Source organism: Mauremys mutica, chromosome 11 (genome assembly GCF_020497125.1).
Source record: "Mauremys mutica isolate MM-2020 ecotype Southern chromosome 11, ASM2049712v1, whole genome shotgun sequence".
Classification (NCBI taxonomy): domain Eukaryota; kingdom Metazoa; phylum Chordata; order Testudines; family Geoemydidae; genus Mauremys; species Mauremys mutica.
The window spans coordinates 48,128,261-48,704,976 of record NC_059082.1 but is presented as its reverse complement, the minus strand read 5'-3'; the positions used below and the strand labels follow the sequence as shown (position 1 = coordinate 48,704,976).

Below are 576,716 nucleotides of genomic sequence, written 5' to 3'. Positions count from 1 at the left end.
TAAATAGCAAAGATAACCCGGGTCTAAGGGCCTGATAACACAGGGCATGTAGCTTATTACAATTGCATTGTCTAGCAATCAAAGCTGTTGGAATGAGAGCCTTCTGCTCCATGAATCATCCCTTGGAGTTGAGTTCAAGTGATAATAGAGCTTCCCCCCCTCACCCCATTTTAGGACCGAGGTGGGCAAACTATGGCCCGCAGGCCACATCCAGCCCATGGGATCATTCTGCCTGGCCCCGGAGCTCCTGGCCCGGGAGGCTAGCCCCCGGGCCCTCCCCCCGCTATTCCCCCTTCCCCGCAGCCTTAGCTCACTGCGCTGCAGGCGCAATGCTCTGGGGGCTGTGAGCTCTTGTGGTAGCGCAGCTGCAGAGCCCGGCCTGACCTGGTGCTCTGTGCTGCCCGGTGCCGTGGGACAACCTTTGTGCTGGTGTGGAGGAAGCTCCCACAGACAAGGTTGCAGCTGCAAGGAAACAAAAACCACAAGAGTAGCCAGTTGTTTACCTCGAATTAAACATTAAACACAATTGCATTTAACCCATGTAATGTGATTACAAGTGTGCACTCACCAGAGGTGCCTTCACGGTCCCGCAACAGTAGGTCCTGGGAGGGGATTGGCTCCAGAGTTAGGAGAAGGTCCTGGCTGTTGGGGAGAATGGATCCTCCACTTGCCTGCTGTGCATTCTCCTCATCATCATCAACAATGTCCTCCTCATTGTTGCCTGTGGCCACCTGAGGCCCCTGGGAGGTATCATAGAATCATAGAATATCAGGGTTGGAGGGGACCTCAGGAGGTCATCTAGTCCAAACCCCTACTCAAAGCAGGACAAATTCCCAACTAAATCATCCCAGCCAGGGCTTTGTCAAGACTGACCTTAAAAACCTCTAAGGAAGGAGATTCCACTACCTCCCTAAGTAACCCATTCCAGTGCTTCACCGCCCTCCTAGTGAAAAAGTTTTTCCTAATATCCAACCTAAACCTCCCCCATTGCAACTTGTTCTGTCACCTGGTACCACTGAGAACAGTCTAGAACCCCCTTTGGAACCCCCTTTCAGGTAGTTGAAAGCAGCTATCAAATCCCCCCTCATTCTTCTCTTCTGCAGACTAAACAATCCCAGTTCTCTTAGCCTCTACTCATAAGTCATGTGCTCCAGCCCCCTAATCATTTTTCAAGTATCAGAGGGGTAGCTGTGTTAGTCTGGATCTGTAAAAGCAGCGAAGAGTCCTGTGGCACCTTATAGACTAACATGCATCCGAGGAAGTGGGTATTCACCCACGACAGCTCATGCTCCAATACGTCTGTTAGTCTATAAGGTGCCACAGGACTCTTTGCTGCTTTTACTAATCATTTTTGTTGCCCTCTGCTGGACTCTTCCAAATTTTTCCACATCTTTCTTGTAGTGTGGGGCCCAAAACTGGACACAGTACTCCAAATGAGGCCTCACCAGTGCTGAGTAGAGGGGAATGATCACATCCCTTGATCTGCTGACAATGCCCCTACTTATACAGCCGCAAATACCATTAGCCTTCTTGGCAACAAGGGCACACTGTTGACTCATATCCAGCTTCTTGTCTACTGTACCCCCTAGGTCCTTTTCTGCAGAATTGCTGCCTAGCCATTCGGTCCCTAGTCTGTAGCAGTGCATAGCATTCTTCCGTCCTAAGTGCAGGACTCTGCACTTGTCCTTGTTGAACCTCATCAGGTTTCTTTTGGCCCAATCCTCTAATTTGTCTAGGAGAGTGCTGGGGTTCTGGTGGAGTCCCCACCTAGAATCACATGCAGCTGCTCATGGAAGCAGCATGTCTGTGGCTCGGAACCAGAGTGACTGTTCTCCTCCCGTCTTCTGGTACGTTTGCCTGAGCTCCTTTATTTTCACACAGCACTGCTGTGTGTCCCTGGTGTAGCCTTTGTCCCCCATGCTCTGTGAGATTTTGGCATAGATGTCAGTGTTTCTTCTGCTGCTTCCGAGCTCTGCCTGTGCAGAATCTTCTCCCCACACAACAATCAGATACAGTTTTTCCTGTATGCTCCATGCTGGAGTGCGTTTGTGGCCCTGGGCTGGTATGGTCAGCTTTGCTGGTGAGCTCTCCACACTCATCAAACAGGAAATGAAATTCAAAAGTTCTCTGGGCTTTTCCTGTGCACCTGGATGAAGTGCAGTGGAGTTGAAAGTGCTGTCCAGAGCAGTCACATTGGAGCACTCTGGGATACCTCCTGGACTCTAATCCTGTCAGATTACACAGTGTTGTGTCTACACTACTCCTAATTTGACCCAGGAAGGTCGACTCTAGCACTACTCCTCTCCCTGAGGTGGAGTACAGGCATTGATTTTACAAGCCCTTTGGGTCGGCGGAAAGGGCTCAGTAGTGTAGACACACACATTATAAATTCGACCTAATGTGGCATATGTCGACCTAGGGCTGTAGTGTAGACCAGTCTTAAAGTCGATCTTGTTTGCTTGCTTGAGCCAGCCTCCTCCCCGAGGCAGGTCAGTGTGGCTGTGAGGAGCTCTGCTCTCTCTCCCCCTTCCCTCCAGCCTGGGATCACTCACTGGAGGAAAACAGTATTCCCCCTCCCCCCTCCAATCCCATGGCCAAATCTCCGTGCGGGTTTGGGCTTCAACTCTGCGAGGATTCAGAGCAGGAGGAAATAGGGAACTGCCGGGAGTCCGGGGAGATCCTAAAGAAACAGGAGGGCGGGGGCGTTAGGAGTGACGCAGAGGGGAGCCGATGAGAGGGAGAATGAAGTAAATTAACCAAGCGGGGAGGGGACAACCACTTCCTTCTTGCTCCATCTTCATTGTTCAAAGCGGCGCCTTCTGCGAATTCTGCATTTCCTGTCCCTGAAATCCTGGGGGGGGACCCCCTCCGGAGCTGAACGGCCCCTGAGCACGGCCGCAGTGGGCAGTTTGCAAAGCGCAGCTCAGGTACGTGCCGAGGGGTCACTCAAAGCGGCGGGTCGCGGCTCCCCTCAGTCCTGTGCGCCGGCGCGGGGCTGTCTATTGCAGAGCCCTGCGCGGTTCCGGAGCTGGCGCGGGGCGGGGGCGGCTGTCCGGCCGCTGACTTGGGAGGAACGCCACGAGCGGGGGTACCCCCGCTCCGCATCCCCTGCCTGGTGCTGCCCTGGGTCCGAGCTCCGTAGCCGGGACCGCCAGTTCCTCCAGGGGATGGGCAAGCTGCCTTTGAAGGGACTCGGGGAGAATGGCGTTCAAGCGGCTCCAGAAGCCTTACGAGTGCGGGTCCCTCCAGTGGTTTCTTCAGGACTTGAAATTAGGGGGGAGGGTGTTTGAATTTACAGGGAGGGGGGTGTCAGGGTCAATGAGGGGTGAAGGTGGGCTGTATGGCACCATAGTAAAAACTGAAAAATGTTTCATGACCATTTTATTAGATTTAACTCATGTTTTAAAATCATCACACAAATTAAAGTTGGTTACTCAAGCCTTCTATGAAGCACTACGTCTACATCCTTCTTGGTTTCTTGTTATAATTTTGCACAACTCTGTTAATGAACTTCTGGAATGTAGTGCATTCATCTTTGGTGGCTTCTCCTGTGTCCTGTACTTCCATTCCTTCAATGGATATGCTAATTAGTTCATTCACATGATCAGGCAGAAGGCGACTTCTTTCAGAACACAAAATTCTATTCAGTGATGAAAAAGAACGCTCAACTGTAGCTGTTGTGACTGGGAGTAGCAAGAGATGAATGCCTACTTCTTTCATCCCAGGAAACAGATCACAAAGATTGGGTCGAGCCACTAGTGATGATAAAAAAGAAGTTGAAGTCAAATCTTCATTCATTCGTCGTATGATATTCCACTCTGTGTTCAAATTCTCTATTCTGTCCTGATCACATAGCAGCCCGATTGCTGGTAGTGCCTAACTCCACTCAACTATTGGTGTTTTATAGGACAGACATCTGTAAAAGCTACATAGAGGTTGAGTAGAATCTAGAAGTCGCTGTTGAAGATTTTTAAGAATCAAGTCTGTGTACTTTTTCAGTTTTCTTAATAAACACTTCCTGTCTTCTTCATTTAAGGATTCAATATAAATGCCTTCATTAGTCAACTTCTGGACTGAAGTCTTTGCTTCTTCCAGTACTTTTTCAATGGATAGCTCTCTGATTGATCCAAATGTAGCTTCAAGTGCTGGACAAAGATCTACTACTGTTGTAGCAGATGACCTGGATGGCATTGTATAATGACCCAAGTGGTTTCAACAGTAGACTTACAAGAGAGAGAATGGCAATAGTCTTCTCTGAATGTAGTAGAAAAAGTAATCCACCAGCCTCACTACTTAGATCCATCCCATTTGGTAGATACTTTCCAACGCCAGTAATAGCGGCTGGAGTAATTTTAAGACAACAGCCAAGGATCGCTCATGAGAAAGCCAGCAGGTTTTCCCAGGTTGGGCTAATTTGAACTTCAGTCCCAGTGGTATCTTCTATATTTTCCAAGATATTCAGTATTTTTGGACTCTCGCTGAAAAACGAATATAATGAAGACATTAAATTTATAGCTTTTTAAATGTCTTTTGAAGATTCTGCAGCTCGTGCTAGTGCTAGTTGGAGTAGATGGCCTCTGCAGTGTGTATAGGAGAGATTAGGGTTACACTTTTCTCTGAGAAAAGCTTGTACTCCACCATGTCTTCCAGAGAAGTTTGCAGCTCCATCAAATGCACAAGCAGCCATCTGTTTGGGGTCCAATTGACAAGCATTTAACTCTTCTAAGATGTGGGCTGTCACAGATGCAGCCGATGTGTCTTCTATAACTTGAACATCTAGAAATGCATCTACTGGCCTACCCCTGACATCAAGATAACATACACAATGACTTAATACTTGATACCCATTTGCATCGGTGCATTCATCAGCCATGTATGCAAATTTTTTTAATGTGGTGAGAGAGTTCACTTTTTCAACTGTTGAGTCTTTCACTGTTGTACCGCATGCTTCTAGCCAGTCAGTTGAGTTTCTTGCAGAAAGATAGTGAGCATTTGCTGGTCTTGTCCGGAACCAGCATTCAACTTCAGGATGAAAAAGTGACAATGCACTTAACATTGGCCTCCAGTTTGTAGTGTGTGGTATCTCTTGCTTAAATAGAAAGTAGGATGCCACAGCCATGTTTGTTTGCATGAACTGTGTTGTGTTTCCAGCATTCTTAACAGTCTCATTAAGTACTTCTAAAATTGGCTTTGAAAGTGGGCTTATAAGGCTTTCTGCATGCTGATGCACTCCAGAGGCCTGGTGTTTTGCAGCCTTTTCATGTAGTTTGTCAGCATTGGCTTTGCTGATCAGTTTGACAAACCAAGCTCCTCCACTTTTACCAATTATAGCATTGGGAAGCTTTCCTTCTTCGTAAGCTTTTTTGCAAGAGGTGCACCAGTAGCCATCTTCTGTAACTTCAATAAATGGGAACACTTGGACCGACAAACATCGGGAACTGCCTTTAGGTTTTGGAGACACTGTTTCTTCTGTATTTGTGCTTCGGGCTGGTCAGATGTAGATATACCCCTTGAACCTTCAGATGACATGTTGATATATTCTTGGTTCTTGATGTGTTCTTCACCTTGGTTAGTTTTTGAGGCCTTTGAGTGGAAAAATTGTATTGTTTTTTGTCTTTTCATTTTCACTTTGACCTGCTATATATAAAAGAGATATGAATAAAATAAATGTTTTGTTAGGATAATGCAAATTTAACATAAGGATAATGCAAGTTACACCAAAACACATAGGTCTAGATTTCTAAAAAAATATATTTTAAAAAAAAAAATGTATTCTTTTGAAAAGTAAGCCATCATAGGATAAGAGGGAAGTTGTCTCATGGATCAGTAACTGGTTAAAAGATGGGAAACAAAGGGTAGGAATAAATTATCAGTTTTCAGAATGGAGAGAGATAAATAGTGGTATCCCTGAGGGGTCGGTACTGGGACCAGTACTGTTCAACATATTCATAAATGATCTGGAAAAATGGGTAAACAGTGAGGTGGCAAAATTTGCAGATGATACAAAACTATTCAAGATAGTTTAGTCCCAGGCAGACTGTGAAGAGTTACAAAGGGATCTCACAAAACTGGGTGACTGGGCAACAAAATAGCAGATGAAATTCAGTGTTGATAAATGCAAAGTAATGCACATTGGAAAACAATCTCAACTATACATACAAAATGATGGAGTCTGAATTAGCTGTTAACACTCAAGAAAGAGATCTTGGAGTCATTGTGGTTAGTTCTCTGAAAACATCCACTCAATATGCAGAGGCAGTCAAAAAAGCAAACAGAATATTGGGAATCATTAAGAAAGGGATAGATAATAAGGCAGAAAATATCAATATTGCCTCTATATAAATCCATGTTACGTTCACACCTTGAATACTGTGTGCAGATCTGGTCACCCCATCCCCAAAAAAATATATTGGAATTGGAAAAGGTACAGAGATGGGCAACTAAAATGATTAGGGGTATGAAACAGGAGGAGAGATTAAAAAGACTGGGAATTTTCAGTTTAGAAAAGAGAGGACTAAAGGGGGATACGATAGAGGTCTATAAAATCTTGACTGGTGTGAAGAAAGTGAATAAGGAAATGTTATTTAATCCTTCACATAACACAAGAACTAGCAGTCACCCAATGAAATTAATAGGCAGCAGGTTTTAAAAAAACAAAAGGAAGTACTTTTTCACACAACATAAAGTCAACCTGTAGAACTCTTTGCCAGGGGATGCTGTGAAGACCAAAACTATAACCGGATTAAAAAAAGAACTAGATAAATTCCTGGAGAATAGGTCCATCAGTGGCTATTAGCCAGGATGGGGAGGGATGCAACACCATGCTCTGAGTGTCCCTAGCCTGTTTGCCAGAAGCTGGGAATGGGCAACAGGGGATGGATCACTTGATGATTACCTGTTCTGTTCATTCCCTCTGAAGCACCTGGCCTTGAACACTGTCAGAAGGCAGGATACTGGGCTATATGGGCCATTGGTCTGACCCAGTATGACCATTCTTATATAAAAATTAGTTATAATAATAAAAATGTTTAGTACAGAAACTCCCCAACATAATGACCTCTCAAGATAGCAATGATGTGAGATAACAACCTTGGCAAATAATGCATTTTAAAAATCTTGGCCTACTAGGAAACATATTTATATAAGTTTCCATTCCCAGTCACAAATCTAGCATTCTGGAGCAAAGTCACTAAAATATAGTCCAACAAACAAATGTTTATTTAACGTGCCCTTCATTTTTCCCTCCACCGCACCCCAATCACCGGTGTTGTTCTTGGTCAGTGGAGACTCAGAGTTCAGAGGTGCTTTCACGTGAGTACACCTCCCAGGTGTGGGACAAGAAGGCACCTTGCTCGTTCCTCCAGCTGCTCACTGTTCGCTCTGGCCACTGCTGTTTGTTGTGCCACCGTTCACTCCACCACTCCACCAATGGCCCTGTGCAGTCACCTTCTGCTGCCACTGTGACCTCTGTGAGTTGGTCTCTTGAGGTTCCACCCAGCTCTCAGTGATTTCAGCTGAGCTCTCAGTGGGGGAACCTCGCTGCTAGTGCAGTCTGGGCCGTCTCTTCCACAGAAACACTGTCCCCACAGCAGGACTAAGCACTTAGACCTGATTATCAGTGATTTCAGCTGCAGTGGTCACTTAGACTATCTATGGAGCCTAATCAGCTCTCTCTTTAAACAGTGGAGAGGGACAGGTCCCCACCCTCTCTCTTGATGCCCTCAATCAGCACAGGCTAAGTACAGTTCTATTGCCCTTTACTCATACAATAAGAACAACAACATTTCATCCCCATCCCACACCCACATTCAAGTGATTTGTAACCCAACCCCTGCCAAAATCTATCACTTGGACAACACAACTCTGTTTGCTGGATACCTAGGTAGATTAGGTGTGAATGTAAATACAATCTGGACCTGAAGCCTTTCCCCCGAGCCCCAGCTCATCACTAGCTGTCAGGGAGACCTCATTTAGACTTTGCTTACAAATCATGATTTGAAATTATTAGGTTGGCCAACATCACCAAAATGAATGCACTGACATTGTCATAAAAAACAACAGCTGTATAAGGAAGCTAATCTATGTTCATACTTTTCAAATCTATTATACTTTTTTCAGATACACATATTTTATCATACACTGTGTATGCTTTTAAAGTGTGTATTAATGTTTCAATTTCAGTTCAAATTTCCAAACAGTCACTAAATTGACATGTAACTAGTTCACAAAACTGGGAGGGAGGGTGTTGAGGAAATTCGGGGGTATGTGTGTAGGGAAATCACTGGTTCCCTGGGCCCCTGTTGCTGCCTGGAAGATGCATGGGGAGTAGAGTGACCAGACAGCAACTGTAAAAAATCAGGACGAGTGTGGGGGGTAATAGGCTGGGAGGCTTACTGTCTGGGGCTGCATAGACATACCTTTCACATTCTATGTGGGTATCTGGTTTTGTCAACATCACAGTGAGCCTCAGTGCTTGCCTTGATGTTGCAATGTTTGCTGTGACCTCTCAGCATGGATCAATGCAGTGTCAGGCTGTGGTTTGCACGGTAGATGTGGGCTGCAGAAAGAGCTGGAGTCCTTGACTTGCTCTGCCTTCCTCTTGCAAATCCCACTGACCTTTAACCAATGAAGCCTCCCAGGATGCTGTGAAGCAGGCCATTGTCCTTATCCCTCATGTACAAATGGGGAGGGAGGGAAAGTCACTCCCTCAAGGTCCCCCAGTCTGTGGAAGCTGCCAATAGAATGTCTGGCTCTCAGGCCTGTGTATGATGTCACTTGGTTTAGAAGTTATCACAGGTGCCACCTGCCCATGCATCTAGACTGAGTGGGTGGGGTGGAACTGGGCCCGCCCACTACTCCAGGTCCCAGCCCAGGGACCCTGTAGATCAAAGCCATCTGCTGTGTCCCTTTAACTATGGGTATGTCTACACTACAAAATTAGGTCGAATTTATAGAAGTCAGTTTTTTAGGAAGCGATTTTATACAGTCGATTGTGTGTGTCTCCACTAAGTGCATTAAGTCGCATTAAGTCGGTGGAGTGCATCCACAGTACCGAGGCTAGCATTGACTTTTGGAGCATTGCACTGTGAGTAGCTATCCCACAGTTCCTGCAGTTTCTGCCACCCATTGGAATTCTGGGTTGAGCTCCCACTGCCCGATGGGACAAAAACATTGTCGTGAGTGGTTTTGGGTACATGTCGTCAGTCGCCCCTCCCTCCGTGAGAGCAATGGCAGACAATCATTTCACGCCTTTTTTCTGTGTAGACGCCATGCCATGGCAAGCGTGCAGCCCACTCAGCTCAGCCGCCGCTGTTGTGTCCTGCGTGCTGCCGGCAGCAGACGGTGCAGTAGGGCTGCAAACCATCGTTATGCTTCCATTGCCACTCTGCTCGCCTGCTCTGGCAGCAGACGGTACAATAGGGCTGAAAACCATCATCACACTTCCACTGCCACTGTGCTTTCCTGCTCTGGCAGCAGACAGTGCAGTAGGGCTGCAAACCATTGTCACGCTTCCGCTGCCACTGCTCTCCTGCTCTGGCAGTTGACGGTACAATAGGGCTGCAAACCATTGTCATGCTTCTGCTGCCACTCTGCTCTCCTGCAGACGCCATACCATGGCAAACATGGAGCTCGCTCAGGTCACCGTGGCAGTTATGAGCACTGTAAACACCTCGTGCATTAACCTGCAGTATATGCAGCACCAGAACCTGCAAAAGCAGGCAAGGAGGCGACGGCAGCACAGTGACGAGAGTGATGAGGACATGGACACAAACTTCTCTCAAAGCAGGGGCCCTGGCAATTTGCACATCATGGTGGAAATGGGGAAGGTTCATGCCATGGAACGCCGATTCTGGGCACAGACTGGTGGGACCGCATAGTGGTAAAGGTGTGGGATGATTCCCAGTGGCTGTGAAACTTTCGCATGCGTAAAAGGGCACTTTCATGGAACTTTGTGACTTGCTTTCCCCTGCCCTGAAGCGCATGAATACCAAGATGAGAATAGCCATCACAGTTCACAAGCGAGTGGTGATAGCCCTGTGGAAGCTTGCAACTCCAGACAGCTACTGGTCAGTCAGGAATCATTTTGGAGTGGGCAAATCTACTGTTGGGGTTGCTGTGACCCAAGTAGCCAACGCAGTCACTGAGCTGCTGCTATCAAGGGTAGTGACTCTGGGAAATGTGCAGGTCATAGTGGATGGCTTTGCTGCAATAGGATTCCCTAACTGTGGCAGGGTGATAGATGGAACCCATATCCCTATCTTGGCACCGGAGCACCAAGCCAGTGAGTACATAAACTGCAAGGGGTACTTTTCAATGGTGCTACAAGCACTGGTGGATCACAAGGGACGTTTCACCAACATCAACATGGGATGGCCGGGAAAGGTACATGATGCTCACATCTTCAGGAACTCTGGTCTGTTTGAACGGCTGCAGCAAGGGACTTACTTTCCAGACCAGAAAATAACCGTTGGGGATGTTGAAATGACTGTTGTTATCTTGGGGCACCCAGCCTACCCCTTGATGCCATGGCTCATGAAGCCATACACAGGCACTCTGGACAGTGGTCAGGAGCTGTTCAACTATAGGCTGAGCAAGTGCAGAATGGTGGTAGAATGTGCATTTGGATGTTTAAAAGCGCGCTGGCACAGTTTACTGACTCAGTTAGACCTCAGCGAAACCAATATTCCCATTGTTATTACTGCTTGCTGTGTGCTCCACAATATCTGTGAGAGTAAGGGGGAGATGTTTATGGCGGGGTGGGAGGTTGAGGCAAATCACCTGGCTGCTGATTATGTGCAGCCCAACACCAGGGCTGTTAGAAGAGCACAGCAGGGTGCGCTGCGCATCAGAGAAGCTTTGAAAACCAGTTTCATGACTGGCCAGGCTACGGTGTCAAAGTTCTTTTTGTTTCTCCTTGATGAAAACCTGCCCCCTTGGCAGGGCTGCCCGGGGGTGGGGGCAAGTGGGGCAATTTGCCCGAGGCCCCAGGCCCCACAGGGGCCCCCACGAGAATATAGTATTCTATAGTATTGCAACTTTTTTTATGGAAGGGGCCCCTGAAATTGCTTTGCCCCAGGCCCCCTGAATCCTCTGGGCAGCCCTGCCCCTTGGTTCACTCTACTTCCCTGTAAGCCAACTGTCCTCCCCTCCCCCGCTTTGGTCACCGCTTGCAGAGGCAATAAAGTCATTGTTGTTTCAAATTCAAGCATTCTTTATTAATTAGTCACAGAAATAGGGGGATAACTGCCAAGGTAGCCCGGGAAGAGTGGTGGAGGAGGAAAGCACCGAGTGGGGTGGTAGAGGAGGGGAGGACAAGGTCACACTGCACTTCAAAACTTATTGAATGCCAGCCTTCTGTTGCTTGGGCAATCCTTGATGTTGCAATGTTTGCTGTGACCTCCCAGCATGGATCAATGCAGTGTCAGGCTGTGGTTTGCACAGTAGATGTGGGCTGCAGAAAGAGCTGGAGTCTTGACTTGATCTGCCTTCAGAGTGGTTGGGTGCCCGGAGCCCACTCTCCCCTCCCCCTCCGTATTCTTGGGCATCTGGGTGAGGAGGCTATGGAACTTGGGGAGGAGGGCAATTGGTTACACAGGGGATGTAGCAGCGGTCTGTGCTCCTGCTGCCTTTCCTGCACTTCAACCATACTCCGGAGCATATCAGTTTGATCCTCCAGTAGCCGCAGCTCCTCCTGCCTCCTCTCATCACACCACCACCACTCCTCTTGCTCCCGCCACCTCTCATCTCGCGCGTCCCTCCTGTCCTCGCGTTCATTTTGTGCTTTCCTGGACTGTGACATTGTTTGCCTCCATGCATTCTGCTGGGCTCTTTCAGTGCGGGAGGACTGCATGAGCTTAGAGAACATTTCATTGCAGGTGCGTTTTTTTCACCTTCTTATCGGCGCTAGCCTCTGGGACGGAGATGATAGTGGTAGTGTTGAAACATTTGTAGCTGCGGGAGGAAAAAAAGGGAGAGTTGGGTTGACCATTTAAAATGGGTTGGCCATTTAAGGGGCTAAGGTTTTCAGGTTAACGTGCAGCACAAACCCAACTAACCCCCTCCTCACACCCAAATCTCTGGGATGATCGCTTCACCCCTCCCCACACCGTGTGGCTAACAGCGGGGATGATTTATTTTCAGCCACAGGCACATAGCCCAGCAGGAACAGCCACCTCTGAATGTCCCCTTAATAAAATTCCCCTATTTCTACCAGCGACAAAGAGTCCTGTGGCACCTTATAGACTAACAGAAGTATTAGAGCATAAGCTTTCGTGGGTGAATATCCACTTCATCAGACACATGAATGATATCACTCTCCTGAGGATAACACAGAGAGATAAAGAACGGATGTTGCTTGACTGCATTCCAGTAGCTTTGCTGGCCATGAATACCTCCCAAGTCTTCAGGGCAAATTAATCATTAAATATGCTTGCTTTTAAACCATGTATTATATTTACAAAGGTACAATCACCAGAGGGGCCTTCTCTGCCTTCAAGGTCCGGGAGCCTGGGTTGGGAGGGTAATGTCTCCAGGGTGATAAACAGTTCCTGGCTGTCAGGGAGAATGGAGAGCCTGCTGTGTGCTATCTTCAACCTCCTCCTCATTGTCATCTTCCTCATCCCCAAAATCCTCATCCCTGTTGCATGAGACTCCCTTGCAGGAGTCCACGTACAGGGGTGGGGTAGTTGTAGGGGCACCCCCTAGAATTGCATGCAGCTCATGATAGAAGTGGCATGTCTGAGGGTCTGACCCAAAGTGGCCATTTGCCTCTTTGTTTTTTTAGTAGGCTTGCCTGAGCTCCTTAAGTTTCACATGGCACTGCTGCAGGTCCCTGTTATAGCCTCTGTCCTTCATGCCCTTGGAGATTTTTTCAAATATTTTGGCATTTCGTCTTTTGGAATGGAGTTCTGATAGCACTGATTCATCTCCCCATACAGCAATCAGATCCAGTACCTCCCGTTCCATCCATGCTGGAGCTCTTTTGCAATTCTGGGACTCCATGGTCACCTCTGCTGATGAGCTCTGCATGGTCACCTGTGCTGATCAGCTTGCCACACTGGCCAAATAGGAAATAAAATTCAAAAGTTCATGGGGCTTTTCCTGTCTACCTGGCCAGTGCATCTGAGTTGAGAGTGCTGTCCAGAGCGGTCAAAATGGAGCACTCTGGGATAGCTCCTGGAGCCAATACAGTCGAATTGCGTCCACACCAGGGGTGGCATGTTTGTAGAAATTTTGGTGGTGCCCAGAACCCGCCCCTGCCCAAACTCCGCCCCTCACCTGCCCAAGGCTCTGGGAGGGAGTTTGGGTGAGGGAGGAGGTCTGGGGTGCAAGCCCTAGGCTGGGGCAGGGGATTGGGGTGCAGGCTCTGGCAGGGAGTTTGGGGATGTGAGGGGTGCAGGGGGATGGGGTGCAGGGGTGAGGGCTCTGGGGTTTGGGGTGTGGGAAGGGCTCAGGGCGAGAGTAGGAGTGTGGGGCGTGAGGGCTCTGGCTGGGACTGGGGATAAGGTGTTTGGGGTGCTGGAGGGGCTCAGGGTTTGGGCAGAGGGTGCGGTGCAGGGGTGAGAGCTCTGACTGGGGTTGTGGGGTGGGGCAGGGCTGGGGATGAGTTTGGGGTGCAGGCAGGCTGCTCTGGGACAGGGGACAGAGAGGAGGACTCCCCCCAGCCCTTTCCCTGCTGGCAGCAGCAAGCTCTGCGGGAGGATCCCTCCTTTCCTGCCCCTCCCAGCAGCACACTCACCCCCACCACTGTCACTGCAGGTGCTCCTAGGGCCCCTCTCAGGTCCAGGAATCTCCCTCGCCTCCCCCGTGGTGGGTGCCAGGGGGTGCTGCGTTCACCTCCTCCCCTGCTGCTGCCCCTCACTGTAGCCTCACTGGGGGTGAGGAATGGGGCTGCCTCCTTGCCCAGCATGGGGCAGGAGCAGTGACTGTGGGCAGCCGGGGGGGGGGGGGCGGGGCGGGGCGGGGCTGTGCTGGTGGAGGGTCCCACCAGAAAAGGGAAGGATCTGTGGTGGAAGGGCAGGCTCAGAGTCAGTCTGCCTTGACAGTCAAGATGGGGGGCACTAGGACCCTGCAGCAGCAGTTGCTGCAGGGAAGCAGCATGGAGGAGACAAAGACAGAGATGCTCTGCTCCGGGCCTGGGAAAGGCGAGCAGGGAGTGGGGGCAGCAAGTCAGGGCCACGGGACACTTGGGGGGGGGGTGCAGGTGGGGCCGGGGGGCGCTCCGGCCCCAAACATTGGTGGAGCTGGGCCCTTGGCTCTGAATATTGCTGGTGCCCAAGCACCACATGGGTATGGAACTCACTGCCTATGGTCCACACTACCCCCAAATTCGATCCGGCAATGTCGATTTCAGCGCTAATCCCCTTGTCAGGGAGGAGTACAGAAATTGATTTTAAGACCCCGTTAAGTCAACAAAAATGGCTTTGTGTGGATGGGTGCAGGTTAAATGGATCTAACGCTGCTAAATTCGACCTAAACTCATAGTGAAGACCAGGGGTATGTCACACAGCTGCTCTAATTCCCTGGGCCACTTCCCTGTGGCTCTACATGTCTTCACCCTACCTTAGGGCCTTGTCCTAATGGAGTCCCAGCAACTAGCTCGGGGCTCCTTCTCGCTCTCCCCAGCTTCTGGCAGCGCAGCCCTGCCTAGGGTGACCAGACAGCATATAAGAAAAAGACCCAAAAATCGGGACTGTCCCTATAAAATCAGGACATCTCGTCACCCTAGCCCTGCCCTGCCCTGCCCTGCGTTCTATAGCTCCACCAGCCAGTCACACACCAGCCATTACTCCTACAGCTCCAGCAAAAAACTACCCCTGGCCCTGCAGTTCTTCTTATACTAGACTGCTGGGCCCTGATTGGTTGTGTCCCACACAGCCACTCTAGGCAGTTTGGAGGACCCTCTCCACTTCTCTTTTTGAGGCAGGGCATGACAGGGCTGTGAGGTCTCCAGCAGGGGGCCTCAGAGGGTCTGGTATACCCCTTCACAGGCACTTTGAGGAAGATACTAATACTGGGGCTTGTGAGCCACTTAACTCATCAGGCTGATGGGTAACTAGGGGGTTGGAGTGGAGCTGTCTGTCTGTCTGGACAGAAAGTTGGTCGAGGGACTTCCCTGCACTGTCACTTGCCAGTGTCCCATTTTTGCATTCTCTAAGAGAGCTACAGGGAAGGGTGGGTTGTTGTGGTGTTCAGTGGAGAAGCGTTGTAGCAGATGCAGTTGGATACAAAGAGCTCTTTAATGCCATTAAGTTCCACTGGAATTTTTGTCAAGCTCCTTCCTTACTATATATTTTTCTCTCTTTTCAAGGAGCAGAGTTGGGAAGTCCCTCATCCTACTGATCCCCTTTCAAGCAGATTTGTGTGGCATTTCCCCTTTATTCTGTACACCTGGGGTGCCAGAAGCGCTGTGGGTCTCCTGTGAGTGCCTGGATTTAAAGTCTTTTATCGCCATCCAATCATGGCAAGAAGATGGTGTTGCTGAACAGAATTCCATCCATCCCTCGTAACATGTGCACCCTGTTGGTTTGAACTGGAATAGAAATCCCAGCATTTTAGGACTTGGGAGAGCTAATGGCCTCTGCCATGGGAGCCAGACAGTTGGTGGCTACTGTGGTGCTTATGTGCATATTGCTTCATGAGACATCTGCTCAAAACCTCATCAAGAACCAGAAGACAGAGTACTTGCTCCTGATAAATGAGATCAATGCAGACAACCCGGGGGAAGATACCTCTGAGTTTGTGGAGCTCTATCACACCAGTGGCCAAGAGGCCCCCTTGGATGACTACTACCTGGTCTTTTACAATGGCAACGGCAACCAGGCCTACAAAGTCCTGAACCTTCAGGGCAAAGTCACTGATAATCAAGGGTTTTTTCTTGTTGGGTCTTCCACAGTGAAACCCCAGCCCTCCGTGATCTTGCCTAAGAACACTATCCAGAACGGGCCTGATGCCATTGCTCTGTATTATGGGAAGAGGAACTACCAGGAGGGCATGAGGGTCACCAGTGACGGGCTGGTGGATGCCCTGGTCCATAAGTCCAGGAAGAGTGACAGAGCGGACATGTTGCTCAGTGTGCTGACCCCCAACAGAGATGCTTTCCTGGAGGATCCCTCCTTCAGGACCACAGATGAGTCGATAGAAAGGTGCCACGGGGAGGGTTCTCAGTGGATCTTTCAAGTGGCCATGCCCACCCCAGGCAAGGATAACCACTGCATCCGCTCTTCCCAGCTGAATGCTTCTGCCGTGCTAATCAGTGAGGTTCATGCTGTTACCTCTCCTGGGGAGTCTGAATTCATTGAACTTCAGGGACCTCCTTCCACTGCCCTGAGGGACTTGGTTCTGGTGCTGATCGAAGGACAGACCAAAGGGGTTTATTTCTTCATGGATGTTTATGGCAAAACCTCTCCTGAGGGGCTATTTCTCATTGGTCCTGCACAAGCCAGAACCCCAGGTAGGATCCCACTCTTCAGACTACTGTGAACATCTGAGAGTGGGGGTTATGGGTGCAAGGACAGCAGAGTCTTACTGTCCTCCTGTCATCACTCACCTTTCTCCTTCCTCACTCCCTCCTCCTTGGAGGCGGGCCCCAAATGTGAAAGACCTGGAGGGAGTTTATGATAGGGATTTGATCCCATTTTGGGGACTGTAGAAGGAAGTGTTGTTTGCTTTCTCCAGAGAAGCAGTGCTGGTGAGGGAACTAGGCTCTGTAGCTGGTGACCTTGGGCAAGTCATTTCACTGCTCTGTACCTCAGTTTCCCCATCTATAATACAGGGCTGACACCAGTGATGAGCTTCCAAAATCTTAACAATGGGTTCACTATAAAAAGTTCTGATTTAACAACGGGTTCCCTATAAAAAGTTCTGATTTAAGGGATGTGCGACAGCATGTATTTTTTGTACCAATAGGGTTACCATACGTCCATATTTTCCCAGGAGGTGATTAAGAACCGAAAAGCCTGACATGTCCAGGAAAATACAGATGTATTTTAACCCTACCTAAAGTTATTTTTTAAAAAGATGGGGCTGAACTAGAAATGAGCTCCGTTTCACATGTGTGGGTGGTGATCAGGGACAGTCTCAATTTTTGGGTCTTTTTCTTATATAGGCTCCTATTACCCCTCACCCCCGTCCCGATTTTTCACACTTGCTGTCTTGTCACTCTAGGGTGTGCACATGTGTGGGTCCCAGCTGCTCCCTGCCCCCCCTCATTAAAGCAGGTGTGCAGGGTTACTGCCCTGGGAACTGCAGGGCACCAGTGGATGTGGGGCTGGCTGCAGATAGGGGCGTGGGGCAGGGCTAGCTGGAGGCAGGGAGTGACACGGGCTGGCTGTGGGCAGGTGATGCAGACGGGCGGGCTGCAGGTGGCTGTGGGCAGGGGGTGGCTGCGGGCAGAGGCTGGCTGCAGGCAGGGGGTGGCTGTGGCAGGGGCTGCAGGCAGAGGCTGGCTGCGGGCAGAGGGTGGCTGTGGCAAGGGCTGGCTGCGGGCAGAGGGCGGCTGTGGGCAGGGGCTGTCTGCGGGTGGCTGTGGGCAGGGGGTGGGGCAGAGGGCGGCTGTGGGCAGGGGCTGGCTGCGGGTGGCTGTGGGCAGGGGCTGGCTGGGGGCAGGGGCTGGCTGCGGGCAGAGGGCGGCTGTGGGCAGAGGGCAGCTGTGGGCAGGGGCTGGCTGCGGGCGGCTGTGGGCAGGGGGCGGCTGTGGGCAGGGGCTGGCTGCGGGCAGGGGGTGGCTGTGGGCAGGGGCTGGCTGTGGGCAGGGGCTGCCTGCGGGTGGCTGTGGGCAGGGGCTGGCTGTGGGCAGGGGCTGGCTGCGGGCAGAGGGCGGCTGCGGGCAGGGGCTGGCTGCGGGTGGCTGTGGGCAGAGGGTGGGGCAGGGGCTGGCTGGGGGCAGGCGCTGGCTGCGGGCAGAGGGCGGCTGCGGGCAGAGGCTGGCTGCGGGTGGCTGTGGGCAGGGGCTGGCTGGGGGCGGCTGGGGGCAGGGGGTGGGGCAGAGGGTGGCTGGGGGCAGGGGCTGGCTGCGGGCAGAGGGCGGCTGCGGGTGGTTGTGGGCAGGGGCTGGCTGGGGGCGGCTGGGGGCAGGGGGTGGGGCAGGGGGTGGCTGGGGGCAGGGGCTGGCTGCGGGCAGGGAAGGCGGGGGAGGGGCGCAGATACTCACTCGGGGGTGGGGAGCGACTGGGAGCAGCAGGACGCAGCCGGGGACTCACCGGCAGCAGCAGGAGCCCCAGGGCCAGAGGTCCAAAGAGCAGGAGCAGCAACAGGGCCAGGAGGCAGCTCACATGGCTCTCGCAGCACAGCGCAGCGCCCCCCGGCGGCCGGGAGGAGGAATTACAGGCTTCCCAGGCAGAGCCCATCAAAGCTTCCCTCGCAGGGAAGCTAGTTAACAAGCGGTTCTAAAACCGCTTCTAAATTTAACAACGGGTTCGTGGGAACCGGTGCGAACCGGCTCCAGCTCACCCCTGGCTGACACCCTCTTCTTGAGAGATCCTCTAATGGCAACCATTGTGTAAGGGCTAAGTAGTACTTTCCCTACCCACATAAAAACCCCAATTCCCATGAGATCAGTGTAGTGTTTTCTCTTTATGAACCAACTGTGAAGTTACCAGACTAGGCTCATGCTGACTGGGATCTGAACTTCTCCTGGCTTATCATAGATAATTAGGGTTGGAAGGGGCCTCAGGAGATCATCTAGTCCAGTGGTCCCCAACCTTTCTGTGGCCAGTAGCACATTCATGTTTTCAGAAGAGTGGGGCAGGCACCAACAATTAACTCACATACAGGGCCGGCTCCAGGCACCAGTGGAGCAAGCACGTGCCTGGGGCAGCACATGCTACGGGGCAACATTCCGTCCATTCTGCAGAGTTGGAGCATTTTTTGTTTTGGGTTTTTTTTGGTGCCAGTTCTGGGCAGTGCAGAGAGAAGCCGGAAGGACAGAGAATTCCGGGGCTGCAGGCTGCGGGCACCAATGTTCTCTGTCCCCAGTAGGCGTGGGGCCCAGGCTTCTCTCCCCTGCTGGGCACTAGGCGGGCCCCGCACCTGCTGGGGACCGAGAACACCGGCTCCTGCAGCCCTGGAGTTCTCTGTCCCCGTCAGGTGCGGGGCTGTGGCTTCTCTCCCCTGCTAGGCACTCACACATAAATACCCCAGCAGGTGCCATGGCACCCGTGGGCACCACATTGGGGACCACTGATCTAGTCCAACCCCCTGCTCAAAAGCAAGACCAATCCCCAACTAAATCCCCAAATGGCCCCCTCAAGGATTGAACTCACAATGCTGGGTTTAGCAGGCCAACGCTCAAACCACTGAACTATCCCCCCCTTCTGACATTTCCTGTGGAGAAATGGATGGGGAGCAAATATGTTACTAAACTTGGCCAGCTGAACAGAGGAATCTGGCTGGTGGAGACACTGACTCCGCAGAACATCTTGTGTAACTCTGTGAGTCAGGATTGTTAGTCATCGCTTACAAACACAGGACCCTTATTTATACTTTTTTAAACTGCAATATGCATTTCAAGCAGTTCAGTTACATTAGATACCCAGAACTTTGGCTACTTTTTAAATAACAGGTTGATCACTTAGAGAGACACCAATGTGAAATCTAATCAGTCTAAAACAAATGTGCTAAAAGTAGTTTCAGGTCCTTTGCCTGAATCATCCTTCCAAGTACTGTGGTTTTGTAGTCATGTTTTGGGTGTGTGTGTGTGTGTTGGGAAGAAGGAGGGTTTAGTGGTTAGGTTGCTGGCCTGGAACTCAATTCCCTGCTCTGCCACAGACTTCCTGTGTGACCCTAGACAAGCCACTTACAGCTGAGACACTGTGCAGAGAGCGGGTACTAGTGCTGACCTACCTCACAAGGAGGATGTGATGTTAGATACCGCAGTAGTTAAAGCCATATATGAACTTACATTTTGTTTTTCTCCCGTACAACTGAGAGAAAGACTCATACAAATGTGGAAACTAACTAAAAAGGAAACTAAAAGTGCTGCTAAATGCACAAAGTTAACTGAAAAAGATTAACGGAAATCTCTTTTTCCACAGTAACTTTGTTCTACTTGTAGCAACAGCAGGTAAAACATTTTCTGACCGACTTTTTTTTTTTTTAAGTCAACATGTCTCTTTAAAACACTAGTCACGCCAAACAATCTCTACTTCTCTTGCCGAAATTCAGACTGTCAGCAGTCCCATTCATGGTGTCCCGGTTTTCCTTCAGAAATATAGTGTTTTAAATTTACACCAGAACCGTCTGTACTTTAATGGGGTTTGAGATCTATGAAAAACTAAGGGGATTCAGGCTAACTGGCAAGCTATACTACCTCTGGCTGTGATCTTCTCCTGTCTCACGCTAAGCAGGGATAGCCTGATAGGATAGGAGATTCCCATGGAATAAGTTTAATGTTGATAATTCAGCAAGAGGCTCTCAAGTCAGTATGAAACTAGTTCCCCAGGATAGCAGTAGGAGATGCTGTGCTGCCTGTGGAGATGCCATGTTTCAGGTGAGATGTTGAACTTTTGGCTCATACTTCTTATGGGGGTTTTTTAGTTAGTATTTTTGAGAGGGGGGGGCTAAGATTTTCAAAAGGGTAGTGATTTGGGGGCACCTACATTCTTGGGGGCCCCCAAAATGAGGCACCTTCAAAGGACCTGATTTTCAGAGAGTGGGCACTTAGCACTTTCTGAAAATCATAGGAGGCCCACCAAAATTGAGGCACCCAAAACCTCTAGTTTCATTTGAAATCCTGGCCAGTGGCAACTGTAGAGATCTAGGCCCCAGTGCTTCCAAGGTGCTGAGCAACAAAGAGAATAGTGTACAGGCCAAATTCCAGCAGAGCAACGTACTAGGATGCCCAAGTTAGTAGCCAAAGCACAGGACTAGGAATTGAGTTGCAGCCCTGTCACTGTCCCACTGTGACTCTAGTCAATAACTTCAATCCCTTGTGTCTGTTCCCCATCTGTAAATCAGGGACAGGACTTCCCTGCCTCATAGGAGTACTGAGATTTCATTCCTTAATGTTTCACACTTTGAGATTCTTGGGTTGAAAGTGCTATAGAAATATTATTAACATTCTACCTCCTGCAATTTCAATCAGCTAACAAATGAAATAAAACAGTGTCAGTGCCACAATGAGGATGAGGGGGGAAATAAGGAAATGCATCAAAATTAAGGTTGAACTTTCAACCTTAGTTCTGTCCCCTTGTATTTATGCCTCTAACATAGTCACTTTATATCACACATTTATACTTAAATACGATAATAGAATACAAAATGGATTTTTTTTAACAGCTTTGTATATAGTGAGTTACAGTATATTCAGTTTTCAGGCTTAGCTTGTTTTGCAGATCTCATTGAGGAGTAAGCCAAGTTTGAATAAAAGCACGTCAGAATTTCTTGTTTCTAGTTTTGTGCATGTCAGTTATTTGATCAGAACGCAGGGGTAGAGTTTTGTCTCCTCATGCAAGTAGAACTCATACAGCAGAACCAGCTCTGCTAAAACTCCCCCACAAAATCCACCTCTGGGCACAGTGATGGATGGGATATTTTAGCCCAAAAGAAAGCTCTTTGTCAAAGTTGGAAGTATAAATGACAGGGAAAGGTAGGGGTTAGAGTGAGAGCTAGAAATTGAAATGAACTCTCCCTGTGCTACATGATGTGATCTGCTGCTCTGCTGACCCTGAGCTCTGTTAATTCCCTGCTGAGTTGTTGCCAGTTTGTATGTTTTTAATTCACTGCATCTATTCCAATCTTTCTCATTCCTCCTTGCGGTGCAGTTGACCTGCCATTCCCACCAAACTCAAGCAGCCCTCTTCTCAGCACTGGTTCCCAAGCCATCGCCCTGTACGTTGGAAACAGCAGCAGTTTCACATTGGGGAAAGCAGCATGTGCTACCAACCTGTTGGATGCTTTAGTGTACATGAGCAACGGGAGTGCAGACCCAGAGCTCCTGGAGATCCTGACCCCTGGGAGACATGCCTATGAGAAAAACAGGTGAGAAGGCAGCCCAGTAGAGCGGGGTTGATGGGGTCTGAAAGGACTTTTGCTTAATGGATTGTTTTTTGCTCTTCCAAAGCAATAAGCAGACCCTTGAGGTCTTGGTCACCCGTGAGAGGTATGTAGGGGAGTCCCTGATAGCAATTGGTTTACTGTATAACATGAGCTTTCTCTGGTCAAGCCATGACCCATGTGTAACACAGCGGGCGGCCTCTCCTGTATGCATGCCCCTTTTCTGTTCAGCCTGATGGTGGCCTCATCACACACCAACCTTTATCCAGCTGCTTGACTTGCCAATCTCCCCTCCTTGAGCTCAAGTCTAGACTAGAACACACTGGCCCATCTCAACCCCCGAAAAATCATTGGCTTCTTCCACCAATCTTATGACTGGTATGATTGGATCCATCATCCACCCCATTTCCCACAATCCACAGCTCTCATTCAGAAAGAGACTCTCTAGAGGAATACCACCAACTAAATGTGTGCATCTTGGTTAGTAAGTGTTAACCATGTTGATGCTTACTAACCGAGATGCACACAAGTGACTAATGGGCACATCCTGGGCTCTGGAAAGGCTAGGGCAGTGAATGGTGGAATGGGCGAGGTGGGGCGTAAGCAGGGTGAGGAAATGGAATGGACAGGGTTGGGTGGACAGGTAGGTAGAAGACAACAGAAAAGCCTCTTGTCTGTGGTATTGACAGAGGAACTGGGATTGAAAGGGCACATCTAATTGTTTAAAATGATGCCCAGTGTCCTAGCTCCAAAGCTGGAGAAAAGCTGTCTCTTTATCAGTGAGGAGGAGGATTCAAAGGAAAAAAGCTGGGACTCTTGTTGACGGCATCAGAGCTAGTTGTGATTTAATCCTTGGATTGGGAAATTGGGCATTCTAGACACTTTCCTCCCTCCCACAGTCCTCTGCCCTCCACACGGAGCAGAGTCTGCCTCTAGCCAGAAAGGTGCCCTGCGCTCCAGGAGCGAAGCAGCTATAGTCTGTGCAGCTGTTTACACTCTGGGCTCCATCCTTAATCCCTGGGATCTGAGCTGGGTAATTTGGTCCCTGTCTTAATTTTTAGCTGCTTTGTTCCATTGTCTCCCACCCTGGCCAGCAACTGCATCCTGAGCTCGAACCTCAGAGATCCAGTGCAAGCATCTCCCTTATTAGGCCAGCTCACTCTGGCCTCAGGTGGCCACCTTTGTTGGCTGGAATTAAGGGAAAGTACATGAAAAACAAGGGACAACGCTTTGTTTAAGGGTATGTCTACACTACGGGATTATTCCGATTTTACATAAACCGGTTTTGTAAAACAGATTGTATAAAGTCGAGTGCACGCGACCACACTAAGCACATTAATTTGGCGGTGTGCGTCCATGTACCGAGGCTAGTGTCGATTTCCGGAGCGTTGCACTGTGGGTAGCTATCCCGTAGCTATCCCATAGTTCCCGCAGTCTCCCCTGCCCATTGGAATTCTGGGTTGAGATCCCAATGCAAAAACAGTGTCGCGGGTGATTCTGGGTAAATGTCGTCACTCAATCCTTCCTCCGGGAAAGCAACACCAGACAATCATTTCGCGCCCTTTTTCCCTGGATTGCCCTGGCAGACGCCATAGCATGGCAATCATGGATCCCGTTTTTCCTTTTGTCACTGTCACTGTATGTGTACTGGATGCTGCTGACAGACGCGGTACTGCAGTGCTACACAGCAGCATTCATTTGCCTTTGCAAGATAGCAGAGACGGTTACCAGTCATATTGCACCGTCTGCCATTGTAAATTGGCGATGAGATGACGGTTATCAGTCGTTCTGTACCATCTGCTGTTATCATGGGTGCTCCTGGCTGGCCTCGCTGAGGTCGGCCGGGGGCACATAGGCAAAAATGGGAATGACTCCCTGGGTCATTCCCTTCCTATGTTTTGTCTAAAAATAGAGTCAGTCCAGCCTAGAATATGGGGCAAGTGTACTAGAGAACCAGAGAGCACAGCCGCTCCATGTCAGAGCCCCAGAGATCCCGCAGAAATGATGAGCTGCATGCCATTCTAGGGGGTGCCCCTGCAACAACCCAACCCGTTGCTTCCCTCCTCCCCCAACCCTCCTGGGCTACTGTGGCAGTGTCCCCCCGTTTGTGTGATGAAGTAATAAAGAATGCAGAAATAAGAAACACAGACTTTTTAGTGAGATAAAATGAGGGGGAGGAAGCCTCCAGCTGCTATGATAGTCCAGGCAGGACAGTAAAGGGTAGGGGGGGGAGAGGAGACCAGCCTTCCGCTGCTATGATAGTCCAGGCAGTACAGAATCTTTTCTTTAGACATGACAGGCGGGGGCTGATAGAGCTCAGCCCCCAGTTGCTATGATGAGGATGGTTACCAGCCATTCTGTACCATCTGCTGGGAATGACCAGGAGTCATTCCTATTTTTACCCAGGTGCCCCCGGCCGACCTCACCGAGGCCAGCCAGGAGCACTCACGGGTTGATGACGAGGACGGATACCAGTCCTTCTGCACTGTACCGTCTGCCACCGGGGAGGGGAGAGGAGAGGTGCGCTCCAGCACCCCGTCTACCAGCAGCATGCAGTAGACATAGGGTGACATTGAAAAAAGGTGAGAAATGATTTTTTTCCCTTTTCTTTCGGGGGTGGGGGAAGGGTGTAAATTGACGACATACACCCTGAAACACCCGGGAAAATGTTTTTGACCCTTCAGGCACTTGGAGCCCAGCCAAGAATGCAAATGCTTTTCGGAGACTGCGGGGACTGTGGGATAGCTGGAGTCCTCAGTCCCCCCTCCCTCCCTCCATGAGCGTCCATTTGATTCTTTGGCTTTCCGTTACACTTCTCACGCAGCATTGTGCTGAGTCCCTGCTGTGGCCTCTGTCTATCATAGCCTGGAGATTTTTTCAAATGCTTTGTCATTTCGTCTTCTGTAACGGAGCTCTGATACAACAGATTTGTCTCCCCATACAGTGATCAGATCCAGTATCTCCCATACGGTCCATGCTGGAGCTCTTTTTGGATTTGGGTCTGCATTGCCACCCGTGCTGATCAGAGCTCCACGCTGGGCAAACAGGAAATGAAATTCAAAAGTTCGCGGGACTTTTCCTGTCTACCTGGCCAGTGCATCCGAGTTCAGATGGCTTTCCAGAGCGGTCACAATGGTGCACTGTGGGATAGCTCCCGGAGGCCAATACCGTCGATTTGCGGCCACACTAACCCTAATCCGACATGGCAATACCGATTTCAGCGCTACTCCTCTCATCGGGAAGGAGTACAGAAACCGGTTTAAAGAGCCCTTTTTATCGATATAAAAGGCCTCATTGTGTGGACGGGTGCAGGATTAAATCGGTATAACGCTGCTAAATTTGGTTTAAACGCGTAGTGTAGACCAGGCCTAAGGGACATTTTAGGGAAACACCATTTCCCTTTACATGTCATTGATTTTTCTCCCCAGTGTACATTTCGACTGCCTCAGGTATACGATACAATTATCCTCAGCTTCAATGGAATGTTTCAAATGTCCTTATTGTCAATTTTAATACATTTCAATACTTCTCAAAATAAGGGATGGTAATCACCCTACTCTGGCTAGGCTGTACATCCACTGAAACCCTCCCTCTGGTGGACTCTGCGTAGAGCTGCAGATGGGTGATGGGTGAATGGAATGGAGGAAATGGGTAGACAGTGGCATGCTGGAAGAGAAGGGGTGTGTTGAAGACACTACAGTCTTCTGTCTTGAGAGGTTCCAAAGAGCTCTTGAGTTTCTTTCCAGAAGGCTAGGAGTGATAGAGGAAGGGAAGTCTCTCCCCTGGCTCTTTATTTTAGGTGGGGAAAGCAGATGTATATGACATCAACATCCGCGCCTGGTGCAGGCACCCTGCTATTGAGTCAGGAGCACCAACAGTCTGGGTTGCAGATCATATTTTCTTCTAATTTGTGTCTCTGCCTCTTTCAGCCACCAGCCAGGTAACATGTCCATGAGTCGGTGCAGCTGCTGCTCCGTGACCCGGGACCCCTCCATCTACGCCCTCAGCAGCCCCACGCCAGGACAGTTCAATGACTGCCCCAGCAGCCGCTTCAGCCATCCCATCTCCCTCTGCCTCCATATAGCAGGTAGGTCCTAGATCCCTTCTCTGCTCCCTGGATCTGAGACCCCCAGGGAAAACTGAAGAAACTGCCCTGAAGGGACAAACAGGTGAACATTCTCCCTTTATAAGCTTCAAGGAGCCTTCCTAGAACTTCAGCTTCTACTGTCCATCCTGGGAGGGGTTCACGGCTTACCAGAGCACCTGTAAAACCATCAGCAGCAGGAAGATTAGCACAAGGTATTCGTCCTAAAAGAAAAATGGCCTCCAGTCTTGTACAGTGCAGCGTCATGATCTTTGTTTAGCTCTGCTTCTCCATTGTTCCAGCTTAGGGTACAGACAGGAGCAGGAGGGGAGAAGTGCTCCCCTCCCCCCAAAGAAAATGGGGGCTTTAAAAGATACTCACCCCTGTGTAGAGAGCTGGCACTAAGCCTGTGAGCCGCTGAAATCCCACTGAAACCCTCTGGGCTTCACTGGTGCATAAACCCACTCTGCACAAGGGTGGTTTTCATGCCCAATGACTTCCAGAGCCCAACTGCCCTGCTTGCAAGTCAAAAGAACCAGCTGTGTTCTTCCCAGGAATGAAGATTCCATCTGGAGAACTGAAGCTGATAACACCTTTAAGGAGGCTTGAGGCTTCAGTCTCCAGCTCTTATAGTTGAAGTGACTCTGCAGAGTTAACAACATTTAAGCACTTATAATGCTTTTTGTGGGTAGCTTGCAAAGCTCATTACAAAGGTAAAGTTTGGGGGCTGGGAGGAGGCAGCATCATCCCTACTTCACAGGTGGAGAAACTGAGGCCCAGAGAGTCATAGATTTTTAAAGCCAGAAAGGACCAGTATGATCCTCTAGACCAGGGGTCTCAAACACGTGGCCCGCAGGGCTCTTGTGTGTGGCCCGCCAAGCTCCCCGCGCCCTCCCCCGCTCCTCTGCCTACCCGCGGGATTGCCCCCTGTGGCGTTGCGAGTCCCGCGCTGCTCTCTGAAGCAGCTGGCAGCAAGCCCCTTTGGGCCAGGGGGAAGGAGGCAGAGGGCTCCCGCATTGCCTCCTTCCAGGCACCGCCCCCCACAGCTCCCATTGGACGGGAACAGGGAACCGCGGCCAATGGGAGCTTCGTGGGAGGTACCTAGAGGAGCGGCAAGAGCAGCGCATGCACAGAACCCTGAGCCCCTCCCCCTCCCCCAGGGGCTGCAGGGACACAGTTCCAGCTGCTTCCTGGAACGGAGCAGTCGGGGCCTGGGGCCAGGGCAGGCAGAGAGGGAGCCTGCCCTGGCCCCGGTGCGCACCACTGCCACCCCGGAGCTGCTCTAGGTAAGCGGTGCTGGGCTGGAGTCTGAACCCTGCACCCCAACTCCCTGCCCTGAGCCCCCTGCCACATCCCATGCCCCTCCTGCACCCCAACCCCCTACCCTGATCCCCCTGCCACATCCCACACCCCAACCCTCTGCCCTGAGCCTCCTGTCACATCCCACACCCCTCCTGCACCCCAACCCCCTGCCTGAGCCCCCTGCCACATCCCACACCCCAACCCAGTGCCCTGAGCCTCCTTCCACATCCCACACCCCTCCTGCACCCCAACCCCCTACCCTGATCCCCCTGCCACATCCCACACCCCAACCCCCTGCCCTGAGCCCCCTGCCACATCCCACACCCCAACCCCCTGCCCTGAGCCCCTTGCCACATCCCACACCCCAACCCCCTGCCCTGAGCACCATGCCACATCCCACACCCCAACCCCCTGTCCTGAGCCCCCTGCCACATCCCACAGCCCAACCCCCTGCCCTGAGCCCCTTGCCACATCCCATACCCCTCCTGCACCCCAACCCCCTGCCCTGAGCCCCCTGCCACATCCCACACCCCAACCCCCTGCCCTGAGCCCCTTGCCACATCCCATGCCCCTCCTGCACCCCAACCCCCTGCCCTGAGCCCCCTGCCACGTCCCACACCCCAACCCCCTGCCCTGAGCCCCCTGCCACATCCCACACCCCAACCCTCTGCCCTGAGCCCCCTGCCACATCCCACCCCCCTCCTGCACCCCAACCCCCTGCCCTGAGCCCCCTGCCACATCCCACACCCCAACTCCCTTCCCTGAGCCTCCTGTCACATCCCACACCCCTCCTGCACCCCAACCCCCTGTCTGAGCCTCCTGCCACATCCCACACCCCAACCCAGTGCCCTGAGCCCCCTTCCACATCCCATACCCCTCCTGCACCCCAACCCCCTGCCCTGAGCCCCCTGCCACATCCCACACCCCTCCTGCACCCCAACCCCCTGCCTGAGCCCCCTGCCACATCCCACACCCCAACCCAGTGCCCTGAGCCCCCTGCCACATCCCACACCCCTCCTGCACCCCAACCCCCTGCCCTGAGCCCCCTGCCACATCCTCAACCCCCTGCCCTGAGCCCCCTGCCACATTCCACACCCCTCCTGCACTCCCTGCCCTGAGCCCCCTGCCGCACCCTGCACCCCTTGGTGGGGACTTCGGGGAAGGGGTTGGATTGGGGCAGGGAAGGGGTGGAAAGAGGTGGGGCAGGGAAGGGGCCTAATGGAAGGGGTGGAGTGTGGGCAGGGCCAGAGGCAGCAAGGGGGGGGTGTCAGTGATGCGACCCTTGGGCCTTGTCTACACTACAAGACTATTTCGAATCAACTTAGTTCGAATTTGTGGATTCGACCTTATGAAGTCGAATTTGTGTATCCATACTAGATACACTAATTCGAATTTCTGAGTCCACATTCACGGGGCCAGCGTCGACTTTGGAAGCGGTGCACTGTGGGAAGCTATCCCACAGTTCCCGCAGTCCCCGCTGCCCATTGGAATGCTGGGTAGAGCCCCCAATGCCTGCTGGGGGGAGAAATGTGTCGAGGGTGGTTTTGGGTAAGTGTCGTCATTGAACCGTCAATCACAACCTCCCTCCCTCCCTCCTTGAAAGCGCCTGCGGGCAATCTGTTCGTGCACTTTTCTGGTCAGTGACAGCGCGGACGCCACAGCACTGCAAGCACGGAGCCCGCTGCGATCATCGCCGTTTTCTCCTCCTCGCACTTTATCGTCCACCTCTTCCACAGTCAGCTGATGAGAAATTGGGCTACTTTTCAATGGTGCTGCAAGCACTGGGGGACTATAGGGGACGTTTTACAAACATCAACCTCGGGTGGCCGGGCAAGGTTCATGATGCGTGTGTTTTCAGGAACTGTGGGCTGCTCAGACGCCTGCAGGAAGGTAGTTTCTTCCCGGACCACGAAATAACTGTTGTGGATGTGCAGATGCCTATAGTCATCCTCGGGGACCCAGCCTGCCCGCTAATGCACTTGCTCATGAAGCCCTATACAGGCGCCTGGGACAGCGACAAGGAACTCTTCAAATACCAGCGAGCAGCGAGCAGCGAGCAGCGTGACCTGTGACTGTTCAGTTTCTTTACAGAGAAGCTGAGCCTGCCCCTGTTTCTTTACCCACTGACTGTTGACTCTCCTCTTCGGTTACATACCCCGTTCACCCCGTTACCCCCACTTCCAGCACACGTGTAAAAATAAAATACATGTCCCATTATTACTTAACAAAGGTTTCTTTATTCATGACTTTTCGTGAAAGGGTTGAAACTGGGACGCAGGCTGTGCTGGGTAGGGTGTGCGGTGATGTAAAGACCGCCTCTAAACTCAAGGAATGACAGGCTCCTGCTCCTAGAGCGGTCCGCAGTGCCGGAAGGCTTCTTTCAACGGAGCCTGCCATCCCTCTTTATGGAATTCTGTGTGCGGGCGGATATGTGACCTTGTGGTGGAGGAGGACGGATACAGATTCCTCAGCTGCGTGACTCAGCGGTCCAGGACAAGGACCGCTGTATAAGATCTGTAACCGCCCTCCCCTGCTGCAAAGTCACATCTCCCCCGCCCACACAGATCCTGGAAACCACCTCCAAAAACCGACCAGGGTGCCTACTGACTGCACCGTGTGTGTGACCCGCTGCTGATCCTGCCCCCGTGTCTGTACCCTGGGAAAGGTGACTGTCCTATGCAATTAACCACCCCCTTCCCCACGCCCCCCATTCAAACACAGTCTTCTTTGAAAAAACATAACGGAAACAGTAATTAACAGCAAAGCATGTTTATTAATTAAGTAGACAGTTAGGGGATGGGACTGGGATTGGGACTACTGTGAGTCTGGAAGTGAAGGACTTCGGCAAATGTAGGGTATGAGAGCTTTTGGGTACTTGAGCACTGTGCTGTGGTGCAGTGACAGTATTCACGTCCCCGGCCGCCCCTCCTCCTGATTATTTTCGGTGAGGGGGGTATGGGACTTTGTGGCGGGGGAGTGCGGTTGCAGATACACTGCAGGGTGTCTCTGTCCTCCTGCGGTCCTGCAGAACATCCACAAGGCGCCTGAGCGTGTCCGTTTGCTCCCTCACTAGTCCAAGCATTGTTTCAGTCGCCTGCTTGTCTTCCTCACGCCACCTCTCCTCCCGTTCGCTGTGTGAGCGCTGGCACAGAGAGACGGTCTCCCTCCACTGGCTCTGCTGGTCCGCCTCTGCTAGGTAGCAGCCCATACGTTCCTCGAACATCTTGTCCCTTGTCTTTTTCTTTCGCCGCCTAATCTTTGCCAGCCTCTGCGAGGGGGATGCTGTGGCAGGTCTGGAGACAGTGGAAGCTGTGAGATGGGAAACAGGGAGTGAATTCCTTGCAAAGATACATTTTTGCGAACAATTAACTGAGTCTAGGCTGTCTCTGTGAATTCTGGGTTGAGACCCCTGTGCCTGCTGGGGCAGAAATCATTTTCGCGGTGGATTCTGGGTAAATGTCGCCAGTCATTCCTTCCTCCGGGAAAGCAACGGCAGACAATCATTTCAAGCCCGTTTTCCCAGAATTGCCCTGGCATACGCCATAGCGTGGCAACCATGGACACTGTTTTGCCTTTTGTGTATGTCACCGTATGTGTACTAGATGCCGCTGACAGAGGCGGGCCAGCAGCGCTACACAGCAGCATGCTTTTGCTTTTGCATGACAGCAGAGATGGTTACCAGCCATATTGCACCATCCAAACCCTTCCATAAATTGGAACTAAGATGATCATGGCTACCAGTCCTTTTGTACCATTTGCTGCTGTCATAAGTGCCCCTGGCTGCTCTTAGCCAGGGGCGCAAAAGCCAAAATTGGGAATGACTCCCTGAGTCAATTCCTCCTTTTTGGTATCTAAAAATAGAATCAGTCCTGCCTAGAATATAGGCAAGTGTACTAGATAACCACTGTATCATAGAACCAGAGAGCACAGCTGCTCTGTGTCAGATCCTGCAGAAATTATGATCTGTATGCTATTCACAGGGGGTGCTCCTGCAACAACACCACCTGTTCATTCCATTCTTACCCCAGCCTTCCTGGGCTACCATACCATTGTCCCAACACTTGTGTGATGAAGTAATAAAGAATGCAGGAATAAGACACAGTGACTTGTTTGTGAGAAATGAGTGGAAGGAAGCCTCCAGCTGTAATGATAGTCCAGGCAGGACATTAAGGAGTGTGGATGAAGGAGCCCATCATCCCTCTGCTAGTCCAGGGGCAATTGAATCTTTTATTTACAATGAAGGGTGGGGGCTGATGGAGCTCAGCCCCCTGTTGCAATGATGAGGACGGTTACCAGCCATATTGCACCATCTGCCATCAAAAATTAGGGACAGGCGCCCTTGATCGACCTTACTGATGCTAGTCGGCATGGTTACCAGCCCTTTTGCACTGCCCCATGTGCCAATAGGCTGATGATGAGGACGGCTTTCCATCATTTTGTACCATCAGCCATCCATAGCGTGGGGGGAGCAAGGATGCTGGTGTTGAGTGCTGCACCATCGTGTCTATCTGCAGCATTCAGTAAAGATAGGGTGACATGTAAAAGAGTCAACAGAGGATTGTTTTCACTTCTGGTGGTGGGTGGGGTGTGTGCGCAAATTGCCGAACTATGCCCTGACCCACCGCAGACACTGTGTTTGACCCTAGAAGCATTTGGAGCTCATCCAAGAATGCAAATACTTTTCGGAGACAGCAGGAACTGTGGGATACCTTGCGTCCTCATTCCCCCCTCCCTCCATGAGCGTCCATTATATTCTTTGGCTTTCCGTTACGCTCGTCACGCAGCTGCGTGCTGAGTCTGTGCTATGCCGTCTGTCCGTAGATTTTTTAAAAATACTTTGGACCAGGCGTAAAATTACAGTAATTAACCTAATTAGATGCAGGAGTCTCCGAGCGAAATCACCCTGAGGAGGGTCACTGAAGGAGATAGAGAGCGCATGCTGCGTGAAAGCTAGCACGAACCAGGGCCCGATGCAGCCGTGCTCGGGGAGGCAGTGCTCCCTGAGTACCTCATGAAAGCCTTGCGCGGAAAACTGTGCTACCACGGAGCACCCAATAAGGCAGCTCTCCTCAGGAACCTCCTGCTGATGCTTTTCGATTAACGGCAGGAGAGCTTCGTGGAGATCTCCAAGGATGATTTCTGTTCTATCCCCATATATAGAGAGTCCTCCTTTTCACACAGTTAAGATTCCTGTTATATTAAGAATAAAAGTTAACATGGTTAAAGCACTTACCGACTGCTCCTTCCCCTGATTCAGGGTCCGGGTTAATGGCCGGGGAGGGTTGTTGGGGGATCTCCGTGACGGTGATGAATAGATCCTGGCTGTCGGGGAAACCAGCGTTGTAAGCACTCTCGCCTGCCTCGTCCTCCACAAACCCTTCCTCATCTTCCCCGTCCGCGAACATCACCGAGGAACTGGCCGTCGACACTGTCCCATCGTCAGAGTCCACGGTCACTGGTGGGGCAGTGGTGGCAGGCTCCGTAGTGTCCGTTTGCCGCTTTGATTTTTTGGTAGCCTTGTCTGGGGTCCTTGATTTTCACGCGGCGCTGCGTTGCATCCCGCCTGTATCCTCTGTCTCTCATGGCTTTGGAGACCTTCTCGTAGGTCTTCGCATTCCGTGTTATGGAGCGCAGCTCCGAAAGCACAGACTCCTCGCCCCACACACCGATCAGATCGAAGAGTTCCCAGTCAGTCTATGCTGGGTCCCTCTTTCTATTCACAGATAACATGAACTCCTCTGCTGGAGAGCTCTGCATCGTTGCAGGTGCTGCGGAGCTCGCCCCGATGTCCAGCCAGGACGTCAAATTCAAAGTGCCCAGACAGGAAAATGAATTCAAATTTCCCAGGTCATTTCCTGTGTGGCTGGTCAGAGAATCCAAGCTCGGACTGCTGTCCAGAGCATCAACAGAGTGGTGCACTGTGGGATAGCTCCCGGAGCTACTAAGTTCGATTTGCATCCACACCTAGCCTAATTCGAGCTAGCCATGTCGAATTTAGCGTTACTCCACCTGTCGGGGTGGAGTACCAAATTCGAACTAAAGAGCCCTCTAGTTCGAATTAAATGGCTTCCTGGTGTGGACGGTTGAGCGGTTAGTTCGAATTAACGCTGCTAAATTCGAATTAAAGTCCTAGTGTAGACCAGGCCTTGGTTAAATGCACTAGTCCTCATGTGGCTCTTGTGGTAATTTGAGTTTGAGACCCCTGCTCTAGACTGACCTCCTGAACAGCAACAGCCAGAGAACTTCACCCAATCCTTTCTCCATAACTTTTGAAATGCAACCCCCACCTGGTCCCCCTCATGACAGGCAGGGACACTTGCCACTATGCTTACAAGGAAGAAGCCACTAACAAGGAAGGTATGGGGTGCAGAAGTGACTTGCTTAAGGTTATGCAGGGAGTCAAGTGGAAGGCAGGGACTAGAATCAAGGTTTCCTAATGAGTTCCCTAGATCAGCCAACCTTCCTGAAACACATGAGAATACACAGATGTGAGAAGAAAGATGACACCAGGCCTGTTACTCAAGTCCAGTGATTTGCTGGAAAACAGCTGTGTTTGGAATCAGGGAAGCCACACTGACTTTGGGTTCACTAGTTCACACAGTGTATGTTTAACCCTTGAGGATTGCTAGTGGCGGCATCTAATTCTTTATGCCCCCATCCTTCAAGGAGGTTTCTCACTCCCTTTCCTCCTAGCAAACAAATTCCAGGCTGAACTTCCTGAGTCTCTATGTCCCTGGACTCCATGCAAATTAGAGCCCTATCTTGTCCTCTTGGGCTCTAACCAAGACCAGGGCTGCAGCTGCTACAGATGCACCGGATGGTGATAACCTTGAACTTTGTGGCTCTTGTTGACCTTTTCAAGTCACTCCTAATCTCTTTGTTTCTCAGATTGCCAGTTGTGGCTCCTTGGGTCATATGAGATACAGACGGCTCTAGCCCAGGCCCTTGACAAGCTGTGCAATTGTGGAATGTCTGTTGCATACTTTAAAGGTGAGAGAGAGGTGTCTTAGATCCATATTGGCTGGGGCTCACTCTCTGCCAATGGGCTATACCTGGCTTCACTGATGGATTTCCACCTCCTATGATGAAACCTATTTTATTTTTGAGCATGGGTGAACTTGCTGCTTGTGACAACAACTGGTGCTGGCTTGGGCCATGTATGGTCCAAACAGGTGGTGAGCAGTAGTCCCATACATAGCTCTGCTAATGCATTTTAGTCCTGACCGGCAGCTGCCCCTGCTATTCCATCCCTGAACCTTTACTGTCATTCAGACTTGTGTGGTGGGGGTTTCTAATGTAACCTGGCTAAACCATCCAGTTCACTAGAGAGAGAAAGTCCTAATACATTGGGCCCCTTAACCACCCAGTATACAGACACTACAGTAGGGAGATGAAGTCAGTCCTGTAATCATAGAATATTAGGGTTGGAAGGGACCTCAAGAGATCATCTAGTCCAGCCCCCTGCTCAAAGCAGGACCAATCCCCAAATCTCTAAATGACCCCCTTAAGGATTGAACTCACAACCCTGGGTTTAACAGGCCAATGCTCAAACCACTGAGCTATCCCTTCCCCCCAGGATTGTAATCACCAGAGACTAGGATTTCTTTCTAAGGTTTCCTCTTTGATGTGCACTGGGGACCACGTTATGGCTCTGCCCAAGTTAAACTGTGTGGCAGCAGAGGTACCTCTGAGCTTTCCTCTTTGTAGTGAACATTCAGATCAGCCTGTTGTTGCAGTAGAACAGGACCATGGAGAGCTGAGCCAGCTGATATGATGCTGACCACAACTCCACCCTCAGCTTGTCATGGTTAGACCCTGCTGAGGGTCCAAACCTGGCTGCTGTTGGGCAGCTGTCAGAGGCTGAAATACAAAGAAGGGGGTAGTGACGAAAGGGTGCAGACTATGTCTGGGTGTTCCATGTGGGCTCGATCATAGAACACTCCTCCGGGCTGGTGGAAGGGCTGTGAAGCCCATTGGAAGCTTGCGTCACTTCAAATTATATAGTTAAATTCTACCGCTGGGAACCAGTCCTGGATGGGAATGGGGTGGTGGTAGAAGATGTACTGGCAAGCTGTGGGTCGCTTCCAGAGAAGGGGTGGCTGTGGTGAAGCTGATGCACCTCTCTGCTTTCCTCTTCAGATCCTGTCACAACATGCCAGGGCACAGAGCTTGTATTCACCATGCTCCTGACTGCCAAGTCAGCTGAGCAGCTGAGCAGCCTGGTACAAGCCTTCACCAGCTTCCTGGAGAACCCCAGGGCAACAAGTTTCAGCAACTGGAATGCCACAGTGGAAAAGGCCTGTTCCAAAGATGCTAATGTCACGGCATCTCCTCCAGGTACCCGTCATCATTCCGATCGGGGAAAAGCAGGCATCTGAAGTCAGACACACATCTCTAGCTCCTTCAGAGGGATTCTTTTCCATGCTAGTTGAGTGGGAAGTGTGTGACATTGCCCTAATTCTGCCCCTCTCCATCCAGTTACTACCTCCATTATACCTTGTTGCCTTGGCTTAACTGGCAAGCCCTGGTGCTGCTGGTTGATGGGCTGGGGGTGGGCAGGGAATGCTGATGTCTCTTTGGGGTGTGCTGGAGCATTTCATGGAGGAGAATACGTGGCACTTCATTCTTTATCGGCCAAACCCAGAGGCCATGTGTGCCTTAGACATATTCACACCCACTTACTAACAAGCGAGGGAATTGCTATTGGTGTCACTTGTACCACGAGGAGCCAGAGGAAGGATTTAGTGATACTCCTGCAGTGCCTTGGTGCTTGAGTTACCCTAACCTGGAGTTGATAGGCTAACATCTTGTACAAGGGGCACCTTGTACAAGGGGTGGGTGAGTAGGGGTATATAGGCTGCAGTAATGCAGGGACTGTCTTCTGTTCCTTGTTTGTACAGTGCCTAATGCAGTGGGGTCCTGAGCCCTGGGAGTCAGAGAGAAGGGATGTGCTGGTGATGATACCTAGCTCTTACATAGCACTGTCATCATGTCAGCCTAGATTCTCTCTGTCCATAGATGCCCCGCTCAATTTGGCCCTGTGTCTTCAAAGCAAATTAGAGACACTACCTACCCTTGCCCAGTCCAGGTGCAGTGTGTGCAGGTACCTGGTGGTGTCTAATGGGATTTTGTATACAGTGCTCTACCCTGTCTAGTTGCAGGAAGCAAAATGCAAGCTAAGTCTAGGGTGATGGTATTTTTTCACTCTTAAAGGTGCCTCATCAGAAGGGACCAGTGAGCCACCTTCCCGTGCAGCTGAGCTGCTCATCAATGAGGTGAATCCGGACAATCCGGGAGGCCAGGAGGATATGGAGTACATCGAGCTGCTCTACACTGGGCAGACACGTTTTGACCTCCATGGTTATTGGCTGGTCCTTTATAATGGCAAAAACAACCAGGCCTACAGGGTGGTGAACCTGACGGGCTACTGTACTAACGAGCAGGGCTACTTCCTGGTGGGGAGTGCGTTGGTGACCCCAAGTCCTGTGATTGTTCTGCCTCCAAACACCATTCAGAATGGGGGAGATGCCGTGGCCCTCTACCACAGTACCACGTTCACCTACAGCGTGGGCATGGCTGTGACAGAGGCAGGGCTGGTGGATGCAGTGGTCTACAAGTCCCGGGTGTCTGACAGGGCAGATAAGCTCCTCAAAGTACTGACCCCAGGGCAGAATATCCTGTATGAAGATGACTCCCACAGCAGCCAGGATGAGTCTCTGAGCCGGTGTAACAGCCAGAGCCCCAGAGTCCACAGCAGCTTCCAGGTAGGGGACAGGAGCTGTTTGGTCTTCACTGGGTAGGTCTTAGCTGTGCAAGCTGACATATGGCTGGCTCTTCATAGACACTTGCCTATTATTTGTGCCCTCTGGGTTAGACTGTCTCTCATTGACACTCCTATTCCCTCTGCTAACCATGTGATGGCTCTACACTACACCTTATCCAAACAAAGGGTTTGGACTAATCAGCTAAATTACTGCCAAGAGCTGAGAGGTTGCCAATAAACAAGCACAGACTCAACCTCCGTGTGCTGAGGATTTTAATGAGTAAAGGTGATTCCTTGGCTGACCGTAAATGAGAAGGAAACTTGGGTTCTAAAGTTCTGACCCTGAGAAATCCTGGACTACCTCTTTGAACTGGGTCCCAAATGCACAAGGCATCTTCTCCTCCTGAAAAATCAGACACCAAGTCACCTTTAATGCTCCGGCCTCTCTGGTGCATAATGTCCAAAGTGCAGTAAAAAATTTACCATCCATGGCACCCAACTTCCTTTCACTTGAAGGAAACATTTAAAGGGACATGCTCAACTGGAATTGGTTGAATTTGGTGCCTTTCTTTTTAATTCCTCTTAATTTTAAAATGTCTAGTTTCTGACAGAGACCCCTTTAAGCAGCACACACCAAGTTTTTATCAGTTTCCTTTGATAAAGCTTTGTAAGAATTTTCTTTTCCCCTGCTGATGTTTACAAGGGTCTTTCCAGCAGAGGACTGGGCAGGCCCAAAAGTCACACATGTTCTTGAAGCAGGTAGAATGTTCACAGCAGCTGCAAGGAATCTCGCTAGCCAAGGGCACAAGGTCCTGTGACGCTGCCACCTGTAGTTATTGAGGGATTTGTAGAGAGACATCGGAGCCTCCTATTCCAAGCAGACTCAGTACAAAGGGAGGGGACTATGTGGCATGGAGAGGAGATATGAGTGAAATCGTGAACTCTGATGGTTGGGAAAGGAAATGATACTGTGGAAGGACCCAGCAGTGCAATTGGGAGAGAGACAATGGGGTGTCTGACAGTGGTTGTGAGAGAGCTCAAATGGGGGTACCCAAAAAAGATTGTGGGGAGGAGGTGCTGCCATCAAGCTTGAAAGTAAAACCATCCATATCTTGAGCATAGGACATACGTGTGCTGCAGGGTCCCATTTCAAGTGGGGAGTCAGATTGCAGTTGTGTGGGACTGGAGAAATCCAGTGCTGCAAAGAGAGGTGCCGCCCCCTAAAGAGAATAGAAAGGATCCTTCCTGCCCTCACAGCCTGGTGTCTCTGTCTCTGCAAGGTGACTACGATAACACCATTCGGGGAGAATGCCTGCACCAACTCCTCAGCACCATCTCCCACCGTCCCCTCCCTCCTAATCAACGAGCTGAGCCTGGCCAACAGCACCGCCCCCTACCAGTTCATTGAGCTGAAGGGCAAACCTGGAGCCACCCTGGGAGAATATACCCTGGTGTTCTTCTCTGGGCAGGATGGCAAAGCATATGCCAGCATTCCACTACAGGGCAAGTTCGGGGTGACAGGCCTGTTTGTGATTGCACCGTCAGGACCGCCCAGGCCTGGTAAGGCTGACAATAGAGTACTGCATACAGGTGCTTCCTTCACTCCCATGCTGAGTCTAGAGTTGGGTTTTCTTTGGTGGATGAAGTCCAGAAAGCAGCTTTTGGGAGGCAGATGGCTGGAGACTGAGTGGCTTCAGCATTAGGGGGATGGATAATGGGCTATGAAGCTTTTGATCTGCAGGATGCTGGTTCCAATATTGCCCATGTCAATAGTGTTTATATGTCAGATGTTTGATAGCCTGTGCAAAATGGACTGATGTTTTCAGTCAAGCTCCTCATGGACAGTGTTAATCACCCCACTGAGCAGTCTGCCTCAGGGCTGAATGGGTCCTGGAGACAGAAATCTCCTCTTGCCCCTCAGGGGCTGTTGGGAGGAAGCTTGTCTTGATGCTACACCTGTTCTGTGGAGAAACGGAAGGCTTCAGTCTCCAGGACAGCCAATAATCCTTTGACCAGCATTACACACACATAGATAGACTTGTATATTAAACTATATGAACCAACACCCTGCAGTGCTGCTGCCCCCATCCTGGCATTTGGAATAGATGGTGGTTGATGTTTGCATGTCATATGCATTAATCATGTCATTTACTTGCCTTAAATTCCTGTTGTGCTGTGTAAAGAGCCTGAGCTGCTGGGCAGTCTGTGCTACCAGCAGTCAGTGGCTTCATTACAGGTTCAACCAACTTTTAATCACACCAGTTTCAATTTCTGTTCTTGAAGTTGTGGTGTATTGAAAACAGTGTTAAAATTGTAAGCTGATACTTCAAATTTCAAGGGTTTTTCTGGGTCCTGCTTGCTGGCTAGGAGGCTCTGAACAGAAGCATGCAATCTGGATCAAGCAGCCAGCAGTTTGCAGACAGCCTATAGTAAAGTGGGATGAGTTGTGCCTCTCTTCAGGAAGCAGCCTGCTTTGTCACTCTTCATTTTGGATCTGTTGTTCTGAATTCAAAGAAAATTATGTTGCAACCTTCCAGCAAGAGTATTAATGGTTTTATCTGACTTCTCTGTGTATATGCCATGAGACATAACAGGGAGGCATCAGAGAAATCTGCTTCTCATTGCTCTTGGCTTGTCACTTTGCCCTGCCTAATGTGTCCGGTTGCTCACCAACTTATCCCCCACTGTTTTCAGATCAGCAATTGCCGTTTGTCAAGAACGCCCCATCTGTTAGACATGGTTCCAGCGCTGTGGCAGTTTACAACAGCCGTCAAGCAAGAATTCCTGTTGGCATGATGGTGACTCTAGAGAACCTGGTGGATGCTCTGGTGTACACATGGGAATCTAGCACAGGCAGAGGACAACTGAACCGCCTCGGTCCATCACACTTTGTGCCCTGTGCAGAGGAGAGGTGAGGTATCTTCTGGCTCCAAACATGTTATGAGCCTTCCATTTTAAAAGTCTCCAGGTTTTCTGTGCCTGGAGACCCAAGCTGGCAGAAGATGGAGCTGCAAGAGCCTTGAGCATTCTACCTTATTACCCTCCAAATAGGAATGTGATGAGAATTGTAGAACTGAACTGGATGATACAATGGAGAATGTAGTATATGGAACAATAATGCTCTACCAGGTGTGACCTGATGTCTTTCCTCCCTTAAAATAAAAAAACATGATGAGAATGAAGTCTTACATATACTGATTCAAAGCAGAATGAAGTCATAAGTCTCGACCATCCTCAAACTGCACTTATGACATAACAAATAATAATGGAAAGCAAACTTAAAGAAATTAAAGTAAAGTAAAATGATTCTCAAACATCAACCCCTGATGAACAAGTTCTCTAAAACTTAATAGAAAAGAAACCAATAGGATTCTTTAGTGATTAAGTAAAATTTTCTATATTTAAGAGTAATTTCTAAAGAATCTCATCTCTGCTATAGAATTCTATAGGCTGGGTTTAGATTTTTATATACAAGTATCTTATTCTTGATTTTAAAATGTTGTAGGTATTTTTTTATAAGGGATATTTGTTGCATTATATGAAAGAACACAAACCATTGTAAAACTCAGAAAATAATTATCAGCTTTGGCTCTTTCCAAACCCGTTGGAGTAGTTCTTAAATTTCAGCCAAAAAGTGGGTAAACTCCCACTTCTTGTTCATTGAAATACTTTGCTGCTTATATATTTGTCAAGGAAAAGGAGATGCTTTAGAAAAGTGGCATTGAGGTCCTCTGCCTCCTGAAGGGTGTGTTTGAGCCACTGGCCATCAGCCTGCCAGAACTTTCTGAGGCAATTGTTTGTAACTTAGTTATCTGATTGTCTTCCTGACGATAAAATCTGGCTTGCACTGCTGCTCCTTGTGGTAGAAAAATATTGTCTTTTTCATCATGAGGAGAATAGAAGCACAGTGTTGCCAAGTCTTGCAGTTTTGTTATGAGTCTCTGAGTGGGGGTGAGCATGAATGTGAGGATGTGTAAAAGTTTCTAGTCCTGGGGGGGGTGTAGAGAAACACTTGACCACTAAAGGCTCAGAAAACACTCCAGAAGGCAAATGATCACTCCAAAATGAAGGTGTTTTTTGAACAATCTCATTATTTTTGAACACTGGAGGTTGGCAATATTGGGGTTGTTACCTTACTTCCAACCAGAATCAAGCTGTCCAAAGCCAAATAGCCTTCCCTATGGCCAGAGACTCTCAAATATTCTCTTCCCCATCAGAGTTGAGGCAATTGGTTAATCCTGTCTCTGAGACACTTGCAAAAGCTGATTAAAACACCTTCTACAAACATGCCTGTCCTAGCAAGCCATCCACCATCTTGGATGAGCCTCCCCACTGACAGAAGCTGGGATTCTGAAGGGGAGGCCGTGGCTTGAGTGTCTTGAAGAAGCCCTTGAAATGCTGTATTAGTGAGACCTGACTCATTTCTCTTGGGGACAGGCCAGTGTCTCTGAGCCGATGCTCCTGCTGTGATGTGAGTGCTGCGCTGGTGTATGCCATCTCGGACCCTACGCCTGGCTTGGAGAACAGCTGCCCCCTGAAGTCATTTGCTGTGGATCTTGATATGTGCCTGCTGACACTCAGTAAGAGGAGCTATCATCTCATGTGGTGTGGTGTTGGGGAGAGGCCTGGACTGATTTGAGGGGAAATACTTTTGCTGAGTGTCCCTCCTAATATGGACCAGATGGTGTGGAGAATGAATGCATTAGTGCACCATGTCAGCTTGGCCTGTGCTGCACTCAGAGGCGAGCGGGGAGGGGTGTGTGCTGGTGATGGGGCCCCATTCCACTCAACCATTGGGAGTGTCAGTCCTGTCACTGGTGGGGTGGTGTTGATAGGCAGGGCAAGGTATTTAATTCCAGGCACCTCTCTGATCATCCCTCTGTGGAAAGGCCATTCACTTTTCAGCAATGACAGGAAATCCCACCTCATGTCTCTCTGGTGATAACTGGGGCATAGTCACGGGGACCAAAAGCAAATCACCCTGTCCCAGCCCAGCAGGTCTAACTGCTGCGACAGGAACAAAGTGTTTGACATAACCCTAACCCCTCAGGTTGGTGACAGCGCATAGGTGACATAACCCTAACCCCTCAGGAGCTGGGCTATGTTCAATGGGTTTCCATGTCTCTGGCTCATTGCAGTGCCTTGCACCCTGCCAAAGAATCCATTATTTGAGCAGAGTCTTAGCCAGAGCCTACTTGAGGAATGGGTGAAACTGCTTCCCCCTGGCTGTTGTTAGACAGCTGCCTCAGTCCATCAGCCAGCTGTGGAACATGGCTTTCCCCTTCCCCTATCTCGTGCAGTATTGCCAGGCTAGGAAGCTTGGAACTGGAGTTCTGATCCCCTTGCCTGGTCTTGCCACTAGCACCTAGGTTACCATGGGAGTAGGTAGCATTCGGTAAAGCTGGCATACAAGTCTATGGAAAACCAGAAAAGAGGCCCACATACAGGCAGAAATATAAAATGTTCTTATAAATTAGAAACCTCCTAGGGGAAAGGGAGTGAAGCTCCTTATGAATCTTGGCATGAGCCCAGCCATTGATGGTGACACATGACTAAATCCACATCAATGTCTCTGCCATGTCTGGCCTGTAGAAAATCCAACTCTCACCCCAGTGCCTGAATTCAGTGGATCCATAAACGCCATGGACAAACTCAGGCCAATACGAGAAGGGTGGAATCCCCTCACAACTGCTCTGTCATTTTGTCCTCTTCACCCTCTAACTGAAGCTAGTTCCAGGACCTCCCATCCAAGTAGTAACCAGCCCCAACCCTGCCTAACTTCTGAGATCAGACAAGACTGGATGCTTTCAGGGTGATATCGTTGTAGACTAATTGCCAGGGCCAGCTTCACAGTTTCACTTTAATAACATCTCCCCCTCCTTCCCTAGATTGCTCTATGTGGACCTCAAACCCTGAGAGAGCGCATGACAGCCTGGAGAAGGTATTAACAAAATCCATAGAGGAAAACTGTGCCTGTGGCATCTCCCAGTTCTATCTACACGGTCAGTACCAAACCCACTCACCTTCATCAAAATCCACTTTATATCACCCTTCTCCTATTCCCAACCCCAGTGCAGCCCAGCCTACGTACTCTGACTGAAATAAGGAGGATGGTGTGTTATGACAGCAATGAACAGGCAGCCATTGGTGATAAAGGAAATGGTCCTTTCCCAAACCATATTCTTCACTTAGAGACCTCTTGCACTGGCACTCTGAGGTAATTCCTGAGTGTGATAAAGTAGGAGGGTCTGACCAACACGAGGTGGGTGGCAAAGGAAGTGGCGAGAGGCAGGATCTGCCATTAGGGAGAGGGACATGAGGGAGGAGGAGGGTCTGATGTGAGTTGCTCATAACCAAGAAATGGCCAGTGCTGCAGGGAGGATGGGGAAAATTAGTTTCTTCCTTTCTGCCATGCTGCAAGAAGCACAGGGAGAGTACCAGCACCTTGCAGGAGGTCTGAAAAGTGACCTGCCATTTGTGGCTAACTCCCACCAACTCTATTAGCAGTAATGCACTGCTACTTGTGCCTTGGGAAACAACCCTGCTCCTAGCTGTTTAGCCTGGAACAGGCTTCTGCCAAATGCTTTCTCTGAACTTTGGCTTGGATTTGGCCAAAGCATCTACCTGAAGCCAATTTTTTGGTACAACCCCCTCTTGGAGTGTTGGCCCAGAGTTCTGTGCATCAGAACTGTGGTGAATGTTAATACAATATAACTTGGAGAGGGGCATTCAAAAATCTGTGTTGAATGACTCCCTAAACAAGCATTGTACACGAGCAGAAATGGTCCTATAGACTGTATCCCATTGAGGAGTCCATGAAATAAATTAAAATGCCTAAATGTGCAGAATCATAGAATATTAGGGTTGGAAGGGACCTCAGGATCTAGTCCAACCCCCTGCTCAAAGCAGGGCCAATCCCCAGACAGATTTTTACCCCAATTCCCTAAATGGCCCCCTTAAGGATTGAACTCATTATTGTGGGTTTAGGAAGCCAATGCTCAAACCACTGAGCTATCCCTCCCTCTCTCCTTCCCATAAATCACTTTGGATGCCCTCCTTGAAACACCTTAAAGGGGCCTAATTTCCAGATGGTGGGTGCTCAGCACTTTCTGGAAATTGGTCCCTGTGTAGGCTTCAGGGATTGCGCCTCCCCTTAACAGAGGCACCCAAAGTTACTTGTCACATCTGAACAGGTAGGCCAAGCCAGCTCTGGAGACATGTAAGAACTATTGCTTGTCAGGAAGAGAAGTACTCATATTTTATTTTGTAAAGCTGGTAACTTGGATACTACTTTCTATCCATGTCAGTTTATCAAGATGTATCCCTATTGGGCTTTCTACACTGAACCAAGCAGAGAGGGCACAAAATTGAGCTTAGAATGGGAACCTGATTATGGCCTGGCCTAGCACCTCTCCAGAATGAAATCCGAGATGGGCTGATGGGAAGTAGTGCATTGATGGGGCTGGGGAGCAGGGTTTGCGTTTGGTTTTGGTTTGGATTTGATGGTGCTGAAATCTCATGAATTTTTGAACCGAGATAGAAATTTTGCAGATGTATGGGGGGTGAGGAGGAGAAAGGCAGCCCATCCAAACTGAATCAGAATCTTTTCTTTTCCTTGCCTCCCAGCAGAGCTCAACTTCACCTGCACAGACTCCATGTTGAAGCTTTCAGGTCAGGTGTGGGCCAAGTCACCAGAGCAGCAGCATCTAATCCTAAACTGGCACAGGGACTTCGCTGCCAGCCCTCATCCCTTTTCTGTGGATGGGAGAGTACTTAAAACAAACAAAGAGTGTGTCGCTCTGGACAACGCAGTGTCAACGTCACAGAATGGCTGTGAGTAAAGGAAAAATTGGCACAATGATTCGCCCACAAGCTCGAGTGTGCTGGGTTTAGAATGCCAGCTCTTTAAAATATCCATGGTGGTTATTCTACACAGCTGGCATTGAACAAGGATGAGGGGGGTGATCTAAAGCAGTTGACATCTAGACCCTCATCTCCAGAAACTGGTCTAGTAGAAGCCAATGGGACCTGGCCCTAGAGAAGTAAGACGATTCAGCTTTTCTGAAGTTAATAGTGACGTGCTAGTCTTGTCACTTCTGTAGTAGTCTTGCAATGTGCAAAACTAAAAAAAGACCATATCTTTTCAGAGAGCAGTGTGAAATGCCTCTCTAGAAGGCACTCTGCTACCCTAAGGTGACCAGATGTCCCATTTTTAAAGGGACAGTCCCGGTTTTTGGGACTTTTTCTTATATAGGTACCTATTACCCCCCATCCCATCCCATTTTTTCACAGTTGCAATCTGGTAACCCTATGCTGCCCTGATGATGAGCACGGTCAGGGCTGGATTAACTTTTTGTGGGCCTAGTGACAAACATATTTGTGGGCCCCCCATTTGCGAAATAAGGCATGTGATTGGGGTGGTCTGCAGAGTGAGGGGCCAGTTGGGGACAATGAGGCGCAGCGCAGCGGGAGTTGCCCCACTCAGCCAGCATACAGGCACTGTTTACAAACCCACAACTGCTAGATGCACACTGGCAGGCCAGCCCTGCACTGCCAGTGTACCCCTTCCACACTGCCCCACTGCCCAGTGCCCTGCCCTTATGCCCAGCACCCCCTCACCCAGAGACCTCCCACACAGATTCCTATGCCCAATGCCCCCGGACCTGCTATGCCCAGCACCCCCTGCCCAGAGACCCCTTTCACTGACCTTCCACCACAACTGCAGAGCACCCTGCACACCATACCCCCTGCCCAGCTCCCCACCCACAGATCCCCTACTGTCCAGCACTCCCTTCACAGTCCCACCATCACAACTGTACAGCACCCCATATTCCTGAGGGAATTCTGCATCAAATTCTGTGCATAATATTTTAAAATTCTGCAATTTTTTTTTTTACAGTAAATAAATGTGGAAGCGCCACCATGGCAGTGGGGAGCACAGGCCACTAGCTGCATGGAGCTGAGAGAATACCCTGCAGCCTCCCCCGCTCCCTTGGGACAGGGACTTGGCAGTGAGGCTGAACCTGACCCTGACACAGCACAAGAGCCATGCCTGCCACAGAAACACCCTGGAGCCCTGCCCCTTTTGCCCAGCCACACCAACAGCAATTCAAAGCGGGTTACAGTTAAAACAATAATGCTGTGTAGTGAGCTTTTTCCAGGGACTTGAGCCCAGTGAAGTGCAAAGACAGGGCTGTATAGGTCACTGATGTGTTCACTGTAAGGAACCTTGCTCTCCTGAAGTGCAGTATCTGCTAGATGAGCAATATCTTACATAATTCAGCCAAGTCTCCACCTGTCTCCCTTTCTCTTTTCCCACAGCCTCCTTCCAAGCCTGGGAAATAGCCCTCTTTGTCCTGGGAGCTATCCTGCTCACACTCACACTGGTCGCTGTAGCAGCCACTTACTTCAAAAGGTAAGAAATCATCATGTCTGCCCATTGCCTTATGTACCAGGGGCAGCCACGAGTGACTCCTTCCCTACCCCATCATGCACAAATGATCCTGCCCTTAGTGTGGGGCTTAATGCTCTACCCAAAGACCTGCACTCCACAAGAGACTGGACCTAAATTCAGTGGTAGGGATCCCCTGGTGCAGCAGCCTGCAGCTCCTCTATCAGTTTCAGGTCATCTTGTAATGGAGGGTTTTCATGATCAGTGTATAGAATACCCTGGGTGCCATATTAACAGGGCTGCCCAGAGGATTCAGGGGACCTGGGGCAAAGAAATTTTGGGGGCCCCTTCCATAAAAAAAGTTGCAATACTATAGAATACTATATTCTCATGGGGGCCCCTGTGGGGCCCGGTGCCTGGGGCAAATTGCCCCACTTGCCCCCACCCCCCCGCCTCCAGGCAGCCCTGCCTATTAAACTCAGTCTGTTTTCTGCTGCTTGGAATGCTTGTACTGATAACTTCTGCCATTATGTTTTGGCCAGGGGGAAGCTGGAGGGCCTGGTGACAGGGTAGGGAAGTGTGGGGGATCCTGGCACCCTGGGGTGGGGACTCTCTTAGCACTAGGGAGGAGCTGCCTCTTGTCCCTTGAAGGGCAGGAGCGATGTGACTTCCCACTTTGGGAGACTGACTCTAACGACTAGTTCCCGTCTCTGGCTGCTGCCAAGAGTCTCAGTCTCCCTGTTGTTAGTGTGGTATCACTGATAGATAGGCTCTTGGATGGCTTTGCTGATGTTATCCACATTGAAAGCTTTGAAAAATCCTGTATTTTAAACATTATTTGTAACTAGAGCAGAGAAGTTCTTTTCTCACTAATTCTTCCCCATTTGCTCAAATATTTTTATTTTGTATATTTGACAGGACACCATCTAATCAATTTTACTTTCTTCCAGTCTACCATGGGCTGAAAAAATACTTAAATCTGAATAGGGGATTAGAAAAACCCTTTAACATTTCTTTAAAAGGAACTTTAGGTATAGCCTGTGGGGGCTTAAAAATGGATCCCTAAAAAATCAGTCAGACACATACTCAACTTGAATTTCTTGAAACTAATAATGTTATGTGCATTGCCATTAGTAGGCCTCAGAGTCAACACTCATAAGCTGAATGGGGATAGTGAATACCTGAGCTTTGTCTGCAGACTTGGGAGGACAATGCGGTCCACTAGTTGCATTTAGTTCATAGTTGGAAGGTTGTCAGCATAACTATAAGGACTAGAAGGTTTTTTTAAATGAAGGTTTGGGTTAGCTTTTATAGTAATCCTAAAGCCAGGGCTACAGAATTGCTGAACACGAGACCCTGACTGTATTAGGCTGCATTCTTAGGGGCTCTCTCTTTATCCATCCTCTATGAAGGAGCAAAGCAACTAACCTTCTCGCATTTTCACCCATTTTTTAGACACTCCCTGAATTACACCACCATAGAAATGAATGACCGCAGACAGATGGCAGCAGACTTCTAACTCTTCCAGGAAAAATGTCACTGGCAAGATCCATTATTCTAGGGGTTGCTGGGGCTTGCATCTCAAGGTGAGCAAGCTGTCTGTCCAGTACCCTCCCCGACACCAGGACTTTTGCACAGACCCACTCTACAGCGAGAATGTAACTTTACATTTAAAGTGCCTGGGTTATTTTTTTTAAACTCTGAGTGATCTACAACTGACTAAAAGATTTAAGAAATGGGCTTGTGGTGGATGCAGAGCTTGAAAGGCCGTGAGCTGCAGCAGGATGGCTGTCCCCATTGTGGATGGGCTGCTAGACTGGGTGAGGAGAATTGGCAATATTGTTCCCTAGTCTTCTCCCAAGACAGATTTGGTACGGGTGGTAAATTAAGTGGTGGCAGCTTGCAGGGGCATGGGAACTGTCCCAAGCTCTGGTCAGCTGGGGAAAAGATTAACAGAAGGACAGACTGGCTGATCGTAGATGATGAGTACAGTTCTTATTCGGCCTGATTGCTGCTGTACATGTGAGTAAAATGTGTTACTCCAGTGGCTAAACAATCTTCCTTAATCCTTTCTGTTCCAATTCCATGTTAGATGCTCTAGGCCTTTCAAAAGCCCTGCCATTCTGATGACAGTATAGCAGGGGCCACAGCTTTACAAGCCTAAATGCATTAATATGAAGGTGGGATGGTTTTGCATGTGATTGATACATAAAGTTTGCTTCTAAGGTGATCTGGGTAGCATTTATCTGGTTGAGAATCTGTTATTTCTGCCCCATGAAGGCCCTAGCTTGACTGTGTCTAACCCAGGGGTGGGCAAACTATGGCCCGTGGGCCGGATCTGGCCCCTCAGCACTTTGGATCCGGCCCACAGGATTGCCCCCCATGGCGCCTTGGGCCCCATGCCGCTCTCAGAAGTGGCCTGCACCACGTCCCTGCGACCCCTGGGTCAGGGGGGCAGAGGGCTCCATGCGTTGCCCTGACCTCCAGGCACCGCCCCCCGCAGCTCCCATTGGCCGGGAATGGGGAACTGCAGCCAATGGGAGCTTTAGGGGAGGTACCTGGAGGCGCAGCAAGGGCAGAGCATGCTAAGCCCTCCACTCCCTCTCCCGCAGGGGTCGCAGCGCTTCCTGGAGTGGCGCAGGGCCAGGGACAGGACAGGCATGCAGGGAACCTGCCCTGGCACCAGTGCATGCCGCTGCCAACCTGGAGCCACTTCAGGTAAGCAGCGCCGGGCCGGAGCCCAAACCCCAAACCCCTCCTGCACCCTCCCCCCCAACTCCCTGCCCTAAGCTCCCTGCCTGCACCTCGCACCCCTCCTGCACCCCAACTCCCTGCCCTCAGCCCCCTTGTACACTCCACACCCCTGCTGCACCTCAACTCCCTGCCGTGAGCCCTCGCCGCACCCCGCAACCCTCCTGCACCCCAACCCCCTACCCTGAGCTCCCTGCTGCACCCGTGCACCCCAACCCCCTGCTTTGAGCCCCCTGCTGCACCCCAAGCCCCTCCTGCACCCCAACCCCCTGCCCTGAGCCCCCCTTCCTCCTCCAGTCCACACCCCTCCTGCACCCCTGCCCTGAGCCCCCTCCTGCACTCCGCACCCCTCCTGCACCCTGAGTCCCCTCATACACCCTGCATCCCTCCTCTGCCCCAATCCCTTGCCCTGAGCCCCTTACTGCACACTGCACCCCCGCCCACACCCCCTCCCACATCCCAACCCTCTGCCCCGGCTCTGCACACAAATTCCCCACCCAGATGTGATCCTCAGCCCAAAAAGTTTGCCCACCCCTCGTCTAACCCCTAACCCTGTAGGATTGTTTTATGCCTCAAGCAGTGTCTTTGGTGCAAGACGTTCTTCTCATTCCTTCTCCTGCATCACCTAGAGCTGCCGGAGGAGGCAGGCAGTGGAGCAACTGCGTGGTAGGGAGAGAGGACAGCTGTTTAGCAGATTTCCTCTGGTCCCTCTTCAGATGGGATCTCTTGCCTCCACCGGGTGAACAACTCAGTACCAAACAGCAGGAGCTCCCTAACTGATAATTGCAGATGTGGCATGCTATTTGTGCGCCCTGCCGGTCAAACGCTATACCAGAGTGTTCAAAGTCCTGGGTTACCGTATTTCATACTCCTCTACTGCGCTCACCCATTCCTGTCAGAGTACGCACCCTGCGTTACGTACCCGATGTGCCCCATGCAACAGTCCCGCTCCACCCCACGTTACGTACTCGCCCAGCCCTGTCTGACAGTCCCGATCCATCTTGCGTTACGTACCTGCCAAACCCCATCAAACAAACCTGCTCCACCACACATTTACATACCTGCCCAGCCCCATCCCACAGACCTGCTCCACCCTGCATTGCGTCCCCGCCCAGCCCCGTGTGACAGACCCATTCCACCCGGCGTTATGTACCCGACGGGCCCTATGCCACAGTCCCGCTCCACCTGTTACGTACCCAACAGGCCCATGCCACAGTCCTGCTCCACCCCACGTTACATACCCATCAACAGACCTGCTCCACCCGGCGTTACATACCCGCCTCGCCCTGTACCACAGTCCCGCTCACTCTGCATTATGTACCCGACAGGCCTTGTGCCACAGTCCCACTCCACCCGTGTTACATACCCACCCAGCCCCATCCAACAAACCTGCTACACCCCCGTTTATGTACTTGATGGGCCCCATGCCACAGTCCTGCTCCACTCCACATCACGAATCCCCAGCCACGTCTAATAGACCTGCTCCACCCATGTTACGTACCCACCAAGCCCCATGGCACTTTCCTGCTCCACACCGTATTACGTACCCACCGAGCGCCATCCGACAGACCCGCTTCACCCTGCATTACGTACCCGCTGGGCCCCATCCCACAGATCCATTCCTCCCAGTGTTATATACCCGATGAGCCAGTGCGACAGACCTGCTCCACCCGTTACGAACCCAACAGGCCCCGTGCCAAAGTCCCGTTCCACCGATTATGTATTCACCCAGCCCCACCAACAGACTCACTACACCCCCCGTTACGTACCTGCCCAGCCCCGTGTGACAGACCTGCTCCTAGTGGCACTGCATCCCCGCCGAGCCCCCTGTGACAGACCCGCTCCAGGCGGCATTGCATCCCTGCCCAGCCCCATGCAATAGACCCTCTCCACCCCCCGTTACATACTTCAATATACGGTATTATATTTTGTTGCACCTGTTGTGATGAAGTGGGAATGTTCTTAATATTTTCTCTGAATACTGTGTGGGTGCCTCAGTTTCCCCTGCAAGATGCTACCTGAAGGTGTTGGGGACAAAGAGATCAGGTGGCCTCCTTGTCCGGAAGAGACACAGAGGCCAGAGGAGGGAGTGTCAGTTTGGAGCTGGCTGGGGAAATGGGGAGAGACCCAGAACTTGGTTCTGGGCTCCCACCCCGCAAGATGGACCTGACAGAAGGGTTCTGTTTTCTGTACCAACACGCTCTGTTTAAACTGTGTTCCCGTCATCTAATAAACCTTGTGTTTTACAGTCTGGCTGAGAGTCACATCTGATTGCGGAGTTGGGGTGCAGGGACCTCTGGCTGCCCCAGGACCCCACCTGGGCAGACTCACTGCGGAAAGTGCATGGTGTGGAAGGGCATGCTGAATGCTCTGAGGTCAGACCCAGGAAGATGTAAGCTTCTTGCCCTGGAGACAGTCTGCTCAGAGAGGAGGCTCCCCCAGAGTCCTGACTGGCTTTGAAGGAGTGGTTCCAGAGCATCCCAGCATCCCCTTCCACCCCGTGCACTTCCCAGAAGTCCGCACAGGTACTAACACTCCCTCCTCTGGCTTTTGTCAAGAAGGCTAACAGCATTTTGGGCTGTATAAGTTGGGGCATTGCCAGCAGATCGAGGGACATGATCATTCTCCTCTATTCAACATTGGTGAGGCCTCATCTAGAGTACTACGTGCAGTTTTGGGCCCTACATTGCAAGAAGGATGTGGAAAAATTGGAAAATCCAGTGGAGGGCAACAAAAATGATTAGGGGGCTGGAGCACATGACTTCTGAGGAGAGGCTGAGGGAACTGGGATGGTTTAGTCTGCAGAAGAGAAGAATGAGGGAGGATTTGATAGCTGCTTTCAACTACCTGATAGGGGGTTACAAAGAGGATGGATCTAGACTGTTCTCAGTGGTAGCAGAGGACAGAACAAGGAGTAATGGTCTCAAGTTGCAGAGGGGGAGGTTTAGGTTGGATATTAAGAAAAACTTTTTCACTAGGAGGGTGGTGAAACACTGGAATGGGTTACCTAGGGAGGTGGTGGAATCTCCTTCCTTAGAGGTTTTTAAGGCCCGGCTTGACAAAGCCCTGTCTGGGATGATTTAGTTGGGAATTGGTCCTGCTTTGAGCATGAGGTTGGACTAGATGACCTCCTGAGGCCCCTTCCAACCCTGATATTCTATGATACTCTAAACTGACCACCAAATTTAAGTTGCGTGTTTTTCCTGTCAGGTGAGGACTCTGGGGTAGGGCTGGGGATAAGGAACTTGGGGTGCAGACAGGCTGCCCCAGGGCTAGGGCTAAAGAGGACTCCCCTCCATCCTCCCTGGCAGCAGCAAGCTCCAGGGGCGGGACCCCTCCTCTCCCCCGCAGTTCACTGCACATGCTCCTAGGGTCCCTCTCAGGTCCAGAAAGCCCACTCACCTCCCCTATGGTGGGTACCGAGGGGGGAGGTTGCCATCACGTGTGGCCTCCCCTGCTGCTACCCCTCACCATAGCCTCACTGGGGATGGGGCTGCCCCTTGCCCAGCATGGTGCAGGAGTGGGGACTGCAGGGTGGTAGCTGGGGAGGGGCAGAGTATCACAAAATTCACCCAAGCCCCAGCTGCACAGGTCTAGGAAGCTCCCCTCCCCAGTGGTGTAGCCAGGTTCTAACATCAGGGGGAGCGAACACGTAAAAAAAGATGCCAGCCAACATATCCAATTACTAATCAGGTAGTTCTATAACAGGCTATAACAGGCTGCCCTGGACCCCATCACCCCCTGAAGCACAAGGTAGGGGTAGGCACCACCATGTTGTGCAACAAACACTTGACAAAATTACTGGACTTAGTGATGGACAATGCGGGCAGGTGGGTATTATGTCATTCAATCATTCAACACATAAAATTGCACACATTTTGCCTCAGTGAAATTAAATATCCAGAGAATTACTGGGCCTGTGATGATGATGACCAGGGCTTGCTCACCTGTGGCTCCCCCTCTCTGTGCTGTGGAGGCACAGCCAGGCAGGTCTGCATCTGCAAGCAGGCACCCTGCCTCAGCCAATAGACTGGGAGCCTCCCGGCCAATGGAATGGGCTGGGCTGGGGGGCGGAAGGCAAAGCGGGAGATTGTAGGGAGCTTTGGAGGAGGGGAGGCAGTGGGGGAGGGGAGTGGTCTGGCACAAAGGGGAGGGCTCTCTGGAGAGGAGTAACAGGGGCACAGGGGTCATTGGGAGTCTCTCGAGGGGGCAGAGGGTTGTGTGGGTCTCTGTGGGGCAGGGGGCTGTGATGGGCGGAGCCAGCTGCAACCTGGGTCTGCTCTGCGGGGGGTGTTGCTATAGTCCTCTCAGGAAGCCCCCCCCCCCACCCGTCCTGTGTATTTTATACCAGCCCCGGGGTGCCCATTGCTGCTCCTTTCCCCGCCCAGGGCTCCATCTGTCTGTCCCCACAACCCCCCAGCTGTGTCCTGGTGTGTGTCTGTCCCACAACCCCCTGGCTGTGTCCTTGTGTCTGTCTGTCCCACAACCCCCCGGCTGTGTCCGTGTGTCTGGCTGCCCCCACCACCCCCAGCTGTGTGTGTCTGTCCCAGAACCCCCCAGCTGTGTCTGTCTGTCCCCACCACCCCCGGCTGTGTCTGTGTGTCTGTCCCACAACCCCCTGGCTGTGTCTGTCTGTCCCACAACCCCCGGCTGTGTCTGTCTGGCTGCCCCCACCACCCCCGGCTGTGTCTGTCTGGCTGCCCCCACCACCCCCAGCTGTGTCTGTTTGTCCCCACCAACCCCCCCCTCCCCGGCTGTGTCTCTGTGTCTGGCTGCACCCACAGCTCACCGGCTGAGTCTGTCTGACAGGCACAGACCCTGCTGCTCGCTCTGCCCAGGGCTCAGCCGCTGCCTGTGGCTCCCTCCCCCTCCCTGCTGTGGAGGCACGGCCAGGCAGCTCCAGCACCGCCCCCGGCAGCTCCCATTGGCTGGGGTTCCCGGCCAATGGGCTGTGAGCCAAGTCGGGGCTGGGGCCTCTCCTGGGAGCTGCCGCTGAGGTGAGAGCGCCCGGCATTGCGACGCGGGGACCCCCAAAGCACAGGGCCTGGGGCCCAAACATTGGTGGAGCTGGGCCCAGCTTCAGGATTATTGGTGGAGCCTGGGCCCCACGGGCCCATAGAACTCGCCGCCTATGCCCACAGGACCCGTGTGACAGTCCTGCTCCACCCCGCGTTACATACCATCCCAGCCCCCTGAGGCAGTCCCACTCCAGGCAGCATTGGGTCCCCACCAAACCCCATCCGACAGATCCAATCCACCCCACATTATGTACTTGGCGGGCCCCATCCGACAGACCTGCTCCACACGTTACGTACCCAACAAGCCCCATGCGACAGACCCGCTCTGTGATGGGTTGGGTCACAGAAACCCCCTTGGGAACTGCCACCTGATGTGCTGAGACTACCTCTGAGCCTGTTTTCCCTGCCACCTTCAGTACCTTGCTTGTTTAAGCCAGACACACTTGCCTGCTGCAAACACAGATCCAAGTCTGAACCACGTCCTCCACAAGCTGTAGGCTGAACTGAAAATAGCTTAAGAAGTGCTCCTGTCTCCAGCACCCAGATACCCAATGGGGTCCAAACCCCAAATAAATCCATTTTACTCTGTATAAAGCTTATACAGGGTAAACTCATAAATTGTTCGCCCTCTATAACACTGATAGAGAGATATGCACAGCTGTTTGCTCCACCCTCCCCCACAGGTACTAATACTTACTCTGGGTTAATTAATAAGTAAAAAGTGATTTTATTAAATACAAAACGTAGGATTTCAGTGGTTCCAAGTAATCACAGACAAACAAAGTAAATTACCAAGCAAAATAAAACAAAAACACGCAAGTCTAAGCCTAATACAGTAGGAAACTAAATGCAGGTAAATCTCACCCTCAGAGATGTTCCAATAAGCTTGTTTGACAGACTAGCCTCCTTCTAGTCTGAGTCCAGCAATCACTCATACCCCTGTAGTTACTGTCCTTCGTTCCAGTTTCTTTCAGGCATCCTTTGGGGTGGAGAGGCTGTCTCTTGAGCCAGCTGAAGACCCAAGGAAGGGGTTTCCAGGGGCTTAAATAGACTCTCTCTTGTGGGTGGAAACCCCTTCTCTCCCCTGTGTAGAATTACAGCTCAAGATGGAGTTTTGGAGTCACATGGGCAAGTCACATGTCCATGCACGACTCAGTTCTCTACAGGCCAACAACATGTTAACCTAAACCTTCCCAGGAAAGCTTGGATGTGGATTGGCATCCATCAAGACTCCAAATTACTTGAATAACCCCTTCACACTATGTTGACCAAATCTGTTTTAGGTGCTTTCTACAGCAAACACTTTAAATACAAGCATAGAGCCAATGCTCATAACTTCAGATATAAAAATGATACATGCATACGAACCTTTACAAAGATATGTTACATGGCATATCTAGCATAAAACATATTCCAGTTATGTCATATTTACACTCATAAGCATATTTCTATAAAGCTTTATGGGATGTTATGTCACACGCGCCATCCCGTGTTACATACTCGCCCAGCCCCATGCCACAGTCCCGCTCCACCCCTCATTACGTACCTGCCCAGCCCTGTACCACAGACCCTTTCCACCCCCCATTACATACTCACCCAGTCCCATCTGACAGACCCGCTCTACCCCTTATTACGTACCCGATGAGCCCCGAGCCACAAACCCGCTCCACCCCATGTTATGTACCCACGCAGCCCTGTGAAACAGTCCCGCTCCACCCCATGTTACGTATCCACCCTGCGTTACGTACCCGACAAGCCCCGTGCCAGAGTCCCGGTGCACCCCATGGTACATATCCACCAAGCCCCATGAAACATTCCTTCACCCCTCATTATGTACCAGCCAAGCCCCATCCTACAGACTCACTCCACCCCACATTACATACCCAATGAGCCCCGTGCCACAGACCCGCTCCAAGCGCATTGTGTCCCCTCCCAGCCCCATGCGAGAGACCTGCTCCACCCCATATGACATACCCGATGGGCCTCGTGCCACAGTCTCTCTCCACCCGTTACATACCCGACAGGCCCTGTGCCACAGTCCCACTCCACCGGTTACATACCCGCCCAGCCCCATCTGACAGACCCACTCCACTCCATGTCACATACCCGATGGGCCCCGTGCCACAGTCCCACTCACCCCGCGTTACATACCCGCCCAGCTGCGTGCCACAGTTCCGCACCACCCTATGTTACGTACCCGCCCAGCGCCATCAGACTGACCCACTCCAGGTGGCATTGCATCCACACTGACCCCCGTGCAACAGACCTGCTCCACGCAGCATGGCGTCCCCGCCCAGCCCCATGAGACATACTCACTCCACCCCACGTTACGTACCTGCCCAGCCACATCAGACAGACCCGCTCTACCCCTGGTTACATACCTGACGGGCCCCATGCCACAGTCCTGATCCACCCCGCATCAAAAGGTGGAAAAAATGTTGATATTCCCAAAAATATTTCTAGGGTAGGAAAAAGACTCAAAATTAGACGAAGGTTTCTAACCATCAGAGGAGTGAAGTTCTGGAACAGCTTTCCAAGGGGAGTAGTGGGGGCAAAAGACATATCTGGCTTTAAGACTAAGCTTGATAAGTTTATGGAAGGGGTGGTATGATGGGATAGCCTGATTTTGGCAATTAATTCATCTTTGACTACTGGCGGTAAATATGCCAATGGTCTGTGATGGGATGTTAGATGGGATGGGATCTGAGTTACTACAGAGAATTCTTTCCTGGGTGCTGGCTGGTGAGTCTTGCCCACATGCTCAGGGTTTAGCTGATCACCATATTTGGGGTCAGGAAGGAATTTTCCTCCAGGGCAGATTGGCAGAGGCCCTGGAGGTTTTCACCTTCCTCTGCAGCCTTGGGCACGGGTCACTTGCTGGAGGATTCTCTGCACCTTGAGGTATTTAAACCATGATTTGAGGACTTCAGTAACTCAGACATGGGTGAGGGGTTTGTCACAGGAGTGGGTGGGTGAGATTGTGTGGCCTGCATTGTGCAGGAGGTCAGACTAGATGATCATAATGGTCCCTTCTGACCTTAAATTCTATGATTCTATATACCTGACGCACCCCGTCCAACAGACCCGCTTTGTAGGGGAAAAACTTTGGTGCTTAACATCTTAGGTTCGCCATCTTGAAATGCTCAAATAACTGGGAATCCATCTTGGCTGCCCTTCTTCCCCCCTCCTCAGGTGTAGTTTCCCACCCTTTCTACCGAAAGGCGGGAAACCAAGCAAACCATGTGACCTATGATCTGCCCAGTAACAGCAGGGCATATTAGGGCCTGCACAGCCGAGGGAAGGGGTTGCCTTTCTAAGTGGCAGTCTGGAGGTGCTGCTGCTGCAACTGTTGGGAAGCACATCAGACATCTCAGCTCTCTAGATTGCCTGAAAGGAGTACACTGAGCCGCGGGCAGCCCAGAGCCCTTTGAATCCCCGCCATGGAAGTCGATGCGGTCCAGCATGGCGTACTGGCTCTTGCTGGTACGCCGGACCGGACTGGTTTACTTTCACCTCTGGAGCAGCAGAAATACTGTCTCCCCTGTCCCCCCACCCCGCAAAAGAGCACCGGCGCCCTCCCCATGGGATAGTAATACATACTGTATGTGTATGAATGTGTCACAAACAATGCAGCTGCAGCCTGCCACCGACCAGCAGCGACCCCAGCAACCAGCCCCTGTGGGCTGCTGCCTGCAGAGAGCCAGCAGGTGCCGCTGGGCTGGGTCTGCCAAGGAGTAAGTAACCAAGGCAAAAACCACAGCCAGCCAGCCAGGGAGGGAGCTGGGGGGGAGGGGAGGGGAGAGTCAGGGGTGAATGAAGGACAACTGGAATAGCCTTCATGAAATATACAAGATATTTAGAGAAAGTTTTGTCAATTTCAGCCTCTGCACTCTGCAGGCAGGACAAAACAAAAAGAGATCTGAGATTGCACCCCATGTCCTAAGGACATTTCAGGTGTTTAAATCAATATATAAAGAGGATAGATTGGAATGAAAACTACTATTTCTTTCAAAGGAGTCACAATAATTTCTCTGATACTAAACTACTCAAGATGATACTAAACTACTCAAGATAGTTAAGACCAAAGCAGATTGTGAAGAACTTCAAAAAGATCTCACAAAACTATGCGATTGGGCAACAAAATGGCAAATGAAATTTAATGTGGATAAATGTAAAGTAATGCACATTGGAAAAAATAACCCCAACTATACATACAACATGATGGGGGCTAATTTAGCTACAACGAGTCAGGAAAAAGATCTTGGTGTCATCGTGGATAGTTCTCTGAAGATGTCCACGCAGTGTGCAAAGGCGGTCAAAAAAGCAAACAGGATGTTAGGAATCATTAAAAAGGGGATAGAGAATAGGACTGAGAATATATTATTGCCCTTATATAAATCCATGGTACGCCCACATCTCGAATACTGTGTACAGATGTGGTCTCCTCACCTCAAAAAAGATATTCTAGCACTAGAAAAGGTTCAGAAAAGGGCAACTAAAATGATTAAGGGTTTAGAGAGGGTCCCATACGAGGAAAGATTAAAGAGGCTAGGACTCTTCAGCTTGGAAAAGAGAAGACTAAGGGGGGACATGATAGAGGTATATAAAATCATGAGTGATGTTGAGAAAGTGGATAAGGAAAAGTTATTTACTTATTCCCATAATACAAGAACTAGGGGTCACCAAATGAAATTAATAGGCAGCAGGTTTAAAACAAATAAAAGGAAGTTCTTCTTCACGCAGCGCACAGTCAACTTGTGGAACTCCTTACCTGAGGAGGTTGTGAAAGCTAGGATTATAACAATGTTTAAAAGGGGACTGGATAAATTCATGGTAGCTAAGTCCATAAATGGCTATTAGCCAGGATGGGTAAGAATGGTGTCCGTAGCCTCTGTTCGTCAGAGGATGGAGATGGATGGCAGGAGAGAGATCACTTGATCATTGCCTGTTAGGTTCACTCTCTCTGGGGCACCTGGCATTGGCCACTGTCGGTAGACAGATACTGGGCTAGATGGACCTTTGGTCTGACCCGGTACGACCTTTCTTATGTATGTTCTTAATATTCAGTTTTCCTCTCCAATCCCTTTGTGGTTTTGTCTATGGGGGCTATTTGCTTTCCCTGTGAATCTTTAGTTGCTTTAGCAAAATTGCTTTGCCCAAAATAAACCCTAATCATCATGACATCTTTCCACCATGTTCTCCGTGTTTTTTGTTTGTTTTTTTTAAACAGTAACATTTCAAAGAGGATCTGCAAGCAGTTTGGACATCACAACCATGATCCTCTGCCAGGGAGGGAATGGGATAGATTTGAACTTGGAAATGGTTCCTGATTTTGATTGTGTTTAGGAGATCCCCTCATCCCGGGGGCAGAAAAGAACTGCCCCTGCCATGGTCACACACACCCAACAACAACTGGGAGTGAAATTAACAAGGATGCCAGAAACGGCTCCTAACTCTGGGCACTGAACTGCACAGGGAACAGCTGAGTTTAAACTGTTCTTTTGCAGGCAGCAGCAGGCATCTCAGCCAGTCTCCCTAATGCAAGCTAGAGCCTAGAGGAAAACCCCTGCTTGGTGGGGGGAGGGAGGAATGCAGAGCCTTGTCTGCAGCCTGGCTGGAGGAGGGGGAGGGAGGAGACGAGAAACCAATGTGACAGTGAATTTTCCCCTTCCACCTGCTTTTATTAGCTCTGGATTTAAGCTGTGCAGCCAAATGCTTGTATTTATTGTGTATATTAGTATTGGAGAGATCCTCTCATCCCAGGGGCAGAAAAGGACGGCCCCTGCCGTGGTCAAAAACACCCTCCCCTTGACCCCCTCCCCCCAGCTACTGTGAGTGAAATTAACAAGGATGCCAGAAACCTAGCCCTGGGGGCTGAACCATCAGGGAACAGCTGAGTTTAAACTATTCTTATGCAGGGAGCAGGCTTCTCCCTCCCTCCCTCAGTCAGTCTGTCTCTTTCTTACCGGTCCTCCGTACCGGCCCGTTTATTCTGCCAAGACCAGGCAGTAGACGAACAGCTCGAAAGGCTGAGGCTCATGGAACAAGGACTATTCCTGTTGCCACAATGAGTGTGTGGGCCTACGGAAGAAGCAGTTGGATACAGGCACATAATAAAGATTCTTTAGTGTCTGGTGTTCACCTTTTTGGGAAGGGTAAAAATCCCTGGGCTCATGATTTGTTCCAGGGTGCAGAGGCATTAGTAGAGCTTTCTTGCAGCTGGGAAGCCCTTATGGGGGAAAAACCTAAGCCCTCTAAAAAGTTGAAGAAGCATGTCTTGATCTTTCCCCATCACAATCTGATTGGGAGATACTATTCAGAGCGGCAGCATCTGGGGGAATGTCCAGAACACTACTTAAACAGAAAGAAACTTCTGTTTTGGTTGGCAGAGGCACTCTCCTGCGACATGCTGGAGTTTGTTGAGGCAGCCGTGTAGGATTTAAATCCTACTTTAAGGATTGCCCTGGGAATGGTCAACAATCACCTCCCTGAAAGACCTAGAGGACCACTTTCGGATAGCCCATAAGCTGCAACGAAAGGCCTTTTCATTGGCTTCTGAGAAAAGGGGCTCACTGGTGACCAAGTCCGGCAAGCAGGAATATGCCAGGCAGCATCCATCTAGCAACCAGAACAGCCCCTGCAATAGCCCCAAAAGCCCGTGACCTTCCAAAGGCCCACTGACCACCAAAAGTCCTGCCCTTCCACACAAGACATCTGGATTGGCAAGCAGCAACTTGGCTAAGGAGGCCAAGTCTTTTCACAACATGATCTGGAAGCAACTGTGCAAGTTCGAAAAGAAAGAGGACATTGACGGGTTATTGACCGAGGAGCTGTGCAGCATCTGGCTCAAAAGAAAAAGAAAGAGCAGTCTGCAGCAACATCTGTGCCGGTTGTCACCCGACCTGACATGATGGGGCCAAGAATCCCCGCAGCCCCAGAGGAAGGCACCCATCCACCTGGATGCCTGGGGCAGGCCCACGACACTGGCGATCACCAAGGGGAAGTTCGGACAAGTCAGCCTGTCAGGAAAGAGTTAAAATTCAGTGAGCAGAAAAGACAGAAACTGCTGAGAAGCAAGGACATAGTTTCTGTCAATACACGATAACTTAGTTCAGCTTATCGATAAGAAGGAACAAAGCTTGTGCCCATGGAAAGCAAGCGTTTAGTGAGGAAAGTAGGATCAGGCCCAGACAAGCAAGCAGGAATATTTCAGTAGCACAAACGGCACTGACAATTGTAAACAATTGATAAGCTTACATGGTTAATGCCAGCCCAGTAACTTAGTTCTTAGAACAGAATAAACCCTCCCTTCACAGCCCACCGGATATCTGTAAGCACTCATCCCTACCCCCACTCCCACCCCACCTCCTTTTCCTGCAAGGTAGTCATAGATGTTTGATGTAATTAGGATGACCTCTATATGTACATACTGTTCTTATCTTTATCTTTGTGCAGGGTTCTTTCTTGACTTGGAACAATGTCTGTCTCTGTATGTACACATAAATGCAAATGAATTGATAAGAAAATGTATATAACAGACCACTACGGCACCATATTTTTGAAGCTGCTTGTCAGGCTTCCCGGTACCGTAAATAACCCCCCTTCAGTATTGTCTGTGCATGCCTGACTCTTGGGGGAAAGTATCTTTTTGCCTAACAATTTTGGCGCAGCAAGCAGGATGTGATCAGGAATCCTCAGAGAGTTTCTCACAGCCAGGGATAGAGGTGAGTACCTTTTTACTTACCACCTCTAGCACAAACCTTGGTTTGGGACTCTCTGAAGCACCCCCACACACCCCTTTATTTAATACAAACCACATATAGGGCACACAGACAAGAGGACTGAACGAGACTGTGTTTGTGGCCAAGTACTGAGCACCAGGGTGTGGGCTGCAGTGATTGCTGGGGTGAAGGGATTGCTGGAGGCGAAGGCTGAACTGCCAAGTACTGAGCACCAGAGTGTGTCCTGCAGTAAACAGGGTACAAGGGTGTGCTCAATCGGTCTCCCCTGAAGCACTGCTTAAGTGAGTTTCAGGAAGCTGGGATACAATGTCTTATGAATTGCCCCAGAATGCATCAATGATACCCTCCGGGTGGGGGGGGGGGGAGGATGACTCATTATCATGCCCCAGGGTGCACCAATGATACCCTCTACAGAAGGGAGACTCATTGACTGGCCCCGGGGAACATCAGTGACGCCCTCCACAGGAGGGAGACTCATTGATTTTATGAAAGGGAAACTGCTGAATCAAAAGACAGATTTCAACCACAAGCTAAGTCAGCTTGAAGTAGAAAACAAGGCTCTAAAAGCAAAACTAAAATGAAACAACTTCTCTGCACGTCATATTGTTTGCTACCATACAACAGAAGGGTAATTTTTCTGACCCTGACTCAAGCAGCGATACTGATAAAGACCAACATGAAATTAATTGAGAACACCTTGAGAAACAAATTCAAAATTGGAACCTGGCTCACACGGGGAAAGATCAAGATAATTGGCCCCCTCCTCCTACTCCCCCCTCTTTTAACCCCAAATTAACTGCCAGTGCTCCCTTGGCCCCTCTCCAAGTGACCACTCGGTGGTCTGGGACAGGTGAAAACAGAGTGGCTCATAATATTTATAAGTACACTCCTCTCAGCACAAAGGAAATGAGGGACTTACTAAAAGATCTCCCTGATTTAAAGCCCAAAGACCCAAGTTTGATATTCTGGAAAAGAATAAGCTAGATGGTTACCACTGTGACAAAGTTCCTCCTCTACCTTGGTGGGTCCTGCGCTTATTGGCAGATTTGCTCACCTCAGTGATCTTCCCCACAGTCTGGGTCAACTCCTCCTGTGTCTGATCAGGCATTGGGGGGAACCCGGGCCCGCCCTCTACTCCGGGTTCCAGCCCAGGGCCCTGTGGATTGCAGCTGTCTATAGTGCCTCCTGTAACAGCTGCATGACAGCTACACCTCCCTGGGCTACTTCCCCGTGGCCTCCTTCAAACACCTTCTTTATCCTCACCACAGGATCTTCCTCCTGGTGTCTGATAAGGCTTGTATGCCTTAGTCCTCTAGCAGCACACCCTCTCTCTCAGCTCCTCACACGCACTTCCTCTCCTCTGGCTCCCCACTCCCTGACTGGAGTGAGCTCCTTTTTAAACCCAGGTGCCCTGATTAGCCTGCCTTGATTGGCTGCAGGTGTTCTAATCAGCTTGTCTGCCTGAATTGGTTCTAGCAGGTCCCTGATTATGCTAGTGCAGCCCCTGCTCTGGTCACTCAGGGAACAGAAAACTACTCAGCCAGTGACCAGTATATTTGCCCTCTACCAGACTCCTGTACCCCACTGGCCTGGGTCTGTCACACCACCTATACGTTACATCCCAGGGATCTTTATATCTTAACAAAAAGCTAAATGCCCCGATCTATCATGGGCCAAGATCCCTACAGAAGGACACCGAAATGGGGTTTGGGCATCTGTTATATTTGAATCTGAAAATGGTATGACCCTTACTTGCCCTGAGTTTAAGGAGGCTGTCCAAGAAGCCTTGGGAAACAGAGCTGGAAATTGGGGACTGATTGTGGGCTGCGTACAAGGCAAGGGTGAGCCGGCCTCTCAGTACTGTGAGAGAAAGTGGGAAATGTATTCCAGCAATGCAGGCATTGCAGACCCAAAGAAAACGGATCAGACATTTTTAAAGATGTTAAAGGAAGGTTTTAACTCCCACCTGCGAACAGCCCTTAATTTGGGAGTGAAGCCAGGCTCTGATTATGAATCCATCTGTATGTGGGCCTCTGAACGTGAAGCCAGACAAGCTAAAGAAATAAGGAGCAAAGCTACTCGCATTGCTGTGGTAACAGCAAAAGATAATGTAGCCTGCTATAATTGTGGGCGTCTCGGGCATATCCGAAAAAATGGCAGGCGCAAAACCCAAAAGCCTAGTCAGGGACAAAATCACGGCCAGTTGAATCCCTGCAGTACTTCACTGCCCTTTCAACCTGCTCCTGGTCCTGCCCCTACTGCCTCCCCTACCTCCAGCCTTTTGTGTGCGGAGAGACCGGACATTGGGCAGCTGGGTGTCCAAGCCGAATAACCCTGGGTAACCAACAACAGCCCCACCCAGTGTCTCAACCAACTGCCAACCCTTACTCACACCTGAGTAAAGAGGAAGTGGCCAGGCTTTTAAATTCTATGACCCGCTAGGTATAAATCCCTTGAGGCCACACTTACAAGCATGGATAAGGGACCAGCCATGCACAATTCTCATGGACACGGAAGGGTCTGTTTCCATTACTGACCTCCCCCTCCCCACTACTAAACAGTATATTACTATTTCAGGGGTAGGAGGTGCACAACTCACGGCTTACAAAAGCTATCCTGTTCTTGTAGAATCTAATCTATTCTTTTGGACCCATTCCCTTTATGTAGCTCCAAATGCAGAGGGGACTATTCTGGGCATGGACATCCTTTGCGACCTTGCAGCAACTCTCAGTCTTGCTCAGAGTACAGTTACTGATAAACTTATGCATACTCATACCATCCCCCTCCACAATGATACATTTCTCTCTTCTTTTGCAATGCCAAATCTGTGGCTTTTCCTTGGGATACATCTAACCCCTTTTTCAAGAATTATGTTCCAGGTTCCCCTCTGTTTGGGCAGAAAATAAGCTGTCTTGCAGTTCGATGCCTGCTTATCTTTGCCCACCCATCCAGGTTACCAGTCAATTTCCTCCACCTACTAAGCAATACCCCCTCAAATCTGAGGCCATGGACATGGTAGGTAATATTATTTACTCTTTACTTCAGCAAGGCATACTGGTTCCTTGTAGCAGTGCACCCTTTTAAGCCAGACCCCCTCTTGGGCGGACGTACAGGAGGGAAATCAGGTCATGGTATTGGCCCCTACAAATACCTCTGTGAACGTGCAAGAAATTCCAACATGGGTTCATAAAACCAGAATTAAAATATATAAATAAATTCATTTTGTTTATATTGTATCCTTTTAGGTAACAAATGTGACTCCCCACGTTAATCCTCCTGGCAAACATACCTGATGCAGCCTCCTGGGATCTGCTCTTGGTACATGTTACCCAAGATACCTGTTTCAAAGCTGGCCAGTATGTGCAACTCCCTACAGGAGGCAGCGGTGAATGGGTAAAGAAACCAGACACTTGGCTTGCCCCCAGACCAGACCGCCTGGGACCTATCGTGGTTACAGCTTGCCTCCGAAAACATCCAGGCTCCAAGGTCTCAATTCAGCTACCACAGCCTGGGAGCAGTCTTTGGCTCCCTCCCTGCATTTCACTGGATCTGGACTGTAACTGGGTATTTAGCTTCAGGGGATGTGGGCACACACATACAGTACCCCCAATTTCGGAATGCAAGTTCACAGAATGTTGGGTCAAAGGCCAAACCACCCAAGCCCTTAGACATACTAACACTGGGTTATCTTATGCTCTGACTGCAATTGATGTAGCCATAGAGGATTTTTCAAAATCATTAAGAAAACCTCAGATGCTATAGTCAACTTGTCCAAGTCTCAAGCTAAAGGTCGTGCTTGTGATATGCTGGCTCGTAATCTAACATTGCAAAAGAAGATATGCTAGATGTATGCCTGGGTTTTCCCCCCATCCCATACCCTTTCCTCCCCCACCCTTGCCCACACTGCAGGCATCTCTACACAACTAATAGTAGCCTCTCTACTTCCTCCAGACTCACCTTCCTCCTTCAATTTCCTTCTTGTATATCCTTCTGTCATTTCTACTCATGTGTTTCCTTCTTCTTTCCATTTAAAGTCTATTGAATATGTGGCTAATAATATGGTGTATGAAGTAGGGCTGCCTGGATACCTGACACCATCCCCTGACAATGCTACACTGATGACAACCTCAGACTGTTGCACAAAACCAGACAATTACAACGTGTACTCCTGTTCTACCCTTCGCCCTATGACCTCATCCTCTTCTGTTGTTGTGGATCTCCTTCCTCTTGCAGATGGTGAAGTTGCTGTACAAGTATCCGCTACCCAGTGGTGTTTCATCACCGCTGCATCTTATTACATGTACGGACCATTACTGTTCCAGGCAAACGCTTCCATGTGCCTGCAGATTACTGACTCATTTACCCTAGGTGATGTGCACCTCCCCAGCCACGTGTTCACTAAAATGACAGCAGCTGCTCGGTGGTATAACAACCTGTACCTAGACAACACACCTGTTCAACTGGCCAAGGAGCTACTACTCAAAGTGGTCCTGGCTGCTGCATCTGCGTTTACCACCATTCATAACCACATCACCAAAGGTCGCATTCAAGTCCAGCTCTCCAATCAAACCATCACCCAACTGAAAGATCCTGTTCATAATGCATCTTACAGCCCCATCTCCTGGTGGACAATTGTCCAAATAACAGCTATTGTCCTTCTATATTTGTGTTACTAACCTCTCTTGTCATGTGTGGGTACTTTATATACATGCTTAAAAATCTTACTATGTTTCCTACCTTTACCCCCTTCCCCCAATTACCCTCTCCCTCCCTGCTCCCACCTTCCTCGGGCAACCCTAAAACAGATCATGTATATCAAAGTATTTAAAGTATTGACTTTATCTCACTTAAAAGTTCAATTTGTCAAAAGAAGGGAATTGTCAAGAAGGAGTTAAAATTCAGCCACCAGAAAAGACAGAAACTGCTGAGAAGCAAGGACATAGTTTCTGTCAATACACGATAACTTAGTTCAGCTTATCGATAAGAAGGAACAAAGATGTGCCCATGGAAAGCAAGCGTTTAGTGAGGAAAGCAGGATCAGGCCCAAACAAGCAAGCAGGAATATTTCAGTAGCACAAATGGCACTGACAATTGTAAACAATTGATAAGCTTATATGGTTAATGCCCGCTGTAACGGTGCCCTCCTGGCTCCTCCACAAAACTCAGCCATAGACCACCTCAAGTGTTTGCACCAGTGCTCTTTTATTCTTTCGTGCTAGTTCCCACCACCAGCTATATACACTTTCTTCTGGCCAACACCCTGGGGGACTGCTAGCTTTCCCTACTAGCAGGGACCTAGAGCCATATGCTCCTCCCCTTGTGGTGGTGGTGGTGGTGGTGGTGCCGCCGCCCCCCTCCCCTTAGTTTCCCCCCTGCCAGCTTTATATGGCAGGCTGGCTGATTAGGCCTGCAGGTGACGATGCTCAAGTAATCAGGGCATAGTCTCCCCTGCCAGCCCCAACTAATCCCTGTAATTGGAGAGGGGCTAACAGGGACCTGGCCAGGCTCTTCTGGCCAGCACCCTGTTACACTGCCCAGTAACTTAGTTCTTAGAACAGAATAAACCCTCCCTTCACAGCCCATTGGATATCTGTAAGCACTCATCCCTACCCGCCACCCTGCCTCCTTCCCCTGCAAGGTAGTCATAGATGTTTGATGTTATTAAGATGACCTCTATATGTATGTACTGTTCTTATCTTTATCTTTGTTCAGGATTCTCTCTCAACTTGGAACAATGTCTGTCTCTGTATATACAGATAAATGCAAATGAATTGTAAGAAAATGTATATAACTGACCACTACAGCGCCATATTTTTGAAGCTGCTTGTCAGTCTTTCCGGTACTGCAAATAACCCCCCTTCAGTATTGTCTGTGCTTGCCTGATTCTTGGGGGAAAGTATCTTTTTGCCTAACAAGCCAAAGGCTGTTAGTGGACACTGGTGCCTTGGTCTCTCTCCTTTGTTCGGAGAGAGACCCTATTGTAAATAGAATCCCCATTCAAGACACTAAGGTATTGGAAGGGTATGCATGGGGCAACAATACTGTCTCCTTTACCATTCCAGTCACCTGCAAGATTAAGGACTCTGTCACTGATATCACCTTTGGTATCCAAAGTTTGGGTGGCCAAGGGATCTTAGGGATCAATCTAATGCGACAACTAAGGGTCATCATGGATCTTCCCAACGGTCAACTCTTCCAAGCAGCAGACTGCGATCAATATGGGGTAATTGAATTGTCTCACCGAGTGGCAGCCCTCAAAGCACCTGAGGATATTGAGAAGCCCCAGTGGGAAGCTGATGTGTCTGCTATAGCTCAGAAGTACTCTGGAGCATTTGCCAGCAACAAGCTCCAGTGCCGCAGGATTAGCGCCGAGGTCCGGGTGGATGGCCCAGATCCAAGGCCATTGAAACAATATCAATACTCTGCTGCAGCTGCAGAAGGCCTGAAGCCAACCTTTGAGGCCCTTTTGCTGCAAGGGGTGCTCATAGAATCGGAGAGTCCGTGCAATTCTCTGATTTGGCCTGTTCTGAAGGCAGACCTGAAGACTTGGTGCTTGACTGTTGACTATTGGGAGTTCAACCGAGTTACACCCAGGTTGGCCCTGGTAGTGGCAAAATCCAATGAGATTATGGCAGCGATCTCAGCAGGCACCAAGTGCTTCTCAGTCCTGATTTATCCAATGTCTTCTTTAGCATCCCTCTACACCGGTCATCAATGCACAAGTTTGCCTTCATGTATGAAGGCAGACAATTAATTTTTACCAGGGTTCCTCAGGGGCTACACAACGCTCCTTCCATCTGCCATCGTTTTGTATTGGCCATGTGGAAGTCCCTGAGGAAACAGTGTAGCACTCTGAGCTATGTGGACAACATACTGATCGCCACCCCAACCAGGGAAGAGAATCTGGACGCATTGGAAGAGGTCCTGGGGAAGATCCAGGAGATGTGCTTTATTGTAAACCCAGCAAAAACCCAGATGGCTCCGGACACTATCACTTACCTGGGAATCCATCTAGGTCCAAAGGGACGGAGGCCGGATCAACAGTGCGTGGAGCTGATCCGTAAGCTCTCGGCCCCATGTGATGTATCAGCCCTCCGGTCCTTCCTAGGGCTCACTGGTTTTTCCAGGGAGTTTATTGACAAGTACACAGAGAAAGCTAAGCCACTCTAGCAGTTCCTTTGGAAGGGGCAGGAATGGCAATGGGAGGAAAGCCATCAGCAGGCTTTTACCATGCTGAAGCAGGCTCTGGCCAAAGCCTTAGCCTACCCTAAACCTGACTGTCCCTACTATTTGCAACTAGGAACATCTGATAGTGGCATCAGCACAGTCCTCTTGCAGGATCAGGGGACTGGGCTGCAGCCGTTGGCTTATGGCTCCAGAGTCATGAGTGAAGTCGAGAGGCAGTTCAGTGCCTGCGAGCGGGAGGTACTTGCTTTAGTTTGGGCACTCGGCCACTGGGAGTACCTGGTGGGGATGTCCCCTGTCATCCTCAAGACTTCCCACACCCCAGTAAGGTACGTCCTCTCTGGTCGGATGAACGAGGCAGGGTGTCATCCCCTCGTTTGGACAACTGGATCCTTAACCTCCTGAATAGAGACATCACAGTGCAGAGATCACCCCAGTTGAGCATACTACTGTATGCATTGCTGACTGAAGGTGCCCACTTCCAGCACTGGACCCAGTCATTGTGTCACCATTGAACCCAGCTTCAGTAAAGCAAAGGAGCAAGGTTTAACCATCTGGTCCGTGGATGGAAGTAGCTATTACCAGGATGGCCACCCAAGGACTGGGTATGCTGCTTTTCAGCCCTCTTCCCAGCAAGTGCTGCAAGGAACTGTCAAGCCCCATTTGACACAAGCTGTGAAAGTGGTGGCAATAGTAGCAGTACTATATGAGGGGGACAGGAGCAAGCACTTGTGCATCTGTTCCGACTCAGAATGGGTTGCGCAAGCACTTACATCCTGGATGCCCATCTGGATGCAATGGAGCATGAGATCTGCCGACAGAAAGCCAAATAAGTACACAGTGTACTTGAGACATGCATGAGAGCTGGCTACCAACTGCGAGGGAGAGACAGTCCTGTGTAAAATAAAGGCTCACTGTAAAGACTCCACCAAAGCCTCTAGGTTGAACCATCAGGCTGACACTCTGGCTAAAGAAGCGGCACTCCTGGGGGAAGAGCATCTGTGGACCCTAACACTGTCCTTGCCTGTGATGAAAATACAGCAGCCAGGCGTTGATCTAAATGCATAGATAGACATCAAGGAGCTGCAACAGCAGGATCTGGATGTGAAAAGCCTTCTGCAGAAGGAGAACTATAAAGGCTACTCTATATTTAAGGACAGACATCGTCTGATCATGGCCTTAAGGAAGAACTCCGAAGAGGCCCTCCTGGTCTTGGTACTTCCATTGTGCCTCTGTAAGGAGATGGTGACCCTTGCACACAACAGGGTCATTTTGGTGCAGACAAGACCGCGGACAGGATCGGCCGTGTGGCCTGGTGACCAGACTTAAATAAAGATGTGGCTATGCACATCCAGTCCTGCCTAAGTTGTGCTGAGAACAATGTGGATAGTCGCGTTGTAAAAGGCCCACTACAGCATTACCTGGCCCAGGGCACATGGTGCCAGTTGCAGATAGACTTCATTGGACCTCTTCCTCGCATCGGTCGTGGGAATCGGTACTGTCTAGTGGCTATAGATGTCTTTACTAAATGGGTTGAGGCCTATCCTACCTGGAATTGCACTGCTGCCACCACTGCCAAGGTCCTCTTAAATAAGACCTTCGCCCAGTTCAGTCTCCTTGTAGTCAACTCAGACCAGGGACCACGCTTTGTAGGTGAGATGACCAAGGTTCTTTGCCAGGCTCTTGGGATCAGGCAGAGGTTCCACATAGCCGGTCATCCTCAGAGCTCGGGATCATTGAATACATTAATTGAACCCTTAAGACCGCTCTGAGGAAAACTATTGACCATCAAGGCAAAGAATGGGACATTAAGCTCCCCTTGATCCTCATGGCAGTGAGATCAATGGTAACAAGTCATGGTTTCACACCACATGAAGCCATGACCAGCAGAGCAATGAGGATTCCGGAACTCTGGTGGGTAGGAGGCCAACCCCCAGATGAGTAGCAATCCAGATCAACTCTAGACAAGTATATGAAAAAGATTTTGATAGACATATGCGCTATACACCAGGTAGCAATGTGACTAAAATCCAATGCACATGGGATGGATAAGCGGGTAGAGCACATAAAGCTAATAGAGTAGGAGGTCGGGGACTGAGTTATGTATGAATACTACTCAAACCAAGGCCATGCTCTTAGTCCACAGTGGGTGGGTCCGGACCTTATCATCAGTAAGACTAGCCCTTGCATGTACCAGCTGGAAATGAGGAAAGAAAACTAAATGGTTTCATTCTAGCCAGCTGAAATCCTGGAAAGGTACTGCCAAAACTGATACAACATCCTAATTATGTCTTTCTCTGTGTTTGTGCGTAGGAATCCCACCATCAACATCTCTTCTATCGGCATGCACTTATACTTGTTGTAACCATTGTAAATAATATACAGGGGGTGTTTTTCATTAAAATGGGGGATCACTTTTATTGTGACTAGGGGATGTGACTAGGGGATGGCATTCTAAATCGGAAAGTCAAAAGTTTATAAGAATTTTCATGGCCATCGTCAGGCTAAGGAGGTGAAGCCACTAAATTGTTTTTGGTTATGTGGACAGCCCCAAAAGCGTTTTGCTGAGGGTCTTGGAGACAGAAGATTTCTACGATTCTATTGTGGGGCAAGCCCCAGGGTCTTATCTTACATCTGTTCAGGATGCAGGGCCATTGGGACAAGTAAATCAGATCCCAAAGGCATGTGTCTGGGAGGTTACCAATCCCTTAGTCAGATGCTCTGGCGGGCCTTTTACCACCAGCCCAGCAAAGTGCATTTTTTTTTTCCTACTAACTTGTCATCGAGCATCCAGGAGGGGCTCCTTACTATTCGTATCTCCTTGAGCGCTCAGTTTGCGCTTCCTAAGTTACAGTTCAGGATGCACACTCCACTCCGTTCATTTAATAGTATTATGGTTAATTGTAGTGGCAGTTTGCCACATTTTTGTAATAACACAAACAATGTTAATGGGTTCTGCTCTGCACAGACCCAAAACGAATTTATAAGCAAGTGCTATGGAAACATCTCAATTACTACCGATTCCAGTGAGTCTGGGACTTGGCACATAGTGGGACCTTATGGAGCTGTTCAGACACTCAAGGTGACCATCATACCTCATCCACGGGTCAGTTACATCGGACCCGTAGTGATAAACAAGAATTTAAGACATCTCATCTTCTCAGATCCTCGGTATTCCATTAAAAGAGTCAGTGTTAATCTGCTGGTATTAGGCAGTAGCATAGAACTTAAATGCTTGCATTTTGTGAGATCTGCAGTGCTAGGCAAGGAAGCGTAGGTGTGAGGTGCAGAGCCCAGGTACTGGGGTCATGGGAGGTGAGACCTTGCCACTAAGGTCATGGGAGGAGTCGGAGCTGGACTTGGGCTCGTAAGCTCCATAGAAAGGGGGTCCCTAGCACTTAGGGTTAGCAATTTAGGTTGGGAAGTGGCCACATTCATAGAATCATAGAATCTCAGGGTTGGAAGGGACATCAGGAGGTCATCTAGTCCAACCCCCTGCTCAAAGCAGGACCAAACCCAACTAAATCATCCCAGCCAGGGCTTTGTCAAGCCTGACCTTAAAAACCTCTAAGGAAGGAGATTCCACCACCTCCCTAGGTAACCCATTCCAGTTCTTCACCACCCTACTAGTGAAAAAGTTTTTCCTAATGTCCAACCTAAACCTCCCCCTCTACAACTTGAGACCATTACTCCTTGTTCTGTCATCTTCTACCACTGAGAACAGTCTAGATCCATCCTCTTTGGAACCCCCTTTCAGGTAGTTGAAAGCAGCTATCAAATCCCTCCTCATTCTTCTCTTCTGCAGACTAAACAATCCCAGTTCCCTCAGCCTCTCCTCATAAGTCATGTGCTCCAGCCCCCTAATCATTTTTGTTGCCCTCTGCTGGACTCTCTCCAATTTATCCACATCCTTCTTGTAGTGGGGGGCCCAAAACTGGACACAGTACTCCAAATGAGGCCTCACCAGTGCTGAATAGAGGGGAATGATCACATCCCTCGATCTGCTGGAAATGCCCCTACTTATACAACCCAAAATGTCATTAGCCTTCTTGGCAACAAGGGCACACTGTTGACTCATATTCAGCTTTTCGTCCACTGTAACCCCTAGGTTCTTTTCTGCAGAACTGCTGCACAGCCATTCGGTCCCTAGTTTGTAACAGTGCATGGGATTCTTCCGTCCTAAGTGCAGGACTCTGCACTTGTCCTTGTTGAACCTCATCAGATTTCTTTTGGCCCAATCCTCTAATTTGTCTAGGTCCCTCTGTATCCTATCCCTACCCTCCAGCGTATCAACCACTCCTCCCAGTTTAGTGTCATCTGCAAACTTGCTAAGGGTGCAGTCCACACCATCCTCCAGATCGTTAATGAAGATATTGAATAAAACCAGCCCCAGCACCGACCCTTGGGGCACTCCACTTGATACCGGCTGCCAACTAGACATGGAACCATTGATCACTACCCGTTGAGCCCGACCATCTAGCCAGTTTTCTATCCACCTTACCGTCCATTCATCCAGCCCATACTTCTTTAACTTGCTGGCAAGAATACTGTGGGAGACTGTATCAAAAGCTTTGCTAAAGTCCATTAAACCACCCACTTTCTGAGGCCCTTAATAAGGTTGGTGACCTTGGGTATGACTTTTCCCCTGTCATTAAGGACTGGTACCGTGCCCAAAAGCAGGACTCCGCCAAGATGCTGCAGGGTGTTAAAGGTCTGCAGGGTAACCTCTCTTGGGCCCTTGCTTGTACACAGGTACAAGGATGGATACAAACTGTATCCAGCAGTATCCTTAGGGCAGGCATTCGAGGAACCCTACCTACAGAACTAAGGAACATCATGTGTAAGGATGTCCCTCCATTCAAGGTTCATCATGCCTGGTGGAAGCTCCTTGACTTTATGTATAACCCACACACAGAGGTGGCCACAGCTTGAGTCTTAACAATTATGAATGGCACTGTCCAGCGGGCATATCAGCTGCTCCCTCTTGGTATCATAGCAAATGGTACCATTATGATGCCTACAGATCTTCCCCACTGGGTAATCCGAGAAGGGACAGACTATCATGTGATAGATATCTTCCCATAAGCATGAGCTGACAATCAGGGGTACCTGTGCCCATCAGAAGTATTCCTAGGGCAGCACATCTGTCTAAGCACAGATGACGGTAGGTGTCATTACAAGCTGCATCCCAAGACATCAGAACATTCTCAGGTGGTGGTAATCAATGACAATTGTGTGTGTCTTTGCAGTTCCTGCAAGTTTCTAGTGGTAGAACACATTTTATGTCATCAATAATAATGTGTATCCAAATTTGTGCTTATGCTATGTGTTAACAATTAAGGGATGTGATATTGATTTTCAATCAGAGCAAATGACATCCAGAAACATGAGGACTTCATTTTACATGTATGATCATGTTGAACCTGTCACTTTGGGCCTCTATACTTCGCTTATTAGTCAACTAATGGAGACTCCTGAGCTGATTAGGCATGTGGATGAAGTGATGGAACAGGGTAGCTCTATCTTAATCACCATCCACCACTTGTCCAATCAAATAGAAGCAGTCCTAAAAGGATTAAGAAGTTTGCTGCAATCAGTAATTGGTGGAGATCTTTAGTCTCCGATCCAGCAAAGTGGCAGATACCTGGCATTTGCTTGCACATCCCTTGTCTGTTTTGTTTGTGTTGCAATGCAGGTGGTCACAACATGAGTTTGGTAAACAGAGGCACAAGTCTAGGTGTGCCAATGTGCCCCATGTAATCCTGTGCCAGCATCGGAAATCCCAATATAGGGTTCCTCGCTGGCAAGGAGGGAAATGTAGGGTAAAATCTTTGGTGCTTAACATCTTAGGTGTGCCATCTTGAATGCCCAAATAACTGGGAATCCATCTTGGTGCCCTTCTTCCCCCCTCAGGTGTAGTTTCCCACCCTTTCTACTGAAAGGCAGGAAACCAAGCAAACCATGTGACCTATGATCTGCCCAGTAACAGCAGGGCATGTAAGGGCCTGCACAGCAGAAGGAAGAGACTTACCCTTCTGAGTGGGAGAGTCTGGAGGTGCTGCTGCAGCCATTGGAAAGCACAGCAGACATCTCAGCTCTCCAGATTGCCTCAGAGGAGTACGCTGAGTACCGCACTCTTTCATCTGGTTGCAGGAGGCTAATTCTCACTTGCATGCAGAGAATGAGACCGTGACACCAGCTGCCACTCTTTCACTGAGGACAAATACACACCCACGACATCGCAGGGGGAGTACAAGCCAAGTCATCGCTGGGGCAGAGCTGTCATTGCCTGCTCCTGAGGTCCACTCCTTACCTGTGGGTTCCATCTACCTGGATGGAGTCCAGAGCTGTCTTGTCATGAGGGTCCTCAGAGCTGCAAGACAGAGTAGTGGTCCACTGATCCTCCATCCTCTTACCCGGGTCCTGTCCTAGGGAGGGAACTTACCCTCAGTCACAGTCAGCATACTGTCAGTCCTTTACTTACCTTTACCCCCCTGTTGTGGGGGTCCTTGCTTTACATGTGTTCCTATTCATTTGGTTTACCTCTGGTTTACCTTGTTTAGAACTGTTGATGGTTTAATAAATACCTTGGTTGTTTTCACCCACACATCCTAGCTGGTTATTTTTTTTTAAGGGGCTAACAACAAACCCCGATGATAGATGTGGCTATAGGGACATTCCTCTAGATTGGTTCAACAGCTCCACCCCGCATTATGTACCCACCAAGCCCCATCCTACAGACCTGCTCCACCCCGCATTATGTACCCACCAAGCCCCATCCTACAGACCTGCTCCACCCTGTGTTACGTACCTGCCGAGCCCCATCCTACAGACCTGCTCCACCCCACGTCACGTACCTGACGGGTCCCAGTCCACCGTCCCGGTCCACCCCGTGTTATGTACCAGCCCAGCCATGTTCAACAGACCCACTCCACTCTGTGTTATATACCCACCAAGCCCCATCCAACAGACCCTCTCTACCCCATGTTATGTACCCACCAAGCCCCAAGCCACAGTCCCGCTCCACCCCGTTACGTACCTGACGGGCCCTGTACCACAGTCCTGCTCCAGTCCGCATTACGTACCTGTCCAGCCCCATGCGACAGTCCTGCTCCAGGTGGCATTGCATCCTCACTGAGTCCCATGCAACAGACCCGCTCCACCCCGCATTACGTACCCACCAAGCCCCATGCCACATTCCTGCTTCATTCCGTATTACATACCCACCAAGCTCCATCTGACAGACCCGCTCCACTCCATGTTACGTACCCGCCAGGCCCTGGGTCACAGTTCCACTCTATCCATTATGTACCCACCCAGCCCTGTCCGACAGACCTGCTCCACCCCCCCACCCCCCGTTACGTACCTGACAGACCCCGTGCCACAGTCCCACTCCACCCTGTGTCACGTACCCAACAGGCCCCATGCCACATTCCCAGTCCACCCCGCCTTACATACCCCTCCCACCCCATCCAACAAACCTACTCCACCCGGCGTTACGTACCCACCAAGCCCCATGCCACACTCCTGCTCCACTCCGCATTAAGTACTCGCCGAGCCCCATCTGACAGACCCACTCCACCCCGCGTTATGTACCCGATGAGCCCTGTGCCACAGTCCCAGTCCACCCCATATTATGTACCCTGTGTTGTATTCAGATGTTTTTTATTGTACAGCAACCCAAATGCAGCAATGGAAGAATGGGGCTGTTTAAGTTGTGGTCAATTGCCACAGCTATCCTTGGTTTCTCTGGGATCAAGGGGCAGGGAGAGGATTTACTAGCACTTGGCCTCAAGTGCAATGAAATGAGCAGTTCCTACCTCTGCTCCTTATTCCATAAATTTTGGTCATTGCAGGAGAATCCTCCACCCTCCATCAATCCTGGAGCATGAGTGCAGCTGGTGTAGGGGTACAAGCTTGCCTGGAACACTGGCTCATTATCCCTGCAGCTAGCCTACCCTGCAGCATGCACTGCCCTGGCTTCACTGTTCAAGTACTTTAGCTGTAGATAGGTGTGATTGCAGCTGGTCTCTCATTACCGTGGAGTCATACTCTTATAGGGAGGTTGGTGTATGAAAAACAACCAGCATGCCACACAGAGTCCAGTCTGTTTCTAGAGCAGTGGGTGTATAGACTTTACTGAGATTATTTTACTCTCCATATACCACTCTGAAAGAAAGGGCAAAAAAACATCCAAAACCCAAGCTCCTGGACATTCTAATGCTCACGCTCCCTTCCCTGTGTAAACATTAAATGCTTGCCCTGCCAAGGAGAGAGTGATGCCTGCCACCATGTTTTCCTTCTAATGTAGCATGGTGCTTGGCTGTAGACAGCCTCTCTAAGCTGCTGGAGTTCCATATCCTTTGGGCCTGGGCCTTGGGAGCTAAACCAGTATTTCATTTGCTGTATATAGTGGCTAGAATTAAGGCTTTCCTTTGGCATGTTTCAGCTTCCCATTGGTACATGCCTCTTCCTGGGGGCAGCAGGGCTGGATTAACTAGGCCAAAGCAGACTGAGTCTCGGTGTTATTGGTGGCCTTCCTCCTCCCAGTCTTCTGTTCTTGCAGTAGCAGGGCCTTAGCCAGGCTCTTAGAGCTGCAGTTTATGAAGTGTTAATGCCTGCTTCTCTTCACTCAGCTGCAGCTGCCTGCTTGAGATCCCTTTATATTTCAGCTAGGGTGGCCCATGCCAGCTGCTTTGTCCAGAGCTAGCTCCAGGCCACTCTTATGCCCAGGCCCATGAATGCTGGCATCAGCCTTTCATCAGATTAGCTCCATCCTGAATTGGCTGAAGTTTGGCACAGAGGGCGAAGGATCAGCCATGCTGCTGAAGGGGACACAGGGCTCGTTTCCTGGCACTGTCCCATGGCTCACGGTGGAGCTGAGCTGCTGAAGTGCCATCAGCACCTCTTGCTGGAAACGCTGCTGCTGCTCCTGCTGGCGCTCCATGCGGCACTGCCTCTCTAGCACCGCGTGCACTGCATGTGTCAGTTTCTGCACCTGTTTGTGTACAGCATCCAGCTTCTCGGCAATGGCATGGGAGGTGGGTGAGGGGCCCAGCATCCGCCCACCCAACACAGGGTTCTGATTGCCTGAAGAACATGCAGAGTTAAGCAAGGCTGTTTGGGTGCTGGCATCTTTGACCTGGAAGAAAGATCAGAAATGCAGTGACAGGCCATTTCCTACAGAACCAACCAGCTTGGCACAGACCTCTGTATTCTGCATTCAGGAGTTAGCAGGTATGCATGTGAGATGAGGCCAGCTAGCATCAGACAGCTGCATCCCTCTGATCTGATCTGACCTCCAATCCTATCTACCATTGTACGTTGTCAATGCTACTCTAGCCCTGCCCACCACACAGCTGTGCCAGTGCACCTTCAGCTTGGCCCCTCTGTAGTAGTCTTGCAGTGTTCAAAACCAGCTTCTAACGGGACACGCTGGAATAGGGCTCCTCATTAGTGTAGCCACATGTTCCTCTTTCCCCAATCAGCAGTGTTCACTTCTGAAAGCAAGACTCCTGGGCAGGGCACAGAGTGGGCTGGCCATCTGAGGGTACGACTATACTACCTGCTGGATCATAGAATCTCAGGGTTGGAAGGGACCTCAGGAGGTCATCTAGTCCAACCCTCTGCTCAAAGCAGGGCCAAACCCAACTAAATCATCCCAGCCAGGGCTTTGTCAAGCCTGACCTTAAAAACCTCGAAGGAAGGAGATTCCACCACCTCCCTAGGTAACCCATTCCAGTTCTTCACCACCCTACTAGTGAAAAAGTTTTTCCTAATGTCCAACCTAGATCTCCCCCTCTGCAACTTGAGACCATTACTCCTTGTTCTGTCATCTGGTACCACTGAGAACAGTCTAGATCCATCCTCTTTGGAACCCCCTTTCAGGTAGTTGAAAGCAGCTATCAAATCCCCCCTCATTCTTCTCTTCTGCAGGCTAAACAATCTCAGTTCCCTCAGCCTCTCCTCATAAGTCATGTGCTCCAGCCCCCTAATCATTTTTGTTGCCCTCCGCTGGACTCTCTCCAATTTATCCACATCCTTCTTGTAGTGTGGGGCCCAAAACTGGACACAGTACTCCAGATGAGGCCTCACCAGTGCTGAATAGAGGGGAATGATCACGTCCCTCAATCTGCTGGAAATGCCCCTACTTATACAACCCAAAATGTCATTAGCCTTCTTGGCAACAAGGGCACACTGTTGACTCATATTCAGCTTTTCGTCCACCGTAACCCCTAGGTACTTTTCTGCAGAACTGCTGCCCAGCCATTCGGTGCCTAGTCCGTAGCAGTGCATGGGATTCTTCCGTCCTAAGTGCAGGACTCTGCACTTGTCCTTGTTGAACCTCATCAGATTTCTTTTGGCCCAATCCTCTAATTTGTCTAGGTCCCTCTTTATCCTATCCCTACCCTCCAGCATATCAACCACTCCTCCCAGTTTAGTGTCATCTGCAAACTTGCTAAGGGTGCAGTCCACACCATCCTCCAGATCGTTAATGAAGATATTGAACAAAACCGGCCCCAGCACCGACCCTTGGGGAACTCCACTTGATACCGGCTGCCAACTAGACATGGAACCATTGATCACTACCCGTTGAGCCCGACCATCTAGCCAGTTTTCTATCCACCTTACCGTCCATTCATCCAGCCCATATTTCTTTAACTTGCTGGCAAGAATACTGTGGGAGACTGTATCAAAGGCTTTGCTAAAGTCCAGAAATAGCACATCCACTGCTTTCCCCTCATCCACAGAGCCGATTATCTCATCATAGAAGGCAATTAGGTTAGTCTGGCATGATTTGCCCTTGGTGAATCCATGCTGACTGTTCCTGAACACTTTCCCCTCCTCTAAGTGGTTCAGAATTGATTCCTTGAGGACCTGTTCCATGATTTTTCCAGGGACTGAGGTGAGACTGACTGGCCTGTAGTTCCCTGGATCTTCCTTCTTCCCTTTTTTAAAGATGGGCACTACATTAGCTTTTTTCCAGTCATCCGGGACCTCCCACGATCACCATGATTTTTCAAAGATAATGGCCAACGGCTCTGCAATCTCATCGGCCAACTCCTTTAGCACCCTCGGATGCAGCGCATCCGGCCCCATGGACTTGTGCTCGTCCAGCTTTTCTAAATAGTCCCGAACTACTTCTTTCTCCACAGAGAGCTGGTCACCTCCTCCCCATACCGTGCTGCAGAGTGCAGCTGTCTGGGAGCTGACCTTGTCTGTGAAGACAGAGGCAAAAAAAGCATTGAGTACACTAGCTTTCTCCACATCCTCTGTCACTAGGTTCCCTCCCTCATTCAGCAAGGGGCCCACACTTTCCTTGACTTTCTTCTTGTTGCTAACATACCTGAAGAAACCCTTCTTGTTACTCCTAACATCTCCGGCTAGCTGCAACTCCAAGTGTGATTTGGCCTTCCTAATTTCACTCCTGCATGCCTGAACAATACTTTTATACTCCTCCCTGGTTATTTGTCCAATCTTCCACTTCTTGTAAGCTGTTTTTTTGTGTTTAAGACGAGCAAGGATCGGCGGGTAGTGTTCGATGTATCGGGGATCGATTTATCACGTCTCGTCTGGATGTGATAAATCGATCCGCTAATCGATGCCCATACTCCACCTCAGCAGGAGGAGTAAGCGCAGTCGACAGGGGTGCCGCGGCAGTCGACTCGCTGCCGTGAGGACGGCCAGGTAAGTCGAACCAAGATACTTCGACTTCAGCTACGCAAAATAGCATAGCTGAAGTTGCGTATCTTAGTTTGAACCCCCCCACCCACCAGTGTAGACCAGCCCTGAGCAACAGCAGAACAGGGTGGGCCTAGCAGTGGAGCAGATACAGAACACCAGGCTCCTCTCAGATCCAGCTTTGCCTCTGCCTGGCTGTTATTCATAATTCTGCTACTTACCCCAGAAATGCTGCCATCAGGACAGTAAATGTTAAATCAATCTGCCCCCTCAGCCTTGTACGTTTTCCCCATGCTATCTCTGCATCCTGACATTTGAGTCCTGGCAGAGATCAGTGTCCACTCAGAGTCATTAAGAGCAGATGGCCATGCCCTTACAGCTTTGTCCCAAGGAAGCATGACAAGCCAGCCAGAATGCGTAGTGGTGATCCATCCTGGTGGCCATGGCAACTGGATGGTTCATTCACTCGATGGGCTAGTGCCTATAGACCGTGCGCATCTTAGGTTACTTACATGTGCACTGCGGCTCATAGAGGCTGCCACGACAGATGGGTTTGCCCTGGGAGGCTGGTTGGCCGGCTGCACTCCCACCAAGAAGGGCAGGACAGTCGTCGAATCAGATGGACTATGCCCGTTATGAATGGCTGCCTGGTCAATGTCGGAGAATTACAAGCATCAGCTATGTACAGGATTCAGTATACCTTATAACACTGCAAGTGAGCCTAGAGCTCACGAGCACCTGTTAGAGCCTCAGTCATGCAGATTAGTGTCCAAGTGTGGCTCAGTCCTGACCTGCAGCTTTGTTCTTGGGTTCTCCCTTCCCCTAAGCTCTGCCAATGCATCTCACTGGCACCCTGCAGGACCTCCTGCAATCCTTGTGTCTCGCCTCCCTGCTCAGCTCTGCTGCTGCCCCTCAGTCCTCCACTTTCCTCTCGAGCACAGACCTCAGAATGAACAGAAGCTACCGCCTGGGCCAGGGGACCAAACCTGGAGCAATTGGGGATCAAACCTGTTCTTTAGAAGTCCACAGAGCATGGGTCTCTGGTCCGGCTGGCAGTGCTCAGCCCAAAAACTCATTTCTCTCCTGCTCTCCTTTTCTAGATGAGGCACAGGTGTTGCCAGTTGCAGTGTAGGATGGGTCTGGGGCCACCAGTAACACAAAGTTCTTGTCACGGTGTCCAAAGTGGGGGGAGTGCAGCTGCGGAAGCTTCCACCCACGCTGTGGAAGGGTACCGGTGGAGCCTGCGGGTCGGAGACTACCTAGGACACCTGTTGACAGAAGCCCTCAAAGGACTTTCCCCCGCATGGGGGAGGGCAGCCTTTCCCCCTTTGCTAAGCAGGGATAACTGAGGCACAGAGAAGGGAAATGATTTGTCCAAGGCCACACAGAGCCACAAACAGACCTCAAGGATCCTGAGTGGGCAAAAATCCAACCTGCTGAGGCAAAGGGTGAGGGGAGCCTTGGGCCCGAATCACCAAGTCCATCAGACTGCATGAAGACAGCTGCATTCCCCACAAGCTGACCTCATGTCCCCCCACCTAACTCCACAGAGCAGGTCACTTGAGAGGGCACCTCATAGAAGCCCAGGATCTCCTTGTCCCTTCTGCGCACTGGAGCCTGGGTTCCCACAGAGCCTTCTCCAGTTGAGGATGCAGGGAGTGTTACCAGCCCTTTCACGCCAATTTAACTGTAACCTGATGGATCGCTGCCTGAGCGTATCCCCCGTCTTGCTGGGCTGGAGAAGGGGTTTCTAGCCACAGGACGGCCAGTCTGCCTCTTCCAGCCCTATACCTTTTTCTGGAGATGGATGGCCCTGTCCACAATCTTCTTCTTCACAATTAAGGCTGGATTCCTGGCAGGCAACAAGAACATTCTGCCCCTGGTGTTCAGCTGCTGCTGAGCCATAGCTGGTGGGAGCGGAGCCGGGTGGTTACCCACAGCTGAGGTCATTGTCCCAGAGCAGTCGTCACCTGGATGGATTGACAGAGTAACCAGAAAGAGAAGCACCTTCAAATGAGACCCTTGAACTGAGTGCCAGCCTTTCCCCAGCCCCACAGGGAAGTGAGACCCCTTCCATCTATAGGGACTAAGTCCTTCCAGCTCCACCACGCACCTTCCCCCCACCTCAGCTATGCTCCAGGGCCTAAGAGTCCTGTCCAGCCTGCCTGGGTTTGGAAAACAGGGATGTGAGCAGAGACCCTTGGTACTGCTTGGCAACTCACCAGGCTGCTTAGAGAAGTGGAGAGGCCTATCCAAGACTAATGGACAACGAATGAGAAAGCCAGGCCTTACTGTTAATAGGGGATAGCTGTGCTGCTGGAGATGGGCCCATGGGCACTGTAGGCACCTTCCCAAACTGCCCACTATCCTTCCACAGTGATGTCACGCTGACTATTTTGATGCCATCCTTGCAGTCTTGGTTGTCATTGAGGTGTGGCTCCTTGCAGCTCACGGTGGCTCTTCCGGGGAGTGCTGGGGTCCTGGGACCTGGCTGCCTGCTGCCTCTGGGCTCTGCCTGCTTGTTCTGATCAGTCTCATTTTCCTGCAGCAAGTTCCAGAGCTGCTCATCCTCCCAACCAGCCCGGTTGATGGCCATTCTCCTGCTCCCACGGCCTCCAGCTGGTTGGAAATGGGAGGCTCCTGGAGGCTGTGCTGGCTCCACATTCTTACGCTTGAGGAACAGGTAGACAGCTTGCGGGGTCACCCGGATATTGTCCAGCTCTAGGACTTTCTTGATTTTACGGAAGCTCAGCCCGGCTTTGCGCAGCTCCACTATCCGCTTCTTGGCATGGTCGTCCAAGCGGCCCATCGCTCACTTGGCAGGACAAAGGGCATGGATCAAAGCCCCTCCCAATTTGCTTTTTTGTGCTAGTGTTCTGTAGCTACATCCTTAGTCGGGACTCCTGCTAGCGCAGCCAGCTGGGCTATGTTCCTCCCACAAGGACCATAGTGACATTACTCCTGTCCCAGAAGCCAGTTAAGGAGACAAGGCACTTGGTGGGTAGTAACAGAGGTTGTATCCGTGGCACAAGAGGGCATGCCGTGCAAGCGAAGAGGTTAAGCCTCTGCTAGTTTTGTGTCCCAGGGCTGCCTATAGTTGCCATGGCCCTTTCTGGAGTCACCACAGCTCCAGACCAATAGTGGCTGCGGGATGCTGTCCTGGTCATCAGAGACATAGAAGGATCCACTCTTTTCAGGCTTGCAGCTCTTTGTGGGAGAGGAACAGGAAGGAAATGGCACAGCAATGGAGTGTCTCCCTTGTCAAAGTGGAAAGAGATTCAACTTCCAGCCTGTTGGAATGAGAGTGGCAGCCCATACATCCTGGGCCGGTCACGCTGAGGGGGTAAGTGGCAGGCTAAATCCAACTTGCTAGTGTCCCAACTGGAGGGTTGGCATATGTCTCACATACCAAACTGTGGATCAACTCTCTTGGGCTCAGCTAGCTGTCTTCAGCCTATATGCAAAAGAAGAAAAAAGGGGTGGAGTGAAGTCAGAACCCTTGTACAGCCTCTTCTTTACAAATAGCAAGGAATGTTTCCCATCTACTAGGAAGCCCCGGTGCTATTTACCAGGTGTCACGTCACTGTTAAAAGTTGTTTGTGCTATCCCAGGACTGTAACAAACTCAATTAGCCTGGGCAGCCCGGCCCTATCATATCAGATGGGATTCGGTCACTCTGTTTGGTATTGAGTATGTGAATGCCCTTTTTTGGGGCCAGGGGAGAGAAGACAGTGGGAGACCCCACTAACTGTCAGGATGCCAGCCAGGAGCTGTCATGGCAGAGTTCAGATTTTGGTTCTTGAGTGCACGTGGTACCCTACTTGCTGGAACTGGCCAGTTCAGAAGTCAGTTGAATTCCAGCCCAACAGCTGTGGCTCAAACCCTAATCAATGTTTTTGCAGCTGCTTACATTAATCACTGGCATGGAACTGCCCTGGCTCAGATGAGCACAGTCAGCAGAACCCCTAGCACCCAGTTGCCTGGCTCTCCTCTTATCAGACTCGCCAGTAAATCTCAGTACTAGCACTGCCAGCTGACAGAATTTCATATGGAAGGTATGGCAGGGTCATTCAGGCAGGTCACAGCAGGGAGGCAGAGTCACGATGGAGCTCTGTAACCCTTTTCCTTTAAGCCACAAGACACCTTCAGTGAGCAAATCATCACTGTGTGCTGCTTCAGAGCCCTCCCTTTAGGTTACCAAGCTGTTCAGTTCTTCACTTTTGAAAACAAACATACAATTGACTAATTATCGACTGTAGCAGAGAGGATCTCAGATGCATATAAGTTCAAAGGCAAGTGTAGATCTTCCATATACCCATCATAACAGTCTCAGGCAGGGACTCTAGGGGTACTACCTAAAACAGCAGAATAAACCATCACATATGAATGGGAAGAGGAAATACTCTAGCAAGGGGCTCACCTACACAGGCAGTGTGAGGTGAGATTGGGTGCCCTCAAATTAAGAGTGCAAGGCTTGGATTTTTATCTGAGCAGGCGTTGATTAAGACTACACTGGACCAATGCACCCCCAAGCTTTGTATGCCCCACCTCAAGCACATCAAGAAAGATACCCCACAATTAAATTGCACTGCCCTACCACCAAGGTAGCCATACAACTTCAGACGCTGCCTATCTCCCCTGCACACCCCTCCTCCAGCTCCCACCTTGGCAAGACCCAGGGTTGTTGTAAGAAGCTCCCTACACCCAGCTTCTCCTCTCAGAATAATTCAAAAGTCCACTATCCTCAATGGACATATATCTGCTGACTTCAGTGGGCTTTGGCTCAGGCACAGGGTGCTGCTGGGACAGGGGCCAGTTGCACAACATGCTGCTCACTGCTCCAAGAGTCCTCCTCAGATCACAGGGCCCAGATCCTATGAATCTGAGGCTCCCACCTGAATCCTCATCTCCCACACATAGGCCACAAAACCAGACTGCTGAGGCTATGAGGTCAGATGCGCTGGCAGCGGGAAGGGGAGAAAAGGAATGAAGGGGTGCATGCACTCACATGTGCACTGCTATCACAATTAATAGCCGTAGCAGGCACACAGCTTTGCCTTCCCTGCGACCTGGCTATTCTGCCAGTGTTATCTGGGCCCGCTTGTTACCTGCAGGGAATTCTGATAAGATCAACTGCTGTTATTTTGTTTAAAAAGTGTTGTTCTGTAATTTAGCTGCCTGAATGATGGAGAACCCAGGCTCATTATGACAGCCTGGCATCCAGAGCAGGTTGGACACGTGGGAGCAAAGCAAGAAGTGGAGGGGAGAGGGGCAAGGATGGATAAGACCCAGAATTAATGTATTGACACTTTGTTGTTAGCAACACCTAGGGTTGTTTTTTTTTAAGCATTGGTTTCAGAGTCATTTCCATCATCCCTCTTCCCCCCAGCATTTCTGTAGCACTACTCAGCCTAGAGGGCATTCCTGGTTTTCTCCTAGCAAGAGATATTAGCAAGCTACTCCATTATCATGGACATTTCTAAGGCAACCACTTCAAGTGGCAGCCACAAAGCGAACATCAGCTCTTTTCATGAGCTGTTGCCAGACTGGCATGTGTGTTTATTAATGCAGTTCCTTTGGTCTGCCAAGAAGGCACAGTGATTATTGCAAATTATCCAGGGAAAGCCACAGGGAGAAATGGAGTCTCCTTGAATCTAATTTCAGAGCAGTCACCATGTCCCTCTGAGTTTTATTCCCTCCTTTGTGAGACCGAGAGGAATAAACTAGATTAAAGAGATGTAGAATATATTCTGATCCTGAATTGTTTGCAACTAAAAACCATCCATACACTGTTGTATGCACTAGGTCCTGTTCACTGGAAAGCTGAGGGAGACCAAACGCACCTCTGGGTACAAGGACTTGTTTACATGCTGTTATTAGCTTCAGACCAGAGAGAGTCAGCTTTTGCCATACCACAATCCCTCCCCAGTAACTCAGACCTCTCTGCCCTTTAGCAATATGTGAAGAGCAGAATGGCTGCAACCCCCTAACACCAGTTCACACCCCACGGTCAAGAGCCCCTGCTCTAGATGGAGGAACATTTGCTTTGTTCAAGTATCTTCTAACCAACAAGACCTGAACTTCAGTCGCAGAAGTATGCTCTAGCACCATCTAGTTAACTCCCCTTGTTACCGGGCTCACAGCTCTTACACTGGCAGATGCCTCTGGACTCCAGTTAATCAGCAAGAGCTCCTCACAGCAGGATAACTCTCAGTCTTGACTAAGCCACTAACAACTCATGCATTGGATTTATCCAGACTCCCTGCATGAACAGGAACAGGGTACAATGAGGAGGGACAGTAGAGTTGGTAATTCCACAGCTTCCTAATTCCTTGGAGAAGCTTCCCACTTTGTACCATCCCTCTCAGGGGCCCATCTCTCCTGTCATTAGTGCATGAGAGCTGCCTTCCTTTACCATTAGTTCCACTCCTATTCAGCCAAATGTACCTGAGTAGGACTCTCTCTCCCTCCCAACACATTATGGAGAATTCACTCTGGGGCTAACTCAAGATGGTTCAGGCATCCATTCTTTGGAGACACCTTTGGACCACTCTTGTTTTACCAGCACCTGTAATAAGTAATTACGTCAGCATTTAGATTTCCCATTGACCAGGAATATTCAAGGTCATGATTAGTTGGTTGTAGTTTCAAGTGACTTTCTGCTTGTGAAAGCTGCCAACATGACACGGACACTGGAGTCCTCTCCAGAAAGAATGCAGCACAGACAACAGCAGTGCAAGCTCTTTCCATACTGCCCTATCAATATTCTTCAGGGATAAGGTGAGTACGCCTCTAAGGATGAGAGGCTATGGTATTCTCCATGGTCCATTTAGACCTTAGCCTTTGTACAAAGATTAACAGGACTACAGTAATTGGTTCTGTGATGGTGGTTTATGAATGTGGGCTCTTGTGCACTAGATACTGGAACGAGCCCCACAGATTCATGTCACAAAAGCCACTGCAAAGCTGTCAGATAGTAACATTTTTTGGTTCCTTACCAAACTGGGCTAAATTCAGACCAACAAACTGGAGGTGAATGGTTGTAGATCCCATTCTATTCTGGCTAATTTTAGATGCCCTATACAAATTGCACAGCAAGACTGGCTATTTTACTGCTCCTGCTCAGGAGATGAAAACAGGCTTGCCCAGGAGAGCAATAGGTTCTCTTTCCTGACTAGATAATCATAGAGTCACAGAACTGGAAGGGTCCTCGAGAGGTCATCTAGTCCAGTCCCCTACACTTATGGCAGGACTAAGTATTACCTGGACCATTCCTGACAGATGTTCGTCCAACCTGCTCTCAAAAATCTCCAATGATGGAAATTCCACAACCTCCCTAGGCAATTTATTCTAGTGCTCAACCACCCTGACAGTTAGGAATTTTTTCCTAATGTCCAACCTAAACCTCCCCAGCTGCAATTTAAGCTCATTGCTTCTCATCCTATCCACACAGGTTAAGAACAAATTTTCTCTCTCCTCCTTTTATGTACTTAAACAGTTATGTCCCCTCTCAGTCTTCTCTTTTCCAGACTAAACAAACCCAATTTTTTCAATCTTAGAATTATAGAATATTAGTGTTGGAAGAGACCTCAGGAGGTCATCTAGTCCAGGGGTCCCCAACCTTTTTAGGTCCAGGGACCGGTTTCGTTTGCCGGACCCTCTGCAGGCGTGCCTGCGGGAGGTCCAGCTGAGCCGCGGGACAAGCGCTCCCTCCGCAGTCGTGCCTGCGGGAGGTCCGCTGCTCTCGGGGCTCAGCTGGAACTTCCGCAGGCATGCCTGCGGGAGGTCCACCGGCTCCAGTGGAGCTTCCGCAGGCGTGCCTGCGGAAGCTCCAGCTGAGCCCCGGGAGCAGCGGACCTCCCGCAGGCACGACTGCGGAGGGAGCGCTCGTCCCGTGGCTCAGCTGGACCTCCCGCAGGCATGCCTGCGGAAGCTCCTCTGGGTCGGTTCGCAGCCCGGTTTCTAAGAGGCCGCGGACCGGGGGTTGGGGACCCCTGATCTAGTCCAATCCCCTGCTCAAAGCAGGACCAACACCAACTAAATCATCCCAGCCAGGGCTTTGTCAAGCCGGGCCTTAAAAACCTCTAAGGCTGGAGGTTCCACCACCTCCCTAGGTAACCCATTCCAGTGCTAGGTATCTCTGGTCTGCACTTTAACAGCTAGGTATTTCCAGCAGCTAATAACCTAGGTATTTCCAGTCTGTACTTTAACAGCTCTGATCTGCCTTGTTTTCTGTTTAGCCTTTGTTTATATTGATCCCTCTGCATGCTTCCAGCTTTCCTTTACCAAACAAGCTACACATTTGTAAGGGCTGAGTTCTCCACATGTGCTCAGAGCACAAAGGTTATGTAACATAACTGACTGAGTTACACATTTATTAAAGAGACCTTTACATTCCTCCACCATTACCCTTCCAGAGGTTCATTAACTTCTTAGCTTTTCTCTTTTTGGAACAGAGAAAAATCAACTTTTTAAAAAGAAGGTAGCTTCCCTGACCTGCAGTTTTGAATTTGCAGGAGTTTCCATTAGAAATCTCCCCCCAGTTTGGTTTTGTGGCCCCACTATTAGAGACAATGCCACTTATTCATGGAGGCTGGGGAAGCATCGACTGACTAGTGATTGCATTTACTGTTAAATGTAGGACACCTTGTCTGATGTTAAGCCATGTTTGCATTTGAGTGTTCCGACTCCCCTTGACATCTGAAACTCATGATGGCCAATGACATACACTGTAAGCCAGAAATCAAATATGTTGCTGGAAAACAGGTTAGTATCATATAGAAATATACATGATATTCCCTGAAATGGCCGCTCAGACCACTCCCTGACCACCACCACACACAAAGAGCAGGGCTGACACAGCTCTCGTTTCCAGAGTAGAATTCCATGCAGTTTACACGGCGTGGGTCTTTCAAATCCTACAAAGCAGAGGTCTTGTCTACTTTGCATGGATATTAAAGGTCCCACTGCCCTTTTTAACAGCAGTTTTGGCATAGTGTATGACCAAAATACTCCTCTCTTTCACCTACCTGGCTATGTGCCACAGAGTTGCATTTCAGTTGTAAATAGATAAGGCCTGATCATGCAATCAGGCATGTGCAGGCAAAACCCTGTACCCATGCAGAGCCATGTTAACAGGCTTTTATGTGGGAAGTAAGGATCCCCACCACGCACATCCATCTGCAGGACTGGGAGCCATAAGGGCAAATAGAAGGGTGAAAAAAACACTTTAAAAATGAAATATTACCATCAATTTCTGAGTAACTACACACCTGGGAAAGCCTCTTACTAATGGAGGTGAGTGGACTGGTCATGCTTGCATAGAAATGCACCTCAGGACAGCAACTCAGTCTTTGGTAGCACTGGGCAACATTTACAATTATGCCTTTTGGGTTACTTGGTGCTCTGTCCCTATTTCAGAGTCTGCTGGACATAGTCTTTAAGGGGCATTGGGATTTCCTAGCAGCTTACCTGGATGATGTTTTTGTCTACAGTACTGACTGTAGATGAAAGAGTACTGACTGACTGGAAAACATTAAGTACTGTATCTGGAGAAAGAAATCAAAAGGCTCCCGCAAGCTGGGTAGACGGTGTTTCAGGGAAAGGTGCACTGGCTCAGGAAAAGATAAAATATCAGTCTGTTACACTGTCTAAAGTGGCTCACAACTGTGAGTGCCAATCTCAGGTCAGAGGGTCAGAAAACAGGACAGACACCCCAAACTGGTGGTATATTCTATTAGCAGATTTCACCAAGCCGGTAACAAATGTGCACTCCTGGATCACTATACTGGTCTTACCACGGAGTCACAGACAGTCCCCTTAGGCACTCCAACCTATCCTGACACCCAGACAAACTGGCCTTAGTGATAATGGTCACATAAACCGAAAATCACATAAGAACAGCCATACTGGGTCAGACCAAAGGTCCATCTAGCCCAGTATCCTGTCTTCCGACAGTGGCCAATAACAAATCAGGTTACTCCCAATCCCAAAGTATCAGTCACTTACCCAGATCAATTGGTACTTTGGATCTCAGACCAAAGATAATGCTGGCAGCCAATTCTCTAGTAAATTAACTAAATATTTATTAGCTAAGAAAAAGAAATGAGAGAGTTAGAGGTTAAAGCAGGTAAAATACTTTACCAGGTGAGTCTAAGTTTGTAAGTCTATTATATCAACTGCTATCATTTAAACTCAGGGCTTGGCTACACTTACAAATTTGCAGCGCTGCAGCAGGGTGTGAAAACACACCCTCTCCAGCGCTGCAAATTGCGGCGCTGCAAAGCGCCAGTGTGGTCAAAGCCCCAGTGCTGGGAGCGCGGCTCCCAGCGCTGTACGTTATTCCCCACAGGGAGGTGGAGTACGGACAGCGCTGGGAGAGCTTTCTCCCAGCGCTGGCGCTTTGACTACACTTAGCGCTTCAAAGCGCTGCCGCGGCAGCACTTTGAAGTGTAAGTGTAGCCAAAGCCTCAGTTTCCCAAAAATCTTTTCAGGGAACCCAGCTGTTTCATGGGATCTCCACTTTGCATTTGGTATCTTCCCTGTAAGAGTCCAAATAGAGATGAAAGAGCATTTCTTTGCATCAGTATTTATATCTTATTTCCGCAGATAATCTGACAAGTGTTTTTACTTACTACCTGGCTCTTTGCTTTGAAATTAGCATTTCCTGGTACAGCCATTAAGTCCTTCATTAACATTTCACAAGATTTTTTTGAGGAGTAATTTTAGTTACAGAATTATACATAACTGCAAATGTTTTTAATAGCAAACAATAATCCTTCATTAGTTTTCATGACGTTTATACATCAAATACCTTCTGATGTTCACTAACACACACTTTGATCTAGGATTATCTAATTACAGGATATACCTAGTGTAATTGTAATATGATAGCAAACAACAGGATATAGATAGGCAAAAACAATACAATTAACATCTCCTTTGATCTCAATTAACATGAGTGAATTAGTCTATACATATTATTACACTTGCACAGTGTCACAATGTCCTAAACCAAATCTTGGTGAAACTATAGATGAAAACAGTCCAAGCTAGCCAAGAACATTTGCAAGTACAGACTCTATAGAACAGACATGAAGTCCCTTCTGGGTTTGGTAGTGTGGCCCTGGCAATTCTTTAGCACAGTTCTCCACTTTGCTGTGCTTTTAGTCAAGTCATACTGTGGAGACAAAGAGCTAACAAAATGGAAACCATCCAAGCCTAAAGAGAAGTCTGTGCAAACATTCTGTGTTACAGAGTCCTGATTTTCTCTGCAAAATTAGTTATTCAGGGAGCTGCTTTAGGAAAAGGCCTAGGAGCAGGTTTGTTACAAGAGAGAAATTGGTTATCACAAGAGCAGTTGGCTGGTTAAATGAAGATGGTGCCGTTATCTGAGCCATGCTGATTCAGTCTCTGCTAAAGGAGAGCATCATAACAAACAATATCACTTTTCTGTCAGTCTTCAGTATGTCAGAGGAAGAAGAGACTTCTGGCTAAGACACAATACTTGGAAAAAAGATAGGTTCCATTCCTGACTCTGCCACAGTATCTCTCTCTCTCTCTCTAGCCTTTGACAAGTTGTTAGGATTCCCTCCACAATCTTTTCCACTTGGCTTACCCAGAACGTCACCCAGTTCTGGGAGAATGCTCCATCCAGTTCTCTGGGATCCAAACACTCAGCTCATCTCCAGATCATCGCTAACGTAGTAACCTTATTAGGCATGCAACAGCTCTATTCCCTTGCTGAGCAGGGTTAGGTACAGGGTGATGCCACAAATCCAAATTAGACCTCACACTACACAGTTTCTATATGTTTTTCCTAGCTACTAACATCTATAGTTTTTTAATCTAATTGGTTTGACATTGTATGGATCATGTAAAGACCAATCACTTTGCACATCATGTAAGGACCAATAACTTATGTTTTTACCTTATTTACATTTCATGTTTATCAATTCACACTGTTCCCACTTATCTCAATTAGCCTGAAAACAATCTCCAGCACACAGCCTGTCACACCCTTATTTACAATCTTGCACTCAGATCAAGCTATATGCAAGTTTACTCATGCCCAGCAAGATCTAAGTCTGCACAAGTCAATCTCTCCGTGCTTCATTTGCACACTCTGTACAATGGAGGATAGTACTTCCCTATTTCACAGAAGTTTGGCTAAAATAGTTTGGTTTTGAAGCACTAAGATCCTTAAACAGAAGGTGAGAAACATCTTGAGACTACAGAAAAAAGGTGTGTTATGTATTTTTAAGTGTTATGATCTTTACCTTGTATGCTTTTACACAAGTGTGAAAAAAGTTGTTTGTTCAGTAAGAACCACTGATCTTAAAGTTAGGCCATCTAACATCACAGGCCAGAAAGAAAGCAAAATTCCTGCCAAACGAAGTTGATTTCCTGAGACACAAGAGGTTATAGGCTAAAAGGCCCAGCGATCCAGCATATCCACCATTTCTGTCTGACCAAGGCATACCCAAAAAGTGCCCATGGGGAATTACTACCTACTACTGACCTAGCTTAAAAATGCTACTGTAGCTTTAAGCCTCCTAATTTCCCCCACCTGCATGTGATTCTGAAGCAGCTTGGAGAATTTAAAAATAACCCTCCCCCCCCACACACACACCCCTCTGACTTATTGTGTGTCCTGCAAATGTCTAAAGAAAATGTAATTCTTGTTCCTTGTGTGGGATCAGGAGGTTTAATATTCAGCAAGCATATTCACAGAGGCCGGGCATGCTTTATAAATGTCACTGAAAAACCATGCATCGCTGCACATTTTTAAGCCCCCAGATCCTACACAAACAAACTGGTGCTGATGCACTCTCACCCATGTACAGTACTAGAAGTTACAGGTTTGTTTGTTTTTGAACTAGCAGCAAGACTGTGTTGCAAGGATCAGTTTTAAACCATGATGGTGTAGGTGGATCAAAATCCAGAGGATCAGAGTCTACTGTTAAAAATATGCTACAACTTCTAGGTAAATTCTGATTTTTCGGAAGGGTACAATGAGGGGAGAGGGAACCCAAGAAAAAAAACTCTTGTCTACAGTTTCAAATCTATGTGTTTAATGCCCAGGTGTGCAGTCGTTGCAAATATGTCATCTCAATTCCCCCTAGTGACAATTTACACATGCAATTAAGATGAAAGGTTTCCAGCTTCCAGAGCACATAGGTAAAATCCTTCCCACCTTGCAGTTTGTTTACTGCCAACATGACAGGCAATCACATCCCATAAAGCCAAATGCTCATCTCATCAGCACATGTGGAGAGAGTCACACACCTCTGATCTTAATTTAAACAAAAACAGAGCCTAAAATGCCCACAATGAATGGAAACCATCAGCAATGAGATGTTGTATGATGAGATGGCACCAGGATGCAATCTTTGTGCAACAGGCATGGTGCTGCATGGTCAAATGGAACAATGCCATGTAGTAGGTAAGTGCATCTTTTCACCATCCACTTCGTAATAAAATAAACAACAATCAAACTTGAGTGTTTCAGCATCCTGTGCAATTGAAGCACTAGCTAACTGATCATCTAGGTACTTTATAGTTTTAGGAGACACTTCTCTATAAGCATCTCCATGCCACAGTGATGTGGTACCCTCTAACTAAAAAGACAGACATAGAAACAGAGTTCCTGGTCACATGACACAGTCATAGTTCACACTTCTATGGCACTCTACAAACATTAAGAACATAAGAACCGCCACACTGGGTCAGATCAGTGGTCCATCTAGCCCAGTATCCTGTCTTCTGACAGTGGCCAATACCAGATGCGTCAAAGGGAATGAAGAGAACAGGGCAATCGTCAAGTGACCCATGCCAGATGCAGGGAATGGATGGGGGGACACTCAGAGCATAGGGTAGCATCCCTCACTATCTTAGCTAATAGTCATTGATGGACCTATCCTCCATGAACTTATCTAATTCTTTTTTGAATCCAGTTATAGTTATGCCTTCAGAGCATCCACTGGCAAGGAGTTCCACAGGTTGACTGTGCACTGACAAATCTTAACAGCTCTGTCCACCTCTATGAAGAAGGTAACAGTCAGTATTGTTGCCCATATTTTATGGCTAGGACAAGCAAGCCAGAGAGATGAAGTGATGGGCATGAGCCACAGAAGCCGAATTAGCAAACAGCACCTCCCGCTCCCTCAGTCCTCCACACTGCCCCCTCTGAGTTCTCGCCCCGCGGTGACACTGACTCGCTACGTGAATCTGGACAAGTCACGGCTCGCAGAGACCTGACCCTCAGATACCTACAACCAGGGCAGCAACAGGAACCCCCACGTATAACCACCTAACCGCACTCAGGAGACACCCGGGGCTACAGGGAACGGAGCCAGAGGTCCCAACCAGCGCGCAGGAATACCGCCGTCACATGGCTCAGCCCCAGGCGCGGGCCAGCAAAGCAGGCAGCTCCCTGGCCAGTGCCCGTGACTTGGACACGCCCCCCCTTACCCCAGGCGCGCCCCGTTCGACCAGGGAAGCACACGCACCACGAGTCCGACCCCCCGTGTCTACGTACGGCGAGTGGAAACGAGCCAGGCCACGTTGAGCCGCTGCCAGCCCGGCTGGGCTCCACTAGCGAGGCCCCCGCCGGCCCCTCTCCGGTACCCAATTCGGCGTGAGGCTGCAGCAATTTGAAAGCTCCTGCGCTCTTTGTTTGGCTGGGGGAGAGCCAGCAAAGGCTGCTGGGAAGGTCCCCGGAGAGGGTTGTACTGCGAGAGGAGGAGCGCAGCTTTAACGCGTTGAGTGACAGCGCCTCTCCAGGGCTCTTCCACCGTTCCCACGCCAGAAACGCGGGGCTCGTCAGACTGGCTCGGTCACGAGGGCTCGCTAACCCAGCCGCTGGCCTGTTGCCAGTGCCACATGCAGCAGAGGGAAGTGCAAGAAGCCCTTCAGTGGGCAGCTCTGGGGTAATCTGCTCCCGCCCCCATCCTGGTCTCTCATAGTGAGAGATGGGCGTAAAGCACGCGCACACACCCTTTCCCCCACCAGCACACCTTTCCTTCTGCAGCGCCTGGGGCTTGCTGTCTAATTTGGGGGTATGTGCTGGGGCGTAGGGCAGGCAACGATACCTTGCCCTTACACAACACCTTCCACCACCTGATGATCTCAGAGCACAGCACTTTACAAGCACCGGCCAGTTCTGACAGCATGCTATTATTACCCCGTTTTGCAGATGTGGAAGCTGAGACCTTAAGCATCTTGCTCCAGGTCATAAAGTGAGTCAGTGGCAGAGAACTAGAACCCAGGAGCCTTGACTACCAGTTTCCCCACCCCACTTTCTTCCAACCTCTAGACAACATTGCTTACCATTGGTTCTGCTAAAGACAACATTCCCTCATCAGTGGACATAGGACCCTACACCATCAAGAACATAGCTACAAAAGTGAAATGTATAATACACACACTAATTGATGCCACTGTGCCCATGGTATCTCCCATGGCACCCAATCTGATCAGAGTCCCCACCCAGGTAAAAATGAGTGAGTAAGTGAGGGTGGGGGAGAGCGAGCGATAGAGGGAGGGGGGAAGATGAGGTAGGCCAGGCAGGGCCTCAGAGAAGGGGACAGGACAAGGATGTTTGGTTTTGTTCCCTCAGAAAGTTGGCATGGGGTTACGGCAGATGGCAGTTAGATTGCGGGGGGAGCAGACATGGTGTGTGTGTATACACGGGGACAACACACTAGGTGAACTGTGGGAGCCCTGCGGGGAGCTTTTGGGACAGTGGGGCCGGGAGGCTGTTCTCCACGCAGGACGACTTCAGCCCCCATCAGACCTAGGGGGCGGCGACCAGTCTTAGCCCTGCCACAGCCCACACTGCTAGCAGAAGCGAGCGACACAGACCAATCTGCCCTTGTCTCTTTAAATGCCTTCCCCGTCTCCCTACCCCTTTGGCGGATGACGCCATCAGCGTGCGCCGTCCGGAGCGCTTCCCGCTCGGCGCGAAGGCGCGTCTATTGAGCGCGACGCGGTCGGGGCTCGGGAGCGGTGGCAGTGGCGGGCGCCGAGGATGTAAGTATGGGGAGGCCGGGGATCTCGCGCCATCCGGCCTGGGTGAGGCGTCGAGGGGCCCGCTATCGTCTCCTGACCCCGAGAGGAGGGGCCTGGAGCTGCGGAGCAGGATATGGCAGGTGGGGATGGGAAGGCCGGGACCTAACCCGCCCCGGAGGACGGAGCCCTGGGGGAGGGGCCTTTGGAAAGCCTGCCTGGAAGTTTAGGGGTGGGCCGCAGAGGCATCTCTTTCTCCTTCTGCTTTTGGGGATCGCTCTGCACTTGGGCCCGGCTGCCCCGCTGGAGTTTTGTAGCGGGGATGGTGAAGCTGCGTTCCCCTGTAGCTGGGGGTCGGGGTGGGCCGCTCTGGAACAGGGCGCAGACTCCAGTACTGCTCTCTCCCTCCACATCTCCTGTTCTGCTGCACCTGCTAACCGCTGGGGCAGTTCTGGGGGAAGATCCGCCTCTGTATCGATCCTGTTCGGGGCTGTGTTTTTCTATCCCTGTTTCTCAGCCGTTATCGTGGCACGTTCATAGCAAGGCCGCACTTGTTCTGTGGTCACTAACAAGCCCATAGTACATCTGGCACTGCAAATTGCAGTACATGTCCCCCCAAAAACGTTGTGCAAACTGAGATACAGACTGAACACAAGCATTTATTTATCTGGGTAATTCTGTGGTCTTTATTGCTGTAATAGCTAAGTGCTCCTTGTATGCTAATGAATTTAACCTTGTAACACTTCTATAAGGAAATGTTATCACCATTTTCCAAATGGGGACCTGGAGCACATAAAGACTGAGACTAAATAACTTGCCTTAATAGCTAAGATCATATAGGGAGTCTTTGGCAGAGCTGAGTTTGCCTCACCCATCATTGTAATGTGACTTTATGAGAGTAGAGCTGCAGTGCACAACTCCTTAAAGAAGAAAAGTGAGAGAGTGAAGTATCAAACCAACACATCCTGTATGACTTGTGTTTATGTTTTTCATTTAGATATTCGGTGTTGCAGAAAAATGAATTTGTTAGTGGAGAGGTTTTCTTGGTAATAAGTAGGAAAAAAGCATATTCTTGCAAATGCCATCCATGCATGTACACGTTTGTCTGTAGATATATACATAACTTGTTCCTGATGGAATTATTTTTCAGTGAGTGTTTGCTTGGGTTAATAGATAGATATTAGGGCTGGAAGGAACCTTGAGAGGTCATCGAGTCCAATCCCCTGCCCTCAAAGGCTCAGCCTGAATACACTAACTGGGTGAAAGTCATATAGTTTTGTCTCATTCACTGAGATTTCAGTTCTTTCTCATCAGAATTTGTTGATTGTAAATAAGCAAGACAGAGTTTGTTTTATTAAGTGGGGTACATGTATTTCCATGGGGGGAAAGGGAGACAATGGGTAAATTTTGCCCTGCCCCAGAAAATCAGTATAAGGGAATTGCAGATTCAAAGGACAAAACAATATGAAATCCAGAAAACTACATGGAGTTTATTCTTATTACCAAATATTTCTAACTCTAATTTATGTAATGTGCCTAAATATCCAGCTTCATTTTCATTAGTAGCATTCTGTATCCTGTTTTATGGGTCTGGAAGTGCATAGTCACTTTTAAAAATGCAAGTAATGTCCAGTTGCTTTCCAAATGTTTAATGAATTGTCTAGGATAATAGAGGTACTGTATACAGCTTACATTCACCATAAGGGTGACTGCTAAGTTGGCTTTGTAGCGAGGAGCAACCTACCAATTGCTGTTAATGGCTATTACAGTGGTTCTCAAACTTTTGTACTGGTGACCCCTTTCACATAGCAAGCCTCTGAGTGCGACCCCCCCCCCTTATAAATTAAAAACACTTTTTTTATATATATTTAACACCATTATAAATGCTGGAGGCAAAGCGGGGTTTGGGGTGGAGGCTGACAGCTCCTGACCCCCCACAATAACCTTGTGACCCCTTGAGGGGTCCCGACCCCCAGTTTGAGACCCCCTGGGCTATTAGGTCATATACCTCTGGCACTTTTATTAAATGGTAAGCAATGCACCAATTTAGTTAAAACGTGAAGATATATTGGGATAACATATTGCATATGGAATAAAAAGACCTCTTATGGATTGCAGCTAGGGTTCCGCTCATAACTAGTATTTTAATATGAATTAATGGTGTTGATTTGTGTCCTTTATTTGTATCAAGAGTACAAAGAGATCTGTGGGGTGGATGAAATCTGAGCCCCATGTAGGCCTTCCACCAAGAGAGATTCAACAGTGCATCAGACTGGTTCCTCAGCTCAGTCCCTTGCTTCTAAGGCTGGCAGAGCAATGGAGGCAGCTTGCTTCCGCTGAAAGTAGGGAGACAGAGTGCCTTATGCAGCTTTTGGGAAACATCCCTTTGCTAACCAACATATGTTGTGGCAGCAGTTGGCTCTAGAGGAAGCAGTGCTTAGTCGACTCGCTGAAGGGCGGATGGCTGTAACAAGGCAGGTTAGGCAACACACGTACACCTGGCAGAGGAAAACTCATGGAAAATCCATGTTTTCCCTGTCTGCCATACATCTCAGCTTGCTAATTTGTACCCTTTGTACTCTTGTGAAATGCCAGCTGACACCTTAAGGCATCCATATCAAGTCTTCAGCAAGACGGACAGTGTGTATCTCTGTGTGAGCAGGCACAGGTGTTTGGCTCTAATAGCAATGTAACAATGTGAGTAACTATTGTGTGTACAACATGATATTGTCAATATCTCATTAGCTGACCCCCACCTTCTGCTGCCTTTATTGAAAAGTAGGTTTGTTGTTTTTGCCAATACGTTAATTTCTTGTTTCTAAACCCTTTTATCTTGTCACTAGGCCGCTCTTTGGAGTTTATTGCACTCGATTAGGGATCGTTTCTCAGAATCAAGGAGTTAGAAGTGAGATTTGAGATAAGTGAGGCCCATCCAGTGCTGCTTGGGACGCCTCAGAAGGGAAAATGGAATTTTCAGGAATGAAAAAGAAGAGTTTGCTAGGATTCAAAGAAAATAATAAAAAATCCAGCACTAGGTAATAATTCTGTCTGAATTTTCTAGGCTTATCCCCACTGGGGACATGTAGGCTACTAGGGTGTTTCCAGTGAGGATGTGGAATTGGAAATATCTCTCTTCTCACAATGAGAATTTTCTTAAATTACAACTTTGACTTTCTTTAAAGTTTCTCTGTAGCATGAACTTTTGTGATCTGTTTTTAAAAAAAATTAAAAATCCGAGTGTTCTGGCTCTGCAATAATGGTTATTCTAAGTTGGCTTTAAAGTTCAGTGTTTTGTTTAAAGTGAAATAATTTCTTTTGACCGTTTCTTCTTAAAGGGCTCCCTCTCCAACCAAGCGCAAAGATCGGACTGAAGACAAATCCAAGGACAGATCCAAGGACAAAGTGTCCACCAAGGAATCAAGTGAAAAAGATCGTGGTCGGGACAAAACGCGCAAAAGGCGCAGTGCTTCCAGTGGTAGCACCAGTACCAGGTAACCAGAGTTTCTCTGCATCCCAGTGATAGCCCAAATAGTAGTGAGTTGTGCTCCTGTTCAAATGCTACAAATGTGCTTTGTGGTTCCCCATATTAGAAGACTCCTTGGGGGATTATGTTGCTAAAAAGTGACCCTCTTGCTTTATAAATGAGCATGCTTTGCATAGAGTTCAGTCTCTCCCTTGGCTGAAATAATGTTAGCTGTGAGGTTGAGCTCTCATCACTTTAACCACCAATTCTTGTCTTGTATTTACCTGGAGATGATATTCAGCTATCCTTTCCCCTGTGTATTCTGCACTGATTTTTTTCGCAAAAGGTCCCGCTCCAGCTCCACTTCCAGTTCAGGGTCCAGCTCCAGCACTGGTTCCAGCAGTGGGTCCAGTTCCTCCTCTGCATCAAGCCGCTCTGGGAGCTCCAGCACATCTCGTAGCTCCAGTTCCAGCAGTTCCTCTGGATCCCCAAGCCCATCTCGACGTAGACATGACAACAGGAGACGTTCCCGCTCCAAGTGAGTTTGATTCATCCAGTTAAAATTATCAGGTGGTTGGGAAGTTGCCATGGAGTGTGTAGGCTTGTGAACAGAGACGTAATTTATCTGTTTAAAAATAAATTGTCTGCTTTATTCATATCCCAGAGATATAATCTAGCTATTGCTTGAGCATGGATGTAACCTAACTACATGTTCTTCAGGAAGGAGTTTAAAGATCTCATTAATTCATAACTGACTCTCACATATACCACACACACACAATCACGTATCTAAAATGTATCCATGCCTGATTATTTGGGATCTACAGAAGATGGGGCATATAAGACTGTTTATCTGCATAATCTGGGATTTGTAGCAGATTGAAACTGGTGGAAAAATTGCAAGGAATCATGTTTTTCTTTAAGGTAGAAATTGAACTGAGTAGAATCTGCTTCTTTGTTTCTCTAGAATTCTTCACTTTGGGTATAACATGAAACTGGTGCTGTGAATATAATCACAAAATCATAAGTTGTCTTGTCTAGTTCCTTCTGAGTACAGGACTGTTCTTCCCCCAAAAAAGAAGTGTCTGTACTGGACAGTTGTTTGGAAACAGTTTGATTTTTCTCCCCCACAAAGGTGCTATACAGGCACAATGTTTCATTTACAATCATAGATGTGGAGGTTAGGAAGGGCTGGAAACAAATCTTAAAAGTATGAAAGTTTGTGGTCTGTAACAAAGGCCTTGTGTATGTCAGGTACTCTACTTCTCCCACTCAGTCTATTGTAATTGGTGCAGTATGCTTTTTGGTGGTTTATTGATGTTTTCCTTAGGCCACGGTCAGAGCTTATTATTTTTATTGCATCCGAGGAAGCAGGTATTCACTCACGAAAGCTCATGCTCCAATACGTCTGTAAGGTGCCACAGGACTCTTTGCTGCTATTATTTGTATTGTTATAGTACAAAAGGCTCCAAACAGGGATTAGAGTCCCATTGTGTTAGACACTGTGTGTGCACATGTATCAAAAGTTATGGTTCCTGCTTAACATGCTTACAGTCTATGGCTTTGATCCTGCAAATGGTAGTAATTACAATAGTTAAGTTAATCACGTGTGTAAGTGTGTGTTTTGCAGAATTGGGATGTAAGTAATTTTCAGCATGTTTCAGATCTTTATAGTGACAGTGAGTAATTGTAGATGTGGAAAGAACTGGCTTTCCATATCAACAGGTTAGGGGGATGAGTTAGGCTTTTGATGCCAAGAAAGGCTGGGGGAGGTGTTCTGAGTTTGATATCCAGGATGCAGTTGAGGCTTTTGCTGGTAGACAGGGAGTGCATCTTTTTCCCTAGTCTCTTCACTTTAAATTCTGTGGGTGGGATGAGATTTGACTTGATAGCAAGTAGGTGCTGGCTACAACCTGCCAGTACCTCTAAAAATGATAGATTTATTAGCCTGATACTTCACTACTGAGCATTTTAGCAGAAATAGCTAGTGTTGATATTTTTAATTTGTCAGACTTCAGAGCCAACATTCCAATGAAATAATTGAACTCTTATCTTCAAGCTTTCCCCACCCCCACCTTAAGATTTAGGCACACATTTCTACAGCATCAATTTACCCTTCACAATGTGAAGTGAATGTATTTTAGCAACTATGAAGATTATAGAATTAACTGTTTCAAATTAAAGCTTTGATTTTTTTTTAGTACAGTTATGTGCCAATTAAAAAAAATTCCACAAATACACAGCAATTTAAGTGGTTGCATAATCACATGGCACCAGAGTCCCTGTCTAGAGAGCAGGAATCAGAGAGCTCTGAATTGCTAGATCTATAATTTGCCTGTTTACTGTGCCCATGTCACCTCCTGCATCCCTCACTGTTCTTTGAGTTCGAAGGGGTAAAGAAATAATAGCCTGCTGTCTCTTAGGCTCTGTCTATGCTAGGGAAATTTAGGAGAATTTCTCCCATCAACTAAAGTGATGTTAGCAATGCTAGGAGCCATTGTATCATTGGGATTTCAATTGCAGACATAATTTTCGGTACTGTCCTCTAAATCTGCTGGAAGTTACTGACCAATATGGTGTCAGCAGCCATAGAATCATAGAATACCAGGGTTGGAAGGTCATCTAGTCCAACCCCCTGCTCAAAGCATGACCAATCCCCAACTAAATCATCCCAGCCAGGGCTTTGTCAAGCCTGACCTTAAAAACCTCTAAGGAAGGAGATTCCAACACCTCCCTAGGTAACCCTAGGGGGGCTTCACCACCCTCCTAGTGAAAATGTTTTTCCTGATATCCAACCTAAACCTCCCCCACTGTTAGCAGCCACTAATTTGAGCAGTTTGAGTTAATAAAACTTAGTACTTGCATACAACTTTACCACTTCAAAGCACTATAAACAGTCTTCACCAATGTGCCATTGTGAGGTAATATCCCCATTTAACAGATGGGAAAACAGATAAGACCCATTGGTTGATATCTGAAAGCTTGAAAACTCAGTTTTCAAATGTTATGTCTGTATTAACCTAAACCTGTCTGAGGTAGCTGCTAAAATTATGTGGAAATGACTGTTGTGAAGGGGTTTCATTGGCAGACCAATATAAATGCCCCTTTTCTCCCCTCTCCCCCAATATAATTGGCTTTGTGCCTGTAACGGGGGTGCAGCTGAGCCTCTCTGGCTTCTGCCCCTGCTGCACCCACAAACCAGCCAGAGACCTCTGCGTTGGTGCAATCACCCATACTCTTTATTTACAGTTTACTTTCCCACCACCTTTTATCTACAAACAGTTTCAGTATCACAGCTCCAGGAACTGCTAACACCTGCAGCCATCAGAGAAGAGTTCCCGCTCCCTCTAACTCTCTGGCTCCTCCCTTTCCTTCTCCTACTTCGGCTTCCTTCCTGCCAGCCTTTATGGAGCCCCGGCTAAAGAGGCCGGCAGCTGATCCCCGTCTGCCACTCAGGCCTGGGCTTACTCAGCTAGCTCCAATTCTTCTTTTTTGATCGGAGCTGGTGTGACAGAGGCCTGGCTCAGGATTCCTGAGCCAGCACCCTGTTACAGTGCCCCTTCATTTATTTGTGATGTACGTAGAGCAGAGGTGGGCAAACTATGGCCCGCGGGACCCTCCTGCCCAGCCTGTGAGCTCCTGCCCTGGGAGGCTAGCCCCTGGCCCCTCCCCCACAGCCTCAGCTCGCTGTGTCGCTGGTGCAATGCTCTGGGCTGCGGGGCTGTGAGCTGACCCGGTGCTCTGTGCTGTGCAGTGACGCGCTCCTGGCAGCGCGGTAAGGGGGCAGGGAGCAGGAGGAGTTGGATAGAGGGCAGGGGAGTTCAGAGTGGTGGTCAGGGGGTGGGGGTGTGGATAGGGGTCAGGGTGGTCAGAGGGCGGGGAACAGGGGGGTTGAATGGGGGTAGGAGCCCTAGAGGGGCAGTCAAGAATGAGAGGGGGGTTGGATGGGGCAGTGGGGGACAGTCGGGGTAGGGATTCCAGGGGAAGTCAGGGAACAGGGGGGGTTGGATGGGGCAAGAGTCCCAGGGGGGCTGTTGGGGCAAGAATCAGGAGGAGTTGGATGGGGCTAGGGCCGGGCCACGCCTGGCTGTTTGTGGAGGCACAGCCTCCGCTAACTGGCCCTCCATACAATTTTGGAAACCCAGTGCAGCCCTCAAGTCAAAAAGTTTGCCTGCCCCTGTTATAGAAGGTCTGAAATATTGTTTCCAAAGTTTATCTGCCTTTTTTTTTTTTTTTAAGACAAAAATTTAGATCTTATCTACCCTGGCAGACTTTGACTAATGAATCTAGTGCCTTTAGGATAATGAGTCAAGAAACTGAAAGCTGAGCAATAGCAAAACATTTTATTTATTTATTTATTTATTTTTTTAAAGTATTTTAAACGCATCTGTTTTTGTGAACACACATGTAACTCCAGTGGCTAATAAACACTTGAGAGAAAGGAAATCTGTTCAATGCTGAACACTTCATCATCATGGCAGATCTCAAAGGGGGGAGGGATAGCTCAGTGGTTTGAGCATTGGCCTGCTAAACCCAGGGTTGTGAGTTCAGCCCTTGAGGGGGCCACCTAGGGATCTGGGGCAAAAATTGGTCCTGCTAGTGAAGGCAGGGGGCTGGACTAGATGACCTTTCAAGGTCCCTTCCAGTTCTAGGAGATTGGTATATCTCCAATTATAAAAAAATATAAAAAGGGATGTAGCCTTCTTGCGGATTGAGAACTGCTTGGATCAATTTCTAGCTAGGTCTTTAAGGTGGTCTGCCTGGATATTCGGTTTGTGTCCATTACCGACAATCTTATCTTAAGCTTTTGGCAACAACATGGTTGTGCTATGTAGGAACATTCCTTGGTAAGCTTGCTTCATAATTCATTGGTCTTCCATCCTAATAACATGTCCATAGCCGGAAAGATGCCAAAACCCAAACCTGTGCTGATGGAAGTGGTTGTAGATTTGGCTATGAACCCAGCAAGACCCTAGCCCCTCTTCAGTTAATGTATGAGAACTCACGGTACACATGCTCTAGATCCCAAGAGTTCCTCCAGCAAAATCAGAGAAAAACAGATTTGACATTCAGGATATTTCTTAATTAAAAAGCAAGTAAAAACCTTTTAAACTCTCCACTCCTGCAGATTTTCAGACCCTTATTTATTATAAAGAAGCAAAACAAGATACAAGTCCATTTAAAAAAGATTCTTTGCAAGTCACCTTTGTGTTATGGGTAAGGCTGCGAGACCATCACAGAAGTCACGGATTCGCAAAGCACCAGCAGGGGGCCCGGGCTGTGTGCACGGCGCCCCCCAGAGCACCTGCGTCCCCCCCCAGCCCAAGTTTTAGTTAGGGGTATATAGTAAAAGTCATGGACAGGTCACGGGGTGTGAATTTTTGTTTACTGCCTGTGACCTGTTCATGACTTGACTAAAATGTAGCCTTAGTTATGGGGATTGGCTTGTATGTTACCAGGAGATTTGATAGTTCGGTGATATTCAACTCAGGTCTAAGCCACCCAAGAGAGATGAAAAGGAGCGGAAGAGACGGAGTCCATCGCCCAGACCTACCAAAGTTCATGTTGGGAGACTCACCAGAAATGTGACCAAGGTAATGGCCTGCCCCTCTTTATCCTTGAATTTTCACATCTTTGGGAGAGTTATTTGAGTTTTTAAAATAGTATCTTCAGAAACAGTTTATTACTAGATTGCAATCAGGTGTCACTGTGTTGGAAGTTCTTACATTATCCATATGCAAAGTTGAAGTGCATTGGCAGACGTGTCTGTGGGGAAACTTGCATGGCACCTGATCATATCATACTTGGCTCAAGCCAAGAGCAATTAATCCGTGGCAGGGTATGGTTCTCAGAAGACCTGTATGCCATGTCCCAGATCTAGTGCCCTGTGTTATCAAGCAGGGGACTTGGATTTAAACCCTGTACTTGGTTTCCTGGTTCTCTTGCAGGATGTTGTGTAACTTACATTTGCCTTGGTTGGAAGATGAAGAGTAGCTGACCCCTTTGTTGAAAAATTTACAACTGAAGGCCAGCTGAGAATGTCGGCGGTTGATATACAGGAGTGGTGCTCAGTTCAGTCCTCCTTGCCAGATAATTGTTCTGGTGAGGTGTGAGGCCTTCGTAGAGGGAACATGTAACTATATGATGCTATATAAATGATCCCAAATGTTAAAGAGAGAAAATACATCTGTCGCTTTGAGCATTTGACCTCAGACAGCCCCTCTCCTTGCCATTTCTCACATAAACGTCATGATTTCATTCATTCTTTCACTCCTGAAAAGTTTACCACAGCCTAGATCCTCTGGCTTTTTTTTGAGGAGGGTAGTCAGTAGACATTTGTCTAGGGTTTGAGAATTCAGAGGAAGAAACTGAGCAGGCAGCAATAGAGGGCTGGTGGGAATTCAAACTGTATCCATATCCAGTTAATAAGATTGGTCTACCTTGATGTTGGTATTGGTTTTTGATCTTGTATTGGGTATGCCTCCAATTTAGCTTTCTCTGTCAATAGCACATGATAAAGTGGGAATTGGCACTATCCTTAATAATAACTATTTTTTCTCTAGGATCACATCATGGAAATATTTTCCACTTATGGGAAGATTAAAATGATTGACATGCCAGTTGACCGGTTAAATCCACATCTCTCCAAAGGTTATGCTTATGTGGAGTTTGAGAATCCAGATGATGCCGAAAAGGCGCTGAAGCATATGGATGGAGGTAGGTACCAGATGTACAAAGAGACCAGCAGGACAAATTGAAATCCATGGAGGATATGAGGGTTGATACAAATGAGTTAAAAGGATTACTGGCCCTGAGTTGTCCTACCAACTTTTGTGTTTTTACAATCCCACTTCCTTAATTTTTCCCCCCATGTCTTTCTCTGCTCTATTGCTGGATGACAGACTCTCACAAGCAGCGAAACCGACCATACAGGGGAAACAGCTAAACTGACCTTACATAAAGCACTGTCTCACAAAGTCGGATGATCCAAAAAACCCGAACTCTGTCATCTGAACTGTTGCTTGTCAGAATAGTAGGTTCTAAACCTTTCGTGGGTTTTATGCAGAAGTGATTTTTAAGTTGACTGTCTAAATGATTTGCTGAGGGCGGGTCCGTGAGTCAGTGGCAAAGTTGGGGAGAGAGACTAGGCCTCTTGATTTCTTGCTGTAACCACTAGATCACGAATGCTCCAAACGTACCAAAGCAGCAACCTTGTGAGGATGGAAGTCTGTAGCAGAGGTGCAATAATGCTGTGTGTAGCACACTGGTGCTGGAAATTTTTAGCTTATTCTTTGTCTTTTTAACTGTAAACAGGACAGATTGATGGTCAGGAGATCACTGCTACAGCTGTACTGGCACCTCGGCCTAGGCCACCTCCCAGGCGCTTTAGCCCACCAAGGAGGATGCTGCCACCACCACCAATGTGGCGTAGGTCGCCACCTCGCATGAGGAGAAGGTGAGCCATATTTTATGAAGTTCCGTAGAAGTGTGTAAGCTAAACAGAGGTGTGGTAATGTTTAATTCTTGGCACCAAGCATCTTGTCTGTGGCACAGATTTCATCATTGGTAACTTCACCTCCCTGGGCTTGATTTCAACAAACCTGGAGACTGATCATCTTCGCTCCTGGTTTAATAAACACAGATTCTAAAGATCTGTTAGAAGCTGCTGTAACCACTATGGGACATGATTGGTGATCTTTACTGGGCCCTGCTCAGAACAGCTTCTGAAGTTTTTGAGACACCTATTTCTTTACATACTAGGGCCTAAAACTTAGATTGACCTAGCTATATCACTCAGGGCTGTGAAAAATGTCATGCCCTGTGTGATGTAGCTATGTCGACCTAACTCCCAGTGTAGACACAGCTAGGCTGACAGAAGAACTCTTCTGTCGACTTAGCTACCACTTCTCAGAGAAGTGGTCTACCTACATTGCTGGAAAAACCTCTTGTGTCTACCCTGAAGTGCGTGGTAGCTATGCAGCTGTATTGTAGACATACCCTAATAGCTGAAACAATGAGGAGTCCTTGTGGCACTTTATGCCCAAATAAATTTGTTAGTCTCTAAGCTTTTGTGGGCTAGAACCCACTTCATGCATGTGCTCCTGTATTTTTCACTTCATGGATCCAATGAAGTGGGTTCTAGCCCATGAAAGCTTATGCCCAAATAAATTTGTTAGTCTCTAAAGTGCCACGAGGACACCTCGTTGTTTTTGCTGATACAGACTAACCCGGCTACCAGTCTGAAACCTAATAGCTGAGTTGACATGATGTAAGATCTACAGTATATCCAACAACCACCAAACTCTGCTTATTAACATCCCTCAGATGTTAGCTCTTGTATTTTCCCTCCTTCATTTAATCTCTGTCCTTCCTTAATTTTTGTACAGTAGATCCTCAGTTATGATCACCAGAATTACAAACTGACCAGTCAACCCCACACCTCATTTGGAACTGGAAGTACACAATCAGGCAGCAGCAGAGATTGGCGGCGGGGGGGGGAAGCACCAGTACAGTACTGTTAAAAGTAAACTACCAAAACAAATAAAGGGAAAGCAGCATTTTTCTTCTTCATAGTGAAGTTTTAAAGCTGTTGTGTTAAGTTCATTTTGTAAACTTTTGAAAGAACCATAATGTTTTGTTCAGAGTTACGAACAACCTCCATTCCCGAGGTGTTCATAACTCCTGAGGTTCTACAGTACCAGGTTAGTTCATCTGATTTTTATAACCCTCTTGGGCCCTGTTAAAACTACATTGACAATATGGTTTCAACCCATGTTCTGTTTAAACATGGTGTGGCTACTACACTTTGGTGAACACTGTAGTCAAAACTTAGTGTGTGACTATCAGTTTCTTTAGAGGTGGGATTCCTAGAGTGATGTTCTGCAAACCCTTTCCCTGCATTTAAAAAATCAGCTTTCTGTTTGTCTTGGCTGTGGGAGCAAAGACCTACTTGGCAGAATAAGGAGAATCTGATGTATGATTAATTTGAGAAGCCCCTTAGTGCACTTAGGATATAAAGTTAGACACTAACTTTCTTCTCTAAATGGTCCCTCACTGTATATATCCTTATATCCACTGTATATAACAAGAAGGACTGGAGCTCTGTAGGAAGTGGTGTACATAACATGATGTTTAAGGGGTGGATAAGAGATGTCAGCTGAGATGTGCAGTCATTCTGCGCTCCAAGCACAGTTGCATTTTGGAATGTCTGATTATTCACTTACCAACAATTAGGATTTTTATCCTTAGGATTCACTAAAAACTTTCTTCTTCTTCGAGTGCTTGCTCATGTTCAGTTCATGTCAGATGTGCATGTGCCGTATACATCATTGCCGGAGATTTTTCTCCGAGTGGTAGCCATAGAGTTGGCTCTAGCACCCCCTGGAGGCCCATGCTCATGCACTAGTATAAGGAGTGCCACCGATCCTGTGCCCTTTGAGTTCCTACTTACCACCAGTGACAGTTGCTGGAACAGTATTCTCCCTTGCTTTGGCATGCCCCCTTCCCTGTCCTTCTTCAAGGATCCTTCTCATGAGTAACTTCTTGTCTAGGAGGTGCAAGCCCTACAAGTAGGAGCCGTGGAGGTAGTTCCTATAGAACTGAGAGGGAAAGGATTCTACTCCTGCTATCTCTAGATTCCCAATGCGAAAAGGGGTCTGAGGCCTATCCTAGATCTGCATTGCCTCAACAAGTATCTCAAGAAACTGAGGTTCTGCATGGTTTTCTGGCCTCCATCATTTCCCTCACTAGATCCAGGGGACTGGTACACCGCCCTCGATTTGAAGGACACATACTTCTGTGTTCCCAAAAGATGGCGATATGGGTGCTTCCTCAGTTTCATGGTGGGCCACGGACATTACCAGTTTACAGCACTTGCCTTTGACTTCTTGGCAGCCCTGCAAGTCTTCACAAAATGTATGGCAGTAGTCACGGACCACCTCCAGGTGCCAAGGCATACAAATCTACCCATACCTTGACGACTAGCTGATAAAAGGGTTCTCAAAGAGTTAAGTCCAGCACAGCATCTCGGTATGAGCGACTTGCAGAGTGCTGAGCCTTCTAACAAATGAGCAGAAATCAACATTGGACCCAGTGCAAAGATCAGAATTTATAGGAGCTGTACTTGACATGTCTCAGTCCAGGGCCTTCCTGCTGAGGCCAGGTTCAAAGCCATGTCAGACTTCATCACCTGAGTGTCGGTGTGCCTGCTGACGACTGCCCGGTGTTCCTATGTTTACTAGGCCACATGGAGGCATGTAACTACGTTGTGTGGCATGCTCGACTGTACCTCAGACAGCTACAGATGTGGCTCATGCTGGTCTACTTACTGAGCAGGCACCATCTTGACTCTATTCTCACCATGCCTGTGTCAGTCCTCGCTTCCCTGATGTGCTTAGATCGGTTCTATCTGGAATACCCTTAGAGTCCCCATGGCCTCAGTTCCCTCTAAGCTGCGCAGCCACGCAGCAGGGGCTCATGGCTGTGGTGGGGAGAGGCGCCTCTCCCCCAGCACAGAACTGCCGTGGCAGGGAGAGGCGCCTCTTCCCTCCCACCCCCGCTCCAGCCCAGGTGCTGCTGCAGAGCACTGCGGGGGGAGGGGGAAAGGTCCTTTCTCCCTGCTGTAGCCTCTGGGCAGCCTGCACCCCAAACACCTCATCCCTGGCTCCATCCCAGAGCTTGCACCCCCAGCAGGATCCCTCACCCCCTCCACCCCAATCCTCCCCTGCTGCACCCCAATCCTGTGCCCCAGCCCTGAGGCCCCCTCCCACACTCCAAATTCCTCGGTCCCACCCCCACCACATGAATTTTGTTATCTGCACCAATATGTTACACATTACCTCCATTTTGGTGCACATAACATTCATGGGAAAAATTAGAGGGAACACTGCCCATGGCCCCTCAGTCATGATGCGTTGTACCTGGGAGGTGAGGTCCACCTCGGCAGCCTCAGGATCCAAGGTTTCTGTTCAAGGGATGAGCTGTCATTACACATAAATGTGAAGAAACTCAGGGAAATATGCCTGGCCTGGCCTCAGGCAGAGAAGTGCAAGTACTGATGAAAAAGTGTCAATGTTTTATATCAACACACAGGGAGGGGGACACTCCAAGGTCCTCTCTCAGAAAGCCCTCAGGCTCTGGGATTTCTGTGTGAAGCACTCCATTCACCTGGTGGTGTCACGTTTCCTCTTACCACAAGTGATCTCTCCACTCGCAGGTCATCAGCATCATCTCCCAGAGGTGGAGGACTCCTCAGGTGGACCTGTTTGCCTCTGCACAGAACAAGAAATGTTACCACTTTTGCTCTAGGCTTAGTCAAAGCAAAGGATCTCTTTCAGATTCCTTCTTACAGTCATGGTCGGACAGCCTAGGTTCTTCTGAAGATCAAAAGGGAGAAGACGACAAAGGTCATCCTGATCACCCTAGCATAGCCTCGCTAGGATTAGTTCAGCATGCTCGTAGATTTCACAGTTGCAGCCCTCTGGACTTCCTCTCAGACTGGACTTGCTTTCGTAGGACCACAGGCGACTGCTTCATCTGAATCTAGTAGGCCTGCACTTGACAGTGTGACTGCTGCATGGCTAAATCTGGACAAGAGAGCATGCTTGGAGCAGGTCCAGCGAATTTTGCTAGGAAGCAGAAAGCCCTCTACTAGGGCAATCTACCTGGCCAAGTGGAAATATTTCACTTGCTGGGCAGCCGAGCAGAACCTGTGCCCATCACAGATATCCTTGTAGTCCATCTTGGAATATCTCCTTCACCTGAAGCAGCAAGGCCTTTCACTGTCTTCAATTGTGGTCCATCTGGACATCTCGGCGTTCCATCCCCCGATCTGAGGCAGATTGGTCTTCGGCCAGAAGATGACAAGCAGATCCATTAAAGGGTTGGAGAGGCTCTACCCACAGGTCCGTGACCCTATTCCACTTTGGGACTTAAACCTGGTCCTCTTTAGGCTCAAGGCCTCCATTCGAGTCCTTGGCATCCTGCTCCTTGCTGCTCCTCTCGTGGAAGGTCACTTTCCTGGTGGCAATCACTTTGGCCAGGAGAGTTTCAGAGCTTCAGGCCTTAACCTCGGGGCCTCCTTACACTGTGTTCTTTAAAGATAAGGTCCAACTGTGTCTCCACCTAGCCTTTCTACCCAAGATGGTATTGCAGTTCCATGTCAACTAAGTCATTTTTCTGCTGGTCATCTTCCCAAAACTGCATAAGTCAGAGGAAGAAAGATGCCTACACTCTCTGGGTATGAGAAGGGCCTTAGTCTTCTATGTTGACCAGATGAGCCCCTTCTGCAGATCGACACAGCTGTTTGTCGCAGTTGTGGATAGAATGAAAGGTCTCCTGGTGTCCTCCCAATGGATCTTGTCCCAGATTGCATACCCAGATACAGACTGTAATGAGCAAGTGAAAGTCCTGCCTCTGGCCATTGTGAAGGCCCATTCTACCAAGAGCACAAGCGTCTTCAGCGGTCTTCCTGGCGCAAATACTGATCCAGGACATCTGAAGGGCTGCAACATGGTCGCTGATCCACACGTTCACATCCCATTACACAATCACCCAATAGGCCAGAGACGACTCCAGTTTTGGGAGAGATGTGTTGCTATTGGCACGCCTGTGAACTCCCAGCCCACCTCCAAGGACACTGCTTGTGATTCACCTGACATGGAATGGACATGAGCAAGCACTCAAAGAAAAAATGGTTGCCTACCTTTTGTAACTGTTCTTCGAGATATTGTTCATGTCCATTCCATGACTCGCCCACCTACCCTGCCGTCGGAGTTGACAGCAAGAAGGAACTGGAAGGGCGGAGGGCCGATGGCGCCCCTTATACTGGCACATGAGCGTAGGCCTCCAGGGTGTGCTAGAACTGGCCATACTGGTATCATTGGGGGGAAAATCTCCGTGCATGTGGCGCGCGCACCCATCTGCTATGGAATGGACATGAGCAACACATCTCAACAACAGTTATGAAAGGCAGGTAACCATTTTTTCTTGGCTTTAGGTTCATGATATCTTATTTTATGCTTCCCATTAGATGCATATATAGATCCTACAGAGCCAGTTAAGATTATTGGCTTCTGTTTGTAGTCCAGACTCTGTCCCCCTTTCTGTTTAAGGGAGAAACTCTCTGAAGTTGCAGTATGCTAACAGTTCTGCAGTATGATAAAGAAAAGCAACGCAAGTTTAATGCTCTGAGCCAGAGGGGCTGTACTGCTGGTGGTAGTACTGGCATTGAAGTACCTAGTCTCCCTGGATTCACAGGTTAAATATCAGTAAGATCAACTTAGCTCTTTGTTTTTCTGTAAAATATAAATAGAGTAGTGCTCTTTACTTGGGTGGTGCAAGGTCTTTCAGGTGAGAATTTAAAAGCCCAAGGTCCAGTTTGTTCTCTGGTGGCTTGCCATGGTATCCTTGGTCAAAATATTCCCTCTTGCTGAGTTGTGTGCTGTTGAGCTGCCTCCTTCCACCCCAGAGATGGCTGCATTTCACTAGAGCTCTTTGTATAAAATGTTTTGGGATCCTTCTGGATAAAAGGTGCTAGATCTGTGTAAAATAATTTAAACCCGTTGTCCTTGTCTCCTAATGAAGCTTTTCTCCTCCTTTCTCTGACAGGTCCAGATCTCCAAGACGCAGGTCCCCTGTTCGCCGACGGTCAAGATCCAGATCTCCAGGCCGAAGACGTCATCGCAGCCGCTCCAGCTCAAACTCTTCACGATAAAGCGAAAAAGACTGGACAGCTTTTTATTTTTTAACTTAAATCCCACCAGACTAAATATTGTACCTTTTTTATAATGGGCCTGGGTAAGGGGAAGTGAGAAAATTGAAACCTGGCAGTGAAGGCAAACTAAGAGGAGGGGGTTTCCTGGCCAGTAGACAATCTGTGTCTTGCAGCTTCTAGATTCCAGGCATTGAACCTAAATGCTTTAAATATGGTTTTGGGTTGAAGGCTGCAAATGTGGTATATTGTTTTCCACACAAGCTACCAGTAGGAAAGATGATGTAGCCTCTGCTCCTCTGATCAGCAGGCTCCTGCTTCATGATTTCCGAAGGCTTAGCATGCCATGCAGAAAAAACTAAGTACTGGCCTATTTTGGGAATCCTAAAGCTGGCTACTACTAAGAGAAGGGCGGGGGTGGCGGCGGCTATATCCATCTCAAGGCACCAGTGCAGACCTACAGAAGGGGTGGTACCCAAACACAGAAATCTGCCTCAAACTTAAATATTCAGTTGTCATTCTGCTCCTATGCCCTGAATAGTGAGCATAAATTTTTGTTTGCACAAAGAGGCAGGGTGCTGCAGACTTGCATAACATTAAAGATGATGTTTTTTGGCCAGTCCCACTGTATGTCATCTACTGCATGTTAGAGATAGGCCAGGAATTGAAGGACTGTTTTGTAACTGCCCTCTTTAGAGATCCCCTTGCACTTCCTGAAGGGTTTTGGTATAGATTTCACACACAATCCTCTACCAATTGGTGTAAATGTTTCCACCTTTAGAAAACGCAATACAAACTGGCAACAACATATCAAAACCCCACTTTACTGTAATGAAAAGGGTGAGGTTTGAGACTAATGCTGTTTGGATTAATTTGGGTAATCTTGCAAAAGGCAAGTAATTTACCATCTATTGTACAGTCAATCTGCAACATTTGATTTTTTTAACTTTGTAGCATCTTAGGTCAGGTTGTGTTTGTGTAGAATGACCATATTGAATAAACCCATAGGGTTAAGATTAAAGAATATTAATTAGTTCATTCCCTGTAGACTATTGGCCTCACCTGTGTATAGAGGAAGCAACTCTAACAGCTCCTTTTATTTTAAATGTTAAGATAAAATCTTTCCATTTAATCCTGGAAAGGGTGAGCTTCATGTTACTGGCACTGGCAGCTGGCTGATCAAGAGGAACAGTAATGGAATTAATTTGAGCTAGAGAACAGTGATTGTGTCATGAAGCCAGTGCATTCACACAGAAAAAATAAAGCAAGTGCAGCTTGAACTGCATTTTTCTTCCCTTCTACTCCCCTGCTGCTTCAGCTACAGTCTGGAAGGCTTGATCGGAGATTCCTCCCAGCATAGTTGTACCAGAGAGCATGTCACACTAGTTTCAAAAGAGGCTGATGCTACTCCTGAATTTCTGCGACTATGGGTCAGAGTCTGTAGTGAGACCCATACTCTTCCCTTTGCGTCCTGCCGAGACAACCAGCGGGGCAGTATTGGAGGGCTTTTTGTGGCTAAAGATCAATCGAGCTGACAAGCCAGTGCCATTCAGCAAAAACCTAAATTTGCAAAAAATAAGCAAAAAAAAAAAAGTATGGTGGACAGTCTTGTTCTGTATGTTGTCACATCCCACTACCTGCCCTAGGCAAATGTGGGAGGATGTCAAATACACCTGATGCTAGGTGACAACCTGCTCCAAGGTGCTGTATTAAGAGGCACGGTGGCATGGGACAGGAGCCCAGGAAGAAGAGCAGTGTAAAGGGACAGGAACAGGCAACACAATATCTCCTTTGCAGCTAGGAGATGGAAATCTAAGAACTCCCTTCAGCCCTGACCAAGTGACAACAGGTGTAAGCATGCAGCTGCCGATCCAGATCACATGATACACATGGTGTAGCCCAGCTAATACAACCCATCCACATAAGGCATGTACACATACAGCCTTGGGCTAGCACGTTTCCACCATGGGTACTGACCCCTACAGCAGTGTTGCTAGGAATAAAGAAATCCCAGAGGCCCATTCTGGGCTAGTCTGCATGTTGCTTATTACACCTTCGCCTTTTCCAGTCCTGGGGCCAAGATCAACCTCTTTCTCCCCCCCCCCCCCCCCCCAGGCCGGGTGCTGTGACATGCCTTGAACAAGCTTTCTAGTATCGCCGCTGTAAGCTCTCGGGACTTGGCTTTGGTCAGGAGACACAACAGGGTAGGAGTGGGGTGGGGGAGACCCCCCCCATGTGGGGTGAATAGTGAGTGTGTGGAGGCAGTGCCGGGTTTACAATGGTGCCATGGAGTTGGGCCCATGGTCAGAAGGGGTCCTAGCCTGCGCCGCTTGCACTGTGCCCTGAGATCCTGCTGGCTCTTCCCCTCCTGCCCCCTTCCTCCTTGCTCTTCTTGGCCTGCTGCTGAAGGCTCCTCTTCACCCCCTGGCTTCTCTCTGCCCCCTGGCCAGAGTCCAGTGCACCTGTGACTCTGGGCAGTCTCTGCTTCCCACCACCTGTGGGGCCCCACCTGTCTCCCTGGAGCTGAGCTGCCTGGGACTGGTCCAGAAGCCTGGCCAGTGTCGGCCAGTTAGGGGGAGAGTGTGAAGGGCTTGACTGAACCCCTCCAGGCAAGTGGGTCCTGAGGGAGCCCGGCTGGGGCAGGCCCTGGCCTGGCTGATAGCACCACTCCCGAGGGGCCGGAGCAATTCCCTGCCCTGGGACCTGCACTGGCAGCTCAGCTTGGTAGACAGTTGACTCTCAGCAGGGCTGGGAGGCAGGGTGTGGGGGAGTCGGTGTCTGGAGGGCTGGGGCAGGGGAGTGGTGATGGGGCAGGGAAGATCTGTGTGTTGGGACAATAGGGAGTTGTGGTTCTGTGTGGGGTGCTGAGCAGTTGTGGTGGGGCTGTGGGCAGGGGGGCCCTGGGCAGGAGTGGTGGTGTGCAGGCATTTGTGGGAGGGCCTTGGGGTGGCACTAGGCATAGTGGAGGGGGGTGGGCTCTGGCCATAGGGAATTGGAGGGCTGTTCCAGTGTTAGGTCGGGGCTGGCTCTGTGGCGTGGCATAGGCCTACCCCCGAGGGGAAGGGACATGCTGGTAGCACAGGGCTGGGCAGGACATTGTATGTCGGGTAATGGCTGGTTTGTAAATCGTGCCCTTGCAGCGCGCTGGGCAGAGTGGGGCCGCTCACTCCCCGTGCCATGCTGCACTGTCCCCATGGGGGCCCATCAATCTTTGGCGCTGGGCCCACAAAAGGTTAATCCAGCCCTGCGTGGAGTGGGAACACCTACAGCCCGGGCGCTGGGAGGAGCAGACGTTCCCCCGTCACGTGTGTTACTGTCTCTTTAAGACGGGGCATTTCAACCATTGCCTGCAGCGCCGGCTCAGTAGATTCGACAGCCCGGGACCGGAGGTGGGGTGTGTGGCGAATCTTAGCTGGGTGACAGAGCGAGAAGGTGTCGGCGGGAAGAGCGCGCGGGCCGGAAGGGTGAGTCTGTAAAGGGGTTCTGGGAGGGGGAGACACATCGCGGCGCCCTGCCCCCACTCGAGCCTCGCGCTGGGCCTGGGGTTCTGCTGGCCCCGTTCCTGCCCCTGCCCTCCGCGGACCCCGGCCGGCGCCACTGGAGAGCGGGGTAGGCGGGCTGCGAGCGCCTGGGACCGGGACCGCCCCTCGCGGTGTGCGCGCGCCTGTGCGCATGCAGTACCTAGCGCTGTGGGCCCAGTGTGTGCAGCGCTTAACGCCGGTTCCCCTCCGCCACCCACCCCCGTGTGTGTGCGCGCGCGCGCACAGCATCTAGCGTTGTGGGCTGTGTGTGTGTGTGTGTGTGTGTGCGCTCGCGCAGCACCTAGCGCCGCAGGCCCCGTGTCCATGTGTGTGCCCTGTGTGTGTTCCCCTGTGTATGTGCAGCATATAGTGCCATGGGCCTTGTGTGCGTGCAGAACCGTGGGCCCCAGTGTGTGTGTGCAGTCGTGGGCCTGTATGTATGCTTGTGCAATGACACAGGCCCTGTGTGCATGCGTGCACAGCATCTGCACCCTTAGGATGTGGGTTGGGGGCAGGAAAAGAGGGGTTCCTTGTGCTTTGAGGTCGTGTGTGTGTGTGTGTGTGTAAAGGCCTAGCACATTGGGGCCCAGATCTTGGTCAGCCCCTGTGTGTGTGCACAGCACCTAGCACCCTGAGACCATGTATGTGCATGCACTGTGCCTGATGTCCTCAGGCCCTGTGTGTTTGTGTACAGCACCTAGCTCCACAGGACCCTGATCTCAGCTCCTGTGCAAACAACACGTAACATCCTGAGGCTCCATATGTGTGTACAGCACCTAGTGCCATGGGGCTCTGATCTCAGTCAAATCATGAGCCCTGGTACATGACAGGGGATCTTAAGTAGAGCCCTGTGCGGATACATGTGCATCCGATCCGCATAAATGGTTTGCGGATATTGAATTTGCAAGGCTCTTCTCTGAAGTGCTACTGCAATACAAATAAATTATAATAATAATTAACTAATAATCCTCCAGTGCTGAGTAGAGGCCTGCAGGCCTGCCAATTTATGTTGAAGTTTTGTGATGTGGGGAAACACCTACTAGTGGCTCGACTGAGACTACCAGACTCATCTCGTCTGCAGGCTAAACAGAGTGCCCTTTCAGAGGGATCGCAGTAGCCAGGTGTTGGGGGCACCATCATTCTCTGCTTCATTTTCCCCTTTGTTTGATCAGTTCCAGGCGTGACTTTACTGAATGGATCCCGAGCCCTTTGAAGTCGGACATGCGGTCCAAGAAGCTATCAACATCCTTTCCTCTTCCAGGAATGGAGTCCAGATCTCAGAGGCGCTTGGCACAATTAAGTGCTACCTAGGTGGAACTGAAAACCAAGCCCCTCTGAAGGAGAGGGAAGAATTTACCCGTGTGCATTTTTCTGCCTTTCTGCGAGGTCTTGTCAGTAACCTGAGTCCAGATTGGATAGAACTTCTTACCTCTGATCAGCAGAAGGAATTATGGGATAGCTTTTTCTTGGAAGGGCCAGCTGACCAAGTCTTTCTGGTTCTGCTGGACTCCATCATTTCTACGGGGTAAGCCTGGCTTCAGCCCCATATTTTTTAGCACTTAAAGCATGTAAACATGTGATGGCCCCTTCACACTACAATTCCAACCTAGTCTGATGATCTGGTAAACATGGCTTCAGTTTAGTGCAGAAAAGACCTATTTGTAGCCTCGTCCATGAATAATGGTAACTGTATGGTCATTTTTCATGCTTTAATCTGGGTGTTGAGTATGGGCACTGGCCTGCCTATACTACACATTGCAATAGTTGTAATGATGTGAAAGAATGAGTGATTGTAATCAAATCCCCAGGCTCAGCTGTGAGCATAGAGAGGTCTTTTCACATCAAATCTTTAAAGGGGAATGTTTAAGATGGTCCTGATTCCTGGCTTTGGCATCCTGGCCACGATTCAGGGACCAAGGGTAAAAGGCATATAACTACATTGATAGAAAGATTATAATGTGGTTAAAACACAGGGGAGCCAGGAGACCTGACTTCTGTTCCCAGCTCTGCCATTGACTTACTGTGTTGCCTTGAGATGGTCATTTCAGCTCTCGGTGCTTCATTTTTCCCTGTTTTTCAAATGGGGAAATTATGCTTCTTCCACACCTCCCATGGGGGTAGTGAGGCTGAATTCGTTAATGCGTGTAAAGTGCAGTGAGAGTCACAGGCAGAAGGAGCTGTAGGGATAGAGTGTTGTTTCACTGCTAATCTTAAATTACATTCTGGTGCATTGTGGCACTGTGTGTGATTGATGGGATCACAGCAGAAAGTGGCATGATTGCCACTCCATCATTGGAGATTTTTAAGAGCAGAAATGGTCTAGATAATTTAGTTCTGCCATGAGTGCAGGGGACTGGAGTAGATGATTTCTCAAGGTCCCTTCCAGTTCTATAATTCTCATTTGTGTGTCTTCTTCCTCATTAATTAAAAGGGGGAGGGGGCATTCTTATTTCTTTCCAGTCCCAGCTTTCGCCTGATGAAGGTCATTAGCATCCTGGAACAGTTTCTGCAGACGGGAGGCATGTCGGCTCTGATGTGGGAGGTCTGTCATCAGCAGGCACAGGCTGGTTTACCCACGTTTCAAGAGACCCTCCTCAACAAGGTTGTGTGTCTGCCTGACCACTTGTGCAACAAGCTCCAGGGGAATAACCTGCCTATATTCTTCCCACAAAACTATTTCCCTCTGCTGGCTACTGAAATCATCCAAGTGTTGCAGAGGATCTCTGACTCATTGAGAGGTGAGATTGCAGACCAACTACTGCTGCACTGAGAGAGTGAAACCGTACAAGGGGAGGTATCCTGATAATCCACCTCTAGGAAGATGTCGATGGCCGGCAATCTAAGTGTTTCATTAAACATGTGTCTCATTATACCACAGGTGGCTTGGACTGTTCTATCTCCTTCGTGTCTCAAGTGCTGGGGAAGGTATGCGTGCATGGGAGACGAGGTGAGTGCCTTGTAACATGGTTTTGGGCTAAAGGATATGATAGAATTACATCAACAAGGAACCGTGATTGTAATAGGGTGGTCACTAAAAGAGGGAGGTGGCCTGGGATGTTGCCTACATTAATTCGTGGCCTGGGATGTTGCCTACAGTTTGTAGACATGGCCTTCTCTCCTTTCTGAGGTATCCCAGCTGTGTGTCTGTTACCTCTCTTTCTCTCTCTCTCTCTCTCTCCGTGGCTGATCTGAGTGTGTTCCATTCTCCTTCTCCCAAGAGTCAACGAGAACGCTAGTCTTCCAGGAGCCCTGCTGTCCTGGGCATTATTCTTCCCTAGTACCTTCCATCTGAGGTTCTGAAAATGCATTGTAAACACCAATGAGTTAAAAATCGCAGCCCCTAGATAACAGGCTGTGAATGTGATGATCCTTCATTTTGGTTTCACTTAGCATTTTGGAGCAGGTGAAGGCTGCTCCTCATGTGCAGTAGCATGTAACAGATGGGGAAGTTAAGGAAGGCATTCCAATCTCCTACTTCAACAAGGGATTCCTGGAAGCTACTGTCAAGCTGTCTTGCAATGGCTCAAGAGTGTGTGGGTACCAACCTCAGGGCAGACTGTTAAGAAGCAGAGTACAAACCCCAAATTAGTTGTGAGTTCTACTTAGATTTCACCAGCCAATTATCAAGTGTAAACTCCTCCAGCACTATAACAGCCTTAACATGGAGCCACAGATAGTCCTCTTGGGTACTGTGATCTATCTTGTCACCCAGGAAAGCCTTCCTTTGTGATAGATGGTTCCTTACACCAAAAATCACAATAATATTCAGGTTACTCCCAGTCCCAAAGATTTCTCCTTAGGTCTCACACCAAAGACAACTCTTAGTTTATTAGAGGATTGACTATATCTAAAAATTAACTAGAAAAAGGAAATAAGAGAGTTTTATTTACAAGATTTAAAAGAGGTAAATGTATATACACACAAATGAGTTCCAATCTCAAGTTTCAAAAAGTAATAGAAGCTTCTGTCATAAGCAAGATCTATATGTCCTTTTGGGGCTAACCCCAGCCAAGCCCTGGGGATCTTTTGCTTATGCTTAGTAATCCTTGCCCCTCAAAACCCAAGCAGCATAAAAGATACAGTTTCTCCTTGTTAGGGCTTTTTATTCCTTCCCCTCCCTTCTGCTTCAAGTTGCAAATTCAGCTGTTGGGAGCAATTCACTTACATGTCTCCTCTTCATGAGGGGTTGGACAGGGGAGCAATCAACAAAGTATTTTGTCCTCTGATGTTCCACAATAGTTTGTCTGGTGTTGGGAAGAAGATAACATTTCCTGTGGGGAAACTAGTATTTCACGCTTCTTAATGCTTTTCTTCTGTCTTGTGATTTACAGTTACAGAGCAAACACTTTTACCTTATAATATGGCACATAGATATTATAAATGAGATTAATGCATGCAGCAACTTACAAGCATTTCATAGTCTAAACACTAAACACATTTTTATAATTCTAATACCTATTTGAACAATACTAACACACAGGTGAACCGCACAGGTTCCAGCTATGTATTTATCAGTGTTCAGTGGAGACCTATGTGCCTTGGTATGAGCTGACACCTGGTCTGCCAGTGTCACAGCCACTAGGGCTACAAGTGAAAGCCCAGGTGAACCTGCAGGTAGGGCATACCTGTGAGAAGAATTGTGTGTTGTAGGTGCTGAATCATTGGGCGCAAACTTGTATTGGAAAAGGCATTGTCTTCATGTTTATCTCTCTATAAGCAGCTTGATTTTGCAAACTATCCACATGGACTATGCAGTGGGCTATTGCCCAGCTCCCTGTAATCAATGAGCTTCCTTTTGTTCTCAATACAGAAGAAATTCTGAATGTGTTGGTGCCACGCCTAATGGATCTCACCAAGGTGGACTGCATCTGGCAGAGGATGTGCTGGCGACTGGTCGAGTGTGTGCCAGATCGTTGGATAGAAGCAGTGGTTTGCGGCTTTATTCAGAAAGCACCAGGGTAAGAAATCAAGATTTGGGAGAGAAGGAAGTAGTTGTTCTAGCTACACCTTACTCCTGGGGGAATTCTGTGGGACTGCGTGCCCGCAGAAAACAGCCTCCCTGCAGATTTCCTGCTTTTCCCTGCAGAAACAGCAGGGAAGCAAAGGGAAGCTGGTGATCATGTATGCAGTTTTTTTTGTGGGGGGGATTGCTCCCCAAACAAAGGTGAGGCATGGGGGGCACATGGGGTTACATGCCGGGACACATGGGGTTACATGGCACTGTCCCCACCCCCATTTCTGCAAATGCAGAGCTACCCAGCTCTGCTGCGTCTGGGGCTCCACTGACTCTGCCGCGGAACACAGCCTGCTGGGTCCTAGTGCCAGTTGTGCTCCCCTTCTGTGTGCTCGGAGCCTTCCTATTTTCTGTGGAACAGTGAGTGCCCACAGTGGGGCTGGGTAAGGGGGGTGGTGGGAAGAGGCAGTGGGGAAGGAAGGGGGGTGGAATAGGGCAGGGGGAGGGGGATGTGGGAGTGAGGAGGGGGATGGAGAAGGGGATAGGGGTAGCACGGGGGGAAGCAGGAGCCTGGCATATGGTGTCCCCAAGGCAGCAGCTGATGATCCCCCATTAAGCAGGCCCATCAAACCCTCACTCTGACAAGCCCTACCTCCCTACACCTGGACCCGTCCAATAAGCCCCCACCCCACTGAGCCCCAACCATTTGCACCTGGAAGCCCCCTCCCCAGCACCTGGACACCCCCACTGAGCCCTCACCCCTGCCAGGCCCCATTTTGCCACACCCAGACCACGCCACTGAGCCCAACCACCATCACGTGGATCCCCTGCAGAGTCCTATTGCCCCTGCACCCCCCAGCGAGCCCCAGTGCATCCAGATCTCCCACTGAGCTACCCGCACCCAGATTACCCCACACAGAAACCTCTCACCACACACCTGTATCCCTCCACACTTAGATCCTGCTGGGCTGAGCCTGCCCAGCCTTACCTGGTGCGCCTGGCACAGAGGGGCAGGGCCCCGAGGTGTTTCTGGGGCAGGCCCAGCACTTGCACTGTGTCAGGGTCAGGTGCAGCCTCACTGCCGAGTGCCTGTACTGGAAGAGGTGGGGGCTTCAGGGTGATCTCCCATCTCAGTGCAGCCAGTGGCCTGTGCTCCCCACTGCCATTCTGGAGCCACATTTAGTTATTGACAAAATTTGCAGAATTGTGCACAATATTTTAAAATTCTGCAAATAATTTTTATTTTTTTTGGCTCAGAATTCCCTCAGGTGTATAAACACCAGTACATTATTTCTTGAAGGATCTTGGCCTGTGCACCATCATTTCACCTGGTGCCACTTCCTGGGAAAGGTTGGGACTGGAATAGCTGGGGATTCCTTCACTGGTAATCCTTCAACACCATTTCAAACAGCACTAGATCTTTTTGCTACATTAATAACTTTTGTAGTTGTGTGGTAGCACTGCATGGAAGCTGTTTGAGTGATCTACGACTTTTGATTATATTGCAATTGGGCAGCCACTTACAAAATCGTGATCTGATTGAAATCAGCTTGAAGCAGTTCAGATAAATGGATCTCTGATAGTTTGCTGCTGACCTGTCTTGCTAGGGCGGATGTCTTGTCACGATTACTGGGGAATCTGGTTGTGAAAAACAAGAAAGCTCAGTTTGTGGTGACCCAGAAACTACTACTCCTGCAGTACAGCTATGTGGTAAGGGCTCTGCTGTGTCAATATGGGGAATGTACGCCCTCCTAGTTGTTAGGAAGGCCAATGTTTTTCAAAGTGCTGAATTCTTGCCTAGGGAAGCTCCAGGTCTCTGGTCGTGGGCTTTATTCTGAAGCCTTTCCCCAGATTCCATACTCCTCACATATACTTGTGCCTCAGCTGAAGATTGCTATAACTTCTCCCTGTCCAGTAAGGCAGACCAGGTGTTTCCTTTCAAGACACTAGGCTTGTATTCTGCCTTGTAGGTCAATCTGTGGTGATCAGCAGTGTTGTCACCTTTTCTCCTGAGAACGCCAAGGGAGGATTTGCATATGACATTGGCAGTCTGGGGAGCTAGAGGCTCTGATCCCATCTAGAATCCAGGGGGAGAGGCTGGGAGCAAGTGTGACCTTCCCCCAAGAGGACAGGGAGGAGAAGTGCACTGGAGCAGCTCGGAGTTTGATTTGGAATTATCTGTGCTCTCAGAGGTTGGAGAGAAATGATGTGGAAGTGAAACAGGGCAGTGAGTGAGCACTAGAGCCCATTAGGGTGTAGAATGTGAAGATTGTGTTCTGGAGCATCTTGTGCCTCTCTCCCACACACAATCTAATTAATGCTCAAGACTTTAGCGAAGGGAAGGACAAGGTTCCCTGACTTCACGTTCCTTTTATTTAATAGTAGGAACACTATTTTAAATAAGACTTGCTGTGCATGGGTTGGTTCAGTGGGGTTTTTACTAGAAGGAACCCTCTCTTGGGTGCCATAGATATCACTGAAACTGTGTGATCTGAAATAATTTGGGCACTGAAATACCCAGGCACAACATGCTCTAACTAATTTTCCTAGGAGCGCTGTGGGTTTGCATAAACTGTGCACAGTCTTTCCCTGAACATTCTGATCAAATCACCCGGAATGGGGGGTGGGATGGAAGGGGAGAGAGTGTGAGTGTGTAAAGTCCTTGCTGATTGATAACTTTCTGCTCAGTATAAGTAATCCTAGTCTTTTCATTGTAGACTGCAGTGCTGCAGAACCTCCTTGGATACCTGGCCCTAGACAGCCTTCGACGTTCCTTATTGATCAAAGTAAGTTAGGTACCTTCAGTGATACATATTTAGGTTTGAATTTTTACTTCTGAACCCTCATTTTGTCTCAGTATCTGTGATGCTTCAGGCTGTTTGATGAAGCTGATAATGAGGGTCACCTGTGTGAATGGGGTGATAAAGAATGCCCCCATGGTGGTCCTGGACAGAGCTACATCGCCTCATTCAAAGTGTAGCAGAGAAGTCCTCCTGTCTCATCTCTAGAAAAGTAGTAAGATGGCCACCAGGGAACACTGAGAGGGTAGGGAGAATAGAAAAGGAAGGAAATGTGGCTCAAAATGAAGGAAGAGTTGCCACGGTCCTCTGAGAGCTTCTAATGATATATTGTACTTCTGTAGCATCTCACATCTGTGGATCCCCAAGCCTCACAATTCCCCTGAGAGGTAGGTTAGTTTTATCAATCCCATTTTATAGATTGGGGGGGGAGAAGTGATTTGAAGTGACGTATCCAAAGAGAGCGAGTCAGTTATAGTTGGAAGTAGAACCCAGGAGTCCTCAGACCCAGCCCTAGGCTCTAACTGTAAGATCATCCTCATATTTTCCAGGGCACAACAGCAGAGAACTCACTCTGGGGTCTGATTGGGAAGCCACCAAATGAAAGGCTAAAAATAATTTTCTTAGTGTTTCTAATAAGCTCTTCTTATACTAAACTCCTTTTAGCTCTTCTCTTTAGTTCATGTATTAGCAGGAGTATTGTAAGCAAGACATGAGAAGTAATTCTTCTGCTCTACTTCGCATTGATTAGGCCACAGCTGGAGTATTGTGTCCAGTTCTGGGCGCCACATTTCAGAAAAGAAGTGGACAAATTGGAGAAAGTCCGGAGAAGATCAACAAAAATGATTAAAGGTCTAGAAAACATGACCTATGAGGGAAGATTGAAAAAACTGGGTTTGTTTAGTCTGGAGAAGAGAAGACTGAGAGGGGACATACGTTTTCAAGTACATAAAAGGTTGTTTCAAGGAGGAGGGAGAAAAATTGTTCTTAACCTTTGAGGATAGGACAAGAAGCAATGGGCTTAAATTGCAGCAAGGACGGTTTAGGTTGGACATTAGGAAAAACTTCGTAACTGTCAGAGTGGTTAAGCACTGGAATGAATTGCCTAGGGAGGCTATGGAATTTCCATCATTGGGAATTTTTAAGAGCAGGTTGAACAAACACCTGTCAGGGATGGTCTAGATCAGGGGTCTCAAACACGCACCCCACGGGCCGCATTTCCTCGTCCCGACTCCTCCGCCTACCTCCACGCTTAGGGGAGGAGGCAGAGAAGAGGCGGGGCCGTGGTGGGGATTTGGGGAAGGGGTTGGAATAGGGGCAGGGAGGGGGCAGAATTGGAGCAGGGACTTTGGGGAAGGGGTTGGAATGGGGGCTAGGAAGGGGTGGGAAGAGGCAGGGCAGGGGCGGGGCATGTACTGAAGTGTTGCTAGATACCTCTTTTGGCTATGGTAACACCCCTCTTTTCATTAGGTGCCAGCAATGTGCTTGGTAAGACCTCAAACAGCTTACAGTCTAGGAGAGATAAACAGGAGTCAGGATGCACAGGAAGACCCAGAGGGGGGATTAACTAGGAGCGGTCTGGGAGAGTGGGTTGTTTATTTGGGCATCTGTGGCGTGATTTGAATCAGACCTGTCATTCCCTTGGCTTCAGGGCTTTGTTGCAATGCATGTGCATTGCGAGCCTGTTCTGAAAGGTGCTAAGCACCCTGAGATCCCACTGGTCTCAGTGAGAGGAGAAGGCATCTCAGCTCCACACAAAGGAAGTTATAACAGAGAGATGACCCAAGGGGAAGGGGGGGGGAATTCAACACCTGTGTCCCAGCCCCTTGCTTTTCTGGGGTGTGACCTGAGGCTGAAAGGTGCTGCCAGCTGCCTTCTGTGAGGTTCAGCGCATGCTCACGGCCAATGTCTCTTAGCCCATCAGTCCCTATGACTTTTGTATTGTATGAAAAAGTTTCAGTGATGTGGCCCTCAGTACTAGTCCTCATGTGGCCCTCATGGTGATTTGAGTTTGAGATCCCTGGTCTAGATAATACTTAGTCCTGTGTTGAGTGCAGGGGACTGGACTAGATGACCTCTTGAGGTCCCTTCCAGTTCTATGATTTAAGTGTTTTTAAAATGTTTTCCTTCAGACGGTAGCAAATCCATTAAAACAATTTTAGCCAACTCAGGCAGTGAGCTACGATTCTGTGGTGAAGGAGTACCCCTTACTGCTTTAAAACATTCTTGATCACCACATGAAGCACTGGTGAATGGTTCCGAAGGGAGCGATGTCTGGTTATTCTCATCCAGAGAGATTCTGCTGTGATGTGGGGGAATTGGTTTTCCCCTCTTGTAACTGCTGTTATCTCTTAGACTGTTTTGTTCCACTTCCTTCTTTTCACTGAGTTGCATAACTCTGATTTTGGTCAGTTAATATATAGCAATGTCCATGACAGCCTGACCTCCATTGGGCTGTGACTGGAATGTTCAGAGGTTGGGCATCAGAGATCAGTCCTGTGTGTTTGATGGAGAATGCGGATAGCAGAGAGGCTGCTGGTTACTAGTTTAGGGAACTAGGTGTTAAAGTTCCTTTCCTTACCAAAAAATTTGTCGCCTCTGCCCTGTACACAAAGGGGAGGGGACGCTTCGCCTCCATACCGCTCAAGTCTCAGCACATTGGAAGTTTTTTTGGGGCAAGCATAAAATAAATAGAATGTAATGTAAAAATCAATAACCCCAGACTTTCTGCACTGACTGCTTTAGTCATTGTCCTATTGAATTTAAAACCACCATTATTTAATTTACCCAGAGCTGACATGGAATTTCCAGCCAGTGGCACCAGTATGTCATGGAATTCAGAACCCTTGCCACAGAAATTCTCTCAGTGAAGAGATGGAGCCCTGCAGCCAGGCAAGAGGCCACCACACTTTACAGGGACTGATTATGCTGAGTGCAGGGTAGAGTAGTCCTTAGGCCACCTGGTTGGTTGAGGGTGTGGCATGTGTTTGTGAGAGATGTAGCACAGACCCACTCCATCTAGCTAATGCTGTAAACTTATGAACCAGGTGCTGAAAGAACTCCTGGAGACCTGGGGCAGCAGCAGTGCTGTGAAACACTCTCCAGTTGAGCAACAACTGTATGTTAGCAAGGCCATCCTGATCTGCCTCTCCCACCTGAAGGAGCCTGAAATAGAGAGCAACGGACAAGGTGAGGGAGGAGGGAAGGAGCAGAGAGAACAAAGAGGTCTTCTTCCCTCCATTGGATTCTAACTTTTCCCATCTTTAGCCCTCTGTCTTTGAAGCCCCTAATCATAACCATTGGCTCCACATCCTGCAGGACTGATCCTACAAACACATACCCAAGCTCTCTGATCATTTGAGTAGTCCCACTGAATTCAGTGAAGCTGTTCATGTGAGTGACGCTGCTTATGTGTGTAAGTGTCTAGAGGATCAATCCTAACCAATTTCTTCTCCATGCATTTTTCACTTTGGAACCTTATCTTAAACTCCCAGTATCTGAAAGCCACAAATACTGAAGTCTGGAAAATCATGAGGTGACCTATTCCTGCTGCAATGTGAGTATTTATAGTGCAAAATGATTTTGAAACAAAGCTTTGGATTTGGACTCTGTGGAGGCTAGGAAGTCTGCCTTGCTGAAAACATGAGATGAATTTGTTAACACCAGTATGAAAGTTCATTGTCAGAGATGCTGACTAGCAATAGGAACATCTGTAGCACTTTCTTTTGAAGACCTCATAGCATTTTGAATAATTGATTGGTTAATTTTCAGAACATTTCTGTGATGAGGTAGGGTGCATAGATTTTGAGAAGGAGCAGTTGGGCCCGTCAGATCCTCCCTGTCTCTCAAGGTCCTGGAGAGAGGATCTGCGGCAGAGTAGGAAATGGAACTCAGGTCTTTGGACGCCCATTCTTGAGTCTTAGCCAGGACTGTCGTCCTTCTCCTAAACCATAATCTAGTCTAGTTTAATTCAGATATGGGTTATGGGGGTGTGGAAATATAGAACATTATCATAGCATAATATCATAATAGCAAGACAAAAGAGAGCTGTTCTGTTTTAGAGTGGGAAACCTTGATTGTGTGATTCTACTCATTGTGTGACGACTCATGTTCTGTTAAACCCAGTGACTAATGTAGATTAACTCATTCAGCCCGTTAGATGTATGTGTGGCAGAGAAAGAGCTCTTCATTGTGCTGCTCTTCAGCATGCTATGTTCTGTCTGGCTTAGGATAAGGAGTGCTACTTAGTGGTTAGAGCAGACACTGGAGGTTCAGAACCAGGTGCCGAAAGAACTTCTGGGGACCTGTTGGAGCAGTAGTGCTGTCAAACACTCCTGGATTCTGTTCCCAGCCCTTACACTTACTATGTGACTTTGGATAAGTCCTCTCTGATCCCTCTTTGTAAATTACATTAATATTTGTTAAATAACAAAATTACAGTAGACAGTTACTGACAACGGTCAGGCTGCTGGTGTGCTGAGACCACTGCCTATCATGCTGACTGGTCTCTCTCATTGTTTGCTTGTGCACCCTGTCTGTCTGTCTGTCTTTATCAACCTGTTACATTTTTTCACTCTGTGTCTGAACAGCGCCCAGCACAATGGGGTCTGGGTTCAGGACTAAGGCCTCTGGTGCTACCACAGTACAAATAATAAATGATGATTCACCTACACCCAGGTGGCTCTTGAGAGGGTGAATTAACTTTCATGCAGTGCTTTGAAAACATAAGTGCTATTTATTATTATTTATTAGAAAACAAGTTTATTTCATCCCAGCCAACTCAAGATTCTTCTGTTAAAGCCTGGCCTTGTATAGATACAAACTATGGTGTGTTAATGAATGATCAAATTTCTCACTGGCTGACGTTAGAGAGATGTAAGCTTTTATTAGTGAATAGCGGTCAACCTGTCAGCAGTCAGAATCTATTTGGGGAGATGAAAGACAGCTGCCACTCTGAACAATGGGTTCAGAAATGCCACTGGTAATTACCTGTCACAGCTCAGGCACATGGTGAGAAGTATTCCTCCCTGTGTGAGTTCCAGGTTGTTGCACTGAGCAAAATGGATGCAATTTCCATAATAACACAGTCAGCCCATTTCATCTGTCATAGCAGTTTTGAAGCCATTGGATTTATGCCTGGGATTAATTTGGCCTAACACACTTTTTTGGTATTTTGGTAAACTCTTTTATTAAAACAAATGTTCTAGGATGTATGATGTGTTTGTACCATTGTGTTTGGCTTCAAAACCTAGCCCTGTTGCATATCTTCCTGACATGACGGGGAAAGAAAACCAGCTCTGCAGAAAGAGAATTGCTGCATAGAATCTGTGTCAGCCTCCACCCCCAGGCCTTTGTCTGTCTTTCTGCCTGTAGTTGGAGTGTGTAGCTAAAGATTTGGGCTCTCAGCTGGGTGTGCTATCTGGGAGCTGCCATAGCCAGGGATGCTGTGCTCACTCTGCCATGTGCTGCTTGTCTTTTCAGAGCTTCTCACCAGCATGATGGGAGGGATGAAATGCCACCTGGACAGCAACTTGCCACGGGTTCGGCGTCTGGGAATGATAGTGGCAGAAAGCATCAGTTCCAGAATAACTACAGATGGGCCCTGCCTGAAATTCCAGGTGAGATTACAGTGATGCCTGATTCTGCTGTGCAGGGATGGGGAGAAATGTCCCCTTTAAAGCAGGTGGTTGTGTTGCTGCTGTCATTGCTGATCCCTACTCTCTGGAAGAGAAGAGGGGTACCAGTACCCCTCAGAATGAGGGGATATCAATTTGCAAAATGGAATTGCATTGAAAAGATGCAAAAGCAGCATAGAGGATGTGGGCAAGGGCAAGGTGAGGGGTGCATGGGAGGGTGTGGTGAGAGAGCGAGCATATGCCTCAGGAGGACTTGGTCACAGCCAGGCAGAGTCAAGGAGAACTCTGATATGACAACAGGGTGTAGGATGGCCAGCTCCAAAATTAAAACTACTGCTCGATTTCTATATCATGCAGCACCTGATCAATGGGAGGTGTCCCACTGAAATCTCCTTCAGCGGGAGTTGATTAGAGTCCTAAAACTGGGGTGAACACCCAGAAGGAGGGTGTGTAAAGTCACTGGTGGTTGTAATTTTCAAGACTGAGTAGGGGATTTAGCCACACAATCCCCATTCATTTCAATGGGAATTAAACCCCACAGCTCCTTACTTGCCTTTGAGAACCTTAAGTGTTGTTTGCACAGCATCAGCTGTAGTGCTGCATTGTGACTTCAGACCTGTTAAATGCTTTAAAGATTATAAATAACGCTGAGACCAAATCTGACCAAGCAATAACTTGTATATCGTGAGCCCAGTGTGAAAGGTGCATATGGCTGAGATTGCAAATCTCCACATGCATTTATCATTAGTTTTTAAAACAGTGAAGGATCAAAGGCCTAATTCTGAGAGGTGCTGAGCTCTCATAACCTTCAACTGCAGATTTATTGTATTTAATTGACGTAAAAGCCTCCTCAGCATACAGTAACTTCTATTTTGCATGTCTAGTATGAAGATGATGATGAGACCAGAGAGCTAAAGTCTCTCCAGCAGACAGCCCGACTACAGCTCCCTGTCACCGACCTGCCAAATGCTGGGTGAGATTGCCACTCATAGCCATATATCTGCCTAGAGCACAGATACCAGGCAAATCATTCTTAGTAAAGGCTATGAAGACAAGGCCTACCTCTGACTATAATCCTTCCACTTTGGTGGATGGTAAACTCCAGACAGACAATCCTAGCTCTGAAGGCAGGAAGTCTGTATTTGTTAGAATCCGCTAAGGTGTAAATTGCTGTAATCTTCACTGTGCTCTGCATTACAGTTGGCTGTCTCTCTGCAGCCAGCATGTTTTTAGTTCAAAGGTCAAATGGAAGCATGTTTGGAATTGTGTGTCTGATGGCTGCATTTCCTTGGGATTCTTGTAACTCTGCGTGCCCTTGAAGTGATCCAAATGGGCTGGGGAATCTTTGGGTATCTCAGGGTAAACCGGAAGCTGTGTCTCCACAGCCTATCCATTGCTAACTGAAATACAGTATTAACTTCTGTCCAAAAGCATTAACTTCTGGCTATACTCTGACTTTCCATGGGATTTGCTGTCTGAAGATCTCAGAGCACTTTACAGAGGTTAGTGAGTGAAGCCTCCCAATGCTACTATGAGATAGAAATAGTGACTGAGAAGTGGAGGGGTGAAAGTGACGTGCCCAAGGCTACATGGCAAATTGCTGTCAGAGCTGTGTGGAGAGATCAGATCTCCTGACTCTGTCTTGTACATTAACCACTATTGAATGGTGCCTCCTGATTTGTTCATGGTTTTCATAGCTCTTAAGAATACACAGGCCAACACTTCCTTTGCCCTGAGATGACTGTGTGTCTGCTCTTACCCAAAGTGTTTTGGGTTCTCTCCATTAGCACAGTCTTAATCTTTGTTAGGAACTAAAACAAGCTCAGTTGGCAGTCCAGGGAACTAGCTCATGCTGTCTGCCATCTCCACTCTTCCTCCATCATGAGGTCTCCCCACACCTGTACAGCTACTCTAGCTTTTTCTCCTCATAGCTGGGCCATTCTAGGTGAACCCACACTGAAATGAGATTCCAGTGCCTACTGTAGATAGAGGGTGTGGATTGGGGGTTTTACCTTGGAAAATCTAGTCTCCTGCTTGTGATCATGGATTTTTATGATCCTTGTTACTTTATGCCTTTGACACTTTCTCATTGCCAACAGCAGGAATGACAGTCCATCTGCGACACCAAAAGCTGTGTCAAAACGAAGTGGGAACCCACACCCAGCAGCCTCTGCAGTTCCAGAGGAGGAATCTGACTTGGAACTTGACAGGTACATGCAAGAACTAAACTACTAAGCAAAAAGCTGATTTGAAATAAAAAGTAAATGACAGATCCTTGAAAGCTGACTGTGTGTGAGAGGCTGTACTGCTCAATCTGAACTGGGGAGCAAATCAGGCTGTGTGTAAAGGGTAATTGCAGATACAGGTGTGCTCGTGCCTAATTTTTACACCCAAATTGAACCCAAGCCCAAGGAGGCCAAGTTGTTTTCCAGCCCAGCCAAACCCAACCCTTCTCCCCAAACCTGTAAGGTTGCCCCAGTGGGAGCTGTGTGCAACAGCTCCATGCAGTGCCATAATGGGCATGTCAGTGACCATGGTGCCCACTCCACGGGCCAGAGAAGGAGAGCTGACCCGAGCCTGAGTGGGCCCGGTTGTTTTCTGACCTGGACCTGACACTTCTAGACGCTCTAGAGCTCTAAGTGCAGATCAACATTCCAGGCTTACTTTGTAGTTTTACTGCCTGTGTTGTTGATTTTGCTATTTGTGTTTATTTCACTTAAATTGTTTAGACACCTATTGCCCTGCAGAATGTCCCGATTCCACTGCATCCTTCAGACTTTATATGTTTGTTTATCAGGCTGCCCATTTTATTACTGGACATGCTCTAGTCTTTCATATATGGTGGTAATATATTTGCTACTTGAGTCTCATAGATTCTTGGGTCAGGGGAGTTGCTCTCTAGCTGAAGCACTTGCATGTTTTGGCTAGTTGAGATCTGTAGCCATTTGCCCTTCTGGCTGTCTCTGTCTAATGGGGCTTGTCTACCTCCCAAGGGTGTTGTGAGAGTCAATGACTGTATCTTTGTAATGTGCTTGAGAACCTTCCACGGAAGTGGCTATATTGGTGCTGTATATTTATTATTTTGGCCAGTTCATAATAAGCTGAGGAGCTAAATGGGAGTCTAGAACCTTAGTGGATAAAATTGTTCTGACAGTCCCCCCTGAATCAGGGTGCATATGCTTGGTAAGCTTCTATTCAAGTCTCCTCTAAAGGATACACCTTCATTTCATTTTACTAAGAAAGGGGGGGGGGGGAAATAGGTGTTGTAACTGGCATGGAATTGGCTCCATTCTGAGTGAGGAGAGTCCATGAACTGCTCTAAGAGGAGGGTCCTGTTAAATTGTGGGCATCAAAGGAGGACTTAATTTCACAGTGACCTCATGCTCCTTAGCCTCTTACTGTAACCATCTCTGCTGCCTGTAGCGCAAGAGTGTGAAAGCCTAGCTCATTGGGGCTTCCAAGTGCCTCTTTTAACCAATCTTATCAAAGCCTTCCCTGAAAAGGCTTCATAGGGGTGTTTAAAAAGGTTTTTTCAATGAGAAACATTCTCCTGAATGTGATGAGCATAATGCTGGTCTCTGTCACTCAGAGGAACTGGTTTGAGAGCGAGGGGGAAGAGGGGGATCTGAAAGCATGCTATAAATATTAAACAAATTAAACCTCCCAAACACTTGTCTGACATGGGTGACTGTTACTATCCCCATTTTATAAATTGGGGGAACGGGTATGTCATTCCCTCAAATTGTGCCTCACAGACTGTGGTCATGCTGCATATAGAATCTTCCTGTATTTGACCGCTAGATCAGGCTTCAGAGTTGGTCTGTCGGATTAGTTGCTTTACTCTGCTACGGAAAAACACCCTCTGTAACATCTGTGTCCAAGAAATAAATTCTGAAATTTTTTTCTAGTTTTGTTTTTCTTAATGGAAAGCACTTCATGTGGGAAATGAAGTTAGAGCCCTGCCTCTTAACAATTCCGACATGCTGCTCGCTCATCACATGAGGCACAGGGTGAGTGCATGCAGTCCAAAGCCCTGTGCATCTCATTCCCTTGTGGGAAAATTCTGTAAGCTGAAGAACACTGTTGTCCTGATCTGTACATTGTGTGAAAAGAGCCTCCATCAGCAGCTTGGGTAGTGGGAGGATAAGATGTCAACAGCTCTGTTGGTGAGGCATGTCAGTGTCTGATCTGAAACTGGATCAGCCAAGGGAGCATCCTGACTCTCAAAAATATGGAAAGACCACATAGAACATAAAAACATAAAAATGGCCCTACTGGGTCAGACCAAAGGTCCATCTAGCCCAGTATCCTATCCTCCATGAAGTTATCTAGCTCTTTTTTGAATCCTGTTATGGTCTTGGCCTTCACAACATCCTATGGCAAGAAGTTCCACAGGTTGACTGCGTTGTGTGAAGAAATATTTCCTTTTATTTGTTTTAAACCTGCTGCCTATTAATTTCATTTGGTGACCCCTAGTTCTTGTGTTATGAGAAGTAGTAAACAACTACTCTACACCAGTCATGATTTTATAGATCTCGGTCATATCTCCCCTTAGCCGTCTCTTTTCCAAGCTGAAAAGTCCCAGTCTTATTAATCTCTCCTCATACAGAAGCCGTTCCATACCCCTAATCATTTTTGTTGCCCTTTTCCAATTCCAATATATCTTTTTTGAGATAGGGCGACCACATCTGCACACAGTATTCAAGATGTGGGCGTACCATGGATTTATATAGAGACAACATGATATTTTCTGTCCTATTATCTATCCCTTTCTTAACTATTCCCAGCATTCTGTTCGCTTTTTTGACTGCCGCTGCACATTGAGTGGATGTTTTCAGAGAACTATCCACAATGACTCCAAGATCTCTTTCTTGAGTGGTAACATTTAATTTAGATCCCTTTATTTGATATGTATAGTTGGGATTATGCTTTCCAATGTGCATTACTCAACATTAAATTTCATGTGCCATATTGTTGCCCAGTCACCCAGAAAGATAGAAAGAAGTCTGAGTCCAAGATTGTGATTTGGAAAGACTTTGGGAATTGCACAGCTGGGCTAGACAGTTGTTAGGGAATTACACAGTAGTGTCTGTAACTTGAAAATGTGCCTTTTAAACATGGGAAAATATGGCGCTGCATGGATCGGAGATAACTTCAGTCTTAAATGGGTATTGAAATTAGCTACTGCCTACGTCAGAGGAGGGAATGTTTTATCAAAGGTGAATGATGTCTTTTTTTTTTTAAATCTTGGTAGCCCAGCTGGCTACTTAATTTAGCTACTGCAGGCCTTCACTACCCAGCCCCCATCCAGAATTGTCATACTGGGTGGATGGATTTCCCCTTGCTATAGACTGCTGGCTAGTGCCTGAAACAGTTAACTTCAAGCTCCTTGAAAGTAATAGTCTGCCTCTTTCCAGCAGACTGTGCAGAGGAGTCTGTACATGTGGAAACTGGTGGGTTTTAGCCCATGAAAGCTTATGCCCAAATAAATTTTAGTCTCTAAAGTGCCACAAGGACTCCTCCTTGTTTTTGCTGATACGGACTAACATGGCTACCACTCTGAAAAAAGTCTTTGGTCCAAAACTGAATCCAGGCTTAAAATCAGATTTCTTTATCCAATAGGCTATATTTTGTGGCTGTGAATGCAATCTCATCCCATTAGCCTGGATGTGAGCACGCTAATGTCATGGGACAAAAAATTGGTCTGAAATAATAATGGTTCTCTGCACAGTCATTTTTATCCATTAAATTACTCTGTATTTAATTCCCCCTCAAGTAATTGTCTGAAATACCTAAAAGGCACCAAGCCCACGTTATAGATTGAGCCTCCAAATGTCCAGCTTAATAAAGAATGTTTTTATGGTAACAAAACCAAAGGCACATTATGTGATTTGCACGTGCTGTCTCCTGAATTCCGTGGTTAAACACTCCCACATCTCTGGAGCCCTGCGTGGATACAAAAATGTGGATGTGGATCTGCATCTGCCAGGATAAACCCGCGATCCACTAGCAGGTTTTTACCTCTATCTGCAATCCGCACCCACAGCAGCAAGCCGTCTCACAAGGGCTAGGGAGAGGGGGCAGGGAGGGAGCAGAGATGAGCAAGTGGGAGGGGGGAGGGATAGCTCAGTAGTTTGAGCATTGGCCTGCTAAAACCAGGGTTGTGAGGTCAATCCTTGAGGGATTTAGGGATCTGGGGGGAAAAAAAAATAGCTGGGGATTGGTCCTGCTTTGAGCAGGGAGTTGGACTAGATGACCCCCTGAGGTCCCTTCCAACCCTGAGATTCTATGATTCTAAGTGAGGGAGCAGGGTCTTGCAGAGAAGAGACAGTGTGAGGGCAGGGACTGGGGGTAAGGGTGGTGTGGAGGCTGGGCTTTGAGGAGAAGGGGCAGCGCAGGGGGTAGGTGGGGGGGAGGGAAGGGGTGTCACATCACATGCTACTCCCGGGGGCAAGTGAGCAACAGCACCTGGAAGCAGCAGCGTGGGACGGAGGGGTGGGGTGCTGGGGCCAGTGCTGCCTGGCCGGGCCATGGTGGGGATGCTGGCCCTGTCCACCGAGCCTGAGCCACTGGATGGGAAGCGGCATGAGAAACGGGTGCTGGTCAACCCCAACTCTGGCCTGCTGCCCAAGCTGGACACCGCAGGCCAGGCTCCGCTGGACACAGAGGCAGGGCTTCTTCCTGACCAGTTTCTCCCTTGTTACAGTAACATAGTTTCCGCTTTCCATTGGCCTCTGAGCTCCACTTGTTGATGTCTTTAGGGAAGTGCAGGAAAGGGTTTACCTATTTTACATGCCTCCCTGTTCATCAGCAGAGCAGTTAAGGAGTAGCAGATCTTTAGAGCCCTGCATGGTTGTATCCGCATCCACTCCACTATCCACAGTAATGGTCCATGGATATTCATGGATTTGCAGAGCTCTACCCATCTCACCATCCTCAACGCTTGATAACCAATGCTTCCTTTGTCTGCTGGATCCTTGTAGGTTGGGGTACCGAGCAACCTCTGTTTGGTGTAAGGATGGAAAGGTGAGGAGGGGGGAGAATGTGCCCTGTCTGTCCGTTTAGCATGAAGGAGGAGAAGGTGACATGGTCAAATCCACATGGACTAATTCATGCCTACGCTTCTTTCACAGTGATGATGACCTCATTCCTTATGACATGTCAGAGGATAAAGAGCTGAGGAAAATGAAAGCTCCTGTCTATATCCGAGACTGTATTGAAGGTAGGAGATTCTGGGTAGAGTCTATTGAATCTTCACTTGGAAATGCTCATCTCCTACTCTGTTCTGGGGTGGTTCCTGGTACAGGCTAGTTTTTGTTAGTTGACTCAAAGTTGTGGTACTTCGGAAATTGGTGTTCCAGTTTTGAATTGTTAGTTCCTAATGGCATGTCTACACTACAAACTTTTGCTGATGCAAGTTATGTCGGCATAAAGCCACCACACTTGTGCACGTGCATACTTGGCTCCTTGCATCCACGCTGGGCATACTCACCTGGGGTGTTTGTTTCAATGTGCAGTGCACCATGGGAAGGTATGCCACGGTCCAGTGCTCTGTCTTTTGGGAAGTTTTGGCAGTGCACAGTGGGGCAGAAACAAATTGCGCAAGGGTGACTGCTACTGCAGGATCAAGTTCCCATCATGCAACTTTCTCCACCCCATAATGTCATCTCTATCCTATCATTTTCATGCCTATTTTGAAAATCCAAAGAACCTGCCTGGGGCCTGTTGCTGTCCACTATCTCCGACCAAAGCATGTAGCATGCATTATTGTCATAAGCATTGCAAGCACAATATTCATGATACTCGGGTATTTGCAGTCACAAGAAGAGCTCCGAGGAACATGATGATTTGCTGAAGAGCAGATTGCTGTGGGACATAGTGAGAACCATATGCAAGGTTGTTCGTGGCATTCACGGAGCAGGTGCAAATGGTGGAGTGCTGCTTCTGGGTCTGAGATACGAGCACTGACTGGCAGGATCACATCATAATGCAGGCTTGGGATGACAAGCAGTGGCTGCAGAACTTTCCGATGTGCAAAGCCACATTCCTCAATCTGTGTGCCAAGCTTGCCGCAGTCATCCAATGGAGTGACACCAGAATGAGAGCTGCACTGACAGCGGAGAAGTGAGTGGTGATTGCACTGTGGAAACTGTGGTCAATGGGAAATCATTTTGCAGTTGGAAAATCCACTGTGGTGGCCATTGTCATGCACAAGTGCAGGGCCATTAATCGTCTCCTGCTATGCAGGACTGTTAGACTTAGCAATGTGCAGGATATAATGGTTGGATTTCCAGCAGTGGGGTTCCCGAATTGCGGTGGAGCGATAGGGATGCGTGTGCATCATCTATTTTGGCACCAAACCACCTTGCCACAGAGTAAATCAACAGAAAGGGCTGTTTCTCTAGGGTTATGCATGTGCTGGTGGGTCACCAGGGACACTTCACCGACATTTGGCTGGCCAGGTAAGGTTCATGACGCATGCATCTTTAAGAACACAGGACTGTTTGGAAAGCTACAAGCAGGCACTTTCTTTCCTGACTGGCGGATTACCACTGGTGATCATGAAATGCCAGTGATCCTGGGAGACCCAGCCTACCACTTACTCATAAAGCCGTACACCAGCCACCTCGACAGCACCAAAGAAAGAGTCAACTGAGGGCACAGCAGGTGCAGCATGGCAGTTAGGTGTGCTTTTGGAAGATTGAAGGGGTGCTGGCAGAAGAATGGATCTCAGCGAGAAAAATATCCCAATGGATGTAGCTGCCTGCTGTGTCCTGCATAAAATCTGTGAAGCAAAGGGTGTGACGTTACTGCCAGGATGGAGGTGGAGCTTCTGTCTTCTGAGTTTGAACAGCCAGACACAAAATCTATGAGAAGAGCTTAGTGCAGAGCTATATGGCTCATGAAAGCTTTGCAAGAGCACTTTAACAGCGAGCCACAGTAATTCGTTCTGGTGTCCTGTGCTTTACCTGGCCCTGCTGTTTGGGGAGATGTGCTTGGTGTACATCTGTGTACATAACACTGGCAATGAACCTATTAATTTTGTGCTGCTTGCTGTGCATTTATGATGATTACTCTGTGCCACTGATCCTATGAGTTTTTTGTGCATTGTGACACGATAACTTCTAAGTAGTGCTTTTACTGCTGCCAGGCATTATGTAGCATAGGTTGGGAACTAATAAAGATGGATTATTTTCCAAACAATAGAGTTTTATTGAGTAATTAAAACACTTCAAAAACAATTATGTGCAAGTTAAAAACAAATGCATTAAAACCTTAATTTATGAAACAAAGCCTAAAGAAGGGGAAGGAACATTCATATCTATTTTAGCTACATGTATGTCAACCTTAGTCCTCTCAGGTCAGTGTACGTGAGGCTCTGGTTGTCTCTAAAGTTCTCTGGCGTGGAGAGGTAGGGATAGGGATGTGGCCCCTGATGCCCTGTGGAATGTTGAGGGGGCATGTAGGGAGGTGCTATACTGGAGTTCTCTATGGACTGCAAAGGGAGTCCAGCCTGGGATTGTTGAACCTGTAGGTCTTCAGGAGTCTGCGGCACCTGTGTTTTGCAGCCAGAGAAATCCCATTATGTCCTGATGCATCTCCCTCTCCTGGGCCTTTCTTCTGTCTGCTCTTTCCTTCTCCATACAGTCTGCAATATTAATCCTCCAGGCCCTGTGCTCACTGTCCAATGCAGCAGTGGCTTGAAGGATCTCGCTGAACATATGATCCCAAGTCCTCTTCTTTCTCTTCCTTGTCTGGCTCAGGCGTTCTGCGAGTTTGGAGGGGGAACTCCTCAAGGTTGCAATGGCAGTAGCTACAGATAAAACACACAGAGGTACCATTGTCCATATAGTCACAACAGAAAGTGAAAGTTAAGGTTCAGAATTCCCTTCCATTGCTCCCCTAGAGTTTTAAACAAGACTTGCTGATTGACACTTCTGCTTGGGAGTGCTTGTGCACAGCACCACTCTCAGCACCAGCCATGGTGAGTATGGCACGCCAGGGGTGAGGAAAATGAGGAGGGAATTGCTCGGTTGCATGAAACTGAGTCTAGGGCAGTGGCGCTGAATATGGGTGTGAGGGGTTGTCACCCCTGGGGTGCAGTGTGGAAGCTGTGGGAACTGCTGCATCTCTCTAAGACACACAACTAGGTTGGGGACAGCTAGCCTCACGCAGGCCCTGTTATCACCCAACATGACAGCAAGTAGTGCCACTCATCCAGACTGGACTGAGTGCAAACAGCAGACCCCAGTCAGTTTCCCATCTCCTGAGGCACCCCCCCCCCCTCTGTAGTATAAACCCAAAATTATGTTGTCTTGTACTGTACAGGGATCTGCACAGTATAAGCTCATTAATATGTCCTCCCCTCCCTCAATGTAGAGAGGAATATGCACATTTGTGGTAACCAAGCTGAGATTTTTCCCCAGACCCGTCACTTAAAGGCACACTGGTTTAGGTTAAAATATAAACAAGTTTATTAACTACCAAAAGAAAGATTTTAAGGGATAACAAACAGATCAAAGCAGATTATCTAGTAAATAAATAAACTGAAAACTAAGCCTAAAATACTAGAAAGGATATGAATTAGCAAATTCTAACCCTGGCTTATGATACAAGCAGGCTTGCAGATTCTTAAGGGATAAGCTGCATTTGTTCTGCAGCCTGGGATCCCCTCCCCCATTCCAAGTCTTTTTCTTTAGGTGCTTCTCTCAGGTGTTCAGTTGTGGGTAAGTGAAGAACAATAGATGATGTCACTTCCTGCCTTATATAGCCATAGAATATGGTGGGAACCCTTTGTTTCAAAAACAGTTCCCAGCCCAGTTTGTGGAAAAATACATACCCCCAAAATGGAGTCCAAAGTCATGTGGGCTGGTCACATGCCCCTTGCAGAGTCATAGCAGCCATTACTCACATAGCAGCCATTACTCACATTGTTCAACAAAAAAACCTTCAAAAACAGACTTCAAAGAGAAACTGCAGAGCTACAATTCATTTGCAGATTTAACACCATTAATTTGGACTTGAGTAGGAACTAGGAGTGGCTGGCTCACTACAAAAGCAATTTTCCCTCTCTTGGTATTGACACCTCCTCATCAATTATTGGGAGTGGACCACATCCACCCTGACCAAATTGGCCTTGTCTACACTGGTTCTCCACTTTTAAGGTAACTTCCTTCTCTTCATGTGTCAGTATATTTATGCCTGCATCTGTAATTTTCACTTGATGCATCAGAAGAAGTGGGGGTTTTATCCACAAAAGCTTATGCCCAAATAAATCTGTTAGGGCTAGTCTACATGGGCAATGCTAAAGCGCTGCTGTGGTAGCACTTTAATGTGCCTTGTGTGGTCGCTCTTAAAAAATCCCACCTCAGCAAGGGCGTGGCTCCCAGCGCTGGGGTACTGTTTACACTGGTGCTTTACAAAGCTGCAATTTGCTGTGCTCAGGGGGGTGTTTTTTCACACCCCTGACTGAGAAAGTTGCAGCGCTGTTAATTGCCAGTGTAGACGAGCCCTTAGTTTTTAAGGTGCCACCGGACTCCTCGTTGTTTTTGTGGATACAGATTAACACGGCTACCCTTTTGATGCTTAATCACAGATTCAGCAGCAGGGGAGTTGGAAATAAGAAATTTACAATTCACCTGAAAGACAGTTTGCAGCTCACTTATGCCATGGAACTGCCTGACCCCATAACCCAGCAAAGGCTTTTCTAGTACAAAGGGTCAGATTTATAAGGGGGAAAAATGCCTCTAGATACCTCTCTTCCCTCTTGAAAGACAAAAGGACATCTGCTTGAAAGACAAAAGGACATCATTGAACTGGGGGGAGTGGTACTGGCCTGGAGGTTTTCCAGCCAGTACAGACCGTTGTAAACTTTTGGGTGAGAGAAACCTTTTTGCTTTTAAACATACTAGCCTTGTTAAAGCTTAGGTATTAGCTTGCATGTTTATCTTTTTTTTTTTCCTTTTGTAACCAATTCTGACTATTATGCCTTATCACTTGTAAATCACGTAATCTATCTTTCTCAAGTTAATGAACTTGTTTTACTCTTTTATCTAAACCGGTGTGTTTGATTGAAGTGTTTGGGAAATCTCAGCTTGGGTCAGCAGGGCTGGTGCATATTCATTACCCTTTGTTGGAGTGCTAGACTAATTTATGAGCTTGTACCCTCCAGTTGGCTGGTGAACAGTACATTTCTGGGGGGCAAGGCTGGGACTGAGGGATATGTGGGTGTCGCCTTGTATCTATTCATGGATGGCAGGGCATATCATTTATGTATTCAGCTAGGAGTGACTTCGCATGCTGGTGGCTGGGAGTGAACAGAGCCTGTAGGGAGTTGCTGTTTATTAGCAGAGCAATAGGCATCCCAGGCTAGAGAGCTAAGAGGACACAACAGTTCAGGTTACACCCTGTGGAATGTCACAGCGTCACAGCTGTGATCCTGATAAGTTGGGGGTGCCATCATTGAAATGGGAAATTAACTTACACACTTACTTGAGGTTCCTTTCCCTGCATCGGGCTTGCGTGTGCTTGACTGCTGGGACTGACTGGACTGTGGTGGAATCTCAAACAGATCCTGGCTCTCAGCATAGCTGGACCACCCCAGTTGCATGTCCCTTTCCTCTCAATGTCCCTTCCAGTCCTATGATGGGGGGGAAGGATAGCTCAGTGGTTTGAGCATTGGCCTGCTAAACCCAGGGTTGTGAGTTCAATCCTTGAGGGGGCCATTTAGGGATCTGGAGCAAAATAATCTGTCAGGGACGGTACTTGGTCCTGCTGTGAAGGCAGGGGACTTGACTCGATGACCTTTCAAGGTCCCTTGCAGTTCTACATTTCTATGATTCTCCTCCTCCTCTCACTCAGTGGCCTATGACTTAGGCTCCTTAGAGGTATCCCCGATGCTGTGCGGGATGGCAGTGGGGTCTTTGCCAAGTATATCATGCAGCTCTTTGTAAAAGCGTCGTTTCTGTGGCTCAGTACCAGATTAACTGACTGACTGGCCTCCCAAGGTTTCTGATATGCCTGCTGCAGTTCCTTCACTTTCATGCAGTGCTGCCGCTGATCCCTGGCATACCCCTTGTCCTGCATCCCCTGTGCAATGTGTTGATAGATATCCATGTTTCTCTGGCTGGTCCATAGCTGTGATTGCATAGCCTCTTCTCCCCACAGGCCCAGGAGATCCACTCCAGGCCATAGTGCATCTGGAACATATAACCAGCACGGTCAGCAGGGCAGTTGCACACAACAGTGGAGAGCTGCTAGGTGTGCTCACCAAGATGGACAGTTAGGAAAAGGCATTTCAAAAGTTGCAGGGATTTTAAAGGGTCATGGGACTTCTGGACTCTGTCACCTCTGGGGCAATGGAGTTCACAATTGTGACTGGAGTGGTCAGTGTTGAACATTCTGGGACAACTGCTGGAGGACTGTTAGGGTCATCATAGGTGTCTACGTTCATCCTGTGTTGACCTCAGTACACCGACCATGGCTCAACGCCACTTGGAGAGGTGGAGTCACTATGTCGGCATAATGGAGAGTTTACTTTGGTGGGAGACAAATTTAAGCATAGACACATGCACAACTAAGCTTACACAAGGCAGCTTACGGTGACTTAACGTTGTAGTGTAGACCAGGCCTAAGTAACCTCAGCTTAGTTCCTAGTGTCTGATCTTTATGCTGAGTTGGTGTTTTCTTCCTGATGGAAGAGACCAATTCTTATGCCCCTGAGTTTCCCCTGCTCTATCTCCCTGTCTATCCAGGTTCTTACACTATATGCTGAATTTCTACATCTGGCCTTGGTTGCAGCTTTCTTTTGAAGTGCAGGAAGGGAGGGGATATCTTTGGGATTCTTGCTAGTAGAAACATTCTCTCAGCTGGTCAGCATTGCTGAAGTGGTTGGTTTTTGTTTATCTTTAGTCCTAACTGGATCTGAAGACATGGACAAGTGGGAAGCTACAATGAAGGTTTTGGAGAGTCTGATTCGAAGGAATTCAGCTACTACAAGAGAGGTAAGGTCACATGGGCTTTAGTCAGAGGGTTGCCATCTTGGCCTCAGAAGGAAGCTAGGCATAACACAGTGCAAGACGGTAACATATAAAGAGCGACAGACCAGGCTGACTTGTCCTGGAGTTGGGACAGACCATGGTGATTGCAGCTGGCTCTTCTTGTCTCTTTTGGACTCCTTTTGCAGTGGGAATGGAGACCAGGAGACAGGTAGAGCCTTCCAGTGAGCTTAGGGTTGAGGAGGGTATTGTAAGCGGCACACTTTGTCCAGGGTGAGCAGAGCTGCCTGTGGAGCAGTTTTGAAGCCTAAGCAGGTGCAGCAATGCAAATCAGAAGACAACAATATGTCTTTATGCTTTTGTCAGACCCATTGTGTTCCACTCTTTCTGGCTCCTCATCAAGAGATGTTTTGGGCAGACTAGTCAAGATGCAGAGCCTGGGAGGGCGCAGAGAAATTAGGACAAGGGGTTGCTGATGCAATGGCTCTTCACCATGGGTCATCTAGAGGGACTGAACTTGCACTTTTTCAGTTGCAAAAGCATGGGCCTCTACCAACTGAACAAGAGATGTAACTGGTAGCAGTTTTAGGCTCTTCTTCTGTTCGGTGGGCTGGCCAAGGGCGGCAGGTTTGTAGAAATTTTGGTGGTGCCCAGAATGCTCAGAGCCCGAACTCCGTCTTCCACCTGCCTAAGGCTCTGCAAGGGAATTTGGGTGGGGGGAGGAGGTCTTGGGTGCAGGCCCTGGGTTGGGGCAGGGAATTGGGGTGTAGGACGGTTGAGAGGTTGGGGTCTGGGGTGCAGGCTCTGGGAGGAAGTTTGGGGATGGGAGAGGCTGCGGAGGGAGGAGGGTGCAGGCTCTTGAATGGAGTTTGGTTATAGGTTCTGGGCTGGGGAAAGGGGTGCAGGCTCTGGGAGGGAGTTTGGGTGAAGGAGGGGGTGTGTGGGAAGAGGGTGGGGTGCAGGCTCTGGGATGGAGTTTGGGTGCTGGGTGCAGGCTCTGGGCTAGGGCAGGGCCTAGGGTTGCAGGAGGGGGGTGAGGGGTGCAGGCTCTGGGCAGGAGTTTGGGTGCAGGCTCTGGGCAGGAGTTTGGGTGTAGGGGTGTGTGTGTGGGAAGGGGGTGGGAGTGCAGGTTCTAGAATGGAGTTTGGGTGCTGGGTGCAGGCTCCGGGCTGGGGCACTGGGTGGGGTGCAGGCTCTGGGATGGAGTGTGAATGGTTGGATGCAGGCTCTGGGATGGAGTTTGGGTGCTGGGTGCAGACTCTGGGCAGGGACTGGGGGTGTAGGAGGGGGTGAGGGGTGCAGGCTCTAGGCTGGGGGTGCAGATTCTGGGAGGGAGTTTGGATACCAGAGAGGGGGTGTGGGCTCTGGGAGGGGGTGGTGGGTGCTGTGGGGGAGGGGACTGCCATCACATGTGGCTTCCTTCCTCCCCTGCTGCCCCTTGCCATAGCCTCACTGGGAGTGGGGGATGGGGCTGCCCCTTGCCCAGTGTTTGCAGGAGTGGTGGCTGCCGGGGAGAGGGGGCTGGATCACAGGGTCAAACACTCACTGAGGCCCCAGCAACTGCTCAGATGAGTCATGGAGGTCTGCTCCAGATGTCTCCCGCCGGAAGCCTCCTCGGCGTCTGGTGTTGGGGGAGGGGAGGGCTGTCAAGCAGGTGTGTGCCTCCTTCCCCTTCCCCTCCCCCTCCCCCTCCCCCTCCCGCTCCTGAGGTGCAGCAGCAGCTGCCTCAGCCTCCTGCCGGTGTTGCTCTTGTGCTGCGCTGTAGTTTCTGGCAGCGGAGGCCAGGGAGAACCATGCCACTTTCACTCAGGCGGTGCTGTAGGGGCCGGGGGCCACTCCAGGCAGGGCCAGGGGAGAGACCCAGCTCCAAACATTTGTGGAGCAGGGCCCCCAGCCCTGAATATTGCTGGAGCCCGGGCACCACAAGAGACTATAACTCGCCGCCCCTTCTGGCCACTAGAGGGATCACTTACTGCACACATGCATGGTAGGTTTTACTGAGGTGTCTTCTCCGTTCCTTGCCACTAAGGTTCTTCCAAAAGCCATGTTTAAAAGGGGCATGGACATCAACCAAGTGGTTAGTCACTGCTTTGAGCAGCCCCATCTCAGTGGCACCCTGGCTTGTCATGTCCTCTGCCGTGTCTAATACTCAGGCCCTGCCTCTTCATGTCCAGTCCTCTCACAGAGGCAGCCAAAATGAAGTTTGTTTTTGCATCTTCCTTTGTAAACCCTCAGGGGAGGGAAGAGCGTGGAGCCCAGCAGGTGGCCTCTCTGCTTTTATATTTTGTGCAGGTGAGCATGGAGCTGGCTAAAGTACTGCTGCACCTGGAGGAAAAGACCTACATAGAAGGCTTTATGGAGCTCCGTAAGAGAGCCCTAGTGGCTGTCACCATCACAGATCCAGTGCCAGTGAGTCTCTGTGCTTCTTCCTCATAATAAGCACAGGCTTAAGGATTTGAGCAATTGCAGCTGGTGTCTCTTGCTGGCATGGCAGAAGCAGTTTCCATGATGGCAGGCTGGATGACCCTTTAGGGAGCAGGCTGAGTTTGTGTGAAGAGCTGTCCTGCCTCCTCACCAGCTGGGCCATGAACTGGAACGAGTATCTGCATTGGGATGATTGTAGCTAAGGTGTTAGAGGGTTAGTGTCTGAGAGGGAAACTCTGGGCTAGAGATTTAGACAATTGAAATGATTGGATAGGAAGTGTCCAGAGGTGATGGAGAAATGTGAGTGTTTCTCTGGGCAAATTAGCTAGCCTTGGGCAAGTCCCATAGCCTCATTGTGCCTCAGTTTCCGCATCCGTGAAAGGAAACTTCTTTGCTTCTGAGACGAGCTAAGGTTGGATTAGTTACTGATTGCAGAGCACTTGGAGACCCCGGGTGGAAGGTGCTATAGAATGGCAGAGTCATGTTGGTTGGTATTGGCATCCTCTTGGGAGGGTGTGGCAGTGCAAGTCCCTGAATTTCCCCTGCTCGGATGGTGGTTCTCCCCCCATTTGTGGATTTTCCTGGTTTATTACTAACAGGAGTTAGGATTTTCCTCTTTAGAACTCCAGCCCTCGGGGAGGAGTTGGGGGGAGCAGGTTTCTTACCCAATTATTGGTTCATGCTCCTTATTCCCTGGCTTGGTGCAGGTGGTGCAGTATCTGACCTCCCAGTTCTATTCCCTGAACTACAGTCTCTGTCAGCGCATGGACATTCTGGATGTAAGTGACTCACCTCTTCTTTCCTCTTTGTTCTCTAGCTCCTCCCCTTTCTTTTACCTTCCCATCCATGAGTCCCCCTGTTGCACCAGACCTGTCTTTGGGAAATGAGCTGAGGTAATCCCTTTACTCCTGATTAAAAAGGACAATGGGGCGAAGCAGGAGCAGCCTGGGGAAAGCTGTTACATTAACATCAGTTACCGCCCTTCACTTCCTGCCCTCAAAGGTTAATGCGCTGTACAGTTGTGATGGGAACCAAGGAGGGAAGAGATAGCAACGGAGAGGCCAGGATGGTGACCACTTGTCTGGAAGCAGACAGTGGTTTTTAGGGAGTCTACTAAAATGTCCTGGTGCTTTTTCAGTCTGCTGCCTGATTAACTTCTTAACCAGGCACCCTCCCCATGCTGCCACCTCACTTCACTTACTGTACCTAGAGGAGCCACTGTCTGCTTTCCAGGCTGGACAGGTAAGCTCCTCCGCACATCTCGGAGGCACTCGGTTGCCTCAAACTTGTGGGGTCAGCCCTTCCACCCTCACTTGAGCTCTTTTGTGCCTGCCCCTCTCCTCATTCCTGCCCTGCTCCCACAAGCTCAGTGCAGGTGACTGTTGCTCTTAGTATCTTTGTTAGGGAGAAGGAATTATCGTCTTCTAATGGAACCTCTTTCCATTTATCTAGGTCCTAGCTTTGGCTGCTCAGGAACTCTCTCAGCCCCAGGCCTCTGGGAAAAATAAGCCCCGCAGCACCCAGAGTCCCTGCACCCTGACTGTCCCTTGCAGTGACAGCTCCCAGAACTGGAGAAGGATTGTGGATGAGAGGATCAAAAGCAAGACGCACCGTTTGGCGAAGGTGAGGCCAGGTTGCTCAACAGTGGAAATACAGGAGCACCTCATACCACAAAGCAGAGAGAGCTGCAGTAGGACTAACTATGAGAATTGCCACAATCCTATCCAGGCCAGGGACCATTGCAGCATCATGAAAGGCTGGGGAACTTTGTTTTAAAAAAAGAATTCCAGAGTCTTCTGTGTCTCCTTGGCAGGGGGCTGTATCCAGCTCCTTGAAGCACTCACACCCCTATCTCCACCCCTGCCCCATGTTGGGAGGGAACTGTCTCTATATCTTGAACTCCCTGCCTCACATTGGGAGCTCCCAATCTCCACTCTGTGCTTCCAGTCCACAGAGCTGCCCTCTGCCTACCCCCATGAGGGGGCTATAGCTCCACCACTCATTTCTCAGCCCCTTCCTCCAGTCCCATCCTGGGAGCCAACCACCTCCATTTTGTATCTCTAACCCCCAGAGCTTCCCTCTGTCTTGCATTGATAGAAGTTGTTGATTAACTCCCAGAGCTCCTTTACCTTCTGTGCTGGGAGGTAAGCCTCATTTCTGAGCCTCACTTATCTTGTGCATGTTGCTTTGCTTCCCCTCAAGTTTCCCCCTCCCATACCACAGGACTGGACCCAGACTGTGTAGAACTCCTCAGAGATGGGGATGAGGAGGAATTGGAAACGGGGAAGCCAAGTCTGGGGAATTTGACTCAAGCATGCAGTGTTGAGTCACTCTACACTCTAGTTTCTAGTTACAAGGTATATTTTTCCTCAGGTGTGAATAGTCTTAATATGGTTGGAAGCTCTGCAAGCAGAGGAAGGAGACTGAGCACTTCACATGCTGAAGTCTATACTATCATTCTATTAAAGAGAACCTGTTGTTAAAAGCTGGAGTGTCTTGTTCTTAAAGTTCTTAAACCAGTGTAGGCCCAGCTGGGAAATGCCAGTCAGAGGCAATGTCAGGAGCGTAGGAGAGCAGCAGTGGTAGGTCAGGACACTGCAAGGTACAAAAGACGCTTCAGTGCTAAAAAAAAAATGCTACTACGGTGCTTTTCCCTCTCTGCTGCAGCTAGGTCTGACAGCACTGAGGAGTGAGGTCATGTAACCCCTTCAGAGGCACTTACTGCACCTATGTTTCCTCTCTAAACCTCTTTTCTCTTTTGGACAGAGTCAGTCTCTAGTGGAACCGGCTTGTGGCCCAAACAAATTCAGTTCTTTAGCTGGACATTTCTTCTTCCCCCTGATTCAGAACTTTGACAGGTGAGATGGCGAGTGCCTTGGGATCCTAACTTACCAAGGGACGATGGCAATACATGACTGCGAGGGTGAACCTTGACCTTGCTCTGTTAATGTCATCAGTGACTGAACTGAGAGACAGAGAGGTGGTGTGACTTTCTCAAGGCCCCAAAGGGAGTTGGTGCCTGAGTCAGGAATAGAACTCGTGGAGAGCCACATACCAGTCCACAGCTCAAATTCCTAGGCTATGTCTCTTCCCAAAGTGACCATAATAAAGCAGTGAATTGGGATGAGGGCTTGTGTTTTCAGAAGTAACTAGGGATTTGGGAGCCCAATTGAGACAACTTAAAGGGGCCTCATTTTCAGAAAATGCTGAGAACCTGCCCTCTGAAAACCAGGATGCTCTAAGGTGTCTCAAGTTGGGCATCCTGAAAAGGAGGCACCTAAACAACTGGTCACTCTTGGAAATGTATGCCTAGTTGAGCAAAGAGCTTTGCAGCAAGAAAATGTATGCTAACAAGCAGGGCTAATGGAAATAGCCTTCTTTGCAAGCCTAAGTGTGGTGTTAGTGCTGTTAGCCAACCCTTCCGGAGCTGGATTAGAGCAGACCAGACCTTGCATGAATTACAGGTCCTGTTATCCCATGTTTGGAGTCAGTGAAATTGGATCCTGAGCTATTCCTGGTCTGCTTATTGGGGGATGATAAAATGGAGGCTGGATGCTTGCTAGTCTGCACACACACTGGTGGTTTCTTCCCTCTTCTTAGAGATTTATAGTAGCAGGACGGCTCTGCTGTAATGGTTCATATCAAGGCAGCTTCCTTCCCTTTTAACTACAGTACATTCAGAAATATCATAAATAATACTAGAGTTGTCAGAGTAACTGGACAAAGCTTACTTGACTATAATACCCCTGCTTTGTTCATAGTTTCCCTGCTGACTAGTGAATTAGTCAGTGATGTGCAGTAGTTTTCAGGGCCTTATCCTCAGCCCATTGAATTCAGTAGAAATCTTTCCACTGACTTCAGTAGACCATGGATCAGCCTCTGAAGAAGTTCTGCTGGAACAGTTTTCAAAATCTGTCTGATTATTTTCCTCCAACAAATGTATCAGTGCCCTTAAGAAGGGCCTGTTATACTTAGTGGCTATGCAAAGACAAATGAGTGTGTGTGGGGAGAGAAAATGGTACAGAATCCTACTTCCATTACAGATTTGAGCAGTGAGCAATTATTAAAATAGGAAATCACTTTGCTGGGGTTTTCTTTAAATTGCTCTGCAGTGTACTGAGCACAACCAAGCCATGCCGTGGCTGTACTGGGGCTAGGGAACGAACCCAAGATTCAGGAGGCTGAATTTCAGCAGAATCTCCTGTTTTCTTGGTTTCTATCTGTGGGTAATACTGAAGCCTCATTTATCCCTGGGGAATATGGAGCTCCCAGCATCATAGGGCTGATCCTTTTTTTTAAAAAAAAAAGAAAGAACTCTTCAGATTGTCATGTTCACCTTCTATAACTGACCAGAGAACAGAAGCACTAGACTGTGTTCAGTACTAGTCAGCCCATCTCTAGCAGTGAGGAAGCTCTGGGAGTGTCAATGAAAATGGCTAGCAACCCCTCCCAAATTGGTGTCATTTGCATATTTTATAATCATATACTCCTCTCCAATATCCAAGTCAGTAACAAAAATATTAAATAGTACCAGGCCCAGGAAAGACCCCTGCAGCATCACACTAGATACACCCTCCCAGTTTGGCAGCAAACCATTGATAACTACTTTTAGTACAGCCTTTCAAAAGCTATGCACCCGCATTATAGTAAATTCATGTAGACCACATTTCCCTGATTTGCTTATGAAAATGTCATGTGGGACAAAAGCCTTCCTAAAATCAAGATATATCATGTCTGCACCTTGCGCCCCATCAACTAGCCAGGAACTCTGACAAAAGAAATGTAGGTTGGTTTGGCATGATTTGTTCTTGGCAAATCCATGTTAACTATTACTTATAACCCCTCTGTCCTCTAGGTGCTTATAAATTGAGAATTTAAAACTTTGTTCCAGTTTCTTTACAGGTATTGAAGTTAGGCTGACCAGTCCATAATTCTCTGAGATCCTCTTCCCCCCTCTCCCTCCCTTTTAAAGACAGGTACTATGTTTGCCCTTCTCCAGTCCTCTGGAAAACTCTGATCTACTTTACTTGGGGGGTGTTGAGGATGAATTAACATCTGTAAAGTATTTTGAGATCCTCTTTAAATACACTCAACTGATTGAAACTACAGTAATAAAAATAAGCTGTCAGCAGGACTGTGCAGGCAGGAGGTACAATGGGGGATGCCCGAGAAGCATTTGGATGGCTCTAGAAGCCTACTCCAGGAGTCTGATGGACAGGGCTCTATGTCTGGAAAAGAGGTGGAGCACGGAAAGTGATGCTTTGCTTTTGGAGGATGCTAAGCAGTAGTTCCTTTGAATGGCCACAAGGGGGCTCTGGCACACTAACAGTCCAGACAGTTCATTCAGTAACGGAAGGACATTTATGACTGAAGTTTTGGTGCTATGCTTGGTTATCAGGCAACATTCCTACAAGCTATTACATCTCAATTGTAAGGAGCTGCAGTCTATCGCCCTGGATAGCCCCCACAGCCACAGTGTTGCTTTCTCCACCTTGCCAGGTGCTTGGATTCATAGTTGACCAAATCTAGGCAGCAGTTTAATGTTAGTCAGGTAAGGATGCTCTAAGGTAATTAAGGGCCTGGGCAAAGTCCTAAGGGAGGCATGTTACAGACAGCATTAATGTGGTCTCAGTTCTGATTGTTTACAACAAGAAAACGGGACCTGGCATTTGCATGCATTACTTCCTAGTTCAGCCAGACTTCACCAGCAAGCCAAGTCAGAAGTTCCCCTGGCCAGACAGTGAGCAGTGTTGTTCTCAGCACACTTTTGGGGGCACATGGGAGCCAGTAGATGTGGTGGGAGGCATTCTCCATTTTACTTTGGTAGCCACTGTCTCCAGGACAGAGATTGCCAGTGACCAGCTGGGCACAGTGTTTCCTGCTGACCTTCCAAGTCATGCTCTGGCAGGTCTGAATAGGCAATAAGAAAACTTGCCAACCCAAATGAACTGTCTCTCTTGCATTGCAGGCCTCTGGTGACCTTTGACCTTTTGGGAGATGATCACCTTGTGCTAGGAAGGCTGGCTCACACTCTTGCAATCTTGATGTACTTTGCCATCCATACTGTGGTAAGGAAGTTGAGGCCCATAATGCAGCACTTGCTGACTGCAGTGGGGGTGAGCCCCGAGATGGCCTCTGAAGTGGCATTTGAGCATGGCGCCTGCTGCACTCATTGGGGAATGACCCCAATGTGTAGGGGGATGCCATACCAGTGAGCAGCTGGCAGATGCTGGGGGATGGGCCAGAGAACAGGGCTGGGAGCTAGGAATCCTGCATTCTGCTCCCTGTGTGTACTTGGGCATGTATCTTTACTGCCTGTTTTCCCCATCTGCAAAATGGGGTTAAGAGTTACCTTCCTGCTTCCCAAGAGGTGCCTGAATGGAGGGAAAAAAAACCCAGTATGTGCTGACTGCTATAAGAGGCATTGAGTTCCCCAGAGACCCATCTGGGTGACTTTTTCCCATTGCATGTGGGCCTGGACGTGGACAAGTCAATATCCCTTGTGGGTCAGTGTGTAAGAAGCTGCCTATTCACTGTGTTCCCCTCAATCCTGTCCTGCAGGCAGCTGCTGCCATGGGAAAATCACTGCTGGAGTTCGTCTGGGCCCTGCGCTTCCACACAGATTCGTGAGTTGTGTTTCTGTGGTTATTTTGGTGATGGGAAGATGATCAGCTCGAGGGCCAGGTGCTCTTACTGGGACTTTTCAATCTCAGGCAGAGAGAGTATTGCCTGATGCCTTTGTGGTTAATTTAATGCACCATTCTCTTTGCTCACCTCTGCCCCCTTCCCCACCCTGCTCCATATTAGAGCAAAGCCTGCAGTGCCTCATGCAGGCAGAAGAGATTGATGTAGACAGGAGATGGGGCTGTCCTTGGGAGCCCCATCAGCACTAAACACTCCTTTAATCCTAGTATCACAGCAGCCATGATAGTTTTGGCTAAGGTGGAGCTTTTATTGCCAACTCCTGTGTCCTGGCACCTTGCTCACCTTTTGGTCTGAAACCTCTTGAATGTCTTCTCTGTCCAGAGCTGCAGTCAGTGCATGTAGGAAGCATGGCAGAAACCTTTTGGACCCATTTTTGAGTTATCCCTGAGGTGGCTTCACCATGTAAGATATTTCCCAAGTGCTTTTTTTTTCTGCAGGAGCTCAGAGTAACTGAATGATTTGGATTTACACCATCACAGCTGGAAGGGTATTGAGCAGATCAAGTAGCCTTTCTGCTCACCCCCAGTCCAGGCTTCCACAGTCTCCCAGCCTCTTCTGGTCCAGGGAGCAAGAGACTGGCCCCAGCTCCGCTGAGTGGCAGCATAGAGCTGAGCAAGGGGACCAGGCCTGCCAATTCTGACTAAATCCCTGCTCACTAGGAGTCTGGCTGTGCTGGCAGTAGCCATCTGTGAGAAACTTAAGGGCACTGCAGTAAAACACACTGTGTGGAGAAGAGCAGCTAATTCGGTGTGTAGGTGAAAGGAAGAGAGAGAAGCTGCAGCCTCTCACTGGGTCATTGCTTCTCCATTAGGTATGTGCGTCAGGGCCTCCTGTCCGCAGTCTCCTCCATCCTCCTCAGTATCCCTAGTGAGCGGCTGCTGGAGGACATGACAGATGAGTTCCTGGAGACACAGTCCTGGCTGGCAGGTGAGGGAGATGGTGGTAGTAACAGGGCGTAGTGTCCGTAGGACCGGAAGGCATAAGGGATGTTTTGCTACTTTCTTTATGCTGCTGAATAGAGCCTCATGTTGACGTGCATGTCATTTGTATTAAGAAGGGGCCAAATTATCAATCCAGTACAGTCCTTGCTGCAAGAGAGGGTGTGCTGCAGAAGCATTCAAAGTGCAAAGCCTTGGGCCAAATATGGCATATAGTATTCTAACATAGTCACCCTCACCTTCCATAGGGAAATACAGCCTATGGAGACTACAGGTCCCAAAATGCAGTGTACTTACGCCAAGCACTGTGCCCCTCATATTCCATGGACTTGTAGGCTGGACCTTCATGTTTTAAATTACTTGCAGACCTTGAACTTTTGATAAGCAACCAGTGTCTCCTGGGTTGGTAGAATTTGTACAGCCTAGGTGCACTGGGTGCATGGAGAATGGGGAGCATCCTCATACCAGTTTTCATGGTTGCAAAGGATGAGAGCAGGAGGGCATGGTCCTTTCTTCCAAATTTCCTAGTGCTGAGAGAATGAACATCTGGTCTACAAAACAGAGTGAGTGACTCAGCCAGCTTGCACTACAGGAGTGTGGCCTGTAGCACATGGCAGCACGTGTCACACAGCACTGCATTTGAGATGACATGCTGGAAACTTGCAAGAGGAAATGGCACTGTATGCTCTCAGCCTCTGGCTAGGTTTGGATACACTTCTGTGTGCTAACTGGTCCCTTTACTATTTTTCTGCCCTTTGTTGGTTTCCTTCACCATCCTGACATTTAGAAAACTGGCTTCCCATGGGGGCTGGGCCGGAATTGACACTGACACAGCCAGTCTCTGATCCCTGCAGGTTATATAGCTCTGTGCCCTTAAAGGGAAAGAGCAGCCACGGGGGCCAGAAACTCCACATTTCCCATGACATGGTGTGCGCTGAAGAATCTGCCTCCCTCTACTGTAATGTTCCTGAGGGCAAGGGGAGTCTTTCCAGGAATGTTGTAAATGTCTGAGGAATTCAGTACAAGGAGCACTGTGGTCTATCTGTCTTTAACTAGCAGATAGTTGTAGCTGTACTTGGCAGGGAGAGGGGCAGGACTGGTATAACAGCACCTCCTTTCTGTGTCTGAAACTAGTCTTGTGGATGCCTCTTCTGGTGCTAGGAAGATAGTGATGCTTGTACAGACGCAGTGAGCACAGTTGAGTTCAGGTAGCATGGTGATGAGTGCAGGATAAGAGCATAATAATGCAGCACAAGCCTGCACAGCCCCCTCATACACACAAGCCTCGGTTCCTGCCCCAAGAACTTTACTTTCTAATTCCATCCCAGATAGAACCAGTCAGACACATGCAGTGCCCTGGATGCCATTAGAAAGTCAGTTGTTTCCATCAGGTACTACAGAATTCCTCTGTACTTGCAATGGGAAACAACTGGGCTGTCTGTCTCTCCCACTGCTGGGGAGCAAATGCTGGCAAATGCTGACTTGATGGCCATCCCTGAATGGGAGAAGCTTCCATGAGTTGGAGAAGGTATATCATTCTTGCATTGGTCACTTCTGATAAGCTTCAGCTGCAGAGCATTTTGAGGACAAGAGTTCTAAGCAGCATTTAATTTGTCACTTTCCTTGTTCTGCCTCATCACTTTGGGTAGGTTATGCTAGGCCCTGCCCCTAAAAATTCAGTTACTCCATCATCTTGAAAAGACATGATCCCTTCTTTGGCTCAGCTGCAGAGGTCCTTGGAGGGAATCCCCTTCACCCCACATGAGGCCTGGAGCAGTTTGCAGGGAGTGTGTCTTCTCATGTCAGAACTTCACTGAGGTGCAGGGTCATTCCCCTTCCTTTCTCCCTACCCCACCTTTGCAGCATAGTTAGCTCAAGCTCCATGCTCTGGCATCCTCTCCAGTTGCATATCACACACTCTGAGCTAAGAAACTGGGGCTGTACATGCTCATGTGGCTGCTTCCCCCACCTTGAGTATGGGAATACCAGCCTGAAGCTCTCCCTGAGTTTATAAATAACCCTACTCCATCTGTGTGAGTCATGTGCTTAGGCTGACACAGTGCTGGGCTCTGAGCACACCCCTTGTGCGTACAGGATATCCTCACACAGACTCTCTGCTCTTCCAGACTCCCTCCTGCTCTGACATCCTGAGTGCATCCTGAGTTTTTACTTTGAGCCCATTATGGGCCCTTGAAATAACAGTTTCATGGATGTTCTGCAAATGCCTTTAATTTACATGGTGCTCACAGCGCCAGGTCTGTGTGAAGGCACCATGATGGCTTGGGCTTACACCTCCATCAGCTGACTGCTAGTGATACTTAAGGGCTATTCTTATTCTTCACTACACCCATTTGTGCACATGGTTATGTGATCTGTTGGTGATTGTGTACAAACAGAATATGTACACACGAGTTAGAAGCTGCCTTAAAACCTGACCCTTCTTTCCCTGATGTCAGGTTCCCACGCCACCTACATTACCTGCCCCCATGCCAGTCATTTTGGAACTGACAATCTAAGTGTTAGTGTGCACCTGGGTGAGTGAACATGCAACACAGGCTAAAACTAGTGTTTGGTCTAAGCAATCTGAGTGTAGATATCTCGCTGGAGATAAGTTGAGTATCTTCTGGGCCTAAATCTGGGTAGTGTGAGAAGTAGGTTAGTTTCCTTTCACTGTTATTGGATTTCAGCAGTTCAGGAAAGGACTGTAAAGAGCATCCTTGTTTTCCTCCCAGTGTCAAATAATGGCATTGTCCTCTTTTGCAGATGTAGCAGAGAAGGACCCAGATGGGGACTGCAGGAGGCTGGCCTGGCAGAACCTGCTGCTAATGGAGAACTTGCTAAAAAAACTCAGAAGTGTCCCTTCCTAGTTGTGGGGAGGAATTGAAAACAGAGGTGACCTCCACCTAACACACTTGCCAGCTGGCTGTTCATAGGCACTGCTGGGCTCCTTCACCAATCACCAGGCTGGAGAAGAAAAGGGGCAGGGTGTACAGCTAAAGCCAGGGAGCCCGACTTGACACCTGGACATTGTAGTGGGGGCCAACTTAGTGAGCTATTTGCTATCCGGTACGGAGTGTACAGATGCAGGAAAATGGACTAGTGCTGCCATCCTCTTTACACCTCCCCCTCTCCAACACACTCTGCACCAGCTATTTATAGCCTTGGCAGAGTTGAATGTTCAGCTAAAAATATAATGAAGACCTCACAGCAGACTTCTCTTCAGGAAAACAGGAGGAGTGGATGTGGCCACTTACCTCACGGGGCCAGCTCCATGGTATCCCTGTAGTGAAGGGTTAAGGGTCTCCCAGCAGTCAGCCTTTGGCAGACAAGTTACCAGCCTCCTGGTAGGGATCATAGATGAGGGTTGGAAGAGACCTCAGGAGGTCATCTAGTCCAACCCCCTGCTCAAAGCAGGACCAAACCCAACTAAATCATCCCAGCCAGGGTTTTGTCAAGCTGGGCCTTAAAAACCTCTAAGGATGGAGATTCCACCACCTCCTTAGGTAACCCATTCCAGTGCTTCACCACCCTCCTAGTGAAATAGTGTTTCTTCTTCGAGTGATTGCTCCTATGCATTCCAGTCAGGTGTGCGCACCGCGCATGCACGGCTCTTCGGAACATTTTTACCCTAGCAACTCCGGCGGGCCGGCTGGGCGCCCCCTGGAGTGGCGCCGCTATGGCGCCGGATATATACCCCAGCCGGCCCGTCCGCTCCTCAGTTCCTTCTTACCACCCGTGACGGCCAGTTGGAACAGTGGAGTGCTCTCTTACCTCCACAGCCCTAGCGTTTCTCCATTCTTCTTTGTACATAGTTGGTTAACTTAGTTTAGTAGTTAGATTAGTTGAATAAGTTTAGTTATAGTATAGTAGGGGAATTAGAGGGGTTCGCCCCTCTTCTTCCACAACCGGTGCGGGCTCATGCCCAAGGCACCGGGGTTTAAGCCCTGTGCGGCTTGCCAGCGGCACATGCCCATGGGCAACCCGCACGACTCCTGCCTGCGCTGCCTCGGGGAATCTCACAGGACAGATAAGTGCCCGATCTGCACGGCGTTTAAGCCGCGCACCAGAAAGGAGCGAGACTCTCGCCTCAAGCAGCTCCTTACGGAGTCGGCACTTCAGCCTCCCGCGCCGTCCCCGGCGGCACCGAAACCGTCCTCGGCGCACAGCGCACCAGCAGCACCGAGCCGCCCCGGTACCGACGCGGCTAAACCTTCACAGACGGCACCGAAGTCCCGGCACCGTTCCCCCTCTCCACCGAGGAAGCGGAAGACGGCGCACTCGGCTCCTAAGCCTCCTGTTTCGGGACAATTTACCCAGCCATCACCGGCACCTCCGGCACCGGCTGTGGTAGTGCACAAGCCGTGCACGGTCCCGTTGACTCCGGCACCTCAAGAGCCGTCGAGTCCGGTACCTCCCTGCTCCCCGGTGACAACCGCGGTCGAGCTGCATCTCCCGTCCACGCCCGAGACATTCTCGACGGTGAGAGAGCTTATCGAGCTCACAGAGGCACCGAGCCTCCGGCCCCCGGCACCGCCGGTGCGGGCTGTGCAGTCAGCGGGCAAGCCGGCCATGATGCGGCCCCCTTCCCCTGACAGACGGGAGAGACGGCGCTCCAGGACTCGGTCTCGCTCCCGGTCCCGAAGACGGTCTCCGTCGCGCCGCTCCAGGTCCCGGCACCGCTCTCCATCGCGGTACCGTTCACCCTCTCGATGCCGGTCGCAGTCCCGGTACCGCTCAACATCGCGGTACCAGTCGCACTCCCGGAGACGCTCCCGGTCCCGATCACCGTCCCGTCGGCACCGCAGGAAGTCCGAGTCCCGGCACCGGTCCCGGCAACGTGACTCCAGAAGCCGCCCCCGGCACTGCCGGTCGAGATCCTGGTCGAGCTCCCGGCACCGGTCGAGCTCCCGGCACCGCGGCAGTCGATGGTCTCGCTCGCCATCCCGGTACCGCGACGACCGGCACCGACCCTCGGCACCGTCCGGGGACAGGCTGCCAGCTTCGACGGCGCAATCCGTCAGCGCCTCCGCGCCTCCGTGGCCATCCTGTCACTCGTCGGTCGCTTCACGGGCAGACAGCTATGGCCATCTCCAGGCGGCCCCGCACGGACAAGTCCAAGGGGCACAGCAGTGGGGTTTTTGGGTCCCCTGGGCCCAATACGAAGCTCAAGGGCTACCTTGCCCCCAGCAGACCCCAGCCTCCGAGCGCAGAGTGCCGGAGGCCACTGTCAGCAGGCCACCCCCATCACCGGGTGAGGCCCAGTTACCGCCTGATCCTGCGGAGCGTCCACGGTCCGAGTCAGCTGCCCACCCCATCGAGGACCCACCTGCGGAGGCGGTGGTCCAAGGGCTCTCCTCGTCATCTTCACCAGACGAGGTGGTGGCGGGGCCTTCTACGGCAGACCCTCCGCCTATTGACTTGCGGGCCCACCAGGACCTCCTTCACCGGGTGGCGAAGGCTATCGACCTACCGGTAGCGGAGGTCACTGAGGATGAGGACCCGGTGACAAATGTGATTGGAGCGGAGGCTCCAGTGCGGGTGGCCATGCCGTTCATCCGCACTATCCAGAAAAATGCCACTACCATCTGGCAGTCACCGGCGTCCGTCCCTCCCACCGCCCGTGGTGTCGAAAGAAAGTACTCCGTCCCCCCCACGGGGTACGAGTACTTATATACCCATCCTGCACCAGACTCGCTCGTGGTCCAGTTGGTCAACGACCGGGAAAGGCATGGTCAGCCAGCCCCTGCGCCAAAGTCCAAGGAAGCGAGGCGCATGGACCTGTTGGGCCGAAAGGTCTATTCGGCAGGGGGTCTCCAGCTCCGAATCGCCAACCAGATGGCCCTCCTCGCCAGATACACCTTTGACATCTTTGACTCCACTTTGGCCAGGGCCTGCCTCCCACGCTCTCGGCACCAGACGATGGTATCCATCATCCAGGCCCTTCTCACCTTTCCCACAACGACGGTTCGGTCCTGCCTGCGCCTCCTGGGCCACATGGCGTCCTGTACGTTCGTCACAGCGTACGCGAGGCTCCGCCTTCGCCCCTTTCAATCTTGGCTGGCGTCGGTATACCGCCCGCACCGCGACTCAATAGACATGATAGTCACCGTCACAAAGCCGACACTCGCGTCGCTCAGCTGGTGGCTGAACCCAGAGGTCGTGTGTGCAGGAGTCCCGTTCCGTCCTCCTCGCCCATCCGTCACCTTAACCACGGATGCCTCGGCGTTGGGATGGGGGGCTCACCTGGGCGACCTTCACACCCAGGGTCTCTGGTCCCCCCCAAGAGATCGCTCTCCACATCAATGTCCGGGAGCTGCGAGCGATCCGCCTAGCGTGTCACACCTTCCGCGCCCGTCTGCAAGGCCGCTGCGTGGCAGTCTTCACGGACAACACGACGGCTATGTTCTACATGAACAAGCAGGGCGGAGCCCGCTCCTCCCTCCTCTGCAAGGAAGCGATGCTCCTGTGGGACTTCTGCATGACCCACTCCATTCACCCGGAAGCTTCATTTCTTCCAGGAGTACAGAACACGCTGGCCGACCATCTCAGCAGGTCATTCCTCTCACACGAGTGGTCTCTTCGCCCGGATGTGGTGCACACAATTTTCCGGAGGTGGGGGTTTCCCCAGATAGACCTATTTGCCTCCAAGGAGAACAGGAAGTGCCACCTGTTTTGCTCATACCAGGGTCGCTCGCCAGGCTCCCTGTCGGACGCATTCCTTTGCTCCTGGACGGATCACCTCCTCTATGCCTTCCTTCCGTTCCCGCTCGTACACCGAGTGCTACTGAAGCTTCGGAGGGACAGGGCCCACGTCATACTCGTAGCTCCGGCCTGGCCGAGGCAGCACTGGTACACCCTGCTGCTCGAGCTCTCCGTTCGGGATCCCATGCCCCTCCCGTTGTGGCCGGACCTCATCACGCAGGACTTTGGCAGGCTCTGTCACCCGAACCTACAGTCCCTCCATCTTACAGCTTGGTACCTGCGTGGCTGACCCACGCAGAGAGGGACTGTTCGGATGCAGTGCGGCAAGTCTTGCTAGAGAGCAGAAAGCCTTCCACTCGCTCCACCTACCTTGCGAAATGGAAGCGTTTCGCGCTCTGGTGTGATCAACGAGGCCTCAATCCCTTCGTAGTCCCTGTCCCTACCATCCTGGACTACCTCTGGTATCTTAAGGAGCAAGGTCTGGCGGTCTCCTCCTTGAAGGTGCACCTGGCAGCCGTGTCCGCCTTTCGGCCATCCATAGGAGGTCGTTCCATCTTCGCTAACCAGATGGTTTCCCACTTCCTTAAAGGCCTGGACCGTTTGTACCCGCTGGTGCGGCGTCCTACTCCGACCTGGGATTTGAACCTCGTTCTGGCCAAGCTGATGGGACCGCCCTTCGAGCCTCTGGCCACGTGCTCTCTGCTCTACCTCTCCTGGAAGACAGCCTTCCTTGTCGCAATTACATCAGCGAGACGAGTCTCTGAGCTCCATGCTCTAACGGTTAGTCCACCGTACACCGTCTTCCACGGAGACAAGGTGCAGCTTCGACCACACCCGGCCTTCTTCCCTAAGGTGGTGTCGGCCTTTCACCTTAATCAGGAGATCTCTCTCCCGGTCTTCTTCCCGAAGCCGCACGCCTCACCTCGTGAGCAACAGCTTCACACCCTGGACGTCCGCAGGGCCCTCGCTTTTTATATCGAGCGGACGAAGCCCTTCCGGCGTTCGACCCAGCTGTTTGTAGCGGTTGCCGATCGCATGAGAGGCGAGCCGGTCTCCTCGCAGCGGATTTCCTCCTGGGTAACGGCGTGTATCCGGACGTGCTACGAGCTTGCTCGCGTGCCTGCATGCCGCCTCACCGCTCACTCGACAAGAGCGCAAGCCTCGTCTGCTGCCTTCCTGGCCCATGTCCCCATCCAGGACATCTGTAGAGCGGCCACCTGGTCTTCGGTCCACACCTTCGCTTCCCACTACGCGTTGGTGCAGCAATCCAGAGACGATGCAGCCTTCGGCTCAGCAGTCTTACACTCTGCCTCGTCTCACTCCGACCCCACCGCCTAGGTAAGGCTTGGGAATCACCTGACTGGAATGCATAGGAGCAATCACTCGAAGAAGAAAAGACGGTTACTCACCGTAGTAACTGTTCTTCTTCGAGATGTGTTGCTCCTATCCATTCCAGACCCGCCCTCCTTCCCCACTGTCGGATAGCCGGCAAGAAGGAACTGAGGAGCGGATGGGCTGGCTGGGGTATATATCCGGCGCCATAGCGGCGCCACTCCAGGGGGTGCCCAGCCGGCCCGCCGGAGTTGCTAGGGTAAAAATGTTCCGAAGAGCCGTGCACGCGCGGCGCGCACACCTGACTGGAATGGATAGGAGCAACACATCTCGAAGAACAACAGTTACTACGGTGAGTAACCGTCTTTTCCTAATATCCGTCCTAGACCTCCCCCATTGCAACTTGAGACCATTGTTCCTTATTCTGTCATCTGCCACCACTGAGAACAGCCTAGCTCCATCCTCTTTGGAACCTGCCCCTCCCCCTTCACATAGTTGAAGGCTGCTATCAAATCCCCCCCTCACTCTTCTCTTCTGCAGACAAGCCTAGTTCCCTCAGCCTCTCCGCGTAAGTCATGTGCCCCAGCCCCCTGATCATTTTTGTTTTTGTTGCCCTCCGCTGGACATTTGTCCATATCCTTTCTGTAGCAGGGGGCCCAAAACTGGATGCAGTACTCCATATGTGGCCTCACCAGTACTGAATAGAGGGGAATAATCACTTCCCTCAACCTGCTGACAGTGCTTCTACTAATGTAGCCCAGTATGCCGTTAGCCTTTTTGGCAACAAGTGCACATTGCTGACTCCTATCCAGCTTCTCATCCACTGTAATCTCCAGGTCATTTTCTGCAGAACTGCTGCTTAGCCAGTCGGTTCCCAGCCTGTAGCAGTGCATGGGATTCTTCCATCCTACATGCAGGACTCTGCACTTGTCTTTGTTGAACCTCATCAGGTTTCTTTTGGCCCAATCCTCCACTTTGTCTAGGTCGCTCTGGACCCTATCCCTACCCTCCAGCATATCTACCCATCCTCCCCGTTCAGTGTAATATGCGAACTTGTCATCATTAATAAAGATGTTTGAACAAAACTCCACTTGATACCGGCCGCCAACTAGACATTGAGCTGTTGACCACTACCCGTTGAGCCCAGCAATCTAGCCAGCTTTCTATCCACCTTATAGTCCATTCATCCAATCCATACTTTTTTTAACTTGGTAGCAAGAATACTGTGGATTGAGTGGTTCTTTGTAGAGGATGATTCTGGTCAACAGTTGCACATTGTGAACAGCTCCAGTGGACTCCTGCCTACTGAAAATGTGCATAACCTTAGAGCAGAGACACTGTCCATCAGGGATGGTGTGGGGGAGGAAGGGCGCTCTAGTTTCTAGTTACAAGGTGTATTTTTCCTCAGGTGTGAATAGTCTTAATATGGTTGGAAGCTCTGCAAGCAGAGGAAGGAGACTGAGCACTTCACATGCTGAAGTCTATACTATCATTCTATTAAAGAGAACCTGTTGTTAAAAGCTGGAGTGTCTTGTTCTTAAAGTGGGACTGAAACGAATTATGCCTTAACACCAAACTGCTCAATATTTGTGAAATCTGACAAAGGAAACCAGCCACTCCAACCCTCCTGTTTAGCATGAGGTAGTATGGAATGTGTTTAGGTGGCTGCTGAAAACACATTTGTTTCTCTTACAGATCTCTTGCCAGGGATAACAGCAGGGACTAAGGCCATGCCTATGCTAGCATCCCCTGAGCGACATAAGTTTTGCCGGCATAAGCGCTTGACGAGCTGGTTTTATTATGTCGCTGGGAGACCTCTCCCGGCAGCATAATGCAGCTACATGAGCACTTAGTGGTACAGCTGTGCTTCTGTAAGCTTTTAGTAGCCATTGCTAAGGTGAGATTGAGGGGGAGAGACTGACAGGTCTGATCCTGCCTCCAAGTTTAATCTAGATATTCAGTCATGAGGTAGGGGGGCTTGTCTTCTCCCTTTAGAACAAAGCCCAGTGAGAATGGTCCTGACATTTCCCTAGGAATATTTTCCCAATTAAAATCAAGCAAAGTGTTTTGAACTTTAGCCACTTTAAATCTGGGGTTTGGTTTGGGAAACAGGCTTCATGTTAAGAAAACTGTGCAGGATAAATTACTCAAACTCCAACCTACACAGGAGTGGAGGAGGTAAAATTTCTTCTTCCATAACTGCAAGTTCTATTCCAAGTGAACCTTTGCTAAATTAAATGCAAGATCTAGAGGACTAGTTAACAAGGAAGAAGTCTCCTACTTCTGCAGAAGGTACTGATTTGAATTTTGATAAGGCTCTGCATGACTCAGGCACTGCTGGACCCATTCTCTCATAAAATGGAGAAAAAAAAAAAAGGCCTTGCTTCCCTCGAGTTTTGACTCTCAGGGAACAGCTCACTGTGTTGTCCTAGGAGTTGATCCTTTAACAGACCAGAGCTATCTACTATTTGAGGCCTTCTCATGTCATTGCAAAGTGTGTCTTAACTAAACTGTTTTCTGTATGCATAGACAGAGCTAGACATGCTCAGTTCAGCACTCACTTTACTGCTGCTCCTGTACTCATGGGATTAGGATTAGCTGATGCCTTAATTATGATTGGACATTCATTCTTTTTCCTTAAAAATTTATTGAAGTATTAAAAATCTCTCTAAATTTGGACATTAAAAAAGTAAGATTAATAATAGCTGTCTGAGGCCCAACCTGTCCCTCTGCACTGACTTGGTGCTTGAGCTTTAACAGTTTTGCTTATACATAACAAATGAATCTTGGTATGACCCAAGCAGACTACAGCAGCAGGCTGTCCATTACTGAAGTATTTGACTTTCTGCCCTTAACAAGCCTAGATCAGGTAGCTGGCTGCTGTAGCAATGGCCAGGCTTCCTCACAGCTGTATGTGAATGTTGCCAGTTTACATAGTAAGCCATCAGGGATCCTCGACTTCATCAGCTACATCCTCTTCCACCTCCTTGTTGTCTTCCATGCTGTTGTGGCGAATTCGTTCTGGGGCAGGGTTCCGGTTCCAGGGGATGCCCAGCCCTCTGTGAACTGCCTCAATGGTCCGTTCATTCACATAGTAGGTCAGGTTTACACATGGAATTCTTTTCCGCATCTCTTCCAAGTATCTATAGGCCTAGGGGTAATAGATGGTAGGGTATCAGGCATGGGCTGTGTTCTTGTTATTCACATATCACAGCAGCATGGCAAAAAGCATCTAGATATGTTGCATTCAGATACAGTTTGCTAGGCTCAGACCTCCCAGCCTATTCAAACTGAGTTACCAGTGCAGGGCTGGCTTACCAGCTCCCTTCAGCTACCTGCGGGGTTTGTCCAATATTGGTATTAGCACAGAGGGTGCTGCAGTCTCAGTTCAGGCATCACACTAAACTGTTCAGTGTTGGGGATTCCTAGGAGGCCTGTGAGATGACCCTCTAGAAGGACTAGAGCCTTCCAGGTTAGATGAGTGATGGATACTCACCAGCTCTTTCCAAGATTAAAAAAAAAAATCAAGGAACCAGGGCCTTCACTAACCCCTAAACTTTTAGTAAACCCTGGAACTTTTGCTTGTTTTTGCAGGAGAGCAATAACATAGAAACCAATCACTAGAATGATGGGTGTTTTGAATAAAAGCTGTGATTAGCATTGAAAACCAAAGGAAGGGATGACACGGATTTTCCAATCCCAGCCCTCTGTCCAATGCCTTGATACCTGAAGCACTGTCAAGGCTACAGATGTCACACTTTGGTTTCAGTTCTTGTGAGGGTACCCAAATTTGTCAGACCCACTTTTTAAAAAATAATAATAATAGTGAAATAGAGCATTCCTGAAACAAAATATGTAAAATTGACAAGAATGTCAATTTAATTGCTCCATGGCTGAGCCTGCCAGCCCCAGAGCTCTGGCTGGAAGCAAGGTTCTTGGGGCTGCTAGGGTCCAGGGCAGCCCTGCCATTCAGATTAGTCCAGGGTCAAGGACTTTCAGGCTGCCCTACTTCTGAGCTGGGAGCCAGCTGGCTCCAGGAGGTTGGAAGCCCTAGGATGTCTGGCCCTGAAACAGTCTGCATCATAGAGCTGCCCCAGACTCTGGGAGCCAGTCTTAGGACTTCCAGGTTCCAGCTACAGTCAGGGCTGTCAGACTCTCTGCTGCAGAGCTGTCAATTCCAGAACACTAGCAGGTTTCCAGTGGATGGATGTGTAACATTACACATTCCATTACACACAGAAACCTGTTACTGGTTCAGGAAAAGTTTGATCAAATCTGTACTAGACTTGGCAAAATGTTTTGCCCAGCGACTCATCATTTTTCAGCTAAGAACATAAGAACGGCCATACTGGGTCAGACCAAAGGTCAATCTAGCCCAGTATCCTTTCTACCGACTGGCCAGTGCCAGGTGCGCAAGCGGGAATGAACAGAACAGGTAATCATCAAGTGATCCATCCCTGTCACCCATTTCCAGCTTCTGGCTAAGCTTCATCAGAAAATTTCTGAGTGGCTCTAGTCAAGACAGCTTGTAATAAACAGCATCCGACGAAAGCTCATGCTCCAATACATCTGTTAGTCTATAAGGTGCCACAGGACTCTTTGCTGCTTTTACAGATCCAGACTAACACGGCTACCCCTCTGATACCTGTAATAAAGGGAGAGCATGATGCTCAGCACCTGGCTGGTCCAGAACAGCAGGTTACTTTTAGCCCAAGGCTTGTAATCCTGTGCCATTCTGCACTCTGCTGTTTGGCACTTCCTGCTCTGAACAAATGACTCATCACTTCCCAGATGGCTACAAGTTAATGATTTCCCATTTTTTCTGGGCCAGCCAGGTGGCTGTTGGAGGTGCAGTGGAATTGCAGAGAAATGACCAGAAATGACCTACTGCTCCTCCCTCTCTATTAATGGGAATGGTTACAAGTATCCCAGGAGCCACCTCTGTATATGTTACTCTCCAAGTCTGTAAAGTAAATTTCTTTCTCCCACCACAGATTAAAAATGGATTCAGTCTTGCTGCTCCTTCGGCATACCCTACACTGGGATCAAAACTGCAAGCACCACACAGTGCTTAGCAGTGATATTTCAGCTATCTTACAGGGCAAAGGTCAACATAAATACTCCAAGGGTAACTGTCTACTTTGGCACCTCTACACTTGCAAAGGTTGAGAGTGTACAACAGTGAGCTCCATTCCCTAGGGATGCAAACATTTAGATTGTACGCTCCTTAGGGCTTCCTTTGGCTTCCTCTATACAGTGCCAGGAACATGAATGATGCCCAAATAATAACTTACCATCTGGAATTCCTCCACCTGTAAGTAATGTTCAACCAGAAAGCCCAAGACATCACCTAGGCGGATGGTACTGTCAAGATCTGGCTCATCTAGGAGAAGCTCACACTGCCTGATTGCCTCTTTGGGGTCCTCAGAGTAAACTCTAGTGAAAGAACAGGTTGAAACTGTAAATATCCCATGGGGGGAGGAGACAGCTTCTCCCTTATTGCATCTGGCTCTCAGCTGAACCACAGTTTGAGACCTGTGTATGCCCCATAGCCTCCCTTCTGTAAGATGGACATAGTATCTTAGTTCCAACTAGGTGGGGTAGGCAGAGGCTTCATAAATCATCAGATGGGGCACTCGCCTCAAGGCTACCTTCACCTTTTACTCAAAAGTCAACCTGTCATCCCCTACACCCATATGGTTCCCTGAGGCCAAAAGTCTCATGAGTGCTTTCAGAAGTAAGTCTCCTGCATGGGACTGTGTTGCTGCTAAAGCAGAGAACTTTCCTCGGATACAGATTTTCATATACATTGTGTGCTCTGAGCAATGCAAATTACCTTCGAGCTTGGATGAATCGCTTGACCAAAGCCATCTTGCTTTGAAAAAGTGCCAGTTTGCTCTCCTGCTCTACAGGGCTTCTCGTCTTTGCCTTTGACAGGCACTTGAATGCCTCAGTCAGTGCTCCCTGTGCTTTCTCATAGTTCTGGTATTCATCGATCTCCACCTACAGAGAGAAAAATAAGATAAGTGTCCTGTTCCCAGCTGTCACAAACCAAACTCCTCTGAGAATGGACAGGACCATACCTGAGCACAGGCATCATAAAAGCCAGCTAAGAGGTCAAGGGCCTTTCCCTTGGTATAGAAGCTAATGATGTTCTTCATAATCTCTGGGTCCCTTCGCCAATCCAGTGACTGTAGGTAGTTGGCTGCCATGATATAAATCTCCCTCTGTCTGGAGACTCCAGCAAAAAACACTATTTTCTCCGTGTCGCCAGACTTCAGCAGTGCTCTCATTGCCTGCGAACAGAGGGGAGAACAATCATTACTGTTAGCAATGTAGAAACATGAGGAAGCAAGCAACCAGGCAGAGATGGATAGAAACTCCTTCTGGATACCCTCTCTACAAACTAAGGTACAATTCTGCTGCTTCTACCAAAACACTCTCCCACAGCAGAATCCCAAGGGCGGATGCCAGTCTTCTGAGCACTTATGTCCCTACCTTGGAGAGTGAACAGGGAGATCTCATGCTGACAGCAAACCCTGTGGAAGAGAGGGGACCTGCAGGATTTGAGCTCTGAGAACAGGCAACTCCGGGTGGGCTGGCAAGTATTATTTAACATGAGTATTTTTGTCTTAAATCAACTCGTGGTATCCCTGAGATTAGTCCCTCAAATCAATCATTTTACCTGCAGATTAGAAGTGTATTTTGGAGCTCCACACCTGCCAATGCCAAGGGGTTCAAACATTAGTACTGTAGCTTCTCCCCACCTATGTAGACTCACCTTCAGCTTGTTTCCTGCTTGAGTGTATTTCTTGGTTGCCATGTGGTAATTGCCTTGCCGCATGCAGCAATCAGCAACCTGTTCCAGCAGTTCTTTCCTAGACTCTTCAGAGAGCTCCTTTGAGTCCTTAGAGACAGTCATCTTCTCAGCCATCTCCTCTGTGATGGTCAGGTTCTGATTCAAGCAAAGCTCCAGGGCTTCATGGTACTGGTGAAGAGTGAGAGAGCAATGAACTGCTGCTAACTAAATGTTCTGCACCAGAAGGACCTCAACCACATTTAGCCGGCTAGAATTCAAGTCTCTGAGCATGCTACAACTTTTTAGCCTTTTCCAACTGTGCGAATGGGTGCATCTGAACTCTGCAAAGGCCAGATGATTAGGACTCAGACAAGCTGTGCTGCAGAATCTTAACTTCAGAGATGGCCCTGAACCAAAACCCTGCAGCTGAAGACCCTGATCTTTGAGGCAACTCTGAATCTGAAAGACTAGGCTAGGCCGTAGCTTTATCAGGGGCTGAGCCAAAACCCTGCATCAGGGAACTCTGAGAATTCAAAATCCAGATAGAAATTCTGCAACTAGGGATTTGTTGCAGTGTGGGGAGGGCCCACAATGCAACCCAGCTCACTCCTGAGCTCTGCTCTTCTACAGTCACATACTGTAGAGTTCCCAGGAACACTGCAAAGGCTTTACCTTTTTGGCTGCTAACAGCAACTCCACGGCCTTCTCGTGCTGGGCATGTTCAGTGAAGAAGTCAGAGCAGCGTGCCAGCAGGGCTGGGTCTGACTTCTCATCCAGGTCCTCGGCAATCAGCTGCAGGGCACCAAACTGCTGTGTGGCAAAAGCCAGCTCTAGTGCTTTGGAAAAGTGTCCTGCCTGCAAAACCAGAGACAGCCATTTTAATTTTTCCCTCTCTTGTACTGATTGCATACAGGTCCCAAGGCAACAAGCCATTAGGAAAGAGACGCCAGATTTCTGCAGCAGAGCTCTGGCAAAATCAGCAGCTGCTGTGCCTCCAGTCCTTTCCTTCTTGATCAGCAGGCTCTGTATGAAGGTCTCCATTAGTTACTAAGGCCAATGAACCCAACCTGAGGTGCAGAGAAACAAACAGTAGCCCTTCCCAGCTGCCATGACCTACGTGCCTGCCATTCTGCTGCAGAGTTACCACACTATAAATTCAGAGAGTGGGGACCTACTGGATGTCCAGAGACTCAGAGGATTGTCTGTATTCTGCCTCTAGTACAGCACTTGGTGCAGAACTTGTCTGCTCAATTTCGGCAGGCAGACAGAGGAAAGGAGGCTTGCACAGCTAAGTAGCAACCCCTATTAGTTGATATATAAAAAGCACTGATTGCCTGTGCTGGGAGTCTCCTGCAGTGATGCAACGCCTTCCCTACCAATACTGTCTTGTAGTGAATGCGGGCTGATGTATTGGCATTGGACAAATGCGGCTGGAGGCTACAAAGTACAAGAGTGAGTTCATCTCCCATACATCATCTGAAATGTGATGTATGTCACAACTGAAGTGAAATAGGTGGACTCAATCAAGTCCCCTGGGAACACATATTGATATTACCAAAGCCATCACTCAGTTTGATACTGATTAAAGATTAAATATGATGAAATTTAATAAGGACGAATGCAAAGTACTCCACGTAGGAAGGAACAATCAGTTGCACAATACAAAATGACTACCTAGGAAGGAGTACTGTAGAAATGGATCTGGGGGTCATAGAGGATCACAAGCTAAATATGAGTCAACAATGTAACACCGTTGCCCCTCCATCCCCCCGAAAAAAGCAAACATAATTTTGGCATGTATTAGCAGGAGTGTTGAAAGCAAGACACTGGAAGTCATTCTTCCGCTCTACTCCACTCTGATAGGGCCTCAACTGGAGTATTGTGTCCAGTTCTGGGTGCCACATTTCAGGAAAGGTGGACAAATTGGAAAAAGTCAACAGCAACAAAAATGATTAAAGGTCAAGAAAGCATAACCTATGAGGGAAGATTGAAAAAACTGGGTTTGTTTAGGATGGAGAAAAGAAGACTGAGGGGGGGCATGATAACAGCTTTCAAGTACATAAAAGGTTGTTACAAGGACGAGGGTGAAAAATTGTTCTTGATAACCTCTGACGATAGGACAAGAATTAATGGGCTTAAATTGCAACAAGGGAGGTTTAGGGTGGACATTAGGAAAAACTGCCTATGGGGTAGTTAAGCACTGGAATAAATTGTCTAGGGAGGTTGTGAATTTCCATCACTGGAGGTTTTTAAGAAGAGGTTAGACAAACACCTGTCAGGGATGGTCTAGTAAGTTATTAGGTAGTCCTGCCTTGATTGCAGGGGACTGGACTAGATGACCTCTTAAGATCCCTTTCCATCCTACACTTTTATGATTCTATTATTAGAACAGCAAGTACTGCTGCAGGTCAGTTTGAGAGGCACTGGCAGAGCTGTAGAGGGGCCCCAGGAATGGATTAACAAGGGGTGCTGCACATCAGGATTGGATTGACCGGAATGGATACAGATAATCAGCTGATTTGGTAGCTGTCCACTGTAGTGTCTTGGTCTCAACTGAAAGCTTTATACTTTGCTGAGTCAGAGTTACCTTGTGGTACAACATGACTGCTCTGTCCATTTGTTCCCCCTTCTCTTCATAATAGCAGGCTGCCTCTATCATGTCTTCTGGGGAACTCAGCAGAGCCAGATTCATCAGCTGGTCATCCAGATTGTTCTCCTACTCAAAAGTAAAGATCCATCTTCAAGCAAATACTCTATCTATGATTACTTCCAGCACAGCAGACTTCATAGTGTCATTAATTACCTACCCTACAGTTTTATATTGCCACCCATCACCACTGTATCAGACCACCTTCCATATAAAATCTATAGCAACAGCAAAGTCCCTAGTGAACTTCATGGAGTTTCTGGTCTTCCCTTTTGTGGGGTCAAAACTCTGCTTGGGGTAGGATTTTTGGTTTGTTTGTTGTTGATTTGTTTATTTCAGGAGAGGTTTTTTTGGGGGGGAGGGGGGTACTTGGGCTTTAAAGGGATGTCAGTATTGTGAGTGTCGCATTACAGACCCCTTCTCTCCTAGAAGGTGTGGGTAGAAACCAATATCATCAACTACACAGTTATATAAGCAAGCTGTATGTCATACTTTACATAAGGAGAAGGCCCACGGTAATCTCACAGGTTGGCTACATTTCCTGATGTACATGGTCTGAGAGATGCCATTGGTAGTGAGCTCTTTGCACTCAGGTGTACATGCTGTCATACCTTACACAAGCGGATGGCATTGTTAAATGCCTGGGCCCTAGTGTAGAAGTGCACAGCCTGCTTGATTTCATCCTGGCTCTCATACTGGCGGGCCAGGTGATAGGATGCTGCCCAGTTTCCTGTTTCATTCGCTATTTCAGCAGCCTGAAAAGAGAGCCAGACCCTTCACATCATGCCCAGATTAAACACAAGAACGTGGACTCTTCTGGGAGCAGTGGGAAGTAGGCTGCCTTACCTTCTGGATGTTGCCCTGAAAGCAGTAAACACGGACCAGGGAGAAATAATCCTGAGCTAACTCATAGTATCTTAGTGCAGATTCCATATCTGACTGGCTCTCCAGATACTGTGCCCACCATTTCCACAAGCTCCTAGAAAAGAAACAAAATAAGTGATGATGATGGTAATTAATCATTGGAACACACTACCAGGGGAAGTGGTGGATTTTCTCTCTCTTGAAGTCTTCAAATCAAGACTGGCTACCATTCAAGAAGATGTGCTTTAGTCAAACACAAGTCATGGAGCTCAATACAGGGGAAACTGGATGAAAGTCTCTGGCCTGTGTTACTCAGCTCTCTCAGTCACAACTCTAGCAGCACTAGCTCGCCAACACAATACAGTGGGGCCCCTTCTAATGAACAAGATTCCTGACCCAAGCAGACAAATGAACAAACTTCCAGCACTGCATGGTATAATGCATTAGCAAAAGTGTTCCCTACTAGCATGTTTCCTCGCTATTGAATTAACCTGGAACGCCTGGCAGGAAAGTGTTAAAACAAATACTTTCAAACCTGAAACTCCCCCTCAGGATACCACTCCTTCACACACTTCAGGTAAGGAAGGATGTAACATGGCACTAACTTATCTTTCATCTTGTTGACATAGATCTCCAAGGCTTGTAAATCTTCAGAGAGCATCCTGGGCACCTCAAACCTATGTGTGTCCGATTTCTCATAGCTGTGTAAAAAAAGGGCACATTAGATGGGGGATATCTGTGCTTTGTGGCAAACCGCTCAACTGCTATGTTAATCCATTTTATGTTAGTTATTTAGTCTCTAGAATTAACAACAATACTAATAATACTCTGTCCTAATAGAGTACTTTTCATGAACTGCAGGAACAGTGCTGGCCCCCGAGTACGCCAAAGTGTGGCTGAGATACAGGGGCGGCTCCAGGCCCCAGCACGCCAAGCGCGTGCTTGGAGCGGCATGCCGCGGGGGGCGCTCTGCCGGTCGCCGGGAGGGCGGCAGGCGGCTCCGGTGGACCTCCCGCAGGCATGCCTGCGGAGGGTCCGCTGGTCCCGTGGCTTCGGTGGAGCATCCGCAGGCGTGCCTGCGGGAGGTCCACCAGAGCCGTGGGACCAGCGGACCCTCCACAGGCACGTCTGCGGGAGGTCCACCAGAGCCACGGGAATGGTGACTGGCAGAGCGCCCCCTGCGGCGTGCCGCCGTGCTTGGGGCGGCGAAATGGCTAGAGCCGCCCCTGCTGAGATAAGACCAAGGTGTGGAGATCACTGAGATAAAAATGGGTGCAGAAAAATAAAAAATCTTATTTGGGCCAAAGAGCCAACATGCACATCGAAGCCCCCAAAATACCTAGCACAGCTGTACCAGGAATGATTGGGAGACTGGGTAAGAGATGGTAAAGGATATTCAATACAGATCTTGTCTCCTCACCTCATACACAAGTCTTCATATTGCCTGCTCATCTCCACTGCAATCTCCTCTCTCTAACCCACAGTTGGAAAGTTGTTCCTTTAACTATACTAACCTTTCTCCCCTCCTTCTTCCCCATTAATTGAATCACATCTTCTGCTCACATCGTCTCACACACAGAACTCTTCTTTACTCCTGAGCTAGAGCATGTTGTGACCTTACACAATAAGGGAACCATGCATAAAATAAAATTTAAACCAGTATGATGCATTCTAAAAACAACAACTTCCCCAGGATCTCAGCAGCGACTGAAAAGAATTCTAGGTGCCACATAAGCATCAGGTTCATAACTCATGAGAAAATGTATCCCTGGGGTGCCAGGTAGGTAAAGAACTCTCCAACACAAGGGCTTATGCATACAACAAGGTGCAAAAGGGAAGGCTGGTCTAGTGGTTAAAAGCATAGGATTTGGAGACAGGAAATCCAAGTTCTAGTCTTGACTTCACTGTAGACAAGTCAGTTAACCTCTCTGTGTCTCAGTTTCCCCCACTGCCAGGTTTATTTCAATAATAGTTTGAGATCCTCAGATGAAAGGTGGCAGAAAAGGGAAAAAACTGGTTATCTGCCAGTAGCAGGCACCCTCCAGACAGCCCTACCAATTTTGCCTCTGCTGTCCAAAGCAGTGTGCTAAAACGCGGGATTTCTTGTGTTCAGAACTAAGCTCTAGGTGCTCGGCCTTTTCTACAGGAAGCTGCTTACTAGTTGAGTGCAAGATTGCACTCTGCAGTGGCCTCCAGGTGTTTGGCATAGTTGTAGTATGTGGTGCGCAGGTGAACCCGATCATGAGTCTCAGCTACTTCCATAGCTTTCTGCCACTGGTCAGAAGCCTGGTAGAACATGTTCAGGAGGTCGTAGCGCTTGCAATTCTTGTACAGCTGCTCTGCATCTTCCTGAAAGGAGAGCAAACAAACAGTGAAAAGTTATCTGGATTTGATGAGTACTTTACAGGGATTATAGCTAAGCAGTAATGAGTGATAGCTTTCTGATTGCCTTCTATGATGAGATAACTGGCTCTGTGGATATGGAGAAAGCAGGGGATGTGATATGTCTTGACTTTAGCAAAGCTTTTGATACGGTCTCCCACAGTATTCTTGCCAGCAAGTTTAAAAAGTATGGATTGGAAGAATCATAGAATCTCAGGGTTGGAAGGGATCTCAGGAGGTCATCCAGTCCAACCCCCTGCTCAAAGCAGGACTAATCCCCAACTAAATGGACTATAAGGTGGATAGAAAGCTGGCTAGATCGTTGGGCTCAACGGATAGTGATCAACAGCTCAATGTCAAGTTGGCAGCCCCAGGGGTCGGTCCTGGGACCGGTTTTGTTCAACATCTTCATTAATGATCTGAATGATGGGATGGATATCACCTTCAGCAAGTTCACGGATGACACTATGCTGTGGGGGAGAGGTGGATAGGGTCCAGAGTGACCTAAACAAATTGGAGGATTGGGCCAAAAGAAATCTGATGAGGTTAAACAAGGACAAGTGCAGAGTCCTGCACTTAGGATGGAAGAATCCCATGCACTTCTACAGACTGGGGACTGACTGGCTAAGCAGCAGTTCCACAGAAAAGGACCTGGGGATTATAGTGGATGAGAAGCTGGATATGAGTCAACAGTGAGCTCTTGTTGCCAAGAAGGCTAACGGCATACTGGGCTGCATTAGTAGGAGCATTGCCAGCAAATCGAGGGAAGTGATTATTCCCCTCTATTTGGCACTGGAGAGGCCACATCTGGAGCATTTCGTCCAGTTTTGGGCCCCCCATTACAAAAAGGATGTGGACAAATTGGAGAGAGTCCAACAGAGGGCAACAAAATGATTAGGTGGCTGGGGCACATGAATTACAAGGAGAGGCTGAGGCAACTGGGCTTATTTAGTCTGCAGAAGAGACAAGTGAGAGGGGATTTGATAGCAACCTTCAACTAACTGGAGGGAGGTTCCAAAGAGGATGGAGCTAGGCTGTTCTCAGTGGTGGCAGATGACAGAACAAGAAGCAATAGTCTCAAGTTGCAATGGAGGAGGTCTCGGTTGCATATTAGGAAACACTATTTCACTAGGAGGGTGGTGAAGCACTGGAATGGGTTACCTAGGGAGGTGGTGGAATCTCCATCCTTAGAGGTTTTAAAGGCCCAGCTTGACAAAGCCCTGACTGGGATGATTTAGTTGGTGTTGGTCCTGCTTTGAGCAGGGGGTTGGCCTAGATGACCTCCTGAGGTCCCTTCCAACCCTAATATTCTATGATTCTATGATAGGTAGTGCACTTCTGAGCAGTTAATTACTCCAGACCACGGATTGCATTCCATAGTAAAAAGGATTAAGACAGAGGGATTTGGACCTACTAAATATACGTAGCCTGGAATATCAGCATTGTGATTGAGAAACTGGATGTTTATGTGAAAATAAAAAAAGCACTCAGATCACAGCATTTACTGGGTGATATTAACCAGGGGTGGGAGAGTCATAAAACTCTGGTGACACAACACTAATCCATTTGATAATGGAGGTTATCAAATGGCTCATATTGGAGTAACTTGCTGGCATAACCATTCTGGGCTGCGGTAGGAGAGACCCATTACCCCAGTTAAGGAGTTTGGGAGAGCTTTGCTAACTTTGTAGCTGTTTTCTCACCAACAAGGATTCAGCACTTAGAGATCCCTCTCACTCCACATTAGGTCCCTGAGACACGGATTATGTTCTTAGATTATTAATGCAGACCAAAACCTGATGCCTCTACTTATGCCAAACTTCCATTTAGAGTTAGAGCCTTAGGATTTGGCCCATAGTGACACAAGCAATAAACAAATTTAAAACTGCTATTTTTAATCTTTGAGATGGACTCCTGTGTCAAGGACTTTTCCTGCCCCACCCAACTGCTTTCCAGCTGAGCTCTGTGTACAATAATGGAGATACACTGTGGCAGGACAGAAGGAGAAATTTCTGTTTCCTCCTGATTCCCATTTCTTTTCAGAGAAGAATAAACCCTAGATATGGAAGAGGCCTGTTAGGTCCTACTCTAGACCCTTTCCTTGCTAATGTAGGATTGTTTTCTACAGAACATTTGCTAGTGTTTTTTCCTCCAGACTAATTTTAAATGTCCGAGCAAAGGGGCTTTCCCCACTTCCATTGAGCCTAATAAATCTCACTGTCATGAAGCTTTTTACAAATATCCAGCCTGAATTTTCCTACTTACGCCTTTATACCGCCCAGAACAATTCCTCCACCATTCATACCCTTCAAATATTTGTAGGTTGTTAGCACATTCTGATCTTAGCCAAATTCTATATATTCAACTCTTTCCTCTTGTATATGAATCCATTTCAGAATCCTAACAATTTGAGTTTCTTTTCTCTGAACTTCCTCCTATTAATTCATATTTTTCTGGCAATGAGATGCTTAAATTTGAAAGCAATATTCCAGCTGCAGTTGCACCATGATGTGTAGGCAGACCATGAAATCAAAGCTCCAAGATGTGGTGCCTCTGAAAACCACGCCCAAAATTGCAATTTCTTATCTAATTCGTGGTCTCCTATGAACCTTGGGTTGTGTTAGCTGTGCTGCTTTCCAGCTTTCTACTCCCCACTGAGTATGATTTTCCTAGATATATTAACTTGTATTTTTCCAAGATATATCTTCTTTTCATTTTCTACCCATGTTTTTAACCTCTTGGACCCTTTATTATTTCTGCCCTCCCAGGTATTTGCAATGCTGCTCAATTTAGTATCATCTGTGAATTTTGTTAAAACGCTGTTTAGTCCTTCTTATACAGATTGTTAAGGGAGACATTAAATAAGAGCTAACCTGGTACCAGAACATGGCTGCTTATCATTACCCTTACTTTACAGTTCTCCAGCTAGTTTTCAGTCCACATGACAACATGACTCTCAAAGCCAGTTTAGGTCCCAATTTTAGTGGTGGAGTAAAGATACTATTCAAAGGGCTTGTCTAAACTCTCATAAAAGGTGTCCAAAGGGCAAGTTGTATTTTAACATGCCTTAGCTGGTGGAGGGTGAACTGTTGGCTACTTGCTAGGTTTCTCCTCTACCACCTAACACATGTTAAAATACAACTTACCTTTTCTACACTCCAGTTTGAAAACATGAGTTAAAATGTTTTAGCTAACCCATTTTAAGAAGACACCATTTATTTTAGCCTAGACAAGTCCAGAGTGATTAAGGACAGCAGAATCAAGCCCTAAAGTTTGTGAGACAGCATATCAAATATTCCACAACAGTCCAAATATACATTACCTAAATAATATTTTCCTCATCTGGTATTTTTAATGCTATATATGTTTTTTAAAAACAATCATGTTTGCCTGGGAAGATTCATTTGTTATAAACCTATGCTGTTTATATCTCATTATTCTGTAATCTCTAGAGGTCTAATTCAGCCACTCTCACTCATACTGAGTAGTGCCCATAATGCTGATTGTAGAACAAGGTCCTACTCAAGGTGAGTAAGTGGCAGAACTGGGCCCTATATGTTTAGAAGGTGAACTCCACCCCCATTATTATTTGTTTCAGTATTTCAATAGCGGTAGAAGATTGACTTCCAAGAAAATAACTGTCAGAATTGCCCCTCTTTATTAGTATTGCATTTACTTTTCTCCAAGATTTTTGCACCCTGCCCAGGCTTTGCAAAAATACTTGTCATTAGTTACATTGTCTTCACACGCGAGGACACATGCATATCTCACTCAGATTGCTGACTGAGTCTGGACTTTGCTTATTACTAGAAAATGGGCAAGTTGCCACAGTAAGCCCTACCAGCATGCCCAGCTGAATCGCCAACATGGCCACTCTGGCTTCCACCTCTGGTTCTTGTTCCGCCTCCCTTAATGCCTTAGCTCCTCTGGCATGACCCATGTTTCCGAGGCAAACTTTGGCAACATCCAGCCTCTGCGTCTTCACACACATGCGAGCCATATTCTCCCAGACTGCCTCGCTACAAGAAATGAGAAGGCAAAGGGGATTTGTTATCCTGAAGAACCTCCCCACACGATAGAAACAGGGATGGGATTCGCTGGAGAAAAGCTTTCTCCAGTACAAGGACAGTCCTCAATGTACGCAGAGAATTTGAAAGAGGCAGTGCAGTGAGAGGGGAAAGAAGCAGTCTGTTAGAACTTTTACACTTACTGTATATAGGCAAACAGATACACTATAAGAAGAGCTTGCACACACTTCCTGTGTGGGGACTAAGAGAAATAAAGATGGGCTTCAGACACAAAGATCAGTGCAAGAGCTGAGCTTTCACCAAGTTAAGGGGGGACTGAGAACTAGAATTTTGTTTCAGACTCATCTCTAAACAGAAGCAATTATATTTATACAGACATTTATTATGCAGCCTCTGGGTAGATTTGCATCATTTAAAATGTGAAAATTAATGATAATGCCTACAACTGGTAGCAATAGTCTCCATCCAGGTACTGCCTATCATTTAAAAACAATCTACACAAAAAGGACAGTTACCTGTTCCGTAACTGGCGTTCCTTGAGATGTGTTGCTCAGGTGTATTCCACAGTAGGTGTGCGTGCTCACCACGTCATCAGTGCCAGAAGTTTTTCCCTTAGCAGTACCCGTAGTGGGGGGGGGAGCACCGCTGCGACCCCTAGAGAGGCGCCTCTATATCGCTTTATAAGGGGAGCTGCGCACTCCCCCCACCCTCAGTTCCTTCTTGCCAGACAACTCCGACAGAGGGGAAAGAGGGCAGGATGTGGAATACACCTGAGCAACACATCTCGAAGAATGCCAGTTACGGCACAGGTAACTGTCCTTTCTTCTTCGAGTGATTGCTCATGTGTATTCCACAGTAGGTGACTCCAAGCTATATCTGATGGAGGTGGGTAAGAGTTTAAGGGTTTCCAGGACGGAGTACCGCCCTACCAAACCTGGCATCATCTCATGTTTGGGAGACGATCGCGTAGTGCGAGGAAAAGGTGTGGACAGAGGACCATGTGGCAGCTCTACAAATGTCCTGAATGGGGATGTGAGCTACATAGGCAGCCAACAAGGCCTGAGCTCTCATAGAATGTGCCTTAACGATAGGCGGCGGGGGAATCCCTGCCAGGTCGTAACATGTGCGTATGCACGAGGTGATCCAGCGGGAAATTCGCTGGGTAGAAACCGGTTGCTCCCTCATGTGTTTGGCAGATGCAATGAAAAGCTGCGGGGATTTCTGGAATGGCCTGGTTTGGTCTAGGTAAAAGGCCAGTGTCCTATGCGCATCTAGCATGTGCAGGCGTCGTTCCTCATTAGAGGAATGGGGCTTGGGATAGAGTATCAGAAGGAAAATGTCCTGATCGATATGAAAAGCCAAGACCACTTTCGGCAAAAAAGCCATGTGTGGGCGAAGCTGGACCTTATCCCTGTGGAAGACCAGGATAAGGTGATCGCCACCAGGGCTGAGGTGATCGCCACCAGGTACACTATCTTCCATGATAAGTGGGACCAGGAACATGTGGCCAAGGGTTCAAAAGGGGGAACCATGAGATGGGAGAGCACTAGGTTCAGGTCCCATAGAGGGACCGGAGGCCTGGCGTAAGGGAATGTCCGATCCAGTCCTTTCAAAAACTGGGCTGTCATGTGATGGGAAAAAACCCGAGTGACCATGCACCGGAGGGTGGAAAGCCGAAATGGCAGCTAAGTGTACCCTGACCGAGGCAGAAGCTAGCCCCGGGGTCCTAAGGGACAAGAGGTAATCTAGAATAAGTTGGAGCGATGCGGATGATGGGGAAGTACCCCTTTCTCTCGCCCACCTAGAGAACCTAGACCATTTGGCCAGGTAGGTCCGTCATGTGGCCGGCTTTCTGCTTTCCAGCAGAACTTGCCTGACAACCTCTGAACACTTCCCTTCCTCCTCCTCTAATCATGGAGCAGCTAGGCTGTCAGATGAAGCGCGGCCAGGTTGGGATGAAGGAGGCATCCCCCCTCCTGGGAGAGAGATACGGCCGAAGCGGCAGCCTGCATGGGGGGGCCACTAGAAGCTGCAGGAGGGTTCCGTACCAATATTGCCGGGCCCAATCCGGGGCTGAGGATAACCCTCGACTTGTCTGCCTTCACTTTCTGAAGGCCTTGCCTATCAGGGGAAAAGGCAGAAAGGCATAAAACAGGTGGCCTGACCACCGAATCAGGAACACGTCGGAGATCGCCCTGCTGCCCACCCTGGCCCTGGAGCAGAACTGGGAGCAGAGAGGATTCTGGGCGGTAGCAAAGAGATCTACCTGGGGAGCTCCCCACTCTCGGAAGAGCTGCCAGGTGACCTCCCAGTGGAGTGACCACTCGTACTGGTGGGAGAAAACCCTGCTGAGGTGATCGGCTCACGTATTGCGAGTGCTGGGTAGGTGAAAAGCCATAGGTCTAGGGCTTCCTGGCACAAGGCCAAGGAGCACGTGCCCCCCTGCCTGTTGATGTAATACATTGTGGCTGTATTGTCCGTGAGGACTCTGACCATCTTTCCCTGTAGAAGACGCTCCTGGGCATAGAACTGCGACAGGAGTTGCACGACTTGAAGCCTGGGGCTCGGGCCATGCCCCAAGCCAGGCAACTAACTAGAAAAGCAATCTACGAAGAAGAGCTGGAGCACGAAGTTCCGACTTCACTGGCGGCAAGAAGGAACTGAGGGTTCGGGGAGTGCGCAGCTCCCCTTATAGCGCGATATAGAGGTTCCACTCTAGGGGTTTCAGTGGTGCTCCCCCACTACGGGTACTGCTAAGGGAAAAACTTCCGGCACCGCTGCACATGGCGAGCACACACACTTACTGTGGAATACACATGAGCAATCACTCGAAGAAGAACTCAAGAAAACTCTTGGGTATGCAGATAAGTCTTGCCCTGTGCTGTGAAGCTCAGTGAGCTGGGACTCTGGGGAATTGAATGCAGTTCTTGTGCTGAGGTCTTTGCACTGAAAATGCTTAGCTGCCAGTCTTCCACAGTTCAAGCCAGTAGTCGCATATCAGTTAAACTCAATAGTCAGGATGATGCATAGGAAATATCTGACCAACTATTGTGTCTTAATTTAAAACCCAGCCAGAAATCCCAAAGATGCACTAACAGCCAGCTCTGGAATGTTTTTCTTTCTTTTGATCCTGTAGTGCATACAGTGAGAATTTCCCAATGCTAACACACTGATCTGAAAAGAGCCATTAGCACTATGAAATCTCTATGAAGCTATAGAAATGACAGTTTTTGCTAGATGCTATCCTCACATCCAGCATTGAAATTAAGGAATAAATACCAGGACACAAACATTTCATGGTAGATCTCATATTACACCTGAGGGTGTTTTAAAAAAAAAATCCCAGAGACAAAATTGACTTTTGTTCGGTCTGTACAGCACCTAGCACAATGGGATCCTGGTCAATGAGGGTTGCACACCCTACAGCAATACTCTCTATAAATACATCCAGGGGGAAAACACCAGGGAGGTGCCAGAGCTATTTAAGCTAAAGGACAAAGCTGACACAAGAACAACTGGATATAAACTGGTCATGAACAAATTCAGGATGAAAATTAGAAGAAGGTGTCTAACCATCTGAAGGGTGAGGTTCAAGAACAGCTTCCCAATAGGAGTTGTGGGGGCAAACAACTTACTAGCTTTAAGAGAGAACTGGACAAATTCATGAGTCTAGTTGTATGGCAGGGTTGGTTGTGATGGTGGGGATGAGGTCCCTTCCAATTTATATTTTATGTTCCTAAAGCTCAAGCTTCAGGGCTTCAGCTGGTCACCAGAAGGGGTCAAAAAAGGATCTCCCCCACAGTGCATTCTGGGTTTTTTAATCATCTTCCTCTGAAGGTCAGTGATGACCATGGTTGGAGATGGGACACAGGACAGAGTGGTCCAGAGCTCTGAGGTGGAACCAAGTAGTCTCTCTCTCATGCTTAGCTGGCTGGTTTTGGCTTACATGCTCAGGGTCGAACTGATCACTATCTGTGGGGTCAAGAAGGAATTCCCCCCAGGTCAGACTGGCAGTGACTTGGTGTTTTTTAACCTTCCTCTGCAGCGTTTGGGTGCGCGTCACTTGCGGGATTATTTGGGTGTATCTCATTTAATCAATTCCCTGATATTGCAGGGGCCTTGGGCACTAGTGCACCTTAGTCCTTCCTGTTCTCTGCCTGTGGCACAGAACAGTCTAGTCTCCTGTGAACTGTAATACTTTTATCTCGTTTTGGTTGTTGGGTTTAGTGTGTGGGTGCTGGGTGGTGTTGGTGGACCATGGTATGCAGGAAGTTAGACTAGATGATCTGGTGGCCCCTTCTGGCTGTAAACTCTATAACTAATAACAGCAACAACTTAAAGTATAATCAATTTAAAAAAGATGAATTAAATGCAGGATCAAGTCCTGCACCTGCACCTCAGTCTCCTTTGCAGGTTTTGTGATTTTACAATCACATTTTTCTATTTAAAAAAAATGTTTTTCTTTTCCCTCTTGCTGTGGGAAAGACACACACAAACAGGAGGAAATGGCTAAACAGGAAACAGCAAAACAGACTAGAAACAACCTACCCTCAGACACACATAGTGGGAAAAAAAAACACAGAAAAATGTTTTTCCCCTAATCTTTCCAATGGGAAGATTGTGTGTTACTTGTAACAACAACAACAGGTACAAAATTTCCAGGCTGATGTCCTTTTAAATACAGAAGATACCTTTAAATCAGGCCTAGGATTTTACAGAGAAAATTAAACAGAAAGAGATCAGAAATAATAAGTCACAGGCGAATTTTCCATGGTTCAGAGGTTTGGTTCAGTTAAAGTGCTAAAATGTTTAGATGCTTATACAAATTTCTTGCACCTGCATTGCCAGGACTGGACATGATGCAAAAACAGCCGCCTCTTGCATTACATTGACATGTCCAGTCCCTGCCAGAAAGCAAAAGGTGCATGAAAAAAAGAAAATTAATTGGGAGTGGGGGAAGGGGGGGGAGAGAGATGAGTGAAAAATCTTATAAAAGTTTCAGGGCCAGATCCTCAGTTACTGTAACTCAGAGTATCTCCACTGATTACAGCTATGCTGATTTACATCAGCTGAGGATCTGGCCCTCAATCAAGTTTTGGGAGATTATTTGGGTGTAACCCCTTTGGGGTCTAGAGAGCATAGCCCCTTTAAATCTTTTTCCCAAGGGGGAGGGGGAGAGTAAGAAAAAGGAGGGAAACTCCAGGGGGCAGGGCTGGAGCTGGAGGGAGAGAGAGGAGAAGCAGCATGGCTGGCCCTGGAGAAGGAAGCAGAGAGAGCCTGCTGGAGGCCTGAGGAGGACAAGCCCGATCGGGGACAGCCCAGGACAGGAGCCAGGAGAAGTCCTGTGCCAGGGGGAATCGCCCGAGAAGGACAGGCCGGAGCTGGACCCAGTATCACGGCTGCCCGGAGCTGCCTGGGGCTGTGAGTACTAGGGCTTGTGACTCTGCACTGGGAATAAGGAGGGAGGCTGTTAGATAGTTAAGTGGGGAGGTGGTCGCTCTGTGTGGCTTTGCAGAGAGCGGCAGAAGAGGCACCGGAGGGGTTTGCTGGGGAGAGTTCACTGGCGCCGAAGACGACCAGGAGCACCCAAGACTCACCACCGGACTGGAACTTTGCTCAGGCCTCCTGAACTCTGTGTGCAGACACATTGCTCAGTGTCTGTCCTGTCAGACTGTGCTACCACTGGGTCTGTGGGGCCTTGGTTTGAATGCAGCCGTTTTACTGCTCCCCCTATATTTCCCCTTGTTGTTTTTCTCCTCCCAGCCCTCTGTAAATAAATATCCCCCTTTGTTATATCCATTGTACTTTTCCTGTGGGTGTGTGTGTTCACTCTGGGGGGTTTGGAACAGGTGCCCCTGGGGTGGAAGGGATTTCTCCTGCTGCGTTCCTGCGCGCGCTGTCTCTTGGCCAGAGCTGCCTGCAGAGCAGACTCCATCTTGGCCACGAGGGCGCTAAAGTTACACTTGGTGGCCCGTACGGGGAATTTGCAGTACACACACACACATACCCACACCCCTACGTTGCGCACCCTGGGTTTTTTTCTTCACAGAGAAAAGAAACTCCTGAGTGACTTTCATCTCAGTAAAAAAAAAAATGGAGAGAGGATTATTAGAAGACCTGTGCCGAGGGGCACGAATCCCAGTAACCAAAGCTGTGCTGGTGGCGGGGTTCCCAGAAGAGATGGAACCAAATGAGATTGAGGAGAGCCTAGATGCAGCTGAAATACTGGGGAGGGTAAAGGTCCACACCCGTATTTACAACCGCGAAGTGCAGGGCATGGTAGCACTATGTACTCACTCCAAGGAAGCAGATCTTGACAAAGTGCCCAAAGAGGTGGAAGTAGAAGGTATCCCCTGGACAATTCTGGGGGCAGAGCAGTCCCCTCCTAGTGTGCCTGAGTCACTTGAGGTGGATTCTTTAGCACAGAAATTGCAAGCTCTGATGGTGGATGAGAAGCGGACAAGAGAAGAATTAATTTTAGCATTAGGAGGGGCTCCAACACCTGCAGCACCCAGCCTGGTGGGATGGGCCAAAGAGCTGGGAAATGCTCTCAAAGATGCATTGAAGCCAGTACATGAAAATGCTCCATACAAGCAGTTACGTTCATTCTCAGGGGTGTCACCTGTACCCTCAGGGGAGGATGATTACGAGACCTGGAGGGATTTTACGGTGCCACTTGTCCAAGAGTGGGAATGCTCTGATGCTGAGGAGCGGAAACGGGTGCTTGAGAGTCTGAGGGGACCTGCCATGCGAATTATCCGAGCCCTGAAAGACTCTCAACCAGCTGCCACAGTGCAAGACTATTTAACCGCTCTTGAGAGTGTCTACGGTGCTACTGATAGCAGTGAAGACCTGTATTATCGTTTCCGCCATACCTATCAGGAGCCCCACGAACGATTGTCTGATTTCATCAGGAGACTAGAGGATTTGCTACAGCAGGTAGTGCGGAAGGAGGGCATCCCCACCAAGCGCATTGATTTCGCTAGGTTGGACCAAATCCTCCGGGGCACCCGACAAGATGGGTTGATGTTGTGGAAACTGCAGCTGAGGGAGCGGGCCCAAAACCCACCCCCATTCCACAAGCTCATTCGAGAGATACGTGAGGAGGAGGAGCGATTATTGCAAGCGGATGCAGTGTTGCAGCCGAAGATGGCAGGGAGTCACACCACCACAGTGCTTGGAGAGATGGAAGATGCCTCATCAGTGGCAGCAGCACTGAGAGATTTGACCCGAGAAGTGGCCATGATGAAAGCTCAGGGACATACTGTGCCATCCTCAAGAGAGGAGAGTAGCAGGAGGGGTGATAGCCAGCGTGAAGGTTTCTGTTATAACTGTGGAAGAGATGGTCACTATGCCTTCGACTGTCAAAACAAGACAGATCATGCAAGGGTATCTCAGAGATTGCAGCAGACCATTAGGAGGCTTCAGGGAAACACCAACAGGGCTTGGGGGAGGAGCAACCCAAGACCCTGAAATTTCAAGGCTCCCCAGAAAAAACCACAAACAGAGGCTACCCACGTGGGCTGATAGGCCCCCAAGCTTTAGTACCTGTTTGTATAGAAGGACGATTGTGTGAGGCATTGCTGGACAGTGGATCACAGGTCACCATACTTTATGAATCTTACTACCGAGAACACCTGCAGCACTTGCCCCTGCGTCCCCTGTCTGGCCTGACAGTCTGGGGAATTGGCTGTGACTCATGCCCCTATCGGGGATATATCCTGTTAAATGTTCAGTTCCCAAAGAACGTTGCGGGGGTAAACCAGGAAATAGAAACTTTGGCACTGGTCTGCCCAGATCCAAAGGGAAGAAAGTATGCACCTTTAATCCTAGGGACAAATGCAAACCTGTTCCAGAGGTTGGCGTGGAAATGCCGTGAGATGGCAGGGAACAACTATCTGCAGGAGCTGCCAATGCATGCTTTATGTAAAGCTGCATACCAGCGAGCCAGGGGGCCCCCATCCCAAGAGAAGACCAAGGCTAGGCCTTTTGGGAGGGATAGTTTCCAGTTTGGGGATTCCCCCATTCCTGCTGAGTGGAAGGACCGCCTGTGTGAGAAGTTAATCAAGAGGAAGGCTGTTTTCTCTATACACGAATGGGATGTTGGGTGTGCACATGATGTGGAGCACCATATCCAAATGCAGGATGGTCGGCCTTTTCGAGAGAGGTCGAGACGATTAGCCCCCGCTGATATTGAAGATGTGAGGCAGCACCTACAGGAACTGGTTCAAGCAGGTATCATTGAGGAATCCAGGAGCCCCTACGCATCGCCGATCGTCGTAGTACGAAAGAAAAGTGGAAAGGTGCGCATGTGCGTCGACTATCGCACTCTGAACCGGCGGACGATCCCTGACCAATACACAATGCCCCGGGTGGATGACGCTTTGGATAGCTTGAATGGTAGCTGCTGGTTCTCTGTCCTTGACCTCCGCAGTGGATACTATCAAGTGCCCATGGCACCCGAGGACCGGGAGAAGACAGCATTCATCTGCCCTTTAGGATTTTACCAATTTAATCGCATGCCTCAAGGAGTATCTGGAGCTCCAGCCACATTTCAGCGACTCATGGAGCGGGTGGTAGGGGACATGCACCTGTTGGAGTGTCTGGTATACCTGGATGACATTATAGTGTTCGGGCGCACTTTAGAAGAACACGAGACTCGGCTGTGCAAAGTCCTGGATCGTTTGGAACAGGCTGGCCTCAAGTTATCCTTAGACAAGTGCATCTTCTGCCAGACATCCGTGCGGTATGTGGGACACATAGTGTCTGCAGATGGTATAGCTACAGACCCAGAGAAGGTGAAGGCGGTAACTACCTGGCCGAGGCCCACAACTCTCAAGGAATTAAGGTCATTTCTGGGATTCTGTGGCTATTACCGCAAGTTTATCAAGAATTTTTCGCACATCGTACATGCACTCACAGAGCTCACCAAGGGATACCCCCCCACAAATAAGAAGAAGGGGAACTCACCTCGCCATAAATACTTCAATGTGGGTGCACCTTTTGGAAAACGGTGGACTGCTGAGTGTGAAGAAGCTTTCCATAAAATCATTCAACAGCTCACACAAGCACCTGTTTTGGTGTACGCTGATCCCACCCAGCCGTATGAACTTCATGTTGATGCAAGCTACACTGGTTTAGGCGCTGTCCTTTATCAAGAGCGTGAGGGCAAACTCCGACCGGTAGCATTTGCAAGTCGAGGTCTCACACCGCCTGAGAGAAACTACCCTGCACATCAAGTGGAGTTCCTGGCATTGAAATGGGCCATCACAGAGAGGTTCCATGACTACCTCTATGGGGCCAAGTTCACTGTAAAAACTGATAATAACCCTTTGACATACATCAAGACAACAGCAAAATTATCCGTAGCAGGACACCGGTGGTTAGCGGCACTCTCTGCCTATGATTTCACTCTGCAGTATCGACCCGGTCGAACAAACATGGATGCAGATGCCTTGTCTCGGCAACCTCACTCTAAGGATTTATTACTCAATGATCAGATGAATGTGGGGACCTCTGAACTGAGAGCTTTATGCCAACGGGTATCCATTGTGGAGGAAAAATCCACAGCCAATGGAGAACGGGCAATTGACTGTCTGGGTGCACCACCAGAAGCCATACCCATAGCCTACTCAAGTTTTACTAGAGTACAGGACCCACAGCTGCCCAAACTAAAGGATCGAGAGGTAGAGTACGCCCAGCGAGCTGATCCACGGATGAAGGACATCCTTTATGCATTGGAAAGGGGAAAAGATCCCAGGGCTATTCGACCGAGTCACCCAGAGGAGGCCCTTTTGCTGAAAGAATGGGATCGCTTATTGGTTCGGGATGGACGACTTTACCGAGGGCAGAAGCATCCTCAGAGGCCTCACCATAAGCAGTTGGTGCTACCGCAGAAGTACCGGCAAGGCGTGTTAGAGGCCTGCCATGATCGAATGGGGCATCTGGGAATCGAGCGGTTGGAGGCCCTAGTTAAGGCAAGATTCTATTGGCCCCGAATGGGGCCTGACATCGCCCACCATATTCGCACCTGCACCAGATGTATCCAACGAAAGACTCTGCCTAAGCAGGCGGCTCCTCTTGTTAGCATCACAAGTTCTGCACCCATGGAGCTTGTCTTTATGGACTTTCTGTCATTAGAGCCTGACCGCCGGGGTACTGCAAATATCTTGGTGGTCACTGACCATTTTACTCGTTATGCCCAGGCTTATCCCACCAAAGATCAAAAAGCTTCCACGGTTGCCAAGATCCTGTGGGAAAAGTTCTTCGTCCACTATGGATTGCCCGCCCGACTACACTCAGATCAGGGACGGGATTTTGAAAGTCGATTAATAAAAGAACTTTGTAAGATCATGGGGATAAAAAAATCACGCACCACACCTTATCATCCCCAAGGGGATCCACTACCAGAACGATTCAACCGCACACTACTGAACATGCTGGGAACTCTGGAGCCTCAGCAGAAAAAATACTGGAGCCAGCACGTAGAGCATTTGGTTCATGCATATAACTGCACTCGACACGATGCAACTGGGTTCACACCATACATGTTAATGTTCGGTCGAGAGGCCCGGTTGCCGATCGATCTCTGTTTTGAAGTGTCTTCAGATGGGGCACTCCCAAAAACATACTTGGGGTATGTGACGCGCTTAAGAGATCAACTGAAAGAGGCATATCGAATAGCGACGCAAGCAGCTGGTCACCAGAATCAAAAGAATAAAACCCGATATGATCAGCGAGTGAGGCAACAGGAGATTCGGGTTGGTGACCGAGTTTTGGCCCGAAATCTCGGACTACAGGGAAAACACAAAATTGCAGATCGTTGGGAGTCACACCCGTACATTATAGAGAAGAAACTTGGGGATCTACCAGTGTATCGCATACGTCCTGAGGGCAGTCGCGGCCCCACCAAAACTCTCCACCGGAATCATCTGTTACCTATAGGACAAGTATTGTTTCTCCGTGAGGATATTTCCACAGATTCTGAGACTCCCGGACCTGCAAGTCGGACACGGTCCCAACGACGGAAATATACCCGTCCTCTGCAAACACCCAGCTCCTCGGAGAGTGAGGATGAAATAGGGTTTGGTGAACATCCAGTTGGGAATGACCTGACCCTAATGGATCCTTTTGTTGTCACGCAAAGAGATGGTGAAGGGGAAGACCCCACGCTAAGCATTCCCGAGGCCTCACTGTCCCAAGCTGTGGAGACCCCCCAAGAACATGATGAGGAAGGCTTAGTGCAGGCAGAGAACCCTGTACCCCAAACAGCCACTTTAAACCCAGATGCACTTGAATTCGTGCCTCAAGGACCCATCATCTTGCCTCCATGTCCAGTGGTGTCACCTCAGCCAACATCTGACAGCCAGCCTAGACGTTCCTCTAGGGAAGGGAAGCCCAGGTGTGTGCTGACGTATGATCGTTTAGGGGAACCCAGTGACCTACAGATTCCTGGGGTGCCACGGGGGGCGAGCTGCCTCATGGGAAACCTGTTCCACCCCTCGGGGTCCTGTGGGATGGATGATGGGAATGCTTCTGACGAATGGGGGCCCTGGGTCTCCTGCTGGGGATCCATGGCTTAAAGTTGCCTACCTTGATGGGGACATCAAGGATTATTTCTTTGGGGGGGGGGAGAGTGTAACCCCTTTGGGGTCTAGAGAGCATAGCCCCTTTAAATCTTTTTCCCAAGGGGGAGGGGGAGAGTAAGAAAAAGGAGGGAAACTCCAGGGGGCAGGGCTGGAGCTGGAGGGAGAGAGAGGAGAAGCAGCATGGCTGGCCCTGGAGAAGGAAGCAGAGAGAGCCTGCTGGAGGCCTGAGGAGGACAAGCCCGATCGGGGACAGCCCAGGACAGGAGCCAGGAGAAGTCCTGTGCCAGGGGGAATCGCCCGAGAAGGACAGGCCGGAGCTGGACCCAGTATCACGGCTGCCCGGAGCTGCCTGGGGCTGTGAGTACTGGGGCTTGTGACTCTGCACTGGGAATAAGGAGGGAGGCTGTTAGATAGTTAAGTGGGGAGGTGGTCGCTCTGTGTGGCTTTGCAGAGAGCGGCAGAAGAGGCACCGGAGGGGTTTGCTGGGGAGAGTTCACTGGCGCCGAAGACGACCAGGAGCACCCAAGACTCACCACCGGACTGGAACTTTGCTCAGGCCTCCTGAACTCTGTGTGCAGACACATTGCTCAGTGTCTGTCCTGTCAGACTGTGCTACCACTGGGTCTGTGGGGCCTTGGTTTGAATGCAGCCGTTTTACTGCTCCCCCTATATTTCCCCTTGTTGTTTTTCTCCTCCCAGCCCTCTGTAAATAAATATCCCCCTTTGTTATATCCATTGTACTTTTCCTGTGGGTGTGTGTGTTCACTCTGGGGGGTTTGGAACAGGTGCCCCTGGGGTGGAAGGGATTTCTCCTGCTGCGTTCCTGCGCGCGCTGTCTCTTGGCCAGAGCTGCCTGCAGAGCAGACTCCATCTTGGCCACGAGGGCGCTAAAGTTACATGGGTATTTTACCTGAATGACTGTCAGCAAAAAAACCTAAAACTTGCAACAGCTGAAGAAAATACTTTAAAAAACTAGGCTGCATTTGGGTATCATCTTTGTAACTCGTTTGGATAAACAAAAAGAACAAAGCACATAATCAATAAAAGGTAAGCTATCAACACAGGAACTAAACACAAGTGCATGAGTGTATTTAATTAAAGGAGAAATATACAAGTTCATGAGATTCATTTTATGAAGGCTGTAGGATGCTAACAGAAGCTGCCAATTGCTGCCTTAATCTGTCTAGTGGAACAGGACTACATGTTGGGGTTTGTCAGTCTGAAGACAGCATCTATCTTTGAAAGGGAATAAAGATATTAAGAGTCTGACTTGCCCATGTCCCGCAATGTACTTATATAGTCACTGAATTAAAAAAACAGGAGAGTATTCAAGCAATCCTATTTAGAATCACAGATAGATCATGTTTCTGATTAACTCAGTCACTGCCATACTAACACCCTCTCACCCCTCCACTCCTTCATTTTCAGACCATTTCAAGAATAAATGGATAGACTCCCTAGCAGTATGTCATTAAAGTGACATTAAGTAAGTAAAGTGGATATTAAGGAATAGTGACAATAAGGAAGACACCACACTAACTCATGGTTTATATGAAGATATCCAGGATGCCATACATCGTCAGGTAATCAGGGGAACCCTTCAGGATCTCCTAAATACTCCCTCCCCCAGCATTGGACAGCTTATCAGGAGGTGGATTGCACACACCAACTTCAGCACTGAAGTCAAATTTGGCTGGACATATCTGACCTTTGGAAATGTGTATTTCGGTTAAGGGGCATTCGGGTAATTGAAGATTGACTCTACTGACACAAGGAAATATTAACACCATTTGGGAAATTCATAACATTGCAATGGAGTGGGCCACAAACACGAATCTGGATCTGTCTATGGACATAATGCCTACCCCCTTTGATCACAGTGCTCCCTACCCCCCATCCCTCAGAATGACTGAGAGAATGTTTTGTCTAACTAATCTGAACCTCATCCATAAAAAGTTCACATTTTCCTGGCAGAACTAAGACCTCTTTGTATGAACTGGGTTTAGATTCCATAGCGAAACCCTCTTCCAGCCCTATCCTGGAGTTGCAGCAGAGACTGCTTCTTTCCTGACGGTACCTACCTCTCAACAAGAGCACTCTTCATGGTAGGGATTTATGTCTGTGCGCCTTCATGCTTCTTTGCTACAGCACTTTGTGGAAAATCAGCTTGCATTTTTATTTCCATCAGCTAAATTCTGCACTCCATGCACTACACTCTGCCACAGGCCATGAAAACTGCAACTAAGTCCTCACCCTGACATGTTTGTGGGCATCATGTTTTTGGCATATAAGAAAATAAAAGGTTTTACTAACTTCCCTTGTATTTCACAGTTAACATCATCCCACATTTTAACCAGTTATGTTTGCCTAGAGGAACTGATCAACCAAAATACATCCACTCCCAATGCAGGCGATGCACTTGTTTTTTGTTGTTGTTTATTAATGACAAAAGATGGATTTTAAGTGATAGCAAACAGACTAAAGCAGATTATCATGCAAATAAACAAAAACCCAAACTAAGCTTAATATACTAAATAGATTGGTTATGACTAGCAGAGTCTCACCCTAACTCAGGGGTCGGCAACCTTTCAGAAGTGGTGTGCTGAGTCTTCATTTATTCACTCTAATTTAAGGTTTCACGTGCCGGTAATACATTTTAATGTTTTTAGAAGGTCTCTCTCTGTAAGTCTATAAACTATGTTGTATGTAAAGTAAACAAGTTTTCTAAAATGTTTAAGAAGCTTCATTTAAAATTAAATTAAAATGCAGCTCTTATCAGTTTAGTGCAGTGGTTCTTAACCTGGGGTGCAAGCACCCCCTGGGGCATGGCCGGTGCAAGGATATTTTGCGCCCTAGGTGAAACTTCCACCTTGCGCCTCCCCCTCCCCTTGCACATCAGTTCATTGAGGGGCAAATTCCAACAAGCCTTTATAGACCCCAGGGGCCAGCCTGCCCAGGGGCCAGCCGTGCCCAGGGGCTGCTCCTCAGACCAGGTTTCCCCCTCCCTGCCCCCTGAACTGCCCTGGAGGCAGCACAGCCCTGCCTGCAAGCCCTCCCCACCCTGGTAGCCCCCGCCCTGAGTCCACTCACTGGCTTTGCCGGGCTTGGGCCGCTGTAGCAGCTCGGCAGGGAGGAGCCGCCTTCCAGAGGCACCGGAGAGCCAGAGCGTCCCACTTCCGGCAGCAGTGAGCCCCAGTCATGGAGGAGCTGGCGTGGTGCAGGGGGGCAGCAGCCCTGCAAAGGCGCCGGTGCCGCTAGCGTGGAGCAGCTGCATCCCCCCCGCCCCTCTTGCCCAGGCTGCGGCCCAGCGCCCCCCTGGGGGCTCCTGCAGGCTGCAGTGGATGTATGTGGGCGCCAGTCTCCATGCGCCCCCCCCAGCTCCCTCCTCACCTAGGGTTACCATATTTCAACAATCAAAAAAGAGGGGAGAGCCCTGCCCTAGCCCCACCTCCATCCACTCCCTCCCACTTCCCACCCCAACTGCCTCCATCAGAACCCCCAACCCCCCCACGCTCCTTGTTCCCTGATTGCCCCCTCCTGGGACCCCTGCCCCTAACTGCCCCCACAGAACCCCACCCCCTACCTAATCCTCCCTGCTCCTTGTCACCTGACTACCCCCTCCTGAGACCCCCCCACCCTAACTGCCCCCCAGGACCCTACCCCTTATCCTCTGACTGTCCCGACCCTTATCCACACCCTCGCCCCCAGACAGACCCCCGGGACCCTCACGCCCCATCCAACCACTCCCCACCCCCTGACAGGACCCCCAGAACTCCCAACCCATCCAACCCTCCCCCTGCTCCCTGACTGTCCCCCGGGACTCCCCTTACAATGCCCATGCCGGTCAGACGCTGGGCTCCATGTGGAGGCAAAACATGCTGCTAGGCAGCTGCGTGCACAGCCCCTCCCCCGCAGAGTGCTGAGGCAGCGGGAGCGGGGGAGCTGCGGGAGGGGCAGCGGTGATTCACACTTCTGGGAGCCACAGAACCTGAGTGTGGTGAGGGGGAAGCCGGAGAGCGCGGTGAGAGGGGAGCCGGGGGGGGCAGCACCGGGCCACAGCCCGAGCAGATGCGCCCCCCCGGGGGGGGCTTCTGCAGCGGATGCATGCGGGTGGTGGTCCTCATGCACCCCCGGCTCCCCCCTCGCTGCGCTCAGGCTCTGCGGCTCCTGGGAGTGTAAGCCACCGCCGCCCCTCCCACAGCAGGCTCAGGGCCCCGCGCCCTGGCAGCTCACACTGCTGGGAACCCGAGCACGGTGACGGGGGAGCTGGGGGTGCACCCACGTTGGTCTTGGGCCCCGGCCGCCGGCCCCGCTCAGCCTCCTGCCGGCCTGGGGTTCCATTTACTCAGCCAGCAGCGGGCTGAGCGGGGATGGCGGCCGGGACCCCAGCTGGCAGCCGCATGCCAGGCAAAATTGGCTTGCGTGCCACCTTTGGCACGCGTGCCGTAGGTTGCTGACACCTGCCCTAACTGATGGTATAGTCAGACTGGTAGATTCTTGAGGCACCAGCTACACTTGCTTTACAGCCTGGAATCCACAGGTGTTTCACACGCAGGCTAGAAGTCCCTTTAGCCTGGGTCCAGCATTTCCCCCAGTTCAGTCTTTGTTCCTCAGATGTTTCCAGGTGTCTTCTTGTGTGGGGAATGAAGAACGACAGATGATGTTACTCCCTGCCTTATATAGCTTTTGTATATAGCGGGAACCCTTTGTTCCAAAGCTTGGTTCCCAGACCAGTTTGTGGAAAAATACTGACATCCCAAGATAGGATCTTGTGGTCATATGCCCTTGTAGATTCATAGCAGCCATCACTCACAGGGTGTCTGTAGTGTTCTCAGTAAGGCTCTCCGGGTGGGGGATAAGCTTCTCCTATTGTTTTTTCTAATGGCCGGTTACTTTGAATATGCCCTTCACCACTTACAATCTAGACTGAAAGCATCTTCTCTAGTGGGCATTACACAGGTGTAACTACATTTGAAGTACAGATACATAGGCCTTTTCTACACTACCAAATTTTGTCGCCAAAACTGCCCTTTGTCGACCAAAACAGTGAGTGCATACACAATGTGAGGCAACTTTTGCTGGGAAAAATGCCTGGTTTTGGCAATAAAATACATCCACCCTCAAGAGAAATTTACGTCTTTTTCCTCTCCATTTTTGTCGACAAAGTGCCAATGTAGACACCATGCTTCACTTCATCACTTTAACTGGCCTCCAGGAGGTGTCCCACGATGCCCATCCTGACTGCTCTGGCCAGCAGTTTGAACTCCACTGCCCAGCAGCCAGGTAAACAACCATTCACCTCTCCCCTTTAGAAGCCCTGGGAATTTTTGAAATTCCATTTCCTGCTGGCATCTTCCCAGGTGACCATGGCGGGTTATTGCAGCAAACGCTCTCCCACTTAGACCATTGCAGAGCTGTTGGATCTGCTCAGTATATGGGGAGAGGAGGCTGTGCAGTCGCAGCTGCGCTTGAGCCATAGGAATTGGGATACCTATGGGCAGATTTCTCGAGGCTTGTGCAAAAAGGGCTATGATCAGGACATGCTGCAGTGCAGAGTGAAGATAAAGGAGCTGAGGCAGGTGTACCATAAGGCGAGGGAGGCATACCATCACTCAGGTACATCATCTAAGACCTGCTGGTTCTATAAGGAGCTGCATGCTATCCTCTGTGGTGACCCCACCTTCATCGCCAAGAGCCTTGTGGATACTTTGGAGGGCACAGAGGCAGTGGAAAGAGGACCTAACCCAGAGGATGAAGTTACTGATGAAGAGGTGGAGTTATATGAGGATGTGCAGCTCCCAGCGGGGTTGCCCGGTGGGGCAGACAGCCAGGAACTGTTCTCCACTCCAAAGGTGTCTAACTAATCTCAGCAGTTGCTCTCCAGGGAGGAAGAAGTAGGAGATGAGACGCCTGGTAAGTGGCTGTGGCTTGTGTAGTGCGGAGGTGAGTTCAGGGCACAGAAATGTGGGAGGCTGTCTGTGTTTCTGTGAGCTGGACATTTCCCTGTGTACTTAATCGGTACAGTGGAACAGGGTGTTGATGCACACCGACATCTCATGGGAATCTTCCAGAGAGATCTCCAGGAAAGTTTCCTGGAGGTACTCAGTAATCCTCTGCCAAGGTTCCATGGCAGAGCTACTTTGTTCCTTCCCCCATTGTAGGGAATTTTCCTCGCCATTCGGCAATCACTTGTGCAGGGACCAAAGCAGCACATACGCGAGCAGCATAGGGAGCAGGGTGGAAGCCACAAGCATGGAGTAGATGTACCCTCATTTCCCTGCTTACCCTTAGCAGTGAGAAGTCTTCTAAAATGACCCTCACCTGTGGAAAAGTGTAGGAGAATTTTAGAATTTGTTCCCTAGAATGCTGCACCACGACCCTTAGAAAGAGTGTGTGCTCTTTTCCCCATGTGGAGCATTCCTCGTCCACCCCCCACCATGCTTTGGGTGTTCGCAGAGATGTGTGCCTGGCTAGGGTCAGTGACAAAGTGATGACAATGTTGTAAAAGGTGTATTTAATTGAAATGTTTCAATGCTGTGCATGAATTTAACAATCCCGCTTCTGTGCATTGTCCCCTGTGCTTCACCCACGTGTCTCTGTCGGATAAGAAAGTGCCCAAGATGCAGCAGACATGTTCAGGGAGGTCCTGAAGTGTTCCAGAGCAGAAAAAAGGGAATGCAAGGAGTACTGGGAAGCTGAACAGCAGCACAGAAAACAGAATCCCGCATTTGTTAAGGATGCAACTGAGCAGATGATTAAAGTAATGGAGGAGCAAACATAGATGCTGAAGTCCTTAATAATGCTGCAGACTGAGCAGATCAGTGCTCGACCTCCACTGCAGCACATTCAGAACTCTTTTCCATGCCCCCAAAACTCCGCTTGCACATTCCTTTCCACTTCCTGGGATTTTTTGGTTTCCCCTTCACTCCACACTCCTGAACAAATTTCACAATGATGGCTGGACCTACACACAGTTGTGAAAGTCTGCCCTTTCCTGGTTCCTCCTTTCCCACCAAGCATCTATGTGTTTGTGTGTGCTGTTTCTTGTGCAATAAAAGCAAAGTTTTATAATGGTAAATCATCTTTATTTTTTTTCTACAAGGTGAGATTGCAGGCTGTACCAATATATGAACAGGCATATAAATTACTGGAATATAAGGCCCCAAATGTCACCATTGCCCCCTAGGAAAACTACAGGTAATGTAACACTGAAACACTTCTGACAGAGATATGTTACTGGTGCTCTGGGCTCCTCTGACAGCCCTGGTATCTGGCTGCTCAAAATCAGTGGCCAAGCAATCTGCCTCTGCACTCCACCCCTTTCACTTTTAGCATCACAGGGATTATGCAATGTACAGCACACGGCTATGACCATGGGAATATTATCCTCAGTGAGGTCTAACCTGCCATAAAGGCATCGCCAGCATGCCTTTAATCTGCCAAAGGTACATTCAGCTGTCATCCAGCACTTACTGAGCCTGTTGAACCGCTCCTTACTGCTGTCCAGGTGTCCCATGTAAGGTTTCATGAGCTACGGATGTAAGGGGTACACAGGGCCCCCCAGGATCACTATGGGCATTTCAACATCCCCCACTGTAATCTTCTGGTTAGAAAAGAAAGTCCCCGCTAGCAGCTTTCTGTACAGGCTTCTGTTCCTGAAGATGCGTGCGCCATGCACCTTCCCAGATCACCCCGCGTTGATGTCAGTGAAACGCCCACATGATCCACAAGTGCCTGCAACATCATGGAGAAGTACCCCTTCCTATTGATGTACTCTGTTGCAAGGTAAGCTGGTGTCAAAATGGGAATGTGTGTGCCATCTATTGCCCCTCCAGCGTTAGGGAAACCCATTTCTGCAAAATTGTCCATTATTTCACGCACATTTCCCAGAGTCACGGTCCTTCGTTGCAGGATGCAATTTATTGCCCTGCACACTTGCATTAATGCAGCCCCAACGGTCGACTTCCCCACTTCAAATTAATTTGTGACTGACCGGTAGCAGTCTGATATCACCAGCTTCCACACAGCAATTGCCACATGCTTCTCTACCAAGAGGGCAGCTTTCATTCTGGTGTCCTTGTGCCACAGGTCGGGTGAGCTCTGCACACAGTTCCAGGAAGGTGGCTTTCCGCATCCGAACATTCTGTAGCCACTGCTCATCATCCCACACCTGCATGACGATACGATCCCACCATTCAGTGCTTGTTTCCCAAGCCCAAAAGTGATGGTCTACTCTATGCACTTGCTCTGTGAATGCCAAAAGCAATCTAAAGTTGCTCCTATCCATATCACGCAGAATGTCGGGCGCCTGCAAGTCTTCCTCAGTTAGGAACTTCAGGATTAACTGCACTGCCGTCTGTGAAGTCTTTGGGCTTGGCTACACTTGAAAGTTGCAGCGCTGGGAGTTACAGCGCTGGTCATGCAGCTGTGCAGGAACAGCGCTGGTGTGTGGCCACACTCACAGCTACCAGCGCTGGTGTGTGGCCACATTTGCAGCATTTGCAGCGCTGTTGGGAGTGCTGCATTATGGGCAGCTATCCCAGCATTCAAGTGGCAACAACGTGCTTTTCAAAAGAGGGGGGTGGAGGGTGGTGTACTGTGACAGGGAGCGGGGAAGATAGAGAGAGTGGATTTTTGGAGCCAACACTGTGTGTTAGCTTCCTGGATTGAAAAATCACAAAATGTTCACGAACCCTTAGTCTTAACTCTTAATTGCAAACAGCCTGCCTCCAACACGGACTCCCCGCTGTTTCACTCACTCCCTGTGGTGTACTGTGACAGGGAGCGGGGAAGAGAGAGAGAGTGGATTTTTGGAGCCAACACTGTGTGTTAGCTTCCTGGATTGAAAAATCACAAAATGTTCGCGAACCCTTAGTCTTAATTGCAAACAGCCTGCATCCAACGCTGTTTCTCTGTCAAGAAAACATTCACTCCCTGCCTCTCATTTGATCGTTCACAGCCAGGTACAGATAGCTCCTGTTTGCTGTGATCAGTGTTTGTTTTTTTAGATAAGCAGTTCAACGGAGCTCCGATCGGAGTTCACAACAAAACAAAGAGAGGCTGCATAACAAAACAAAGAGAGTAATTTAGTTAAAAGCATTCTGGGATATCTCCTTATTCCCTGGAGGCCAATAAAAGCGCTGGTGTGTGTCCACACTTGATGAGCAGCGCTGGATCACCAGCGCTGCAATCGCTACACCCCAACCTGACCAGGTGTACAGCCAGCGCTGCAGCCAGGGAGTTGCAGCGCTGGATGTGCCTTGCAGGTGTGGACGGTTACTAATTGCAGCACTGGAAAGCCTCTACCAGCACTGCAACTTGCAAGTGTAGCCAAGCCCATAGTGACAGTTAACAGAGCACAGGAGAGCAGGGCGGGATCCATCCCCTCTCCCAAAAATGCCAGGGTGCACAGCAAAGAAGAGCCATTGCAAACATGTTGTGAAAGAAAGCCGGAAGACCATGGAGTGCTGGGACAGAAAGCAATGCATCACGAGACATTTAGCCCTGTCCCAAGGGACATTTAGCCCTGTCTGCTCTGCTGTCCCACAACACCTAGTGACAGAAGGTGGAGTGAGGGAGCGAGTGTGAACATGAAATTGCGATTTTTATTATGTTGACTTTTGGGTGTCAACATAACTTTTGTCGAGACAAATTGTTAGTGTAGACATGGCCTTTGTCAGTATTTATAACTTCAGATACAAAAATGATACATGCATACAAATAGGATAATCCTCTTCAGCAAATCATAACGTTTTCAATGACACCTTACATGACCCATCTTACATAAAATGCATCAAAATTATGCCATAATCATATCATAATAATATGACTGTGAAGAATATGGGGTGCAGTGTCTCAGCCAGGATCTTAGTTTTACCTCTCATCAGAAAGAGGGTACCTCCAGCAGCAAAATGCTCCTACACCATGGTGACTGAGAGAGAACAGTGACTGAGAGAGAACAGTGAATAACCAATACCATTTCTGACAGCACCAAGCTCTTCATTAAGGTCTCCCTTGCAAGTACTGATTATCTGCTCAGCTTGTGAGGTCTGGTAGGCTCACAGCAAAAGCTGGTATGGCTGCAGGCATATATCAACTAACCATTTTGGATAACACACAATGATCTATAAACTATCAGCAGAAGAACTTCTATGTCTCTCTGCTTTTCAGGGAAATCACTCTGGTCCTAAGAGTGGCAGAATCTCTTGCTTCACTCTTATGAATAAGTAGTGAGAAACTTCCAAGAAGCACAGACACAGATGTCCAGCCACCAATATATAAAACTGTAGCACAAGATGGATGAAGGTAATAAAAGGGAAAGTCTCTGGATAGAATGCACACAATACATCCTCTCAATTCAGTCCAAAGCACAGACACATGCTGTTAATCTCTTGACAAGTATTACTGCAGCATAAAAGGCATGAATCTGTCATTAAGGCCTATAAACAGTAGTGACATTTCCAATTCAGTCTTGTGCTTGGTGTCACACACAGAAAATTCCAAGTAATAATCAACCCTTCCCCTATCTTGTATTCTGAGAATTTCCTGTTCCCTGAGTTTTTCTTTGGAAAGCTAACTCACATCTGTAGTTCATCAACCAGAGCTGGGAAACTAATGAAGACCAGATGCAGTGAGAGAGTGATCAGAGCCATAAGAATGTGCTCTCTTCTTTCATTTCAAGGGACACATGCTTATCCATGAAACACATTAATAAATCAGAGATGATCTACCTCTGTGCTACAGACTGGCCCCAAGACTCAGACCATCTAAACAGTGTATGGATTGTTTAATGACTTTAATCCCCCCTCCCCATGTTACTGGGTACAAGTTTTACTACCCAATTATTGTTTCAATTTTTCTCTTACATACTTGATCCTTTCAGAAGCTATTTTTCAACAGTGCTGTGGTTATGACAGGTTTGTATTAAATTAATGTCATGACATTAATCCTTTTGCTGCTATATATATTTCAACAGCCACTTTATATGAAAGCCCAAATCAAATAGAATGCCAACCGGGAAGTTCTAGAGATGCATATTTGTTAAAATGTACCTCACCACAAAAATCTCTCTGATATCAGGGAACACATCTCTCTGTAATACATGAGAACACAACATTTTTGTTCTTATCACTAATTTCTTTGCCAGCAGAAAATTGACATTTCCCTTCACCTTAGGTCCCTGCATTGGGTCAAATAGGCTACTGAGCATTTTACTTTCAAAGACTCCTTCGTGATCCTAAAGGGGGAGTCCCCTGTCAAGATCACTTGAAGTCTGTAGAACAGCTACACTCCATTTCAGTGATACACACAAATCCAACAAAGGTTCTTCTCTTTATCCCTATCCTGCTCCCACTGAAGTCAACTGCAACCTCCTCTTGACTTCAGGTGCAGGATCATATGTCCTTAATTAACTAACATTTTTAGCTAGGACAGACAACTACCCCAGGCTGGATTTCAGCAATCTTCTGAAGCAGATTCTAGATCATTTTTAAACTGAGACGCTCTCTTTTGACTGGTAGGCAAGCAGAAGAACTTTAGTTGACTTGGAGTGGAGGCAGGGAAGCATCCTTCATGAAGGTGTGACAAAGCAGCTGTGAAAAGCAGTCAAGCTGTGTGATTCTTCTGTAACTAACTGTGACACGATGGAAATTATTCTTAAAACTGCAGCTGAATGAAGACTGGACATATCAGAGAGGACAGATTCTGCTTCCACTTGGGGAAGATGACCTCTCTGACAGCACGCCACATTACAGTGTATGAGAGTGGTTGCAGCGGACATTAAAGACACGTGTACCAGTTAAATGTGGAAGTCTAAGGGTATGTCTACACTACGAAATTAGGTCAATTTTATAGAAGTAGAGTTTTAGAAATCGATTTTATACAGTCGATTGCATACGTCCACACTAAGCGCATTAAGTCGGCGGAATGCGTCCTCACTACCATGGCTAGCATCAACCTATGGAGCGGTGCACTGTGGATAGCTATCCCACAGTTCCTGCAGTCTCCGCTGCCCATTGGAATTCTGGGTTAGGCTCCCAATGCCTGATGAGGCAAAAACATTGTCGCAGGTGATTTTGGGTACATGTCGTCAGTCGCCCCTCCCTCCATGAAAGCAACGTCAGACAATCGTTTTGCACCAGACACCAGGGTGATTAGAAGAGCACAGTAAGGCACGCTGCACATTAGAGAGGCTTTGAAAACCATTTTCATGACTGGCCAGGCTTCGGTGTGACAGCTGTGTGTGTTTCTCCTTGATGCAAACCCACCCCCTTTGTTGATTTTAATTCCCTGTAAGCCAACCACCCTCCCTCCTTCGAAATAAAGTAACATTGTTTTTAAACCATGCATTCTTTCTTTATTAATTTAAAAAAAAAAGAGAGAGATAATGGACAAGGTAGCCCAGGTGGGGTGGGGTAGGAGGGAAGGCAAGGCCACATTGCTTATTGTAGCCACACTAAAAATCAAACTGTTTGAATGACAGCCTTCTGTTGCTTGGGCCATCCTCTGGAGTGGAGTGGCTGGGTGCCTGGAGCCTCCCCACCACGCTCTTGGGCGCCTGGGTGAGGCGGCTATGGAACATGGGGAGGAGGGTAGGTGGTTATACAGTGGATGCAGTGGGTCTGTGCTCTTGTTGGCTTTCCTGCAGCTCCAGCAGAGGCTTCATCATGTCCGTTTGCTCCCCCAACAGATGCTTCATCGTGTCTGTTTGCTCTCCCATTAGCCTCAGCATCACGTCCTGCCGCCTCTCTTCACACTCACTTAATTCTTTCCTGGCCTCTGCCTCTGAATGCCTCCATGCATTAAGCTGTGCCCTATCAGTGTGGGAGGACTGCATGAGCTCAGAAAACATGTCATTGCAAGTGCGTTTTTTTCACCTCTTAATCTGCGATAACCTCAGGGATGGAGATGATAGGAGGAGCGTAGAAACATTCTACACTCTATGATTCTGGGGGGACTGCATGGTCACCTGTGCTGCTGAGTTCACCAGCAGGGCTTTTCCTGTGTACCTGGCTAGGGCATTGGAGTTCAAAGTGCTGTCCAGAGCGGTCACAATGGAGCACTCTGGGACAGCTCCCAGAGGCCAATACCATCGATTTGCGTCCGCACTACCCCAAATTCGACCCAGCAAAGTCGATTTTAGCGCTACTCTCCTCGACGGGGAGGAGTACAGAAGTTGATTTTAAGAGCCTTAAATTTGATCTAACCCTGTAGTGTAGACCAGGCCTAGGGAAAGTCAGTTTCATTTATAAACTCGGGAACTAAAAACTCTGAATGAAGGCAATGATTATGCATTCAGTTCCTTTATACCATCTATTCAGGTTCTTATCGGTTCATAACTGTCTAAATCAGCCAGTTGGGAATACAGTGGATGTACAGTTCTTGTGTTGAAGTGTTTACTATCAAGCTTACCACACTGTAAACAGTGTCTGGGCTTGCTTATACAAACGCTGTAAGACACTGAAGCCTCACCCTTTCCTTAAACTCCACCCATTGCCTACGTGCTGCTTTGGGGTGTTTTCATGAAAAGGAAAAGGATGGGATGAAGCAGGTGCTGTTTCCTAAGGAAAATTAAGAACATCTACTGCTATTTTTCAAATGTTAGTTACATGTGTTTGCCTGGAATTACAGTATTTTAAAACCACACCAAAAAATCAAGCAATGTTAGAACAACGTCAATGCTGTGGCTTTAACCCACAGCAGCAGGAAACTCTGATTGGAAGCTGAAATCCATTCTTAATTCTGACTCATATCTGATAGGGTATGCAAAATCGGCCACTGGACCAAGTGGCCCAAATCAGCTGCAGTACTTTAGGGGCCCAAATCAGCTGCAGTACTTAGACATGACATGCTGAGACAGAGTGAACATTTCAACCTTAACGTTATGACTCCTATGGATTTAATGCTGATCCTTAAGAGTGATATGTAAATCTTTTAAAAAATGTTAAAAAGTACATTAGTATTACCCCCTGTTGTGCAATATTATGGCACAGTCAGTGAGTTTCAGCTGGAAGCGAAGTTAGTCACAACCTTTATATTTTGTGCTTCTTACACCACTCACTACTAGTATAATAGACTTGAAAAATGACACTTGTGGGTTTTTAAAAAAGCTCTTTTTAGATTAACTCTGTACAGTAGGACTAAAATGCAACAAGAACCCCAATCCCATAATGTACTTTGAGCATGTGAATAGCCACACTCACTTCAGGGTGACTATTCATGTTTAAAGTTACGTATGTGCTTAAGTGCTTTGCTAGCCTGGAGCCATAGGTATTAGCTTGACAGGAGAAAGCATATGAAAACAGTGCCAATGAAAATGTTTAAAACTCTCTAAATTATTCCTAGAATAGTTTTTCTGTGACAGATACAGACTGTATGGTGGAGTGGTGTACTAATGATCCTATTGGCACGTTTAGGATGACCTGCATAATTCACTCATGGCTCTGCAACTCTTGAAGAATATGTCCATCTCAAACTCATACAAATTAAATCCTTATGCCATACCATCATATATTTCATACTAGAATACATTATATGCAATAAAACTTTCATGTGTTGAGCTGTTGGTATAACAAGTTCTGCAACAGCCAATGGAAACAGTTCGCTCCTGGATTCATACTGGACTCCCCACTCATCCACCCAACCCCTTTAGAGTGGGGTTCCATGTTTGAAGATCTGCTACAGTGTTCTGCCATTGTCCAAGATGCTTCCTATTTCAATCCAAGTTTCAGTTTCTATATAATCTTTCTTATTTGTGGTTCTCATTGCTTCCCACTCTTAAAGGAACTGGCTGGAAGGATCAGGAAAGGCTCTGGCAGTTGGAACACACCTTCCACACATCTACAAAAACTCTAAAGGATCAAAATTCTTAGGAGCTAGGGGGATTCCTGCATGGCCTTGCCCTGTGGAAACATAAGAGCCACAAGGGCAAATCTTGTGTATATGGAAACTTTCAAGGAGGAATGTTGGTGTGCCAGCAACAGCCAGTTATTATTGCTATTATTTATACACAGTCATAGGTGTTACATACCCTGAGCTACTTTGGTCTGCAAATGCCTAGCAGAACTGAGTGTCTGTACAAAACTGTTATTTTGCTTCTATGAATGTGCTCGTTTTTTGAATTTTACTAATTTACAGATTTGGATGTTGTGATTATGTGAACAGAACAATCAAAGCACTGACCGCCAAAACCAAATCTTTTAACAGGATTACACTCTAGCTAAATAAATGTAAAAGGCTGGTAAGTAATATATTCTGACTGTCCCCAAATTAAGAGGGAGGGGAATTCAGCACATTAGTAACTTAGGCTATGTCTACACTACAGCTTATGTTGGTATAATTTATGTTGCTCAGGTGGATGAATACATAAAGCTTAAATTAGAGAGCTTGCAGTGGCTCTGAAAATAAGATTAATATACTAACTTACATTTTCATATTGCTTTCCGTTCAGAAGGATCCCAAAATGCTGTATAAACTCAAAGTGATATGCAAACTATAAACAGGGATCATTTAACTCACCTCTGAACTTAAATTATCTCTGGGTAGAACACAACAGCTGTTTGACTGCAGACAGGAACACCACACAACAATTTATGACGGGAAGCGAGGAAATCTTATCTAATTGAAATGCCATGATTAGTGCAAGTTATTAATGTGCTGAATTGCTCCTCATACTGTTATTTGGGGAATATTAGTTGAGTGGTTTGGTGAAACTTACAGTGCTACTGCACTATCCAATCTATGGTTAAATACATATAAATGTATGTCTCCCATCACCACGGTATCTGAATGCCTCACACTCATTTATCAATGTATTCCCATAACCCCTGTGAAGTCAGCTAGTATTATCATTTCTGTTCTGCAGATGGGGAACTGATGCACCACGAGACTAAGTGATTTGACCAAAGTCATACAGGAAATTTGAGGCAAAGCTGAGAACTGAACACCGATCTTGAGTCACAATCTAGTGCCTTAGCTTCAAGATCATCACCTCTCCTTGGGGACACGCCAAAGTCTAGCACCTTTAATGAGCAATGTTCAGTTTTTTAAAACTGTTTTTAATTTAGAAGAGTGATGGGATGTTCTGAAACTAAATAATTTGAGTGAAGAAGAGAAGAAGTGGAGGGATTTAAAATGGTTGGACTGGTTGTTTTCAGCTATTTATAATTAAATGCATTGCTAATATGAGACATGGCTGACAGAGGGCACATTATATACATTCAAATTATAAACTCCTGGAAATATGAGTCTATAAAAACCTGGCTGATCACTTTGGGTATGTCTACATTGCAATGAAAGGCCCATGGCATGGCTGCAGCTGGCCTGGGTCAGCTTACTCAGGCTTGGGGGGATGGGGAGAGGCTCGGGCTGTGGGGCTACAAATTGCAGCGTAGCTGTTTGGGCCAGAGCTGAAGCTAGGGCTCTAAGACCCTGCAAGGAGGGAGTCTCCAAGCCCAAACACTGACATTGCAAATTTTGGCCCCACAGCATGAGCCCACGAGCTCAACTTAATTGCAGGCTCTGAGACTCAGTGCCACAAGTTTTTTATTGCAGTGTAGACATACCATTTAAGTCTGATAGACCATGCTTTTTTAAATGTCAGTGGACTCCACTATCAAAGTCAGCCATGAACATACTGCTAACACCTTTAGCTCATTCGTCTTAATCAATCAAGCATTTTTAAGTACCTGTAGCTTGAATTGATAAGCCTTATTTCCTTCTTTCTTAGATATTTATAGACTCTCAATCACTGCGTATTTAAGGGACAAGTATTTCCATCCTTTCCAAACTTTTTGGCCCGAGGGCCACATCTGAGTATGGAAATTGTATGGTGAGCCATGAATGCTCACAAAATTGGGAGTTGGGGTGGAGGAGAGGGTGAGAGCTCTGGCTGGGGATACGGGCTCCGGGGTGAGGCTGAGAGCTGCGGGGGAGGCACTTGGGGTGGGAGCAGTGTGCAGAGTCCCCTGGCTGCCCGTACGCATAGGAGCCGGAGGAGGGACATGCTGCTGCTTCCAGGAGCCATGCGGAGTGGGGCAAGCCCCGGACCCTGCTCCCCAGCGGGAGCTTGAGGGCCGGACTAAAACATCTGGAGGGCCAGATGCAGCCCCCGGGCCATAGTTTGCCCATCCCTATGCTAGACTGAAGAGCCCTCTATTATCAAATTTCTGTTCCTCATGTAGGTACTTCTAGACAGCGGTCAAAACACCCTTGAACCTTTTCATTGATAAGATAAATAGATTGAGCTCCTTCCTCACATCTTTCACTATAAGGTATCAAGTATCAGAGGGGTAGCCGTGTTAGTCTGGATCTGTAAAAGCAGCTAAGAGTCTTGTGGCACCTTATAGACTAAGAGACGTTTTGGAGCATGAGCTTTCGTGAGTGAATACCCACTTCGTCGGATGCATCCGACGAAGTGGGTATTCACCCACGAAAGCTCATGCTCCAAAACATCTGTTAGTCTATAAGATGCCACAAGACTCTTTGCTACTATAAGGTATGTTTCCCAATAATTAATAATTCTTATGGCTATTCTCTGAATTCTCTCCAATTTTTCTCTCCACTCTGAAACCTCCAATTTTTTGACATCCTTCTTGAAATGTGGACACCAGAACTAGACACGGTATTTCAGTAGCAGTCACACCAGTGCCAAATACAGAAATAATATGAACCGCCCTACTTCTACTCAACATTCCTGTTTATAAATCCAAAGATTACAATAGCCCCTTTAGCTACAGCATTACACTGGAAGCTCACATTCAGCAGATTATCCTCCCAGTCTTTTCAGAATCACTGCTTCCAAGTACTGAGTCCCCCAGCCTCAAAATATGGCCTGCATTCTTGGTTCCAAGATGTAGGACTTTACATTTGGCTGTACTGAAACACATATTGTTTGCTTGCACCCAACTTATCAAGTTATCCAGATTGCTTAGTATCAATGACCTATCCTCTTCTTTATTTACCACTGCACCAATTTTTGTGTTATCTGCCAACCTGTTCAGTAATGATTTGTTTTTTTACAGGTTATTGATAAAAAATGTTAAATAGCATAGGGTAAAGAACTTATTGCTGTGGGATCCCACTAGAAACATACCCAACTCAATGATGTTTCTGTTTGCAATTGTGTTTTAAGCCCTATCTGTCAACCACCTTTTAATCCATTTAATTCAGATAGCTCTCCTCAATGCTCACATAGTCCCAAGGCTAGTGTGCACACTTTGCTTGCTATGCTGCAGTTAGTTCTACATTTGTATGTGAAAACTGTCACAACACTAAGGCTATGTCTACACTAGAGGCCTTACAGCAGCACAGCTGTAGTGATGCAGCTGCACTGCTGTACAATCTCTCTTGTTGCCGCTCTATGCCAACAGGAGAGCTCTCTCCCATCAACATAATTAAACTATCCCCCAGTGAGCAGCAGTAGCTATGTCAGTGGGAGAAGTGTTCCTGCTGACACAGAGTTGAGCACACTACCACTTATGCCGGAGAAATTCATGTCACTCAGGGATGTGTTTTTTCAGACCCCTGAGCAACATACGTTTTGCTGACATAAGTGGCAGTGTAGTCATGGCCATAACTTCCACAGAGTGAAGTGAGCTGCTTTCCCAGTCTGAAAGGGGTTCACCAGATTTCCCAGCAGAGCTGCAGAGCCACAAGGGGGCAAAGCAAGTCAGGACTGGGGTGTCAGTCCTGCACAGGCAGAATGCATTAGAGCAGTGGTTCTCAACCTGTTCCATACTGCAACATCCCCCGCTTTTTCCTTCCAGAACCACCTCAGAACACCCCTCCTATCTGTCCATGATCTCCCTCCCTTCCACAACAGAGCAAGGGCTGAGTGGTCTCTAACCAACACTTTTTGAGACCCCAGGTGAAGAATCCTGTCTTAGAGTCCTTTTACTCATCTGCTGCATCTCCCCTTAGAATTCTATACAGGAACAAGGCAACATTTGAGCCGTAATATTTTCATGCTATGCAACTGTCACAGCTACCCTGCATACATTTTGCATGTACAATTCTGATACAGTCTGCTTTCAATATAGAACATTAAGAAAGCCCTCAGTGCTCCCCTACATTTGCCTCTGCAGAGTTGACATTGTGGTTGAATTTAGGGGTTTGGTTTTCGTTTGGGGTGGTGCTCACAGATTTGTTTCTTGTGATCCCTTCAGATGCACAAATTGATCCAAATCCCTTCTGTCCCGCAGCATCATGCTTCCCTGGCTGACTGGTTGATTGGTTACTATTCTTTCTGTGAGGGAAAGAAAAGGAGAAGGAGCGGGGACACTGGAAGGAGGTGAGAGAAGTAGGGGGGACTAGGATTTTAGAAGTCTCCATAACGTTTTCCTTTCAGGAAACACATCCTGGTAACGTTTGACTGCGGTGGCAGTGGCTCTGTTTGTTGCAGTCGGCTACGCCCTGAGGCTCACCAAAAACAGCCACAAAAACAACCATTTCCTTTCTGTTGAGAGACAGAGGGGGAGGGAAAAAAACCCACTTCCTCACAGCAGAGTTTCTCCTCTCCAGTCTCTTTCTCTTGCTGCTCTGACAGTGTAAGAGGAACCGGAGAGGAGCAGATTCCTCAGGATACTCCAAACTTCCAGAGCACCTTTGGGATGAAGGCATTCATTTCAAATTTGGCTTGGATTTTAGAATGAAGTTTCCTTCTGTTTGTAGGATGTTCTGATTTTTGTGGCTGAAAAGGCTTTCAGAGGTGGTGCTTCATGACTCGTATGTGAGTCTCTTTCTCCTCTTGCAGCTGCATTCTGAAGAGCTGAGGCATTGTGTCTGCAAGCATTTCAGTCTGTTTTCCCAGGAACAACTCAGGTTTTCCCAATTCAAGACTGGATACTCTCTGGCTTTGCCTTGTCCCACAAGGAATGGACCTCCCTGTTCTTCAGTTCATCACCAGACTGGCTTTGCTCATCCAAGTGCAGGAAGGTGGATAAGGCACAGCTTGGAAGGACAGAGACCTGCAAGCTCTTCTTTGTGCTTGTATTTTATGGAATTCTTCTACCTACCTGACTGTGTTCTTATCTGCTTGGTCAGAAACACCTTAGGAGTTGACTTTGAGAATGAACGGTGATGTTCTCTAGCCCCCCATAACATCATACTGCAGCTGCCTCCTATATCAAGTCCTACTTCAATGTGCTGCAGCTCATCAGGACCTTGGATCTTCTGCAAATAGAGACTGGCAGCAGTCAACAGTCAGATATGACTGTCCAGAAACTGGTAGCCACAGCTGTGTTGGTAGCCCTGGTCTCACTTATTCTTAACAATGCAGCTGCCTTTACTCCCAATTGGGTATACCAGACCCTGGAGGATGGGCGTAAGCGCAGTGTGGGGCTGTGGAAGATGTGCTGGCTGGCAGAGAAGGGAAGAGGAGGTGCAGGCACGGGCACCAGACATGGGCAAGGGGAGGAGCGAGAGTGTGAATCCCTGGGCTGGGGTTCAGAGTCAGCCGGGTTCCAGGAATCTCGTAGCACTGTCAAACGTAAGTCCCATGTTTTGTCTTCTGTGCTTACTTTGGATTATGATTTCTATAGCACCACTGGTGTGGATGGCACTTTTTCCATCAAAGTCCCTGCCGGAGCTTACAGTCTAATGGACTGAAACTGAGAGGTGCTGAGCACCTGCTGAAGTCAATGGGAGTTGTGGGGTTCTCAGCTCATTTCAAGATCAGGCCCCAAATAAACAAGAATAAGGCCAGTTATAAACAAGTCAATAAAAAGTGATGGGTTCTAGAATAAGTATAACATATGTCACAATCTAGCTTATATGAAACTGGGAAAAAAGGCTGTCAAAATGTGCACTAGAAATAATACATCTGGGAATCACAAGTCTAGACCCTTGAGACATCGCCAGTAGCTTCTTTAGTGCTTCTCCCTGTGCCATAACTACTCAACTATAAGACTCTGCTGCAAGCTCAAACCTTCCTTCTAAAGACAGCAAAACCTTGACCAGGTAGTGGTGGGTTGTTTTTGGTTTTTTTTTACAGTATTTAATAAGAATTCAAAAAGAACTATGCAAAGTCTCCAGACACAGACAATGAATAATACCAGTTTCCATCCTCACTTGTTTTCTGCTGAGGAAAGAAAAAAAGGTCATAAGATCCTGGGTGGATTAAAAAATATAAAATGGAGAAGGGTCATGGTGAAGGAAATATTTATTGTTCTTGATGGAAAAACAGACAGTTAATACTCTGCAAGTGGAACATCCAAATAACTAAATACCACATTTTTGTAAATTCATAGACTCGCCATGGGATGGATTGAATATGTATGGGTTAAACTGTGGTGGGAGCTATTTAAAAGTTTTGGCTAAGACAGAATTTATAAGCCAACTTGCAGAACAGAAACAGCATTATCTGACTAATCAAAAGTGCAGGTCATTAATCATATTTACAACATTAAGATCCTGCTCTCACTTAAGACATAAAAGTAGGACTGGGCTCAATCATCAACATTCAACTCTGCTACAATTAAGCTGCTGACAGAGCTTCACTGCAAACTTCTGTTTTCAGCAGTTCATTTGGCCAGATCATAGAATATCAGGGTTGGAAGGGACCTCAGGAGGTCATCTAGGCCAACCCCCTGCTCAGAGCAGGGCCAATCCCCAGACAGATTTTTTACCCCACATCCCTAAATGGCCCCCTCAAGGATTGAACTCACAATCCTAGGTTTAGCAGGCCAATGCTCAAACCACTGTGAGTACTGGGTCTGGAATAAAATTTGATAAACATTCAGAAAAGGGGTGCTTTGGGTCTGTTCATTTTTTAATATAAATTAAACAGTAATTAAATTGCATCCTTTAGTGACAGAAATGAAAAGTGTGAACAGCTGTAAAATTGGTATCACATCGCCTACCTCATAGGATTGTCTACAGGCTTTGTTAATGTTTGATTCATGTTTGTTGAAGTGATTTATGGTCCTTGAAAGGTGTAATTAAGTATAAAGTACTGTTATTACTACAAGAAGAAAATTAGATGCAGGTGATTTCAGATGAGTTTTTTAATGTTTTAAAATGCATATAGAGTTAATTTTTTAAAATTAAGTTTTGGAGACATCTAGTCCAGAATGTGGACTGTTGCATTGGCCTTTTCCATGCTTTTTGAGAATTAAAATAAGAAAATGAAGAAGGACTTTTGTTTGTCTTGCAGAACAATACTTTCCTGTGTACAGACACTAATTTTTTTTTTCAAAAAAATATTCACACTTTTTTAGCACATATGCCAAGTGTGAGCCTGTACAGACATCACCCACAAATGGGAACCTCCTGAGTTGTTAAAAAAACAGAGACCTGATTTTTTTTTTACATTTTGATCCTTAATGATGTCATAGAACTAGTTACAAAAATAATATGCCTATCTGTAATTACATCAGTAGAGTCATTGCACTCCATCAGGTTAACAATCTAAGCTACATCTCCAAAAGAGGTTTCAGAGTAGCAGCCGTGTTAGTCTGTATCCGCAAAAAAAACAGGAGTACTTGTGGCACCTTAAAGACTAACAAATTTATTGTAGCATGAGCTTTCGTGAGCTAAAGCTCAGTCTTTAAGGTGCCACAAGTACTCCTGTTTTATTTAAAAATGGACATTTTGCACACAAGAGCATGTATAAGCTCTTGGCACGCATGGCATTTTGAAATCACATGCAAATTAGCATGTGAATGTCTTGTTCTGCACCATTTAGAAAATGTGTGGCCCTACAAAAGTTTTCATATAAGCATCAGTTCCACTGAGGAATTTTGTAAGCACCAATTTCTCACCTATTAAAGCAAATCTTGACTAAGAATGTCTTGAGTTCAGAAAAGTGCATAAATTATAGCAGGAATAAGTCTAATCATTCATTTTACTTGCAAACAAGCATCCCCAATGGTTTGAATTTAAATAAGGTCCCTTAAGACTCAAGAATCAACTCTTCTATCTCACAGGGAACAAGTTTTAGATAAAAAGATCATTTTCAATCTCTATAAAGGGATGTTTTTAAAAAAGGTCATGCAAAGCTAATGGTGAAATCTGCCTCATAAGAACTCTTCTAAGCAACAGTCTTACTGAATACATTTAAGCCAAAGATGCTTTTATGAGGACCTCATGGTCACTATGGGCCTTCTGTATTCATTACACAACAGGCCCTGTATTTGTTTTTATGTTGCTGTAGAGTACAGCTCTAATAGCAATGCATGTATTGTTCTAGTAAGATATATTATTCTCATCTGTTAACTATAGATAAATCACAAACACATACACGCAAACACACTGATCAACCTCTGAATGAGGAAATTCATTCCTTAAAAGTGAAGATGTGGTTTAAAGTTTAATACTTTGGATGATTGAGCATAATTACAATAATCCAAATTAAACTGCATTTCAGTGCCATTTGAAGGCTGACAAATAGAAAACATATGGATCTGTTTAAATAATACAAAAAGATTACAGCATCTCATATTTATATTGCTTTTTAATATATGCATTATTATTTCATATTTGAAGTTATTTTCCTTGAGAATGAGTGTTTACATATGCTGACAACTTCCATTTCAATACTGTAGTATGTAACTAAGAGCCAAGCGACTAAACTCCTACAAGGTTGTCCAAATCAAACAGGGGAAAGTATGCAGTAATATGTATGTTCACAACACAAGAGCATGGCAAATTCTTCCAAAAACCAGGAGCCATTACAAGACTTTCAAAATATATTCCATTTCACACATCTGGAATTAAAATGTATGTGAATGTGTGTGAGAGAGTCTTTGGGTTAAGTCTAGAAGCAAGAGCAACAAGGGTGATGACGTGGTGGGCATCTGCTATAGACCACCAGACCAGGAGGATGCGGTATACAAGGCTTTCTTCAGACAACTAACAGAAGTTTCCAGAACACAGGCCCTGGTTCTCATGGGGGACTTCAATCACCCTGACATCTGCTGGGAGAGCAATACAGCAGTGCACAGACAATCCAGGAAGTTTTTGGACAGTGTTGGGGAGAACTTCCTGGTGCAAGTGCTGGAGGAACCAACTAGGGGCTGTGCTCCTCTTGACCTGCTGCTCACAAACAGGGAAGAATTGGTAGGAGAAGTAGAAGTGGGTGGCAATTTGGGCAGAGGTGACTGTGAGATGGTCGAGTTCAGGATCCTAACACAAGGAAGAAAGGAGAGCAGCAGAATATGGACCTTGAACTTCAGAAAAGCAGACTTTGACTCCCTTAGGGAACTGATGGGCAGGATCCCCATGGAGGCTAATATGAGGGGGAAAGGAGTCCAGGAGAGCCGTCTGTAGTTTAAAGAAGCCTTATTGAGGGTGCAGGAATAAACCATCCCACTGTGCAGAAAGAATAGCAAATATGGCAGGCGACCAGCTTGGTTTAACAGAGAAGTCTTTGGTGAGCTTAAACATAAAAAGGAAGCTTACAAGAAGTGGAAATTTAGACGACTAGGGAGGAGTATAAAAATGTTGCTCGAGCATGCATGGGTGTAATCAGGAAGGCCAGAGCACAATTTTGAGTTACAGCTAGCAAGGGATTTGAAGGGTAACAAGAAGGGTTTCTACAGGTATGTTAGCAACAAGAAAGTGGTCAGGGAAAGTGTGGGACCCTTACTGAATGGGTGGGGGGGGGGGCAACCTATTGACAGATGTGGTGGAAAAAGGTGAAGTATTCAATGCTTTTTTTGCCTCGATCTTCACAGACAAGGTCAGCTCCCAGACTGCTACACTGGGCAGCACAGTATGGGGAGGAGGTGAGCAACCCTCAGTAGTGAAAGAACATGTTAAGGACTACACCTCTACCCCGATATAACGTGACCCGATATAACCCGATAATAATAGGAATTATTTCAGCTCAGTGCTAATGTGGACACGAGGACAAACGGATTTAAATTGTCAGTCAGGAAATTTAGGCTTGAAATTAGACGAAGGTTTCTAACGATCAGAGGAGTGCAATTCTGGAGCAGCCTACCGAGGGAAACAGTGGGGGCGAAGGACCTCCATGACTTTAAGATTAAGCTGGATAAGTTTATGGAGGGGATGGTATGATAGGATAACGGGTTTAGTCAATAGGTCAATAACGTGCCACACTGGTAATTAGTACAAAGGGTCAATGTTGGGATATTGTTAGCCTTTTCCAGAGGGTCTGGCTGGAGAGTCTTGCCCACATGCTCGGGGTTCAGCTGATCGCCATATTTGGGGTCGGGAAGGAATTTTCCTCCAGGGTAGATTGGCAGTGGCCCTGGAGGTTTTTCGCCTTCCTCCGAAGCATGGGGCAGGGGTCGCTTGCTGGTGGATTATCTGCTACTTGAAGTCTTTAAATCATGATTTGGAGCATTCAACAGCAGAGTCAAGGGAGAGAATTAGTTCAGGAGTGGGTGGATCGGCTTATGTGGCCTGCATCTTGCAGGAGGTCAGACTAGATGATCATAATGGTCCCTTCTGATCTTGAATTCTATGATTCTATGATTCTATGATTCTAACACGGGTTTGCATACAACGTGGTAAATCTCTGACACGCTGCTCTGAGCAGTGTGTTAAGGGTGCTGGGCCAGGCCAGGGCCGAGGGGTTCAATAAGGGGCAGAGGGTCTTGGGAGCGGTCAGGGGATCCCCCCAGGATCTGGGGAGCAGGAGCTGTGGGAGGGCACTTCTGGGGGCCCTGCAGTCCCAAAGTGGCCCAGGGGATTAGCTGGGGGCCGGGAGTAGCCCGCTCTGCTTCCCTCACCCCAGCCCCAGCTGTGTCACTCGGGGGAGGGGGCCCGCACTCACCAGCAGTGGTGGAAGCGGTGCAGCCTGGTCCCAGCCCGCTCCACTCCACCAGCTCCCAGCTGCAGCGCTCCGCTTCCCACCGCAGGTGAGTATGGGGGCATCCTTTCCCCAACCTCCCCGCACTCACCTGTGGTGGGAAGTGGAGCGCCGCGCCTGGGAGGTGGCAGAGTGGAGCGGGCTGGGGTTGCGTCACTCTGCTTCCTGCCGCTGGTGAGTGCGAAGGGCATCCTTTCCCCAACCTCCCCGCACTCACCGGTGGCGGGAAGCGGAGCACTGCGGCTGGGAGCTGGCGGAGTGGAGTGGACTGGGGCCGGACTGCTCCGCTTCCCGCCACTGTGGGTGAGTGCCTGTCGGGGGGGTGGGGTGGATAGGGGTCAGAGCAGTCAGGGGATGGGGGGTTGGGTAGGGGATGGGGTCCTGGGGATGATTAGGGATGGGGGTCTCTGGAGGGGGCGGTCAGGGAACAAGGAACGGGGGTGGGGCAGAGCAAGTTTGATATAACACAGTTATATTCTTGCCAGCAAGTTAAAGAAGTATGAATTGGATGAATGGACTATAAGGTGGATAGAAAGCTGGCTAGATTGTTGGGCTCAACGGATAGTGATCAATGGCTTGATGTCTAGTTGGCAGCCGGTATCAAGCAGAGTGCCCCAGGGGTCAGTCCTGGGACCGGTTCTGTTCAACATCTTCATTAGTGACCTGGATGATGGGATGGATTGCACCCTCAGCAAGTTTGCGGATGACACTAAGCTGGGGGGAGTGGTAGATACCCTGGAGGGTAGGGATAGGGTCCAGAGTGACCTAGACAAAGTGGAGGATTGGGCCAAAAGAAATCTGATGAGGTTCAACAAGGACAAGTACAGAGTCCTGCACTTAAGACAGAAGAATCGCCTGCCCCAGTCCCAACTCAGCCTGTGGTCCGGACCTGCCACGGCCACGGCAGCACAGCCAGAGGGGCCTGGGCCCTGCTGCGGCCAGATCAGACCCAGCTTGGCCCGGCCCCAGGCACGGCCACAGCAGCCCAGCCCCAGACATGGATGAGGCTGTGTGGCCTGGACCGACCCCGGAGAGGCTGGGATCCAGCTGTGGTGGTGCTCCCCTGGCCCGGACCCAGGCGCGGCTGGAACGGCCCCCCCGCCCCAGTCTGGACCTGCCGGGGCCAGGGGAGGGGCACCTATCCTGAAGCCCCAACTCCAGAGCTCCTGTGGTGGGGAGAGGTGCCTCCCGCCCCAGCTTAGGTACTGCTGTGGGGAGAAAGCACTGGGGGGAGTCCTCACTCCCTGAGTAGCCCCAGAGCACCCTCCTGCACTCCAAACCCCTCGTCCCCGGCCTCACCTGAGAGCCCCCACCCCCAGCCAGTGTCCTCATCCCCTGCACCCAGCCCTGAGCCCCTCATCCCTGGCCCCACCTCAGAGCCCACACCCCCAGCTGGAGCCTTCACACCCCTGAACCCTAATCCTCTGACCCAGCCCTGAGCCCCCTCCCACACTCCGAACCCTTTGGCCCCACCCCCACCAGATGAATTTTGTTAACACATCACCTCCATATTGGTGCACATAACAAAATTCATTCCGCATATGGGTGGGAAAAATTAGAGAGAACACTGCTTCTGAGGTCTCTCCCAACCCTAATCTTCTATGATTCTATGAGAGACAGAAGATCAAGTAAGTTGTGAGTAGGAATGTCAGTGCAGATTAAGTGAAAATAAAATCTTTGTGAATTGGAATGATTCTGAAATGGTGCAACACAACGATAAACCTGGGCAGTGTGGTTTTCTAAGAGAGAGTACGTGGCCATATTCTTTGCCTTGATCTTAACTAAACTCTTTGCTTATGGCCAAGGTTATAAGCACTAGGGTAGGTACACCAGTCTAAAGATCCCTAACATAGACAAGCTTTAGGATTAGTAGTTCAAATTTAAGGGTTTTGCCATTACACTGATCCTATCACTACTGAGAACTCAGATGGCACTTCCCATCTTCAAACCATTTTACAAACAGTGAATTAATCTTCATAACATTACTGTGAGAAAAAGAAGTTAACTGACTTTTCAAAGGTCACAGAGAGATTTAGTGTCAGAGCTGGGATTAGACCTCAAAAGATTCTTCCTCTCAGACCTGTGTTCAGATCACTAAACTTCAACTCAGAAAACAAGTTTTGTGGAGGTGATGTGTTCAGCCACAGGTTGGATGGGGCAGTGAGTGCCTTGCTTGTTCAACAGTTATCGTTGTGGCCATTTAATGATGGGCAGGACAGTTGGATACTGCAGTGATGATGGCCATAAAATAACTGGATGGATAGATATGACTTACTCAGAATGGTAAATCACATTAAATCCTTTCCTGTCCAAAGAATGTTAGCAACATTACGGAGCTTCAAGGATAGAGAGGGGTGTAGAGTAGGGTATACTCTGTTTGATTCCTCAGGGCTCCAGAAGACAAAGGAGACCCCAGTGGTGGGAAGCTTTATTTCAAATACAGATGCACATATTAAGAGAGTTCTTTTTTATTGTAGTTCTTACAAGCAAGAATATCCAATGATGGGAAGTGGCACAATATCATGAGTGGCTACATGACATTCACAAGCACTAAATATAAACACCCATCCAGCCTCAATGTATGATTTACACAAGCACATTTTCACTATGAAATATGGGGATGATGTCAGGGCACAGCTCAGTGTGGGAATAAGAAACTGAAATCTGTTTACAGAGACAACAATTCAGACAATGTCACTGTCCATTAAGAATGTTTCTGATGTTTCTGTTTGGACAGTTGCCAGGCATAGACTAGCAGCTGAAGACTATTTTAGACATCTATTACTTGCTCTGCCTACCATTGTATTGCCCCATACAGGCTGAGAGAGGTGGATCACAGTTCTTTGTGAAGTCAGTATGTACCATAAGATCACAAGAAGTCAGGAGCTTCAGATTTATAAAGCTGTCTGAAGACTGACTGAGATATTGTACATCATGGGTTCACTGGCTGACAACACTGGAGTGTCAAGGCCCAGATTTAGCTTCTGAGATATAGTCAATATCTAAATAAGGGAAATTATTAATGGAACATCAGGGAGCCAATCTTGCAAACCCTTACACATGCAAATAGTCCTTAATTATGCAAATTCTGCCACTGAAGTCAGTACAACTCATGTGAGAAAGGATTTGCTAAAGTTGAAAATATAAAAGTCAATATTCATAATGTTAACTCAGTATAACTAAAGTGGTATATCAGAGGGGTAGCCGTGTTAGTCTGGATCGGTAAAAAGCAACAGAGTTCTGTGGCACCTTAAAGTCCAATACATCCGTTAGTCTTTAAGGTGCCACAGGACTCTTTGTTGCTTTTTAAAGTAGTATATGTATTCACATGAGTGCTATGGAGCCAACTTAACATTGCCATTTAAAAAATAGATTTTTCTGACTTTTGTGGATTTAAATTCTCAGTTTAAGGGTGAGATTTCTAAAAGAGATTAAGTGATTTAGAAGCCTTAGGAAATTCCACCCCAAGTGGATTAAAAAAAATGCAGAGCATCCTATAAATGCTTAAAACATACAAAACTACTCCAATGAATATATGTTTACACAGTAGCCTTGGCATTAGCAGAAGATATACAATTAACTTAAGTTTACTGTTAAAACATGCTCACTGCATAAAGGAACATTCTGAGAGTTCAATTCCTGGCATCAAACCGTACACATTTCTCTATTTAGAAACTGATCAGTTTACCCATCCCTCCATTCCAGAAATAACTGGGAGATTTGTTAAAGCTCATACTGCTTCCCTGGTAGGAATGTTGTAAACCTACCAAATTAAATACATAAAGTGTGAAATTGTGACCCCATTGAAGTCAGTGGTAAAATGCCAGTTGACTTTAATAGGGCCAGGATTTCACCCGAACTCTTTATCTTAACATTGCATTAATGTAGTTGCATTGAGCTGCCTTGTTTTCTCTTTCTTTAAAATGAAAAATACAACAGAAGAAAAAGATGTTGGAGAATTTTTTGACTGCACGCAACATTTATTTTACTGCACAACACAGAGCTATCCAAGAGACAAAATAATAAAAATAAAAGATTAATCTTGTTTGTGTAACCTATTCCAGCAAGAAACAGAATCTGAAAGCAGTAGGGCTGTCTGCCTATCTAAAAAATAATCTGATTTTTTCTTTGAGTAGTACACATGTAAGCAACATTCTGGTGCACAAAAGATGCAAAGGTCCTACATACTTCTTTTCATGTGGAAGTCTCCTATCCACGTACTAACCAGAACTAGTTCTACTTGGGTTTTAAAAACAAGAAGAATTAATTAATGTTCAGACCAGTACAGTACAGCTCTTTCAAAGCTTCAGCTACTGACTCTTTTGCTGCATCTTTCTATGACTCCAATTATTTAGTTATCCCAGGATGCACTTTTACATAGCCAATATCTGTTTTTGTGTTTCACAATTAGCTTCAAAATATCAGAAACCACTGCCCACTTAATAAGCAGAAAAACTAAGGAGAGTTAATGTGCTGGAAAAGGGAGCCAAGTGTCTGTCAACACTGAAAACCCCCCAGATATCATAGGATCTAATAGCTAGAACAATGGACTGGGAGTTAGGGGTCTAACGGATAGAGTCACAGGTCTAATTCTGGTTCTGCCAATGACTTGCTGTGAATTTGCATAATTAGTCATTTCACCTCTTTGTGTTTCTGTTTCTTACCCTTTGTCTTGTCTATTTAGGCTGTAAACAATTTGGGCAGGGACCACCTCTCACTATGTGTTTGTACAGTGCCATGCATAATGGGGCCCTGATCTTGTTTAGGGTTACTAGATACTACTATAATATAAATAATTTAATCTAAAAATCTATGTTAAACTAACATTAAAGTTGCAAAGTCAAGCACTCAAAAATTAGGAATTGTCAGAATTAAGGTTGTTCATGCAACCTTAATTTGGCCCACTTGTGATTATGCATTACGATAAAGTCTTTAATTACATGATCATACACTTTTTTTCCCCCCACAGGATCCTTTTTTCATTCAGTGAATAGGTAGTTATTCAGTATTTTTTTTTATCCTTCAGATTGTGTGTGGCCCCAGTCCTTATTTAATACACACCATACAAACCCTGCACTGAATAAAAAATTAATTTCCTCATGAGTGTTTCATATAGGGGTCTCATCACAGCACTGTAGCTCTTCACAAACATTAATTAATATATCTTCACAACACCTCTGTGAGAGGAGGTGATATTACTGTCTCCATTTTACAGGTGGGGAACTGAGACTGAAAGAGATTAAGCCCAAAATTGTAAAAAATGTCCACTAATTTTGGTTGCTCAACTTGGAACACCTAGGGTATGAGTCGTAAGAGTATCTAGCATTTTTATAGGACTTTCCGCAGCTCCCATGCCTGCAGATGCTCCAGGTAAACAAAATAACAATGTATTAGATATTCAATTCAATGATTCCACAGAGTTTAAAATCATCAAATTTTGGTGTAGACCTGTTTATAAGCCGACCCCCACTCTTTGATGCGTCACTTTTTAACCAAAAATATTAGGCTTATGAACGAGCATATACGGTACTATTCTGACCTTGATAAGTCAATGTAGAGAACAGGGGAAAAAACACAAGAAAAAAAATCAGCACAATCTGATTTTTTAATCAGATCATTCTGCCTCATTATTTCAGAACACTGCAAAATTACTGTCTAATATGACTAACCTACATTTGCAGAGCACAAATAGCTCAGGGGATGTCATGTGACATAATCAAACAAAACTACTGCTCAAGAATAGCAAAATCAAACCAACATTTCTAATCCAGATGGATGTATCTGGTTAGGGAAATGAGGGAGGCGATAAGGAATTTGAGTTTGTTTCATCCTTGGAGTTTGGGTGCTAAACACAGACTGAACTGATCCTGAACTGATCCTTGCAATTGAAATAAAGCAGCTTTGAACATCTCATCGGCTTACTCTGCTCTGGCCTATAGGAGACCCAACTCTGATTTTGTATTAATTCCATTCCTCTCTGATAGTAAATCCAGAGAAATGAGTGGGAACACTTTTCATTGCTCAGCAGTGACCCCCTTATGCTGATTTTGGAGCCATTCAATGCCTATCACGATTGAGTCCTGTTTAGTCCTCAGTGACCAAGCAGACAGGAGAGGAGGGATAGTTCAGTGGTTTGAGCATTGGCCTACTAAACCCAGAGTTGTAAGCTCAATCCTTGAAGAGGCCACTTAGGGAATCTAGGGCAAAATCAGTACTTGGTCCTGCTAGTGAAGGCAAGGGGCTGGACTCAATGACCTTTCAGGGTCCCTTCCAGCTCTATGAGATAGGTATATTACCATATATATTTATAATTTTTTTCAGGGGGGAGGGATAGCTTAGTGGCTTAAGCATTGGCCTACTAAACCCAGGGTTGTGAGTTCAATCCTTGAGGGGGCCATTTAGGGATTTGGGGCAAAAATCTGTCTAGGGATTGGTCCTGCTTTGAGCAGGGGGTTGGACTAGATGACCTCCTGAGGTCCCTTCCAACCCTAATATTCTATGATTCTGACAGTGGCTGTTAAATGGGATCTTAGAGGATGTAGGAGAGGGGAGGAACAGGAGATTCTCAGGACTCTGCCAGGGATGCACTGGACTGACATCAATCACAACTCACATGCAGAAAGCATATAAAGATGCAATCTTGGTAGCAGAGTAATGAACTCCTTATATGATGTCCAGTCCAATTTCTATTTAGCTTTCAGTCTAGTGTTTGATTAGAACTCCAGATATCATTGGCCCTTAGTCTGCTCCCCTAACCATTGGAAATTTCCTCAAAACAGTTAACATCAATGGCAGGGTATCAGGGTTCCCTCCCCACTCTGAACTCTGGGGTACAGATGTGGGGACCCGCATCAAGGACCCCCTAAGCTTATATTTCACCAGCTTAGGTTAAAAACTTCCCCAAGGCACAAATTCCTTTCCTTGTTCTTGGACAGTATTGCTGCCACCACCAAGTGATTTAAACAAACATTCAGGGAGGGGCCACTTGGAGCCCTATCCCCTCCAAAATATTGCCCCAAGCCTCTTGACCCCCTTTTCTGGGGAGGCTTGAGAATAATATATCAAATAATAGGTTAAAGTGAGCACAGACCAAATCCTGCTTTTTAGGACATTGAAAATTAATCAGGTTCTTAAAAGAAGAATTTTATTTAAAAAAAAAAAGTAAAAGAATCACACCTGCAAAATCAGGATGGAAGATTATTTACCCTGTAAAGTTAAAAGATTTAAAATACCGAGGATTCCCCTCTGACTCCGCTTCCGAGTTACAAAACAGGAATAAAATTACCACTTAGCATAGGGAAAATTCATAAGCTAAAACAAAAAATAATCTAACGCATTTCCTTGCGATTACTTACAATTTCTGTAATTTTAGATGTACAGTATCATTTCAGGATCTTGTTAGGAGCGAGTTTACCTGCTTGGTCTCTCTTTTTGTCCCGAGATGGAACCAACAAAGATAGCACAAACAAAACCTCTCCCCTTCCCCCTGATTTGAAAGTATCTTCTTTTCCCATTGGTCCTTCTGGTCAGGTGTCAACTAGGTTAACTGAACTGATTAACCCCTTACAGGTAAGGGGATTCTGTACCTCTGGCCAGGAGGGATTTTATGTTACTGCATACAGTGGGGTTGTTACCCTTCCCTTTATATTTATGAGACAGGGCCATAAGAGCAGTGAGTTCAGAACAAAAGAAATGGGATGCCCAAAATACCTTTGTCATCCCGACAACCTTAGACAATAGATTTCAGAAGTAAATAGTTATCACAAATGCCACCAGTAATTGTGAGAACATTAAAGTCCTGCGAACCTCATTTTTCAGGAATCGTGGCTTATACAAATCCTCCTGAAAAACTGATAATGTGTAGGGGTCACAAAGAGGCTACTTGTAGGATCACAGCTATAGTAAACACATTAGAAAAGACAGAAGAGTTTGTAATAGTCAAAGCAACGAGTTCTAAACTCATGGCTATTATAAAATCCTCCATGCAGAAGTTGTCAGAGTTTACAATTGAAATGAACTATCACTGAGTCATGGCTATTATAAAATTTAAAGGAGAAGCAGAAAGTTTATAAAGATCATGAACTGAACATTTCAAGCTTCACAGTTGTTACAAATGCTCAGCATAGAAGCCAAGCTTTATGAAAGATGTGATCTAGTTATTTCTTGGTTGACAGATAGTACACACAGAAAAGAAGCATTATGGCTTGCCCTTCCTCAGTGTTACTGATGGGGGAAGGCATCTTTAAAATCTCCTAACTGAGGCTGTGAGGGGATGCACTGAATTCCATGGTAGCCTACTCAGATTTCTTCCGTGACGTGCCCCACTTTCTGGGGTGTATTGACTATCTCATAGAGTCCAAGAGTCTGAGTCTGGGGTTAAACAAGAAGAAGAACCCTGGGCAGAATCAAGCCGAATGAAGGTTATAATGACCATTCACTGGAGGAGAAGACAACAGTTTAAAGAGTGGTATTCTACATGGAAAGCAGGGGTGGCTCTAGCTTTTTTGCCGCCCCAAGCATGGGAGGCAGGCTGCCTTCGGTGGCTTGCCTGCAGGAGGTCCCCGGTACCGCGGATTTGGCGGCTTGCCTATGGGATGTCCGCCGGTCCCACGGCTTCAGTGTATCCACCGCCGAATTGCCCCCAAATCCGCGGGACTGGCGGAAGTCCCACAAGCAAGCTGCCGAAGGCTACCTGACTGCCGCCCTCGCAGGGACCAGCAGGGCGCCCCCCGCGGCTTGCCGCCCCAGGCACGCGCTTGGAGCGCTGGTGCCTGGAGCCGCCACTGACGGAAAGCTATTACAAACTCCACAAAGAAGCAACAGAGTTTATAAAGGAGGTTTGCTACTATTTTTGCTTTAGTTATTAGTGAAGAGGGAATCATTATATTTCTAGAAGAATCCTAAAAATCAGGCTACATCATACAATGGAACTATTAGGGGCACAAACAATTGTTTGAGCAGGGGGTTGGACTAGATGACCTCCTGAGGTCCCTTCCAACCCTGACATTCTATGATTCTATGAATTGTATCATAATATGAAATATGGAAAGGTACTGAACTATTGTCACAGCATAGATTTTAAGTCATTGCATTGGCATATTTCATGAAATCATGACAGTTATTCCCTCTTTTATTCTATGATCTCCCTTCATCATCTTACTGGGGTTCCATCGTGAACCACATTTAACCTTCCTTTTAATATACAAACCATTGGTTTTATTTCTATACTTTTTTGTACAGTTTATTATATTGGCTGGATTGGCATTCCTAAACTCAGAGCTATTATAAACTGTGAAGAAAACAAGAGCTTGTAAAGTCTGCAAAACAGCTCTTTTTGTGTTCAAGGCTACTACAAACTCCCCAGCTGTCAAGAGCATATAATAATCATGAACCAATTATTCCTGGGCTCACAGTTACTACAAATTCTGCAGGAAGCTGATGGAGTTAGTCACGGTTGCAAACTCGCTATGTCTGGACTCCTGGATATAATCATTTCTGTGGTGAAGCCAGGGCCATCCTTACCCATACGCAAACTACGCAGCTGCGTAGGGCACCAGGAAATTTGGGGCACCAAACTGCCCCAAATTTCCTGGTGCCCTACACAGCTACGTGCTGCTCCAGCGGCCAGCCTGATCCCCCAGCCGGCCGAGCCGGCCAGGAAAGCTGCCCCCGCCCCTGCTCTGCCGCCGCCCTGCCTCTTCCCACCCCTGCTCCACCTCAGCTCCGCCCCCCACTCCACCCCTTCTCCAAAGTCCCCATTCCTGCTCCGCACCAGCCCTGCCCCCACTCCACCCCTTCCCCTCAACTACGTCCTGGGGGACTGCAGCCCAGGTCGGGCGCACCCCACATTCAGCTGGCAGCGGGAAGTGGAGCGACCCAGCCCCAGCTTGCTCCACTCTGCTGGCTCCCAGCTGCGCCATCGGTGAGGGCTGGGGGGCAGTTCCTCCCTGTCCCCCAAATCCCAAGGCTGGGAGCCAGGGGAGCAGAGCGGAGTGGGCTGGGGCCGGGTCACTCCAATTCCTGCCACCCTGTGAGTGTGGGGTCGGGCCCGCCCTGCAATCACTGGGCGGCAGGAAGTGGAGCGACCTGGCCCCAACCTGCTCTGCTCCGTCGGCTCGTACTGGGGGGGTGGTTTTCCCCCTGCCTCCCAAGCCTCTCCTGCCCCTGCATGGAGGCCTGAGGCCACCCTCCCCCCCCCAATGGGGGCGCTGCATAGGGCACCAAAATGTCTAGGGACAGCCCTGGGTGAAGCCAAAAGAACTTACAATAGACATATAAAACTATGAGCCTAGTAACAGCAAATATAAATGTCATGAATGACAGAGTTCATTAAGACAAAGTTGTGGTGTTTCGATCCTCATGGGTTTTGTGTTTGTCCTTTGTGTTTGTCACAGAGGTCGGTGACTTTCCGTGACCTCTGTGACTTCTGCAGCAGCCACTGTGGCTGATCCCAGGGCTGTGCAAGCAGCTAGCTCCATAGCCAGCTGCTCAGGTGGCCCCAAGGACAGCCACACCAGTCACTGCAACCAGCCGCTCAGGTAGCCCTGCAGCCAGTCACACCAGCTGCTTCTGGAGCAGCCCTGGGGCCAGCCGCACCGGCCACTGCTCAGGCAGCCCTATGCAGCTGGCCCTGGGACTGCTGGAGCAGCGGCAGGTGCGGCTGGCCCCAGGGACTACCTGAGCAGTGGTCCTGGGAGCAGCCAGAAGAGCGGTGGGTGGGCAGCCCCTGGCAGCGGTCCCGGGATGGCCAGAGCAGCCACTGCTCAGCTGCCCCTGGCAGCTGGTGCCCCTGCAGCCCCCTCCCAGTAGACACCCCCCCCCAATTTAATCAGGGGTATTTATAGTATAAGTCATGAACAGATCACGGGCCATGAATTTTTGTTTACTGTCTGTGACCTGTCCATGACTATTGTAAAATATACCCGTGACTAAATCATAGCCTTACAAATACCAGGGATGTGTAATAGGAGTTTACAAAATATAGCAATCTGGTATTTCTCAGATTGTGGTTAGTACACATCCCAAGGACAAGCCAGCAGAATTTATTACATGTGAACTAAATATCCTCTGGGTTCAGTGGTATAGTTAGACAAGTAAAAGGATTTTAATAATAATGGTTGTGAATTGGTTGTTTCTAGATTCAGTTATTACAAACTCATCACACAAGCTAAAGGCCTTTATAATATTATAAAAGGCTATTTCTCAGAAAGCCATAGCCTACACTTATGATATAGGTATGACACTTTCAACATTCATCAAGTTTTACTGATGTTTGTAAAGCCTAGCAGGTGCCTGGTGATGGTTTTAGTGTGTCCCAAAGCACTTCTTGACACTTCATGTTCACTGTGGGGAGACTGCTTAGTGCTCCCACTAATAAGGAACTGCACTTTCAAAATTAGCACTGAGTCTTACCATAAAATTTACTCTATGACTGGTCCTTACTTTCAGAAGTAAGTTCCTCTGCTTTCAGAAATGGATTAATCAGGAAAACCAAAACTATATGTGTTTAGGGCCATATTCTGCTAACCTCCTACTGAACTGGCTCATTTCAATGGTACTCCAAGATGTAAGGTTCTCCAGCGTGAGTAAGGGTGGCAGTGTATGGCTATTAATATCTAACACTAACATGTCAGCAATCAATTGTATATTACTTAATGTACAGAATGTTAAAGGTGACCTACATGGGAAAAATTGGGTTCATGCATTTTTATAACTCAAAAGAAGACCTAAATGGCTTTATTTATTTATTTTTAAAAAAGCTTATTTTTTATTTGTCTTACAAATACCAAAAATATTAAGTCTTGTCTTCCATATTTTGCTGGAAGTCTTCTTGGAGGATCAGGGAACTGGCTGGAAGCTTTCTTAGACTATGACTGAAGTTGTAGGGTGTTGAATCTCTAGCAAAGATGTAAGGCATTTGAGTTAAATAGATGTTAATAAATAATCAAACAAAAACAAATTTTTAAATATTCTGACTAAAATCCCCTTTCCTTCTCAATTGCTTGGTTTTCACTTCCTTAGTACTTGTGCTATTAGTTCTCCAATCATTCATGGATTCTTCCAGGAAAAACAAGATAGACGAGATCATAGGTGATGACTCCATGGGTGTTCCAGGGCTGGAGCACCCATGGAAAAAAATTAGTGGGTGCTTTGCACCCACCACCAGCCAGCTCCTCCACCTCCCCCCGCAGCATCTCCCAGCCACCACCAGCCCCACTGATCAACTCCTCCCCCTCCCTCCCAGTGCCTTCTGCCCACAGCGATCAGCTGTTCTGCGGCGTGCAGGAGGCACTGGGGGGAGGGGAAGGAGGAGAGACTGGGCATGCTCAGGGTAGATGGCGGAACTGGGCGGGAAGAGGTGGGTGTGACAGGTTTGGTCACACAGACCCCCTTGGGACTCTCACCTGATATGCTGGAATTACCTCTGAGCCCATTTTCCCTGTCAGCTTGGGACTCCAGAACCCTGCCTTGTTGAGCCAGACATGCTAGCCTACTGCAACACACACCCAGGTCTGCTCCACGCCTCCACAGCTGCAGACTTTAACCAAAAACTGCTCAGCAGGTCTCCTATCTCCAGCACCCAGACACCCAGTTCCCAATAGGATCCAAACCCCAAATAAATTAGTTTTACTCAGTGTAAAGCTTATACAGGGTAAACTCAAATTGTCCACCCTCTATAAGACTGATAAAGAGATATGCATAGCTGTTTGCTCCCCCAGGTATTAATCACTTACTCTGGGTTAATTAATAAACAAAAGTGATTTTATTAAGTATAAAAAGTAGAATTTAAGTGGTTTCAAGTAATAAAAGGCAGAACAAAGTAAGTTACCAAACAAAATAAAACAAAACATGCAAGTCTAAGCCTAATACATTAATACATTATTTACAGGTAAAATCTCACCCTCAGATATGTTCCAATAAGCTTCTTTCACAGACTAGACTCCTTCCTAGTCTGGACCCAATCCTTTCCCCGGTACAGTTCTTGTTAGTTCCATCTCAGGTGGTAACGAGGGGATTTCTCATGACTGCAGCCCCCTTTGTTCTGTTCCACCCGCTTTTATAGCTTTGGTACAAGGCGGGAATCTTTTGTCTTTCTGGGTCCCCACCCCTCCTTCTAAATGGAAAAGTACCAGATTTAAGATGGATTTCATTACCAGGTGACATTGTCCCATGTCCTGTGAGACCCCAACCTTCATTCTTCCTGGGCTGACCCGCACACACCCAGGAAGGTTTACAAGTAAACAGACCATTTACAACCAATTGTGCTAGTCAATGGAAGCCATCAAGCTTCCAAACCACCATTAATGGCCCACACTTTGCATAATTACAATAGGACCTCAGAGTTATATTTCATATTTCTAGCTTCAGATACAAGAATGATACATGCGTACAAATAGGATGAATGCACTCAGTAGATTATAAGCTTTTTAATGATACCTTACAAGAGACCTCGTAGCGGGGTGGTCCCCCACTCCTGCCCAGAAGGGCTTAAAACAGCCCTGGCAGAGGGCTGGGGCAGGGGAAAAGCTAGGCTGATTGGGGAAGTAAGCACAGTTGGGAGCCACACCCCAAACAGACCACAGCTAGCCCCTATAAAAAGGCTTTGAGCCAGGAGCACAGACAGACTCCCTCTAGCTTCTGAGAGGGAGGGACCTGGCTGTAGGGACTTGAGCAGAGTACCTGAGTGGAGCAGGGCTGGGGAAAGGCAGAGTAGCTGGGAAGCCCCAGCCTGGAAAGCCCCAGGTTGTGGCCTAGCAGAAGGCCAAGGGGTACTGGGGGTTGCAGAGGGCAGCCCAAGGGTAGACAAAGGCAGCAGGTCCAAACCCAACCTTCCCAGTGATGAGTAGGCTGATACTGTAGTCTGCCCCAAGGTGTGGGGGCTAGACAATGACTGGAAGTAGCCTACGACTGAGGTGAGGTAGGGATAGGGGATGGGGAGACCCTGAGACTGCGGGGGTATTGCCAGGGGGCAGCACCCTAAACACAAGAGTCCTGGGAGGGACAGAGGAGCCAAGCGGCAGTGGGACACCGGCCTGCAGAGGGCACTTTGGAAGCTGGAAAAGAGCTAATTCCCAGGATGGCCAGCAGGAGGTGCCACAGGGGTGAGTCCTGCATCTTTACAGACCTTTTGCATAAAGCATATTCCAGTTACATCATATTCACACTTACAAGCATATTTCCATAAAACATATGGAGTGCAATGTCACAGTGGGGAAGAGGCAGGGTGAGGGTGGAGGGGGAGTGGGAAGAGGCAGAGTGGGATAGGGGTTTGGGGGAAGGGGTGGAGTGTGGGTGGGACCTGGGGCAGAGTGGGGGTTGGGCACCCCCAGGGCAAGAAGGAAGCTGGCACCTGTGGACAAGATCTACCTTTCTAATAAAAACAAACTAGTAGGAAAAAAACCTCACACAACCCAAAAAACTACCCCATTTGTGGGTTAAACTCTTTTGTGTCTTCTCTATTTTGTATTAATAAACAAAGAGAGGCACAAACTCACTTTTTCACTGTGCAGGTTACCTTTGTCTTTTGACAGGTTTATTCCCTTTTTGGGCATTCATTTAAGGGTTTCACTATATTTCTTAATAGATTTTGGTATGCACCTGTTTTTTTAAACACAACTTATGCCTTTCACAGAGGTTCATGTTTGAATGGACTCCACTAAGTATTGTTAGCTCTCAACAAATTTCCTAGTTTCATTCCATAGTAATATAGAGTGTTGGCACCAAACATCACAGATACTTGTCAGAACCCAATAAATAAATGGTGAGACCTGGGAACAAGCCACTGCAAAATCATGGAAGTTTGTTACCAGAAAAGCCTGGAAAAATGTAACAGGGTGTAACAATAGCTGAGAATTAACCCTTCTGTGACTTTTTCATCATGTAGGAAATCTCAGATCCTAGTATCTCATGCACCCACACTGTCTATCCATAGTCAACTATGTCACCTTTAACAATTCTGGTGAAGATTTGCATTTATTGCCAGTGTAAACATTTTCCTTTCCAAAGTGTGGCCATTTACATGGCAAGCCCTTCCTACTTCAGAGTAGCAGTGGCATATTAGGCAAGGGATGTTGTGTTGGCACAATGACATTTATAAAGCCCACCGTTAGCTAGAAAGGAAGGAAAAAGATGAAAACAGGACATCCATCATGTTAACAGGAAAAGAAGAAGAAAAACACCATCAACCTGACTAAAAGTAGTAAACTTCGCAATGAATACAGTCTATTCAGTAACCAGCTAGGAAATGTGTTAATTTCTATTAAGTACCTATCCTGGCCTCCAAATATTTATTTCCATGATTAATTCTATATTTGTGCTGTGTGTTGTAATATGTAAATATTACAATACTGCACAGTATAACTGTATACATATATCAATGACTGGATACAACATGTGTACAGGGTATTACAAGAAAACTGCAACAACCCCACAAATAACTGCCCTTTTTACCCTCAACTGACTCCCTGCTCAAACATCCAGAAAAAGAGGAGTTTTGCAATGTGCCTGGTAAATTAACAAATCTGGACTCTGAAAGACCAGGACAGAGAGCAAATTTTAGTAGTTGAGAATCTCTCCCATAATACCCTACCTGTAGCTCCCACTTAAACAAGGAAGATGCAGGCTTTAGCTCATCAGCTGGTCTCAAATGCAACATTATTATACTGGGAGAAAGACAATGAGTTCAAAGCAGTAGGTTTGCCTTGGGAGTTATTATTTGTATTACAGATGTTGTGCTAGGTGCTGTACAAACAGAATAAAAAGATGATCCCTGCCCCAAAGAGTTTGTGCTTACTATTATGGATAAAGCAACCAGAAGGACAAATGTTTATTCTTTTTTGGAAGGCTATCCCTGAAAACAAGGCTATCTGCTTTATACAAGGGCTGTCTGCACTGAACAGATGATGACAGATTTCTGTGTAACTGAAAGGCAACCTGTTCTTAGATACTCTGATCTACATTCATGATTAGGCTAAGAGTTTGTTATAAATTGGGATAAAATTAGCAGATATGCAGCTCCTGAAGCATGTTTTCAGGGTCTGGCAACTCTGCCATGGCTTCTCGGTGGGGTATTGCTTTTCAACCCCCAAGATTTTATTTTAAGATGATGCTCTTACTCAGTCTTTGTGTGTCCCCCACAGTGCAGTTTGACATGATGCGGGCCTGTAACCTAATCGCTACCGTCGCCTTGACTGCTGGTCAGCTCATTTTCGTCTTGGGCCTAGTGGAACTGCCTGTTATTTCACAGGATGTCCAGTGGTGGGAGGAAGCCATAGCTGCTGTGTTCCAACTTGCCAGTAAGTACCTCTTTTTGCACATGGAGACCGACCTGGTAAATTCTATCTAGATCAGGACAGGCAGAGTATTCTGCTTTACAAATTCTTTAGAATAAGCAGAACAGCAATAGGGTTTGAATTCCAAAGTAGATTTCTTCAGATGTTTTCTATCCCTCAATAGCTCTCTCTTAATATTAGCCCATTGATTTACAAGCTTCTGCAGAACACGAACAGGAGATTATTTCTGGAATAGATCTGAATAAGTCCTCAGTCAACCAAGAAAACAAGTCACTGTGTAGCTCTCATTAGTAAAGGCGGCAAAACACAAGGAAACACAGTGGAAGCCAAACTTCAAGATTTAATAGGACTAAAAATACCAGAGGGACTACAGAGAAGAGTAAAGATAGGACAGAATGAATTTTTGCAGTCATACTGCAGTATGATTATATGCCTTTACTTGACTGAATTTTAGTCCAGGGAGATCTGCCAGATTGCAATGAGAGGGAATAACTAGTAAATAAAACTACAAACTGCAGAATGAAACACTATGGAAACACTGACAGTTATAAATGAAATTCCCACAGTAATTCTCATGGATAATAACTGTATACAGAACCCAGTGGGGAAAGGAGGAAATGGTTTCATCTCTACTCCACAGTGAAACCACTGGCATCAAATCATAAACATTTTACATTAATCCCTTCCTTTACTACACAAGCCAGTCAAGACATCCATGCAAAGAACAGTCATTGAATAGGAGTTCCATACACAGAGGGCTTGCAGGATTGGGTCCAAAATGTATAATTAAGTGGAAAAAAACATGGTGATGTAATATTAATGAATGTTAAGGTCAGAGCCCAATTCTTTACTTCAGTTTAAATCTAACAGCAATAATAATTCAGCTGCCTTTGCAGTGCCACTGGTGAAGGATAGCTGAGACACCCCTTCAAGCCTACTGGGATTCAAAGGCCCAATAAAGAGAAGGGACCGTATGATACACAAAGAGACACATTAGTTTAAGCTGTAATACACTCAGTTTCTGAGTCCAGTGGGACCCCATGCACTGGTGCAACACTGCCAGGATCCAAAACTGCAGCCTTCGCAGAGCAAGATCTGCACACAGCCTCTTCTTGTGAGATCAGCAGCACAACACACTGCTTTTACCTTTGGATGCCTTTTGTCCAGTTCTTTCTTCCCTTTGGTGTGAGGTCTGCCTTTCTCTCCCTCTCTCCCCTCCTCTCCAAAGCTCAGCATGCCTGTTTGCCACAGACAGGAAATGCATTCTGGCTCTGTTTAGATTTGTTGTTTCATTGACAAACAGTCCACTGGACAGCCATGTGCCTTTCTTCTATCAAGGCTGCTAATTTTAGACTGGGCTTTTTTTTTTTTCTTTCCTGTGCTGGAGTCTGTTTTAAATACAGTCAGAGAGAGACTGAAGGGCGCCAGGATATCCCGACACAGGAGAAGGAAATGCCTGCTATTACCTGTTATGCAAGCTGAACCTTGAAATCCCCAGTGCTGGGAGGGGAAAAGGGAGGAAAGCCAGAGTCAGAATGATTAACAAAACGCTAATAAGAACAGTGAAAGAAAAAACAAATGAACTCCTGGACTCAACTGTCTATACTCAAAGGTGTGAAGAGAGGGAATCTGGCAGCTAGTGACAATGTTATAAAGAAAGACCACTGGCTGTTTGAATCAGAAGGCTCCTGTTTGCAGAGGTGATGCAATGAGTCTCATAGGAAGATGGAAAGGGGAGCAAGGTCAGCTGTCAAATATACTGCTCTCCACTAGATGAACCTTCATTGTTAGCTGGATGTTTTCTCTCAGTCTTGCAATGAGTTACAGGAGACCTATTTAAAATCTTATTCGCTTCATGAAGATTTATGTTTAAAATAATTCTCTCCAGGCCATACAATTGATATATTCTCGCAAGAACACGTTTAGATAAAGAAGGAGAGAGATGTAAACTTCCACTACCCCATCCAAGGATCAGCTTTCTACCAGTAGCTCACTCTCTTTCTCAAGGATGATGAGGGAAGGAAGTCAGTCTGACTATCCATGTTAATCTCGCTCCTGGGATGAGGCATTAGGAGTGTGGTATCTGAGGAGGTCGTTTCCTCCTTTGTACCCCTGGCACCTAATGTGTTCCTTCCACTGTCAAGAAACTCAAGTTGACCACAAAAATCTCATCTGCCAAGTCTCCTGGATTAATCCCAGAGTACACAATGTTAAACATCATGACCAATGTGTTATTTCTATTTTTTTATACCAATGTACACATTCATAGTGTGAATGGGACCAAAAGTTCAGCTGATTGGACAAAATACACTGCTAGATCTAGGACATCAGGAGTGTTTTGTTTGTTTTCTGATGGGAGAAGGGATCTTTTTCCCTGGGAAACTACAGGCAATAGTTTGTAGCCAATCCTATGTTCCAGAGTGAGAACCTCCCAGAAGGTTTCAGTATAAACTAGCAAGTCCATAAAGAAGGGCAGACACATAAGAAGAGAACAGTGGATATGAAACATGTATTTATAAGAACTTTCTACACAAAACATAGTCAAATGCGGATTGTAGAGTTTCATTCACACTGTGGAATTCTGCCCCTTCATTTCTAATATGACATTTGTCTTGGTTCAGCATGACATTTTGATTAAAAAACTAGAAAGATTTAAAATTAGCATGGTGCACATTAAATGGTTTAAAAGCTAGTTAGCTAACTGATAGGTCTCAAAATATAATTATAAATGGGGAATCATCATTGAATGGGTGTGTAACTAGTGGGATCCTGGAGGGATCTGTTCTTGGCCTTTATGCGATTTAATCTTTCTATTAATGACCTGGAAGAAAACAAAATCATCACTGATAAAGTTTGCAGATGACACAAAAATTTGGGGAGTGGTAAATAATGAAGGTATCAGTGACTTGTCCTTGTGTGATCTGGATCACTTGCTAAGCTGGGCTCAAGCAAACAATGTGTGTTTTAACACAGCTAAATGTAAATGTATACAAAAATGTAGGCCATACCTACACAATGGGGACTCTACCCTGGGAAGCAATGATCTGAAAAAGATTTGGGAATTGTGGTGGATAATCAGCTGAACATGAGCTCTCGGTGCGGCGCTGTGGCCAAAATGGCCAATACGATCCTTGGATGCATAAACAGAGGAATCTCAAGGAGTAGAGAGATTATTTTACCTCTGCATTTGGCCCTGGTGCTGGAATACTGCTGCAACACTCTGTCCAGATCTGGGGCCCACAATTCAAGAAGAATGTTGATAAACTGGAGAGGGTTCAGACACAAGCCACAAGATGGATTAAAAGATCTTTCACAATCTTTCCTCCTGCAGTGCACCAGCAAGGGCTCCACAGACCACTAGTGATCACTGGCAGATTTATGACTTTTATTCATTTTTTTTAACAATAGTCTTCAATCTGTTGGTGATCACCAGTGTTGGTTGTTTTCACTCTGAATACCATCCTAGCAACATAGCATGTGCACTATTTTATGGTTTCCTATTATTATTGTGATCTGAGAAGTCATTTTTATTACAGAAAACTGAGTTTCAAATATTGTCATACTCTATAGGCCCCCAATCACAACTTCTGCCTTGACAACACAACCATCTCTGATCAACATGCACCTCACCAGCACTCATGACGGATCCCAGCCCTGTTTCTTTTTTATTTCTGCCACCTGCATGAGCATTTGACAGTCATTCAAAAGAATGACCCTCTGACAGAAAATAAAGCCCTAGGAAGCAGGGAGGAAGGAAAGAAGAGAGGAAGCAGTACTCCAGTGGCTGTACTAGGATTCACACAGCTCCAAAACTCCATAGCCTCATTACCTCCCAGTTCACAGGAAAGAAAGCTGTTTGCTTTGGAAAAGTTATGTGGTGAAAATGGAACTAGTTTTGTGTATGGAATTTTGTGTCAACCTTCAGAAATTTCTCTCTAGAAGTTTTTTCCAAGAAACTGTTACAGCTGCAACATGCTGAATATAAGGGTGGATTAAAAAAAAAGCTTACAGAGTAACAATCCTAATGGGAATTCCTTCAAGTACTAAAATGATAGGTGGCAAAGGGGAATCTACAGAAGATTAACCTACTAGGAACACAAGAACTGCTATATTAGATCAAACCCAAGGTCTATCTAGCCAAGCATCCTTTCTCTCGCAGTTACTAGTATCTGCTGCTTCAGAGGATGGTGCAAGAACCGCACAATTGGAATGTGTGGGATAATTTGCTCCCCACATTAGGTTTAATTCTGGTCTCCAAGTATATGCCTACACTGCATTGTAAACCCAGATTTGTGGGACACATGCTTGTGGAGTCATGTTTCCATGCATCCACGCTGCATTGTAAACTTGAGTTTACAATTCCTGGAGCCGGGGCGCACAACTGTGCTAACGTGTCCATACTGCACAATGCAGACTTCCTGATTCACATCTGTGGCTTGAGCTGCATCCACACCACAAAGTGACAGGGCTTGGACTCCAGTCACAGCAGGACTTAGGCTCAGACCCACCCTCCTGGGTGTGTCCACAGGCCCAGGTCTTGAGGGCTTATTGACCTGACTCCGAAAGCTTTGTACATGGACAGTAGCGCAGGGTTGGGCTTAAATCTGAGTCACAGCCTGGGTTTACAATTCAGCATAGACATACCCCAATAGTAAGATTGGCTTAAACTGTAAACATGAGGTTTAATTTTTTTTCTTATTAAATTATGATCACTCTGGATATTCTTGAGATCCATATAAATGTCCAGCCCCTACACTGAAGACAATAAGAAGCCTTCTCTCTCTGCTTGGCTTGCCATTTATAGCCAAACACTTTATTACACCTTTCCTTTGAATTTCAAGCCTTGAATTCTAACTGTCTACACCTTGTGTCTTTTGGCTGACACCCCTTTAGTGGTAACTGATGGAGACACCCCTGCAGATATACTGTTCACTCTAGTCCCACAATACAGAGTAGGGACGATTGTGCATTGGCAGGGAGATAGAATGGATGAGCTAATGGGATCTTAATGCAGTACAGAACAACAAAACAGTCATCATTAAACAAAGATGAAGATATCAATCATGCAACTAACTGGTCACTTCTTGTCCTTCCACTCATCTCCATGCCTTCATCTGTGTCATGCCTTACTCCTGGAACCCTTCCATGACTGATGCACCATGCCCATCCAAGTACTTATATGGCTCTAATCAGCCTAATATCTGCTTCCATTCTCACTTCCTTCAAGTCCATCCTTAAAGCAGACTTCTATCAAGATGCTTATAAACCCAATACTTCGGAGGACTAGAGAACAGAATTAAATGAAACACTGTATATAATTTTTTAAAATCCCAACAAAAAAAAGATGGAACGTAACTTATGCTCAATGCCCTTGTTCCTTCACACTTCTCATTACATCTCTGCCTCAATACACCTGTCAGGTGTTTTACTGAAACAGTTCTGATCCTCTGTTTATCAGTATGAAAGAAATATCTATTTAAAAAAATGCAAAGATACTACAGTCATTTTAAAGTAGTGGGAATAGTTTTAGTTCCAATTCATTCATTCATTCATGCCCGTCACCCCAGTCGGGGTATGGGCCGCCAACCACAGATCTCCAGAGTCCTCTATCATGGGCCATTTGCTCTAACTGGTTCCAGGTATAGCCCATTTTTGTGCAATCAGCCTGAAGGTCGCGTCGCCAGGTGTTTCTTGGACGGCCTCTTTTCCGCTTGCCTTGGGGGTTCCACCGCAATGCCTGATTAAATCTGATTAAAAGAGCATTTTCAATAATCCTGATACTGGGTCAGACTTTGTTCTCACACTGGTTTTGCATCAACATATTCCACTGATGACAAGGGTGTTAACTGCAAGCTACACACCACTATAACGGAAGGCAGAATCCCAGCCCCCACTTTTTCTAGAATTCCTTCTAAAGGAAGCTATGAGCGAAACAAAAAATATTCAACAATATTCATCAAAAAAGGTCAATAGACTAGAATATTGCCAAAGGTTTAGTGCTGCTAATAAATACCTTAGTGAAGGCAAAAGCTATTATTAATCAAAGCAGGAGACACTGATACTATGACAATGTTCTATTCCAGTTACTTTATTATACCAAATGATGCATCAAATATGCCTTTCAGTTAAACAAATGGGTGCACTTTACTTCAGCATTAAGGTGCACCAGTATTTTGCCCAGCAGGAAAGCACACAGTATGCATATAACCAGGTAGTCCTCTCGGTCCCATCCTAGAACACCCCTCATGAAATGATTACAGACTAGCCTTTCCCACAGATATGATGCTCTAGTAGAGGCCCAGCAGAATGCAAAGCTGTCCTTCCCCAGCAAAAAAGCCTACCTTCCCGCAAGGGTGAATACCTTCCCCAAGGGCCAGGATGCTACAAGGTGAGCATGATGAATTTAGCACTGTGATTTAGTGAATAGACATACCAGATGTTTCAGCCAAATCTTGGCTGGCACACATTCTCATTGGTGTAATAACAAGCAAACAAGAGATATGCAGTGTGCAGGATCAAACTGCTCCAATAAACTATGTGGCTCTTTGCTTCAAGAAATATCTAATCTTTGGAATAGTAGTATTCACTGCAGTACAAAGAAGTCTTGACTTCTGTACCATGACAATGAAGCCTTCTAGCATGAGCCACAGTGTCTCTCACGAGTATGATCTTGCTTCACACTTCTGCTGCTGAACTCCCACATTTGTAAGCCTAACATCAGTTTCTGGCTACCTTGGCCACTATTTCTGTTGATTGAGGATGCTGTAAACCCATCCTGTCAAATACTTACCATAAAAATTTGATTTTAAAGCTCTCTCAAATCACTCACCCTAGACTAATTCACAGAGGTTAGAAACAGTGAACTGTAAGATCTCTCTCAAATTAATAATCCTTGTTCTTCCTTCTGCATCACACTTTTCTCTGCTCTTAAATGTCAGTTCCTGTCTAGCCTCTGGTAGACTGTACTGACCAGACAGTTTTTACTCTTCAATAGCTCCTATGACTCACTTATGCTTTCTGCCAAGTAAGAATCATTTTCTGAGCTCCCCATCTCCAGACTCCCTCCCATTCAGAACCTGGCATGAAACTGCAAGAAGAGACAAGGCTGTGATGTGATTGGCTGCTGGTCTGAACCAGGGTTCAGGCAAAGGGCCTGTGAAGGGAAACAGTCCTGCTAACCAAAATAGTTTTATTTTAAGCGTTGTGAGGAAGCCTTAGTCTTTTTTCCTGATGAATAATCACTCCACAAAATGGAACAGAGGTGCTCACAAAGACTGCTGGTCTAGCTGAGAGTTGCATACCTATTTAGTATCGTAACTTGCCCTAAGTGATCTCAAAGATAGAAAGAAAAAAAACAGGTAATATAATAACATAAATTTGGGTTTGGAAGTAAGTTTAGATAGTGGGAAATATGCTTAAGGCATTTCTTTACCTTTCTGAGGTTCCATAAAGCAATGTAAACAGACTATTGCCACTTTCCTGTGTGTAACTGATCAAGGCACAGGATGAAGTGTGTGTCTGGGGAATGCAGCACTCACAAATGCCAGTAAACCTGTAGGTTTTTTCCCCAGCAGGTTTGTACCAATGGATCTCATTTTAGGTCAGGAAACTGCAAGTGCTAATCACATAGTATTTCCACACATTAGACATAACAGTACCATTGATACCCGTAAATCTACACTGGCATACTGAAGAAGCCACTATACACAATGCAATGATTGGAAGTTATGCAGCTGCTATACTCAGACTAGAATTATTTATTGTGATATGTTTTATCTAAAGTTACAGTAGAGTTGCTGCCCATATAAGCAATGATCTAAAACCTAGTGAAGTTAATGGAAAGACTACTACTGACTTCAATGGTCCTTGTATCAAGCCCATCATCACCAACTCTGTGCATTATCTATTCAAGGAAAAACTAATTAAGACCAGCCAGACAACTCAGTGATTCACTTATTACAAGGCACCAGAACAGCAAGGGAGATAGATGCCAGGATAATTCTGATACTTCCAGGGCACTCATTGTCTTGTGTAGCCCTGATCTGTAATCAGCATTTCAAAATCTATCACACATTCACTGGGTGAAACTGTTGGTTGGCTTATGAACCTTAACTTGTACAGTATGTCGCCTTGTGACATATTAGCAAAACAGGCAACGCATAATCTATGCATCCTTTGCACAGAAAGGGAAAAAGCTTGCAAGATAGATCTTCTTCTTCTTTCGTATGACTGGTGTAGAGCAGCAACTACAATTTCACCTGAAATTGATCAAGCCAAATGGCTACATCAGGAGTAGAGGAATTTATTGCAATAACGCCTCCTTCATAGTTATAAATTGGGCGAGACAGATGATTCACCATGGTGCACTACTTCGTATTGCAGATGCAAGCATATTTAGAGGAGCTTAGCACAATACAGTTAACTGTGTTTTCTTCTTGATTCACTTTGGAGTAGTGTTTTCAGTCCTACAATGAAGTATTTAAATAGCTGAGAAATAGCTACTGCTACAATGTGTGTAGTACTGTAAACATGCAAGGTTCTACCACAATTTTAGAAGCCAAAGCCATGTGAGGAGAAGAGAGAATGTAAGAACATAAGAATGGCCATATTGGGTCAGACCAAAGGTCCATCTAGCCTAGTATCCTGTCTTCCGACTGGCCAATGCCAGATGCTTCAGAGAGAATGAACAGAACAGGTAATCATCAAATGATCCATCCCCTGTTGCCCATTCCCAGCTTCTAGCAAACAGAGGCTAGGGACAGCTTCCCTGCCCATCTTGGCTAATAGCCGTTAATGGACATATCCTCCATGAGTTTATCTAGTTCTTTTTTTAATCCTGCTATAGTCTTGGCCTTCACAACATCCTTCGGCAAAGAGTTCCACAGGTTGACTATGCGTTGTGTGAAGAAATACTTCCTTTGTTTGTTTTAAACCTGCTGCCTATTAAAGAGAGCGCATTACAACAGCGGGAGGGGTATTGCATGACTGGCAGTTCCTGGAAGCATCCAGGGTTACTAAGGGAATCATATGGTGGAACCTTTGAGGAGCCGCATCTAGCATATACTTCCTGGTGTCAGCACCAATCATCTGCTGGATTGGTTAGACCATGGCCCTGCCTTCTCATGCCCAACAGAATCTAGGCAAGCATAAGCACCAGGTTCTGGTTAGCCCTGTGCAGGCATGAAAGGAAGGGAAAGGGCTTCCTGAACCAATGTGCCCCCACCCATAGAATCTGGCCTTAAGTATTACAAACATATATAATGGTACTTTTAATTTACTTATAAAGGCACACTATCAAGTAGTTTAGGCCCAATGTTCTTCCTACTTAAAAGGGACACCAACAAACTGAATTCTAGTCTAGCTTACAAACATCAGTTAAAATAATTTCAGATCTTAGAAGGCCTGTAGAAGAGCGAAGTGTCACCATTATTTATGTGTATTACAGTAGCGTGTGCAGGCCCCAACTGAGATGAGAACCCAATTAAGCTAGAACTGTACAAACTCATACTAAGAGACAGTCCCTCCCATCAAAGAGCTTACAGTTTTAATAGACATGACAAACAAAAGGTGGGAAAAAGAAAGAATTATCATCTCCATTTTACAGACAGGTAAATCAACCTCTAAGAGGTCAGTTTAAAAAAAATGAGGCATGCGTTCCACAAATAATAATGGACCTGACTTTCCTTCCTCGCACCAGTATATGTCAGGAGTAACATCACTGAATTCAGAGGAAAATGGGGCTTGTGGTTAAAGCATTAGACTGGGACTAAAGCAATGTGGTTTTAATTTCTGGCTGCCACAACTTTCCTTTGTGCCATTATTAGTAACAAAAAATGCCTTTAAATAAAGCCTTAACGGCAAAGGTAACAATGACCTAACAAACACCAAAGTCAGCAGAGAATCAAAAGCAATCTAAAAGGGTATTACAAAAAGGGGAGATTAAAGCTATTAAGTATCTATTTTTAAAAAATCTGTATTGTAAACCAAGTTGATTACAATTGTAGGGTTCCATGTGGCATTCTGTGCACACCAAACAATTCCCATCAACTTCAGTGGGAGTTTTGAGTGCACAAAGAATACTGGCTGGGGTCTTTGCAAGGTTTTCTTCATAGATCAACTTAGAGGTGAAACAGTTATTCTGATGAAGTCAGCATTCTGAGTGTGCTGATCACTATGCAAAAAGTCCACTGCAGGCTGGGTCTCAAAATCTTTAGGGGAATAAAGCCATCAAGTGATTGTCATTTTGTACCCCAAAGAGAGAGAAAACTGGAAATTAAAATAAAGACATAGCTTGAATGATCTTAAAAGACAGTTACTCACCTTTGTAACTGTTGTTCTTCGAGATGTGTTGCTCATATCCATTCCAATTAGGTGTGTGCGCGCCGCGTGCACGTTCATCGGAAGATTTTTACCCTAGCAACACTCGGTGGGTCGGCTGGGCGCCCCCTGGAGTGGCGCCGCTATGGCACCGGATATATACCCCTGCCGACCCATCCGCCCCTCAGTTCCTTCTTGCCGGCTACTCCGACAGTGGGGAAGGAGGGCGGGTTTGGAATGGATATGAGCAACACATCTCGAAGAACAACAGTTACAAAGGTGAGTAACCGTCTTTTCTTCTTTGAGTGCTTGCTCATATCGATTCCAATTAGGTGATTCCCAAGCCTTACCTAGGCGGTGGGGTCGGAGTGAGATGTTGCAGAATGCAAAACTGCTGAGCCAAAGGCTGCACCGTCTCTGGACAGTTGGACCAGTGCATAATGTGAGGCAAAGGTGTGGACTGAGGACCAGGTAGCTGCGCGACATATCTCCTGGAAGGGTACGTGAGCCAGGAAGGCAGCAGAAGAAGCCTGAGCCCTGGTAGAATGTGCGGTGAGGTGGCTCGATGGAACATGGGCCAAGTCACAGCAGGTGCGGATGCACAACGTCACCCAAGATGAAATCCTCTGGGAGGAGACAAGTAGGCCGTTCGTTCGGTCTGCCACTGCGACGACGAGTTGGGGCGTTTTACGAAAGGGCTTTGTCCGCTCGATATAAAATGCGAGCGCCCTACGGACGACTAGGGAGTGCAATTGTTGCTCCCTTCGCGATGAGTGTGGCTTCGGAAAGAAGACCAGAAGGAAGATATCCTGGTTGATATGAAAGGCCGACACCACCTTAGGGAGGAAGGCCGGATGTGGTAGCAACTGCACCTTGTCCTTGTGAAACACAGTATACGGTGGGTCCACTGTGAGAGCCCGAAGCTCGGAGACTCGTCTGGCCGATGTAATGGCTACGAGGAAAACTGTCTTCCACGACAGGTATAGCAGCGAGCAGGTTGCCAGTGGCTCGAATGGGGCAGTCATAAGTCTGGTTAGAACCAGGTTGAGGTCCCAGGTTTGGGTGGGGCGGCAAACTTGGGGGTATAAGCGCTCCAAGCCCTTGAGGAACCTAGAAACCATAGGGTGCGAGAATACGGAGCGGCCACTCTCCCCTGGGTGGAAGGTAGAGATGGCTGCCAAGTGTACCCTCAATGATGACACTGCCAGGCCCTGCTGTTTGAGAGACCAGTGGTAGTCCAAGATGGAATGGATCTGGACCTCGGTGGGAATAACATTGTGCGTTTCGCACCAGCAGGAGAAACGCTTCCACTTGGCCAGATATGTTAACCGAGTGGAAGGTTTCCTACTACCCAGGAGTACCTGTTGTACCGAGGCAGAGCAACGTAACTCGGATCGGTTTAGCCACGCAGCAGCCATGCTGTGAGGTGCAGGAATTGCAGGTCTGGGTGGTGAAGTCTGCCGTGATCCTGCGTTATGAGGTCTGGGCAAAGAGGCAGGGGAATCGGGTTGGCTATCGACAGGTCTAGCAACATGGTGTACCAGTGCTGCCTGGGCCACGCTGGAGCGATCATGATCAGGTGCGCTCTGTCCCTGCGGAGTTTTAGCAGGACCCTGTGAACCAGCGGGAACAGAAGAAAAGCGTACAGCAGATGGCTCGTCCACGGCATCAGAAAAGCATCCAAGATCAAGCCCGGGGAGAGGCTTTGGAATGAGCAGAATGTCTGGCAATTCCTGTCCTCGCGAGAAGCGAAGAGGTCTATGCGGGGAAAACCCCACCTCCGGAAAACGGAATGGATAACGTCCGGACGAATCGACCACTCGTGAGACAGGAAGGATCTGCTGAGGCGATCCGCCAGAGTGTTCCGGACCCCTGGGAGAAAGGACGCACCAGGTCTATCGATTGGGCTATGCAGAAGTCCCAGAGCTGGATAGCTTCCTAGCAAAGAGGGGAGGACCGTGCTCCTCCCTGCTTGTTTATGTAATACATGGCCGTTGTGTTGTCTGTGAACACTGAGACACAACGGCCTTGTAGGTGCTGCTGAAACGCCTGGCACGCAAGGCGGACTGCTGTCAGCTCTCGGACATTGATGTGCAAGGCCAGCTCTTGAGCTGACCAAAGGCCCCGAGTGTGAAACTGACCAACGTGAGCACCCCAGCTGAGAGATGAGGCGTCCGTCGTCAGGGTCACCAAGGGGTGAGGTGAATGGAACGGCATCCCTGCACACACCAGGGAGGGCGTCCACCACCAGTCGAGGGAGCCTAGGATGCTCGGGGGGATCGTGACGATCATGTCTATGCTGTCTCTGCTCGGGTGGTACACCAAGGTGAGCCACGATTGGAGTGGACGGAGGCGAAGCCTGGCATGTTTGGTTACAAACATGCAGGCAGCCATGTGACCCAGGAGACCTAGGCAAGTGCGAGCTGAAGTTGTCGGGAAGTTCCGTAGACCTTGTATAATTGTTACCATCGCCTGAAACCAAGGCTGAGGTAAGCAGGCTCTGGCGACATTGGAGTCCAGGATGGCCCCAATGAATTCTATTCTCTGTGTGGGAATCAGAGTGGATTTCTCTATATTGATCATCAGGCCTAGACGCAGGAATAGGTCCTTGACGATGCCCACATGACGGATAACTTGGGCCTCGGAGGTCCCTCGAATGAGCCAATCGTCTAGATACAGAAAAACGTGTATCCAACGGCGGCGGAGGGAGGCGGCGACTACAGCCATGCACTTTGTGAATACTCTTGGGGCTGCAGAGAGGCCAAACGGAAGGACCGTAAACTGGAAATGTTGATGGTTGGCCACCAACCGGAGGTACCATCTGTGTGGAGGATAAATGGCGATGTGAAAATATGCGTCCTTCATATCGAGGGCGGCATACCAGTCTCCGGGATCCAAGGATGGGATGATGGTCCCCAGGGATACCATGTGGAACTTCAGCTTTATCATGAACTTGTTGAGTTCCCGCAGGTCTAGGATAGGTCTGAGACCTCCCTTCGCCTTGGGGATTAGGAAATAGCGGGAGTAGAACCCCTTGCCCCTTTCATCCTTTGGTACCTCCTCTATAGCTCCGATGGTGAGGAGCATCCGCACCTCTTGCAAGAGGAATTGCTCATGAGAGGGGTCCCTGAAGAGGGACGGGGATGGAGGGTGGAAGGTGGGGGGCGAAATAAACTGGAGGCGGTAGTAAAAGGGAGGGAACGGATCCTGGGTAATAACTGGTATGCCGTCCTCGGGCGTGCCTTCAAAAGTTTGGCTTTGGCCCCGCTGGTGGTTTAGAGGGACCCTGATTTTGACCCCCTTGGAGCCCTGACTGATGCCTACGAACACCTCGGCCACGCCTTCTGCCAAAATCCTGTCTTTGCCTAGTCGCAGGGTAAGGGCAGTGAGACTGGGGACGGAAAGGCCGGCGCTGAGTCACCGTCGTGTGCATGCCGAGAGAGCGCATAGTGACCCTGCTGTCCTTTAGGCTTTGCAGCCTAGGGTCAGTTTTTTCAGAGAACAGGCCTTTGCCATTAAAGGGCAAGTTCTGTATAGTATGCTGCAGCTCCAGGGGAAGGCCCGACACCTGGAGCCATGAAATGCGCCTAATGGCAACACCCAAAGCCAGAGTCCTAGCAGCGGAGTCAGCTGCATCCAACGAGGCCTGGAGGGAAGTTCTCGCCACTTTCTTCCCTTCTTCCAGGAGGGCAGCAAACTCCTGACAGGAGTCCTGGGGAAGCAACTCCGTAAATTTGCCCACCGCTGCCCAGGTGTTGTAATTGTACCGGCTAAGCAGGGCTTGCTGGTTTGCTACGCGGAGTTGCAGGGCCCCTGCCGAGTACACCTTACGGCCCAGTAAGTCCATTCACCTAGCCTCCTTCGATTTAGGGGCTGGTGCCTGCTGGCCATGGCGTTCCCTCTCATTGACGGACTGGACGACAAGGGAGCAAGGGGGAGGATGTACATATAGGTATTCGTACCCCCTGGAGAGTACCATGTACTTGCGTTCGACTCCCCTGGCCGCGGGCGGGATAGAGGCTGGAGACTGCCAGATGGTATCTGCATTGGCTTGGATCGTCCGAATGAACGGTAGGGCCGCTCTAGTGGGGGCGTTAGCCGACAGAATGTCTATGACCGGATCCTCTATCTCCGAGACTTCCTCCACTTGGAGGTTCATATTGAATGCCACCTGTCTCAGGAGGTCCTGATGGGCCCTCAAGTCAATTGGAGGAGGGCCCGAGGAGGATGTTCCTGCCACCGCCTCATCTGGGGAGGAGGAAGAAGAAAGGCTGGGGACAAGCGGGTCCTGCGCGGGCTCACGCTCCTGGACGACCTCCTGTTCCAGTGGGATCTGGGAGTCCGGAGGCTGAACCGGGGCTTCCTCCGTACCAGTCGGAGGGGGATGGCTAACTGTTGCCTCTGGCACCCAGTGCTCTGATGGAACAGAGCAAGATGGGATCACAGGTACGCCTTGGGCCTGGTGGTACGCCCAAAGTGTCCAGAATGACCACTGATGGGGGCCAGGGTCCTGGGCCTGGGGCTCCTGGAAGACTCTGGTGGGCACATCCGAATCACGGTCCTGCGCATATGAACTGCCCGCGTGGGACGACACTGATGCATGTCTGGATGGCCATGGAGGAGCTGAAAAGCCCTGGGCAGAGTCTCCCTCTCTAGCTGACGTCGCTCGACGCGGCACCAGGGATCGGTACCGGGAGGCATACTGGTACCGGGAGCGAGAACGGGACCTGCGACCGGAGCGGTGCCGGGAGGACGACCGAGATTTCGAGGCTCGACATCAGGAGTGGCTATGAGAGTCACAGTGCCTGGAGCGGTGCCGGGAGCTGGATCGGTGCCAAGTGTACCGGGCCGGCGAACGAGACGCTGACCGGTGCCACGAGTACAACTGGTACCGAAATGGAGAACGGTGCCGGGACTGCAAGCGGCGTCGGGACCTGGATCGGCGACGGGACCGAGAACGTCTGTGGGACCACGATCATGAATGGTGCCACTCTGCGGTGCCGACGGAGGGTGGTCTGATCAAGGCAGGCTTGCCAATCGACTGTATAACCCACACCAGCGGTGCCGGGGGTTGAGGCAGCGCAGACTCCGTCATTGCAATCAACTCCCTCGCCATGGAAAATGTCTCCGGCGTGGAGGGAATAGTGAGCTCAACCACGGCTCGCACCGGGGAGCTTATAGGCCACCGGACTTGACGGCTCTTCCATGGCTGGAATCGACGGTGCCGATGTTGTCGGTGCCATGGCAGGTATCGGTGCCGGGCAGTCCGACTTAGTAGAGCGTGGACGCAGCAGGAGTCTTGTGCCTCTTCGCCCTCGGGGAGAGGGATCGGTGCCGAGCGGACGTCGGTGCCGGCGACGGCCGGTGCCGAGAGGTCTTTGTGGTACCGGCGTGATCCGGTGCCGAGGGAGCGCTTCTTGAAGACTGTCCAGCGCTCGGTGCCGAGGGCAGAGGAGTAAGAGCTGCCTCCATCAGGAGCTGCTTGAGACGAAAGTTCCACTCCTTTTTTGTTCTCGGCTTAAAGGCCTTATAAATGCGGCACTTATCTGTTAGGTGAGATTCCCCGAGGCACTTAAGACAGGAGTCATGGGGATCTCCTGTCGGCATCGGCTTGTGGCAGGCCGAGCACGGTTTGAAACCCGGTGAACCGGGCATAGGCCCCGGCACCGGGTGCGGGGAAGGGGATAATCCCCGAACCCCTCTGAACTATATACACTAACTATACTATAAACGAATAAAGTTAACTACAACTATATAAATCTGAACTATATATACAAGAATTAATGAGAGAACTACGAGTAGCTAGGGAAGTGGAGGTCAGCTAAGCCGCGCTCCACTGTTCCAACGACTGACACGGGCGGTAAGAAGGAACCGAGGGGCGAATGGGTCGGCAGGGCTATATATCCAGTGCCATAGTGGCGCCACTCCAGGGGGCGCCCAGCCGACCCACCGAGTGTTGCTAGGGTAAAAATCTTCCGACGAACGTGCACGCGGCGTGCGCACACCTAATTGGAATCGATATGAGCAAGCACTCAAAGAAGAACTATAGGTTTGTCTACATGGCTCCACCATGCAGACTATGGAGGTGTGACCCTAAACTATAACTGCCCTGTGTAGACCCTGCTAGCACAAACTAAAAGATACCTAATTCACCTTAACACAGTCCCACTTCAACCAGGACTACATTAACTTGATGTAAGTACCTTTCAGTTCACTCTAGCAGGGTAGCTGAAGGGTCTTCTTCTCGGCAAAATAGGGAAACTGCCTTTCTCTAGCATGCAAAGACTGTTCTAGCAGACTGGGCAAAGGAAATTAATTTGTGATTCAATGGCCATTAATGTGGTTCAGCAACATGCTGTGGGGCACGGAGAGCATGACAAGGCATTGAAGATGTCCTGGTCACCCACTGCAGCTAAGGAAGTCCCGGTCACCCACTGAAGTTAAGGAAGTCCCCAGCCGTAAAGATTCTTCGTGCCGCTGGAATCTGGCTTCTGTGGCAGAGAGAGTGGGACTGCCCCTGTGCAACAGCTTTCTCACTCAAAAATTTCCTGCACAGGTTTTCTTGCAACTCTCATCCCATTAACATAATTTTATCAAACCTTATCATTAACATTATATCATTAATCCAAGTACTGCGGCGATGGGGGCGTAGCAAAGCGACAGGTGGATATGGCAGTTGTATCCACAATCCTGCACATAGGCGACCTTGGGACTAGTGGCCATTCAGCTCCATCCCCGGGACAGCGGAAAAGTTCAGCAGCATCCTAGGCGACTGAGCAGTGCTTTCTAGGATAGTGATTATTGACAAACGTGATTATTGACACAACTAAATCAGTGTTGGGGGCCAAAAAAAAGGGTGCACCAGGATTGGTTTCATGAGAACAATGAGAACATTTCCAAACTCCTAAGTGACATGCATAAAGCATTTGTTGAATGGCAAAATGAATTCACTTCCATCTCAAAGAAAGATTAGTTTAAGTACCTACAGAACAAGGCCCAGTCTGAACTGAGGAGAATGCAGGGTGCGTGGTGGGAGAGGAAAGCTGCAGAAGTTCAGCATTATGCAGATACAAAAGAGCAAAGATTTCTTTGACTCTCTCAAAGCAGTCTACGGACCATCTAAATCTGGCACAGCCCCCTTGAAGTCGGCAGATGGCACAAAGACAAGGAAATGGGCTGAGCACTTTAATAGTCTACTCAATAGACTGTGCACAGTTGATCAGTGTGTCCTTAATCATTTACCCAAGAAACCCTCAACCTCCCTCCATCAGTTGAAGAAATTGTGAAAGCCATCAAACAACTGAACTCTGGCAAAGCCTCTGGAAAGGATTGTATTCCAGCAGAATTGTATAAAGTAGCAGGCCCCAAGGCCATCACGGTGTTTCATGACATCTTGAGTAGCATCTGGGAGAAAGAAGAAATGCCACAAGACTTCAAAGATGTTGTTACTGTATGACTGTTACAAAAGAAAGGCAGCAAAGCTGACTGTGGAAACCATAGAGGCATTGCTCTCCTCTGTACAGCAGGGAAAATACTAGCTCGCATTCTATTGAACAGACTCATTGCAAATATATCTGAGGAGAATCTGCCAGAAGTGCAGTGTGGTTTCAGACCAGGTTGTAGTACTATGGACATGATCTTTGTCATAAGGCAGGTCCAAGAAAAATGCTTAGAGCAGAACATGGATCTGTATGCAGTTTTCAGTGACTTGACCAAAGCTTTAGATACAGTCAACAGAAAGGGTCTATGGGCTATTCTGCATAAACTGGGCTGCCCAAGAAGATTCATATAAATCATCCGTCTGTTCCATGACCACATGATAGTGCAAGTGCTCACCAGTGGTGACTTTTCTGGTGTGTTCGAAATCTTGAATGGAATGAAGTAAGGCTGCATGCTTGCTCCAGTGCTGTTCAACTTGTTCTTTGCTTGTGTTCTCAGCCATGCAACAAGGGACTTTGATCAGCGGATATACATCTGCTACCGACTCGATGGGTCCCTCTTTGATCTTCAAAGACTCAATGCTAAGACCAAGACACTGGAGAGGCTTCTTGGCGAGGCACTTTTTGCAGATGACTTTGCCTTGATGGGTCATAGACATGATGACCTTCAGGTCATCGTTGATAGATTTTCTGAAGCATCCCAGATCTTTGGCCTCAGCATTAGTCTCAGGAAGACAGAGGTCTTGTTCCACCCAGCACCTCATTCCAATGCCCCAGTGCCAGCCATCTTCATCCAAGGCACACAGCTGAAAAATATGGATCAGTTCAAGTATTTGGACAGTACCATCTCAAGTGATGGTTCCCTTGATAAAGAAATTTCCTCCAGAATTAGTAAAGCCAGCCGGCCCTTGGCAGACTCCGAACAAAAGTCCTTAACCAACACAATATTTGTCTCTCCACCAAATTGAAGATCTATAGTGCAGTGGTTCTAACATCTTTCCTGTATGGATCTGAAACGTGGACTCTTTATACATGTCACATTAAACAGCTTGAGCAACTCACATGCATTCCCTCCACTCAATAATAAGCATTTGTTGGCAGGACACACTGACCAATATTAAGGTCCTTGAAAGAGCGCAAACAACCAGTATTGAGGAAATATTACTGAGAGCACAACTTAAGGGGACCGGACACATCATCAGAATGGAAGACCACTGTCTTCCAAAACAGATCTGAGTTAGGGCAAAAGAAAGAAGGGTTGTCCATATAAGTGCTTCAAAGATTATTCCTGGGGGAGTTCTGCGCTATTGCATGCATGCATAATTAATGAGCTGTGCATATTTTTAAATTTTTGCGCAGAAAAAAAGCTTCTGCTGAAATGTTGCTTCAGTTCTGCCTTTTTCCCCACCAGAGGGCACTGTGGCACAAGAACAGCAGCAGCTCCCAGCAGAAAATAACTTCTGCAGTTCCACCTTTTTCCCACCAGAGGGAGCTGTGGCAACAGAACACAGCAGCAGCTCCCAGCCAGCTAGGGAAGAGAAAGAGCCTTCCGCATTAGCAGCACCTGTCAGGTCAGGAGACAGGGGCTCTGGGGAGACAGATGGCGTGGGGTGCTGGCGGGGGTGCCATCAGACAGGGGCTTATAACGGCTAGTGAGAGAGGACAGACTTGAGCAGGTGCTGAATTGGAGTGGAGGCACAGGGCCACAGGGGGAGGTGCAGAGCCACATGGTGATGGGGAAGGGGGTGCAGAGCTACATAGGGACAGGGGAGTGGCTGGGTGGGGGCACAGAGACACATGGGGATGGGGGAGGGGGTACAGAGCCACATAGGGACAGGGGAAGGGAATGCTGGGCCACACGGGGATGGGGGGAGTGAGTGTCTGAGTGGGGATGGAGACATGTGGAGGGGGGTGCAAGGACACATAGGGGCAGGGGCAGATGTGCCTGACTGAAGGGTCAGCCAGGGTCTGCATGGAGGAAACTCCCTAACAATCCCTCCTTACCCCCCAAAATACCTGTTCCATACTTTTTCAATCCATACCCAACAATCCTCCAAGTTCACACCCAGGCTCCTTCCCAGCAATTTACTTCCCTCTCCCTCAGCTTCTCCATTTCCTCTGACTCCTCCAAGCCTTTGCACTGCTTCTGAAGGGTGCGGGAAATACAGTTCTGTATTGTAGTTTAAATGAATTATTACTCAGAGTCCTGTATTAATATACCTAGTAAGGAATCTATTTGTCAAAAAAAATTCCTGAATCTTTTTTATTGTCTGTATTGTTACAGACATACTTGCTGACAGGTATTTTGAAATAAATGACCAAAAATAATTGAAACTGGTATGATTATATTGTGTTATTTTGACAAATAAAATATGCAGAATTTTAAAATACTGTGTGCAGAATTTTTAATTTTTGGCACAGAATTCCCCTAAGAGTAAAAGATAATCTGAAGAGCAGTCTCCAGTGGGCTGGCATCAATCCCAAAGAACTTGAGCAAATGGCTCAGAATAGCTGACAAGATCAGTATGTAACAGGTTTAAGCAAAATCGACAAATTCATCTCCAGGCTGTGAAAAGTGCCACACAGCTGCATCATCAAATACCATAAATACAGATTTCCCAAGCCCTCAGTGTGGCTGACTCTATGCATCAGGGTTCAGACTTTGGAGTCATATGCATAGCCATAGATGAGAACTGAGACAATATCGTCATAGTCAGTGATGGACTACCAACAGCAGGGTCTACAATGAGGTAGTTATAGTGCAACATTGCAATTCACACCCCCATAGTCTGCATGGTGTTGTAAGTTAAAAGTGGAGCTAAGTGAGCGGAGAATTTCATAGAAGCGTTTGTGGAAGGACAGAAAACAAGGACAAATTGGGGCTGCCCAACCTAGAAGCAGATCGATTTGAAAGAATACCTTTTTAAAAGCTCTAGAAACATATGGGGCCAAATCCATGCTCCATATAACTCCACTGACTTCAGTGGAGTTGCACCAGAGATAAATTAGTGTCTGAAACTCTTCAATGAAAATTAAACTTATTTGCACAGTGAAAACTAACAGCTGTTGCCCACTACTTTCTAACACTGGGAGATATACCCCCAACTAGTGCTCCCTGTGAGGGATCTGGATCTAGTGACCGCGTCTCCAATCACTGCTAGGATGACTTTTATATACAATAGAAAGGCAGACCTTCTGTGATAACACTGTTTCCAAGCAATGCTGCTAATGCAGAAAGATAGCATGCAAACACTGGAAACTTAGGAAAGACTGGCTCATGCATGACTTGTCCTTGCCCATGAACTTAGTGAGATGGTATCTGTAGATCCCTCTTTGGCTGTTTATTGACCTTTGTTTATTTCAGTCTTCTTCCATTATGGGGACCTTTTGTCCATATTAATTTCTTCTGTTATGGTGGTGGTTAAGGAAGTGTTTGAGAGAAGAGGAAGCTGTGTTTTACTTAGTAAGCAAGACATATTTGCCTCTTTGTATAAGTTCTTGTCAAACTAATTCGATCTATAAATTACCTCTCTTAAAAGTTGATAAGCTTTAAATGGGAGGAGAGGAAGGGAAGCATAGAGGACTGTAAAGCAATTTTGCATTATTGATGCATCCTTCAGGAAGGGCAGTCTTGTTAACAAGAGACTGGGAGCCACAGGATTTGAGTCCTATCCTTTACTCTAATACAGATTTCCGGTATGACTAGATAAATCACTTCACCTGTCAGTTTCCTCAGTTTGAAATGGGAAGATTATTATTTACTACTTATGGTGCCTCAGAGGAGGTGTGGTGAGAATTTCTCTCTTTACTGTTTGTAACGCACTTTGAGATCTTTGAATGAAAAGCACTAGAGAAGTGCAAAGTGTTATTACACTTACATCACCAGTCTTTGAGTGATTTTACCATTGTCTTTTAGGTTATTAGGTGACTACCACTACCAATTATGTTGGCAAAACTTATGTCACTCAAGGGTGTGAACAAAACACTGCCTGACTCATATAAGTTTTGCAAGCATAAGCACTTGTGCACAGCACTATGTTGGCAGGACAGCTTCTCCTGCTGACATAGCTACCACTGCTCATTTAGGTGTTTCTTTTATGTCGACAGGAGCGCTCTCTCCCGTCGGCATAGAGCAGCTACACGAGCGATCTTACAGCAGTGCAGCTGCATCGGTACAGCTGTGCCACTTTAAGTTTGCTAGTGTAGACATTGTCAAAGACTTTGCTTTGGTTGTCACTGGTGCTGGACCTTGCTCTCCCTCGATATTCCTCCCTCCCGGCTTTTAACCTGAAAACATTTTTTTCAAAAGTTTAATTACCACCATAATGGTGGGGTCCCCCATAGTCTTATATTCTCCATCTCCCTTTCTCTACAGTATATTTTTTATTCTTTCTATTATGTACCTTCTCTACCTACTTATAGTTTATATGGGTGGTTTGTTTTAAATACTTTAAAAAATGTATTTCTGAATTAATGTAGTGTTCTGAATGATGGAAGTTGCTTTATACATATTTTTAATCAATATGCCAACTTGCTGCACTGGCAGGAAGAGTAGAAAAGGCGGCATGAAAAATCATAGGCCTTTGTCACCAATAGTGTCAATGAGACACAAGTACTAAAAAGCATACAAAAGAGGATCGGTGGGGCACAGGATATTTTAAATCAGCATGGAAAGAAATAGGCCTGATGTGGAGGGGGCAATCCAGGTACCCACTCTTTTAGTCAAGATATACAATGAGGTTCTGACCATATGGATGTTAAAGAATCTATGGCACACATAGGCGCTGACTCCATGGGTGTTCCAGAACTCCAGAAACCTGTTCAAATCAAGCTTGACTATTACATTCCATTTTCCTAAATTTTTCTTGTAGTTTCATCTGGATAATTTATCTTTTTCTGTCCTTATACTGTCCTAAACTGTTGTATAGTGTTTCTATGCTCTGTTAGAAACCTCCTGGGTTTCACTCCAGAGAGGCTGCATGTTTCTGGGTAAAGTGATCCCTGTGTATAATTTCTGAAGCACTGTGGGATCCTTTGGGATGAAATGTGCTAGAGAAATTCAAGAGAAGTACCCATTTTGAAAAAGTGTCTCTCTCTCACTCTGCTTGCAGGTTTTGTTCTGGTCATTGGATTGGTAACTTTCTACCGTATAGGGCCCTACACCAACCTGTCCTGGTCTTGCTACCTGAACATTGGGGCCTGCCTCCTGGCCACACTGGCAGCCGCCATCCTCATATGGAACATCCTTCACAGGCGGGAGGACTGCATGGCGCCTCGGGTCATTGTCATTAGCCGCACCCTGACTGCTCACTTCCGCCGGGGGCTGGAGAATGACTATGTTGAGTCACCATGCTGAGAGCATGTGCTTGAAAAGGGAGAGTCCTCTGAGGAGACTTGCATTGGAATTGTTTTCTATAAGTATACACTGTAATTTAAAACTAAGTGTTGAAGGACATCACAAAGCTCACTTCTTTTGAAAAGAGGCCCTCAATTATTATTTGGATGGGCTCCATCTATCTATATATGTATAATACACATAATTATATATATATTATACAGCACCCCTCTTCTTCTACTGTACAGTGGAAATATATTAGGTTGTCAGCACAAGCATCCTGATAGAACTTTACAGCCATCTGCCAGGAGTTTTCAACTGTGGCAGAGACAGAGTGAGTGTGGTCAGGGAAAAGGTGGGAAAGTGGGAAAAGGACAACCTACTACTTTAAATTCTTCCCTTATTTTGAATGAAGTTATCCTGCTCCCTAATAATGCAACAAGCTCAAGGGCTCAGCTGTGTTCACAATCCCCCTTTGGACCCAATAGATAGATAGTCTGACAGAGCAGGAAACTTGTCATGGGTGTCAAAATTTACAACAGCATAGTTTGGGCTTAGGTAATGTTTCCTTTAAGGTGAGCCTGACCTACCCAATTTTTAGGAACATCTAGTTTGGCTGTAACATTTATTCCACACTGAAGCATGGAACACAATCTATAACCCCAGAAGCAAGTAATATAATTCTAGCCATTTGTAAATTATAGGAGTGCAAAAAAATTAGTGTGTGTGTTTTCAGACACTGTTTTGTCCTTAAAACTCCTCTGGGAGTTTTTAAGTTAATTTTGCAGGCAGCTAGAGGTGCCATTAACATTGAAAGAGAGGTACACAGCTAAAACTCCCTACCCACTGTGCTGAAAGTGCACTCCATTGTTTACACTGTGGGTTAATATCTATGGGAAGAGGTTTTACTGTGACCTCCCCATGCCCCCAAATATACGATTAACTTATTTTGTCAGAAATGGCTACTATGAATGAATATACTAAATTCTTTTCCCACAAAGTGTGCAGACTTGGCATGCAATTTTCAAACCTGGGTGCCTAATTCAGCATGTTCATTCTGCACTTACTGACACATTGGCACCTAAAGCAGATAGTTGGGAGCATAATTGCCTCACAAATGCAAATCAGAGCACCCAAATTTGAGAACTGGGCATTTAAGAATTGATCCTTGCAGGTCAGATCCCTCAGTGCCAAATAAATTGGTGGGACCTGAAGGTATTCAGTACCTTGCAAGATCAGACCTCTAGTGCATAAGTGTGATGCTATACAGCATGATGGCTCATGTCAACAATGTGCATGTAATATCAGGCAGCCAACCAGCAAGCCAAAAACTACACTGCAGAAGTCCCTAAATACAAGAGTTAGAAAAGGACAAACAGCAATGAGAGATGCTACCTTGATCATACTCACTGATAAGACTGAATGACTATGAGCTGCGAACATTGTAAAATCTCTCTCTGAGGCTGTTGTGCTGCTCACAGCTGAATTCTCTGCTTTTCATCTTTGTCACTGTCTCCTTTATATTTTGCTTCACTTTGTTAAAAAGTGATCAAGTGGCTCTTGAGTTCTATTCTGCACCCAAATTCTCACGTAATAAAGAATGCAGCCCCAGTTGCCACTCTGCACGATGCCCAAAGTCAGTAGCGCTCTACAGAGCTTGATGCTCTAGAACCGAGGACTTCTAGAATTCAGCCCCCCATAATACATTGCTCTAGAGAGCAGAGTTCTATAAAGCTGATAAGTTTTTTCTTACACCAGTTTATAAAAACCAAGAGAAGTTTGTTTCCATTTCCCTGACTTATTTTACAGAAAAGCAAGGTATTTTCTAAAAATAATTCTGCTATAATTACAGCTTTTAAAAATAAAGTATTGGAATATTTAAGATATATTATTTCAGCTAATATTGCAATATCTATATTATAATATGTACATTAAAATTTAAAAGTCACCTATGTGGTCAGTAACATTGTAATACTTAGTATTACTGTGTTTATTTTAAATGTATAAATAAAGTGGTGAATGTTCAATTCCCTTTAGATGATGTACTTTGTATTTGAATGGCAAATAATAAGATCAATCATTATCAATCATGTTTTGTCTGTTTAACAAAAGAGAATCCACATGGCCAGAATGTTTTATTTGCAAATCTGTCCTTGAAAAGCGATGGCTATCCTTCTGCAACATTTGAAAACTAAGTATTTTCATCAGTGGTGCACTGTGATAACAAGTGACAAGGTGTGTGTTTACCCCAGACATCTGAATCCATCAGGTGCACTGAAAGGCCCAAGGCCAGAGGCCAAGTGTTTTCAACAGACCAAGAAGTGTAGATGTTTAGTTAAGTCCTGACTTGTGCAGCTGTACAATATGCCTGAACAACTGCATCTTTCAGCACACATTAATATTTTCATAATGTCCATTTTGTAATGAATTGTGATTCAGGTTAGATGTATTCAATATACCATAATATCATCTACCTGTAGTAGGAAGGGAGCCTGAGACATAAGCCCTTGTATCCAAGACCTGGTGTGAGGCCTGAACAAAAGTAGCGGTCAAGCTTTGCTGATATAGAGCATAGTAGCAAAGTTGGCAGAGGTCAGGCTCTGCCTGCTTGCAAGCTCACAGAACCTGGCAAGAACAGGCCTGGTATTGCAAAAAACACATACATTCCTAAAAAAGGCTAGGCACAGGACACTCACACAAACACATTCCAGAAGGATGGTACCAGAACAGCCTGATAGCCAATATGGTACAAAAACTCCCCCGCCCCCAAAGATAACAAGAACACATTGATCTCTCTTAAAGATAAGGTCAGGATGACAGTGTGATGAATAGAGATGTTTTGATTGAGCCAACATATACAAGGTAACAGGCCACATGAGGGGGCAGTAACTAACTATGTCAGAGGGACAATACATAACTTGTTTGTATCGGTGTATAAAATGGAGTCTCAAAGAGTGTGTCTTTGGCTGGCCTAGGGGACAGTGGAAAGTCCTGCCACTAAATATATGGAGATATACCTATCTCAGAGAACTGGAAGGGACCTTGAAAGGTCATGGAGTCCAGTCCCCTGCCTTCACTAGCAGGACTAAGTACTGTCCCTGACAGTTTTTTGTTTGATTTTGCCCCAGAACCCTAAATGGCCCCTCAAGGATTAAACTCACAACCCTGGGTTTAGTAGGCCAATGCTCAAACCACTGAGCTATCCCTCCCCCCTAACTGAGCTAGTCCATTGCAACAGGCATACATGTGTTAGCGTACCATGTGTTTTTGTCACTGAGTGCCTTCATACCTTAACGGTGTGATGGGTTGGGTCACAGAAACCCCCTTGGGGCTGCCAACTGATGTGCCAAGTCTACTTCCGCCCCTGCTTTCCCTGCCCTCCCAGTTTGAGACTCCAGCATCCTGTCTTGTTGAGCCAGACACACCAGTCTGCTCCAACACAGACCCAGGGTCTGAACCACATGCCCCAAAGTTGCAGACTTAACTGAAAGCAACTTAAGACATGTTCCTGTCTTTAACCCTCAGATGCCCAACTCCCAATGGGGTCCAAACCCCAAATAAATCCGTTTTACCCTGTATAAAGATTATACAGGGTAAACTCATAAACTGTTCGCCCTCTATAACACTGACAGAGAGATATGCACAGCTGTTTGCCCCCCTCCCCAGGTATTAATACATACTCTGGGTTAAGTAAAAAGTGATTTTATTAAATATAGAAAGTAGGATTTAAATGATTCCAAGTAGTAACAGACAGAAGAAAGTGAATTGTGAACAAGTCTATGTTTATGTCTGATACAGTAATAAAACTGAATACAGATAAAATCTCACCTCAGAGATGTTTCAATAAGTTTCTTTCACAGACTGGACACCTTCTTAGACTGGGCACAATCCTTTCCCCTGGTACAGCCCTTGTTCCAGCTCAGGTGGTAGCTAGGAAATTTCTCATGATGGCCACCCCCTTTGTTCTGTTCCACCCACTTATATAGCTTTGGCACAAGGTGGGAATCTTTTGACTCTCTGGGTCCCCCACTCCCCTTCTAAATGGAAAGACACCAGGTTAAAGATTGATTCCAGTTCAAGTGACATGTCACTGTAAGACTTCATTACCCACTTGCCAGCACACATGTATACAGGAAGACTTACAAGTAAAACAGAGCCATCTACAGACAATTGTCCTGATTAATGGGAGCCACCAAGATTCCAAACCACCATTAATGGCCCACACTTTGCATAATTACAAGAGGCCCTCAGAGTTATATTTCATATTTCTAGTTTCAGATACAAGCGTGATACATTTATACAAATAGGATGACTACACTCAGTAGATTATAAGCTTTGTAATGATACCTTACAAGAGACCTTTTGCATGAAGCATATTCCAGTTACGCTATATTCATACTCATTAGCATATTTTCATAAAATCATATAGAGTGCAATGTCACAAATGGATCTTGTGGTCATTAGGCAGTTTGCTTGAGGTCTGCTGTTCCAGCTATCTATGCAGAGCTGGGACAGCACACAGAGACAACACACACGCAGTCAACATCTGACAACACTACCAATTAATAGCATTAAAAGTAACATGAGCATGGGTACTAAGATGAGATGTCCAATATCATACAGTCATAGAAGTTCATTTGATTGCTGCTGACCATGCCAGGTACATCCCATCTGCTGTATTGCTACATGCACTAGGTATGTCCTGACATTTCATTGTTCTCATTGGATGACACCACCATGACAGGTATAGTACAGGACCAGCAAAGAAAAAGTTAACATAATACCTAAAGGGCAAAGGTTTCAGCTTTTTTAGGACGACAGAGTGTGAATGAGGGCAAAGAGAAGGAGGAAAAATTAAAGAAGTCTAAAGGGAACAAAACTTCATATGACACAAGTGATAATAAATCCCACCACTAAATGAGTCATTACAAATGTTTAGATCCCACCTTTTGATGAGTTTGATGGATTTGAAGGCCTCATCCATGTCCCCAATTGTTAGATAGAAGCTGAAGTTCAGCATAGCTTCACGGGTAGTTTTGTCACACTCTTCCAGACCAATGAAATCTCTCATGGGCCTTTTGGCAACCATTTGTGAGAGTTGTACTGAGCCAGATTCCACTTGTGCTTCTTTCTCAGCTTCTCCTGGCTGAAAGGAAAACTACCATCACTCAGGTGCTAAGCAGACTTCAACACACTCCCTTGACCTACAAATACAGATTTCTACAAGATTTTAACTATATGACTACTTGAGGTCAATGACAAAACTCTTACAGTTGTCAGAATAATTAATACTATACTACTTTTCAAAGTGCCTTTGAATATAGGAAGGAGTGTCTCTAAAGATTACTAAAGCATATAAGTCATGAGGCTCAACATTTGTATTTCATCAGTTACAGATAAGAGGTGTGTACAGTATCCCAGAAGGAGCAGGAGTAACTATTACAGTTAAGGTTGCATTACAGTTTCCATAATAACCCCTACATTTCTGAACCTTTCAGGCTGAAAGTTTCAATGGTGAATTTCTTTTTTAAGTTAACTATCCAGAACCTCTTATTTTTTACTCCTGTCTTCCCATTATTAGTACTCAGATTCACAACCATATTCTATAAAAATGGCAACTTTGGAGTCCCTGGAGCCTCAGTAAGATCTAAATTACAACTCCACTCAGAGCCATCACAGGGCAATTTAACTATTCTTCTGAACAAAACAAGAGAAATCCCTTTGTTGCATCACCAGCACCAAATAGTCTCTTTAGACTTTAAGAATTAACTTTTCACAAGCCAAACACAATGAAACATCTTGGTCTGAGCCACCATGGATGCTGAACCATCCTCATTCTAACTAATTTAGGCAGTTTCTTTAAGCCATTTTCACTGCCAGACAAGTATAGGGAAAGCCATATGTTAATATTTAAGGGAGCTAATCTAAAAACTATGCCAGAGCACATTTAAAGCCACATATTAATGAATAAAACATCTGAAGTATTAGCCAGACTAAGTAATGCAAACCACGGTGCAAATGAGTGTTAGATACAATTTGGGGAATTCTTGGTTCAGGAGAGGCAAAGACATTGTTAGGTTGACTTACAGTCACCATAGTAATTACTGTGATGGTTCATGTCCACACTACTCTCCTTCTGTCAGTGGTCATCAGAAGCACTTCTACTTAAGAGGGGCAGTGTGGGGGGGCTGAGAGCCTGGGCTCTCAACTCTGCCCGGCTGAACCCCCATCCTCCACGGGCTCTCCGCGGGGAGCCAGGAGCCTCAGTGCAGCTGGGCTCCTTGCAGAGAACAGGGACCCCGCAGAGTGGGCAGTACCCAGGATCTCTGCAGGGACTGGGGAGTCGGATGGGCGCAGTCTGGCTCAGAACAGGGAGCCAGGTTGGGACTGCCCTCCCACCAGGAAGCCAGGCAGGTGGAGCCCAGCTCAGAGCAGGGACACTGGTGGGGCAGCCTGGATCGGAGTGAGGAGCTGGGACCCCGGGGGGGCAGCCCAGCTCAGAGCAGGGAGCCTGGGCAGTAGCCCATCTGGGAGTGGCAAGCCAGGAGTCCAGGGGGAAGCTGGGCTTCAGCTGGAGCCCTGCCACTTTCCCCGGGGTGACAGCCCAAGCTGTGATCCGGGCTTTCTTGTGAATTTCACGGCTCCAGCATAGAGTAAGCAAGTAACCTGCAGGGTCTACACAGACAAAGTTGCCCTAACTACACCAACATAAGCCCTATGCCTTTCATAGAGGTGGTGTTATTATGTCGATGTAGTAGGGCACTTACATAGGTGGGAGCAAGACTGTAGTCTGGACCCTGACATAATTTAGTCGATGTAAGCTGCTTTACGTCAACTTAACTCTGTAGTGTAGACCAGATCTAAGACAGGTTTGGTGTGTCAAATGGACTATTCCATGTTTAAAATAGTCACAAGACTATGATATGTTTACTGTGTCTGTAAATAAATAACAAGTAATTCAGCCTTTAAAATAAATGTACTGATTGAAAAAAATATGGAAATGGAGGGGGCAGATGAATGAAGACTGTGGAAGAGGGCAGTTATAGATACTTACAACAGGCTTATAGACACATCCTCTCCGAAACAACAACTAATGGCAGCAAAAAACAATACAGAAGGAGAAAGAGAGAGGTAAAAATTAAAGTAAAATATAAACATAGAGTATGAAGAAAAGCATGCATAAGGTGGAATTGGAATGTAGCAGCTCTTTTTTTCATCTTGCAATTTATGGAAAGGGAAACCAAAATTAGATGTAATCCAGATAAACGTCAGTTCTGCTTGGAAAGGTTATTGTAATTTATTTATTAGAAACAGATTTGGGTTGCAAAGTTCTGGCTCTAAATTCCCCAAAGTTTGAGACAATCCAGATGTAGGTTTCTTCTGTAGTCTCTTTTCTTAAGAGATTAGGAGCTAACCACAAAGTTTGGATCCACATTCAAATTTACCAAAAGTTACAGGGTGGTTGAGTGTAACTTGCACCAATTAGGCATTCAATGGTAGTGGAAGATGAGTGTAACTTATACCCATTTGGTATGTAGTGGGGACTAAATTCAGTCCTGATGCAAGTAGGTTGCAGCTCCTATTGAAGTTAATAGGAACTGCACTCACTTATGCCAGAGTTAAATTTTATGCTCAGGAGTATCAGGGATGGTGCAGGCATAAATTAAAGTAGAAACGGGATTGGTTGGTTTTCCTGATAACTGCTCCATCTCTTTTGCTTGTATATCACTCACCTTTTGCACACCCATGGAATGCCAGATTAGTGTAATTTACATTTCATTGTCAATACATCCATTTTATTACTACCTTTGACTATACTGTGATAAAAGACCCAAGGACCTGGGCTCACAAGGCTAAGGCTGCAGGCTTCAAGAACCTGCAAAGGGGGAGGGTCTCAGAGCCCAGGTTCCAGCCTGAGCCTGAATATCTACAATGCAATCTTTAGTCTTGCAGCCTGAGTCCCGTGAGCCTGAGTCAACTAACCTGAGCTCTGAGATTTTGAGTCACAGGTTTTTTTATTGCAGTATAGACATATCCTTTGTCACAACTTTCATTGGCGCGGAACCTGCTTACTCCAAGCTCCATTTGGCTGTATCTGGCCTCAAGTGCAAAGAAAGGTGTCACCATGTGGTTGTGGCAGAAGTAGAAAAGGATGTCCTCTTTGTGATCTCTCACCTTTTTTGCAAAGTAATAATGTGGCACCTCGATGCCCAGAAGAGCCTGGTAGGTTGAAGGCAACGGGAAGCTGTCCTGAAGCAAAAGGCCATGCTCTTCAGTACTGAAGAATGATATAATCAAAACATCCGGCTGGAAGGGGAAATAAAATATTGTTTTGTTTTAATGGTACAATATCCTATTTTAGTTTTGTTTTTATTTTCTATTTTCAATTGGCAGAGTCTTCACTTGAACAAAAACACCACACAAACACCTGCTGGTGAGGGCAGAGCAACAGGCTTCCTCCCTACAGTAAGTGGCCAACAAGTCATTCTACACTTTAAACTATGTTTGCATAGGGCCAGTCACCTCTGCCTCTCAGGAACCAGCATCGCCATCACTGAAGAGGGAAGCCCCGGTAGCACACTCCTGCTCTGGAAGTCTCTGTTTTAAAGACCCAACACAGGCATAACTCACAACTACTTTTAAGTTATTTTTAATCCAGCATCATTCCTAGTGCCATTTTAAAAGCTCAAAGTGTTTCACTAGACATTCTTTTCTAAGGATATGTCTACACAGCCGACATTAAAAAGCTGCCACTTTAATGTGGCTGTGTTGTCACGGCTCCAGTTCTCCCAGTGCTGTAATAAAACCACCTTCATAAGGGGAATAGTTACCAGCACCATCTACACTGTCACTTTATAGTGTTGAAACTTGCATTGCTCAGCGGGGTGTTTTTTCAAGTGTAGACAAGATTTTCAGTGTAGACAAGGCCTAAGGCTTTAGTTGTCATTCAGCAGATGCCTACTATTTAACCTTCTGACTGCATAAGAATATCCCTGGAGGTCAGTAACCCTCTCTGTAGGTTTGAAGAACAATATTGGTTAGTTTACTATTGCTGCTCAGCAGGAGCTCACAGATTGTTTTGGGTTATCACACCAATATCAGAGTTATTTGCTAATTCAGCAAAGCACTTAAGCACGCACTTAACTTGAAGCATCTAGACCCAACTGAAGTCAGTGGAACCACTGACACGTTTAATATTAAGCACAAGTTTAGTGCTTTACTGAATAGAGGGTCTCAAACTAAAAAATATTTGACCCTTTTCTGCTTCTTTATGTTTAAAGACCCAAAATTATTTACAAGCCAAACATTTTGTTCTGCTTCTTCTTCATATTAGAAATATCAAGTCTTAATTTCCTTCTCTTTGCTGGAGAACTGTAGCGAGTTGGTGTGGCTCCCCTCCGGTCCAGCAGAGGGAGCTCCCGGCCAGACGCCCAAGTGGGCTGAGACACCACTTCCTGTTCCCGCCCCCCGGAAGTCAAGGGGCGGGACAGGAAGTATAAAAGGTAGATGCCAGAGCTCAGTCAGGAGCCAGCAGCCGCCGGGAGCAGACGTGCCGGCGGGAGCTCCTGACGGGGAGCCCTCTAGGAACCAAGGCAGCTGCCCAGACTGGCCTCCGCTTCCCCGCGCCCACTACGAGGAGGAGCCACCAGAGCTGCCCCGTGACCGGTACTGGGACGAGCCGCCGGACCGCCCCTGCGCCCCCCCCCGAAGAGGAGCCGCCGGGGCTTCCCCGGCCCTGCTACCCGGAGGAGCCGCCGGAGCAGGCCTGGCCGGACTTTCCGGAGGTGCTACCAGACCTCCCACCAAGCCCGGACCCGGAGGAGCCGAGGACCTTTGACTGGCCCGAACCTGGTACAAGTGTGCAGGTAGGCCCCGAGGGGGATATGGAGTGTAGCCCGGGGATAGCCGACCCCTGTCAGGCTACGGACACTGAGGTGCCCATGTCAGTGTGTTGCGGTCAGGACCCCACTGACCAGCGGCTGTGAGAGCCGCTAATAGGGCCCCGGGCTGGAACACAGTGGAGTGGGCGGGCCTGTGTTCCCCCTGCCACCCCACTCGCGGGTGGCAGTTTCCCCCTCACATCAGCGCTCAGGCACAGAAGCCTGCAATTACCTTTGCTGTTGCCCAGCCCCTGCTCCAGAGGCCTGGGCTTATATTGCCTTTGCTGTTGCCCAGCCCCTGCTCCAGAGGCCTGGGCTTATATTGACTTTGCTGTTGCCCAGCCCCTGCTCCAGAGGCCTGGGCTTATATTGACTTTGCTGTTGCCCAGCCCCTGCTCCAGAGGCCTGGGCTTATATTGACTTTGCTGTTGCCCAGCCCCTGCTCCAGAGGCCTGGGCTTATATTGACTTTGCTGTTGCCCAGCCCCTGCTCCAGAGGCCTGGGCTTATATTGACTTTGCTGTTGCCCAGCCCCTGCGCCAGAGGCCTGGGCTTATATTGCCTTTGCTGTTGCCCAGCCCCTGCTCCAGAGGGCCTGGGCCTATATTGACTTTGCTGTTGCCCAGCCCCTGCTCCAGAGGGCCTGGGCCTATATTGACTTTGCTGTTGCCCAGCCCCTGCTCCAGAGGCCTGGGCTTATATTGACTTTGCTGTTGCCCAGCCCCTGCTCCAGAGGCCTGGGCTTATATTGACTTTGCTGTTGCCCAGCCCCTGCTCCAGAGGCCTGGGCTTATATTGACGTTGTTGTTGCCCAGCCCCTGCTCCGGAGGGCCTGGGCCGAATTGACTTTGCCGGTGCCCAGCTCCTGCTAGAAGGGTCTGGGCCCAAGGACTGCTGTCCTGCTGCCCGCCCTGACTGAGGGCCGGGGCGTATACTTATTGACTGTGTGCCTTGAGGTCAGCCCCTGCCTGAGGGTCTGAACCCCTGAAACCTTCGGGAGACTGATTGCCACCCGGCCCCTGGATCCAGAGGGCCCGAGGCGTAGGGTTGAGCTAACCCCTGATTCTTGTCGCCCACCATTTAGAGGGGACAAGGAGCGAGTCGGTGTGGCTCCCCTCCGGGTCTGCAGGAGGGTTGAGCCCCGACTCGCCAGCTTACACTGGTGCCTTCTCTGAGGACTGACGAACTCCTACCCTGTGAGTAAGGGTAACAAAGCAGAGGGGAGAGGGTTACGTACCCCTCCGAGGACCAAGCATGGACATGGAGCGCCTAATTCAGCGCCTTGTGGAAAGCCAAGAGCGGCAGCAGGCTGCTCAGATGCAACAGCAACAGCACCAGCAGGCCGCTCAGCATGAGCAACAGCAGCAACGGGATGCCGCCCACCTCCGGCTCACCCAGGAGCTACACGCGGCCCAGATGGAGCAGCAGCAGCAGTTGCTACAACAGCTGGGGACCCAGCTCCAACAGCTCCTGGTTACCCCCCCTCGCCCCACGGGAGGACCGGTTGGCGAGGGAGCAGGAAACCCCCGGATGGCGGCTCCCCTCCGCTTGACTAAGATGGGCCCGGATGATGACCCCGAAGCCTTCCTGGTCACTTTTGAGCGCGTGGCCCTAGTCGCAGGGTGGGCCCGGGAGCATTGGGCCACACTGCTGGCCCCGTACCTGACCGGGGCGGCCCAGACGGCTTACCGAGACCTAGCGACTGAGGACGCGCGCGATTATGACCAGGTAAAAGCAGCTATCCTAGACGCACTGGACATCAGCCCCGAGACGTTCCGGCAAAGATTCCGGTGCCAGACGTATTCACCCGGCGCCCGGCCGCGGGCGGTGGCACAGATGTTAAAGGAGGCCGGCCGCCGCTGGCTCCTCCCCGAGCTCCGGACAGCAGAACAAGTGACCGAACAAGTCATTTTAGAACAGTTTGTTAACATCCTGCCCTCCCGAGGAAGGGCCTGGGTGCTTCGCCATCGCCCAGCGACGCTCGCGGCGGCGGTGTCGCTCATGGAAGACTTCCTTGCCGCCGAGACAGCGACGGGGCCAACCCTTCCGCGACCCAGCACCAGGCCCAACGCCGCCCGCTCAGAGAAAAGGGGGAGCCCCGCGAGCGCCGTGCGACATCCCGGCCGCACGCTTGCCTCGCACCCGGAGTCTCGAGCCCGGTGGCGGGAAGTCGAACCCCGAACAAGACCTGCCGGCCCCAGCCCCGGAACCCCGGGGGTCCGGCAAAGCCCGCCCCGGAGTCCAAGCCGAGGGGCCGCTCGGAGTAGCCGGCCTGAGCTCGGTCCGTGCTTTGGTTGCGGGAAGTTGGGGCACCTCCAGAGGGATTGCCCCGACATGGACTGTAGCTACGGACAGGTTTGGGCTGGACACAACCGGGCCCGGCCGGCCCTGCATCCCAAACTCACCGTCGCCGCGGTCGTTGGGGGCCGGAGCGTCGAGGCCCTGATCGACTCCGGCTGTGGCCAGACACTAGTCCGCCAGGGCTTGGGACCCCGAGCAGACCCCAGTTTGCAACCGATACACTTGCAGTGCATCCACGGCAATGTCCGACCGTATCCCAGCGCCAGAGTCTCCCTGACGGTCGCGGGGGTTACCCGGAGCTTAACCGTCGGCCTTGCTCCCCACTTGGCGTATCCCGTTGTCCTCGGTCGGGACTGGCCCGCCTTCGAAGAAGTGATTCGAGCTACACCGACCCTAGAAGCGGAACCCCGGGAGCCCCTACCCGAGTCCACCGGGGACGCCATCGAGGGTGAGCCCGCAGCCACAGACGACGCGGAGAGGCCAACGGGACCCACCCGGGACCCCCGCCTCTACACTGATTTCTGCCGCGACCAACGAGCCGACCCCACGCTCGGCCACTGTTACGAGCAGCTCGCGGCGGTGGATGGGGCCATCCTGGACCCCCAACGGGCGGCCCAATGGCCACACTTCGAGCTACGCCGAGACCGACTCTATCGGATAGACCGAGATTCCCGCACCCGCGAACCACAGGTTCAGCTATTAGTCCCCCAGTGTCACCGGCGGGCCGTACTGAAGTTGGCCCACGATGTGCCGGCCGCCGGGCATCTGGGGCAGGAAAAGACTTTGGCAAGGATCCTGGGGCGGTTCTTCTGGCCAGGGATCCATCCCGACGTCCAGAAGTACTGCAGCTCATGCCCACAATGCCAACTCGCCGCTCCACCAGGGGTGCCTCGAGCACCCCTGGTCCCTATGCCACTCATGGAGACACCCTTTGAGCGGGTTGCCATGGACCTTGTGGGGCCCCTGCCGAAAAGCACGGCCGGGTTTCGGTACGTTTTGGTCCTCGTCGACTACGCCACCCGGTTTCCGGAGGCCATCCCGCTACAAAGTACGACCGCCCGGGCTATTGCCAAAGAACTGGTAAAAATATTCGCACGAGTCGGACTCCCCCGGGAGATTTTGACGGACCAAGGAACCAATTTCACCTCCCGGCTGTTGAGACAAGTATGCACCATCTTGGGGGTAAAACAGCTCCGCACGTCCGTATACCATCCGCAAACGGACGGGCTGGTGGAGCGTTTCAATTGCACCCTCAAAGGGATGATGCGGAAGTTCCCACCAGAGGAGCTCCGCTACTGGGACCAGTTCCTACCGGCCCTGCTATTGGCCATCCGGGAAGTCCCCCAGTCTTCGACGAGGTTCTCCCCATTTGAACTTCTGTATGGACGCCGGCCGCGGGGCCTCCTAGACCTGATGCGGGAGACCTGGGAGCAGTCGGCCTCCCCAGCCCAGGGCCTCCTGGAATATGTCCTACAGTTACAGGGGTACTTGTCCCAAGCCGGGACCCTCGCGCGGGAGAATTTGAAGAAGGCCCAGGAGCAACAAGAGCGAGCCTATAACCAAGGGGCTCGAGACCGGGAGTTTAAGCCGGGGGACCGAGTCCTACTCCTCCTACCGTCCAGCGAGTCCAAATTATTGGCTCGCTGGCAGGGACCATATGAGGTCGTCCGAAAGGTGGGAGCATCAATTACGAGGTACGCCGACCCGATAGACGCAAAGGGACTCAGCGGTACCACGTAAATCTACTAAAACCGTGGCATGACCGGGAGGGCCTCTTAATCAACCCGTACCCGCCCGAGCCGGAATTGGGCCCCCGAGTGCCCGAAACAGACGACCCCCCGACTCCCCTGCTTGGGGAGTCACTTTCCGAGGACCAGCACAAACAAGCCAAGTGTCTCCTGCGGGCCTTCCAAAAGACCTTTACCGCCGTCCCGGGGTACACTACGCTGGTCTGCCACTCAATTCAAACGGAGCCCGGAAAGGTGGTCCGAGAGACAACCCGGCCGCTGCCCTACAGGATGCGGGAAGCCGTCGAGGAAGAGGTACAAGCGATGCTGGCCCTGGGGGTCATCGAGCCCTCCCTCAGCGAGTGGCGTAGCCCCATAGTCCTGGTGCCCAAGCCCGATGGCACCCGTCGGTTCTGCATCGACTTCCGGGGGGTGAATGCCATCTCCCGTTTCGATGCCTACCCGATGCCCCGAGTGGACGAGCTATTGGACCGACTGGGAGAGGCCCGATTTATTACCACCCTGGACCTCAGCAAGGGGTATTGGCAAATCCCCCTTGAGGAGACCTCTAAAGAGAAGACCGCCTTTGCCACCCCGACGGGACTGTACCAGTTCACCAGGATGCCCTTCGGTCTTCACGGGGCCCCCGCGACCTTCCAGAGGCTGATGGATCGCCTGCTTCAAACCCATCACGACTATGCTGCCGCGTATCTGGACGATGTGGTCGTCTATAGTCGTCGGTGGGAAGACCATCTGCCCCGGGTCGCGGCCGTCCTGAGGTCCCTAAGACAGGCGGGGTTGACGGCTAACCCCAAGAAGTGCCGGGTCGCCTGGCAGGAGACTACATACCTGGGGTACACTGTTGGCAGGGGGCAGGTAAAACCCCTGGTGGGAAAGGTCCAGGCCCTAATGGAATGCCCGACCCCAACCACCAAACGGCATGTCCGGCAGTTCTTAGGCCTGGTCGGGTATTACAGGAGGTTTGTCCCACAGTTTGCCTCCATAGCGGCACCCCTCACCGGCCTACTAACAAAGGACAGCCCCCGGCAACTGAAATGGACCCCAGAATGCGAGTCAGCCTTCCGGCGCCTCCAGGGATGCCTCTGTCGGGAACCGGTCCTGTATAGCCCGGACTTCGATCGACGGTTCATCCTACAGACCGACGCCTCCGAGGTAGGACTGGGGGCCGTCCTGTCCCAGGAGGTGGAGGGGCAGGACCACCCCGTGCTGTACTTAAGCCGTAAGCTGTTCCCCCGTGAGCGGAATTACGCGGTGGTGGAGAAGGAGGCGCTGGCCATAAAATGGGCCTGCGAAGCCCTCCGTTTCTACCTCTTGGGGGCGCCTTTCACTCTGGTCACAGACCATGCCCCCCTCACCTGGCTGACGCGGATGAAAGACAAGAATGCCCGCATCATGAGGTGGTACTTGGCCTTGCAGCCGTATGCTTTCACTATTCTGCACCGGGCTGGCAAGGACCATGCGAACGCCGACTTCATGTCCCGTATTGGGGGAATGGAAGGGTCTGGCCCCGATCGGCGGGAGCAAGACTTGAGGGGGGGGGTGTGTAGCGAGTCGGTGTGGCTCCCCTCCGGTCCAGCAGAGGGAGCTCCCGGCCAGACGCCCAAGTGGGCTGAGACACCACTTCCTGTTCCCGCCCCCCGGAAGTCAAGGGGCGGGACAGGAAGTATAAAAGGTAGATGCCAGAGCTCAGTCAGGAGCCAGCAGCTGCCGGGAGCAGACGTGCCGGCGGGAGCTCCTGACGGGGAGCCCTCTAGGAACCAAGGCAGCTGCCCAGACTGGCCTCCGCTTCCCCGCGCCCACTACGAGGAGGAGCCGCCAGAGCTGCCCCGTGACCGGTACTGGGACGAGCCGCCAGACCGCCCCTGCGCCCCCCCCGAAGAGGAGCCGCCGGGGCTTCCCCGGCCCTGCTACCCGGAGGAGCCGCCGGAGCAGGCCTGGCCGGACTTTCCGGAGGTGCTACCAGACCTCCCACCAAGCCCGGACCCGGAGGAGCCGAGGACCTTTGACTGGCCCAAACCTGGTACAAGCGTGCAGGTAGGCCCCGAGGGGGATATGGAGTGTAGCCCGGGGATAGCCGACCCCTGTCAGGCTACGGACACTGAGGTGCCCATGTCAGTGTGTTGCGGTCAGGACCCCATTGACCAGCGGCCGTGAGAGCCGCTAATAGGGCCCCGGGCTGGAACACAGTGGAGTGGGCGGGCCTGTGTTCCCCCTGCCACCCCACTCGCGGGTGGCAGTTTCCCCCTCACATCAGCGCTCAGGCACAGAAGCCTGCAATTACCTTTGCTGTTGCCCAGCCCCTGCTCCAGAGGCCTGGGCTTATATTGCCTTTGCTGTTGCCCAGCCCCTGCTCCAGAGGCCTGGGCTTATATTGACTTTGCTGTTGCCCAGCCCCTGCTCCAGAGGCCTGGGCTTATATTGACTTTGCTGTTGCCCAGCCCCTGCTCCAGAGGCCTGGGCTTATATTGACTTTGCTGTTGCCCAGCCCCTGCTCCAGAGGCCTGGGCCTATATTGACTTTGCTGTTGCCCAGCCCCTGCTCCAGAGGCCTGGGCCTATATTGACTTTGCTGTTGCCCAGCCCCTGCTCCAGAGGGCCTGGGCCTATATTGACTTTGCTGTTGCCCAGCCCCTGCTCCAGAGGGCCTGGGCCTATATTGACTTTGCTGTTGCCCAGCCCCTGCTCCAGAGGCCTGGGCTTATATTGACTTTGCTGTTGCCCAGCCCCTGCTCCAGAGGCCTGGGCTTATATTGACGTTGTTGTTGCCCAGCCCCTGCTCCGGAGGGCCTGGGCCGAATTGACTTTGCCGGTGCCCAGCTCCTGCTAGAAGGGTCTGGGCCCAAGGACTGCTGTCCTGCTGCCCGCCCTGACTGAGGGCCGGGGCGTATACTTATTGACTGTGTGCCTTGAGGTCAGCCCCTGCCTGAGGGTCTGAACCCCTGAAACCTTCGGGAGACTGATTGCCACCCGGCCCCTGGATCCAGAGGGCCCGAGGCGTAGGGTTGAGCTAACCCCTGATTCTTGTCGCCCACCATTTAGAGGGGACAAGGAGCGAGTCGGTGTGGCTCCCCTCCGGGTCTGCAGGAGGGTTGAGCCCCGACTCGCCATCTTACAAGAACCTTGACAAGGTCTCTAGAGGACTAGAATGTGATGCCACACAAGATTGCAACCTAAACTTCACCTATCACTTCCCCACTGTTCAGATGCTCCAAAGATTTTGCCAAGATCATGCAGCAAATAGAAATGTAATATGTCTAATCTGGAGAGGATTATGGCAGGATTGTGCATGGATCTGGACCCTGGTCTGGAAGGGGCAACATGGACCTATACAGTTTAGATCCAAGGAGCAACTGTAGGGATCCCCACCCAGAGAGCAGATGAGGAGGAAGCATTGTCAGGGTAGTGAAGTCAGGAGTGCTGCAAGCACATTAGCAAGGAAGAGCCTTTGATTTATTTGACAGGCTCTCTGGTAAAATTAAATCTGGGCAACATTTAGTGTTAATTCACCACTTTAAAAAAATTTTTAAAAACAAGCAGAAAAGAGCCATTTCTGGGAAGTGCAACGAGGAGGTATAAAGCCTGTCTCAAAGAAGCAATATAGAGAAAAGACTTTTTTTTTTTTTGGTACTTTGCAGTTCACCTTTAACTGAAGGGTCTTTATTATTCTAACTAAACATATCTTGTTACTAGAGATGGGCCCAGGAGACAAAATTTGGATCCATATTTCAAAATGGAATGGTGTTTCAGATCTGGGATTTTGGGTTTGATCCACTGATAAACAGACCTCACTTGCACAATTCTAATCCAGAACCAAGCTTGGATTTTGAATATCCCCAAATTTCAGATATTGATTCAGACCCACATCTACCTGCGACACTGAGATTTGGGTTCCTTCATAGAGTTATGTCCCTTCCTCTCTTACTTTGTAACTTGCAGTGTTTTTCATGTTTTTCCTCAGCCATATATACTTATGGGGGGAAAAACCCACAGATGAGCAATGAAGAGCAGCATTAGAGCCTTCTGCAAACCCTCCAGAAAAGCCCCAATGATCTCATATCTTTCAGTTTCTGTGGGAATAAACAAAACTAAAACACCCTGGGCTGTTTGTTACTGATTTGAGCTTACAAAAACCACAATATGAGTGCTCTAGGAAAAACATTTTGAACTGGCCTTCTGCTCATAAGATTTTCCTATTTTCTTACCACGAGTTCTAATATTTTCAGCATGAAACCCACTGCTAACAACAAAACGTATTATGACCAATAGAAGTCACAAGTACCAGACTCTTAAGTTTGTTTGGCTGCTACCTTCTGTGCACTGGATCACAGTATCTACACAGATAATTTAAGGAAGGCCAGAACCAATAGTTTATTACTGGGATAAAAACAAATCAGAATAGAGCAAGAGAAAAAACATACTGTGCTTTCTGAGCTCTCTGTCTGTCGCTGCTGCTTGTCTGGATACTGCAGGTTTGGTTCAAGGACTGCTTCACATACAAAAAGTCTTGGTTCACCATGGTCCCAAAAGTGGCTAACAGGGATGCGATCTTGCAGTTCTGGATGCTCAGTGACACTCCTGCAAAATCAAATGGAGGACAAACGTGTAAAGACAGGTGGAACATGTCCCGGGCTGCTTATTCAATTCATTAACATAAATAAAGGATGAAACATAACATGGGATAGCCCCAAAACGATCATCATATATATAATATAAATGTTTAAAATTTCCTAAAAGTGCAGTTAAGGTACAATAAACTATCATAATAAATACAAATATTCATTGTATTAGGTTCAACCTCATAATAGCAATGCAAAGAGTTCCAGGTTTGACACATTACTCAAGTATTTATAGCTTGCCCAATACCTTCATATCACATGTCCTCTTATGTATTTTATTTCACAACACAAAGAGTTGACATTTATTGAATCCCTTGGGAAAGATGTATAATATTCACTCCTAGTGTTTTTTCTTTAGGAGTACTGGGTTATTAGCTGTCAAGGCTGAATCCCCACTCTGTCACGCCGAGTGCAGAAGTGGGGCCCGCAAGGATTAAAAAAATTAATACTTGCCACTCCAGGCTTGTATTAAATTCGCAAGGTTACAGCTTTTCTCTGACCTTGGCTTGATAAACGCTGCCACCACCCAAATGCAACAAAACTCCCTTTGAACCCAGGAAGGACCACTTGGGAATACCTCACTGTGGAGTGCCCTCAAGCCCTTTCTCACACACCCCCTTAGGGGAAGAGCTGAAAAAGGAAACAAAGGAAATTAGCTGTGGCTACCAGCTAATCGAACAACATGCACAAACCTCTTAGGACATCAAAAATCCAATCCTGTTCTTAAAAAACGGTAAATTTTACTAAAAACAAAAAGAAAATACTGTGATGGGTTGGATCATAGAAACCCCCTTGGGGCTGCCAACTGATGTGCCAAGACTACTTCCACCCCTGCTTTCCCTGCCCTCCCAGTTTGAGACTCCAGCACCCTGTCTTGTTGAGCCAGACACACCAGTCTGCTCCAACACAGACCCAGGGTCTGAACCACATGCCTCAAAGCTGCAGACTTAACTGAAAGCAACTTGAGACGTTTTCCTGTCTTTAACCCTCAGATGCCCAACTCCCAATGGGGTCCAAACCCCAAATAAATCCGTTTTACCCTGTATAAAGCTTATACAGGGTAAACTCATAAATTGTTCGCCCTCTATAACACTGATAGAGAGCTATGCACAGCTGTTTGCCCCCTCCCCAGGTATTAATACATACTCTGGGTTAATTAATAAGTAAAAAGTGATTTTATTAAATACACAAAGTAGGATTTAAGTGGTTCCAAGTAGTAACAGACAGAACAATGTGAATTACCAAGCAAAATAAAATAAAATGTGCAAGTCTATGTCTAATACGGTAAGAAGACTGAATACAGATACAAAATCTCACCCTCAGAGGAATTCCAGTAAGCTTCCTTTTACAGACTAGTCTCATCTTAGTCTGGGTCCAGCAGTTACTCACTGTGATCAAGTGAGACTGTTCTTAATGTTTCCTCTGAATACTGTGTGGGTACCTCAGTTTCCCCTATGCATTTCTTAAGTCTCCAATGTCATAAATGGACAACAATCTGTCACCTAGCAACAAATGGCCAGGGCCCTTCCCCCCTTTGCAAGGGGATAGCTAAAGGTGAACAAAGAGATCAGGTGACCTCCTGGCCTGGGAAAGAGACAAAGGCCAGAAAGGAGGGGCTGGAGGGGGTTTCAGTTTGGAGCTGGCTGGGGATGGGGAGTGAGTGCAGATGGGGTTGTCTGGCTCCCTGGGCCCCAGAATGCACCCGGCTGAGGGGTCCCATTCTCTGTACCTACAAGCTCTGTTTTTAGACCGTGTTCCTGTCATCTGTTTTACTGGCTGGCTAAGAGTCATGTCTGACTGCGAAGTGGGGGTGCGTGCAGGACCCTCTGGCTTCCCCAGGACCTCGCCTGGGCGGACTCGCTGTGGGAAGTGCACGGAGGGGCATCTGCTGAATGCTCCAAGGAGAGACCCAGGAAGGTGAAGCTGTGTGAGCTTCTTGCCCTGAAGATAGTCTGCTCCAAGGGAGAGGAGGCTCCCCAAAGTCCTGACTGGTTTTGTGGGGAGCAGTTCCAGAGTATTGCCTGGGGACTCCGTGACACTCACACCCCCTGTAGTTACTATCCTTTGTTCCAGTCTCTTTCAGGTATACTTGGGGGTGGAGGGGTTCTCTCTTTAGCCAGCTGAAGACCAAATGGAGGGGTCTCCCAGGGGTTTAAATAGACTTTCTCCTCTCTCCTATGCAAAGTCCAGCTCCAAGATGGAGTTTTGGAGTCACATGGGCAAGTCACATGTCCATGCATGACTGAGTTTCTTACCAGTCAAGCCACATTCCTGAGAAAGCTCCGATGTGGACTGGCATCTTCAAGTTCATTGTTGGCTTAAGTGGTTCTTGACTAGGCATTTAATTTGCACATTTCTTTCTCAATAGAAATCAAGCAAGTATACAGCCAAGCCAACTTCAAGTACAAAAATGATACATGCATACAAATAGAAGGAATGTATTCAGTAGATCATAACCTTTACAAAGATATGTTACATGGCATATGTAGCATAAAACATATTCCAGTTATATCATCTATATATTCATAAGCATATTCCCATGAAGATTTATGGGGTACACCGTCACAATGTCTACACAGCAAATGAAGGTGTAATTGGAGCTAGCATGGGTAAGAATAGAGTAAAGATATGGCTGCACAGGCCGCAGAGCAGACACAGAACCCAAGTATGTGCCCAGGGCCTCCAGTAGCACTCAGGCACCTAGCCCATACCACCATGTCTTTACTACTATTACTATTCAGGCTAACTAGCTTAAAGCTGGCATGGGTAGACCTATCTGCATTAGAACAACATCTTCACTTGCAGTGTACACATATCCTGAGCGCACCCAACTCAGTGGTCAGCCTTTTGCCTTACCTACCTTTGGCTGGAATCTCACAATTCTTCCATTCTTAGGTCAGACCTGAGTACATCACCCAAATTATACCAATCACTGAACACCCTGCAGGTCTGGCACCTGTGTTTGCTGCTTTGTTTCAGACCCCAGATGTGAAGCCTCCTGGTGCCTGAGACCTGCTCCACACACAGCTTTTTGTGCCAATGTTACTTTTTTGGTTAATTGTGTGTTTTTTTTTTAACTGAAATAGTTATCTGGTCCAACCCAAGTGTGGACACAGTAATATGGGTATAAAGATGTCTACGGGTATGTCCACACTACAGTCACTATAGTGGCATAGCTACATTGGTGCAGCTGTGCCCCTGTAGTGTAGATACTTCCTCATCAAGAGAAGGGTCTTTTAATTCACCTCTCTAAGAGATGGTAGAGGTGGGGGGGGTTGTACGACTTTAACTATTTGCGTGTGCAGACAAGGCCTTAGGGCTTCTAACTGATCTAGCAACACTAAAAACAGACTGCAGTCACGGCAGTGCGACCAACAGAAGGGGCTGGCCTCCCAGAGCATGTACCTGTCCAAAGCCATAGGCATGTACTCGGGACTGCTAGCTCCATTCGCTGGCTGCGCTGCCATGGCCATACTCTATTTTTACCCCATTAGCTCCATCACAGCTAGCACGAGTATGTCTCCCTGCATTGGGAATCACACTCTCAATTTAAACATCACCATCTTAGAAGTCAAGCACACAAATAACATTTTGAGATACAGACTGAATATGTAATTAATATAGAGACGTATGGTCATATTTCATGAGTCTCGTTTTCTTTCTACTTGCTCCTTGTGCACACGCAGGTCAGGTGGATTAAGCTAGCCAGAAGACAAGGAAGCACAAGGCCAACAAGACTGGGGAGTGAGGTGGCCACTCAGTCAGGGCAGGCTGGAGACAGAATTAGACAATGGACTGGTTACTCCATGTTGAAGCACTTGGAGAAGAGGAAGGTGATCAGGAACAGTCAACATGGATTCACCAAGGGCAAGTCATGCCTGACCAACCTGATTGCTTTCTATGATGAGATAAATGGCTCTGTGGATATGGGGAAAGCGGTGGATGTGATATATCTTGACTTAAGCAAAGCTTTTGATACAGTCTCCCACAATATTCTTGCCAGCAAGTTAAATAATGTGACAGGGTTGGGCCAGATGGCTACAGGAGAGTGATCAAAGGCAGATATATTAGCCCCAGGTTAATCAGGTCCCTTTTCCCTGAGTAAGATAACAGGGGAGTTCCAGAACAATCAGGAACTTGCTGGAACAAATTAAGGCAGACAGGCTAATTAGGAGACCTGAAGCCAATTAAGAAGCTGCTAGAATCAATTAAGACAGGCAGGCTAATCAGGGCACCTGGTTTTAAAAGAACCTCACTTCAGTCAGTGAGGAGTGCATGTGAGGAGTTGGGAGTAAAAGGTACAAAAAACTCAGAGTGAGTAGGTGTACTTTTGGAGGACTGTGAAGTACAAGCGTTACTAGACATCAGGAGGAAGGTCCTGTGAAGAGGATAAAGAAGATGTTGGGAGGAGGCCATGGGGAAGTAGCCCAGGGAACTGTAGCTGTCACACAGCTATTACAAGAGACACTGTAGACCAGTGGTCCCCAACTTTTATGTGGCCAGTAGCACATTCGTGTTTTCAGAAGAGTGTGGCGGGCGCCAACAATTTTTCAAGGCTTATTTTCTGTTTGTACATTAAATAATACGAAAAACATCATATTTAATGTTACATAATATATGAATCCATAAGATAAAAAGGGTAATTTTACATGTAAAAGGTATTAATTAAATTATTCAGCAATTACTCTTTCACCTTACCATGTGAATTTGCACTTTTTTATCTACAAAATATTTTACAAAATAAATATCATAAACAGTTTTCATCTTATTTATTTTTTAAAAAATAAAACATTGTTGAACTGCTGGTCCAAATATATTTCTTATTCTTACTTTAACATAGAATGAAGCCTGCAGCCTCAGAGTTCTCTGTCCCCGGCAGGGGCAAGGCTGCAGCTTTTCTACGGCTTCAAAGCCGCAGCCCTGTGTCTGCCAGGGACAGAGACACCGGCGCCCACAGCCTGCAGCCCCGGAGTTCTCTGTCCCCGGCAGGCATGGGGCTGCAGCTTCTCTCTGGCTTAAGCCGCGGCCCCGCGCCTGCCGGGGACAGAGAACACCAACGCCCACAGCCTGCAGCCCCGGAGAAGCCGAAGAGAAGCCGCAGCCTCACGCCTGCCAGGGACAGACACCGGCGCCCGCAGTCTGCAGCCCCAGAGTTCTCTGTCCCCGGCAGGTATGGGGCTGCAGCTTCTCTCCGGCTTAAGCCGCGGCCCCGTGCCTGCCGGGGACAGAGAACACCGGCGCCCACAGCCTGCAGCCCCAGAGAAGCCGAAGAGAAGCTGCAGCCCCACACCTGCCAGGGACAGAGAACACCGGTGCCTGCAGCCTGCAGCCCTGGAGAAGCCAGAGAAAAGCTGCAGCCCTGCGCCTGCCAGGGATGGAGAGTGCCAGGGACAGAGAGCACCGGCGCCTGCAGCCTGAGTTCTCTGTCCCCGTCAGGCGCGGGGCCACAGCTTCTCTCCCCTGCTGGGCACTAGGCAGGCACACATAAATGCCCCAGCGGGTGCCATGGCCCCTGCAGGCACCGCGTTGGGGACCACTGCTGTAGACAGTTGCAATCCACAGGGCCCTGGGCTGGAACTTGGAGTAGAGGGCAGGCCTGGGTTCCCCCCATCCCCCTCAACTCCCTATTCGAGACAAGAGGAGGTGACCTGGACTGTGGGTCCCACCAGAGGGGAAGGTCCCTGGCCTATCCTCCGACCCACTAGATGGGTCAGCAGAGACTGCAGGGACTGTTCTCCTCCCTTTCCCCATGCTGGCCAGTGATGAGGTTAGCTGAGTGAACGGCAGGTTTGAGCCACTAGCAAAAGTGGCCAAACTGGGGGCTGCTGTGAATCTCTGAGGTGAGCAAATCCAGCAATAAGCGCAGGATCCACCAAGGCAGAGGAGGAACAATAAGTATGGATTGGATGAATGGACTATAAGGTGGATAGAAAGCTGGCTAGATTGCCGGGCTCAACAGGTAGTGATCAACGGCTCAATGTCTAGTTGGCAGCCGGTATCAAGCAGAGTGCCTCAGGGGTCGGTCCTGGGGCTGGTTTTGTTCAATATCTTTATTAATGATCTGGATGATGGGATGGATTGCATCCTCAGCAAGTATCCTGGAGGGTAGGGATAGGATCCAGAGTGACCTAGACAAATTGGAGGACTGGGCCATAAGAAATCTGATGAGGTTCAACAAGGACAAGTGCAGAGTCTTGCACTTAGGAAGAAAGAATCCCATGCACTGCTACAGGCTGGGGACCAACTGGCTAAGCAGCAGTTCTGCAGAAAAGGACCTGGAGATTATAGTGCACAAGAAGCTGGATATGAGACAGCAGTGTGCCCTTGTTGCCAAGAAGGCCAATGGCATACTAGGCTGTATTAATAGGAGCATTGCCAGCAGATCGAGGGAAATGATTATTCCCCTCTATTCGGCACTGGTGAGGCCACACCTGGAGTATTGCGTCCAGTTTTGGGCCCCCCCTACAGAAGAGATGTGCACAAATTGGAGAGAGTCCAGCAGAAGGCAACAGAAATGATTAAGGGGCTGGGGAACATGACTTTTGAGGAGAGGCTGAGGGAACTGGGGTTATTTAGTCTTCAGAAGAGAAGAGTGAGGGGGGATTTGATAGCAGCCTTCAACTACCTGAAGGGGGGGTCCAAAGAGGATGGAGCTAGGCTGTTCTCAGTGGTGGCAGATGACAGAACAAGAATCAATGGTCTCAAGTTGCAGTGGGGGAGGTCTAGGTTGGATATTAGGAAACACTATCCCAGTAAGAGGGTGGTGAAGCACTGGAATGGGTTACCCAGGGAGGTGGAGGAATCTCCATCCTTAGAGGTTTTTAAGGCCCGGATTGACAAAGCCTTGGCTGGGATGATTTAGTTGGTACTGGTCCTGCTTTGAGCAGGGGATTGGACTAGATGACCTCTTGAGGTCTCTTCCAACCCTAATATTCTATGATTGTATTGAATAATCCTGCCAGAAGCACAGGAGTTAAACAGCCTCCTCTATCTGCACTTACTCATCAAATATAAAACCTACTGCATTTCAACATCAACTGTACAAATCACAATTTTCAATGCCTCCTAAACAGCATTGCAAGTTTCATTATCACATTATCTATCTGACACTGCACCACTTTTAGTTTGTCCTGTGTGTGTGTGTGTGTGTATATATATATATATATATATATATATTTTAAATACCAGGAACATTAAACATTTCTGTGTATAAAAGCTAATGATACCACAAATGCAGATAAACATTTAGCCAAGCAGCAAACACTAAGGATACATCTACATTGCAGCTGGGAGGTGTAATTCTTCACTCAGATAGACATACATACACCCGCTCATTCAGAGCTAGCATGCTAAAAATAGCAGTGTGGCTGTGGTGGCATGGGCAGTGGCTCAGGCTAGCCACCTGAGTACAAACCCATCAGAGGCTCTAGGTAAGTGCCTATGATTTGCATGAGCTGCCATGGCCTCACTGCTATTTTTAGCACGTTACCTCAGTCAGAGCTAGTGCAGGTATGTCTATGCAAACTGAAAATTACACTTCTCAGCTGCAGTACAGACATACATGAAGTGTCTTACCCATCTAGGTCATGGTTCAAATCCAGCTCAGTAGCAATCAAGAGGTCTGATCTGATGGCTGTTTGATGGCCTATGCAAAATGAGTTGCTGTTCTTGATGGAAAAGAGCCCATATCTCTTGCACAAAACTAAACAAAATGTGTACCATCATTGGGGATCTGAGCCAAGAGATCAAGGAATGAACAAGCCATGAAGACAGATCTGCCCTCTGATCCAGAGAGGTGGTTCCTTTATGTTGAAGTTGAGACACAATGAGGGAGCCAGCACTGCTGCAGCTGCTTACTCAGTAGTCGGGATGCAAATAGGAGACTTCTCTGGGTGTGTCAAAAGTGGCACTTTTCACAAGTACTAAACTCACCATTTTTTAAAAAACAGCGAGGTGTTGTGGTCTAGTGGACCGAGCACAGAGCAGTAAGCCAGGAACTCCCTCATTTTTATCCTGGCTTTGCCAATGACTTTTTGTGCAGCCTTGGGAAAGTCAATCACTTTCTGTGCTTCACTTCCACCATCTGTAAAATGGGGCTAACACTTACTTGCATACCTCAGGCATTTACATACCACCAAGATCAGGGCAATATAAAATCCTAGGTAGATTCACAATACCTGTGAGGGTTAATTAATGTTTGCATAGTGCTTTGAAAACAAAGCATGACCCTAAATGCTAAGTAGCAGTGTAAAGGGAGACAGAAAACAGAGGCCTCAGCAGTAATTATTTTTCTCCTTTACTGGTGCCCCCAGAATGAGAGGGGGAAGGGAAGGATTTAAAACAAAGCAGAAAGACACCTTAACACCTGTCTCCACAATCTAACTCATTACAATTAAGCCCTAGGCTCAAAAACAAGATTATGGTTTATGTGAAAAATTGAGAGTTTTTAGATTTTGCTGCCACAGCCTTTAACTTAATGTATCAGATTTTCCCATTTGAAACATTTGAATTTGGGGGGTGGAGGATTGCAAAGTTTTTAGCACACTAGTCATTCTTACATCTTGCAAAAGAATCCTGGCAAAAAGTTGAAACCTGAATGGCTCCTGCCACATTGGGCTGCATCTGAAAAATTTGCAACAGTGACACTGGAAGAGATTTTGTTGCCTTCAGGAGGAGGGGAAGGGGGAAGCAGAGTGGGTTATTTATTTATTTATTATTATTATTGCTTTTTTAATTGTTTGATGCTCTCACTCTCATTTCAGGATGCTACACACCAAAAGCATAAATGTCAGATGATGCCAATGTGATTTCTCTATTTGCATACCAGCTGACACAAATCCCTCAGTTTTACAGTGACCTGTGCCAGGCTGAACAAAATGCTACAGTTTAAAGCTTCCACCATCCTCAAATTTGCCCTGTTGCTGTATTTATCTGGATGACTAACTAAAACCTAAGGGACTGAAAATCTGCCTTCTCTGCATTCACGAATAGAATCATAGAATATCAGGATTGGAAGGGACCTCAGGAGGTCATCTAGTCCAACCCTCTGCTCAAAGCAGGATCAATTCCCAACTAAATCATCCAAGACAAGGCTTTGTCAAGCCTGACCTTAAAAACCTCTAAGGAAGGAGATTCCACCACTTCCCTAGGGAACCCATTCCAGTGCTTTGCCACCCTCTTAGTGAAAAAGTTTTTCCTAATATCCAACCTAAACCTCCCCCACTGCAACCACTGAGAACAGTCTAGATCCATCCTTTTGGAACCCCCTTTCAGGTAGTTGAAAGCAGCTATCAAATCCCCCCTCATTCTTCTCTTCTGCAGGCTAAACAATCCCAGTTCCCTCAGCCTCTCCTCATAAGTCTTGTGCTCCAGCCCCCTAATCATTTTTGTTGCTCTCCACTGGACTCTTTCCAATTTTTCCACATCCTTCTTGTAGTGTGGGGCCCAGAACTGGACACAGTACTCCAGATGAGGCCTCACCAATGTCGAATAGAGGGGAATGATCACATCCCTCGATCTGCTGGCAATGCCCCTACTTATACAGCCGCAAATACCGTTAGCCTTCTTGGCAACAAGGGCACATTGTTGACTCATATCCAGCTTTTCGTCCACTGTAACCCCTAGGTCCTTTTCTGCAGAACTGCTTCCTAGCCATTCGATCCCTAGTCTGTAACAGTGAATGGGATTCTTCCATTCTAAGTGCAGGACTCTGCACTTGTCCTTGTTGAACCTCATCAGGGTTCTTTTGGCCTAATCCTCTAATTTGTCTAGGTCCCTCTGTATCCTATCCCTACCCTCCAGCATATCTACCACTCGTCCCAGTTTAGTGTCATCTGCAAACTTGCTGAGAGTGCAGTCCACGCCATCCTCCAGATCATTAATGAAGATATTGAACAAAACCGGCCCCAGGACCGACCCTTGGGGCACTCTGCTTGATACCGGCTGCCAACTAGACATGGCGCCATTGATCACTACCCGTTGAGCCTGACGATCTAGCCAGCTTTCTATCCACCTTATAGTCCATTCGTCCAGCCCATACTTCTTTAACTTGCTGGCAAGAATACTGTGGGAGACCGTATCAAAAGCTTTGCTAAAGTCAAGGAATAACACATCCACTGCTTTCCCCTCATCCACAGACCCAGTTATCTCCTGTAATAAGCTGGGCACTCCCAGAAACCTCTCATTTTTCAGAGCTGATGTCAATAATTGCATGCTTGTTTGTAATACTTACTGGAAGGATTGCTGAAGACAGAAGCCTGTATTTCAAAAGCGGCTTGGCACAACTGAGGAACCACAACATACATTTCTGAGGGGCTAAATAGAAATCTGGACCTATATTATTCCACCAGATTCTGAGCCTCACTCTCGGTTCACTGCATATCGCTGCCTTGTGACCAACATTTCTAACCTATTACTTATAGCTACATGGTGTAGTTTGAAAATCAAAACATTAAATTTAAACAGATGTAAATGCATGCATTTCATTCAAGTTTTTCCCTGAAATGAAAACATTTTGATAAGATCTGGATGTTATGCTTTTCCTTTGTTAGGCTCTTCAGGATGCCCTCCCATTCTCTTCTTACACTCTAGACTCTGCTTGGGGAAGTGGATGGGTCCCCACATACTTTGCATTCTCAGAATAGTTATGCCATGTGTATGGCACAAGTCACTAATATCGCTGTAAGGTCTGAGCATGCAATCTTTACAACACTCCTCACCACTCTAAACTTGGGCAGCAAGAATTTAGAGGTCCAATTGTTCTGTGAAAATAAAATGTGATGTCTCTAGACACTAGTCAGACATAATTCTGTTACTATTTCAAATTTACATATGCAATAACAGGGATAAATGTGGTTATCAACAAAATGTCCCACTAAAAGGCAGAGAAAGCAAGCCCCAACAAGATTTATCTACACACAGTTTTTGCCCCGATTTAAGTAAAATCAGTTAAAAAAATAAATTTAGTTAAATCAGAGCAAATCACTAGTTTGTGCAGAGTTCCTCCAGCATCAAGGAATGGCTTGTGTTGGTAAATTAGATTCCTATCCTAAAGCCACAAACCAGACTTTCCAAAATGAAGTTTGCTTACTTTTCAGGCTCTTGTCCAGAGTAGGAGGGAACGGCTCCACCATCCCCTCGTCCAGCCTTGAAATCAAATAGTGTGATTGTGTCCATTTCAATATCATAGAAACAGATCTTAGAGTCAAGACTCTCATCAGCCTATGGAAGGGGAAAAGAGAAAGTTAGAGCCGGCAGTAGAAGAGGCCGGCAGTAGAAGAGACCAGCAAGGTAAAATTCAGCTGGTCTATAACAGCAGCCCACAGGCCAGCCAGCAGCACAGGAGCCAAACACACACCTGAAAACAAAGGAGTCTGAATGGGGGATTTAGCAAGGTGTGTGTGTTTTTGGTTGGTTTTTGGGGCTCTTTCTTCCTTCTTCACAGTAGCTTAGCAGGGAAGGCTATGGCAGCTATAGAGGCAGCAGTGGTAGTGACCCAAGGAATGGAAAAGACAGTGAAGATGACTGGATATGGAAGTTGTGAGGATGTACATTATTCTGGAGAGGGTACTGGAAAGGTGCTTTGTGTGTATGAAGTGCTACCTGACAGAGCTGATGGAAGAGAAGATCTGAGATTTGGAATTGTAGCTAGAAACCATGGTTGAATTTCAAAAGAGATTTGAGCAGGTGATGGAGAGAAAGAGAGAGGAGGCTGAAAGGAAATGTTATGAATTGCAGATGCATGCTAGAGCAGGGAACTGTGAGAGTAGACTGCTGGATGAAGAAAGTGGACAATGGAAGCATGTGACTACGAGAATAAGGCAGAGGAAAAGACCAGCTAGTGAAGGAGAAATAGAGCTGAGGAACAGGTTTGCTGAGTTGGAAAATGAAGGGGAGAGGCAGGCAGTAACAGAAAATGGGAGAGCAAGAAAGAAGAGAAGAGTGGCTAGTACTACAAGAAGAGGGGAAGAGACCATGGAGCTAGCCAGAGTTCAGAGACCCAGGAGGATAGAGGACAACTCGCAGAAGATTGCAAGTGGGAACAGACAAGAAGTCTTGCAGCCAAAAAGAACAAAAGAGGGAAGGCCGGACAATCATGCCAACAAGAAGAGGCAAGTCTACATCACTGGGGACTCGCTACAAAGAACAACAGACAGGCCTATAACGAGAGCTGATCTAGAGAACAGAATGGGGAGGGGTAGCTCAGTGGTTTGAGCATTAGCCTGCTAAACCCAGGGTTGTGAGTTCAATCCTTGAGGGCAACACTTAGGGATGTGGGGCAAAAATCAGTACTTGGTCCTGCTAGTAAAGGCAGGGGGCTAGACTTGATGACCCTTCAGGGTCCCTTCCAGTTCTAGGAGATAGGTATATCTACATTATTAAAAAAAAAAAAAAAATTAAAGGGTGTGCTGTCTGCTAGGAGCTAAGATATCAGATGTGGCCCTAAGGCAGAAGGGGGGATCCTAATGGGAGCAGGAAAGAATCCATTGACTGTCTTTCATGTGGGAACAAATGATACTGCTAGATTCTTGCTCAGACACATTAAGGAAAACTACACCAGGCTGGGGAAGGTGCTGAAAGAAATGGATGCTCACGTGATCTTCAGAGGGATTCTACTTGTCCCTAGTGGAGGACAGTGAAGACAAGACAAGATTATGATGATCAACAGATGGCTCAAGTAATGGTGCTATAAAGAGGGCTTTGGGACATTCCACTATTGAGAGGCATTAACAGACAGAGGACTGTTCTCATGGGACAGAGTCCACCTAAGCAGGAAGGGAAATAGACTTCTAGGATGGATGTTTGCACAACTGATTAAAAGAGCTTTAAAGTAGGAATTCGGCTGAGACAGTTGGGAGATGCTCATGTAATATCCACACCTGATTCTAATATTGACAGGAAGGAAAATCAAGTAAAAGGGAATACAACAATGGAGAAAGGAACAACAGAGGGTAGGAGAATAGATGACAGAAGGAAAGATAGTGCCAATACCAATGACAATAACAGTCAAATAGGCAATATTGATAGTAAAATGACTGTACCTAATTGGGTGAGGAATCTGGGTGAAGCCAAGCAGAAACAAGAAAGATGTCTGTAAACCAATGCAAGGGACCTGGGTAACAAAATGGAGGAAGTAGAACTACTGGTGCAGTAAGTGAAATCAGATATTATAGGGATAATGGAAACATGGTAGAAAGTAGTTATGACTGGAGTACATATATTGAAGGATATGCACTGTTAAGAAAAGACAGAAATAATGGTAACAGACTGGAATAGTGCTTGGGGCTGCTACAAACCCCCAGGATCCGATTTGGATATGAAAAGAGGCTTCTCATATTTTTAATGAAATAAAAGCTACTGGGAATTATGCAATTATGGAAGACTTTAATTTCTCAGATATAGATTGGAGGACAAGTGCTACTAATAAACATAAGACCCAGATATTCCTGGATGTGATACCAAACATTTCTTCACCAAATAGTCACTGAACCAACAAAAGGTGATGCCATTTTAGATTCAGCATTAGTAAGCAGTTAGTCTCTAAGGTGCCACAAGTACTCCTGTTCTTTTTGCGGATACAGACTAACACGGCTGCTACTCTGAAACATGTTATTTGAGAAGGTAACAGATTTTTTAGACAAAGGGAAATGCAGTGGATCTAATTTACCTTGATTTCAGTAAGGCATTTGATACGGTTCCTCATGGGGAATTAGCAGCTATATTGGAAAAGATGGGGATCAATATGAAAATTGAAAGGTGAATAAGGAACTGGTTAAAGGGGAGACTACAACAGGTCATACTGAAAGGTGAATTGTCAGGCTGGAGAGAAGTTACTAGTGGAGTTCCTCATGGATCGGTTTTGGGACCAATCTTATTTAATCTTTTTATTACTGATCTTGGCACAAAAAGTGGGAATGTGCTAATAAAGTTTGCAGATGACACAAAGCTGGGAGGTATTGCCAAGACAGAGAAGGACCGGGATATCATACAGGAAGATCTGGATGACCTTGTAAACTGGAGTAATAGTAACAGGATGAAATTTAATAGTGAAAAGTGCAAGGTCATGCATTTAGGGATTAATAACAAGAACTATTGTTATAACCTGGGGACTCATCAGTTGGAAGTAACAGAGGAGGAGAAGGACCTTGAAGTATTGGTTGATCACAGGATGACTATGAGCCGCCAATGTGATATGGCTGTGAAAAAAGCTAATGCCATCTTGGGATGCATCAGGCGAGGTATTTCCAGTAGAGATAAGGAGGTGATAGTACCGTTATACAAGGCACTGGTGAGACCTCATCTGGAATACTGTGTGCAGTTGTGGTCTCCCATGTTTAAGAAGGATGAATTCAAACTGGAACAGGTTCAGAGAAGGGCTACTAGGATGATCTGAGGATTGGAAAACCTGTCATATGAAAACCAACAGAGTCCTGTGGCACCTTATAGACTAACAGATGTATTGAAGCATAAGCTTTCGTGGGTGAATACCCACTTCGTCAGACGCATGTAATGGAAATTTGAAAGGAGACTCAAAGAGCTTGGCTTGTTTAGCCTAACCAAAAGAAGGCTAAGAGGAGAGATGATTGCTCTCTATAAATATATCAGAGGAATAAAAACCAGGGAGGGAGAGGAATTATTTAAGCTCAGTACCAATGTGGACACAAGCACAAATGGATATAAACTGGCAATCAGGAAATTTAGACTTGAAATTAGATGAAGGTTTCTAACCATTAGAGGAGTGAAGTTCTGGAACAGCCTTCCAAGGGGAGTAGAGGGGGCAAAAAACATATCTGGCTTCAAGACTAAGCTTGATAAGTTTATGGAGGGGATGGTATGATGGGATAGCCTAATTTTGGCAATTAATTCGTGTTTGACTACTAGCGGTAAATATGCCGAATGGCCTGTGATGGGATGTTAGATGGGGTGGGATCTGAGTTACTACAGAGAATTCTTTCCCTGGTGTCTGGCTGGTGAGTCTTGCCCATATGCTCAGGGTTTAGCTGATCGCCATATTTGGGGTCGGGAAGGAATTTTCCTCCAGGGCAGATTGGCAGAAGCCCTGGGGGGGTTTTGCCTTCCTCTGCACCGTGGGGCACGGGTCACTTGCTGGAAGATTCTCTGCATCTTGAAGTCTTTAAACCATGATTTGAGGACTTCAATGGCTCAGACACAGGTTTGATACAGGAGTGGGTGGGTGAGATTTTGTGGCCTGCATTGTCCAGGAGGTCAGACTAGATGATCATAATGGTCCCTTCTGACCTTAAAGTCTATGATTCTATGATTCTAGGAGCTTGAGGGAAGTGGCAGGGTGGTTAACAGGAACAAGGATATGGAAGCAGAAATTACCACAAGGCGGAAGCCAAACTCAAACAGCTTAACGGGACCAAATCGGGGAACCTGGGTAATCTCCATCCAAAAACATTAAAGGAACTGGCACAAGAAATTGCAAACCCCAAAGCCAGGATTTTTTATGAATCTGTAAACTCAGGGGTTGTACCCTATGACTGGAGAAATGCAAATATAGTACCTATACTTAAGAAAGAGGGGGGGGGGAATCATGTGGGAAACTACAGGCCTGTTAGTGTGACCTTAACTGTATACAAGGTCTTAGAACAAATTTTGAAAGAGAGAGTAATTAAAGACCTAGAGGCAAACAGTAACTGGGATAAAATACAACACAGTTTTATAAAAGGTAGTTTGTACCAGACCAACTTGATCTCTTTCTCTGTCTAGGAAATAAGTTATCTTCTCAAAGAAAATGTAGTAGATCTTATCTACCTGGATTTCAAGTAAAGCATTTGATATAGTTCCACATGGGAAATTATTAGTTAATTTGGAGAAGATGGGGATTAATACCAGAATCCAAAGGTGGGTAAGGAATTGGTTAAAGGGAAGACTACAACGGGTCATGCTGAAAGGTGAACTGCCAGGCTGGAGAGAGGTTACTAGAGGAGCGCCTCAAGGATCAGTATTGGTACCATCTTATTTAACATTTTCATTAATGGCCTTGGCACAAAAAGCAAGAGTGTGCTAATAAAATTTGCAAATGATACAAAGTTGTGAGGTACTGCCTATATGCAGGAGGACCAGAATATCATTCAAGAAGATTTGGATGACCTTGAAAACTAGAGTAATAGAAATGAGATGAAATTTAATAGTGCAGAGTGCAAAGTCATGCATGTAGGGACCAACAACAAGAATTACTGCTATAAGATGGGGAGGTATCAGTTGGAAGTGACAGAGGAGGAGAAAGACCTTGTGTATTGGTCGATCACAGGATGACTATGAGCCACCGATGTGATGCAGCCTTGATAAAGGGTAGTGCAGTGCTAGGATGCATAAGGCAAGATATTTCCAGTAGAGACAGGGAAGGTTTGTTACCATTATACAAGGCACTGATGAGACTTGATCTGGAATACTGTGTGCAATTCTGGTCTCCATGTTTAAGAAAGATGAATTCTAACCAGAACAGGTGCGGACAAAGCTACTAGGAATGGGTGGGAGGGGAGGGATACTAAACCCAGGGTTGTGAGTTCAATCCTTGAGGGGGCCACTTAGGGATCTGGGGCAAAAATCAGTACTTGGTCCTGCTAGTGAAGGCAGAGGACTGGACTCAATGACCTTTTTTGGGGGGGATAGCTCAGTGGTTTGAGCATTGGTCTGCTAAACTCAGGGTTGTGAGTTCAATCCTTGAGGGGCCCATTTAGGGATCTGGGGCAAAAATCTGTCTGGGGATTGGTCCTGCTTTGAGCAGGGGGTTGGACTAGATGACCTCTTGAGGTCCCTTCCAACCCTGATATTCTATGATTCTATGATCAGAGCAATGGAGAATCTACCTTACAAAAGGACACTTAGGCTAAACAAACCAAGCTCCTTAACAAAACAAAGGATGAAGAGAGAGAAGATTGCGCTCTATAAATATATCAAAGGGATAAATACCAGCAGGAGAGAGAGAGAGAGAGGAGGGAGTAATTTAAGTTAAGAGCCAATGTTGGCACAAGAACAAATGGACATAAACTGGCCATCAATAAGTTTAGGCTTGAAATTAGATAAAGGTTTCTCACCATCAGAGGAATGAAGTTCTGGAAAAGCCTTCCAAGGGGAGTAGTGCAGGCAGAAAACCTCACCCATTTTAAGGATGAGCTTGATACATTTATGAAAGGGATATGATGAGATTTCCTATAATGGCATATGGCCAATCCACAACTTCTATTAGCAAATATCTCCAATGGCCAGAGATCGGACACTAGAGCCCTTGGACCTACAAAAACTTTTAGTGCTTCTATCAATGCTTACCCAAGAAATTCTGATTCCTGAAAACAGAGCATAGCCAATGTGGGTTTATATTAGAGAAGTTAACGGGGGAGGGATAGCTCAGTGGTTTGAGCATTGGCCTACTAAACCCAGAGTTGTGAGCTCAATCCTTGAGAGGACCATGTAGGGATATGGGGCAAAAATCAGTATTTGGTCCTGATAGTGAAGGCAGGGGGCTGGACTTGATGACCTTTCAGGGTCCCTTCCAGCTCTATGAGATATGTATATCTCCATATGAATATCTCTGCATTATAGCTAGTCTGGCATTTGGTGTCACATTCAGACCACAGTGTGGTATGGGGGGAGTCCTGTCTCACCTTGTTGACGAGGATGCTGACTTTGTTGCCATTAGCATTGCACTTAACCGATGCAATGCCCCCGAGGCCAGGAAAGAGCTCAGTCAAGTTCTTACTCCTGCAGTGCACTTTCGCCTCTCTGTGGGAACAGACAATAGTGATTCATGTGGTGCCAAGTGTCAGTGCTTGAAAAACAGTTTAAAATATTTTTCAAACTTCAGAAAAGACCTTTAATAATCAAATCAATTAGGGCACAAGACCCAAATATTGGAGGTCTTCTCACCTTTTATCCCAGAATCTAGCTTCCTCTTTAGAGGCTTAAACGCAGCAGGAGTAAACTTAAAATGTTCTGCAGTGTTCCAACACCTGCAACAAGAAAATCCTGCCATCCTGTTTCAGGAGAAGTAGGATTTGTCTACACAGGGAAATTGACTGGCATAGCTGAAGTGGAATAACTATTGCGTCCCCATGAGAAAGTTATACTGGCATAACTATAGTGGAATAGTTATTCCACTTTAGCTATGCTAGTCAGATTCTCCACATAGAAAATTTCTAGGGGCTCGTCTACACTGCCTTGCAGTTTGGACTCCAGGCATATGAACAGCAGTGTGCATCAAAGTGATGCTGTGCTATAAGAGCCCTGTGTGGATAATGCAGGCATGAACTAAAAGGATCCTAGTTTATATTAATGTACTCCTCTCAAAACAGGACTACATTCACATCCCCATAGTCTGAACTGCCGGGTAGTGCAGACATAGCCTAAGCGACTGAATTGTTCACACTTTTGTCCTCCTTCCTCCCTATATCCAATCAATCCTTCCTACTGTAGAAGCCACAGTAACAGCATTCATTCTGTGCCTGAGAGGACACCTCCTATCAGTCACTGGGATACAGCTAGCAAGAGTGATAGTATTTATTTTTAGATTTATAAAATGAAAACTAGGCATGGCCTCTGAATTCGTATGTAAAAATAACATTCTGGGGTTCTATTTATTGTCTCTTGTTAATTCCAGATCAAATATGCTCACTGTGCAAGTAAATGAGTTTTTTTACAGCCCTAAAAATTCATCTGAGAGTTAAGCTAGGTTCTTTCAATCTACAACATCAACACCAATAATAAAAGCCCTGCAAGTCATAGTGATACCCTGCACAAACCCAAGGTTTTCAGATTAGGCCCTCTGTGATACCTGTGCAATGCCAGTGCTGCTAATGGGTTTTCACAGGTCTGACTGACTGGAGTTTTGCAAATTGTTCTGCTGATGATACATAAGAAAGAACAGAATTCAGCTTACCCTCTTGGTTCTGCTGCGTTCTCAAATTTATTTTGTCACTAACTGTCAACAGATAAGGCTCTGAACACACATGACAAACAGAAGTGTGGAGTCAAAATGTACAAGTTTGACAGTCACTTGTCAGAACAGAACCACACTTCAACATAACAGTATGACTAATATTAATTAAACTCTCACTCATTTCAGAACTTAATTAAGCCCTTCACCTCAGGAAAAGTTCCCCCCCCCAAAGGGGGGGGGGCGCTTATGCCCTGCCCTGTAGGTCAACAAACTTCGGCTCTTTTGATTCAATAGAGGAAGTTAGTTCCAAAGTTGAGGACCCTCTACTCCTCTTATGTTTGTACTTACGGGTTGGCAGTAGAAATATCCAAATTGTTCTCAACTACTAAGTACAAAGGGAAATAGATTAAGTATCTAAGGGCTGGTCCACACTAGCTCTTTAAATCGAATTTAGCAGCGTTAAATCAAATTAAGCGTGCACCCGTCCACACCAGGAAGCCATTTAATTCGACATAGAGGGCTCCTTAGTTCGACTTCGGTACTCCACCTCGACAAGGAGAGTAGCGCTAAATTCGACATGGCTATGTCGAATTAGGCTAGGTGTGGATGCTAATCGATCTTAGTAGCTCCGGGAGCTATCCCACAGTGCAACACTCTGTTGACGCTCTGGACGCCAGTCGGAGCTTGGATGCTCTGACCAGCCACACAGGAAATGCCCCGGGAAAATTTGAATTCCTTTTCCTGTCTGGACAGTTTGAATCCCATTTCCTGGTTGCTCATCGGGGCGAGCTCAGCAGCACCGGCAACGATGCAGAGCTCTCCAGCAGAGGAGTCCAGGCAATCTCAGACTAGAAAGAGGTCCCCAGCATGGACTGACCGGGAAGTCTCAGATCTGATTGCTGTGTGGGGCGATGTGTCTGTGCTTTCGGAGCTGCGCTCCAGCAAACGGAATGCAAAGACCTTCGAGAAGGTCTCCAAAGCCATGAGAGACAGAGGATACAGCCGGGATACAACGCAGTGCCGCGTGAAAGTCAAGGAGCTGAGACAAGGCTACCAGAAACTCAGAGCAGCAAACGGACGCTCCGGAGCCCAGCCCCAGACATGCCGCTTCTACGAGGCACTGCATGCCATTCTCGGTGGGTCTGCCACCACTGCCCCACCAGTGTGCGTGGACTCTGAGGATGGGATAGTGTCGACGGACTGTTCCTCGGAGATGTTCGCGGACGGGGAAGATGAGGAGGACGAGGCAGTCGACGGCGCTTTCCCCGACAGCCAGGATCTCTTCCTCACCCTCACTGAGATCCCCTACCAACCCTCCCCAGCCTTTACCACGGACCCTGAATCGGGAGAAGGATCAGTCCGTAAGTGCTTTAAACAAGTTAACATTTATTTATTAAAAGCAGCTAAGACCAACGAGTTAACATTTTTTTAGTAACTAAACAGGGAGAGACATTAGGAGAACAGAAGGTCTACATACAGGGGGATGGAACTTTTATCTTCATAAGAGATCTCCAGGAAACTCTCCTGGAGGTAATCTGAAAGTCTATGCAGGAGGTTCCTTGGCAGAGCTAGCTTATCGTGTGCCCCGAGGTAGCACACTTTGCCGTGCCATGCTATAAGCTGGAACTCCGGGACCATTGCCCTCACGAGCATGGCAGAGTAGGCCCCTGGGTTGTGGTGGCTTTCTTCAAGCATGCGCGCTCTCTCTGCCCGTGAGACTCTCCTCAGGGTGATCGCTCTCGCACACTCCTGCATGAAATTAGAGTAATTGGGGTACTATTAGTAATGGGAGCGCTTAACTGTTCCTTTGCATAACAAGAAGCCTCACTTAACAGCCACGTGCTGCAGTCTACAGAGTGGCAGCATACAGGGATCTTTCCCAGTGAACAGCCGCGAGGGGGTGCAACAGGGGCCGAGTTTATGCTTTCAGGATTGCCTGCATCAAGAGGACAGAGCTGTACATTCACTTCTATGAATCCAAAAGTGTTTGGCTTACCATGCCTTGCTGCTACACGAATTCTTCTTTCCTGCAAAGGTTCTCTGATCAGCAGCCCAATACCCCAGGCAATGAAAGCGCATTCAGAGAACTCGAACTTTCCATTAGTGAGTGCGCATGAGACAGGTGCTGTGCATACTCTTGTTCACAGACACCGAGTAGACTATGTTTCTTTGTTTAAAAAATGTATCATTGTAAGAAATTCACTACCTTTTTGACATCACACAGGTGCAACTGTATCACGACCTGATCCACCATGCCCCTCACAGATGATGGCGCAAACTAGAAGGCGTAAGAAAAAGACAAGGGACGAGATGTTTGCTGAACTTATGGGCTGCTCCAGAGCCGAAGCGGACCAGCAGAGCCAGTGGAGGGAGAACCTCACTCAGCAGCACCGCTCACTCTGCGAACGGGAGGACAGGTGGCGTCAGGAGGACCAGCAGGCGACTCAAACGCTGCTTGGACTAATGAGGGAGCAAACGGACACGCTCAGGCGCCTTGTCGATGTTCTGCAGGACTGCAGGCAGGAAGACAGAGCCCCCCTGCACTGTATCTGCAACCACCCACCCCCGCCTCAAACTCCAATCCCCCCCATATCAAAAATAACAAGAAGGAGGGTCACCAGGGGCCGTGAAAACTGTCACTGCACCACAGGACAGTGTTAAATTACCCAAAAGCTATCAGTCACTACATTTTGAAAAGTCCTTCCCTTACTGTGTTGTTGATTATTAAAAGTAGTTTTCTGTTACTTACTTTTTCCGTCATGGTTTTTTACACAACGCTGTGTTAGATGTCTTGGGTGGGTCGTTGGGTGGTTGAGGGGGTAGTGTAATGCATAGGACAGTCACCTTTAGTAGGGTACAGAGATGGGGGCTGGATCAGCAGCATGTCACACACACAGTGCAGTCAGTAGGCGGTTAGCTGGTATGGGAGGTGGTTTGCAGGTTTTCTGTCGTTGGGGGTGGTACGTGCATTTGTAGCGGGGGAGGGGGGTTACAGATGTCATGCAACGGTCCCTGTAATGGACCGCAGAGCCACGCAGCAGAGGAATCTGTATCCGTCCTCCCCCGCAACAAGGCCACATAGCCCCTGCACACAGAGTCCAAAAAAGGAGGGATGGCAGGATCCGTTGAAACAACCAGTCCGGCACTGCTGACCGGTCTGGGAGCGGGAGCATGTCAAACCTCGACTTTAGAGGCGGTCTTTACATGACCACACACCCTACCCAGCACAGTGTGCGTCCCAGTTTCAACCCTTTAACGCAAAGTCATCAATAAAGACACCGTTGTAAAGCTACAGTGGAGCACATACTTTAATTTTTAAATGTGTGTTAGAAGTTGGGGAAGCGGGGTGGATGGGGTATGTAACTGCAGAGGCTAGTCAACAGTAACTTGGTAAAGAGACAAGGGCAGGTTCAGCTTCTCTGTGAAGAAACTGAACAGTCACAGTTCACGCTGCTCGCTGCTCGCTGGTACTTGAAGACTTCCTTGTCGCTGTGCAAGGTGCCTGCATAGGGCGTGACGAGCCAGGGCATTAGTGGGTAGGCTGGGTCCCCTAAGATCACTATAGGCATCTGCACATCCCCAAGAGTTATTTTGTGGTCCGGGAAGAAACTACCTTCCTGCAGGCGTCTAAGCAGACCAGAGTTCCTGAAAACACGCGCGTCATGAACTTTGCCTGGCCACCCGACGTTGATGTTGGTAAAACGTCCCCCATGGTCCACCACTGCTCGCAGCACCATTGAAAATTAGCCAAATTTCTCAGCAGCTGACTGCGGAAGAGGTGGACGATAAGTTGCGAGGAGCTGACAGCGGCCACAACTGCAGCGGGATCCGTGCTCGCAGTGCTGTGGCGCCCGCGCTGTCACTGAGAAGAAAAGTGCACGAACAGATTGCCAGCTGGCGCTTTCAGGGAGGGATGCTGGGCGTGATTGACGGTTCAATGATGACAGTTACCCAAAACCACCCTCCACACAATTTCCCCCCCCCGCAGCATGCATTGGTGGGAAATCCCAGCATTCCAATGGGCGGCGGGGAGTGCGGGAACTGTGGGATAGCTTCCCACAGTGCACCGCTTCCAAAGTCGACGCTTCGCCCGTTACTGTGGACTCACACAGTCGAATTAGTGTATTTATTGTGGATACACAACTTCGACTTCATTAGGTCGATTCCAGAAATTCGAATTAAGATGAATCGAAATAGTCTTGTAGTGTAGACGTACCCTAAGATCCAATCCACAAAGTGCTTTATAGACTGAAGTCATCACCTTGAGAAAGTTTTTGTGGACTCCTCCCCCACTGCCCAAAAGTATTGCTTATGTTCTCAGCGAGATCTGCAAAACGCCCTGCTCTGTTCCTAAAGCCAGGTTTCCTACATGGGAGAGTATCAAGCTACTCACTAAGCCATCACCAGCCTTACCATAGAAGGCTTTGGCTAGTGAATGACAGTGACAAACCATGATGCTGTTACTCAGTGTCACCCCAGATGGAAATCATTGTGGGGAGAAACGTAATTATTTCAAGTTTCCCTTCCTTCTAGGAAAAAAATTAAAAAAAGAGATAAGCCATGCAAACTCCACTCCAGTGAAAACATTGTATTTATCCCCAAAGAAATATTCATTGATTATTGGAGTAATGATGGAAACAAACACTGAAGATCTGGAAGCCCTGAATGCGCTATATGTGCTGCTTACAACAGTGCATGAATTTCTTGCTCTGTGAGATTATGAGTCCAAGTCCACACTGAGAATTCAAACTCATGGAGAAGCAGCAGTGACATCGCTGAAGCCATTACCCTTGACCCCAAATCTCAGACCTAGAAAAAATGGTTACTCACCTTCTCGTAACGATTGTGCTTCGAGATATGCTGTTCATGTCCAGGGCTGCCCAGAGGAGGGGGCAAGTGGGGCAATTTGCCCCAGGCCCTGGGCCCCACAGGGGCCCCCACGAGAGTTTCTCAGGACCCCTGGAGCGGGGTCCTTCACTCACTCCGGGGGCCCCGGAGCTTCTTCCACTCCGTGTCTTCGGCGGCAATTCGGCGGCGGGGGGTCCTTCCGCTCCGGAAGGACACCCCGCTGCTGAATTACAGCTGAAGCGGGACCTGCCGCCGAAGTGCCGGGTCTTCGTCGGCAATTCGGTGGCGGGAGGCCCCCCCCCACGGGTCTTCAGGGCACTTCGGTGGCAGGTCCCGGAGCGGAAGCACCCCCTGCCACCAAATTGCTGCCGAAGCAGTGCCCCCCCCCGCTGCCGAAGACCCCAGGCCCCCTGAATCCTCTGGGCGACCCTGTTCATGTCCATTCCAATCAGGTGTGCACACACCGCGTGCACGACAGCTGGAAGATTTTTCCCCTAGCAGTATCCGTAGGGTCAGTCTGGGCACCCCATGGAGTTGCGCCTTCATGACACTCAATATAGGGCCCTGCTGACCCGAACCCCCCTCAGTTCCTTCTTGCCAGCTACTTCAACAGCAGGGTAGGAGGGTGGGTATTGGAATGGACATGAACAACACATCTTGAAGAACAACACTTATGAGAAGGTGAGTAACTTTTTTCTTCTTCGAGTGCTTGTTCATGTCAATTCCAATCAGATGACTCCCAAGCCTAAGTTCAGGAGGCAAGGTTGGAGTTGTCCACTGATTGGAGCACTGCTCTACCAAAGGCTGCATCATCTCTGGCCTGCTGGGTAATCGCATAATGTGCGGTGAAACTATGTATGGAGGACCGCGTCGGCGCTCTGCATATTTCATGGAGGGGAACCTGCACCAGGAATGCAGCTGAAAAAGCCTGAGCCCTGGTGGAGTGTGCAGTGAGCAGAGGGGCAGGCACCCCTGCCAGGTTAAAGCACTCTTGGATGCTGGATGTGATCCACAATGAAATTAGTTGAGAGAAGACTGGATGACCCTTCATTCTGTCTGCCACAGCCACAAATAGCTGAATGGACTTTCGGAACGGCTTTGTTCTCTCAATGTAAAAGGCTAATGCTCTGTGGACATCCAACGAATGATGCCTCTGCTCCCTGTTACTTGAGTGTGGCTTAGGATAGAACACTGGGAGGAAGATGTCCTGGTTGACGTGAAATTGCTAGACAACTTTTGGGAGAAAGCTGGGTGAGGCCGGAGCTGAACCTTGTCCTTAAAGAACAAGGAGGCTCTGATGTTAGGCTCTTGAGCTCAGACACTCTCCTGGCTGAGGTTATTGCTACCAGAAATGCCACCTTGTACAAGAGGTAGAGCATGGAGCCAGGGCCACCCAGAGGGTGGGGCAAGTGGGGCAATTTGCCCCGGGCCCCGCAGGGGCCCCCACAAGAGTTTTCGGCGGGTCTTCAGCGGCAGGTCCTTCAGTGCCACCAAACAGACCTGGAGCGAGTGAAGGACCTGCTGCTGAAGACCTGGAGCTTCTTCTGCTCCGGGTCTTCGGCGGCAGGTCCTTCACTTGCTCTGGGACCCACTGCCGAAGTGCCCCGAAGACCCGGAGCGGAAGGATCCCCACCGCTGAAGACCCCAGGCCCTCTGAATCCTCTGGGCGGCCCTGCAGGGAGCATGTTGTTAGCAGTTCAAAGGGCGGCATTGTCAGTATAGAAAGGACCAGGTTGAGGTCCCAGGCCGGGACCAGCTGTCGGACTTGCAGATATAGCCTGTGGAGATCTTTGAGGAAACGGCTGACCATAGGGTTGGCAAAGACTGACCGGCCCTCTGTGCCTGGATGGAAGGAAGAAATGGTGGCCAAGTAAACCCGTACTGATGACATGGACAGACCCTGCTGCTTGAGATGGAGAAGGTTGTCCAGTATGAGTGGCATAGAGCCAATCATAAGGGACAAATGATGCTGCGCCAGCCAGATTGAAAATTTCTTCCACTTGGCAAGGTAGGTAGCTCTGGTGGGGGGTCTCCTACTGCCAAGGAGAACTTGTCTAACTGGGTCTGAGCAGGAGAGCTCCATTGGGTTCAGCCATGGAGCTTCCATGCTGTGAGGTTCAACTACTCAAGGTTCAGGCGCTGGAGATGGCCATGATCCTGGATTATCAAGTCCGTGAAGAGCGGCAAGGTGACTGGGGCTTCCACGGACATGTCCAGGAGCAACGTGTACCAGTGCTGGCGGAGCCAGGCTGGAGCTATCAATATCACAACTGCTTGATCCCTCTGTATCTTGAGAGCACCTCATGAATGAGAGGGACGGGTGGGAACGCGTATAGGAGATGGCCTCTCCAGGGAAGGAGGAACACATCCGTTATGGAACCCAGGCTGTGATTCAGGAATCATAGAAGATTAGGGTTGGAAGAGACCTCAGGAGGTCATCTAGTCCAACCCCCTGCTCAAAGGAAGGAGAAGAATTGCTGACACTTCCTGTTGTGTCGCATGGCAAAGAGGTCTACCTGGGGAAAGCCCCACTGCTGGAAAATGGAGTTCGCGATGTCCGGGCACAGGGACCACTTGTGGCCATGGAACAACCTGCTGAGATAATCCGCTAACTCATTCTGTACCCCAGGGAGGTATGATGCTTGCAGGTGTATCGAATGCTCTACGCAGAAGTCCCACACATGAGGGCTTCCTGGCACAGGGGAAAGGAGCGTGCCCCCTCCATGTCTGTTGATATAAAACATCACTGTGGTGTTGTCTGTCATCACTGATACACATCTTCCTCCTTAAATGGGCTTGGAAAGGTTGGCATACCAGGAGTACTGCTCTCAGCTCTCTGACACTGATGTGGAGAGCGAGCTCTGCCTGAGACCAGAGGCCTTGTGTCCTGAGGTCTCCTAAATGTGCTCCCCAGCCCAAGTCTGATGCGTCCGTAACCAATGAGAGAGTTAGCTGGGAGCTGGTGAAGAGGACCCCTGCACACACCACCTGTGGGTCAAGCCTCCACAGAAGGGAGTCAAGGACCAGGTGAGGCAGAGTCACAACCCTGTCAAACTGTCCCGAACTGGTCAATACACCAAGGCTAGCCAGTTGCTCCAGTCGTGGAGTCTGAGCCTGGCATGTTGCACCACATAGATACAAGCGGCCATGTGTCCCAGGAGTTTCAGGCAATTCCTTGCTGTGGTGGTGGGAAACTGCCTGAGACTCCAAATAATGTCGCCCAGGGCCCGGAACCTCGATTCCCATAGGTACGTCCTGGCCTGGGTTGAATCCAGTACCACCTCTATAAATTCTATCTGGTGAACTGGGGACAGTGTTGATTTCCCCACATTCAGAAGGCCCAGTTCATCAAACATCATTCTTATAAAGTCGACTTGTGATTCCACTTGAATCCTGGAGCGGCCCTTGATCAGGCAGTTGCTAAGGTGTGGAAACACCTGTACCTGCCGCCTGTGGAGGAACGCAACCACCTGAGGTATTTTCTGTGGGACGGTGTGATTGCTATATGAAAGTACACATCCTTCTAGTCAAGGGCAGCATACCAGTCTCCTGGACCCAAGGAAGACATGATAGAGGCTAAGGAGACCATGCGGAAGAGTTTTTTCATAAATTTGTTGAGCTCTTGCAGGTCTAGGATGGGCTTGAACCCGCCCTTGGCTTTCAGTATCAGGAAATACTGGGAATAGAAGCCCTTGCCCTTCTGCTCCTGAGGAACCTCTTCCACTGCTCCCAGCAAAGCAGTGAGAGCACCTCCTGTATGAGTTGCTCATGAGAAGGGTCCCTGAAGAGGGATGGGGAAGCGTGGTGGAAGTGCGGGAGGGCAGAAAATTGAAGTGAATATCCCCTCTCTACCGTGTGGAGCACCCAACGGTCCAATGTAATCTGGCCTACGCAGGGTAGAAAGGGGATAGACGGGATAAAAAGGTAAGGCAGGATGGATCCAGTCTTTGCACTGGTGCATCGCCCCAGGGCGCACCTTCAAAAGGCCTGTTTTTGGCCTCAGGAGGGTTTAGACTGGCCAGAGCCCTGCCCAGAGGAGGGATGAGGTCTCTTCCTTGAGTTCTTACTCTTCCTGTGCAACCCCTCATGCCTACCCTGAGGTTGATAATTCCTCAGTGGGGGCTGAGGTCTAAAGTGTCGCCGTTGGTTGGAAGGGATGTGGAGGCCCAGAGATTTCAGGGTGGCCCAAGAGTCCTTGAGACTCTGCAGGCGAGAGTCAGTCTTCTCAGAGAACAAAGACTGACCCTCAAAGGGGAGGTCCTGGACTGTCTGCTGTACCTCGTACAGGAGGCTAGAGACCTGAAGCCAGGAACTCCTTCTCATAGCCACCCTGGTAGGTACGCTACCCCGTTAGCCATGGTGCGAGACGCTGTGTCCACAGTGTCTAAGACTGCCTAAAGGGATGCACGAGAGATCAATTTGCCCTCCTCTACTAGTTCAGAAAATTCTGTGTGAGAGTCCATAGGCAGGAGTTATGCAAATTTTTCCATGGTCCCACAAGTATTGTAATTGTACCTGCTAACCACCGCCTGATGGCTAGCGATATGGAGCTGCAAATACACCCCCCCCCCGAACTGAATAGATTTTCCTCCAGAAGAGGTCCAGTTTTTGGCCTATGATTCTTTGGAGAGGGCCCCTGGTAGCCCTGGTGCTTGCATTGGTTGGCCATATTCCCTATCAGAGAGTCCAGCAGGGAGTGCGTATATAAGTGTTCATACCACTTGGAGGAGACTAGATATCTCCGCTCATACCTTTTCATGGTAGGTGACAATGAGGATGGGGTCTGCCAAAGGGTCTTAGTGGCATCGCTGATGGTCTTAATCCAGTGGGGGGAGGGATAGCTCAGTGGTTTGAGCATTGGCCTGCTAAACCCAGAGTTGTGAGTTCAATCCTTGAGGAGGCCACTTAGGGATTTGGGGCAAAAATTGGTCCTGCTAGTGAAGGCAGGGGGCTGGACTCAATGACCTTTCAAGGTCCCTTCCAGTTCTAGGAGATTGGTATATCTCCAATTATTACCTTTAGCAGCCACGCAATATGGGATGGCCCTGGAGGGGAAAGGCTATCGACCATCGGGTTGGCGTCCTCCACCACTCCTCCGGTTTGATGTTTAGGTTCTGGGCCACCTGTCTCAGCAGCTGCTGTAGGACCCTGCTGTCCTCTAAGGCTGGAGAGGTTGATAAGCCAGCCATCACTTCATCCAGAGACGAGAAGGATGAGGTGGTGACTGGTACTGCTCCCTGTCCTTGGCCCCATTGGGGTTCCGCGGGGCGAGGATCACCAGTGCTGCTGTTGGTGCTACGGACAGTGCTGGGATTGGAGCCGCGCTCAGTGCCAAGGATGTGAAGCAACTGGCGCCCCCATTGTCAACACCGCAATCAGTGCCGAGATCATTGATGTCGGTATGGCTGCTGGATGGGCCCCTGCCAGGATCCCTGGTGCGGAAGGCGTGTGCAGCAGAGGCCACTGATGCCCATCTGGAACCCTGGCTCTGCCCCTGGCTTTAGTGATAGGCCCAGGGTGTCCAGAAGGGCCACTGAGGAGTCTGCCACTGTCCTGGCCACAGTGCCAGGTACAGCTGTCTGTTGCAACAGGAGTGAGATCTTCTGCTCCTACTGGAACGCGATGACTCCGCTTCCGACTGAGGTTTGCGACTGATGACCACAGAGGAGTGGAGCCCCTTGGTGCTGGAGAGAGATGCCAACTCGGGGACCGGAGCGGGCCACCGGTGCCAGGAGTCGATACGCTGGGGATGATACCCTCATCACCACCATCATCGCCGGCTTACCCACAGAATGTATTGGGCCAGGAATTGGTGCCATCAAGCAGTGCGGGTCCAGACTCGACTGGACCCCTCCTGGGGCAGGAGTCAGCGGAAGCTCCACCGATTGGGTGCCTGGTGGAGACTTGCTGGCCACCTGGTCTTTAGACCTTGTTGGGAACGCCCTCTATTGGCCTTCATTTTGTGGGGCACCGGGGAGTGGGGCCTCACAGATGTCTGGGACCTGTGCGCAGAGCTGTGGCAGTGCTGAGGGTCTCTAGAGGAGTCCTTCCTCAGCACTGGCTTGCACATCAACGATGCTGGAGCACTGCGCGCCAAGGAAGCAGCACTTGGGGCTGGGTCCGCCGCACTGGGCTCCAACTGAGGCCCACATGCAGCCTCTATAAGCAAAACTCAGAGGTGTTGTTCTCTGTCTTTAAGGGTCCTGGGGCAAAACCCTCTACAGATCTTACAATGCTCCCTAAGGTGACCCTCACTGAGACAATTCAAGCATGAAGTGTGTGGGTCACTTCTCAGCATAAACCTGCCGCAGTCCGAGCACAGCTTAAAGCCCGGGGACTGAGGCATACCCCAGTGCCAGGGAAAAGCATCGGGGCAGGGGGAACCCCAAAGGACACTTATGAGAAAAACTATCTACACTAAGTGTAACTACTCTACTACTAAATCTAACTATATATACACAAAGGGTGATACTGTGAAGCACGCGCTTGCTGAGGAAAGTGCAATGGAGTTCCAGCTAGCCGTCACAGGCGGTAAGAAGGAACTGGTGGGGGGGGTCACGTCAGCAGGGCTCTATATTGGGCGCCATGAAGATGTGACTCCGGGGGGGCACCCAGACCAACCCTGCAGATACTGCTAGGGGAAAAATCTTCCAGCTGTCATGCACGTAGCGCGCTCACACCTGATTGGAATTGACATGAACAAGCACTCAAAGAAGAGCTTGATAATACAAAAGGGTCAAATTCTCACAAGAGTGATTTGTGAGTGTATAAAACAACATCAGTTTATCAGATACTATTGAACTGGCAATACACTTCACTAGGTAAGGCTGCATCTTCTAACCTCAGCTTCTCCCTGAAAACACTGAAGGTAGAGCAGCAAAATTTGGCAGGAGTCTATAAAGTAAAAAATATATACACTTTTTTTTTTAAAAGAAGCCAAGGACAGAATAGGCAAGATAACCTCTACAGGGCATGCGGCATGAGAAAGCCTGCACTCCCACTGCCTTTGACGTACCTATTCTATGAATTCAGTCTCCATGGTTGTCATTTTAGCATTTTTCACCAGTACAAAATTCCCTTAAGATTAATTAAAAAAAAAAAAAAGAAGAAAAGAAACCTGAGCTATAGATTCCGACCCTTGTAAACGCTTAATAATACCTGCGAGAGAGATCAAAGATTTTAAAGTGAGCCAAGTCCGTTCCCACAGCCAGGAAATTCCCGCAGATATCCAACAGGCAGGGATTCCCCTCTGCTTCAGAGAACACCAGCAGCTGTTTGACAGTACCCTGGGGAGGGGAGATAGCAGCAACTTTAAATGTTAACTTTCCGACAGGGAGGTTTTTCTGTCAATTAAGCTTGCACATCAAGCCCACTTCTGTTTTATCCCAACCACCACCACCAATTAATAAGTGCATCATAGCAATTTCTTGATACTATCCTATCTAGGAACAGCTATACAATAGACCGGGGGAAAGGGAGGGGGAAGACAGTTACCCACCTTTTTGTAACTGTTGTTCTTCAAGATGTGTTGCTCATGTCCACTCCACTGTAGCTGTGTGTGCACCCACTTGTGCAGCTGTCAGAGACTTTTCCCTTAGCGGTATCCATAGAGCCAGCTGTGGTGCCCTCTGGGGTGCTCCGCTCACACTGCGGTATATCAGGCGCTGCCAGCCCTACGCCCTTTCTCCTTCTTGCTGACAACTCCAACAGAGGGGCAGGAGGAATGAACATGAACACCACATCTCAAAGAACAACAGTTATGAAAAGGTGGGTAAACATTTTTTCTTCTTCGAGTGTTTGCTCATGTCGATTCCATTGTAGGTGACTCACAAGCAGAATCCTCCGAGGTGGACTCGGAATTCAGTCTTGCAGATTGAAGCACTGGCTCTGCCGAAACCACGTCATCTTGAGCTTGTCGGGTCAGCGCATAGTGCGAAGCTAATGTGTGGACAGATGACACATTGGAAAAGATGGGGATCAATATGAAAATTGAAAGGTGGATAAGGAACTGGTTAAAGGGGAGACTACAACGGGTCATACTGAAAGGTGAACTGTCAGGCTGGAGGGAGGTTACTAGTGGAGTTCCTCAGGGATCAGTTTTGGGACCAATCTTTTTATTGCTGACCTTCGCACAAAAAGTGGGAGTGTGCTAATAAAGTTTGCGGCTGACACAAAGCTGAGAGATATTGCCAAGACAGAGAAGTACTGGGATATCATACAGGAAGTTCTGGATGACCTTGTAAACTGGAGTAATAGTAATAGGATGAAATTTAATAGTGAAAAGTGCAAGGTCATGCATTTAGGGATTAATAACAAGACTATTGTTATAACCTGGGGACTCATCAGTTGGAAGTAACAGAGGAGGAGAAGGACCTCGGAGTATTGGTTGATCACAGGATGACTATGAGCCGCCAATGTGATATGGCTGCACTTAGGATGGAAGAATCCCATGCACTGCTACAGACTAGGGACCGAATGGCTGGGCAGCAGTTCTGCAGAAAAGGACCTAGGGGTTATGGTGGACGAAAAGCTGAATATGAGTCAACAGTGTGCCCTTGTTGCCAAGAAGACTAATGGCATTTTGGGTTGTATAAGTAGGGGCATTTCCAGCAGATCGAGGGATGTGATCATTCCCCTCTACTCAGCACTGGTGAGGCCTCATTTGGAGTACTGTGTCCAGTTTTGGGCCCCACACTACAAGAAGGATGTGGATAAATTGGAGAGAGTCCAGCGGAGGGCAACAAAAATGATTAGGGGGCTGGAGCACATGACTTATGAGGAGAGGCTGAGGGAACTGGGATTGTTTAGTCTGCAGAAGAGAAGAATGAGGGGGGATTTGATAGCTGCTTTCAACTACCTGAAAGGGGGTTCCAAAGAGGATGGATCTAGACTGTTCTCAGTGGTAGAAGATGACAGAACAAGGAGTAATGGTCTCAAGTTGCAGAGGGGGAGGTTTAGGCTGGATATTAGGAAAAACTTTTTCACTAGTAGGGTGGTGAAGAACTGGAATGGGTTACCTAGGGAGGTAGTGGAATCTCCTTCCTTAGAGGTTTTTAAGGTCAGGCTTGACAAAATCCTGGCTGGGATGATTTAGTTGGGTTTGGTCCTGCTTTGAGCAGGGGGTTGGACTAGATGACCTCCTGAGGTCCCTTACAACGCTGAGATTCTATGATTCTATGGTGAACACTTGTGGGGCCGTTGAAAGGCCGAATGGAAGGGCTGTAAACTGGTAATGTTTGCAGTTGACCATGAAGCGCAGAAAGCATCTGTGCGCCGGATGAATTGCTATGTGGAAGTACGCGTCCTTCATGTTGAGGGCGGCATACCAGTCTCCAGGATCCAAGGAGAGGATAATGGTGCCAAGGGAGACCATGCGGAACTTCAGCTTTACCATGAATTTGTTGAGCCTGCGCAGGTCCAGAATGGGCCGGAGGCCCCCTTTGGCCTTGCGGGCTAGGAAATAGCAGGAATAGAACCCCTTGCCTCTTAGGTCCTGTGGAACCTCTTCTATTGCCCCCATGGCGAGGAGTGCCCAAACTTCCTGAATAAGGAGATGCTCGTGAGAGGAGTCCCTGAAGAGGGACAGGGAAGTGGAGTGGGAGGGTGGGTAAGAGCAGAATTGGCAAGAGTATCCTGCTTCCACCGTGCGGAGGACCCAGCGGTCCAAGGTTATTTGGGACCATGTATGGTGGAAGTGGGATAAACTATTCAAAAAGGGTGGGGAAGGATCCAGGGGTAAGTCTGGTACGCCGTCTTCGGGCATCCCTTCAAAAGGCCTGCTTGGAACCTGACGATGGTTTGGTCAGGCCCTGGCCTTGACCAGACAAGGGGTTGGAGGGCTTCCTTTTGTCATTCTGCCCCTGCCGCCTGTAAAAATCCTGCCTTGGCCAAGGAAGGTAGGAGTGCTGTTGCAGCTGCTGGGGCTTGAAGTGTTTCCGCTGGGTTGCTGGGGTATGCATGCCCAGGGACTTCATCGTTGCCCTCGAGTCCTTAAGGCTATGCAGCCTAGAGTCAGTTTGCTCCACAAACAGGCCCTCCCCATCAAAGAGCAGATCCTGCAGTGTCTGCTGAAGCTCAGGAGGCAGGCCAGAGACTTGCAGCCAGCAGGTGCGCCTCATGGCAATCCCAGAAAACAAGGTATGTGCAGCTGAGTCTGCAGCGTCCAGCAAGGCCTGCAAAGAGGTCCATGCCACCATCTTGCCCTCATCAATAAGAGCCCCAAACTCCTCCCTGGACTCAGGTGGTACAAGCTCCTTGAACTTCAGCGTGGCATTCCAGGAGTTAAAGTTGTAGCAGCTCAGGAGTGTCTGCTGATTAGCAATCCTGAGCTGGAACCCCCCTGTGGAGTATACATTGCAGCCAAACAAGTCCAGCCACTTGGCGTCCTTAGACTTAGGTGCCGAGGCCTGCTGCCCGTGCCTCTCCTTCTCATTCGTGGCCGCAACTACCAGCAGGCAGGGCTGCGGGTGCGTGAAGAGGTAGTCGTAGCTCTTCGAGGGTACAAAAGTTTTTGCATTCAACCCCTGTGGCCATAGAGGGAATGGAGGCTGGGATCTGCCAGATGGTTTTGGCATTGGCCTGAATGGTCTTGATGAGGGGCAGGGCCAACCTTGATGGACCTTCCGGGGCCAAAAAGTCCACCACCGGGTCCTCCGATTCCACCACCTCCTTGGCCTGCAGACCCATGTTGCGCGCCACCCTGTGCAGGAGGTTTGGGGGGTGCAGATGTCTATGGGGGGAAGCCTGGAAATAGAGGTGCCTGCCACGGGCTTGTCAGGGAAGAAGGACGAAGAGGCCAGAGGGGGGAGAGGGTCAGCTCAACTTCCCTGTTCTATGGGGGCTTGATGCTCCATGTCACTGACCGTAGGTCCAGGATCGGAAACAGGAGTTGGAAGGGGTCCCGAGGTGGGGAGGGGGCATGATGGTTCCTCCACACCCCGAGGAGTGGACCAACTGTCCGAGGCTTCCAGAACCCTTGTTTCAGAGGCAGCTAACCAGGAAGCTCCAGACGGTGCACCCTGGGCCTGGTGGTATGCCCACGGCATCCAGAATGGCCACTGGGTGGGCCCCTGCCCGTGCAGCAGTCATGGTCCTGCCCCCATGTCAGGGGGCTATATTCTGACTGGTGGAAGTCCTGATCCGAAGACAGCGACGACCCCTTCTCTGAACCCGAGGAATGAGATCAGGACCGCGAGGGCCAGGGTGGCGCCGAGCAGATCTGCGCCTATGAGCGGTGAGAAGGAGGGTGGTGCCGTGACCTGGATCGGTACCGTGGCCAGGAGCTGCACCGAGCCGGTGAATGGTGCCGGGACTGGTGTCAGGTCTGGGACCTGCTCCATGACTGGTAAGTGGTGTGGTGCCATGATTGGGAGCGCTGATGTGATCCGGAATGGTGCCACGAGTATGACCAGCACTGCAATGGGGAGCAGTGCCAGGACTCTGAGCGGTGGCAGGGCTCACACAACAGAGCCGACGGTGTCAACGGATGGATCAGTGCTGGCTTGCCTCGAGATAGTGCCATCCGCTGTGGCACCGGAGGCTCGGCATGGAGCGGAGAGGACCCCGGTGCCATCATGGCAATGAGGTCCCTAGCAGATGGAAAGTATCAGAGGGGTAGCCGTGTTAGTCTGGTTCTGTAGAAGCAGCAAAGAATCCTGTGGCACCTTATAGATTAACAGACGTTTTGCAGCATGAGCTTTCGTGGGTGAATACCCACTTCTTCGGATGCAAGTAGTGGAAAATTCCAGGGGCAGGTTATATAGGCAAGCAAGAAGCAAGCTAGAGATAACGAGGTTAGTTCAATCAGGGAGGATGAGGCCCTGTTCTAGCAGTTGAGTGAAAACCAAGGAAGGAGAAACTGGTTCTGTAGTTGGCAAGCAATTCACAGTCTTTGTTTAATCCTGAGCTGATGGTGTCAAATTTGCAGATGAACTGGAGCTCAGCAGTTTCTCTTTGAAGTCTGGTCCTGAAGTTTTTTTGCTGCAGGATGGCCACCTTAAGATCTGCTATTGTGTGGCCAGGGAGGTTGAAGTGTTCTCCTACAGGTTTTTGTATATTGCCATTCCTAATATCTGATTTGTGTCCATTTATCTTTTTCCTTAGAGACTGTCCAGTTTGGCCGATGTGCATAGCAGAGGGGCATTGCTGGCATATGATGGCATATATTACATTGGTGGACGTGCAGGTGAATGAACCGGTGATGGTGTGGCTGATCTGGTTAGGTCCTGTGATGGTGTCGCTGGTGTAGATATGTGGGCAGAGTTGGCATCGAGGTTTGTTGCATGGATTGGTTCCTGAGCTAGAGTTACTATGGTGCGGTGTGCAGTTACTGGTGAGAATATGCTTCAGGTTGGCAGGTTGTCTGTGGGTGAGGACTGGCCTGCCACCCAAGGCCTGTGAAAGTGTGGGGTCATTGTCCAGGATGGGTTGTAGATCCCTGATGATGCGCTGGAGGGGTTTTAGCTGGGGACTGTATGTGATGGCCAGTGGAGTCCTGTTGGTTTCTTTCTTGGGTTTGTCTTGCAGTAGGAGGCTTCTGGGTACACGTCTGGCTCTGTTGATCTGTTTCCTTATTTCCTCGTGCGGGTACTGTAGTTTTGAGAATGCTTGGTGGAGATTTTGTAGGTGTTGGTCTCTGTCTGTGGGGTAGTAGCAGATGGAAAGGTATCCGGGGTGGACGGTAGCTGAACTTCCACCACACTGTGGGACGGGAAGTCCAATGGCATCGGACTCAATGACTCCCCCAGCGGGGCCAAAGTCAACGGTGCCACGTCCACGACATTCGCTCCTGGGTGATCCTCCCCTGGACACGGTACAGAGGTCGGCTCCAAGGGGTCGGGTCTCTGCAAAGAAGAGCCACCCTTTTCTGACTTCCAGTGTCGCTTCGGTGCCAGGGAGTGTGAGCAGTGCCAGGTCGATGTTCCCAGCTTCAGTGCCAGGGAGCGGCAGTGCTGCGGGTCTCAGCCAGAGTCCATCCGCAGTGTCGTGTCCACGGCCGCCGCCCGGACACTGCGCACCGAAGAGTTCGGTGCCAGGTCCTGCCGCACTGAAGGAGGCTGGAGTCTAAGGAGCTGCTTCAGGCAAAAGTCCCGCTCCTTTTCAGTCCGAGGACGAAATCCCTTGCAGATCCTGAACTTCTCGGCTTGGTGAGTCTCCCCCAGACACTTCAGACAAGAGTCATAGGGGTTGTCCGTTGGCATGGGCTTGGAGCAGGATTTGCAGGACTTAAATCCCAGGAACTTGGGCATGAGAGCCCCGAAGAAAGACAGTTGGGGTCAAACCCAACTGCCACTAACTACAACAAAACAAAACAAAAGAAACTACCAACAAAAATCAGAACTACTACTATTTAAATGAAGCTAGGGACACATGGAGAACTTGCTAAGCAAGACGCCACAGTTCCAATAACCGTCACGGGCAGTAAGAAGGAACTGAGGGGGCACCAGATCGGCAGGGTCATATATTGAGCGCCGTGGAGGTGCCAATCCAGGGGGCTCCACAGCCGACCCAATGGATGCTGCTAGGGGAAAAATTTTCCAACGGCCATGCATGCAGCGCGCGCACACCTAATTGGAATCAATATGCGCAATCACTCGAAGAAGAACCTCATCTTCTTGAGATATTTGTTGAGATGACGCAGATCTCAGATAGGCCTCAGGCTCTCTTTCGCCTTGGGAATCAAGAGATAGTGGGCATAGAATCCTTTCCCTCTCAGTTCTGTAGGAACTACCTCCACAGCCCCTGTCCATAGGAGGGTTTGCACCTCCTGGACAAGAAGTTGTTTGCGAGAAGGGTCCTTGAAGAGGGACGGGGAATGGGGGTGCGATGTAGGGATTGAAATAAACTGGCGGGTGTAGCCCACTGCAATAGTACTGAACACCCAGTGGTCTGGTGTTATTGATGCCCAAGCAGAAAGGTATGGTAAAATGTGGTTCAAAAACAAAAGGAGGGTGTGCTGATCCCAGGGGGAGACTGGTAATCCATCCCTGAGCGTGCCTTCAAAAGAACATCTATTCCTGCTTGGGAAACGGCTAGTGCCCAGTTGGGCAGTGGCAGAGGCCAGCTGACTCTGGAGTCCTTGAGGCCATGTAGTTTTGAGTCCATCTGGTCCAAAAATAGTGAGGATTCTTCAAACGGAAGATCCTACACTAGCTGCTGCACCTCTTGTGACAGTCCAAAGACTGCAGATATGAACCTGGCTGCCAAATCTACTGCATCTAAGGCAGTTTGGAGGGAACTTCTGGCCACTGCCTTTCCTTCCTCCAAAATGACCAAGAATTCCTGCCTTGATTTTTGCAGCAGATAGTCCTTAAATTTGGTCATGGAGTCCCAAACACTGAAGTCATATCACCCCAGCAGTGCCTCCTGGTTTGCGATACAGAGTTGGCAAATTGCAGTAGAATAAACCTTTCTACCAAAAAGGTGCAAGTGTTTTGACTCCTTATTTTTTGGGGGTAGCACTGGACTGGCCCTGCCTATCCCTCTCATTGGCTGCAGCAACCACCAGAGAGTCCAGGGACAGGTGAGAGTATATATACTTGAACCCTTTTGTGGGCACATAGTACTTCTTTTCCACCCATTTAGAAATTGGGGGCAGAGATAAAGTCTGCCATAGTGCTTTTACCCCCTCATGCACAAGCAGAGCCACCTTGGCAGGAGCTGCAAGAATATCAAAAAGGGCGTCCATTGGCTCTTTGAGCTCCTCTGCCTCCAAGCCCAAGTTGGCAGCCACCCTCTCAAGGAGCTCTTGGTGGGCTTGCAAATCATCAGAAGGCAGGGTGTTAACAGGACCCACGAGTGCCTCATCTGGGGAAGATGAGGAGGATGCCAGTGTGGACAAGTGGCCAGATCCTCTACCTCTTCTGTGGCCATCTCAACTGGGGATACTGCTGGGGTTTTGGTACCGGGTCTAAGTTTGAACCTGGCTTCAGTACCAACCACCACAGATGGGTACAGATGGGAGGTACGAGAACTGTCCCAGTGCCGCTGGGAACCCACAGGGGTTCCAGTACTGCCACTGGACTGGCCGCTCCCTGGAGGCCACAGGCCCATAGATGGTATGCCAAGTGATGGCGCCTCTTTTGAGGGGACACTTCCTCCCTCAGAGTCTGATGAGGGCTTCTCATATGAAGACTAGGGCAGTGTCATTGATGTACCCTCTTGCCGGCTATGATGGGGAGCTGGAGAACGATGCCTCTGTACCAGAGACCAGCTACAGGAGGCCAGTGATCGGTGCTGGGATTCTGGTGAGTGGCACCAGGACTCCAGTAACTCCAGTGCCACATGACCAATGCTTGAGATCGGGTGATCGGTGCCAATTCTCGGGCAACCAGCACCTGGGCATTGGCAACCGGTTCCGGCCCGCTGGAGACAGACGTCGGGATAGTGATGGAGACTGGTGTTGGGCTGGGGACCATGGTGGAGGGCATAGGCATTGACTCTGTGGGTGCTCCAGGGGGAAAAATGGTGGGTGCTGAGCACCCACCGGCAGCCCCCCATCAGCTCCCTCCCACCAGTGCCTCCCGCTCACCAGCAGGCCCTGTAGATCAGCGCCCCCCACCCCCAGCCTCCTGCACGCTGCAAAACAGCTGTTTCGCGATGTGCAGGAGGCTGGGAAGGAGTGGGGAGGAGAGAGGATGCAGCACAGTCAGGGGAGGGAGTGGAACCAGGTGGGAAGAGGCAGTGCGGGAGCGGAGAGAGCGCAGGAGGAGGTGGGGGCGGGGCCTTGGGGGCGGGGCCTTGGGGGAAGGAGTGGAGTGGGGGTGGGGCCTGGGGTAGAGCCAGGGGTCAAGCACCGCCCGGCACTTTGGAAAGTCAGTGCCTGTGATGGAGGGCCCAGTGCAGGCTTCCCCCGCAATACAACTGCCCTCGATGATTCCCTGGTGGTAGGCGAGCAGTTCCTAGGTGTAAGAGGAACTGGCAGGGCCATCAGGTCACTGACCACCTGAAAGGCTTCCAGCATGGAGGGCATCCTCAGGTGGGCTGTGCGAGTGGTCCGGCACAGGTCACGTCTCACTTCCCAAGTCTCTCTGGTGTCCTTTGGGCACTGGGGAGCGCTCTCTTGGGGCATGCTTCTTGTGCCACTTTCTCGGCACTGGGGATGTAGGGGTGCATGGTGCTGAGGGGTGCATGGTGCCGGAGTCCAACCATCTCGGAGCCCAATCTAAGCACGGCTTCCATCAGCAGAGCTTTCAACCTGATGTCCCAGTCTTTTTAAGTGTGGAGTCTAAAGCCCTGGCAGTTCCTGCGCTTCTCTTACATGAGCCTCCCCCAGGCACTTTAAGCAGCTGGCATGGGGATCACTTCTGGGCATGAGTTTAGTGCAGGCAGCACATGGCTTGACACCCAGAGACTAGGGCATGCCCCATCCCGGGAACAACGTCCCTAACTAAAACTAATTAACTAATGACTAGAAGAAACTAACACCTAAAACTAACTATTTACAGCAAAACAATTCAGTGAACCACTAGTAAAGGCATGCCAAAGCAAGGGCATATACTGTTCCAGCAACTGTCATTGGCGGTAAGAAGGAACTGGAAGGGTGCAGGGCTGGCAGTGCCCCTTATATCAGCGCATAAGCGTGGGCATCCAGGAGGTGCTAGAGCTGGACATGAGAATGGACGTGAGAAATTACTTGAAGTAGTCTGAGTTACAAACTCTGCAAGGGAGCACTTAAATCTAAACCAAAAGCCTTTTTCACTGGAATTTAAATATAATTTCATGGAAACATCTCTATTGGGCTTTACAAATCCTAAAATTATTTTTATAAAACCTAAATTCTAGGCAAAAATTGACTAGACAGTATCTCTTTAATTTACTTAAATAAGGTGAATACTTAAATAACTAGTTACTGAGTCCTGGAAACCAAGACCTGTTTTGTACAGGTACTTTATTAAACCAGTTTAAGTCTCTCTCGGATCTTTTATCTTTGCTGATTTTTAAACGCCGTAGATTTTAGAATGAACGTTTCCAAAAGAGATGTATAAATTGTGCCCACAAAATCTACTTGGGGATACAAACACGTACATGTTTGCACAAAGAATGCAGTTACATACACAGAAATAAACTCCACCAGAGAGGTCCTTTGGGGCCATCTGCCTGTCCCAAGTCAGGGTAAAGGAGGAGGGTTGGGCGTGGGGCTAGCAACTCCACCCTGTAAAAAATCAACTTGCTACAGAAACGCCAACAATAGAGATAACAGAGACTTTTAGCCTGGAAAAAGAAGGGTCTTCAACTCGAAGACGCATGACGCTGGGTGGTGAAAGCCACGAGGAAGCCACTAAGCTGATTACCCTTCTTGCAACCAGGAGGATTACCATCGGCACATGGAACGTGAGGACCATGTATGAGTCAGGAAAGACGGCGCAGGTTGCAGCAGAAATGAGGAGCAACAACCTGACCCTACTAGGCATTAGCGAGACAAGATGGACGCAAGCTGGACAGAGACGACTGTTGACAGGAGAGCTGTTGCTGTATTCAGGACATGAAGAGAGCGACGCACCCCACACACAGGGAGTAGGCTTCATGTTGTCCAAGCAGGTACAGAGAGCACTGATTGGTTGGGAGGCACATGGTCCCAGGATCATCACAGCATCCTTCAGAACTAAAATGAAGAGGATTAAGATGAATGTTGTTCAGTGCTACGCTCCAACTAATGACAGTGAAGAGGAGGATAAAGACTACTTTTACAACAGACTCCAGAAAATATTAGAGATTCTCCCAGACAAAGACATCACCATCCTTATGGGAGACTTTAATGCCAAAATTGGACCTGACAACACAGGATACGAACAAGTCATGGGGACCCACGCTCTGGGAGAGATGAGTGAGAATGGAGAGAGATTTGTGGATCTGTGTGCACTTAACAACCTGGTCACAGGAGGTAGCATCTTTCCTCACAAGCGGATCCACAAGAGTACCTGGGTATTGCCAGCAGGCATGACAGAAAACCAGATCGACCATGTCTGCATTAGCAAGAAGTTCAGAAGATCCTTGCAGGACGTTAGAGTTAGAAGAGGAGCAGACGCGGCGTCCGACCATCACTTAGTGGTGGCCAGATTGAAGCTGAAGCTGAAGAAGAACTGGATAGACGCGTCAGACAGAAGAGTGAAGTACAACGTCAGCCTTCTGAAGGACCATAAGACCAAGGAAGATTTTGGACTGACGCTGAAGAATAAGTTTTCAGTACTACAGGATCGGTCTGAGGAAGAGGAAGACAGTGTACTCAACAGATGGCAGAAAGTGAGAGACACTTAGGTCAGTATGCCAGGAAGTGCTTGGAATTAAGAAACACCAGCAGAAAGAGTGGCTCACAGCAGAGACCTTGACTAAGATAGAAGACAGAAAGAAGAAGAAGGCAGCAGTCAACAACAGCAGGACTAGAGCAGCAAAGGCCAAAGCTCAAAAAGAGTATGCTGAAGACCACAGAGCAGTGAAGAGGAATATTAGGAAGGATAAGAGAGATTATGTGGATGGACTGGCAGCAGAAGCGGAGCAGGCAGCATACAGCGGCAACATGAAACAGCTGTACGATACTACCAAGCGACTGTCTGGAAAGTTCAGCAAGCCAGAACGTCCCGTTAAAGACAAGCAGGGAAAGTCTATAACAGGAATAGAACAACAGATGAACAGATGGGCGGAGCACTTTGAGGAACTCCTGAACAGACCAGCACCACCAAATCCACCAGACATCGACCCAGCCAACGAGGACCTCCCAATCAATTGCGATAAAACAACCAGAGATAAGATCAGAAAAGCCATCACCATGATGAAGAACAGGAAGGCGGCTGGACCTGACGACATCCCAGCAGAGGCCCTGAAAGTAGACCTGGATGCTTCAGTGGAAATGCTGTACCCCCCCTGTTTGAGAAGATATGGGAAGAAGAAGTGATTCCGGCAGACTGGAAAGAGGGATACCTCATCAAAATCCCCAAGAAAGGAGACCTCAGCAATTGTGCCAACTATAGAGGAATCACACTCCTGTCAGTGCCAGGGAAGGTTTTCAACCGAGTCCTCTTAGAGAGAATGAAGGATGCCGTCGATCCACAGCTACGAGATGAAAAGACGGTTACTCACCATTGTAACTGTTGTTCTTCGAGATGTGTTGCTCATATCCATTCCATGTAGGTGTACGCGCGCCGCGTGCACGTTCGTTGGAAGACTTTTACCCTAGCGACTCAGTGGGTCGGCTGGGCGCCCCCTGGAGTGGCGCCACCATGGCCGCGGATATATACCCCAGCCGACCCACCCACTCCTCAGTTCCTTCTTGCCGGCTAAGAAGGAACTTGCCCCACTTGCCGGCAGAGCATGCTGATTCGCTATGCGGAGTTGCAAGGCGCCCGCCGAGTATACTTTGCGGCCCAGGAGGTCCATCCTGGACTTTGGCGCGGGGGCCGGTTGACCATGGCGCTCTTTGTCATTAACAGACTGGACGAGGAGGGAGGAGGGTGCATGTAAAGATACTCATACCCCCTGGATGGCACCATATATTTTCGCTCGACCCCCTTAGCCATCGGTGGAATTGAAGCCGGCGATTGCCAAAGGGTATCTGCCTTGGCCTGGATCGTCTTAATGAACGGCAGAGCCACTCTCGTGGGTGCGTCCGCCGCCAGGATGCTGCACACAGGGTCTTCGACCTCTGGGACCTCCTCCACCTGCAGGTTGATATTCAGGGTAATCCGCCTAAGGAGGTCCTGATGGGAAGCAAGGTCGACTGGAGGTGGACTCGAGGATGACGCGCCCGCCACTGCCTCGTCCGGTGAAGAGGAGGACGAGACCCCGGGGGCCAGGACATCCGGCATCTGCTCCTCGAGCTGAGGTTCCTGCTCCGGAGGCACTGGGGAGGCGACTGGAGGAGGTAACTGGGCGTCCACGCCCGCTGGTGGAGGGCGACAAATTGTGGCCTCCGGGGCCCGATGGTCCAAAGAGGCGGCCCGTGACGGAGCAAGGGGAGCACCTTGGGCCTGATGGTACGCCCAAAGTGTCCAAAAAGGCCACTGCTGGTTACCCTGCGTTTCAGGATGCGGTTCCTGAAACAGGCCCTCTGGGACGTCCGCTTCCGGGTCTTGGGAGTAGTAGCTTCCCATGTGCGAGGAGGCTGACGGATGCCTGGAAGGCCATGGTGGAGCGGATAGGCCTTGAGCCGACGTCCCCACCGATCTGGTACTCTTCCGCACCGGGGAATGGTGCCGTGAGAAACTGCGGTGCCGAGAACGGAACCGGGATCTGCGACCGGCTCGGTGCCGGGAGATCAACCTGGACCTGGTGTATCAGCGTCGGGAGCGGCTTCTAGAAGAACGGTGCCGAGACCGGTGCTGAGACCTCGAGCGGTGCCGGGAGAAGTACAACGGCGACCGGGATCTAGAGCGGTGCCGCGAGTCCGACCGGCGCCGTGCTGAGGAGCGGTGCCGTGACTGTGAGCGACGGGAGGAGCGAGAACAGTGCCGGGACCTGGAACATCGGTAGGACTGTGACCGGGAGCGGTGCAGGGCGGAAGCGCTGGCGGAAGCAGGATGGATCAACGCTGGCTTCCCCATCCATTGGATAGCCCGCACCGACGGTGCCGGGGGCGGCGGCGGTGCCGCATCCGAGAGCACTATCAGGTCCTTTGCCACCTCGCAGACCTCCGGCGTAGAAGGCACCATCAACTCAACCACGGCAGGTGCCGGGGAGACAGGAGCCGGACTCAACGGGCCTTGGGGAGCCGGAGTTGACGGCAACGGCTCAGGCGGTAGCACGGTGGCTGCAGGCACCGTGCGGTGCAGTGGAGCCGTGCCCTCATGCCGCACCGCGGGCGGTGCTGGGGCGGCGGGGGTCTTAGAAATCTTCGCTCTAGGAGAGAGCGAGCGCCTCTGGCTTGACTTAGGCACTGATGACGTTCGGTGCTGAGAAGAAGCGGGTGCACCGGTGCGGCCCGGTGCCGAAGACGAACTCTTCGCGTCCGACGAAGGTGCACTCGGTGCCGAGGACGGAGGGGTTAGAGCTGCCTCCATGAGGAGCTGTTTCAGTCTAATGTCCCTCTCCTTCTTTTTGCGAGGCTTGAAAGACTTGCAAATCGCGCACTTAGAGGATAAGTGCGACTCCCCGAGGCATTTTAAACAGGAGTCATGCAGATCTCCTTTAGGCATCGGGTGATGGCAAGCCGAACACGGCTTGAATCCCAGGGAACTGGGCATGAGCGCCAGCCCCGGTGCGGGGAGGGCCAGAGCCCCGAACCCGACTAAATTTACTAAACTCTAATTTAACTACTTAAGAAACAACTAATACTAACTTTAAACTGATTTTTGAACTATATACACGAAAGCTATGAGAATGCTAGGGAGGTGAAGGTCAGCTAAGCTGCACTCCACTGTTCAAACGACCGACACGGGCGGTAAGAAGGAACTGAGGAGTGGGTGGGTCAGCTGGGGTATATATCCGCGGCCATGGTGGCGCCACTCCAGGGAGTGCCCAGCGGATCCACTGAGTTGCTAGGGTAAAAGTCTTCCGACGAATGTGCATGCGGCGCGTGTACACCTACATGGAATGGATATGAGCAATCACTCGAAGAAGAACAGGCAGGTTTCTGGCAGAACAGACCATGCACGGACCAGATAGCAATGCTCCGCATCATAGTCGAGCAGTCTATGGAGTGGAACTCCTCGTTGTACATCAACTTTGTTGACTATGAGAAAGTGTTCAATAGCGTGGATCGAGAGACCCTCTGGAAGCTCCTTCGGCACTATGGCATCCCAGCAAAGGTGGTCAACCTGATCAAGAACTCATAGGACGGTATACACTGTAGAGTGATCCATGGAGGGCAGCTCACAAACAGCTTCCAGGTGCGAACTGGAGTCAGACAAGGATGCTTGTTGTCACCACTTCTCTTTCTCCTCGTCATCGATTGGATTATGAAGACATCCACTTACGAGCGTAGGAACGGAATCCAGTGGACGTTGTGGACCCAGCTTGATGACCTGGACTTTGCCGACGACCTTGCACTCCTTTCGCACAGTAAACAGCAGATGCAAGAGAAGACCAATGTAGTGGCAGCCACGTCATCACAGGTTGGCCTCAACATCCACAAGGACAAGATCAAGATCCTTAGGATTAACTCCATCAGCAACGACCCAGTCACACTGAATGGAAGCCCCCTGGAAGAAGTGCAGTCCTTCACCTACCTAGGTAGCATCATCGACCAGCAGGGTGGCACAGACGCAGATATCAAAGTAAGGATTGGTAAGGCAAGAGCAGCCTTCTTACAGCTCAAGAACATCTGGAGCTCCAGAGAGTTGTCTTTGGCAATAAAAATTCGACTGTTCAACTCCAACGTGAAATCAGTCCTACTGTATGGAGCTGAAACCTGGAGGACAACCAAAACAACCATCAGGAAGATCCAAACCTTCATTAATAGCTGCCTCAGAAGGATTCTCCAGATCCGCTGGCCAGACACCATCAGTAACATCCACCTCTTGGAGAGGACCCGTCAACTCCCAGCAGAGGAAGAAATCAGAAGGAGAAGGTGGGGCTGGATAGGACATACACTACGCAAGCAGCCAACTAACATCACTAGACAGGCACTGCGGTGGAACCCCCAAGGCAAGCGGAAAAGAGGCCGTCCAAGAAACACCTGGCGACGCGACCTTCAGGCTGATAGCAAAAAAATGGGCTATACCTGGAACCAGCTAGAGCGAATGGCCCAGGATAGAGGACTCTGGAGATCTGTGGTTGGCGGCCCATACCCCGATTGGGGTGACGGGCATGAGTGAGTGACACAGAAATACTGACTGTAGAAGCACACACCATTTGCATGTATATTTATCCATTCTAGGCATGCAACTATATTTTACACATGCATTTACCTGCTTGTGCCCACATACTTTGATACATTTTAAAAACTCTGGCCCTTACAAAGTCCCTTTGTCTACTGTTGTTGTTTCTTATTATTTAGATTGTAGTAGTGCCCAAATATGCTAGGTGTTTTATAATATAGAAAATGACACAGGTCCTTCAGCCAAAACTTTTAATAGCACATTTTCCTTCCTATGCCAAGGGCAGAGGTGCTACATTTACTGAACCCCAATCTGTATTTTTTCAGCCATAAACACAGCACCTGACCTCTGTGAGGGATGAGAGATGACTGGGTAGTTTCAACCCTATATGTCACTGTCCTTGTCTGGTGAGTAAGAAAGGGGTTCTTGAATAATCAGTGGGGCCAGCACGCTATACCACAAGAACATATGCACCCCTATCTGGGTTTGGTTTGCCTCAGACACTGATCTGAGGAGAAACTAAGCAAGAAAAAACAGTGTGGGTTAACTACATGCAGCAGGGTAAACCCACTAAATAAGCTTCCTAGGCACTTTGAACCCAGCACTTCAGTAATGTATTATTAACTGTCCCATTGCTCCACCAGCCCTGGACCAGCAGTACTCACCTGCCAGGTGCGGACCTGAACCCGATTTGGCTCAACTGTGTAAATGCTTTCTTCATGCATAGCCAGCACTGGAGAATCACAGAGGAAAGAGCCTGGAACATTCACAAGAATACCATGATTAGAATAAACGGCTACATGCTATTAATCAAAGTAAAGCATTTTGTCCAGAAAGCATGCTCTTTCAGTCTAATTCATGAAGTGACTAGTCCCTACAGTGGTCTCAATAAAGCAGTGTGCATTGACAGCAGGTCATTTCCAACTCACAACAAATCTGTTCTTCAATCATTCTGTAGCACTTCCCAAAATCCCGCCCCTCCTTCTCCACCATCATTTGTCCCTTATGCTGGTTTCTCATCAGGAAGTACATCCAGAATATGAAATTATAACTCTAACAGAAGGCACTCCATAGGCTCTGTTCATATGTGAGGGGTGGAAGAGTAGGGGGAGGCAGAGAGAAGGAAATTGACCAGCCCCAGTTTTACGATCAGATGAGATGATTCACCCTTCCATGATTTTGCTACAATTGAGAAGTTGTAAATGAGGGTGTGACAGAATTGGAGGTGCTCTGGAACAATCTGTGAATATTGCATGTTGACTTGGCTATTGGGACAGTTACTGGTATGTTGATTTAGTAATAGAGAGGACTGTAAGGACAAAACAAACAAGAAGGGAAGAAGAAGAATAGCTCACAATAAGTCACTTCTCAGCAAACATCTGAAGGTTCTTTAGAGAAAATGCTTGAACTATTGGCCTTGAAGAGTCTACCCCCTGGCTCCAGTCAACTAATGCCTGGTCTACACTACGATTTTAGGTCGAATTTAGCAGCATTACCTTGATTTAAGCCTGGACCCATCCAAATGACAAAGCCCTTTTTTTCGACTTAAAGGGCTCTTTAAATCGATTTCTTTACTCCACCTCTGACAAGGGGATTAGTGCTGAAATCGGCCTTGCCAGGTTGAATCTGGGATAGTGTGGATGCAATTTGATGGCACTGGCCTCCGGGAGCTAACCCAGAGTGCTCCATTGTGACCGCTCTGGACAGCGCTCTCAACTCAGATGAACTGGCCAGGCAGACAGGAAAAGCCCGCGAACTTCTGAATCTCATTTCCTGTTTGGCCAGTGTGGCAAGGTGTAGGTGAGTGCAGATCTCATCAGCAGAGGTGACCATGATGGAGTCCCAGGATCTCAAAAGAGCTCTAGCATGGAGCTAACGGGAGGTACGGGATCTGCTCGCCATATGGGGAGACAAATCCATGCTAGCTGAACTCCGTTCCAGTAAACAAAATGCCAAAACATTAGAAAAACTCTCAAAGGGCATGAAGGACAGAGGCCATAACAGGGATGCACAGCAGTGATGCATGAAAATTAAGGAGCTAAGGCAAGCCTACCAAAAAAACAGAGAGGCAAATGTCCGCTCCAGATCAGAGCCCCGAACATGACGCTTCTATGAGGAGCTGCATGCCATGCTAGGGGGCGCAGCCACCACTATCCCAACCCTGTGCTTTGACTGCGTCAATGGAGAATCACGCAATACGGAAGTGGGTTTTGGGGACGAGGAAGATGATGAAGAGATTGATGACAACTCACAGCAAGGAAGCGGAGAAACCGGTTTCCCCAACAGCCAAGGTTTCTCACCCTGGACCTGGAGTCAGTAACCCCCGGACCCACCCAAGGCATGCTCCCGGACCCTGAAGGCGGAGAAGGGACCTCTGGTGAGTGTACCTTTGTAAATATTACACATGGTTTAAAAGCAAGCATGTTTAATGATTAATTTGCCCTGACATTCGCGGCCAGTACTGTTACTGGAAAAGTCTGTTAACATGTATGGGGATGGAGCAGAAATCCTCCAGGGACATCTCCATAAAGCTCTCCTGGATGTACTCCCAAAGCCTTTGCAAAAGGTTTCTGGGGAGGGCAGCCTTATTCCATCTGCCATGGTAGGACACTTTACCACACCAGGCCAGTAGCACGTAGTCGGGAATCATTACATAACAAAGTATGGCAGCGTATAGTCCCGGTGTTTGCTGGCATTCAAACAACATCCGTTCTTTATCTCGCTGTGTTATCCTCAGGAGAGTGATATCATTCATGGTCACCTGGTTGAAACAGGGTGCTTTTATTAAGGGGACATTCAGAGGTGCCCGTTCCTGCTCGGCTGTTTGGCTGTGGCTGAACAGAAATGTTCCCTGCTGTTAGCCACGCGGTGGGGGGAGAAGGGGTGAAGCGTGAGTGATCTCTCACACCAAACCGGCAGGCCCTCAATACAAGAGGCAAAATGCAACCTTGTAACGAAAGCACATGTGCTGTGTAATGTGAACAGCAAGGTTTAATGGGAAAGAGTGTACCCTTTGTTCTCTAAAATGTGTCTCCCTTTTCCTCCACCAGCTACAAATGTTTCTCCTTCGCAGAGGTTAGCGAAGATTAGAAGGCGGAAAAAAACGCACTCGGGATGAAATGTTCTCTGAGCTCCTGCTGTCCTCCCACACTGACAGAGCACAGCAGAATGCATGGAGGCAGACAATGTCAGAATGCAGGAAAGCACAATAGGCAAGAGTCGATGCTCAGGCTGCTGGAAGATCAAACTCATATGAGCCAGCGTATGGTTGAGCTGCAGGAAAGGCAGCAGGAGCAGAGACTGCTGCTACAGCCCCTGTGTAACCAACCGCCCTCCTCCCCAAATTCCATAGCCTCCTCACACAGACACCCAAGAACACGGTAGGGGGGCTCCGGCCACCCAGCCACTCCACCCCAGAGGATTGCCCAAGCAACAGAAGGCTGGCCTTCAATAAGTTTTAAAGTTTTTAAGTTTCAAAGTTTTAAAGTGAAGTGTGGCCTTGTCCTTCCATCTTTCCCCACCCCACCCTGTGCTTCCCTCCTTCCCCACCCCTCCCGGGCTACCTTGGCAGTTAGCCCCCTATTTGTGTGATGAATTAATAAAGAATGCATGCTTGTGAAGCAACAATGACTTTATTGCCTCTGCAAGCCGTGATCGAGGCGGGAGGGGAGGGCGGCTAGCTTACAGGGAAGTAGAGTGAACCAAGGGGGTAGGGGTTCATCAAGGAAAAACAAACAGAACTTTCACACCATAGCCTGGCCAGTCATGAAACTGGTTTTCAAAACTTCTCTGATGCGCACTGCATCCTGCTGTACTCTTCTAACTGCCGTGGTGTCTGGCTGTGCGTAATCAGCGGCCAGGTGATTTGCCTTAACCTCCCACCCCACCATAAACGTCTCCCCCTTACTCTCACAGATATTGTGGAGCACACAGTAAGCAGTAATAACAATGGGAATATTGGTTTCGCTGAGGTCTATCCGAGTCAGTAAACTGTGCCAGTGCGCTTCTAAACATCCAAATGCACATTCTACCACCATTCTGCACTTGCTCAGCCTATAGTTGAATAGCTCCTGACTACTATCCAGGCTGCCTGTGTACGGCTTCATGAGCCATGGCATTAAGGGAGAGGCTGGGTCCCCAAGGATAACTATAGGCATTTCAACAACCCCAACAGTTATTTTCTGGTCTGGGAAGAAAGTCCCTTCCTGCAGCTGTTGAAACAGACCAGAGTTCCTGAAGACGCGAGCGTCATGTACCTTTCCCGGCCATCCAACGTTGATGTTGGTGAAACATCCCTTGTGATCCACCAGTGTTTGCAGCACCATTGAAAAGTACCCTTTGCAGTTCATGTACTCACTGGCTTGGTGCTCCGGTGCCAAGATAGGGATATGGGTTCCGTCTATCGCCCCACCACAGTTAGGGAATCCCATTGCAGCAAAGCCATCCAATATGACCTGCACATTTCCCAGAGTCACTACCCTTGATATCAACGCACTTTGATTGCGTTGGCCACTTGGATCACAGCAGCCCGCACAGTAGATTGCCCACTGCAAATTGATGCCCGACTGACCGGTAGCTGTCTGGCGTTGCAAGCTTCCACAGGGCTATCGCCACTTGCTTCTCAACTGTGAGGGTTGCTCTCATCTTGATATTCTGATGCTTCAAGCCAGGGAAAAGCAAGTCACAAAGTTCCATGAAAGTGCCCTTATGCATGCGAAAGTTTCACAGCCACTGGGAATCGTCCCAGACCTGCAACACTATGCAGTCCCACCAGTCTGTGCTTGTTTCCCGGGCCCATAACTGGCATTCCACAGCATGAGCCTGCCCCATTAACACCATGATGTGCACATTGCCGGGGCCCGTGCTTTGTGAGAAGTCTATGTCCATGTCTATGTCCTCATCACTCTCGTCATCGCACTGCTGTCGCCTCCTCTCCTGGTTTTGCTTTGGCAGGTTCTGGTTCTGCATATACTCCAGGATAATGCGCGTGGTGTTTACAGTGCTCATAATTGCCACGGTGATCTGAGCGGGATCCATGATCCCAGTGCTATGGCTTCAGGGCTAAAAAAAGGCGTGAAACGGTTGTCTGCTCTGATGGAGGGAGGGGCGACTGACAACACGGCTTACAGGGAATTAAAGTCCACAAAGGGGGTGGCTTTGCATCAAGGAGAAACACAAACAACTGTCACACAGAATGGCCCCCTCAAGGATCAAACTCAAAACCCTGGGTTTAGCAGGCCGTGATTTCACGGAGGGAGGGAGGAAGCAAATGAATACAAAACAAATCAGGTCTATTTCTTGTTTTGATCCACTCCATCTATCTTTTACATCTTTAGGGTGGCTGCAGACGGTGCATTATGACTGCGAGCCATTGTCAGCTGCTGGGTGCTCGGCAGAAGGAGGCTGCACAGGCGCCCATGACTGACCTCACCAAGGTCGGTTAAAAGAGCACCCAGGAATATGACGACGACTACCAGTCGTAACGCACCATCTGCTACCAAAAGGCAAGGAGCTGCTGCTCTGTAACAATGCAGTCCCACGTCTGCCAGCACGCAGGAGACTTACGGTGACAGTCAGCTGTGCGGGTTCTATGCTTGCCGTGGTATGGTGTCTGCACAGGTAACCCAGGAAAAAAGGAACGAAACAATTGTCTGCCATTACTTTCACGGAGGGAGGGAGAGGGGGGCCTGACAACATTTACCCAGAACCACCTGCGACACTGTTTTTGCCCCATCAGGCATTGAGATCTCTCAATCCAGAATCCCAATGAGCAGCAGAGACCACGGGAACTGTGGGATAGCTACTCACAGCTACCCACAGTGCAACGCTCCGGAAGTCGACGCTAGCCTTGGTACTGTGGACGCAGTCCACCGACTTAATGCACTTAGAGCATTTTTTGTGGGGACACACACAATCGACTGCATAAAAACTATTTCTAAAGAACCGACTTCTATAAATTCAACCTAATTTCATAGCGTAGACATACCCTAAGGCTACTTTAGAATCAAAACACATTGATATACAAGTACATAGCCAATATTCATAACTTCAACTACAAAAGTGATATACACATACAGATAGCATAATTATAATCAACAAACCATAATCTTTCCATAGACACCTTACACAACAACCTTTGTACAATATTTGCTGCAAATATATAACAGTGGTTGCAACAATGATCTATACGGTCACAGGTTATGTCAGTAACGTAATGTCACAAGGGTTATTAAGATTTATTCTTTTTTCTTTAATACATTGTAAGTGAATTTAGTCCCCACGAAAATGAAAGATTAGTAGTACTTGTATGAAGCATAGCACAGCACTTCCACATAGCTCTTCCAACGCATCTCACCTAAGGTCAGGCATATAGCATGGTACTGAAGCCACACAAGTGACCATATAATTCTCCTCTTATCTTTAAGTTATCTGAATCTAAGCTTTAAAAATTAAAAACAAAATCAATACATTTTCCATTCTTTTGGTTGCAAATATTATCCAAATGTTTACCAGCGCAGTGGCATCTGTTCAAGTGTGCAGAGAACCCAAAACAGTAGCTGTAAGACTGTGCCTTTCAAATGGTGGTCTGTGGACCACTGGCGGTTCAGAGTTCTGGCTGGTGGTCTCTGCTAAGTGAAAAGTCACATTTTGCTGGTTCTACTTTCTTTTTTCCGCCCCCAACTGCTTCCATAAGCAACCAAGTGCCAACGGTTGTCTGCTCTGATGGAGGGAGGGGCGACTGACAACACGGCTTACAGGGAATTAAAGTCCACAAAGGGGGTGGCTTTGCATCAAGGAGAAACACAAACAACTGTCACACAGAATGGCCCCCTCAAGGATTGAATTCAAAACCCTGGGTTTAGCAGGCCGTGATTTCACGGAGGGAGGGAGGAAGCAAATGAATACAAAACAAATCGGGACTATTTCTTGTTTTGAGCCACTCCATCTATCTTTTACATCTTTAGGGTGGCAGCAGACAGTTCAGTTCGACTGCTAGCCATCGTCATCTCCTGGGTGCTGGGCAGAAGATGCTGTATTACGACAGCTAGCCATCATCACCTCTTGGCTGCTCGCCAGAAGACGGTGCAGTAGGACTACTAGCCATTGTCATCTCCTCGGTGCCTGGCAGAAGATGGGAATGACCTGGCTGAGTCACTCCCATGTCAGTCAGGCGCCCAACTGACCTCACCGAGGTCAGTTAAAAGAGCAACCAGGAGTATGACGACGATGGCTATCAGTCGTAACGCACCATCTGCTGCCAAAAGGCAATGAGCTGCTGCTGTGTAGCAATGCAGTCCCACGTCTGCCAGCACTCAGGAGACTTACAGTGACGGTCAGCTGTGTGGGCTCCATGCTTGACGTGGTATGGCGTCTGCACAGGTAACCCAGGAAAAAAGGTGCGAAACAATTGTCTGCCGTTGCTTTCACGGAGGGAGGAAGGGGGAGGGGGCGCGCGGGCTGACGACATGTACCCAGAATCACTTGCAACACTGTTTTTGCCCCATCAGGCATTGAGATCTCAACCCAGAATTCCAATGGGCGGCGGAGACTGCAGGAACTGTGGGATAGCTACCCACAGTGCAACGCTCCGGAAGTAGACGCTAGCCTCGGTACTGTGGACGCAGTCTGCCAACTTAAAGCACTTAGAGCCTTTTTTGTGGAGACACACACAATCGACTGTATAAAAATGATTTCTGAAAAACCGACTTCTATAAATTTGACCTAATTTCGTAGTGTAGACATACCCTTAGAGAATCACTTTTGACAGCATCATCCATGCCTGCGAATCAGACGATCAAAAGGATTAGAGCAGTTTAAAAAAATCTCTCTCCAGCGAGCAGGTAGTGGTTGGGGGAACTGTTTGCAGGGGACAGACTGACAAAGTTCCCACGAGGGTATCTGAAGAAGCTAGGCATGCCTAGCTCACCATCATAGGATGGTAGGGCTTTAGGTAAGACAGACATGCACGTAAACTGTCATTTTAAAATCCTGTTACTTTAAATGCTTTGTTCCTACTATTAAAATAAACAATACTTGGGCTTTTAAGAAGGCTGTTTGATCACACCCTCCCAAAGGGAGAAATCACAGGTACCAAACCCAGTTGGCCCTCTACTATTAGAAGGTGTTCAGTTACTATGGTGGAGAGCACAGTATAGGAACCTAAATAGAATAGGGTAAGCACAGTTCTTACACAGTGTACTGTACTGTAGCCAGGGCCCAGTCTTAAGAGAAGGAGAATTGTGGGATTTCACCTCAGGAGAGGTAAAGGCATGAGGCCTGCATGACACCTGATGCACTCAGACCATCAACGGGTCAGAGGTGCAGCTGGCCCTGTAACCATGACAGGGGACTTCTATGTCTGAACATTAATTTGCAATGAAACCATTCTGTGGGTTTCTGTGTATTTATTTTTAAAATCTAATCAATGAATTCTTATTAACCTAGTTCAGCTTCTTAGCACTAAACTAACTAGGAGCAGTGCCCAAGATAAGAGTGAAATGAAGTGATCAGAAGTGATGTCAACATATTTTGTGGTGGGTAGCAGGCATTATTTGTCAACACTGGCACATAAGTTTCCAGTTTCCCAGCACTCACATGCCTTAAAAGTATTGCTTTATAATATCATTAAAAATAAAGCCTTACATTTGTGTCACACTTGCAAATGCAATAAGGTCAGACTTTTATATATGATTTATTAAGAACTATGTTTCTGGAATGTGCTTCATAAGGGTCTGAGTTTCGTGTGGGTTATTTTAAACTGATTTAGCTTGGGTTTGTTTTGTTTTTAACCTGTGAATAAGGCATCTCAGAGATATAATCAAGCTACTCTAGCTCTCTTGTAGTTTCCATGCTATCAAGACCCCTAAGGGACTGGAAGTGTACATCATTTCTACTACAGGTCAGTTCCCCCCTTAGTACTACTCATGATACATATATAAGAATGTAGAGAGATTCAGGTATCAAACTGCACACTATATCCAGGGGTTTCAGCTAATGATTAGAGCAAAGGTCTGGGAGCCAGGATTTGAGTTCTGTTCTTGTCATTGACTCAGATGATCAAGGATCTGTCCACCTCTTTTATGCCTTATTTTCCTATTCTGTAAAATTGGAATACCAACCATTTCACAGGAGTGTTGTGAGGGCTAATTAGTGCTTGTAAAGTTCTGAAATGCAAAGTATGATTATTAAAGCTTAAGAGTTATCAGGAGTTCAGTGAACATATAATTTTGGGGGGATTCACCGCCCTCATACATGTTCTCCTGTGGGCTACCTCTTGTGAAGTCCTACCTGCATTTCGTAAAGTGGCTCCTGAGCATTCAAAGACAGTGACTTGCTTCCCATTCCAGAATACTACAGCATCCTGAAATAGCCACAGAGAAGTTACAAAGCAGTTACGTTTCTGCTGGAAACATGCATGAAATCCCTCAACGATTTGTAACTCATCTTAGTGCCAATCTACTAATTCTGCTAAAATCCTTTTCATACAAAATCCCATGTAAAGTCTATGCTATATTTATTTCTGTGCATGAACAAACAACAATGGAATAAACTTTCCATCACAGCCATCACCTTATACCTTCCTCTATATATTTACTGGGTTGTCCAATGCCCAGAGGTCACTAATCAGAGAGCTATTAATGAATAATTATGCTGCCTGGAAATCAGCTCCATTGGAATGCGCCTGTTGTAATAGTGATGCTATTTTCCATCAACAAACATATACTGCATAAGCAACTAAAATATAAGGAAGGGAGAATCTGAGAAGAGTTAGATAAATTATGGTGGAAAGCTTGGATTTCATCTCTGAAACAATTAAACCATATTAAGTGAGTGAATCTTCAGCAAGAAAAGAAACTGCGCACAACAGCTGAGGTGGTGAGTTACCTTAGTGGCAAATACTCCATTAATGTGCATATCAATGCGGAGGCTGTGCGTGGCTCCTGTACCAAAGAAGGTCACATTAAGCAGATTTGGGGACACTTGCACTACTGCCACCTGCTGGTGGAAATGAGATGACATAGCCTGCTCGCTGAGGATCACCACAGAGCTCATGTTGTTCACTGCCAGTAGGTTTTTCCTGGAGCCCCACTACACACAACAGAGAGGGAGAGAAAAATCCAGAACACTTTAATCAGCAATTTTTGAAACACTGTAATTCAGAGGGGCCTCAGTTACAGATAGTATCTCAGGGTGGGGGGCATGTATAGCATACATATGAATATTATCTCAAAATGAAATCCTAGTTTCTGAACTCAGGCATAGTCAAGAGGTTGCATATCCACCTGTACTTCTTCAGGGTATGCTATAACCATATTTTCACCCATACTCTTTCAGTACATGGAGGGGGTATGGATCAGCATTCATGTTGCACTCCCTGTCAGTACCCAGCTGGAGAAGCTAATGATCCAACCAGCAGACCAAATTCTGGTCATGTGCCACTTGAGGCATGTTGCACACACACTAAGAAGGGTACATGGAAGAACCTGTTTTAAACTGTTACCTCTTTTCATCCCATTCCCTTGCCACTATTACACCATCTTGCATTCAGTACTGTTAGAGAAAGATAAGGTACTCAACAAGATAGCTAATACTTTTTCCTATAAAATCAAGATGTGCATGTGAAGTTCTTTCCCATGACAAATTGTTTCTTCTTTGACTACCCACAGTGCTATCTGTAGTTTTCTTAAGATTTCACCTAGAGCTGGTTCAAATATTTTAGATGAAAAATGCAGTTTCAACCAAAAAACATTTCCCCCCAAGACTTAGATTGTAGGCAGCAGCAGTGGAGGATGAAGTAGCAGCAGCCGCCCTACTACACTTTAGCACAGTGGTCAGGGAACTCACCTGAGATGTGGAAGATCTGAGTTCACTTTCCCCTGTAGTGATGTGGAGAACAGATCGGAAAATTGCAGGAGAGTACAATGGACTATGGGATATTCTGGGGAAGGTCTTGCTCAATCTCTCCCATTGAAGTTTTTCCATTTTTTATAAACAGTCACTGGAGCAGGAACATGAACTTGGGTCTCCGATATTCTACCTGAGTGTCCCAACCACCAGGCTATAGAGTCACCCTCTCACTCACTCAGTCTTGTCTAATGACTATTCACAGTCATAATGAATGACTTTGAATTGCCACTATGAATATCTAGTCCTAATTTCACCTTCTTTTGCCAGCCATCTCAATCAATAGTGTATTTCAATTTCCCAAGCCATACAATACCCATCATGTGCACAAATGAAGAGATCTGAGAGCATTTTTCCCTATTGAGTCCCACTCTACTCCAACTAAATATTATTATTTAATATGGATTATCCCCCTCCCCCTTAAAAATATTAAGACCAGTCACACAAAAAAGTCTTTCATAAGCAATAACTGGGGAGAGTTCTATTGAATTTAATAGGGAAATCAGTTTCTACAAATAATCAACAGAATTTTATCAGAATTACTCCAAAAGCCTACATAATAAATAGGAAGGCTCTCCTTCTCTATTTTAAGCCATCATGTAGTGGGAACATAATTCTCTGCTGAGTTCTACAGACTGTCTCCAAAAAAACAAAAACAAAAACAAAACAACAAAAAGCCATAGGAAGCATACGTAACTGGCTTTGACCAAAACACAGCATAATGTTTTACGTCTATTGCTAAACAGATTCCCAGAGGGGAGAACACTGTCTTGGAGTCTTCTTTGAGGCCTCTTTGACCAATTTCATTTTGGATAGACAGAGAATTTTCAAGGAAGCACTCAAGTCCAAGATCGGACTGCTGAAGATAATACCCTTCAGCAGATCTCACAGCCAGTAAAGCCAGGAGTCTTCCCAAGGTAGAAGAGTCATTTGTTCACACTTGTCCATCACTGACACCTTCCGAATACTTCAGGCAGTTCTTTATACCAGTCAAATACAACACAAGAGCTTTGATGGTAAAATGTGTCAAGTGCCCAGTTCTGGGACCTTACTGCTTCACTATGGCCTTCATTTGTACTTTATTAACAGATAACCAAACTAGTTGACTGTATGGCTCACTTGGACCAGTTATTTAAATACCATTTAAGTTTTTGCAGGGTATAGTATCCCAGATAAGTTCAATGGGTTTGCTGTACATTAATAAACTATTATTTACATTATGGTAGCCCCCAAAGGCCCCATCCCCATTGTGCTAGGCATGTTATAAATCTGTAACAAAGAGATCATAGAATCATAGAACTTAAGATCAGAAGGGACCATTATGATCATCTAGTCTGACCTCCCGCAAGATGCAGGCCACAAAAGCTGACCCACCCACTCCTGAAATAATTCTCTCCCTTGACTCAGCTGTTGAAGTCCCCAAATCCTGATTTAAAGACTTCAAGTAGCAGATAATCCTCCAGCAAGCGACCCCTGCCCCATGCTGCGGAGGAAGGCGAAAAACCTCCAGGGCCACTGCCAATGTACCCTGGAGGAAAATTCCTTCCCGACCCCAAATATGGTGATCAGCTGAACCCCGAGCATGCGGGCAAGACTCACCAGCCAGACACTCAGGAAAAAGACTTTCAATATCCCAACATTGACCCTCGGTACTAATTACCAGTGGTCGTACGTTATTGACCTATTGACTAAATCACGTTATCCTATCAAACCATTCCCTCCATAAACTTATCAAGCTTAATCTTAAAGCCAGAGAGGTCCTTCGCCCCCACTGTTTCCCTCGGTAGGCTGTTCCAGAATTTCACTCCCCTGATGGTTAGAAACCTTCGTCTAATTTCAAGCCTAAACTTCCCGACTGCCAATTTATATCCATTTGTTCTCGTGTCCACATTAGTACTGAGCTGAAATAATTCCTCTCCCTCCCTGGTATTTATCCCTCTGATATATTTAAAGAGAGCAATCATATCTCCTCTCAACCTTCTTTTGGTTAAGGAAAACAAACCGAGCTCCTCAAGTCTCCTTTCATACGACAGGCTTTCTACTTTATCCTGCCAAACTTTGCAGCAGAAAATGATGATAAATTGTATACCATCTGGGACCATTAAACTGTCTCTAATTTGCGGTTACAGTAATATAAATATGATGATGATGATCAGGAAAGAAAACAAAGCTGTGGCGGCCATGTTAGGGACTCCAAAATCTGAGTGAATAGGACTTTTGTAGGTTATGCAAGACCTGACTCTGGGATGACTTGTGTAGTTATTCATTTTAATGAACAGATGGTAGCCTGTATATATATAGTTAAGACAGTAACTTGCTTGATTCCATATGCCCCTTTTTTCTAACTTTAGAGCCTGAAGTTTCTTATGTTTAGTCCCATCACATGAGACTTTTTTCCAGAAAGTTTGGGATGGCATTATCAAATTTGCATCAGCTTTCCATTACAAAAGATTTTTCTTACTTTCTTTGAAAAGTCATTTCTCAAAAACAGCTTAGCTCACAGGTTCCAGATTTGGTTTATTCTATGATCTCAATAAGACTTGATGTCTGACTATTCTTGGACAGTCTGGTGGACTTATTGTGGGGTTATTAACTACATTTCTTTGAAATGTATGATAATTCCATGAATGCTCCACAGCTATTACAGAGCTCCCAGGTTCCTTGTATGTGGGGCTTAGAAACTCTGTCAGAGTAGACACACCAAATGTATTAGGATAAATTGCAGAATTTATAAGTGCTGCAGAAGCAGAAGGCACTCTTGGGCTCCAGAAACTCTCTATCCTGCAGAACTTGTTACCTGAGACATGGTGAGTCTCCAAGACTCCTGCATTTTACTGAGATTTTTGAGCTACTGGTAGAACATTTTAATTATCATGTTTGTTTTTAACCATAACACTGAATTCAAAACATTTGAGATGTTTCTATGACTACACCATTCTAATAACATTGATTTAAATAGATCACAGATTTGGTTATAGTACAATTATAACCAAATCTGTGATCTGGAAAATAAGGCTAAATTATAGCTTTATTATTTTTCATTTTTATTTCTGAAGGTACTTGATTAACAGCACTGATTGACAGCTATCATACTATTATACTCCAACATAAATGAACTAGAGCAGTGGTTCTCAAACTGGGGTCTGCGAGGGTACTCCAGGGGGTCCACAAGTCATGTCCGGGCAGGGCCGGCGCTTCCATTAGGCGACCCTAGGCTGTTGCCTAGGGCGCCAGGATTCGGTGGGGGACATTTTGTGCACTCTCCACGGGGCGCACGGGAGCGTCCGGTTCCGCTCCTGTTGCGCCGCCGAAGAAGGACCTTCCGCTGACGTGCCGCGGAAAACAGCGGCAGGCAATTGAGCAGCTCAATGACTGCTGCTGTCGCCTGCGGCATTTCGGCGGAGGGTCCTTCTTCGGCTGCGCAATGGGAGTGGAACCAGAAGCTCCTGCGCGCCCCGTGGGGAGCGCACAAAATGCCGCCCTCCCGAATTCTGCCTAGGGTGCCAGAAATCCTGGTGCCGCTCCTGTGTCCGGGGCCACCAGCCCCGCTGATCAACCCCTCCCTCTCTCTCCCAGCGCCTCCTCCACGTTGCAGAACAGCTGTTCAGCAGTGTGCAGGAGGTGCTGGGAAGGAGGGGGAGGAGTGGGGATGGGGGGCACTCAGAGGAGGGAGTGGAAAGAGGCGGGGAAGATGAGAAGCAGAGGTGGAGTGGGGGTAAGCATGGGGTCTTGGGGGAAAGGGGTGGACTCATAGAATCATAGAATCTCAGAGTTGGAAGGGACCTCAGGAGGTCATCTAGTCCAACCCCCTGCTCAAAGCAGGACCAAACCCAACTAAATCATCCCAGCCAGGGCTTTGTCAAGCCTGACCTTAAAAACCTCTAAGGAAGGAGATTCCACCACCTCCCTAGGTAACCCATTCCAGTTCTTCACCACCCTACTAGTGAAAAAGTTTTTCCTAATATCCAACCTAAACCTCGCCCTCTGCAACTTGAGACCATTACTCCTTGTTCTGTCATCTTCTACCACTGAGAATAGTCTAGATCCATCCTCTTTGGAACCCCCTTTCAGGTAGTTGAAAGCAGCTATCAAATCCCCCCTCATTCTTCTCTTCTGCAGACTAGACAATCCCAGTTCCCTCAGCCTCTCCTCATAAGTCATGTGCTCTAGCCCCCTAATCATTTTTGTTGCCCTCCGCTGGACTCTCTCCAATTTATCCACATCCTTCTTGTAGTGTGGGGCCCAAAACTGGACACAGTACTCCAAATGAGGCCTCACCAGTGTTGAGTAGAGGGGAATGATCACATCCCTCGATCTGCTGGAAATGCCCCTACTTATACAACCCAAAATGCCATTAGCCTTCTTGGCAACAAGGGCACACTGTTGACTCATATTCAGCTTTTCGTCCACTGTAACCCCTAGGTCCTTTTCTGCAGAACTGCTGCCCAGCCATTCGGTCCCTAGTCTTTAGCAGTGCATGGGATTCTTCCGTCCTAAGTGCAGGACTCTGCACTTGTCCTTGTTGAACCTCATCATATTTCTTTTGTCCCAATCCTCTAATTTGTCTAGGTCCCTCTGTATCCTATCCCTACCCTCCAGCGTATCAACCACTCCTCCCAGTTTAGTGTCATCTGCAAACTTGCTAAGGGTGCAGTCCACACCATCCTCCAGATCATTAATGAAGATATTGAACAAAACCGGCCCCAGCACCGACCCTTGGGGCACTCCACTTGATACCGGTTGCCAACTAGACATGGAACTAGACATTGATCACTACCCGTTGGAGGGGGGGCAGGGCCTGGGGCTGAGTGGGGATTGAGCATCACCGGGGAAAATTAGAACCCAGCTTATGGGGGGGGCGGTAAAAATGTTTAAATCAAAATGGGGGTCCTTGGGTTGCTAAAGTTTGAGAACCTCTGAACTAGAGAGCATTTCCCATCTACCTCTCTTCACAAACCATTGGGCTAGATTGGAACAAACTGAAAGATTAATCTGGCCAGGAGTCAAACGCAGCTAATACTGGCCTGTGGCCTCAATATATTATGATGGCTTTCTGCCTCGCTGGGGGTTTTCCCATGGAAAAGTGGGTAAAAAATCTTTTAGAGGAATTATCTGAGGATTCCAAGAGGAGAAGGTTACTCACCATGTGCAGTTAACTGAGGTTCTTCAAGATGGTTGTCCCTGTGGGTGCTGCACCTTGTGCCCTGCGCTTGTAATCAGAGATCTGTAGCAGCAGTGCCTAGTTGGGTCACGCATGTGCCGTTGCTGTTACACAGCACCCCGGGCGGTTACATAGCACTGTGCAACCAGCTGTCTCTTGGTTCGTTCTCTTCCACAGAGAATCTAGCGTGAAACTCCAAAGTAGAGGGGAAGAGGGAATATAGTGGAGCACACACAGGGACAACCATCTTGAAGAATCTCAGTTGAGGGGGAATAGCTCAGTGGTTTGAGCACTGGCCTGCTAAACCCAGGGTTGTGAGTTCAGTCCTTGAGGGGGCCACTTGGGAGAACTGGGGTAAAAATCTGGGGATTGGTCCTGCTTTGAGCAGGGGGGGTGAACTAAATGACCTCCTGAGGTCCCTTCCAACTCTAATATTCTATGATTCTATGCTGCACAAGGTGAGTAAGCCTCTCTTCTTCGAGGAGCATCCCTGTGGGTGCTCCACTTTAGGTGACTGTCAAGCAGTGCCCCTCAGCGGAAGGTACAGGCTTCAGAGTTGCATTAGTGATGGTTGATAAAACAGAGTCTAAACAGAGCGTCTGATGATGACTGTTGCTCTATACAGCATAGTGCTTTGAGAATGTGTGGGCAGATGCCCAAGTTGCTGCTCCGCAAATGTCAATAATGGGGACATTGATGAGAAAGGCTATGGATGCTGGAAGCGTGTGGGCATAGACACCGACTTCCCCTCTTCCCCATGGGTGCTCGACCCCACCCTGGCCCCGTCTCTGTACCACCCTTGCCCTGCCCTAATTCCACCCCCTTCTCCCAAGTCCCTGCCCCTGCCCTGACTCTTTACCGCCTCCTTCCCCTAGCATGCCACTCCTCCCCCCTTCCTCCCAGAAAGTCCTAAGCGCCACCAAACAGCTCTTAGGCAGTGGGCAGGAAGTGCTGGGAGGGTGAGGAGCGGGGACGCTAATTTTTCCCCATGGGTGTTCCAGCCCTGCAGCACCCACGGAGTCGGCACCTATGTGTGTGCAGGTTCCCGTTGGGGCTTGTAATTGATGCTTTTGATAACAAAGGTGGATGCATCCCGATATCCACTTGCATAGTCTGCTTTGTGATGGTTTTCCCTTTTGATTGTTCTGTTATAGAGATGAATAGTCTGATTTTCTAAATGTTTTTGTTCTTTCCATGTAGAAAGCTAACGTTCTTTGAACGTCCAGTGTGTGGAGTGATGCCGCTCTCTTTTGTCTGCATGCAGTTTTGGAAAAAACACAGGTAAGTAAAATGGGTTTGTTCAAATGAAAGGGTGAGGCAACTTTGGCTAGGAATTTAGGGTGTGGTTTTATGATAACTTTATCTTTAAAGAAAGTGGTGTATGGGGGGTGTGCCACTAGGGCAACTTGTTGGGTGGGCGAATATGGTGACACCATCCACCTTATTGTGGAAAGCTGTCATAGCTGCCAAATGTACCCTGATGCAGCTTGTAGAGAGACCCGGGTTTTTAGTTCTAATATGTAATCCAGTACCCTTGGTAAAGGGGAGGATGTTGGTGTGATTTGTTTGTCCTGGCACCATATGTTGAAACATTTCCATTTATGAATACATGTCTTTCATATATTTGGTCTACGGCTGTGCAGTAATATGTCTTTTACTTCCTCCGAACAGGTCATTTCATTTCCTCTCGGCCATGGAGTAGCCAGGCCCTGAGGTGAAGTATTGTGAGGTTCGGATGGTGGATGAGTCCTGCATCTTAGGAGAGAAGATGAGGTATTACTGGAAGATTTTGAAGTGGGCACACCACCATCTGGGTGCTATTAAGATGAATTTGGATTTGTCCCTCTTGATATTGTTTCTGACCCAAGTTAAGAGTAGGGTCAGGGGAAATGCATACTGTGATAGACCCAGGCCAGTTGGGAACAGCAGAGTAGTAGAAGGGAGATATACTGGCCACTGGATAAGCAGTTTTCTGTTCCCTGAGTTACCAGAGGAGGGGCTGCTCCAGGCAAATGAGAACACCTGACTCCAATTAACCTGCTAAGAGTCAGGTGAGGCTAAGTACCTGACTCTAATTAGGGCCCCTCTGATGCTATAAAAGGGCTCACTCCAGTCAGGCCAAAGGGAGCCAGAGGAGAGGAAATGCGTGCAAGGAACAGGGAGCAAGAGGCATGCAAGAAGCTGAGAGTGAGTAGGCATACTGCTGGAGGACTGAGAAGAACAAGCATTATCAGACATCAGGAGGAAGGTCCAGTAGTGAGGACAAAGAAGGTGTTGAGAGGAGGCCATGGGGAAGTAGCCTGAGGAGTTGTAGCTGTTGTGCTACTGTACCAGGAGGCACTCTAGACAGCTGCAGTCCACAGGGCCTGGGCTGGAACCCGGAGTAGAGGGCGGGCTCGGGTTCCCCCCAAACCTCCCAACTCCTGATCAAACACAGGAGGAATTGACCTAGACAGTGTCTTCTACCAGAGGGGAAGGTCTCTGGGCTGTTTCCCGACCCACAGGGTGAATCTGTGAGGCGAGCAAATCCGCCAATAAGCACAGGACCCACCAAGGTAGAGGAGGAACTTTGTCACAATACATTAACAGGGCATCCAATTTGATGAGGAGAGCGTCACTTAGGGAATGGGGTCCCAGTCTGGCTCTAAAGCAATATTGCGGGCACTTGGTGTTCTGTGCTGTTGCAAAGAGGTCTATGGCAGGGAATCCCCGTAGTTTGAATATCATATGTAGAACTCCAGGGTCCATTTCCCATTCAGGATTCTGTGAGAACTCTCCACGTAGTGCATCTGCTGCTGTGTTTTGACATCCTGGAAGATAGGATGCTGATATGTCAGTGTTGTGGCTGATGCACCAATTCCAGAGCAGTATTGCCTCTGTGCATAGGGAGCGTGATCACGCCCTCCCCCCACCACCTTGGCGGTTTATGTAAAACATGCATGCTACATTGTCCGTGAGGGTCCTGATGGCTTTGTCTTTGTTTAGAGGTAGAAAGTGGTTGCATGCATTGTGGACTGCCCTTAGCTCCACCAAGTTTATGTGCCTGTTGGACTCTGATGGGGACCTTTGGCCTTGGACTGCGTTGTTGAGTAGATGCACTCCCCAGCCTATTAGGAAGACATCCATGGTACTTGTCACTGTTGGAGTCCTTTGTAGAAATGAGACTCCTGTACAGACGTTCTTCGATTGTGTCCACCATATTAGGGAATCCTTTAACTTATCTGGCATTAAAAGACATCTGCTTAGGCAGTGCCTGTGTGGTATGTACACTGTTCAAAGCCAGGCCTGCAGGCATCTCATGTGTAGTCTGGCATGTTTGATGACAAACATCGTTGCTGACATATGTCCCAGAAGTTGTCAGCATGTTCTGTCAGATGTTTGTGGGTCATCAGTTACTGTCCAAATTAAGTGGACAAGTGTGATGATGCATTGATGAAGTAGGGCTGCTGTCGCTGTTGAAGAGTTGGGACAAACTCTGATGAATTCCAGTTTCTGGACAGGTATGTGTTGACTTTTGCGTGTTTATTTGTAACCCTAAGTTTGTGAAAAGGGTTATTGTACTCTGAGTGGTGTTCATTACTTCGTGTTGTGTTGGTGCCTTTATGAGGTAGTCATCCAGATATGAAACATGATGACACTGTCTCTGCGGAGGTGTGCCGCCACCACTGCTAAATCTTTGGAGAAAACCCTTGGGGCAGTTCACAAGCTGAAGGGTAGTACTTTCTATTGGAAGTGTTGTTTTCCCAGGGTGAACCTTAGGAATCTTCTGTGTGATGGATGGATTGTAATATGGAAATATGTGTCCTGTAGGTCAAGGGCTGAGAGCCAGTTCCCTCCTTTTCTAATGCTGGAATTATAGTTGTTAGTGTCACCATTTTGAAAAGCTGGGTTTTTGTTGAGTTTTCTTAGGTCCAGAATGGATCTCCATCTGCCTGTCTTTTTCTGGGTTAGAAAATAGTGAGTAAAATCCTTTCCCTCTATGCTGTGCTGGTACTGGTTTAACTGTGCCTAGTTGTAGAAGGTGGTTTACTTCCTGTTGCAGCAGGTACTTGTGAGAGTGGTCCCTGAAGAGGAACGGAAAGGAAGGGAGGGTGGGATGGCGATAAAGGGGATGGAATTACCAGTTTGGATAAATTTACAAAACCAATTTGTCTGCAGTGATGGTGCACCAGACTTGGTAACAATGGTGACAAGCGATCTCCGAATGGTCGGGAGATAGTCTCTGTTTCCAGCGTTAGAATATGTGGTTGTCTCATGCCCTCAACCACACCTTCAAAATTGAGGTGGACTGTTGGGACGTCGAAGGTTGGTTTTGTTGACATGTGGTCTGTCTTTGCTTGTGGCTCTGGTCATATTGCCTGTGTGGTTGAGCGTACAGTGGCGATCGGAATCTCTGGGTGTAATACCTGCCCTGTTTCTTTTTATTTGCAGGTGTATAAATGCCATGGGATTTTAATGTTGCCTTTGAGTCCTTCAGTATATGGAGGGACTCGTCCGTTTTGGCTGCTAATAGTTTTGGGCCTTCTTTGGTCCTCAACTGTTGACTGCACTTATCTCGGGAACCCCTAAAGATGGAGCCATGATGCATGACACATCATCACTGATGTTGCAATTGAGTGTGTCGCTGTGTCTGTGGAGTCAAGTGAGGCCTGCAACGCTGTCCTGGCAATGAGATGGCCTTCAGCGATGTTAGATTTGAATTGTTCTTTTTTCTCTTCCAGTAAGCGGTCAATAAATTCCAACATTTTTGGAAAAAATTGCATGTGTATATTTTGACAGTAGGGCTTCGTAAAACTGCTATGTGAAACTTCAGTTTTGCAGATGAATACAACTTGTGACGACTGAAGAGATCCAACTGTGACGGGTTCCGTCACAGAAATCTCCTTGGGACTATCACCTGATGTGCTGAAATTACCTCTGAGCCCATTTTCCCTGCCAGTTTGGGACTCCAGAACCCTGACTTGTTGAGCCAGACACGCCAACCTGCTGCAACACAGACCCAGGGTCTGGTCCATGCCACCAAAGCTGCAGACTTAACTGAAAACAACTCAGCAGGTTACCTGTCTCCAGCATCCAGTTCCCAATGGGATCCAAACCCCAAATAAATCCCTTTTACTCTTATACAGGGTAAATTCATAAATTGTCCGCCCTCTATAACACTGATAGAGAGATATGAACAGCTGTTTGCTCTCCCATGTATTAATCACTTACTCTGGGTTTATTAATAAACAAAAGTGATTTTATTAAGTATAAAAAGTAAGATTTAAGTGGTTTCAAGTAATAACAAACAAAGTAAGTCACCAAGCAAAATAAAGCAAAAACACACAAGTCTAAGCCTAATACATTAAGAAACTGATTACATGTAATCTCTCATCCTCAGAGATGTTCCAATGAGCTTCTTTCACAGACTAGACTTCTTCCTAGTCTGGGCCCAATCCTTTCCCCTGGTACAGTCTTTGTTAGTTCCAGCAAGACATCTCAGGTGGTAAGCAGGGGTTTTCTCATGACTGGCTACCCCTTTTGTCCTGCTCCACCCTCTTTTATAGCTTTGGCACAAGCCGAGAATCTTTTGTCTGTGCTTGTCCCCACCCCCAACTCATCAATAGAAAAGTACAAGGATTAAGATGGCCCACATGTACACAGGAAGGAGTGCAGGTAAATAAACCACTTACAACCAATTGTCCTAGTCAATGGGAGCCATCAAGATTCTAAACCACCATTAATGGCCCATACTTTGCATAATTACAATAGGACCTCAGAGTTATACTTCATATTTCTATCTTCAGATACAATAATAATACATGAATACAAATAGGAGGAACATGTTCAGTAGCTTATAACCTGTTATCAGGGCCGGCTCTACAGTTTTCGCCGCCCCAAGCAGCGCGCCGAATTGCCGGCGGCGGCGGCGGGGACAGTCCCTGCGCCCTTAGGGCGGCAGGTGCGTTTCTGCGGCGGCAGCAATTCGCCAGCAGCTTCTATGTTTAGCTGAAGCCGCCATGGACAGCTAAACATAGAAGCTGCTGCCGAATTGCCGCCACCGCGGAAATGCGCCTGCTGCCCTAATGGCGCACGGACTGCCTCAGTCCTCCGTGGCGGCAATTCGGTGCGCTGCTTGGGGGCAAAACCACAGGGACTGCAGCCCCTTGCAGAATGCCGCCCCAAGCACCAGCATGGAATGCTGGTGCCTGGAGCTGGCCCTGCCTGTTATGATACCTTACAAGTGTGGAGGCCAAGAATTAATTAATAAAGGTTTGAAGGGATCTTAATGTATGTTAGCTAATTTAGCAGAAGTTAGGATGTGACCCTGCATGCTGTAAGATAATGTGGTACAGAGTGAATTGTGTGAAAAGTCATTACGACCTTGTGAAATGCAGTTTTGTTTTTGTTCTAGTATTGAAGACAAATAAGATAGCGAATAGGCTTATGTATAAACAAATGCAAATGTTTATCTTCAATGTCTCCAAGATTACTAACCATTGTCTGTTACAAAGGTATAAATGATTGTTATGAATTGCTTACTAATTGAGAGAGATCCGTCCGGGACAAGGGGCAACCCAGTTCCTATGACACTCTCTCCCTCTTGTGTTCACTAGAGAAATTAATAAAGTATTTGATTTTGCTGTACCCAAACAAAAAAGCGAGAACTTAGTTTTTCTTCGACACAAGAGACCTTTTGCATAAAGCATATTCCAGTTACATCATATTCACACTCATAAGCATATTTCCATAAAACATATGGAGTGCAATGTCACACTAACCTCTTCCATTCTCTGTCATACAGGGTTGTTCTAGTATAGTGTTGCTTTCCCCTCTCATTTACTGCTTCCACCACTAGTGAGTTTGGTGTGGGGTGTGTGAACAAGAACTCCACTCTTTTAGATGGCACTTAGTATTTCTTGTCTGATCTTTTGCATGAGGGAGGTGCTGTTGCTTGTGTCTGTGAGATGGTTTTGGCGGGTTCCATAATAGCACCATTAATAAGACATCTTCCTAGGCAAAGATAGTGTTACTGAAGTATGTCTAGTAGTTTATGCTGCGATTCAGGTACCTCTTCTAGGGGTACATCCAGGGACTCTGCCACTCTTTTGAAAAGTTCCTGGAATTGTTTGAAGTCATCTCCTGTGGGGAGGTGGCAGCATTATAGTTTCATCTGGTGATGAAGATGACAGGTTCACCGGTGGTAAGGCTTCCTGGTCTGAGATTTCTTCAGTTTCCTCAGTCATCTCCTTCTGTGTTTCTGAGCAGGGCCGTCCTTAGATATAGGCAGCTGCCTAGGGCACCACTAGGTCTGGGGGCACCACTCTGCCGGGAGAAGCAGTGGAGCATGTGTAAGAGCAGGCTGCTGGATCCTAGAGAGAGCCGAATGCAGCACAGGCTGAGGGAGGGGATTGGCTGCTGGGGTCTCTGGGAAGGGGTGGGGGTAGGGGTTGGGGAAGGAACTCACCTGTGAGTGTGACTCTTCCCCCCCCTCCCGGCTGAGATGAGGTGAGGCAGGCTCTGTGGCTCTGGAACCAGTATCCTTGTCCCCCATAACATCCATTCTTCTCCCCCTCTGCCCCATGGAGCACCCCCTCCTTTCTCCCTCCTCCCCAGGAGCATCCCTCTCTCTCTCCTCCCTCCCCTCCGTCAGGGCTGAGTTGGGTGAGGTGCTGGGGGGTAGGTGGGGGGAGGAGGCTGCCTGTCTGCTGAGGAATGAAAGTGAAAGTAACTCACTTCCAGGACTGGAATGTCACACAGGGCTGGGCTGGGGTTAGCCAGATGTGTGAAAAATCAGGACAGGGGGTTGGGGTAGGGTGACCAGATGTCCCTATTTTATAGGGCCAGTCCCAATTTTGGGGTCTTTTTCTTATATAGGCTCCTTTTACCCCCCCCCCCGGTCCTGATTTTTCACACTTGCTGTCTGGTCACTCTAGGTGGGGGTAATTGGTGCCTATATAAGACAAAGCTCCAAATATCGGGACTGGCCCTATAAAATCAGGACATTTGGATCTGGGCACCCTAGCTGGGGAGCGCCTCTCCCCCAGGCTGGCAGCTGCCAGCGATCCACCTCATCCTGGGGGGAGCTGCACAGGGCAGGATGAGCTGCTGTGGCTCCATGGGTGACCCTGAGATCAGATGCTGTGCTAACTTCACCATGGTCCGTTGGGCTGGTGGTGGTGCCCATTGGCGTGTGATTGGACCTGAGGGTTTGCTGCTGCTGTTGCCACTCTGCACCCCAAGAGGTGGATTTTGGGGTCTACTGCAGCTGTTGGACCAGCAGGCTGGCAGGGGGAGCCAAGCATGAAAGCAGTACTGTGTTGCCATTTAGATTGTCATTTAACAACTTTGTTTGCCAAAAATTCTTGCTAACAATCCTGAACCCAATTTCAATATTTTTTTTTAAAAATCAATATCTTAGCCAAAAACAGAAAATTAAGTTGTTGACAATTATTAGTGACAGGTTTGGTTTGAGGCACAGAGTGGGCCAGTTTTCATCAGAGAAACAAAAAATGTTGACTGACTTTCCTATAGCCTGTTACTCCTGATAAGAGCCCTCCAACAACCGTAATATGCTCATCTCCTTACTAGTGTATAAAGCAGGGGTCGGCAACCTATGGCACACGCGCCAAAGGTGGCAGGTGAGCTGATTTTTGATGGTACGCAGCGGCAGGCTGATCAGCTCAGCTCATCACTGCTCTGGGGTTCCGGCTGCTGCCCTATTGCCAGCTGGGATACCGGCCGTCGGCCCAACTCAGCACCTGCTGCTGGCCTGGGGACCCCCAAGGAACCCCAGGCTGGCAGCGGGCTGAGCAGGCCAGCTGAACCACTCAACCTGCTGTCAGCCTGGGGTTCCATTCATTCAGCTGGCAGCGGGCTGAGCAGGGCCGGTGGAGGGTTGAGTGGCTCAGTCTGCTGTCAGTTTGGGGTGCCGGCAGCACTCAGCCTACTGCTACTCTGGGGTTCCGGCTGCCAGCCCCTTGCCAGTCAGGATCCCAGCCGCCAGCCCCACTCTGCCTCCTGCCAGCCTGGGTGAGCAGAATCCCAGGCTGGTAGTGGGCTGAGGGGGGTTGGCAGCCGGGATCCTGGCTGGCAGGAGTTGGTGGTCAGAACCCCAGACCAGCAGCGGGCTGAGCAGGGCCTGGGATCCTTGTCTAGGGTTCCAGCCACCAGCCCCACTCAGCCTGCTGCCGGTCTGGGGTTTCATTTATTCAGCTGGCAGTGGCCTGAGCAGGACCGGTGGCCAGGATCTCAGATAATAACAATAGTTTATTTATATAATATAGACATAGAGAGATACCTTCTACAAACGTTAAAATGTATTACTGGCACAAGAAACGTTAAATTACAGTGAACTTGGCACACCACTTCTGAAAGTTTGCCGACCCCTGGTATAGACTGACCATATGTTGTACTAAGATTCTCCTGCTTTTTTTTTTTTTCCCTGTGAGTCAGTATAGCTTTTGCCAGCCCAGAAGTTAGGCAGCCAATGTTTTACGTTTTCACAATGTTTTCTCCAACCTTCATAAAGTAAATACATAGTTAATATGAGTTTAAAAGGCCAGGGACACTTCCTTGTGAAGAATCTGTACAGCAGATCATGCTAGAGCTGTGAAAATGTCAGTTTTTGATGGAACTTTAGAGGCAGTGATTTATCATGTATTTTATCATGTGAATGTGCTGCTATTGCTAATGTCTTTCCAAACAAAAATAAGGTACAATAGGACTTCTGTAACATTTCTGTGCTACCTTAATCTAGATGAGATGATTCTGTGCTGACTTCATTTTGGTCACTTTGTGCTTTACCTAGCAGTAAAACTAGGGTTATATTTTCCCACTGTTTGGAAACCCAGCTTATTAAACTGATTTTGCAGCCAAAAAAGCCAGAAAGATTGCTTTTAATTAAAAACAAATCTTTGTTTCAATACCTCCTTCATAGAAATTTCCAATAAAATTTTGACAAATTAAAAAAATTATATTATTTGCATCATTCTGTCAAATCAGAATTTTTTCTATAGTGCTACTTCTTTAGTGCTAGTGCCTCAGCATTACAGTGTGCTTAATTAAGTTAAACTGGTTTTAATAACGTGAATGTGGCAAGTTTTCCAATAGTGTAAGCTTATATTTGTGTTGCTAAGAGCAGATCAGGCACAGGGGCACCAGTTTAATAATCTCGCCTAGGGCACCAGAAATCTTAAGGACGGCCCTGTTTCTGAGGGTCCTGGTATAGGTGATGAAGAAGATTGTGGTGCTCTAGACCTTGGTGGGCTGGGGGGCTTGAGATGTTGTGCCCTATATACTGCCAATGGGTCCCAGTAGGCCAATTTGGTGGGAATGGCATGGGAAGCGGTGCCCATGGGTGCACATACCAGCTATATGCATTTAAAGATGAGTGGTATTCTGTCTGGTGAGATGGTTCTGGTTTGGGTGAAGAGTGATGAGGTGCATATATTTCCCCTTTGCCTTTTCATCATCATCACTGGAGAAAGGGGGAACCGATCTAGGTGGTGTGGTCAGGGGCCTTGGTACCAACCAATTTGGAGTGCCGTCGGTACCAAGGAGCGGGAACTTCAATGTTGAAGAGACCAGTAGCTCTGTATGTCTTGGGAATTGGTACAGTACCGTGAATGCTGGTACCGATGTCAGTGCTGTGGTGATATGGGGGTGTGAGTAGTAGCCACCGGTGCCAAGGATTTTGTGTTATGCTGTATAGGTACCACAGGTAACATCATTGCGCCCCCTGATGCAGAGTGTCTTTTTGGCTCTGTGGGTACCGAGGTGAAAGGTTTTACTTTGCCCTATGTGCCTCCATCTGAGCTTGCCCGCTTAGGGTCTTTCACTCTCTGGGAACACGTGGTACCGGAAAGTCCCAGTGTCTCGGAGTCCAACGTGCCTGGTGATATCGGCACCAGGGTAGTCTTGGGGGTCGGAGACTTGCTTTTTCTTAACCAATTCCCATTGCAGTGACATCTGAGCCTGCTTTTTTGTAGCCTTCTTGAATAGTCTCTTTTGTAGGGGCTGTTGAGACATGACCTCTGTCAGAGGCTGCCAATGGCGACCGTTGGTGGGTCCTCGACTCAGGGTCCAAGGCAGGTCTCAGAGAGGTTTCTCCATCATAAGGAACTTAAGTTGAAGGTCCTTTGCTTTCCTTGTTCTGGTCCTTAGATTACGGTAGTGTGGACATGTAATGGTCCTCACTTGGGGTCTTGTTGAGGAGAGTGGCCTAGTAGTCACGTCTGCAGCTCGTGACTGCAAAGGGGGTTGTCAGGAGGGGAGCCCAGGCCCTCTCACTCCACCAGACTCTGACCCAGGGCCCTTTGGGCTACCAATAGTCTGTCAACCAAGGCTACTTAAGGCTATCCTACCTGGGCCTCTTCCTCTTGTCCCCCCCCCCCCGCCCCCGGGACAGCTTAGTCCAAAACTTTCCCCTGGTGGGGAAATCCAAACCACAAGAAATAAGAGGGGGATACCAATGTTCAAGGTCCACAGGATACTTCCCTCTCTCGTTGTCTCTGGGGTGGGTCCTCCCTTCCCTCAGAGAGGGCCCCTTTAGACAGCTATGTCAGAGTCTTAGGCTTCCCTCTGCTCTGTGCTGCTGGAGCTGTGGGCTGCATGTCTGCTCACCTCCAGCTCTATCCCCAAATGAGCTAATGGCCTGCCTTTTATTTCCTCCAGCAGATGGAGCATTTGCTGCAGGTGTGGCGGGGCAGGTTGGCTGAGCCCAAAATAATCCCTTAAACCCTTATTGCCCAGTGTGGTGTTTGTACATCCCATCACAGTAAACTTTTGACAGATGTGTGTCTCACTGAGACAGTGGACACACTGCGCATGTTCGTCAGAGATAGGGATTTGACAGTCTGCAACTCAAGGCAACGTTTAAATCCTGGCGATCTGGGCATGCCAAAAAGGTTCTGTCCCAAATTAAGAAGGGAAGCAGTAACTCTAGAGAAGCCTAGCCTTATCTTCCTAATAAGGTGGATAAAGAAAGAAAATTTTTTTAATAAAATAAAGTAAGAATGATTAATTATCTAACTACTAAGTTGACTATTAACTATAAGCTATCTTATTTAAAAGTAAGAAAGAGGTGCTACTAATCTCTCCGACTCAAGCAAAAGACAAGACAGAAGGAACTGAGGGACAGTTGGTCGCACAGTGCAATGTAACTGCCTGGGGCAGCATGAGACAGCGACCCAGCTAGGCATTGCTACTACAAATCTCCAATTACAAGCCCAGGGCACATGGACACTGAAAGGGGAGCACCCACAGGGACACTCCTGGAAGAAGAACAACAATTTTTAAAAGCACCTATAAGATATTTTCATTCTGCAAGGTAGGGATTAATATAGAAAACTGGAATGTCTGTAAATAAAGTTGTTTTTTTACAAACTGAGATGGAAATACTTTGATTGTTGATAATAGAACAAACAATACATTGCCAAATACCAAATGTTGGAAACAAGAAAGCTATTTCTGGACAATGGTCCATATCCTGCTATCTGAAAAGTATCTGAACTATGAGGCAGACGTAAACATCTGTAATATGCAACACTCTTCCATTCCCTCACTTATTAGCAGATGGCTGACATGTTAATGGCACTGATAACTTCCTGTATCCTGGACCTTCTGTTACTATAATGTCTTAACAAAAGATTTGCATTCTTTACTTCTCTGCTGTTTTACAGCTCTATGTTTGTATGTGGAGAACATAGCTGGGGCATGCCACCGACCTATACAATGATGGGGTCTAAATTAGCAGTTACCACTCAAGAAAGAGATCTTGGAGTCATTGTGGACAGTTCTCTGAAAACATCCACTCACCCAATAAGTCAAAAAAGGTAACAAAGTTGGGAATCATCAAGAAAGGGATAGATAAGACAGAAAATATCATATTGCTTCTATATAAATCCATGGTACACCCACATCTGAATACTGTGTGGAGATCTGGTCACCCCATCTCAAAAAAGATATATTGGAATTGGAAAAGGTACAGAAAAGGGCAACAAAAATGATTAGGGGTATGGAACATCTTCCATATGAGGAGAGATTAATAAGACGGCAACTTTTCATCTTGGAAAAGAGACAACTAAAGGAGGATATGATAGAGGTTTATAAAATCATGATTGGTGTGGAGAAAGTAAATAAGGAAGTGTTATTTATTCCTTCTCATAACACAAGAACTAGGGGTCACCCAATGAAATTAATAGGCAGCAGGTTTAAAACAAACAAAAGAAAGTATTTCTTCATACAATGCACAGTCAAACTGTGAAACTCTTTGCCAGAGGATGTTGTGAATGCCAAGACTATAACATGGTTAAAAAAAGAACTAGATAAACTCATGGAGGATAGGTCCATCAATGGCCATTAGCCAGGATGGGCACGGGTGGTGTCCCTAGCCTCAGTTTTGCCAGAAGCTGGGAATGGGCAACAGGGGATGGATCACTTGATGATTACTTGTTCTGTTCATTCCCTCTGGGGCACCTGGCATTGGCCACTGTTGGAAGACACGATACTGGGCTAAATGAACCTTTGGTCTGACCCAGAATGGCTGTTCTTATGACTTGATTCTTACCTAGAGCATGCAACTGCCATTGCTATTTATGTTATATACTTTCCATTCTAAAAAGTGAAACAAGAAATCTCAGACATCCTTCCCCTGCAAAGAGGCAGATACATTCATGACTGACTCCCTCCTTCCTAAACAAACAAACAAAGAGAGCGTGGGGGCCTGTTCCTCAAGTTAAAACAGGGCAACAAAATAATATTATATATTAAAGTTGTTATAAATTTAAAAAAAAAAAGGCACAAATCTGAAAACGGAAGACTGAAAAAAAATATCACAGAAGGATCTGAAAGCAACGCTTTCCTGTTTTCCTGGGCCAGAAAGCCAGATCAGGATGCTGAATCAAATGGATTTCCTGATCAATAAGACATTAAAATAGAGATGTTTGGGTTGAGGACAATGATGATTGTTTAGTCCCACCAGTAGATCAACTCCCTCTTTACTAGATGGCACATGCCTAACTGCTCTCAAGAGTGTTACACTAGAAGCATCCCAACCTTGCCAAGTACTGGAGGGAAAAAAACAAACAAGTGAGGAATATCCAGCTGAATACTCCACTTTTTTTGAGAAATTTATTTATCCCAGGGTACGTCCACACCTGAAAATTTACAAAAATAGATGTTCCAAAATCATTAATTCCAGAACAGTTATTTTGGTATAAATGCCCATGTGGACATTCTCGTTCCAGAATAAGAACGTTCACACGGGATTTTATACTGAAATAACAATTCTGTAATACCAATTTTGGCAAATTTGCAAGTGTATGTTCCAACATGTGTTTTAGGATGAAGTAATTTCAAGGCATTGCAATATGAGAAATTATACACATTAGGAGGAAAAATCTCTGAAAAATCTCTGGAGTCCTCATTTGAGCTCTTTGTCTCCAATTTGGAGGGGAAGAATGGTTCTGTGGTCAAATCACACCGCTGGGAGTCAGCATCCCAAATTCTAATGCTAGATCTGTCAGTGATTTACTGTGTGACTTTGGGCACGTAACCTATCCCCAGATTTTTAAAAGGTATTTAGATATTATGGTGCTCGGTTAACTGATTTAGGAGTTTAACACATTTTCAAAAGGGATCTAGGAAATTAGGAGCCAAAATCCCATTGACAGTCAGGGATTAAGCCTCCTAAATGCTTTGATCCATTTGTAAAATTACATTTTGGCTTCTAAATAAATTAGGCATTGCAACACTGAACACAGCAATGCCAAATTACCTTTAAAAAACTGGGCCTTAGTCTCTGCAAGTTTACACACCTTTATAAAAAGAGAATAATAGTTCACACAGATATCTATTTCACAAATAGATAGCGTTAACTTATTATTTGTAAAGTGCTGTAAGAGCCTCAGATGGAAAGTGTCAAAGAAATGCAAAGTATCATATTTAGGCCACTTTGTCTGACACTCTTCTCTTCCCAGTTCTAATATTTGGAAACCAGAGGATACAGGGAATATGCAGAGTATTAGAAAGATTTACCAACACCTTCCTCTGACAACAAACAATCCTAAAGGGGAAATGGGTCAACTCAACCCAGATTTACCTTTATCTGAGTGATATTCCCCTCCAGTTCTGTAGGGGTCTGAAGCTTCCATCTGTCCTTGCCCTCCAATGCCCGTGTGCTCTGATTGGACACGGATGCTTTCCTCCACATAGCTATTCTCCCTTTATTGGTACCAGCTGCTAGGAGACCTGCCATTAATAAAGTTGTTCTATATTTTAAATCAAGTTCAGAAAAAACAAACATTAAATGAGGTAAAAAATAACCGAAGTCTGGTTTTATTTGTAATCCAACAGTCAGAACTGTGCTCATGAAAATAAAAAAGACTTGCAACATTATACACAGGCAGTATGCAGGCATCCCCATACAGCTCTGCCAATGTCTCTCCATACTGACTAGATACCAACAATCCAGTCCTGAACCTCCCTTGAGAAGAAACTGCAAGAAATATCACATGGCTGTAAGTGGGTTAAGGTCCCTTCTGTGCTTCAAGATGGAACCGTGCTTTAACTATGTCATGAGAGAAACTTAGTTTAAACAGCTACACATTTGTGTTCGCAGAGTAGATAAGGACCCCACAGCAGATTTGTTACTACTGAAAAGTATCCTGCTGGACACAGTAATATGAGAACTCTAACTATACTAAAATTGCTACAGAGCACTGAAGGCAAACATTTCACAACAAGGTTTATGAGCTAAGGATCACCGTTCTCACAGGTTTTCTTACCTTTAGCAGTGCAATAAGACACAGAGTTTACACATTCCCCTGCTTCAAAGCCAAGCTGCACATCTGGAAAGAGCACATAATTCTCACTCCGCTCTAAATCCCAGAACCTAAGTTCACAGAAAACAAGGGGCTTTTAAAGAATGATATCCTTCCAGATGTTTGACTGAAGAGATTCAATGGGATACAATGCAGGGCACACATTTTCTATTCCTGGAATGCCCAGATCATTTTCATTTTAAAATGAAACTGCCAGCAGCTGTCCATGGCAGTGGTCACCAACCGGTAAATCGCGATCAACAGGTTGATCGTGGAGCCTCTGACAGTCAATCTGTCTCAGTCTAGGGTTGCCAACCCTCCTGCAGCCAAACCAGGAGATTGGCCACTAAGTCCAGCAGCAGAGTGAGGCTAAGGCAGGCTCCCTTCCTGCCCTCACCCGCACTGCTCCTGGAAGCAGCTGGCACATTGCTGCGGCCCCTGGGGGAGGAAGTAGGAGGTCTCCACACACTGCCCTTGCCTGCAGGCACCGCAGCTTCCATTGGCCGGAAACAGGGAACCATGGCCAATAGGAGCTGCAGGAGTGGTGCCTGTGGACGGGGCAGCACACGGCGTCACCTGCCCCTCCCACTCCAGGAGCCACTGCCAGACATGCTGTCTGCTTCTGGGAGCAGCGCAGGGCCAAGGCAGAAAAAGAGCCTAACTTAGCCCCACTGCGCCACCGCCCAGGAGCCACCTGAGGTAAGCGGTGCCTGGCTGGAGCCCACACCCAACCCCCTCCTACACCCTAACCCCCAGCCCTGGCCCCCTCCCAGAGCCTGCATCCTGCACCCCAACCCACTGTCCAAGCCCTGAGCCCTCTCCTGAAACCAGCATTCCGCATCCCCTCCTGCATCCCAAGCTCTTGCCCCAACCCTGAGCCCCCTCCTACACCGAAATTCCCTGCTCCCGCCCAGAGCCTGCACCCCTTTCCACACCCCAACCCACTGTCCCTGCCCGGTGAGAATGAGTGAGAGTGGAAGAAAGCGAGCGATGGAGGGAGAGAAGATGGTGTTAGCAGGGCGGGGCCTCGGAGAAGAGGCTGGGCAGGGGGCAAGGCACAGGTGTTTGGGTTTGTGTGATTACTGTTATTTCTACATTTTCTTTGAGGTAGATCCTGGGTTGCACTTAAATTCAAAAGGTAATCTTTGCTTAAAAGGTTGGAGACCACTAGTCTATGGTATTTGCAGAAACCACTTATTAACTTTAAATCATTTTTTAACTTTTTTCCTTTAACTTATTATTTACTCTGTTTTCTGATATCATGCATGAAAAAAGAAGTAAAGAGGGGACTGGATATCCCTTTACTTCCCATCTGATGGTTCTCCATCTTTTTTAAAATGCTCCCCATTACCATTAACTGCTAACAGCCCTTTGAATTCAAGGGGGATTTTCTGGAAAAAAAGCCAAATGCCTTCCCTGCCAATTAGAAAATGGTGCTGGGTCTTTACTACCATTCTCCCAAAATTAACCGGGTGACTGCAGCTGATCATACTAGCAAGCCTATGTTCAAGAAAAGCGTACCTCTTATGCTGCTGAACATACAAGCCCCATTTTGGCATTTCATTGATATCAATGAAATGCAAATATAAAGAAGTAATACAGATGTTAAAGGATGACCCAGTTGCAATGAGGTTAGAAATCCAAAAGGAAAGAGAACATATTCTTAAAATACAAAGAAATAAAAGCACGCAGAATATTTCAACACAGTAGTAAAGCAAAGCACCACCCCTGTTTGAAAGAATAGAGTACACCTCTACCCCGATATAACGCTGTCCTCGGGAGCCAAAAAAATCTTACCGCGTCATATCAAACTTGCTTTGATCCGCAAGAGTGCGCTGCCCACCCCCCCAAGTACTGCTTTACCACATTATATCCGAATTCGTGTTATATCTGGTTGCGTTATATCAGGGTAGAGGTGTATATAAGCATCACAGCACTTCTCCTGTTATCCTAGACAGGAAGAGAGAATTCCTGACAGGAGGGCACACAAGTCCTTTTTTCCACTGTTGATGCAAATGCTGCCGAAAGAATCAGTCAACAAGTTGGAAAGAACAACGAAGTGGCCATCCTCTCCCTGCACAAAATCAAAGGACTCTACTTTTCCAGAGAAAGAAATAGACAAAGGCAAAGTGAAGCCTGGAGTTTGAGAGGAAAGAGATTAGAAGATAAAATATGGATTCCATGGGAGAAAGGAAAGCATGTGAAAACTTTTAGGGATTCAACAATATTAGACAGGCTTCAACTCATTATTCTGAAGAATGTTACTCATCGTTTCTCAAACTGAAAATATTAATTTTCTATTTTAGATGAATAATATGAAAACAAAGGCACTCTAGAGTTAACTGAATCTTTGGTCCACCACTGAACAAGATTCTTCCAGCTGGCAAGTCTCTTGTGTCTCAAGTCAAATTCTTACCTGAGGACTGTTTCACCTATTGCTGTAACAAGGAGGCTATGGTCGATTAAAATAATGTCTGCAGAGTGACCTGTCTTTCCACTCAACTTCACCTGTTAACAAAAAACAAAACAAAAACCCATCAGTTAGAAGGGATATAATTGAAAAACAGCAGGTGTCAACACTGCATACCTGGGTTGCAAAGCAGGAACACAGGAATTACCATACTGGACCATGGCCATAGACCATCAAGTCCAGTATCGTGTCTCTGACAGTGTCCAGCACCAGATGCTTCAGAGAAAAATGAAAGAAATCTTGCATTAGGCAGAAGTAGATCTCCTCCTAATCCCTAACAGTTAAAGGGTGGTTTAAATTCTAAAGCACAAGATTTAATATCTATTCCAAAATTTGTTAGGATTAACTATTATATATTCTAGTTATAGAAATAAATGTCCAATCCCTTTTCTGAATCTTGCTAAAAAAAATTTTAAATAACTTTTTAAAAGCAATAGTCTCTAATGATTCAATCCACTGCAACAATGTGCATTTGTTTCCATTGAATAGCAACTTTAGGATCATGACTGTGGCAGTGACGTAGGATACAAAAAACAGGGTTATTTCTCCAAGAGCATTTATTTCTGCATAAGACCAGGCTTGCTAAACAGCCAAGTGTGCTGTGATAAACAGTACATGCTACAGGTATTCACGATACAGAATCATTTACAACAAAGACCCCAAAATCATCTCTTATTGAGTAAGAACAGATAGTATTAGTTTTGGGCTCTCCCACCACAAGCCTTATTAAAACAGACTAGCGTACATTTTTAATGGTTCTAGTTTTGTAATATTCAGAGCAGTTATGTCACAATTCTACTATAGCTACTGCAGAATTAATGGTGTAATACAGCAAACAAAGGATTGTCTACTATTATTGTGACAGCATTCCCCCATGGTGCAGCCTGAGACCGTGGGACTGCTGTGCCCCCTGAACTCTCTCCAGCTTGGGATGTGTCTCACAATGCCTTGCTAGTGACCAGCAGCAACCCCTCCAGGTGCTGTTATCACTCAGCACAACCACATGTGGAGACCCCACACCCAGCTAGATTGCATGAATGCTCCCAGAGCCATTCATGAATCACACAGAGAGGCACCAGAGCCACATCCCCCCAGCTCCCAGCATGGTACCTCAGGAATATACCACTGACTATCTCTTGGCATCCAGCCATCAAGGCCATGAGTCAGCGTGCCTCAGTTTCCCCTTTCACACACAGAGCAAACCAGGTTTGTTATGGTTTCTCTGCTGTGATAAGCTTTAAATCTGTACTAACTGAGAATGAATGGTTACTTACCTTTCGTAACTGTTGTTCTTCGAGATGTGTTGTTCATGCCCATTCCACATTAGGTGTGCACGCATCACATGCACGAGCATCGGAAACTTTTTCCCTTAGCGGCTCCTGTTGGGCCAGCGGGGCCCCCGCCAGAGTGGTGCCACTGCGCTGTGCATATATAACCCCGCTGGCCCAAACCCCTCCAGTTCCTTCTTGCCGGCGACTCTGACAGAGGGGTAGGAGGGTGGGTGGTGGAATGGACGTGACCAACACATCTCGAAGAACAGCAGTTACAAAAGGTAAGTAACCGTTCTTTCTTCTTCAAGTGCTTGTTTACATCCATTCCACATTAAGTGAATCACAAGCTTACCTTTGGAGGAGGGTAAGAATCACGAAACAATTGACCGGAGGACCGCCCTGTCAACTGCCGCGTCCTCCCGTGCCTGCTGGTTGACTGCGTAGTGGGTCGTAAAGGTGTGCACCAATGACCAGGTGGCTGCCCTGCAGATCTCCTGGACTGGGACCCGTGCCCGGAAGGCCGTGGAAGCTGCCTGCGCTCTGGTCGAGTGGGCCATGACCACCGGAGCTGGGACACCAGCGAAGTCATAACACACCCGAATGCAGTCCACGACGAGATTCGCTGTGTTGATACCAGACTGCCCCTCATCCTCTCAGCCACAGCTACGAATAGCTGCGTAGACTTACAAAAGGGTTTGGTGTGCTCCAAGTAGAATGCCAGTGCTCGGCGGACATCTAGGGTGTGCAGGCTGTGGTGACTTGGGTCCGTATGGGGTTTTGGAAAAAACACCGGCAGGCAAATGTCCTGACCCAGATGGAATTGTGAGACCACCTTTGGGAGGAACTTAGGGTGTGGGCAGAGCTGCACCTTATCTCTGTGAAACATAGTATATGATGGTTCCGAGGTGAGAGCCCTCAACTCTGATACCCTTCTGGCCGAGGCGATCGCCACCAGGAATGCCACTTTCCAGGAAAGGTGGAGAAGGGAGCAGGTAGCTGCGGGCTCAAACGGGGGCCCCATGAGCTTAGAAAGGACTAAGTTGAGATTCCATGGGGGAACAGGGGGGCATGAATAAGGGAACACCCATTCCAGACCTTTGAGGAATCGTCCCACCGTTGGGTGGGAGAAAACCGAGCTACCTAAAAACCCTGGGTGAAAGGCGGAAATAGCCGCCAGGTGCACCTTAATCGAGGATGGGCCAGCTTAAGGTGCAGAAGGTATTCCAGAATGGTCGGAACTGGGGCCTGGAGCGGTTGCACCTGTTGTGACCCGCACCAGCACGAGAACCTCTTCCACTTGGCCAAGTAAGTCGGCCTGGTAGAGGGTTTCCTACTTCCAAGTAGAACCTGCTGCACAGGAAGGGAGCACTTTCTGTCCAAGGCACTTAACCACGTAGCTTCCATGCCGTCAGATGCAGCGATTGCAGGTCGGGGTGGAGAAGCCATCCTCCATCCTGCGTAATGAGGTCCTGGTGTAGGGGCAGGGATATCGGGGCCTCCACCGACAGCTCCAGGAACATGGTGAACCAATGCTGGCAGGCCCATGCCGGGGCGATGAGAATGAACAAAGCCCTGTCCCTGTGCACCTTGAGCAGTACCTTGTGTACTAGGGGGATGGGGGAAAACCGTATTTCGATTCCCTTCCCCACCGGATCGCGAATGTGTCAGCTATTGAGCCCAGGCTGCGACCCTGGAATGAGCAGAAATGTGGGAACTGGGTGTTGTCCTTGGTAACCAACAGGTCCACCCGGGGAAACCCCCACCTCCAGAAGAGCGAAAGCACGATGTCAGTTTTGAGCGTCCACTCGTGCATGCAGTAGGACCTGCTGAAGTGGTCTGCCAGCTCGTTTTGCTCCCCCGGGAGATACACCACCTCAAGGTGAATGGCATGGGCTATGCAGAAGTTCCAGAGAAGGAGAGCTTTGTGGCAAAGCGGGGAGGAACAGGCTCCGCCCTGCTTGTTTATATAAAACATGGCGGTCGTGTTGTCTGTCAGAACTGTCACGTTGTGACCACGCAGAGTGGCGTGAAAGGTCTGGCATGCTAAAAGAACTGCCCTGAGCTCCTTCACGTTGATATGGAATGATTACTCCATCCCCGACCACAAGCCCTGAGTTCTTAGGTTCCTCAGGTGAACTCCCCATCCGAGGTCTGACGTGTCTGTTGTGCGGCAAAGGGGATGGCCTCGCAAACTTCTGTCTGGGACTGCCACCACCTCAATGAGTCCAGCATGTCCCCTGGGGCTGTTACTATCAAATCCAGAGGGTCCCTGCCAGAGCGGTATACACGGGCGAGCCAAGCCTGCAGAGTTCTGAGTCTCAGTCTGGCATGCTTGACCACATGCGTGCAAACTGCCATGTGGCCTAGCAGTCGCAGGCAACATCTGGCCATCGTAGTGGGGAACTGGCACAGGGAGCTCACTGCCTGCTGGATGGTCAGGAATCGTGATTCCGGGAGGCTTGCTCTTGCCTGTACCGCGTCTATGACCGCCCCTATGAACTCCACTCTCTGTGCTGGGACGAGAGTGGACTTGGGAACACTGACCAGGAGCCCCAGCCTGCAGAATAGACTCAATGCCGTCTGTACGTGAGTCTGAACCTCTTCTTCGGACCGACCTGCCAAGAGCCAGTCGTCGAGGTAGGGGTAAACTTGAATCCTCTGTCTCCGCAAGCATACTCCCACCACCGCCATGCATTTTGTGAATACTTGTGGGGCCGCAGCAAGGCCAAACGGTAAAACCGCGAACTGCTAGTGTTCCTGGTTCACGGTGAAGCGCAGAAATCGGCGATACGCTGGGTGGATGGCGATATGAAAGTATGCGTCCTTCATGTCAAGGGCAGCGTACCAGTCTCCCGGATCCAGGAAGGGGATGATGGTATCCAGAGAGACCATGCAGAACTGGGTCTTGACCAGGAACTTGTTGAGCTCGTGCAGGTCTAGGATGGGACGAAGACCCCCCTTGGCCTTGCGGATGAGGAAGTAGCGGGAGTAGAACCCATTCCTTCTTAGGCCTAAGGGCACTATCTGTACCGTCCCCACCTCTAGGAGCGAGTGAATCTCCTTTTCTAGGAGATGCTCGTGAGAAGAGTCCCTGAAGAGGGACAGGGAAGGGGGGCGTGGGGTAGGCAGGGAGGAAAACTGTAGCATGTACCCGCTTCGCACCATGTGTAACACCCAACGGTCCGACGTAATGCTGGACCACGCACAGGAGAAGCGGGACAGGCGGTTGAGGAAGCACAGGGATGGATCCGGTGGATGACCTGGTACACTGTCTTCGAGTGTGCCTTCAAAAGCCTGGCTTAGAGCCCGGCTGAGACTTATATTGGCCTTGGTTCTGGCCCAGCCTATTGGAATTGATGTTATTCTAGCGCCGCCTCCTATTGTCTCCGCCTCACCTGCAGTAAGGCTCCTGCTGAGGACGAGGCTGGTACTGGTGCTGAGGAGGGGGCTATGGCTTAACGGGCTTCCTCTGAGTTGCTGGGGTATGCATACCCAGTGACTTGAGTGTGGCTCTAGAGTCCTTAAGGCTATGTAGCTTCGAATCAGTTTGGTCCGAGAAAAGTCCGAACCCTTCGAATGGGAGGTCCTGGATCGAATTCCGAACCTCAGGCAGCAAACCTGACTCCTGAAGCCACGCTGAGTGTCGCACGACCACGCCTGATGCTATTGTCCTGGCCGCCGCGTCCGCCGAGTCCAGGGACGCTTGGAGGGAGGTTTTCGCTATGGCCTAGCCGTCCTCCACTAGGGCCATGAACTCCTGTTGGGAGGCCTACGGAAGGTTGTCCTTAAACTTCCCCACTGCCACCCAGGTGTTGAAGTTATGCCTGTTGAAGATGGCCTGTTGGTTAGCAATCCTCATCTGGAGGCCCCCTGACGAATACACCTTCCTGCCGAACAGGTCTAGGCGTTTTGCTTCCTTGGTCTTAGAGCACCATGGGCAACAAGCCCCGGCCCCCTTCTCGTTCACCGCCGAGACAACCAGTGAACATGGGCTCGGATGACAGAACAAGAAGTCGTAACCTTTTGATGGGGCAAAGTACTTGCATTCCACACCTTTGGTTGTTGGTGCGCTGGATGCCGGGGTCTGCCATATAGTCGTGTAATTAGACTGAATGGTCTTAATGAGCAGGAGCACTATTCTGGAAGGACCTTCTGGGCTCAAAATGTCCACCATGGGGTCTTCCTGCTCAACCGTCTCCTCGGCTTGCAACCCCAAGTTATGGGTCACCTTATGAAGCAGTTCTTGGTGGGCCTTGTGGTCTAATGGCAGAGGTCCTAACACTGCCGTGCCTGCTACTGCTTCATCCGGGGATGACGAAGAGGTTAGCAGCTGCTCAGCTTCCTCCTGCTGGTCCCCCCGGTCCTCCTCCCTCAGGGAAGGGGCTTCCGGCTCAAGGCGGGGCCAGTGGTCCTGGGATGGCACCAGGTACGGTGCCGGGCTGTCCTCTCTCTCGCTTGGCAAGGCTGCAGACAGCTTGGACACCATACCTTCCCTTACAGGGGAGCATCGGTGCAGGGACCAAGATCTCTGTACCGAATAGCTGGCCCTAGAGGGAGCACCTTGACGCTGGTGGTAGGCCCACGGGGTCCAAAAGGGCCAGTGTAGACAGCCAGTTTGTTGTTCCCTGCTATCCGGGGCCTGTTGTAGGTAGCTATATTGGCCCAAGTCGGTGCCAGACTCCGGTGACGCCGAGCGTGAGGGCCACAGCGGTGCCGTCGATCTGTGCCGGCGAGAGGCTGATGATCGGCTTCTGGCTGACCGGTACCGCTCCTTTCTGGACCGGTACTGGTGTCTCCTGGGCGCCTTCAGCAACTCCTGGCTCAAGTCCTGCTGGTGCCGGTCTTGGGGGGGGGCACCGGGGAGCGCCATATGTCCTGCACTGACCTTGTGAGTTGACTCATCTCCGGTACTGAGACTTCCATCTGAGTCCAGGGTAGCTGGGAGTCCTCGGACTCAGAGCTCGACCGGGACCAGTGCCGGGAGCGATGCCGTAACGGTGACCTCGAACGGCTCACCATTGCCGGCACCTAATCTATTAAGAGTTCAGCAACAATGAAACGCTAACTAACTGATAACAACGCCGTCGCAGACGGTAAGAAGAAACTGGAGGGGGGTTGGGCCAGCGGGGGTATATATAGTGGCGCCACTATGGCGGGGGCCCCGCCGGCCCGACGGGAGCCACTAAGGGAAAAAGTTTCTGACGCTCGTGCACACAACGCATGCACACCTAATGTGGAATGGACATGAACAAGTACTCGAAGAAGAACTAGCATTGCCATAAGATTTAACATCCATGTCAAAATTCTTATCCCCAAAACTTAACATTATTACCAAAATTATTATCACAGATGTGCATTTACAAGTACCTTTATCTGAACAGAGGGTGTGGTATCATAGTCTGGTTTGAGGTTGGTTTCTTCATTACCCATGGTGTCCTTTGACTCTCTCCCATGTAATCAGTCACTGGCTTTTCTATTCCTCCAGTGTTCCCCTCTGCCTGGGTTCTTATTTTAACTATGTTTCTGGGATTTGGGTACCTCAGGGTCTGGCAAGATAGGAATTTAGGGGGATCCTGCATACTGACTGGCCCTTTGGGGAGCTGTCTCCCAACCCCAGGACTGTACATATACAAAAAAATCCAGCTCCCTTTTTGGAGTTACCCTGTGTTTCCCCCTCTCAGCACTGAGTCACTCTCTGCCCCCCTAGAGGGCTATGCTCTGTACTCTCTAGACAAGGTGCGTTTACCCTTTGATCAGATGCACCTTTTCCCAGCAGCTTTCCCATAACTACTCTCTGTGTCTCACCAGCCTGGGGGAAAACACACCCCTCTCTGACTGTTGGGTCATTTGCATTCTTACAAACCACCACCTGGCAATTTTCTTATCTGAACTCCTCTGTTATCACAGGTGTTGGAGCTGCAACTTGATGTAAAGAGACAGTTACTTTTCAAAAACTTATCAAAAATAGCATCCTGAAAAACTGGGACCTTGATTGGGGTACCCTCCACCAAGGCCAGCCTTAGGCAGATTCCCCCGATTCCCTGGAATCGGGCCCCACGCCTTAGGCACCTTTTTAATTTTTAATTATTTTTTTTACATACTGGGTGGCGGTCCGGGTCTTTGGCAGCAGTTTGGTGGCGGAGGATCCAGAGCGAGTGAAGGACCCCCACTCAAGTGCCGCCGAAAACCCGGACCGCCGCCGGGTATTCAAATCAGGCCCTGCAGTTCCTAAAGCCGGCCCTGCCCTCCACCACCTCTTTCTCTGTTCCCAAGAAGTCAGCTGTGTGACTGCTCCCCTCCAGAAGGTCAGTTACACAGTTCTTTCTCAAAACATGAGTCACAGGCTGAGTGCAAAGATGCTGACTCAGCCATCTGGTCCTGGGCATCCTCTCCTTCATGACCAGTGTGGAGACATTCCGGTCTTCCCACTATTCCTTTCCCAGTTTCCTCCCCTGGGCCCCCTTTTAAGACATATTTCTCTGTGCTCCTTAGGAAGGTTCCTCTCCCTTGTTCAGCTGCAAAACTCTGCCAGCTAACAACTGGGACAGTTTCCTTAATCACTGACAACCCCTCTCCTGCCCCTGCTCCTGAGGGCATGTTGCCAGCCCCTCCCAGATTTGGAAGCACACTGCTTCCCCGTGTGACAGTCACAGTACTCCTCACCCAACTCAGTGGTTTCTGAGATTCCCTTCTGCTTCTCTGGGCTTCCCTCTAGGATACATTTCCCTATGCTCCCTAGAGCAACTTGCTGGCAGCTAACAACCTGGACAATTCTCTCCCTGGCAGGCATTACACCCCCCTTCTTTCCTGAGATGGTGTTGCTTCCAGCTGCAGTGCAGGAGTTGGTCTCAACCACCCTCCCAACTGGAAGCATGTGGCTTCCCCCTGCTGCAGAAGAACCAAGGAGACTCTCTTCCATACTCCCAACAGTTCCTGAGACATTACCATTTCCCTCGGGGGTCCCAGCATAAAACTCCCTCCTGCTGCAAACGAATACCTGAATCTAAGCTACACGGAAAAAACTGTTACCAAGAAGCAGGTCAACTAGGAGGTGTTCCATTACCCCCACAGTTAAAACATTTCCCAAACCTTCCCAAAATCACATGGATTTTAGCTAGTGGTAGAAGGAATCTGCTTTTGCCCACCCCCACAATCTCTGCCATTTGGCTACGTAACATACTGGCCTTTGGAACCACACTCTGCTTAACGAGAGAGATCTGAGCCCCTTTATCCCTCTGCCTCAAGCGTTCCCCACCATTAATTTGGATTACCTCAACATGCTCCATGTCTGGTTCTGCAAAGGCTAATCTCACAAAACCAATATGATAGATTTTGATTGCCTGGGGGGTTTCTGTGTTGAGGATAGCAAAACTAACATGAGCTATTGGTTGCCTGCTTCCTCCTCGCACAAGGCATTTATTCCTCAGGCCATCAGTGGAACTACACTGATATCACCTTTTGAGCTCTTCTGCTTTTACAAGAGATTTGGATGAGGGTTAGAGGAATGGTTTTGGGGAGGTGAGTACCCAGCCTCCCAGCTACCCTCCCCTCCTGCTAGGGATAAAATGGGATCGTCCCGTCCCACCAGCTTCAAAGACCTCTTTCAGTGGTTTTGCAGCATGAGCTTTCGTGGGTGAATGCCCACTTCGTCGGATGCAAGAGTGGAAATTTCCAGGGGCAGGTAAATATAAGCAAGCCAGAAGCAAGCTAGAGATAACGAGGTTAGATCAATCAGGGAGGATGAGGCACTGTTCTAGCAGTTGAGGTGTGAAAACCAAGGGAGGAGAAACTGGTTCTGTAGTTGGCAAGCCATTCACAGTCTTTGTTTAATCCTAAACTGATGGTGTCAAATTTGCAAATGAACTGAAGCTCAGCAGTTTCTCTTAGAAGTCTGGTCCTAAAGTTTTTTTGCTGGAGGATGGCCACCTTAAGATCTGCTATTGTGTGGCCAGGGAGGTTGAAGTGTTCTCCTACAGGTTTTTGTATATTGCCATTCCTAATATCTGATTTGTGTCCATTTATCCTTTTCCTTAGAGACTGTCCAGTTTGGCCGATGTACATAGCAGAAGGGCATTGCTGGCATATGATGGCATATATTACATTGGTGGATGTGCAGGTGAATGAACCGGTGATGGTGTGGCTGATCTGGTTAGGTCCTGTGATGGTGTTGCTGGTGTAGATATGTGGGCAGAGTTGGCATCGAGGTTTGATTTGACACCATCAGTTTAGGATTAAACAAAGACTGTGAATGGCTTGCCAACTACAGAACCAGTTTCTCCTCCCTTGGTTTTCACACCTCAACTGCTAGAACAGGGCCTCATCCTCCCTGATTGATCTAACCTCGTTATCTCTAGCTTGCTTCTGGCTTGCTTATATCTACCTGCCCCTGGAAATTTCCACTCTTGCATCCGACGAAGTGGGCATTCACCCACGAAAGCTCATGCTGCAAAACGTCTGTTAGTCTATAAGGTGCCACAGGATTCTTTGCTGCTTTTACAGAACCAGACTAACACGGCTACCTCTCTGATACTTTCAGTGGTTTGTTTTAAATAGATGCCTGGGTCTGTTCAAAGGCATCAGCAAGAGACTCTCTCATACACAGACTTTACATCTTTGTCCCATAGACACTGCTTTACATCAGTCTTACATATGCCTAGGAAATGCTCTTGAGCCATGAGATCAAACATTCCCTCAAAACTTTAACACCTTTACCCCTCACCCATTTTCCAAACAAATCTTTCATTCTGTTCACATATTCCCCAATTACTCATACCAATATCCCTCTTAAGATTCCTAAATTTAACTAAATGTTTCAGGGGTAATCTGAAACCTTTGCAAAACATCTTGGCCCACCAACAGCTTATCCTGATGGCCCAGGAGCCAAAGTTTACTGACCCCTGAATTATAGGGTTGGCTTATGAATGGTTTATAAAAATTTATATAAAGAGCTGGAAGGCTAATGTCACTAGACAGAAGACACAAAAAGGCAAAGAGAGGAAGCAGACAAAGATCACTCTTGCCTGCTTGCCTCAGGAACTGAGGGCTCCCTAAGACTGTAGGTGTAAGGCTGAACAGTGTACAAGGGTGGTGGGAACCAGCACTGTAAATAAATGGCACTGGGTGTTTTACCAGCATAAAGGTCTCTGAGATATTTGTGGACTTGAGAAGGGACAGGACGGACCAGGGCCCTGAGAGAGAAGGTTAGAACAGAGAAACCAGGAATGCAAAAGAAAACCCATGCTTTTGAAATAACCACCACAATTCTTGGCTCCACCTTGTACTCCTGACAGAATTCTGGGTCCCTGCAGAGGTGCAGAATTCACATCGTCTGCATATTTCTGTGCCACCTGCACAGAAAAATGCAAAAGAAACCTGCGGGGGGGACATGCACCTCTTTCCTGGCAGCCCGTCTGTTCCAGCATGCCTGGAGCAGCCTCAGAGACACAAATCACTGCGGGGGGAAGAGGGCTAGGTGTGCATGCCTGCCAGAGAGATGCTGATCACCATTAGGGGGCCAACAAGTGAGAGAGATTCAGTCCCTCTCGATTGCTACTGCGGCTCATAGGACATGGGGGAGGGGGAGGTCTTTTTATTATGCATGAGGAAGGCTCTGTCCCCGAGGCAGAAATGTAGCAGCCTGCCTGCCTAGTAACATGTCTGTAACTTTCTGAGAATCAAAAAAAAATTAAATATTAGTATCATGTTACTGAAAAATTGTTTTCAAATTAAAGAAAATAGCTTTTGTAAAAAAAACCAAAACCGTATTTTGTTAATGTAGCTGTCGATGGTTAATTTATTTCATTCCCTGAGGCAGAAATGTAGCAGCCTGCCTGCATAGTAACATTGTTAATGTTCCTATGGTTAGTTAGCTGTTCCCATTCTCTATAAATTCCCCCAGGAGCATAAAATCTGTAAAACTTTTAAGGCCCTTATATTGCCAAAGTGATGTAAAGCCTTATAAATGATAGTAAGGAAATAGCTAGGAAGATCTATGTGCTTGGCACAGGAAAAAAGTGAGAAAAGTGGCACAATGGGGTTAGATTACAATTTAGGAGTTATTTTACTTACCCATTTAAAAAAAAATTTAAAAAAAAAAGATTTTGCGGGCAAATAAAACATTTCCCAAAGTACCCAGCCAGGTCCAGGACAGTGATTAGCAAAATTGTACGACTTTCATGTGTGAAAGTCTGAGTAATTTAAAATGATGTTCTACTCTTTTTTTTTTCGCGCCATTTGGTGTTCTGTAATATAATTTAAATGAAAATCCAGGATTATAACTGGAATGCAGGGTATTAGTTACCAAGTGACTTTTTTTCTGTCTTGTAGTTTAAATACATTACCAAAACAACTGAAACTGGTATGATTATATTGCATTATTTTGACAAACCAAATTCGCAGAATTTTTAATTTTGAGGCACAGAATCCCCGCAGGAGTAACCTTAGGAGGAACATGCATTTCCTTAAAGGGTGGGGTTTTCTCCAAGAAATAAAGGTGGGCCTTAATGAATTTGTCATGCAACAGAAAATTGGCAAAAGTAAAAGTGGAACTATACATCTATAGAAACTGATATTGTACCTCAGCAGTACCTAACCTTTACCCCTCAGCCTACCTCACCTACCTTCATGATTTCCTCTGCTTCTCCCTCAAGAGTGATTGTGTACATGGACAACAGAAGGTTCTCTGTTATTACCACCAAAACATCCCTCTTCTCCATGATCAGGAGCTTTTGGATTGGACTGTCTGTTGTGCTCAATGCATGGCTTGTCTTTCCTTTTTCATTCACGTAATGCACAGACCCTGCAGTAAACACAAGCCAGTTACATACTGTTCTGTTCCAAGACACCTGTAAACCACAAAAATGAATGATCAATAATGTTAATGGTCTGACAACCCCACAAACATAAGTTATTCAGAGGCAAGACTACACAGAAAAAAAGCCTTGCTTAAACTTGGTTAAGGTTATTCTGTTCTACTTTAATAACAACATATTCCTCAAATGCTGAAAAGCTAGCAAATACACAGTTAAGGTCAACAACCACATTTTTATTTCTCTTCTTATACACTGTTGGAGTTAAAATAGTATAGCAGTTTATACAAGAAGGACACGTATAAAAAGTTATTCTCTTTTCTTCAAAGAAATCCAGAACTAAAAGCGTATCTTAAAAGGAGGGCATCTACCTTTAAACATGTTTGTCCTTCTTGTCTGTATGGTCCTACTTAAGAGATGCATGATAGTTTCTGAAACCTTGGATGTTAGCAATGTGTTGTGAAAAGACAATAGTAAAAAGGTAAATGTTTTATATTGGTGTAATTAGAGAAAAAGTTTGGTTTTTTACGGTAACTGTGTATTTGTAGGAGGACAATGTTATTAAATTAGAACAGACATTTAACTTACATTAAAACAGTTTTTTCCAATGTGACTTTCCTCAGTTTTTAAAGAAACAATATAAATTGGAAATTAAAAATGAAAAGCAAATACAGTGCCTTACAAAAAATAATGACAGCAAATAACACAGCAGCTGCAGCAAACTTTCAACTATGGAGAAATGTCAACCTTAGATTAAATGAGGCCCTGACAACTTGTTTAATCTGCTGTCATGTGTGAAACTCATATGACACTACCTAAAAAGAAAGTTCCCATTAGTTAATGCAGCGCTTTCAGAATGGCAGTGCTGAAGTTAATACTGAAATATTAAATGACACATTGGAATCTGACAAATCTGCTCCCATGTATAGACACAGATCACTGCCTAGCAAACACTATCATATCATTAATGTAGCACTTTCATATTGGGGCAGATCAAATCAATAATTAAATAAGAAAAATTTTCCCAAAAATTCTAAAACAGAAAACTATAAAAGTGTTTTTTGTGTAAACTACTGATATACATAAGTTTAGTGTAGAATCTCCATGTGTGCTCTTTGCAAAGGGGTTCTTAAAAAAAAAGTAAGACAGTAGAGACCCAATTACAAAAGCCATTTGTTTTTATTTCCATTTTGTTTCATTTTTAAATACACTACACCCTCCACATTCCAACTGCACAGAAAATTAAAAGCCCTGCTACACTCTTAGTTTTATTCCAGAAAAAAACTGAAACAAAAACACTTAGTAGATATTCTCTTTCTTCTCTCTTCTTAAATACCGTTCTTTAATGCAACCTTTATTATGGCTTCACTACCACCCCACCATAATATTTTTTATTTATCTACCACTTTCCACAGGAGGATCTCAACGCATTTTCAAGCAGCAAGCTTCACAATACCCCTGCGAGAAGGCATATATAGGGAACGTTGCAACTACCTCTAGTGTTCAACATGGCAGCTGTCAGTGCACAGCAACACTAGATAACAGTTCAGGATCAGAGTCTAAAATGAGTTCCATGTAAGCAGACCCCTGCACATAAAGTCCCATTAACCTAAATGGAGTATGTTTGCACAGAGCTCGTTCGGGTTCAGGGCTTTAGTCATGAAATGGAGAATATCGTATAAAATTGAAATGGCAAGGGGAATTTAGTTAGGCAGCATGTAATTATCCCAGTTGTAATTTGGCCAGGATACTGGGGTTAGTGACATTATTCTTTTGAAAGTTCCATAGGATCTTTATTGACAATAAATGGTCAGTTTTTAGATCTCATCTTGAATTGTGTACTTAAATTATTCTGTTGCACTTGACTACTGCAACACAAAGCACCAACTTTCATATGCTTAAGACCACCCACTGTTTCAAAGGTCCTCTTCAGTAGCAAGAGAAAGAGTTAGTTAAGCTTTTTAATTGAATTTTAAGAAAGCTTTTCACTATAGTGTCACACAAAAACACTATTCTAAAAAAAGTTATCAGGTGCTCAGCTAATTGAGTGGATAAAGGAACTGGGTTAGACTCTAAAGACAAAGGGTAGCGGAGAGTGGATACTGTTCAGGGGGGAGGTATATTAGGATTAATACTGTTCTCTTCTCTATTAACAGCCTGGAAGAGACAAAAAAGTAAAATAAATTAATGGTGTCTTCAAAGAATACACAACAAGGGTGCATTCAGTACAGCTCAGGATACCTTAAACAGACTAGAGCCTGGATCTAAAACATTTTGGAAATCTCATGTCAGACATCTACATTAGTGCACCAATCACCTGTAGCATGCAGCCATGACAACAATTCTGTGTAAAACATCATTATGAAAAAGAGAGTTGTTGGTAAATTTCAAGTGTTAAAATATCTTTGCTTTAGACAAACTTTCTCACATAAGCAGGGGCGGCTCTAGGATTTGCGCCGCCCCAAGCAGATGATCCACCGGAGCCGCGGGACCAGCGGACCCTCCGCAGGCACGTCTGCGGGAGGTCCAGCGGAGCCGCCTGCCGCCCTCCCGCGGGACGCCGCCCCAAGCGCGCGCTTTGCGCGCTGGGGTCTGGAGCCGGCCCTGCATATAAGATCTGATAACTGAATTTTGTATATTGTTTTACTATGGTGATGAGAGCTTTAGAAATGTTTGTAATACATCTATTCCAGGCAAGTAAAAAAAGCACAAAAATAACATTTCAAATGTTGTTAATTTGTCATTTATTTTAATTACAAAAGGCACTCCATAGTCTACACTAACATCTGACTGCATTTTTTTTTTAAATAGAGCCATTATGGATTAATGAATGCAAAAAAGCATCAAAAAAGGGAGGGTTACTCACCTTATGCAGTAACTGAGGTTCTTTGAGATGTGTGTCCCTGTGGGTGCTCCACTTCAACAGCGTCAGGACACATTGACACCTGATCAGAGATTTTTGGTAGTAGTGCCTGGTCAGGGCACACGTGCACAGTAGCTGTCTTGCAATGCCAGTGGCACCTCATCTAGCACGCGCACAACTCAACCCCGTCAGTTCTTTCTCTACCATGGAGTCTTTAATATGAACTCCAAAGTAGAGGGGAGGAGGGTGGGTAGTGGAGCACCTACAGGGACACACATCTCGAAGAACCTCAGATACTGTACAAGATGTACCCTCTCTTCTTCAAGTGCTGTCCCTATGGGTGCTCCACTTCAGGTGATCGTGGAGTAGTGCCCTACTGAGGACAGATGGGCTTCAGAGTTGTATGCATAGTTGAAGTTAGCACTGTTAGGCCTAGCATTGCACCTGAGCCTGAGCTTTGTGTTACTGTATAGTGATTCGTGAATGTGTGTTGTGAAGCCCAAGTGGCAGCTCAAAATATTTCTGTGATTGGTACGTTATTCAAAAAGGCTGTTGAGGTCAATACTTATCTCGTCAAATGGGCTCTGATCCCTGTCGGGGTTCTATTTTTTGTTGATAGCATAGATGGATGCAATTGGAGATCCATTTTGAAAGTCTTTGTTTTGATATTGTGGATCCCTTTGATTATCCAGTCGTGGAGACGAAAAGTCTTGGTGATTTTCGGAATGGTTTCATTCTATCTAGGTAGAATGCTAAAGCACGTCTAACGTCTAGAGCGTGGAGGACTGTCTTGTGTAGTCCTGTGTGGTTTAGGTTAAAACAAAGGTAAGTGAATTGGTTGGTTGAAATGAAAGGATGTTATCTTAGGGACAAATTTTGGGTGTGGTCATAGTGTCACTGTCTTTGAAGAATATGGTGTGTGGAATATGTGTTGTGTGATGTTGTTGTTCAGTTCCCACTTGTGTTCTTGGGAAAACTGTCTGCTTAATGTATCCACCATCATGTTCTGTTGACCTGGGAGGTATGATGCTGTAATGGTGATGTTGTGCTTTATGTACCAGTTCCATAGTTTTATGGCTTCTGTTCATAGGGAATGAGATCATGCTTCACCCTGTCCGTTTATGTAGAACATATATGCCATGTTGTCCATCATGATTCTTATTGTTTTGTTCCTTATTATTGGGAGGAAATGGATACACGCGTTGCAAACCACACGTAATTCGAGCAGGTTGATGTGTAAATGTGTTTCTGTGGGCAACCACTTCCCTCAGATTGTATGTTAGGTCAAGGAAGCACCCCAGCTGATCAGTGAGACATCTGTTGTGATCAGTATGGATGGTGGATCCTGCTGAAATGGGATCCCTTCGCATACGTTTCTTGGACTTGTCCACCATTTTAAGAAGTGTTGGACTTTTGATATTACTGTTAAGCTTTTGTTCAGGCTGTGCTCTCATGGTCTGTATACCGAGCTCAGCCAGCCCTGTAGGCAGCACATATGTAGTCAAGCATATCTTACTACAAAGATAGTGGCTGCCATATGTCCTAATACTTGTAGGCCGGCCCGGTACATGCTGATACCCATGGGCTGTTTGTGACCACTGATATGAGTGTGGTCAGTGCTGAGAATCTGGTCATTGGTAGTGATGCTTTGGCCTCTATTGAGTCCAGATGTGCTACGATGAAGTCTAATTGTTGTACTGGGGTTAGAGTAGATTTCTGCTAGTTTATTTGTAACCGTAGGGTGTGAAAGAGGGAGATAGTCCAGGTATTTGTGAGCCAAGAATGTATGTCCCTGGTAAGCTGTTCTCTTGATCTTGTGGGACATTGGTGGTCTGATGCCTGATGATGAGGACTGATCTGATGAGAAGACTTCCTCTTCAAGGTCATCCACATCTTCATTTGAAAATGATGGAGCAGTGGGGGATTCCGGCTGGTCTAGTGCCATTGGTACTCGCGAGCCGTCAGTGCCGAACAGCGGAGATATGGGGGTAGACACTACTTCCATGTCTACTTTACGTGTAAGAGGATGTGGTGCTGCTGTTTTCGATGTTGTGCCTTTCTGTGCTGACACATTAGGTGGTAGCTTGGTCAGTGCTGTTCATTTGAATGTGGCCCTAGTCAGTGCCAGTGGTACCATTCTTGAATTCTCTGTTGACGGTTCCAATGAAGTTGGTGCAGGCAGAGGGGGCATCGCCAATGGCAACGGTTGTGGTACTGTGTCCTTCATAGGAATAGTTGGTGCCGTGGAGGAGGAGGCTGGTTTGTGCCTACCACTCGACTCCTTTCCCCTGCTGGCAGAAGTCCCAGTACGGAGGGTGCCAGAAGTGCCTGGTGCCTCAAAGATAGTCACACTGCCTGAGGTTGGCACCGAGGATAGAGATCTCACCAGAGACCTTTTTTTTTAAAAAAAAAAATGGTTCTCTGTTTGGGGAGGACATGGCCATTTTCTCAGTTTTGTAGAGGAAAGGGTACTAGCTCTGTCCACAGAGGATGTGCCCTTAGGCCTGGTCTACACTAAGGGGGGGGGGGTCGAACTAAGGTACGCAAGTTCAGCTACGCAAATAGCGTAGCTGAACTCGAACTACCTTAGTTTGAAGTACTCACCCGTCCAGACGCCGCAGGATCGAAGTCCGCGGCTCCCCCGTCGACTCCGCCACCGCCGTTCACGGTGGTGGAGTTCCGGAGTCGACGGGAGCACGTTCGGAGTTCGATATATCGCGTCTAGATTAGACGCGATATATCGAACTCCGAGAAGTCGAACGCTAGCCGCCGACCCGGACAGTAAGTATAGACGTACCCCAAGAGTCCCTTGTCGAGGGTTATCTGGGGTCAGAAGTAGGCGTAAGAAACTCATTTTAAATGGAGAAATTCAAGTCGGAGATCTCCGTCTCTCCTCACTCGAGTTTTGCAAATGCTGCCGTGAGCGAACTTTTGTGATATGTGCGACTCACCTAAGCAGTGAATGCATAGTGAGTGCCCATCCGAAATAGGTATTGATTCCTTGTACAAAGTGCATCTTTAAAAACCTGAGGAGCCATGCATATTTTTAACAGCCCTCGTAGCGCTAACTTGGGATGGGCAGAGGAATGAATTGTCTAACTAAGACTACTTGAAACTTAACACTAAGTGAACCAACTAATTACAACAAACTGAGGCTTACCTAAACAATCTAATGTTATCTACTTCTTTTCTAGGTTTTCTTCAACACCACTACAGAGCTCCATCTCAGGCTGAGGATGATTGAGAAGGAAATGAAGCAGTTGGGCCATGTGTGTGCTACATGAGGCACCAATGGTGCTGTGAGACAGCTATTGTACACACGCACCCCAACCAGGCACTGCTACTGAAGATCTCTGATCAACAGCGCCAGGACAAACCAACACTTGAAGTGGAGCACCCACAGGGACAGCACTAAAAGAAGAAACATTTCTCTTAAAGGACATGTCTACACTGAAATTGTGGGATGTAATTGCAGCTGGTATAGACATACCTAAACCTAGTTTTAATCTAGCTATTTTGGGTACCAAAGCAATGAAGCTGTGGCTAGATTAAAGCTAGAGTAGGTATGTCTACTCAAGATGCAGTCACACCCCATGATTACAGCATAATTATACCCAAAGTGGCCAAATTATTTTAATTTCTTCTTTTTTGAAAAGATAGCTTCTCAGACCAAGAGCTGTTTGCTGTCAGCCTAGATAGTATTTAAAGCTAGACTTCAACAATTATCAAAACACTATCTTATAATGGAAACAGTAAGAGACCACTACCTAGAATGGCACATGTATATTCCTGAAACAAACTATTTAAATGAGTTGGGCAAGCAGAATTTGTCTCCTAATTTGGAGCTTAGATGACATACCAAAGAAACAAAGGGAAAATGTGAGAATGTGGGGGAGGGAGGGATAGCTCAGTGGTTTGAGCATTGGCCTGCTAAACCCAGGGTTGTGAGTTCAATCCTTGAGGGGGCCATTTAGGGATTGGCCCTGCTTTGAGCAGGGGGTTGGACCAGATGATCTCCTGAGGTCCCTTCCAACCCTAATAATCTGTGAAAACACACACACACTTGCACAATGAGGAGTTTGTCACTAGGTGGAGCTGTGTATCATTGTAATGGTTGCTCTAAAGACAATTCTCAGTGTAAAGCTAAATTCCCCTGCAAATAGAATTTAAAACACATCACTGTTCAAAGATGTTTCTTCTCCACTAAAAGGATGTCACCATTTTGATCTATTAAGGAACTGCTGTCAGTGTCATTTACTGTTTCACTTTCTTAGAATTCACTGTGGTGTTGCCTATTCAAATAATAAATAATTAATAAAACAGACATCGAGAGAGTTCAAAAACACATTACAAAGGAGTTCAGTATCATTAGCCCCATTTTACAGCTAGTGAAACCGAGGCACAGAGAGGGAAGTTAGTTGCCCAAGGTCACCCAGCAAAGCAGTATCAGATATTGAACCCAGGACTCCAGAATCCCTATCCACTAGGTCATACTGCCTCCCCAGTATTGCTAATCAATGCTATTCTCAAGTAATCCATCTAAATGAATTAAATAATGCCATATTATATCAACAAATCCAATTACATGATGGTCAAAATGCCTGAGCCCTGTCTCCAGTATAGTTTCCACCATTGCTACCACCACTTGTGGTGAACCAGTGTTGAATTAGGAGCCCCATTTTTGCCAGTGTAGATGCAGCCTTGCAGACAGAACCACGACTCTATTGGGAGATTAGCATAAATTAACTAGATCCCCAGAGTTGTCAGTTAATCTGCTTTTGGAGGGCAGCACTCATATTTACTGGTCACCAGCCTTCAAAACACTCTTCAACTGTATATGGAGGATCTGTTCTGGTCCTGGGCCAGTAGGCAGGAGATTTAGAGAGAGGGGAGCAACTGGGCTAGAGAAAGAAAAAGATGAGGAAAAAAATCCACTAGAAATTAAAATAGAGAAGAAAGATGTCAAAGCAAAGATTTGGGGGGAGGGGATGGGGGACATCACATGAAGCAAATTAGTCTAAGGGAAAATACAGATACTAAAAAAAGACTGAATAGATGCTATAGAAGGAAAAGTGAAAGAAGAAGAAAAAAGGGAGATATTAAGATTTATAATTTTTATAGAAAATATGCTTTAGACATCATTTAGTATTGGTTCTAGCAACAACATAAAATATTAATTATTTTCTATCTTTGGAAAAGAAGGCGACAAATAGCTTCTCTCTAGTTCTGACCTCTTTTGGATGGTACAGATTACCCTCATTTTCTTTCTGAAAAGAAAAACAGGCATATGCCAGGCTGTGATTAATCAAGTCCATTCAAAGGGGAAGCGCGGAGGCTTCCTTCAATGGAATAACCACTGAGTTTACAGCAGTGCTTGAGGCTACCAGCTCTATTCAAACAGGAAAATCCCTCATGCAAAATAGGAAAATAACTTTCGATACCTCTTTCTGACATTACTAGGAATCAGCTATTTCCACTTCTGAAGTCATCACAGCCACTACCCTTCCAAACATTTATCCTGCTCCCAAAACTTCCAATCCCAACAGGACTGGTCCGGAAGAAGGATGTTGTACAAAGAACTCACTCTGAAGATGTTAGGATTTTCATGACTTTATACACTTCATCTTACTAGGTGTTTTATTTCTCCCCTAAGAATAATCTGTGCAACAGCTCAAGTGAAAACAAGACCACCTTACACTGAAGAGTTTTGAAAACATTAAAGAGACTACATTTCCCAACAGAATGCAGCATTTGTTTTTTGGGGGTTTTGTTTTTCTTACCATCAATCACACTGATGAAAAAGGACAACCCCTCCTGAGGTCCCACTTTCAGAGGCACTCCGATTCCAGCTTTTCTCCAGTTAAACATATCCAGGGCTTTTTCATCACCACTCACTGCTGCTTTGGCTAGCTGTACCAGGTCCCTGCAGGCAACCAAAAGGCATTTCATTTCTAGCTCCCAATTTGGCACATAACTTTTTAATCCAGAAAAAAAATGGATGGGGATTCCCACTACCAAAATGTGGCAACTATTCATGATGGAGAGATCTTTCACACTCACCTCAGCAGAGAGATTGGAATCCTCAAATGTATTCAATCTCTATCATGACTTAGTATTATTTCCTGGTTATAGAAGGATATTCAGGGGGTTCCCAGTATACATCTCCCTCTTTTGCATAACCTCACTCATCAATAGGAGAATGTGTTCCAATTCACGTCAGTCCCACATAGCCGTAGTTTGCACTACTGTGCTATAAGTTGCAAATGACAGATATGCGGATCGGGAGCAACCTGAATCGGAACACATTTCCCTATTGATGAGCAACATATGCAACAGATATGCATAGCCACGGGTGGGCTGCGGCCCACTCACTTAACATCCAGCCCCCCCCCAATCCCAGCTCTGCTCCCACCACAGCGCATGCCCCACACTGCCTGCCTGGCACTCCGGCCGGAGAGCATGGTAGGAGCGCGGAGGCTTGCCAAGCTCTGGAGCGCCAGCCATGGAGTGGGGTCGGGGGCTTGCCTTGCTCCACTTACTTGGCCCTCCTGACAGGGAATGGGGTCGGAGCACAGGGGCTTCCAAGCCCCGACCCCAATTCCCTGGCCAGAGTGGGGCAAGCCCCCGCGCCCCAACCCTGCTCCCGGGCAGGAGTGCCAGGTGAGCGTAGCGGGGCAAGCCCTGAGCACCAGGGGAGCAGGTGGGGTTGCGCTCCCCATTTTTACAGGAGCCCCTGGCCAGAGTGTTTATTCCCCCCACCCCTGCAAGGCCGGCTGGAGGAGAGAGAAAGGCAGCCAGATCGCTCCTACCCCTCCACTCCCCTGTCGTTGCATGCCCACCCAAGTGTTCCCTCCTGTCTACGCCACTGGTGTACAAGCGGGTCCGCAATACAAGTCATGTCGGTATACATCACCCTTTTCAAGAACACAACCCCAATCTATACCGGGGACCCACTGCACATTTAAAATCATTGTATTTAGTATAAATCACATCTGTTAACATGATCACAGGCAGTCGTGCTGCCAGACCTCTGAAATATCAACATTATTGTTTGCTGGAGTTGTGAGAGCTAGCAGCAACGGGGAAGAGAGGAAGGGGACCTGGATCCATGCAGAGGAAAGGGAGTCAGCAGCAGGAGTTGGAAGAAGGACCTGGAACCAAAGGAAAGGCACAGAAATAGCAATGGGAAAAAGAGCTTAGAAGAGTGCTGACTGGTGGGGGGCGGAGAAAGGGGGGAGGAAGAAGAGAGATGATAGTTGGAATAAAAGAAAAGGAGAAAAGCCTGGAACCATACATGTATAAGGAAGCTGGCAGCGGAATGGGTTCAAAGGAGTGTCTGAATCTGGGGAGGAGGAAGATCTCGGACCAGAGGATGAGAAGGAGTCACCAGGGAAGGGTGTTGGAAACAAGCCAGAAGGTGTGTGCAGTGGGATGGCAGTCAGGGGAGAAACTAGGGACTAGGCAGAAGAAGTGTGGTCTGAGAGCTAGGTTGGGAGATAGGAGGATCTGGTTGTAGGAGAGAGAGTAAGGAGCACTCATAGTGAGGTGATATAGGAGGCAGCAGGTAATTGTGCTTTGCATCTAAGGCAGATAAGCACTAGTGATGGCTGGAGCAGTTAGGAGGAGCCACTACAAGGTGTGTGTGTTTGGATTTCAATGGGAACTCTGTGCAACAAACCTAATAATAAGAAATCCCCAGCCCTAAAGAGAGAGACATAGTCTAGAAGAGTTCCGACGGGCATTTTCACTTACTCGCCAGGAGATGGAGGCCGAAAGATACAATGAGAAAGATACTTTCCATACTCATGTTTCAATAAAGGGGGGCCTTGCACTCGACCCCGCTGGTCCAGTCTCCATAGAACCATGACTCCAAGCTGGAAGAATTGAAAAAAAGAGATAGACCTGCCTCACAAATCGATAATAATAGGAGACGAACTATTCAATGGACCTTAAATAATCACTTCAGGCAATATATTTTTTCTGATAACATGGTATTTTTCTCTTATTTAGTACCTTTCATCTTTATTTTTTAATATGTAGGTAAGATTATCCCCCTTTCACAGGTGGCAAAGACTTCAAGTGACTTTTTAAATAATGGCATTTCATTATTTATTTAAAATGACGCTGTCTGGAAAAGTGTCTAAATTACTTCCATTCTTAATGAAAAGGACATTGCTAAAGCTGGCAGGCCTAAAATTGGACCAACCTTGTTTTGTTCTGCACATATGCACCAAGACACATGCACTTGCACGTACTCATCATACCCTATACCCCTTTTTTCTTCCTTGTGAGCAGTCAAGTTACTCAAACTAACAAGAATCCAGCTCTAGAACTCTTGTTAGTTTCAATCCACTGCCTATTTTCAAGGCCAAGCAGGCAAGCAAAGCAAAAGCACACATGATCAGAGAAACGCAGAGTCATTATTTATGGATTTCCCAGCACAGAAGAGAGAATATTAGAAATGTTGCAACACTTTATACACTCACCCTGATTTTTTATTATTTTTTTTTAAATGAGGACTGATTCATTTTTAGGATCAGAAAGAAATTTTAAAATGACATTCTTAGAAGTTGAGAGACCCATAAGAGAAGTTAAAGAAGAAAAACACTCATTAGGTCATTTGTTATGTAGTCCATGTAATAGGAGTCAATGCAAAATTGTTCCTCAGAGCCCATTTTCTAGCATTTCATCCAGTCTAGTTTTAAGTGTCTCAACCAATGGGCCTTCATTATTTCTCTTGAGAGACTGTTCCAGCGTCTAATTGAGCTCACTGTCAAGAAGTTTTTTTTTCTGATATTCAGCCTAAACTTTCCCTTTAATTCCCATTATACCTGCTTGCTCCACACAAAACCATATTACACTCTTTTTGGGATTTTTCAGCTCGTCAAATATTTGAAGACTGCTAGCATGTTTTATTATGAGAAGTTATAAGCTTGTGAAGCTTGAAATCTCCCATTCTGAAACAAGTTTCCTGCCAACATTATGTAGTCATTTGAAATACAGAGCTTTTATTTACTCTCTTCTCTGTCCAAACATACAACTGCTTCTACCTCTCCCCATTGCCCCCAGGCCATGCATATCAAATAAGTAACACCACTTATGGCTCTCCTTCCTTCTAGGAAAGAAGTGTCCAAAAGTGAATGCATGTTCACAAGCACTATACATGTGTGTATGATAACAAAACAGTGATCCAATTGCGCAAGCTGCATGAACTCAGTAGCATGCTGCCCACAGCACCTCTCCAGTCCCTTAAATGTTTAAATCACAGGAACATCAAAATCTAATTAACTGATTTAAATCAAATGCTTGCCATTGCAAGATTTAATGATGACAAAGTTGTTGGGCCCTAATTCTGACACAGCTTTCTCAAGATATGCATTTTAACAAAGCATACCCCTTTATCAGAGAAAATATATTAGTTTCGAAACAAGAGAGCCAACAGTTGATAAACAAAATAAGTCTGAGTTGCTGGTTCTGTTTTGACCAAGAATACAGGCAGACATAATGATTCAAGTACAGGTATTGTGCTGAACCTCAGACCCTGGCCCAGTTTTTGCAAACTGGCAAAGAGTTGAAATTGAGAAGAATTCTGCAGTCTGAAGCACTCCAGTTTTGGATACCTATCAATTTCAACCCTCTGCTGAGTGGAAAAATGGAGCAAAGAGAGAAGCAGAGGAATCACATTCACAATCCCAAAAAGCTGACTTATGATACCAGCTTTGCAGGTGGAATTTTAAGATTTATTATTTGTATTATGGTAGTACCTGGAGTGCCCAGTTACAATTGGGGGCCCACTCTGCTAGGCAATGAACAAAAACAGAATAAAAATGTATAATTTAAACTGCAATCTCATTTCATTAAGACAAATTACAGTGAGGAGTTGTAACGATGCTTGCTCTGGTGGGACCCAACTGAGAGTACCAATTCAGGACAAATTGCTTAAAGCAGGGCAGTTACAGCCCAAAAATGGAGTTCCTTTACTATTAAGGCAAATCAAACCAGCCAAATAGAGAGGACTTCGGTTTTACCCCAATGGCTAACCATAAGTCATACAAGCAATTCCCATTGACCAGGGGTCGGCAACCTTTCAGAAGTGGTGTGCTGAGTCTTCATTTATTCACTCTAATTTAAGGTTTCATGTGCCAGTAATACATTTTAATGTTTTTATAAGGTCTGTTTCTATAAGTCTAATATATAACTAAACTATTGTTGTATGTAAAGTGAATAAGGTTTTTAAAATGTTTAAGAAGCTTCATGTAAAATTAAGTTAAAATGTAGAGCCCCCTGGACCAATGGCCAGAACCTGGGCAGTGAGAGTGCCATTGAAAAATCAGCTCGTGTGACGCCTTCGGCACGCGTGCCATAGGTTGCCTACCCCTGCCATAGACACTCCAATTTCCCAATATCACCACCAGTGCCACTCGTTACTGGGTTGAACGGCTATGAAAACCAATATCCCAGTGAACGAAAAAAAGTTCTCACGATCCCAAAGAACCGGGCCCCAGACCCAGGTCAATATACAAATTAGACCTTACCCACAAATCACGCTGTTGCCAATTCTTTAGAATCTAAAAATCTAAAGGTTTAATCACAAAAGAAAAAAAGATCTAGATGAGAGCTAGAATTGGTTAAATGGAATCAATTACATACAGTAGCAAAGTTCTTGATTCAGGCTTGTAGCAGTGATATAATAAACTGCAGGTTCAAATCAAATCTCTGGAGTACATCCACAGCTGGGATGGGTCATTCAGTTCTTTGTTCGGAGCTTCAGTTTGTAGCAAAGTCTCTCCAAAAGTAAGAAGCAGGATTGAAGACAAGATGGAGATGAGGCATCAGCCTTTTAGTCTCCTCCTACAGTAAGAACACCTCTTTCATAGAATATCAGGGTTGTCATCTAGTCCAACCCCCTGCTCAAAGCAGGACCAATCCCCAGACAGATTTCTGCCCCAGATCCCTACATGGCCCTTCTCAAGGATTGAGCTCACAACCCTGGGTTTAGCACACCAATACTCAAACCACTGAGCTATCCCTCCTCTTACTGTAGAAAGTTACAGCAAAAATGGAACTTGGGGTCCCATGGGCAAGTCACATGTCCATGCATTACTTAGTTTTTTTACAGGCAGCAGCCATTGCTATCTTGACCATCCCCAGGTAGACTTTTTATGTGGATTGGAGTCTTCCAAGATCCGTTGTCAATTACTAAGGCCTGGTCTACACTACGATTTTAGGTCAAATTTAGCAGCATTACCTCAATTTAAGCCTGGACCTGTCCAAACGACAAAGCCCTTTTTTTCAACTTAAAGGGCTCTTTAAATCAATTTCTTTACTCCACCTCCAACGAGGGGATTAGCGCTGAAATTAGCTTTGTCGGGTCGAATTTGGGGTAGTGTGGATGCAATTCGATGGTATTGGCCTCCAGGAGCTATCCCAGAGTGCTCCATTGTGACCGCGCTCTCAACTCAGATGCACAAGCCAGGCAGACAGGAAAAGGCCCGCGAACTTTTGAATTTAATTTTCTGTTTGGCCAGGGTAGCAAGGTGCAGGTGAGTGCAGATCTCATCAGCACAGGTAACAATGATGGAGTCCCAGGATCACAAAAGAACTCCAGCATGGACCGAACAGGAGGTACGGGATCTGCTCGCCATGCAGGGAGACGAATCCGTGCTAGCTGAACTCTGTTGCAGTAAACGAAATGCCAAAAGTCTCAAAGGGCATGAAGGACAGAGGCCATAACAGTGCGTGAAAATTAAGGAGCTAAGGCAAGCCTACCACAAAAACAGAGAGGCAAACAGAAGGTTTGGGGCAGAGCCGCAGACATGCTGCTTCTACGTTGAGCTGCATGCCATGCTAGGGGGTGCAGCCACCACTACCCCAATCCTGTGCTTTGACTCTGTTAATGGAGAATCACACAACAAGGAAGTGGGTTTTCAGGATGAGCAAGACGATGACGAAGAGATTGAAGATAGCTCACAGCAAGGAAGCGGAGAAACCAGTTTCCCCAACAGCCAAGGTATGTTTCTCATCCTGGACCTGGAGCCAGTACCCCCTGAACCAACCCAAGGCATGCTCACGGACCCTGTAGGCGGAGAAGGGACCTCTGGTGAGTGTACTTTTGTAAAATATTACACATGGTTTAAAAGCAAGCATGTTTAATGATTAATCTGCCCTGGCATTCATGGCCAGTACAACTACTGCAAAAGTCTGTTAACGTGTATGGGGATGGAGCGCAAATCCCGGTGTTTGCTGGCATTCAGACAACATCCGTTCCTTATCTCTCATAGATTCATAGATTCTAGGACTGGAAGAGACCTCGAGAGGTCATCGAGTCCAGTCCCCTGCCCTCATGGCAGGACCAAATATTGTTTAGACCATTCTTGAAAGACATTTATCTAACCTACTCTTAAATATCTCTAGAGATGGAGATTCCACAACCTCCCTAGGCAATTTATTCCAGTGTTTAACCATCCTGACAGTTAGGAACTTTTTCCTAATGTCCAACCTAAACCTCCCTTGCTGCAGTTTAAGCCCATTGCTTCTTGTTCTATCCTTAGAGGCTAAGATGAACAAGTTTTCTCCCACCTCCTTATGACACCCTTTTAGATACCTGGAAACTACTATCATGTCCCCTCTCAGTCTTCTCTTTTCCAAACTAAACAAACCCAAAACTTGTTTTGATAAAGTTATTTTTTTTCTTATGCATCCACCATATTTATGGCAGTTTTATTTAGCTAATAACTTTTTTCAAAATGCTGCTTTAGTGCCTTTTTAATTGAATTCCAATTTCCATCCAAATGCAGTTAGACACAAATCACGAGTAAAAGATTAATCATCATCTAGTAAACAAGGAATGTGTCGTTCACATTTTCTAACAAAATAAAAATGTAAGAATTAAGAATCTGAATAAATGTATTTTAAGCTATCTGACTGCTCCTCAGGAGAGTGATATCATTCATGGTCACCTGGTTGAAATAGGGTGCTTTTATTAAGGGGACATTCAGAGGTGCCTGTTTCTGCTTTGCTGTTTGGCTGTGGCTGAACAGAAATGTTCCCCGCTGTTAGCCATGTGGTGGGGGAGGGGTGAAATGATCATCCCAGAGAATAGCATGGCAGGGTGGGGGGGTATTTGGGTTTGTGCTGCACGTTAACCTGCAAACTGCAGCCCCTCCTTTTAAACTGCAAACCCATTTTAAATGGCCAAGCCAACAGCTGCTTGGTATGGGAAATGAGGGTGCTGCTATTTGAAACCATTCCCACATGTTATGAAGGTTAAAGAAGCCAAAAGACTGTGGCTTACCATGGCTGCCTGCAAGCCAAATTCTGTTGCCTGGCACTGCATGAGTGATCTCTTACACCAGACCAGCAGGCTCTCAATATAAGAGGCAAAATGCTACCTTGTAACGAAAGCACATGTGCTGTGTAATGTGAACAGCAAGGTTTAACAGGAAAGAGTGATCTTATTGTTCTCTAAAATGTGTATTGTCACCCAGCAGCTGCAAAAATTTCTCCATCGCAGAGGCTAGCGAAGATTAGAAGGCGAAAAAACCACACTTGGGATGAGATGTTCTCAGAGCTACTGCTGTCCTCCCACACTGACAGAGCACAGCAGAATGTGTGGAGGCAGACGATGTCAGAGTGCAGGAAAGTACAACAGGAACGTGAGGAGAGGTGGAGGGCTGAAGAGGATAGGTGGCGTCAGCTTGTGGACAGAAACCAAGATTCGATGCTCTGACTGCTGGAGCATCAAATGGATATGCTCCAGCGTATAGTTGAGCTGCAGGAAAGGCAGCAGGAGCACAGACCGCCGCCACAGCCCCTGTGTAACCAACTGCCCTCCTCCCCAAGTTCCATAGCCTCCTTACCCAGATGCCCAAGAATGCAGTGGGGGGGGGCCTCTGGCCACCCAGCCTCTCCACCCCAGAGGATTGCCCAAGCAACAGAAGGCTGGCATTCAATACGTTTTAAAGTTTTAAATGTTTTAGAGTGCAGTGTGGCCTTGTCCTTCCATCCTACCCCACCCCACCCCACCCTGCGCTTCCCTCCTCCTCCACCCCTCCCGGGCTACCTTGGCAGTTAGCCCCCTATTTGTGTGATGAATTAATAAAGAATGCATGAATGTGAAGCAACAATGACTTTATTGCCTCTGCAAGTGGTGATCGAAGGGGGAAAGGGAGGGTGCTTAGCTTACAAGGAAGTACAGTGAACCAAGGGGTGAGGGTGGGGAGGGATGTTCATCAAGGAGAAACAAACAGAACTTTCACACCATAGCCTGGCCAGTCATGAAACTGGTTTTCAAAGCTTCTCTGATGCACAGCGCGTCCTGCTGTGCTCTTCTAACCACGCTGGTGTCTTGCTGCACATAATCAGTGGCCAGGTGATTTGCCTCAACCTCCCACCCCGCCATAAATGTCTCTCCCTTACTCTGATAGAGATTGTGGAGCACACAGCAAGCAGTAATAACAATGGGAATATTGGTTTTGCTGAGGTCTAGCTGAGTCAGTAAACTGTGCCAGCACGCTTCTAAACATCCAAATGCACATTCTACCACCATTCTGCACTTGCTCAGCCTATAGTTGAACAGCTCCTGACTACTGTCCAGGGTGCCTGTGTATGGCTTCATGACCCATGGCATTAAGGGGTAGGCTGGGTCCCCAAGGATAACTATAGGCATTTGAACATCCCCAATGGTTATTTTCTGGTCTGGGAAGAAAGTCCCTTCCTGCAGCTTTTGAAACAGACCAGAGTTCCTGAAGACACGAGCATCATGTACGTTTCCCAGCCATCCCACGTTGATGTTGGTGAAACATCCCTTGTGATCCACCAGTGTTTGCAGCACCATTGAAAAGTATCCCTTTTGGTTTATGTACTCGCTGGCTTGGTGCTCCGGTGCCAAGATAGGGATATGGGTTCCGTCTATCGCCCCACCACAGTTAGGGAATCCCATGGCAGCAAAGCCATCCAATATGACCTGTACATTTCCCAGAGTCACTACCCTTGGTATCAGCAGCTCTTTGATTGCCTGGGCTACTTGGATCACAGCAGCCCCCACAGTAGATTTACCCACTGCAAATTGATGCCCGACTGACCGGTAGCTGTCTGGCGTTGCAAGCTTCTACAGGGCTATCGCCACTTGCTTCTCAACTGTGAGGGCTGCTCTCATCTTGGTATTCTGACACTTCAGGCCAGGGGAAAGCAAGTCAAAGTTCCATGAAAGTGCCCTTACACATGTGAAAGTTTCACAGCCACTGGGAATCGTCTCAGACCTGCAACACTATGCGGTCCCACCAGTCTGTGCTTGTTTCCCGGGCCCAGAATCGGCGTTCCACAGCATGAACCTGCCCCATTAACACCATGATGTGCACATTGCCGGGGCCCGTACTTTGCGAGAAGTCTATGTCCTCATCTATGTCCTCATCAGTTTTGTCAGCGTGCTGCCATCGCCTCCTCGTCTGGTTTTGCTTTGGCAGGTTCTGCATATACTCCAGGATACTGCGCATGGTGTTTACAGTGCTCATAACTGCCGTGGTGATCTCAGCGGGCTCTATGATCCCAGTGCTATGGCGTCTGGGCTGAAAAAAGGCGTGAAACGATTGTCTGCTCTGACAGAAGGAGGGGCGACTGACAACATGGCTTACAGGGAATTACAGTCCACAAAGGGGGTGGCTTTGCATCAAGGAGAAACACAAAACAACTGTCACACAGAATGGCCCCCTCAAGGATCAAACTCAAAACCCTGGGTTTAGCAGGCCATTGATTTCACAGAGGGTGGGAGGAAGCAAATGAATACAAAACAAATCAGGTCTATTTCTTGTTTTGATCCACTCCATCTATCTTTTACATCTTTAGGGTGGCTGCAGACGGTGCATTATGACTGCGAGCCATTGTCAGCTGCTGGGTGCTCGGCAGAAGGAGTCTGCACAGGCGCCCATGACTGACCTCACCAAGGTCGGTTAAAAGAGCACCCAGGAATACGACAACTACGGCTACCAGTCGTAACGCACCATCTGCTGCCAAAAGCCAAGGAGCTGCTGCTCTGTAACAATGCAGTCCCACGTCTGCCAGCACGCAGGAGACTTACGGTGACAGTCAGCTGTGTGGGTTCTATGCTTGCCGTGGTATGGTGTCTGCACAGGTAACCCAGGAAAAAAGGAACGAAACAATTGTCTGCCATTACTTTCACGGAGGGAGGGAGAGGGGGGCCTGACAACATTTACCCAGAACCACCTGCGACACTGTTTTTGCCCCATCAGGCATTGAGATCTCTCAATCCAGAATCCCAATGAGCAGCAGAGACCACGGGAACTGTGGGATAGCTACTCACAGCTACCCACAGTGCAACGCTCCGGAAGTCGACGCTAGCCTTGGTACTGTGGACGCAGTCCACCGACTTAATGCACTTAGAGCATTTTTTGTGGGGACACACACAATCGACTGCATAAAAACTATTTCTAAAGAACCGACTTCTATAAATTCAACCTAATTTCATAGCGTAGACATACCCTAAGGCTACTTTAGAATCAAAACACATTGATATACAAGTACATAGCCAATATTCATAACTTCAACTACAAAAGTGATATACACATACAGATAGCATAATTATAATCAACAAACCATAATCTTTCCATAGACACCTTACACAACAACCTTTGTACAATATTTGCTGCAAATATATAACAGTGGTTGCAACAATGATCTATACGGTCACAGGTTATGTCAGTAACGTAATGTCACAAGGGTTATTAAGATTTATTCTTTTTTCTTTAATACATTGTAAGTGAATTTAGTCCCCACGAAAATGAAAGATTAGTAGTACTTGTATGAAGCATAGCACAGCACTTCCACATAGCTCTTCCAACGCATCTCACCTAAGGTCAGGCATATAGCATGGTACTGAAGCCACACAAGTGACCATATAATTCTCCTCTTATCTTTAAGTTATCTGAATCTAAGCTTTAAAAATTAAAAACAAAATCAATACATTTTCCATTCTTTTGGTTGCAAATATTATCCAAATGTTTACCAGCGCAGTGGCGTCTGTTCAAGTGTGCAGAGAACCCAAAACAGTAGCTGTAAGACTGTGCCTTTCAAATGGTGGTCTGTGGACCACTGGCGGTTCAGAGTTCTGGCTGGTGGTCTCTGCTAAGTGAAAAGTCACATTTTGCTGGTTCTACTTTCTTTTTTCCGCCCCCAACTGCTTCCATAAGCAACCAAGTGCCTCGTTATAAAGAGGAGCCTGGATGCCCATAAAAACAGCTGGAAATTACTCCCATATATATATCCTGAGTTGAGGTCATTTTTCTGCTTGACAACTAAACACACCTTACTTTCAAGTCAGATTGCTCCTTCCACCCCTAAAAAAAGCTCACTACACCTTCAATATTTTAGTAACATCAAGGAGGAAATGGGGAAGTGTAATGGGCATAAAATTGCATAAGATTCATGACTCTCACTTCATGACCAGATTTTTATCCTTCAAAGCACACATTTTCCCCCTTTCCTTTATGCCACCCAATAAATAGGTTTATCCACTGTAATAAACCCAGACTCCATTCATGTTCTATTGATTCAGGTCTCCTCATGTACCTGATCGTGCCCCGATGGTTTACTTCAAAGCTCCACATGAGAATAAAAGAGCCCAAAATGGCTAAAAATATTTTTTTCTCCAAACGTTTATTAGGGAGAGAATGTTTTTCTTTTCATAGTGTAATGTCAAGTTAATCTTTGCTCCAACTACTAGCAAAGCCTGGAATCTGAAACTAAATTGTCTTACTAGCATCTGCCTGGGGGAAAATATTTGTGGAAGAGAATTAGAAGACAAGATTGGAGCTCTTGAATAAAAGTATTTACTCAGCCAAGGCCAAGCTAGTCTTCAATTTGCTTCCAAGCCAGCTTTCATCATGGCAACTGGAGATGACACAGTGACATTTGTATTAATGAGATTGATTTGTTAAGATATCTTGGTATCCTTTGAACCATTCTAATAGCCCAAAGCTTTTGCCTTTTGCTGTAAAAGCCATTTGTTTCATAAAGACACTTTCACTCAAGATACTTATACAAAACACCTGGACCCTTCCAATACTATCGAGCCATCAAAAGCTGGAAGATATGCAAGGTATTATGTACTTAGAATGTAAATAAAGAGCTCCTGATCCTCACTGGTTGCTGCTCAAATTTTAAGAAGTATTTTCAGTGGTTCTTGGAGCCTAAATCTGAATTACTAGGGGCTGGGAATTCCCAGATGAGGACACTAGGCTACAAAGCTCCTTAAAGGAGATTAGGCGGAGGCCAAGTCTCATGATCTTCAAGACGTACCACTCACCTCTTTCTGCAGGCATTCTCTTATGGTCCTGTAATTGAGCAGCTTTGATATCCAGAGGGAAAGAAAGCCATTTTGTTTCCTTTTCTTGAAGGATTTTATGTAAATAACAACAATAAATGGATATAGCCAGATAGGGGAGTACAAGTAAACAATGAGACAATATTGGTCTGCTTGATAGGCAGTGGTCTCTGCATGCCAGCAATTTCAATCTCACCATTGTTGCCCAGTTTTCCTATAAGCAAGTGGACAATTCGACTGTGGCTTTTATCTGTCAATTTCCTTGTCAAGACCTCCAAACGTAATAGAAGTTTTATAGTCAATAATTAGATCTACGCTTTTTCATTGATTCATACTGACAGTAAAAGCTGAAATCTCTGGAGAAGCTGTGTCTTATCCTAGGGAGTGTCAAAAAAGCTCACAGAAAATAGACAAAAGGAACAGCATTTTTTTTTGGCTCAGGAATTGGCAAAAACAGAATCCAGTATTGAATATTTAGTGGTCAACACTGAATATCAATAGATAATTCCCCATTTCGCTACATAAAAGAGCAACCAACTCATCAAGAAATTAAGATTAATGTATTTAAAATATATTTCCACAACACATTTTCCCCCCCCACTAGAGTCTTTTTGCTCTTTGCTCCAACTAAAAATACACTGATACTAGGAAGACTCAAGCATTTTTGCTGTGTTTGAGGGAGGGTCACTATACAAAAGTGGGGGAAGGATGTGGGAGGGCTCGTCGTAAAGACACTGGACCGAGACTAAGGAGATCTGGGTTCTATTGCCAGCTATACCACAAACTTCCTAGGTGGCCTCAGGCAAGTTACGCCACTGCTGTGTGCCTCTGTTTCCACATCTGCAAAATGGTGATAATACTACCACAGAATATGTTGTAAAGTTAAATTAATTAATATTTAAAGATGCTTAGATACAATAGTAATGAACACTATAGAAAAGCCAATAAATAAAGTTGGGGAAATCCTGATACAAACCCATTCCATTCCAGAAGCATGCAAAAAAACGGTCACCTAACTCTCGTAACTGTTGTTCTTCGAGATGTGTTGCTCATGTCCATTCCAAATCCCACCCACCTCCTCTCTGTTCGAGTATTCCAGCAAGAAGTAACTGAGCAGGCGGCAGGTCGGCAGGAACCTATATACACTGCCATAAAGGTGCCACTTCAGGGCTCTCCACAGCTGACCCAACAGGTTTTACCGCTAGAGGAAAAACCTTCGGACGATCGTGCACACAGCGCGCGCACACACCTATTGGAATGGACATGAGCAACACATCTCTAAGAACAACAGTTACCTACCTCTCATAACCATATTTTCTTCTTCGAATGATTGTTCATGTGCATTCGAATAGGTGACTTCAAAGCAGTTTCCCTGGGGGAGGGGTCAGAGTTCACCTGGTTGCTGAGTACAGGACTGCCCAGACAATGGCTGCATCATCCCTCGCCTCTTAGGTAATGGTGTAGGGTGACGTGAAAGTGTGGATGGAAGACCATGCTGCTGCCTTGCATATGTCCTGGATAGGGACGTGCGCCCGGAATACTGCAGACGATGCCTGCACTCTCATGGAGTGTGCCGTAAGCCAAGGGGCTGAAATTTTTGCCAGGTCATAGCAAGTCCTGATACAGGACATGATCCATGATGAAATGAGCTGGGATGAGATTGGGAGCCCCCTCATCATTTCTGTGATTGCAATAAAGAGCTATGGTGACTTACGCAATGGCTTTGTGCGCTCAATGTAGAATGCTAGGGCATGCCTAACATCCAGGGAATGGAATATGAGTTCTTAGTTACTGGTATGGGGCTTAGGGAAGAACACAGGTAAAAATAAGTCTTGGTTCACATGAAACTGGGAGACTACCTTTGGCAGAAATGCAGGGTGAGGGCATAGTTGCACCTTGTCTTTATAAGAGACCATATAGGGGGGCTCGGAAGCCAGCGCTCTGAGCTCAGATACACTTCTAGCCGAGGTATGGCCACCAGAAAGGCCACCTTCCAGGAAAGGCAGGTTGCTATAGGCTCAAAAGGGGGTCCCCCCCATGAGTGCAGACAGGACCACATTGAGGTCCTACTGGGGAACGGGCCGTCATACCTGGGGATAAAGTCTGTCCAAGCCCTTGAGAAACCTGCCCACCATGGGATTACTAAAGATTGACCTACCCGCTGCCTCCGGGTGCAAGGGCAAAATGGCAGCCAGGTATACCCTGAGAGATGATATTGCCAACCCCTGCTGCTTAAGTTATAATAGGTAATCCAAAATAAGGGGAATTGGCACTAGCTGCGGTTCGACTCCCCTCTGCAGAGACCAGATGGAAAAACGCTTCCACTTTGCCAGGTACATGGCACGAGTGGAGGGTTTCCTACTTCCCAGCAGGACCTCCCTCACTGGGTCCAAACACTGAAGCTCAAGGAGGGTTCAGCCATAGAGTTTCCATGCCATGAGGTGGAGGGACTCCAGATTGGGATGTTGCAGACAGCCATGGTCCTGTGTGATTAGGGTCAGGCACACAGGAAGCACTACTGATCTGTCCACTGAGAGGTTCAACAACATGGTGAACCGGTGCAGGCGGGGCCACACTGGCTGCTATGAGGATCATCCCGGCGAGTCTTGAGGAGGACTTTGTGTATGAGAGGGAAGGGTACAAACGCATACAGCAGGTGACTCATCTATGGAAGGTGAAGGTGGGGGGATAGCTCAGTGGTTCAAGAATTGGCCTGCTAAACCCAGGGTTGTGAGTTCAAATCCTTGGAGGAGGCCATTTAGGGAACTGGGGTTAAGGAAAAAAAAACAACAAAAAAAACCACAAACACCCATCTGTCTGGGGATTTGTCCTGCTTTGAGCAGGGGATTTGACTAGATGATCTTCTGAGGTCCCTTCCAACCCTGATATTCTATGATTCTATGATCCACAATGGAGCCTGGGCTGTGGTTCAGGGAAGAGCAGAACCACTGTCACTTCCTGTTGCTCTGTGTCATGCACAGGTCTATGTGGGGAGAGCCCCACCTCTGGAAAAAAATCAAGTGCATGATGTCCAGCCTGAGGGACCATTCATGACCATGAAATGATCAGCTGGCTCATTTTGCACTCCTGGAAGGTGCAACGCCTCTAGGTGTATCAAGTGGACAATGCAAAAATCCCATAGCTCAAGGGCTTCCTGGCACAGGGGAGAGGAGGAAGCACCACCCTGTTTGCTTATATAGAACATCGCTGCAGTGTTGTCTATCAGCACCAACGCACATGCACCCTGCGGGCAGGCCTGGAACACTTGGCATGCCAGACAAACCGCCCTCAGCTCCCTTATGTTGATATGCAGTGATAGTTCTGTGTGGGACCACAGGCCTTGGGCTCTGATATTGCCCATGCACTCCCCAACCAAGCACCGAGGCAGCCGTGATTAGGGATTCCATAGGTTGGGGTTTGGCAGAGGGTACTTCCACACAACTTGTGGTTGCAGCCACCAGTGGAGAGACTCGAGGATGCAAGGGTGGAGGGTAACTATTGCATCAAGCAGGTCCCTGCCCAGCCTGTGCACCTACACCAACCATGCCTGGAGGGGCCGAAGGCGTAATCTGGCGTGCTGGACCACATATGTGCAGGCCACCATATGCCTAGATAGTTTCATGCAATTTCCAGCCATGGTTGTGGGAAATCGGCGAAGAATTTCGATAGTGTCCATGAGTGCTTGGAAGCACACCTCAGGCAGGAACGCTTTGGCCTGCGTGGAGTCCAAGACAGCCCTATGAATTCTATTCTCTGCGTCGGGGCCAGTGTGGATTTGGGCACATTCAATACGAGTCCCAGCTTGCGGAATGTGGCCCGCGCCAGATACACATGCTCTGTGGCCCGTGCTTGCAACTTGGCCTTGATGAGCCAGTCATCTAGGTATGGGAATACTTGCACCTGACATTTCCGGAGGAAGGCTGCCACAACCACCATACACTTGATGAATAACCCGGGGGCCGCCGAGAGCCCAAATGGGAGCACCCTGAACTTATAGTGCTGGCCACTGACCACAAATCTCAGGAACAGTCTGTGGGCCAGAATAATGGAAGTATGCGTCTTTCAATTCAAGGGCAGCGTACCAGTCCCCTGGATCCAGGGAAGGAATGATGGTAGCCAGAGAGATCATGTGCAACTTTTCACTCTCCTTATGAATGTGTTGAGGTCTCACAGATCCAGAGGAAATAGCAGGAGTAGAACCCCTGGCCCCTGAACTCCTGAGGAATCTCCTCTGTTGTCCCAGAGAGAGAAGTGATTGCACCTCCTGCAAGAGGAGTTGTTAATGAGAAGGGTCCCTGAAGAGCGCTGGGGAAGGAGGGTGGGAGGGAATAGAATTGGATAGAATATCCCACCCCTACTGTGCTGTGGGCCCAGCAATCTGATGTGATCTGGAACAATCATGTATGGTGATCCAGAAGGAACCTCCGGGGCAAGGATGTCCACCATTGGGTCAGACTCCTCCATCATCTCTTCTGCCTGGAGTCCATTGCTGGTAGCGTGGTCGTGGTGCCTGCCACCGCCTCGTTTGGTGAGGAGGAGACTCATAGGACAGGGTCTTCCTGCCTTTCTGGCTCTCTGGAAGCTGGGTCAGGTACCTCAGAGCCTCCCGTGACTGGAGGTGGCTCTAGTGTCACTGATGGCACTGTTTCCGGTGCTGCGCCTCAGCGTGACAGCCCAGAGTCCCTGTCTTTTGTGGGGTCCTCAGGAGCCCTGGGGAGTGTGGCAAGCCACCAACGTTGCCGGGGGGGGAGGGGCGGAGGGCACAGGATGCAGATGTCACCGATGCCTGCCTGAAGCCCTGACCCTGATGGAAGGCCCAAGGGGTCCAAAAGGGCCATTGGACTGTGCCCTGCCACTGGGGCGGCCAGGCAACTGCCGGTGCCAATGATTCCACTGATCTGTGGTGCCGGGAGTGATACTGGCTGCATAGAGAGACAGAAGACTCAGTGTCTGACCTGGACGAGTAGTCTGTGGAGCCCGACGGTGCTGGGGAGCACTACCAGGGAGATGGTGAGCAGCGCCGTAAAAATCACAGGCTTGCTACAATGATGAACCAGATGCAGTGCTGCCATCAGTACTGCAAAGGGTGCTGGAGCCACATGCGGTGCCAGGATAGACGCTGCAGCTGGTGCCGCGGACAGTGCCGGGGCTTGTGATGCCGGGGCCTGTGCTGTCATGGCAATGAGGTCTCGTGCTGCCTTGTAGGTATCCAGCGTGGATGGAAGGTTGAGCTCTTCCTCTAAATCCTCCCAAGTCGAGGAGGCCACCAGCACTGGACTCGATGGACCTCCTGTTGGGGCCAGAGTCAGGAGTGCCGGGTCTTGAGGCCCAGACCGTGGGTGTCCCACCAGAGGATGCACCCCGCTGGAGTCCCCTCATGGCTTCTTGATGGGGGAATGAGCCTTGTCCACCTTCTTTTTCTTATGCAGCACCAGGGACTGTGAGCAGTGCTGCCTGGTGGCACTGGCCTTATGAGTCGGGGAGTGGCGCCAGTGCTCCTTGGAGGAGTCCTTCCTCAGTGCCGGGACATCCCGCATCGAGGCCCGGGCACTGCGCACCGATGATGCTGGTGCCACTTTCAGTGCTGGCTGTGGGCGGAGGGCCAACTCCATCAGGAGGAGCTTCAAATGATAGTCCCACTGTCTCTCTCAGTCCTGAGTCTAAAAGTCCTGGATACTTATCTGTCTGATGGCCCTCTCCTGAACACTTGAGACAGGCAGCGTGCAGATCGCCTGTGGGCATAGGTTTTGCACAGCTCTCGCACGTCTTAAACCCCTGCGACCAAGGCATGCCCCAGTGCCTGGTGAAATTAGGGCAGGGGGGAAACCCACCGAAGTAAGACCAAACTACTATGTACAACAAAGAAAAAGGGAACCACTAGGTAGGCACTTGTGAATGCAAGAGACTGAGATGTTCCAACGACCATCACTGGCAGTAAGAAGGAACTGAGCAGGCAGCCATAAAAGGTGACACTCCAAGGGTTTCCACAGCCGACTTGATGGGTACCGCTAGGGGAAAAACTTCTGATGATCATGCATGCAGCGTGCGCATACATCTATTGGAATGCACATGAGCAATCACTCAAAGAAGAACTAAAACTTACTATGATGAAATTAGACTCATCTTTTCCTTGAAATCCCCTCCCATTAATGCATTACTGTTAAAAATCCAATTCTTGTTCTCCATCTCCGGGATTCATTATACAGCATAAAGCACAGTGATGGCATGTCAGTTGCACTACTTACCCTATCACCAGACACAAGGCGGGTACCATTAGTACTCCACTTTAGAACAGTAATTTCAGCATTATGGTTGGGGGGTACTGTGTGGTGCTCTTTGTCCTGTTTGTTAAGCACCACCACTTCCCCTGTCTCCCAGCCCACTGCAAGGATCAGTCGGGATGGGTGCCAGCTAAGGGATGTGGCCTGAAAACTCCTTTCAGTGTGTGAATCAGGCACATGCTCTCCCTGCAAATGGAAACAAACAGACCTCATTACAGCGATTTGGGATAAACTCTCTTCTAATTCAACACACATCTGCCCTCCACCAAGTAAGATATTTTCTGCCATAGAGGCAAGATAAGCATAGACCACACTGCAGTAACACCTGAAGTGGGGACACACAAGACATTTCTTTCCTATGTTGTTCACAAGTACTTCATGTGTATAAATATTTGTTTTAAAAAAGTGATAGGGCAATTATTTATGAACACACACAATATTGTTATTAAAAGTCTCCGACACTAAAGAAACTTTCATTCATGTACTGGGGATTGAGAAGGTTTCTAGGACTGAAGGTACAAGAGGATACTTTTGACAGTCAAGGTGGGTGATGGAATATTTTTCTATAGGCCAGCTTCTGTTGTTAAAAGAGACAAGCTTTCAAGCTACACAGAGCTCTTCTTCGGGTCTGGGAAAGGTACTCAGAGTGTCACTGCCTCAGACCGAGAAAGCGGGACAATCAGCGAGTTATCTTAAGTGCCTATACACAAATGCAAGAAGCCTGGGGAACAAGCAAGGAGAACTAGAAATCCTGGCACAGTCAAGGAATTATGATGTAATTGGAATAACAGACTTGGTGGGATAACTCACATGATTGGAGTACTGTCATGGATGGATATAAACTGTTCAGGAAGGACAGGCAGGGCAGAAAAGGCGGGGGAGTTGCGTTGTATGTAAGAGAGCAGTATAACTGCTCAGAGCTCCAGTATAAAACTGCAGAAAAACCTGAGAGTCTCTGGATTAAATTTAGAAGTATGAACAACAAGGGTGATGTCGTGGTGGGAGTCTGCTACAGACCACCGGACCAGGGGGATGAGGTGGACGAGGCTTTCTTCCAGCAACTAACAGAAGTTGTTAGATCACAGGCCCTGGTTCTCATGGGTGACTTTAATCACCCCGATATCTGCTGGGAGAGCAATACAGCAGTGCACAGGCAATCCAGGAAGTTTCTGGAAAGTGTAGGGGACAATTTCCTGGTGCAAGTGCTGGAGGAACCAACTAGGGGAAAAGCTCTTCTTGACCTGTTGCTCACAAACAGGGAAGAAATAGTAGAGGAAGCAATAGTGGATGGGAACCTGGGAGGCAGTGACCATGAGATGGTCGAGTTCAGGATCCTGACACAAGGAAGAAAGGAGAGCAGTAGAACAAAGACCCTGGACTTCAGAAAAGCAGACTTCGACTCCCTCAGGGAACTGATGGGCAAGGTCCCCTGGGAGAATAACATGACGGGGAAAGGAGTCGAGGGAAGCTGGCTGTATTTTAAAGAAACCTTATTGAGGTTGCAGGAACAAACCATCCCGATGTGTAGGAAGAAAAGTAAATATGGCAGGCGACCAGCTTAGCTTAACAGTGAAATCCTTGCTTGTCTTAAAGACAAAAAAACAGCTTACAAGAAGTGGAAGATTGGACAAATAACCAGGGAGGAGTATAAAAGTATTGTTCAGGCATGCAGGAGTGAAATTAGGAAGGCCAAATCACGCTTGGAGTTGCTGCTAGCCGGAGATGTTAGGAGCAACAAGAAGGGTTTCTTCAGATATGTTAGCAACAAGAGGAAAGTCAAGGAAAGTGTGGGCCCCTTGCTGAATGAGGGAGGGAACCTAGTGACAGAGGATGTGGAGAAAGCTAGTGTACTCAATGCTTTTTTTGCCTCTGTCTTCACAGACAAGGTCAGCTCCCAGACAGCTGCACTCTGCAGCACGGTATGGGGAGGAGGTGACCAGCTCTCTGTGGGGAAAGAAGTAGTTCGGGAATATTTAGAAAAGCTGGACGAGCACAAGTCCATGGGGCCGGATGCGCTGCATCCGAGGGTGCTAAAGGAGTTGGCCGATGAGATTGCAGAGCCATTGGCCATTATCTTTGAAAAATCATGGCGATCGGGGGAGGTCCCGGATGACTGGAAAAAGGCTAATGTAGTGCCCATCTTTAAAAAAGGGAAGAAGGAAGATCCAGGGAACTACAGGCCAGTCAGTCTCACCTCAGTCCCTGGAAAAATCATGGAACAGGTCCTCAAGGAATCAATTCTGAACCACTTAAAGGAGGGGAAAGTGATCAGGAACAGTCAGCATGGATTCACCAAGGGCAAGTCATGCCTGACTAACCTAATTGCCTTCTATGATGAGATAACCGGCTCTGTGGATGAGGGGAAAGCAGTGGATGTGCTATTTCTGGACTTTAGCAAAGCTTTTGATACAGTCTCCCACAGTATTCTTGCCAGCAAGTTAAAGAAGTATGGGCTGGATGAATGGACGGTAAGGTGGACAGAAAACTGGCTAGATGGTCGGGCTCAACGGGTAGTGATCAGTGGTTCCATGTCTAGTTGGCAGCCGGTATCAAGTGGGGTGCCCCAAGGGTCGGTGCTGGGGCCGTTTTTATTCAATATCTTCATTAACAATCTGGAGGATGGTGTGGACTGCACCCTTAGCAAGTTTGCAGATGACACTAAACTGGGAGGAGTGGTTGATACGCTGGAGGGTAGGGATAGGATACAGAGGGACCTAGACAAATTAGAGGATTGGGACAAAAGAAATATGATGAGGTTCAACAAGGACAAGTGCAGAGTCCTGCACTTAGGATGGAAGAATCCCATGCACTGCTACAGACTAGGGACCGAATGGCTGGGCAGCAGTTCTGCAGAAAAGGACCTAGGGGTTACGGTGGACGAAAAGCTGAATATGAGTCAACAGTGTGCCCTTGTTGCCAAGAAGGCTAATGGCATTTTGGGTTGTATAAGTAGGGGCATTTTCAGCAGATCGAGGGATGTGATCATTCCCCTCTATTCAGCACTGGTGAGGCCTCATCTGGAGTACTGTGTCCAGTTTTGGGCCCCACACTACAAGAAGGATGTGGATAAATTGGAGAGAGTCCAGCAGAGGGCAACAAAAATGATTAGGGGGCTGGAACACATGACTTATGAGGAGAGGCTGAGGGAACTGGGATTCTTTAGCCTGCAGAAGAGAAGAATGAGGGGGGATTTGATAGCTGCTTTCAACTACCTGAAAGGGGGTTCCAAAGAGGATGGATCTAGACTGTTCTCAGTGGTAGAAGATGACAGAACAAGGAGTAATGGTCTCAAGTTGCAGAGGGGGAGGTTTAGGTTGGATATTAGGAAAAACTTTTTCACTAGTAGGGTGGTGAAGAACTGGAATGGGTTACCTAGGGAGGTGGTGGAATCTCCTTCCTTAGAGGTTTTTAAGGTCAGGCTTGACAAAGCCCTGGCTGGGATGATTTAGTTGGGTGTGGTCCTGCTTTGAGCAGGGGGTTGGACTAGATGACCTCCTGAGGTCCCTTCCAACCCTGAGATTCTATGATTAGGTGGAACAGATTGTTCAGCATAAGTAGTTAATGCATATTCTCAGAGACTGTTCAAGGTGAAGTGGTTCATTAACACACCTCAGTCATATGACAAAAGAGGAGGTTTAGTGGGTTTAAAAGACTGCCTGTCTTCTTTCTGGACTATTTTCGAATTCTCATGTTTGAGCAAAAAAATATAGTTGTTACTCTATGGTACTATTATTTTAGATGCAGTTGTGATAAAAAAAATAAATAACTGAAATAGGCAGATCTTCCTTTTACAAGTTCACCTTTAAAGTATTACTGAGTGTCAGTGAATGCAATGAGTAATACTAAATGAGCAGTATGGTAATACTTAAATAACTTCATTGACTTATTTTGTCTAAAGACTATCCACCTTCAAGATCACCATCATTTTCTATACTTTCCGAGTTATCTGGCAATGATAGTGTTTCAGTCACATCAGGTATGTCACATAGTCTCAGTATATCACCTTTAGCAAAAAGAAAAAAGAAAAAAAATCTCCATCATCCAGAAACAACCATACATAAGTTTGTGGTAAGAACCAGCAGATTACAAAAAAAGAGGTAATTGATGAAAAAATTGCCTGGTTTGTTTATGCAACAAACTCTCCTTTCCATATAATTGAGAACCCACACTTCATTAACATGGTTCAGTCATTAAGACCAGGATACAGTTCACTGAACAGAGTAGATGTTGCAGGCAAATTGCTGGATAAAGTTTATGAAAGAGAAACTGAGCAAAAGGTCTAGAGGGTAAAATTGTTATCCTGAGTCTTGATGGGTGGAGCAAAGTCCACAATGATCCTGTTGTATGTGCCTGTGAGACAACAGAAGGAGGGAATGTTTTCCTTACAGAAACAATTGATACATCAGGAAATGTACACACAGCAGAATACTTACAAGAAGTAGCAGTAAAAGCTATAACAAACTGTGGGGAAAAAAATTCAAACGTCTAGTACGCAGCTTGGTCACAGACAATACTGCAAATTTATCCAAGATGCGAAGAAATTATTTAGAAGAGAGTCCTAAGCTAACAACATATGGTTGCAGTGCTCATTTGATCTACCTCCTAGCCGAAGACTTCAGTGGTCCAGAAATAAAGCCTAATAGGGAAGTATTTTGCAATTTCAACAACAACCGCTTTGCAGCAGCTGCTCTGAAAAGAAGTGGGAGGAACCAAGCTAACTCTCCCACAAGACATGCGATGGAACTCAGTAGTGGACTGTTTTGAGCACTATATCAAGAACTGGCCTAATCTGATGACAGTTTGTGAACAAAAGCGAGAAAAAATAGATGGCACCGTGACAGCCAAAGTTCTCAACATTGGGCTTAAGAGAAATGTTGAACACATGCTGAGTACCCTGAAGCCTATTTCTGTAGCCTTGAACAAAATGCAGGGAAATAGCTGTTTCATTGCTGACGCTGTTGAAATTTGGAAGGAACTGAGTGAGATCTTAAAAATATGCACTGACATAGTTAAATTACAAGCATTTAAAAAAAACTAATGGGACAAGAACTATCTCCAGCTCAATATTCTCAATACTCGGTACCAGGGTCAAACCTTAACTGCTGAAGAAGAGGAGTTGGCTATGACATGGACATCCAGCAATCATCCCTCCATAATGCCAACTATAATAAACTTCAGAGGATGAACCATTCACAACATATTTGTTCGCTGATGATGTTTTAAAGAAAGTCACACCAGTGAACTGGTAGAAGTCACTTAAGTACTTGGATTCAGAGATTGTTGAAGTGATAATCTCACTTAACAGCAGTAACTTCTTCTGCCGGTGTAGAAAGAATTTTTTCCTTTGGACTAATTCATTCCAAACTGAGAAAACGTTTGGAACCTGAAAAGGCAGGAAAGCTTGTTTTTCTTTTCCAGATTATGAACAAACAGGAAAATGAAGGTGAAGACGACCGAGTTAGCTGCAGAAGCCAATATTTTAAGTTTCTCATATTGACCTGGCTGACATAGTTGATTAAATGTTTGGTTTTTTTTTTTAAATATTTCATTTAACTATTTTAGTTAAAAACAATTTTAACAAAAACAAACCTGATTTTAAAAATCTTGAATGTTTAAATCCAAAAATTCATATGCTTGTTTTGTTAAAATATTTTATGTTTGCTGTTGAAGAAAAAAAAATCCAGAATACATAACATTTTTGTTTTAGTTAAATAAAACAATTTAAATGTCTGTCTGGTGATGTTCTCCTCCTAATACAGCATGGCAAGCAAATCCACCAAATATTAATGATTAACCTGTTGAATTGGAGATATTTATGAAGTCATTGGGATGTCAACTATCTGCTTCAATTACCTTTGGTAAATGAAATAACCAATCATTCATTTTCGGATATAGCTGTAAAACTAATCTGAATAGTTTTCAAAATAAATCACTTAAAAATGTATAGTGTGTACCTTCTAAAAATGAAACCTACATCTATCTCTGAGTTGTGAAGAATATGTATTAAGGTTATAACAACCAACAAAAATGCACTTTTATGTAGTAATCTATGATTAAAGTGAGTCTTCCTGACTAGTTATTTAAATCAAATTCACCCTGCTTGAGAAGTCAATAAACAGTTCTTGGGGAGGGAGTCACTGTCCACACTAGGGAAATCATGCTAGAACTGCAGTAAGCAATAACCATAACACGGACAGATCCTATATAATAAAGTAATCTGACTAGCAAACTGGCTCACCCTCTGGGTGGAGAAATTATTCTGTTTTTTACATTCCCTGATACAGAGAACACAGATTCAAGCTAAGCCTCAATAAATATTTCCTTGGTGCTGAATATCCCAGGGCTGCCCGGGGGGGGGCAAGTGGGGCAATTTGCCCCAGGCCCCACAGGGGCCCCCCCACGAGAATATAGTATTCTATGGTATTGCAACTTTTTTTTATGGAAGGGGCCCCTGAAATTGCTTTGCCCCAGGCCCCAGGCGTCTGGGCGACCGTGGAATATCCCAAGATAAATTTTGGCTTGGTGTTCACAAGAACTAAGCAGGCATCCATTTCACTGTCATTTTTTTCCCCTTAAATCAAACTAATGACTTCTCAAGCTACATTCTTCTTGCTTTGCCTATTATAAATTTCAAATATTGTCAATGGAAATATTTTTCCTTGGTTTGCGTGTACACAGGGGGAAAAAAAAACAAACCAACATTTAGTGATAAAAATCCAATTCTTCCAAGCCTAATTAAGCCTAACAGCTTTAAACCTAATAGAGGCTAAATCATAATATACTGATTGTCATCTTGGGACATTATTATTCTATGATTCTATCAAGTTGCAGTGGGGGAGGTTTAGGTTGGATATTAGGAAAAACTTTTTCACTACGAGGGTGGTGAAGCACTAGAATGGGTTACCTAGGGAGGTGGAGGAATCTCCATCCTTAGAGGTTTTTAAGGTCAGGCTTGACAAAGCCCTGGCTGGGATAATTTAGTTGGGAATTGGTACTGCTTTGAGCAGGGGCTTGGACTAGAGGACCTCCTGCGGTCCCTTCCAACCCTGACATGAAGTAATGTTTAATCCATGGTATGTTGCTGTATATTTGGCAGGTATAGTTGTATTTCTCATTCTATGACCATTAGGTAGCCCCTAGATCAACAGTATGCTGGCAATCAGCCCAAAGAAAAATAAAAAAAGCTAGTAGTCTGTAAAACTCAAGGTGGTGTTTCTGTTGTATAGATACAATTAATTCATGAGGAACTCACTGCTGACTTCAGGAAAGTCTAAAATTAAATTAGGGCAATTTGATTAGCCATCAATATCACTGAACATTATGAGCAACCAAAATTGATAGAGAAGGATTCCAGGAATATAAACTAGCCTACAAAATATATGTATTTAAAAAAACCTGCTAAACTTCATAATTCTGTTCCACCACAGATATAACAGCAATCAAGAGATCACAGCAAAGTAACATCAAGACCAAAGTAGAAGTTCCTGGATGCTTACCTGTTCCAAATAGATATCCACACTGCCTCCAGATGTTGGGCTAACGGAAGCAACAGCCAGAAGTGGATGAAAAGGGTGCCAAGTTATGTGGGAAGGGGACCCAACTGAATCAGGGACTTCTATTCTGTGATCAACATACACAGCCATAGTGACATACACAGTCCTAGGTAGAGTCCAGATCTGTGCAAGGAAAGAAAAAAAAACATTTCTAACAGATTAAATTAAGAACTGGGCAAGATTAAAAAAAATCATGTCTTCTTCCACTGTATTATGGTGAAAATAAAAAGGGTGAAAATGACATTTTGGTACAACCTTTAAAAGCACAAATTTCCATACTGAAATAGTCCAATGGTCCACAAGCCAGTATCTTGCCTCTAGCAGTGGCCTGAACTGGATTATTTCAAAGGAAAGTGAAGGAATCCGGAATTTCCCTGGATCCTGGAACCTTCATGAGTTCAACAAGTGTATGAATAATGACTCCTTGCAGAGTAAAGGTTTCAGGATAAAATCTTTGGCTCCTGCTCATAGGTTTCTGCATGCTCTCAAGAATAAAATTAAGAGGAAAGAACCCAGGCAGATAGAGGAGGAGATGGACCCATCTTGTGCTAGGGAAGAGAAGCTGAGAAATGGTAGTCACTGACAAAATTCAATGTGATTTCAGGCATCTAATCTGAGATGTATGCCTGAAATTATTTGTAAAATACACAACAACAACAAATAACCCCTTCTCTCCTAATCCCTCCTGTGCCCCCTCCTCCCCAACCCGCTTCTGCAGCCCCTTCCTTCCCTAACCCATGTACTTCCCTTCTGTGCCCCTTCTCCTCTAATCCCTCCTGATCCCTAAACCCTGTACTCCCTTCTCTCCAACCCCTCCTGCACCCTTCTTAACTAACCCCTGCACTGTTCCAACTTCGCCCCTAACCCCTGCACCCCTTCCTGCACCCACATGGGGAAAGTGACCTGGATGCATGGAGCGGCTGGCATTGCTGTTCGGGTACACCTCCAATGCTGCTCCTCCATGGCCCCTCCTCCCTGGGAGGGAGGGAGCAAGCAGCAATATCCAGCACTCCCTGCATCCAGGTCACTTTCCCCACCTGGGCTGTGTAAGGGGAGAGCAGCAGCTCTTAACACAGCACAGGTGAGCAAAGGACCTGGATGTAGGGAGCCATGCTGTTTCTCCTCACACACACCCTCACAACCCCCAGGGGGGGTATGGAGAAACTTTGTGGGGGGGAAACAATTTGTATAGTGGGGGGTGCAGAGAGCCATTGAACAAAACAGTAAACCCTGTATATAATGGAAACCACTCCAAGCCAGGGGGTGCAGCAGCATCCCCAGCACCCCTAGTTGCAGCACCTATGCTGCTCGCCCCCGCCTCCCCGTTCCTCTGCTGGGAGGAAGCAGGGAGAAATCTGGGCACTCTTCTGCCAGCATTCACCTCTGTGCTGCCACACAGCACCCTCCTGACCATGACATCCACACAGCCCACCCCTAAGGTTGGCGCTGCCCATATGGGTTTCGGTGTGGGGCGAAAGGTGACAGCTAGGGGTGTGCAGTCAGAGTATTTGGGTGGCCTGTACCATGATGCAATCTACTTATCTGGTGGACCATCCTTGTTTGGTAAAGGCCTCATATAGGGTATGTCTACACTTAAAACGCTACAGCGTAGACACTACCTACATCAACAGAAGGGATTCCCATTGGTGTAGATAAGCCACCTCCCCAAGAGGCAGTAGCTAGGTCAACGGAAGACTTCTGTAGTGCTGTCTACACCAAGAGTTAGGTTGGTAGAGGAACGCCTCTCAGTGATGTAGATTTTTCACATCCTTGAGAGATGTAACTATACCAACGTAAATTCCTAGCATGGACCAGGCCTAACTGTGTTAAGGTATATATCCCTGACTTTCTCCTCGGATTACGTTCTGTGGTATCTGAGTGCGTGGTTGTAGAGAACAGATTTATTGGTGTGTCTGGGGTGGTTACTGGGTCTTTGAAGGTAGGTGGGCTGATCCATGGGTTTCTTGTATACTGCTGCATGTAGAGTTCCATTGTTGAAGCTGATCATGGTGTACAGGAAGTTTATGCTAGTGCTGTGCTGTGGAGCGAGTTTAATGGATGTAGGGGGGAGTTATAGTGGAAATATGAGGGAGTTTAGGTCATCTGTGCAGAGGATGAAAATGTCATCAATACAGCTCAGGTAAATCATTAGTTTCGTGATGCATTTGTCCAGAAATTCTTCTTCAAGGTGGCCCATGAAGAGGTTAGCGTTTTAGGGAGCCATCTTAGTACCCATTGCTGTTCCTAGGGTATGGGCAAAGTGTTTTGTTGTTCAATGTAAAATTGTTATGCAGGAGGATTAAATACATGAGTTTGTTGATGTGTTTGGGCTGGATATCAGAGGGTTGTCCATTGTCTTGTAGATATTTGAGGCAGGCCGTGACCCTATTATTGTGAGGTATGTTGGTGTATAGGGAGAGGACATGCTTGGTGGCAAGGATGGTGTTCTGAGGGAGGTTGTTAATGTTTCAGAGTTTTTGGAAAAGTCAGTTGTATCACAGAGGAAGCTGGCCCTTTGCATGGTGAGTGGTTTGAGGATGGTTTCTAGAAGTCTCTGTAGACCTTCAATAAGAGTGCCATGGCCAGATATGATGGGTCTGCCTGGTTCCATTGTTTGCATATCTTGGGAAGCTTGTAGAAGTCCCCGGGGTGAGTAAGTGGGGGATGAGGTTGTAGAGATTCTCTTGTAGTTATTTGGGGAAGGATTTGAGGATATCCTTAAATTCCTGGGTAAATTGTGGTGTAGGATGTTCTTTGAGTTATTTATAGTAGATGTATTTAGCTGAGACACTGAGTAAAAGCTAAATGCATTTCCCAGACCTGAAGAAGAGCTCTGAAAAGCTCAAAAGCTTGTCTCTCTCACCAACAGAAGTTGGTCCAATAAAAGATATCACCTCATCCACCTTGTCTCTCTACTATCCTGAGACCGACATGGCTACAAAAATACTACATATATTCCAAAAGGCATAGACTGTAGTTAAAATCTAGTTAAACATAAATGTGAAATCCTTGCAGATTTGGTAGTATTACCATGTAATTTTAGAGTCAACCCCCAACAGAGGACACTCCTAGTTTCTCTCTGAATACCTACATGAAATTGCCATAATAACCTTACTTATATATTTAAATAACTAGACCACAGTACTGAGTCAAAGCTCTAAAACCACACCAGTGATGCTTGCTGTAACCTGGTAAATGAGATATCCACACATTCACTGAAGCATCAAACTTCTGATTTTGTAGCTTTGCCTCTGAAGATCCAGAAGTGTTTAACCCCTTTAAACTTACCACACCTAAGAAATGTTTTCAAACATAAGACCAGGATTGTCTTTCATTGCTGTAAGTTCCATAACTTTTTATTTTTTTACAAAGTCTCAAACAAGAGAGCCTCTCCTTGGAAAGTTAGAGACTTCAGTCACATGGGTGATTAAATCCATCATGAAATACAACATCTACAAATATGCCAGTCTTTATCTCCTTAATAATCTCCCAAACCCAGGCTACACTAGCTCCAATGCATTTTCTTAAATATGTTTTAAGTGACTAGCAGCCAAATAGTATTTTAATCGTTGCCGCAGAGCTCTGGCCTAAGTATCAACCCCAAATATACAAGGGATACTTCTGAAATACCACCAAGGTGCCCCAAACATGTTTCGAGAACTTGGAGTTGAAGTACTCTTTTGGGACTTTGGCTCTCAATGGGTCTCCATTCAGGCACAGCAGTCCATAAGTGTATATATGCTCTTTCAACACCCTTAATCGTTAGAATCTGCATGCCTACTAGTAGTTCATTAAGCAATGTGAGTAACATTTTTCACATGAGGTTTGTTCTCTCTCATATCCAAGAGATAATTGTGTGTGCAGTGGAACATTTTATTTTGGTAGGGTTTTGTTTTGGAACTTTAAATAGTAACGTCTTTCAAACTAAAAATCAAACTTCTTAAGAGAGAGGGAGAATTTTTTTTTTTTAATCCAGATTAGCAAATTTAAGGTTGAGGTTGTTGCAATGCATAAAAACAAACCAGCACACCATTTGAACAGTCCTCATCCACAGCTGCACCATTTAGATTCAGGCAAACAAATTATGATTACAGTTCTTCTGTCCTGATCTCCACAACTCCTAAAGATGTTTATATTCCATGTGTGATATATCAGCTGAGCTACCCCAGATTCCAAATCAACTTCTTCAACAAAGGTTTCCCCTCTTGCTCAGTTACATACCTGTCAGTGAATCCAGCAGCAAATACAATAAACAAACAAAAAGAACAGGAGTACTCGTGGCACCTTAGAGACTAACAAAAACACTAACCCAGGGACCTATCCTTGCAACAAAGCCGATGTCAACTCTGTCCACATATCTATTCAAGTGACACCATCATAGGACCTAAATCACATCAGCCACGCCATCAGGGGCTCGTTCACCTGCACATCTACCAATGTGATATATGCCATCATGTGCCAGCAATGTCCCTCTGCCATGTACATTGGCCAAACCGGACAGTCTCTACACAAAAGAATAAACGGACACAAATCTGACATCAGGAATCATAACATTCAAAACCCAGTAGAAGAACACTTCAACCTCTCTAATCACTCAGTGACAGATGTTAAGGTGGCAATTTTGCAACAGAAAAGCTGCAACAGACTCCAACAAGAAGCTGCTGAACTTGAATTAATATGCAAACTAGATACCATTAACTTAGGTTTGAACAGAGACTGGGAATGGCAGGTGATTACACTAATTGAATCTATTTCCTCATGTTAAAGTATCCTCACACCTTCGTGTCAACTGTCCGAAATGGGCCATCTGGATTATCACTTCAAAAGTTTTTCTCCCCTGCTGATAATAGCTTCTCTTAATTAATTAGCCTCTTACAGTTGGCATGGGTACTTCCACCTTTTCGTGTTCTCCATATGTATAAATATCTTCTCATGCATCTGACGATGTGGGTATTCACCCACGAAAGCTCATGCTCCAAAACGTCTGTTAGTCTATAAGGTGCCACAGGACTCTTTGCTGCTTTTACAGATCCAGACTAAGACGGCTACCCCTCTGATACTATCTTCTTACTGTGTGTTCCATTCTATGCATCCGATTAAGTGGGCTGTAGCCCATGAAAGCTCATGCTCAAATAAATTTGTTAGTCTCTAAGGTGCCATAAGTACTCCTGTTCTTTTTGCTGATACAGACTAACACGGCTGCTACTCTTAAATCTGTGCCCTTTATCTGCAGTTTTCAAAGCCAGGTTTCACAGGACATTGTCCATATAAATTCAGTTTTAAAAAATGCTGTTACCCATTTAAGAATCTAAAGTAGTAAATTTTAAAGTGAAAAGGACTGTAAAAGTCTAATTTAGACCCTGAACCAACAATGAACTCCATGTGGGCAGAATCCATTCATCTTTACCAAAAGACACTGGCCAATTACTCTCCCTCTCCCCCCCTCATCCCCCCAGTTTATTTATTAGTTCGCATTTTTGTGTTCAAATTATTTATTAAAATGTACAGCAACAAAGAAGCAGTTCATCAGTAAACAAATCAAATGGACTGTTAAACAGAAAAATAAAATATTTTACAAACTGGAAAAATAATATAAAAAACCCCTTTTTCTAATCATGATTAAGCATAAGATTTGATTCTACAACAGGTATCTTCAAGATCACTCCCTTCCACTACAGTAAAAGATCTGACCCTTAACTGCAAGTTTCTTAAACTCTTTCAATAGCCGTCTTCTCCAATGTGTAGCTCATATTCATTACGTTGGTGGTTCGTGCGTTCCTCTTACAACCCGAGGAGACTCTCAAAAAATTTCAAGTGTATGTTTATTATGTTGACATTAAATTCCACAGGGTAAGAAGCTGGGTGCAAATGCATTCGGTCGGTGCTTACAGACTCGGAGAGCGCTGGAGCGCTGTAACGCAGGCAGTATGTAGTGTAACAAACTGCTACTGGCAGCAAATTACGTCAGATAGTTTTTCACACTTCGCCGGACTGGAGGCCAAGAGACCCCCGCGCACACACAGATTCCGAAGGCTAAATTGGGCCCATAACCAGACCCCGAGCTCCCACCCCTCCCGAACAGACCAGACGCCCGCAGGACGAGCCCGACCCCCCGCACCAGGCCGGACAGGCCCGGCGCCCGAATAGCTTCTCGCAGAGGTGGGGGCAAAGCAACCGCACGCCCGGCCGTTCTCTGAGGCCTGCGGCCCGGGACCCCTCTGTCCGCGCCCCGCAGTTCCACGCACTCTTACCCGCCGCTAGCAACAGCGCAGATGGCCCAGTGCGTGGGGACAAGGACCCGCAGAGGCCTGCGTAGCGGCCTCCAGACCTCCACTCGCACCGAGATGCTTAGCGTTACCCCTGACAACGGCAGAGCCCATGCCACGGAAACCGCCGAACCCTCCCACCGGAGAAGCCGAACGGCCACGGAAACCGCCGAACCCGCCCGCCGGAGAAGCCGAACGGCCACGGAAAGCGCGAACCCAAACGCCGAAGAACGGTCTCACAACTGCAGGAATGGGGCTGGCCCTTTAAATGAGGAGGTGAGAGGAGGGGCTGCTCCGCCCCCACCACAGTCCCGAGCAGCGTGCGCCGCCTGTCCGGCCTGCCCGTGGCTGCTCCCCTTGGTGGGAGGAGATCACACCAGCTCTCTTTTTATAGGAGCTTTTTCACCAGTAGCTCTAAAAGCACTTCACAAAGGCAGTCAGTCTCATAACCCCCCTTTACAGGTTGGGAAACCAAACCACAGAGCAGGGAGGTGACATGCCAGGGTCACCCAGCAGGCCAGTGACAGAGCTAGGAATAGGAGAGAAGGTTACTCACCCTGTGCAGTAACTAAGGTTATGTCTCTATGGGTGCTCCATGGTGAATACAGCAGCGCCCTATGTGACAGGTTGGGTCACAGAAACCCACTTGGAAACTGAAAACTGATGTGCCAAGACTACTTCTGCCCCTGCTTTCCCTGCCTGCTTGAGACTCCAGCACCCTGTCTTGTTAAGCCAGTCTGCTCCAACACAAACCGAAGGTCTGAACCACATGCCCCAAATAAATCCATTTTACCCTATATAAAGCTTATACAGGGTAAACTCATAAAATGTTCGCCCTCTATAACACTGATAGATATGCACAGCTGTTCTCCTCCCCCCACACCCAGGTATTAATGCATACTCTGGGTTAATTAATAAGTAAAAAGTGATTTTATTAAATACAGAAAGTAGGATTTAAGTGGTTCCAAGTAGTAAAAGACAGAACAAAGTGAATTACCAAGCAAAATAAAACACACAAGTCTATGTCTAACACAGTAATAAAACTGAATACAGATAAAATCTCACCCTCAGAGATGTTTCAATAAGTTCCTTTCACAGACTGGACCCCTTCCAAGTCTGGGCACAATCCTTTCCCCTGGTACAACTCTTGTTCCAGCTCAGGTGGTAGCTAGGGGATTTCTCATGATGGCTGCCACCTTTGTTCTGTTCCACCCACTTATATATCTTTTGCATCCTTTGTCCCTCTCTGGGTTTGCACCCCCTCCTTCTCAATGGAAAAGCACCAGGTTAAAGATGGATTCCAGTTCAGGTGACATGATCACATGTCACTGTAAGACTTCATTGCACACTTGCCAGCACACACATATACAGGAAAACTTACAAGTAAAATAGAGCCATCTACAGTCAATTGTCCTGGTTGATGGGAGCCATCAAGATTCCAAACCACCAGCCCACACTTTGCATAATTACAATAGGCCCTCAGAGTTATATTTCATATTTCTAGTTTCAGATACAAGAGTGATACATTTATACAGATAGGATGACCACACTCAGTAGATTATAAGCTTTCTTATGATACCTTACAAGAGACCTTTTGCATGAAGCATATTTCAGTTATATGAAATTAGCATATTCAAACTCATTAGCATATTTTCATAAAATCATATAGAGTACAATGTCAAACCCCCCGCCTGTGATTGGAGATCTTCATGAGCAGTGCCTGTCAGACTGCACATGTGCACTGTGTGTCTGACAGGCCCTAGTTCCTTCTCTACCACAGAGCTAACATTGCAGCTCTAACGCAAAGTGAAGAGGGCAGGTAGAGGAGCACCCATAGGGACACACATCTCAAAGAACATCAGTTACCGCACCGGGTGAGTAACCTTCTCTTCTTCTTCAAGTGACATCTCGCTGGGTGCTCCACTGTGAGTGACTAGAGAGCAGTGCCCCTAATTGGAAGGCTGGGGCTTTGGAGCAGCATTTACTATAGCTGATACCTCTTCTCATAGGAGGGGTTCGTGCGAAGGGTCCCTGAAGAGGGATGAGGAGGGAGGGTGGCGGGATGGGACAGATGGGAAAGGGATGACATATCCTTCCCTGATGACCTCCAAAAACCACTTGTCTGAGGTAATTAGCCTCCATAACGGGAAGAAAGGGGCTAGGCTGTTGCCAAATTGATGTGATGTCGAAAATAGTTGACATGACTGGAACAGTGGAAGGCTTCTTGGGGCCTCAACCACAACTCCAGCCAAACAATTGGCTGGAGATGTATGTCTGCATTTGGTACATGGCTTCTGTCAATGTTGGGTATCGCATTGCCACTGTAGGGTATAATGCAGAGGTCAGAATTCTGGAGAAAGTTGATACTGCCCTGGGTGTCTCTGGTGCTGGAGTATAAATACTGAGAGAGGGGACAGTTGCTCAGGAATCCTTAAGGGAGTCATCCATATGCTCCATGAATAATCTGGGACCTTCAAAGAGTAGGTCCTCTACCGTGATTTGTACTTCTTTAGGAAAGCCCAAGAGGTGCAGTCATGACGCCCACCTCATAACAATGGCAGTTGAGATACTTGTTCTTTAACCCAAAGGCCCAAATACACATGCGGGGAAACAGAACAGCACCCCTTCACCCTGTGGTGGAAGGTAACTTTCTGCAATTGGCTTTTAAAAGTGTGTGTGTTTTAAAAAAAAATTTAATTAGCTTTAATGTTAAAATTGTGAGATAGGGGTCTGTGCACAACACAGGTGCGGGTTTTTTTTAAAGTATATGGCTGCAAACTGTTGGTTTGGTTTGTTTCAAACTAACAGGGTTTTTTACTCTGCAAAATGTGATATATTTTTAAAAATAGGTGGTCTGTCTTTTTTACATTAGTTTTGATGTTTAAATTGTTCTTAGTGATGGGGGGGGCTATGCTAGAGATAAGTATGGGTTTTTTAAAAGTATTTGGTTGCAAACTGTTTTGGTGTGTTTAAAGCTCCTGGGTTTGTTTTTGTGTGTGTGTGTGAGAGATAAGGTATTCTTTGGTTTTGTTTACAAAAGGGTACTACAGGCTGGTAAAATCATAATAGTGGATTTCTTCACCAGAGTTAAGTTTGTAATATAGGCGGATAGCATTAGTCCTCCCTGCAAAAAGAGCATCCCTAGGTATGGAGGCTGAGGCAGCTGGGCTTAGTTTAAGAAATCTGCAAGCTTCCTGTCTGTTTCGATCATCACCCCCCATGTTACCAGATTTGCCTGTTACCTTGGCATATGCTCATTTATTCGGGTTACTCTTCGGGGGGGAAGTGGGGGTCCTGTAATTCTATCAATGTACTGCTTACATAAGAACAGCTGTACTGGGTCAGACCAAAGATCCATCTAGCCCAGTATCCTGTCTACCGACAGTGGCCAATGCCAGGTGCCCCACAGGGAGTGAACCTAACAGGTAATGATCAAGTGATCTCTCTCCTGCCATTCATCTCCACCCTCTGACAAACAGAGTCTAGGGACACCATTCCTTACCCCATCCCGGCTAATAGCCATTAATGGACTTAACCTCCATGAATTTATCCAGTTCTCTTTTAAACGCTGTTATAGTCCTAGCCTTCACAACCTCCTCAGGTAAGGAGTTCCACAAGTTGACTGTGTGCTGTGTGAAGAACTTCCTTTTATTTGTTTTAAACCTGCTGCCTATTAATTTCATTTGGTGACCCCTAGTTCTTATATTATGGGAATAAGTAAATAACTTTTCCTTATCTACTTTCTCCACAGCACTCATGATTTTATATACCTCTATCATATCCCCCCCTTAGTCTCCTCTTTTCCAAGCTGAAAAGTCCTAGCCTCTTTAATCTCTCCTCATATGGGACCCGTTCCAACCCCCTAATCATTTTAGTTACCCTTCTCTGAACCTTTTCTAGTGCCAGTATATCTTTTTTGAGATGAGGAGACCACATCTGTACACAGTATTCAAGATGTGGGTGTACCATTGATTTATATAAGGGCAATAATATATTCTCCTTCTTATTCTCTATCTCCTTTTTTATGATTCCTAACATCCTGTTTGCTTTTTTGACCGCTTCTGCACACTGCGTGGACATCTTCAGAGAACTATCCACGATGACTCCAAGATTCCTGATTTGTTGTAGCTAAATTAGCCCCCATCATATTGTATGTATAGTTGGGGTTATTTTTTTCAAAGTGCTTGTGTCACTTGTGTTTTCATATGGAGCTCTGCTTCTCCCTTCTGCAAGTCCCCTCCCAGTGGAGCTATCCTGCAAGACCTAGGTTCCCTAGAGCTGGGTTTCTCCAACCCCAGGACTGGATGAACACACCCACACCCACACATACATTAACAGAGCAAATCTGAGCAGACTGGGTCAATCAGTACTGTCAAGGTGACCCCTTATTTGTCCTTGGACTCACTGGGCTGGAGGAAACAGAACTTTCAAGAAAAAAAACCAGGAGTACTTGTGGCACCTTAAAGACTAACACATTTATTTTAGCATGAGCTTTCGTGAGTGAGCTCACTCACGAAAGCTCATGCTAAAATAAATGTGTTAGTCTTTAAGGTGCCACAAGTACTCCTGGTTTTTTTGCGGATACAGACTAACACGGCTGCTACTCTGAAACAGAACTTTCAAGCTGCCTCTCCTTATATGCCCCTGGGCTCCTTGGACTGGGTCAAGCAGCACTTTAAAGCTGTTACCCTTACGCGTCCCAGATTCAGCACATCTCTATCCCCACTCTCACATCACAATTGTACTGGCAGTAACCTACTTGATGAGCAAACCCCACAGTATTTTGGGCACTGCAGGGATCTTTAGCTTAGGTAAAAGAAGCGTTGCTGTAGAGTGAATGGGGGAAGCTAAAAAACACAAAAGAGTAAAGTTCAGCGAGAGAGAGAGAAGCAACCAACTTAACCATAAAAGTTATTTATTGAATAATACTGATAACTAGACAAGGAGGGCTAAACCAACATAACCTACATTATTAAAGGGTAATACCTAAGGTAGAAAGGAAAACGAATAGAGAGAGAGAGAGAGAGAAGGGGATCTCACTGCTCCCTGAAGCTTGAACTGATTGGGGTTCCCAGGTGATGGTGGTAGCTGAGGGTCCTGAGGGCAGGAGACAGGCAGAGGGTATGGCTACACTGGCGATTTGCAGCGCTGGAAAGCCTCTACCAGCGCTGCAATTAGTAAGTGGCCACACCTGCAGGGCACTTCCAGCGCTGCAACTCCCTGGCTGCAGCGCTGGCCGTATACCTCACTCGGCATGGGGAATAAGGATTCCAGCGCTGGTGCTGCAGCGCTGGTCATCAAGTGTGGCCACACACCAGCGCTGTGATTGGCCTCCAGGGTATAAGGTGTATCCCAGAATGCTTTTATAAATTACTCTCTTTGTTTTGTTATGCAGCCTCTCTTTGTTTTGTTGTGAACGAGCTCCGATCGGAGCTCCGTTCTGTACCTGGCTGTAAACAATCAAATGAGAGGCAGGCAGGAATAGTGAATGAAACAGAACGGAGCCGATCGCTCCGTTGAACTGCTTATCTAAAAAAACAAACACTGATCACAGCAAACAGGAGCTATCTGTACCTGGCTGTGAACGATCAAATGAGAGGCAGGCAGGAATAGTGAATGAAACAGAATGGAGCCGATCGCTCCGTTGAACTGCTTATCTAAAAAAACAAACACTGATCACAGCAAACAGGAGCTATCTGTACCTGGCTGTGAACGATCAAATGAGAGGCAGGGGAAACAGTGTTGGATGCAGGCTGTTAGGGTTCGCAAACATTTTGTGATTTTTCCAATCTCTCTCTTCCCCGCTCCCTGTCACAGTACACCACAGGGAGTGAGTGAAACAGGGGGGAGTCCGTATTGGAGGCAGGCTGTTTGCAATTAGAGTTAAGACTAAGGGCTCATGAACATTTTGTGATTTTTCCAATCCAGGAAGCTAACACACAGTGTTGGCTCCAAAAATCCACTCTCTATCTTCCCCGCTCCCTGTCACAGTACACCACCCTCCACCCCCCTCTTTTGAAAAGCACGTTGGTGCACTTGAATGCTGGGATAGCTGCCCATAATGCAGCACTCCCAACAGCGCTGCAAATGCTCCAAATGTGGCCACACACCAGCGCTGGTAGCTGTGAGTGTGGCCACACACCAGCGCTGCTCCTACACAGCTGGATGACCAGCGCTGCAAACTACCAGCGCTGCAAACCGTAAGTGTAGCCATACCCAGAGTCTCCAGCACGATCAGTCAGGAGAATATGGAGTCCCAGTGGAACTGATGCATAGTTTGGATCTAAACATCAGAACCCTGACTAGAGGGTGAGTAGGGATTTTTGTAGAGAAAATACAATGGTTCAAGGGAGAACACTAGATTTGTTTATAGGTAAGCTGATGATTCAAGGATTTTCTTTAGGCTAGACAATAGGAGCTGATCACTCTTGGCTTTGGGCAGTGTTTTCTTTCAGGGAGCTCACTATGCAACTAGGCTGCTTTCAGTATTTTGGATATCAGTCAAGGATTCATTACTAGAATTGGTCTGATAATTGCTGAGCTGGGTGTGTGCAGGCATAGGTTCATTAGCATCAGGAGCAGAGATTCCCATGATGCAGTGCTTCCCTGGTTTTTATGGTCCCAGAGTTCAGTGCAGTTCTGTTCTCCATTCTGTATGCAAATTGAGATGTCTCCTTGTCCCATCTCTCATGCAGATGAGGCTAGGGGAGTTATCTCTGTTCTTCATTCTGTATGCTTAATCTTGTCACCCTTGTCAGGAGGGGTCTAGGTGTGTCTCCCAATGCCCTTCACTGCTCTCTGCAAGTTTTTTTTTTAATCCTCTGATGGGTTTTGGTTTAAGCAGAGGCTGGAGGTGGGGCGGGTGTCTTTTGTGAGTCAGGCTGCATACTGCACCCTGGTTCCCCAAGAACACAGAGCTGACTGGTATCACCCACTCCTCACTATGTAACCAAGTATTTTCAAATTGTCGGTCTTGAGCTGCATCTTGTAATAAAGAAACCCAAAAGTTGTCCCTATCATAGGGTTCTGTGCTTTTTCACAAAAACAGGTCATACCGCTGTGGAAAAGACGCCTGTTAAACACAAAGGTTGTGTGTACCCCATCAAGGACAGCGTAACCGTTTAGAAAATAGGGCCCTACCTGTAATTCCCCACCCTGTAAAACATGTATCTTTATATTTTCTTTGTGAGCATATACAACAGCCACTGAATAGAGGGGGTCGAATCTATCTTTTTCTGCCTGTGATAGTTGTCTGGGGGGAGAAGAGCTACTGGGTTAATCTGCAAAAACATAAACCTGTACATACCGATGCAGACAGATGCTAGCTTTATGTATTGGAAAGGATCTATACACAATTTTACCTCTGTGAATTTACCAGGGCCTCTCTACAATATCTCCTGTCTCTGTCATTTTCATGATCTTTTCTCTGTACAGGAAACAGGCCCGTCTCAAAATGTTGACATCCTGCTGACAATAATACGTGAGCTCTTTCTGCAAGTGAAAAGTCTCATATCTGTTGTCCCGATACCAGTCAAGAAATTCTGCTTTCTCCCCAGGCATCATGCTGTCTACGCCACCCCAGGCATAGGCCCCATGTAATTTTGGTTTCTTAAAGGGTTTTTTTTTTTTTAAATGTGGGAAATACCCTTTCCAACCTTCAAACCCCATTGCCTGTGGGAGCTTGCTAAGCTTCATGGGCAAGAAGTTTAAAAAGTCTATAAAAACAAATGTCCAGGGCCTTAACTTCCACACACATTAGTTTACTACCCTGAGTTATCAGTTCTATGCACATTTTTTCCTTCAGTAACTAATGACGAAGTATGCATCATAACCTTTGGAATTGTGCGCTAGGAACATGTAGTCCCAGAACTTTTTAGCAATAAAGGTCTCTACAAAGGTAGAAAGACACTCACCACCCTTCAATTCCCAGGATTTTTCTGGCTTTAGGGACATAGCAAAAATGTAATTGGGCACATGCAACCCCATCTCCTACGTGCATTCAAAATAATAAAAAATATACTTTTTTGGGCTTTCTAATGCTATTCATAAAACACAGGTAGCTGTCTACATCACCAGTGATCAAATCCTGACACTGCTTACAACACCTCCCTTTATACCTGTGCCCCTTGTAAGACTGACACTGATCACATAGTTTTAGACAGGCATTTGACTTGTTTTTTTGATGTGCAGTCAATGTATCTGTCTAAAAACTCCTTGGAGCGACAATACAGTCTACAGCTAGGACACCTCAGCTGCATGCCTACACTCTCTGAGCACGTCACATTCAAGCAGAGGCGGCAACAATACCTGCAAGATTGGTTGTGACTGTACACCGTGTGGCAAAACTCACAATTTTTTTCACCGAACAACTTTTTCACACCCAGAACCCCATAATAATGCTCATCATGCAACAGGATGAAAAAAGTCTTGAGGTACACTGGGCCCCCCATTTAAAAAAAAAAAACACCCATCTTTCGTCACATAAAGTACCACCTGTATGTTGACTCCTAAATGCTGTTCAAATGCTGCTACATCGCTTAGCATAATCCTTTTTTAATCTCACCACCCTAGTTTTTCATGCAACTTTCTCACCCCATCTAACAATTTGGGTTGCAGTCGGACAAAACACATATTGGTACATGTGTAAGTCAGGTCTACTAAACACTATCTCTTTTTATGGATAATTTGACTACTGAGGATAGAATTTAAAACTCTATGGCCACCCCCACCTATGTTTTTTATAACTGTAACAATGAGGCGCAATGTCCCATCTTACTGTGTAACAGCTTTGAGGTCTGATTTAAGAAGTCTTCAGCAGATGGCTCATCCCTAGTTCTTCTCAACCAAAGGGTTGGTTAAATTACAACTCTCTAAACGTAACTGAACGTAATAGTCAGGGGCTACCCTCCTGTTAACGTCATTAAGAACTAACTGTATCCCCCTGTGTATGGCTTCGACAACGTGCTGAGCTGAATTTATTCGCTCAAGATTGACAAAACAAAATTCCTCATAATACACTGAAACCCCAAATCTAGGTAATTTCCGTTGCCAACATCTCACTCGCTCCATATACACGTCTGTTTGGGGGTCTGCATCTGCATTTTCAGCGTTACTTGGGGGTTCCTCAATGGGACCATCAGCTGCATCTTCTACGTCAGATGCTAGTTGAGAGTCAAACTCCGAGGGTCCACCACAAGGATCATCAGGAGTAGACAGGGACCTGTCTAGAGAGCCTTCTGGGGCATTTTCTAAATCAGACTCTGTTTGAGAGTCACCACCACCCCGCAGGTCAGTTGTAGAGCCTCCAACAGGGAGCATCTTTTTGTTTTTTTCTCCTCATCACCTCTTTAGCCTTTTAAAAAAAATTTACAACAACCCTAGCTTATAACTTTTGGGCAGCCATCCATTTATCCCCCAAATGCTGTCCCACCTTTTGTTTACCCCTTAGCAGATGTGTACCCTTGAGGATGCCCCTTTTACCCAGACCCCTTTCCACAACTAATCACGCCTGCTCAGATCCACCTCTCTGGAAAACTAAAGTATTTTTCAAAATCAGCTGCAAGAGTTTTTGCATTTTTGATGTAGTTTCCAGTCCTCCTTTCTTTTAGAACCCCTGAGGATACAGCGCCCACCAGCTTTCTGAACAAAGAGTCATATTTTTCCCAAATCTTTTTAGAATACCGAAGAGTTGTGCTGAGCTTATGGAGCTGGGAGAATACTTTGTAACAATTGTAGGATACTTCATAAGGAGCTACCCCTGCATTACAGGAGCTTTCAGTCCTTGTTTTATTATTCACAACCCTAAAACGTGTGCTCCGGGTTTGTGAATGAGTGTGTTTTCATTCACAGTTTTCTCAGAGTTTGGTGTGGTGTTGACTGCTGAGGAACTGGAGTTGTTTGCGTGTTTGCTTTTTATCAGAGTCGTTTTGTTTTGTCCTTGGGTTTGACGTATATGAGCTTTGGACTGCTCTGATGCTTCGTCTGCGCTCTTGTGCTGTTTTGCGTTGTTGTTGTTAAAGGTCTCAGAGCAGATTTCTGGTTCTTTGGTGGAGGTGTGACTAAAACATTGTCTGGAGAGCTGTCCATGGCTGATTAAGAAAAACAGATGTTCCAATTTAGCATCAAATAAACATTTTACAAGAATTAACTTTACCATCTTTCTCACCCACACCTATGTATTTGCTTAAAATACAAAGCCTCATAAAATAACCAAACCAATAAGCAAAACATATATACTGGGCTTCAGCCATCCATCGGCCACTGATGCTGGTGAATTTTCCTTTTCAGCTGTCTATTTCCTCTTTCTTTTGAGCTTGTTTACCCTCTGGTCTAAGGATCTCTCATGCTTTGACCATACTGTGGAGCAGACATTATTATAAAACACATGAAACTGTCTTATAAACTTAAAAAATAGAAAAACACCCTAATGAGTATTTATCTAAAAAGTCATAACTTTAAAACAAAATCCATTTCAAGCTGTACAACAAACATAGGTTTTGGTTTATTTCTACAACTAGTGTTTCTCTAAAACCTAGACTTTTTTTTTTTAATTAATACAAGCATGTTTCCGCCATGCACGCAAAAACAAATTGGGCAATAAAATACTTTTAAAATCACTCCACCATAACTATGTCTTGCATAGGTCCCTTAAATCACCAACAACAATGTAAACACTAACTAAACCAAACCAACAGTTTGCAGCAGTATACTTTATTAAAAAAAAAAACCAAAAAAAAACCCAACACTATATCATGCACAGACCCCGTCTCACAATTTTATCATTAAAACTAATTAAAAATAAAAAAACATTTAAAACACACACGCTTTTAAAAGCCAGTTGCAGAAAGTTATCTTCCACCACAGGGTAAAGGGGTGCTGGCACATGGCTGTTCTGTTTCCCCCCCATGTGTATTTGGGCCTTTGGGTTAAAGAACAAGCAAAATTTTTAGTTAGTATTATTCCCCAAATGCATCAAACCCCTATACAACTTGTTTAATACCTGGGTTTTTTTATTAAACCGTATTAAGCACAACTATAGTTAAAAATATGGTTTTACCTTGCCCTGGTGAAATACAGCTTGAAGTTGCTGTTTCCATGCTAAACAGATCACATTGCAATACAGACGTCCCCCGGATTACGCAAACCTGACTTATGGAAAAAGTTCTGTAAGCTAGAAATAGGAGGTTTGTTTTGTGTGTGTGTGTGTGTGTGTGTGTGTGTGTATATATAATGGTCGGGTATACGTTTCCGACTTACGCAAAAAACTCGGGGAGTGTCTGTAAAGACATGTATCATTATTAGTAAGGACAGCATATTTTCAGAGTTAAAAAACAAGCAGCATACCTAGTCTTGCAGTCCAGCAGCTGTTATGTTCAAGGTTTAAAAAATAAATAAATAGGACAGTCTCCAAAAAGCTGGTTTTTTTTTAAACCATTCTAACTCTGTTTCAAACAAACTTCAAAGTCTGTAGTTAGCAGGTTGATTTGATCACTACAGCTCTTAATAGATAATTAAGGAAATTAGGCACCCCTCCCCAAAGTTCCCTTTTGTGATCTGAGGGGCGGGGGAATTAAGTTGTCTGCACCAGGGTGCCTATTCTCCATCCCCCACCCCCCCTCCCGCTTTCCCCAGTTAAAATACACTTTCCTGTTTCAATAGAAAAAAAAGGGAGTACTATAGGGCCTTCTTACAGTATTAAACAGTAAGTCGCAACAATCCTTAATGTTTCTGTACCCTCTCCTGACTGGGGGGACCTTGCAGATATTAATGAATGTCTTAGGGTTGTTGTTTTTTTTAAATCAGGTTTCTTTCATCCTTAAAGTTTTGGTTTGTTTTGAAATAAAATGGATGTAGCACAACCATAGTAAACACTCTCCAAATACCCATAGCTTTTAAATGTTTGATTCTTAGGGTTTTTTCATAGCGTTTAAATGTTTGATTGTTTTACAGCAAATGCTTATTTTATAAAAGTATGGTGGAGGTTTGTGAACCCTTGAAACATTTCAGTTTTGGGTTAGGCCCATGTTTATTTATGTAAATATATTATATTAAACTTTTAATAACTTTGAGTTGCTAGAAAGACTGACTCACAGCAGTCAATGAACTCCTGGGATTATATTTAAACTGTCTAACAGAAACTATGAACTCCTGAGGTTTTATTTCATTTAATATTAATCAGAGTTCACAATCCCCCTATGTTTAACCCTGATGACAACAAGGGTGAGTAATCACACCTAGACATACAGACTCAATAGAGCAGGGGTAGGCAACCTATGGCACATGTGCCGACGGCAACACGCGAGCTGATTTTCAGTGGCACTCACACTGCTCGGCTCCTGGCCACAGGTCTGGGGGGCTCTGCATTTTAATTTAATTTTAAATGAAGCTTTTAAAACATTTTAAAAACCTTATTTACTTTACATACAACAATAGTTTAGTTTTATATTATAGACTTATAGAAAGAGACCTTCTAAAAATGTTAAACGCGAAACCTTAAATTAGAGTGAATAAATGAAGACTCGGCACACCACTTCTGAAAGGTTGCTGACCCTGCAATAGAGTCACCTGGTTATTCAGTGGGGGTGTGGTTAAACCATCAGCTCAACAGGGTGTCAGCTCTATTGTATTCAAACTCATGTCTCAAACATCCCTGTTTTATATAGAAGCCTTTTTTTTTTGCTTTATTTTAAACACATTTTTGGAGAGGGTTCCCCACAAGATTCTACTATGCACACTTCAGCTTTTTTGCTGTCAATGGGTCTCTCTCACACAAAGACACAAGAGCTAGTTTCTCAAACTATTTTTTATTTAAAACACATACAATCCCTTGAAAACAAACCAAGGGGCTCCATCAAAACTTTTATCTTACTTAAGAGCCACACAGATCTTCTAACAGAAGCATAGATAGTTACAAAGCCCTTTTCAATAGATATTTTTATTTACAGCAAGAAATTTTATATTGCATGTTTGTCCCCTCACCATTCTCTAACTTAATCCTTTTAGATTTCATACTAATAGTCTTTTTCTTAAGCAGGGTTCTATAACTTTTTGTGTGGACCAGATGGTCAATATAACGCTGTAAGCAGGCATCTTCCGGTTCGGTCATTTTCTTTAAAACACTGTCAGGGTCTTGCCTGAATTGTACAGCATTTACCAAGGTCACCCCTTGTGCTAAATTTTCTTGGGTTAGGCACAGACTTTGCAAAGCATAATCTATGGCAATAACAGTGTTTAATAAGCTTTCCAAACACATGTCAGCGCACAGGTCCCGGAGCTTGCAGTTTATATCCTCTGAAGTCCAACTCATGCAGTTGGGCTGGCGTGTCTGTGACACAGCCCTCACAATCTTTGAAGAGCTTTTCCCTAAGACAGTGATTAAGGACAGCATAAACAGCAGCACATACAATAGAACGCATGACTTTTTTACACTCATGACGTGGCACTGGCTCAGTTAGTTCCATGCCAAGCCTCCTCCTTAAATCCATATAGCCATCATCCTCAGCATCCTGGTCAATGATTTGTACCGGCATTGAGTAAAAACAAGGCAGGCCCGGTTAGTCTTTGCGGTCTGATGCAATGTTGTCCAGAGCCTCCGGGTCCTCTAGAAAGGCATCATTGAGCTCTTGAGAGATTTTCAGAAAAGAAACAGTGTAAGCCCCCCACCGCTTGCTTTTTAGCTTTACACAACCCCGGGTCGGTTCCTAACCCCATTACAACCCATCTTCAACCGTCACTTATTAATAGTTCATTTACCTGAGTGATGTCTTTTCTGTTCACCTTGTCCACCAGTGATTCCCATGAGCCACAGTTGCCTTCCTCCTCTAGAGGGGTGGACAATGAGAGGGCGTCAAGCTCGTCAGTCTTCCTCATGTGCGGTTGGGTTTTGGGGTTGGGTTCCAGCATATCCATCAAGGGCTGGGACAAATGGTTCCCCATGGCTGCTGCCTTCTCCTCCTCAGAACTGTTGCTGATGCAGCACTTCCTCCGCGGGTAGTCGAAGGCCCTTGGAGCTAATACAAAGTCTGAAGTTCTCACAGGGGTGGTGAAGGAGTCCATGTTTCCTCTCAGCCTTTCCACGATTTCTAAAACACGTGTTCTTGGAACAAAATGGTGTCTTCCGTGCAGTGCTGGGACTTCCCGGGACAGTGCTGTGCTCTGATTGGTAGAGGGCAGTAGGGGGAGATCTTAGAGGGGTCACATGACCCTCTTCTGGGCAGGTCACCCTGCCCCGGAACTCCTCCTCCCTCCCGACTGGTCAAATCCACTCTCCAGAAGGTCCTCTGCAGCTGGAACCCATCATGATTGGTAAAGGGCAGTGGAAGGAGTTCTTAGAGGGGGTCACATGACACCCTTTTATTCTGGTCATGTGTCCATCTTGACCCTAGAAGTAATACCCCCAGGGCAGGGGCCTGAGGGATCAGGGGGTGGGGGCCTACATTTGATTGATGGTAGGGCCGTTATACTACTGGGCTGAAGCCCCAAGCCGTGCTGGAGCCACGTCCTGAGGTGGGCTGAAGCCCGGACATCCATACCCTGAGCCTATATTTGAAAATATAGAAAACTTCCAAAATATTTAAATAAATGGTATTCTATTATTGTTTAACAGTATGATTTACATTTTTTAAATCTCTTGACAGCCCTAGTCCAAAGAGGTCCAGTCATTTCCAGTTTTATCATGGTGAATAGGTAGAGATACGTATTTATGTCAATGCCATGCAAGAAAAAGGACAACTAGGGAATTCGGGGCGGGGTGAGTAAAAAGTAATTCCAAGTCTTTTATGGGAACATGATATTTTTGGTCCTCCCGCTTGCAAGCTGGTGGAAAGGACGCTGGGATCTGCCAGACTATTTTTGCAGGATCAAGCAGGGCCTCGTTGATAGGGAGGGCTATTTTAGAAGAGGAGGATGTGTGCAGGATGTCGAGCAGCTTATGTTGTTGGTCCATTATCTCTTCTAATGAAATCTGAAAAGTGTCTGCAATCCTCTGAAATAATTCCTGAAAATGTCTAAAGTCTAGGTTGACCCTAGGTCCTGTTTTGGCCAGGACAGTCCCCCTTTTTAAGTCCTGTCCTGGCTGTCCTTACTTTTTTGGCAAAAATGGTCCTTGTCCCATTTGCGCTTGCCAATTGCAAATTGCTCTCATCAGTTGTCAAGAGCAAATGGGACAAGGACCATTTTTGCCAAAAAAGTGGGTTGTGCCTCCTTAAGGGGGGGCATGGAGGAACATTTGGGGAGGCCAGTGCCAACACAAAGCGGTGGGGCTCAGGCTGTGAGCCCTGGGCAGTACAGGCCCTGGGCGGTGCATGGCTCAGGCAGTCAGCCCAGGGTGGCATGGGGCTCAGGCTGTCAGCCCCAACCACAGTCCCCGGTGGCATGCCAGGTGGCTTGGGACAGCCCCGTGCAACAAGGGTTGGGGGTGTTGTCAGACGCCACCGGTATGGTGCTCTGCTCTGTTGTGTAAGGATTTTTCTTTTTCAGGCCTATCTGATCAGAAGACTTTGGGGAGCCTTACAGTTTACCTCCCCATTGAGTTCCCCCTTTAGCCCATCTGTCAGAGCTGGTTCCAATAAACACCACATACGAATGAACCACAACACTTTATTTGCTAAAGGGAAGGGAAAGAAGGGAAGAGGGATGGATTAATGACTCTGAAGATTTGGAATAGAATACATACACACACACACATACACTTAATGATACAAAGATGTTCTTGTACCTTTTCCAGGGGCTGCCGATGGAGAGGCTTCAGGATCCGGATCACCGAGATCAGCCACGGACACCAACGGTGGATGGCAGATAGAACAGACTGGTACGTAGCCCTATCTTAATCCCCACCCTATCCTGCTTTGCGTCGTCTATGAGTGTGAGTTTAAACTAACTAATCGGACCAGGTCCGTGTGTGTGAGTTTGCTTTCCCAAAATAAAATAACCAGTTAACCCATAACACTTACTGAGTGACTACTGCAGGCCAGTAGTCAGTGTGAAAAAGTATACCACACCGCCAAGAGAGAGTCTGGGACCTTTTTAAGCTCCAACAACTTCAAACTCCCAGGAACTCAAAAGGAACCCCTGGCTCCTCTCCTCATCCACCTATATAGGGGCTTGTTGCCTAGTAACAGCAGGTTCCCACTCTCCCGGTTTCCCGCCTTTTTTTGGCATGGGGGAACAAGAACCTGATACAAAATGGAGGTTACCTTGTTCTTTTGCCAAATCAAGATGGCCTTTCAATTTACAAACCTTAACTTTATAGATAGATAGATAGATCGATAATTTGGCTAAACTAAACAGGGTTTAAACTGAAACTAACAGTTCAATGTTGATAACAGTTCGCTGCATGCGTGTGTTCCCTCTGTGTGCTGCCCCGGCTCTGCAGATTGCTGGCACAGCAGACCCCAAGAGAACCCCCAATGACCACAGACTCTGATAAGGTATGAAGGCACCCGGTTGGGATTATTATCAAACGAAGCACAGTAATAGTTTCCAGCAGACTCTACAGGACATACTGTGAATATGTGCCCCCAGCAATGGACATAGCTCTGTCAGTGGCGGGACACTCCACTGCCCCCTAGGCCGGACAGAGACATCGCCCCAGGGATGTATTCTTATACTCAGGTACAAACAAGTTACACATCACTCCTGACGTATTGAGGTGCAATCCCTCTACATAGCAAGGTGCCACCTCTCACCTTGTACATGTTGGTTCGAACAAACAACTCTATCCATCCCTTGTAAGTATTCTCACACTTCTTATCAAACTGTCTGTACTGGGCTATCTTGATTATCACTTCAAAAGTTTTTTTCTTACTTAATTGGCCTCTCAGAGTTGGTAAGACAACTCCCACCTTTTCATGCTCTCTGTATGTGTATATATATCTCCTCAATGTATGTTTCATTCTATGCATCCGAAGAAGTAGGCTGTAGCCCATGAAAGCTTATGCTCAAATAAATTTGTTAGTCTCTAAGGTGCCACAAGTACTCCTGTTCTTTTTGTGGATACAGACTAACACGGCTGCTACTCTGAAATCTATCCATCATATTACCCTTTTGTCCATCTTTAGGATGGGTCAACCTGTTCCTTGTTATCTGCATGGAATGTGCAAGTATCCGAGTGTTCTGGTACTTTTTAGGTATGTGTATTTTTGCAACACCACCCCTTACCTTGCAAGCTTCTGTGAGCAGGACCTGCCTCTGGCTCACAGTTTAACTTCGCTTTATGTTAGCAAAGTCTTGACCATTACTTTAGTTCAGGCCTTAGGCCTCATACCGGGCCTCTGATACAAGGGTTTATGTTTCAGGGCCTCATCTTACTACAGGGCGGGAGGGGGCTCAGGTGAGTGGTGAAGCCAGGCAACTCAGGCCAGCCCGCATGGTATCACAATTTTACTTTGGTAAATATGGTCACCCTACTGAAGTAGTCAGCTGCAGTAGGAAGTGGAGGCATGATAGCTTCATCAGAACAGAAAGAGAAGTGAAGTGGTGGTGGAATATCCTCCTCCTGCTCTTCTTCCTACGGTAGGGGCAGAGGTTTAACCTGCAGTGGACAAGAGGCTGATGAAGAAGGCGAAGGCCTTCAGCTCCAGTCCATGGGAGGTTTCCCAAACTGTGGTCTATGCATGGCCCAAGGATCCCAGTATGGCCAGTACTGAGGGAACAGCACATGGGCTTACATCCATCGTGGGTCATACCATGGACCTGGTGGAGTGGTGGATTGCATGTAATGTGTAAGGCCTTGTGAGGTTCTCTCACGTGTGAGTGTAGAATTGAGTACTCCACATCCTCCTCCTCTTCCACGTCACTAGGGAAAGGAGAAGAGTTATGTGATTTCGGTGATGAGGATGACAGTGGAGGTAGGTCATGTCCGAGGAGTGGAGATGCAGACACCTCAGAGACAGACAGGTCTTTATGGTATCGAAACTCCTGTGGAGGAGGGAAGATCATAGTCAGTGCCGGCATATGGATCAGTGCTGAAGGAGGGGTGCATTCTTCTGAGTAGCCAGCAGATGGGATTGTAAGCATAGGTGTTCGAACTAGGGGTGCTGCACCCTCTTGTTTGGAGTGGTTTCCATCATATATAGGGTTTACAGTTTGGTTCAATCGCTCTCAGCACCCCCACTATAAAAATTGTTCCAGCACGCCTGGTTGTAAGACTTGCCCAGTGCCAAGGACGTCATCAGTGCTGATGTCTTACTCAGTGCCAAGGACATAGTTGGTGCTGAGGATCCACTCGGTGCCAAAAAGGACGTTGGTGCCAACAGTTTTGTCAGTGCCATGATGCCTGAACTAGGTCTGGTTGGCACAGCTGGCGCTGGTTTCAGAGGTCTTGCATTTCAGTCTTTAGTGCCAAGAGACAGTTGCAAAGACATCAGAGAAACTCCCCATTACTGCCAAATGCTCCTGCCTGGGTTAAGAGACAGATTTAGGACCTGAAGGAGGCTGTGTCTTCACAGCAAAATGGGTTTGTTTTTACATGAAGATAGCTAATGATGTCAAACATCTTTTTAAGTAAAGACAAGGCCCTTTCCCTCAGGGACAGCAGGCAGGTCTGGGAATTGGGGTCTGCTCCAGACCTCCAAGCCATGCCCTCCTTTCTGCTTAAAGAAAAAAAAAAAGCTTCCAGTCCAAAGCCTGATAGCTCTAGTAAGGAATGGATCACACTGCATGAGTTGCTTCCAAAGGAAATGAACCGGAACATCATTTGTTCTAAATAGCATGTATCTTCCACATTTACCAACCATTCTCATTCTATGGAAGAAAGGGTAGTTAAGGAGAGAAAAGTGCAGTGGTGGAGAGTGAATATGTAACACCTTGTTTTCTAGGGATTCATACATTAAATAGAAATAGCTCTTTATCTTCCTTCTGGAAAAATATGACATCTTAGACTGATGGAAATTGCTGGACATACATGAAGCTGTTTGGTGAGAATCTGGAGATGAGCACTGTGCTGGATACCTTCTTACCAGGAATCAAAGATTGTTTCTTTACATGCATGTCTCAGACAGAAGTATCCTGCTTCAGGTTGTCGCAACCCTATACATAGTTATGGCTCTGTATGGCCAATTGTCGGTCCATGGCCATCTTGTTCTGCTAAAAGGACAAGGCAGCCTCCATCTTGGACCAGGTTCTTGTTCCACAGGAGAGGGCAGAGACCTAATTCTGCCCAGCAACACCGTGGTGTCGTGTGCAACCCATAGAGTGCGGTGTGCAACATTATAGTGCTGTATGCATTTTCCCGCTCTTTTGCTTTGTCATCTAGGGGTCAGGCTAGTGCCTTGTGCAGAGATGCCAGTGTGTCGTGTGCAGATCCTGTTGGCGTGGGGGGCAACAACTTGGAGCCTGGAGGGTGTAGGAGCCAGGGACCAATCAGATGCTGACATGAGTGAGTGAGACCCTTCGAATAAAACTAGGTTTCCCCCCAAAATCTTTGTGGAGTGTCCGCGTGTCAGCTGAAGGGCCTGATCAACCTTTCAGCCAGGGTCTCCTCCCGGTATAGCTAGCTCGTGTTGTGTCGTTTTGGATCCATTCTATCAGCTCGTCATGCTTCTGGTGTCTGTTCTGCTGGTCAGCTGTGCCTGGAGTGCGATATTTGCTTTCTAATTTCTGACAGTTTATTTACCTAGCTTCCTCTCTTTTTCCCCCTCCCTAACTCGGTACCAAGTGTGTATACAGTGTATGAGGATTGAATTATTGAGCTCATAATTGCACAGTTGTTAGTTTGTATAGTTGTTCTGGATTTTAGTAGATAGTTAACTATAGACTGTTTTAAGTTGTGTGAGTTACTGCTCTGTCTTTGTCTGGAGTGCTTGGTGCTAGGTGCTGTCTCCACCTGAGGATTAGCTGACCAAGGGGTTTCTGTCCCCGCGGTCTGTGTGAGTGGAACCTGCACAATCACAGCCGCACCACATTCTGGGTAAATCCCTTAGTGTGAAAGCAAGGGCGGTTGAGGCAGTGGCCTGTGGGTCTCTTTTCTGTGTTGCACCGGGCACCGCTTTGACGAACCCGACTTCCATCTTGTGTAATTGGTGTGTCTGCCTACTCAGTGTGAAGCAGTGAGCAGTATAGATTTGTATTGTTAATGATTTTTGGGTGTGTTTGTATCGTTTAATAACATCCCAGCTAAGAATTGCCCCCTCCTCGGCCAACATTGTAACTATCCCCTCAATAAACGCAGCCACTTGGCTTTAAAACTTAATTCTGGTCCAGCCTGGTTTTTCCTCTCCCAATACAAATCTTATCGAACCGCAATCGGTTTTGGACACAGGTAACATCCTGAGGCAAGTCAAGGGAAGCTGAATTAGCATTCAAAAGGACTATAAAAAGAACAGGAGTACTTGTGGCACCTTAGAGACTAACCAGTTTATAACAAAGGGCTATAGTTAGGAAAGACAGACATCTAATTTACACAAGGAAAGAGGGCCAATGTAATTCTGAATAAAACTAGAGGCATATCATAGTTAGTGTTAGGCAGTAATATCACCAAGAGAGGCCCTAAGCAAATATTAGTTTTCCTAATAATAATTAAATCCCTTTTGTCTCTAGATCTTAAAGCACTTGACTTTACAAAGGGAGGCAAGTATCTTAACCCAGAGATGAAGTGACTTGCTGAAGGTTACACAGCAGGTTAGCTAGTCTTATGATTCCTAGTCCAGTGCTCTATCCATTGGACAACACTATCTTTTTGCTGAGAGAATCAAGGGAAGTGGTAGAGTGTGTTAATTAACTCTCACTTCAAAGGGTTCAATTAATATAAGGCCTGGAAGTCCTATCATGTGTCTCTGATACCAGCATCCATTTTCAAAATTCATAAAGAATTGCTTGCCAAAGTGTCTTATGAGTTACAGATGAGGCTGTGACACTCCTCAGGACACTGAGAACCATAAGCCACTGTGTTACCCCCCTGCATCAGCCAAGGGAGAGCTTTGCTGGGGCTTAAGCTGTGTGTCAGCTCCCTGACACACCTGTTTGTCTGCCTCATCAGCAAACTCCTTGAGACCCAACCTTAACCTTGCCTTGCGGGTAAACATCAGTGAATCCACTTCCCAAGGTTTACAGAGACATCTCTCTACAGTGAGAGGAACTGGACACAACACTCACAGAAATTAAGTTCACTGTCTCCAAAGGAACACTGCACACTCCACCCTGTTAGGCTAGCTGAGGACTCACTGTTTACTTCAAAGTAACAGCACTGTGATGGTTTATAGTAAAAGAAAGAATAAGTTTAATTATAAACAGAGATTTAAGTGATACCAAGCAAGGAAAAAAAAAGACAGGTGTGATTACAAACAAAATAAAATAAAACATGCTTTATAGTGTCCAAGACTTACCTGCTTAGGCAAAGATTGTAGTTTGCTAAAGTTTTCTCGCTTACATCAAGCTAACAGCATCTCTAGCCTTTTCGGTAGGAGGATCCACTGCTCACAGAATCAAAGGGTTCTGTTGCCTTTTTTCCTCTTCAAGTGATGGATATGCAGCACATCTTTTTGCTCCCTTTATATTTCCCAAAGCCCATTGCCCTTGTCTCAAGAGCCAGGAACACCTGCGGGTGGGGGTGTGGTTCAGACTTCAGTGTGTTCACTAAACCATTTCCTCTGATGCTTGTTAGCTTGAAGGCATTTCTTACTTTGTAATTTCATTGTCCCCTGCCTGTAATTAAGCCAGGCAGACAGGTAAATCCACGTTTCTTTGTCTTGGACAGGTTTGTTTTATTCACTGCCTCCAAAGCAAACATATTTCGAGCACACATACATAACTCTTTATACAGAACCCATACATACATCATGCAATGATATTAATGACCAGCATATTACCAGTTTTCATGAGATACCTTACAAGGCACTATATGGCTAAATATTCTGACCATGTGTTGTGTGTCAGGCCTGATATGAGTTACAGTATAGTGGGCCCTCCACCAGTTTGCACTGAGGGGCTCTTTGGGTCACAGATGTCAAATATTGACTGGCCTAGGTTTTGAAGATGCTGTGCAAATGCAGCTCCCATTCACTTAAAAGTGAGCTGGAGGTGCTCAGCTCTTCTGGAATTGAGGCCTGTAACGGGATCAACTCACCACTCTGGCACCTCCTCAGCCAGTTTTGGGAATTACCTCTGCAGTTGAGTGCACCCCTTTCAGGTGGTGTATTGCTGCTGTGACAGTGTATTGTGACCGTATATTGCTCTTGGACCCATGTCTCTCCAAGGACCATGGCATCCTCTTCAGCGACACAGCCCTCTGGCCATGCCACACACTGTGCTTCCCCATTCCGGAGGACCTGCAGTCCACGGTCTAGCTACTTCCCACGTGGCTCCGGCACCCTCTTTACCTTTGTATCAGGGCCTCAGTCTGCAACCCCACCCTCCAGCAGCCAACCAGGAGCTGTCTCTGGCTTCCTCAGCCCCTGTTTACAACATGGTGCTAGCAGCTCTCTTGGCCCTTCAGGGACACAGTCCTTCCTCCCTGGGTTCCCAGCAGAGAACTGCCTTCCTCTGCCTTGCAGCAACTTCCTTTTTACATGGCCTACTTGGCCTTGATTGGCCACTTCCTTCAACCCTCCTCTGATAGGCTGCCTCTGACACAGTTTCCCTAGGGCTGCTTTTAACCCTTTGTCCTCCAGTGAGGGGCAGCAGCCCCATCACACACCCTCCACCTTAAAACTACAACCCTCTGGGGTAGCGGGGTCTCACACTCTGCGCTAATCTGAGATGCCCCTTTAGGTTATCCTGCTGTTTCTCGGTTTCCCTCAACCAGAAACACACATCTTCCTTCTCCTTTATAGCATCCCTAAACTCTTCCCACAGGCATGCCAGGTCTCCTTCTGCCCTTAGGCTGGTCTGCTCTGCCACTGCTAATTGGGCTTGTAGTTCAGACTCTCCCAATCCCTTTTCTCTCAGGGTCTGGGTCCCCACAGTAGCCTGTTCCACTGCTGTATTCATTCCTACCTCTTCCTGGGTCCTCCCTATCCCCGTCATTTTGTCTGTGATCTCCTTACCACCTCCTACTGGGTGCGGGAGATGACTCCCTGGCAGGTCTACGGCCATCACTGATTAATCCACCTTGACAGTCTCTGACCCAGCCTGGCTCCCAGGAACCTTTCCTATCCCGCCTTCTCCTAAGGGGGCAGTGCCTTTTTATATGGCTACCCTCATGGCATCAAAAGCAAGCTCCTTGCCTCTTCTTGGCCCTTGACCCTGCAACTTATTTAAGGGCACTCCCTCTGTAGGTGTACCTGTGGACAACAGGCTCAACATGCCCATCCCCTCCTTCTCCTCACAGGAGGGGAACTCTTGGGCTCTTGCTCCTTCCCACTCTCTGGTTGAGGCTTCAGTCCCCCATCCCAGTAAGGGCAATCTCTTTTCCAGTGTCCTTGCCACCCACAGGCATAACAATCAGCAGGGCCAGCTCTAGGTTTTTTGCTGCCCCAAGCAAAAAAAATTTTGCCCCCCCCCCATGCATTTTTTTTGGCTTTTACACATGTTTGCACTTTGCACTTTTGTCTTGACTGTTTAAAATTTAAAAAAAATGAAAACAGAGAATCTGTAGTTAGTTAAATAAAACAATTTCCTACTAGTGTAATTCTAACATTTAATTTTAACAAAAAAACAAACACAATTACAAACAATTTGAGTTCAACTATACACTGTAATGAAAAACGTTAGTGTCTTCCAGTTTCTTATAAATTAAAAGAATGTATATGAACTTAATTTTTCTGTTTTTTATGCTTGTGTAGTCTTTTAATAAGTCAGTGAAATCTAAATTTTTTGCAATAGTACTTTCAATTGAAATTAATGTGAGTCCTGACAACCGATTTTGAGACATGATGGACCTCAAATAATTTTTTAGTAATTTCAGTTTTGAGAAACTGCGCTCACCAGAAGCCACTGATACTGGTAATGTTAAAAGAATGCATAATGCTATAGCAGTGTTTGGAGTGAAAAAATCATTTCTTGCTATAAATTCTAATAGTTTTAGAGGAGAAGTTTTAGGACTTATTAGCTCAGATAAAGCTATTAATTCATCATACAATTCTACTGCATCAATGTCAGCAGCTGTCATAGGTTTATTCCCCACTTTGAACTTTAGCGTTCACAAGATGGGGACCTGCATGGACTCCTCTAAACTAAAATCCTAGTTTAGATCTGGTTCTTGCTGCCACCAGTCAAGTTTTAAGTGTCTGACACACTCCCTGTTCCCCCAAAACTGTCCCTGGGGAACACAGATTCAAACTCCTTGAATCTCAGCACCAAGGGAAATAAAGCATTCCCCTCTCCCCGCTCCTAGTCCTTAGGAGAGATACCTGGATTCAAATTCCTTGACTCAAACAAAGAGGGATTCCCTATCCCCCTTCCCTTCCCCTAGTCCTTGGGAAAAATACCTTGATTCAAACTCCTTGAATCAAATAAAGAGGGATTCACTTTTCCCCCCTCCCCTTCCCCTGAAAATCCAAACAAGGGAAGAAGTCAATCAAGTTCTAAAAAGAAAAGATTTTATTAAAAGAAAGAAAGAAAGTACACTATCTCTGTAATACCAGGATGGAAAAATTTACAGGGTCTAACTTATAAAAACTGGAGAGACTTCCCCTCCCTCCTCAGAATAATCAAAGTAACAGCAAACAGAAATAAAGATATTTCTTCAGCAAACACACAATTGCAAATGTAGAAATCAAATTATAAGACTAGTCCGCCTTTCTAATACTCACTAGACTGAATAGAAGAAAATACTTCAGGAAACTTGGAGAACTTGAAGAATATGTCTGGCCTCTCTTAGATCCAAAAAGAGAACGACAACTCAAACAAAGAACACAGACAAAGACTTCCGTCCACAGAGATTTGAAATTATCTTGTCCCTTGATTGGTCCTCTGGTCAGGTGTTCATCAGGTTACTGAGCTTGTTAACCCTTTACAGGTAAAAGAGACTTTAACCCTTAACTATCTGTTTATGACAGCAGCATTATCAGTACTGAGTGCTAAATGTAGCTCTTGGCAGTGCTTCATGAGGTCTTCTTTGGAAAACTGATTTTTAATATTTCCAATATTGTATAAAAATTCAAAAGTTTCACAATGACCATGCAACTGACAAAATCTTTCTTCAATGGAAGTTATAGCTACATCCAAAATACAATAGAAACATTCAACTTTAAACCTTTCGTTTGGATTGAGAATAGGATCATCATGAGCCTCATAACAAAACTGTCTTGTTTTTTCCAAGGATGAATGAATTGTTGAGGTGCAAATGTCGGTTCAAAATCAAGATCCTCTGCTATTGTTGTTGCTTCTTTGACAGTTTCTTCAAATCCTTCATCTGAATGGTATTTTTTTTAAATACCCCAGCGTTTTATTCAAAATCATCTTTGCCTCGGATATGTCTATGGTTATGTTCTACATAACTTTGCTGGTCAAATTAATTTGATTTAGAATATTATGCCAAATAACCGTGCAACATGAAAATTGAAACTGCATCATTTTCTGAGCCAATGTTTCAGCTTCATGTCCAAATGAAGGATCATATGACAAGTCTTGGCTTATTTCGAACAGTGCATCATAAATCTCTCCTGATGAATAGTGGAATGGTCTAATAACATCTATCCTGCTTTCCCATCTAGTTTGACTTAGAGGTTTAAGTGTGAGTTTTTGTTCTAGATACTTCTTCAAGACTGCCTAACGGTGTGTGGAAGCACTAAAAGAGTTGTAAATTGCTTGCACTGTGGTAAAATATGAAACAGCATCTTTAGATGATTTGGCAGCATCACTGACAACCAGACTGAGCAAATGCACATGGCAAGGAATGAAAAAAGCTTGAATGTTTAAATTCAGTATTCTTTGCTGTAAACCTGCATGTCGTCCACGCATGTTTGAGCCATTATCATACCCTTGGGCGCGCATATTTTCTAAAGGTATTCCACAGTGTTCCCATCTCTGTAGAATTACATCTGTGGGTGCTTTCCCAGTAGTTTCATTCACTGGTATAAATTCTAGAAAGTGTTCATAAATTTTCACTTCTGCATTTTCATCAGTTTTCAGAAATCGTAAAACTATTGACATTTGCTCGGTTTTGCTCAGATCTTGAGTACAATCAACTATAATTGAGTAATATTTGGCATGTTTCAAATTCAATAAAATTTCATTACGCACTCCATTAGAAATTAATTCTATTATCTCATTTTGTGTATTTTTACCCAAATAATGGATGTGAATCTCTCCATTTTACACTCTTCGTACATGCTCAGCCATAACATTATCAAATTTTGCCAATAACTCAACCAATTTTAAGAAATTTCCAATGTTATTCTCATATAAAATATCCAAGGATCCACGGAATGCGAGGCACTGTTCGGCTAGGAAATTAATGATTGCCAGTAAACGTTCCAACACCGCTTGCCAATGTAGAATTTCTGAATTTAGTTGACGTTGCGGTACTGCATCGATTGTTGTACTGGAACGTAATATGTTTGACAGCTCAATCCAATTTGTCAATGAGCATAAATGATTTTTTGATGTTTCATGTTCTTTCAAATGCTGATGCAAATTTTGCCAGTCATTAAAACCTGCAGTTGCCAGAAGAATGTCCGAGTTACAGAACAGTTTGCAGCAAAAACAAAAAACTACATCTTTGGTCCGTGAATACATCTTTGGTCCACGATCTATTAATTTGTTCCCTATTTTTCATTTTTTTCTTCATACTGGATGGCATAAATCGACAATTCGACTCATTAAATGGATATTCAAATGTAGGATCTAGTTTTGAAGGACCTTTTTTGACAATAATCATTCGCATTGCATCAGTAATTATTGTCGGCCATGTACTTGGATCCGATCCTATGTCAGTCTCTCCACCTTCCAATACTTGTTCTTCAGTTTTAGATTTGGATAACAGTTCTTCGTTTCTGGACTCTTCAGTAGTAAATCTTTGGATGGATTGTGATTGTACATCTTTATCAGTTAGTGAAGATAATCTTTGGTCAGATTGTTGTTCATCTTTATCAGTTGATAAAGGTAATCCTTGGTTTGATTGGTCTTCATTAGTTGATGAATAATCACCTTCAATGCATTGCTTAGAGCTTTCTCCTTGATTGTCGACTTTTGTAAAATACTTTTTTGAAGTACGAGATAGTTTTTCTAATTCTTTTTGCCGTTTCTCTCTTTGTTGCCAGTAGGCAGCACTGGATAGTCATTTTCATTTTTGTCCCGGCATTTTTGCCCTATAACCACTGGCACTGATGTGAAATGGAAATTAGCGCGAATGGTGCTGATAGAGCAGCACAGTACATACACATAATCGTGATTTGAGTAACCATGTCACAACATAACACAATATTTTTCATGTCACACTCCTATTGCACTACTGTACTTGCCATAGGTAAGGCGCTAGTCATTGGGGTGAGAGAGCTCCCCATGAGCTCAGATACACACTGGACCCAGCCCTGCTGGCGTTTTGCCAGCACTGAGGCCGCCCAGCTGGGAGCCCAAGGGGCATGCAATGGAGAGAGCTCTGGAGCTGGAAGAGGTGCTTGGCTTGCTGGACAGATGCTGCCCCTCTCTGCCAGGTCACTCATCCCCTGCAGGGGGGGAGGCAGAAGGAGACTCCAGGCACTGGCATTCTGTGCGAGGCTGGGGAGGGAGACAGCAGCCTCTGGGGCTCCAGCAGGCAGAAGCTCCCCAGGAGTCCCGGGGACCCTCCCGCCCGGCCCGACTCTTACCTTACTGTGGATCTGCCCCAAGGTGGATTCATCTCCCATTGCCACCGCTCCCGTGGCTGGGGGTTGGAGCTGCTGCTAGATCCCAGCCCCGCTCATCCTCAGTCTTCGCCTTGGCCCTAGCATGAGTTTGGCTCAGCCCAGGCTGTCGCTCCGCTCCCCTCTCCCCTCCCCTGGCAGAAGGTGGTGTAGAGGGGAGGAGGAGGAGGAGGCAGGGGCGGGGACAAGCCAAGAAGGAGCGGCCCGCCTGGGCGCCATGTTCCACCCGTCCTTTGCAGCCGGGGCAGGGTCGTGATACTGGCTCCCACCTGGGGGATGGTCACTGACCGCGGGAGAGCGTCAGGGACAAGCCGAGGAGGAGCGGCCCATCCTCTGCAGCCAGGGTAGGGCCGCACTACCGGCTCCCGCCGCTCTCCCGCGGTCAGCAGCCGCCCCCCACTCTTGGGCGGGAGCCAGTAGCGTGGCCCTGCCTCGGCTGCAGAGGATGGCCGCTCCTCCTCGGCTTGTCCCTGCTGCTCTGCCGTGGTCAGCAGCCACACCCCCCCAGGCGGGAGCCGGTAGAACAGCCCTGCCCTGGCTGCAGAGGACGGGCTGCTCCTCCTCAGCTTGCAGCAGCAGGGACAAGCCATTTACTGTTTACAAGCTGTTTACTGCCTCCCCCGCAGGGCGGTCAGGATCCAGCCCAGGATGCTGCCTCAGGTTTGAGCTGGAGCCCCAGCATTATGCCGCCCCATATATTTGCCACTCCAAGAACCTGCTTGTTTAGCTAGAGCTGCCCCTGACAATCAGTCAGCCCAGCCACCAGCCTCCTGGCCCTGGTGCCTGGCTTCTCCTCACGCTCTCTGCAGCTTCTATTAACCTCCCTCCACAGGAACTTTACCAGGGCCTTTTGTTCTTTAACCAGCTGCCCCAGACAAGTCCGGAGGTACCACTGTGCCTCCCATTGCTTCTGTTGGTTCTCCAGGATTTCCTGCAGCACAGTCTTCAGCTTTACATGCTATCTGTCAGTCCCTTTCTGCTGGGGTACTGACCCCAGTGTCCAGCCTGGGGTGGCAAAATAACCCTCTGAAAGGAAGACCTCCGCATACTCCAGATCCATCATCCCCACCTTAACTATTTTCTTTAGTCTCTCAATCGCCCTTGTACTTGGACAATCATCCCCACAGGCTGCTGTCCTCCCCTGATCAGGGTGACCACGCTGCCTGCATTCTTCACCACTCGTAACAGAGTCCACTCATCACTCTGGTGTCTCCTCAGCCTGTCTTGGGAATTAGCTCTGCAGTTGAGTGCACCCCCTTCAGGTGGTGCATTGCCACCATGACTCCGGCTCTTGGACCCATGTCTCTCCAAGGACCACAGCATCCTATTCAGCAACACAGCCCTCCAGCCATGCCACACACTATGCTTCCCCATTTTGGGGGAACTGCAGCCCACTGTTCAGCCACTTCTCGCCAGTGGCAAACTGCAGTCCACAGTCTAGCCACTTCCCACATAGCTCCAGCACTCTCTTTACCCTTGTATCGGGGCCTCAGTCTGAACCCCACTCCCACCCCACAGCCAACCAGGAACTGTCTCTGACTTCCTCAGCCCCTGTTTGCAGCACAGCTCTGTCCAGGGTGCTGGCAGCTTTCTTGGCCCTTCAGGGACACAGTCCTTCCTCCCTGGGCTCCCAGCAGAGAACTGCCTTCCTCTGCCTTGAAACCCCTTTTTATATGGGCCTACTTGGCCCTGATTGGCTGCTCCCTTCAGATCTCCTCTGATTTGCTGCCTCCGGCGCAGCCTCCCTAGGGCAGCTTTTAACCCCTTGTCCTCCAGTGAGGGGCTACCGCCCCATCACAAGGCCATTCGTTTGTATGCACTTGAGAACAGGAAGTGTCTGACTCTGTGTTTGTACAGTGCCTAACAAAGTGGGGCCTGATTTGATTGAGGCTTCTGACCACTACTGTAATACAAATAATTAATAATATTTCATAGTGAAATAGCAGTGTTTCACTACCTTTTGTTTGTGACCCCTAAAAGGTCTCCTTTTTTTGGTGGGGGAAAGGAGTTGATATGAAATATTTTTACAGCACCAAAGTTTTTGTGATAAAAATCCAAATAGCTGCCATAATTATGTTTATTGAAAATATAACAGGGGAAGTGTGCAATTCATCAAGATCACAGTCCTAAAATTGTTCCGTTTGAGCAGACCCCCGTGACCGTCTAGCCCCAGTGAAGTCGAATTAAACCCATGCATACAAGATTGAAGTATTAGGGTCTAAATTTGCACAGAGAACATAGTTATAGCATTATAGCTATAATTTAAAATGAGAAATTATCAAATTTATATGCACTGAATGTAAGTGCCACCTTTGGCCATACATAATAATGTAATGTAAATGATATATTAGAGTATTCCCTTTATGGCAGAAACAGTTAAAGGGATTCTGGGATTATGTGGTCACAGTTTAAAAAGACAGTTTGTTATCAAGAAGGAAAGACTTGATGATTTGGGGGTACAGGTGGAAAAAAAGTTAATGACTCCACACCATAAGTAAACCAAAAATGCAAGGGGAGGGTGAAAAAGGGTAGGTGGTTGAAATCAGACATAAAACTCAGGGTGCACAAACATCCAGAACTCAAGAAGATGTTTTAGATTGTTCAGCACTTCCTTTAAAATAGCATTATTTCTATGTCAGCAGGACCTAGAATCCCCCAACCTAGGGGCCCCAACATGATAGGCACTGTGCAAACACATAGTAAGAGGCAGTTACTGCCATAAACAATTTACAGTCTGAGTATACAAGACAGATTAATTAAATCCCAGTCCAATGCCTTAATCACAAAACCATCCTTCCTCCCAAATTATTGTTATTATTTTTTGTTATTGATCTTGTGTTATTGTACTTGTGAAAGGTGCCAGATTAACAGCCCAGGAAATTTGAAGTCCCCTGGTTAATGACAGGATAGGTACAGAGAAAAGGTGGGTGAGGTAATATCTTTAATTGGTCCAACTTCTGTTGGGGAGAGAGACAAGCTTTCAAGCTTCACAGAGCTCTTCTTCAGGTCTGGGAAAGATATTCAGAGTGTCACAGTGAAAACTTGTCTCTCTTCCCAACAGAAGTTGGACCAATTAAAGATATTACCTCACTTACCTTATCTCTCTAATATCCTGGGACTGACACAGCTACAAGAGTAATACATACAAGGATAGGTACAGGACAGGCTTCAGGAGTGTACAAGCCCTAGCAATACCCACTATGCTTCATCCTGTTCTGAATGCATGACACTGAGCACTGCAAGACTAGTTAAGTCCATATGACCAGGTGCTTTCTATTTAATACATTGTAAGGATTCATAACAGTGGAGATTTGACCACTTGTTTAAATCCTCTCACCTGAATAGGAAAGGACAGGGACCACCTCTTTTATAGAAGGACAGTCCATTGTCATCTGTCACATTAAACAACTGAAAATATTTGAAGAGGAAAGAATGAGCCATGAATGAGATTTCACGGCATCAAACATAAGGCAATCGAAAAGAAAAAATATAGTAGGATGTTTACTATGCTGGTGGCTCTCTTTTATAGCTAAGAAAGGGCTTACGAGGATATTGTATTGGCCAAATATTATAACATTTTATAAACGGAATTTAAAAAAATCTGATGCAACATTGAGGTTGCATGGTTAAGTTAGAGTTAGGACATATAAGAGTTTAAGTTCCTACAGCAATGCTATACACGTTCAATGCGGCAAAGATGTTCTATTCCTGTTTTTCTTGTTAAATGTGCAACTTAATATATTTTTCTATTTAATTTATACCATAAAATATACAGGATGTGAAACAAACCAAAATTACACTGCTGCCATAACAATGGAACTATGTTAATATAACATTAAAGTTGAATTGCATTTTGTTTTGTGCTGATGTAAAAGCTTACCACGATCATGTCCTCTTGGACCCTGTGTGCTATAAAAAGGAATGCAAAAATGTTCAGCCATCTTCAAAACCCACCACCATCCTGCCTTATCTCAGCTTTTGCCCAATGTCTTTTTTATTGGGCTCCACTTCTGCAAACATTTCTCACGTGAGTAACTTCACACGTTACTAGTCCCACTGGAGTCAATGGGACTACTCAAGTGTCCAAACTTACTTATGTGCATGTGTGCAGGATCAGAGCCATAGACCCTAAGCTCCTTGGGGAAATGAATGTGTCTTCTTATAGGTTTGTAAAGCACCATGTAAGTTTATGGCACTATAAAAATAACAAATGTAGAAAGCAACATTTCCTGTGACAATTGTTAAATTTGGTTGCAGTCAAGCTAAGTTTCAAGACTGTTTGGTGTGACCGACATGGCCAGAATCATGCCAGGTTATAACCAGAATAGAATACAGGGTAGAAATAAAGACTGCAGGTAGAAATAAAGACTGCAGTATTTTTATTTATTGTAAACCTTAAACTGTACACTGAACTATACTATAATCCAATTCAACCATAGAGTTTACTAATTTAATTACATAATCTAGGCTTAACAACCCACATTTTCAATGTTTCTTTGGTAGCTAAATCCCTTTTTAATTGGCATATCAGGTTACAGTTATTGCCATTGATATGGTATTTTTTAGGACTTTTACAAAAGGGGATGTAAAACACCAAGTAATATTTAATTTTAGAACAAATCTAAAATTCTCAATCTGCAAAGTGGAGCTAATGCTTACCCACCTTTTTAAAGCACCGCACATGAAAAATTCTATAGCACAACACTTATGTGGTAAGTACCAGTAGGAGTACCATTTCAGATTTGGGCGGTGGGCAACTTAAACTGTAATTCCAGGGGTTACTTAGGCACCTGAAAACTCTAGGTTTTTTTTAGAGATAACTTAGTAATTAGCTGACAGGAACACTGTATCTAATTCCTATATAAAGAAAGAAAATTAAATAACTATTAGACCCAGTCAGCTCTAATACTAACATGTTCTGACATCTTGTGCCAAGTCACTGAAGGGACACTGGTTAGGTATACAATTTTAATGTATATTCTTACTTTGTTACTAACTCTTGAATACAACAATTGAACTCTTGAATACAATAACTGAAACAATTATAGAAAAAATTAGATTACTTTGTATTACTTTTTTGCAGGTCACCAAGCTTGGAATAGATCATTTAACTTTTGGAAACAACCTACTAGGCACTGTAAGTTTATACTGCACCTGCCTGGGGTTCTCAGGGTATTACACCATTACAAATAATAGACTAGAAACTGAGGGTAAACAGGAGTGAAACTGACACTTTCAAGTCACTTTCACAGTATTGACAACCCCAAATGTTCAAAAATCATGAATCAGGCTCACCAAAAATCATGAGATTGGCTTTAAAATATAGAAATTATGTAAAAATAATAGATTTGGTGTTCTTTTTATTTGTCTTCTGCTTTTTGAGCCTTTAGAGTGCACAGGGTCAATTTTTAAAGCTTTATCCACAGCCAGGAGGGCTAGAAACATATTTTTTCTTTAAGAATGAAGGCTGAAATCATCATATCCACTTGACTCAAGGAGCTGGGGCTTTAAGGAAAACAATAATTATCATGAGACTCTTGACAAAATCATGAGAATTAGCAACACTGGTCCCTGACCATTGTGTATAAGATGTGTAGCCCTGGATAAGATGGCCCAGATATTTAAGTATGAAGTGTTTAGTTATTGAGCATGTTATCACATGTTCACTGTGATGTTAATATCTATAAGTGGAGGTGCTGATGGCAATAGAAGTTTAACTTGCTTAAGAACTAGAGGATTTGACCCTCTAACTATCTTTCAAGGGGAAGAGCTGCCCAGAGCTCCTATGCCTATTGATGTTCCTTTTCTGCCAGAATTTTTTTTTCTCAACTTTAAAATATGGGATTTTCTTGGCGTTTGGTTTTAAATATTCTCCTATGAAAACTGCAACTCACTCACTGTAATGTTGTGTTTAAGAGCCTTCTGGAAAGTAACTAGCCTTTAAACAGAAGTCCTTCCCAGTTGCTTGGAACCGATTGCTGGAGTCTCAGAGAAGTGACCTTTGTGGTTTTGCTACCATCTATTAGAGTCTTCTTTTTTTGCAGTATGCAGCAGAGAGATAGTCTGGTCCAGTGCATAGGGAACTATCCCTGAAAGACTTAGGTTCTATTCCCCTTCGTGGACTTCCTGTATGACCACAGGCCAATGCCTTAAGGATGGAGTTTCAAAGGTTTTTGGGGCACCTAAAGATGCAGCTAGGCCTCTTGGCCTTTAGTAGTATCTCTGTGCCTCAGTGCCCTATCTGTACAATGGGGATAATAGTACTGCTCTACCTCAGATGGACTGTGAGGAGAAATAGTTTAGACAGTGTGATGTGCTCAGATACTATGGTGATGGGGCTGCATAAGTACCACAGATAGAGTGGGAACTTCCTCTATTTTCACCGCTATCCCTTCCCTTGGTTTTGACCCCTTCTTTTCATGTACACTCCTCAAATTTATCTCTTTTCTGAGATTTTGGCTACACTTGCATTTCAAAGCGCTGCCGCGGCAGCGCTGCCGCGGCAGCGCTTTGAAGCGCTAAGTGTAATCAAAGTGCCAGCGCTGGGAGAAAACTCTCCCAGCGCTGTCCGTACTCCACTTCCCTGTGGGGAATAACGGACAGCGCTGGGAGCGCGGCTCCCAGCGCTGGGGCTTTGACTACACTGGCGCTTTGTAGCGCCGCAATTTGCAGCGCTGCAGAGGGTGTGTTTTCACACCCTGCTGCAGCGCTGCAAATTTGTAAGTGTAGCCAAGCCCTGAATGTAAACTTGGCTCATAGGGCTTGGCTATATTTCTTCTGAGTCCACTGCAGATGCGGGGGGGGGGGGGAGGGGGGTTCTTCAACACTCCCCACCCCCTGCAGAGGGATTCCTGTTTTACAGGCTCATCTAAGGACTTTCTAATCCTTAATTTAATTACCAGCCCTTTGTTATGTTAATCATAGTATCATAGAAGATTAAGGTTGGAAGAGACCTCAGGAGATCTTCTAGTTCAGGGGTTGGCAACCTTTCAGAAGTGGTGCCGAGTCTTCATTTATTCACTCTGATTTAAGGTTTTGCATGCCAGTAATACATTTTAACATTTTTAGAAGGTCTCTTTCTATAAGTCTATAATATATAACTAAACTATTGTGTGTAAAGTAAATAAGGTTTTTTAAATGTTTAAGATGCTTCATTTAAAATTAAATTAAAATGAAGAGCCCCCCGGACTGGTGGCCAGGACCCGGGCAGTGTGAGTGCCACTGAAAATCAGCTCGTGTGCCACCTTTGGCACGTGTGCCGTAGGTTGCCTACCCCTGTTCTAGTCCAACCCCCTGCTCAAAGCAGGACCAACCCCAACTAAATCATCCCAGCCAGGACTTTGTCAAGTTGGGCCTTAAAAGCCTCTAAGAATGGAGATTCCACCACCTCCCTAGGTAACCCATTCCGATGCTTCACCACCCTCCTAGTGAAATAATGTTTCCTAATATCCAACTGTAAAAGAGTGCTTCGCTGCTTGTCCCAAAAATCAGTTGGAGACTGCTTGATATGCAAGCACCAGTGCCCTTTTATTCCTTGTCAGTTCCTACCACTGTTTATATACAGTCCATTCCAGCCAGCTCCCTGGGAGCCAGCTAGCTTCTTCAGCCAGCTGGGACCTACCTTTCCTGCTTTCTCCCCTCTCTGCTACCTTTATATAGCCTCCTGGCTAACAAGGCCTGCAGATGTTTTTCCTTAAGCCCTTTTGCGAGCTACACCCAGACAGTACCAAATAATACCCCTTAACTGGAGTTGTGCTAACAGAGGCCTGGCCAGAACCTTTTTGGCCAGCACCCTGTTACACCAAACTAGGCCTCCCACACTGCAGCTTCAGACCACTGTTCTTTGTTCTGTCATCTGCCACCACTGAGAACAGCCTAAATCCATCCTCTTTGGAACCCCACTTCAGGTAGTTGAAGGCTGCTATCAAATCCCCCCTTACTCTTCCTTTCTCCAGACTAAATAAGCCCAGTTCCCTCACCCTCTCCTCATAAGGTATGTGTCCCAGCCCTCCAGTAATTTTTGTTGCCCTCTCCTGGACTCTCTCCAATTTATCCACATTCTTTCTGTAGTGCGGGGTGTACCTATTGGGTTCCGGGAAGTGGGTGGGCAGAAGCCCGCCCACTGCTAAAGGATCCCCCCCAGCCTAAGGGGAGGATCTACAGGACCTCAGAACCCCACTGATTTCAGGGGACAACTAATAAAAGAACAGGGACAGGAGTGCGGTCAAAGGGTCATAAGAAGGGAGCCTGACGGAGACACCAAGCAGAGAACCCCGGATAGCGCCCACTGCTCCTCGAAGGCGTCAAGGGTGTAGTGGGGGGTGTAGCAGGGCAGTTTCCCTGTTCCTGAGAGAAAAGGTTAGGCTGACTGGGGAAGCAGCCACAGCTGGGGCCATGTCCCAGTCAGGCCACAGCTGGCCTTATAAAAGGGCTGTGAGCCAGGGGCTAGGTCAGTCTCTCTCTAGGTGTGGAGGGAGAAGGACCTGGCTGCCTGCGAGAAAAGGGTACCTGAACTGGAGCAGTACTGGGGAATAGGGCAAGGGAGCTGGGGAGCTCCAGCCTGGTAAACCTCCAGGCTGCAGGCCTTATGCAAGGCCTAAAGAAAGATACTGGGGTTAAGCAGAGGCAGCTGGTCCAAACCCCCCTTGCCAATGATGAGTGGCCTTTTACAGACTGCAGTTTGCCCCAGTGAGCGGGGGCTAGATAATGACTGGCAATAGCCACTGAGACAAGGTGCAGATAGAGGGTTGAGGGTTCCCCTGGGAGGGGAGACCTAGATGGTGGGTTACTGCTGGGGTAGAGGGGTACTGGGGTCTGGGAGGGACACGGGGGCCAGCAGCAGGCAAGACACTGGCCAGGAGGAGGCGCTCTGTATGCTGGAGAGCTAATTCCCAAGATGACCAGCAGGAGGTGCTGTGCCAGTGAGTCCTTTGCCTTGCTATAGGGTGTTCAAAACTGGATGCAGTACTCCAGATGTGGCCTCACCAGTGCCAAATAGAGGGGAATAATAATTTCCCTTGATCTGCTGGCAATGCTCCTACTAGTGCAGCCCAATATGCTGTTGTATGAAGCTCAATATGCCATTAATCACGCTGCCTCTGTTTGTAAACAAAATACTGACTCTCTGCCCCAGGGGCACAAACTGGGAGCAGCTCCTCTCTTCTGTGAACTCTGATTCCACACTAATGCTGTGCAGTTAAGAGCTCCCCTGGAGAGCACACCTCCTGTACAAAATTTGGTGTGTGTGGGGGAACAGGAGCCCCCCAACCCATCTAAATGGTTCCCCTGAGTACCAGAAATCGTCTCTTGGGCTAGTGATTGCCCTTTTCTTTCTTTCTTTCTTTCTTTCTTTCTTTCTTTTTTCTTTCTTTCAGCACCAATCCTGTAACAAGCTCCATGTGAGCCTAGATTCCCTACACCCTTCACTGAAGTCAGGGTGTGCCAAGACAGATCCAGTTGTGGGATCCAGCCCTAAATCTTTAATATTGTTTTGGAATTTTGAGCAAAAATGACCTATGTAGTACTATAACCCTATTTCCCTGTTTTTTTTTTTATTAAGACATACCATTTTGGAGGTAAGACTTAAAGAACTTTAAAAAAAAATCAACATTGAGGAAGTCAAAGCATACAAAATATTATGCAGTAGTAACAATCTGAGAATTGTCCAGAATGGTGTAGAATAGTGTAATGAGTCTCAAGCCTTAACAGAATTCTTGTTCCTTCTTGGGCAAAAACTTGTCAGGTTTTTTTTTTTTTCCGTCTCTGTTTCTTAGCCATGGAAGCCACTTAGATTAAATAGAGGTTTCCTAAAAGTACAGAAAGGAAACAACTAATATCCCTACTTTAATGTATAGCATCTTTCCAATTTGCACATGGAAGAGAATGTGGAAACATGGTAATGCAAAAGGTTCATAACAATTTTTTATTTCAAACTTGTGATTTACTACAAGCCGCTTCTGTTCATCTGGAAATTATCCCCTTTGAGACTGGTCATATGTTTGATTTAAACCTATTGTTGAACATCCACAAGGGGAATCCTTAGTGGCAGCTGATACCTTATTGATCACCCAGTTTCCTCACAGGCTTAGGATAATATAGAAGCACATTTACATACCAGTTTGATATGCTCATCAATCACCAACTTATTAAAACAGCCCCTATTGCTGATATGCAACTACATAATTCCTGTATTAGAAATTTTAAAACATGGTTGGTCGATTTACCTATTGAGGTCTGATGTCCAGTTTGTGATTTCTATGCAATAAAAAGTGAATGTTCCTAAGTTGAAGGTCTGGTTACGTAATACAATTATAGTGTATTTCCACAGTCCTTGAAGGACAATACAGTGCAGGAAGTACATGCATTCTGAGATCTTACTTGCTTAAGACTAAGGTACACAGTATAGAAGAAACAAGAGGCATCTGGTGCCGAACCCAGTTAAATTGATACGTAACCATAGTAGCAAGAGTATTTACATCATAACCTCAGTGGAGGAAGAATTCTATTGAAAAGGAGTCTACGCCTCTGGAATTTGGTGATTAGAAATTAATTAGCTATACAAAAAACTCTCCTCAATAGGGTGATCATATTTCCCTATACTGAATACAGGACAAGTTGACTGAACCCCTGTTAAAAAGAAATACTGTGTAGTTGGATTATATTTATTTACCTTCTTATCTTTAAGGCTTTAGTGTTAACACGGGGAGAGGTGACACACACACACATGGGGAGAGGTGATACACACACACAATCCCATACATCTCTCTCATGGGGAGGGCGAAGTGATAAAGCAGGGAGAGGACAGCAAGAGGTGGAGCACGTAAAGGGCCGATGGATGGGCAGGAGAGGCGACGTGTAACCAGCCGCTGCCTGACACCTGCCTGCACTCACCAGCCTTCATGGCTTGCAGCACACAGCCAGTGCTGTCTGGAAATGGGAGAGGGGGCCGAGAGCTGGCATGTAGCAGAGGCTGCGCTGACAGACTGGCAGGGGGTGTGGCTGGCCCCACGGACTACATCTTTGCCCCACCACCAGCCTTGCATACCCACCCCCATCGACAGCCACTGGATTCCCCCACTCATCACTGGTGGGCAGGCAGCTGGCAAGCAGGGATCCAACCAGCAGCAGGAACCGCCAGTACTGATGGGGGTGGGGGGACACACAGAAAATATGGGACAATTTGCCTGTTTTTAAGAAAAAATAGGGACACCTGTAGTAGGGCTTAAATACGGGACTGTCCCTTTAAAAACGGGATGTCCGATCATCCTACTCCTCAAGAACAGAAGATGACCAGATCTAGATGCGTGGTAAAGCCAGTGACTTGTCCAGATCTAAAATGTGTTGTTAAAAATTTAAACTTCAAGTGGATGAGGTGTTCAGGGGCAGACAGAAAAGATATAGAGATATGCTCTTTTAAGAAGTCTGTGTCAGCCAGTAGCTTTACAATGAAGCACAGAAAGCAAGAGTGTCATGTACTCCTTGTACGTTTTCTACTAGCAGGTCAGGCTTCTGTACTAGATTTGGACTGGATACAGATCATGGAAAGAAATACAAAAGATGTGTTCTCCTTAAGATAGTTTAATGCACTGCCAGATATGGCTGTTACCAGTTCAGGTAAGGATGGCACCATCTAATGGTGGAACATTATAATATAGTTTTAGCATTCCATCACATCTCCTTTCCGTTTTACACTCCTACCATTTACAACATTTACAGTATCACACTATGTTTAAAGTTCAGTATGTATCAGTCTGTTAGGTGTCTTTGAATCATACTGATTTTCTAATTACATGATCCAAACATCTAACAGCTCGGTCATCTGGCTATCTATTAGTTGCAGTGACTGGCTGAGGTCAGTTTGGAATCGTTGAGTCTTCTTGTTCCGCATTCACCACCTGCAGAGTTTGCTCTGTTGGTTGTTCCTTTGAGGAACAAACTCAAGATGTCAGCGGTTTCTATTGAACTCTCCACTGTCAGTCTCAATCACATATGATCTTGGGTGATTACTTTTCTTTATGACAGCTGGAGTTCTTCCTTTTTCTTCATCCAGTTTAACACAAAGACAGTCATCAGGTTCTAGATCTGGCAGTTCTCTGAGTGACATCTCTCAAGGTCACTTTTTGTAGATGATGTAGTAGTCTCTTTTCTGACACTACTCTGTATGAGTCCCCAGCATCAACGTACACCTTTATGTCATCTTCAAGCTCATGAGTAGTTGAGTGCAATGCTTGACTCTGTGACCGCATATCTGCTACTACCAGATTTTTCCCATGAGCATATTTAGGTTAAAACTGCATTAACCTTATCACAGGACATTGGCATCTCAGCACTGCTTGCTCCAGGTCTTCTCTGTTGAGTGTTACAAGTGGTTTATGATCTGTTATCAGTGAAAAATAATCCAATCCACATAGATATAAGTAAAAGTTCTCACGTGCCCCTATGCTGTACTCATTTTCAATCTATTCATGTAGTTTTTCTGCTTCTGTGAAGGTGAGAGGGAAAAATACACTGGATTTCCACACAGATTCATGTTGTTGCAACAATGCACCACCTAGGCCATAGCTGTTTGCATCCACACAGACCATTGTTGTTTTTTTCACATCATAGTACCTGAGAACTGGTGCTATTGAAATAATTTATTTTATACTTTTAAAGGCAATTTATTGATGTGGCCACCATAGCCAAGATGTTTTGGTACATTCATTGGTGAATTCATTCTCAAATTGCTTTTACTTTCTCAGGGCTAGGACTGATTCCATCTTTGTTAATTGTCTGTCCCAAAAACTTGATCTGATGTATGTGGAAAATGGACTTTTCCTTATTTAGCTTCTGTCCAGACTAACTGATTAAGCTGAGAACTTCATTGAGGGTTTTGTCAAGTTATTACATCAATGACCCATATATCAAAATATCACCCACAAAAACTACAACTCCATCTGTAAAGAATCCTGTGGCACCTTATAGACTAACAGACGTTTTGCAGCATGAGCTTTCGTGGGTGAATACCCACTTCTTCGGATGCAAGACGAAATTCACCCACGAAAGCTCATGCTGCAAAACGTCTGTTAGTCTATAAGGTGCCACAGGATTCTTTGTTGCTTCTACAGAACCAGACTAACACGGCTACCCCTCTGATACTTAACTCCATCTGTGTTTATTAACAGTTTTGCCATCTTTCTTTGAAAAATTTGAGATGCACTGGTAATCCCAAAAATAATCTTTGAAAGCAAAATCTCCCAGAGGGTGTGATAAAAGTAGGCTGATTAGCATTCTCTTAAACTAAAGGAATTTGCCAGATTCCACTAAAGAATCCATCTTGGAAAATACAGTAGCTCCTTTCACTTTGGGGAAGAAGTCATCCAGTGTTGAGAAGATATATTTTTCTGACAACTGCTACATTATATCTTTTAAGATCCACATAGCTTTGTATTTTTCCACGTTTTTGTAATCAGTACCACTGGGGCTCACCATGCTGTTGGCTCAGAGATTTTCTCAATTATGCCAATCCATTCCAATCTCTTTAACTCAGTTTCCACTTTATGAAGCAATTGGATAGGAATCCTGTGAGGTGTATGTACACTAGATGGTTCAGGATTATCTCTTAAGATCATTTGTACTGTATCTCCTTTCAAAAGTCCAATATCACCAAATACTCAGTCAAGTTCTAACACCTTTCTCACTAGGCCCATTATGGCTGCCACACTGTGGCTGAGAAGGTTGTTGGTCTTTGATCCTTTGATCACATGCACACTGAATGCGAAGCTTTCATCTTTGAAAGTTGTTTCTGTGGTGAACTAGCGCGTGCTGTTCAGAATACCTTCAGGGCTAGTCAGGACTGTATCAGTGATTTCAACTCTGGGAGGGGTTGAAGGTGGTTATATGTCCCTTGTGATACGTCTGTCACATCTGCTCCTAGTAAATGTTAAAGTCAATAGTTTTTCCATAAATATTTAGTTTCACTCTCCATTCAGGCTCTGTCTCATCACATGATCAGTTCCAAAACAACAGCTCTTAACTGTCAGTTCTCTGACTGTCTTAGTGCAGCAAAGAGCTGCAAAATGTCCATATTGTGTACAAAGCTGTGTCTTGTAGCTTTGGCTGGACATATCTTTCTCTGGTTATGAATTTTTTCACATCTTGTACATTTAGTCTGAAAGATTTGTAGTTTGCCTGGGACTTTTCCCTCCTTGCCTCAGGGGTTTTAAAATTATTTTTAGCAGTCATGCTGTCTCTCTACAGTTTCTTAGCTATTTTCTAGTTTTGCAAGTTGCACCTGCATTTTGTTTTGCTGCTGCATTTGCTCAGTCTGCTTTGTGATCTAGACAGCTGTTTGTAGAGTTAAATCTGTCTTTAATTGTAGCTAAGTGAGAGCTTTTATTGGTAAGCCCCATGACCTATCTCTGATATTTTCATGTTTTACAGTCCCAAAATTGCAGTTTTCCACAAAGGCATGCACAGCTCTTATAAGAGATTCAGCAGATTCCCATGGTTCTTGAATTCTCTGCTGACAACACACCCTTTCAGAAACCACATTTCTCTGGGGTACAAAGTATGCATCAAACATAGACAGAACTCTTTAATGGTCATCTTTGTGACTATCATCAGCAAATCACAGAATTTTAAGATACACTCTCCCTGCTTCCCCACAGCATAATTTAAAGACAATATCTGGATGGCTCCAATTTCCTGGTGGAATTTACTAGCAATGTGGAATTTTGGCAAAGCTCTGCTTCTACTCTCTCCATTTACAAGGTCTGTCAAAGCTGAAGTTTTCTAGGGCATCAAGGAGTGGCAAGTTGATGGGATTGATCCTGCAGCATTTGTTGCTTTTTTCTTCTTCTTTGCTGTTTTCTTTCCATTTCTGTTCTCCTCTGGCACTAGTTAGGTTACCTTTACTTCTGACACATCACATACCCCTTGTGCATGGTAGTTTGCAGAGTACCTAGCAGGCTTCTGTACCAGATTTGGAGTGGCTACAGAACTCCCTCCCCTCATGCAGCAACACAAGAGCTGCAGTTTCTTTGACTGTGACCACCTCAGAGTCAGTACCTTAAGCACAGTATAGCCAAGTGGCAGAACACCCCAACACAGTGGTTCTCAACCAGGGGTACACAAAGGTCTTCAGGGGGTACCTCAATTCATCTAGATATTTGCCTAGTTTTACAACAGGCTACATAAAAAGCACTAGCAAAGTCATTACAAACTAAAATTTCATTCAGACCATGACTTGTTTATACTGCTCTATAGACTATACCAGGGGTCGGCAACCTTTCAGCAGTGGTTTGCAGAGTCTCCATGTATACACTCTAATTTAAGGCTTTGTGTGCCGGTAATACATTTTAACGTTTTTTGGAAGGTCTCTCTATAAGTCTATAATATATAACCAAACTACTGTTATATGTAAAGTAAACAAGGTTTTCAAAATATTTCAGAAGCTTTATTTAAAATTAAATTAAAATGCAGATTTTAGTTTTCCAGTGTCTGGTGGCACATATTTAGATACTTTAAGCTGCACACAGGCTTCTGAGTTATAAGTGGGTAACCAGCTGGCAGGAAGTCAGCAGCTGGAACCCCAGATCTGCAGCTGAGGTGAGTGGAGCTGGCAACTGGTAGGGCTGAAAGCCTGGACCCTGTCTGGCAGGGGGCCTGCGTTGGAACTCCAACCAGAAGCAAGGTGAGTGGGGCTGCGTCGGGACCCCGGCTGGCAAGGACACAGCAGCGGGAACCCCAGAGGGGGTTTCAGCTGCCGGCTCCTGCAAGCTGAGGTCTCAGCCTGCTGCCAGCCTGAGGTTCCTTCTCCCAGGTCAGCAGTGGGTGCTGAGTGGGGCTGCGGCAGGGGGGACCCCGGCTAGCAAGGGGCCAGCAACAGGAACCCCAGCGCAGCGGCTCCTGCCAGCTGGGGTCTCAGCCTGCTGCCAGCCTGGGAGAAGGAAGCCCAGGCCAGCAGCGGGCGCTGAGTGGGACCGGCGGTGCGAGCCCAGCTGGCAGGAGCTGGCGGTGGAAACCCCAGAGCGGTGGCGGGCTGAGCGGTTCCTTCCCTCAGGCCAGCAGTGGGTGCTGAGTGGGACCAGCGGCGGGACCCTGGCTGGTAAAGGGCCAGCAGCAAGAACTGCAGAGCGGCGGTGGGCTGAGCAGCTCAGCCTGCCCCGGGTGCCATCAAAAATCGGCACGCGTGCCGTAGGTTGCTGACCCCTGGACTATACACTGAAATGTAAGTACAATATTTATATTCTAATTGATTTATTTTATAAGTATATGGTAAAAATGAGAAAGTAAGCAATTTTTCAGTAATAATGTGCTGTGACACTTTGCCAGTTTTATGGCTGATTTTTTAAGAAAGTACTTTTTAAGTAAGGTGAAACTTAGGAGCATGCAAGACAAATCTGCCTCCTGAAAAGGGTTCAGTGTCTGGAAAGGTTAAGAGATACTGCAGTAACAGAGGTTTCAGTGGTAGCCGTGTTAGTCTGTATCAGCAACCCCCCCCCCCCCCAAATGAAGTCATTGTGGCACCTTAGAGACTAACAAATTTATTTGGGCATAAACTTTTGTGGGCTAGAACCCACTTCATCAGATGTATGAAGTAAAAGATACAGGAGCAGGTATAAGTACATAAAAGGATGTGGGGTGCTTTACCAAGTGTTAAGTCAGTCTAACAAGATAAATCAATTAACAGCAGGATACCAAGGGAGGGGAAATAATTTTTGAAGTGGTAAGAGAGTGGCCCATTGCAGACAGTTGACAAGAAGGTGTGAGTAACATTAGGGAGAAATTAGCATTGGGGAAATTAAATTTAAGTTTTGTAATGACCCAACCACTCCCAGTCTTTATTCAAGCCTAATCTGATGGTCTCTAGTTTGCAAATTACTTCCAGTTCTGCAGCCACACCACCCGACAGAGTGGAGATAATATTTAATACAGCTCCCTGTAATGATGCTGGTTCTGGCAGGACCCAACTGAGAGTGCCAATTCAGGACAAATTGCTTAAAACAGGGCAGTTACAGCCCAAGGCTGGGGTTTTTCCACCTCTAAGGCAAACCAAACCAGCCAGCCAAACAGGACTTTGGTCTCACTTCACTGGCTAACCACAGGTCACACAAGCAATTCCTTTAGATACTTCAGTTTTCCAGTATCACCACCAGTGCGACTCGTCATCGGGATGAATGGTTATGAAAACCAATACCCCAATAAAAGAAAAAAAAGGTTCTCTTGCTCCCAAAGAACCAAGCCCCAGACCCAGATCAATATACAAATCAGATCTTACCCACAAATCACGCTGTTGCCAATCCTTTAGAATCTAAAATCTAAAGGTTTATTCATAAAAAGAGAAAGATCTAGATGAGAGCTAGAATTGGTTAAATGGAATCAATTACATACAGTAATGACAAAATTCTTGGTTCAGGCTTGCAGCAGTGATAGAATAAATTGCAGGTTCAAATCAAGTCTCTGGAGTACATCCACATCTGGGATGGGTCATCAGTCCTTTGTGTAAAGCTTCCGTAGCAAAGTCCCTCCAGAGGTATGAGGCAGGATTGAAGACCAGATGGAGATGAGGCATCAGCCTTTTATAGTCTTTTCCAGGGATAAGAACCTCTTTGTTCTTTCTGTGGAAAATTACTGTAAAATGGAGTCTGAAGTCACATGCGCAAGTTCCTGCAAACTTTGCTGAGTCTCAAGGCATATCTACCATTCTCTCAATGGGTCAATTGTGTAGCTGATGGTCCTTAAAGGGCCATCAAGCAGGCTAGGCAGAGCTAACACTAACTTGTCTGGGGTGTCACCCAGAAGCAGAGCATAAATTTGAAATACAGACAGTATAGCGCCAATATTCATAACTTCAACTACAAAAATGACATATGAATACAGACAGGTCTTAGACACCTCATTTGACTCCCTTTATACAAGACTTGATGCCCCTACAGGACTTTGGTTGCAACCATGTTCTGTATTGTCCCAGTTCAAAGCAATAAGGTGACACTCCCTCTACCCGGTGCTACGTTTCTTGTTCAGTTCCAAAAGACAATCGCGCTTCCCCGATTTGTTACCATTGTCACGTGACAAGCCCTCGGGACCCGCCCCGGATCTAAGACACTGTCTCCAGAATGCTGGCAGCAGCCCAGTCAGACTGCATACTGGGAAATGCCAATCTCACAGGCCACACCCCTTCCCGGACGCTTCTGAAGGGAATTCTATACTCAGACCCCGCCCTCGAGTATCGCCATTGGCCCTCACTCCGCCAATCAACGCGTCTTGATTGGGTCCGCTCCACCCCAGCCTAGGCTGGCCAGATCCTGCCTCTCCCCTTGCGTTGAGGTTGCGTCACCGTCCGCGCGCCGCTCTCTGATTGGTCAGCGGTGTGGCTGCGGCCCCGCCTTTGCCTTTTGCCCGTTCGCCGTCGGCCAATGGGACGGTTTGTTTGGGGTTTGGAGGGGGTATCGACGCGCGCTCAGCTGTGCCCGCATCTCTCCGCTGCGCTCCCCCCGCTGCCGCCGGCCTCAGGGTGACGAGGAAGCGGAACCGCGTCCAGCGTCCAGGCCCCTGTACGCGGCCCGCTGCAGGGTCGAGATCCAGGGGTGGGGGCTGCTGCTCCGGTCGGGGGGGCCGGAGGGCTCTCGGAGAACGGCCTGCTGTGCCGGCCGGGGGCAGAGGCCGTGGTTGAGGGAGCCTGGGGAGCAGGCTTCGCCTCTCCGGCCGAGCACGCACTGCTGCAGAAACAACGGATGTGGGGGGACAGCTGGAACCGAAGGATATTGGCGTGCTGAGGCAGCTGCACGAGCTGGCGGATTAGGGGTGTAACTGGGGGGACCTGGGGCTGCCGGAGCCAGAAAATCAACCGGAGAATCTGGGGCGCAAAGGCTGTAGCGGGGTGTTGATGCATCAGGTAACCCTTCATTAGAAGATGGGGCCTCTAGGATCTGGGGAAGGGGGGGCGTCTGCATCAAGAAAAAGAGGAGCAATTTTAGGAAGCCAAACTTGGTATCTATATTTTGTGTATGGAACGGTATTTTGCCCGTGGGCCCTGAAGACTCTGCCACTGTCTTCCCTCTCATGTATTTTTGGGTCTAAAGAAGGACAGGCGAACCATAGATCAATTCCTTATTAAAACACATTTTTCTAGCCTTAATACATTTTTGGGAAGAAGAGAAGTGCCTATAGAGGAGAGTGTGGGTTTTACCAGAGGAAGGTGTAGCAGAGCATGAAGATATGGAAAAGCAAAGGCTATAAAGGTGTCAAGATTTTTCCGTTTTAGAGGAAAAGGAAAAACAGGTGTAATGTGGAGAAGAGAGTTACGCGACAACAGCTAGGTGGGTGAATTGGGAGGAGAGTTGCAACTGTGATAAGCATGAGAGGTTTTAGCCAGAAGAGTTTATAGAAGAAACTGTTGGAAAGTAGGGTTACATTGAGACTTGCTTTTTCTGATACTTCAGTAGCCATTACACCGCCTTTCATGATACAGATTTTGTTCTGATAGGGAGAGTACATTTTCTTCCCTGTTGCCCTGGTTGTTGGGAGGATGTATTCCTTTAATTTGTGGCCATGAAACAAACGGTGGGCTTGTAACCACCCTCATTCAACCAAAGGGATTGAAACCCCCCTTAAATATCATACACCCCAGTCTTATTAGTAGGTAAAAATAAAAAAACACAACAACAATATTTTTTTTTAGAACAAGTTGTAAATTGCCTTGTGTGTAGTTGGGGTGATTTGTCAGATGTATCGCTTACCACGTTTTAATGTGTATTAAGGGTTGTGTACGCTGTTGACAGAACATTTCCCAAAATAATTCTACACTTGTAAATATAATGGCTTAATTTAAAGCATAGGGAGAAAAACATGTACTTTTAACGTCATCCATTTTAATCAAAATCACTGTACTATGCAATGGTTGTGCAGCCACCACACTCCTTTTAAAATGCATTATAGTCGTGTCTGCTTTTTCTGTATTCACTTCAGTGTGTAGTAAATGTTTTAGTTTTGTTGTTACTTGGAATTTTATTAATTTGTTGGCAGTTGGTTTTTCTTATTTGAATTTGGACTATGGATTCTGGTTTTGTGATAAGGCGATTGCATTATTGTTGCTAGATCGTTCTATTTTATTTTAGTATGGCGTCTTTCTTGAAAGGTGTAGTCTTGTTGTTTTTAGATATAGTGTCTGTAATATTTTCCCCTTCTGTAAAAATTAAATCTGCTAAAAGTCTCAGTGTCTAAAACCTTTCGTGTGTAGTGTGAGATTTTCCACTGAATTTAAAATAATAATTGAGCAGATTTATGAACCAGAGCAAAGCAAGTGGTCAGGCTATCGGCTACAGTGGGTCCAAATGTCAATTTTGGAATTAAAGATGATGTATAATGCATTTCAGTGGCAGCAGAGCTCAGTTAAGTGGACTTCTAACAAATTAAACTTTTTACTTGGCAAAGTGATTGCAGAATCTCTTTGAGCAGAACGGTTTTCTTTAGGGTTCAAAAAACGACAGCAAATGTTTGGATCTGAGCGTTTTGTGGCTTTTTTTTAAATTGGGGTGGGGGCTTACAATAAGTATAAAAATGATGGAAGTTGATGACGTAGCAAGCAAAGTTTATGGCTTTGGAAAGCCAAATCCTTTCCCGGTGTGCCGTTTTTAAAATGCAAACGTTGACAGGCGATCAGCCCCCAAAGCGATGCTCCTTTGCAAAGACACCAGAGCTTTTGGGCTCATTGTATACTTGACGGTCTGCCACCTTCCTGGGGAAAAAGTTCCAGCTTAGGCTAAAGCAGAAAGGTGCCTGGTAATTTGAAAGGGGGTGGTGGTGGTTGGAAATCTTCATAGCCTTGGCCAGTCCCAGCCCCAGAGAGAGAGAGAGAGAGAGAGAGACAGACAGAGAGAAGGAGAAGCTGCTGCTGCTGCTGCATCTAGGAATATGAATTTCCCCCCCTCAGCAGGTCGGATCACCTCGGCTCCATGGTGAGGAGAAAGAAGAGCCCCCCTGGGCCAGAGGAACAGCACAATGGGTAGGATGGGGTGGGGGCGAGTCACTTTTAGGAGCCCCTGTCCATGCTCTGCGCTCCCCCTGTTCCGCTGGGGTTTTTTTGGTGGCTGTTTTTCTCTCTGTGTGTGTGCTTGTCGAGCGCTTCCAAACGCCTGAGTTTGGCTTGGCAATTTCCTTGCCAAAGGCGCTTCTAATCCCTTCAGGAAGGTGCCAGGGGTCTGCCGGGGACGCCTGGCTCCCTTTTGGGGTGGTTTAGGGGGTTTCCTATGGGGCTTTTCCCCTCCCACCCTTCGGCACAGGTTGTTGGGTCGGGACAGCAAACGAAAGGGGATTTAGTAACAAACAACGGCGGCCATGTTGAGAGGAATTTCTGCAGCTAAACTTCTCCCCTCTCAGCCCAGGGATTTTCTTCCCTCTCTAGTGGGGGTCTGTGGCTTGACTTTGTGCCCCCCTCTTTTCTTTCTCTCCTCCCCAACAGGATGACAGTGAAGCTGGGAGACAGCAGCGGGGAGGAAGGGGTGAAAAAGCTAGGCAAGCGAGCAGGAGGAGATGAGTCCCTGGAAGAAGGGGCAGGAAGAGGAGGAGAGGCAGCTCCAGGCAGGAGCAGCACAAAGAAAGAAGAGAAGATTATTAACAACAACACTAATAACCCCTCATCCAGCCCCAATATCCCCCAAGCCCCATCTTCTCTCCAGCCCTCCCACAGCCAGGACCAGCATCATTTTCTCAGGTCCAGTGTCAGACCTCAGAGCAAGAGGTTAAGGAAGGATTCTCAGGCATCCTGCTCAGTTGGCAATAGCAGCAGCACTACTGCAAAAGGAAAAGGTACTGTATTCTGTCACCCCTAAAACACACACAAGGGGCAAGGGTGGAGGTGGGGGTCAAGTGCATTTTCAGAGGCTGACAGTTTTGTCCTTCAGATGCTATCTTTTGTGATGTTTTTTGTTTTGTTTTGTTTCTTGTAGTAGCTGAATTCCTGTGTCCCCCCCAAGGTTTGAGCTTGAATGCTGCCCACTCTCATGTTTAAGTTGCAAAAATGGGCACTTTGGATGTGTGCATGGATATTTTCCCCCTCTCCATTTAATATCAATGAGGATATTTAACACCTGCATTTACTCTGTAAATTCCTTTATTTTGGCTAGTAAATTAGAATGTGGCAAAATGGGTTGGGTTAGGTTAGGTGATTACGCACAGAATTATTAGCATTGGGCTATAACAGAATAACAGTATAATATCTGAAAGATATTGTGCAGGATAATATCTGAAAGAGAGGTTGCTGTCTGTCCCCCACACGATAATTTGAGACTATTGCAACAAAGAACTCTGGCTCTGGAAACACGTCTGAAATGTACATTCTGTAAACATGCCTAACCATGTTGCCTTAGGTTCCCTGCAGCATCCTTTGCTAGTGTGTTACTAGTTCAGAAATGTCCAGGGCACTTATATGTTAACCCTTTCAATTAGTTATTTCACTTTAGTTCCATGGATGACTTCTTCAGAGCTGTTGCTTCTTTGGAACAGGGGAAAGGATATTTGAGAGACTTGGTACTATTATGTGCACACTGTGCTTTCTGGTTGACACCTGGCTCTATAATTGGTTATACTTGGTTATAATTTTAGTTACTTTGGGCACCAATACTTAAGTGTATTTTCATTATTTTAAGGATAAGTAATGCTTTGTTGTTCTTAACCTTTTTATCTGAGTAAGCAATTTTTACCTCCACCTGCCCTTAAAAATAACGCAGTACTTCTTAAATATGTTTCAGAGGTGACCTTACCTCTTCTTTCCCAAGTACTGAATCTTCACATAGTATACAGAAGGTAAAAATGCTGAGAACCAATATTAGCTTTGCGTTAAAAATAAATAAAATATAACTTTGCAAGGTAGCATGTCCCATTAGATGTATTTAAACAAAACTTTTAAGTATGTTGTGTGGCAAATATTTTTGTAAAGTTTACAAAAGTACTTTTTTATAGGCTTAGTAAATTCTACTTAATCTTTTAAAGCCTCAGAAAAATCTTCAATGTGGGGTGTCTAGTACTGAGAAGTCTAGATAATTCTCTCCCCAATGCACTTAAACAAAATAAACAGAAGAATAGTTGAGATGCAGCTAATTATTTTAAGGATTGTAAGTAGTAGTACTCTTATCTCTCTGGGATGTATATATTCCATAATCAGCATGGTAAATGTGTATGTATTTGTATATATTAAATGTATACACATATTTTCAAAACAGTGGAATGGCTTGAAATGGCCTTGCTTACACTAAATCAGCAACCAAGCTCCGTTTATTTTAAGATTCATATACTGAAATTAACAAAAGAAAGTTATGCACAATACAGTCTAATGACTAGAATCTTTTCGGTAATTAGAGAAACAAATCACTGTACCTGATTATATTTTGTCCATGTTTTGGGGAATTTTATTAAATCATTGAGGACAGTCGATAACACATTTCAAATTGAGAACAGCTAGAAACTCCACTTGGCTAGTTTTGCTGAGAAGGCATTGGAGGTGGTTCCTCTGATATGGCTGTCGTTGTATCTGTCAGAATCTTAGAGAATGGAACTGTGGAGTGTGGGGATGCTTCTGAATTTGAATTCTTTATGTCCAAAGATGTAGGCTCTGAAACATTTTACTGTTTTGTCTAAATTATCTCTGTGATAGTGACATGTCTTGTGATCAAAACTTAAAGGTGTTTAGATTCCAAGTGAAGTACCACACAGTGTGAGCTTCCTGCAGGAAACAAATTGAAGGAAGGAGGCTTTTAGAGCAGCGATTTTTAATTCAGTTTTCTTTCTCTCATCTCCCATCCCATACTCAAACCCTTCCTCTCCACCCCCACAAAAAATTATGCATTTGAGCTGGTTACTGTCATCAGCTTGTGCTTTGCTGCAGTACTCATGTGGGATTCCCCAACCCTTTAGATCTGCTATCAGAGCTCAAGCCTTTCCATTGGCATGTTGCTGCCAGATGACAACTGCAAGGGCCATGTTAACACTGGCAATTCAGCAGCTACATTTGGACCAGATCAGAAATCCACCTTGTGTTATGGTCGTCCAATAATACACTCTAGAGATGTAAATAACATTTAAAAACAGTAACCGTGTAACAGATTACAATTCTATCGGTTACAGGGTTAAACGTTTACCTGGGGAACTAGGAGTACGGGGGCGGTGCTGCAGCACTCCTACATTTTACGAGGGGCTCCCTGCTGCTGGCCCCCTGGCAACCCGGAGGGAACACGGGCGCGCTGGGATGCTGGGCGGCAGCAGAGCAGCAGCCGGGAATTCGGGTGTGAGACCGGCAACCGGGATGGACCTCGGGCGTGCCGGGATGCTGGGCAGCAGCAGGGTGACAGCTGGGACCTTGGGCGCAGGGCCGCCAACCGTGATGGACCCTGGTAGCCTGGAGGGATCCCAGACACGGGGCCTGCAGCCCGGAGGGACCCCAGGCATGCGGGGCGGCAGCTGGGACTCCTGGTGCATGGCTGCTGGGACCCTGGGTGGAGTTTAACCATTAACAGGAACCAATAAGCATCAACCTTATCGGTTAACCTATTAAACTCTTACATCCCTAATATACTGATGATTACCTTTCCAAATATTCTTAAAGAATTGTTTCAGAATCTTTGGAACTCTCACTTGGGAATGTGTGGAGAGGTGGTCAGGAGGGAAATTAGCGAAGGTACAGTCATTAAACATAGCATTTAATTTCTTTTAAATAGTAGCTCGTCACAGGGCATTGGTTGGGCCTCATCATTTGTTATGATTTACCTGTAAGTGATATTTGGTTTAAAAAAAAAAGTTTTATTTGTAGCAATTTGTGCTGTTTGGGCATATCATTTTAGTAAACCAATTATATAAATAATAAACTTATTTAGGATATAATTAAAAGTGATGGGGGGGGAAATAGTTTCTCTATAATTTGAAGAGGAATCAGTGGAGTTTAGGGAACTTTTTATCCATCCTCTTTCTCAGATTCTGTTCAGCAGAGGGAAATCTCTTGGGAACTTTGACTTTAAAATAAGTAGGAATGTATTTCCAGCTGGATTCTAGGGTTGCAGCTCTTGCTCCATTAGCACACTGAGTTGTTGCATTTTGCAGTTTAGGGAAAAGGGACATAAGCAGCATCTTGAAGTGAAACATCAATGCTGTTTTTCTCTGTCCTGCACACTTTTTCACTTGCTGAGCAAGTGCATTGTGTATCTAGTGCATTGTGTGTATCAGATGAGCCTAGCTCCATCCTCTTTGGACCTCCCTGTTCAGGTAGTTGAAGACTTATCAAATCCCCCCTCACTCTTCTCTTCTGCAGACTAAATAACCCCAGTTCTGTCAGCTTCTCCTCGTAAGTCATGTGCCCCAGCCCACTAATAATTTTTGTTGCCCTCCGCTGGACGCGCTCCAATTTGTTCACATCCCTTCGGTAGTGGGGGGTGGGGGACCAAAACTGGATGCAATACTCCAGGTTTGGCCTCACCAGTGCCGAATATTGGGGAATAATCACTTCCCTCGATCTGCTGGCAATGCTCCTAATACAGCCCAATATGCCGTTGGCCTTCTTGGCAACAAGGGCACACTGCTGACTCATATCCAGCTTCTTGTCCACTGGTCCTTTTCTGCAGAGCTGCTGCATAGCCATTCGGTCCCCAGCCTGTAGCAGTGCATGGGATTCTTCTTTCCTAAGTGCAGGACTCTGCACTTGTCCTTGCTGAACCTGATCAGATTTATTTTGGCCCAATCCTCCAATTTGTCTAGGTCACTCTGGGCCCTATCCCTACCCTCCAGCATATCTACCTCTCCCCCCCAGCTTAGTGTCATCTGCGAACTTGCTAAGGGTGCAATTCATCCCATCATCCAGATCGTTGTTAAAGATGTTGAACAAAACCAGCCCAGGACCAACCTCTGGGGCACTCCGCTTGATACTGGCTGCCAACTAGACATCAAGCCATTGATCACTACCTGTTGAGCCCGACAATCTAGCCAGCTTTCTATTCACCTTATAGTCCATTCATCCACTCCATACTTCTTTAACTTGCTGGCAAGAATACTGTGGGAGACCGTATCAAAAGCTTTGCTAAAGTCAAGATATATCACATCCACCGCTTTCCCCATATCCACAGAGCCATTAATCTCATCATAGAAGGCAATCAGGTTGGTCAGGCATGACTTACCCTTGGTGAATCCATGTTGACTGTTCCTGATCACCTTCCTCTCCTCCATGTGCTTCAAAATAGACTGATTTTTCCAGGGACTGAAGTGAGGCTCACCAGTCTGTAATTCCCCAGGTTCTCTTTCTTCCCTTTTTTAGAGATGGGTAATATATTTGCTTTTTTCCAATTGTCCGGGACCACCTCCGATCGCCACAAATTTTCAAAGATAATGGCCAATGTCTCTGCAATCACATCCGCCAACTCCCTTAGCACCCTTGGATGCAGTAGATCTGGACCCATGGACTTGTGCATGTCCAGCTTTTCTAAATAGACCGTAACCTGTTCTTTCACCACTGAGGACTGCTTACTTCCTCCCCATACTGTGGTGCCCAGTGCAGCAGTCTGGGAGCTGACCTTGTCTGTGAAGACCGAGGCAAAAAAAAGCATTGAGTACTTCAGCTTTTCCCACATCATCTGTGACTAGGTTGCCTGCCCCATTCAGTTTCTAACATACCTTCTTGTTTCTAACATACCTGTAGAAACTCTTCTTGTTACCCTTCACGTCCCTTGCTAAATATTCTTCTGTATCTGGCCCTGTAAAATTCACTAGAAAGAGGAACCCCAAACTGATTCTTGGGCCTCCATGTGTTGCGTGTGCTATAGGACATGTATTAGGGCACTGGTTAACTGCAAATTATACTCATGCAAACAGGAAACCTTTTTGAGATACTTGATTTTTTTTTTTACCCTTGAGCTTTGAAAATTGGTTTAATCTCTGGAGAAAGGTTTTAAACTGTTATTTAATCAGCATAGACTCACTCCTTTCTCTGTCTAATTCAGTCTATCCCTTCATTCACTCAGTCCATTTCCTTCCTCCCCATTGACTTGCTCCAATTCATTACGTATTCTGTGTTTGTTATTGTACCCTCTCCCTTATTCTGAAAATGACTAGAGAACAGGAGAGCTCTGGAGAACCTCTCCCAATCCCCCCCTCCCCACAAACAGTAGCACCAAAATGCAGCTCCCTTGCCTACAAGGTGCTGAGTTGCACTTGGTGCATGCCTGTAAGGGGTGTGGCTCCACAGCCATGTGGCTTAAAGGGAACACTGATGGGAACTGTACCTTTCCACTTAAGGGTATAACTTTTTTGAGTTAAATACTATGAGGTTCAGATTTTGTCATGGTTATTTTTAGTAAAAGTCACAGACAAGTTGTGGGCAATAAACAAAACTTCATGGGAGTCGTGACCTGTCTATGACTTCTACTAAATATAATGGGGAGAAAAAGAGTTGGAAGGAATGAAAGCTGGAACACTGCAGCCATAGAGGGTCGGAGGCTTAGCCTAGGCTACAGCCCTGGCCAAAGCTGCAGGGGTGGGGAGGTGCACAGCCCAGGTCCCAGTGTGGGGGGAGGGGAAAGGGGTCGCACAGCCCCAGCCAAAGCTGCGGGGGTGGGGGGTGCACAGCCCCAGCTTCTGCCACAGCTGCGTGGGGAATCCATGACTAAATCATTTCCTTAATTATAACAAATTAATAAGGAATGCTGTCTAATGATACTCTTTTAAATAAACTATGCCCAAGGTGGGTTGACACAAAATATGTCCATAAATTCCAACTTTGTGTATGTACAACTTAGCTAAATTCTGTGTTAAATTTTGTCATTTAAAAAAAACCTCTTGCAGGCTGAAGCACTGTATGCTAATTATTTTTTGTCTGATTGCATTTCCCCCCAGCTATATTATAAAATCCTGTAAGGGGGGGGTGTAAGTGAAAGATTATAGTTGAAGTGCTCACATAAACTTAACGGTATCTCTATCGTATCTTAAACTTGCTAAGTAATTTTGCAAGGTGGAAATACAAATGAGCACTCAGTTGTATGCCTAGTGCTGGTGTCTAAAATGCACACCTCTTTTTAGCCCTTTCTTTTAATGTGAGAGCAAGTGAACACTGATTTACTATGGGTGGGAGCCTCATGCCATGTTTATTTAAAATGGTGTACAATGTGTGCAGATGTACCATACCCATACTAGCCATGTCTATCTCTGCACTTGTTAAAGTATGTATTGTGTAGAGCAGTGGTTTTCAAACTTTTTTTTTTTTTCTGGTGACCCATTTGAAGAAAATTGTTGATGCCTGTGACCCAACAGGGCTGGGGATGAGGAGTTTGGGGTGTGGGAGCAGTTCAGGGCTGGGGCAGAGGGTTGGCATGAGCGCCCTGGAGTGGGGTCATGAATGAGGGGTTCAGGGTGTGGGAGAGGGCTCTGGGCTGGGGCAGGGGTTTGGGGTGCGGGAGGGGGTCAGGGCTCTGGGCTGGGATTGAGGGGTTTGGGGTGCAGGAGGGGGCTCTGGGCTGGGGCAGGGGATTGGGGCCTGGGGTTACCTCACATGGTTCCCGATCAGCAGTGCAGCAGGGGTGCTAAGGCAGGCTTCCTGCCTGTCCTGGCACCGTGGACTGCGCTATGCCCCGGAAGTGACTGGCAGCAGGTCTGCCTCCTAAGTGGAGGTGTGCAAGTGGTTCCGCGCAGCTCTTGTCTGCAGGCACTGCCCCCCAGCCCCCAGCTCCTATTGGCTGGCAACCAGCCAATGGGAATGCGGAGCTGGTGCTCAGGATGGGGGCAGCAGGCGAAGCCCCATTGCCCCCCTGCCTGGGAGCTGGACCTGCTGCTGGCCGCTTCCAGGGCACAGTGCAGTGTCAGAAGAGGTAGGGACTAAGTGCTTCAGCTGGGCAGCACTGCTGACAGGTTTTTTAATGGCTTGGTCGCTGGTGCTGACCAGAGCCACCACAACCCAGTACTGGGTCACTACCCACAGTTTGAAAACCACTGGTGAAGCGAATGCTTCTAAAGATGTTTTTTTGCGTATAGGTCCCTGACAGCAATTAGAATGAAACAAGTTTAGCTGCACTTCAGCTGTCTGATTTGTGTATGTAGTGTAGGGGAGATGGAAGAAGCCTGCTATTAGGCTTCATCTTTATTGGCCATTTAACTGCCTTGTTTGAATCATCAGGTGCTGTTTTACTACTGACGTGTGAACATATCCAGAGGCTAGTGCTGTCCTAGACTTATACTTGTGAGAGGCCCCATGCCCTTTGCTGTAAAAGGCAAACAGGCTATGAACTAGTTTTCCCATTACAGGGCAGATACTCAAACGGAAGCATCAGCCATGCCTGCTTTTTATCCTATTCCTAGCTGGAGCTGCCTTTCCCTCTCTGGGCAGAAAACAAATCAGATCCAGGCTTCAGCTTTGGAGGGTTGCCCCACATGTCAAGATGCTTTGCTGAATTCCTGAAGTACATGCTTTTTGTGGGGTTGACTGATTAATTTTTTCACTGCAATATGTTGTGTTGTATCTGGCCAATGAAAGGATGCTGACTGCGGTTTAACAATAGGACTTATTTGTTTGGAGAGCAGTGAGGAAAAGGTTTCAACACGTGTCTTGTATTTGGTTGCTTTTTCAACAAGAAAGATATCGCTATGCACATAGCAGGGTGCTTTTGTAACCTTTCTGAAACCTAATCCGTTACATTTTACACACGTGCACCTTGGCCATAGGGATAAATATTTTGCTATTTAACTGTGCTGGACTGTTCAACTAATTCAAAGTCTCACATAAAATCCTAGAGCCAAGAAGGAATATTCTACCATAGTCTTTCTAATGCAATCCTTCAGCTAAGAAGTACTTCTGAAGAAGTTATATGCAGTCCTAGTCTTACTGATTGCTATAATGAAAGGCCAAAACATCTAAAAAGGTTGTTCAAAAAGAATCTTTCCACATGCCTTTAAAAGATGGTATTCAATAGATATGCTTTAAGAAATGGAGACAAAAGCATATTTAACTCTTAATTTTGCCCTTGTTCTATGCAAATAACTGTAAAAGCCACATTCTTTTCCAACAGATATACCTGGTAGATGTTCAGCAGGCAGCTGACAAGTGACCCTTGAAAATGGCGTTTTGCATACTGTACTCATTTTAATATTGGCCTGTAGGATGTGGATAAGGGGAGCCTAATCTAATGTATGTTCAGTTAGGCTGGTACAGGGGAGATTAACTCTCTATTGGAGAGTGACCCTTTGTATGCAGGACCCATCAGGTGAAGCTGTGAATTTTCTGACTTCTAAAAGGGGTGTGGGAGACCAAACATTAAGCTGCTGCCTGGAGCCTGGATGAAAGAACTCCTCATGGCTAGCCTTTATGAGACACCAGTGTTGTCTCTGACTCATCTACTGTATCTGATGTATGCAGTATTCCATTGTTTCTAACGTGCATGTTAGGTTTTTGCATTTCAATCCTTAAATTTGTTTAGTGCAATTTTTTAGCAAATTTCCTGTCTTTGCACTTCTAAGTAGAACATCTGGGTTCTCACAGTCAGAACACGACGATCATGAAGATAAAACTCAAGCCACACAAGAAGGAAACTAGCTCAGTTTTCTGAAGGCCAGATGGAATACTAAAAATTGAGTCCTGTTCAGCCTAATGTGATTTCTGACCTCTTCATATATGTGTACTTGTTTACTAGGCTAAGTACTAGATTTTACCAACAGTCTAGAATTTACAGAGGTTTAAACTTGCACAATTGATTGAGAGGCAGGCCAAGAGACCCAGCACAGAGGGACATGGTGAAGCTAGGCAGTGAGACCCAAAAACACCAGTCACAGAGGTCTGATGTACCAGTACTACCAGGCTTATAATTGTGTAGGGACCACTGCACTAACAAAATGAGTAAACGGAGCCAAAACACCAGTGTTGTATGGTTCATACGTGTAGTTATATTTGGACTTGTTCCTCACAGGTCATTGCAAAAATCAGCATGTACAGAAACTTCTGCCTTTACAATTGATAGCACAAGAACCAAATGCTAAGAACTCTTGCTTCCAAACTCAGTGCTTTCTACCATGTGCAGGGGTAGGAAGGAATTGTCAGAGGTATGATCATGTGGGATGACCAGTCTTGGGACTCATGTAACTTGATGTCAATAGATAGATCAAGAAAAGCCTTTGTGTCTCATTTGCAGCGAGGCCCTTTTATAAATGTTTTTTTTAGAATAGGCACTTAACTGAGATCCTTGAAATATTCCTCTTCCAGTATCCAACAACTTTGTAACGGATGGCGAGCTTCAGTGGAACTTTTTGATTTAATTCTTTGTTTGGGTTTCAAATTATTCATTAATGACAACGTGTGTGCACGTAAAATATATATGTAGTATAGTGAGAAATTAAATCCTGGATTTCCGGAGGCAAAAGATAACGGTGCATGAATACCTTCATTTTCTTCAGTCCCTTTCATCCAAAATACTTATATAGTTATGTGATAGGGATAATCCACACTGCCCCACTGAAATGCAGCCACACTAGGGTAGATCGTGGCAACCAGCTGGTGAACAGCATTGTGCACAATAGTGAGGGAGGAGGATTTTGCAAAAGACTCTGTTGAAAACTTCTGCTCCTAGGAAGAGTTTAAAGGATTCTAATGCCTTTGTAGAGTAGATAGAACATTGGGTTTTAAGGTCTTGCCCAAAAGAATCATGCATGATATACTGCATGAAATTTAATGTATCTACTTTAAGAAGATAAAGGGCTGAGCTGACCTTTCTAGGTCTGGAACCTGTATTTTCCGAGAGCGTAGTTATTCCAAACATGAGATGAGAAAGGAAGGGTGAAGCATCTTTGAACTAAATAGCATAATATTTAGAAGCTAAATGAATGAAGTTTCTAAAACCTGCATGGGGAAGAAAATCTCAATAGAATCATCACTTTCATGTTCTGTTTCATGCAAGTGAGAAGTATTTTAAAAAAGCTGATTTAATTTCTGAAAAAGTTTTAATTTTTATTGGAATTTTTAGATGGTTAGACATCATTAAGTTTGCTTTTCATGTTTTAGGATGAAAGTTTTAGATACCAAACATACTGTATGGCCTGTAGAAAACCCTTGATTAAATCTGTGCCTGGCCATTGACTTTCGGGCTGTGAAGATTAATCGAGTATAGATGGACACCTAAAAACCATTCATTCAGAAAGTAAAAAGAGGACTTCCCTGGTTTGAGTCTCACCTCCTCTTTACTCTAATGGAAGAGTTCACTCTGACAGCCATTAGCAGGAGAGACTGTATCCAAAAAGAAGATAGATTTGAATTCCCCTTGTTGGCTAGAGGTTTGATGACTAGGATCTTGATTTCCAGGGATAGATTTTCTACAGGATCTCCCCCTAAGTCTAGAGCCCTGTGCGGATACAAAATTTGTATCCACATCCGGTCCGCAAACATGGTCCATGGACATCTGTGGATATAAAGCGAATAGCTCAGATTTGCAGGGCTCTACCTATGTCTTTGAGAGAAATCTTTATAGTAATGATAGATTGAAATGTCATTTTTCAAATAACATATTAGAAAAAACATTTCAGATCTATCTCTTTTGATAAGCAGTTCTTGGTTTTAAACCAGTTTTTTTCTTTTTCTTCTCAGCCACCTATTAGCAGCGTTGAATGGTTTTACTCTAAAAAGCTATCACGTCTTAATGTCAAAATACTAGTCTTTTGGGGATTTTATTTATTTCAAAGTTTCTGTATCTTTCAAACTTTTCTATAAATGTGAGAGATTGGGGTCAGGGGATAGAGAAGTTGTTTATTTGCAAAGTATTTTAAAAATTAAATTGATTTTTCTCTACTTCTGGTAAACTGAACCTCCTTTTGGTTCACACACCTCCCCAAGGTAGTACAGGTCTGTCGCATCTTACGCGCATTTAACATGCGTGATTTCAGCTTTGCGCAGTCAGGAGAAAAAAAACTGGGCGATTCCACCAGCGTGAGACGCGAATCTGCTGTTCCCACTAAAATATTTTTTGGGGGGGACTTGACAGCAACAGCATGTCTTTAGGCCTGTGATAAGGGTCTCCTCTATAGTAACCCTGGAGGGTTGGCCAAAAAAAAATAAAATAAAAAAATTTAAATAGTGTATCTGCCCCGGAGTGAGTGTGAGATGGGAGAAGCGAATCTGCTGTTCCCATTACAGTACTCAGTCCCCCTGTGCCTCTCATACTGTGCGCATCTCGCCGTGCTGAATGAGATTCTGCTGTGCCTGTACTGTTTAAAAAGACAGGGCCCCTAAACGCAAGGCACCTACTTCATCTGGTGCTCAACCGAAGAAACAGCGATGTGTTCCAACGCTGGAGGAAAAACTGGCTGTGTTGGACTTATTGAGAGATGGTATGTCCATCGCAAACATGGTGCGGAAATACGGCCACAACGAATCTAGCATCTGTGCCATCAAGATTCAAGAGACAGAAATTGGTCAAGCCGTGGCATCAAGTGCTCCAGTAACTGCTAAGGTGACGAGCCAAGTGTGTGATAAGACTTTAGTGAAGACTGAAAAGGCATTAAACTTATGGCTGGAAGACATGAACCGTAAATGTGTGCCTATCGATGGCAACATGTTGCGAGAAAAGGCTCTTAGCATCTATGCGCTGTTCAAACCTCCCGCCGAAGAGGGACAGCCTTCTCATAAGAAGGAATTCAAAGCCAGCCAAGGTTGGCTTAACAGTTTTAGGAACCGCTTCAACCTCAAAAACATGCAGACTACTGGTGAAGCTGCATCTGCCAATGAGGACGCAGCAAAAGCCTACCCTGAACAATTAAAGAAAATCATAGAGGAAAGGGGCTATTTTCCAGAACAGGTTTTTAATGCTGATGAGACTAGGCTCTTCTGGAAAAAAAAAATGCCCACCCGCACTTACATTTCAAAATCAGAAAGACAAGCCCCTGGCTTCAAAGCATCTAAAGACCGTGTGACTGTGTTGCTTTGTGGCAATGCGGCTGGGCATTTAATAAAGCCGGGCTTGCTCTACAGGGCTGCAAATCCCTGTGCACTAAAAGGCAAGAACAAAAATCTCCTGCCTGTGTTCTGGCAATCAAATAAAAAGGCTCGGGTGACGGCAGCATTATTTCTGGATTGGTTCCACAAGTGTTTCATTCTGGAGGTCAAGCAGTACCTTGAAGAAAAAGGATTTGACTTTAAAGTGTTGCTGATCGTAGACCATGCTCCTGGCCATCCTGCGGCACTCCGGTTTGCGCATAATGATGTTGAAGTCCTCTTTCTCCCCCCCCAATACCACCTCCAACCTCTCGACCAAGGCGTCATTAGCTGTTTCAAGGCCACGTACACGAGGCTTACATTCTCACGGATCCTTACCACTATGGATGCTGATCCCAATATTAATGTGATGGAGTGTTGGAAGTCCTTCAACATTGCTGATTGCATCACTTATATTAAACAGGCAATGGATGCAATCAGTCCTGAAACAGTCAATGCATGTTGGCGAAACCTATGGGACGACTGTGTGAGTGATTTTAAGGGTTTCCCGACCATTGATAAAGAAGTGCAACTCATTGTTCAGTTGGCCAGGCAAGTGGGTGGTGATAGCTTCGTCGACATCCTCGAGGAAGAAATTGAGGAATTAATTGAGGGCCATAGAGAAACATTGACTAATGAAGAGTTAGAGGAACTGATATCTTCGTCTTCTATAGACAATTTTGATGACGAACCAGAAGAGCCAGCAACTTGGAATCTTCATAAATTTTCTGAAGTGTTCCAAGCAGCGAAACACTTGAATGATTTAATTTCTGAATATGATCCCTCTATGGAACGAAGCCTCAAAATCACACGTAGTATTACGAATGATTTGAGACCATACCAAGAAATGTTTGAGGAGCTCAAGAAATAACAGCGACAGTTGCCAATCACCGTGGTTTTTAAAGAAAAAACAACCAGCGGCAGCAGAGCCTACACAATCAACTTCTCGAGCTGAACCAGAACCAATCACTTCGTCTACAACTCGCTCTCCATCATCCAAGCCTGGCCCATCGTCTCCTGGATCGACATCAAGCCCTGACGACTCAATAATAGTGTTGTCAGGGGAAGAGGAAGACTAGTCATTGGAGTGTGTACAGTACAAGACTGGTGACTGTTCAGGTTTACCATACTGCACTGTACTGTACTGTTTTCATTTTTTATTCTTTCATTCTTCTGTCTCTGTTATGTTATTAAAAATACTGTAAAATTATATTTTGCATATGTAGTCTTTATAATATACTGTACATTGCCATATACAATACATAGTACTTTATGGGTGATTTAAGGGATTTTCAAGGGTCATTTTGACTATACGCGGTTTGCTTTACGCGCTGACCGCAGAACATAACCCCAGCGTAAGCTGCGACAGACCTGTAGTAATTTTCTGCTGAAAGATCAAGTCTAAACTAGGAGACCGTAAGAAACAGTCTTAAAATTGTTGCTGTGTTAACTATGCACTTCATATGAAATATTGTATCGTTACACTCAAAAGAAAAATACGTAATTGCAAGTTTTCTTAAAAAATGTTTTTAAACAATTTAGTTTGGAATATTCTGTGTTACATTTGAATCAAAATTACCTTATTTAAAATATAAAGCAAAACTATTTTTAGCACCACAAATCAGTAACCATTAGTCTTTTGAAGCAAAACTTAGAGGAAAGTGTGATTACTTTTGTATTCAGGTTTCTCTTTCCCTTGCACAACGTAATAAACCTAGAACAGTTCAGTTCCCTGCACTCTGTTGCAATGCTATTGGGATCTGATGTCCCCAGCTCTTATATGGGGAACACAGAATCTTGAACTCCAGAGTTGGTAGGTAAATGGAAAAGCTGCTTTCAAATATTTAACTTCAATCGTCCTTTTTAAACCTAAGCATATATAATAGAACCTTGCTAATTCACACAAAGAACTTGGAAATTTTACTGTAGATTTGCTTACTCATCAGTTCACAAAATTTCACAAACAATAATAATAAAAATAAATTGAGGCAACATATTCGCCTTAAAATAACAAGAAAGTAGGGCATACAAAATGACACAAAAGTAAATACTATGTATGAGGAAAGTATGAGTATCCAAAATATCAACCAAATGTGATAGCTAGCTAGAGTAATGGTAATAAGTGTAATGTTTTATGATATATTAAACTCAGGTTTGATATTAAAATAGAGGCTGTTGTGCGACAAAATGTATCTCTATTTTGACAGTTGTAGTCTAATTTTAAAATGTTAGTGCTTCATAGCATGTTATTGAAGATGGTAGTGTATTTTTTAAATGTAATGTAGTAAGTAAACATTCTAAAATCTTTATAGAGAAGTGGGGTGGGGCAAATTTTTTTTGGGGGTGAGAACTGTCAGATTTGTAAATTAGTATTATGCTGTATTCTAGCCGTCGGCAACCTATGGTACGTGTGCCAAAGACGGCACGCGAGCTGATTTTTAATGGCACGCTGCTGCCTGCTGGGACTCTGACAGGCAGCAGCGTGCCATTAAAAATCCTGCCCGGCCTGGCCCACTCTTCTCCACCCTCCGCCCCCCCCCACTCCGCCCCTTGATGCAGGCGGCAGAAGCTTGGTCCTGCCGGCTCCCCTGCATCTTCCTAAAGAGTGCTGGGTTCCTGCCCCTTCTCCTTCTCCTCCATCCCTCCCTGCCGGCTGATCAGCTGATAGCCCTTGTGAGGGAGGGGGTTGGGGAGGAGTGGAGTCAGCGTGCTTGCTTCTCCCAGCGGAGGCAGAGAAGAAGCGGGGGCAGGGCCTTGGGGAAGGGTGGTGGTGAAATAGGGGCATATTCCCTCCAGCCCCCTGCCGTGAGCACCCCACGACCCCAGCCCACACACCCAGCCCTCTGCCCTGAGCCCTGCAGCTCCCCCTGGCCCCTACCCTGAGCCCTGTACCTCCCTCACACACACCCAGCCCTCTGCTTGACTCCTTCACTCTCCCCCCCCCCCCGACCCCAGCCCTGACTCTGGCACCCCCACACATACCGAGCCCCCCAGGCCCTGACACCTGCATCTCCCTCACATGCCCCCAGCCCTCTGCCCTGACTCTTGTGCCCCCACACATAACCAGCCCCCCCATGCACCCCCCACATCCTGACTCTTGCACCCCCCACATCCCCACCCCCACCCTGAGCACCAAATGGGAGCTCCTGTGCGCGCATGCACACACACGCACATTCCCACCTGCACCCCTTGCACCAAATGGGAGCTGCCCAGGTAAGCGCTTCACACCCAAACCTCCTGCCCCAACACTGAGCCCCCTCCTTCATTCTAGCTCCTGGCCAGACCCTACACCCCAAGCCCCAGCCTGCTCCTTTACCCCCAGCCCTGTGCTCAGTGCACTCCCACCTTCAGCTCCATGCAGAGAGAGAGGAAGAGAATGGGCCAGAACCAGGGAGAAGGTGGGTACCCACTGTATGTGGGCAGGGCCGGGACCCCAGACCGGCAGCAGGCTGAGTGGGTCCAGCAGCCGGGATCCCGGCTGGCAGGAGCCAGTGGATGGAACCTCTGAACGGCAGCAGGCTGAGCTGTTCAGCCCACTGCTGGTCTGGGGTTCCGGCCGCCGGCCCCGCACAGGCCACTGCGATAAAGCATGTCTGCGCTGCCCACGTCACAGTGCTGCCGTGGCACTTAGTATAGCCCTTTTCATCTTCCCTATCATTTCCTTTTTATTTTTCTTTAAGTTACCTCTTTTTCCATCCGGCTTTATCATCCTGTTTTCACTGTTCCTATGATGCTACTCTTTGAATCTTGCCTTTTGGAGTGCTGACAAATTGATAAGGGTGCTGCTTCCAGACAGGCAGTTGTGTTTATGGAGAGCAGTCAGACCAACATGGGACTGGGTGTTGCGGATGGGCCTTGTTCATCTTTGAGATACAGCTCACAACTTCAGAGTCGTCACACTCCAAAGATGCTGCTTTATGTACAGAAGATGGGATTACTGAGAACACTGCTCCACTGAATGATGTGATAATTTATTAGTGTTTCTTTTTTAATCAATTGAGATATTGCAGTTTGAGTTTTAAAGCCAGATCTTGCAGTCCTCAGTTCAGTGGATTACTCATGTGCACATCAGTATTCAAAATTGTATTTAGGTTCTTTTCAGCTGTGCCAGGGCATATGTACTTCTATTATAGACCAATGTAGGGACTGCAGCTTGCATCATCGTTCTGGCACTTCTGAAGAGAGATACTTTCGCCTATCTTCCATAGCTCTGGAGATGTATAATTGACCCACTCCAACTTTCCTTGTGTTTGCCTGCTAACCCTCCCATTGAGGCATACTGCTGCTTTTCATTGCTTTCAGCAACTCACCATCTGCCTACTGTGTTTGAGGTGAAAATTCTGGAAAACATGGTATAGTCAAGAAACCAGACATTTTCTTTTAATTCTCTAGGATTTTTCCCCTTTATATGTGACCTCTCTCAATGCTTCTAAATATACTTGTTGTCTAAAGGGACAGATAATGGAGGGACCTCATCTGGTAGCACATCAGGAATTCCTCCCAGCGCTCCTGCTGGGAGTTCTAAGACTGCCGCAAGGAACCTGGGGACCTCAAGTGGAGAGAAGGAGGAAGGAAAGAAAGTCAGACGTCAGTGGGAATCATGGAGCACAGAGGATAAGAATACCTTCTTCGAGGGACTTTATGAGGTGTGTGTGTGTGTGTGTATATGGAAGAAGAAAGGCAAGCAGCTGGCCTGGTGCTTCTTATGGAGCCCGTGCTTGGCTGGCTTGGTTTTATGTTTAAATGAAAACTTGATTTGGGAGTTTGTAGAGGATTACATTTCAAATTAGTTTAAGTGCACATATCCTGTATACAAGTGAGCACAACTGGCTGCACAATGCATGTGAACCATAGAATCATAAGAAGGTAGGGCTGGAAGGGACCTTGAGAAGTCAAGTCCATCTTCTTGCGCTGAGGCAGAACCAAAGCTATCTGCTTAAAAATATCAGGCACTGTGAAGCTAGAAGAAGAAGAAGAAATCAGTTTACTATATGCATGCAACCCCCCAAACTTCATATTTTCTTACCTTGTCCATAGAATTTGTGCATGTTTGAGGTTGTCTATTAAAATAAAGTGCCTGTCTCCAGATGTAATGGACAAGGTTGCATCATTCCTGTGCATTGCTAGGGCCATTTCTCTATTTTATTCCATCTGCTTGAATAAGCAAAATGTTAAATCCTCAGCAAGAACTTCTTAATAGATGTGAGCATTCCATAATGAACACAGAAGCCCCATCAATGAAATCATGTGATGATTAGTATTTTATTTTCATTTACAAAATGTCTGTAATAAAAGCACAATTTAAAAGTAGTGTCAGTTGTTTCCACTGGGGGAAAATACAGATGGTGCCCCCATCCCAACCTTCAGAAATAAAATGTATACAATTGTGCTGCATTATTTTTTTTTATATGGCAGCATAACCTCAGCTCTTTATTATAGAGTTTTATAGAAGTTAGACATGGATAACATCTTTGGCAGAGAACAGCCCTCACACAGTCTTAAACTCCTAAACAGAATCTGGCCGGGTCTATAACTGGATAGGAGAAATGGAAAAGCCCTAGCTAGATCATAAAGTCCAGAAGATGATAGTCTGTCATTAGATGGGATTCCTCATCCTTTTTATCCTCTGCACTTTTTGTTCTTTAATTGGTTTTGAATCTTGTACTGTTTCAGCACGGGAAGGACTTTGAAGCTATTCAGAACAACATTGCTCTAAAGTACAAGAAGAAAGGCAAACCAGCAAGCATGGTGAAGAATAAAGAGCAGGTCCGGCACTTCTACTACCGCACCTGGCACAAGATCTCTAAATATATTGATTTTGATAATGGTGAGTATGCAGTGGGAGTGGATTCCATGACCAGCTCAGAGTCTGGGATAAGTATTTGTTCTGGTGGGAGTTGGATTCCTGTCTTTTAATATGGTCTCAGAGCACAGGAATGGTGAAGATAAGAAAAATAAATATTGGATACTATTAAGATATCGCTGAATACCTTGTACTGTACCTGTCATGGCCACAAGTAGGCTTACTTTTACAAATTTAAAACAAAGTATTTTCCAACAGACAGTTACAAAACAAGACCATTCCTCTGTTATTAACCAAACGCACCTATAATAAATATTCATCTAACTATTGACCTAATCAGCAAAAAGCCAGATTAAAGAGATGTCTCTTCCAACATATCCTGGATGTCACCGCTCCAAGGGTTTCGACTTCGTTGATAGACAGCCAGAGTATTGTAGCTAATCATGACTTCAGTGATCCCAACTTCTTGGGTCAAGCAAAATACAGTAAAAAAAAGCAAAGTGTCTGCAGCTAGCATATGGCTGAAATGTTGAACTTTTCTTGCACTTGTCCATTCAATAAATATCTAAGTTACTTTATTTCACTGAATGGACAATCCAAGAATCCTAAGCAAAGTATGCTTTTTCCCCTTGTTGGACAGTGGTGGGGAAACCAGATAGCCAAGTAACTGGCAATAGTGATTTATACCTGTAATAGTAATTCGTGCAAACTGAGTTCCGAATTTACTTGAATTGTATGTACAGTAACTCCTTATTTAATGTTGTAGTTATGTTCCTGAAAAATGCGACTTTAAGCGAATCCAATTTCCCCATAAGAATTAATGTAAATGGGGGGGGGGGGGTTAGGTTCCAGGGAAACTTTTTTTTTTTTGCCAGACAAAAGGCATTACATACATTTTAAACTATTTTAAGCAAGCAATTTAATACAGGTATTAAACAGGCTGCCAGCCCCCCTGTCAGTTCCCCTACGCTCACTCCTCCCCCAGCGCCTCCTGCCCACTGGCGGACCCCGCGGATCAGTGCCTGTTCCCCCCCCACCTTCTGCCTGCGGCAGTCATCTGGCGCGTAGCTTCCTCCCTCCCTCCTCTGCCTCCTGAATGCCACAAACCAGCTGATTGCCGCGGGCAGGAGGCAGGGGGAAGGCGCTGATCTGCAGGCTCTGCCAGCGGGCAGGACGTGCTGGGAGGAGGGTGTAAGGGGGCTGCCAGCCACGGACAAAGCAGGCGGCCAAACAACGTTATAGCTGAGCATTGCACAACTTTAAATAAGCATGTTCTATAATGAAGAGGGATGTAACATCGAAACAACGTTAAGCGAGAGGATGTTAAGTGGGGAGTTACTGTACTTGGTAAAGGTGGAAACTATGGTCCAGGACTGTTTGCTGGTAATCTTGTCTAGATGATGGACTTAAAAAAATCTATCTAGCAAAGTGTGTGAATTCCTAACATGTAATATCTTTTAACATTCAAAAGAACTAATCAGGAGTGCCTCTTATGTTGGTAAGTTGAGCAGCAAATACAGGTCCCCTTATTTTACTGATCCTGTATTCTAGTTGTACATTGTACACCTGGGGGAATTCTGCGCCAAAAAATAAAAAAAAATTCTGCCCACAGTATTTTAAAATTCAGCATATTTTATTTGTCAAAATAACACAGTATAATTACACCAGTTTCAATTATTTTTGGTCATTTATTTCAAAATACCTGTCAGCCAGTATGTTTTAACAATACAGACAACAAAAAAGATTCAGGAAATATTTTTTGACAAATAGATTCTTTACTAGGCATATTAATACAGAACTCAGAGTAATAATTCATTTAAGCTACAATACAGAACCTTATTTCCCGCACCCCTCAGAAGCAGTGCAAAGGCTTGCGGGAGTCAGGGGTAACAGAGGAGCTGAGTGAGTGGGAAGTAAATTGCTGGGAAGGAGCCTGGGTGTGAACATGGCGGGTTTTTGGATACGGGTGGGAAAAGTATGGAATGGATTTTTTTGGGGGGAGGGGGAGATTGCTAGGGAGCTTCCCCCATGCAGACCCTGGCTGACCCCTAGTCTCTCCCATTCAGTCAGGCACATCTGCTCCTGTCCCTAGATGTTCCTGCACCCCCAGGTGTCCTTGAACCCCCCTGTCCACATGTCCCCCCTCCACTCACGCCCACTCCCTCTGTCCCCATGTGTCCCTGTGCCCCGACCTAGCCACTCCCCAGTCCCAGTCTGTCCTCCCCTACTAGCCCTGCACTTCCCTCCCCACTGTGGTCCTGTGCCTCCACTCCCATTCAGCCCCTGCCCCAGTCTGTCCTCCCCCACTAGCCCTTATGAGCCCCTGTCTGACTGCCCATCACCCCACCCTGTCTGTCTCCTCATAGCGCTGGTCTGATCTGGCCTGACAGGTCCTGCAAAGAAGGCAGGCTCTTTCTTTCCCCTTGTTGGCTGGGAGCTGCTGCTGGTCTATTGCCACAGCCCCCTCTGGTGGGAAAAAGGCAGAACTGCAGCAACAGTTCAACAGAAGCTTTTTTTTCTGCACAAAAAATTAAAAATATGCGAGGCTCATTAATTGTGCATGTGCAGTAACGCAGAATTCCCTCAGGAGTATATATTGTTACATCTAGACGGTGGTTAAGTACATTTGCCCTTAAACAGTTCTTTAACTTTTGCCATAGTTCCCACAATCAGTTCATCTCATTAATTTTTACAGGTACAGCCACTCTTGTTTAAAAAAAAATGTGCTTGTCTGAGAGAGACAGATAAGATTTTCAGTGCTGATGACTAGTTGCAAATGAAAGTCGTTCTGGAGCATGTGTTACAACATGCTTCTAGGAAAAGCAGAAGCATGTAAAGGCTCTACAGTAAAATCTCTTTTAAAAATTGATTGGTCTTGTCCCTAAGATTAGGATGTTTAAGAAGATTTCCATTTGTAAAGTACAGTTAGCACAGGTATTCTTCTAGTGTTCTTGCTATACTCAGAAGATGGTCACAGTTTGTGAGATCAAACAAGTCTTAGTTTTCAATTTAAAAATAAATGACCCTGCAAATCCAGCATTGGAAGAAACCTATCTGCATACAAGTTAAGAAGTCCTTCCAAAGTAAATCGTCAGTTGTGGTCTGGATAAGCAGAAATGAATAAATGAAGGTAAAATACCTAAATCTGCAAGGTGTGAAAGCTGCTTAGCTGTCAGTGTAGAGGTTTAAGAATCTGAGGCGCATGTGGCTAAACTTGAGTACTGGTGAAAATGCATATGGCTGAATTTTGGACTTATTGGTAGCCTGCAAATCAAAGAGAATTGCGATTGTCACCGCAGCATCAGGTATAAGTATTTCTTGGTCTGATTTGTATGCCAAAGGATTTTTTAACCACTAGCCATGGATATAAGCTGTAATATGCTACCATAATACAAATAAAATGCCCACACCAATATATTCTGTTGTTGGAAGAAAATATTACAGAAATTGACCCAAGAATTAGAAAAAAATACATATATAAAATTTCAAAATGTACTGATATCGTCTAGAAAACTCAAGTGTGTGTATGTCACTCAACACATAGATGTATGTATGTTTGAGTTTTCCAGAAGGCATCAATGTGTCTTGAAACTTAAATTTGATTATAGTTATAGACAGCTAACTTAAGTGGTGATGGAGTTGTGAGGTAATAGCAAATTGTCACCACTAACTTGAGTTCATTTTACTGAAACATTGTTTGTTAAAATTCTGTGAAATCTCTTCTTGGTTTTTGAGCCTATATAAAATTGTTGCATTTCACAGATATAAAGTCATAGCTGTGAAATACATGCACTCCTCTTATTTAGCATTACTGTGAAATAGGATTTAGGGCTATCTGCAGTGAGATCTTTGTGTATTGATTAAATATGTGGATTTTTGTCCCTTTCACTGAGGGTGTTTTTGTTGGAAAGTTACTTGATCTGTTGCGGCTCATGGCATATCTGCAGTGAGGGTCTCTCTCTCTGTCTCATATCTCACCTGATACCTATTTTTGTTTTGCAGTGTTTTCTCAAGGGCTGAAAAAATCCTCCTTGGAGCTTTATGGCTTAGTCTGTTATGGGGAACTAAGGAAGAAGATTGGGGGCTGTGAGTATGAATTTCCTCAAGTGGTGGAAATTTGTTTTTTGTACTGTAGAATCATGGAGTTCTACCTTGAAGGCTGGGCTTGTCTTGTACTGTTGTGCTTTGGTGGCTTTCAAAATGTCTGCCCATTGTATTCTGGTGCAGTTCTGTGTTGTGTAGCTTTCTTAAGAGAGTTTTTTTTTTCTATAAGAATATTTTTTGGCCAGTCACATGGGATTCCCATTTTTCTTTTAACATAATATTCAATTAGCTATCTTTATGCAGATAATACAGAAAACACAGGCTTGGTTTTATTTTATTCTTCTTCAAGTGCTTGTTCACGTTGATTCCAATCAGGTGTGTGCACGCCGCGTGCGTGGTCATTGGAAACTTTTCCGCTCAGCATCTCCTGTCGGGTTGGTTAGGGAGCCCCCTGGAGTGGTGCCCTCATGGTGCTAAATATATGACCCTGCCAACCTGACCCCCCCTCAGTTCTTTCCAACGCTGCTACAGATGGTAAGAACTGCGTTTTGCTTGCTTGCAAGTGTTCCCTTAGCCTATTACCTAGTCCTATCCTGTTTTGGTTATGTAGTTAATATATTGTTATTTGTAGTTAGTATAGACTTGGTGATCGTTCTCCCCTCACCCTACCTTGGGCTTCAGGGCATGCCTCAAGGCCAAGGATTTAAATCTTGCTGTGTATGCAGAAAGCCTATGCCCAATAGCGATCCCCACGACTCGCGCCTGAGGTGTCTAGGGAAGGCGCATCAGTCTGAGCGCTGCAAGATTTGTAAGGCTTTCAAGCCCAGAACTAGAAAGGAATGGAACTTCCATTTGAAGCCGTTGTTAATGGAAGCTACACTCCGTCCAGCGGCACCTGACCGCCAAGGCCCAAGCTCAAGCTCGGTCTATGAATCGGTACTGAGGAAGGACTATGGTGCGAGAGACCCTCGGTACTAAAGATCCCCTACACCACAGCAAGGAACAGCGCCCCAGCATCGGTCAACATCTCCGGTGCCCCACAAGTGCCATAAGAAGGTGGACAGAGGGCACTCTCCTCAGAGTGAGACCAGCAGGGGAGACTTTGCTGTCCCAGAAGAAGGCGTCGACTTCCAAGCAGCAAGATCTCGTCCCGTTGACTCCGGCGCCCCAGGTGGCACCGTTGAGCCTGGCACTCAGTGAGTTTCCAGCGGGGCAGTGCCTGGTGGAGGCATTGGAGCTTCCCTCAATCCCGGACACTTTTGAGGCTGCCAAGGAGCTTATAAAAATTACTGCGCCTCAGCCCCATGCTGTTAGAGAGTAGCTTCTGGCACCGCCTAGACAGATGTCATCAAGCCCACGATGATGAGAGGGTCTCCTCATTGCCAGACCGGCACTGTTCCCGGTCTCCATTGCTGCAATAGTGCCTGGCACCAGTCTTGGTACAAGATTGTGGCACTCCTGGCGCCAGGCAATCTGTCTCTCCGGCACTGAGGGGTCGGCACCAATCGTGAACACCCTTGCTGGGCCGGCACCGAGACAGCACCGGAGCACAGCAGCCGTTCTCTGGCACCAGACACGTGGCACCGGTCTCAATCATGGGACAGCCAATGCCAATCCTGAACATGATCGTCGCAGCACCGATCCCCGACTTCGTCTTCTCGGCACCGACCGCCGGCTCAGGGTACATCTATACTACTCATCTGCATGCGATAAATCGATCTGCTAATCAACGCCCATACTCCACCTCGGCAGGAGGAGTAAGTGGAGTCGACGGGGGAGCTGCGGCAGTTGACTCATGGCTGTGAGAACGGCCAGGTAAGTCGAACTAAGATACTTTGACTTCAGCTATGCTATTCGCGTAGCTGAAGTAGCGTATCTTAGTTCGAACCCCCCACCTAGTGTAGCCCAGGCCTCAGGGATGGTTGCCATCACCGTGGTCATCGCCCTTGGGATCCTCAGACTCTGAGGCTGATTCCTATTACTCGTGGTGCAGTAGACATAGGTCGGATAAGCACCAGAGACACACTCAGTTGGCCTGGCAGCCACAGTGGCCACTTGCCACACAATGGCCCTTCTGGGCCCCCTGGGCTTACCATCAGGTCCAGGGTATCCCTTCGAGGGTTTCTAAGTTTGTGGCGTCGGGATGTCATCCTTCCTGGTTACCGATGGATAGACCTGCTCCTTGGGTTGCAGAGGTGACACTATCCAGACTGCCCCCTCATACTATAGAGGAGACAGCGGAGACCCACCCATAGCCCAGGTCACATCTGACTGTGTTGAACCACTGGACAAGTCCAATGAAACCCAAAGGCAGTCTGGGCACATAGAGGGCCTTGGGTACCCTGTACTCCCACTTGCTTCCTCATCACCCTCACCTGATGAGGCGGTGGCAGGAGCATCAGCTTCAGGTCATCCGCCCATTGACCACAGGGCACACCAGGACCTGCTCTGCCGCATTGCCCGTAACATGGACCTACAGGTGGAGGAAATCATTGAGTCAGAGGACACGATGGTGGACGTTCTCACCCCAGAAGGTCCTTCTAGTGAAGTTCACAGCTCTGGTTGAGGAGGGGAAGGCAGTGGCCAGAACATCTCTGCAGGCCTCCCTCGACTGGGCTGACTCTGCGGCATGTACCATCTCCTCTGGGGTGGTCGTGAGGAGAACTGCATGGCTCCAAGCTTCCGGGCTTCCCCTGGAAGTTCAGAAGACCCTGCAGGACCTTCCCTTTGAGGATGCAGGGCTGTTTTTGGACCAGACAGACTCGAGGTTTCACAGCCTAAAAGACCTCGAGGGCAACTATGAAATCTCTCGGGATGCACACTCCTGCTACTTAGAGAAACCCTTTCAAGCCTCTACCCCAACAGTAGCAGAGGCAATACCAGCCCCATCCGAGACAAGATACTTACTGCTGTAAGGGCAGGAACAATAGGGCATAGACCTTCTAACCCTCCCTCAGGCCAGGGGCAGGGCCCGACCAAGCCATTGTCAGGATCCAAGCAAGGATTTTGAAGGGACCCCTGAGGATGGCATACCAGCCACTATCCCGGATCCTTCCCCCTAATTTCTGATCTATCCCACGTATACTGTGCATAGTCCCATATAACATCGGACTGTTGGATTCTTCACACAGTAGAAATGGGATATTCTCTCCAGTTCTGGTCCTCCCCTCCCTCCCGTCCCTCTTCAGGGTCCCCTCTCAAGAGCAACTCCTTATCCAGGAGGTGCAATTGCTCCTCACCATAGGGGCAGTGGAGTAAGGGGCAAGGGATTCTACTCTCATTATTTCCTAATCCCCAAGGCAAAGGGGGGTCTCAGACCCATCTTAAATCTGCAAGGACTCAACCAGTTCATGGTAAAGTTGAAGTTCCACTCGGTCTCCCTGAGCATAGTTATCCCTTCCCTGGATCCGGGGGACTGGTACGCTGTCCTTGACATGAAAGACACATACTTTCATAGAGCCATTTGGCCGGCCCACAGACGTTTCCTGAGGTTGTTGTCAACCGCATAGAATATCAGGGTTGGAAGGGACCTCAGGAGGTCATCTAATCCAACCCCCTGCTCAAAGCAGGACCAATTCCCAATTTATCAGTTCACGGTGCTCCCATTCAGGTTATAATTGGCCCCTAGGGTTTTCACCAAGTGTATGTCTGTGGTCATGGCCTTTCTCTGCAAGAGGCAGGTGCAGATGTATCCCTACCTCAACGACTGGCTACTGTGGTGGTGCTCCAGGGAGCAGGTGGAGTCCCAGGTCTGGTTAGTCAGAGAGACCTTCCAGAGACTAGGTCTCCTCTTCAATGTGGACAAGTCGACGTCACCCACCCAACAAATAGAGTTCATTGGGGTGGTGCTGGACTCGGTTCAGGCAAGAGCCATACTACCAGAGTCCAGATTCCAAACACTGTCAGACATCATTCAGACTCTCAGATGATACCTCACCACAATCATGAGGACATGCCTCAGTCTCCTTGGACACATGGCGACATGTACCTATGTAGTCAGGCATGCCAGGCTGAGGCTCAGATCGCTCCAAGCATGGCTCGCCTCATCTTATCACCGAGGTTAAGTCAGTTTAGACTCGGTAGTAACAGTACCGGCATGAGTCTTAAATACCCTAGGCTGGTGGTTTGACCCTCGCATGGTCTGCAAAGGAGTCCCATTCCGCACCCCTCAACTGTCCATGACCTTAGTAATAGACACGTCAGATCTGGGTTGGTGGGCCCACTTAGGAGACCTATAGACTCAGGGCAGGTGGTCGCAGTCCAAGATCCCGCTCCACATCAATATAAAGGAGCTCAGAGTGGTGAGACTAGAGTGCTAGACCTTCCATACCAGATTACAAGGTCAGTGCATGGCGGTGCTGACCAACAACACCATGGCCATGTTTTGCATAAACAAGCAGGGCGGAGCCCACTCCTTCCCTCTCTGTTGAGAGACTCTCCAGCTATGGGATTTATGTATAGCCAGCTCCAGCCTATCTCCCGGGAGTACGAAACAAGCTTACAGACCATCTCAGCAGGTCGTTCCGCAACCACTTGTGGTCCATCCGGCCAGAAGTCATACATTCCATCTTCCAAAGGTGGGAGTTTCCCTAGGTAGACCTATTTGCCACCAGGAGCAACAAGAAGTGTCCAACATTTCGCTCTTTCCAAAAGCACAGTCCGGGCTCTATCTCGGATGTGTTCATGCTACCCTAGGAGAATAGTCTACTGTATGCCTTCCCTCCAATACCACTCATCCACAATATACTCCTCAAGATCCGCAGAGACAAGGCAGACCTCTGCTGGCCCCTTCGTGGCCACGCCAGCATTCATAGAATCATAGAATATCAGGGTTGGAAGGGACCTCAGGAGGTCATCTAGTTCAACCCCCTGCTCAAAGCAGGACCAATTCCCAACTAAATCATCCCAGACAGGGCTTTGTCAAGCTTGACCTTAAAAACCTCTAAGGAAGGAGATTCCACTACCTCCCTAGGTAACCCATTCCAGTGCTTCACAACTCTGAGAGAAAAAGTTTTTCCTAATATCCAATCTAAACCGCCCCCACTGCAACTTGAGACCATTACTCCTTGTTCTGTCATCAGGTACCACTGAGAACAGTCTAGATCCATCCTCTTTGGAACTCCCTTTCAGGTAGTTGAAAGCAGCTGTCAAATCCCCCCTCATTCTTCTCTTCTGCAGACTAAACAATCCCAGTTCCCTCAGCCTCTCCTCATAAGTCATGTGCTCCAGCCCCCTAATCATTTTTGTTGCTCTCTGCTGGACTCTTTCCAATTTTTCCACATCCTCCTTGTAGTGTGGGGCCCAGAACTGGACACAGTACTCCAGATGAGGCCTCACCAATGTCGAATAGAGGGGAATGATCACATCCCTCGATCTGCTGGCAATGCCCCTACTTATACAGCCCAAAATGCCAGTAGCCTTCTTGGCAACAAGGGCACACTGACTCGTATCCAGCTTCTCGTCCACTGTAACCCCTAAGTCCTTTTCTGCAGAACTGCTTCCTAGTCATCGGTCCCTAGTCTGTAACAATGAACGGGATTCTTCCGTCCTAAGTGCAGGACTCTACACTTGTCCTTGTTGAACCTCATCAGGTTTCTTTTGGCCCAGTCCTCTAATTTGTCTAGGTCCCTCTGTATCCTATCCCTACCCTCCAGCGTATCTATCACTCGTCCAAGTTTAGTGTCATCTGCAAACTTGCTGAGAGTGCAGTCCATGCCATCCTCCAGATCATTAATGAAGATTGAACAAAACTGGCCCCAGGACCGACCCTTGGGGCACTCCACTTGAAACCGGCTGCCAACTAGACATGGAGCCATTGATCACTACCCGTTGAGCCCGATGATCTAGCCAGCTTTCTATCCACCTTATAGTCCAATCATTCAGCCCATACTTCTTTAACTTGCTGGCAAAAATACTGTGGGAGACGGTATCAAAAGCTTTGCTAAAGTCAAGGAATAGCACATCCACTGCCTTTCCCTCATCCACAGACCCAGTTATTTCCTCATAGAAGGCAATTAGGTTAGTCAGGCATGACTTGCCCTTGGTGAATCCATGCTGACTGTTCCTGATCACTTTCCTCTCCTCTAAGTGCTTCAGAATTGATTCCTTGATTACCTGCTCCATGATTTTTCCAGGGACAGAGGTGATTCTGACTGGCCTGTAGTTCCCCGGATCCTCCTTCTTCCCTCTTTTAAAGATGGGCACTACAGTAGCCTTTTTCCAGTCATCTGGGACCTCCCCCATTCACCATGAGTTTTCAAAGATAATGGCCAATGGCTCTGCAATCACATCCGCCAACTCCTTTAGCACCCTTGGATGCAGCGCATCCAGCCCCATGGACTTGTGCTCGTCCAGTTTTTCTAAATAGTCCCAAACCACTTCTTTCTCCACAGAGGGCTGGTCACCTTCTCCCCATACTGTGCTGCCCAGTGCAGCAGTCTGGGAGCTGACCTTGTTTGTGAAGACAGAGGCAAAAAAAATTGAGTACATTAGCTTTTTCCATATCCTCTGTCACTAGGTTGCCTCCCTCATTCAGTAAGGGGCCCACACTTTCCTTGACTTTCTTCTTGTTGCTAACATACCTGAAGAAACCCTTCTTGTTACGCTTAACAACTCTTGCTAGCTGCAACTCCAAGTGTGATTTGGCCTTCCTGATTTCACTCCTGTATGCCTGAGCAATATGTTTATGCTCCTCCCTGGTCATTTGTCCAGTCTTCCACTTCTTGTAAGCTTCTTTTTTGCATTTAAAATCAGCAAGGATTTCTCTGTTAAGCCAAGCTGGTCGCCTGCCATATTTACTATCTTCCTACACACCGGGATGGTTTTTCCTGCAACCTCAATAAGGATTCTTTAAAATACAGCCAGCTCTTGTGGACTCCTTTCCCCCTCGTTATTTTCCCAGGAGATCCTGTCCATCAGCTCCCTGAGGGAGTCGAAGTCTGCTTTTCTGAAGTCCCAGGGTCTGTATTCTGCTGCTCTCCTTTCTTCCTTGTGTCAGGATCCTGAACTTGACCATTTCATGGTCACTGCCTCCCAGGTTCCCATCCAGTTTTGCTTCCCCTACTAACTCTTCTCAGTTTGTGAGTAGCAGTTCAAGAAGAGCTCTGCCCCTAGTTGGTTCCTCCAGGAAATTGTCCCCTACGCTTTCCAAAAACTTCCTGGATTATCTGTGCACCGCTGTATTGCTCTCCCAGCAGATATCAGGGTGATTAAAGTCTCCCATGAGAACCAGGGCCTGCCATCTAGTACCTTCTGCTAGTTGCCGGAAGAAAGCCTTGTCCACCTCATCTCCCTGGTCTGGTGGTCTATAGCAGATTCCCATCACGACATCACCCTTGTTGCTCACACTTCTAAACTTAATCCAGAGACTCTCAGGTTTTTCTGCAGTTTCATACCAGAGCTCTGAGCAGTCATACTGCTCTCTTACTTACAATGCAACTCCCCCACCTTTTCTGCCCTCCCTGTCCTTCCTGAACAGTTTATAACCATCCATGACAGTACTCCAGTCATGTGAGTTATCCTACCAAGTCTCTTTTATTCCAAACACATCATAGTTCCCTGACTGTGCCAGGACTTCCAGTTCTCCCTGCTTGTTTCCCATGCTTCTTGCATTTGTGTATAGGCACTTAAGATAACTCGCTGATTGTCCCGCTTTCTCAGTCCGAGACAGGACTCCTCCCCTCTTGCACTCTCCTGCTCGTGCTTCCTCCCGGTATCCCATTTCCCCACTTACCTCAGGGCTTTGGTCTCCTTCCCCCGGTGAACCTAGTTTAAAGCCCTCCTCACTAAGTTAGCCAGCCTAGATACACCACGCTTCTGGAGCTGTCAGTGGACATCCCGATCGCGCTGCCACTCCTTTCTGATCTGATCACAAAGGACCACGGCCGCCTGCTTCAATTGGACCTCCAGTCCCTGCATTTCATGGCTTGGAAGCTTCAAGGCTAAACCCAATGGAGCACCAATGCACGGAATCGGTGAGGGAGGTGCTGCTTGGTAGCAGGAAACCTTCCACCAGGGCCACTTATCTAGCTGTGTGGAAAAGGTTCTTGTGCTGGTGTGAGCGCAGTCACGTACCTCCACTTCAGGCATCTATACCATTCATCCTGGACTATCTACTGCATCGGACGCAGCAAGGTTTGGCCGGATCATCCATCAAAGTACACCTCGTGGCCATCTCAGCGTTCCACCTGGGAGAGTTAGGTTGTTTGGTATTCGCCAATCCTGTGGTGGGCTGTTTCCTTAAGGGCATGGAATGGCTATATCCACAGTCGCATCCACCTGCTTGGGACCTCAATCTAGTCCTAGCTAGGCTAATGGGGGGGTCCTCTTTGAGCCACTGGCTACATGCTCCCTTCTGTATCTCTCATGGAAGGTGGCATTTCTGGTTGCCATCACATCAGCCAGGAGGGTGTCAAAGTTGAAAGTGTTAACCTCTGCCGCCTCCTCCCCCACTCCCATCCCCTCAAGGACAAAGTACAGCTCAGGCTGCACTCCACCTTCCTGCCCAAGGTGGTATCCCAATTCCACATTGGCCAAGCCATTTTTCTACCAGTTTTCTTTCCCAAGCCACATGCTAATGCACAGGAGCAGATGCTTCATTTGCTGTGCAGAGAGTGCTAGCATTCTACACTGAGTGCATGAAGCCTTTCAGGAAGTCAAACCAACTCTTTTTAGCAGTGGCAGACTGCATGAAAGGGCTTCTGGTCTCCTCACAATGCATTTCTTCCTGGATCATGGACTGCATTCGTCCCTGTTATGACCTTGCCAAGTTCCCAGCTCTGGCTATTACTGCCCACTCGATACAAGCTCAAACCTTGTCTGCTGCTTTCCTGGCCCAGGTGCCTATCCAGGAAATCTGCAGAGTGGCAACCTGGTCCTCGGTGCACACATTTACCACCCACTATGCCATCACGCAGCATTCTAGAGATGGCTCAGCTTTTAACAGAGCGGGTCTCCAATTAGTGATTCCTTAACTCCGACCCCATCCCCATGGGAGAGCTTGGGAGTCACCTAATTGGAATCAACATGAACAAACACTTGAAGAAGAAAAGACGGTTACTCACCTTCTTGTAACTGCTGTTCTTCGAAATGTGGTGGTCTTGTCAATTCCAATACCCACCCTCTTTCCCCTCTGTCGGAGTAGCCGGCAAGAAGGAACTGAAGGGGGGTCGGGTCGGCAGGGTCATATATTGAGCGCCATGAGGGCGCCACTCCAGGGGTTCCCTAGCCGACCCGATGGGTGCTGCTGAGGGAAGAAGTTGCCGACAACTGTGCACATGGCATGCACACACCTGTTTGGATTGGATGTGAACAACGCATCGAACAACAATTATTAGAAGGTGAGTAATTGTCCTTTCTTTTTTTTTATTTTTATTTTTATTTTTTTTAAAGAACCATCCACAGTTTTGCAAGTGAAATACATTTTTAATTTATGTATCTGGCTACCTGGTTGTTCCTGAAAATCAAGCAATTAAATGTATAAACTATATCACTTGCATCTGCCATTATTTGTGCCTGCAAAATCACAGTCTGGGATGATGCTGTTCTCCAAATCAGGCTTTAAATCTTTATATAACAATAAATACTTTAAGACTGATTAAGTTTTTATTGTTGATAAAATGAATAAACATTAACTGTTCGGTAAGATGCATTCTAAATAAATCAACTTCTTTAGCCCTGTCCGCACTAGTTTGTCCTATGTGTTTCATTCAGTCTAGACCCAAGTGTTTTTGGTGGGACCAGTGCCCTAGCAGGGATGGTGTAGCATCTATGTGTATGGCTTTGCCAGCGGGATGTGGGAACTAAATGTAGAATGTTCTAAACTTTATTTCCTTTTAAAGACTGCATTATTTATAAAATAACAAAAAAGAAGGCATAACTGGTGGATCATTTGAATTCCCTACTGTATAGTAGTGCCCCTGGGGACTTTTTACTATATTCTCTCCTCACTAGGGGATTTTACTTTATTGTCTCATGAATTGAACTGTTCAGACTGTTCACATTCACTTTATTCTGTTAGTTCAAAGATCTCCAGTGTGCTCGCCCATCTTGGAGAAGCAATTTTGATTTGCTTCATGACAAAGTCAGGGCAGGTTGCATTGTCAATAGAAGACACCAGCAGTGTATCTCCCGCTTCTCCACACCTTGTCTTAGGCCTGGTCTACCATACGGGATAGGTCAAATTTAGCCGCATTAGGTCGATTTAAAAATGAATGCATCCACACAACCAGCCCCATTCTGTTGACCTAAAGGGCTCTAAAATCGACTTCTGTACTCCTCCCCAGCTAGGGGAATAGCACTAAAATCGACTTTGCTGGGTTGAATTTGAGGTAGTGCAAACACAAATTGACTGGGATAGCTCCTGGAGGCCAATACAGAGTGCTTCATTGTGACAGCTCTGGACAGTACTTCGAACTCTAATGCACTAGCCAGGTACACTAGCCCCGGGAACTTTTGAATTTCATTTCCTGTTTGGTCAGCATGGCAAACTCAGCAGCACAGGTGACCATGCAGTCCCCCCAGAATCGTAGCGCGTAGAATGTTTATACACTCCCCCTATCATCTCCGTCCCTGAGGTTATCACAGATTAGAAGGTGAAAAAAAACGCACTCACGATGACATGTTTTCCGAGTTCATGCAGTCCTCACACTGATACGGCACAGCTTAATGCATGGAGGCATTCAGTGGCAGAGGCCAGGAAAGAATTAAGTGAACGCGAAGAGCGGAAGCAGAATCATAGATTATTAGGGTTGGAAGGGACCTCAGGAGATCATCTAGTCCAACCCCCTGCTCAAAGCAGGACCAATCCCCAAATCCCTAAATGGCCCCCTCAAGGATTGAACCCACAACCTTGGGTTTAGCAGGCCAATGTTCAAACCACTGAGCTATCCCTCTCCCCCATGCGATGCTGAGGCTAATGTGTGTTTCAAAATGTGCAGTACATTGCATAGGATGTGGGGGTGTATGTGTGTTTTATTTTTTTCTTGTATGGCATCCAAACTTGTGAGGGCTTCAGGCTTCTCCATAGTGCTATGCTGCCTTAGCAACAGAGATTCAGAGCATGAAGAGCAGGTATCTTTGCAGTCAATACTGCAATGTCTGATCCACGCTGAGAAACCTAGGGCCTTTGCAGAACTGATGAACTTTTGTCTTTTAATCTGTGACTGAAATGTAATTAAAACCCTACTTGTCTTGCTTAAACTGAATTGTACTGTACGGAGGCATATGAATAGAATATGTTCAGGAACTTTGTTGTAGCCTTGGTATTTTTATGCTAATCAAAAGCATCTTCCCATTGTAATACAACATCATAAACTATAAGGCAAGTAGACATGATTATAATTTGTCCTGTATTTAATTCCTAATATAGTGTGTTATATTTGTTTTCTTTTTCACTTAAAGGTATGGATGATAAAAATGCAACAAAACTTAATGAGCTCATTCAAATTGGGTAAGTAAGAATTTTTTTCGCAACTAATAAAATCATAAAGCAGCTTGATTGCTGAGTTGATGGCCCAGTGCAGAGAGCATTTATTACTTTGTAAGGGCTGTAATTTAATTTAATTTAATATGCTGAAAAATATGAAATAACTTTGTTTCATATTTTTCCCCATACCTTTTCCTGAGAGGCAAACTAATTTAAATAGTAAATACACCAGGGGTAAAGTTTAAGACATTCCCTGATAGTGTGAAATGCTTTGTAGAAGATGTCTTCAAAAAAATAAATAAAGTTGATTGAATGTACAGAATATGACTTTCAGCACCGACACTACTGTGGTTTTAGGCCTTCACACTACTGTGGTTCTAGGCCGTTAGGCCAATCCTGTTAACACTTATGGATGTACTTAACTGTAAGCACGAGTAGTCTCCTTGACTTCAAGCAGGATTGGGGCCTCACTCCTGAACTGCACTATCCTCTGGATTATATAAGTGGTAGGAAGTTCTACTACTTTTAGAAATGAATGCATGAAATACTTCTTGGGGGGTGGAGGGAGGGTTAAATAATTGAATTGTTCTGCTTTTCTAAATGGCTCATTACTCTAACACCTAGACTTTAGGACATAGGTATATGTGGTGGATTGGGGATCTCTTATAAAGTCAGTATCAGAGGGGTAGCCGTGTTAGTCTGGTTCTGTAAAAGCAGCAAAGAATCCTGTGGCACCTTATAGACTAACAGACGTTCTTCTTCGAGTGATTGCTCCAATGCATTCCAGTTAGGTGTGCGCGCCGTGCGTGCACGGCTCTTCGGAAGATTTTTACCCTAGCAACTCCGGCGGGCCGGCTGGGCGCCCCCTAGAGTGGCGCCGCTATAGCGCAGAATATATACCCCAGCCGGCCCGTCCGCTCCTCAGTTCCTTCTTCCCGCCCGTGACGGCAGTCGGAACTGTGGAGTGCTCAGTAGTCCTCCACATCCCTAGCTCTCTCTACTTATTTTTGTATATAGTTCTTACTGTTAGTATAGTTAGTTTTAGTGGTTAGTTAGTTTAGATAAGGATAGGGGGAGTACTTCCTCCCTCCCCCTCCCCGGTGCGGGCTCATGCCCAAGGCACCGGGCTTTAAGCCCTGTGCAGCGTGCCAGAGGCCTATGCCAGTGGGTGACCCTCACGGCTCCTGCCTCCGTTGCCTGGGCGAGGCACACTGCACAGACAAGTGTGCCATTTGTTCGGCTTTTAAGCCGCGGACGCGTAAGGACAGAGACAGTCGCCTCAAGCAGCTCCTTATGGAGGCGTCCCTTCAGCCCCCGGCACCGTCAGCGCCGGCACCGAGGGCTTCTTCGGTGCAGAGTGCACCCGCGGCACCGACCGGCTCCGGCACCGTGGACACGGTACCTAAACCGCCGCCTAAGACGACCCGGCACCGCTCGCTCTCGCCTGCACGCAAGCAGAAACTGGCGAAGGCTGTAGCGAAGGCACGCACAGAGTCCGCCACGAGAGTGGCTACGGCAGTGCGTAAAGCGGGCCCTGAGCCCTCGACTCCGGCTCCGCAAGCGCCGTCGAGTCCGGCACCGCCCCGCTCCCCGGCACCGACCGAGGTTGAGCCAAGGCTGCCTTCGACGCCGGAGACATTCTCCTCCGCGAGAGACCTAATCAGGCTCATAGAGGCTCCGAGCCTCCGGCCCCCGGCACCGCCGGTGCGGGCTGTTGTCTCTCTGGGCAAGCCAGCCAGGATGACAAGACCGCCCTCTATCGACGAGCGGCATGGAAGACGGTCCCGGTCCCGGTCCCGGCGCAGGTCCCCGTCCCGCCGTTCGGGATCTCGTCGCCGCTCCTCTTCACGGCACCGAGCGCCATCCCGACGCCGGTCTGAGTCCCGGTACCGCTCTCGATCTCGGTACCGGTCGCACTCCCGGCACCGATCCAGGTCACCGTACCGTCGGAGGTCGTCTCGGCACCGCGACTCTCGGAGTCACTCCCGGCACCGCGGATCCCGGTCCCGGTCGAGCTCCCGGCGCCGGTCGAGCTCCCGGCACCGCCGAAGCCCACGCTCCCGGTCACCGTCCCGTCGGCGCTCTGCGTATCGACTCTCGGTGCCGTCGGTGCAGGGCGTCCCGCCTTCAGCGGTTCAGTCCGTCGGCACCACAGCACCGCCTTGGCCATCCCGCACAGCGTCCGTGGCCTCCGGTGCCGATGATACTACCCACCGGTGGCCGACCCCACAAGGACTCCCTCATGAGCAGTGGGGCTACTGGGTCCCATGGGGACAGCATGAAGGGCAGGGTATCCCATTTCTCAGGAGGGATGTGACCACCGGCACCAGGGTCCCTGAAGCGACTGTTAGCCGGCCGCCTCCCTCTCCTCCGCACGAGCCCTCTGCTCATCCGGCCCGCCAATCACCCGTGCCTCACGATTCGGAGCAGTGGATCTACTATTTCTGGATTTTAGCAAAGCTTTTGATACAGTCTCCCACAGTATTCTTGCCAGCAAGTTAAAGAAGTCTGGGCTGGATGAATGGACGGTAAGGTGGATAGAAAACTGGCTAGATGGTCGGGCTCAACGGGTAGTGATCAATGGTTCCATGTCTAGATGGCAGCCGGTATCAAGTGGAGTGCCCCAAGGGTCGGTGCTGGGGCCGGTTTTGTTCAATATCTTCATTAACGATCTGGAGGATGGTGTGGACTGCACCCTTAGCAAGTTTGCAGATGACACTAAACTGGGAGGAGTGGTTGATACGCTGGAGGGTAGGGATAGGATACAGAGGGACCTAGACAAATTAGAGGATTGGGACAAAAGAAATATGATGAGGTTCAACAAGGACAAGTGCAGAGTCCTGCACTTAGGACGGAAGAATCCCATGCACTGCTACAGACTAGGGACCGAATGGCTGGGCAGCAGTTCTGCAGAAAAGGACCTAGGGGTTACGGTGGACAAAAAGCTGAATATGAGTCAACAGTGTGCCCTTGTTGCCAAGAAGGCTAATGGCATTTTGGGTTGTATAAGTAGGGGCATTTCCAGCAGATCAAGGGATGTGATCATCCCCCTCTACTCAGCACTGGTGAGGCCTCATTTGGAGTACTGTGTCCAGTTTTGGGCCCCACACTACAAGAAGGATGTGGATAAATTGGAGAGAGTCCAGCGGAGGGCAACAAAAATGATTAGGGGGCTGGAGCACATGACTTATGAGGAGAGGCTGAGGGAACTGGGATTGTTTAGTCTGCAGAAGAGAAGAATGAGGGGGGATTTGATAGCTGCTTTCAACTACCTGAAAGGGGGTTCCAAAGAGGATGGATCTAGGCTGTTCTCAGTGGTAGAAGATGACAGAACAAGGAGTAATGGTCTCAAGTTGCAGAGGGGGAGGTTTAGGTTGGATATTAGGAAAAACTTTTTCACTAGTAGGGTGGTGAAGAACTGGAATGGGTTACCTAGGGAGGTAGTGGAATCTCCTTCCTTAGAGGTTTTTAAGGTCAGGCTTGACAAAGCCCTGGCTGGGATGATTTAGTTGGGTTTGGTCCTGCTTTGAGCAGGGGGTTGGACTAGATGACCTCCTGAGGTCCCTTCCAACCCTGAGATTCTATGATTCTATGATTCAGCCACCGGCCGTGGAGCCTGAGCCGGTTCTGCAGGGTGCTTCTTCATCATCCTCGCCGGACGAGGCGGTGCCAGGTGCTGCGGCCAGCGAACCCCCGCCCATTGACCTCCGGGCCTTCCAAGACCTGCTTCGCAGGGTGGCGGCGTCCATGAATCTTCCCGTCGAGGAGGAGGATCCAATCACCAACGTGGTGGGTGCGGACGCTCCTGTCCGCGTGGCGTTACCCTTTGTCCGGACCATTCAAAAAAACGCCACTACGCTCTGGCAGACCCCCGCTTCCATTCCACCAACAGCACGCGGGGTCGAGCGGAAGTACTCAGCCCCACCATCAGGCTATGAGTACCTTTACTCCCACCCAACCCCGGACTCCCTCGTAGTCCAATCTGTTAACGACCGCGAGAGGCACGGCCAGCCTGCCGCTGCGCCTAAGTCCAAGGACGCCAAGCGCATGGACTTGCTCGGCCGTAAGATCTACTCCGCAGGGGGTTTGCAGCTGAGGATCGCAAACATCATGGTCCTCCTCGCCAGGTACGTCTTTGACATTCTGACGTCCCTGGCGAAGTTCACGGAGCTCCTGCCTTCCACATCACGCCAGGAGTTCTCCGCCTTGCTGGACGAGGGAAAGAAGTCCTCCCGGTCATCTATTACGGCCGCCCTTGACGCCGCGGACTCCGGGGCTCGAACCTTGGCATCCGGCGTGACAATGAGGCGCATCTCCTGGCTGCAGTCCTCCACCCTGCCGCCGGAGGTGCAGCATACCCTCCAGGACCTTCCCTTCGACACCCAGGGTCTGTTTTCCGAAAAGACAGATTCTCGGATCCAGACCATGAAGGACGGGCGCATTGCCATCCGCACGCTAGGCATGCATACGCCGGCGACGCAGCGCAGGCCCTTCCGGCCACAGCCCTCCCGCTACCAACAGCGCTATCGCCCCTATGTCAGCCGACGACCGGCCCAAAATCGCCGTCGTCCGTCCGGCAACCGCCGCAACCAGGGCCAGGCCTCTTCCAAGGCCCCTCAGGGGGCTAAGCAGGCCTTTTGATGGGGCGATCGAGGACGGCCCATCACTCTCCCTACCGGATCCTTCCCCTTTATTTTACAACCGCCTTTCCCATTTCTTTTCGGCGTGGTCCCGCTTAACATCGGACAACTGGGTGCTTCAAACAGTCCAGTCGGGATACCGCCTTCAATTTGTTTCACCCCCGCCATCCCACCCACCCTCCCTGTCCCTCTTCAGGGACCCCTCTCACGAGCAAGTCCTCTTACAAGAGGTTCAGACTCTGTTGAGCGTGGGTGCCATAGAAGCAGTGCCTCAAGACAGGCGGGGCAGGGGATTCTACTCCCGTTATTTTCTCATCCCCAAGGCGAAAGGCGGGCTACGTCCTATCCTGGACCTTCGCGAGCTGAACAAATACCTGCTCAAGGCCAAGTTTCGTATGGTCACCCTGGGGACCATTATTCCTTCCCTGGATCCGGGAGACTGGTTTGCCGCCCTCGACATGAAGGACGCCTACTTCCATGTCGCGATCTATCCTCCTCATCGCCGTTACCTTCGGTTTGTGGTCAACAATGCTCACTACCAGTTCGCCGTGTTGCCATTTGGACTCTCCACGGCACCGAGGGTATTTACAAAATGCATGGCAGTCGTAGCAGCAGCCCTCCGCCATCGTCAGATGCACGTCTACCCGTATCTCGACGACTGGCTGGTCCGAGCTCAGTCCCGTCAGCTTGTGATAGAACAGATGGCAGAAATTCTGTCTCTCTTTCAGCGGCTTGGTCTTCTCATCAACACGGAGAAGTCCACTTTGTTCCCAACGCAGCGGCTGGAGTTCATCGGAGCGGTTCTCGACTCCACGGTTGCCAGGGCCTCTCTTCCTCGCGCCCGGCACCAGACGATGGCCTCCATCATCCGGGATCTCGTCGCCTTCCCGACCACAACCGTGCGCTCCTGCCTACGCCTTCTGGGTCACATGGCAGCATGCACGTATGTGACCGCGTACGCGCGGCTCCACCTCCGCCCGTTCCAGTCCTGGCTCGCGTCGGTGTACCGGCCTCATCGAGACCCCATCGACATGGTGGTCACGGTCAACAGGACGGCCCTCGACTCCCTCCACTGGTGGCTCACCCCGGAGGTCGTGTGTGCGGGGGTCCCGTTCCATCCTCCTCGCCCATCCGTCACGCTGACCACGGATGCCTCAGCGCTCGGTTGGGGGGCCCACCTGGGCGAGCTTCACACCCAAGGCCTTTGGTCGCCCCAGGAACTCGCGCTACACATCAATGTCCGTGAGCTCCGTGCCATCCGCCTCGCCTGCCGGACCTTCTGCTCCCACCTACAACGCCATTGTGTAACAGTACTCACGGACAACACCGCTGCGATGTACTATGTAAACAAGCAGGGCGGAGCCCGCTCTTCCCCCCCTTTGCGAGGAAGCGATCCGCCTGTGGGACTTCTGCGTGACCCACTCCATTCACCTAGAAGTGTCTTTTCTTCCGGGAGTGCAGAACACGCTGGCCGATCATCTCAGCAGGTCGTTTCTCTCCCACGAGTGGTCCCTTCGTCCCGACGTTGCACATACGATTTTCCAGAGGTGGGGGTTTCCCCGGGTCGACCTCTTCGCCTCCAAGGCGAACAGGAAGTGTCTCCAGTTTTGCTCGTTCCGAGGTCACTCGCCGGGCTCTCTCTCGGACGCCTTCCTGTATCCCTGGCAGACTCACCTCCTCTATGCCTTCCCTCCTTTTCCGCTCGTGCACAGAGTGCTCCAGAAGCTGCGGAGGGATCGGGCCACCGTCATACTCGTGGCTCCGGCCTGGCCGAGACAGCATTGGTACACCCTGCTGCTCGAGCTCTCCGTTCGGGATCCCATCCCCCTCCCGTTATGTCCGGACCTCATCACGCAGGACTTCGGCAGACTCCACCATCCGAACCTGCAGTCCCTCCATCTTACAGCCTGGTACCTGCGTGGTTGACCCACGCAGAGAGGGACTGTTCGGCGGCCGTGCAGCAAGTCCTGCTTGAGAGCAGAAAGCCTTCCACTCGCTCCACCTACCTGGCGAAATGGAAGAGGTTCGCGCTCTGGTGTGACCAACGAGGGCTCAACCCTTTCGTCGTACCCGTCCCTACCATCTTGGACTACCTTTGGTACCTTAAGGAGCAAGGTCTGGCGGTCTCCTCCTTGCGGGTACACCTGGCAGCGGTGTCCGCTTTTCGTCCTTCTCTGGAAGGTCGCTCCATCTTTTCCAATCCGATGGTCTCCCGCTTCCTGAAAGGCCTGGACCGATTGTACCCGCCGGTGCGGCGTCCGGCCCCAACCTGGGATTTGAACCTCGTCCTGTCCAAACTCATGGGTCCGCCATTCGAACCGATGGCCACATGTTCTCTTCTTTACCTCTCCTGGAAGACGGCCTTCCTCGTCGCCATAACATCGGCCAGACGAGTCTCGGAGCTCCGGGCGCTGACGGTAGGTCCGCCATACACCGTCTTCCACACAGACAAGGTGCAGCTTCGTCCGCATCCGGCCTTCCTGCCAAAAGTGGTCTCGGCTTTCCACCTCAATCAGGACATCTTTCTCCCGGTCTTCTTCCCGAAGCCCCATGCCTCGCCTCGGGAACAACAGCTCCACACCCTCGACGTCTGTAGAGCGCTCGCTTTTTACATCGAGCGGACGAAGCCTTTTCGGCGGTCTACACAGCTCTTCATAGCAGTCGCCGATCGCATGAAAGGTGAGCCGGTCTCTTCCCAGCGCATCTCCTCCTGGGTAACTCAGTGCATCAGAGCATGCTACGAGCTGGCTCGCGTGCCCCCGGGCTGCTTCAGCGCTCATTCCACGAGGGCGCAAGCCTCGTCTGCCGCCTTCCTGAGCCAGGTCCCCATCCAGGACATCTGTCGAGCGGCCACATGGTCTTCGGTCCACACCTTCGCCTCCCACTACGCGTTGGTGCAGCAGTCTCGAGACGACGCAGCCTTCGGCTCAGCAGTTTTACACTCTGCCACGTCTCACTCCGACCCCACCGCCTAGGTAAGGCTTGGGAATCACCTAACTGGAATGCATTGGAGCAATCACTCGAAGAAAAGACGGTTACTCACCTGTAGTAACTGTTGTTCTTCGAGATGTGTTGCTCCAATCCATTCCAGACCCGCCCTCCTTCCCCACTGTCGGAGTAGCCGGCAAGAAGGAACTGAGGAGCGGACGGGCCGGCTGGGGTATATATTCTGCGCTATAGCGGCGCCACTCCAGGGGGCGCCCAGCCGGCCCGCCGGAGTTGCTAGGGTAAAAATCTTCCGAAGAGCCGTGCACGCGCAGCGCGCACACCTAACTGGAATGGATTGGAGCAACACATCTCGAAGAACAACAGTTACTACAGGTGAGTAACCGTCTTTTTTGCAGCATGAGCTTTCGTGGGTGAATACCCACTTCTATTCACCCACGAAAGCTCATGCTGCAAAACGTCTGTTAGTCTATAAGGTGCCACAGGATTCTTTGCTGCTTTTATAAAGTCAGTGTCATCCAAGCACTCTGACCAGCACAACATGATGACAAGAACATGCTCATTTTTCGCAAATTTAGGCCCCAGTCCTGTAGTGTGGTATTTACAAGCTCAGGGGTTTTCTTGACAGTGTCACTTGCTGAATTGGGGCCTTAGTTTTCTTTAATGTCATCTGTTCTAACCAAATGGTGATTGTTTGGGAGAAAGTTAGATATTTATCTTACAAAGATTTTGTCTCATATCCAAGCATTTCAGAAATGTGGATTCTTGCACTTAAATATATTAAAACTCAATCTCTTAATATGACCTGGAGTGTAAATAGGTTTTACTTTTCTTATTGGGAAATCCAGAATTATTCACTCTTTGGCAGATGAAATAGTGCAGATTGACTGACTCTGCTCTTATCAGGCAGAAGAGGGACATCCTCTTTCTGCCCAAAAAGTTTCTTGTCATTCCGATGAGCAAACTGCACAACAGCAGTGTGTAAAATTGTATTTCCATTACCCAAATGGCAGTCTGTGTACATTAATCCAGGGAAGATGGATAGAGAGACAGCCCCCCAACTCTACATGCACAGTCAAATACAATATGGACTAAAACCTTCCTTCTCCAGCTCACTGTGCTGCTGAAATTACCCCACGTGGTTTTAGAAAGCCATAATCACACTTAGTTGCAGGCGATCTTTCTCTTCCCCCTTCCCAAACACAACAGGAAACATATGAAAATAGATTATCCTCGCAGTCCCCTCATGAGATAGGTAACTATTATTCTTATTTGACAAGTGCGGAAACTTTGAGATGCAGAGGAACTGTGAGGAGCTACCCAGCATGTTACTGGGATAGCTGGGACTTGAACTTAGGGTCTTGACCTCTTTCATTCTACTTAGACCATGCAGCATTTCTGACTTTCTACAAGATCCTCACTCATTTATTTATCAAAACTAAATGACTAGATATATTGGTCAGAACCTTCGCAGCTGAGCTGAAAACCCAGGCTGCAAATGCCAAGTATTGATTGGAAACTTAATCTGCTATTTCTGACAATTAAGAATTCTTTGCACAAAATGTCACACTTGATTTAGTTACCTTAAAAATCCCAGAAACATCTAGAATTGAGCAAATGTGAAGCTTTTTGCGCTGCTGTCAGCAGTTACCTGAAGCCATGGGGTTCTAGAAAATAGGTCAAAATAGAGCTAAATATGACTTATTTCAGAATGTTGGAATTGCTATACCAGTTCAGACCAGTGGTCTATCTAGTCTTTGGATGCTGGCCACTGTTGGAACAGAGTTGCTAGAATCTCTATACTGGGCAACTATGGAACAAAGTATTGTTAAACATTCTTGGGACTCTTCATCACTTCCTAGCCAACCCACACCTCCCTTACAACCTATTTTTATAGTACAGGAGTTGTGTCCCTGGATTGTGTAAATAGGAGGTACCAAACTGAGAATAGAGCTTTTTGTGTCATGTATTCATAGAATCATAAAGATTAGGGTTGGAAGAGACCTCAGGAGGTCATCTAGTCCAAGCTGCTGCTCAAAGCGGGACCAACTCGAACTAAATCATCTCAGCCAGGGCTTTGTCAAGCTGGGCCTTAAAAACACAGGATGGAGATTCCACCACCTCCCTAGGTAACCCATTTCAGTGCTTCACTAGTGAAATAGTTTTTCCTAATATACAACCTAGACCTTCCCCACAGCAACTTGAGACCATTGCTCCTTGTTCTGCCATCACTGAGAAGAACCTAGCTCCATCCTCTTTGGAACCCCCCCTTCAGGTCGTTGAAGGCTGCTATCAAATCCCCCCTCATTCTTCTCTTCTGCAGACTAAATAGTCCCAGTTCCCTCAGCCTCTCCTCGTAAGTCATGTGCCCCAGCTCCCTAATCATTTTCATTGCCCTCTTCTGGACTCTCTCCAACTTGCCCACATCCTTTCTGTAGTGGGGGGGCCCAAAACTGGACTCAGAACTCCAGATGTGGCCTCACCAGTGCTGAATAGAAGGGAATAACAACTTCCCTCAATGTGCTGGCAGTGCTCCTACTAATGCAGCCCAATATACTGTTAGCCTTCGTGGCGACAAGGGCACACTGACACGTATCAAGCTTCTCATCCTATGTAATCCCCAGGTCCTTTTCTGCAGAACTGCTGCTTAGCCAGTCGATCCCCAGCCTGTAGCAGTGCATGGGATTCTTCCTTCCTAAGTGCAGGACTCTGCACTTGTCCTTGTTGAACCTCATCAGATTTCTTTTAGCCCAATCCTCCAATTTGTCTGGACCCTATCCGTACCCTCCAGCATATCTACCTCTCCCCCAGCTTAGTGTCGTCTGCGAACTTGCTGAGGGTGTAATTCATCCCATCATCCAGATCATTAATAAAGATGTTGAACAAAACCGGCTCGAGGACCAACCCCTGGGGCACTCCGCTTGATACCGGCTGCCAACTAGACATCGAGCCGTTGATCACTACCCATTGAGCCCGACGATCTAGCCAGCTTTCTATTCACCTTATAGTCCATTCATCTAATCCATATTTCTTTAACTTGCTGGCAAGAATACTGGAGACAGTATCAAAAGCTTTGCTAAAATCAAGGTATATCACATCCACCGCTTTCCCTATATCCACAGAGCCAGTTATCTCATCATAGAAAGCAATCAGGTTAGTCAAGCATTACTTACCCTTGGTAAATCCATGTTGACTGTTCCTGATCACCTTCCTCTCCTCCAGGTGCTTCAAAATGAATTCCTTGAGGACCTGCTTCATGATTTTTTCCAGGGACTGAAGTGAGGCTGACCGGTCTGTAGTTCCCTGGATTCTCCTTCTTCCCTTTTTTAAAGATGGGCACTGTTTGCCTTTTTCCAATTTTCCATGACCTTCCCCGATTGCCACAACATTTCAGAGATAATGGCCAATGGCTCTACAGTACATCAGCCAACTTCCTCAGCACCCTCGGATGGATTGCATCCAGCCCCATGGACTTGTATGTCCAGCTTTTCTAAACAGTCCTTAACCTGTTCTTTCACCACTGAGGGCTGCTCACCTCCTCCCCATATTGTGCTGCCCAGTGCAGCAGTCTGGGAGCTGAGCTTGTCTGTGAAGACAGACGAAAAAAAAATGGAGTGTACTTCAGCTTTTTCCACATCATCTGTGACTAGGCTGCCTCCCCCATTCCTTAAGGGTCCCCACTTTCCCTGACCACCACCTTGTTGCAAACATACCTGTAGAAACCCTTCTAGGTACCCTTCATATCCCTTGGTAGTTGCATCTCCAATTGTGCTTTGGTCTTCCTGATTACACCCCTGCATGCTCGAGCAATATATTTATACTCTTTAGTCATCTGTCCAAGTTTCCACTTCTTGTAATCTTCCTTTTTGTGCTTAAGCTCACTGAAGATTTCACGGTTAAGCCAAGCTGGTCGCCTGCCATATTTGCTGTTCTTTCTGCTTCATCAGGATGATTTGTTCCTGCACCCTCCATAAGGCTTCTTTAAAATACAGCCAGCTCTCTTGGACTCGTTTTCCCCCTCATATTTCCCTGAGGGAATCAAAGTGTGCTTTTTTAAGTCGAGGGTCCGTATTCTGCTGCTCTCCTTTTTTCCGGATCCTGAACTCGACCATCTCATGGTCACTGCTGCCCAGGTTGCCACCCCTTCTACTTTTACAAATTCTTCCTGTTTGTGAGCATGAATCATAGATTATTAGGGTTGGAAGGGACCGCAGGAGATCATCTAGTCCAACCCCCTGCTCAAAGCAGGACCAATCGCCACTTCCCTAAATGGCCCCCCTCAAGGATTGAACTCACAACCCTGGGTTTAATAGGCCAATGCTCAAACCACTGAGCTATCCCTCCCCCCCACGGCCCCTAGTTTGTTCCTCCAGCACTTGCACCAGGAAGTTGTGCCCAACACACCAAAAACTTCCTGGATTGTCTGTGCACTGCTGTATTGCTCTCCCAGCAGATATCAGGGTGATTGAAGTCCCCCATGGGAACCAGGGCCTGTGATCTGAAAATTTCTGTTAGTTGTCTGAAGAAAGCCTCACCTACCTCATCCTCCTGGTCTGGTGGTCTATAGCAGATGCCCACCACATCACCCTTGTTGCTTTCGGCTCTAAACTTACCCCAAAGATACTCAACAGGCTTTTCTCCAGTTTTATACTGGAGCTCTGAGCAATCATGCTGCTATCTTATATACAGTGCAATTTGTCAACTTATTCTCCCCTGCCCGTGCTTCCAGTTTATACCCATCCATGATAGTGCTCCAGTCATGTGAGTTACCCCACCAAGTCCTTGTCATTCCAATCACATCATATCGTATTAGAGTTGTTAAAAGTGACGCTGGTGGATTTAGGCCCAGATTTTATATTTTGTGTAGTAAACAAAAGTTTTATAAAGCCTAGGCTCAAGAGAAATGCTTCTGTGGATTTTTTAAATTCACTGAAGACATATGTGGGTGATTTAAACCTACTCTGGCTGTGTTTTAGTTGTGTGCTAGTTCATAGAATCATAGAATCTCAGGGTTGGAAGGGACCTCAGGAGGTCATCTAGTCCAACCCCCTGCTCAAAGCAGGACCAAACCCAACTAAATCATCCCAGCCAGGGTTTTGTCAAGCCTGACCTTAAAAACCTCTAAGGAAGGAGATTCCACCACCTCCCTAGGTAACCCATTCCAGTTCTTCACCACCCTACTAGTGAAAAAGTTTTTCCTAATGTCCAACCTAAACCTCGCCCTCTGCAACTTGAGACCATTACTCCTTGTTCTGTCATCTTCTACCACTGAGAACAGTCTAGATCCATCCTCTTTGGAACCCCCTTTCAGGTAGTTGAAAGCAGCTATCAAATCCCCCCTCATTCTTCTCTTCTGCAGACTAAACAATCCCAGTTCCCTCAGCCTCTCCTCATAAGTCATGTGCTCCAGCCCCCTAATCATTTTTGTTGCCCTCCGCTGGACTCTCTCCAGTTTATCCACATCCTTCTTGTAGTGTGGGGCCCAAAACTGGACACAGTACTCCAAATGAGGCCTCACCAGTGCTGAGTAGAGGGGAATGATCACATCCCTCGATCTGCTGGAAATGCCCCTACTTATACAACCCAAAATGCCATTAGCCTTCTTGGCAACAAGGGCACACTGTTGACTCATATTCAGCTTTTCGTCCACCGTAACCCCTAGGTCCTTTTCTGCAGAACTGCTGCCCAGCCATTCGGTCCCTAGTCTGTAGCAGTGCATGGGATTCTTCCGTCCTAAGTGCAGGACTCTGCACTTGTCCTTGTTGAACCTCATCAGGGTTCTTTTGGCCTAATCCTCTAATTTGTCAAGGTCCCTCTGTATCCTATCCCTACCCTCCAGCGTATCAACCACTCCTCCCAGTTTAGTGTCATCTGCAAACTTGCTAAGGGTGCAGTCCACACCATCCTCCAGATCGTTAATGAAGATATTGAATAAAACCGGCCCCAGCACCGACCCTTGGGGCACTCCACTTGATACTGTCCCTGCCAGCAGGTATATGGGATCTTGGGGAGCAATTACCACACGGGTGGGGTGCAAAATAAACTTTATTAAAGGAAAAAGGGAGTGGTGAGAATTTAACAATGAAATACGATGGAATGGGGTGTATAGGGTGTTTACAATAGACAATGATGGTGTGTGGGGGGGTTCTTATTGAACAGTGTAGGGAGTTCTAACAGTGGGGTACAGTAAGTGGGGTTTAGCACAATGGGATACAGTACAGTTAATAAGCAACTCAACTTTATATAGGAACAGCTCTAGATACAATGTGGAATGTAAAACATACCAAAAGGAAATGCAAAATAAAATAGTAGCTTCTATATAGAATGGTCAACAATCTTAGATAGAATGTATCAAGTGGTAGGTGGCCTTATACACAATGTAACACAATAGTATTAATGCAAATACAAAGTATAACAGAAAGGTGGAAGTAATATGTGAATCACAGTGCAATAATACAATATGGGTGATAAGTGAAATTATGCAGTGTAGACTTAATTTGTGAGGCTGTGATAGCAAGAGTGTACCCAAAGGCTGGGTCAAGAAACAGGAGGGGGGGGGAAATGATAGTGGCAACTGATGAGAGATGCAGCTGCAAGCAGCGAGAGATTCTGAAGCCCTGCGAGGTAAGGACAACAGAGCAGTGTGTGTGTGGGGGGTTGGGAAGTTCAGATGGTGATGCAGACACAGGGGAAAAAAGCAGCAAGGGGTTTGGGAAGTTCAGAGGTGATGCAGACACAGGGGAAAAAAGCAGCAAGGGGTTTGGGAAGTTCAGAGGGGAAGATTGGAACAGGAAGAACCTTATCTATCCTCTAACTTAATCAAACTTATATAAAATGACAAGCAGCTTCTACAAAGTAACAAAACAGGTACAGAATACAATCAGGCAATGACTTTTTAAATCTATCTTAACCAATGACTAGGCAAAACAACAAATATCACAATTCTAAGCAAACTGCAACAAGCAGCTGTATGGAGCAACAAAACAATGAACTATAGCAAGGCAGGTGAGACTTACAAGCTTTACAATCTTAACAAACTATGACTTATTAAACTAAAGAAACAAAATCTATGGTGCACCTTATGCTATGGGGAAGTTACAGAGGGCAGAGTGGTATGTGCCCCAGAATACAGCTCCCAAGGCAGCCCCCAAGGAAGCCAAGGGAGGTGGCTGCAGCAGTGGATACAGCTGAAAACCGTGAGTCCAGGGCAAAGCCCACAGGAGCAGAGCTTAGCAGCAGCACCAACTTACTTTTAGTGGCAGAGTGCCACGGGGTTTGAGAGAGGTTTTAAAACACAGACCAAGGTTTAGCTTGAGTCTGTGTGCTGGGGAGACAGAGCCAGCAGCCAGGATGGGGGGGGGGGTAAGAGAGGTTTTAGGACACAGACCAAGGTTTAGCTTGAGTCTGTGTGCTGGGGAGACAGAGCCAGCAGCTAAAATAATAAAATAAAAGTACAGAAAGTTTCACAGAGGGATTCTTACCATCCCCCAAGGCAGCAACAGAGGCAGAAGCAGCATGAACATCAGAAGGCTCGGTACAGTCTTGATAATCAGGAGATCTCTCAGGCAGCAATTCGTTCTTCGTGGGAGGGGGTTCAAAAAACGTGGGTACGCTCAAAAATAAAACGAGAGCGGAGAAAGGACCCCCAGAACCCCTGGCTGATCAGACCAGGCAGCAATGCAAGAACCTTTCTGAAGTCTGTTCAAAATGTCTGTTTTTAAAGGCAAACCCTGGCAGCTTCCCGCCAGTAACTCTGATTGGTTCCCCTTCTCACAGGGAGGAGAGCAAGCAGGGAAAAACTGCAGGTAGCCACAGAGGCATGTTAGGACTAGTCCTGAGCCCAGAGGTATGACTCATGCCCAGGATCTTAAAAACACAATAGTCTTGCAGCTCTGGATAGAGCCTACCCTACACCCAGCCCAGGTTTTAACAAGGTGATAACAGGACTAACCCTTTGAACACGGCAGTGGTCCCACTTAGCATAAGTGGCCATTCCTTTGAGAAGGGCAATGGCTTTTGTTAGACAACTTAAGGGGCCCTCCCTTTGAAACAACTTAACAGCCAGGGAGGGGCGGCCACAGAGGAGAACAAGAACAAAATGGAGTAAGGGGACAGCTTTAAGAAACAAAATGGAGCTGTAACAGACAGATACCGGCTGCCAACTAGACATGGAACCATTGATCACTACCCGTTGAGCCCGACCATCTAGGCAGTTTTCTGTCCACTTTACCGTCCATTCATCCAGCCCAGACTTCTTTAACTTGCTGGCAAGAATACTGTGGGAGACTGTATCAAAAGCTTTGCTAAAGTCAAGAAATAGCACATCCACTGCTTTCCCCTCATCCACAGAGCCGGTTATCTCATCATAGAAGGCAATTAGGTTAGTCAGGCATGACTTGCCCTTGGTGAATCCATGCTGACTGTTCCTGATCACTTTCCCCTCCTTTAAGTGGTTCAGGATTGATTCCTTGAGGACCTGTTCCGTGATTTTTCTAGTTCATAAGGACTAGACAGGGAAACCAAGTAATCTGTTAGAGGAAGGATGAACCAGTGGGCAGGACCACTAGCCTAGCATGTGGGAGGTTTAGGTTCAAGTCCCTCCTCTGCCACAGACATCCTGGGTGAACTTGAGTAAATCCCTTAATCTCTGTGTGCCTCAAGTGCCCACACAGGGTGGTATGCTAATGTTAAATGTATTAGAGATTGTGTGATGCTTGGATACTGTGGTAATAGGGGCTGTGCATGTGGGTAGATGGATGTTCTATTTCTAAACAGAGAAAATCAAAACAAAATAAACACCACCAATGGTAATGTGTACAGCATCTCTGGCAAATCAAAGAATTCAAATAAGTAGATAATATTAATAGCACAACTAAAGAAATTTTTAATTTTGTGTCCATTTGAATGCTTGCATTCTCGGTTAAACTCAGAGGGTTGCTTTGTTTGGTGTAGGAATGGTATTGCAAAGTGCTGTGCTTCAGTTCCCTTTGATTTCGCTGGGAGTTGAGTGCTTGGGCATACTGTAGGATTAAAATTGATATATTTGACATTCATGTTTGATAACTCTCAATCTCTCAATACCTAAATCAAATTGGAATGTATACTGCAGAAAGCCCCCAAACATCACAAGCTCTATTTCAGCAGATAGGAAATTCTGAGGATGTGAACTATACTAAAGATTCTTAATCATGTTTTGTGTAATATCGGTTTTTGAATATTCAGCACTTTGTTAGGTTTGGAAACATCCCGGGTTAAAAGAAACCAAGATCTAAGCAGGAAGAGCATGTTTTTAAGATAACTACTTTTGTTGCAGGCTGTTTCTGTTTTGATACTCATTAATCTGTCATGTTCTTTTAAATTAATTAAGCTACTCCTCCCCCTGTCCCTGCTGTGCCATGTGTTTGCATTAGGAATGTACCTCCTTCAGCCATATTTAATTTTACACTTGTTTAAAGTTGCAATAACTGATTATTGGACTCCTTCCTAGATTATTTAAAAACATCATGCCCTACTGAAAAGGGAGTAAGAGAAATCATTCCATCACAGCAGGACATGTAAACTTGGAGGAGAGCTCTTTTCTTTCATTTTAAAGGAGGATAAAGAGTAGAAATTTTGAGTGCTAATGTCATGAAATAATATCCACGGGCAGACATGGTGAATTTCCATGTGAATATATTGATGTAGCATTCTTCATCTCTCTCTCATCCTTTTAGATTAGCTACCTGCTAATAGTTGGTGTATAATAATTTGGTGGAGCACAATTTGATTGCTTGCTTCTAAACTGTGGTAGCCCATAGAATACACAGGGTAGCGTGATGTGGTCCTCCAGCAGTAGTGCTGCCGGCATTTTTGCCTTTATCTTACTTCCTCTATCCTTGGTTTTATTTTATTTTCCTTTATTTGCCCTTTCTCTGCTGTCTCTGCAGTTCTTACATCTGATGTATTGCAGAGAAAATCATGCCTAGGATCACATGGTATATTGGTCAGCTGCCCTTATTTTTGTAGCCAGATACATGGGTACAGTGCCAGAGTGATGTTTCAGTTAATGGTTACTGCTGGTGAGTTACTGCTGCCCAAAGTGTGTCTGAGCAGGTGGCAGACAGCTGAGCAGGAGGCATGGCAGGTAGCCCATTATACGTGGCAGGTGCAACGTGCATAAATGTTTTGTGGGCAATGCTGTCAGAATTCATAATGCCACAAAAAATACAAACAATGACCAATGCTTTTTTCTTTTGCTTGGATCAGTTACGTTACATAAGAGATGCAATAAATTGGCAAAAAGTGGTAACATTTTAAATGGATAGGGAGACAGGAAATGAAAAATGAAGATATCTATGGAGGAGGGAGGGTTCAAAAATCTGATTTTTTTTTTTTTTGACAAAAAAATGTTAACCTTATTTTAGAATTTCCTAGTGTTTGGGTTTTTTTGGTAAAACTATAGTGATCTGTTAGGGTGGTTGTTGCATTTTTACAACCCTAGCTCCAGTTACTACCTTGAAATTATTACCCTATTTGTGTAGAGTCAATAATGTACCCTTATCTGGACATGGATCAGGCACTTAAACTGAGCTGATGGCTTGTGTGATACAGTTGTACAGCACCAGTGAATTTATATGTGATACTACATTGAAGACACTTGTGTGAGAAATTTTGATTTAATTAAAATCTAGTTACAGGAGCTGATCCTCAGCTGTTTTAAATTGTCATGGCAGTTGATGGTGCTATGATAATTTACACCTCCTATCGGGCTTCTCCACATTTTTTCAGATTTGTACCTAAAAGGCCTGATCCATAACTAAGGCTAAGATTTTGTCTCAGGGCTAGTCTACACTTACATGCCAGTTCGACGCGGAGAGTTTGACTTTTCGGAGTTCGAACTATCGCGTCTAATATAGACGCGATAGTTCGAACTCCGGAAGCGCTCCGGTACTCCACCACTGCAAACGGCGGTGGCGGAGTCGACCTTGGAGCCGCGGAGTTCAGTTCCGCGGCATCTGGACGCGTGAGTACTTCGAACTAGGCTACTTCGAATTCAGCTACGCTATTCACGTAGCTGAATTTGCGTACCCTAGTTCGACCCCCGTTCTTAGTGTAGACCAGGCCTCAGATATTTTTAGTAAAAGTCACAGATGGGTCATGGATGATAAACAAAAATTTATGGAAGCCTGTGACCTATCCCTGACTTTCACTAAAAATAACTGAGACAAAATGGGGAGGGAGGAGGGTCCAGCACCTACTGTTGCTGGGGCTCCAGGGGGCCACCCATTGTGGCTGAGAGTGCTGGGGTCCCCCTGCCACTTGTGGCTGCTCGGAGCTGTGGGCCCAGAGCTGGGAGTTCCAGGGTTTGTCCATGGCATCTGGCCAGCTGTGGGGGCCCTGTGCTGCACTGGAGCTGAAGTGGAAAATGTCATGGAGGTCTCTGGAAGTCTCGGATTCTGTGACAAAATCTTAGCCTTATCCATAACCCATTAAATTCAGTGGGAGACTTTCCACCGTCTTCAGTGGGCTTTGGATCAGGTCATAAGTGCAGGTTTGATTACACCGATGGTTTCCCCTCTTACTACAGTGGAAAACTGAGTTTGTCCACTGAGCAAAAAAAAAAATAGTTACAGGCGTGCTGATTGTGTGAATCCATTGTTGTCCCACTTGTCCACATAATGATTTGACATGTCCACGTAGCAGCAGTGTGTCAGCTAGAACCATTCTGATGCATCCAGGCATAACACCCCTTACAACCATGATGTGTGTTCTTGCACCTTATCCTATCCAACATGGGTTTCATAAAAGGCTTCTCCCATAATGCCCAGAACTGTTGGTGGGAATCAGGGCCGGCTCCAGACCCCAGCGCGCCAAGCGCGCGCTTGGGGCGGCATGCCGCGGGGGGCGCTCTGCCTGTCACTGGGAGGGTGGCAGGCGGCTCCGGTGGACCTCCCGCAGGTGTGCCTGCGGATGCTCCACCGGAAGCCGCGGGACCAGCGGACCCTCCGCAGGCACTTCTGCAGGAGGTCCACCAGAGCCACGGGACCGGCGACCGCCAGAGCGCCCCCTGCGGCGTGCCGCCGTGCTTGGGGCGGCGAAATTGCTAGAGCCGCCCCTGGTGGGAATGAGGATTTTTTTATGATTACCAAACATGAGGCACTGCATTCTAGGAGGGAGCTGCAGCAGTGTACTGTATGGTCTAATTCTTTTACCTTCATGCCCTCATTGGGGAGGCTGTACTGATGCAAGAGAACCTGATCCAGACCTTGTTTTGCAACCAATACTAATAAAACAGCTGTCCCACCTGTTGTGCAGATGGAGAGTTCCAAGCAGCGGTTTGTTGTGATACCTTTTTACCTAACACAGACAGAACTTTGGGGTATTCCTGTTGCTGGAAGCATTGTGAATCTCTGGTAAATATTGCTTTAGAATGTTACAAAGTATCAGAATTCAAGGACATTTGTAAAAGTTACAGAAAAGTAGACAACCTTGCAGTTCATTTAAGTTTTTGTAGTTACTATTTTGGGGGAAGGAGAAAAATAATAAATATTGAAGATGATGATAATATATATCCAGAGCTTTTTGTCGACTGCAGACTCACTAGATCTTTCCAGCTCATTTCCCATTCCAGACAGCATGGCCTAGAGCAGAATCCTCAGTGCTGTTATCCCCAGTGTCACTCTTGAGATGGTGGCACTGTGACTAGCACAGACACCTTCAAACCACTTAGGTCCCCAAACTCCAATGGAAATGGAAACTTGGGCCTCTGATGAAAAGTGAGTGCTTGACATCATACATCTGGTGAGTCAGACACAAGGAGGAAATTCTGTGCTTGCCCAAAGCAAAATTCAAATGTTTGCCAGCTAAACTCAGGCAAAACAGTCTGATTAGAGGCATTCTCAACTGGGTTTGTTGCCCTCTCACACTGTGCGCCCACTAGGAAGATAGATTTCAGTCCTTGTGAATGAGGTTCATTCATACCAGTTCTGTCCTTGTTTGTATTTAACCAGGGTTGTTAAATCACATGCTAGTTTCATGTAAATCTACTTGCTTGCAGGAGGTTGATTTTTCAAAAGGACACTGACTTCATGATCAGTAATATTTGTAGCTAGGATAAGGGGATCAAAACTCATGTTTTGGGGCATAAGATCTCTGCTGTTCTGGTCAGGAAGGAATCCCACCCTTCAACTGTTGCATTGCATAGACAGGCAGGTGTGTATTGTGCCCTCCTCTGAGGCTCAGGTATTGGTCACTGCCAGAGACCTGGTGTTAGACTTGATGGACCTCAGGGACTAATAGATGGCTCCAAACAATCCCAAGTTTTGGTTAGATTTAAAAGAAGGCAGCAATGCTACACTTATAGCAGTTACAATATATTGCATCAGTGTGAAGAAATATCAGTCCTTGTGTACTGTTGGGAAGGTCCCATGGCTGACAGGTCTGCAGCAGACTGAGGGTAGGTAGCACTGTTTCACAGCTTAGCAAGTAGCTTTTGTTTCAAGCAACAAAGGTGGGGTTTTTTTTTTACTTGAGCTTTTTCCTTAAAAAAAATTTTTTTTTAAATGAATCAGTCATCACCTCTTGTGTATCACAAAAGTTCATCAAATGATGCCAGTACAAAAGAGCTCTCCTTGCTTCTGACAGCTCAGTGCAAATGAAAATCTACTCTGACAGCTCTGGGAGTTTCTGAATCTGCTGACACCCACAGCTTAATGGTACACACATCTCGGCCTACTTCGTTAATTGACCAGTTGCATCTCCCCTGGCCTGCTTAGTTTCCACAGCACCCCTGTTAGCAGCTTTCCCACTTAGCAGCCTAGGTTAGGAACCTTTTACCAGTCCATCTTTCTTTCCTCCATCAAACAAAGAAAGTGGCCCTGCTGTAGGGGCAGCCTCCAGCACTCCTTTGCTTCCTCTCACACTCTGCAGGATCTCCTCTGCACAGAATCATAGAATCATAGAATCTCAGGGTTGGAAGGGACCTCAGGAGGTCATCTAGTCCAACCCCCTGCTCAAAGCAGGACCAAACACAACTAAGTCATCCCAGCCAGAGCTTTGTCAAGCCTGACCGTAAAAACCTCTAAGGAAGGAGATTCCACTACCTCCCTAGGTAACCCATTCCAGTTCTTCACCACCCTACTAGTGAAAAAGTTTTTCCTAATATCCAACCTAAACCTCCCCCTCTGCAACTTGAGACCATTACTCCTTGTTCTGTCATCTGGTACCACTGAGAACAGTCTAGATCCATCCTCTTTGGAACCCCCTTTCAGGTAGTTGAAAGCAGCTATCAAATCCCCCCTCATTCTTCTCTTCTGCAGACTAAACAATCCCAGTTCCCTCAGCCTCTCCTCATAAGTCATGTGCTCCAGCCCCCTAATCATTTTTGTTGCCCTCCGCTGGACTCTCTCTCCAATTTATCCACATCCTTCTTGTAGTGTGGGGCCCAAAACTGGACACAGTACTCCAAATGAGGCCTCATCAGTGCTGAGTAGAGGGGAATGATCACATCCCTCGATCTGCTGGAAATGCCCCTACTTATACAACCCAAAATGCCATTAGCCTTCTTGGCAACAAGGGCACACTGTTGACTCATATTCAGCTTTTCGTCCACCGTAACCCCTAGGTCCTTTTCTGCAGAACTGCTGCCCAGCCATTCGGTCCCTAGTCTGTAGCAGTGCATGGGATTCTTCCGTCCTAAGTGCAGGACTCTGCACTTGTCCTTGTTGAACCTCATCAGGGTTCTTTTGGCCTAATCCTCTAATTTGTCTAGGTCCCTCTGTATCCTATCCCTACCCTCCAGCGTATCAACCACTCCTCCCAGTTTAGTGTCATCTGCAAACTTGCTAAGGGTGCAGTCCACACCATCCTCCAGATCGTTAATGAAGATATTGAATAAAACCGGCCCCAGCACCGACCCTTGGGGCACCCCACTTGATACCGGCTGCCAACTAGACATGGAACCACTGATCACTACCCGTTGAGCCCGACCATCTAGCCAGTTTTCTATCCACCTTACCGTCCATTCATCCAGCCCATACTTCTTTAACTTGCTGGCAAGAATACTGTGGGAGACTGTATCAAAAGCTTTCCTAAAGTCCAGAAATAGCACATCCACTGCTTTCCCCTCATCCAGAGAGCCGGTTATCTCATCATAGAAGGCAATTAGGTTAGTCAGGCATGACTTGCCCTTGGTGAATCCATGCTGACTGTTCCTGATCACTTTCCCCTCCTTTAAGTGGTTCAGGATTGATTCCTTGAGGACCTGTTCCATGATTTTTCCAGGGACTGAGGTGAGACTGACTGGCCTGTAGTTCCCTGGATCTTCCTTCTTCCCTTTTTTAAAGATGGGCACTACATTAGCTTTTTTCCAGTCATCCGGGACATCCCCCGATCGCCATGATTTTTCAAAGATAATGGCCAATGGCTCTGCAATCTCATCGGCCAACTCCTTTAGCACCCTTGGATGCAGCGCATCCGGCCCCATGGACTTGTGCTCGTCCAGCTTTTCTAAATAGCCCCGAACTACTTCTTTCTCCACAGAGAGCTGGTCACCTCCTCCCCATACCGTGCTGCAGAGTGCAGCTGTCTGGGAGCTGACCTTGTCTGTGAAGACAGAGGCAAAAAAAGCATTGAGTACACTAGCTTTCTCCACATCCTCTGTCACTAGGTTCCCTCCCTCATTCAGCAAGGGGCCCACACTTTCCTTGACTTTCTTCCTGTTGCTAACATACCTAAAGAAACCCTTCTTGTTACTCCTAACATCTCCGGCTAGCTGCAACTCCAAGTGTGATTTGGCCTTCCTGATTTCACACCTGCATGCCTGAACAATACTTTTATACTCCTCCCTGGTTATTTGTCCAATCTTCCACTTCTTGTAAACTGTTCTTTTGTGTTTAAGACGAGCAAGGATTTCACTGTTAAGCCAAGCTGGTCGCCTGCCATATTTACTTTTCTTCCTACACATCGGGATGGTTTGTTCCTGCAACCTCAATAAGGTTTCTTTGAAATACAGCCAGCTTTCCTCGACTCCTTTTCCCGTCATGTTATTCTCCCAGGGGACCTTGCCCATCAGTTCCCTGAGGGAGTCGAAGTCTGCTTTTCTGAAGTCCAGGGTCTCTGTTCTACTGCTTTCCCTTTTTCCTTGTGTCAGGATCCTGAACTCGACCATCTCATGGTCACTGCCTCCCAGGTTCCCATCCACTATTGCTTCCTCTACTATTTCTTCCCTGTTTGTGAGCAGCAGGTCAAGAAGAGCTTTTCCCCTAGTTGGTTCCTCCAGCACTTGCACCAGGAAATTGTCCCCTACACTTTCCAGAAACTTCCTAGATTGTCTGTGCACTGCTGTATTGCTCTCCCAGCAGATATCGGGGTGATTAAAGTCACCCATGAGAACCAGGGCCTGTCATCTAGCAACTTCTGTTAGTTGCTGGAAGAGAGCCTCGTCCACCTCATCCCCCTGGTCCGGTGGTCTGTAGCAGACTCCCACCACGACATTACCCTTGTTGTTCATACTTCTAAATTTAATCCAGAGACACTCAGGTTTTTCTGCAGTTTCATACTGGAGCTCTGAGCAGTCATACTGCTCTCTTATGTACAACGCAACTCCCCCACCTTTTCTGAGCTGCCTGTCCTTCCTGAACAGTTTATATCCATCCATGACAGTACTCCAATCATGGGAGTTATCCCACCAAGTCTCTGTTATTCCAATTACATCATAATTCCCTGACTGTGCCAGGACTTCTAGTTCTCCCTGCTTGTTCCCCAGGCTTCTTGCATTTGTGTATAGGCACTTAAGATAACTCGCTGATTGTCCCGCTTTCTCGGTCTGAGACAGGAGTCCTCCCCTCTTGCAGTCTCCTGCTTGTGCTTCCTCCCGGTATCCCACTGCCCCACTTACCTCGGGGCTTTGGTCTCCTTCCCTTGGTGAACCTAGTTTAAAGCCCTCCTCACTAGGTTAGCCAGCCTGCTTGCAAAGATGCTCTTCCCTCTCTTCTTGAGGTGGAGCCCGTCTCTGCCTAGCAATCCTTCTTCTTGGAAGACCATCCCATTGTCAAAGAATCCAAACCCTTCTCTCTGACACCATCTGCGTAGCCATTCGTTGATTTCCACGATTCGACGGTCTCTACCCTGGCCTTTTCCTGCCACAGGGAGGATAGACGAGAACACCACTTGCGCCTCAAACTCCTTTATCCTTCTTCCCAGAGCCACGTAGTCTGCAGTGATATGCTCAAGGTCATTCTTGGCAGTATCATTGGTGCCCACGTGGAGAAGCAGGAAGGGGTAGCGATCCGAGGGCTTGATGAGTCTCGGCAGTCTCTCCGTCACATCGTGAATCCTAGCCCCTGGCAAGCAGCACACCTCTCGGTTTTCCCGGTCAGGGCGGCAGATAGATGACTCAGTCCCCCTGAGGAGAGAGTCCCCGACCACCACCACCCTCCTCCTCCTCTTGGGAGTGGTGGTCGTGGAACCCCCATCCCTAGGACGGCGCATCTCATGCTTTCCAATCAGTGGAGTCTCCTTCTGCTCTGTTCCCTCAGGTGTATCATCCACTCCACTCTCTGCACTAGTACCTGTGGAGAGAACATGAAAATGGTTGCTCACCTGTGTCTGTGTTTCTGGTACATGGATGTTTCTGGTACTCTTTCCCGTTCTGGAAGTCACATGCCGCCACTTATCCTCGCTGGCCTTCTGTCCCCGCTGCGTAGCCTGCTCTGAATCTTCAGAACATTGTGCCCGCTGCAGCTGATCCTGACGTCTATCCAGGAAATACTCATTTTCTTTTATGGAACGCAGGGTTGTTATTCGTTTCTCCAGACCTTGAATCTTCTCTTCCAAGATGGAGATCAGCTTGCACTTTGTACAGACAAAGTCACTCCTATCCTGTGGAAGGAAGACGAACATGGCGCATCCTGTGCAGGTCACAATGGCGGATTGCTCAGCATCCATGGTCTCTTCCTTCTGAGAGCTCTCTCCAGGCAAACTCCTTCTGTTTGCCTCTCTGCTGTTCGCTGCTCAGCTGGTTCGCAGCTGACTGCCTTTTTATAACAGTCAGGCCCAGCTGGAACAAAGCACTCCCAAATCAAACTGGTCAAACAAGCAATCAAACAATCAAGCACACAGTCAAACTGCCCCCCCAACAGACACTCAGATACTCACCAGCGCAGTCCCCCTACTGCAGCACTTAGCGTACCTCTGCTCAGAGGGATCCCACAGTCTAGATTCCCCTTCTGGTTACCACCATCAGCAGCTCAGGACTGTCAGCCCCTGCATCATGGGCCTGTAACTAGAGAGAAGGACAGTCTGAGGGGGGTGGAGGTGGGGAAAGAGGTTTAAAAGTAATACTTTTCCCATAAGGAAAACAAAAATTATCTTCTCAGGAGACTTATGATTATTGATGTGGTGTTGGAGCCAAAAGAAGTCTAACCATACTGTAAATGTTTATTACACACAGACCCCAGCACAAACAGCTGGGCTTCATTTCGGCTAGAGGGAAGCTTGGTGATGGCCTTTGAGAGGATTCTTTGCATGCTCTCAAATCTAAAGACCCTTCGGAATTTTCAGACAGGCCCTGTGGTGCAATCGTGGGGGGAAAGTAAGACAAAACAATGGTCTTTTATGGCCACCCCAAAATGAAAAGGCTGGCTTTGAGGATCATCTCCTCCTGCCAAGGTGACAAAGAATTCAAGCCTGTTTTTCATATAGGGTCTCTTATTCAATGGGCAGCCTCTTGTATAGTGCTTCCTGTGAGTCTAGCAGTGCAGAGATACAAGAGTCACTTCTGTTTCATTTTCAGGAGCCTAAAAGATGGCAAAGGCCTCAACGTGCCCCTGTAAATCTGGATTCCTGCCCAGCAACCCCTTGCATTCCTGCCCAGTCATGTAGGATTCTTTGTATCCAACTTTTTCACTGAACTATATATATGTTGCTTTAGTCATAGTGCCTATAAATATTTCTCTTTCAAATATACTTAGGGCCACGACTGTTCGCTACAAAGGGAGAAACCTTCGGATCAAAGCTCCAATGTGCAGGGCACTGAAGAAACTTTGTGACCCAGATGGTACGTAAGAGAAGCTGAAATGGGAAAGTTGTAACAGATGATCAGGAGAGCGTGAGTGGCAGTAGGGATTTTTTGGTGTATGCCTCTCTGGCAAGGGAATTCATGCTATCTCAGGTTCTTTTGGGGCACTGGATGTTCCTGTTCTCTAGTTGCCCCATTCAGTTGCATCACCAGTGATACAGCTTTGAGAAAAATCCACTTCTGTAGATCTTGAGATCTGATGCTGGCTGCTAAAGAACCATGCAAATAGAGAAATTGGAAAAGAAGTTGCTACGTTGGAGAAAATCCTTTTTGCTTTGCATCTCGGGCTTAGAGCCCTGCAATCCGACTTGAACCTGACAGGACCAGACTACGTGCCAGATTTTGGTCGGGTCAGAAAACAACCCGACCCATTTAGGGTCAGGTTGGCTCTCCTCCTCCTGCCCATGGGGTCAGTGCAGTGGCTTGCATGTCCTGCTCTTGCCAGCTGCCACCACCTCACTGTACTAGGTGTGCTGCAGAGCGTGTGCGCCAAGGAGTTGCAGTGCCTCTCACTCTGCAGTGTGTGCGCAGCACAGCGGGCATGGTGGCTGATAGGAGTAGGACATGCAGTCACTGCATGCAGCTGCCAACGTGCTGACCCCACAGGCAGGAGGCGTCAGCACTGACTCAGGTTGGGGGGAAGGGTCAGTTAATGACTCTCTTACAGTTGGGTCAGGTGGTCTTGGGTCCAGTTCAAAACCAGTTCAGGCTTAAAAATTAGGCACAAGCAGACCTTTACTCAATTCTGTACTTGTGGATGGCTGTCTTCATCCTAGTGCCAGCAAACGAACAGCTGTATGTTGCTTAGCATTGAACATTTCAGGTCTTCTTTACTCTTTCCACCTCAATACAAAGCACGCTTTCATCAGCGAGCAATGTTAAATGTAATTGTTCAGATCTTTAAATTGCACTTGTCAGTTCCTAGCCATCTGTGTTTTGACATAGCACTGCTTAATCAACTGTCCGCTGTAGTGCAATTGCAGTGTCCAAAGATAACATTGGTGCATCAGAACTGGAGGTAATCTGAGGAAGTAGGCTCCACTGGTGAATTTTTACTGCCCAAATGCTCTAATGATGTTTTCCCCACCTTCAATTTTTAATTCATCTGACTGAACATTTATCTCCATTTCTGACTGAGTTGCATGTGTCAGGAACACCTGTATGCTTTGACCCATTGTTTTGCTCTCCTTCTTCCTTTAGGCATTAGTGATGAGGAGGATCAGAAGCCAGTACGTCTTCCTCTGAGGGTCCCTGTGGAGTTACAGCCACGAAATAATCATGCATGGGCTCGGGTGCAGAGCCTTGCCCAGAACCCACGGCTCAGGTAACCAAGGGCAAGATGGATCTTATATGTTGAGAATGAAGGGAGGAAATGCACAGGTGTGGTACAGGGCACCTTTCCAACTTCATTGCCTCTCATTTGAGGATTTGTCCTCTCCTGGTGCCATTGGCATTCTATCTGCAAATAGAGTTGCAAAGAGTTAAATCAAAATACTTTCTAATCACCAGTCCAGGACCAGCATGTTTAAATTTGCTGATCCTGAAAGCATTTGTGCTTGTCTGACAAAATACTTGACTCTAGTGCAGTGGTTCTCAACCTTTCCAGACTACTTGGTACCCTTTCTGGAGTCTGATTTGTCTTGTGTATCCCCAAGTCTCACCACACTTAAAAACTACTTGCTTATAAAATCAGACATAGAAATACAAGTGTCACAACACACTATTACTGAAAAATTGCTTACTTTCTCATTTTGTCTGTATGAAATTTTAGTTTGTACTGATTTTGCTAGTGCTTTTTATGTAGCCTGTTGTAAAATAAGACAAATATCTAGATGAATTGATGTACCCCCTGGAAGACCTCTGCGTATCCCCAGGGGTATACATACCCCTGGTTGAGAACCACCTCTCTAGTGGGTCATGTGATATCAGACTTTAAATTTCATTCTGATTACCATTCTGCTTTAAATCCTCTTATTTTGGTTCACATATGACTTTACCAGTTTCTCTCCTGAACTACTGAAGTTAGATAGCATAGATGACACAAAGAATCAACAAGTGTTGAGGGGATCCAGGTGGATCAATGGCTTGTGGCACTAGCTCTAGTTAAGATGTATTGGATTTAGTGTGTTGAGAGGGAGGACAAAGAAGCAAAATAGCAGTTGAAATGATTCTGGACATGGCAATTGCTACATACTGATGAAAAGCAAAGATTTCTAGATTTCCAGAGATATACAACATTCTTTTGGGAGTTCATGATATCACTCCAACGCTGTCCAGCACTTTCTTAGCACTAGTCCAGGACTGAGTATAACAAGTCCTGGACTAAACTGGGAGACACTAAACTGGGAGGAGTGGTTGATACGCTGGAGGGTAGGGCTAGGATACAGAGGGACCTAGACAAATTAGAGGATTGGGCCAAAAGAAATATGATGAGGTACAACAAGGACAAGTGCAGAGTCCTGCACTTAGGACGGAAGAATCCCATGCACTGCTACAGACTAGGGACCGAATGGCTGGGCAGCAGTTCTGCAGAAAAGGACCTAGGGGTTACGGTGGACGAAAAGCTGAATATGAGTCAACAGTGTGCCCTTGTTGCCAAGAAGGCTAATGGCATTTTGGGTTGTATAAGCAGGGGCATTTCCAGCAGATCAAGGGATGTGATCATTCCCCTCTACTCAGCACTGATGAGGCCTCATTTGGAGTACTGTGTCCAGTTTTGGGCCCCACACTACAAGAAGGATGTGGATAAATTGGAGAGAGTCCAGCGGAGGGCAACAAAAATGATTAGGGGGCTGGAGCACATGACTTATGAGGAGAGGCTGAGGGAACTGGGATTGTTTAGTCTGCAGAAGAGAAGAATGAGGGGGGATTTGATAGCTGCTTTCAACTACCTGAAAGGGGGTTCCAAAGAGGATGGATCTAGACTGTTCTCAGTGGTAGAAGATGACAGAACAAGGAGTAATGGTCTCAAGTTGCAGAGGGCGAGCTTTAGGTTGGATATTAGGAAAAACTTTTTCACTAGTAGGGTGGTGAAGAACTGGAATGGGTTACCTAGGGAGGTGGTGGAATCTCCTTCCTTAGAGGTTTTTAAGGTCAGGCTTGACAAAGCCCTGACTGGGATGACTTAGTTGGGTTTGGTCCTGCTTTGAGCAGGGGGTTGGACTAGATGACCTCCTGAGGTCCCTTCCAACCCTGAGATTCTATGATTAAGTCCTGGACCTTGGTCAGTGTAACTTTCATTTCCTCAATGAAGAATTCAGAAATAATAACCAAATGCCATAAGGTGGTGGTGGGGGGAGAGTTAGTATTTTAGGGTAGGATTTATCCTCCTACCATGTGATAGAGGCCAGACGTTTTGAGAACAAGGGGAGAAAACAAAAATTTTATCCCAATTTTATCTTCCTTACCACCCTTGGTATTGTAGTTTCGTGTTCTACTTGCTAAGAGTCATAGCTAACGTTCCCCTCCTCTTCTCTTTCCTCCAGGAGAAACTGAGAGCCCAAGTCACCTCTGCAATATATATCTGAGAGAATTTTGAGGTTACTCACAAATCATGAGTTACCTTCATGTTAATGTTGTGCATTATAACTACCTCCTGTTTCTCATGGGGGTTACAGTAAGACAGGGTAGGTGCATGGAGAACTCTGCATAGTGTGTACATTGCTGCAGTCTCTTCTCCTAGTTTACACTGTGCCAGTCCAATTTCTCTCCTTGATTCTGTTTTGGGGGCAGATTGTGCTTTGAGTTTCTGCTGACTGAGTTCTCAGTTCTCTTGCGTTGTTTATCTCCTGTGCAGAATGATAGTGGAGTTACATCGGAAGGTCTCCAGCCTCATTGAGTTCCTGAAACAGAAGTGGGCTCTCCAGGAAATGCGCATTGTATCCTTTTCCTGTTTAGAGCAAAACAGTTAGTCTGCTTTGTGTACCATGTTCAGGGCAATTCCCTCTCGCTATTCTAACCTCACTGTTTTCTCTCTCACACAAATCTCTGTTAAAGGAACACCAGTCCCCTGTTTACTAAAGGTAAGATGCCAATATCTCAGCCGGTGAAGTGAATAAATCTCTAGCAGGGAATCTAGAAGCATTCTCCCTTTTCTTCAGCTCTTCTATCCTGAATTCCCTGGAAAAATATATTTGATTTTAAATGAAGCTCATCATTTTTTTTATTTTTTTTTATCTTTTTTTTCCCCAGTGGGCTCAGTCCAATTGCTCATAGATGGATGTTCACATTACAAAATCCATCATGATGATTGGCCCTTGGGTTGGCTGCCTCAGCAAAGAGGCCAAGGAGGACTGATCTAGCACCTTGCTCTTAGAGATATTCCTTAATCATGGTCTTGTGAGACTGTTAGTTGGACAGTAGGATGGAACTGCTGCTGCTTGTGGCATATCTGTATATTCTTTTTTGAGTAGTGTCCCTATTATGGGTGCTCCACTGTAGGTGTGTCTGAGCCCCTAATCAGAGATTTTTAGGTAGCAGTATCTGTTCAGCCCGCACATGCGTTCTTCCTCCTTCGTGGTCTGCCTCAAGTCTGTCTAGCACTGTGCAGGCAAACTGCCCCCAGTTCCTTCTCGACTGCCTTTTGTCTCAGAGTGAGCAGTTGTCTCTTCTTTCTCTGTGTCATTAGCATAAGTAGTAGTAGTTTTAGTCCTTTTGTTTCCCTTAATAGCTACAGTTTCTGTTTACTCCATTGAGATTTAAAAAAAACCCACGTTTATTTCATGTTTCCCGCCTTTTCTCGGGGTATTCCCCCCTCCCAGGGCGTTTAATAGTTTAAACTTTCTAACCTCTCCATTTAAAAAAAAGGGTGGGGGGAGGGAGGGAGAAGAGGAACCAACTTTCTTCTGCATTCCTCACTTTTTCAGGGTGATAGACCCACCCCCCTGGGGACATGCCCGGCTCCCCCAGTTTCAAGAGGTTTCTCTCCTGCAAGGAAGCAATCCTAGTAACATATGGGCACTCTTACTGTTTAAAGTGTCTGGAAAAATCGCACATCCCATAAAAGTGCATCCTCTGTCAGCAGCTCAAGGTGAGATTTTGGGGAAAAAAAAAAAAGGAGCTGAAGTTAAAACTCCTCCTGATGGAGCGTGAATTTCAGGTGCCGGACCTTCCCCAGGACACAGATTGTCCCTGGAACCTTCAACTTCCAAGGGGGTAGAATTGTGTTAAAAATCAGCAGATTTCCCCCCATTAAAGCATGAGAAAAAGAGCTCCAAGCCCCAAAGCAGAGTCTTTGGCCAGCCGGAGGGGTTCACCAGTGCACTCAGCCACCTCAGTACCAGTGGCTGTGAACTGCAGTACCCATAAGCATCAGGGTGCATCTGCTATGAGATTAGCCACACCACCTAGAGATGCCGGGGCTCAAGCTCTGAGGCAGCATACCACCCCCTAAGAAGAAGAAAAAAGTCTTCACTGCTTCTAAGTGAGTAGCACTGAGTAAAGCACCAGTACCGAGTGTGGCAAAAGTCCCATCCCTAGAGTATTCTGCACATAGGCAACCATCGGTACTGACAACGTATCACCGACACTCCTACACAGTACCAAGTGAGTCAACAGTACCACAAGAGTTCTGGTACCCTAGAGACCTGGAGGTCACAGAAGAACCACAATCCCCATTACTTGGTACCAGGGTCCTGGTACAAAGCAGATCTTGGTGCCCGGAATCACCCATAGCGCCTCGCCATTTACTGCCAACACCCTAGTCAGATATACGTATCTCCTAGAACTGGAAGGGACCCCGAAGGGTCATCGAGTCCAGCCCTCTGTCTTCACTAGCAGGACCAAGTACTGATTTTTGCCCCAGATCCCTAAGTGGCCCCCTCAAGGATTGAACTCACAACCCTGGGTTTAGTGGGCCAATGCTCAAACCACTGAGCTATCCCTCCCCCCCACCTTTACACAGTAATGAGTCTGCCAGTGACCAAGAGGATGTTATTTCTCTGTTCTCTCACTATGGCACGCCGTCACAGTACTAGGGTCCTCCTCACCCTCATGCCAACCTGCAATTTTGGTACAGGCCTCCTTGGGCATCCCCAATGGCCATATTGGGATTCTTCATGGGTGTCCAGTGTCTCCCAGTGAGAGTCAGCCGGACGGTTTCTGATACCTTTGCTATCCAGAACCCCTGAACTGGAGGAGATGGAAACTTTTGAAGGACTGGAGGAAAGGCTCGAAAGGGAGGCTGCCTCTCCAGCAAACTTCTCATCTTCACCAGATGAGGCTGTGATGTCTCCCCTCCATCACTAGCTGATGATTTTAAGAATTTTCAAGATCTTACTAAGTGGGTGGTGGATGAGGTGCAAATTCCCCTACATGAGGTAGCAGATACACATCACAAGCTGGTGGATATTCTGCACACTTCCTCCTCCTCCTCCAGAATTGCTCTCCCAATTAATGAGGTGCTTTTGGCTCCTGCTAAAGTCATCTGGCAGACACCAGCCTCCATGGCCCCAACCTGCAAGAGAGCCAACAAAAAATATTATGTCCCTCCCAAAGAGGCCGACTTTGTTTAAAATCCTCAACCCAATTCAATCATTGTAGATCCAGTTAATGTATGCAGCAGGCAACATCACCCCAAGTCAACCCCATGTGATTGAGATTGGAAAAGGCTAGCTGTCTTTGGATGGAAGGCGTATGTATCAGTGACATTGCAGTTCAAGGTCATGAATTACCAAGCTGTCTTACACTGCTCAAGACTCCCTTGAACAGTGCAAGCTCATTAATTAGTTTGCCACTCCAACAAAGGGTGGTGGACATGCAACAACCCTTGTTAACCTGAGCTGAGATTTCCCAAGCACTTCAAACAGATAAATTTAGTAACTACAGAAAAATAGATTTTAAGTAGCAGGCATAGAGCTCAAAGTTAGTTACATAAGAAATAAAAATAAAATTGCAGTCTAAATTCTATGGACTAAGCAAGATTTGAATCAAGCCGTTTTTCCACCCCACTGGATGTTTCAGGCAGTTTTCAGTTCTTATTACACAGGCAGAATTTCTTTCTTAGCCTGGGACCAATCTCCCAGTTCAAAGTCTTTAACTCGTAAGCCTTGCAGCAGCTGCAGATTAGTACCTTACATGTGGAGACAGATACCATGGTGAAAATATATAACATGGGGCTACTGTACTGACTTTGTAGTCCATTTTTATACCAAAATCAGTGAAAACTTCCCTTTTTAATTTAAACAAAGTTGCCATGGAATTTCTAGTCTGCTGCACAAGAGTGTTGGTAAATCGGGGAGGGTTCAGAGAAGAGCCACAAGAATGATTAAAGGATTGGAAAAACATGCCTTATAGTGATAGAGTTAAGGAGCCCAATATATTTTGCTTATCAAAGAGAAGGTTAAGGGTTGATTTGATCAGTCTGTAACTACCTATATGAAGAACAGAAATTTGATAGTAGATGGCTCTTCAGTCTAACAGACAAGGGTATAACAAGATCCAGTGGGTTCTCAATCACTGGCAATTTTTAAATCAAGGTTGGATGTTTTTCTACAAGATGTGCTCTAATTCAAGCGGGAATTAATTCAGGTAAATCCTATAGTCTGTGTTATTAAGGTCAGACTAAATCAGATTTGTCCCTTCTGACCTTAAACTATAAATCTGTAAGTGAAGCTGAGGCCAGTGACCTTGTCCTAGAATGTAGGATCAGCTTGCTGTTCATGGAAAAATTGTGATCTTGGGTATATTTCCTTCTCAACATGTAAAGGCATAATTCCTGATTACAGAACATACACATCTATCCTGAATGGAGAGCTGCTTATTAATCTCTTAATCTACAAATTGGGCAGCCAGATGTTCTTTTTAGGGATATTTGTGGCTGATGCTGCAGCTAATCTGCATAACGTAAGATGGTTGTAATCTTTGACAAAGTATATTTAGCGTCAAACACTAGAGGAACGGCAGCTTCAGGACTCCAGAGATTCAGAAGCAAGAGGCAACCTCTCAGAGGAGAAAGTGATGCTTCATCTCTTCCCAGGAGAGAACTGTACTCTCACCCCTCTCCCTGAGGTGGCCAGAGTAGTCCACTCCAAGGCTTTCTGCACAGTGCATTGGCAGGAAACTGGCAAATGCAAACAGAACACAAAGGACTCTCACTTATTGCCTCCTGCCCAAATCTTGGGAATACAGAGTGGTCAGGGGACAGCCAGAGGGCAGCTGAAGTACCCTCGGGGATCAGAGGGTAAGAGTGGTGGAAGGACAGAGAGCACTATAGAGCCAGGCAGAACCTCTCAGCCCATAGCGGAAGTCTCTGCAAGCCCTGGAGATGTCTCCCCAGAGAGTGGCCTGACAGAAGGACCCCCTGATCTCAGCATCACACAAACTCTCGAAAAACCACCTTCTGGACTTCAGGACCCTGGAGGGAGTCTGGAGAAGCCAATCCTCGTGGCTTTCTGCACCGAGAGTGAGGAGGCCCTGGCCAGTGACCAAGCAACCAAGCTGCCATCATGCAACACAGTTTGTGTTTGCAGCAAGATCCCTGACCTGGAGGAACTCTCTCTGCTCGATCCATTCCCTCGGTATATGAAGTCCTGTCACGATCTGATTGTCCCAGAGAAATGTTTTTGCACAGACAAACTGCAAGGGAAAGATCCTTGTCCCTCAGCTGGGAGTGTCTCTCCTGTGGCTCTTCCAGCTGAGAGTACAGAGGCAGCTGACCCCTGTTCTGCACAGATGGCAAGAGGTGGGATAGCATCGCCTGGCAGTGGCCTATCCAGATCTGAAACTCAAGCTAGCCACAGCCAGGGACCACAGCCTGATGCTTTTACTAAGGGTTTACAAGATGCAGTAGTGGAGGAGACTCAAGAGAAGCTGAGCTCTTCATTTCTGCATTCAACTCAGGGACAACCTTCTGCAAAGCCTCTCAAGGATGACCCAAGCCGACTTGCTCAACAAATCAGAGAGGAGGGATGGAGTCTACGAAACTCTGAGAGCCTTACGTTGGCTGAGGTTTACCTCATGATGGGCAAGCCAAACAAGCTGCAGCTGGAATATGACTGGCTAGCTGTGTTAGGGCCAGAAACCCAGGATTCCAAGGAGGAAACATCCGAACCCAGTGCTGTCCCCACATCTTCCATCTTTCACAAGCAAAGACTCCTCAACTGCCTCTTAAAACTCATCTCCACCGAAGTCAACCCCAAACCAGTAAGTAACTAGCTCTGATGTCCTATGCATGACACTTGATTTTTGGAGACAATTGCTTGTTCCTGTTGTTTCCATGGTAAGCCCTATGGAGACGTTTAGAGATTTCTATCTGAAAACCATCCCAGGCAGCTTGCAGAAGAGTTAGACTCCTTCCACTATATGCTGCACCTCCTAGTTTTTATCCCATTTTAACTTTTAACAGAATATTCCATGTGTCTTCACCTTCAGTAGCTGTTATGATTAAGGCTACTCGAGTTCCGCTGGAGATCAGTTTTGTCAGCTGTGCCTGATCTTTCTGCCACATGAAGCATGTGATCAGAGGTTACTCTCTTGCTGTCTCCAGGTGTGCCCTGGAAATAGCTTCTTAATAATAGCAGGTTAGATGTGAATTCCAGGGGCAGCTGAGCCATCACTGATTCAGACTGTAATTCAGCATTGCCTGTCTGGATAATCCATGCTGTTGAGGTGAAAGATAAAAATCTGTTTTAACAAAAGATGCATTGATTGACTCTTTTCACAAGACTGTATGTAACCCGTGGGGAAGGATAGTTCAGTGGTTTGAGCACTGGTCTGCTAAACCCAGGGTTGTTAGTTCAATCCTTGAGGGGGCTATGTAGGGATCTGGGGCAAAAAATTGTCTGGGGATTGGTCCTGCTTTGAGCAGGGGGTTGGACTAGATAACCTCCTGAGGTCCCTTCCAACCCTGATATTCTAATGATTCTAACTAAGCCAGAATGGCTAACTGTGCTGTGATTCTTTTCTTTAAATGAAGATTATCAGCATAAAACAAACTGTAGCAAATTGCATTGCAATTAAGTGTGGGAGATAATTTTATGCCTGTGGTTACATACAGATTCTTTTAAAAGACAGCCTTTGTTAGAAAACATCATAAACAACTTTTGTAGTGAAATTAACTGTGTATGCCTGGAACATTAGCAAAGAGCCTCACCATGTTGCTCTGACTTTAAATGCTATGATATAATCTGAAATAGGAAAATGGCAGCATTTCAGAACAGATCACCTTTGATGCGAAGTCAGAATAGCTCATTTTACAACCAGACTTTGTTGTCCACATATCTTTGCAACAAAAGAAAGCAACTGGATGCAGGGCCGGCTCCAGCTTTTTTGCCGCCCCAAGCGGCGAAGTGGAAAAAAAAAAAGATAAAGTCGATCGGCAGCAGGTCCTTCACTCCCTCTCTCCCTTTTTGGCGGTACTTTGGCGGCAGCTCAAAGAGGAAAAGAGGGACTGAGGGACCCGCTGCTGAATTGCCACCGAAGACCCGGACGTGCCGCCCCTTTCCATCAGCCGCCCCAAGCACCTGCTTCTTTTGCTGGTGCCTGGAGCCGGCCCTGACTGGATGGTTATTTTATTGAGTATGTGATAGTTGTCAGTTTTGCTACTGAACCTAAAAGCAGACCTTATTGTTGCTTAAAGTCTTAATCCTCCCTCCATTATGGCTTTTTCTGATAAGATCCCAAACCACTGGCAGTATAAGGCCTATTAAATGCCAACTTGATTCTAACAAAATAATAAAGTTTCACATATGTAGGGTGACCAGACGTCCTGTTTTTAAAGATTTAAGCCCTCCTGCAGGTGTCCTGACTTTTTCTTAAAAATGGGCAAAATGTCCTGTATTTTCTGTCTCCCCCCATCAGTAATGGTGGGTCCTGCTGCTGGCCAGATCTCTTCTCGCCAGCTGCCCATCCACCAGCGGTGAGTGGGAGGGTCCAGTTGTCGAGGATGGGGGTGGGTGTGCAAGGCTGGTGGCGAAACTACAGTGCACGGAGCCAGCCGCTCCCCCTGCTGCTCCGTCAGCACAGCCCCCTGCTGCATGCCGTCTCTTGGCCAACAGGGCCCTGCCACCCCCGTCCTGTTTCCAGCTGACACTGGCTGCGCACTGCGAGCTGCGGTGACTGGTAAGTGCAGGCAGGCACCAGGCAGCGGCTGCTACGTATCACCTCTGCTGCCCACCCCCCTACCTTTACGTACTCCCCTTCTCACTGTCCTCTCCCTGCTGTGCCCCTTCACACCCCTTCCCCAGCCCCACTTGTCCTCCATATTGTCCCAGGCAGAGTGCATCCCACTCCCAGCACTGCACGGAGAACCAGCCCCTGGTCAGAGTGCTCAGCTCACCAACAGCCTGGCTGCCAGGCTTCTTCCTTCTCCCACTGCCTCTGGCTGCGTTGGTGCTCTGGGAAAGCCCAAGATCCTCCGGCCCAGGGCACTGGCCAGGAGGAGCTGAGTCCTGCGTGTACCAAAGCCCCACCCAGCGCTGGCACGGGGAAGCCTCTCTGCTTGTCAGCTAAGCTCTAAAGTGGTGATGGGAAGCAATTTCCAGCCTGTTCGTGCCCTGACCCTGAAGGCTCCACAGCAGGCCCCCAGGCAGGGGCTTAACACCCTCTTCGCCTGCCCACCCCCTTGGGTCCTACCCACAGGGAGTGCGGGGCTGCTCCATCCCCTAGGCACCCTCTGCTGAGCCGGGTTCGCTGAAGCCCTGCAGTCAGGTTCTCTGGGCCCTGGTGCACAATGCATCCTTAGGGCTTAACCCCTTCCTGCCCGTACTGTAGCTGAGTGATAGGAGGCAGCTGGGTTATGTCGGTGGCCAGCAGCAGCCTGGAGGTGTTAGCTGCCTTTCAACACTTTGTAGGCAATAAGGGACAAACTGCTTCCAGCCACTGGGGACCGTGGGAGGGAAGGAGAAGAGATGAGCTCTGCAAAGATATGGGCCAAGTCAACCCTTCTCCCCTCCCCCGCAACTGGAAGCAACTCCCATCCCTTCCCTCTCACACAGTGCTGAAAGGCTGCTGCAGGCCACATTCTAGTGTGAACCCTGGCAGAAATCTGGGGAGGGGGGCCATGTGACTCTGTGTGCCTCCCCTGTGCGTTGCCTTGGAAGATGTGGTACCAGGAGAGGCGCGTCCATCCTGGGTCCCAGTCAGACATGGAGGGCGGAGAATGCTGGGCAGGGAGGGTTGGGTTGGTCATTCACCCCCAATCCCACCCATATAAGAGAGGTGTACAGGAGTGTGTGTGTGAGACTTCTCTCCATGTGTTTGTGGGGGGTAAGGTTATATGTATCACTCCTCCTAAAGATAACAAGATAAATAAAAAGAATCCAGCTACAGTAACTCCTTGCTTAATGTTGTAGTTATGTTCCTGAAAAATGCTACTTTAAGTGAAACGATGTTAAGCTAATCCAGTTTCCCCATAAGAATGAATGTAAATAGGGGAGGTTAGGTTCCAGGGAAAAAATTTTCACCAGACAAAAGTCATTATATACATATACAGTATACATTGTAAATAATTTTAAACATTTTAATACAGTACTCACCAATGATGATTGTGAAGCTTGGTTGAGGCAGGGGCATAGCAAGGTTGGGGCGTGGGGGCTTTCCCCATTCTGCCCGCCCGGTGTTCCATCCAGGGAGTGGGGTCAGGGCACGGGGGCTTGCCCCATTCTGCCCACCTAGCATTCCTGCCAGGGAGCAGGGTTGGAGGCTTGCCCGCTCCCTGACTGAAATGCCGGGTGAGCATAGCGAGGCAAGCCAAACAACCTTGTAATGGAACATTGTGCGACTTTAAGCGAGTATGTTCTCTAATGGATCAGCAATGGGGGGAGGGATAGCTCAGTGGTTTGAGCATTGGCCTGCTAAACCCAGGGCTTATGAGTTCAATCCTTGAGGGGGCCACTTAGGGATCTGGGGCAAAAATTGGTCCTGCTAGTGAAGGCAGGGGGCTGGACTCAATGACCTTTCAAGGTCCCTTCTAGTTCTAGGAGATTGGTATATCTCCAATTATTACCTTTACCTAGCAACCTAATAACGAAACAATGTTATTGTTAACCAGGATGACTTTAAGTGCTGAGTTAATGTATGTAGTATTTCTTTTTAACAGGTTTAGTCAACTTGATGTTAATTTGAACATGTGTACTGCATAGTTCTGATTGATTGCCGTTGAACTTGTTTGAATATGAGTAATTTTACCAGTGTCCCATATTCAGCGTAAGGAAATATGGTAACCTTACACATACGGCATTTCATTAACGAAATGCAGGAACATGCTGATCAGTCCACTATAATGGATAAGTTCTTAGTGACTTTTTAAGTTTCCTGGGAGGGCATTTGTTAAATAATTTATTGTGATATTCTGGCAGCATTTTGAACAATTGTGCTTGGTTTTTCAGACCCCTGAGATGAACTCTGTTGCCACATCCCCTATAAAACCTACTCAAGAAGAGCAATCTCTGACTCCTCCTGGGAAGGTGATTGCCATCAGCACCAGGAGTCCAGGCTGTGCACGAAACCAATCTGCTCTTCGTAACAAGACCTTTTCTCCCAATGTTAGTTCCAGCTCCTCAGGTGAGCACCCATGGGAATGACTTCAGTGGATCATACCATTGGTCCACCAAGTCACTACCCCACTGTTCCATCCTTCAGAGGAAACCCTTCCCATAATTAAGGCTAAGATTACATCACGGAAGTCACGGATTCGGTGACTTCTAGAGACCTCTGTGACATTTTCAGCTTCAGCTGCTGCAGGCGGTGGGGGGGGCCCTGCAGCTCTCAGCCGCTGCGGGTAGTGGGTGCTGGACCCTCCCACCCCTCCTTCCATCCCTCAGCAGGGCTTGGGCTCTCACCCCACTGTCAGCCCCATTTTTGTCAGTTTTTTTAATAAAAGTCAGGGACAGGTCATGGACTTCTGTGCATTTTTGTTTATTGCCTCTGACCTGTCTGTTTATTGCCTCTGACTTTTACTAAAAATAACCGACAAAAATCTTTCTTACCCATAATGCACCTGATCTGTTCTGCAATATTATTTCTGTGGCTGGTTGGGAAGGGATGATAATTCATTCTTGACAGTTGAAGACACACATCCCTGGTAACTTATCTAGAGTCACTACAAGTTACTCGTATACAGGTTTATTTTTTTGAATCCTACAAACTACCCACCTCAATAATGAATTTACATGTGGGAATGCTGTAGGTTAACATTATGTGACTTTAAAACATTTTCCAATCAGGGAAGCCGCTCACTAGTCAGTCTTCCTGGGGAAGCTTGCTTCTGTGAGATAATGACTGATGTTGGATTGTACAGTGTCATAAGGGTGAAGGATGTGGGGATAAAAGACGGTTACTCACCGTTGTAACTGTTGTTCTTCGAGATGTGTTGCTCATATCCATTCCAGTTAGGTGTGTGCGCACGCTGCGTGCACGCTCGTCAGAAGATTTTTACCCTAGCAACACTCAGTGGGTCGGCTGGGCGCCCCCTGGAGTGACGCCGCTATAGCACTAGATATATACCCCAGCCGACCCGTCCGCTCCTCAGTTCCTTCTTGCCGGCTACTCCGACAGTGGGGAAGGAGGGCGGGTCTGGAATGGATAGGAGCAACACATCTCGAAGAACAACAGTTACAACGGTGAGTAATCGTCTTTTCTTCTTCGAGTGATTGCTCCTATGCATTCCAGTTAGGTGATTCCCAAGCCTTACCTAGGCAGTGGGGTCAGAGTGAGACGTGACAGAGTGTAAGACTGCTGAGCCAAAGGCTGCATCGTCTCTGGACTGTTGCACCAGTGCGTAGTGGGAAGCAAAGGTGTGAATTGACGACCAGGTCGCCGCTCGACAGATGTCCTGAATGGGGACATTGGCCAGGAAGGCGGCAGAAGAGGCTTGCGCTCTTGTAGAGTGAGCGGAGAGATGACCAGCCGGAACCTGAGCGAGCTCGTAGCATGTCTTGATACATGACGTCACCCAGGCCGAAATCCGCTGAGAAGAGACTGGCATGCCCTTCATGCGATCTGCTACCGTGACAAAGAGCTGGGGCGAACAGCGGAAAGGCTTCGTCCGGTCTATGTAAAAGGCGAGGGCCCTATGCACGTCAAGGCTGTGAAGCTGTTGTTTCCTACGGGATGCGTGCGGCTTCGGGAAGAAGACCGGGAGGAATATGTCCTGGTTCACATGGAAAGCCGACACTACCTTAGGCAGGAAGGCAGAGTGTGGCCGAAGCTGCACTTTGTCCTTATGGAAGATAGTGTATGGCGGGTCGGCCGTTAGGGCACGAAGCTCTGAGACTCGTCTCGACGAAGTAATCGCGACGAGGAAGGCAGTTTTCCAGGACAAGTAGAGAAGGGAACACGTGGCCAAGGGCTCAAAGGGGGCTCCCATAAGCTTGGCTAAGACCAAGTTCAAATCCCAGGTAGGAGTTGGGCGCCATACCGGAGGGTATAAGCGTTCTAGCCCCTTAAGAAAACGGGAAACCATATGATTGGAGAAGACCGAACGTTCCCCAATGCTGGGCCTAAAGGCGGAAATTGCCGCCAGGTGCACCTTCAAGGAGGAGATGGCGAAGCCTTGCTCCTTGAGGGACCAGAGATAGTCCAGGATCTTGGGAATAGGTATGAGGAGAGGATTGAGACCTTTCTGATTACACCTGAGCGCGAAACGCTTCCACTTGGCGAGGTAAGTCGACCGAGTGGAAGGCTTCCTGCTCTCCAGCAGCACCTGCTGCACTGCAGCGGAACAGTCCCGCTCCACTCGGGTTAGCCACGCAGGAGCCAAGCCGTCAGGTGGAGGGACTGCAGGTCCGGGTGGCGAAGCCTGCCGAAGTCCTGTGTTATGAGTTCCGGCCATAACGGGAGGGGAATAGGAGCCGCTACTGAGAGATCGAACAGCAGGGTGTACCAGTGCTGTCTCGGCCACGCCGGAGCAATGAGAATGAGGCGGGCTCTATCCCTCCGGAGCTTGAGCAGGACCCGATGCACAAGGGGGAACGGAGGGAAGGCATACAGTAGGTGATCCGTCCACGGGAGGAGGAATGCGTCTGAGAGGGAGCCGTGGGAGCTGCCCTGGTAAGAGCAGAACAGATGGCATTTCCTGTTCTCTCTGGAGGCAAAAAGGTCTATTCGGGAAAAACCCCACCTCTGGAAAATTGTGTGGACCACATCTGGACGAATCAACCACTCGTGGGAAAGGAAAGACCTGCTGAGACGGTCTGCCAGCGTGTTCTGCACTCTCGGGAGAAACGATGCTACTATGTGTATAGAGTGGGCTATGCAAAAGTCCCACAGTTGCATCGCTTCCGTGCAAAGCAGGGAGGAACGTGCTCCGCCCTGCTTGTTGATGTAGAACATCGCTGTCGTGTTGTCTGTGAAGACGGACACGCAGCGACCTTGGAGGTGGGAGCGAAAAGTCTGACACGCCAAGCGAACCGCTCGCAGTTCCCTGACGTTGATGTGGAGGGTCAGCTCGCGGGGTGACCAGAGGCCCTGGGTTTGTAGGCCGCCGAGGTGCGCACCCCACCCCATGGCCGAGGCGTCCGTAGTCAGTGTGATGGAGGGGTGAGGGGGGCGGAACGGGACTCCAGCGCACACCACCCCTGGGTCCAACCACCAGTTGAGCGACTCGAGGGCCGACTTCGGGATCGTGACCACCGTGTCTATAGAATCCCTGTGCAGGCGGTAAACTGACACTAACCAAGATTGAAAAGTGCCAAGGCGGAGCTTCGCGTATAGGGTCACAAAAGTGCACGCCGCCATGTGGCCTAGGAGGCTGAGGCAGGTGCGCACCGTTGTCGTCGGGAAGGACTGCACGCTTTGGATGATGGCAGACATGGACTGGTGCCGAGGCATAGGGAGGCAGGCCCTGGCTAGATTGGAGTCCAGGACCGCGCCGATTAAGTCTATCCTCTGCGTTGGAGCCAAGGTAGACTTCTTGGCGTTGATCATAAGGCCTAGGATCATAAGGATCTGAGTGTTGAAATAGGCCTATGACCTCGGCCATTTGTTGCGCTACGAGCTGCTGGGACGTTCCGCGGAACAGCCAGTCGTCGAGATACGAGTACACATGTATTCGGCGACGGCGAAGGGCCACGGCGACCACTGCCATGCACTTGGTGAAGACCCTCGGTGCCGTGGAAAGGCCGAAGGGGAGCACCGTAAATTGGTAGTGCTGGCGGTTGACGACAAAGCGCAGGTAGCGTCGATGAGGAGGGTAAATCGTGATATGGAAATACGCGTCCTTCATGTCGAGGGCGGCAAACCAGTCTCCCGGATCCAGGGAGGGGATAATGGTCCCCAGGGTGACCATGCGGAACTTGAGCTTGACCAGAAATCTGTTGAGCTCTCAGAGGTCGAGGATTGGTCGCAGACCTCCCTTCGCCTTGGGGATTAGGAAATATCGGGAATAAAAACCCCTGCCCCGCATGCCTTCCGGCACCTCCTCTATGGCACCCAAACTCAACAGAGTCTCAACCTCTTGCAAGAGGAATTGCTTGTGAGAGGGGTCCCTGAAGAGGGATGGGTAGGGTAGGTGGGAGGGAGGGAGCGAAACAAACTGGAGGCGGTAACCAAACTCCACCGTGTGAAGTACCCAGCTGTCAGATGTTATCTGGGACCAAGCCGGTAGGAACTGGGAGAGACGGTTGGAAAACAACGGGGAAGGATCCGGTAAAGAAACTGGTGGGCCGTCCTCGGGCGTCCCATCAAAAGTTCTGTTTGGGCCCTGAAGTAGGCTTCAAGGGCGGTTGGGACTGGTTTCCCTGATTACCCGACTGTCTGCGCCGGTTCACTCTGCCCTGGCACCTGTTATCCGGCCGCGGTCTGGGCTGTTTGAACGGGCGGTACGGCTGTGGCCGGAAGGACCTCCTCTGGGTAACCGGCGTATGCATGCCCAGGGAGCGAATCGTGATTCGACCATCTTTAAGGGTCTGCAGCCTTGAGTCTGTCTTTTCAGAAAAGAGACCCTGGCCATCAAATGGCAAGTCCTGGATGGTGTGTTGGACCTCCGGCGGCAACGTGGAGGCCTGAAGCCACGAAATTCTCCTCATGGTCACTCCAGAGGCCAAAGTCCTGGCTCTCGAATCTGCAGAGTCCAGAGAGGCTTGGAGGGCCGACCGGGACGCTTTCTTACCCTCCTCAACCAGGGCCGCAAACTCAGGTCGGGAGTCGGATGGCACAAGCTCAGAGAACTTCGAGAGGGACACCAAGGTGTTATAGGTGTACCTGCTGAGGAGAGCCAGTTGGTTAGCAACTCTTAACTGGAGGCCACCGGCCGAATAGACCTTACGCCCCAAAAGGTCCATGCGCCGCGCTTCTTTGGATTTAGGCGCTGGCGCTTGCTGGCCATGTCGCTCACGGTTGTTAACCGACTGGACCACCAAGGAGCATGGAGCTGGGTGTGTGTATAGGTACTCGTATCCCTTGGACGGGACCGAGTATTTTCTTTCCACCCCCCGAGCGGTCGGAGGGATGGAAGCTGGTGACTGCCAAACAGTGTCCACATTCCGCTGGATAGTGCGGATAAAGGGCAGGGCTACACGAAGAGGCGCATCCGCTCCGATTATGTTGATGACAGGGTCGTCGTCTTCTGCCACCTCCTCAACTGGCAGATTTATGTTTTGGGCCACCCGTCGCAACAAGTCCTGATGGGCCCGAAGGTTGATCAGGGGAGGGCCCGAGGCGGACGCCCCTGCCACCGCCTCATCCGGGGAGGAAGAGGATGACAGGCCCGGGACCAGTGTGTCCTGCGGGGGTTCAGCAAGCTGCTGCGGGGCCTCCTCGACGGGGGGATGCTCCGCATCTACGGATGTCAGCAGCCCCTCTACCACGGCTGTGGGAGTAGGTCTGCTGACCGTAGCCTCAGGCACCCTGTGGTCGGATGTCCTGGAGCGCTGAGTGGAAAAGGGCACTCCTTGAGTCTCATGGTAGGCCCATGGAGTCCAGAAGCCCCATTGAGGAGGTCCCTGGTCTTGCCCTTGAGGCTCGGTGCGCTGATCAGCTGCGCTGTCGGCCTGAGAGGAGACAGACGGCTGTCTCGAAGACCACGGCGGTGCAGAGAGGCTGTGTGACTGCGCCGTCGATGCCGCCGGTCTGTCCCTGGACGGTGCCGGGGAACAGTGCCGGGAATGAGACCGGGACCATCGACCGTGCCGGTGCCGGGAGGTCGACTGGGATCTCGAGTCCCGACGGTGGGAGCGGCTGTGGGAGGACCGGTACCGGGAATGGTACCGAGAGCCGGATCGGTGCCGATAGCGCCTGTCAGGAGACCGGGACCGGGATCATCTCTGCGAGTACGACCAGTACCGTGATGGAGAGCGGTACCGGGACTGCGAGCGGTGCCGAGATCTGGAGTGGCGGGAACGTGAACGTCTCCAGGACAGGGACCTGGAGTACCGTCTGTCCTGCCTGTCAGGGGAAGGAGGCCTCATTACAGCCGGCTTGCCCGCTGACTTAACAAACCGCACCGGCGGTGCCGGGGGTTGAGGATGTGTTGGCTCTGTCAACGCTATCAGCTCTCTCGCCGTCGAGAAGGTTTCAGGTGTCGACGGGAGAGTGAGCTTGACCGCGGTATGCACTGGAGAGCAAGGAGGTACCGGACTCGACGGCCCTTGCGGTGCCGGAGTCAACGGTACAGCGCCCGGTAGATGCGCTGTCGGAGTCGGTGCCGGGGGCGCTGGTGCCGGAGGTCGGGCGAGAGGTCCTGAAGCAGAGACCTTGGAGGATGTCTGTGCAGCCTTACGTTTCCTCGAGGGAGAGAGGGAACAGTGCTGGGGGGCCGGTGCCGGCTGCTGCTTCGTCGTGGCCTCGGTACCGGAACGGTCAGGAACCGCTGGAGAGCTCCGCACCGAAGAGGTCTGTGGAGCGGCCGGTGTCGGCACCGCAGGGCTAAGTGCCGACTCCATCAGGAGCTGCTTCAAACAAAAGTCCCACTCCTTTTTTGTCCTTGGCTTAAAGGACTTGCAAATGCGGCATTATCTGCTAGATGAGACTCTCCTAAGCACCGCAGGCAGGAATCGTGGGGGTCTCCAATCGGCATCGGCCGCTGGCAGGCCGAGCACGGCTTAAATCCCGGTGCCTTGGGCATGAGCCCGCACCGGGTTGGGAAAAAGAAGGGCTTAGCCCCTCGATTTCCCCTAACTAACTAACACTAAGTACAACAAACTTTTTAAACTAATCTAACTATATTTTAAGAACTATATACAACAAGTATGAGAAAGAAAACAGTGAGAAGCTAGGGCTGTGGTGGACAACTATGCACTCCATTGTTCCAACGACCGTCACGGGCGGTAAGAAGGAACTGAGGAGCGGACGGGTCGGCTGGGGTATATATCTAGCGCTATAGCGGCGCCACTCCAGGGGGCGCCCAGCCGACCCACCGAGTGTTGCTAGGGTAAACATCTTCCGACGAGCGTGCACGCAGCGCGCGCACACACCTAACTGGAATGCATAGGAGCAATCACTTGAAGAAGAATAAGTATGTTGGTGAAGATCAGGTAAAATAACATTTAAAATGAGACATTCCTGTGTCATTCTACCGAGTTGGAATATTGAATGAGCATGAATTACCTTCTTATCCCACTAGAGGGGATAGTTAGTCACTTGTCAGCCACAACTGTGTGGACAGAGAATTTTAATGTCATTGTTCTCAGTCTAGTTGCTTTTGTCATCACGCATTTTATGGCTTGCAGAACAGGCCATGAAGGTGTCAAGGTTACTGGAACAATCAGCATTTTTATATCATTATTGTAATGCCAGTGCCGTAATGAGCAATTTAATTAATGCTATAAAACACAGTACTTAAGGCTCTGTGTGTTTCTCATTATAGAGTAATATGTAGCAATTTCATCTTAGTTTAAATCTTCATTGCATTTGTTTGCAGACGTGTATTTTAATGTTCAGGAAACAGCCCAGCAATTTTATAGGTCTAACTCTAAAAACCCTTTTTGTTAGTGAAAAGACAAATGGGGGCAGTGGGGTGGGAAAGGGGAGTCAATCACCAGGGGAAAGGAGAGATGAGAGCATAGGACTACGCTCTGAGGGAGGGGGTGAGCAGTGAGTGTGGGAGGAGCAGCTGAGGGGAAACGGTCTCTGGGGCAAGGATCCTGAGGGAGGGGGAGCTGAAGAAGAGTGGGGGTCAGTTTGCTCTCAGAGTAGCAGGGTGCACCCTCACCTCTCCCTGGGAGGAGACTGCGGACAGACCCTTCTGGTCCACAGCCATCTTGACCACTGGCAGTTGCAGCTTCAAGGACAGGTGTGTGTCCATGCAATGCTGAAAATTCTGCCAGCAGTGCTCAGCCTCGTGGGGGATGAAGGCTGCACTGCTGGCCAACACAGAGATTGACCTGTCCTCCACCGACATCCTGCTCACCAGATAAGTCTCCTTCAGCTACCACCAGAAGGCATCTCAACAGCGGACTAATGTTACAGTAGTGCCCAAAGACCTTAATCAGTAGGAGTCCCTCATTGTGCTAAGCACCATGCAGACCATTAAGAAGGCCCAGTTCCTGTCCCACAGATCTCTCTAATAATCTTCCTTACAATTCGATACGGCAGACACGCAAGTATTATTATTCCCATGTTACAGTAATGGGAACTGAGGCACAGCTTCCAAACAAAGAGGTACTTAAAAATATATATATATATAAATACGCACACACAAACTCTCTAAATAATAAGGCTCAATTTTTTTCCTCAAATTTAAAACGTGGAATTCTCTTGGTGTTTGATTTTAAATATTCTCCTGTGAGAACTGCAACTCAATCACTGTAGTGCTGTGTTTTAAGAGCCTTCTGGAAAATAACTAGCCTTTAAACCAAAGTGAAAGTGACAAAAGTGTCAGTTTCACTCCTGTTTATAGTCAATTTCTAGCCTATTTTTATTTGTAGTTGGAGTATGTCTATACTACTGGCCGGGGGGGGCAGTGATCCAACGGGTTGATTTATCGCGTCTAGTCTAGATGCGATAAATCGACCCCCGAACGCTTTCCTGTCAACTCTTGTACTCCGCTGCCGTGAGATGCGCAGGCAGAGTCGACGGGGGAGTGGCAGCAGTCGACTCACTGCAGTGAAGACACCACGATGAGTAGATCTAAGACTTCAGCTACATTATTAACATAGCTGAAGTTGCATAACTTGGATCAATCTCTTCTACTCCCCCCCCCGCCCCAGTATAGACCAGGCCTTTGGTAACACCCCTAGAGCCCCATGCAGCTGCAGTATAAAATCACCAGGCCTTCTAGTAGGATGTTTCCAAAAGTGAAATGTTCTATTCCAATGTTAAGCAGTGTCCCTTAAGTGACTAGCCACAAGATGTCAGATATTTATTTAATTTTCTTTCTTTATATAGGAGTTAACTTAGAAATTAGCTGACAGGAGCACTATACCTATCATCTGCAAAGTAAGTTTTCAGGTGCCTAAGTAGCCCCTGGAATCATGGTTAAAGTTGCGCCTCCTACCAAAATCTGAAATAGTGTTCCTGCCAGTGAAACAGAAAATCCAGTATTCACACAGCTCTAATTGAGATATTACATTGTACATCTGTTCCTTAGGGGAAAAAAAAAAAAAAAGGTGCCTGCTTCTATATAGCTTCATGTTCACATGAATAGTAAGAGATAATTGTATGTTAGCCTGCATCATTCACACCTGTTAATCACAACATATAGAGATATAGTGCCACTCTTATGTTACAGGATTTTACTCACTAAGGTGAAAATAATGTAAAATCATAACTTAAATTCAAGTAGTTTTTCACACTATCAGTATGGTTCTTAGTAGCATTGATCTGGGTGCTGAATTTGGAAATTACTCCCATATAGTAAATCTAAGATGTATTTTCAGTGGTCTGGATCATAACTTTGTTAGTACCCAGTAACAAACTCCATCTCATCCGTGCATAAAGTGCTATTAAAAGTCTGCAGTAGAATGGCTGCCAGAAAATAAATTGTCAGGTTTTTAGAAATGAACCTTCTAGCTGTGGTTTCTCACAGTGCTTTTTATCCTGAGCCTTTCTGACTTCTAACTTCTTACAGCTAAATTGAGTTAGCTTTTCCAACAGACAGTAACAGTTTAAAAGCCAGCTTGTGCACATGCTAAGGGGAATTGAAAGCCTCGACTAACAGACAGCTTCAGAGCAGCAGCAAAGGAGGCCAGGATGAGGAAAAAGGGGATTGTACACTGCTGGGGAAAAACAGGCAGAACAGTAGGAGAGATACAGTGTGAACTAGAAAGTTTAAACGAAATTAAATTTGATCCCAAAAACTATATTGCATCCACTGAATAGTGTCTGTCTTTGTACATTTGATACCGCTTTTTACTGCTTTATATAAGAAAATACCTTCTGCTGTCAATTTTGTTTAACTCTTTTTACCAAATAAAAATTGGTAACTACTAGCATTGCAAACCATGTGGGCTTTGCTCTCCTGGTTTGTAACCAGAATCTCTAGGTGATTTTTAGAAAGGATGATGTGCCCTAGTTAACTGAACACAGTCCCACCACTGCCACTGATTTGTGTGGCCTTAACCAAATTACTATGAATTGTTGGGGTTTTTTGGGTTTTTTTAAACTGTCTCGTTGAAGTCAATGGGAATTGTGTTGCTCAGTAGCTCTTCAAAATCTTGAAATAGATTTCTCAGGAGAGTTCAGCATCCACAATTGTAGTTATTGTTTCAAAAGGGCTAGAGCACCTGAGTGCTGAGCTCATTTGAAATATGGCCCTATGCATTTATCTCTCATGTATCTGAGTGTCCGCATCTGTAAAATGGGGAAAACGTATCCACTGCAAACTAGATAAGTCAGGGTTAATGTTCTTCAAAGCACTCTTTAAGTAAAGTATTATGCATTATAATAAACTGTTATATAGAAACCCAATTTTATATGCACAATGTAAATTTCACACACTTTCTAGTTGTCGTCATAGCATATTAGCAATATTGGATTTCAGCCAGTGTGTTTTCAAAATTGATTGGCTGCTTGGAGTGTGACATTGCATTGTTGTCCAAACCAAGATATTTTCCATTTAATTTTCAAAAAATGAAGTTCTCACTAAACCATCATAACCTTATTTAATTATGCAAAAATCTATTGCCTCGTACCTCTGGGAATAGTGGCAGGGTGTTTCTAGTGAACTGAGCAATGGTCTCTCAATTTACTGTAATCAGAAACTTACATAGGGATTGTACCTTTGTATTTACCTTGTTGTTCAACTATATTTCATACTTTAGTTTTTTCAAATACAGTATCAATCTGAACCAGAAATAAACAATACAGAGTCTTTGGACACTGAGCCCATATTTGCATTACACTCCTTTTGCTAGTGAAAGTGTCAGTCATGTACATCTACCATTTGGGAAACCCACCCTCAACTGTTTCAGCAAATATAAAAGATACACTTCTCAGTATAGTCGTGTGAAACTCTGAATCAGATCCATAGATGTCAGTGTCTGTATTAATGTGTTGCTTTTTGTTAATGCCTTTCATCCAAAGATCTCAAAGCAAATGAATGAGTCGCAATATCACTGTGAAGTAGAGAAGTGTATCCTCATTGTATAGATGTGGAGACTGAAGCACGAAGACTGTGAGTTGCCCAGGGTCTCACAGTGAGTCAGTCAGTAGCAGAGCCAGGAATATAATCCAGGAGTCCTGACTCCCAGTCCTATTCTCCATCTACTAAATAGAATTCCCTTAGTTTTTATTTTGCTAAATGTTTGATTAAAATCTTCCAGGTTTGAGGAACCCCCCTAGACCTCTCTTGGCGGCTGATCCCTCAAGTTCTGGAGGAGCTGATGCAGACGGTGGCCTCTTTGCAGTTCCCACGACTCTACCACCCAATAGCCGACATGGAAAGCTGTTCTTGCCTAGCAAGGAAGCAGAACTGACCTTCCGACAGCACTTGGACACGATTAGTGTAAGTGAAACTGTTGCAGGGTGATTGGCACCTTTAAGAGGGAGCAGGGTCCAGTACACCTCTGACTGATTACCTGCTGCCCAATTGGGTTTAAGGGATGGCACCTGGGCCTTATAAAGGGGGAGACAGCAGCAGGGGAAGATGGGCTACCCACAGATGTGTCTCAACCCAGAGAGGTAGGGGTGCAGCTAGAGGAAGAAGATGTGGCAGAGCCTGTGGAGAACAGGAGGCTCCCACAGGAGACCCAGAGTAACCAGGGAAGGGCCAAGAGAGCCCAAAGAGGGGTTGCCTGCTGATTTTTCTGATCCAGAGAAAAAGAGAATTGAAGAAGGCTGAGCTCCAGCTAGGAAGGGCAGGGAGTGGCTGTTTGGTGGAGACCAGACTGGAACAGAAGAGCTCCGGAACTGGCTGAATATGAACTTAAGTGTTGTGGTGATGGACTTTATTGTGGAACTTTGAGAATTGCTGTGAACTGTTTGTTATTCAACCAGTCTGAAGCAAGGACGGTGTTAGCCATGAGAGAGCCTGTGTGGAGTTTGAGTCCTGAAAGAAGGGGAAATTGAGACAGGCCTCTACAGAGCCACACTTGGCCAGCAGGCGGCACTACAGGCAGGCACGCCCTCTTACAGAGATCAGTGAACAAAAAATGTAGCATGCTGGAGCCTGACCCAGCTGGTGGGGATTGAAATCCTACTGGTCCAAGAACTACTGATTTGAATATTAAAAAGCATAGTCTTCCTTATGAAGAAATGCCTCCAGCAGTGTTCAGACCTGACATTACACTGGAAGAAGCTTGTCAGGTGCTTGAGCGTACAGCTAAGCTTCAAAGCTACACCAGCTTGAAAGCCAGAATGCCATCTTACTGGCACTTTGCTAATTAAAGTTCACCAGTTGAAGCCAAAGTTCTGTCTTATTTACACATGTAGAAAAACTAATTGATGTCTCTCTTTGTTTATCAAAGTTTGAAATATCCCATCAAGTTTTGTTGACTCAATAACTACTTGTTCTTCTTCGAGTGATGGTCCCTGTTGTATTCCACTGTGGGTTACACGTGCACCCACAGTCGGAGAATTTGAAAGAAGTGTCCGTTGATCTACACATGCACGCTGATTCACCTCGTGCTTCTGTTTGAGGTGATAAAAGTCACGGCAGACTGACCGCATCTCCAGTTCTTTCTGACCGCCACGTGGTCTGGGTTGGAACCTCCAGGGTTGTCATCTCTGATGCAGCTCTAATACCTTTAATTGTACATAGTTTTCAGTTTTAGTTGTAGTTTTAACAGTTCAGAATAGAGGTCAGCAACTTCCCCCAGTCCCCACGCCCCCTATACCTCATTCAGCATTTCAAACTGCACCTCCTGCCTGCAATCCTTCTCAGTCAGCGATGACCGCCAATGCTGTCTCTACAGCCTGGAAGAAGCTCTCATTGCAGCTAGGTGCAGTGTTTGTCAGTCTTTTTCCCAGCTATAGCAGAGAAGATCAAGCATTTTTGTCTCCAGAAGTATCTCCTGGAGAAGGCCATGAGACTCAGGCTGGAGAATCCCCCATACATCTGCCAGAATCAGTAAGGAGTGCGCCTCCTGCTGCTACTACATCTAACTCCGGTGACGGCGGAGCCACCCCCACAGAGCTTATGTCAGGGGCCTATTCAGGAGATTAGGAAGCACTCCCATAAGTATGGGATTAAATTTTCCTCCAAATCTTACCTTAAAGAAACATTCCTTCCACCAGCTCAGCCCAAGGGGACAACATATGTTCTATATTCCACAGGCACAAGAAGACCTGTAAACAGTGAGAACACTGGTTCCAGGCAGTGGACCACTTGGTATCGCCATCTCCAGCACCTCACAAAACATGAGACCCTCCGGCACCAGTAAAGCACCAGTACTGGCAGCCAAAAATGAGAGTGTAGTGTCCCTTCTGCCAGGGAGATCCTGATCTGTGGCTGCACCCCAAAATGTCTTTGCTTTACTGGACCCAGCGTCTCCTCCTCCATCAGGTCCTTCCACCTCCAGGGAACTCAGATCTCTGCCATAAGACATGCCTGTGGTACAGGGGCTATCGCCCCCTCACATGTATGCTATACACTTCTCCAATGGTACTGCCTTTGGAACCAGTCCTCTTTTTTTTCATGAATCTGAATTTGCGGAAGAATCGCCTTTCCCATACCACTCCTATGCACCACCATGGTAGCAACTGTCTTCTCACCTTCCCTGGAGCCGATGGTGCCCCATGCCATGGGAACCCCACAACGTCCCACAGCATAAAGGTGTGATTCTAGAAGCTGCAGAGATTTCCCTAATCCTGGACTACATTCTGTCCCTAAAGATACCGGGTCTCACTCTCAGCTGCTTGCAAGTCTATCTAGTGGCAATTAGTGTGTTCCATCCTCCAACAGAGGGTTACTCAGTTTTTACATACCCACTAACTGATAGATTTTAGAAAGGCCTCATCAGAATCTTCCCACTCTACAAATGATCACACCTCAGTGGGACCTGAATCTGGTATTTTCAGTATTAACAAAATCCCCCTTTGAGCCAGTGCCGTCCTGCTCCATGTTCCTCCTCTCCATGAAGGTCACCTGCCTTGTTGCCATCACTTAACCGAGAAGGGTTGGTGAACTAAGGACTATGATGGTGGACCCGCCATTTATAATATTCTTCAAGGATAAAGTCTCTGCACCTACTCCTGAAATTTTATTTTTTACCAAAGGTGGTCTCCCAGTTTCGTATTAACCAATCCATTCACCTACCTGTTTTCTTCCCACACACCCATAGACTCTGCGTCTCCCCTCAGTGTCTGACAGGCTTTGACCTTTTACCTACAGAGAACAAAAACAATCAGGAAGTCCCCTTGACTGTTTGTTGTGGTAGCAGAGAGAATTAGGGGACAGGCCATCTCCACCCAGAGAATCTCCAAATGGATTTCTGCTGCCAGCTGTCAAATCTGCCTTCTCCCCCCAAGACGATACAAACTCACTCCACTAGAGCTGAAGGAACGACCACGGCATCCCTTCAAGATATGCCTCTCATAGACATATGTAGAGCAGCCACATGGAGTGTTCTGTCCACACGTTTGCCACACACTACACCTTGGTGCAGGACTTGGTGGCAGATGACTCCTTTCACATGGTGGTTCTCCACACGACCCTTCTGACCTCATCCTCACACCCTCCTCCTACGTAGGTACTGCTTGTCAGTCATCCACAGTGGAATACAATAGGGACCATCACTTGAAGAAGAGGAGGAGGTTACTTACCTCTAACTGGAGGTTCTTTGAGATGGGTGGTCACCATCTGTATTCCACTTCATCTCCAGGAATCTCCAGTAACAGGTAAGTAACCTCATACCAAACCATGATAGATGAGTAGTTAGTAAAACATTTCCTTTGGGAGTGAGCTTCCTCCCCATAAAGCTGGTAAAAGAATGAGTATTCCTGACAGAAAACATTATTGGAGTAGTTCCTAGAGGCTCTAAAAGAGATCAGGGCCCCATTGTGCTAGACCTTCTACAAACACGCAGTGAGATTAGGCCTGCCACAAACTGCCTAAGTGTAGATAGACACTCCAAGTATGGGGGAGTAGGGGAAGCAGAAGCATGTAGAGGTGAGGTGACTTGCCCAGAGTCTCACAGCAGGTCGGTAGCAGATTCAGGAATAGAACCCAGGTCTCCTGATTCCGAGTCTAATGCCCTGTCAGTTGGACCAAGCTGCTTCAATGCTGCGGAGACCTGGAAGATGACCTTAAAGTATCAATTTCTAGTTTAGGGAAATTAAACATAGTGTACATAGTTCAGTGGAGCTTTTCCCTCATTGAAGTCTAACTTTAAGCAGCCTGCATTTAGAATAATATACATTTTCAATACATTGTATATACACCAAAGATGAGGGAGATATGTATGGTTTGCAGGTAGTTTTGGTATGAAGAACTTTAGACTGATTTGAAACTTAAGAATGGTCATACTGGGTCAGACCAAAGGTCCATCTAGTCCAGTATCCTGTCTTCCGACAGTGGCCAATGCCAGGTGCTTCAGAGGGAATGAACAAAACAGGTAATCAAGTGATCCATCCCGTTGCACATTCCCAGCTTCTTGCTGCGGTGTTTTGGTAAAGAGCTGTTGTTTTGTTTCTGGTGTCTTTAATAGATACATTATTCATCAACAGAGCTTAGGGAGAAATTTTTCATGACTGGGTGATCAAAATACTATGTAACACGTTTCCTTTCTCTTCCCCTCTCCCCCCTCCAGATGCAGTCAGACTACTTCTTGCCAAAACCAAGGAGATTGCGGAACAGGCACCTGCGGAAGCCATTGGTGGTACAGGTCAGAGAAATTGACTGAGTCTGGAGTTTGTTTGCTTGCTGAGTAGACCGTCAGTGAGGTTTTCCTAAAAATAATAAGAACGAGAAGTACTTGTGGCACCTTAGAGTCTTAACAAATTTATTTGAGCATAAGCTTTTGTAGGCTAAAACCCACTTCATTGGATGCATGCAGTGGAAAATACAGTAGGAAGATATATACACACTGTAACAAGAGTAATTAATTAAGGTGAGCTATTAGGTGAGCTATTATCATTGGCCAAACCGGACAGTGTCTATTGCAAAAGAATAAATGGACACAAATAAGGCGTCAAGAATTATAACATTCAAAAACCAGTGAGAACACTTCAACCTCTCTGGTCACTCAGTTACAGATCTCAAAGTCGCAATACTCCAACAAAAAAAACTTCAAAAACAGACTCCAACGAGAAACTGCAGAATTGGAATTAATTTGCAAACTAGACACCATTAAATTAGGCTTGAATAAAGACTGGGAGTGGATGGGTCATTATACAAAGTAAAAACTGTTTCCCCATGCTAATTTTTCCCCTACTGTTACTCGCACCTTCTTGTTAACTCTTGGAAATGGGCCATCCTAATTATCACTACAAATGTTTTTTTTCTGCTGCTGCTAATAGCTCACCTTAATTAATTACTCTCATTACAGTTGGTATGGCAACACCCATTTTTTTCATGTTCTCTCTGCGTATATATATGTTCCTACTGTATTTTTCACTGCATACATCCAATGAAGTGGGTTTTAGCCCATAAAAGCTTATGCTCAAATAACTTTGTTAATCTCTAAGGTGCCACAAGTACTCCTTGTTCTTTTTGCTGATACAGACTAACATGGCTACCACTCTGAAACCTTAAAAATAAGAGTTTAGCTTCCTCTGTCATGTCCTCTGAGGACATAAAACTGAAGAGTCATAGGGAACAAGGATTCTTCTTTGAATAGTGTCCCTCTGGGTGCTCCACTGTAGATGTGTATGCATCCCTGTGTTTCTGATTGGAGATCTTCGGTAGTAGTATCTGTTCGGCCCACACATGTGCTTTCTCCTCGTGCTCTGCCTCTATGCTAATTAATGATGCGCGGTGAGCTGCCTTTACTTCCTTCTCAACCACCCCTGGCTAGAGAGAGCACGATTAGCAGTCCGTTCACAGATACTTTAGATCTTTAGAAATCCTTTATCTTAGTCATTCTTAAACTGTCTACACTGCGTACCTTACAGTGGCTAAGGTACCCAGGGTACGTCTACAATACGGGATTATTCTGATTTTACATAAACCGATTTAGTAAAACAGATTGTATAAAATCGAGTGCACGCAGCCACACTAAGCACATTAATTTGGTGGTGTGCGTCCACAGTCCGAGGCTAGCATCGATTTCTGGAGCGTTGCACTGTGGGTAGCTATTCCGTAGCTATCCCATAGTTCCCGCAGTCTCCCCCGCCCCTTGGAATTCTGGGTTGAGATCCCAGTGCCTGATGGGGCAAAAATCATTGTCGTGGGTGGTTCTGGGTAAATGTCGTCAGTCACTCCTTCCTCTGGGAAAGCAACGGCAGACAATCATTTCGTGCCCTTTTTCCCTGGATTGCCCTGGCAGACGCCATAGCATGGCAACCATGGAGCCTGTTTTGCCTTTTGTCACTGTCACCGTATGTGTACTAGATGCCGCTGACAGAGGCGATTCAGCAGCGCTACACAGCAGCATTAATTTGCTTTTGTATGATAGCAGAGATGGTTATCAGCTGTTCTGTACCATCTGCTTCCATTGTAAATTGACAATGAGATGATGGTTACCAGTCCTTCTGTACTGTACTCTCTGCTGCTATCATGGGTGCCCCGTGTCAGATCCTGCAGAAATGATGAGCTGCATGCCATTCACAGGGGGTGCCCCTGCAACAACCCCACCTGTTGTTTCCCTCCTCCCCCAGCCTTCCTGGGCTACTGTTGCAGTGTCCCCCCATTTGTGTGATGAAGTAATAAAGAATGCAGGAATAAGAAACAGTGACTTTTTAGTGAGATAAAATGAGGGGAAGGCAGCCTCCAGCTGCTATGATAGTCCAGGCAGAACAGAATCTTTTCTTTACACATGAAGGGCGGGGGCTGATGGAGCTCAGACCCCTGTTGCTATGATGAAGACGGTTACCAGCCGTTCTGTACCATCTACTGGGAAGTAGTAGCACTCATGGGCTGATGATGAGAACGGATACTAGTCCTTCTGTATTGTACCATCTGCCACAAGGCTGATGATGACGATGGATATCAGTCATATTGTACCATCAGCCACCAAGGAGGGGGGGCGAGGATGCTACAGTTCACTGCCGCAGCATTGCGTCTACCAGCAGCATTCAGTACACATAGGGTGACATTTAAAAGAGTCAAGAGACTATTATTTTCCCTTTTCCTTCTGGGGGTGGGGGTGGGGGGTAAATTGACAAGCTATGCCCTGAACCACCCCGGACAATGTGTTTGACCCTACAGGCATTAGGAGCTCAGCCAAGAATGCAAATGCTTTTCGGAGACTGCAGGAACTGTGGGATAGCTTGAGTCCTCAGTCCTCCCTCCCTCCCTCCATGAGCGTCCATTTGATTCTTTGGCTTTCCGTTACGCTTGTCACGCAGCAGTGTGCTGAGTCCCTGCTGTGGCCTCTGTCTGGAGATTTTTTAAAAATGCTTTGGAATTTCGTCTTCTGTAACGGAGCTCTGATAGAACAGATTTGTCTGCCCATACAGTGATCACATCCGTATGGTCCATGCTGGAGCTCTTTTTGGATTTGGGACTGCATCGCCACCCATGCTGATCGGAGCTCCACGCTGGGCAAACAGGAAATGATATTCAAAAGTTTGCGGGGCTTTTCCTGTCTACCTGGCCACTGCATCCGAGTTCAGATTGCTGTCCAGAGCGGTCACAGTGGTGCACTGTGGGATACCGCCCAGAGGCCAATACCGTCAATTTGCGGCCACACTAACCCTAATCCGATATGGTAATACCGATATTAGCGCTACTCCCCTCGTTGGGGAGGAGTACAGAAACCGGTTTAAAGAGCCCTTTATATCGATATAATGGGCCTCTTAGTGTGGACGGGTGCGGCGTCAAATCGGTTTAACGCTCCTAAAATTGGTTTAAACGCGTAGTGTAGACCAGGCCACAGTGTAGCTGCTCTTTGCCAGTAGGAGATCTCTCCTGCCAGCAAAATAAAGCCACCCCCCATGAGAAGCAGAAGCTTTGTTGGCAGGAGAGCATCTCCTGCCAACAAAGCACTGTCCACACCAGCGCTTTTTGTCAGCTGGGGATGGGGGGGGTTGTTGTTTGTTTGTTTGTTTTCACACCCGAACCAACAGAAGTGTAACGACAAAAGTGCAGCATAGACATAGCGTTAGTGTTTTCGTGTGCGTTTTCTTCTTAGATGATAGGGTCCATTGCTATTCTTTTACCTTCCACCCCCCCCCAAGTTTTTACTTTATTTTTCCCCCCTTTACTGGGGATTGCCCCATCAAGGGGCATGCCCAGCTCCCTGAGGTTGAAGCGGTGCCTCTCCTGTAAGGAGTCCATACTTGTAACAGATGGATAGTCCCACTGCATATGGTGCCTCAGGGAGGCCCACATTCCCCAAAAGTGTGCTTTGTGCCAGCAACTGAAAGCCAGATCCTGGAAAAACTGGGAAATAAAGCTAAAACTACTTCTGATGGAGGGAGCTCTGCAACCTGCAGTTGACCTGGGTCCTGAGTCTCCTCAGCAATGAGAGCCATCACTGCAGCCTTCTACCTCCAAAGTGGGTGAACTGAGGAAGGAAACCTTCAGATTCCCTGTGAAACATCTCCAAAAAGAGAGCCACAAGCCCTCTCACAGTAAGTCCCTAACCAGCTAGAGGAGATCCCCATCACATTCGGTCACTTTGGTACCGATGGCTCCTAAACATGATACCCACAAGTCGTGTGGGTCATCCAGTGAGGACACCTGGAGTAAGCCTAAGGACCCTCTGGGCACAGGTGCTGAGGTAGTGGTACTGCCTGTCAGACAGAAGCACAGACCGTACTGCCTGTGGGAAGTCGGCACCGATACGGAAACCCTCAGTACCAAAACCAACTAAACCTCATTGGACTGCTCATCTTGGTCAAGATTGCCAATTGCTTCAGTACTGACAAGTCAGCACTGGCAAGCCCTGACAGTACTGATGATCATGGCACTGCAGGAGTTCAGATTTTCTAAGAACCTGGTGATATCTGAAACCCCAGAGTTTCCTTTACTCGGTACTGGATGCATCTCAAACCCTGAATCACCACCAGTACTGAGCAGTTTGCCTCCAGTCGTCTTATCTGTGCCTCCAATTGATAGCGGCCAGGAGGAGGTTCTCTCTCACTCAGATTATGCTCCCTCCCACCATCAGCTCAGACCTTCCCAGGCACATTTTCACTCTGGATCCCAATCCCATGATATGACCAGCCATGGGCTCTGCCACCTATGCCCTTTCTACTGCCACAGTGGCCACACCAGGCCTCCCAGGCATCCAGGGTCACTGTAGAACTCTGTACCTCAAAGTAGTACCCTGTTATCCCCATATTCATCATTCATATATGATTTTGATGTTTCATACAAAGCATGCCATATCATATATCATAGAAAAAATCATGATCTGATGAAAATATGTATATCAGTGTGTATGATCTTTTGAGATTTTGCTGTGTAGTGGTTATTGAAATATGTTGCAAATTTGGGTAAATTAGTTCTCCAGTGGCAACAAAGGAGGTGATCCAAACCCACACAGGTGTTAAAAGACCATTAATCAGCAGGGGAGTTGTAAACAAGGGATTTAAAATTGTATATGAGAAGCATCACACAATGGGGATTGCTCAACCCTGTAACTCAGCAAGGCCCATCAGGCATGCCTGGGCTAGTATTTTTTCCAGGGGTCCTTATGATGCCACTGTTCACCTTTTTCTTCTCCCACCTATGCTGAAGGGAAGAAGAATGCTGGGAAGACAAAGACTTGAACTGAGGAAACTGGTCCAAGGCTTAAAGGGAAAGCCTGTGTATTAAGGACTGTAACATACTTGCAACATCCAGTGGGGTGAGAGAAACTGTTTGATCCAAATATTGCTCAGGATTTAGACTGTGCTACTCCAACCTGCTTACTTTTTATTTTCTTTAGTAACTATCTCTGAACTTTTAACCCTACCACTTATAATCACTTAATCTATCTTTCTGTAGTTAATAAATCTGTTTTATATTTTACCTAAAACAGTGTTTTTTGGTTGAATGTCTGGGAAATCTTCGCTCAGGCTACGAAGGCTAGTGTGTGCCCTCTCCACACAGAGAGGGTGGACTGGGTAATGAACTTATACTGGTCAGACTTCTGACCAGGGCAAGACGATATAGTTCTGGGGGCAAGGCTGGGGGCTTGGCAGATTTGCTGGTGCCTTTCTCTGTGATATTCATGAGTGGCTCAGGGAACATTCATGCAATTCAGCTGGGTGTGGGGCTCCACATGCTGTTGTACTGAGTGATAACCTCACCTGGAGGGGTTTGCTGCTTGTCACTAGCAAAGCATTGTGAGAGACAGCCCAGGCTGGAGAGTTCAGGGGGCACAGCAGTACCCCAGTTCCAGATTATACCCTGGGATCCCATCACAGTCACCCACTGGGAATCCGTGAGGCGCTCTCCTTTTGCCTCTGCAGTTAGAGCCTCAGCACCTCCTGAGGAAATATCCGAATAACAGGAGATTGAGCTAAAAGAGGAGACCACACCATCAACTTCCTCCTCTCCAGAGAGGCAGTGATGTCACCTCCTCCTTCCTTGGCAGACAATTTTAGGTGCTTTCAGGATCTTAAAAAGAGGGTGCAGATACATTACATATCCCTCTCAAGAAGGTGAGAGACACCCACCATAAGCTGCTGAACATTTTATATACACCCTCCTCCTCAAAGATCTCCCTCCTCATTGACGAGGCACTTTTGGATCCAGACAAACTCATGTGGCAAACACCAGCATCGGCCAAACAAATGTGCAAATGGGCCAACAAGAAGTATTATGTCCTCTTCTCCCACCCGCCACCTAATTGCATCATGGTGAATTCGGTGAACTCCCATGGCCACTAGCACTACTCAAAACCCACCCCTTATGATAGGGATCGGAAGAGACTTGACTGGTTTGGGAGGAAGGCCTATTCTTCTGCAACTTTGCAATCTTGAGTTGCAAACTACCAAGCCTTAGCGGCCACATATGACTGCACAAGTTACGTGAAGCTTAATGCCTTTATCAATCACCTGATGGAGTCACACAGAGATCTGTTTCAGGCCATCATACAGAAACATCACTCCAGACCACATTAGATTCTGTGGAAACTGCAGCCTGTTCGATCTTGACGGTAGTCGTGATGCAACAAGTGTCGTGGCTGCATCTTTTGAGATCTCCCCTTCAAAGGACCTCCCCTTCAAAGGCCTGAAATTGTTTGTTTGTGGACAAGACCAGTGCCGCACTCCACACTCTGAAATACTCCACAGTCACACTTCAGTTGCTGGGGATCTATATGCCCAGACAAAAAGGGAAACTTAGTCCTCAGCCATCACAGAAGTCACGCCCGCCCAATTACCCATCACAGTGCTACAGCCACAAACCATCAGGTGCAAACCATCAGGCCTCCATGTCACAGCCTTCCACCTCAAAACACCAATTTTGATGCCACACTCTACAACACCAGTTCTTTCGACCTCTCACTTCCCTTTGGATGCTGTCTGGCTCTATTCCATCAGAACTGGGAACACAACATTCAACAGATGGGTTTTGGAAATTATCTCCCATGTCCACTTCACCTTCCTCCATCCTCTCTAGTCTTCCTCTCTGTCTCTCTTCAGGGATCCTTCTCACAAGAGACTATTAAGACAGGAAATAAATCACCCATCTCTAAGAGCCATAGAACCTGTTCATGCACATCTCTGAGGCAAAGGATTTTATTTCTGATATTTCCTGATCCCCAAGAAAAAGGGAGGTTGGGGACCCATACTGGACCTTAGAGCATTGAAGAAATATGTGAAGGCTAAAAAAATTCTAGATGGTCACACTACCAGTGATTATTCCATCTGTGGAATAAGGAGATTGGTTCTCAGCTCTCAACCTTCAGGATGCCTATTTCCACATATCGATTCTATCATCTCCCAGACAATTCCTCTGGCTTACCCTAGGTCAGGATCATTACCAGTATAGAGTACCCCTTTTGGCCTCTGTTGGGTCCCAGAGTATTCTTCACAGAAGCGTCTCACCTATGCACCTTGGGGATCATGATCTACCCATACTTGGATGACTGTCTCTTCAGGGGCCCGCTCCTTCAGGACACCCTATGGCCCACCCACAGGACAATGGGGTTATTCATGAAGCTAGGACTACAAATCAACATCAAAAAGTCAACCTTAACTCTGGTACAGTACTTGGAGTTTATAGGGGCCGATCTCAGTGCACTGCATGTGAGTGCGCTCCTCTCACAACATGGATTTCACAGCCTGTCAACGCTCATAGAGACAGTTCAAACTAGTCCACAAACATCAGCCAGACATTGCCTCCAGCTTCTAGGACACATGGCAGCTGGCATGTTTGTAATATATCATGCCAGACTTCACATGTGATGTCTGTAGACAGGGTTCAGTTCGGTTTACAGGTGAAACAGACAGAAAGGTTAGACAAACCTCTCTCGATGCCTTCCACGGTCAAACACTCCCTGGATTGGGGGAAAGACCCAACAAATGTTTGCATTGGTGTTCATGCAAAGTTCACACAACTTTCAATCCCGACATTACTTCTCATTGCAGCTGCATCCCTCATATGTTGGGGTGCACATCTCAACAACCTCACAACTCGGCAAGTGGTCGTCCATGGAGGTGACTCTCCACATCAACCTCCGAACACTTGCTTTCACTGATCAGAGGTACAGACATGAAGGTCATGACAGACAACATCGTGTGCATATACTATCTAAATTGTCAGGGTGGTGCCAGATTGGCTTCCCTGTGTGCGGAAGCGCTAAAGCTCTGGAACTGGTGCATCTGCCACAATGTTCTAATATCAGCAGCCTGCCTACCTCCCAGGAATGCAGAATGCAACAGCGGACACTGAGTCACAAGTTCTCACATGACCACAAATGGGAACTGAACCTAGCAGAACTCCACAGCATATTCTATCAATGGGAGACACCGACAATAGACTTGTTTGCTACTTAACTGAACAGGAAGTGCCCACACTGCTGCTTCAGGATTGGCCTTAGAAAGCACTTGTTATGGGATGCTCTCCTTCTTCCATGGGACAAGGACCTTCTATATGCCTTTTCTCCATTCCCTCTGCTGTTGAAAGTCCTGTTAAAAATAAAAAGGGGAAAAAGCAAATGTCGTCCTGATTGCTCCCACCTGAGTGAGACAAACATGATACCTGTACCTGTCACAGCTTGCAGTGTGTCCACCAGTCTCTCTTCAACCCACTCCTTATCTCCTCTCACAGAACGAAGGATACATTCTCCATCCCAATATGCAGATATCCTAGCTCAAGGCTTGGCTTCTTCATGGTACCAACACACACAATGCGGCTGCTCCATGGCGGTACAGGAAGTGCTGCTACACAGTAGAAAATCAACTACTTATCATACTTACCTGCAGAAGCAAACTAGGTTTCAGGTTTGGGCAATTCCAGACAAATTACCCTGGCATCTTCTACCCTTCCCATGGTGTGTGTTGACCTCAAGAGGTCAGGCCAGTCAGTCCCTGAGTTCGCTCAAAGTACACGTGGTGGCCACAGTGATTTTCCGTTAACAAGTAGAGGGATATTCAGTTTTCTCCCACCCAACTACAAAAAGATTCCTCAAGGACATAGTGAACCTCATTCCCCAACCCAGGCATCCCACTGCAATGTGGGACATAAATCTAGTTTTAAAGAGTCTCACTAGATCGTGCTTTTGAGCCTATGGTCACTTGTTCACTCACATACCTGTCAATGAAGACAGCATTTCTGGTAGCCTTCACCTCGGCAAGGAGAACAGGGGAAATAGTGGCACTAATGGTGCACCACTCTTTTTATAATATTCTTTAAAAATGAGGTTACTCTTTGGCCCTATCCAAAGTTCATCCTCTGGGTGACCTTGTCTTTTTTCACATGAACCAACTGATTCACCTTCTGACCTTTTATATGCCACAGTGAGGCTATACTGCACATGCTAGATGTTAGGAGAGCTCTGGCCTTTTATCTGGACAGGATGAAGGCCTTTTGGAAATCTCCTAAGCTTTTCCTTTCCATTGCATAAAGGTCTAAAGACACAGCAATATCAGCCCAAAGACTCTCTCCAAATGGGTCTCAAACTTGTATTAAACACTCCTGTAATGTTTGCGATGTGGTACCTCCATCTGGAATCCACACACACTCCACAAGATTAGTTTCCTCCTTGGTTGCCTTCCTCAAGAATGTCCCTATCTTGGAAATCTGCAGAGCAATGACTTGGGCATCTTCTCATACGTTCGCAGAACACTGCGATTACTGTAGACTGTTTCTGACACCATCTTCAGCTTCGTAAGACTATCATCCATAACAAACTAGACTCCGAAGCCCCAACCTCCCATTGGGGATACTGCTCAGGAGTCACCTACAGTGCAGCACCCATAGAACACTACTCAAGAAGAGAAAGTTACTCACTTTGTGCAGTAATGATGGTTCTTCAAGATGTGTGTCCATATGGGTGCTGAACAACCTCCCTCCTCCTCTCTACTTGAGAATAGAGAAGGACCTGAGGGTTCACCCGTGCAGCGCTAATTAGCCTCGAGGCAGAGCACAGAGGGAGGGGGATAGAGAATATGTGCAGGCTGAACAGAGACTGGTACCAAAGGTTTCTGATTAGAAGTACAGGGACACATACACCCCTATAATGGAGCACCCATAGTGGGGATGCGAGAACCCATCGTTACTGCACAAGGTAAGTAACTTTCTCTTTTGGCCTCTTTAATAACTAACCTGGTTAGATTCCTGCCTCAGCAACAGCAGCTGCAGTAACAGTGTAGTGTAGCCACATGGCAGGGAGGTTGGGAAAGCAAAAACATACTTGGTCTGGAAGAATGGAACAAATGGAATATTCTAACTGGGATTCTGCTTTATACCTCAGTCCTGCAGACTTTTATCTTTTGTGTCATTTGGAATCCTGCTGTCTCATTCCTTTATTGCAACAAGATCTTCAATTTGTCTTTCCACTGACTGTTTTTGAAATGTCTACAGAATGCGGGGGAGGCAGATATACCAGAAAAAACGAACGCAATTCAAAGGGGCACTAATTTAAAAATGAAGGCTGGGAATTTCAGTGGGGTTGAAGGGAGCAAGGTGTCCAGTTCCTTCTGAATTTCACTGGTAGGTGGTTATCATTGGCTTCTCTAAAGCTCCCTGCAAATCCCAGCCAAAAAGGAAAATGTGATTATAAAAGCATAGATGGTGGGGGGAGGGGGAGACTCAGGGCTGATGTAACTGGCAGGAACAACAAAGTATAAGAAAATGGAAAAAATATTTGACATTTGTTTGAAAAAGTCTTATGAAATGCTAGCATGCGACCAGGGGCTCTTTAGTCCCCTTAGCTATATGTAAGGGACAAGAAGAGAGAGTCCATGCTCTGTCTTAGAGGTCTCCTGTGCCTAAGAAATTGCTTTTGACGGGCCTCAGTGAGATGTTCTCTTCCATACAATTCCATCTTTTAAAATTTCTGAATGTAGTTTCCTTCGTCATTCATTATCATTTAGTTAATAACCATGACAGAGGATCAAATCCCACACAAAAGCTTGTGCCCATGCTCAAAGGTGACACTACAGTGTAATACTCTAGGGTAGAGGTTCTCAAATTGTGGTCTATGAGTTCCATTCAGGTGGTCCGCCGATAATTCCCTCTAAGGTGCATTCCTGGGCGGCCTCACACAAGAGAATGAAGGGCCACCCACCTAATTAGTGGAGCTGTGCAGGCATGGTTCCACTAATTAGATGCCTGAACCCTGGAGAAGATGCACATGTAAGGTGAGGTGGTGGCCTTGGGGGGAATAAGGGGTAGGTGGGAGGGAGCAGTGGGGTGAGAAGAGGGGATGAGAGGAATTTGGGATGTGCAGGGCTGCAGCGGGCAGAGAAAGAGGCGACTTTCCCCAGTTCCAGGGCTGCAGCTGCTGAGGAGAGATGGCCCTTCTTCCCAACCTCAGCTCTGTGGCTGCTGTGAGAGAGGGAAAGACCCCCTTCCTCCGCAGCCTCAGCTCTGTGGCTGCCGTGGCGGAGGAGAGAGGGCACATCCATTGCATTAGAAAGGTATGACTACTGATATTAAAATGAGTTGTGGGCTTTTATTTGTAGAACAAAAAAATAGCACTTTTATCCAAAGCACTTTACAATAGTTAGCTACCGGTACAAACAACATTTGGAAAGATGATTAAGTGGTCCACCGAGACCCTCAGCAATTTTCAAGTGGTCCGTGAAAAAAGAAGTTTGAGAACCCCTGCTCTAGGGGACTTGGAGACTGCTGTACTAACAGTGAGACAGGAGCTGAGTTTGACTTCACATCTATCTCTGGATGGTAGTCTAGATGGAAGTTCAATGCCATGGTACTTTGCAGAGAAAGAAGAGGCATGTAGCTTACATTTCCTCTCAGACAGAAGCAGAAAGGGTTCTTGCTGTGTCTGACTGGTGTGTGCACACACAGTCTCAGCTGTACTGATTTCAACTCCTTATTCCATAAGGCATCACAACTGCAAAGGGCACTATATGAAACCAACTCACTTTGTGCTGTTTTTAAATTTGTTTTGGTCTGTTATCTCCCCCACACAGAGAACACTGCTCCCCAGGCCATCGGGAAATCCGTCCCAGCATGTCTGCTCCTTCTCCATTTTATCCAACTCTTCCATAACAGGTGCGTCTGCCCTTTCTGCAGTACAGAATGAAGATCCATAGTGGGGAAATATTAAGTTCTGAGCTGATGCTGCGTTGGGATGAATCAGAAAGGCTCTCTTACCACTGTATGTGGTGAGGAGTAAGGGAATAATCTTTAAAAGGGGGGGGGGGGAAGTCCTTTCAAAACCACAACCATTCACCAGTTTAGTTGAGTCATGTCCCATGGGGTGACAAGCTTCTGCTTCTTGATGATTTTTACATAGCTTGTAAAAATTTCTCCTCAGTTTCTCTCCTTTCGTAACCCCAGTTCCATGGAATTCTATATAAAGAAACAGAATTTGTGGGTGAAAATACTGAGCCAGGAATTCTTTTCCTTAGAGAGTAGTCATACTCAACTTTACGCTAGGCTTTGTCTAGCGTCAGAATGTTATGTGAATTTCATATGGTGAAATAGATTCACTGACCAATATTTTGTCTGCCATTTGGCCTTTCCCTCTGGCCTTTTCATGAATATAGCACTGACACCAGTTAATTTGCATCCCACCATGGATCTCAAAATTAGCATTAGAACCTCAAGGTTATTTTAATTGGAAATAATGGCATGCAGCTATGGTTACATGCAATATTGACATTGCCTTGCCTGGCAGTGAACTGCTGATTAGCTTGTGCTGCTACTATTTGAAGTCTTAATTTCATCACTGTTTTCAGTGTCAGCTTAGTTTGGAAGCTGTGTAGAATTCCCTCTGCCTCTTGATTGTTAATGTTGCTCCCATTTAACTGTTGTGTTTTGGTTTAAGGAAGATGTTCAGTTTTGGCTCCTTCTGAGACTTAATTCTTCACTCTTTAGGGAGAGGTTCATTTCGGCCAATCCAGTCTTCACTGACTAAAACTGCAGTTTCTCGACCCATTGTGCCCAAGGTTCTTCCAACACAAGCTACCAATCACCTGTCCAGTAAGTCTCTCCTCATAAAAGTGGCATATTTTGATTTCCTGCATCCAGGTACAAATCCTTGGTGCCTTTAAAAATGTGTTGCTTGCTTTTATATATACTTTGCTGTACATAAAAACAGTTTGCACCACAATAGGTGTGGAGAGATTTGCTGTAGGGAAGGAGAGTGGGCAATGATGACAAACTCCAAATTAGTATCACATACCATGCTCGTATCCTCACACTTGGCATATGGATGAATGGATGTATCTATGGCTCTGCACCAGACCCAGCATCATAGATGCCCTGATCTCTGGGGAAAGTTAGAATACAGACTTTGTGGCTCAGGTTCAGCTCTGCATATGTATATTACATTTTGTTCTAATCCCTAATAGTTTATCCACCAAGACAAGATTTGGAATACTGGGTATGGAGGGGACCTCACCAATCCCTCCTTTTCTACCCTGCCCCATAACAAAAGAACATGTCCCTTAATTAAATGAACTGGTAGTGAGAACATGTAACCAGGAATCCTATTTCATATTGTGTGCAGTTGGCCTGGGGAATTCTCTGCCACAGGAAGAGACAGTTAAATGTTGCAAGTAAGGGGTTGTGAAAGAGCTGCATAAGCTTAAGTTTCCTAAACGCTGTGTCCTGTGCAAGTTAAAATGCAGAGCACAACTTTATGCCTCAGAGAATAAGCTGATCAGCTAATATGGAGAAATCTTCCTCCCTCATGCAGAATAACACAGCTGACCAAGTTCATTATGGGTTTTTGCTCCAACAAATATCAAGCCTAGGCTACAGCCAGAAGCAAGGTACTAGATGAGACTGTTATGTTGGTTTTATAGCACCTCTCTCAAACTATAGGCACTTCCCAGAAATTACACAACCAACTGCATTACAGTACAGCAAAATTTAAAACCAGGTGGACAAACAGCATATCTGACGTGTAAATACTACTAGGAACATTTGTGGAGAAAAATAGGGATACCTCTTTTAAACTCCACTGAAATGCAGTACAATGGGAGTGCCTTAAGGGGACGGAGTGGAAAAATGATAAATATTTTGCTAAAAATGCTGCACCTCCTAAATATGGACAACCAGCATGTCTGCAGGATCTGAACTAATATGACCACTTCTGCATCTCTATGCTTACGTTAAGATTTATCTACATGGCCTGATTCAATTCCTCCACAAAGATATTTATAGGAGAGATGGCCAGTCAATGAAAGAAAAGATCTCTAATATCTTTTCTCTCTATTTTACTAAAGGTGCTATTGACTTGGCAGCTAAAAGTGCTGGTATTATCCCTGGCAGCCCCTTGCCTGTCCTGGATTCTGAGGGCTTGTCAGGTGTGTCTCCGCTGTCACCAGACAGTGTGACTGCAGTGGTCACGGGGCAGGAGTTGGCCGAGGCAGATCAGAACGGAGGCTCCATCGGCACAGCAGGGGTCAGTATCTCTTGAATAGGCTTGTCAAAGCATTCATCATCTCCTTTGTTTTGTGCAAAAAGCCAGCCCCTGTATTAATTGTGACTCTGTGGTCAGCTTCCTCTTGAGGCTTGTTGGCTGGATGCATTTTTCAGAGCAAGCCTAGCCCAGGACGGAGTGGATTGGTGGGTGTGTGGTGTTCAGGACCTGGTGGGGAGAATCTAGGGAAACGGGCACTGCTGTGTTGGAAAATAGGTTTCCATCCTGTAGGCAGTCTTACAGCCATGCAATTTCGATCTGCACTTCAGAAATCTGAAACCAAAAGGCAAGGCACCATTTGAGAAAGATGCATTGAGTAAAGGAATTGTGGGCACAACAAGAGAGTGCTAGTAGTGAGCAGCTTTCTCCTACCGTGACTGCATATTCACAGGGGTCTCCAAGTGCCTGCGTTCTGGTTCCAGCTGCATCCTCTTTCAGGAGATCACTTTATAAGTGGGAGCTGTGATGGCCCTTACTGTTTCCCTTATCCATACCTAGAACAGGTGTCAGTGTTTGCCACATCCCAGGGAGGTAGTGGAGAGAGCAGTATCCCTGAGATCCCATCTTAGAAAAGAGGATAAGGGGGGAAATTATGATCATCCTTGCAACATGTGCTTGTCTCTTGTAGCTCCTGCTCAGTTTGCTATAGTTGGTGTAGAAGTGTGACTCATGTAGTCCCTTTTGCACTTCTAGGGTTCAAACAGTAGGTGTCGGGTTCCTTTCATTAACCTACCCACGCAGCAAGAGCAGGAAACAGTCCCTGATGGATTCCAGGTACAGTACGAGCTGATCAAACAGCAGCTGCATGAAGTTTATAGTAGTGATGTTCTTCACACAAGCATCATTTAGGGACTCATATTCCAGGGCCCCCTTTTCACCATGCCCCCATTTTCTAACCATTCTTGTAGAAATAGTCTGCAGATCATATGGCTCTTCCTACAGCCATCAGGGTAATTGTTCTCTGTGACTGTTACTGTGCTGGAAGGGAAGTCTCTCACCTTGCTGTGCACAGCTGTTTATGTTGTGATTTTATACTACTCAGAGCAGAAGAGCAGAGTGAAACTAACAAGTTCTGATCTCTGAAACCGATCTTGTTTAATGCTGCACTTGTGCATTGACTGGTACAGTGGAGGTGTTTAGCAAAGCAAACAAGTACCTTTATACTGCACCATTCTATTTTAAACATTGTCTGAAGGGAAAGTAGACCCCAGGAACTGAAATAAGTATTACTCCTGGGGGACTTCTGTGCCAAAAAATTAAAAATTCTGTGCACGATAAAAAAAATTCTGCATATTTTATTTGCCAAAATAACATAATATAATCAAACTAGTTTCAGTTATTTTAGTAATTTATTTCAAAATACCTGTCAGCAAGTATGTCTGTAACAAAACAAAACAAAAATTCCCCCAGCGAGTAGAGAGTTAAAGAAACCCCTACAACAACTTAGTTCCTGTTTCTCTGTTATGTTTTCGTTGTGTGCCTCAATGTGAGTGTGTCACATGTACCAAGTGGGCACATCTGGGATGGGGGGGGGACTTTGCCCCTCTGGTCTCAGGCACCCACACCCCCTACTCCCAGAGCCCAGCCACGGGACACCCCCTACCTACCAGAGCCCAAGAATCCAGAGAGAGAAACAGCCTGAGGCTGGATCTCAGGCTCGTATGGATTTCCTGCATGCTGCCTCCTTCTTTTAGGACATGCTGGCTGTCCTGTATTTGTGAGCTGGAGAGACAGGTTCTTCTGGGTCCAGCAGCCGCTAGTGACAGCCAGCAGCTTTTCAGCATCAATTCTGTGGAGGGCGGGGAATGAAATTCTGCACAGAACATTAATTCTGTGCAAATTCTGCATTGTGCAGTGATACAGAATTCCCCCAGGAGTAAAGTATGCATTCTGGCAGTGCTGTCACTGTATCACTGCAGGAGGAACATTATCCAATAGGTAATCTTGATGACAGTAATAGTTGCATAACCAATATCTTCTTAAGAGAAACACTTTGCTTTGTGTCTAACTCATGGCTAATTATAGAAGCAAGGATTGTTCGATGGGTGTTAATTTTATAACCTCAGACCAGTCTGGTGGCTAATGCAACTTCAAATGTGATGTTGAGACACTCTTCAAGGACATATATGGGAGCACTTAATGATGAAACTCCAGTTATTTTAGTGGAAGAAGGTGTAGGGATAACTTTTTTGGAGTGGAACCTGCTGGCTACAGAAGTCCTCCAGATGTATATACTGGTGGTGGGGTGTAAAGGGATTGTAAATTGGGAAAAATTTCTACTTGAAATTCAGGGAGTGTGGTCTTTATTTTCCCACTTGTTAGGCCATGTAGTATTCCACATGCTTATAGTACTGAAGTGATCATCCCCTGTGGGTGTAGCGTTACTAAGGGGAAAGCCATTCTGGGACACTGGGTCTAGTCAAGAAAAATAAGTCTTATTAAATCAGAGGTGATTTCCAAGCAGCTGCATATTTCTCAGCTGACAAAAGCTTGATTCAATATTCAGCTGTTAAGAATGGTCTTGTAGTATAATGGAACTCCTACAACTGAAACCAGTGAGAGAGTTAAGAGAAGGTTTTGGAAATGCTCTAGTTTAAATCAGTTGCATTTGGGTGTGATGCAAAACCCAACTTTTGTCAAACTATTGAGGGGGGTATGGGCTGAGTAGTGGGATGAGTATGCTTGTGGGCTGTCCTTTTGTATGGTTTTATGTTTTTGATAGGTGTCCAGAGCATAGAACCTGTAGATCTCTTATTCTTGGTATGAAAAAAATATTTCATCAGGTAGTTGGACTGGTGGAATGAGTATGCTAGGAGTCTGTTCTGCTTGATTTTTATTCTGCTTCTGTTGCATCCAGCTTTTCTTCTCTTTCAACCCAATGCTCAGGATCTCCGCAACACATAATCTGTCTGTTGTAACTTTTAGAAGTGTCCAAGTTCTATGCAAACTAGTGACTCATTCATTCTGTGACTCTTACAGCAGGACACATCAGTCCTTTCTCTGTCAGAACTGTCCAAGACCCCTCTCCAGAATGGTCTCTCCACTCCTCCGCTTCCTCCATCACAGGCCTCCAGTACCCATCTGTGTCCTCCCAACGTCTCTGCTCTGCTGGATATCTCTCTTCCTGGACCACCTGAAGATGTGCTTTCTCAGGGAGAACCTGCCACTCAAATAAGCGACTCTATCATCGAAATCGCTATCAGCTCTGGTCAATACAGTAAGACTAGTAATGAGAATGCCTTATCTTGACTTAAAGTTAGAAAAATGCTATTCACTGCAGCATGTTCTAAATATCAGAAAAACCCTTATTAGGCAGCATTGTCATGGATTTAATGATATCCTTTGAGAAGTTAAATTGTGTAGTTCCCCTTTTTCTTAACAAGTCTGACTGTGCATTTTAAATTAACGTACATTTAAGTTGTTGCTGGCCTAGCAGAGAGCTTTGGTAGCTCTCTGAACTTACTGAACAGCTCTGCAGCAGTGTCCTCCATAGCTTACTAAAATAGTAAGGACCAAAATCTTCTCTCTGATCTCCCTGTGGGTTACCTATTGATTTCAGTGGTAACCCTGTAGACACACATGAGGAGGGAATATGGCTCCTTACATATTCCTTAAGTGAATTAGACAGCCCCTTTTGACCAGTGATACCATGGGTCTTCATAAGAAATTTTTTTTTTAACTTAGGCCATGTCTACACTTACAAGCTTACAGCGGCACAGATACAGCTGTGCCATTGTAAGAGCACTACTGTAGCTGCGTTATGCTGACGGGAGAGAGCTCTCCAATCAACATAATAAAACCAGCTTAATGAGCAGCGGTAGCTATGTTGGCAGGAGAGCATCTCCCGCCAACAGAGTGTTGTGCACAAACGCGCTTATGCCGGCAAAACTTATGACATTCTGAGGTGTGTTTTTTCACACCCCTGAGCGACAAAAGTTTTGCCAACATAGGTGCTAGTTTAGACATGGCCTAAATATTGTCATCCTGTCCTTCATTTAATCCTGCAGAGACATGGCCTTGGTGGTCTTATACCGTGACTTTCATATGTAAGCGATTTCTTAAAGTAATAAATATGCAAGCGACTGGAACATTTATCCCCATTTCACAGATAGGGAAAAACTGAGACAGAGGTTAAAGTGAACTTCTGCTCTAAAATATTACTCTGTAAAAATACAGAGTATTGAAACAGTGTTTTATGTTAGACAAACACCTGTCGGGAATGGTCTAGTTATTACTAGCCCTGACTTGAGGGCAGGGGACTGGATTTGATAACCTCTCGAGGTCCCTTTCATCGTGCACGTCTATAATTCTATGTTTGTGTGTCAGTATTTCCAGGTAAAATTTGCTCAGTTTACCAGGAAAAATGTGTTTTAAATTCAAGTCTGCAAATTCACTTTGAGAGCTGAGACTCAAAGTGGGTTCTTTACTTCTCCTGCATCTTCATCGGTAATAAAGGTCAATGGGGTTGCATAGTTTGACCTACATCATCTTTAGTATCTTTGAGGTTACAGAAGAAGGAAAGAGCCATTTCCAGGGTGACTTTGTAGGACTGACATTTAAAACATTCTTTTACTGGTCAGCTGAGCAAAGTTGATGTAGAAATGTTGATGTAAACGAACATAGAGCCCCATCACATCACTTTTTGTCATTTAAAATGCCATACTAATTTGAGTTGCCCAAGACCCCACAAAAAGTCAGTGTCAGAGCCGGAAACTCAAATTTTGGATATCGCGGATACCAGAAGTATTATGAGTTGGGTTGTAAGGAGCTGGATAGTGTAACTGATCTAGTAAATTATCTATGAAGTTGCAGCATGTACTGAGAAGTGGGGGATGCAGTTTTAAAACAAGTCAGTCAAAACCTCCCACAGGACTAAGCACCCACCAATACTTAGCATACAAATCTGGGATTAACTCTGCTTGTTCAGATTTGCAGTTCACCTTTAAAGTATTGCATTAGATTGAATAATTGTATTGTTTCTCATTTGTGAACATGCTTTACGATGTAACGGTGTATGCTTCTAAAAACAATATTCTTTACACACAAAAATGTTGACATCAATTTTTAAAAATTTACATCTTGGGGAATTTTTCAAAAAAGAATTGTGGATCTGAATTCTGAGCAACTTGGTGTTCTTTTCCGATGTCAGGCTGTCCCAGTTGCACATCAGAATCCCTCCCTGTTGGGTATGCAGGAGTGGTCAGGTCTCATTTACCTGGCGGTCAATAAGGGCCTAAACCTCTTCACCTACTAGCAGAGAACCTATAGAGAGACCCAACACCCAATGGATACAGCATCAAATGATCTTTCACACTATGGTGATTTTGTGCCACTTACCTAGTTGACCAACTGTCCTCTAAAGGTTCTATATTTTCAGTTTGCTTATAGTTTCTTTAAATGAGTGTGGACAGTAGCTTACATCTTATTTCCTTTTCCCACAGAAATCTTGACACACCTGCTCCAATTAGGACTGAGCTAAATTGGGCCTTTCAGATCCCCACCTTCCACTATCACACTCCTTCCTTGGGAAATTTCACTGCACCATAGCTAAATTATTTCATCAACCAGTCAATATCCTTAAGATGAGTTGGTTTAGGACTAAATCCAGTTCCCCTTATTCCACTGAGTAGTGCCATTGTAGTTCAGAATAGCTTGGTCTTGGTTGATTCTCTGTACAATGGCACTACTACTAAGAGTATTATGTAGTGCCTTGCTTCCAGTTGCCTGAAAATGTGTTGAACACCCCAAAGTACTTGAAGTTGTCCTGGTAGCTTTACGGAATTGACTCAGTCATTGATTCTTTGCATTGGCTTACAGATGAAGGTGTTTCCCTCTCCCCTGCAAAACTGAATGGCAGTGACAGCTCCAAAAGTCTTCCATCCCCCTCCAGCAGTCCTCAGCAGAACTGGATTGCCTCTCCGAGCCATGATCCACAGTGGTACCCCAATGACTCTACTGATTCATCTCTCAGCAGCCTATTTTGTGAGTGTCAGTACACAGAGAACTATGATGGAGGAATGGTCCTATTTTTTCTAAAGAGCTTCTCTTCACCCAGCCCCAGTCCCTTGACTTGGAGGGAGTCCCTGGAAGAGAGTAAACTCAGTAGGACATTGGAAGACTTTTTCCCTTCCTCTCTAACTGGAATTGTTACCCCTAGATGGACTTAATTTCATTCAGCCCAGATTTGGAAGTCTGCTCCTGAAATAGAAGTTGCTCAGCAGGCACGGGGCAACAGCGTATACCTTGGAGCGAGTAACTGAGACCTTTTTGTAGTCTGCCAGGTTTTGCAAGTCAGACTCCTCTTTTAGGTTGAAACATTTTGAGTGTTCTGCTAAAACAGCAAAATGATGCCACCAGCTCTTCTGTTTGGAACTTGTAGGTTTCATTGTATGCATGGTGCATAATTCTAAGGAGGTGAGAGAATTGTTTTTTCTGAGTTAGCTCAAAAAATGAATAGCTGTATGGCTAGTGTCTCCAGTGTAATATGTGTTTATCTCCTTTGGGCAAAGGTGATTAGTTGATCCATTTGGCAGCCTGCTGGTAGTGCTCATGCTAGTAATTTCTTATTCTGAGGAGGTAGAGGAGAGAGATGGCTTTAGATCTCCTTTGTGCTAGGTTTCCATGTACCTCTCCTCCTCCTCCTCCTCCTTCAAATGTACAAGTTCAATACACTGACTTGCTGCTAAACAACAAAGTAAAAGAAGCAGTGAGAGGCAAAGAGGCATCCTTTAAAAAGTGGAAGTTAAATACTAGAGAGGAAAATAGAAAGGAGCATAAACACTGGCAAATGAAGTGTAAAAATACAATTAGGAAGGCCAAAAAAGAATTTGAGGAACAGTTAGCCAAAGACTCAAAGTAATAATAATAATTAAAAAAATTTTTAAGTACATCAGAAGCAGGAAGCCTGCTAAACAACCAGTGGGGCCACTGGACAGTTGAGGTGCTAAAAGAGCACTAAAGGGGGATAAGGCCATTGCGGAGAAACTAAATGAATTCTTTGCATCGGTCTTCACGGCTGAGGATGTGAGGGAGATTCCCAAACCTGAGCTAGTCTTTTTAGGTGACAGATCTGAGGAACTGTCCCACATTGAGGTATCATTAGAGGAGGTTTTGGAACAAATTGATAAAATTAAACAGCAATATGTCACCAGGACCAGATGGTATTCACCCAAGAGTTCTGAAGGAACTCAAATGTGAAATTGCAGAACTACTAACTATAGTCTGTAACCTATCATTTAAATCAGCTTCTGTACCAGATGACTGGAGGATAGCTAATGTGACGCCAATTTTTAAAAAGGGCTTCAGAGGTGATCCCGGCAATTACAGACTTCAGTACCGGGCAAACTGGTTGAAACTCTAATAAAGAACAATATTGTCAGACATATAGATCAACATAATTTGTTGAGGAAGAGTCAACATGGTTTTAGTAAATGGAAATCATGCCTCACCAATCTACAGAATTCTTTGAGGGGGTCAACAAGCATGTGGACCAAGGGGATCCAGTGGATATAGTGTACTTACATTTTCAGAAAGCCTTTGACAAGGTCCTTCACCAAAGGTTCTCACGCAAAGTAAGCTGCCACGGTATAAGAGGGAAGGTTCTCTTTTAGATTGGTAACTGGTTGAAAGATAAGAAATAGAGTAGGTATAAATGGTCAGTTTTCAGAATGGAGAGAGGTAAATAGTGGTGTCCCCCAGGGGTCTGTTCTGGACCAGTCCTATTCAACATGTTCATAAATGATCTGGAAAAAGGGGTAAACAGTGAGGTGGCAAAATTTGCAGATGATACAAAATTACTAAAGATAGTTAAAACCCAGGCAGACTGCAAAGAGCTACAAAAGGATCTCTCAAAACTGGGTGACTGGGCAACAAAATAGCAGATGAAGTTTAATGTTGATAAATGCAAAGTAATGCACATTGGAAAGCATAATCCCAACTATACACATAAAATGATGGGGTCTAAATTAGCTGTTACCACTCAAGAAAGAGATCTTGGAGTCATTGAATGGATGTTTTCAGAGAACTATCCACAATGTGCAGCAGCAGTCAAAAAAGCAAACAGAATGCTGGGAATAATTAAGAAAGGGATAGATAATAGGACAGAAAATATCACATTGCATCTAAATAAATCCATGGTACGCCCATATCTTGAATACTGTGTGCAGATGTTGTCGCCCCATCTCAAAAAAGATGTATTGGAATTGGAAAAGGTTCAGAAAAGGGCAACAAAAACTATTATGGGTATGGAATGGCTTCCATATGAGGAGAGATTAATAAGACTTGGACTTTTTAGCTTGGAAAAGAGATGGCTAAGAGGAGATATGATTGTGAGGTCTATAAAATCATGACTGGTATAGAGAAAGTAGATGAGGAAGTGTTGTTTACTACTTCTCATAACACAAGAACTAGGGGTCACCAAACAAAATTAATAGGCAGCAGGTTTAAAACAAATAAAAAGAAGTGTTTCTTCACATAATGCATAGTCAACCTGTGGAACTCCTTGCCAGTGGATGTTGTGAAGGCCAAGACTATAACAGGGTTCAAAAAAGAGCTAGATAAGTTTATGGAGGATAGGTCCATCAATGGCTATTAGCCAGGATGGGCAGGAATGGTGTCCCTAGCCTCTGTTTGCCAGAAGCTGGGAATGAGCAACAGGGGATGTATCACTTGATGATTACCTTTTTCTGTTCATTCCCTCTGGGGCACCTGGCACTGGCCACTGTTGGAAGACAGGATAGTGGGCTAGATGGACCCTTGGTCTGACCCAGCAGGGCCATTCTTATGTTCTTATGCTTTTCCTCTCTATACAGCAAGTTTCATCTCTCCCGAGAAGGGCCGGAAAATGTTGCCGATTCCTGTTGGAACTGCCAGTGGCACCTCCTTATTGGGACCTAGCCTACTGGATGGAAACTCACGGGACTCTTTTGTGTCTCGATCTCTGGCAGATGTAGCAGAGGTAAGTGGTCAAATCACATCAGGCTGTATTTGCACTTGAAATAATTACCATTGAATGGGACTGCTTGCTTCCCTTTTTAATAGTATTGTTCATGTTACTCATTATATCTCCTTGGGATACTTATGGCAGATGCCAGGCTTTACATTTAACAGAGCAGAGAAACAGATTTACACAGAAGATGCAAAATAAACTGGTGGTATGTTCTGCATGACTTGCTGTGTGGAACTCTTATGAGCAACCTTATGGCTCCTGCCTCGCTAGTTGGTGGAGATCAGGTCTATTTTATACATCAACAGTTCTCAAACTTTAGCAACCCAAGAACTCCCATTTTGATTTAAATTTTTTGGGGACCCCAAAGCCTCCTGCTCTGTCCCAGGCCCTGTGCCCACTCCATGCCTTCCCTCAAGGCCCCGCCCCTTCTCTGCTTCCTTCAACCCCCTCCCCTGAGCATGTCCCATTCCTCCCCCTCCCTCCTAGTGCCTCCTGCATGCTGGGGAACAGCTATTCCATAGCATGCAGGAGGCACTGGGAGGGAGAGGGAGGAGTTGATCAGCAGGGCTGGAAGCCCCAGGACATGATTCCAACCCCTCCTCCAAGCACACCTCATCCCCATTCCTCCCCCTCCCTCTCAGTGCCTCCTGCATGCTGCTGAACAGCTGTTCCCTAGTGTGCAGGAGGCACTGGGAGGGAGCAGGAGGAGTTGAGGGAGGATGGGGGAGGAGTTGATCATTGGGGCCTGACTCCAGTTTGAGAAATGCTGCTATAGACGATATGCTTTGAACTTAGCATACAGGGAGTTCAATTCCAGCTCTTCTCCATACCTTGATCCATGGAGCTGCAGCAGAACTATGCTGATTCAATATACATCGCTGGCTGTTATTATAACTATGCCTCCACTCTGGACAGGGAGGTGAGGGAGTGAGCACCTTTATGCCACTGCAGCCTCCAGTCCAACTTTCTGTCAGCAAAGACTGTGCCAGATTTTGCTGGAGTGAATCAAGCCTATGTTAATTCAGAGCTCATAGCAATGTACTTGTAAAGAATTTAACTGACTCAGTGCAGTCATCTAGTTAACATTCCCTTCAAAGAGAAGGTGATATGTTAGCCGTTACTTTAGGCAAGCTGTCATGTTGTTGGAGGAGCAGCCACAACAGTTTAATAATAGTCTTAACAAAAACAGTGTTTTGAAAGGTCTGTCATCAAGGGTCCTGCAGAAGGAAGTCTGTACCTGTTCTGTACATAAACAAGTGCAGGCAGCAGTTGTGCAGGCTTCCCCATATCACTCTGCCAGTGCATCTCACTGCTGATTTGGAGGGTCAGCTGTAAAGATGTGTTGGTATGTCCCATTCATTCTTAGCCTGTTGGCTAAGGTGGCCACAGACATACCAATCAATTTTTTTGTGAAGTGGACACTTGTCAGCTAAAATTGGACTGAGGCTACTAATTCATTTCAGAGAGGCCACTGAAGAGCCAGCAGATAACTGTTGAGCTGGGCTGCATTGGAACAGATGAATTGGAGGTGAAAATCTTGTACTTTCCTATGTGGCCCTGATCTCAGCTTGTATTATCTGGTCCCTTAGTAGTCACAGGCAAATGTTACTCTCTCTAACCCAAATGAATGAGACAAACCTCTGCTGATCTGTGGGTTTCTTTTTTCCTATCCATCTTCTAGGTGGTGGATTCCCAGCTGGCTTGCATGATGAATGAGAACAGCATCGATTACATATCTCGTTTCAACGATCTGGCCCAGGAGCTGTCAATACCTGAGCCAACCCGTAGGGAAATCCTCTTTGATGGAGGAGGAGGAGGCCCCCCCATTGGAGACCTCTCACAGTGAGCATAAGAGACCAGTACGCTGGTGGAGACTGTTCAGCTTAGTAGAATTTATTGTACTGGATCTGAGAGGCAAGTTGAGGGTATGCAATTGATGTCCAAATGCCGTCGACCAGTGCACGCCTTTCTAGAAGAGCAGCATTGTCTTTAGAGGTCTGAAGAAGTATCTGCAAGTCCTAGAATGTGCAATACGCTGCGGAAAATGTAACATGAAACATTACAGGGAGTGATGTGTCTGCATCAGTGATATAAGATGGTGAATAAATGAGTTTGAGGTGGTCCTGGATTTGTACTTTTGGCATGGCCTAGGCAAGAAGCTTGGACAAGAGTATGGCTAGAAACTTCTTCGACTTGAATCTTTTTCTGCATGGTGATCAACATACCATGATTTGGGATCCACATTGAAATTGAGGGGTGGAGGGAGAGGGAAATCCCTTTTTCTACTCACATCTTGAAACGTACTGTTTGGCACAATTGTCGAATCAGTGAAACTGAAGTTTCTTGCACTCTCCTGAAAGGCACCATTACTCTGTGATGCTTGTGCTGCAATTTAAAAAACATTCTGTTTCTTTGGCTACGCCTCGTTTATTGAACATTCCGGTGGGGCAGATGCCTGCATTCTTCTTTTGTGGAAAAGAATATTGGGAGGATCTCTGCTGATTTTTCTTGTTTTTTTAAATCCTACCCTACATCACAGCCAGCATCCTTCTGACTGAATCTATTTGATCCTTTTAGCAGGCTGACACAGGATTCTTTATCACATTGGACAGTGCAGTGGGTCACCACCTCCAATGGGGTCTGTTTTCCCTGGAAGATGGTTACTTTCCAGGAGAGGAAGCACTGCAGAAAGTGGTCTTCCTGGAATCACCCTTAAAGCTTTGTCTTCATAGGTTTTGTTTTTGTTAGGAAACCTGTATATCACCATCTTTCTTCATATAAACGCCAGATCCAGCATCTCATTGGGGATTCTTATGGGAGAGGAGATAGGAAAGAATAATGTTCATATAAAGATATAAATAACTAAGTTAGATTTCAACAATCTTATATCTTTCAAATGAGGAAGCGAAGTGTCAAGTCTCATCTTAATCTGACCTCTCCACCCTGTCGTGGCCTACCTAGATGCTCTGTGGTACCTCAGAGCATCATTTTTCACTGTAGTCCCTCCCTGGCACTTATGGGTCCAGAAGTTCCCAGCTGTTATGCATTTCTATGATATAGTGTTTTAATGCCTGAAAGACCCAAGTCCTGATATCAGCAGGTCCAAAGGAGTTCTAGTAACGTTACTTCCTTTATAAATGGTTTTCCTTTTGCTTCTAACAGCTCAGGATACATCCTTCTCCTATTTCTGTTCCCATCACTCTTGAAAAGAATACTTTTACTGTGCCTGTTTTTAAAGCATTTATCTGCAGCCTCCAGTAAAAGGATTCCCCTTGACTATTTTAGGTAGCTCTGAAGCTCTCCGAGGAGCTCTTCCTGTATAAACCTCAAACTTTTATATACATAGCTGTTTGCTAATTAATCAAACATAAACCCCTCTATCCTTAAGGCCATTAGCAGGGCTTCATTTTCTCAACTTGTGCTATGCTCTGGATGTAGTTCTACCTACTCCTACAAAGCATTTGACTGGGAGTCTTATTAAAATGTTGACCACAAAGCACTGATTGGGCATACGAAGTTCCCTGTCACTTAACCTCCACCTAGTTAGACATTTTTTATATTGGTTGACATAGCCTTTGCATTGTGCTTCTCTAGCTTTAAGAGAGAATGTAACCAGTTTTCTGATGTTCATACTCTGACCCAGAGCAGGTTTATTTACCTCCTTCTCTAATGGGCGGAAAGACTTGGAGGCCACTCCTTTGATTCATGCTGTAGGATGCCTTGTGTCTGGTTGCTTCATTCTTCTCTGGGATGTTGGAACCACCTGCCCAGTTAGACACAGCATTCGTACAATTGAGTATTCACAGCATCACTCAGACCTGTATAATTAGCAAGCAGTGGGTCAGCACATTAGGGGGGGGGCAGATTTCATACTAATAAGCTAACTCCCTGCTTTGGCTATAGGTCACCTGGGTTCTTTCCTCTCAGAACATGCGGTCTAAAATCCTATCACAGTTTGCAGGGTCTCACACAGTCCTAGAACACAAACACATTTAAGGTTGCCAGCCAGATCTACACTTAGTCATGTATATTTGTTTCTGAAGGGTTCAGACTTGGTAGAAACCAGGATTTCCATTAATCCCAAGAATCCCACTATCTGAATCTTTCCAGTGATTGTTGTAGTTGAGATGTCTTTCAGTCCAGTCTTTCTCAAAGCACCAACTCCAGGTTTTGGTTACCCACATTAGTAATGCTGTCTATATTCTCCAGAAATACTTCTGCTAACTAACAGAGGCTTCCTAGTATAGATGTGCCTGTGAATTATTGAAACATAATGACATTTAGCACATGTAGAAGGAGGAGAAGTGACAAGTTCTAGTCAAGTGCAACAAATCTGAACCTTCAGTTGGTTTTTTAGGTCTTAAATTTTGAGTAGTCTTATGCTGGCAAGTATATTTAGTTACTTCAACCTTCCCCCGTCCCCCCCAAAATAGATATTGATAATAGGACGGATGTCACATTGATCTTGTGAGGCATTCTTCCCCGCAGGGGGTCTAGATTATGCCAACTCTGTTGCAAGTGAAGGGTATGACATTTCACCAGAATCTGCTTATGAGTCTATCGACAGAATGTAGGGAGCTGTCTACAGCCCATATGCCTTACCACAAGAAAAAAATTGTTACAGGATGAATCTCAATGTAGTGGATATTTGTAATGGCCCATGAGGCCAGCAGATTTTAATATCCTGGACTTCTCAAGGCAGAACAGGAGCACTAGGTGGGGAGGCAAATATGAAGAATAGGGCAGAGCCACCTTTTAGCACCCAGAAATTCTATGATAAAAATGTGCTTAGCATCTGCCTTTTTAAAAAAAAAAAATCTTCTTATAAACACATATTTGAACATCCTGTCCTCTCCCCATGGTCTCCATGGCCCCCTCCTTTTCTCCCCTCCTTCCTGATATTTGCAGTGCACAGAGAATACTCCCACCTGCTATATCTGGTCTCTGATTCAGGAATGTTATGATACCCTGCACATTGTTTTGCTTGGGTTTTGCTGTTACAATGCAAAGTTTCTTGTCATCGGGGAAAATTTTAAAACAAAATTTTAAATTCAGATCAATAGAGAACACAGTCTTCGTGAAAAGAACAGGAGTACTTGTGGCACCTTAGAGACTAACAAATTTATTTCAGCATGAGCTTTCGTGAGCTACAGCTCACTTCTTCGGATGCAGTGAGCTGTAGCTCACGAAAGCTCATGCTGAAATAAATTTGTTAGTCTCTAAGGTGCCACAAGTACTCCTGTTCTTTTTGCGGATACAGACTAACACGGCTGCTACTCTGAAACCAGTCTTCGTGAAGTTGCTTGTAGACACACCTTGGGAGGTACCTTTCTCTAAGAATTGGTAGATCTCTAGCAGATGCCCCATCGTATGCTGGACTTCAACAGATTGTACCGAGGGCTGCTGTGGGGAAAGCTAACATCTTGTTTAAAGTAGAAAAATAAAAG

At 47.2% G+C, this 576,716-nt stretch overlaps 7 protein-coding genes across 32 annotated transcripts; 5 read left to right on the top strand and 2 right to left on the bottom strand.

The window, feature by feature from the left end:
- Window positions 1–2,522: 2,522 nt before the first annotated feature.
- LOC123343767 lies at window positions 2,523–67,894 on the top strand. Of its 7 annotated transcripts, XR_006572350.1 has the most exons (16): window positions 2,523–2,927; window positions 15,311–16,453; window positions 21,762–21,978; window positions 25,923–26,080; window positions 34,268–34,369; window positions 35,519–35,716; window positions 36,593–37,143; window positions 38,423–38,702; window positions 39,837–40,053; window positions 41,580–41,722; window positions 43,031–43,144; window positions 44,769–44,975; window positions 46,464–46,557; window positions 47,989–48,119; window positions 49,146–49,251; window positions 65,290–67,894. XR_006572350.1 is itself a non-coding variant. In XM_044979118.1 (14 exons), exons 2-14 carry the CDS (start codon window positions 15,574–15,576, stop codon window positions 48,050–48,052), a joined length of 3,225 nt encoding a protein of 1,074 aa, XP_044835053.1. In that variant the 5' UTR covers window positions 2,523–2,927; window positions 15,317–15,573; the 3' UTR covers window positions 48,053–48,763. The 7 variants fall into 7 exon arrangements, 5 of the variants coding, with proteins under 5 accessions (XP_044835053.1, XP_044835055.1, XP_044835052.1 ...); XR_006572349.1 differs by lacking the exon at window positions 65,290–67,894 and having other exon boundaries at window positions 49,146–49,468; XM_044979118.1 differs by lacking the exons at window positions 49,146–49,251; window positions 65,290–67,894 and having other exon boundaries at window positions 15,317–16,453; window positions 47,989–48,763.
- A 9,449-nt stretch (window positions 67,895–77,343) lies between these two features.
- LOC123343897 lies at window positions 77,344–96,913 on the bottom strand. Of its 4 annotated transcripts, none has more exons than XM_044979418.1 (5): window positions 96,819–96,913; window positions 83,204–84,365; window positions 82,703–82,881; window positions 81,424–81,558; window positions 77,344–78,371 (listed from the first exon to the last, which is right to left on the bottom strand). In XM_044979418.1, exons 2-5 carry the CDS (start codon window positions 83,718–83,720, stop codon window positions 77,991–77,993), a joined length of 1,212 nt encoding a protein of 403 aa, XP_044835353.1. In that variant the 5' UTR covers window positions 83,721–84,365; window positions 96,819–96,913; the 3' UTR covers window positions 77,344–77,990. The 4 variants fall into 4 exon arrangements, with proteins under 4 accessions (XP_044835353.1, XP_044835350.1, XP_044835351.1 ...); XM_044979415.1 differs by lacking the exon at window positions 96,819–96,913 and adding an exon at window positions 95,422–95,638; XM_044979416.1 differs by lacking the exon at window positions 96,819–96,913 and adding an exon at window positions 95,451–95,638.
- Window positions 96,812–115,131, top strand: RNPS1 (RNA binding protein with serine rich domain 1). Of its 3 annotated transcripts, none has more exons than XM_044979420.1 (8): window positions 96,812–96,943; window positions 99,763–99,954; window positions 100,255–100,410; window positions 100,729–100,920; window positions 105,874–105,976; window positions 106,946–107,099; window positions 107,697–107,838; window positions 113,991–115,131. In XM_044979420.1, the coding sequence occupies exons 2-8, from the start codon at window positions 99,884–99,886 to the stop codon at window positions 114,094–114,096; spliced, it is 924 nt and encodes a 307-aa protein (XP_044835355.1). In that variant the 5' UTR covers window positions 96,812–96,943; window positions 99,763–99,883; the 3' UTR covers window positions 114,097–115,131. The 3 variants fall into 3 exon arrangements, with proteins under 3 accessions (XP_044835355.1, XP_044835357.1, XP_044835356.1); XM_044979421.1 differs by lacking the exon at window positions 96,812–96,943 and adding an exon at window positions 96,960–97,062; XM_044979422.1 differs by lacking the exon at window positions 99,763–99,954 and having other exon boundaries at window positions 96,820–96,943.
- A 2,035-nt stretch (window positions 115,132–117,166) lies between these two features.
- TELO2 (telomere maintenance 2) lies at window positions 117,167–158,546 on the top strand. Of its 5 annotated transcripts, none has more exons than XM_044980313.1 (21): window positions 117,171–117,557; window positions 118,787–119,139; window positions 120,075–120,352; window positions 120,493–120,561; window positions 122,425–122,572; window positions 124,176–124,278; window positions 125,286–125,354; window positions 128,414–128,555; window positions 130,848–130,984; window positions 131,887–131,975; window positions 133,105–133,212; window positions 138,136–138,224; window positions 144,914–145,005; window positions 147,292–147,408; window positions 148,131–148,202; window positions 148,876–149,046; window positions 150,190–150,281; window positions 153,392–153,491; window positions 153,985–154,049; window positions 154,940–155,055; window positions 157,830–158,546. In XM_044980313.1, the coding sequence occupies exons 2-21, from the start codon at window positions 118,808–118,810 to the stop codon at window positions 157,931–157,933; spliced, it is 2,493 nt and encodes an 830-aa protein (XP_044836248.1). In that variant the 5' UTR covers window positions 117,171–117,557; window positions 118,787–118,807; the 3' UTR covers window positions 157,934–158,546. The 5 variants fall into 5 exon arrangements, 4 of the variants coding, with proteins under 4 accessions (XP_044836249.1, XP_044836248.1, XP_044836246.1 ...); XM_044980311.1 differs by having other exon boundaries at window positions 133,102–133,212; XM_044980312.1 differs by lacking the exon at window positions 117,171–117,557 and adding an exon at window positions 117,589–117,702 and having other exon boundaries at window positions 133,102–133,212.
- A 7,191-nt stretch (window positions 158,547–165,737) lies between these two features.
- Window positions 165,738–409,456, bottom strand: IFT140 (intraflagellar transport 140). Of its 4 annotated transcripts, XM_044978900.1 has the most exons (30): window positions 409,310–409,453; window positions 403,002–403,181; window positions 395,470–395,691; window positions 378,640–378,761; window positions 376,668–376,810; window positions 367,836–368,014; window positions 355,892–355,983; window positions 353,440–353,546; window positions 352,755–352,903; window positions 331,492–331,695; window positions 330,895–330,967; window positions 322,272–322,363; window positions 306,017–306,144; window positions 292,740–292,857; window positions 286,199–286,329; window positions 274,912–275,068; window positions 264,741–264,872; window positions 261,512–261,711; window positions 179,634–179,811; window positions 175,569–175,759; window positions 174,016–174,111; window positions 173,393–173,525; window positions 173,158–173,301; window positions 172,487–172,615; window positions 170,572–170,754; window positions 169,882–170,088; window positions 169,184–169,396; window positions 168,937–169,103; window positions 168,395–168,536; window positions 165,738–166,251 (listed from the first exon to the last, which is right to left on the bottom strand). In XM_044978900.1, the coding sequence occupies exons 2-30, from the start codon at window positions 403,146–403,148 to the stop codon at window positions 166,045–166,047; spliced, it is 4,386 nt and encodes a 1,461-aa protein (XP_044834835.1). In that variant the 5' UTR covers window positions 403,149–403,181; window positions 409,310–409,453; the 3' UTR covers window positions 165,738–166,044. The 4 variants fall into 4 exon arrangements, with proteins under 4 accessions (XP_044834835.1, XP_044834836.1, XP_044834837.1 ...); XM_044978901.1 differs by lacking the exon at window positions 395,470–395,691; XM_044978903.1 differs by lacking the exon at window positions 168,395–168,536 and having other exon boundaries at window positions 166,070–166,251; window positions 409,310–409,456.
- TMEM204 (transmembrane protein 204) lies at window positions 210,920–258,537 on the top strand. Its single transcript, XM_044978904.1, has 3 exons — window positions 210,920–211,893; window positions 233,322–233,477; window positions 256,342–258,537. The coding sequence occupies exons 1-3, from the start codon at window positions 211,614–211,616 to the stop codon at window positions 256,584–256,586; spliced, it is 681 nt and encodes a 226-aa protein (XP_044834839.1). The 5' UTR covers window positions 210,920–211,613; the 3' UTR covers window positions 256,587–258,537.
- A 45,999-nt stretch (window positions 409,457–455,455) lies between the features above and the next one.
- Window positions 455,456–576,387, top strand: CRAMP1 (cramped chromatin regulator homolog 1). Of its 8 annotated transcripts, none has more exons than XM_044979752.1 (22): window positions 455,475–455,920; window positions 457,958–458,029; window positions 458,486–458,832; window positions 475,451–475,644; window positions 476,672–476,825; window positions 480,804–480,887; window positions 492,246–492,294; window positions 518,807–518,892; window positions 520,114–520,237; window positions 522,710–522,791; window positions 526,792–528,054; window positions 532,239–532,413; window positions 543,549–543,730; window positions 547,974–548,048; window positions 559,861–559,942; window positions 560,771–560,875; window positions 562,126–562,304; window positions 563,016–563,096; window positions 565,305–565,539; window positions 568,140–568,304; window positions 571,133–571,278; window positions 572,951–576,387. In XM_044979752.1, the coding sequence occupies exons 2-22, from the start codon at window positions 457,980–457,982 to the stop codon at window positions 573,113–573,115; spliced, it is 4,023 nt and encodes a 1,340-aa protein (XP_044835687.1). In that variant the 5' UTR covers window positions 455,475–455,920; window positions 457,958–457,979; the 3' UTR covers window positions 573,116–576,387. The 8 variants fall into 8 exon arrangements, with proteins under 8 accessions (XP_044835690.1, XP_044835687.1, XP_044835688.1 ...); XM_044979753.1 differs by having other exon boundaries at window positions 565,302–565,530; XM_044979751.1 differs by having other exon boundaries at window positions 565,302–565,539.
- The last annotated feature ends 329 nt before the right edge of the window (window positions 576,388–576,716 follow it).

Excerpts from the sequence above, each read along its gene's own strand:
- LOC123343767 (XM_044979118.1), top strand. The coding sequence starts at position 15,574 with ATGGCCTCTGCCATGGGAGCCAGACAGTTGGTGGCTACTGTGGTGCTT. Across the intron at positions 21,979-25,922 it reads CATGCCTATGAGAAAAACAG|CCACCAGCCAGGTAACATGT; the intron begins GTGAGAAGGCAG and ends TGCCTCTTTCAG. Across the intron at positions 41,723-43,030 it reads TATGTGCCTGCTGACACTCA|ATTGCTCTATGTGGACCTCA; the intron begins GTAAGAGGAGCT and ends CTCCTTCCCTAG.
- LOC123343897 (XM_044979418.1), bottom strand. The coding sequence starts at position 83,720 with ATGGGCCGCTTGGACGACCATGCCAAGAAGCGGATAGTGGAGCTGCGC. Across the intron at positions 82,882-83,203 it reads ACAGCTATCCCCTATTAACA|GTGACGACTGCTCTGGGACA; the intron begins GTAAGGCCTGGC and ends CAATCCATCCAG. Across the intron at positions 78,372-81,423 it reads CTATGAGCCGCAGTGCACAT|GTCAAAGATGCCAGCACCCA; the intron begins GTAAGTAACCTA and ends TCTTTCTTCCAG.
- RNPS1 (XM_044979420.1), top strand. The coding sequence starts at position 99,884 with ATGGAATTTTCAGGAATGAAAAAGAAGAGTTTGCTAGGATTCAAAGAA. Across the intron at positions 100,411-100,728 it reads AGTGGTAGCACCAGTACCAG|GTCCCGCTCCAGCTCCACTT; the intron begins GTAACCAGAGTT and ends TTTTCGCAAAAG. Across the intron at positions 105,977-106,945 it reads TCACCAGAAATGTGACCAAG|GATCACATCATGGAAATATT; the intron begins GTAATGGCCTGC and ends TTTTTTCTCTAG.
- TELO2 (XM_044980311.1), top strand. The coding sequence starts at position 118,808 with ATGGATCCCGAGCCCTTTGAAGTCGGACATGCGGTCCAAGAAGCTATC. Across the intron at positions 125,355-128,413 it reads GACGTTCCTTATTGATCAAA|GTGCTGAAAGAACTCCTGGA; the intron begins GTAAGTTAGGTA and ends CTTATGAACCAG. Across the intron at positions 155,056-157,829 it reads GACACAGTCCTGGCTGGCAG|ATGTAGCAGAGAAGGACCCA; the intron begins GTGAGGGAGATG and ends CCTCTTTTGCAG.
- TMEM204 (XM_044978904.1), top strand. The coding sequence starts at position 211,614 with ATGACTGTCCAGAAACTGGTAGCCACAGCTGTGTTGGTAGCCCTGGTC. Across the intron at positions 211,894-233,321 it reads ATCTCGTAGCACTGTCAAAC|TGCAGTTTGACATGATGCGG; the intron begins GTAAGTCCCATG and ends TGTCCCCCACAG. Across the intron at positions 233,478-256,341 it reads TGCTGTGTTCCAACTTGCCA|GTTTTGTTCTGGTCATTGGA; the intron begins GTAAGTACCTCT and ends CTCTGCTTGCAG.
- IFT140 (XM_044978900.1), bottom strand. The coding sequence starts at position 403,148 with ATGGCTGTGTATGTTGATCACAGAATAGAAGTCCCTGATTCAGTTGGG. Across the intron at positions 378,762-395,469 it reads GCCTTGTGTCTGGTGATAGG|CTTGGAGTCATGGTTCTATG; the intron begins GTAAGTAGTGCA and ends CAATTCTTCCAG. Across the intron at positions 173,302-173,392 it reads TTCAGGGCAACATCCAGAAG|GCTGCTGAAATAGCGAATGA; the intron begins GTAAGGCAGCCT and ends CTCTCTTTTCAG.
- CRAMP1 (XM_044979751.1), top strand. The coding sequence starts at position 457,980 with ATGGTGAGGAGAAAGAAGAGCCCCCCTGGGCCAGAGGAACAGCACAAT. Across the intron at positions 532,414-543,548 it reads TGTTAGTTCCAGCTCCTCAG|GTTTGAGGAACCCCCCTAGA; the intron begins GTGAGCACCCAT and ends AAAATCTTCCAG. Across the intron at positions 560,876-562,125 it reads AGCTACCAATCACCTGTCCA|GTGCTATTGACTTGGCAGCT; the intron begins GTAAGTCTCTCC and ends ATTTTACTAAAG.